Raw genomic sequence first — 576,716 nt, 5'->3', positions numbered from 1 at the left:
ATTAATTTATTAATTTAAATAATATTAGTACTAATTGAATACAGAACATCCAGTGCTTTTCTGTTACCTCTGTTTTCTGTAACCACAGGCAAGTCACTTTAGTTCTAAGTGAAGGAATTAGTTTCTTCATCTGTTAAAATGAGAGTTGGACTAAATTATTTCTAAAATCCTTTCTAGCTTTGAGTGCTGTGAATAGTCTGTTATTATTTTACTTATTTTCACTATATTATCTTGGAGGTCAGTATGTCTCTTTTCTTATTCAGTTACTAAATTGACCCCAGTCATTTTGATTGCTAGATACATTGTATCTTACCTAGTAAAGAGATCTATTAGAAAATGAAATTCCTTCACCTCAAAAGTTAGCTTTATTAGTAATGGGAAAAAATACTCTATCCAAGAAGGAAATAGTTTAGTTTGGCTCCCTTTTCTTGCCTAAATAAGTCATCAAAGCCAGCTCCCAATTGAAACAGACGTTCTGAATTTCACTTATGAAGCACATTTTTAAATCTGAGAGTTACTCATCTAATGGACATTTTTGAAAGTATGCTGACATTTCTCTGGGTTTGAATAGTTGTAGAAGTGGGGTCTCCCCACAATTTGAGTTACTCTGCTTTATTGATTCTTGCTCTTTTACACGATCGTTGTCTTCCAGCTGCCTGATTCTGGCCTTTAAAGCCTGGTTTTCTTTTACAGTTTGGTCAAACTGGTTTTGTAGATGCGTGAATTTCTTTTGCATTATTTCCAACTTTTCCTCCCAGAAGGCTTCCATCTTTTTGGTCATTTCTGATTCAAATTCTTCATAGGTTTGTGGAGAGTTTCCATTTCCTTTGGAAGGTTTTGGAGCATTTTCTTTTATATTATCTTCTGTCTGCTCTGTATTTTGTATTTTGGCTCCATAGAATGTGTCCAAAGTCGCCCCTTTCTTCTTATTTTTCTTGGTATTTTGGGGCTTCTGTGGTTCTGTGGAGTTTGTCATCTCTGAATGTGGAGGATTAGTTTTTCTTGTCTCTTTCTGGTGTTCAGAGGCAGTCCTGGGCAGATAGTTCTATGGGCTTTCCCTGGGTTAAACTGAATATGCCTCACTGGAACTGGAATGGAGGGGTCGGACCACGAGGGCACACTCTCCCCCCGGCTCGCTTTCCGGAAGTTGCCTTCAGAATCGCTGGCCGTGAGGCTGTTTCATCGGCCTGCGGGGGGGATGGGCTGCCGCTTCCCCAAGCTCCGAGAGCACAGACTTTCACTGAGACTTGGATAGCAGGATCCAGCCCGTGAGGCTGTCTTGCCCGCCCTGAGGGTTGCTGTTGTTTTGACCAGCTCTCTGCAGCGGAAGCCCCAGGCAGTAACTTTCACCGGGACTGTAGAAGGCCCTGAGGGTTGTTGTTTCCGAGGACCCTGCTCTCTGAGCCGGCCGGGCTGCGGCTTCCGGGAGCCTTGGACTCTGCGCTCCTACCCCTGAGGTCCGAGTGATCTCGGGTTCTGGCTTTTAAGGGGAGCCGTACCTTTTGATCCGGGTCCAGGTCCAGGAGGAGGGTTCCCAGGGTCTGTGCTGTTGATCGTTTTGAATTTCGGCGCCTTAGGAGCTTATCGTTTGAGATTGGTCGGGAAGGGTTTTCCGGAGATCTGAGCTTTAGCTTTCTCTAAGCCGCCATCTTAACCGGAAGTCTTGAGTTACTCTGATAAGCTGTTTTTCAGATCTCTCAACGAAGAAGGAATCCTCATTTGCAGTGCTGCAAAAAATAAATAAATAAAAAGAGTGGAGGAGATCACAAGTGATCTGAATTTTATTATTGGCTGGACTAATGAATATAATGGAGGGTAAGCAGTTGATTTGAGTCTGGCAGATAAGAGTTTAGGTCTGGGGATCAGCAGAGCTGCAGATGAACTTGCCTTCATGGCCTCTAATCTCTTGGTGGGTTTTCTTTCTTGTTCTAGATTTGAGATTGGAAAAAAAATATCAGAATATCACATGTACCTACCCTAATTCTTGAACTTGCCAACAAGGATGCCACATGGAAGCCTTTAAATTCTTTGGGCTTCTTAGAGAAAGCAGAATAAGTGTACTGCCCTCAGGATCCCTAGTTTGCTTATGTCATCCATCTAAAATATTCCAACCAAGTTAAGCTTAGGGTCATGGAGACTTGTGAAATACTGCACACAAATTATAAATAGCATTGTGCTCTTCATGAAAGGGCAGGAGTCTTGGGTACTTCTATGCTAAAATACTAGCAGATTCCTCATAGAGTTGGTATGCTACTTTGAGTGAGTGAACCATATTAAATGGAAATGATAGAGGAAAATGGACAAATTTCCTCTGGTTTTAAATAGTTGTAGAAGTGGGATCTCTCCACAGTTTATGTTATATTTCTTTGAATCTTTACATTTCATTGAAATTTTATTCTGTGATTGTTCAGAGGTTGAATTAAGTATTTTTTTGCTCTGTGTGGCCCCAATGCATTATTAATTTAATAATAAGCCCTTAATTATTATTGATGTTGAGTTATTGAGACTTAGAATAGGACCAAGGAGACCTGAGGTCTAGTCCTGATTCTAATACGTACTCTTTCCATGATTCTGAATCAGTGATTCAATGCTCCAAAACCTCTATATCTTCATCTATACAAGAACAACTAATCAATTAATCCATAAGCATTTTTTTTAATTTTAAATATTATTTTATTTGGTCATTTCCAAACATTATTCATTGGAAACAAAGATCATTTTCTTTTCCTCCCCCCCCCCCCCACCTTTCCCTCTCCCATAGCCGACGCACGATTCCACTGGTTATCACATGTGTTCTTGATTCGAACCCATTTCCCTGTTGTTTGAATTTGCATTATAGTGTTCATTTAGAGTCTCTCCTCAGTCTTATCTCCTCCAACCTTGTAGTCAAGCAGTTGTTTTTATCATCAGTGTTTTTACTCCCACAGTTTATTCTCTGCTTGTGGATAGTATTTTTTAGATCCCTGCAGATTGTTCAGGGACATTGCATTGACACTAATGGAGAAGTCCATCATCTTTGATTGTACCACAATGTATCAGTCTCTGTGTATAATGTTTTCCTGGTTCTGCTCCTTTCGCTCTGCATCACTTCCTGGAGGTTGTTCCAGTCTCCATGGAACTCCTCCACTTTATTATTCCTTTTAGCAAAATAGTATTCCATCACCAACATATACCACAATTTGTTCAGCCATTCCCCAATTGAAGGGCATCCCCTCATTTTCCAATTTTTGGCCACCACAAAGAGTGCAGCTATGAATATTCTTGTACAAGTCTTTTCCCTTATTATCTCTTTGGGGTACAGACCCAGCAGTGCTATGGCTGGATCAAAGGGCAGACAGTCTTTTATCGTCCTTTGGGGATAGTTCCAAATTGCCCTCCAGAATGGCTGGATCAATTCACAACTCCACCAGCAATGAATTAGTGTCCCAACTTTGCCACATCCCCTCCAGCATTCATTACTTTCCTTTGCTATCATGTTAGCCAATCTGCTAGGTGTGAGGTGATACCTCAGAGTTGTTTTGATTTGCATCTCTATGATTATAAGAGATGTAGAGCACTTTTTCATGAGCTTATTAATAGTTTTGATTTCTTTGGCTGAGAACTGCCTATTCATGTCCCTTGCCCATTTATCAATTGGAGAATGGCTTGATTTTTTGTACAATTGATTTAGTTCTTTGTAAATTTGAGTAATTAAACCTTTGTCAGAGGTTTTTATGAAGATTGTTTCCCAATTAATTGCTACCCTTCTGATTTTAGTTACATTGGTTTTGTTTGTACAAAAACTGTTTAATTTGATGTATTCCAGATTATTTATTTTGCATTTTGTAACTCTTTCTAATTCTTGCTTGGTTTTGAAGTCTTTCCCTTCCCAAAGGTCTGACATGTATGCTATTCTGTGTTCGCCTAATTTTCTTATAGTTTCCTTCTTTATGTTCAAGTCATTCACCCATTTTGAATTTATCTTGGTGTAGGGTGTGAGGTGTTGATCTAAACCTAATCTTTTCCACACTGTCCTCCAATTTTCCCAGCAGTTTTTATGAAATAGTGGATTTTTGTCCCAAAAGCTGGGATCTTTGGGTTTGTCATATACTGTCTTGCTGAGGTCACTTGCCCCCAGTCTATTCCACTGATCCTCCTTTCTGTCTCTTAGTCAGTACCAGATTGTTTTGGTGACCACTGCTTTATAATATAGTCTGAGATCTGCGACTGCAAGACCCCCTTCCTTTGTATTTTTTTTTTCATTATTTCCCTGAATATCCTTGATCTTTTGTTCTTCCAAATGAACTTTGTTATGGTTATTTCTAAATCAGTAAAAAAATTTTTTGGAAGTTCCATGGGTATGGCACTGAATAGATAGATGAGTTTGGGTAGGATGGTCATTTTTATTATATTGGCTCATCCTACTCATGAGCAGTTAATGTTTTTCCAATTGTTCAAGTCTAGTTTTAGTTGTGTGGAGAGTGTTTTGTAGTTGTGTTCATATAGATCCTGTGTTTCTCTCGGGAGATAGATTCCTGAGTATTTTATTTTGTCTAAGGTGATTTTGAATGGGATTTCTCTTTCTAGTTCTTGCTGCTGAGCTGTGTTGGAGATATATAGAAATGCTGATGACTTATGTGGGTTTATTTTGTATCTTGCAACTTTGCTAAAGTTGTTGATTATTTCGATTAGCTTTTTGGTTGAATCTCTAGGATTCTTTAACTAGACCATCATGTCATCTTCAAAGAGCAATAATTTGGTCTCCTCCTTGCCTATTTTAATGCCTTAAATTTCTTTTTCTTCTCGAATTGCTACTGCTAGTGTTTCTAATACAATGTCAAATAATAGAGATGATAATGGGCATCCTTGTTTCACTCCTGATCTTAATGGGAATGGATTTAGTTTATCCCCATTGCAGATGATATTAGTTGAAGGTTTTAGATATATACTATTTATTATTTTTAGGAATGACCCTTCTATTCCTATGCTTTCCAGTGTTTTTAATAGGAATGAGTGTTGTATTTTATCAAAGGCTTTTTCTGCATCTATTGAGATAATCATGTGGTTCTTGTTGGTTTGCTTGTTGATGTGGTCAATTATGTGGATGGTTTTCCTAATATTGAACCAGCCCTGCATCCCTGGTATAAATCCTACTTGATCATGGTGGATGACCCTTCTGAACACTTGCTGGAGTCTTTTTGCTAATATCCTATTTAAAATTTTTGCATCCATATTCATTAAGGAGATTGGTCTATAATTTTCTTTCTCTGTTTTTGGCCTGACTGGCTTTGGAATTAGTACCATGTTTATGTCATAAAAGGAGTTTGGTAGAACTCCCTCTTTGCTTATTATGTCAAATAGTTTGTATAGTATTGGAGTTAGCTGTTCTTTGAATGTTTGATAGAATTCACTGGTGAATCCATCAGGCCCTGGGGATTTTTTCTTAGGAAGTTCTTTGATGGCCTGTTGGATTTCTTTTTCTGATATGGGATTATTTAAGAAATCTATTTCTTTTTCTGTTAGTCTAGGCAATTCATATTTTTGTATATATTCATCCATATCACCTAGGTTGGTATATTTATTGCCATATGGTTGGGCAAAGTAGTTTTTAATGATTGCCTTAATTTCCTCTTCATTGGAGGTAAGATCCCCCTTTTCATCCTTGATACTGTTAATTTGCCTTTCTTCTTTATTTTTTTAATTAGATTGACCAGTACTTTGTCTATTTTGTCTGTTTTTTTAAAGTACCAGCTTCTAGTCTTGTTTATTAGCTCAATAGTTCTTTCACTTTCGATTTTATTAATTTCTCCCTTAATTTTTAGGATCTCTAGTTTGGTTTTCTTCTGGGGGTTTTTAATTTGTTTATCCTCAAGTTTTTTGATTTGCATTTCCAATTCCTTGATCTCTGTCCTCCCTAATTTGTTAATATATGCACTCAGGGATATGAATTTTCCTCTAAGTACTGCCTTGGCTGCATCCCATAAGATTTGAAAGGATGTCTCACCATTGTCATTTTCCTCAACGAAATTATTCATTGTTTCTATGATTTCTTCTCTAACTAACCGATTTTGGAGTATCATATTATTTAATTTCCAATTAATTTTTGATTTGGCTCTCCATGTACCCTTACCGATCAATATTTTTATTGCCTTGTGATCTAAAAAGGGTGCATTTATTATTTCTGCTTTTCTGCATTTGAGTGCCATGTTTCTGTGACCTAGTGTATGATCTATTTTTGTGAATGTGCCATGTGGTGCTGAGAAGAAGGTGTATTCCTTTTTATCCCTATTTATTTTTCTCCATATGTCTATTAACTCTAATTTTTCTAAGATTTCATTCACCTCTTTTACCTCTTTCTTGTTTATTTTTTGGTTTGATTTATCTAAATTTGATAGTGGTTGGTTCAAGACTCCCACTAATATGGTTTTACTGTCTATTTCCTCCTTCAATTCTCCTAGTTTCTCTATTAAAAATTTGGATGCTATACCATTTGGTGCATACATGTTGATTAGTGATATTTCCTCATTGTCTATACTCCCTTTTAACAGAATATATTTACCTTCCCTATCCCTTTTGATCAGGTCTATTTGTGCTTTGGCTTTGTCAGATATCATGATTGCAACTCCTGCCTTCTTTCTATCAGTTGAGGCCCCAAAGGTCTTACTCCAACCTTTAATTCTAACCTTGTGAGTGTCAACCCGCCTCATATGTGTTTCTTGAAGACAACATATGGTAGGGTTTTGGGTTCTAATCCAATCTGCTATTTGTCTACATTTTATGGGTGAGTTCATCCCATTCACGTTCAAAGTTATGATTGTCACTTGTGGATTTGGTGGCATTTTGATATCTTCCCCTAGTTCTGAGCTTTCTTCTTTAGCTATCTCCTTTTGAACCAGTGATTTACTTTAGGTCAGTCCCCCTAGTCCTCTCCCTTGAGATGCTTCCCTTTCTAGCCCCTCCCTTTTTATGCTCCCTTCCCCTTCCCCCTCTCCTCCCCTTCCTTTTTATACTCCCTCCCCCCTCCCCCCCTTAATTTTCCTTTCTTTCTTGCGCTGTTGGATAAGATAGAATTCAGGATCCCACTGGATCTAGATGTTCTTCCCTCTCAGATTTGATTTCACTGAGAGTAAGGTTTAAGTAATTCCACTTCACGCTCTCTTCCTCTCCTTCTCATATGAGAGTTCTTCCCCTCCCCTTCCCATGTGTATCTTTATATGGGAAAGATTATTCTATTAAGTCCCCCCCCCTATTTCTTGAAGTAAATCTTAGTGTTATTGACAGTTCCCCCCTCCCTTTTCCTTTTTTTGCCCCCACTTTCCCCAAATCTTCTTAATGCCCCAATCTTTCCCTGTGCATGTTTCTTTTAACTACTCTTATGATGCATACAATTTTTGAGAGTTACACAAAACTCCATAAGCATTTGTTAAGCATCTATTATGTGCCAGGCACTGTTCTTGGTGCTGAAGATTCAAAGGAAAAAGTGAACAGAGACCCTGCCTTTGAAGAGCTTACTATCTAACTAAGCACCTTGCAATCTGGTACTTCAGTAGTATGTTATGGTTTGTTACTGTTGTTCAGTCACATCCAACTCATTGCGATCCTATTTGGGATTTTCTTGCCAAAGATATGGGAGTGGTTTGCTATTTCCTTTTCCAACTCATTTTATAGATAAGGAAACTGAGGCAAACAGAGTTAAGTGATTGCCCAGGGTCACACAGATAGTAAATGTGGATGGTAAGATTTGAATTCAAGAAGATGAGTCTTCTTGACTCCAGGCCAGGCTTTCTATCCACTGTGCCACCTAGCTGCCCCTTATGTTATGGTTAGGATTCATTTTTCATATGAATTATACTAGATAGTCACTGATGATATTTCTTCCAAAGCTCAAATTCTGTGACTCTGAGATAAGCAGTTTCTACTTTGCAAACCTTAAATAGCTCCATAAATTTGTATTATTAAAATGCCCCTATTTAAATTAAATCACACGCACTTCACAGTTCTGATGACATGCATCCTATTTATCCTAGATTCATAGTAAGAGTCCAGTAACACAGTATATATAAAATAGGAAGAAAAATGCTCAAGAGCTATGGAAATGTTTCTATGGTCTTAATAGCAAGAAGTCTTACCCATCTCCAGTGACAAATGGTAAGAGATAACACCTTCTATTTAAATGATGTTTGACAGTCAGCTGTATGCTTGTAGAGTAAGATCTTCTGTCTCCTCTCAGATCCAGGGCTGTTACGTTTTAGCCTCCCTTCAGAGTCCTCCAATGACCTCAACAGGGTTGGGGCATCCTTCTCCATCTGATTCAAGCCACCACCAGCTATATGTCCCTTCCCCTTATTTTAATCCCTAAAATTTAGCTTTGGAAAGGTTATTTACTTCAAAGATCTAGCAAGAGCAAAACAACTTCTCCAAATTCCTTGGGTGCATCATCCCCCTTACCCTTCCTAGGTCTCTGGGTTAGAGGACAGATTAAATACACAATGTCACTCAATTCCTACATAGCATTAGAAACACATATTCCAGATTCAAAACACAGCTAACTAGAATGAGAACTCCTTGAGATCCAGGAGTATTTGTGTGTTTTGGTCAGCAAGCAGCCAGTCAATGGTCACTGGATATTATTAAGAGTACTGTGTGCCAGAGACTGTGCTAAACATTAGGGATTACAAAGAAAAGCAAAAAGGTGCCTGCTAATCTTAGCAAATGCCCTGAACATAGTAAAGGCTTAAAAAAGGCTTTTTGATGGACTGACTGATGAAATATAATAATGTGCATAAAGGACTTGACAACCCTTAGAGTCCTACATAAATGGCATCGCTTCAGATTCCGGTTTCACCCTAGACTTAGACATTCAATAGTATTCAGAAAAGTCCAATACTTTGATTCAATGACAAGACAAGCTTTCTTTTGGGGACATTTCAAGGAGATGCTTCATGCATTTTGGCTTTTAAAAAACCCTTACCTTCTGTCTTAGGATCAATGCTGAGTATTGATTCCAAGGCAGAAAATTGGTAAGAGTGAGGCATTGGGGGCTAAGTGACTTGCCCAGGGTCACACAGCTAGGAAGTGACCCAGGTCATATTTGAACCCAGGATCTCCCATCTCTAGGTCTGATTTTCAGTCTATTGACCCTCCTAGGTACCTGTCTCCTACCTCATACATTTTCAATGAGCAAATACATTCTATTTATGGCTTTCTTCATGAGAAACTTGCCCAAAGTCAGAAGAAGTCAGAACAAAACTTGCCCAAAGTCAGAAGACTTGTAGGAGCTCATGGAGAAAGCCAGAGTCAAGACTGAAACTAGAACAAGGACTCTGCAGGACCTCTCTTGTGGTCCCTCTCTGATGTCTCAGCCTCCCCTGTTCCATGTGCAATTCTCTGAGAGAACCATCACATCCTGTCAAAGTTCCCTCTTCTCTAGGCTTACCATTGCTGGTTCCTCTGAACAATCCTACCTTTCTAGTCTCCCTCACTTATTCTGATTGCCCTTACCTCCAGCTTGTCAATGTCCTTTCTAAAGGGTTCTCCCCAAAGTGAGGAGAATTCCTCTAGCTGGGTGACCAGGGCAGAGAACAAAGGAGCCACCACCTTTCTCTTTCTTGAGGCTCCATCTTTCTTTATACAACCTTAGAGGGCGTGCGCTCTTTTTTGACTGCCAAACCATAGTATGAATCCACAATTAAGTTTGGAGTGCTTTTAAGTGTAGCCACTGTCTAAGCATTTGAGGTACTATTTGTGAATTTAAGGAAGAATGCCTCTGTTTCTCTGAATCCCCCACCAGAGAGAAGGCACTGCAGTATTTATGGGAGCTCTTTTTACAAGGTTATTATCTTCTTAGGAATATATAAAGGGATTCACATTGATACCAATATCCCAAGGTTTCAGTCACTGGCATTCTGTTTGCCACTTAATAGCTGTTTGACCTTGGTCAAGATCCTTAACCAGGCAGTTTGGTGATGCTAGACCCAAGTTCTACAGACATTCACCAACTATGTGACCCTGGGCAAGACATTTAGCCTCTGCCTGCCTCAGTTTCCTCATCTGTAAAATGGGGATAGTAGTAGCACTAACCTCACAGGATTGTTGTGAGCATCAAATATTTGGAAAGTGTTTTGTTGGCTATAATCTGACTGAGTCTCAGTTTCCTCATTTGTTCATCGAGAGGACTGGAATACATCAAAGGTGTCACGCTCATGACCTCTGGATCCCAGATTAAATTCCACAGTACTTCCAAAACAGATTAAAATGTAGTTGAGAAATGTTTAAGAAAATAAAAATTAAAATAAAATGCAATATAGATAATGTTAATTTGAGGTTTTCTAAGTCATTATGTGGTCCACAATGATGCATTTGTATTTGAATTTAATACCCGTGGAAGACACTAACCTTGTAAGTCCCTTCCAGCTCATTATTTATGGCCCAGCAGTAGGTATTATTCCTTTTCTCTTAAAATTGCTTCTCAGGACAAATCAGCTTTCTATGACTCTCCTGTAGTAGAGGCAATCCAAATAGTTTTTAAGCGGATTAACAGCATCCTCTAGTGACGTAATGGTGGTACTGAATGTTTTCAATCTGCACCAAAATTTTAACATTTTTAACATTTATTTTAGACATGAAACATTTGCCAGCACTTTATGTAACCTCAAGGGACCCATAGGATACATGCAGACTTTGAGGAGGCCAAAAATATTGCCACTGACTTCTTTGTTTGCTTTTTTATTGTAAAAAGCTCAAAGGTTTCAAGAACTAGGACTTTGGGTCATTATAGGATCAGTGATTTAGAGATCTCTGAGATAATTTAATAAAATTATTTATAGATAAGGAGACTGAGGTTCAAAGCATGTGGCTTGCTCAAAGGGGAATAGTAAGTAACAGAGAAGGGATTAGAATCTATTTCCTCTGAATCCATGTTTGGCACATGGTTCATTGCACAATGGCTATGTCCTACTGCTGTGTTGAACAACAAGGAAAGGAAGGGAAAGGAAGGAAAGGGAAGGGAAGGGAAATAACAAACCAAATTGCTATTATCAATATTTATAATCATATGTTGTATATGGTCCAATGGAAGAACTCTTTTCTAGGGATCAGAAGAACTGAATTTTAGTCCTAGGTTTCATGGTTTGAGGGATTTGGAGTCTAAAGTCATGGGTTTGAAGTTGTATTCCGTCGCTTACTGTGTGACCTTCAATTCATCATACTCCATTGTACCATCCATAAAATGAGGTTAGATTCAGTGATCTTGAAGTTTCCTTCCAGTTTTAACTTTATGATCCATTGACCCATGATCTCAAAGTCTTGAAGCATCCTTGAGCATTCCATTTTCATAGCTTCTGACAAATTGGAATCATGTACTAAATGCTTATCAATTGGTTTTTCCTCCTCTTTGGGTCTCAATTTCAATGTAAAATGCAATGTAAACATTTAGTAAATATTTATTGATTTATTTATTGATGCTCCTCCTGATCTTCAAGATTATCATCTTTGACTTGCCTACCTCTTAGGGTATTATAAAGATCAAATGAGACTCATGTACATGAAAGCATTTTGAAAAACGTGTTTCAGTATATGGTTTTATTAATGAAGGTCTTGCTTCATTGCACCTGAACAGAAAACTAACCATATGTGTATTCTGGGCAAAGCTCAACGTGCAGCAGTTCTGGATGCCTACAGAGTCTGACTTGTTCAAATGGGTTTAACCTAATTTAGAAAGCGTTTCTCATTCCTTCCTCATCCCCACAAAAAAAAGAAAGAAAGAACAAGGAGATTAGGACTCTGGCTATTTCTAAATCTCTGCAGACATACTGATATGCTCTTCTAAACCCTGGAAAGATTTAAGCAATCTTATAGAACCTGTTTCTCCTTCCATACATATTCTTCCCATTTGTTAAAAAAAATATGACAACACTCAAATTGGGCAGGATATTAGAGATTATCTACTCTAACCCCTTTATTTTACAAATGAGGCAATTGAAGATCAGGAGGAGCATCAATAAATAAATCAATAAATGTTTACTAAATGTTTATTGGGTATCAGGAGCTATGCCTCCTGGGGAAAGAAAGAAAAAAGCAAAAGCAGTTCTTGTCCTCAAGAAGCTTGTATTCTAAAGGAGACAATAACATGAATATGTAACATCCTTCTCAGGGCTATTCCCCAACTTGCACTGGAGAGTTGGGGCCCTCAGAATTATCTGTCTCAGTTTTCTAGAATTACCCCATGGGTCTGTATGTACAACTAAAACCAAGTTTCACCATGTTCCCTACTAGTGTGATTAACCCTAACAGTCATCCAAGAGACATAATAATCTCTTGACAAGGGCATCTACAGCAAGAGCTGGAGCTATAAAACACTCCTCCCATAAACATGGGCACACTCTTCCACAAATACACACAGAATACATGGGAAGAATGGACTCAAACTTGTAGTGCAATAGCAACTGAAGCATACAAGTAAGGACTCATATGACAAAGATAATAGCTCCTGGTACTTCAGAGCTTGGAAATCCTTTCCCCTCTTCACAGAGTTCATGTGCTTCTTGCCTTTGCAAGTAGCATCTTTGTTAATGTGGGTTGTTCTACTGGGTTACGTAATTGACTCTTTTCTTTGTTGCCAGGGTCCTTAATGCTATCTCTCTGTATATATTTGTTTTTGGAATGTGTCTCTGATCCCCCAAAGATGCAGTGTATCCAGCTGGTTGAATAGCTCTCCTTCAAAATTATATAGCCAATTGGGAGAGGTTTGGGTCCAGGGTGAGGGCAGGGGAAGGAAGAGAGAGAAATTTTTTCTTTCTTATCTCTAGACATGTTCACAGGCTACAATGGCTGGAATTTCTAGCATTTAGCTCTTTAAAGCCTCTAGAGTTATGGTTCATTTATTTCTTCTTGATTTAATCAAATTTGTGTTCCCTTTTCAAAAAAGCATCACTGGTGTATGGCTACATTACTATAGATAAACACTTCATTAACACCATTGTGATTAAATCAGAAGCCTTTTAGGTTGAGAGGTTTTTCCAAAGATCGATTTCCTTCTAGATATAAATAGGTAAATAAAAAAAAATCCATGGAATTTTGGATGGAAGGTAACTTCAGAAGGTACTAACTCTAGTACAGAAAGTACTAGAACAAATTTCCTGGAGAATGGTGGTGATTGAACTGAGTTTTGTTTTTTCAGTCTAAAAAAATCTTTATTTAATTAATTAATTTAGAATATTTTTCCATAATTACATGATTCATGTTTTTTCCCTCCCCTCCTTTGACCCCCTTTTCATAGTCAACATACAATTCCACTGGGTTTTACATGTGCCATTGATTAAGACCTATTTCCATATTATTCATATGTGCACTAGGGTGATCATTTAGAGTCTCCATCCTGAGTAATATCCTCACCCACCCATGTGATCAAGCAGTTGTTTTTCTTCTGTGTTTCTACTCCCACAGTTCTTTCTTTGGATGTAGATAGCGGTCTTTCTCCTAAGTTCCTTTGGATTGTCCTGGATCAGTGCATTGCTGCTAGTAGAGAAGTTCATTACATTCTATTGTACCACTGTGTTTCAGCCTCTGTGTATAATGTTCTCCTTGTTCTGCTCCTTTTGCTGAGCATCAATTCCTGGAGGTCATTCCAGTTCACCTGGAATTCCTCTATGAACTGAATTTTTAAGGAAGTCAGTAATTCTAAGAGATGGAAAGAGAGCATGTGAGAGATGGGGAATAGCCAGTATGGAGATAAAGAATTAAGAGATAGAGCGTCATATGTAAGGAAAACTACATTGACCACTATGGCTAGATCATAAAGAGAATAGAAAATAGTAATGTAAGGAAAAGGGAAAGGTAGGAAAGGATAATATTGGAAAGAACTTCAAATTATAAATGATCTGTCTGCCAATCAGCAAAGATATTTATAAAGCATTTATTACATGGCAAGGCACTAGGCTAAGTGCTAGAGATAAAAGAAAAGTAATTTCTATTTGATACAAGAGGTGATATAAATATTTTAAAGAATTTATTGAATATGGGCAGAATGGCAGGATCAAAATTACAATTTGGAAAAACCACTTTGACAATTGTTTAGCAGATGTATTAGAGGGTCAAGAGACTTGAGACAGGGAACAGGTAAGAAGTGACAAGGGAATGATAGTAAAAGTATTTATGATGATTAAAAAGGGGGATTATAAATTATATAATAGATGTTGGAATGATAAAATTTTTGATTTTGGTTAGATATATGGCATGAATGAAAGTAAAGAGTCTAAGTAAGACAATGAGATTGCAAACTTGGTTGTGAACCTAGGAAGATAGTGATGCATATATTGAAAAAGGTAAATTAAGAAGAGATGTGGTGGTACTGCTGGGTTTGTATCCCAAAGAGATAATAAGGAAAAAGACTTGTACACAAATATTCATAGTCATGCTCTTTGTGGTGACAAAAAATTTGGAAAATGAGGGGATGCCCTTCAATTGGGGAATGGCTGAACAAATTGTGGTATATGTTGTTGGTGGAATATTATTGTGCTTAAAAGAATAATGGACTAGAGGAATTCCATGGGACCTGGAATGACCTCCAGGAATTGATGCAAGAGTGAGACGAGCAGAACCAGGAGAACCTTATACACAGAGACTGATACACAGTGGTACAACAGAATGAAATGGACTTCTCTACTAGCAGCAATGCAATGATCTGGGACAATCCAAAGGAACTTAGGAAAAAGAACACTATCCACATCCAGAGAAAGAACTATGGGAGTAGAAACACAGAAGAAAAACATCTGCTTGATCACATGGGTGGGTGAGGATATGACTGGGGATGGAGACTCTAAATGATCACCCTAGTGCAAATATGAATAATATGGAAATAGGTCTTGATCAAGGGCACATGTAAAACCCAGTGGAATTGTGCATCAGTTACAGGAGGGAGTTGGGGGGAAGGGGAGGGGAAAGAACATGAATCTTGTAACCATGGGGAAATATTCTAAATTAACTAATTAAATAAAAATTTTCCTTAAAAAAAAAAAGAAGAAGAGATAGGGTTTGGAGAAAAATTTACTAAGTTATGTCATGTTCCTTCTGAGTTTGGATGCTGACAGTGGATCAGTACACCTGGGATTTTGAGTTTCAGATTTACCATTGAGTCCTGGTCATTTATATTATGATGCTTCTCTTTCTCTCCCTTCTTTACCTCCTACTATTCCCTCAAGGTCTTGCCCTAGATTAAGTGGATGGTCTATTAACAAATTCTCATCTATATGTTAATGACAGATAATGGATTTCTAAATCATATTTCATAGGATTATCCCTCTTGATATGATCTGGCTCAAATAGGATTTTGATGCGTAGGCACAGTTAGTACCAAGGAAGTAAAAGTATTGCTCTACCCAGGAGATTTCATTTTTAAATACCCAGAGCCCTGAAATTTTTTTTTCTGCTCTTTGTTAGGGTTCATGAATTACTAAATAGTGATCACATTCTAATTTGGAACAAAGAAATATCTACTATCCCAGAAAGACAAGGAATGGGCATTCTCATTCAACTACCTCTTTTGCTTGGTCACAACAGGAATTAGAGTTAGAATGGGTTGAGAGACCCCATAATCCAGTACCCAGTAGAACTAGAGAAGAAAATCTTGGAGTGGTTCCCATCATTCTCTCCCCAGATTTTGCTACTACTGTGTGCCCTTGGGAACTGAGATAATTATGTTCTTCAAAGCATTTATTCTTGTGGGTGTTCAATCATTTCAACTCTCTCCAATTCTTTGTGATCCCATTTGTGGTTTCCTTTGCAAAGATGGTAGACTGGTTTGTCATCTCCTTCTCCAACTCATTTTACAGATGAGGAACCTGAGGCAAATGAGGTTAAGTAACTTGGCCAGGATCACACAACTTATGTTTTTGAGGCCAGATTTGAAGTCATGAGGATGAGTATTCTTTACTCCAGGCCCTGACCTGAGTTATCTAGCTATCCCCTTAAATAGAAAACAGAAACTTAGGTCTTCATTGGCCTTTGTTCTCCTTTGGCAAGTTGTGTGAGTGTGTTCTTCTCTCTGGATCTTAGTTTCCTTGTCTATAAATAATAGGAGGAGGATGGACTAGACTAAATAACCTTTAAAGTCATTTTCAATTCTAAAATCTTATTATCTAACAGCCCTTGGGCCATATAAGGGAATTGGTCCCAATTTGTTAGTCAATTACCACAAATTGCTTAATAATCCTCATTAATTTCATCTTTCACCCTATCATTCATACTATTACTATTGCTAATAAACATTTAGATATTGCTCTAAAGTTTTCAATGCCCTTTATAAATGCAATTTCACTTCATCTTCATAACACTATGAAGTAGATATTTTTACTCTTCCCTTTTTACAGATGAAGAAAGTAATGCTAAGAGAAGGTGATAATGTGATTGGTCCAGGGCTATACAGCTAGTAATTATCTGAAGCAGATTTGAACTCAGGAGTTCCTGAATCCAAGTATGGCACTCTACATAACATGTAGGAAAAATGCTCCATAGCTCACAATTTAAAGTACATGTCCTCAAAACTGGTCTCAGCTACTTCCTTGCTCTGTGACCCTGGGCAAGTCACTTGACCCCCATTGCCTAGCTCTTACCACTCTTCTGCCTTGGAATCAATACATGGTATTGATTTCAAGACAGAAGATAAGGATTGTTTTTTTAATTTAAAAAAAAAGTACATGTCCAAGGAAGCTTTAGGAACATGCAGCTATGGGGGAAACCAACAGTAAGAATCCCTTCTGAACTGAGTATACAGAGACCTTTTTATACCCCAAGAAAGAAAACTTGCTTTCTTTGAAGCCGTTTATCTCTTGCAGTAGAAGCAGAGCAGGGCAATTTGTTTCTTTTCTTTTCTAGTCTTAAATTTTTTATTTAATTAATTCATTTAGAATATTTTTCTATGGTTACATCATTCAGGGGCAATTTGTTTCTAAGATTTTCCTTGAGAGGGGAGAAGTAGCAGGCTTTCTGATCTAGACCTGAAGGTCTTGTCCTTGGGTAGTTTAAGTTTGATAATGAAATGAAATGAAATGAAGACCCTTTTGGGTCATTCAACACATTCAAGAAATCAACTTTACGTACCCATAGCAGAGGAAGGAATTTCACCAAGGATAAGCATGGAGGACATTACAAGTTGATTCAGTTGGAAAAAACCTTCCCTGCCTCTGAATTGCCCATTGTGTTTTGACAGTGAGACCTCAGAACTAGGCTTGGAAGAAATGAAAGTAATGACAAGCTCTCAATCCTCTGAGTCAATCAAATCCAGAGGATGGTTTCAATACTTTTTAGAAAAAACAAAACAAAACAAAAATAATTCAATTTGCAAATGAGTGGGAAGTTGGGATCTTGCTTCCATCACACAAAACACTTCCTTTTTCTCTATGGTTGGTCTTATGAGTGAACTAGGATGAATATAAATTTAAATACAGGGGAGTATGAAACGTGTTCATTTTGAACTGAAATGAAGTCATATGATTTTATCACTCATCAAATTAAACAGGGTACAGATTCCCTCACTGTGTGTCTCTACAATTTTCTTTTTTTCTTTTTAAATTTTATAATATTTTATTTGATCATTTCCATGCATTATTCATTAAAGACAAAGATCATTATCTTTTCCTCCCCCCCACCCCCCGTAGCCGATGCATGATTCCACTGGGTATCACATGTGTTCTTGATTCGAACCCATTGCCATGTTGTTAATATTTGCATTAGAGTGTTCGTTTAGAGTCTTTCCTCTGTCATGTTCCCTCAACCTCTGTAGTCAGGCAGTTGCTTTTCCTCAGTGTTTCTACTCCCACAGTTTGTCCTCTGCTTATGAATAGTGTTTTTTCTCCTAGATCCCTGCAGATTGTTCAGAGACATTGCACCACCACTAATGGAGAAGTCCATCACCTTCGATTGTGCCACAGTGTATTAGTCTCTGTGTACAATGTTTTCCTGGTTCTGCTCCTCTCGCTCTGCATCACTTCCTGGAGGTTGTTCGTCTCCATGGAATTCCTCCACTTTATTATTCCTTTGAGCACAATAGTATTCCATCACCAACATATACCACAATTTGTTCAGCCATTCCCCAATTGATGGACATCCCCTCGTTTTCCAATTTTTGGCCACCACAAAGAGCGCAGCTATGAATATTCTTGTACATGTCTTTTTGTCCATTATCTCTTTGGGGTACAGACCCAGCAGTGCTATGGCTGGATCAAAGGGTAGATATTCTTTTGTCGCTCTTTGGGCATAGTTCCAAAAACCTCCAGAATGGTTGGATCAGTTCACAACTCCACCAGCAATGAATTAATGCCCCTACTTTGCCACATCCCCTCCAGCATTCATTACTTTCCTTTGCTGTCATGTTAGCCAATCTGCTATCTGTGAGGTGATACCTGAGAGTTGCTTTGATTTGCATCTCTCTGATTATAAGAGATTTAGAACACTTCTTCATGTGCTTATTAATAGTTTTGATTTCTTTATCTGAGAACTGCCTATCCATCTCCCTTGCCCATTTATCAATTGGAGAATGGCTTGGTTTTTTGTACAATTGATTTAGCTCTTTATAAATTTGAGTAATTAAACCTTTGTCAGAGGTTTTTATGAAGATTTTTTCCCGATTTGTTGTTTTCCTTCTGATTTTAGTTACATTGGTTTTGTTTGTAGTGTCTCTACAATTTTAAGACTCAGAGTACATTGGTTCTCCTTAAGAGGACAGAAAAATAGGGGATTCTTCTCCATTAAATTCTTTGAAAAAATTAATCATATCAAAACTGTAGTTTCGTAGGAAACCATTTGGGGAAAATCCACAACCCAAATGATACCTGGCATTTATATAGAATTTTATATTTTATAAATCACTTTACGTGTTTTCTATTTCTTGTTCATTATAAGGAAAGACAGTATGGTATGGACTTGGAGTTGGGAAGGTCTGGTTCTAAATCCTGCCTTACACAGTGAGTAGCCATTTGATTCTGGGCAAATCATTTAACTTTTGTTAACTTCAGTTTTGTCAGTTGTAAAATAGGGATGATAAAAATAACACCTTTCTCAGAGCTGTTATGAGGATCAAATGAAATAAGGAATTTAAAGCCCATGGATATGTTACTTATTGTTAACATAGTTCAGTGAATAAGACAGTATTATCCCCACCTTGGGCAGCTAGGTGACACAATGGATAGAGTTCCTAACCTGAAGTTAAGAAGATTCATTTTCCTGAGTTCACTGCTGGCCTCAGACATTTATTATCTGTGTGATCCTGGGCAAGTCACTTACCCTTGTCTGCCTCAGTTCCCTCATGTGTCAAGTGAGCTAGAGAGGGAAATGGTAAACCACTTTATTATCTTTGACCCCTCAATATGGTCAAGAAGATTCAGATACTACTGAAAAATGACTGAACAACAAAAAATCTCCATCTCACCAATTATAATAGTGTTCTGGTAAATGTTTAACCACCAACACTCCCAAAATAAAAAATGCTCCCAGAAGACAGCTTTAAACTTAATATGCATGGTCATTATTTCCTTATAACTTTCTTATATCTAAATAGTAAAATAATCATCCACTCCCTGATTTGTAGGTGATTTCTGAGGCACAAATATCTACACTAAAACCTTAACAATAGTTCTTGAGTCACTTGGAGCTGGCTTCATCAAATCCTTACTTTCAAATGAGGAAACTGAGGAATGGACAGAGGGCTTTCCCAAAATCATATAGCTAGGCAGAGTGAGGACTTAAAATGAAGACATTATATTAAAGAATAGTCAGTCAGTGATCAGTCAATAATTTTTACTTAATTTTCCTCCTTTATATTAACAATTGCCACTAAAAATAGTTGTGAAATCACATAACACAGGGCAAGGGAAGTTAATGAAGAGATACTTCCAGTTATGGATTAGGCATCTCCAAATAGCATAATGGACCGCTATGGTTATGGTCCTGAATCTGACTTTTGCAGCATTCTAGAGAGAGATGCCTTTAAGAGAGTTTTTCTCTATGACTACCATTTAGTTTTGTATGTTTCCCTTAATTAGTAGGGCATGGTAAGAGAGCTCATCTCTTCCAACTCTTCCAGACCAGATGACAGATGAGTGAATGGAAAAGTATTTATTTATTGCTTACTGTGTGTTAGATGCTTTCCTAAGTACTAAGGACAAAAATCCAAGCAAATAAAATAAATCCTGCCCTCAAGTAGCTTATATTTTACTAGAGGAAGGAGTACATAAAATGGGAGTTATGTATGTCCAGTGTAATATAACTGCAATATTCTCTTTGTTCTGCTTGCAGATTAAGTCCAGTTCCTCTCTTATACCAGGGACATCAAAGGAAATGGTGTTTGGAATCATAGCTGAGTAGAATCATAATTGGGTCAAATCAATATCACCATTAAAGAAAGGACTGACATATCCTTGTCAGTATGGTGATGTTGATTTGACCCAATTATTACTTTGGCTTTTTGGTTCGAGGGACATCAAGAGAGGAAAAAACAAGGAATGGCATCATCCATATTCAAAAAAACAGTAATAAAAATAGTAGCAATTACAAAGCATCTTCTATATTCATATAATAAAAAATAATAGTAAAAATGTTTACCCAACTTACAGCCTTCCTTCTAATCTTGGCAGCCAATAGTTTTATTTGTACAAAATCTTTTCAATTTAACATATTCAAAATTATTCATTTTGTTTCAGAATGCTTTCTCTCTTTACATAAATTCTTCTTCTATGCATAAATCTTATAGGCAATATATTCCCTGTTCTTTTAATTGTGTATACCATTCCCTATATGCCTAACTCACATATGCATTTTAATCTTACCTTGGAAAATGGTGTAATATATTGGGTATATATGAAATTTCTGTCAAATTGCCTTCCAGTTTTCCAAACAATTTTTACCAAATAGTGAACTCTAAAAACTTGGATCTTTACCTTTGTCAAACACAAGGTCACTTAATCTTTATAATAGTTTGTTGCACATCTATCCTGTTCCACCGATCAATTTCTTAGCCAGGACAGATGATTTTGATAATTACTGCTCTATAATATAGTTTCAAGTCAGGTACTGCTAGATCTCTTTCCTTATTTTTTTAAATTATGTCCTTTGATTTCCTTGATCTGTTGTTTGTCCAAATGAATTCTGGAAAATTTATTATTTTTCCTAGTTCATTAAAATACTTTTTTTTGGTAATTTAATTGGGATGGCATTGAATATGTAGATTAGACAAGATTGGCATTTTAATTACATTGGCTCTTCCTACACATGGACAATGAATATTTATTTAATTATTTAAATGTGACTTTATTGTATTAAAAGTGTTTTATAATTATGGTCATAAACTTTTTGGATTTGTTTTGGTAGATTCATAATTCTACATTTTATTCTACCTATAGTTAATTTAAATGGGTTATCTCTTGCTGTCTCTTCTTTTAAGTTATTTTATTTAATTAATTAATTTAGAATATTTTCTCCATGGTTACATGATTCATGTTCTTCCCCTCCCCTCCTCTTACCTCCTCTCTGGTAGCCAATGAGCAATTCCACTGAGTTTTACATGTCATTGATCAAGATCAATAGTGCAAATTATTGGTATTTGCACTAAGGTGATCATTTAGAGTCCACATCCCCAATCATATCCCCATTAAACCATGTGATCACTGTTTTGATATATAGAAATACTGATAATTATGTGGGTTTATTTTCTATCTTGATACTTTGCTAAAATTTTTGATAGTTTTAATTAATTTTAGATGAATCTCTAAAATTGTATGCATGTATTATACATCTCATATCATGTTATCTGTAAAAAGAGATGGTTTTATTACCTCTTTCTATTCTGATTCCCAATCCGAATTCTTCTATTTCTTTTTCTTCTTTTATTGATATTGCTAGCATTTCTAGTACAATATTAAATAATAGTGGTGATATGTCCAGAGAATGAACTGTGGAAACAGCAATGCATTAGAAAAGTATGTGATCTATCATGTAGTGTGATAGGGATATGATTGGGGTTTTGATGTTAAAGTATCACTCTATTGCAGATATGAACAACATGGATATAGGTTTTGAACAATAATACAAGTTTAACCCAGTTGAACTGCTTGTCGGACTTGGGAAGGGGCAAGAAAAAGCAGGGGGTGAGGGGAATCATGAATCATGGAACCATGGAAAAATATTCTAAAAAAAAAAACAGGAAAAACCCTCAATATTGATGATAAAGGGTATCCTTGTATTACTCTTGATCTTATAGGGAAGACTTCTAATTTATCAACATTACAAATAATTAATCTAAGGGGAAAATCCCACTTATAGCTATGCTTTCATAGTTACATGTAGTTTATATACAGTTTCTTGGATAGAAGTCTCATATCTAAAATATATATGGAACTTTATCAAATATATTAAAATATGAGCCATTTCTCAATTGATAAATTGTCAAAAGATATGAACAAAGTTATTAGATGAATAAATCAAAGCTATATGTAATTATGTAAAAATACTCTAAATCATCATTGATTAGAGAAATGAAAGTCAAAACAACTCTGAGATATCATCTCACACTTGTGAGATTGACTAAAATGATAAAAAGGCAACATTATAAATATTGGAGGGGATATGGAAAAAATGGAGACACTGATACATTTTTGGCAGACCTATGAACTGATTCAACCATTTTGGAGAACAATCTGGAATTATACTCAAAGAATTATAAAATAGTGTATACTTTTTGACCTAGAAATATCACTATTAGGTTTGTTTCCTAAGGTGATCAAAGAAAAAAAAGGAAAAGGTATGTTTTCAAATATAGTAACTCTTTTTATGGCATCAGAGAACTAGAGATTGGAGAGATGGCCATCATGTAGTATATGATTGTACTGGAATACTATTTTACCAGTAAGAAAAGGCAAACAAGATGGTCATAGGAAAAAAAAAAAAACCTGGGAAAGACTTAAATGAAGTGATGTAAAGTGAAGTGAGCAGAACCAAGAGAATGTTGTATACATTGATAACAATAATGTATGATGATCAACTGTGAATGACTTAATTATTATCAACAAGGAAAGGATGCAGGAATTCCAAGGACTAATGATGAAAGTCAATTCACTGCCATAGAAGGACCATATGGATTCCGAACACAGATTGAAACATACATTCCTCGCTTCATTTCCTCCATGAATTTTTCTCTAGTGTAAGCAGTGTGTGTTTTGTTTCACAACATGACGAACAGGAAAATATGCATTATATGATACTACATGAACAACCTATAGCTCATATTACCTGCCTTCTTGAGGAGTGAGAGAGGAAAAAGAATGAGAGAGATTTTTTGGACATCGTTAATGTGAGTATTTTGTTTCTCTAGGGTAAGCATATTTATTGTAATTTATTACACACTTATAACAAATTATTCTATTATTTTTATGATACATATATTATATTAAAAGTGGTAACAAAAATGAATAAATTATTCATTAATTACAAAGATAATTAAATGTAATAATATATAATATTATATAATAAACTATTAATTCATTAATTAACAAAATTAAAAAATAAAGAATTTGTTTACTGTTTTAAGGTTTTCAAAGTACTTTGTGTATATAGTATATTTTTTCTCATTTCATCTTCACAATAACCCTATATGGTAGAGGCTATTATTATTCTCATTTTATAAATAAACTGAGACTGATAAAGAGTTCAAGTGACTGAAAACCACAGCCACATAGCTAGTATCTAAGGTGGCATGCAACTCAGGTCTTTCTGTGCTAGGTCCAGCACTTTATCCACTACACCACGTCATTAATTTATTTGTATTTAATATGTAATTAAATCTATGTCTTAACATAAAATTCAGTGATTCAGTCTGAAATCAAATGCCTTAACCAAAATAAAAATAATAATTAACATCATGGAGACTTGGGCTCTATTTTTCACATGATATTGGAATGCTGGAAGTCACACAAAAAGTCCAGGCAGCTTTATGTTTTTTTCTGGCTGGGTATATAGATAGCTGACCTTTGGGATAATGATGTCGACTTAAATCTGATAGCCCAGAGTGACAGAATATTAGTGAGTTGCAGGGCTGGAAGGAGTCATGGAAACCTGTCTCCAGAACAGCTGTGCTAATTAATTAACATGGGCTATGTACAGCCTTGGAAAGAAATAAGGTTGGGATGAAAAGAAAATGGGCAGGAGATGAGGGAAAATTTAAAACAAACAAAGAATACGAAGTAAGAGTCAAAAGAACATCCTTTCATTGAGTATGTCCCTGCTATGGCCATGTCCAGGAAAGTGTTGCCCATTTATTTACAAGTTGATTTTTTTTTCTGAGCCCCCATCGCTAATATCCACTTACCAGTGCTAGGCAGATGGTTATAGTATGTCCTTTATGGGGAAACTCAAAATTGCGAAACTGGCCAAGTTTGCATTTAGTCAGGCACTCATCCCTTTCAGAGCCAGCCCATTCTACCTCTCCCTGAAGTGACTCTTTCTTCTCAGACTTCATATTTGCTTATGTCATTCTCTCCCATCCTCTGTCCAAATCTATTTTTCAGGGGGGATGTGGATAAACTCAATCACAAAACAGGAAAAATGATGGTCAATGCTCAGAGAAAACTACCTTGATTCTCCAGCAATGGTGTGAGACAGGAAATAATGCTAAAGTTGGAGCCAGAACCCCAAATCCAAATCTTGGCTGTAATTTCTACTGTCTATCAGTCAACAATGATTTATTAAATATCTAACTATGTGACTCTGGCAAGATATTTGGCCTTTCTGACTCTCATATTTCTGGTCTATAAATGTCCAAGCCTGTGCATAGCCTAACTTGCATTGATTCAATTAGGTTCAACAGGGTTCATTGCAGAGGGATTGGCAGAGAGAATTGGGAATTCAAAATTGTCAAAAAATGAAGGTTAAAATTATTTTTACGTATAACAGGAAAAATGAAAATTTCAAATAAAAAACAGCAAGTGGTTCCTTTCAACAGCAACCTACAGCCCTTCTCATTTAATATTATGTATTATAGTTATCTGTATCGATATCTGGTACTCATAAATGGTAAGTACCATGGAGAGAGGGACTCCAGTGTCTAGCATGCTCTGAAGCTAATAGGCACAATATTTGTTGGAATAATGAATAAAAAAATGAATACTTGTATTACCTTCCTCACAAGATGGGTATAAGAAAAATGGGGTGAAAGCTACAAAGAAGCCAAATTAGATTGGATTATGAAGTCCTTGGATTCTGTAAGTCTGAGGTGGTGGCATGGTCAATAATTCAACCTTTTCACTGAGTCAGAGAGTAATCCCAATCGTCTTTATCCTGATTCCATCTTTCAAAAAGGAGGTAGGTGTATGATATTTAGAGACTGGCTATCTCACTGTCCTGATTATCTAGCACCAGATTAAATTTGACTGCAATTAATTGTTTACTATTTTTTTATTTTTAATTTTTTTATTTAATTAATTAATTTAGAATATTTTTCCATGGTTACATGATTCATGTTCTTTCTCTCTCTTCCTTCCACCCTCTTCCTGTACCCAACACACAATTCCACTGGGTTTTACATGTGTTGTTGATTAAGGCCCATTTCCATATTATTGATATTTGCACTGAAGTGATCATTTAGAATCTACATCCCCAATCATATTCCCATCAATCCCTGTGATCAAGCAGTTGTTTTTCTCTGAATATGGATAGCATTCTTTCTCCTAACTTCCTCTGGATTGTCCTGGGTCATTGCATTGCTGCTAGTAGAGAAGTCCATTACATTCTATTGTACCACAGTGTATCAGTCACTGTATATAATATTCTCCTGGTTCTGCTGCTTTTGCTCTGCATCAATTCCTGGAGTTCACATGGAATTCCTCCACTTTATTATTCCTTTTAGCACAATAGTATTCCATCACCAACATATACCACAATTTGTTCAGCCATTCCCCAATTGAAGGGCATCCCCTCATTTTCCAGTTTTTGGCCACCACAAAGAGCGCAGCTATGAATATTCTTGTACAAGTCTTTTTCCCTATTATCTCTTTGGGGTACAGACCCAGCAGTGCTATGGCTGGATCATAGGGCAGAATTGTCTACTATTTGAAAGGAATTAATGACTAAAGTTGTGACACCAAATAGTAAGCATAAGAAATATCTGTTGGATTTTGATAGAAATGTAGTAAAACAGAGGCAATGTGCTTATGGTGGATAGATAATGATAATCATGGTGGATCTTATGTCTTATAGTAAATGTCTTGTGTATTATAATAAGTATGACCCTGAAATCCCCAAGGAAGATGCCATTTATCATTTAGAATGGGCAAAGTTTCACAGAATCACACAACTCAGAATTGGAAGGGGCCATTGAGGGCATTGAGAGCAGGACCTGTACAAGTACTACCTCTAAAATCTCCCATTGGGTATGGGGAGAGATGAATCATGTAACCATGGAAAAATACTTAAATAAATATATAAAAATATATTTAAAAAAATAAAATAAAATATCCCTTCAAGTAGTTATTTAGCACATATTCAGTGCTTTAAATGAGAAGGTGAAATGGGTCACTGGATCAGCTGACTGATGTTCCCAAAGTATAGCAGAAAGAAATCCTTGGTGGAGAAAGTTAAAAACAGAAACCTGGAACATGGGGTTTTTCAATCCCAGCATCTTTAGAAAAGGGCAGATGCCAGAGCCCTTGGAGCCCCAGTCTTATAAGCAGACTCAAATACAAGGAGGTTCATTTAAACTAGCTCCATTTCAAATATGTGACAGTAATGGTAGCCATTTGCATTGGGTTGCTTTTCATGGAAAGGCATATAAATACATATAGAAAAAGAATACCAGCTTTTAAGTTGAGAGACCTAGATCCCAATCCCAGCAGTGAGCACTAAGTAGTGCTGATCTTAGCTTCCTCTGCAAAATGAAAGTTGACAAACTATCTCTGAGGTCATTTTTCACTCTGGTACACTGGGATATCCCTCTCTGGGATACCTCAAATGCAGTAGTTAGTCTAATGTATTAGGACTCATCCATAATGGCTTTCTTTATTGTATTTCCCTTTAAGCTAAAGATAATAAGTATTGTTATGTGGTAGATAGAGACCTGATCTCAGAACCAGAAAGATCTCCCTTCAACCCCCTTTCTGGGCGACCCAAGACAAGACACAACCTATCAATGTTCTAGTTTTCTAGACAATGCTCAAAGGCTCTAAATTGCAGAGAAGGCGCCAACCTGCTAAGTGAGAGGGAATTTCTGAATCCAGGAATTCCCAATATTAATTAAATCCAATCCTTCTTCTCATCCTAAAGAAAGATCAATTCCTCTTCCCCAAACAAGTGTATTTTCCTTTGTTTTTTTTTGTTTGTTTTGTTTTGTTTTTCCCAGACCTGTCTTTTCATTGTTCTTGGTAACTTCCATTGAAGAATTTCCTTGACTGGTGCAGATGGATAACTTCTCCATCATTTACATTCTTAAAGAGTTGCCCATGGCATTGAAAGGGGCAATGACTTGTCCATATTGGCTCTTACCTGTCTAATCTTCCCACTCTTTCCTTCCCTTCATACACTATTAGGATCTAGCTACACCAGCAAACTTGCTATCCCTCCAACCTGACACTGTTTCCCTATCCCAGGCTTATTCACTATCTTCCAAGTTTGCAAAATCCTCCTTCCTCATTTCACTGACTTCCTTCCACACTCAGCTCAAATTCCACATTCTCCCAGAAGCATTTTCCACTAGTCTCCCAAGCCTTCCTCACTACTACCTTCCATCTAGACTGTATGTGTCTTCAATGTACATAGTTTTTGCATTAGATTGTGAGTTCCAAGAAGGCTGGGATTGCTTTTTTGTCTTTTTTCTCAATATCCCTATATATAGCCTAGATAAAACCATAGTGCTGGCACACAAAAAGTGCTTACTAATGTTTGCTGGCTAACTGCCATTCAACTGTATTTTAGGAGATAAAGATTAAAAAAAGGAGACAAAAAGTAAAATGAAAGCTGTAGATAAATATTCATATACTTTATTTCTTGGGGAGAGATGGACCTGACCTGTGATTTCATTAATAGATGGAATTTCTGATGAGGAATATCTGTCTGCCAATGCAGATCAACCTTGGAGTTAGGATACCTTACCTCTCTGTGTAATATGTAGCACAATATACAATTTTAGTTTAACCATCCTAGTTAGTTTTGATATTTCCTCAACAGTAATCTTCCCTTCTTCTAGATAGGAATTTTTGGTCTTTTATTTCTTGTTTCTGTAGTGTCTGTGCTGGGAGATTTGGCCTTTGAAAGAGAAACCTGAAGAATGAAAAGAGAGAGACCAGAATTTGAAGGAAGAAAGCCAACACTCCAGAGCAGAACTGCAAGTTTCTAGGGCAACCGTCTTCCTGTCAAATTACTGCATGATGTCCAGAAATGTACATATCACGTACACATTTGAGATTATATTTCATCCAATTTTAAGAGGGCTCCCTTTTGGTGGAGCAGCCAAGAATTCCTCTTTGTATAAGATCATTAGTCTTGTCAGAGTGAACAAGGACATCAAGTCATAGAGAACGAAAGATCTAGCCTCTCTCCATCCAACTCCAAACAATATGATGTTCAGCATTGCACCAACCTCACCAAATAGTCTTCAATAAGGAACCAAAATTGGAAGAGAGAAGAGATCAAGAGAAGGATCAAGCAAGGATTCCTTTTTTTTTTTCACCTGCCCAGCTGTGGTAGCCCAGTTACCATCGTGGGATCCCACCATTACCTCTACACCAAAACCATCTTGGGAGCAACCTTTCTTGACATTGGGACAACCATTCTTGACAGGAAGAATAACCCAGGGTGTCAGTTACTCAGAGTCTAGAGTCATTCTAGGTTGAGCCTCCCTATGATAATTTTCAGGGTACCGATCAGACTTCTAACCTCACAAAAGAGAAAAACAGATGACGGATCACCCTGGAGTCTCTCTACCAGGAAGTCTAAGAAGGCAAAGATAAATTGAGACTGAGTTGGCTTTTCCAATTCTCATTCACATACTATCCTGGTAGAGAGACTCCAGTGTGATCCTTCATCTGTCTTCCTGTCAAGAATGAGCTGGTAGCTCCCAAGATGAAGATGAAGGGGTTCCTTCAGAAAAGCCAATAGTACCAATGGACCTTTGTGACTCAGGGAGGAAACACTGGAAAATAAGATTACTTTTCAGCAAAGTGTGCACCCCATTTATGACAAGGGGCTTTAAATACTGGCTATGCTACTACTTCAATGATCTTGAGTAAGTCTCTTTATTTCACTAGGCCTCTGTCTGGCTCAGATTAGGGGGTTCTTGGCCTTTTTTCATATCACATCTGCCTGGTGAAGCTTATGGACACCTGCTCAGAATAATGTTGTTAAGGGTAAATATATTTATATAGGATTACAAAGAAAACCAATTAAGTTAGAAAATAGTTATAAAGAAAAAAAATTAAGTTCTGGTACCCCAGACTAAGAACATGTGGACTCAATGACCCTAAAAATCCCTTCTGGCTGTAACATTGTATGATTCTAATTTAGCTCAGCAGAGCTTACACTCAGTGAGGGCTGAAAGCTCTCATTTCCACTGGGATTTTCCCCAGGTTTGCATCCAAGTGTGTGAGAGTGTCAAGAAGGCTAAATAGACCCCTTTACGTTGTCCATGGTATCCTGAATGCTTTGCTCCAGTTCTACCTTATCTCATCTTTCTCTGGGATTTAGTCTCCATCCCCTGCCCTTAATTACCCCCAGCATTCTCTCCTTCGCTCCTTTAGCTACTGCTCTATCTTGGATGGAGTCCAACGCCATCCCAGGACACCTGCTCTACATGCTTTGCCTGAGAAGAGAAATGATATGAAAATTGGCAATGCAATTCAAATGCCATTTTGGAAGTAAAAAATAATCCTGACATCAGTCTCCCATGCTCTCTTTGGTGGATCCCAGTGCCACCTACGAATCAAACAGGGGTTCTATGAGAGAATATTGATGCTTAACAACATTTTCCCCTCTGAAATATTAAATCCAGGGAGATAGTATGAATTAATGGTTTGAGGGCTGGTTTTAGAGTAAGAATTGAATTTGAAAATTGCATCAAACTACCTACTAGTTGTATGACCCTGGATATAAAACTTAGCCTCTTTGCCTCATTTTCCTTATCAGCAAATGGGAATAATGGCACCTCTTTTATGGGATGGTTGTAAGAATTGAATGAGAGCATAAGTAAATTGCTTTGTAAACTTTAAAGTACCAGATAAATGTTATCTGTTTTTTTTTTCAATAAGAAATTAGTTGTGGGGGCAGCTGGATAGCTAAGTGGATGGAGAGCCAGGCCCAGAGATAGGAGGTCCTGGGTTCAAATATGACCTCAGACACTTCCCAACTGTATGACACTGGACAAGTCACTTAACCCCCATTGCCTAGCTCTTACCACTCTTCTGCCTTGGAACCAATACACAGAATTGATTCTAAGATGGAAGGTAATGGTTAAAAAAAATAAGAAATTAGTTGTGCATAAAAAGGCTTATATATATGAATGGGGAGGAGAGGGGTTAGAAAATAGGCTTAATCTTCTTTGTTCTAAAATTCTTCAATTTGGCCCATCCCTACTTAGCCCAAGAGTAGTCCATATAAACATTGATTTCATTCACTGTGTTTCATTCATGTTGTTCTAAGCTTTCCTTGTTCTATAAAAATAATTGGTATGTGAAATATTATTCTTTATATATTTTATAAAAGTAGCTGATATCTACATGGTGGTTTCTAGTTATTAACCCCTTTGAATTTTATAACCTCATGAGATAGGTACGGCTAGTATTATCTCCATTTTGCTGATGAGAAAACTGTGGCTGAGAGTGCATATAGGAATTAGCCTGGGGTGCCCAGCTAGCAAGTAGCAGAGGCAGTATTTAACCCCAGATCTTCCTGATTCCAGTGGGTTCATCATTCAGTGCTCTATCTCCTCCTGCCTTCCAGTCAACTATGCAAATATCTCTAGATTGTTGATGAATGTAGACATTCTTATCATAAATACAGAAGCCCTGATGAAGAGGGGAGGAGGGAAGAAGGGTCAAGCTTCAGAAATAATTCAGTCAATCTGTCTGACAATCAAAGGATCTCACTGAATGCTCGGGAATATGCAGCAGGGTACTGGTGTGCCTCATCACTCTATTTTCCTGAGCACTTGCCAGAAATATCTTCTTTGACTTCCAGGATTCTTTCCAAAGATGGCAACCTATTGTGGTAGAACCCATCCTTGCAGTTTAATCAGTCCAGGGGAATAAGGTGACCTGGAAGCTATATTTGGGATGTTAGCCCAAGAACAAACTCCTATCGCAGAAAGAGGCTGTGACTTCACACTATTGACCTGAGAAAACCACCGTGGAAAATGGGGGGGGGGGCAGTCAGGGACATTGCACCCAACTGAATCAATACTGCATTCTTTTTTTAAGCATAGCTTTTGATTTTTTATGTATAACATAATATTACATATTGTAAGAACATATATAACACACAATTCTCTATGAAATAGGATAATATATGCCATGTAAGAAAATAATAGAATACATATAATTTGATATAGATGTGTAATCAATTATAATAAATATGCTTATGCAAGAAAAATTCTCTCATTAGCTATGTTCAAAAATCTATCTCATTTTCCCTCTGCCAGCCAGTTATCCTTTCTATGGTAGGCTAAGCGAACCTCCTTCTGGGAAATGTTAGTGGTCTACAAATCTGAATTTCTCTCCTTCTGCAGAGGACAACACCATCTTTCTAGTCACCCTAGTTGGCAGGCTTTGTCTTTTCATTCTCCTTCACCCCAGCCCTGTGTCCTGCCACAACAACATTCTCATAGCTATTCTTTTCATTCTCACAACTACCATCATTGAGGTCCTCCTTTGGTCTCTTCTCACCACCAGAGAAGACTAGCCCCTGTGGTATGAGGACTTGGTGTGCCCTTTTCAGAACTGCTCATCCACCATTGGTGTCCATCTTTCACCCAACATATGGTTCCAAGAAGCTGTGACATGGGCCATACTCCAGGAAAACCAGATTTAGCATAACCAAGGAGCCTCAAACCCATCAGAGAGAGAGAGGGGGGGGTCTGCCCCAAGCATGTGAAGACTTCCCCTGGTGGAATGGGTAGAAGAGAATGATTATTCCGGCCGTGAAGGTGTCTGAAGCAGATGGTGTAGAGTGCCTAGAACTTAGTTAGACATAGAAGAGGCCAAGGATGTCTTCTGTATTCTGGACCATCACTGGTCATCCTAACTTCTGTCTTGCCATTGAACTTTGGTGACTCTGGAAGAGAGTGTAAGGCTGATGACTTTGTGTAACTTTGCCTCACTTAATTCCAATTCACACACATACACACAAAACATCACTCAGTGACATCAGTGGTCCTCTTAGGGACAAACAGCTTGTCATCTGGACTATTTCAATAACTAACTTCTCTGCTCCAATTCACCATCCACATGGTTGCCAAACTGATGTTCCTACAGCACTAATCTGACCATATAAATGTCTGTGACATTTAAAGCCCTTTTCAATTTGGCTCTGGCTTAATTCTACATTATCCCCCTTCACAGATTCTATAGTTCAGTCAAACTCTCTCTCTTTCTCTCCCTCTCTCCCTTTCTCTTTCTGTTCTTCTCTCTCTTCCTTTCTCCTTCCCTCCCTCCCTTCCTCTCACCCTCCCTCCTTCCCTCATTCCCTCTCTCTTTCCCTCTCCTTCCCTCCCTTCATCCTTCCCTCTCTCTCTTTCTCTCTTTCCCTCCCTCCCTCTCTCTATCCCCTTTTTCTTTCTCTCCCCCTTCCCCATGTCTGTTTTTTCTCTTTCTTTCTTTCTTTCTTTCTTTCTTTCTTTCTTTCTTTCTTTCTTTCTTTCTTTCTTTCTTTCTTTCTTTCTTTCTTTCTTTCTTTCTTTCTTTCTTTCTTTCTTTCTTTCTCTCTTTCTCTCTTTCTCTCTTTCTCTCTTCCTCTCTCTCTCTCTCTTTCTTTCTTTCTTTCTTTCTTTCTTTCTTTCTTTCTTTCTTTCTTTCTTTCTTTCTTTCTTTCTTTCTCTCTTTCTTTCTCTCTTTCTTTCTTTCTTTCTTTCTTTCTTTCTTTCTTTCTTTCTTTCTTTCTTTCTTTCTTTCTTTCTTTCTTTCTTTCTTTCTTTCTTTCTTTCTTTCTTTCTTTCTTCTCTCTTCTTTCTTTCTTTCTTTCTTTCTTTCTTTCTTTCTTTCTTTCTTTCTTTCTTTCTTTCTTTCTTTCTTTCTTTCTTTCTTTCTTTCTTTCTTTCTCTTTCTTTCTTTCTTTCTTTCTTTCTTTCTCTCTTTCTTTCTTTCTTTCTTTCTCTCTTACTCTCTTTCTCTCTTTCTCTCTTTCTCTCTTTCTCTCTTCCTCTCTTTCTCTCTTTCTTTCTTTCTTTCTTTCTCTCTTTCTTTCTCTCTTTCTTTCTTTCTTTCTCTCTTACTCTCTTTCTCTCTTTCTCTCTTTCTCTCTTTCTCTCTTCCTCTCTTTCTCTCTTTCTTTCTTTCTTTCTTTCTCTCTTTCTTTCTCTCTTTCTTTCTTTCTTTCTCTCTCTCTCTTTCTTTCTTTCTCTCTCTCTTTCTTTCTTTCTTTCTTTCTTTCTTTCTTTCTTTCTTTCTTTCTTTCTTTCTTCCTCTCTTTCTTTCTTTCTTTCTTTCTTTCTTTCTTTCTTTCTTTCTTTCTTTCTTTCTTTCTTTCTTTCTTTCTTTCTTTCTTTCTTTCTTTCTTTCTTTCTTTCTTTCTTTCTTTCTTTCTTTCTTTCTTTCTTTCTTTCTTTCTTTCTTTCTTTCTTTCTTCCTCTCTTTCTTTCTCTTTCTATTTGTCTCTGTGTCTGTCTCTCTCCCAGTCCCTCTCTCTCTCCCTCTCCTTCCCTCTCTCTCTCCCTCCTTCCTTCTCTCTCCCTCCCTCTCTCCCCCTCTCTTTATCCCCTTTATCTTTCTCTCCCCTTCCCTTCTGTCTTTCTCTTTCTCTTTCTGTTTGTCTCTGTGTCTCTGTGTCTCTCCCAGTCACTCTTGTCTCTGTCTCTCTTTCTTTTGTTTCCTATTATTTTGTTCTACTTTATTTTGGGCTTCTGGAATATAAATGTCCAGCAAATGCTTCTTTATTTATTCAAAGCCCACCAAACTTGCAGTGACCATGGCTAGAACATACATAAGATAGGGAAGACAAAGACATGATGTATAAAAAGGTAAGGATTGAGGAGATGAGTGTGGCAAAGCAGGGCAGGGATGATTGGCAGGCAACACAGACATGAACAAAGGCTTATTTGCGATCTAGACAAAAGTGCTTGGCCAGGCTGCTACTGCTGCTGCTTCCTGTAAGTGAGGTGGGGTGGGAGGATGAGGAGGAGAGGTGGGAAGGGGTGGGTTTGGACTCTGAGGGCTCAAGTCCTGATCTCTCCAGCAGGAGCTTTCTGAAATGCTCTCAGTAATTCTTCCTCATATTTCCATCTCCTCTGTCACTGGGGAGAGCATGGAGGAGGGGTTGATAAAGGACCAGTCAAATAAAGAGGTTCAAACAATCAGGGGCTGTTGTGAAATAGGGGAAATGCAAGGGGTATGGATGGATTTTATAACTGTAGAGCTAGCCGTGGTGTCAAGTTTCATTTGCTTAAGGAAAACTGCCAACCCAGCTGCCTGTTTTCATGCCATGGCAGAGCTGATGGTAACCTGGCCCAACAAGACCATGGAAAATGGTTTTATTTGCCAATAGCAGAACCCTTTGGTGTCCTCATCGCCTAGAGGCTTGGAAACAAGAAAGGAGGCATTGTAAGAGTTGAGGAGGCCCCTGATAATGTGAGGCAGTCAGAGAACAGATAGATTAGAGTAATGCTTAAGAAAATTAGGCTCACAGGTCTGGAGACAGGAAGTCCTAGGTTCAAATCTGGCCTCAGACACTTTTCAGCTGTGTGACCCTGGGCGAGTCACTTGACTCCATTGCCTAACCCTTACCACTCTTCTGCCTTGAAGCCAATACAGAGTATTGACTCCAAGATGGAAGGTAAGGGTTTAAAAAAAAAGTAGTCTCAAAGAACCATAGATAGAACAAAAATAGAAGGCAATTTAGAGGTCATCTAATCCATCTCCTTCACTGAAAAAACAAAAACAAAAACAAAAACAAAAACAAATGTTTCCTTCCATCTTAGAATCAATATTGTATATTGGTTCCCAGGTAGAAGAACACTAATGCAATGGGGATTAAGTGACTTACCTAGGGTCACATAGCTAGGAAGTATCTGAGGTCAGATTTAAACGCAAGACCACTGGTCTCCAGAACTGTCTCTCAATCCATCAAGACACCTAGCTGTCCCTTTCCCCTTCATTTTTCAAATTAAGAAACTGAGTCAAAGAAAAGTGAAGTGTCCAACTCCAGGTCACTTAGATGGTGACTTTGGTGTACAGTGAAAAATAGTATTTGAACATGGAACTCCATGGCGTGAATTTGAAACCTGACTGCTTGGGGACTTGGGTAAAAGATGGTATTGTGGGTTGTCTGGGGCATGAACATAGCTGAGTATTGATATCATAGAATGTCAAATAGGGATGGGGCAAATAGAAATGAAAAGGTTTGGTGATCAGTTAACCCTGAGCCCACTTTGGCCATCTTCCTAACCACCAATACCTAAGTGGCTAGAACAGGGAGTCTTTACATGAATGAGTGATCCTATTCCATCCCATCTTCTCCAGAAGCTTTACCCCTCTATCATCCCTACTTTCTCAAATGAATCCCAGATTGCTTCCTATCTACTGGTTGATCCCTACTGCCTACAAATATGCATATGTCTATCCCCTCTTCTAAAAACCTTCTGTATGATTGAAAATCTGTTACCCTAAAAAAGAACTACATATCCCAAGAGCCCACTGACTTCCTGTCATTACATACTTCCTGTAGACAGAGGATAACCCTCTCTGATGTAGAATCAGCATTGAAGTCGGTGAGTGGGGTTGACTAAAAAAATGGCTAACCAGCCATGGGCACGTGGTTTTTATTTTGTATCTTCTTTATTCCTTGATTTCTAATGATCATTAATAAATCTCTTAAAATATAATATTATTATTGAGATTTAGTTTTAACTTTTTCACTTCACTTGATCCATCCATTCCTTTCTCCGGTAGTGATAATCCTCTATCTCTTTACCCTTTTATGTCAAAATTCTTTGAGGTAATTTTTGGACCATAATCAATGTCCCCCCTTCTTTGCCTCTCTCTTAACTCTCTACCGTTTGAATTCTGACTCAACCATTCAACTGAAACTACTTTCTTCAAAGTTATTCATAACGTCCTCATTGATAAATCTAATAGCTTTGTTCTCAATTCTCATTTTTCTTGGCTTCTTTGCAGACTGTGATGTTGTCAGTAACCCTCTTCTCCTTGATCATCTTTTTTCTCCAGGTTTTCCTATCACTGCTCATCCCAAATTCTTTTCATACCTATCCAAATGTTCCTTCTTGGAGTCCTTTGCTGGACCTTTTTCTATATCATATCCACTAACCATAGGTGTTCCCCAAGGCTCTGCCATGGGCTTCCTTCTCTGCTCCTTCAATACTATTTCACTGGGCTATTTCAGTAGCTCCATTGTTTCCATGTTCATGCGTATACAAATAAGTCTCAGATCTACTTGTCCAGCTCTACCCTTTCTTATGACATCTAGTCTCACATCTGTAGCTGACTATTGGACACTTGCAATTGGAGGTCTCAAAGCTATCTCCTCAACACAACATAACCAAGCTGAAACCATTATCTTTCCCTCCAAATCATTTTCTTTCTTTCTTCCCTATTACTTGAGGCTACCACCATCTTTCCAGTAACCCAGGCTCACAATCTAGATATCATCCTTGACTCTACCTTCTACCTCATTATCCATATCCAATCAGTTGTCAAGTCTTATTATTTCTACTTTCATAACATCTTTCCAATATAGCTTCTTCTCTCTTTCGACTTGACCACTACATTAGTACAGGCTCTCATCATCTCATACTTGGATTATTGCTGGTTAATCTCCCTTTCTCAAAGCTGTGAGTCTTAAAATTAACATTCAATGACTAAGTATTATATTTTTAAAGTTTTATTAATAATAACTAGGGCAAAAGAACTGTCTGAATTCAGTCCAGTGGCAAGTCTAAAAAGAGAAGGAGGGAGGAGTTACCACCACTTAAATACAATCATATAAAAGGGATGCAGGAAAAGGGAGTTTTGGGAAATATTCAGGGACTTCTGGGGGATGAAGTCCAAAGGCTCAAAATCTCCACTTATACAAAGCATTCTCTACTCTAATACATTGCCTACTCAGCTGTCAAAGTGATCTTCTGAAACTCTAGGCCTCCTCCATTAGACTATGAACTCCTTGAGGGCTAGGATTATTTTTTAGCTTTTTTTTTTTTTTTGGAAGTGCTTAGCACAGAACTTTACACATAATGGATGCTTAACAAATTCTAGTTGACTGTTTAACTGCTGAATTCTCATCCAACACACTTTGTAGCTTGGCTCACACCAGACCACCCATATCTTTACCTTTCTTTTTCTTCTTTTTTGGGGGGGGGAGTGGGATGGCATGGGTTGGAGTATTTGATAACCTGAGTAGGTAGAAATAATATATTTGAATTGAAAAAAAAATTAAGAACTTTTTCCAAAACCCATCTTATAAAAACCACAAAATGGAAACATTACATGGACATTCAGTGTTGACAGTCTGGTTTACAGGGCTAGCTACCTGAACAGGTGGCCTTGAACACTGTTCTTGCCAATCTTTGAAAATAGAGACTATCACATTGCACCCCTTTATACACCCTCCATTCCATCCTCACTGGCCTACTAACTGTTTGCTGAACTTGATACTCTCCACAACATCTATGTGCCTTGGTACAAGCTATACCCTGTGCCTGGAATTCACTTCTTAGACTTCTTATCTTCCTTCTAGACCCAGCTCAGCTCAGGTGTCCTCTCCTCCAGGGAGTCTTTCTGATTTCCCCCTAGATGTTAATGCCCTTTCCCCTCTTTACACTTCCTTGTATAGTGTTACTCCTTAGTCAAGAATATTCACTGGGTCTCTATTGCCTCTAAGAAAAAATGTACACTCCTCAGTTTGGCATTTAGATTTAATCTGGTCATAGTGTACCTTCTGGAGCCAGGTAGGTGGCACCATAGTGCATAAAGTGCTAGGCCTGGAGTCAAAAAGACTTATCTTCCTGAGTTCAAATCCAGCCTCAGACACCTACAGTGGTGCAATCCTAGGAAAGTCACTTAACCCTGTTGACCTCAGTCTCCTCCTCTGTCAAATGAGCTGGAGAAGGAAATGGCGAATCACTCCAGTATCTTTGCCAAGAAAACCCCAATGGGGCCATGAAGAGTCAGACAAGACTGAAATAATTGAACACCAGCATCTTCCTTCTAAACTGATTTCATGGTAATGCTCTTCACTCACTGTTCCATTCAGACTGGATTTTGCTCTTCCTAAATTCAGTATCCAATTTTCCATATCCATGCCTTGAAATACCTGTGTGCCTTCTATAAAATGCATTTCCTTCTTACCTTACTTAGCCTCTTCAAAATCTTTAGGTGTTATTTCCTACAGCAAACTTCTCATCTCCTCAGTTATGAGACCAATCTCTTTACCTAAATGACTCTGTATTTGCCTTATCCATATATGTATTATTTATCCACTCAAGAAATTGTAGCCTCTTTGAAGGCTGGTCCTTTTTTTGGCTTGATCTCTAGATTTCGAATCAGGTAAAAGTCTTTACACATAGTAAGTGTTTAATAATCACTGGGTAAGGGGGCACTTAGGTGGCTCAGTGGATTGAGAGCCAGGCCTAGAGATGGGAGGTCTTAGGTTCAAATTTGACCTCAGAGATACTTCCTAACTATGTGATCCTGGACAAGTCAGTTAACCTCCATTGCTTAGCCCTTACCTCTCTTCCACAGTATTGATTCTAACACAGAAGGTAAAGGTTTAAAATAAATAATCAGAGTGAACTGAATTGAATTGAGTAATTTAGACAGACAGGTTTAGAGAATGTGGGTCTTTGAGGGGAGAGATTATTTTTGTTTGTCTTTGTATCCACAAGTGTGAACATGGTCAGTCAATTAGCATTTATTAAGTACCTGCTGAGTGCTAACCTGGGAAAACAAAGATAAAAGATAGTCCCAGGTCTCAGGAAGGCAATATGCTAACAATTCTGCTTAAAAAAAAAAGTGAATTGGAGTTCTTTTCAGAAGGAAGGCACTGAAATTAGGGACCTTTCACAAGGTGAGTTTTGAAAGTAGAGACTTGAAGGAAACCAGAGAAGTGAAGAAGTGGAGATAAAGATCAGAACATTTCCAGACATATGAGACAGCCAATGAAATGCTCCTTCTTGTATTTGAGGAAGAACATGGATACCAATGGTACTGGACTGCAGAATTTGTGGAAGGAATTAAAGTATAAAAAGGCTGAAAAAGTAGAAAGGTTTCAGGTTCTGGAGAGCTTTGAAAACCAAATAGATCATATTTGATCCTTGAGGTGATAGGGAGACACTGGATTTTGTTGAACAAAGGTATGCTAAAGGTAAGGCAGGAGGAACAATTAGGCCAATAGTCCAGGAATGAGGTAATAAGGACCTGTACCAAGATGGCGGTAGTGTCTTGCGTTTTTGTCAAGACAATGAGAGAAGAGGACATCTAGGAGATATGTTAGGAAGGTAGAAATGACAGGATTTGACTTCTGATTGCATATGAATGGCATGTGAGAATGAGGAGTCAGAGATGATACCTAGGTTGTGATCATGGATGACTAGGAAGATGATGGTACCCTCAAGACTAATAAGGAAGTTATGAAAAGAAGAAGGTTTGGAGGAAAGGATGATGATTTAAGTTTTGGATATGTTGAGTTTAATTTATCTAAGACATCAAAATTCCTGCTGATTTCACCTTTGCAACCTCTTTCTAATGTGTCTCCTTTTTCTCTCTTCTGACATTTCCACCATTCTAGTGAAGGTCTTTATCACCTCATGCCTTAATTATTTCAATAGTCCACTGGTGGGTCTGCCTGCCTCAATTCTCTCTCTACACTACAATCCATCCTTCATTAAGCCACTAAAATGACTTAATTTTCCTAAAGTTCACTGCTGATCCTGGCAACCCTTTAACCACTAAATTCTATCAAATAGAAAATGTTCTGTTTGCCATTCAAAGCTCTTCATAATCTAGACTCCTCTTAGCTTTCCTGTCCTCTTACATCTTACTCCCCAATATGTACTTTTCAATCCAATGACATTTCCTGGATATTCCACACACAAGACACTCTATCTCTCAGCAACAGGCATTCTCTCTTCCTGTCTCTGCTCTGACAACGGACCTAATTGACTTCCTTTAAGTCCAAACTAAAATTCTACCTTCTACAGAAAGCCATCCCCAACCTCTCTTATTCTAGTACCTTCCCTTGATTATTTTTTATTTCCTGTAGCTCACTTTGTATATATTCATTTGCATGTCTTCTCCTCAATTAGACTGTAAATTCCTTGAGGGCAAGGACTATCTTTGGCCTCTTTTTATCTCCCCAGCACTTAACATTGTGCCTGGTGCCTAGTAGGAGGTAAATAAATATTGATTGATTGATCAGACACCCAACAGACAGAGGCATATGTGAGACTGGAGAATAGGAGAGAAATTAGGGCTAGACAGGAGATCAAAGAATTATATGCATAGAGATAATAAATGAAAACATGATTGATTGTTGATGAGATAACCAAGTGAAACAGTATAGAAAAGAGGAGAGGGTCCAGACAAAGGTTTGGAGGGCACTCATGTTTAGGTATGACATTGTTAAAGATCAAGGCAAAAATAAAAGAAGAGAGAGAAAAGGAACATTTGGACAGATAGGAGGGGAATCAGGAGGGACCAACTAGCTGGAAAAGATGGGATGGAATAGAATCACTTGTACATGTAGAGAGGTCTGCCTTGCAAGGAGAAAGTCTACCATTTCAAGCAGAACAGGTATAAGAGGAAGTAGTGGCAGAAAGCAACTGGTTAATGCAAGATGATGAACAGGGGCAAAGGGAGGGCTCTCTGAATATGTCTGATTATTTTTAGTGAAGCATGTAACAAGGTTCTGAGCTGGCACAGAGTGGGAAAAGAGGAGGGAGGTAGCCATATTTTGAAAGGCAAGAAGATTTAGAAAAGCCACCATGGTAAAATAGTGAATTAATTAAAGAACTCTAGGAAGATTGCCTTGCTGCAGAGAGAGCCCAGTTGAATTATGTTACGCAAACTTATCATGGATCCATTTGCATGGTTTCCTGATTTTCTCCAGCTTTGTTCAGGATAATATAAATAGTAGACTAGGTAGGCAATTAATGATCCAAAGATGGAGTTGGGAAGGGCAAAATATTCTACAGGATAATGGGGCGAGGGACTTGACAAAAGAGGAGACCATAGAATTGGACTGGCTCACCAGCAGAGAAGTGAGGAGATGGCAGCCAATGCAAAAGTGGTGGTCTGGGGAAGAACTTGGGACTTGAGGGATGAGAGGTCACAACAAAGATGAAGAGTAGAGTTTGGAGTTGCAAAGCAGAAGGAGAGGTGAGATGAGAACAGACTATGATCAGATAAAGGAACTTCAAAGTTTGTGGATGTATAGCATTTGTGGGTGATAGCAAGATCAAGGGTATGACTATCTCTATGCAGGTATGGTAGTGTGGAAAAGGATGTCATGGGAAATTAGCAAGTTGAGGCATTGGGAGGTTGAGATGCTTGTGGGAATATCACTTATGTATGTTAAAGCCCCTTTGTATGAGAGCCAGTGTTGGAGAGGAGAAAAAGAATAGAAATCGTTTAATCAATGTTTGTCTACTTGAATTAAACCCATTCCCAAGTTGTGAAGCCTTCAGTATTAATTGTTCACAGGTCCCCAAATTGCATTGCTTCCACAATTAAGCAAAGAAGGGCAAATGGACAAAGTTTGTTTTAAGGAAGTGGCTAAAAACAATAGGGGAAGTTCTGTGCATCTTATGCCACAGCAAGTCAAATCAGTTATAAAATAAAGTATTTTCCCGCCCTTGAAAGTTAGATGGGTAGGAATCACGTAGGACTATCTCATAGCCAATAAAGAGATGTGTTAGTGAAAAGCACAAACAGAGAGACTATAAAGGTGAAAAAGAAAACATTCCATGACTACACAAATAGGAGCATTTCCCCACTAAAATAAGCAATTACAGTTCCCCAAGAAAAAAGGGAGGGAACTGCATTGCTAAAGGACTTAACTATGTACCAAGCATCATTCTAGGATCTGGGACACAAATACAGAAGCGAATACAGTCCTTGCCTTTAAGAATCACATATCCTATTAGGAGGGACAACACATAGAGGGAAGCAATGACCAAGGAAGGGTGATTTTGATTGAAAAAGTTACAAGGTTAGTGAGTGCAGTCACTAGAAAAGGGATTAAATCATCCCTTTTAGGAGTAGCTATTCCAGAACTGCGAAAGCATGAGGGTCAAGATCCTGGACACATGCTCCTATCACTAGAGTACATTCCAGAGAAGAAAAGGTGAAATCCTCAGGATATGGTTTCTGGACTAGGTAATTAGGCAGTTGGGGAATAAAGAATAACTGGGAGCCAACCAAAGGTAGAGGACTGAGGGCTTGGGAGAGGCATTTTTGTTTGAAAAGTGACCAATGGAATGACATGCTAGAATGGTAACATCATTCACTTAACTGAAAGCTACTATTGGCCGGTGAACAATTGGGGCCACTCTCCTTCACTTGGAAAGGACACTTCCCATAATGCTCTTTACTAAAGCCACTGGCATGCTAGAGACAGCTCCATTTGGCCTCTTGTGAAATTTGCAACAAAAGTCTTCAGATCAGGGCTTGCTTATTTTATTTATTCTGTAGGTTTTTTTAAAATGACAGAGAAAATTTGAATAATGCATATTTTAGATTCTGATTTTTCCTGTAAGTGTGGAAAATCTTGCATTGTGATTTAACCCACTGTATGACAGGAGGTTGTAATCTACATAGCAGCCTCTTCCAGGCATTGGTGGGGCTAGAATTGGAAACAAATAACCTCTTTCCAAATTTTTTTCAAATTTATTTACTTTTATTCTAAATCTAGCAAATATCTAATAAAACAAGAATATTCATATGTAGTAGAATAGAAATTGAGGATTGTTTATGAAACTGCAGATATATATTACGTACTGCTTGTTTTATTTTAAAATACATTATAAATCCAACCTTTAGCTTTCAAATCTGTCCTACTTATCTCTTTCTTTTTGCCATTTGTTTTTGTAATCTGTATTTTTTCTTCCAGAATAAATGCAGTGTTAATAGACTTCTCATTAAGTGACATAATTGGCTTCTCTAAAACTACCACCACCACCACTCATCCCTGCTGCAATGATGACTTTGAACAAAAATAAAGATCTTGGAAAACTCAGACCACAGCATGATAAAATCATGATTCCTTCTTGAAAGCCTGACCTCACCAGTTCTGCATGGGTAGAATATATCAAAGGATAATTGCAACATAGCCACAAAACTTCCATGGTATGATCCTGTCTTCAAAAAGATTGTCTCTAGGTGGTATTTTGGGGAGGGAGCTATGGTCTTCCTACATCCTGAAATAAATGACTTATTACAGTGTTAATATGCTGATAGTATCTCATTAGGGAAGCTAAAAATCAATTAATGGGGCAAAAAAGAAGAGTTGAAACAATTTAAAAATCTAGTGCCTGGCACAGGATTCTGAATTTGATGAGTACTTAATAATTGTTTGCAGAGTTGAATCTGTCTTGACTGTCTTGTTTCCATTCTGAGTCACAATTAAACTAGAACTTGGTTTTCAAAATAAAATGGATATGAGTTTTCCAGGAGTTAAGGATTCAGGCTTCATCCTAAGGGTTATTTAATTCTATGCAAAACTCTGCCTCAGCTTCTGGGTACCAGGTGATTACTGGTGGTCATTTGGACAGCGCTGAAAGCACAGAAGTTTTGATTTTCTTTGGGCATGAGAAAAGGCTAAGTTAGGGGTTTACCAACTCCAGGATGTGTCATAACAACCTCTGGAAATATCATTGTGAATATATAATTCAGTGTGTAAATATCTCAGTAATATATATTTATATATATATTACTTTCGGTGATATATTTTGAAATATATCATTCACTATATACACATATATGCATAGAATGATCTAACTCAGCAAATTAGGATCAATGTTGTATTAGTGAAATCATGACTTGATAACATCTTACCTATTTTTGCCAAAAATATAATAATCCATCACCAGTATTCAATATTAAAGGTAAAGACCTCCATTTCATTCCGTATAGGATGCCTACAAGATGCTGAATTCATCCTTTCTCCCTACACTGATGCAAGTTGGTAGTAGAAAGAATCATCCATGACTGCTTTTTATGTTCAAAATCACCAGTTGCAGGATAAAGTGCAAGTTTATCAGTTGACCCTTCAATGCATCCTGTATCCTGGCCCCAAATACTCAACGTATACCTCCAATCACCCAACTTATCGACTTTTACTCAATATGCGACCTCTGTTCCACCCAGGCATGTTTCTTCCTTGTCCTTGACATATGCTGTGCCCTTCTGTCCTCTCTTTTTTTTCTGCCAATACTAAGTTCATCCATCCTTTTATCCATGTAAAAAATAATACTTAAAGCATCTAGTACATGCAATGTGTTGTCCTAGGGGCAGGAAGAGACACAATGATAAATGGGAAAAGGGTACAGTCCATTAAGGAACTAATAATCTAGTAGAGGCGATGGCATATATTCAGATAAATATTGAAATATGTTAAGTAGCTAACACAATTAAATGAATAGTAAAAGCCTTCCTTCCATAAGAAAGGAATTATGCTAGGAACAAAGATGAAAAAAAAAAAAACCCTGCTTCCAAGGTGCTTACCATCTAATGGGAGTATATTAAATATAAAAATAAATGAACGCAAAACACATTTATCAAACGCCTACTCTGAGTCAAGCACAGTTCTAAGAGCAGGGATATAAATACAAAACCAAAGATATTCCTTGCCTTCAAGGGGTTTACAATCAAACCCACATTCACACAATTTTAGTTCTGAACTTAACACCAACAAAAATGGACATTTTCATATCATAGTAGAGCAGAAAAAGGATTATACATAAAACTTCAGATCTCTATTATTTATATCTTGATTTTCTTTGAATTAAGTTCAACCTTTAGATTTCAAAGCTGTCCTGCTTCTACACTTCTTTCTGGCTTTTCTTATTTTTTGCTCTGCATTTTTTAAAAACAAGAAGCCTGAAAGAGCTTTTTTTCTCCCTTTTCTTTTTTTTTTTTACTACCTTACCCCTTATCAGATTGAGACTGGTGGTCTTGAGACCACCATGACAATTTTCTGTTAGGTGGGGCAATGGCCTCATACGTAGTCAAAGAAAAATATTGACAATAACATTTTTGGAAGACTGATATAGCTGTGTCCCCCATATAATATTTTGTCTGCCACTAGCTTGTTTTTCTCTCTGCTAATGAACCCCCAAAACAGTATTTTGCTTTGTTCCCTGATAGGCAATTTGGCCAGCTCTAAGGAGGCTATCCAAAATCATAGCATAAGAACCTCACCCTTAGAAGGGGCACCTATGGAGCACCCCCACTTCCTGATGAATGGAACCAAGTTTCCATGCTCCCTGATGTAGTGCTGCCCTACTATAAGTTGGTATGTATGACTGAGTTATTTGGGTTCCTCTCTTCCTCTTTCCCCTTCCCTTCTTTCTACATTGCTTGCAACAAAGCTTTGCACCAAACTGATTCCCATTGTTTACATGTTATTCTCAGGGCCCTACCTCATTAAGGAGCTGTTTTCTCCAACATCTCTGGCTGGCCAACCAATCTTTCCTTAGATATATAACTTGGGTACCAGGCCACGAACTTAACCTATGACACTGTGTGAATTTTAGATTTACTCCACCCTGCTTAGTCTAATAAAACAGGAATGTCTACACCCCTACATAAGGATTAAGTGTTGAGAAGGATGGCCTATGACAGACATGTGCTAGCAAATGACAAATCAGAAACAACTGACAGACCCCCTGGGCTGTCCTAAGTCAAGCTTAAACTACCATTGGTACATGTGAGATGCAGGAAGTGATGTAGAAATGGTCTATATATTTCGTGTCACTTCCTCTCTGGGGTCTTTTCGCGGAGAGGTGGCTGCTGGCAGTGTACTGAGGGGCATCTTGGTGTGGCTGTAGCTATTGTCTGGGTTTGGCTGGGAGCAAACTTGATACAGTAACTGAGAGAAGCTTAACATTATAGGTCAGGTGAGGCGTCTTCTCTGAGCTCTCTCAGAGTTTAGGCTGATTCCTTTTTCCTTTACCTTCCAAAACATTATCCTCTTAGGAAGCCCCTAATCTTCTGAGGAGGCCTCGTGGCAGAGGTCTTTGAACTCTCCCTGGCACAGGCTAGCCCGGAGAAATCCCATACCCTTTTCCCTCTCTATTCTTCTTAATTCCTTCCCTCTATATTAATTAAACCACCATAAAATTTCTAAACTGACTTGAGTATTTTATTTGGGATTTGAATTAATCCCTGGTGACCAAATAAATTTATATTTAGTCTCAACCCCTAAATTTACCCTTACAACTGTGAGCCCAGTTGCAAGACTCAATGAGGAAATCCTGCATCCTCCCAGAAGGAACTCTTTAATGACAGAGGACTCTCACAAAAATACCCTGATTCCCCTCTATCCTCCTTTCTGCCCTAGGAAAAAAATAAAGAAAACAAGAAAAAAACAAAGCTTTATTAACAAGCATCCAGTCAAACAAAACTAATTCCCACATTGGCCATGTGTGAAAAGGTGTCTTCTTCACTTGACTTTCAAGAAGTGAGTAATATGCTTCATCAGTCCTCTAACATCCTAGTTGGTTATTCCGTTGATCAGAGTTCTTGTTTTTCAAATTTGTAGTTTTTTATTGTAGGAATCATTTAAGATAATGGAAGAGAGAGGCTAGAGTAGCAGGGTCCTGAGAAGGATATTTTGGTATATAAAGTTACAGGGATTGTGGGCAAGTATTAATGAAGTAGATTCACACCTTTTCCAAGAGAAATGCCAATACTTGCCCCAGAACTAGTTTACAGTGGGGTGGTTTAAGATTTTCAGGGCATAAACTGAATGGCAAAGGAGAAATACAGAAAAGGGGGCTCAAGGAAATTGCTGCTGAGAAAAGAGCTCATTCTTAAAGGGGACTGGTCTGAGGTGTTGGGTGTAGGTAGTCAGTCCAGTATGAAATCACTGGATAGCTGTGACCAATCTGGCTGGGCTGAAGGGACTCAGTCAGGGTCAAATAGCCAGGGTCTAAGCTGAAACTTGAACTCGGGTCTTCCTGAATGCAAGTCTAGCAACTGATTCACTATACCACTGAGTCTGTGACTTCACACTAACTCTGAAATCATCATGGCCGAGTAGGTGAAATGCTTTGGGACTACAGGTCCCAGAATAGGAACCTAGAGTTGCTATTAATTCACTACATTGCTTTGATTCTTGCTCTGAGCTGCTCTTCTGGCGTAGACTCTTTAGTCATACTTTTCATGACTCCTGCATGTTGTCCAAATCTCATCAATAAACATCATACTGGGAGCACAATTATTGGATGAGTTCATTAACTTGATTTTGTAGCCACCAATTTGCATAGGGAACCAAAAGGTATTCTTGAATATTTGAATTACTAATAGATTCTCACATATTCACTTGGCACCAATTCACTTTTCCACAATCTGTCATGATTTAGTTTACATCTGGGTGTTTTATATATGCACTTTAGTTGGTAAAGTCAAAACTTCAAAGAAATTTCAGAAATATATTCGTAATGGAAGTTCATTAGGTCTAGATCTCCCTCCCTCCCTTCCTGTCCTTCATTCCTCTTCCCACCTCCCTTCCCCGAGGTTAAAAAAAAAAATTAAGAAATCACTTATTGGTCGACTAATAGGTACTTAAATCTGGATAAGTCCTAATAAGGAATACTTCTAACCAAGGCTTGAGAAACCAGGACATCATAAAGCTGACTATAAAAGGGTATTCTATTAAACAAATTATTGCCATGTGGTTCTTCCATTTAGCATGATAAAATACTTGGAGAAATTATACAACCAGCTTCCTAGCAGTTATTTGGCACAGAAAAAAAACATTTAATGTTGACTAAATCAATGTATAGCTTTCCAGCCCTTCTATACATTAGATTTCCATATTATTGTATACTAATATATTGGCCAGGACATTATTTGGGTTAGCAGTGGTTTTAGGTGTAGATCTAATCACTTAAGTATCTCTTTTAAGCCTTAAGTTCTATATAGTCACCGTTCAAAATGAGATGTCACAGTAGAGCATTTTTAAAGTATATATGCTTTTAATGTGTACAAGAATCATATGGATTGTCTAGTTGAATTTTTGTAGCTTGTGTGAAATTACATTGGTTGAAAGTCTCTATGTGTAAAATGAGACTTTGACAGGAAATGTGCATATGTAAAAATATTTGCAGCATGAAATTGGGATTGCATTTTAAGAAGCTATCTTTTGTCGCTGATCTGTATTACCATTCATTCCTATGATTCCGTGTCATGTTCACTATTGGCACTAATAACATGACTATTGGTCACATTCAAATCTTGTACAAATCAGTTAAGTGGGAGGGGGTAGATATTCAGAACAGAATAAATTGACTATAAATTAATGGCTTATAGGATTCTCAAACAATGTTAAAATTGGGGCCCCCAGGGTAAGTCCATGGGATCTTTCCTAAACTACATTATTGCTAAAATTCTACACTTAAACAAAAACCACACTCATACCTCATGTTTGTAAAAACATTTAGAGGCTCTGAAGACTTTCAGGTCCTACTTTATCAATTCCATGATTCAATATTCAATAGAACATTAACTTTAGACATAGGGTTGCAAGAAATGAGAGCTAGATTGGAGTCAAGATAACTGGGCAGAAATTTGTGGAGCCAGTTAAAAGAATTTGTGCATATACATTTGGAAAAAATTGCTTGAAATAACAAGCAGTGCCGAAGTACCTCCTAACAGTTCCCAATATTGGCCACCAAGTGGTGGTGTTGACCCAGGAAAGCACAGATGCAATGCTAAGGCTGGAAGCTCAGGGTAGCAGTGGGCAGAGGGGATGATTCTACCTCTACCCAGGAGGCATTGGAGCTTGGCCTTTTGGAATTCTGGACAAGTCAGTTTCTTCATGGGAAAGTGGCAGTAACAAAAAAGCCCGACTTTCTGGACATCCAAAGAGTCTACTCTCTGTCTAGATCTGGTCAATACGCTTCACTCTTTGGTAAGTTTAGCTGGGCATTTCATATTTGACTTCAATCATTTTCACCTAACGTCTCCAGGTCCTCTTTGCATCTATTAACTCAATGAATTCATACTCAGCTACCATTTATAACAAAAGTAATGCTTTTTGAACATTTTACATATAATTTAACCCCAAAACTATACTCTTAACAGCTGTAAAATTGTTTTCTCTGTAATTTTTGTGCCTATTTTCAATTTACACCTTTTTATTCCCTTTTGGGAGACTAGTCAGTAAAACAGTCTTATCCTTTGGGTTTATTCCCTCTCCCTCTCCCCACATCTCTGAAATTGCAGATGACACATTTTATTAATCAATAATCATGGATTACTATTATCCCCTTTCAAGGCTCTGAAGGCAAACATTAGGGGAACTAATTTGATAAATGAAAACTTGGGCCCTGAATTGTAGTCTGCTTATGACTTTGCACTTTAGTTCAGATGTCAAATTACACAAAACCACCAAAAACTGTTTTCTAAGTCAGTTATTTCAATGCTTTACACCAAATTAAAATTTGGAACTTCTGGCTCTTGTGCTTGTGCAAATTCTAATCAATGCCGCAAACAAATCAAAAGCAGAAACCAGATCTTTTCATCAAAGAAAAATCTGTTTTCATTTCAAACGTGTGGATAACACTTATAAAGAATGAAAAAGTGCAAAAAAAGGAGTCCTCAAATACAGCTCAAAAACCACTAATGTTATATATTATGGTATACATGAAAATAAATACAACTCTCGGTTATTTAAAATGGACATATCACATTTATATGGCACATTACCAGACTGTTGATTCCATAAGATTTTCCAAAGATCTTGACTACAATGCAAATTCCAAACTTAACTATAAAGTGAATAGTTAAGTCTTAGTTCTAATATTTTATTCCATTAAGGAAAACAAACAACAGCGCCCCTCCCCATTATAAAATCATGGGTGAACAGAATGAATTCATGGAGGCAAGTATATTTATCAAGTATTATGGACATAGGTTCAGCTGGCACACAATGTGATAACATACATTTCACAGAACCATCTAATAAATCAAAATTGACTCACTATATTAATTTGACGAATATTTACCAGGCACCTACTATGTATGTACACACCACTACGGAGAATACAAAAGCAAGGTCCCTGTCCTCAGTTTATTATTTAAAAGCTTATACATTTGGGTCCAGTTGTTTTGGCTATTCTGCTTGAATACTGTGCAATTATATCAATTCCCTTGTCAAAAACATCAGGGCTATTGTCTGCATTACAATTTATTAACTATTAAGAGGGACTGCATTTCTAGGAGTTCCAAATCATGGCACCCCGCCCCCACCATCATGTTAACTTAATCCCCACACCTCTAATTTACCTCATACTATTCCCAAATTGATCCTCCCTTTTCCTTATTCAGACTAAGATTCTCTGCTTATTTTACTTTTTAAGGCATGAGCCATAAAATAGGTATAGGAGCAAAAGATTCACCCAAAGATACTAATTTTCTTGACAGGAACACAATTCCAGTGACAACTTTTTAATTCACAAGGACCTGAATTGTGGTACTGATAAGATATAGTTCAGCTCTGTACTACACTATGTTCCAAAGATTTTATTCAGTAAACAAGGAATGGTCATGGAATGTGCCATTATACTAGGGGAAGGGGAAGCAAACTCAAGATTGTATTTAATGCTCCCTTTTCCTTCAGTGCTCAGAGGAATAGCCTCCAATGTCACACAATAAAGTTTAACTATTCTTCCTGGAAATACTTGCTGAAGGAGGAATCCACTTATTGAGAAATTTTATATTAATAAAAAATAAAAAAAAAGTGCTTGTAACTGGGTCTGGTTTAGACTTGGGAGCATAACTGCTCACAGAAGTGTTAAGAAGCTTTTTTATTGTTAAGCTGCAACATACATGGTTTAATACAACAAAAACATTTTAAGTGAAAAGTAATAAACTGAACAATAAACACTTGAAACAAAATACTTTCCATTGGAAATGTGTTAGGATGAATAAGGGGCTTAGTTACCATCTTACTGCAATTTTTTTATGTGTTACTAGCCTACAGACATGTTTTCTGTAATCATGCAGATGTGAATGGAACTTTAAATGATTAAATAAATGAAAAGTCCGTTTACTGCAGAGACTCATTTCACAAAGTAGCCAATCGGCTTAGAGAACAAAACTATTCAAGAAATTCTCCATGTGTTTTTGCTTATTTTAGAAACCATGAACCTTAAGCTGCTCCTCCTTGACAATGCCAACCTGTAAAACAAAACACATTTTAGCAAGGCTGTTTTCAGGAATAAATTACCCTTCTCTAAAACAGTATATTTAAAATTAAAAGTTATGAAAGTATCATTTAGTTGGATGTTTGGCAGAAAAGGTATTATCTGTGGAGCAAATTCCTTTTCTTTTAGTCATTAAATATAATTTTCAAAGGCTAAATCTGTATTCGATTTTATTTACATTTAGGAATAAGAACAAAACCATATTGGCTAAGGGAATCAAACTTCTTGTAACAAAATCTTACAAATTGTAATGATATATTTGAAGAATACTATTTATATTTATTACAAAATTTATATTCAACTGAGAATAGGACCTTCAGACATTTCTGTAAAAAAGAATGTTAGTCCATTTTTATGATGAATTGGCCATTAGTCCTTCTGCCACTAACCATCCATTCTCTATTATTAACTACTCAGGAACTGATTTATTTGACATGCATTATTTTTTATGATGGTAATTAACTGCTTATAAATATGACTTTAGTAGAACTCTAAACACTGCTCTATTTCATCTGCAGTCACTCACCTCCAAGAGGAACTGGCAAATGTTCTTTCTCTGGTCACCTTGAAGTTGGATAACCTCACCGTATTCAGGGTGTTCAATCACAGTACCATTACAAGCAAATTTCTGTAAAAACAGGTCCAAATCTTAACAGCGGAGCAATTAACAATTACAACTTTCACCACAAAATTAACAAAAATTTCATTATAATAGTCTTCCGTATTTTAGTTTTGCATTATGAGAACACATTAAGATAGTAGTTTATAAAGATTGACAACCAATGTTATTCAAAACAAAGTATTTAGATCATTTTGAAAACTAATGGATTAATTTTCACATAAAATAAGCAGATAAGGGAGGTTAAGATTTTTCCTTTTCCTAATTTAACCTTTCAAACTGAGGTACAAGGCAACAACTGAATATTTCTATGTTAATTCGAAGATTACATATCTTATTTGCTGGAATTTGGCATTCTACTAACACTTCATTTATTCAAATTTTCAGAGTAAATTATTAGTATATGATTTAAGACTTGAGCAGAAAACAAGAATCCAGTTACTTGGATTCTTTACATTATTCTCTCCTGTTGAGTCTAACATCTGTACCTTTTTGAAAGCTTTCACAAGTTTCTTTTTGTCATAATCATCTGCAATTCCCTGAACAGTGGTCAGTGTCTTTCTGCCGTTTCGTTGTTGGATTCTTATATGAATGTAATCCTCAGTCCCTGCCGGGAGTAAGTCGTCACCCTTAGTTGCATCAGCAAAGGGGTCTGTGGACACAAAATCAAGTCATAGAAAACTATTACCACATAGCAATTAGTTGACAACCCAGCCAAATGATCAAAGAATTTTCTAGTTGCTAGCTATTTTTGCTCTATCATAAGCTTCCCCTCCCCCAACATCAGTTTTAAGAGACATAGATGTAGTTTCAAACGGAATATCATTGATAAAATCAATTATACATAAAATCTAAAACATGATGGGGGTAAAGTCGTCTCATTTTTTCCCATCAGATTTTAAACATTTTCCTTTTGGTTGGAGTAAAAGGAGAAAGCACACTAGTTTCAAGAAATCACATTAGGGCTACCAGAAGGACCCTTGTATTATCTTTTCTAAAAAAATCCTGCGTATAAACAAAAATACCTCAAGATTCTTAAAATCCACCCAATATAAACTTGTAACTGTTCCTCAAAAATATATTATAGAGGCATAATCTGAGAAACACAGGTGCTTGGAACGTACGTTCCTCCTCCTCCTACCATATATGTCAGGGTCTAGTTTCAATTTTTTTTTTTAACCTTTACCTACTACCTTTGAGACTGTTTCTAAAGCAGAAGAGCAGTAAGGGTAAGGTAATGGGGGTTGTGAGGTGTCCAGGGTCACCCAGCTAGAAGTGTTAAGGAACTGAATTTGAACCCAGGTTCCTCAGCCCGAGGCGCCTCGCTGCCCCCTGCAGCCTTTCCTTTCAGTGCTCTGCCCTTCCCCCAACTCAGTCTCCACAGCCAGACTGTAACGACTCTCAAACCCTTTGCTTGGAGGCACCAAGCGGTCCGCATCCGTGGGAAGGAAAAGGGGGGGCAAGAGAACACGGAGGGGATTCGGGCTCCACAGGTAGTCAGAGGGAGGGGCTGAGGCAGCCCCGGGGCAGGTGAGTTACCCCGAGGCAGGATGTAAGGCAGCCAGGCTAGGATCTGGCGCCCCCTTCCCAGCTCGAGGCCCCCGGCCAGCTTCGGGGATGCCCAAGGTCACACGCAGCTTTGGAACTCGGACCCTGTCTCCAAAAGGTACAAGGCGGGGGTAAGGATGGAAGAGGAAGCTCGAGGGGCCCGGCAAAGGGGGAGGGGGATACGGTTGGGGAAAAAGAAGCATTAGGAGAGGGAGAAGCAGACGGGCAAGGCGCGAGGGGATGGGGTTTGGGGACAGTGACAAGCCGGTGTGGGCGGAGATAACGGGATAACTGACAGGGTAGGGGGGCTCGGGGATTCCGAGCGGGGGTCTGGGCAGGGGTCCGCTGGCCGTCGGCCATTTTCTGGGCAGACAAAGCCGGGGGCGCCGCTAGGGTAACGGGCGGCGGGGCTCGGGGACGATACTCACCGAAAGATTGGAGGTTCTGGATAGTGGACATGCGATATTAGTGAGAGGCCGGTGAGGGGATAAAATGCCTGCGGGGCACGCCCGGGAGGACCTTGTGTCAGGAGGCTGTGGGGCGAGGAAGGTGAGATAAATAAAGGAGAGCTGGCGGCCGGGAGCGGAGCGGAGGCGGGCGGAGGGCGGCGACGGAGGCGGTGGGGCAGCGGCAGCGGGAGGCAGCAGAGAGGCAAGGAGCGGAGGAGACGCGAAAGAGGAGGCGGCGCTGCGGCTTCTCCCACAAAATGGCCGAACGCGACTATTTAGGCACGCTCTCCGCCCATCCCACGTGAGCGCCTCCGCGCTACGCCTCTTGGGACTTGTAGTTTTCTTGGGGCATTATAAGCAGCGAGGTGCGCTCGCTGACGCGGGCTGGAGGACCACAAATCCCGACAGGCACTGCGCCCCTTCTCTCTGCTTCCCTCCCCCTTACCTATTTCCCCTCCCCCTCTCTGGCTCCTCAGGGATGCTTGGAAAGTTGCTCCTATCGCCTTACTGGAAAAATCCGTTCAGGGCAGAGTGAGCCCACCCCTTCCCACCCTGACAGGGTCATAGTTTTAGAGCTTCCATGGATCTCAGAAAACATTTTACAGAAAAGGAAACTGAGGCAGCAGGAAAGTAAATTACTTGCCCAATGTCATGCAGATTAGTGGGAGAGCTGGTGTTCAAACTCCCTATCTAGATAATTTTCACACTAATTCAGTAATTCAATTCGGCAAGTATTAAGCACCATTTTGTGCTTAACAAGGCATACTTAGCTTTGATAATTTGCTTTATGAAATTCTCAGAAACCCCTGAATCATCCAAGAATCACCCCAGATAGAATTAATAGGTTTGTCCTATATACCTCCAAGTACTCAATGATCTCATTATATGTAGCTTGTAGTAGATATAATCGAATCTTAAGTACCCTTTTTTGTCTTAGAAGTTTCTTCCATTCTCCCATTAGAGGGAGGCCTCTCCCAAGTAGTCCAGCCCTTGGCTGAAATCCTCCTTCCCTAACCTCCATGTAAGCCAATCAGTTGTCCTCCCCATCCTCTCTTCCCTAAAAGGTATAGAAGACCCCAAGTTCTTTAGTTCATGGAAAATTCTATTCCAGGTGTGTTTTTCCAGAGAATGTTCCCAGAGTCCCAGGGCTCGGTTCTATGTGTTGGCCCTAAAAGCATCTTCTCCCTTGACCTGATTAAAGACGTTTTCTTTGTATCTAGTTAGTGGTTCTGTGTCTTTCAAGGCTCACTTCCTCCATTGATTGATCAGCAATAAGTTAGTACTTAGCAGGTGCTAAGCTTTGAGGATACAGAGAAAGGCTTTTTGAAAAGATTAAGATATTAAAGTTCTTTCTTCTGGAATTTCCCTTAAAACACTTCAGCTCAGGGCAGCTGGGTAGCTCAGTGGATTGAGAGTCAGGCCTAGAAACAGGAGGTCCTAGGTTCAAATGTGGCCTCAGACACTTCCCAGCTGTGTGACCCTGGGTAAGTCACTTAACCCCCATTGCCTAGCCCTTACCACTCTTCTGCCTTGGATCCAATACACAATATTGACTCCAAGACAGAAGGTGAGGGGTTAAAAACAAAAACAAACAAACAACAACAAAAAAACCACTTCAGCTCTTCTTTCATCTCCAGGGCCCCTTACTTTGTATTATTTTTATTGGTGGAGATGGTGAATTCTCCCTCCTCCAGTCCATGAGGAGCCCCTTGAGCACAGGGTCTGTCTTCTGGAATGTACACACATATACGTGCACCTATAATGTGGTATCCAGGACAGTTTCGTGTTTGTTGTTTGTCACTGGAGTGATTGGCCATTTACTTCTCCAGCTCATTTTACAGAGGAGGAAATTAAGGCAAATTGAAATATCAGTGTCTTTTAAGTAAGATCGTCTATAAAAAGCCATCCAGTGTGATGTGCCTGAATCAGAGAAGGCATGTTCAGAGAGTCCAGAGGAATCCCCGTAGCCCCAAGGAGATGGGAGATGCCGGGCTTCTCCATCCCAAGTGAGTCCATCAACTCTAGCCTCTTCCAAGCTTGGACTGAACAGATCAGCCACAGCAGAGCACACTATTCCCTGGAACCTCAACATGGAGACCTCTTTGGTCCTCTTGGAGTACAAAGAAGCACCACCATCACCCCCAATTAAAAAACAGACTCCCCCTTTTGACTTCCAATTTTTGTGTGCCTTCCCCATTAGAATATAATGAATATAAGATATTAATTAATAATAGAATATAAAGAATATAAACTCCCTAAGGGCAGGGACTGTCTTGAGCATATTTCTACACCTAGTCCTGTCTAATTGTGCCTGCCACATGGTGATGCTTAAAAGCAGCCCCTCTTCCCCCCTCCTCTCTTTGTCTCTGTCTGCCTTTCTCTCTCCAAATACACACCGGCATGTATCTACATACACACACATACATATACAAATCACACAGAAGTGTATATATAAATATATATGGAATATTGTGAGTTAGTGCCGTGTTAAGCTATCAAAACTGACATTTTTAATAAAATTTAATTTTTCACATACAGATACATTTAGCAGGTTTTTATTCATGTAGGGAACTTGATAATTCATTATCATACATTGAAACAAATGAGCATTTTAGCTCTATTCTTGAGAAGCTGCCTGGGGGTAGTGAGAGAATAAATGACTTTCTTAGGCTGACATAGCTAGGATGAATCAGGGACCGGACTTGAACTCAGGCTGTCTGGGATCCAAGGCTGGCCCTCTAGTAGACTAAGCTGTCTCTAGATGCAGAAATATAAATATATATTTATATATGTATTTAAATATATAATTTTAATATATATAATATTTATATTAATATTATATAGACCTATATATTAATTATATATAATTATATAATTATATTAATATAAAAATATAAAAATATAATTATATTAATATATATAGACCTATATATGACTATTTCTCTTTATATATATCTACATATTAACATATATATATATATTTATATATATATATATATATGAAGAAATATGTATATTTATGAAACAAGGTTCAGGGAAGTAAGTCAGTCTGCCATGATGCTTGGGGACTGGATAATAGTGGCTGATCAGGGAGAAAGTCTGACTTTGGGGCATGGAGTAATTCAGCCCGAAGGTCAGTGCGCTCAGAGAAGAGCCACCTGGGGCTCCGTGTGAGAGGGAGATTGTATTGTGACGTGGCCACAAGGCAAATCCAGAAGAGCCTCAACGACAGGCTTGCATAAGCAGAATCTCTTGAAGCAAAACACTGGATCGAGATATGGCCAGTTAATGGAGGATTTTCTTTGTCTATAGGCACATATTTTCGGTCCGTTCTTTCCATTTCCCATAGTAAATGTTCCTGAATAGAAATTCCCTAGTGTGGGTGAAATTTCATCATGGTAAAAATTCACTTGGGCAAAATGTAATAGAATTTTGCAATGATGAGAAAAGTCAGAATGAATTCACCCTCTTTCATGGAACCTGCTTATAATGGAAACATCCAGGAAAGATGCCAAGGTCTTTGGCTATAAAATCCTTTTGCAGTTACCCAGATTTACTATCAGCCTTTATGTAAAAAAAGGGCCAGTGTTCTGCAGGGCAAGATGTATGGAGGCAAGACATCTGACCTTTTTCTCCCATCTAATTTTGTGTTACCATGTGGATAGCCATATATATATTTTAATTTAACAATTCATTATTTTTCCAGTGAACATGCATTTATTTTTTTCCCTTTCCACTTCCTCTTGCCTCAATTGAAGAATTTAAAAAATACTTATATATGCAATCAAGCCATACAATTATCCATATGGGCCATATCCAAAAAAAATGTATTTATCTTTCTTGCTTTTAAGTCCTTTATCTCTTGGTCAGGAAGTGGATCACTTGCTTCATCTTTGTTTCTCTGGAAGTAGACTTTGTCATTGCATAGCTCAGAACATGTATTTCCTCCATTTAAAAAAAAAGTTATTTTTTTTAGGAAAGCAGAATGGGATTGTGGAAAGAAATGATATCCATTCCAAGCAAGGAAAGATCTGATTTCAAATCCCACCTCTGAAACTAACCAATTTTATAACCATGGATAAATCACTTAATTTCACAGAGCCTCAGTTTCTCTTAGAAGGTAATATCCAGTGCAAATATCCAACATTTGGGAGAAGCTCACGAAATAATAAATGTAAAGCATGGTACAAATCTTAAAGCATTATATGGATATCAATTATTATTATATTCCATTGTAAGTCATTGGTTTGATATAATCATTCAATATAGACTTTTTAAAGAATTTTTTTGACCCAGCTCATAATTTCAACAGTATAGTGAGTCCCTGTGAAAGGAAAATAGACACCTGTCCTTTAAGTTAGTTAGTTTTTTTAAAAACCCTTACCTTCTGTCTTAAAATCAGTTTGTTTCTAAGGCAGAAGAGTGGTAAGGGCTAGTGTAAAGGGTAAATTTTAGGGTTGTTGACTGAATATATTTTATTAGTGGTCCCCAGGGATTAAAATTCAATCCCAATGAAATACTCAATCAGTTTGGGATTTTATGGTGGTTTAATTACAATATAAAGAAAATAAGCAGAAGGAAAAGAGGGGAGGGGTATAAAATTTTCTCAGGCCTGGCCTAAGCCAAGGGGAGTTCAGAGGCCTCAGCCAAGGGGCCTTTCTCAGAAAATTTCATCTAACTTGGCTTCCAGCCATGAGGCCTCCTCCAAGATGAGGGGCCTCCACAGAGAATAGTGCCTTCAGCAAGTCAAGGAAAAGAGGAGTCAGCCTTCTCACTCACCCAGGTCCTTCAGGGAAACCACCTCACCTAAACCACACAACAGAGCTCCTCCCAGTGACCTCTGCTGCCAAAGTTTGCCAAAGTCTGCCAAAGTCACAATCACTCCAAAAGCCGCCAAAAGCACCCAATGCCAAGGAGGGAGCACTCACAGGAAGTGACGCAAAATATGTGGGCAGTTCTTTACATCACTTCCTGTGTCTCACATGTACCAATGGTGGCTTAAACTTGGTTTAGGACAATCCAAGGGGTCAGTCAATTGATTCTGATTTGTCACTTGCTAGCACATGCTGGTCATAGGCCATCCTCCCCTACAGTTAATCCTTAAGTAGGGGTGTATACATTCCTGGTTGTTAGAATTCTAAAGAATAAGCAGGGTGGAATGACTTGTCCAGGATCACACAGCTAGGCAGTATCTGAGGCCAGATTTGAACCCAGGGCCTCTCATCTCTAGACCTGGCTCACAATCCACTGAGCTACTCAGCTGGCCCTTAAGTTAGTTTTTTTTTTCTTTTCTTTTTTTTTTTAATGTGGCTGGGAGTACTGAGAATTTCAGCCAGGATGTGTCAGAGGCAGGACTTGAACCCAGATCTTTCTGACAGTCAGGCCAACCTTCTATCCATTAAATTATATCATGCTACTCCCTTTAAAATAGGTCGCCTTAATCCCACAGTCCCTTAAGTGGATGTAACTCTAAATGGAGCATGATAAAATAAACTATAGAAAGTGTGCCTTGGGGTTTTGAATGTTAACGTGTAATAGAGCTACATTGAGAATATTTATGGAATATGCTGAGAACATGCTACTGATGAAACAGTTATTTATATGGTAAAAAGTAAGAAAATAATAACCCTCCCTGTCATTCCAACCCTCGCTATAGTTCCCACTTCTCAGTATAACCTTGGAGCACTAACACAGGGATGCATCATCCAGAATTTCCTCCATAAAGCCTTGCTATAACTGGCTCTATTGAAAATAAAGTGATTTTAAATGGGAATACTTGGCCCATACGGTTTCTCTGTTGGTGATGTCCAGCCAATAAACTTCTCTCACCTTTGAAGAGGAAAGGGAGAAGACTCTCTTGGCATCCCTTCTGCATCCTCCACCTCAACGACCAGCTTGCCTGATCTACGGAACAAATGAACTAATTTCTTGGACCTGGAATCTTCTTTGGCCGCTAGCAGTACGCATGTCCCATGTTTCTATAAATCCGTCTGAGCACTCTTTTAGAGGAGTGAAAAAAGTGGGAGACGTACTGCTTCCTGTTCTGTGGCCGAGAAAACTATCCATCCATTTGCTTTATTTCTGGTAACCTGCTCTCTCCTCTATCATGGTAACATTGGCACGACCAGGAAGATTCTGTAATTACATGTCCCTGTTCATTACATTTGCTGTCTAATCTCTCCTATTAGACTGCCTCCTTTAAGGGAAGTGCCCTTTAACACGGAGAAGAATGAGCCTTGGGCAAAGCTAATTACAATAGAAATGTGATTTGACTCATTGAGAGATTCTAAAAGATGTGTTATTTAATAAATTGGACCGTCTCTCTCTGTTTCGGTCTCTTTCTCATTCTCTCCCTCCTGTCTCTTCTGTCTCTCTAATTCTCTCTGTCATCTCTCTGTCTCTCTTTCCTCTCTTATTTTCTCTCTCCTCTCTGTTTCTCTCATTCTCTCCTCTCTGTCTCTGTCTCTCTCTGTGTCTCCTTGTCTCTCTCTCTCTTTTTTTCTCCTCTCTCTCCTGTCCCACCCCCATTCTGTCTCTGTCTCTCTCCTCTCTTATTTTCTCTCTCCTCTCTGTTTGTCTCATTCTCTCCTCTCTGTCTCTGTCTCTCTCTGAGTCTCCCTGTCTCTCTCTCTTTTTTTCTCCTCTGTCTTCTGTCCCACCCCCATCCTGTCTCTGTCTCTCTCCTCTCTTATTTTCTCTCTCATCTCTGTCTCTCTCATTCTCTCCTTTCTGTCTCTGTCTCCCTGTCTCTCTCTCTTCTCTCTCTCTTGTCCCACCATTCTGTCTCTGTCTCTCTCCTCTTTTATTTTCTTTCTTCTTCTTCTTCTTCTTCTTCTTCTTCTTCTTCTTCTTCTTCTTCTTCTTCTTCTTCTTCTTCTTCTTCTTCTTCTTCTTCTTCTTCTTCTTCTTCTTCTTCTTCTTCTTCTTCTTCTTCTTCTTCTTCTTCTTCTTCTTCTTCTTCTTCTTCTTCTTCTTCTTCTTCTTCTTCTTCTTCTTCTTCTCTCTCTCTCTCTCACTCTCCCTCTCTCTCTCTCTCTGTGTCTCTGTCTCTGTCTCTCTGTCTCTCTCATTCTCTCCTCTCTTTCTCTTTCCTCTCTCTCCTGTCCCCCCATTCTGTCTCTGTCTCTGTCTCTCTCCTCTCTTATTTTCTTTCTTCTCTCTGTCTCTCTCCTCTCTTATTTTCTTTCTTCTCTCTGTCTCTCTCATTCTCTCCTCTCTGTCTCTCTCCTCTCTCTCCTGTCCCCCCCATTCTGTCTCTGTCTCTGTCTCTCTCCTCTCTTATTTTTTTCTTCTCTCTCTCTCTCTCTCTCTCTCTCTCTCTCTCTCTCTCTCTCTCTCTCTCTCTCTCCCTCTCTCTCTCTCTCTGTGTCTCTGTCTCTCTCTCTCTGTCTCTCTCATTCTCTCCTCTCTTTCTCTTTCCTCTCTCTCCTGTCCCCCCATTCTGTCTCTGTCTCTGTCTCTCTCCTCTCTTATTTTCTTTCTTCTCTCTGTCTCTCTCCTCTCTTATTTTCTTTCTTCTCTCTGTCTCTCTCATTCTCTCCTCTCTGTCTCTCTCCTCTCTCTCCTGTCCCCCCATTCTGTCTCTGTCTCTCTCCTTTCTTATTTTCTTTCTTCTCTTTATCTCTCTCTGTGTCTCTCTCTTTCTCTCTCCTGTCCCCCCGTTCTGTCTCTGTCTTTCTCTCCTCTCTTATTTTCTCTCTCCTCTCTGTCTCTCTCTGTGTGTCTCTGTATCTCTCTGTTTGTCTCTCTTGCTCCTTTTCTCTTTCTCTCTCTCTCCTGTCCCCCCATTTGTCTCTGTCTCTCTCTCATAGATAAATAGATATGTATGTATGTAAATATGGAGCGATAGTGAATTTTTTCACTGAACAGAATACACGGCAAAAGCCAAGGGTTTGTCTCGCGACTATGTACGACAATGTCAGACCAGGAAGGTTGTGAGTAAAGATCTTGCCCTTCTCTCTTCTCTTTTCTTCTGGACCACAGATTACTTTGCTCACCAATCAAAAGAGTCTTCAGCCTCCACATCAATGTTGTGATATTTTTCTGGCAGAGCCCAGTTGATTATGGGGACACAGAATCCTAATCAGTGACGAAAGAGGAATTAAAATGAATTTTCCACCCTAAGCCAAATAGTTGTTTGGGACCTTGGATTTCAAATCAGCTCTAGGCTGTCAGACAAGAGTAACCTGATTTGACCCTAGAACATTCTGTTGATAGCCTGCCTTAGTACTGTTGCTCTTAGATCTTAAAGATGATTGAAAAGAACTTTAGCTCTTCCTAATAGGGAGAGACAATCCAGTTACTCTAGCCTAGCAGAGTAGGGAACAGCAGCTGGATGCCCTGGAACCCAGCAGCTGGTAGTAGAGAGGAGCTACAATAAGATCCAGTTGGGGGGGTGGGGCAGCTGGGTGGCTCATTGGATGGAGAGTCAGGCCTAGAGACTGGAGGTCCTGGGTTCAAATGTGGCCTCAGCCACTTCCTAGCTGTGTAACCCCGGGCAAGTCACTTGACCCCCATTGCCTAGCCCTTACCACTCTTCTGCCTTGGAACCAATACACAGTACTGACTCCAAGATGGAAGGTAAGGGTTTAAAAAAAAAAAAAGAATCCAGTTGGAGATGACATGATGCCAAGGAGAGATAATGCACCCAACAGGGACAGGATGTGCCCCTGTGAGGTCACCAGAAGGTATCTGCATCAGGATTTGGCATGTGAGCTGGGGCCGCCGCCTGGGTAACTCGGTCTTTTTCCCTTCCTCAAGTGTGGACTGGCCACAAAGGGACCCCAAGCAGACATTCTCCCATCCTCCGCGGGTTTGCCTTTGCCCCTGACTCTGACTGGCCACACGTAATAGCTGTGTGCCATGCATGTTCCTTCTTGATGTGTGCTCATCGCCTGTGTGCTCTCCCTGCTGCTGCCGGGAAGTGGTATCTGCTGTAAGGACAGAGAAGAATCTCTTCCTGTCACTTAGTCCTGCTGGCTGATGGAGGGCCTTTTTCTTTTGAAGGAAAGTATCTTCTGACTGGCTGACAAACAGAAATACCTCAGTAGGTGCTTGTGGGCGGCGGGTTTGAGTTAATATTGACCTGCGAAATACCTCACAGCTGCTGTAGCTTTTCTGAGGGACCATGGAAGGTCCTCCAAGAGCTACCGGTGTTAAAACGGAGAACGTTCTTCCTTCTTCAAGACTGTAAATGGATCATGCTTTATTCTTTGATTAAAGTTTTCCATAGGAAAGGGTTGGCTGAACTTGGTTCCCTAGAATGAAACGGCAGACTAATGAAACAAGCCTGTGAAATACAAAAACAATTTCCCTCATTGAAGGTAATTAATTAACAAAAATCCAAGGAAAATGATTTAGGAAAAAAATTGGTAGAGATTTGCTTGAATGATAAACGAAGGCTAATTAATTTGTGAATTATTCTTTTTAAATTGCGGACAAAAGATCTGGACATCTTTATAAGCTGACATGAACCCTATAAGATGAATAAATAAAAGCGAAGTAGTAAAGTAGTAAAAAATCATATTCTAGGAACTTAGAAAAGAGGGAGAATCAACACCATTTTATGAAGTGGCCATATTGTTCAGAGCCTTGTGAACCCAGAGACAACTCAGTTTCATTGTATAAACCTTCTTTATTTACCATGTTCATGGAAGCATGGTAGGTGTGGGAAATGCAAAGAAATGAAATCCAAAGCAAACCCAGCTTTTAAGGGCCCTCCTGAATTCATGGTGTATGTATGGGACAGAAGGAGTTTGGACTTGGAGTCAGGCTATCTAGGTAGGAATTACACCTTAGATGTGGAATCTAGAAACCCCCAAATGTGTAGCCTCGTAAGATCTGATGAACCCCGAGTTTTAGAATTAGCTTGTAAATTGGAGACCTCAAAGCTCATCCTTGTTCCCGTGAGAATCACCACTGAAATGAACCTCAGATGAGCAGTTTCAGACCGAATAAGGGCAATCCCAGTTAGGTGGGGCTAAGCATAGGCGAAGTACCCTTTTTGTCTTAGGCAGCCAAGAAGACCCACACCTGGGCAGAGACCCTCCTTTTAGGATCCATTGTAAGCAGCCCCTTCCCTTAGAGTAGGGGTCCCCAAACTACAGTCCGTGGGCCACATGTGGCCCCCCGAGGCCATGTATCCGGCCCCCACTGCACTTCTGGAAGGGGCACTTCCTTCATTGGTGGTCAGTGAAAGGAGCACTATATGTGGTGGTATCGCAAAGTGCAGCTTTGCTCACATACATACTACTTCTGGTGACAATCCTTTGTGTGGCGCCTTGTTCTGAGAGTAACTGAATGAGAACGAGGTGCTGCGCAAAGGATTATGTGGCTGCACAATGGAAGACATCAGCATAGTGAGCCGTTATCTGGAGGAGGGGATTCCACACTGTGTATACTGCTGCCCGGTTAGGGTAAGGGTTAGGATTTTATAGTCTGGCCCTCCAACGGTCTGAGGGACAGTGAACTGGCCCCCTGTGTAAAAAGTTTGGGGACCCCTGACTTAGACCCTAGCCTAGCTATGATTCCTTTCCTAAGCTTGATTGTACTCTATCAGTGTAGTTTGCACACTCCCATTTCCTTGTAACCATGATAGTGTCAATCAATCATAGTTCCCTGTGCCTCAGTTTCCCAAAAGGTATTTAAGTTCCCCAAATTGTTTTGTTCCTTGGAATTGTCAGTCTATCACAGTTGGGTCTCTCAGGGATTAGTGATGAGAGCAACCAGGGTTTTGGGACTCTGCGTAGGTTTTAATGCAGCTCTGTGTGGCGGCCTTGAGGAAAGCACTGAACTCCTTTGCTTAATTAAAGAGTGTCTTTTTTGACTATTTAATAGTTCTGTGTTTTTTCCAAGTTGACAGATGCTTACTAAGCTGTGAGCCAGTAGGCAAGTTTCCTAATTTCCTAAGAGCCTCAAATTTCTTCATCTGTAAAATGGGTATCCAGGTACTACCTAGCTAAAAGATTTGCTATGAGGGGTGCATCACGAACCTTAACATTTCACGCAAATTTTTGTTATTAACAGCTACTTATTAAGTAACTTCTGTGTGCAAGAGGTACCATTTCTGGCCACTGGGGCCATACAAATAGAGAAACAAACTCTTTAGCATTGAGGAAGGATTATGGAGGAAAGTTTGCCCTTGTAGGTCCTGCCCCATGTAGAATAAGATTAGAAGCCTTTATCACTCATCAGTGGTTCATTTAGTAATTTTGATACCTTCTCCCCTCAAAATGGGGGAAAAGAGGGCAACTGGGTGGCTCAGTGGATTGATAGTCAGGCCTAGAGACAGGAGGTCCTGGGTTCTAATCAGGCTTCAGATACTTCCTAGCTGTCACTTAACCCCCATTGCCTAGCCCTTATTACTCTTCTGCCTTAGAACCAATACACAGCATTGATTCTAAGACAGGAATGTAAGGTTTTAAAAACAAAACAAAATAGGGGGTAAGTAAAGAGGATCTATTTCTTTTAATGAAGAAAAGAGGATACATAGTCAGCTTTGAAACTGAGTTGAATTATGCTTTAAACCTCCCAACAAACTATCTAATAGAGATTTGCATATATATTGCTCTTTTTCTCTTGGTTTTTAGAAATGTTCATGGTTGTTTATGTTGGCAAGTTCAGAATAGCAAACATTTAAATGAAAACTGTGAAAAAAATATCTAGTTCAATATTCATTTGAACTCCCTGTCTCCTCCACTTCCTCTCCCTACCTAGTACACTGACTTTCTTGACTCTCAATACCAACATTTCCCCTTTCCCATTCCTTTTCACTTGCTCCTCCCTCTCTAATGAGAGTAGAGATTACTGGACATTTTATTCCCTTTATCTCCATTCCTTGCACAGAGTGTCTGGGGATGGAATTCAATAACAATTCATGTTGTAATACATGCAACACATGTCTGAATTTTTCAGTTCCCTTATGGCAACCTTTTAGCTGACCAAATGCTACCATTTTGATTTCTCTCAACTTCCCTTTCTAATTAACTGAGGAAACCCCCTCTGTGAGATACAATCTTCCCACCAAGGGGTGAACTAGGATATTTCCATACCACCTACTATGTGCTAGGCACTGTGTGCTAAGTGCTTTACAAATATCTCATCTGATCCAAACAAAAACTCTGGGAGGGGATTGCTATTATTATTTTCATTTTTTATTTGAGAGAATGAAGTTAATGGAGTTTAATGACTCATCTAGGGTCACACAGCTAGTGTCTGAAGTGGGATTTAAACTCAAGTCTTCTTGATTTCTGAGTCCTACTGTAAACCTTAAAATTTCTTAGACTTAATGTTGGAAATTTCACCATTGGGAAATTTCATACTTGAAAAATTTCTTACTGATAGTCTATTGGAATGTGAACCCCATTGGCATGGGAGGTTCCTCCTCCTCCCTTCTTAAGATTACTTTAGGACAGAAACCTTTTGCTGAACAATGGAAAGGGCTTTGACCTATGATTAAGCATAGAACAGGAATTTCTTTGAGTCATGATTGATTTTAGAATTGATACAATAGAGATACTTGGAATGACAGAACCAGGTCTTGGAAATTACAATCTCCACCCCACTCAGTCCTAACAGGATTTAGGAAGGGCTGCAGCATAGATCAAAATTTGTTTATTTGAGAATATGACCTTCAACAGACATGTGCAAAGGGGTCAGACCTCTGGGCGGTCCTGGGTTAAGGTAGAGCCACCATTGGCACAGGGAAGACATGGACAGTGATTGGTAGATGTGAGAACTGAGGGGAGAGAACTTGGATGGTTTCCTTAAAGATAGAGGAGTCTGAGGAGCAGTTGGGGTTAGTTGGAGAGGTTTTGGCTCTGAGAGGTTGTGCTGGCTCTGAAGGAGGCTGCTCTGAAGGAAGCTGGAGGTGGAGGCCCCTGGGACTGTTTCTCCATTTTGGTCACGTGAGTAATAGGACTGATCTCCTTTCTTTGCCTCAGCTATTTAAGGGCTTGGGCCTTTTGGCCCAGCCTAACAGAAGGGGTATTTAAGCCCTATTCCCTTCTCTCCCCTTTCTTTCTTCCTCTCTCTCTCTATCTCTAATACCTTTCTTCATCCTGTTTGTAATTAAACTCCATAAAAGGTTGACTGCTGACTTGAGTTTTCATTTAGGAATTACATAGCTGAATTCCTTGGTGACCTTAAATTAATATATATTAGTCTTTTAGAGTGATTTCCTTGTCACACTACACTGCCGGGAGCCATCAAAGACCACACTGTTTGACATGGTCACACATGGAAACCAGGGACAGCAAAGCAGCCCCCAGGAAGGATGGAAACATTCACTGAAACCCCCCTAAGTGACTTCCCTTATTAACATCCCTTTATTATTGGGATTGCTATGATTATTATTCTTAATTAGTCCCAAGAAAAATACATGAAAGCAACATGCTTGCAGGGTTAATACAGATGTCCCACTCTGTCCCCCCAGGATATTACCAGGAAATCATACTTACAAAATTAAACCTAAGGATTCTTAGATAGATAGATAGATAGATAGATAGATAGATAGATAGATAGAAAGAAAGATTCTTAGATTCTTAGATCCCACTTAGATAGGACCCTCTTTTCTAGGCATAAAAACTTCTGGCAAATCTGTATTCTGAATTCCCCAACCTATATCTGGGTCATGTTGATTCTACCCTCTGCCCCCGCACTTAGCAACAATGTTTTGTTGACTATCTCCCTAGGCTTCCTGTCTGTCATTAGGTTCTATGGAAACATGTATGTTGATAATGAAACTGTGTGCCAAGTAGATGTGTGATCATGAGGGTATAAAATAAAGTCAGGCCTCAGTCAAGTCAGAACAGTTTAACCTGTGAAACCTGTGCTGCAGGTTGAATGCAAAAGTTGTATCCCATTGTAACAAGGGAATCACTTTAAAAGACTGATATATATTAATTTAAGGTCGCCAAGGAATCAGCTATGTAATTCCTAAATGAAAAACTCAAGTCAGCTGTCAGCCTTTTTTGGAGTTTAATTACAATAGGAGTAAGAAAGGAATTAGAGATAGAGAGAGAGAGAGAAAGGGGAGAGAAGGGAATAGGGCTTAAATACCCCTTCTGTTTAGGCTGGGCCAAAAGGCCCAAGCCCTTAGATAGCTGGAGCAAAGAAAAGAGACCAGTCCCTATTACTCACGTGTCCAAAATGGAGAAACAGTCTCAGGGGCCCCCACCTTCAGCTTCCTTCAGATCAAGCCTTCTCAGAGCCCAGGAACCACACCAACCAAAAACTCCACCCCCCTCCAGTCTCCAGACCCTCCTATCTTTAAGGAAACCATCCAAGTTCCTCCTCCCAGTTCTCCCATCTACCAATCCCTGTTCATCAATTTCCCTGTGCCAATGGAGGCTCTAGCTTAACCCAGGACCGCCCAGAGGTTTCTGGCTTTTGCACATGTCTGTTGAAGGTCATATTTTCAAATGATTAAATCTTTACTCCTTTGCTACAGCCCTTTCTAAATCCTGTTAACTTGAGTATGGTAGAGATTGGAATAATTAAATTTTGATCTAGGCTGCAGCCCTTACTCAATCCTATTAGGACTGAATAGGGTGGAGATTTATTCCAAGTATCTCCATTGTATCAATTCTAAAATCAATCAAGACTCAAAGAAATTCCTGTTCTATGCTTAAGCATAGGTCAAAGTCCTTTCCATTGTTCAGCAAAGGGTTTCTGTCCTAAAGTAATCTTAAGAAGGGAAGAGAAAGAACCTCCCATGCCAATGGGGTTCCCATTCCAATAGACTATCAGTAAGAAATTTTCCAAGTATGAAATATCCCAATGGTGAAATTTCCAACATTTATAAGTCTAAGTAATTTTGAGGTTTACACCATCCATCATTCCACCAACACCGTCCCACCTCCAAGACCCCATCCCCTGTGGGAGGCTGGCCCACTCCACAGCACTACACCACACTTTCTGAAGTCTGATGAAGCATATAGATATCTTCTTAGAAGATTAAAAAATATAATCGAGGGAAATGCTAAATTTCAATAAGAGGATAGAAAATTAAAATGATTTTTTTCCCCCTTTCCAAGTTCATGAACTCTTTGCAGCTCACCATGGGTCTCAGGATCTCAAGTTAATAATCTTTAAGTAGGGGGATGAGGAAACACTTCCCACAAGAGGTAGCACATGAGCTGTTCCTGGAAGGCAGGCAGGTGTATGTTGGAGTCAGTATCCCCAGGCTGATTGTTAATTTTCAGTGTGAGCATTTATACATCAGGAATCACAAACCCTATAGCCCGGAGCTTTATTGTTTTGTTCATTGTCCAGCTTGAAGAAAGTGATGAAGAAATTGTGAATGATGCAAAGGCTTGGAGTCTGGAGACTGAATGCTGAAGTCAAAGACCAAGTGAGGCAGTTTGGCCAGATCACAGGATCACAGGACTCATGCAAGGGAGTTGTATGAAAATACCCATAAAGGTAGGTAGATAGGAAGCAAAATAATTCTGGAAGCCCTTAAATCTCAAACTGGGGAATTTGCATTTTATCATAGAGGCAGAAAAGATTCTTGATCAGGGAAATGATGTGATCAGACATGATCTTTGGGGAGACATTTTTGATAATTGAGTGGAGGATGGATTGGAGAGAGAAGCCTGAAGCCTGGAGTCTTATTAGGATAATTCAAGAGAGAGATAATGAGGGTCCAAACTAGAGAGGTGGCTTTCTAAGTGTGAAATGGAGAGGAGACTTTCATTGTGCTCTCCAGAACATCTTTCATTCATTTAAAAAAAATAATATTTTATTGATTTTTTTTGGTTTTTATACCACTTAGATTTCCCATTGTGTCCTTTCCCTAACTGCCTTTCAGAAAGCCATTTTGTGTTGTTCAGTCATTTTTAATTTTTTGTCCGGTTCTTTATGAACTCATATGGGCATTTCTTGGTAAAGATATTGAGGAGGTTTGCCATTTCCTTCTCCAGCTCGTTTTATGATGAGGAAACTGAGGCAAATAGGGTGAAGTGACTTGCCCAGAAAGCCAGACCTTATGACAAAGCACAAAAAATAGGGGACAAAAACAGTATAGTAAGTCATTTTAGTCAAGTGAATGCCCTGATCCCCTAGAAGGGTAGAATCCCCTTTCAAACAAATTTGCCAGTCCTTAGGGGTTTACTCCAGTTGCATCTCCATCCTTTTAGAGATGATTGGTTTATTCTAGCCGATTTAGATTACATTCACACCTAGCAGAAGGAGGGCACCTCTCAAGAGGAGATCATTTTTCACCTTCACTTGGAATAAGCTTATTTATACCTTGTAAACATTAAGAAGCTTCCAGTGTCTCATTTGTTTATGAAAAGGGCAACCAAGGTAATGAGTTTGCTCCTAACACACACTCCCATAGCCATCATTTGCAAAGACTACCAGGTGAAATTTACAGTTTAAAAAGTGAGGGAACTCTGACCTCCAGAAGTTTTGGTGATTATAGGGCAAATGGCCCTTGCCTGGTTATGACTTTGAATGTAGAGATGAAGATTTGGGAAATATAATGGATGTTCATTATAGTTTGGGTTAGGTTTCTCCCCAAGGGATCCTAGCCAAGAACTAGGAGAGGCTGTTGAAAATGCAATAGATTTGCACTTCAGGAGTTCAAGTCCAGGTTTGAGGTTTAAGTGTTTTTTTTTTGTTTGTTTGTTTGTTTTTTTTAAATTTCTATTCTTGCTATGATATTTGAATAAATGACTTTGTTATGCCCTACTTAACTCTATTGACTGATTGTTAAGGTGGAACACACCAATGGAGATCCAGGAGCTAGTATTAAGATCAGCTACTTAAAATATTGTTCTTAGAATCAAAGGGAGTTCTTGAAGGTTGAGGAAGTGACCCTTGAGAGCTATTCATAAAACAAATACGTTACAAGAATTTGATCATTATCAGCACCCATATTCCCTGTTTTGGACTGGGTGGGATAGTTCTTTTTTTTTTTTTAAACCCCTACCTTCTGTCTTGGAATCAATACTGTGTATTGGTTCCAAGGCAGAAGAGTGGTAAGGGCTAGGCAATGGGGGTTAAATGACTTGCCCAGGGTCACACAGCTGGGAAGGGTCTGAGGCCAGATTTGAACCCAGGACCTCCCATCTCTAGGCCTGGCTCTCAAGCCACTGAGCTACCCAGCTGCCCCCAGGGGTGGGGGTAGTTCTTTCATTTCAAGCTAAGCTTGGTCATTCAAATTGTTTAGTTATTGTTGTTCATTCTATTTATATTGTTGTAGACACTGTACATAACTGTTAACCTAGTTTTACTTATTTCACTTTGCATCAGTTCATGTCTTCTCAAGTTTCTCTAAATTCATATTAATTGTTTCTTGTAGTACAGTAATATTCCTTTATTGGTTTATATATTTTATATATCTTTGCCTATAACCCAATAAATGATTCACCAGTTATTAATAAGGAACTCCTTTTCATCTGAAACCATTTCTTTTCATACTCTATCTCCAGGAACTTAGGAATGATAAGTTTTCTTCTAAAAACAATTTGTTCTCTGCCCCCTCTGCAGAGCATTCTGTCTATTTTTCATATCCCAGACATTGTTCCAAGAGGAAGAACTGGACTTCTTACTCCATTTTCAGAACTTCCCTGTCACCATTACTCATCAACCTCTTCTTTGAAATTCAATCCATCTGTCTCTATTACTGTCCTTATTCTTTTTTTGTAGCCTATAAACCACATTTCCTTCTTTCCAATGTGTTCACTACAGGATCCCAGACTTTCTCTTCAATATCTCCTCTGTCTTCATCCTTGGTGTCTTCAGTATTCTAGCCTTCCAGTTTATTGATTTGTTTAACCCTCTCAACAACCCTCTTTATCTAAACCACCCACCTTACCTTTGTTAACTGGAAAAAAAAAACACACACAGAACTATTAAATAGTCAGAAAAAACACTCTTTAATTAAGTAAAGGAATACAGTGCTAAATTAAACCTCCACACAGAGCTGCTTGCCACAAGCCTATGCAGAATCCAAGGATTGAACTCTGGTTGCTCTAGCCACTGACTCCAGGGAATGCCAACCAAGCTAGATTGGACAATTCCAAGGAGCCATTAGAGTTGGGAAGCTTAAATAGCTTTCTAGGAGATCCTGGGTTCTGAGGATGAGAGAGATAGTTGATTGGATTTTCTAGACAGTTCTAGGAATCTAGTGAGGGGCTGATGCTTTGCAATGGACCCAAAAGGGAAAGCTCCAGCCAAGGGCTGGGCCACTAGGTAAAGGACTTTGGCCTAAGGGTAGAAACCACTGGGACAAGAGTTACTCAACCCTGGAACAGATTAGCCATCCCCACTTAAACTGAGATCTATCCTCAGCCTGAGACTAGGAAAGTTGGATTTTCCTTTCAGGAGGACTCTCTCTCATGTGACAAGGTCAAACCTGGGTCTTTCACCTTTAAGCTAAGTAAACTGGGGGTCATTAAATATTTCTAGGCTGCAAGTCTGGGGGCTTTTAGATTCCACATTGACACCATCACTGTTTCAATTCCAAGATTTGTAATTCTGGTCTCCAGTGACAATATCATGTCATTCTTCCTGTCCCCTTGCTTCACCTCACAAGACTCCCATCCTTTCCCCCTTCCTTGATTCCCAAAGGGAGATTGGCCTCATTTTCCTATAATTTTGAACTTGCAGGTAACCAGTTTGTCAAGGCACCCTTGCTCTGTCTTGATCCCTTATGCACTGCTAGTTTCCAATCATGTCTTTTATCTACTATTCCCCTTCCATGTACCTATTCCCAAGCTTCAGAACCCTCTTTAAGCAAGTTATGAAATTGTACCAAATGAAGTCACTACAAATTCATGTTATCTAATCTCAAATCATCTTTCCTTCTTCATGGTAATCCTTTTATTCATCTCTGATTTACTTTCTTACTTCCCATTGGGTCATTTTAAAAACTTATACCCGAGTGCCAATAACCTCTATTTTCTTAGCAGAATTATTTTGAGTAAGGAAAGAAAAGTAGATTGTAACCATATCATAAAGGACTTTGAATGCCCGTATAAGGAGTTTGTCCTTAATTCAATAGCAATGGGGAGTCATTGTTAGCCTTTGAACAGAAGACTGATATAATTAGAATGACACATTACAAGTTTTATAAGGGAATCAGAATGAAGAATTGATTGGAGAACATATTAGAGTCAAAAAGTTATTGAATTAAAAAGGTGTTAACTCAAACTTCCTCAGTACTTCCTTGCTCCTGGGATGGATGGAGGACCTGGAGAGCTCCTCCAAGATCCTCAGTTAAAGGAAGGCCCCAGGGCAACCTCTTCATCATCTCCTCTCTAACTGCATAGTTTCACCATGTCTTTACCCTTACTCTTCTTCTCCCTTTTTGCAGGTTTTTTTAATGTGTTGTCTTCCCAGTTAAATTGTGAGATCCTTGAGTATAAGTAATTTCAAAGTTTTCTTTGTATTCTTAACCCTTGGCACGGTGCCTGCTACACTATAGGTGCTTAATAAATGAGAGGAACATGTTACAGTGGGATTGGAAAAGAGAGGATGGGCATTATATATATATATATATATATATATATATATATATATATATATATATATATATATATATATGAAAGACATTGTAAAGATTGGATTTAGCTATCTCCTGATTGTAACAATGAAGATACTTAGCTCTGCCTTTATAGTGAAGATTAAATTGTAATCCCCTGATTGTAACAATGAAAGTACTTAGCTCTTCCTTTATTGGGAAAATTGAATTGTAATCCAATCTATATTTAGATTTTAATCCCCAAAAGGTGGTAACTCAGTATTTGAAGTATATCTACCCAAAAGGTGTTAACTAACTATAAAAGGTGAACTAACCAAAAAAGGTGTTAAGTAACCAAAAAAGGTGTAATCTAACTAAAGAAGGTGTGAACTAAAGAGTGGGCAGTCCTGGAGAGGAACATCTGCTATGATTGGTAGACATGAAAATTAGGGGAGATGACACAAGAGAAAAAGCTCTTTAAAAAGAGGACCTGAGGCCAGAAGAAGAGGATATTTGAGATTCATTTCAAGTTAGATTGAAAAACTCTGATTTGGAGTTAGACAGTCAGTCACTCAGGCTTGGAGTGAAGGATCAGTTACTTGGAGCTGGAAGGAAGACAGACACTTGAAGAGAGACTGGAAGATGGACACTCTCTGTGGAACTGGACCCCTCAGAGGAGCTCATGTAGAAGACCTCAGATTGCTTTCCCTTTAGGCAGTCACCATTGGTGAGTGAAAGGCTGACTTAGTAACTCTGCCTTTCTCAGAAGCCTTGGAGAAAGGCCCATGGTCCTGAAACTCATTTTTTCCCTGATAAGGGCCTTAGAATTTCTACCTTGGCTCAGAGGAAGCCGGAGTTGTCTGTCTGTCTGTCTGTCTGTCTCTCCTTAATATCTTCCCTCTATGGTAAATAAAACTACCATAAATTATATTTTACTTTAGTTAATTCATTTTGGGATTTAGAAATTAAATCCCTGGTGACCACCTAATTAAATATCCAGTCCAACCACAAATAAATTTAACAACATCGAGGAAGTAGAAGCAGATATGGCAACTGATAGGATTTGGGGAATAACAAGCATTTATGAAGTGTTTACTATGTTTTAAGTACCAGGGTTGGAATAGGGTAGAGAAGGGAGAAGAAAGGGTTCAAGATGGTACCTGTATCCTTCCAGCTATCCACTGGTGCCATCAACCAAGACAGAATTTAAGAGAGAAAGACAATTTTTTTTTTGACAAGAGAAAAGAGGACAAATTTGGTAAGATACTTATTGACTCTAAGCTCCCAACAGAAAAACCAGGTGGGGACATTGTGAAAAGATGGTTTTAAGGCTTAACTATCCTTTAAGATATTAAGAAATAATATTGTGATAATGTTCTGATCCAAAGTCCCTGGTTTCAACTGAATAAAGACATAATCAGTCTCAGGATTAGAGGCTTAGTACTGGCAGGGACCATAGAGGTCATCTAGTCAAACTGCCTTAACTTATTTTAAAATTTTATTTAAAAAACTCTTACTTTCTGTTTTAGTAACAACTCTTGGATAGAAAGGCAAATGGGGTTAAATCACTTGCCCATGATTGCATAGCCGAGAAGCATCCAAGGCAAGATTTGCACCTAAGTCCCCCTGACTCCTGGCCTGATACTCTATCTACTGAGCCACCTACCTGCCCCCAAACCATCTTACTTTATGGATGAGGAAAATGAGGCTGAGAGAATGTTAAGGGACCTGTCCAGGGTCATACAAGTGGTGTTAGAAGTGAAAACTGAACCTTGGTTTTCCTGATTCTGGATCCATAATTCTATCCATTTTACCACACTGCTTCCTTTAAACCAAAGACATAATGAGGTTTGGGGAGAGATTTGAGTTTCCTAAATGGAGGCTTGATTATGGTGGGTGAACCAAGAGTGGAAATGTCCTTTATGTCAGTTGAGAGAGGCATATTTTGTTCTCCTTAAAGCAGATGGAAAGGGGAGAACTCAGAGAGAGAGAGAGAAAGAGAGAGAGAGAGAGAGAGAGAGAGAGAGAGAGAGAGAGAGAGAGAGAGAGAGAGAGAGAGAGAGAGAGAGAGAGAGACTGAGCTCAGGAGATAATTCCTCCAAGATTCACCTGTATTAACATTATTGTTGTTCTCTGTTAAGTCAAAAACCATCAACTTGAGCTATGGATCTTTGTCATGCTTTACTGTGGAATTATGATTTTCTTTGACTATTGTCATAACAAGAACATTGGAAGTTGCTTGCAGGAAAGAGAATATTCTGATTAGAAGAGGAAACCCTGAATGTCTCTAAGCCAAACAATCATATACTAATAATTTATTTCCAATAGATTTTTTTAAAAACACAGAATATTGAGTTTTTCTTCTATGACATTTACCAGGCAGTTGAGAACACAAGACTAGAATAGAAGGATTTCCATTCATATTCTTTGGCTCTCTGGGTAGCATTCTTCCCACTGTACCCCTCTGTCTCTCCAAGATCCTGATCTTTGGGGTACAACTATGTTAAAAACCCTTAGTTGCCTCTATCTCTCTGATGGGAGAGCTGAAGGGCAGAGCAAAAATCAACAACAAGAAAACAAACAAACAAACAAAAATAACCAAAAACCTCCTTCCAAAGTCTCCCTTCAGGTCTGCCCAGAAGCAGAGCCAAGTTATCATCCTGTGGGCACTTTCCACCACTTTTTCTTTTAAGGCTTTTCTTTGTCTCTTCTCCACTGTTAGATTGTGAGCTCCTGAAGGGTAGACACCACCTTTCTTTTTCTTCTTTGTTTCCCTAGTACTTAGGGAAGTATCTTGCACAAGGTAGGTGCTTCATAAATGTTTGTATTATATGGCTTCAGATACACACACATGCATACATGTATACACATATATTTGTCAGTAGATGTATACAACTGAAGTCACTTTATATGTCATATAAAATGGTAGCTGTCCAATGTCCTATACACAGACTCCTAAGCAGACATATTCAGACAGATACATTCGGACCTCTAGCCATGCCTAATCTCTATTTCTGAATCGATCTTCCTCTCTCTATCACTGATATCTACATTGGTCTATATCTTCTCTGTTTGTTATTAAAAGTTATACTGACTCAGTGATCTGCTGTTTCCAGACCCTTGTCTGTCACAGCCCGATATCTGTCAAATAGTCAAGTCGGCCCCTACCTGTTTGTACCTGATGATGGTGACTCACACCCAGCTGACACAGGTCTAGGGAAATGTCTTACAAAAAGCTGGCCCACGGTGAAACCTTTTGTTGCTGTCTGGTGGTCAGCCCTTCTCCACAATATTACCTTCATGTGCTTATCATCAACTCCTTTGTGTTCACTTTGTCCCTAGTATTGCCTCATTAATCAGGGTGAAAACCCAGAAAAGAACTTTCCCTTCAACATTGTATCTATATCTGTATCTATTTGGATATCTCTTTACATTTTTTTATCATATTCTAGATTGTTGCCTTTAGCCAAGGGGAGCAACGAGGCATCACTATAGGTGAAAAACAAAACAAAAAGCTAAATCTGCTTGCATTTGCCAGTTTTTCTTCTTAGCATTACATCCTTTGTTATGAAGAAAATGTTCCAAGTCCCTAATAGAGAACAGTTTGACCCAGAAGCTATTGCAGTCATCCTCATACAAAAGATTGGGGTCATCTTCAGTAGATTTTTTTAAACCCTCATCTTTCATCTTGAAGTCAATACTATGTATTGGTTCCAAGGCAGAAGAGTGGTAAGGGCTAGGCAATGGGGGTTCAGTGACTTGCCCAGGGTCACACAGCTAGGAAGTGGCTGAGGCCAGATTTGTGCATATTTTCTAATAAGTTGGATTGTTGGATTTATATCCCTCTCAAATACTTCTGGGTAAACATCAATCTAGCAAACGCCAAAGAAATAGATGGAATTAGATTTTTATAGCGTGAGAATTGAAAACAAAGATCCCAGAAAGGGCTGAGAACAAGCCTACAGGGAAGGGCTAGTATCTGGGCATACTGCTTACTAAAAGCCCTGCTCAAAAATGAAAAAAGAACTGAGGAGAAAACCCATCTGATGCATGTATTTAATTTGTAGGTAGGAGGGAAATGACATCATTGATTCCTGTTAGTTCAAAAAGGGCTGAATGGTAGAGCCATGAAATCAGAATGAAAAGTACAAGGAACTCAAACCATTTCTCGGAGAGAACAATGTCAATTGCCTTTGATTTGATCACGGAAAGAGGTTAATGGTGGAGCAAAGAGAAGGCCAGTCACACACAGTAGGGATCAGCTGTTCTCAATTATAGGAAACCTCTGACTCCGGCCTCTTGCCAGTGTTCCCCTTTCAGCTTTGCATGCCCTACCTTCTGTTGTGGAGAGGCCTGTGAAGGGATCCCAGACCTGCTCTGAACCTTGTCGGGTACCACTGGGGTGAGCTGGAGCATCTGCCTGCTCTGTCCCAGCATGCAAAAAGTGTCAAAGCAGAGTGGAGACACCATATTGATATTTCCTGAATCTTATGGTTGGAAGTGAACTCGGAGGTCACTGAGCCCAACCCATCCATCCAAAGAGGATGGATGGCTCCAAAGAGCCCTTCTCTGAATGATCAAGATTTCACTTCAAGAACTCCAGTGGGTGGGAGTGGAGGCAGTCCATTTCATTTTCTAATAGCACCAGTGATTAGAAGTTTGGTCATTCCACACAGCTAAAATCTATCTTTCTGTAACTTGTGCCCATTGTTTCCATTTTGGAAAAATTGGACCAGGTGGATCACATACATGAAAGCTCTCAAAAATTCATCAATTGCCATTATGTCTCCTTTTTCTCTTCTGCTTACCTCCCATTCTGGTACGGAGAAAAGAACTCTAGATTTGGAGTCTTAAGACCAAAGTTCAAATCTTACTTTTGTCACTAATTAATCATTTGGGCTAGCCTATTTTCAAGGTCCCTCTTAAGCTTTTCATTATATAATTTTATGAAATGACCCTTATGTGTCTCCTGGGAAAGGCACTTAAAGAATTGCAGAGCCTCAGTTTCCTCATCTGTAAAATGAAGGGAGTTGGACAAGATGACTTCTAGCTCTAATTTCTGATTTTATAATCCCTGCAACCAGAATCCTTTCTTTTTTAGACCAAATATCTGAAGTGCCTCATGATATTCCTTGTATGACATGATCTCAAATTTCCTCACTTTTCCACTCTCCTCTGAAAATGCCTCTAGTTTATCAGGGTCTTTCTTAAACCAGAGTATCCCTAACTAAATATCACTTCAGGTGTGGTCTGAATATAGCAGAGTCTGGCTATATCCCCTTCTTATTCTTGGAAGTTCTGCCTCTTTTCATGTAGCCACAGGTTTCATGAGCTTTTTTAGCTGCCATATTACAGATTACAGATCTATATTGATACTGTAGGCCACTACAAACCCCAGCTCATTTTTTAAATTGAAAAATTTTATTTATTTAATTAATTTAGAATATTTTTCCATGGTTACATGATTCATGCTCTTTCCCTCCCCTCCTCCTCCTCCTCCCAGCAGATGTGCAATTCCACTGGGTTTTACATGTGTCATTGATCAAGACCTATTTCCATGTTATTGATAATTGCACCAGGGTGATCGTTTAGAGTCTACATCCCCAATCCTATCCCCATTAACCCATGTGATCAAGCAATTCTTTTTCTTCTGTGCTTCTACTCCCACAGTTCTTTCTCTGGATTTGGATAACATTCTTTCTAATAAGTTCCTCAGAATTGTCTTGGATCATTGCATTATACCCCAGCTCTTTTTTTATAAAGGAACTGCTGTATAGCCACTCAGCCCCTATTCTGCTCTGTGGAGTTGATTTTCTTTTAGAACTAACCATCTCTTTCTATTAAATTGTATCTTAGTAGGTTTGGCTTGTTGTTCTAGGCCAGTGATGGGCAACCTTTTGAGCTTAGTGTGTCAAAATTCATCAAAAAACCTAGCATAACTCGGGTGGTGTATCACTTCAAGGAAAAAAAACCCATAATTTGGCAATATTTATAGTTTAAATAACAAAAATGTATAATTGTAATATATAACTGTATTTAATGAACCAAAAACTATTTATTTAACTTACCTGCTTAGTGACTTCTTTGGTCATCTGTCAATTGTTTTCTTTTGTTGATCTTGATATTATTTAACTTGTGTTGGGTGCTGTAAACTAAGATAAGTGAGGGGGAGGGGGAATTCTTTAACCAACTGCCTATTAGTGACCTTTTTTGTTGCTGAATTTCATTGGCTAAATCTTGAATTGAAGGTTGGTATTTTATACACTTCAAGCCCAAGCAAGTGCTATGAACTTCATATGTCAATCTGTTTCTTTTGCTGGTTTTGATATTATTTAATGCTGAGAATAAGGTCTCACCAAAGTACATAGAGGGAAAAATTGTGAGTAAAGCCATTGCTATATTTTTCAGGGTGCTAAAAGTGTCTGGTAATTGGTTCCAGGCACTTCTCCATTGCACGTGGGTCAGAGCCCCACCCAGTCTTCCTCTGGCCTGGCCTGACCCTGCCCCATCCCACCCCAGCTGCTGGCATGGGGGTGCTTTGAGAGCAGCAGCTGCTGCCCACCTGCCAGCCTGCCTGCCCCACATGCACCTTGCACAGCATTGTGGCCAGCGTGAGGAGCAGCCCAACCCCCTAGGCCAGGAGGGGGCATGGCCATGGCCACGGCTGTGAGCACAGCTTCCTGGGTGGCTCCCAGCCCCGAGGCACACTGAGCCCACATGTGGCCACGTGTCATTGAAAATGGCTACATGTGTCAGTGCTGACACGCATGTCATAGGTTCACCATCACCGTTCTAGGCTCTTAAGGCCTTTTGCAATCCTTACTGGGTCACCCAACATTTTAACTAACCTTTATACTTTTGGATCACCTACAGATTTCATATAAGCTTACCACTCATTCTTTCCTCAAACTCTTCAATAAAAATGCCATTATAGGACCAGCAATAGACTTTGGGCTTTTCCCCAGGTAAACTTTTTCTGGTTCAACATCAGTTTAACACCAGATTCTTTGTATTTTGGTCACTCCATGACTTCCAAATACATGTAACAGTATGGCCCAAACCTCTTTTTCTCACAAGAACAGCAGGAGATATTTTGGTAAATCCTTTGCTAAAAAAATAGTGATGCTCTATTTATGTAATTCTCCTGATTTTCCCAGGCTAGATCATCACTTCTCATCAATGGATGTTTTGCTTCTGATTAGATGCTTATGAATGATGTGAAACTGGGCCAATAACTTAACATTTTAGCTTCCATTTTCTTATCTATAAAACAGAGATAGGGAACTATATGGCACAGACAACTATTGGAACCCATTACAGAGTTTTGGTAAAGAACATTTATAGAGAATTTTTCACAACAATGAAAAAGGCAATAGCTTATATATGTTGAGGGCATACAATCTCTCTTATCTATTTATAATCCATCTTCTTCCTCCTTACCTATCATCTCTCTCTAACAGAAATAATTCCCTTCAGTAGTAGCAAAGCCTTAATACTAGAGACTCCATAATTTTTCAAACATAGGAAATGAGTTGAATTGAAAATGTTGGAGTCGGAAGATTGATTGAAGAGAGTATGGATTTTCACACTCTACCAAAAAAACCTCACAAATAGAAGCAAAAAAAAGCAAGAAGAGAAATGATTAAAAAGAAAACACAGATAATAAAAAGAACGACTACATAAAAATGATCAAATCAAGAAAAAGTGCTGATACAATTATAATGCAGAGTCATTAATCAGCTAAAATACTAAGACTAATCAAAAAAGGGAGGAAAATAAGAACAAGCTGAAATCATTAAAATGAGAAACAAGAAAGGATAGTTCATAAGACATTAGTGGTAATTACTATATATAGGTTAGTAAATTTGAGAATATCAAAGAAATGGATGACAATCTCAAAACACATAAAATGCCCAAGTAACATTTCAATACCTGGACTATATAAGTAGATCCAAATTAGGAGAAATCAGTTAAAGAGCACTGGTCTGCCAAAAGGCACCCAAACCAAATAAATTCATGAGGAAAAAATTCCCAAATGATATCCTAATTAGAAACATTGTTTTCAAACATACAGAGTTGGTAAACCCCAGATTCAAAATGAGTCAATAGGATGATAGCTTCCAAAAAAGTAATGAGATCTTGGATGTATCTTCCAGAATAAAGGATGTGGTATTTTGTATCTGCTGTATTTTTCCCCTGTGAAACTCTTTCTGGAGTATTGTATTCAGTTCTGAGTGCAGAAGTTTAGGAGAGACAACAAACTGGAGAATGTTTGGAGAAGGGCAACCAAAATGTTGTTGGTCCTTCAGCCTCTTCCCCATGAAGATCATTTGAAGGAAGTGGGGATCCTTAGCATGGACAAAAGAAAGTTCAGTGGAAAGATACTTGCTACCTACCTTCATGTCCTTGGAGCACTATTATCTGGAAGGGGGAAAAGAAGAGAATGAACATTTATTAAGGAGGTACTATGTGTCAGGCACAGTGCACTATACAGATAATATCTTATTTGATTCTTACAAAAACTCCCTGAGCAAATTGCTATTATTATCCCCATTTTATAGATGTAGAAGATGAGGCAAAGAGAGATTAAGTAACTTGCCTAGGGACACATAGTTAATAAGCTTCTGAGGTCAGATTTGACCTCAGGTCTTCCTGACTCCAGGTCCAGCACTTTTTCCACTTTCCTATCTAGCCATTAGAATAAATTTGTTCTATTTGGCCCCAGAACACAGAGATGAAAACAATGAGACAAATTTAGACTGGATATCAAGAAAAAAAATCATAATAATCAACAACTATCTAAAAGAAAAAAAGGACTCTTTTGGGTAGTATTGGATTACCCCTCACTAGAGGTCTTTAATCTGGGTGCCTGGGTGACCACTTGTTGGGCAAAATGAAGATTCTTTTCCAGGTAAGGGTTAGTCAGGATTGCCAAAGAGATGTCTTGTAACACTTAAATACTGTAAGTCTATTTCTTCCCTGAAATGAATATTATGTTGATCCCTAAAACTGAACAAAAAAAAGACAAATCTGAGAAAAGAAAATTTTAGGTCACTATCACCAGTGAAATGGATATTAAATTACTAATTAAAGTGTGCACAAAAGCAATTACCTTCGCTATCTACATTCCTAAAAATCATCACCCCTTACAAAATGATGCAATAAAAACCACAGAGCTTATAGGAGAAAAGGGGTTAGGAGAATAACTCTTCAAAACTTAGTGATATAAAAGAATGATAGAAACCTAATAAAAGGGTAGCACCCTTTTATGCATGCTAATGATTAATTAGCACAATAAATTAATTATGCATGCTAATTGTTAATTAACACAATAAATAATAGTGTTGCTGTTCAACACCTGGAGCTGCTTCTTGGCTTGCCTGGGCTGGCAAAGTTCAGCTTTTGTTGGCCAACCAGAAGGCCAACAAAATTGGCCCAAGAGATGTAACTCAGGGACCATTGTGTCCATGGTAGAAGGAGGAGAGAATGAGTTGGATGTAGGTCATAGCTGTATTCCAGCCCTCTTCTGCTTCCTCTTCAGCCCTCTTCTGATTCCTACTGAATCAGATGATATATGAAAAAAGACTTGAAGTTTGCTTGCGGAAGAGGGCATTAACAGGGTTATAGTTTGTGAGTCATGGTGAAGTGGTGAAATGTCCTACATTTTCACTATTTCTTGAAGACAAAATCATTCATAAGAAAATAGGAAATTCACAGTATACTTAAATTGTTCTCAAATATATCTATCATACTATAATAAATTAACATTTTGAAACAAATGTTATCATAGAATTGACTATAGAACAGAGACATAAAAATTATCCATTGTGACAAATTTGGATTTATAACTGGGAGAAAAGAGTGGTTTGAAAACAGGAAAACAATCCATATAATAAACCTTATCAACAAGAGAAAAATTATAAAGAATATATGATCTTATAATATGCAGATAAAGTCTTTGATAAAATATAATACATATTTATGTTAAATATATTAAATATAGGGAGGGGAATATCTTTCCATGATATGATAAAAGAAATAAATATTTGAAATCATGAGCTACTATATACAATGGGGCAATTAGAAGTATTCTCATTGGAAGTTACAAATAGGGATGTCTATTTTACCTACCCCTAAAATTTTTAGAAATTTTAGCAATAATGCATGGAGAAAGTTCAATGAACTTGCATCAGCAATTAAGTGAAAATACTATATTTGCAGATATTACCATATACTTAGGACATCCAAGGCATTTGATTGCCCTGCCCCCTCAAAAAATGGAAATCAGTTTCGTTTAGTGAATGAACAGTCTATAAGAGAAACCCAGAAAATACATGTTCATTTCTACATATCATCACTGAGACAAAAGAAATTCAAAGAAAGAAATATTATTTGCAATAATGACAAAATGTAGTAAGTATCTGGATTGAGAACCAGGCCTAGAAATGGGAGGTCCGAGGTTCAAATCTGGCCTCAGACACTTCCTAACTGTGTGACCCTGGGCAAGTCCCTTAACCCTCATTGTTTAGCCCTTATTGCTCTTCTGCCTTGATACCATCACACAATATTAATTTGAAGACAGAAGGTAAGGATTAAAAAAAATTGGTGCTCTATCTGCACCATGAGGGAAGCACAAGTAAGGAGAAAGTACATTTCCTTCATTGGGGAAAGACTGTTCTTAGGCACAGAGATTGGAGATGGAATGTCATGTGTGAGGAACAGAGAGAAAACCATTTTGACTTGATTATAGAGTATGGAAAGGGACATAATGTATAATAAGTCTAGGAGGATAGGTTGGGCCAAGTTATGAAGGGCTTTAAAAGGCAAACTGGAGTTTATATTTTATTCTAAAAAGCCATTGGAATTTTTGAGTAGTAAATAACATAGCCAGATTTAAGCATATATAGGTAAAATGAAAGAAATATGAATACTTTCCAAACTGATTTTCAGCTTTAATGAAATACCAATGTAGAGAGTCTAGCAACATGATATTACAAAATGTATACTAAAGTAATAATTACAAAATCTATCCCATACTGGAAATAGAATAAATAGATTAATGGAACAGAATAAGGGATCCAGAAGTAGAATTCAGTAAATATTAAAGATTAATATTTGACAAACTGGCATAAAAATTAGGAAATGGGATCACTAGTGAATAGAAACTACTGGAGAAATGGATAATGATTTCACAAGAAAAGAAAAAGATTAAAAAATTTTGGATCCATATCTGACAAAATATACCTATGTATATGGAAATATTCATAGCTATCTTACTTGTGGTAGCAACCCCCCCCCCCAAAAAAAAAAACAACTGGAAACAACTGGTATGTCTAAAAACTGAAGAATGGCCAAATAAATTATGTTAAGTTCATGTCATGGGATATTATACCACAATAAAAAGATAAATATGAAACATTCAAGGATTTTTGGCAATATCTATGTTTGCTGATACAGAGAAAAGTAGTAGAAACAGAATTGCACATAGTTAGACTTTCACTATATGAAATAAATAAAGAGAAGCAAGAAGTAAAACAGATTCCCAAGGGGGCACGATTTGAGGAAAGTCTGGAAAAGGGGAAAGACCAAAAGGATTTTGTTGGTTTTATAACTTCCTCGTTCTGCTTTGATAAGGTTAAAGATTTTGGAATTAAAATTTACTTTTTAGTTTATGGGTTTATTTGCTATTTCTGTTGATGGGTGTTAAAATCATATCAAGAAGAATACAACAAAGTAAAGATGAGGGAATAGGTATTTGAAAAAAATTTTTTGCTAACATATGTTTTATTTTTATCTTAGTCATAAACAGCTCAATATGCAGTGCCCCCAAGTAGCAAGTATTTTGGGAAATTGGCTCATTTTTGAAAAGTATTGCTAGATTACATGGCATATATTAATATTTTTAAATTCATATATCTATTCTAATCCTAATTAAAATGAATATACTTTTGAGAAGTCAAATGAAGGCATATTTTATTAGGGAAAGAGCCATTTCCTGCTATAGAATAAGAACATTTGTCAGTTTTTGTTTGCATCATGGAACAAAACACAAAATGACACATTTTCCTTGCTACCACTGGGCATCTCACATTTATATAGCAATATTTTGAATGAGTCAAAGGATTTTTGTTTTTGTTGTTTAGGAAAAGTAAGAATCTTTGAGGCAATCTTGATTATATTTGGCCCCTCCCTGGAGAAGGGGGAAGGAAGCATTAATTGAAACATCATGTAACCACTAGAGATTAAACCAAATTCATTTCATATTCTTATCTGACTTATGTTGGCAGGATCATAGGCACATGGGATTTTCCTGTCCTGGACTGGTATAGTTTTTACACAGTTTATTTATTATGAAGTCCAAAAAGGGAAAGGAGCCACTCACCACATATATTCAGTACTAAAAGAGCTGGACAGCTCCTGATGAGACTTCAAGCAGAGCTGGGCTAGTTCAAAGATTTTTTCACATTGAATTCAGAGGATCTGTGTACAAAAACTTATCTATTACTTAGAATCTCTTATCTTAGATAAATCACTTAATCTTCCTCTACCATCATTTTCTCATCTATAAAATGAAGGAGTTGGACTAGATGACCCTTCTAAGTCTATGATCCTATAAGCCTATAATCAGGACAAAAGGGTGTCACAATCTGGTGAGTAGAATTAAAAATCAAGCAATGGAGAAATCAGTTCACATTTATCAAGCACATACTGTGTGCCAGATACTGTGCTAAGTTCTGGGCATAAAAACACAAAAGTGAAACAGTCCCTTCCCATGGAAAATTTGCATTCAATCAACATTACATATCTTTTCATGCTATCATATTTATTCCATGAGACTGTAAGCTCCTTGAAGGCAGAGACAATTTTTTTTTTCTATTTGTATTTATTTCCAGAGCTTAGCCCATCGCCTGGTACATAATATCGTAAATGCTTATTGTATAAGGGATATATGTATACAAACATATTTAAACATATACATAGGAAAACTTATATAAACATATTTACAACATATACATAGGAAAGATAGTTTGGAGAGCACAGGACACTAGAAGCTGAGGGGAATCTGGAAAATTTTTATATAGAAGGTGGTCCTTCAATATCCTTTGTTTTGCTCTCAATACACTTAAATTCTCTGTGAAAGTGTACTGTGACTCTTAGTCAATCAATAGATGTGTATTAAGTTCCTACTATGTGCCAGGCTCTGTGCTAGACATTGCAAGTCAATATGCTAGATGTTGCTAGCTTACATTCTAAGTTGGAGAAAGAAAACAAGTCCATGTATAAGTATATGCAGAATAAAGAAAAATGAATAAATAGAAATAAATAAAAAAGTACCTAAAAGATAATCTGGTACGAGAGGGAGAATGCTGACATGTAGAGGTGGGTTATATTAATCTAGAAAAGATGATAAAGGCCTGATTAAGATGGTAGCTTTGTGAATAGAGAGGAGTCAGATGCAAGAAAGGTTGTGGAGGCCATAACAGTAAGATTTATCAACTAATCAGATATGTGGGTAAGGGAGAGTATAGAGTTGAGGATAATTAGGAATTCAAGTGGCTAAAAGCACGGTAGTTCTTCAATAGAAATTATGAAATTTGGAAAAAAGAGGGTGGTTTGAGTTCTGTTTTGGATATGTTGAGCTTGATATGCTTTTGAGACAACTGGTTTGAAAAATTCAATGAGCAATAGGTGATGATATGATGATATATAACCCTATTTCCATACAAGCATAATACTTCCTTCCTTCTCCTTAGAGATTTCAGAGAAGACCTCTCCTAGATTGAGATCAGATTTTCTGTCCTGGTTTTAGTTGATATTTTACCTTGCTCTCATATAGATCTGTGTATCATTTATATAAATATTATACTTAAATTTTGAAGGAAAGATAAAGTTATCAGTATAGAAGGAGATGAGACAAGGAAGGAACCTAGACAGGAACCTCAGGGAACACCCTAGGGAACTAGTGGATATGATGTAGAAGATGTGCCAAGAGAGCAGTCAAAGAAGTATTCAGATGGGAAAACAAGGAGACTGTAGGGTCACAAAAATCAACAATATCAAATGCAGAAAATTGATAAAGATGTGGACCAAGAAAAGACCATCTAATTTGTCAATTGAAAGATAACTAATTAATTGGAGAGATTTTCAGTTGAGTAATTGGTCAGAAGCTGGATTGCAAAGGGTTGAGAAATGAGTAATAGGAAAAGTGGAGACAGTGATTGTAGTAGATAGCATTTGAAAGTTCTCTCAGCATTTGGATTAGAAAAAGAGGAGAGATATAGAATGGTAGCTTGAGGAGATGATAGCATCTAATGGAGGTATTTTTATTTATTTTGTTTTTATAGATAGGGAAGCATATGTGTAAATTGAAGGTCATGGGGAAGAAACAGGTAGATAGGGAGAGGATGGCGATTCAAAAGGACTATCATTGAGGTTGCATTCTTCTAGAAAAAAATGAGAATGAATGGAATCAAATACATGTATAGAGAGTTTAGCCTGCAAAAGAGATGGTATAGAGAAAAAGTGACATAGAAAGGAAGAAACATGAGAGGCAGAGAAAGGGATGATATCAAGTGGTTTTGAAATGAAGAGAAGGGAATTAGAGAAAGTTACTTTAGACTGGCTTAAAGTATTTCAGTAAACTAAGAGATAAACTCCTCAGCTGAGAGAGATGGGGGGAGTGAAAGGTGTAGGAGTCTTGGAGAGAAGTGGAGGTTTGAAATAGCTTCTGTGGGAAGTGAGATAAAGAATCAATTAGAGAGAAATAAAAGAACTACCTTACTATAGTGAGGGCTGAGGTGTAATTAAATAACATGAATTTATAAAGTCAATACAGTGTGAGACTTACTCCTGCTTTGTTTAGGAACTCATGAGTAAGAACAGAGGAGTCAGATCATGGGTAATCTGTGGGTGAGATTTGCCAAGAGAAGAACAGTGATAGGAGTAGGTGAAGGTTTCTAGAACAGAGGACAGTATAGGATTGAAATGGATAATTATTGGGTTGAGATTGGAAAGGGAGGAGTCAAATAGGAATAAGGACCTAAGAAAGTTCTAAGAGGTGGAAGAATTGAAAATCTTAACATGAACAAAAAAAAATAAGTCTAGGTATAGAGAAAGGTAGAATCATAAAATACTATGTTAAATGGGAAGGTCAGAATCTCAAAGAAAGTGGAAAACTTGTGGGTAATAGTGAAATTCAGTGTTTGACTTGAGATGTTATACAGGGAATAGGTTCTAGGATTTAAAGAGACTAAGAAATTGGGAGATTAGGGAATCTTCCATGAATGCAGAAAAAAAATTGTGCAATGCACTGATGCATACAAAATAAAATTAGATTGCAAAATAATGTCTAAATCTTATCCTTCCTTCAGGGCTCATGTCAAGTCCTACCTCCTCTAATGAAGTCTTCTTTGATGACTGCAGAGACCCAAAGAGGGCTCTGAATCCTTAGTGGACTTGTGGTCAATTCCTCACAGTTTTTCAAAACAATAGAATTTGGTGATTTTTAATTGTTTCATACATATTGTTTTTGTCTATCTAGAATGTGTGCTACTTGAGGGCAGAAATCACACATTACATTTCTTTCTCATGGAATCTAGAATCTAGAACATTAAGAGGGTTATATGATTAAAAAGGCACTTTAAAATAGTAATGGACTGGGGAGTGGAAAGGAAAGTAATGGAGTGAGGGAGTGGAAAGGGTACTGAATTGAAAGTAAAGAAGTCTAGTTTTGAATACCTTTGTGACCTTAGAAAAAATCTGGGCCTCAGTTTCTTCACTTGTAAAAAGAAGGAGTTAAACTACATGATATCTAATGTCTCTTCTCTAGCTCAAGTATTATGTGATTTACTGATTACTTCTTTGTATGTATTTATATATGTGTGTGTGTGTGTGTACGTACACATGCTGTTAGCTTTCTTGGCAGCACTAGGGCAAGCCATGGGTAGATTTTTTCATCACAATAAGGTAGGGATCTTTGTGGGCATAATAAAACTAAATCCCTTCCACATCATGGCTAAAAATTCTTCTTGAGTTAGTGACCCTCTTTCTGCTCACAGAGACAGACCAAAAAAAAAAAAGCCTAAAACATACACCTACACCTTTTTAAAAAAAAGATTTATTCTAACTGGTCAGCTGCCAAATAGAATAAAAACATTTCATTGTTCCCTCCCTGGTTCTTCACATCCTCATCATCCTTAAGGATTTATAGCTCCCAGCCTGTGATTATTTGTGAGAATACATCTTCGAATCCTGTTATTTTTAAAATATATTTTCCCCCTAGTGAATGATAGTCCAGAGTTTCTAGCTACAGATCTTGAGACTGTAGAACAAGCTGTAGCTATAATGAAGTGGCAAGATTGTGTGAACTGTATCCCATCTTCCTGAATGTAACTTAAAGGGTCTCAGATATAAGCTCAACACCTTTCTGGTAGCCATTTTAAAGAAAGATATCTAGTTCCAATTATAAATGACAATATATGGTGGTTACCTTGGAAACCTTTCTGAACACAAATAGAGGCATTCTTTTGGCTTCCCTGATCTCTTACTGAGTGCATATGTGGAAATCTTTTGATTCTTCCTATTGTGTCTCACTGTATCAAGGCTACACTTAGTTGGAAAAAAATTCCCAAATCACCATAAAATAATTTATTTATTCCTAATTGTTTGTCTCCTGGAGACACAACCAGTTCAGGGGATCTTAGAACATTAGAGTAGAAAAAAGATCTTAAGGAGAATTTGTGTCTACCTCCTTAATTTCAAAAGGAGGAAACTGAGGCTTTGAGGAGCAAAGTGACTTGGCCAAAATTATGCAACTATTTGAAGTATTGATGGTTTTAAAAAATGGCCAAGACATCAATAACTGTATATTTTCACAGAACATGGTTTTATTATTGTGCTATGTATCAGCACTACATCATATTGAATTTTACAGCAAGAAAGAATAAATACTTCTTTTGATTGTAAGGAGCAGTATAGTAAAATTCAATAAGGATTGGACTTGGAGTTAGGAAACATGGAACTGAATCCCACTTTAAACAGTTGTCATGACTCTAAGTCACTTTAACTTTTAAATTTAATTTTCCCCAATTACATGTAAAAACATTTTTTAGCAATTAAAAATAAAAAACGAGTTCCAAATTCTTTCCTTCTCCTCCTTCCTTGAGATGGTAAACAATCTGAAAATAGATTTTACATGTAAAATCACATAGAACATTTTCCCATATTAGCCATTAACTGGAAGAGATCTTGAACAAAACAGAAAAAGAAAGAGAAATCTAGTATGTATTGGTCTGCATTTAGACTTCATCAGTTCTATCTCTGGAGGCAGATGGCATTTTTCATCATGAGTCTTTAAGATTATCTTGGATGTTACTGGGAATAGTTAGGTCATTCACAATTGTTCATCAAAAAATATTGCTTTTGGACTTCCGGTCAAGATGGCAGCTTAGAGAAAGCTAAAGTTCAGATTGCCGGAAACCCTGCCCTACCGAACTCAAACTATATGCTCCTAGGGCACCAAAATTCAAAATGAACAACAGCATAGACCCTGGGAATCCTCCTCCTGGACTTGGATCAAAAGGTATGGCCCCCCCAAAAGCCAGAACCCGAGATCACTCGGACCTAAGGGGTAGGCAGAAGGAAGGTCCCAGGACCCATCCCACCAACCCAGAGCACCGAGTCCAAGCAGAAGGAACCTCAGAGCCTCAGGGCCAGCTATTCTGAAGACCACTTCCTGAAAACAACCTGACTCAGATGAGGGGGCACCCAACACAGACAGCAGGGAAACAGAGAGAGAAGGGGGAGCTTGTAACCCCCTGGCTGGATCCTTCCATCCGAGTCTCATGGAAGGTCCCTGCCTCAGGGTATACTCAGTTCAGCCCAGGGAAAGCTAATCCTATCAGGAGCCCTCAGAGCTCCAGGAAGCCGCGGCCCCTCCCCCCTCAGAATGCTGGCTCTTCTGGCCGGCTAAGGCACAGAAACAAACATCTTGTAGAAAGGGCTGAGCCAGGCTCAGAGCATGGAAGTAAGGCAACGGAGAAGCGGAGAAGCATCCGGAGGGAACTGAGGAGGGCAGTAACACCAAAACACCAGCAATTCCTGGCTTCCCTGGGAAGACAGAACAACAACTGCATAGAATGGACAATCTGCCTGGGGCTAAAACCTCTGAACACCAGACAGAGATAAGATAAGCTAGTCCTCCCCACTCAGATAGAGATGGCAAACTCCACAGAAGCACAAAAGCCCCCAAATTCCAAGAAAAACAAGAAGAAGGGGGCGACTTTGGACACATTTTATGGAGCAAAAATACAAAATACAGGGAAGATAGAAGAGGAAACACAAGCAAATGCTTCAAAACCTCCCAAAGGAAATGGAAACTCTCCACAAACCCATGAAGAATTTGAATTGGAAATGATCAAAAAGATGGAAGCCTTCTGGGAGGAAAAGTGGGAAATAATGCAAAAGAAATTCACGCATCTACAAAACCAGTTTGACCAAAGTGAAAAGGAAAACCAGGCTTTAAAAGTCAGAATTAGGCAACTCGAAGACAATGAGCAAGAACTAATAAAGCAAAGCCAAAAGACCAAGAAATTAGAAGAGAACATAAACTATCTCACTGACAAGGTCATAGACATGGAAAATAGAGGGAGAAGAGACAATTTAAGAATAATTGGACTACCAGAAAAGCCAGAAGTAAACAGCAAACTCGACATTGTAATACAAGATATAATCAAAGAAAATTGCCCAGAGATCCTAGAACAAGAGGGAAATACAGCCACTGAAAGAGTTCACAGAACACCCTTTACACTAAATCCCCAAAAGACAACTCCCAGGAATGTAATTGCCAAATTCCAAAGCTTTCAAGGAAAAGAAAAAATCTTACAAGAAGCCAGAAAAAGACAATTGAGATATAAAGGAATGCCAATCAGGGTCACACAAGACCTTGCAAGTTCCACTCTGAATGACTGTAAGGCATGGGACATGATTTTCAGAAAGGCAAGAGAGCTGGGTCTTCAACCAAGAATCAGCTATCCAGCAAAACTGACTATATACTTCCAGGGGAAAGTATGGGCATTCAACAAAATAGAAGATTTCCAAGTTTTTGCAAAGAAAAGACCAGAGCTCTGTGGAAAGTTCGATATCAAAAAACAAAGAGCATGGAATACCTGAAAAGGTAAATATGAAGGAAAGGGAAAAGGAGAAAAATGTTATCTTTTTCTTTTACTCAAACTCTCTTCTATAAGGACTACATTTATATCAATCTATGTATATTAACATGTGGGGAAAATGTAATGTGTAAATAGGGGGGAAAGAAAGACCAAATAGAACAATCTTTCTCACATAAAGATTCACATGGGAAGGGGAGGGGAAGAAAACTCCTATAAGAAGGAGAGGAAGAGAGTTTTCACTTAAACTTTACTCTCAGGGAAATCAACTCTGAGAGGGAAAAACATCCAGATCCATTGGGATCTTGAATTCTATCTTACCCAACAAGAGAAAGGAGAAGGGAAAACCAAGGGGGGTAGGGGGAAGGGAACACAAAAAAGGGAGGGAAGAAGAGGGGGTAGGGGGAGGGAACAAAAAGGGAGGGACTAGAAAGGGAAACATATCAAGGGAGGGGACAAGGGGGACTGATTGAAAGTAAATCACTGGACTAAAAGGTAGAGCTGAAGAAGAAAGGTTAGAATTAGGGAAGGATATCAAAATGCCAGGGAGTCCACCAGTGACAGTCATAACTTTGAACGTGAATGGGATGAACTCACCCATAAAACATAGATGAATAGCAGAATGAATTAGAATCCAAAACCCTGCCATATGTTGTCTTCAAGAAACATACATGAGGCGGGTAGACATCCACAAGGTCAGAATTAAAGGATGGAGTAAGACCTTCTGGGCCTCAACTGACAGAAAGAAGGCAGGAGTGGCAATCATGATATCTGATAAAGCCAAAGCAAAAATAGACCTGATCAAAAGGGATAGGGAAGGTAATTATATTTTGTTAAAAGGGACTTTAAATAATGAGGAAATATCACTAATCAACATGTATGCACCAAATAATATAGCACCCAAATTTCTAATGGAGAAACTAGGAGAATTGAAGGAAGAAATAGACAGTAAAACCATATTAGTGGGAGACAAACCAACCATGTAGAGTTTGCTGTTTATTTCTAGCTTTTCTGGTAGTCCAATTATTCTTAAATTGTCTCTTTTCCCTCTATTTTCCATGTCTATGACCTTGTCAGTGAGATATTTTATGTTGTCTTCTAATTTCTTGGTCTTTTGGCTTTGCTTTATTAATTCTTGCTTGTCTTCTAGTTGCCTAATTCTGACCTTTAAAGCCTGGCTTTCCTTTTCAGTTTGGTCAAACTGGTTTTGTAGATGCGTGAATTTCTTTTGCATTATTTCCCACTTTTCCTCCCAGAAGGCTTCCATCTTTTTGATCATTTCCAATTCAAATTCTTCATGGGTTTGTGGAGAGTTTCCATTTCCTTTGGGAGGTTTTGGAGCATTTGCTTGTGTTTCCTCTTCTATCTCCTCTGTATTTTGTATTTTTGCTCCATAAAATGTGTCCAAATTCGCCCCCTTCTTCTAGTTTTTTCATGGAGTTTAGAGGCTTTTGTGCTTCTGTGGAGTTTGCCATCTCTATCTGAGTGGGGAGGTCTAGCTTATCTTATCTCTGTCTGGTGATCAGAGGCTTTAGCCCTAGGCATATTGTCTGTTCTATGCAGTTGTTGTTCTGTCTTCCCAGGGAAGCCAGGAATTGCTGGTGTTTTGGTGTTACTGCCCTCCTCAGTTCCCTCCCGATGCTTCTCTGTTGCCTTACTTCCATGCTCTGAGGCTGGCTTGGTACTCTCCGTGAGGTGTTTCTATGCCTTTGATGACCAGAAGACCCTGCACTCTGAGGGGAGTGGGGGGGGGGCACGGCTTCCTGGAGCTCTGAGGGCTCCTGATAGGATTAACTTCCGCTGGGTTGAACTGAGTATGCCTGAGGCAGGGACCTTCCATGAGACTCGGATGGAAGGATCCAGCCAGGGGGTTACAAGCTCCCCCTTCTCTCTCTGTTTCCCTGCTGTCTGTGTTGGGTGCCCCCTCGTCTCAGTCAGGTTGTTTTCAGGAAGAGGCCTTCAGAATAGCCAGCTATGAGGCTCTGAGGTTTCCTCTGCTGCCTCAGACTTAGCACTCTGGGTTTGTGGGATGGGTCCTGGGACCTTCCTTCTGCCTACCCCTTAGGTCCGAGTGATCTCGGGTTCTGGCTTTTGGGGGGGCCGTACCTTTTGATCCAAGTCCAGGAGGAGGGTTCCCGGGGTCTATGCTGTTGTTCATTTTGAATTTTGGTGCCCTAGGAACATATAGTTTGAGATCGGTAAGGAAGGGTTTACGGAGATCTGAACTTTAGCTTTCTCTAAGCCACCATCTTGACCGGAAGTCCCCAATTTAATGTATTCAAAATTACTAATTTTATCTTTCACAATGCTTTCTGTCTCTTGTTTATTGATACAATTTTCTCCTTTCTATAAATATGACAGGTAATATTTTGCTTATTTTAAAAATGTATTCATGATATCTCTCTTTATTACTAGGTCATATATCCATTTTAATCTTATCTTGGTATATAGATATTGGTCTATAGTTTCTGCCAGACTGCTTTCTAGTTTCCCCATTAATTTTTTCTAAATAGTGAATTCTTACCCCAAAAGCTCGGATATTTGTTTTTTGTCAAATACAAGGTTACTTTAAACTTTTACATCTATTTGTGAATCAAGATGGCAGAAGAGGTCTCTATAAAATGACATGATTTCTACAAAATTACCCTTTAAGAAACTATAATCTGATGCCTCAGAACAAAATTTAGAGCAGCATAACTCACAAAAAAATAGATTTGAATAATTTTTCAGTCCAAAACAGTTTAGAAGGTCTACATGAAAGATCTATTGCATCAGGGTGGAAATGGAGTTCAAAGCAGCATGCCAAGGCAGACCTCGCCACAGTACCAAGTGTTAAGTTCATCTGAATCATCAGGAAAGATTTCCTGATGTCTCAGCCACAGATGGTAAGGTGGTGGGGCTAGGGAGAGTTGGACAATAGCGCAAAAGGAGATTGCAGTGGTCCCTGTGATGGCTCCGAGTGAAAGACTCTTGTCATACCGTGTATATGTAAATCCAGGTCTCAGTCCTGGGTTGTGATCTTGGGGTGAGGAGTATTAGCTCACACCAACACTTGCAGCCATAGGAGAACTAGAGACTCTGGTGACAGTTTTAAGGCAGAAAGGGGGTACTTGTGGTTGCTCACAAACTGGAGCACAGGCTGGGAGAGTACTAAGAACACCTCTCCTTAGATCATACTACCTTGGAAAAACCAAAAACATACATCCCCAGAGATAGTTCTAAAAGAAGTTGAACAAAGAACCTGAAACTTGGAGTAGTGCTCTCTTTCACCACAGGAACAAAGTCTAACACTTTTTTTAAGTTAAAAAAGGCTTGAAAATGAACAACAACAACAAAAAAATAGAAACTCAACATAGAAAGTTATTTTGGTGATGGGGAGACTCCAACTCAGAAGAAGACAAAAAAAATCCATACTACTGCATTCAAAGTCTTACAGAAAAATAGGAATTGCTGTCAAGCCCCAAAAGAATTAATGGAAGAACTAAAAAAGATTTTTAAAAATCACATAAAATAGGTAGAATAAAAATTGGGAAAAGAAATTAGATGCAGGAAAATCATGAAAAAAGAGACAACAGCTTGATAAAGTAGGCAGAAAAATCCTCTTAAGAGAACTTCTTAAAAAGTAGAATTGGCTGAATGGAAAAAAGATATAAAAAATGCATTGAAGAGAACTTCTTAAAAGGCAGAATTTACCATATGGGGAAAGAGGTACAAAAATCCAACGAGGAAAATAACTCTTTACAAAATAGAATTGGCCAAATGGAAAAGGAGGTGGTACAAAAAGTTCATTAAAGAAAATAATGATGTAAATATTAGAACTAGGCAAGTGGAAGCTAATGACTTTATGAAATAATCAAAGTCTTCAGAGGAATTTATGAGAAAGAACACTATCCACATTCAGAGGAAAAACTATGAGAGTAGAAACACAGAAGAAAAACAACTGCTTAATCACATGGGACAATAGGGATATGATTGGGGATATAGACTGTAAAAGATCACCTAGTGTAAACATCAATAATATGGAAATGGGTTTTGATCAAGGACACATGTAAAACCCAGTGAAATTGTGCATTGGCTATGGGAGGGGGTGGAGGGAGTGGAGTGAAAGAACATGATTCTTGTAACCAAGGAAAAATATTCTAAATTGACTAATAAAATAAAATAAAAAAAGAAATAATCAAAGTCAAAAGAATGAAAATAATACGAGATGTGAAATATCTCATTATAAAAACAAATGACCTGGAAAATAAATACAGGAGAGATAATCTAAAATTTATTAAACCACATAAAAGGCATGATAAAAGAAAAGCTTAGATATCATTTTTAGACATTTATCAAGGAAAATTGCCCTGATATTCTAGAACTTAGAGGGTAAAATAGAAATTGAAAGACTCTACCAATCACCTCCTGAGATCCCAAAAGGATAACTTCCAAAAATATTATAGCCAAATTCCATAACTCCCAGCTCAAGGAGAAAATACTGCAAGAAGCCAAAAAGAAACAATTCAAATGTTGTGGATCCACAGTCAGGATAACACAAGATTAAGTAACTTCTACATTGAAGGATCAGGAGTCCCAAAATATGATATTCCAAAGGGCAAAGAAGCTAGGACTTTAACCAAGAATCTTTTACCCAGAAAAACTGAGCATAATCCATCTGGGGAAAAATATTGTTCAATGAAATAGAGGACTTTCACATATTCTTTATGAAAATACCAGAGCTGAATGGAAAATCTGATTCTCAAATACAAAACACAAGAGAAGCTTAAAAAGAGTAAATGGGAAAGAGAAATAAAAGGCATTCAATAAGGTTAAATTGTTTATAACCCTACATGGGAAGATGATTCATGTAACGCAGCAGAACTTTATCATTATTAGAGCAGATAGGACAGAGTTGAATAGGTGTGAATTGAATATGATGGGATGATCTCTAAAAAAAATTAAGGAGCGAGAAAGGGAATGTATTGAAATAAGGAAGGGAAAACTAGAACAAAATAATTATCTTACATAAAAGAGTTATGAAATAGCTTTAACAGTGGAGGGGAAGATGGAGTAGGTTGGGACAGGAGCAAGTTAACCTTATTTTCATCAGAATTGGCCCAAAAGGGGAAGAACATACACGATCAATTGGGTATAGAAATCTATCTTACCCTACAGGAAAGTAGGAAGGGAATAGGATAAGGCAGGGGGTGCTGATAGAAAAGAGGATGAATTGGGGCTTATGGTCAGAAGCTAAACAGGATGGGCAGAAAGAAAGAAAAGGGCAAGTGGGGGTGGGTGGGGGAATAAGATGGAGTGCAATACATAGTAATCATGATGGTGAAAAATTTTTATGTGTCTCTAATAAAAGCCTAGTTTCTCAAATATATAGTGAAATGAGTCAAATGTGTAAGAATATAAGTATTCTTCAATTGATTAATGGTCAAAGGATATGAACAGGCAGTTCTAAGACAAAGTAATTAAAACTCTTTATAGCAAAAAATACCCTAAGTCACTATTAATTAGGGAAATGCAAATTAAAACAACTCTTACATTCCTCATCTATCAGATTGGTTATTATGAAAGAAAAGGCAAATGACAAAACATGGAGGGGATATGGGAAAATTGAAACACAAATTCACTGTTGCAGGAGTTGTGAAATCATTCCGGAGAGCAATTTGGACCTATGCCCAAAGGGTTAGAAAACAATATATACCCTTTCACCCAGCAATACCATTGCTAGGTTCCTATCCCAAAGACATAGAAAACAAAAAGAGGAAAGACCAATATATTAAAAAAAAAAAATATATATATATATATATATGTATATATATATATATATATATATATATATATATATATATATATATATATATATATATATATATAAAGCAACTCTTATCCTGAAGGCAAAGAATTGGAAAGTAAAGATATGACCATCAATTGAGAAATGGCTAAGTTAGAGTATATGATTGTCCTGGAATACTATTGTGCAATAAGAAATGATGATCAGAAAGTGTTCAGAAAAATCTGGAAAGACACCAACTGAAGCAGAATGAAGTAAGCAGAACCAGAACATTGTACATAGCAATACTGCACAATGAACAACTGTGAAAAACTTAGCTATTCTCAGTAATACAGAGATCTAAAACAATTGAAAAGGCCTTAGGATAAAAAATACCATCTGCTTCCAGAAAAAGAACCGATGGAGTCTGAATCCAGAGCAAAACAAACTTTTTTTCACTTTCTTAAACTTTTTTGTTTATGTTTCATTCCACAAAAGGTTTAATATGGAAAAAATGTTTTGCGTGACTGCACATGTAAAACACATTGCTTGTCATCTCAGTGCGATATGGGAGAGGGAGAGAAGTGAGGGAGGGAGAGAATTTTGGACTCAACATTCTTTTTAACATGTTGGGAACAATTTTCATATGTAATTGAGGAAAGATAAAATAAAAAATTAAACAATTGTTTGTTGAATGCCTGTTCTGTTCTATTGATCTACTTTTCTAATTCTTAGCCAGTACCAGATAGTTTTGATAATTACTAATCTGTTGCTGCTCGACCTCTTTCTTTTACATTTTTTCCATTACTTCCTTTGATATTCGTGAGCTTTTGTTCTTTCAAATGAATTTTGTAATTTTTTCAAGTTCATTACTTTTTTTGGTATCTTAATTAGAATGGCATTGAATAAGTTGATTATTTTATGGGTAGGCATACTCCATTTTAATTATACTGGATCTGCCCACCCATGAACAATTAATACTTCTCCAATTATTAAGTTTGATATTATTTGCAAGAAAAGTGTTTTATAATTATATTCATATAGTTCTTGAGTTTATTTTGGTAAGTGTATGTCTAGGTATTTTATTCTATCTGGTTATTTTAAATGGTATTATCTCTTACTATCTCTTTTTTCAGGCCTTTGTTGGTAATATTTAGAAAGGCTGATGATTTATGGGAGTTCATTTTTTATCTCGTTATTTTGCTAAAAGTTTTGACAGCTTTAACTAAATTTTTGTTGAATTCTCTAGGATTTTCCATATATATCATCATATGGTCTTCAAGAAGAGGTAGTTTTATTACCTCTTTGTCCTTTCTGAATCCTTTCATTTCTTTTTCTTCTTTTATTGCTATTGATTGCATTTTAATTACTATTTATATACTAATTTCTAATATTTCTAATAATTTCTAATTAAATAATATTGGTGATAATGGGCATCATAATTTTACTTCTGTGGTCTATTTTTAATTATTATCTTTATGTTGATGTTGGGCTCTTCTCCCTGTGTGTGTGGAAATAATGTCTCAGGGTTCAGTTTTTTAAAATTGTTGTTATTATTTTCTGAGCTTTCTCGGGGGTCTTCGGCTTCTTGGTTCTTCTAGTTTCTATATTAAAGGGTCCTCAGCATGGCTGCCAACTTCAATGCTCTTACTCCTTGTGGTTTCTCCAGAGACTACAAATGTTATCCCCCTCTTCTCTTTTATCTCTTTTTAAACCCTTATCTTCCATCTTAGAAGCAATACTGTGTATTAGTTCCAAGGCAGAAGAGTGGTAAGGGCTAGACAATGGGGTTAAGTGACTTACCCAGGGTCACACAGCTAGGATGTCTCAGAGGTTAGATTTGAACCCAGGGCTAGGCCTGACTCTCAATTCACAGAGTCTCCTAGCTAGGTGCCCCCCTCTTCTATTTTTTAATTACAACCAGGAACTCTGTTCTCCCAGGGTTCCTGCCTCCCTTCAGCTGCACTCACTTGCGTGTGTTCTCTTCTCCTCTCCTACAGCCACAGCTTGAGATAGTGTCTAATCAGTGCCCACAGCCCCCTCAGGCTTCTCCTGGTCAGCTGCCCAAACCCCAAACAGTCATTTGGTCAAGGGTTCCAAAGTGGAGGCTATAGCCTATACAGCTGCCTCCAGTCCCTGCCATCTGTCGATCTGATTCTCAGACTTCCCAGCTTCTTCCCAAATTGTCCTACAACGGATGATTATTCCTCCCCGACTCCTGTACATTTTTGCTGATTTAAATTTAAAATAATGCACTCAGAGGCATTATTTTTAATTATTTGTGGGGGAATTTGGAAGATGAAGTAATCTTCTGTCTTATTCTGCCATCTTCCCACAATGTAGCTCATTTTAGCGATGAGGAATGGAGGCAAACAGGGTTACGTGACTTGCCCAGGGTCATACAGCTAGAAAGTGTCTGAGGTCAGATTTGAACTCAGGAAAGTGAGTCTTCTTGACTCCAGGCCCTAACATTCTATCCACTGTACCACCTAACTGCCCTTGGCATATTTGGGGGAAACCTAATTTAACCCACAGTATAACTGAATACATGGAGAACTCAGGTTAATATTTGAATCTGTTACTTTCTTCCTATGACTGTACACAAGATATTCCCTTCTTTAGATCTCCGTTGCTTCATCTGAAGTTAGACTAAACAATCTTTCCAGTCTATTCTGCCTCTTAATCCTGTGATTTTATAAAATACTACGCAAGGTCACATAGCTCTTAAGTATCTGCAGTAAAATTTGAACTCAGGTCTCTCTGACTCCAGGATCCGGGGCTCTATCCACTGAGCAAATCTAGCTGCCTTAGATACCCTGTTTAATTTCCTTTTATTTCCCCCCTCTAGATAGAGGACAACAAATTATTTCTTCTTCCACAAAAGAAATGCAAAAAACACAAAAGATTCATAAGTGCACATTAACAGTAATCAAATCACGTTGATGATTCAAACCAATAAATATGTTCTGAGTACATAATTACCTTGATATAATGAGGAAATGAAAGGAAAAGAACCTGTGGATAATTCACCCTAGGATGGATCCTCCCAACCGTTAGATTTTAATGTATTTCAGAAAGATATGAAAAATAGTTAATGAATTTTTTCTAGGGGCTTCTGAATACCAGCTAGGAGAGGCATTGAGTTTAGAGCCAGAAACCCTGCTTCGATTTAATTCAACACCCATTTATCACACACCTTCTATGTGCAGGGTGTTGTGTGTAGGAGATACAGAGGCAAAAATCAAAACAAAACAAAACAAAGCCCCCCCCCCCAACCCCTCTTTCCTATAAAAGCTTAGATGCAACTAGACGAGAACCCGGACTTGTTTCTTGAGATTTCAGGTATGTCACTTCCTCTCTGTTTATTTCAGTTTCCCCATTTGTAAAAGGAGGCCATTAGGATCTCCAAATTCCCTTCCAGATTTAATTCCTACAATCTTCCCATAAGGAACTGAAACTCTATTGCTGAAACTAATGAAGTGTTAACAGCAGATGGAAAGAAATGGTATAAAAGACTGTTAGGCTCCCTTCAGAGAACCTCGGCAGGAATTTGCTAATTGACAAAGGGAGCGCTATAGGAAGGCAGTAACTGTACCTAATACATCTGTCATACTTCCCTTTCCACCCTGGGCTCCCTTGTTAATTTTTATAATTTGCACTTAGCAGTGAAATTCCTTTTAAAGGCTTAAAGGACTTCCTGGCTCTTTCATTCATTTTCATGACAAGCCCATTGGGAATTGAGCTCTGTATACCAAAAAATGGCTAGCATCTATACAGTATTCTGAGGTCTGTAAAGTGCTTTACACAATAGCTCATACAACTTTTGCAACAACCCTGAGAAGTAGGTGATAATAATACTCCCCATTTTATAGAGGAGGAAGCTGAGGCGAAGACCGGGAGACGTTAAGTGATTTTTCCATGGTACCAGAGGAAGAGAATTTCAAGTCATCTTCATGACTTCAAGTTCAGCATTCTCTCTGCTGTACCACCTGGGTACCCTGCATTTTGTTGTTGTTTAGTCATTCAATTGTGTCCAACTGCGGCCTGATGGACCATGCTGTCCAGGCGTTTTCTTGGCAAAGATGCTGGATTGCTGTGCCATTTCCTTCTCCAATGGATTAAGGCAAACACAGATTAATAACTTGCCTAGGGTCACATAGTTATTTAGTGTCTGAAGCTGAATTTGAACTCAGGTCTTCCTGATTCCAGACCCAGTGTTTTATCCACTGAGCAATGGCACTGTCTTAGATACTCTGTATACCTGCCTCTTATTCCCCCCTCCCCCAAGAGATACTATTTATTTCTTCTTCCACAAAAAATGCTAAAACACAAAACATTCATAAGTGCACATTAATTAATCTTTAGAAGATGAAAAAACAACCCATCACTCATTTTACTCTATTAGGAGCCAAAGACAGCTCTTTAAGACTATTCCACAGGCACTGCCCAGTCACTTCTGATCCACAAGCCCAGATCTCATCCAGCGTATAGCTCCATCTTTCTTAGTCTTTTCCATTGCAGTGTCTCCCCTCTGAAGATACATTTCCAATATATAAGGACAACTATTGCTAAAAATCCTAAAATGTGGAAACTGGGCATTTTGTGTTAGGGAAATTATTGCACAGTGAATAAATACTTATTTCTGTATTCCTTTTCAGCTTTTGCGGATTTTTCATTTGCTTCCATGTAAAATGTTCTTACCAAGAATTCCATCTTTCTGTTGATCCCTGCTTTGCTAATGCTACCTCCTATTTTTTGCTGGTCTCTTTCTATCTTCCCCAGCTCCACTGACAAGGCTCTTGGCATCTTGGTTCACTGCCTTGGCAGAGCATCTGTCTCTCTTTCTTACACCTCTCCCCACCTCCTTTCTCCCTTTCTCCCAAACACTGAAATTGGGCCACGGTCTAGATGGCAGCCCAGCTGCTATCACTCAACTGCTCTCCAAACCAGGGCAGATCATTTAACTATTAAAGTGATTCCAGAAGTAACTTGCCTATCTTCAATAGGAAAGCATGCTTCTTTGCTGGAATAGTTCATAAAATCACCTGCCCACATCGCAGATTATGGGGAAAGGGACATCTCCATCACTCACATCCTAACGGCACTGTCAGTAGTCAGGATATCAGGGTTTTCATTCTTCTGGGAGTGAAGAGTGGAGTTGGGGCAGGTGGATAAAATGCCTTCTTTCATTTTAGTCTTAAAGGATGCCTCTAGTTAGATTTGTTTGTATTTGCCTTGTATATACTTGGCATTTACTTATGTAGGTAGCATCTCCCAGGAGCTCATAAGCTTTGGAGAGTATGGAATGTTTTGTTTCACTGGAACTGTGAACTCTACCCCCAGCTTCCCATCTCCCCCACCTTGGTCAGCCTTCTGCCTCATTTCCTCTGACATCAGACATCCATCACTCTTGGTACTTGCTCCAGTCTCTTGGCCATGCCCTTTCTCGGTTGCCCTCATCTCCTTTCTAGGACCTCTTGATATAGTGTCTTTCTCAGGAAGGATGCAAGCCCCACTGAGGGGAGGGAATAGATTGCTTGTACTTTGTCCCCAGCTCTTAGTTCAATAACATAGTATGCACTTAATAAATTTTCTGTCTGTCTCTCCAAGTCTCTGTCTCTCTTTTCTCCCAAACTATCCAAGTTCTTTTTTCCACAGAAAATAAACATTTTGCTTCAAGTGTTTATAATATTTGGAAAAGTCAAATCAAAAGTGAATTTTAGAGACATTTGTAAACTAAGATAGCTGGAGATACAGTTTTAGTAACATTTTTCTAGATCTTTCACATCAACAAATTACTCTTGAAAGTAGTTAAATTTTAATGACAGCCAATGAATTCTCAGGATTCATGCTTTCTCACAACTCTGTGCTAATTTCCCCAGGTTGCTTCACCTATCCTGGGTCTCCTCCTCCTTCATTGTAAAGGGTACCTCCTACACTCCCATTACTATGGAAAGAATAATGATAGTTAGCTTTTACATAGATCTTTAAGGTTTGCAAAATTAAAATGTTTTCCAATGTTATAATATTAATACATTTTATCTTTGCAACAATACTAGGAGGTAGATGCTATTATTATATTATATATTATTATATTCCCATTTTATAGATGTGAAAAGGGAGGCAGACAAAGGTTGATCCTTGTCAAGAACCATACAGCTAGAATGTGTTTGAGGCCAGATTTGAACCCAAGTCTTCTTTACTCCCAATCTAGCAAACTATGCCTCTTCAAAGTATGAAGCAAGCGTATCTTCTATGGAATGACATACTATATTTCAGATATATTTAAGATGCTGTTCTGATTAATAAAATATTGATCCATTTGAAAAGGTAGCTATAGATAGAATTATAGCTAGAATTATAATATATGAAATACATTATATACAATACAAACATAAGCTGATAGAATGTCAGATCCTTGAAGGCAAGGACAGTTTTTCTTTGTCTTTGTATCCCTCAATACCTAGCATAGATCAAACAATTGTAGCTTTTTCCTAATCAATGGATGCTAGTAGTATAACTATTATCACATTTTTTTATGTTAGGGAAGGGTCTTTATGTTTGAAAAAATGGGGAGCCCCCCATTTAGAGCCTTTCATCCTTATTTCTTTTAACTACTCAGGCAGATACCACATCTCAATATATTTTATATATTAATATATTTTAGGGTTGACTGTTCATTGTCTAGACTAGTTTTAGGAATGAATAGGTTGGCGACTCTGAATTTGAATCAATTAAAGAGGCTTCAGATATTTTAAATGGACATTAAAGCTTTTCAACCCCAGGGAAAGCTCTTTAAAAGACATTTCCATTTACCTGTACTATATTAGAATTATTACTCAATTGCCAAGGCTGAGGGCTCATTCAACTAAATGTTCTGTAAAATGCAAATTTTGCACAGGGCAGACTTCTCCTAAGAGAAAATAGAGAGGTTATCATGCAAGGAGATGTTTTAAAATGAATATACCAAATGTCTCCTTGACTCAAAATGTTTCAGGGTGAGTTTCAGCAAATACAGGACCTTTGTAAGTAGACACATTGTCATTACTTTTTGGGCAGGTGGCAGGGGAGATAGAGTGCTGGATTTGAAGTTAGGAAGATTTGATCTCAAATCCTGCCTCAGTGTTGCCCTGGGAAAGTCACTTAACCCCTTTCAGCCTCTGTTTTCTCATGTATAAAGTGGGAATAATAATAGCACTTACCCCCAAGGGATGTTGGGAGGAGCAATGAGGTCCTCATATATGTAAAATATTTTGCCAATTTGTCTACAGCAAGATTTGATATAGATATTAAAAAGGCATGGTGCCATCTCTTGGAAAATTTCCTTCTCTGCTTAGCATTTTGACATACTGGTGTTATCCCTTAATCAGAGATGCCCCAATTTTGCACTAAAAACTCAGTTGATGACAACTTAGTTGGCATTTAGATTCTTAAGTCCTTAGTCCTCTCAGGCACGTGGAGTAAGAAATTTTATTTATTATGCCTTTTGGGAAAATGATCTCGATAGATGGCAACACCCTAGAGCCCATTTTGGGAGCATTGCAGGATTAAAAGCTGGTGAATGTGGAAGATAGATATTAAGATATGTTTTTCAATTAGTTTGTACCAAATTTGTTAGTATTTTCTACTTTCTTCTGTTGCCCTTCACACACACACACACACTTTCTTCCTGCCACTTAGTGTCTAGTAGTGTTTGGCACATGGTAGGTGCTTAATAAAGACCTGCTCACTTGACTCTAATGTAATATCACCTCCTTGAGAGCAGGGGTAGTTTCATCTTTGTCTTTGAACCTCCATTGTCTAGCACAGTACCTGGACAAAAAAGGTGTCTAATAAATGTTTGTTGAATTAAGTTGAATTTGACCCTAGCATTTATCTACTTCTATCTCTATTTCTCAGCATCCTCCTTTTAAAATCATTATCTGAGATTTTAGACCAAATATGGGGAACTGATTTTAGATGAAGTATAAGGAACAGAAAAAGCTAACTTCAAGTCAAGGGTTTGCTTCAAACGTTTTTACTCTTGAGGGAGAACCCGCTGGGGCCGCCTGAATTCTCTATGATAGCAGAGCTCCTGGGATTTCAAGGCATTGTCACACATGAAAGTGACCCCATCTAGACGGCTAGTTCTTAGTTTCTGCAGCCCTTTGTGGGACTGAGTTGTTTCCTGTACTTTGCAGAAGGCAGATAATTGAAAGAAAGTGGTTTGCCTGGAATCGTGAGTGAGTTGGTTAGAACTTGGTGTTAATGAACCCAAGGTCATGAGCTTAATCCCCAGGAGGGCCAGATATGTTTAGCAGTGAGGAAAAACTTTCTTCTAAGGCACAGACTCTGTTCTAACCTTTGCAGACTGCAAAATGGGACGAGCTACAGTTAAAAAGGAAGTTCATGGATAAATGCAACTTATCACTGCCAGTTATCAAAAAATCAAATCATGAAAACTCATGGTGCAATGGGAAGAACACTCAATTTTGAATCAGAAGACCTGGATTCAAATCCTGAGTCTGCCTCCTCTTACCTGTGGGGATTTGGATGAATCACAACCTCTTTGAACCTGTTTCCTCATGTGAAGAAAAGGGGCTGGATTATATGTCTTTTATCCTTCCCAGATAAAAATCTATGAGCCTTATTGAGGACCACCTCTTCTTTTCTTTTCCTTTTAGGTCTAAATCCAACAAACATTTATTAAGCATTTACTGCTGGAAGGCACTGAGCTAGGGCTGAGGATTCAAAATTAAGTGGGGAAAAGGTCCTTCCATTAAAGGCTTCAGATTCTACTGCCAGTGATCACCTTTTTGCCAAAAGCAAGCTCTTCTTCAAGAGTTATCTTGGTGTCAGTCATCCTGAAACCAACCTAGAGCTGAGCCCTTCAGGATTTTGCTAGTCTATGCTTCAGATCACTGACATACAAGGTAGCCATTAGTCAATCTCCTCCTAGAAGCTTTTTAAGGGCTCATCAGAGTTTGTGCCCCACTAGGATAGCCCTTTGCCCCCACTAGAGTCTTCTGTGCCCCATGTTGAAGCATCAGAATAAGCTTTTAGTAGTGGGAGAGAAAATGGGGGAAAAAGAAATATCACTTAGTCCTTGAAAAGTTTATGGTCAGCCCAATTTCTTCCTATCTGGACCTCAATGGAGGAGGTGGATATTCATAAGATCATCCTATTCCTCTGCTTAATTTCTATTTGAAATATTTGAAGCCTCTTTAATTGCTTCCCATTCAGACTTCAAACTGAGGTCTCCTCAATTGAGGTTAATAGACTTGACCATGATCACACCTTTAAGTGTCTGAGGCCAGATTTGGGCTCAGTTTCCCTACCTGTAAAATAAAGATAATAATAGTTGCAACACTTACTCCACCAGAAGGCTGTTGTGGGGATGGAATTAAATAAGATACATAAAATATTATGAAAATGCCAACTTATGTCCATAAAAATGTTAGTTCCTTGAGGGCAGGGGCTATTTCTCATTTTATATTTGTACCCCTTATGCCTTGCACACAGAAAGTACTTAATAAAGGCTTCTCAAATTGATTTGAAGGATATAATCCTACTGGGCTTGCCTTGAATAGAAGCAAAACAACTTTGAATTGTCTATAATGGCCAATAAAATGGAATTATGCAGTAGGGGCAAGTTTTGAGCCTCAATCACTACCACCAGGCAGCATGGTTGGGAAGATGAAGATGAAAGTTAAGGGCCAATTTAGTCCACCTTTTTAGGTTTAAGTTGGGACCTAGAATAGTGCTTTGTATCAAATGTTTTGTTGTTTTCTTGAAACAGATCCTCATTGGAAATGGGGCTCAGCTTTCCCTGTAATATTTCACATAAAATGGGGACCTTTAGTTTCTTTTGGCATAGACACCTTGGACAATGAGAATAGGACAGAGTGTCAACAGGTGAAGCCTATGGACCCCTTTACAGAAGGATGTTTTTAAATGCATCAAATAAAATATTCTAAAGAAAGGTTATTAAAAATAATGTAACTATTCCCCCATTCAAGTTCATAGACCATTATGATGTGTAATGGGTGATTCAGCCTCATTATTTCAGAAACATTCATCTTTCCACTTTGGGGCAGCTCATGCACCTTGAAGAGGGACATTGATAAGGGAACCCAATGTGTATATATGGAAAGGGTCCTTCAGTGGCTTGTGTGTCATACAGAATTTAAGCTTAATCCCTTTGGTTCACCAGCAGGTTCTCACATCTCTTGGAGTAATCTTGGACAAATTGAGGAATCAGAGAATAGAAAAAGAAACTCTTATTCCATCTTCTTCTAATGGCTCTGCATTCTCACTGATGTGAGTATTCCTTCCAATGATGCAAATTTCAGTCCATTGATCCCTGCATATCCTGTGCAACTTTTGTCTTTGTCAAGTACTTAAAGAGTCCAAGAATTATTAGATTGGTTCCGTTTGGTGACAGAGACTGAATGATTGATTAGATGAGCAATCATGGGGATTCTTTTCAGGTATGCTGGATTAGACAGCCTTCGAGGTCATTGGCAATTCTTAAATTGTGGGATCCCACAAGATTATCAAAGGAAGTCTGCCTGATCTGACTTCCTTGCTTTCTCTTGACATTGCAAAGATATCATGAAAACAGAGCAGTCACGGACTTGTTATACAGAGGTATGCTGGCAAATATTGAAAACCCAGCTCTCTAGAAAAAAAACTGTAGCCATGACATATTTAAGTTTAATCTGTATTATTTACATGTCCACCTTCACTTTCATAATCCTAGACAATGAACAAAGCAATAAATCAAGCTCTCCTTTGTAGCATCTGCCAATCTCCAAGGTATAAATTCTTACACTGAAAATTTAACAATCAGTTATTGACAGTACCTGTGAGCCCACTCTGGCACACCATTACTGTTATCCTTCGCTCTTGCTTTATGACCAGCCCATTCTTTTATTTTTATAAAAATAAAAACCTTTACCTTCTTGTCTTGGAATCAATACTGGGTATCGCTTCCAAGGCAGAAGAGTGGTAAGGACTAGGCAATGGGGGTTAAGTGACTTGCCCAGGGTCACACAGCTAGGAAGTGTCTGAGGTCAGATTTGAATGTAGGACCTCCCATCTCTAGGCCTGGCTCTCAATCCAGTGATCTACCCAGCTGCCCCCACCCCCAGTCCACCCTTTTAAATCATACATTTCTTTGATGACTCTACTGCAGCTCGTCTTAGTTTTTCATTTATTTATAATAGTAGTGCCCTTTAGTAGTACTGAAGAAATACTTCAGAAGGTTGTCGAGATTACCCAGTGAGATTGTATATGATAAACACTGTGGAAATCTAAAAGTACTTCGAATATGTCCACTAATAGTTCTAAAATTCTTAACCTTCCTCTGCTATTCACTCTCTATGTGATCTTTGTCGAGTCATTTGGTATTCAACAAATACTCATTAAGAGCTTACTACGAACGAGGCATTGGGTGTAGAAGTATGAAAAAACGTCACGGTTCCTGCCTTCAAAGAGTTTACACTCTCCTGGGAACATGATCAACGATGGGGAGTGAAGGGGGATAAAGGCAGACAATGAGTAGAGTGGACGAGGCGGTCTCTACGGTCCCCTCCGTCTCTAAATCCTGTGAATTTCAGGCAACGTGTCGTCCCTTTCACTCTTCTCTGCTTGGCTGAAGTCCTTGAATAGAGCCTTTCATTCTGAAAAATGGCCCATTTCTAAACTCTCTTGTGTCGAGATCAGATGGAAATGGTGGATATATTTTACCTAAACTGTAGAGGAGAGATTTTGTTGCTTCTTAGACTATTCCCTTTTCATGATTAGTAATACTTTATAGGGTTTGAATAGAGCACATTTAGGGCAAGACAGTAATAGTAAATTGAAGATTTTGACATGACAAGGGCAGAATAACCCTTGATCTACATGACTTGCCAAGAACAATGCTGGCTGAGCACTCACTGAGCACCAAGGAAATTCGTGCGAAATTACCCGAGCTGAGGATTTTGAACGCAGAGACAATCTTTGAGGGAGGCAGTGCCTGATTAGAAGCTGTCTGACCTTAAAATCCCAAGAAAGGCATTTCTGAATTCTAAAGGGGGGAAATGGATTTATCTGACAATGAAGGTTCTGAGACCACTGGGCTATATTTCACTGTAAAGTTCATAGTTTCCTTCTTAAGAATTTATTAAGAAAAGAGCAGTTTTTTTTTTAAAAAATCAATTGTTTCAATTTAGCAGCAACAGGGAATGCAAAAAGGGGGAATTTAAGTGCTAGGCCAAGAAGTTTGTAATTTATTCTATAGTCAATAGGGAACTAGATAGTTCAGTGGATAAAGTGCTGGGCCTGGAGTCAGGAAGACTTGAGTTCAAATTTAGAATCAGATAACTTAGTACCTATGTGACTCTGGGCAAGTCATTTAACCACTGTTTGACTTAATCCATGGATAAGGAAATGAAAAGCCATTCCAGTATCTTTGCCAAGAAAACCCAATGCACAGTATGGTCTGCAGGGTCACAAAAAGTCAGATACAACTGAACAACAATAGGGAGCCACTGGGGGCAGTTGGGTGGCTCAGTGGATTGAGAGCCAGGCCCAGAGACAGGAGATCCTGGGTTCAAATTTGGCCTCAGACACTCCCTAGCTGTGTGACCCTGGGTAAGTCACTTAACCCCCATTGCCTAGTCCTTACCACTCTTCTGCCTTGGAAGTGATACCCAGTATTGATTCCAAGATAGAAGGTAAGGGTTTAAAAAAATAGGGAGCCATTGAAGATTATTGAATGAGGGATTTTCTGGAAGAAATTAGATGACTTCTTTGATGTATGATGGAAAGCTAAGCTTGGCTGTTGCTTTCTTTGTCTGTTGCCAGATATGACAGCATAATACCTTAGTGCACTATGTTAATATTGAGACCAGTTGGAGCTCAGGCTGCGCATGGTCTGAGTGCAGCACCAAGTTTGTCTCCTGCTTCTTATTATGACTAACTCTGTCTGGGACTTCCATTACTCCTTCATCTTCTTGTCTAGAAAAATTTCTCCTGAGCCTTTTCAATCAATCAACAGGCACTTCTTTAAATTATATTTTTAGATTTTCAATTACATATGGAAACAGTTTTCAGAATTTGTCTTCTGACATTTTGTAGCTGAAATTCTCTCCTTCCTTCTCACTACTTCCCTCTCCCCTACACCACAAGTAATCTGGTAGAGGTTATACAGATGCTGTCATGCAATACATAGTTCCATATTCATCATAATAAATCAACAGTTATTTTAAAAGTCCAAGCTGAGGATATTTATAAAGAAAAGCAAAAGTAGCTGCTGCCCTCAAAGAACTTATATTGTAATGGCATAGAGAGCATGTAAAGAAATTGGTCCTAATTGAAAGATAATGTTAGAAAGAGGAGTCACAGAAAAGATGGATGAGAAGGACCTTCTTGGCTACTGAAATTTCTTTGCTTCCCCCTCCTTTAACATATGCACAAGCACCTCAAGCCTTTCTTCCTTGAGAAAATGATTTCGGGAAGTCAGCTGCACACACAGCAATCATCCATCACGGTAACTAACAGTATGAAAAAGACCCCTGTTGATGTCATCATCTTGGAAGACAGAAAAAAACTCTTTAGAATCAGAGGCAAGGGTAAAAGATGCAAAATGAATGAGATAATGAAGTTGGCATATGGAACTGGTTGCATGGCAACCATATGTGAGTTGTGTTGAACACATTTACAGTAAGAAATGCAGGATGCCAGAAACGAAAGAAAATTTACCCCATTCATTTGTGTAAGTAGGTTTTTGCCAATCTGGAATGAAGGATATGCCTGGAATTTTTAGTTGTTCATCTAAACTTGAAGGGAGAGGGAGAAAGCGACTCATGGTTGGCATCCTATCCTAAAGGAGTGGCAAAAAATTCCCAAGAGCCTTTCTCTTCTTAGGGATAGCAAGTGAACATTTGCTATTCCAGAAAGGAAAGAATGTCAAAATAAAAAATAAATACCAATGTGTTTTCTTTGGTTTAATGCATAATCGGGTGTATCTTTAGGTTTGTTCTCCTAACTAGAAATGGATTAGTAGGGTATATTCCTTGAAGGAAAAGTCTACTTCTCTCCTCAGAGTTCTAAAGATGAATCTGAGGAACTAGAGTTTCTACTGCTGGCACTCATGAGCCCCCATCTAATGTGTTCCCCAATATTGATTAGTTAATAGTTAACATCTATTAGATTTTAGATTAGATTTTACAAAAGTAAATACTCAGAAGGTGTACTAAGAACTGTAGTTACAAAGCATTCACTTCAACTCAGGGGACAGATTATTCCGTGGCACCACTACGGCCCCTGGGGAGAGTAGCTTCAAACTTAAGGTAGAGAAGTGATGATGATAGCTACCATTTATGCAGTTGCTTTAAAATGTGCAATGCTTACTGTTTTTCTGTTTTTTTAACAGAAAACTACACGTTTTTCTGTTTTTTAACATCCATTATGACATCTGTAATTTACATGTCATCTGAATTGAACTCCCCAACAAACATGAGAGGTAAGGGATATTAATGTTCTAATGCTACGGATGAGGAAACTGAGGCTGGAAAACATTAATTTGGCTAGGGTCACACAGTAAGTGTCTGAGGTATGCACCCCTTCCTGACCCCAGGTTTGGCACTCTATTCATCTCTCCATGCCCTGCCTTTCCCCATTGACATTTGCTTCTGGAATGTCATGGATGACGGACCACTCATTTCCATCCTGAGCCGAGCTGCTTCTCTTAGGCCATGGCCTTCCCTGGATGTTTTCCCTCAGTTGTTCTGGATTTTTATCTCCATGTTTGTGGAGCTTGTGCTCTCATTGTAGACACCGCCATAGCCACCTCCACTGGGATGGCCTCCTCAGCCACCATTCAGCTCTGTCTGCTGGGCACCCTCTGATAGCTTTCACAGATCTCTAAGGCTCACCGCTTAACTGGTTACTCCCAACACACAATTCTGATGCCCTTTCAAATCTGGAAAGAATAAACTTAAAAAAAATTTAAAGAGGCAATTTGTGTTGTGAACCCATGGTTTCTGGGGGAGATAGGGTGAGCGGCCTTTCCTCACTTGACAGCTCCTAGTTGTCATCCTCAGTATGAGAGAGGCCTCAAGGACAGCAGCCCTCCTTTTAGTACATCTGTAGAGTTTTGGCTGAGTAGATAATTGAAAGACTTTGGCTGACAGAGATGGAAAAAAGATACTCGCTCATGCTTTGAAGTGTGTGTATTTTTGTGCAGGGAGGAGGCAGAGGGTTGGACTCCTCCATCACATATGGATAGAGGGAGGCATGTCCCAAGCTTCTGTATGTTTGACCAGAATCCCAAACTCTCGAATGACTTTCAATCTAAAAATCTCCAGTGGTCTTTCAGATATCTTGAACAGTATGTCCAGTAGCTGTCTTGAACTCAGGATGTCCAAAGCTTTCCCCTGAATGCTCCTTCCCTCCTACCTTCCTTGCCACTATGCAAGACACCATCATCTTCCCAGTCCTTCAGGAGCACAACCCAAGAGTCACCCTGAATTCCTCACCATCTCTCATTCTCCCCTCCCCATATCCAAGCTGTTGCTAAAGCCTCTACGGCATCTCTTCAATATGGCTGTCCCCTTCTCTTCTCTGATACTACTCCCCCCCCCCCCACCCTGGTACAGACCTTTATCACCTCCTGCCTCAATTATGGCAATACTCTCCTAATGGGTCTGCCTGTCTCAAGTCTCTTCCTACTCCAATTCATCCTTTATTTAGCCACTAAGTGATTTTCCTAAAGCACAGGACTGATCATGGCCTCTGCTACTCAAAAGACTCAGAAGCTAGCTCTCTATTGCCTCCAGGATCCAAGACAAAGTTCTTTGTTTGGCATTCAATATCTTTCATAACTTGGCTCTTTCCTACCTTTTGTCTTCTTATACCTTTCTCCTTGACAAGTCCTCTTTGATCTAGTGACAGCTGGCTTCCTGGAGGTTCCCCCAATAAGAACCTCCCTTTCTTGGCTCTTGGCATTCTCTTTGGCTGTCTCCCTTGCTCTGACTAATGACTTCCCTATCTTCCTTTAAGTACCAACTAAAATCCCACCTTCTAGCAACTGCTCTTAATTCCAGTGCCTTTCCTCTGTTAATTATCTCCTATTTACCTGCATGTTGTCTCCCCCATTCGATTGTAAACACCTTAAAGGCAGGGACATCCTTTGCCTGTTTTGCATCCCCAGTATTTAGCACAGTGTTTGGCACACAGTAGATAGCATGTGAAGAAATAGGTCCATGTAAGATGAATAATTGAAAGATAATGTTAGAAAGAGGAGTCACAGAAAAGATGGGTGAATAGGACCTTCTTGGCTACTGACATTTCTTTGCTAAACATTTAATAAATGTTTATTGATTGATTCTGGGGTGAGAGAGCCTCATGGCAAGAGGGCAGAAATTGTGTAGATGGGGATAGAGAAGGAAAGAGCTCTACCTACAAGCTAAATTCCTGGAGGGAAAAGACAAAACTATTGTGTCAACAGGCACAGTTCCCTATTGAATAATAATGGTGATGAGACAATGGATGTATTACTTAACCTCCTGGGCCTCAGTTTCCTAATCTGTACTATGAAGGTATTAGACAGACCTTAGGACAGACTAGATGGCCTTTGTGTTCCCTCATCTTAGTCAAGGATCCTATAAGACTGTAACTTTATCTGTCAATATAAGCAATATAGTTGAGTGGGAAGAGCATTGGACTTGGAGTCAGAAGGAACTAGATTCAAGTTCTGGCCCCTCTATTCTTCTGTAGCTAAGGAACTATGGTTGTCAAATTCTCCAAATCTTGGTTTCTTCCTACCTAAAATAGGGACAATAATATACTTTTCTCTCAGTGTAGTTGAGAAGACCCCAAAAGAAAATACATGTAAAAACACATCGTAGCCATAAAACATGACACTAATGCAAGTGATTATTATAACATTATTATTGTTAATATAATTATGATGATGGTAAGTCATTAAAAGTCTCCAGTTGGAAGCAGCAGGAAAAAATTCTAAAGCTGGATAATATGCATTACTCCTCATTTCTGATTAAATTCATTAGGCTATTTACCAGATTGAGGCAGGGGAGTAACATTAATTCAACCACATTAATTATAGCTTCTTTAAAATCTCAATTAGCATTTACTACCTCTAAAATTCAACTTTACATTTAAGAACTGAGGATTTATGATAGTTATTAAAAAAAGAACTTTTATTGCTCAGCTAATGAAGTTAAAATGGAAGCCATGGACTTTATTACCCTACAAGGTTTTACTAAATCTCTAGTGCCAGTTTATTCGGTTTGCTGCTGTAATGCTCAGTGACATGTCTATTTTACACATTGGACAAATATATTAGCAATGGATCAGATGGACACTCAATCTTTCAATAGGGATAAGAGGTATATGAATTAGACTGGATGTTCTTTAATGACTCTTTCAGCTGTGACATTCTATGACTTTATGAGAAAAGACCCATGAAAAACGACACCTTATTAGACCTAGTGAATGTTGGTTTGATCAGATTAAATTAATTGACATCATTTCTGTAGGGAAACAAAGAGTTAGCTGACTAGTTGATAGGTGGAATTAATCACCTCACCATAAACATCAAGGGTCATTAGTTTTCTTTCTTGACTCTAATTTTGATACATATAGCAGAATTCCAAAGTAATAGCAGCCCAAGATTAAAGGAACAAGCATTAGAGTCTAAGCTGGGGGTACTTAATCTTTTTTCAGAGTCATGAAACCCTTTGATAATCCAGTTAAGTATATGGACAACTTCTCAAAATAATGTATTTAAATGTTTAAACTAAAACATATAGGATTATAAAGGAAATATATTCAATTTTTAATCACATTTTATTATATTGATAGTGATATGTAACACATCATTATGTATAAAATTATATATAGACTTTATATTTTGTATGTATGTGTGTACACACACATGCACACACACTCACTTAAATCCAGGTCCATAGAGTCCAATTTAAGAGCAATACACTGTTGTAGATAGTCCTTGAAGGGGCATTCAGTAGAGATGTCTTCATAATTTAAAATCGCATCATTTAATTTTTTCAATGACATGAATTTTATCACTTCATTACATAACAGAGAGGAAAAAGAAAAGATTCCTTTAACTTTTGAATATCTGGCTGGTGAATACTTTAATTCAGTGAAGTATCCATGGCTTCAACTGTGTTGCCATTCTTGGCTGTGACCCCTCTACATCTTGGTAGGTAAAGAGTTATTTGAGTCAACTTGATGATGATCCTCTCCCAACTTAGGTAGGTTGTGCCTTAGATAACAGACATGGCACCTGGGCTTGGATTTGAAGACTTCCCAGCTTGGTCAGACAGAGATTGTGCTCCATTGACATGGCTTTTGAATAACTAATGTCCCCTCCAGGTCATGATAAAGCATGCAAGGATGTTAGCAAGAAAACTTCTTAATAGATTATATATTGACAATGTTGTTTTAAATATGCCTCCTTAAGAATATAATGGGAGCCAGAGTATGACAGGAGGAAAACAGTCTTTAGGATGTGGGTTCTGCAGACACCAGTAAGAAGGATTGTGACAATGAGTCATCACCAGAATACAAGCATGAATTGGGAGGAGTGTGGATTTGAAGTCAGATAACCAGAGCTTGAACTGTGGTCTAATGATTCATTTTCTTCTCTGTAAAATGAGGGAGTTAGACTAGATGGTCTCTAAACGTCTGCCTCTGAATCTATGATTCTCTGAAAACAAATGTATGAACTAAAGGTGAACCAACTCAATAAGAGCAGTTAAAATAAAATCATTACCATGAGGGAGCTGTATTTGTAATAGTGGACCTGGAGTAGGAAGACCTGAATTCAAATTTTAACTCACTCCCTAGCCATATGACCCTAAATTGCTTAAGCTTTGTCTGCTTTGGTTTCCTCAATTGTAAAAGACATAGCACCTATCTCTCAGGGTTGTTGAGTGGATCAAATGAAACATCTATAATGTCTTTAGCACAATGTCTTCCTTCCTTCCTTCCTTCCTTGCTTCCTTCCTTCCTTCCTTCCTTCCTTCCTTCCTTCCTTCCTTCCTTGCTTCCTTCCTTGCTTCCTTCCTTGCTTCCTTCCTTCCTTCCTTCCTTCCTTGCTTCCTTCCTTGCTTCCTTCCTTGCTTCCTTCCTTGCTTCCTTGCTTCCTTCCTTCCTTCCTTCCTTCCTTCCTTCCTTCCTTCCTTCCTTCCTTCCTTCCTTCCTTCCTTCCTTCCTTCCCCAGTAGCACTTAGACTTAATTTCTTGAGCATATGTAACAATTTGTGTTCATGATATCATGGGCTGGAAAGAAGAATGGGATGGACTTAATCCATATAAAGCCAGTTTGTGTCCAGGAAGGGTGTTGGCTTGAAGCTATGTGTGTGCAGCAAACTCATTCCTCCTAGCTTTAGCCAGAACAATGAATGTGAAATGCCCAGAAACCCTAATTAAGATACCAACCTCTCTGCTAGGTTATGCTCTAGATCTCCAAAGGTCATAATGGGAAGGGGAATTGGGACAAAACACTCACCAATTCCACACTTGGTTCTGTTTGTATTATTCCATAAAAAAATGATATATTCTGCCAAAAAGGTAAATTAAATAGTGTCCCAATTCCCCATCAGTTGCATATCTCAATAGTAATAGTAGTCTAAAATCCAAGTGTATACAATTTAATTGCATCAGGAAAGTTATCCCCTTGCTCTGAATGTGTGAATGAATGAGCATTTATTAAGCATCTGCTGTATACCAGGCACTACAGACACAAAAATAAGATATTCTCTGCCCTCTAGAAGTTCACATCTAGTGGGGGTATAATGATCATTGGATTGAATCAAACCATAACATGGCTGATTATTATGCCCTTTTCAGGCTGATCCCAGAAGGAGAGTAAGAGGGAGAGATTCATTGGGGACTGGGGGTGAGCAGCAAGTCAGATGGGAAAAGGATATTTTATTTTGAGGGTGATGGGGAGGTAGTTGATATACAATGTTTTCCATAGGGTGATCCTGCTAGGTTCTTTCCCATCAAAGTTTGTTCCTTGTTGTAGTGATTAGACAAAGTTCTACAGTGTGCAATGCAGGGCTGCCTTAAACCACCTAATCCTTATTAACATCACCAGCAGTCGTGTGGATTAATCGCCAAAGTGAGTTTTGGAAACCTCAGCAGGTCCAGGAGTAATTACTTCTGTATATCACACACAGGGATGGGAAAGGCAGAAATAATCAGCCATTGGTTAGGCAATTACATGGAAGTAACTACAGTCAGAGTGATGGAAAGCTACCCCTGAGCTAGAAGAGCATTACCATGATACTTGTGTCCTGCAACCTGGAATTGGCCAAACTCCCTTTGAAATGCTTTCCTTAGCTTGTGATCCTTATGAATGCCTGCGTGCCTGCTTGATAGGCGCAGATGTACAGCCCTAAGGAATAGACTCTAGAGTTCCTTAATTTAAACCAGATGTTCTTAACCTAAAACACATAGTGGGGCTACAAGGGATCTTAAAGATGAGTGAAGATATCCACCATCTTTCTCATCAAAGTCCATAGACCTTTGAAATTTACTCAAGGACAGTGAGTTCAGGTTGAGAACCCATGATCCAGGACTTGGAAAAGGGATCAGTCAGGTTGATCTTCATGTGGTTATTAAGCACCTCCTATGTGCTAGACTCTCTCTTAGGTGCTGATGGGAGGCAGGGGCAGGTGGGAAACAGGCTCACTTTTGCCCTTGTTGGCCCCACAGGGTAGAACTAGAATCAATCGGTAGAAATAGCAGATAGGGCAGATTCAGGAGTGGAATAAACAACTTCCTAACATCAGAGCGGGAAAGGGGGAGAGGACTGCCTTTTGGGGGTGGGGGCAGGAGATCTTCTTAATGGAGGTTTTTAAAGCAGTGCCTATTTGTCAGGTATGGGGATTCCAGTTCGGATGCAGATTATTTGGCTTCTGAGGTCTCTTTCTGACACCAAGATTCTGTTTATGCCTTTGTAGGATAGGTGAGCTGAATCAAACACAGTCATTTCATTCTTTTCTTTTCACAGATGACACCTGTCAGTAAAACAGACTTAACTGGCATTATTCCTTAGAACTGGCCACAATGCTCCTTTCATTCTGCCCTTCCTAAAACAAAACTTTGACTGTTACATAGACACTGATGACAACTATAGCCCAATGACATACATTCTGAATTTGTCAGACAGAAGAAGCTTAAGCCACAATTGGTCAATAATGCATGCATTTAGCCAGAATTTGTCACCAAAGGCCTGTGACTATGCATATATGGGGGTGGGGTGGTACTGGAAGCCCCAGTTGTATGAGAGAGCTTCAGACTCTGGCTGAATACTATTCTATATTCTCAACTCCTGTTGGAACTTGATTAGATCACATTTCAAAATAAGTGGGATTAATAGGTATCTAAGGCGAGTGCAGTATAGTAGAACAGGACCTGAAAGACTGGACATAAAATCCTGCTTCTGACTTGTATTAAGTGTGTGGCAAGTCACTTAGTTTTTCTCTTTCCCTCATCTATTAAGGGTAAATTGCTGAGATTGGAGTTCCAGAGGCAAAGCCAAGATGGCAGAGCAAGGGGTAAATTGCTGAAAAGTTACAGAGGATCATTGGTTGAAAGAATTTCCTCATTCAATATCAATATAATCATAGGTTTAGACCAAAAGAAAAATAACAAATATGTGTGATTTATTCCCGATTTCTCTGAACTGGAATCCAGGGAAAGCTTATCTCCCAAGAAGAGTCCCATTCCATTAGTATCCAGAATTCAGCTCATGCTATCAGGGCATTGCAATGCAAGCTGAAGGTGCATATTGGTCTAGGAAGCAGCTAGGGCTGGTAGCCAGCAAGAGATGGACAGGCAGGATAGTCCCAGAAATGCTATGAGTTCTATGGGAAGCTAGAGCAGCTACAGGGCTTCATGGAAGAGTTCTGGGTATGCCAGTGCTGCTGCAACATAAGTCAGGTCATTGCTCCTTCCACTTCCTCCCTGAGGATGGAACCAACGTCTTTCCCATCCAACTTTGTGAACCCCCTGAAATCTATCCAAGGACAGAGAACCCCAGGTTAAGAGTCCAAAGGCTCTGGGGCACGGAATGACAGGGACTTCTTCATTCATATGACTTACTTGAGGTAATTCAAGGACAAGAAGCAAAGCATTCTGTCATTCTATTCAGCAGGGTGGGGGCAGAGCAAAACTTATGGCTGTTTCCTTGAGGCTGAAACAATCAGTCCATATGGTCAATAAGAAAGAAAAACCGATTCAGGAAAAAAATATCAGTCAAACCCATTGTGCTTGTAATTCCAGTTTGAGAATATCCAGAATGCATCTCTTTAACTCTGTGTGTGTGTATGTGTGTGTGTGTGTGTGTAGGTGGTTTACATTATTTTTGAAAAAAAAAATCAGTCACATCTGCACAGACATTATTTTTCATAAATGACTTTTACTCTGTTATCACTTCTCCCGACAGTAATTCTTGGCAAAGATGCAGATAACATGAAGGCAAGCTTAACTTGTACTCAGATACTCAGACTTCATTAAAGAAATCATTAAAGAGTCTTAATTTTCTTAAACCATTAAAATATTTTCATTTATAAAAATTAATCTAAATATAAATATTAACACTAAAGATTGAAATCACTTGATGACAAAATAATCCTCCGCGTTGATAGAACATATGCTTTTGTGATTTTTTTTTGAATGATAAAACTAAATTTTCACACAGATTTGGCACAAGGAAACCGTTGTAAAAATTCAAATGCCATAGAGCAGTTTTTTGTTGTTTTTTTGTTGTTTTTTGTTTTTTTTTTGCAATGCTTACACAGGACACATTTTTGTCAAAGAAGACAGAATATTTTAACACTAACAACAGTAGCTTCTTCTCATGCCTCTTTATGGAAAACATTCTATTTTGAACTTGGAGTTTTTTTGTATTTTGGGCTTTTTTCTTTTCTATTTTGTTTTAAATCACACCAATGGAACAAAAGCCAAAAATTTTACTCTATTCAAATGAGTCTTTAAGTTGGATAACACATACACAGTATTAGTAAATAGTATAATTAGACAAATATGCAAATCATCATCAGGGTCAGCTCATGACCCATACTTGTAGCCACCAAGATTGGGAAATAGTGTAACAGATAAACCAATCATCTAGAGGTTAAAATGATGTAAAAGGAGGGTTTTTTGAGGCATTCCAATTAATTCAACCCTCCTAATTAGATTCTCCATTAATAACTTATGAATAAACAAGACCCACTTTACTGAATGAAGTTTTTAGGTCTGTTTGTTTTTGTGAGCAGACTGTAATTTGACACAAATTTATTACCTATTCCTGCTGTCCACACATGCCCAGAATAACATTATAGTTTATTGATGCTATGCTTTATCACCTGGAGTCATGTTGCTTATAATGATAATTTTTTTTGTTGGTAAAGGGTTTTAGGATTTCCTTTGAAACAATTTGATTGATTCTTAAATTATTTTCCAACTGGCTTTCACTAATTTGCATTGTAAGTAATTTTGTATTCACCTTATCTTTTGTACTCTTCTATTATAAATCCTCCCCAACAGACCTTTATTTAGTGGAAAGAGCCCTGGATGTGGGAGTGAGAAAACCTAGGTTTGAATCTTCTGCTTCTAAAAACCAGTCTTAATCTCTTTATCTGTATAATGGGGATACTACTATATTCACTACTTATCTCCCACAGGGAGGGAAAGGACTTTGGAAGCTGTATACTATAATGTAAGCGTGTGAGCTAACAGTAGTACTAAATTGCACATCCTTAATCTTGAATAATGCTCAGAAGGTGAGTTCTGGGATGTGTTTGCCATCACTTTTCTTTCCTTGTGGTGGGAAAGGTTAAGTCCTAAGATGGCCCATGGATTCCTGCTCAATGGATGAATCCCCAATTGTTGCTGAAGGGGTTGAGGTACCAGTGACTTGCCCAGATTACAAGATAGTCCCTGGGATGGAGATGAAACATAAATATATCTTTGTTTAGGTGTGCCATATTTATTTCACCAGGAGCTGTCCTGGTGGAATGTGACATCATAGTTCGTGACTGCAAACTAATAAAAATCACCGTAAGAACCATGAGCCAGAAGCCTGGCAGATGGAGAAGGGAATAACAGATGCCTCTGCTCATTGGTAGTTTTTTTTTTTCCCCTTGCTTTTTAAGAATGAAAACTGCACTCTTACCACTTCCAACATCAGTGAATCTAGCATTCACTACTAGGGCCATTTTCCTTAGCATGCATAAGTCAGAAAGGTCTTTGTGAGAACTAAGCAGCCAGTAGGAGCAGGCTAAATGGTCTTTTCCTCTTTTACCAGATGGAATTTTGATAGACATCTCCTGGAATCAGGGCTACCAAAAAAAAAAGTCACAAACATTATCTTAAAAGACGACATTCTTTAGCACAATTGATTGACAGGGGAGGGGGAAAGTGCCATTTGTAAAACAAAGAACTTTGCTTTGGAAACTTAGTATCTTAGTATCCTTCCTGGATTCTCAAGGGAACATAAGGCAAAGTTTCCATTAGCAGACCAGAATGCTGAAGCCTTGGACAGCTTTCTCAATGAGGTATCCAAGACAAAAAGAAAGCCCTGCTCCCAGAGGAAGCAAAGCTCCTCTGGGGCCTATTTTCTATGGGACATACTGTATACAATGGCTGTTCAAGAAAGGCACTGGTGTATACAGCTGGAGGCAGTGTGTGATTGGCAGTAGAGTTCTGTACCACTAAAACATTATGGCGGATCCTGGAGTTGGTTCCTAAGAGAGAGAGAAAATGACATATTAGCAAAATATCTACTGTCCACTTAGCAAAAGTAAAAATGTCTAAGAAGCTAATGACTGGTCATCTGGCTATTTCTACACTAAGCTTTCTTAGTGACCCAATGGACAGGACTAGTGGTCAACATGGGGTAGAGGGACTCCTTCCATTATTGCAGCTTGGTGATCACTTAACCCTGTTTGCCTCAGTTTCCTCCCTTGTCAAATGAGTTGGAGAAGCAAAGGGTAACCCCACTCCAGTATCTTTGCCAAGAAAACTCCAAATGGAGTCATGAAGAATCAGACATGACTTAAAAAATAGCTCAACTACAAAAATAAAAAGTAATAGATAAATCCTAGGTGGTTACATGGTAGAACACGGAGGTTAAGAGTCGAAAAAGACTTAGGGGTCATATAAGCCAATACCATCATTTTACAAAGGAAAAAAAAAACAGAGGTCTCTGGAAGCTAAGGGACTTGTCCAAAGTATTAGGTATTAGGTATCAAGTTTAAGATTTAAATCCAGTTCCTCTGACTCCAGATCCAGTTCTCATTCCACAGAACTACGCTGGATCACACAGCTAGTAAGTGTCAGAGTTTGTATTTGAACTCAGATCTTCTTGACCAAGTCTGATACTCTATTCACAGTGCTATGTTGCTTTTTCTTACTTCATAAGACTTTTCCTTCAAGAGCAACAACTGTTGGGCCAAAATCAAAGACCATGCTGGCATTTAGACAAACAATCCACTGTCTCATCAAAAGGGCTGCACCCTCTCCAGAATTGTCCCAAATTATATATTACGTCCCATTTTGCCAGTCTTGAAGTATATGGTTATTTTAGATATAAGGGCAGAGATTCATTGTTGTAGAAGAAGGAGATATGGGAGAATGAATGAATAGGGACTGAAAAATCAAATGGAAATCTTCTAGCAGGACCAGGCACCCTTACCGAGTCCCATTTTTGATGCTTACTTCTAGTGTGACCTTGGGCAGGTTAATTTTTCTGTAAAGTGAGGGAGTAAGCATAGTTCATTCTATTAATCAACAAACATTTCTTAGGTAACTATTATCAGCACAAACACTGTGCCAAGTGCCGAGTATACAAAGACAAAATTGAAATAGCTCTTGGCTTCTGGAAGCTTCTTCTTTAATGAGGGTGACATGTACATATATAGGAATATTTAATGTAGACAGTGGCTTCTGGAGTCCTAGCTTCATTCCTATGATCCTATATCTAACTATAAAACCTAAGGAGGCTGCATAAAGGGCTGAGGGGACCTAGGTTTGACTTTTCAGTCTGTTACTTATTCAGTAACATCTTCAGCAGGTCACATCCTCTCTCTAGGACTACTTTGTAAAATGATGCTTGTCTATCTTGATTTCTCTAAGGTGTCCATCAGCTTTAAATCTTTATGTTTTTGCTCTGACCTCTTCCTGGGTTGATCTTGCACAACTGGAACTCAAAGGAGTTTAGGAGAAGTTGCAAATTCCTGGTTGCAAATTCACATATCTACTTAGAGAGTAATGATGCCAGCCTACTTAATTTTTGGACTTCTTGTATTATTCTTGGACTTTATAAGGAGCTTAAGCAAACATACATACAGTCATGGACTCCTGAAGAGCTGTTTTACAGTGTTTGCAAATCAGAATGATGGCTTTTAAACTGTTTGATGAGGATTTAAGCAGGATACAGATTGAAAAAAAAATTCTAAGGACCAAAAGTGTAGGAAATATCTTGAAAAAGAGTTTTAGAAGTCCCACAAAAAGGCACTGTCACTCTCTATTTGTGGGTTGGGTAATGGTATACACCCAGTGTCTTACATACAGTAGGTACTGAGTATGTTTGTCCACTTGAATTGAATAACCGTAGCAAGAAGCTCCAAAGATTGTGGGAAAACCTACTCAATATGAACTCTGCTTTTAGGAGTACTACTCTGTGTCCATAGTCATGACAGACCAATGCATTGGAGTCCCCTGTCACTGGACCATGCTTCCTCCTCACTTCTGAATCCTAATGTCCCTGACTTTGTTCAAGACTTAGCTCTCCTGATAAAAAAATGCCATCTGCCTCCAGAGAAAGAACTGATGGGAGTCTCAATCCAGGCTAAAGCCTATTAATCTTCACTTTCTTCATTTTATTTGTTCAAGGTTCTTTTTTTTTCCACAAAAGGATTAATATGGACAAATGTCTTACATGGAAAAAAAGACAGCTCAAATCTCATTTTTATAGTTGGTCTTTCTCAGTCTTCACTGTTAATGTCTTCTCGATGAGATTTCTTTATTATATATATGTATATATACATATATATGCAAGTAGTAGATATAATTTATCTATGTATAGAATTTATAGATAGCTGTAGTATATAGAGATAGAAATATATAGTTTTTGATATAAATACACCTAGTAAATATATGTAGACTATAAATATATGATACAGATTGGCAAGTAGATAGATAGAGATATATAGTACAGGGAATTTCATTAAGAAAGCATTAACAGCAAGAGGGGATTGGGAAAGACCTTCTTTAGAACCTGAGATGTAAGCTAAGACTTGAAAGCCAGGGAGCTAAGTGTCAGAAGTGAAGAGGAAGCCTAGTATGTATGTATATATGAATCCATGCATCCGTGTATCCATGTATCTATCTATCCATCTATCCATCCATCCATCTATCCATCTATCTGTCTGTCTGTCTGTCTATCTCTCTATCTGTCTGTCTCACTGTCTGCCTGTGTGTCTGTCTATATATCTCTGCCTGTCTATCTGTATTATCTGTTTCTCTTGCTTTATATGTTTATCTGTGTCTGTGTGTGTCTGTCTGTCTCTCTGTCTGCCTGTCTATTTATCTCTACCTGTTTGTCTGCACATCTGTCTGTCTGCTTCTATGTCTGTCTGTCTGTCTGTCTGTCTATCTATCTATCTTATCTATCTATCTATCTATCTATCTATCTATCTATCTATCTATCTGTCTATCCATCTATCCATCCATCTATCTAGCTACCTATATATTCATATGTACCATATGCATCTACATAGAGTAAGTATAAATAAATATATATATATGTATGTATGTATGTGTATGTCTAGTTTTCTGGATGTTATAGCCCCAATTAGCATGTAAGTTCCTTCAGGTCAGAGACCCTGTTTTTGTTTTTCTTAAGATCTCTAGCACTTAGCACAGTGCCTGGCACATAATAAGGCACGGGAAATAACTAATTTAAGCTCAGGCTATTTTTGCAGACCCACAAAATGATTAAATAAATAACAATAACATATGGACATACAGATTGTTGTCAAGTCCTAGGAGATGTTATCCTTTTCATCAATGTTTCTGCTTTTTTTTTTTAAGTAACAAAATACAAATGGTCTTGTTAGTAAGAAGCGGGAAACTTCTAAATGTTTTATGCCTGAACAAGGAGATTTGGACACAAAAATATTCCTGATCATAAAGCTGAACAGCTCGATGGGAAGTGGCATAAAGGGATAGCTTAAAGGAGGGCTAGGTAGCTCATGCTTTGCCAGTTTTCTGAAATGCTCTCAAATCTTCTCCCTTATTTAAATCTTAGTTATCCTTCAAGGCCTAGAGTGAATCAAACCCCTTCATTTTCCCTGCCTAACTAGCTCAAGTGAAATCTCTTTTCTCTGGACTCCCACAGAATTCATTTGGAATTTAGTATATCTTGCCTGATGTTAATTTTTCTTTTTCATGCAAGTCTATCTTCCACTCTTTGAGAAAAGGTACTTTGGATTTTTATTTAATATGGGGCTTTCAAGCCCAGAAATATCAAAGATATAGCAATCCCTGCCATCAAGGAACTTACAGTCTATTTGACAACTGGGACATACAATTTAGAATACATTGCATTAGCCTGTGGGCTCCCTGAAGGAGGTGCCTTCTTACTCCCTTTTTTTCTGGAGGGGGTGGGATGGTATCTCCAATGCTTAACCCAATGATTGGCACATAGTAAGCCCTTCTGGATGCAGGGGTCAGCTCACAAGCATTTACTATCTTAAGTGATGGAGATCTTAAGAAAGACAAAAATAAGGTCCCTAAAGGGATTTGCATGGCATTCTAACTGGGGCTACAACCTACTAAAAACCAGGCCTATAATAATATTAATATGGACAGCAAGACATCTACACCTGCACCTCTTGCAGAAGGTGGGCCTGGAGCTGAGCTTTGGAGGAAGCCAGGAGACTGAGGTGAGGGGGCGGCGGCACATCCCAGGGATGGGGGAAAGCCAGTTCAGAGGCTCAGATATGGGAGGTGGAGTGTCACGTGGGCCAGAGGAGCTGAGTGGCAGATTGGGTTGGGGCGTGTAAAGCATTTCACGTATGCTTTCCAGTAAAGGGAAAGGTAGGAAGGGGCTGGTTGGGGAGGGCTTTGAATTCCAAACACAGAGTGCTGATTGATTGGAAGAGCGGTAATACAAGACTGTCTGTTGGTCATCCTGAGAGTTCCCCTCTGAGGTTCCATGCACACAGGGGCCGTGGTTCCCAGTGTGCATATGGAGAGGTGAATATCCTTTGAGAAAATGACACGGAGGAGAATACATTTACCATCAAGTCCTTGGCAGTACTTTTTCTTTCTTTAGTCCTTTGTGTCATAGACCCTTGGAGTATGAAATTCCGGTTAAAGGTTTTAACAGACGTTAGGGAAGCAGCCTCCATTTTCTCATCTGAAAAGAAGTAAATGAGGGACAAAGTTTACTGAGAAACCTTCATTGAAAGGTTCTGAAAGGGCTATTCAGAAGAAGAGAGCTTTCCGTTCATCTCATTTCCAATCTGCCTTCCTCTTTGAGTCCCTCAGTTTAGATACGCTCATTTTCAATGATTTTTTAAAGACCTACTTTTCACTGGCGGGGCTGGGAGTTTTCTCCTCTGCTGTCTTGATGTGTCAATAGTCTGTACCTAGGAATAGGATTTAGGGATCAACATTTTTTTTTAAAAGACAAAAACACTATTTTTCTCCTAGAATTCTCCATGTGTTGAATGTTTTGATAAAGAAAATGAAATAAATAAAAGAAAATGAACCTGGTTCATTTGCTTCTGATTGCGTTTCCTTGTCAGACGGTCACATGGAGCCACGTTCAACCCTGCCAATGTCAGGGCTGCAATCCTGCTCTCGATATCTGAAATCTTAAAGCACAGAAAAATGAAGGCAGGCAGGAAGAAGAAAAGAGGATTGTTAGAAGTCTTTCAAATACTTTTTAAACAATGACATCAGCCGCGTTGATTCTATATTCTATAGGTCTACATTCCTAGAGAGTAAGGATGAATGTTCTCTTAGAGGATCACTAGAAGTGTCTATGAGAAAAAAGCTTGAGATGAGCTTATTCTTCCAAAGGTTTCATGTGTTATGGCAAAAAGCATCATTTCCCCCCTGTCTTTTAAAGATCAATACACTCTTAGCAATTCTTTCTGATGGCAAATCATGGAATATCATAATTTCCAAATAACCCAAATTACAGAACTGAAAGCATAATGATCGGAAACACAGTGGGCTTAAGTAGGCTATAACACATCACCAACGATAACTTCTTTGAGAGAATTTTTTTTAAATCCTCAAAAAATATTCAGAAATGGAGGACATAGGATAGGGTTGCTATGGCAAAGCATAACATATCAATAGACCTGGTATTACACTGGTACCCAGAATTACTCTAAGAGATTCCTCTAGCAGGCTAGGTAGAACCCCAAAGGAGGAACCTGAGACAATTTTAATACCCCCAGATTGATGCATTGAATAACAATTTTTGATATGTGAATAACCAAGCTCACTGTGAGTCTTCCACAATTAAGCTGTTGGAGCACAAACTAGTATCATTCATTTTTACCTCAAGTTAAATGAGTTTATTGGACTCCTCTCTGAGGAAAAGTTTTGAAAAATAAGGAAAAATATCATTTGAGGGCATCGATTGTTAGGGATGGAGGGGAAGAAGATATGGTTAAAGAAAGACTCAGGGGGGTCAGCAGGACAAGCCATCTAGTTTAGCGTATAGGAAGGGAAGTTCATTGATCAAATTATAATCAGAAGGATGATAAAATCAGGGACAGAATAAGCACAGGGCATAGTACAGACCTTGGTTTAAGTTCTAGCTCTTGTCACTTACCACCCCTGTGGCCTTGGGCAAGTCAGTCCCTCTCTCTGGGCCTGAGTTTCTCATCTGTAAAGTGGGTGGAGTGGTTTAGACTGGCTTCTAGGATCTCCTGCACTTGACATCTTGTGACTCAATACTATTAGCAACTTGGGACAAGGAAAAGAGACCTTCTCACCTGCTGTTCTGCATGGTGCACCTGGGCTGCTGCTGTGGCCACTTGGTCCTCTAGCTCAGCAAGCTCCAGTTCTCCTGTGGTGCTGCTGATTCTGCGGGCAGCATCCTCCAGCTCATTCAGCTGGCCCTCTAAGCCATAGACGGTGCCTGCCGTCAGGTATACCTACAAATAAGGGGGAGGAAGAACAGCCATGGGAACTCTTGGCTGGAACACAAGCTCCCAGTGTCTAGTCCATATAAGGCATTTATAAATATCTATTCCTCGATAATTTAATATTGATTTTTGAACTAGCCAGGTACCATTTTAATGAAATAATTGCTTTGGTGCTGAGTAGAGAAAGGTTTATAATGGAGAGATAGTAAGGGAAACCAATCCAAAGGAAACTGAGGAAGGGAAGTGAGGTGACTTGTCCAATGCTGTGTGACTGGTAGATACCATAAGCTGAACAAAAACTTGGGTCTCTTGATTTAGGCATGGTTGAAAGATGGCTGAATTTGGAAATTGGAGTCTTGGGAGTGGATTGGAATCTTGACTTTGCTTCCTTACAATCCATGTCTTTGAGCAGGTGCCTTTAGCTCACTGGGTCTTGGTTTCCTTTTCTGTAAAAAGAGGACTAGACTAGGATCTTTCCATTGTCCCTCCTAGGTCTAAATCTAGGATTCTATAATGCTAATCTCATGGAGGTTCTTCCCACCATCTCCATTAATTCTTGACTTTTCTTAGGCAGTACTGGATATGAGCACCCAATTATTCTTTTAAAGGTCAACATTCTGATTTTTCTTGCATTTCTCCTCATGAGTTTCTAATCATATCTGAATAACCCTTCTTTGTCTCATCATTATCAGTCTGCTCTTTGGGTATGCACAGAGAGGAGGAAGTCTACTTTCATACCTCTACCTCCAAAAATAATGCTCATGTCTACTCTGATAACAAACATTAAGTCCATCACCAGTTTGGAAGGACCAACTTCACTGAGATCTCATTCTAGTGTCTCATCGTTTTTGAGATCCAGGGTGCCTTCCACACTGTACCACACTACAATTATGCACCCAAGCAAGACTTTGGTGGAGGGTATTTTATAAAGTATTCATCTCCCATCATGAGCATTTTCACTGACTAACTTCCATGCAAGAATGCTTTCCCACCTCACCTCTATTCCTAACTTTCTGAGCTTCCTTTAGGTCCCAGCTAAATGTTTTTGTTTCACAGGAATCTTCTAAACCTCCCAATCTCTGTTCATTCTAGTCCCTTCCCTCTGAGTTTATCCTCAGCTTATCTTGTGTGTAGTTTGTTTGCATGTTGTCTCCATTAGACCATGAGATCTTCCAGAGTTGATTTTTGTCTCTCCTTTTATTCCTAATGCTTAGCAGCGATTGGTACACAGTAGATGCTCAATAAATGCTTGTTGCTTTGACTTTGTAGAATGATGAGAAAAGAGTTAATGGGAGGTCTTTAAGAAGAAAAGCAGGGGGCAGCTGGGTAGCTGAGTGGATTGAGAACCAGGCCTAGAGACGGGAGGTCCTAGGTTCAAATCTGGCCTCAGCCACTTCCTAGCTGTGTGACCCTGGGCAAGTCACTTGACCCCCATTGCCTAGCCCTTACCACTCTTCTGGTCAAGACGGAAGGTAACAGTTTAAAAAAAAAAAGAGGAAAATCAAAGTAGAAAATCACCTGTCTCAGTCTCTCAAATTAGAATCTAGAAAAAAAAAATTCTTTCAACTAAAGACAGCCCTCTTTTGCTATGTATTTCTGGATTCCTTCCTAGGGAAGACAAAAAGATTTGTCTCCATGCTTACTGGTTTGACAAATTCAACACATTTTTCAAAAGAGGGAGTGGACATTTCACCACCACTCTTCATTCTTTATAAAACAACCTTGAAAAAAGGCTCCCAGAAATATGGTGGAATGGCTTCTGAAAGTGAAATGAGAAAAGGAAGTGCTGGGGACCAATATTTCCCTATAGAAGAAAATGCCAGAAAGACATTTGACAACTCCTTGACAGGAAAACCTGTTTTCAAAAGCCTCCGCCTTAGAGCATCCTCTACTCAAGAATACAAAATCATTGCTTTTATCTCCTCAGAGCTGATGAGATTACTAGTGTCACTTACATCCTGAGTCTGTGGTAGATGTCTTTAGAACAGGAAGGCTTAATGAATAGGAGAATGGAAATAAGGTTGGGTGGAGTGTGATGTCTAATGGAAGCACCTGAAATATACCTATCTATCTGACAGGGAAATAATCCTATTAAATGCCTGGCATAGAAACTCAAAGCGAGATTCAGGAGAAATGTATATTGTACGTTAAGTCTAACCATTTCACGTTACAGGGTATAGTAATGAAATATATTTGTAAAATGCATTACAAGCCTTAAAACACTAGCTAGACATTGTGATTGTTATTGCCTAAGTGTATAATAATATTTTAGTATTAATAATGGGGATTATCCAAGATTGAATCTCAATTATAATGCTTTAACACTTCAAGGATTTGAGATTTGTTGAGGCAGTCCTGCCTTTCATGTCGCAGACTATAGAACTTTGAGGGAAGAAGTTGTTAGTGGGTTGTTTTTTTTTAATGACACATATTTCCTTGACAGTCTGGTGAGATTCCTAGTTCTCTTCACTGAAGTGTTCCTAAAAGAATAAAATTACCTACAAAGGATTCCAAGGGAAACCAGTTATATTGAAATATCAAAATACCAAAAGAGAAAAAAATTCAGACTCCAGATTAAGAATCCTTGCTAGGGTCTGGTAGATAGCTTTTGAGAATTACTCTGAGGAGTAGAATGATCTGATTTAACTGATTTCTTGTGAGAAAAGAGTACCATATTAGATGTCCAAAAGATCTGTGTTATGGTCCTGGATCGGTCACTTACTAAGAGTGTGCCTTTGGCTGAGTCACTCTTCTTGTTACTTCACTAAATTATCGTGAGGATTAAATGGGGTAATATATATGTCTATATATGAAGTGTTACAGTCAAGGACTAAATAAATCACAGGCCTGTAGGATTTAGAGCTTGGAAGATTTCCACTGATCATCTCATTTAACACCCTTATTTCACACCTAAGGAAAATAAAGTCCAAGCAAGTGAATAAGGATTACAAAGTGCTTTCTCTATATTAGATTATTTGAGCTTCTCCACAACTCTGCAAGTTAAATGCTACATTTATTTTAATTATCCCCATTTTAGAAAGGAGGGAACTAAGGCCTAGAAAGGGTAAGTGATTTGCCCAAGGTCTCCTAGCTAATGTGTGATGGAGTTCAAACCCAGATCATGCTGATTCCAGGTCCTCTCACTGACTGTCTACTACACTGCCTCCATAGGTGAAGGAAGCCTAGATTTGATTTGAATCTTTGGATACAAGTACACTTCATCCCCTTATACTCCACTATCCAGGGTTCACACATAAGATTTCTCTCTCAGCATCAATTGTCTCTGATAGGATATGTAGGCTTTACAATCTTATGGGAGATGGTTGGACAGTAAGAGAAAAGAATGCCAATAGAGTGTGGAGAATTAATATGGCCCCATGGAGACATGTATATTTCATAGGTCATCACTGATTGAGGGATGGAAGATATGTTAGAGGAAAAATAGTCCAACATCCCCATCATATAGATGAACTAATTGAAGTTTGCAGAGAGAAAAATGATTTTCCCATAGTTATACAAGTTAGAGAAGGGGGAGTTTGAAATCCTGTCTTCTAACTCCACCAGTACTCTTTCCATTTCCTAGCTTAAGTCAAGTCAGCAAGCCAAGCCAACCAACATTTATTAACTTCCTAGTGTGTGCCAGGCACTGTGCTAAGCTCTGAGACATCAATGAGTCACAGATCGGTATCCACTCACAGGACAAATCACATAACCATCACTGATCAAATCTGAGCAGGGTTTGCACATCGACACGCTCTTACATTTTCTTCCAGTGAAGTGAGTTGCTCATCAAGTCTCACGTGGTCTGTCCCAAGAGGAAATGGTCCTTTCTCTCTCTCTGGAGGATCTGCTGGGAAATCCCAGGGACCTGTCGATTCTGCAATCAGTTCTTCTGTAGCGTTGATGACTTTCAGGACTTCCGTAGAGATATTACAGAGGGACACAGCTGAGTACTTCTGTTTGGCCCAAACATGGGAAAGAAGGGAAGATAAGAACTTCATTTTAGTCATAAAACAAAACTTCCATGTTGCTTGGGATGTAATAGAAATATAAACATATTAAATTTTGAAGGGCAGATTCCATGTCAAAGCATAAGAAGTGAATTTAAAATGCCAGAATATTTTTAAAAGAAATAAATAATGATTTAAAACTTATTATTTTCCAACAGAGCATAAAGTGACTTTAGTGAGGTCTGGTGTGAATTAGGCAGTATTCTTTGTCCTAAAAAAAAACAAACCATCTCATTCCATCAAACCAATCAATCAGTCAGTCAAAAAGCATTTATTTAGCTTCTAACCATGTGCCAGGGAATGGTAGGTGCTAGGGACTTAAATCAGTCGACAAGCAATTAAGAAGTACCAGGCATCAGGGATGTAAAGGTGAAAACAGGATAGTCCAAGGAGCTTACACTTTCTGTTTTAGATTGTCTAATATTTCACTGGATACTTTCTTTAAGAGGAGGGAGGCTGAGAAGGGGAGCTCAAATTCACTTTATTTAACAAATATGTATCATATCTGTGATAGCTGTTTTCTTTTTGAATTTGCCACCAGTATTTATTATATGGATTTATTTAATTTGCTTCAGAATTTCTGATTCCAAAGTTATCCAGAGACTGTCATCAATTGAATTCCAAATGAGCAAACTTGTCTAAGGAACACACCTTTATTTATAGTGGATTTTTTTGGTCTATATTTCTACAGGGAAGACTTTGGGGGCACTGCTCCCATCTTACAGTCAGAGAAGTCAGAAATGCAGAAGGGATCAAGAATGGCTTTGGGTGGCTATGTTGACTTCCACACATCACCATGGTTTCTTAAACAATAACACACAGTAACAAATACAGACATCCTTGGGATTCTCCCAGGTAAAAAATGCTGTTGAAAATCCATAGAGGGAGCAAAGCCTTCTTCTTTCCTCTTTTATGTCTAGTGTAGTGAAGCTCTGCATCTGGCCATCCCAGGAGATTTATTCAGCTGCCTTGGCAGCTGTGTGCTATTGGTTGTAGACAAACTTTTCCATATGCTAGGAACCACTGTCTAGAAAAGTAAACCCTAAGTACATAAGGAGAGATGGGCATTCTATGGCCCAGGGTTGCAGTGGTACATATGGCTGGCTCTACCTTGTCTTCTTTCCCATTCTCATTGCTCCTAGTTATTCATTCAAGATAATGCATGTTGGGGAGCAAATAGGTGGTTCAGTGGATGGAGAGCCAGGGCCAGAGATGGGAGGTCCTGGGTTCAAATCTGACCTCAGATACTTCCTAGCTGGGTGACCCTGAACAAGTTACTTAATCCCTATTATCTAGTCCTTACCACTTTTCTGCCTTGGAACCAATTCATAGTATTAATTCCAAGATGGAAGGTAAGGGTTTAAAAAAAGAAGAAAATCTGCTCCTGAATAAACCAGAAGAAGGCATCATTCTTGAGATTTCGATGAATTCATGACTCCTCACTTGTACTCAGTGAGGGTCATTACAGGGGAAAAATTAGACTAAGCAGGAAACAAAGTTCATTTTTTTTTGTTTGTGAACCATGATGAGATCAATTTGGAGGATTTCACATTTTTTCTTTTAGGAAAACTATCAAAAGTTTAGGTGATTTACCTATAGTATATTTACATAAAAAAATATGAGGGCCAGATAGGTGGCTCAAGAGATAGACATTCAGGCCAGGAGATAGAGGTCCTGAGTTCAAATATAACCTAACATTTTCTAGCTGTGTGACCCTGGGCAAGTTACTTAACTCCAATTGCCTAGCTCCTATTACTCTTCTGCCTTAGAGATGATACTTAGTGACTATTCGAAGATGGAAGGTAAGGGTTTTTAAAAGATTTTAGGAAGGAAGGAAGGAAGGATGGGAGAGAGGAAGGATGGAAGGGAGGAAGGGAGTAAGGAAGGGCAGAAGGAAGAGAGAAAGGGAGGAAGGGAGGAAGGAAGGAAGGGATAGATGAAGGAAGGAAGAAAGGGATAGATAAAGGAAGGGAGGGAGGGAGGAAGGGAGGAAGGGAGGAAGGAAAAGAAATATGGGAGGGAAGGAAGGAAAGAAGAGAAGTGAGGGAGAAAAGGAAGGGAGGAAAGAAAAGGAGAAAGTATGGTAGGAAGATACATTCTTAAAAGATTGATTCTGAGTAGTTACAGAACAAAAAAAGGTTCACAATCAAGATGGAGGTGTATGGGATTGGGAACAGTGGAACAATATACCAACAAGAGTGTGGAACCTTTAATATGTCAAGTAAGAAAAGCAATAAGCTGTAGAAGAACCACAGAGAATGGTTGCAGATTAATAATAATGATTCACAGTTACTTAGCACTTGTAAGGTTTCTGAAACATTTTACCTTTATTATGTAGTTTGATCCCCACAACAGCTCTGTGAGGTCTGTGCTATTATTATCATTCACATTTTACAGATAATGAAATTGAGCTGGGTAAGATTTGAATCTAGGCTGGCACTCTATTCACTATAGCATATTGACAGTAATCTGCTATGCTTTCTCATGCCAGTTATATTGTTTGGTGGTCTCAGAAGTTTCCAACTCTTTGTCAACCCATTTAGGGTTTTCTTGGCAAAGATACTATAGGGGTTTGCCATTTTCTTCTCTAGTTCATTTAAAAGATGAGGAAATTGAGGCAAGCAGGGTTAAGTGACTTGCCCATACTGCTCTTTCACTTTGGAACTGATACTTAGTGTCTGTTCTAAGATGGAAGGTAGGGGAGGAAGGAAGGAAGGAAGGAAGGAAGGAAGGAAGGAAGGAAGGAAGGAAGGAAGGAAGGAAGGAAGGAAGGAAGGAAGGAAGGAAGGAAGGAAGGAAGGAAGGAAGGAAGGAAGGAAGGAAGGAAGGAAGGAAGGAAGGAAGGAAGGAAGGAAGGAAGGAAGGAAGGAAGGAAGGAAGGAAGGGAAAAGAAAGGAAAAGGAAGAAAGAGGAAGAGAGGAAAAAATAGAGAGAGAAAGGAAGAAAGGAAGGCAAGGAAGGAAGGAGGGAAAAGGGAGGATGGAGAGATGGAGGGAAGGTCTATTAAGTGTCTGAAACCAGATTTGAGCTCAAGATTAGTCTTCCTGACTCCAGATTCAGCCCCTATTCACTGAACCACCTAGCTACCCTGAGTGCCAATTAAGATGAAATATATTTCTAGCATCAAAGGAATGCATAAGAAATTAATTTATTGAAATTAATATTATTTCTGTATCTAAAGGTTCTTTTGCTCAATTTGCTTAATCAATTCAGTAAGAGAGCACTTCTATTTCAAACTAGCCAGAGGTTTGGTTATCTATAATTTGCTTTAACTCATCAAGAGTGAACTGGTCACCAGCTGGGCCCAGTGACTTAAGAAATTAAGAAAACAATAAGAAAAAAAAGTTATGTACTATGTTCTGACTTGCTGGTTTCCTGATTACATAAAAAAATGTGCTCCCTGTTGGGAAGCAAAAGCAGGAGTAATAGCAAACAGATCTGACAACCTGCACTTTCCCAGCTGTAAGGAATCAAACACTCTCATGCCTGGAATATCTGATTGCTTTCCTTCCCTCCTATCACAGCTGGTCTGAATAGGCAAGTGCTACCCTCTCTGAATGCAAAACCAGAAATATCACTGGCATTGGAGAGTGCTTTTATGTCAGGTCTCAATTTGAGGGGTGGGACAGGAATGGAAGAAAGGTTCAGATGCCTTTCTTCAGAGTGAGAGACAAGGATAAATATGGGAAAAATGTCTGCCATCCAACCTATTTCTTTCTAATTACAGAGGGCCTGGGGGTAGGAAAGGATGGACAAGTTGACATGAATATTAAGCCAGAGGGGATGCCTAGCTAAGGGGGATCACAATGATAATTTCAGGCTAACTAACGTAAACTAGAATCTTGCCTTTGGAGCATGCCTAGATAGAGGTGACTGGAGAGGGTCGATCTGGGCACACCAATACCAAGAAGGAGATATTATTGGGAAAGTCAGTAAGAGACTGACTAAGAAGCAATTTCCTTTGAGTTAAAAGATTTCATTTTAAATGGCTGTCAGTGACTGTTTAACGAGCACGGTGCTCACGGTGAATCCCAAGTGGATGACTTAAATAGGCGCTCATTTGTGATGGAGGCCTGCCTCAGGTGGTCCTCATCATAGATTTTGCACTTAGCCAGAAATCACAAGGTTGCTTTTAATCTGAGCTCCTCTACTAATGTTAAACAAGGAGGAAATCTGGTGTTGTTTTAATCAGAATAAGTTGCTAATAGGAGGATGTCTAGGTAGAATACAGAAAGGAGATGGAGAAAATGTTGGTTCCTGAGAAAATGAGGGAAAAGTGACTTTTTTGTGTGTGAAAGAACATAATGAAACATGGACACAAGATAGTCTGGCAGTCAACAAGCATTTATGGAACACTAGGTGCCAGGCACTGTACACTAAGCACTGGAGATAAAATACAATTAAAAGAAAGGCAGCCTTTGCCCTCAGGGAGCTTCCATTATAATGGAGGAAGACAATGCATCAAATGGAACTGAAAAGCAAGACTGGAGAAGCAAAAAGGGGAGATGGGAGTCCAGAGAGTCAGAAAGGGATCTGGGAGAAAAAATAAAGGCTGGAGAATCTGGGACCTTCTTTGAAAAGGAGGTCAGTTTGGGGAGTAACTCAATAACAGGAGAAAGGGACCACATGGTTGAAGGGATGTTCCTTGATGAGCAAAATGGGAAAATATAAAGGGATACATTTCATCGTACATATCAAAAGAATTGTCCCAATGATTCTGGTTCGCTGTAATTGATGTCAAATTTTGTTTGATATGATGATGATAGGTCCAGAGGAACATAGATTTAGGGCTAGTACTAACCTCAGATGTCTAGTCTAATCCCATCATTTTATAGATGAAGACACTGAGGCCAAGAGAGATGGAATAACTTGCTTTTTTCACACAGTTATCAAGTGATAGAGATGGGAATTGAATCAAGATTGTGAGTAGGGTGATAATGACAATGATGATGATGATGATGATGATGATGATGATGATGATGATGATGATGATGATAAAAAAATAGATGACTGAAACATGGATAAGTTTTTGTTAGGAAGCTCTTTTTATTGTAATTCCTTTTGTTGTCTTATGGTACACAGAGTTATAAAGACTGTGCCACTGGAGAACACGCATGATGAGCACTGTACCAAACTAGAAAGGCTTCATGCACAAGCCCAGCAATTTTTCTGTAGTCTCGGAACATACAGCCTAGGTTCAAAGAGTTTCATGGTGGCTATAGAGAGATGGTGTTTTTTGGACATAACTATCCTAAAGATCATCCACTAAGACAGAGAGGGGTTTGAATGTACACTGGTGATGAAGTGACTAGACCAGTCACTCTGATATTGATGATGATGGTGGTGGTGGCAATGGTAACAATGATGATGCTAGCATCTGGCATTTATATTGCTCTTAAAAGTTTACAATATATGTTATATAGATCATCTCATTTACTCTCCCCCAAATAATCTTGTGAGGTAGAAGAGGCAGACGAATAAGATTTTTATCAAAGGATCTTAGAACTAGAAATGACCAGCAGACTTCTTTTACAATTAAAAATTTTTTTTTAATTCTGGTATTTAAAAAGCAAATATGATCATTTTTATTTATAAAGCAAAACAGAAAAAAGAGGATTGTTTGGGCATCTGGGCTTTTCTACCAAGTTTTCTTTACTCGTCAAACATGTAACAAATTAAAAATGTTCTTTTCAATGTTGTCCTGCTTGTCTGTTTCCTAAACCTTCCATTTATTCTTCCTGTGCATGTAAAGACCCTCTTTACAAACTTTTCTTCTTTTCTTAATTTTTGTTAATCCTATTACTTGTTCTCTTTCCTCCCCTGAAAATCACTAAAGAAAAAAAAAACCAACAAACCCTTACATCAGATATGCAGAGTCAAGGAAAACATCCCCACATTGTCCAAGTCTGAAAATGTACGTCTCATTTTGCAGAGTCCATCATGTATCTGCCAGGAGCCAGTTTCCTCCATAAAGCTCAGGGCATCTAGCTAATTAGCAGCAGAACAAGGTCTTGAATCTATAAATCTTTCCCATCTCAATGCCCTTTCCCCTACACCATGTTTGCCTTTGGAGTGAATCTTTTCTGTATGACTGGTCAACACTTCGACCAAACACATGATCCGAGGCCAACATCTTAAATGAATATTTTATAGGACGGATTTAGTTTAGGTGTTAAGAAGTGACTGCTCACATCCAATGCACTAATTCATTTGCACAGCATCTGTTTGCCCTCTTTTTAGGTGGAGGCTGGGAGTAAAGATAGAAAAGAGGAAGGGGGTAGGAAATTAGCCTGCAAAGAATATATAAAGAATCAGTCTAAGGCTCACATTTTTTGCCGTGAATAGCAAATGTGGGGAGGAGAGTAATATCATTGCAGAAAAAATACATACGAGAAACCAAACAATAGGGAAAACAATGTCACTAGAGAAATTAGTCCTAAGATGAAAAGTAGAAAAAATCCTTTCCTTTGTGACCAGATTTTATTAACAAGAGAAAACCTGCCTAAAGTATAGCAGAAAGAGGTCATATTATAAAATGGATAAGTAAAGTCAACATTCTAGGAAAAGCAATAGATTAGTTATTAGGAAAATTGGATTGAAATTGCTTTTCTCTCAATAATTTACTGTAGGGCACTGGGAAGGTGTCATAATATTACTGAGCCTCAGTTTCTCCATTTACAAAATGAGGAGAAGGCAACCTGCCTTACTCACCTCACAAGATTGTTTTCCTTAGGACAGAGAACAATTGAAACATGACACCTGAAAACGCTTTTCAGACTTTTAGTACTACACAAATAAAAGATGGCACAAGGCTACTTTAGTGCTAATGTATTAAAAATTACATGCTAAATGGATCTGGGTGGGAACATCCAGGAAATCCCTAAATGAAACAATTAGAAACATGCCATTTGTTCTTTCTTGGACCCAGTCTAGGAAAGAAAAGACATACACTTATGTAGGGGTTTGGTAATTTCAGTCATTTTCAACTCTTCATGACCTCTTTGGGGATTTTCTTGGTAGAGATACTGGAGTGATTTGCCATTTCCTTCTCCAGCTCATTTTATAGAGGAAGAAAATGAGGCTAGCAGGGTTAAGTGAGTTGCCCAGAGTCACACAGCTAGTAAGTGTCAGAGCCAGATTTGAACTCAGGGAGATGAATTTTCCTGACTCCAGGTCCAGCACTCTATCCACTGTGCCACCTGACTACCCCTTCTTTGGGAGTACCTGTGAGTAAATCTTGGCTCTGTTATGACCTTAGAGAAATCAACTAACTTGGAGAGCTGTGTCTCAGTTTCTACATATATAAAATGAGAGGATAGTCATGGATGTAAGCCAATGTTCTCTCTTATTCTAGACCAGGTCCTTAGACAAGTATTATGGTATAATAGAAAGAATATTAAACTTGGGTTCAGCATAGACTTGGGTGTGAATCCTATCTCTGATACTAACTGGGAAAATTTTCTAATCTCTCTGGACCTCTGTTTCCACATCTATAAAATGGGAATTTTACTTACTGCACAGGATTGTTGGGAAGATTAAGTGAAATAGTGCATATTTTTTGCAAATCCTAAAGTGCTATGTAAATATCACCTCATCATCATTATTAAAATTGGCTTCAAATAATCCTCTTTTAAGAACTCAGCATTTAAAAATGGATGATGTACACATACAGAGACAGACAGACAGACACACAGAAACTCAAATCAATGAGAGATCAATATGCCTTAGACAAGACTTGAACTCCCAGAGGCCAACTTGAGTAAAAGCCTTTGCTAGCCTGGAGGAAAATTTTTAGTGCCTAAAGTCAAAACAACTAGGAAGCCCCTCATGAACTAAATGGTCTGATGATGACCAAGATGGTTTAGAAACAAGAAAGAAGCATTAGAGGAAGAGATCACTCTATTTAGAAAGAGAGAATAACAGAATCCTCTTCCCCTTCCCCCCACACACTCTGTTCCCAACCATAGTAAGGGGACCACAGGAAAAAATCCACTCCTTAGCTGCAATATTCTTCTGACCTTTGGGAGAAATCTGTGGAAGCTTGCCAGGGACAGAATGGAAAGACAAGCTAGCCTGATAAACTGTCACATTTTATGGTGTGTTGAATAATATATGAAGCACTCACAAAATTACTGAATAAGTAAATTTCAAAAAATGTCTGAAGTACATAGAATTTCCTTTTCAAGTGGGAAAAAATGCTGCTCCTGACCTCGTCGGGAGGTCATTAATTATAGTTGGGTCCTTTTACTAGTGGCAAAAATGGAATTGCTGGGGTCCACCCACCCCATTTTTGAGAAATGTCATGCCCTTGAGAAATAGCTGGGCAGTTTCTGGATTCATCTGATCAAATAACAGGAGAGCTAATTGTCCCTAAGGGAGACCAGACCAGTGACCCTGACCTTATTCATACCATGCTCTAACTTTGCTAACAGCCCAGAACAAGGATTGTGATGACCACAATCGCCACATTAAAAACCTAGTGAACCAAAGAACCAGGAGGGTGTTTGCCCATTCTGCATCCCAGACAAGCCCAGCAACTTGGCATTTCCTAATCCTGCCCCATCCCTTCTCATGTCGTTCCATTTGCCCACCTGCATTTTGTCTGACCTGCTGAAATCCTCCCCTTCAAAATCTCAGCTCTACTCCTCTTTGAAACTTCCTCTGATCCATCCAGCAAAAAGTAACCCCTGCTCCACTCTTGTCATCCCATTTTGGCAAGCCAGCAGACATTTTTATTAAACGCTGACTGTGTGCCAAGCACGGCTTGATCTCTCCTTTGTAAGTATCACATCAGAATGCATTTCATTCTTATTATTTATGACCTTCTCGAGGGCAGGAATTGGATCTTGTTTTATCATTTTGAGATAGCCGTATGGCATAGCAGATAGCATACTGGCCTTAGAATCAGGAAAACCCAAGTTTAAATCTTCCCTCAGACATTTTCCAGCTATGGAACCCTTTTTGTAAGGCACTAAACCTTTCTTAGCTTCAATTTCTTCATGTGTAAAATGGAGATAATAATAGCACCTCCCTCTCAGGGTTGTTGGGAGGTTCAAATGAGATGATATATGCAAAATGCCTTGCAGAATTCAAATGTTGGCCATTTTAATCATTTTTTATTATTATTTTATTTTAATTTACTTTAAATTCTTTTATTATTTTTGTATCCATAGCACAGAATTAAAAACTCTGAATATAGAAAATGATGTATATTTATTAGATTGACTTTATATTACATATGTAATTTATATTATATATAATATATATGTTCTCATTTGATATCTATGGGATTGGGGTACTATTAGTATTATTATATACCATTTTATAGATAAGAAAACTGAAGCTTAAATAGGTTGTGACTTGTCTGGGGCCACAGAGCTTGTAAGCCTTAGAGTTAGGATATGAAACCAGGTTTTCCTGACTCTAAGTTTGGCACTTTATCCAGTATACCATGTTGTCTCCTCACAGAACTGAATTATTAATTCAAAGAGACGAAAATGTCTGTCCAGTTGACATTTTTCCAGTCTTGGATTTCTCTCTCTACTGAAGAAAGGGGTCATCATCACTCATTACCAAGGCTAATTCCAGAAGACAAGCTATGATCCAGGGAGACATCAAAGGAATCGGGACTACAAAAACCTGAAATAGAGTTAGTTAACATAACTCAAAAAATATGTGGTGGCATTGAGCTACTGGCCATTTAAAAATCAAGAAATAAAAATAATTGTAGCAGAATCCCATTTTCTAATAGCAAGAAATAAATTAATCTGGACATAGTCTGATGCTCCTCATTATATATTCTGGACAAATGGATGTGGTTTCTGGTTTTAAAATATCTTCTTCCATTTCAAATTTTTTTCATCTGAAAAAATATGACAGTTTGTCAGGGGATAGGATATGGAGCTGGTAAGGACTTTTAGGGGTCATCTAATTCACCTAACCCATTTTACAGATAAGGAAACCAAGGCTTACATAGGTAGTTAGAGTTCTCAGTGGATAGAAAGCTGGGTTTAGAATCAAAAAGACAGGAGTTCAATCCAAATCAAATATTTACTATGCAAGTTGACTTTAGGCAAATCACACAACCTCCACCTCACTTGCCTCAGTTTTAAAAATGGGGATAATAGCATTTCCTTCCCAGGGTTGTTTTAAGGATCAAATGAGAGAATATTTGTAAAGTGTTTGGCACAGTGCCTGGTACACAGTAGGTGATTAATAAAGTTATTTCCTTGAATGACTTCACCAAGGCCACATGGACAATGGCTGGCAAGAGCTGGGATTTGATTCTGAGTCTTTGACTCTATTAGATCCAATGCCTTTTCTCATGTACTTAGCTAACTTTGCTTCTTTCTCTCCTACTTTTAAGCTTTGGGCATCACTTTTTCTTTACTTACTCTGAGGGCTTTCTGTTCTTCAAGTTGGTGCTATTGCAGATAAACTAGAAGTTTGCCCTCTCTTTAGTAATCTGAACTGTTGTCAAGAGAGATGAGGAATGATGAATGGCCGCTAAATGAAAGAGAGAGGCTGAGCATGTTTCTTCATGTGAAAAACAAACAAGCTTGATTCCACCATCAACCCTAAACAGAGCTGATCATTAAGGATCTTTCCTGAGGTTTCCGTTAAGATTTTTTTGAACTGCTGGTTCCAATTTCCAAGTTTCATTGTAGGTCCTCAAAGAATACAAAGTTAAATGGATCCTGGGTAAACAGAGGCAAGCAGAACATTCCCCTCAAGGATTTCAGGCAGAATGGAGACAGGATAAATATCTAAACTAGATGGCAACTGGTATCTCTTTCCCTGGGTTGCTTTGAGGTCTCAGCTCCTAAGTACCCCTCAGGTCCTGTGTCTGCTATTTTTTATTTTCATCAAGTCATCCTATTCTTCCCTCCACCCTAATTTGCTGCCTTCCTTAATATTTTTGTTATTTTTCTACTTTCAAAATAATACCCACCAACCTCGCCTACTACATGCTTCTTGATTGGCAGATGCAGAGGCAGAGGTGGGGAAGAGGACAGTCTAAAAAATCCCACATTTCTTTAATTCTGGGATAAAACTCCATTGTTCTTTATTATCTGAGGGGAAGGCATCCCCCTATTCTGCCTAGCGCAACTCTCCAACAAAGGAGGGTACTGAATAAATGCTACCCAAATATTTTTAAGGACAGCTAGGTGACACATTGGATAAGTGCCAAATCTGGAGTCAAGGAAGACCTGAATTTAGATCTGGCTTTGGGCATTACTGGCTATGTGACTAACGTTTTTGCCTCAGTTTCTTCATCTGTAAAATGAGTCAGAAAAGGAAATGGCAAGCCATTCTAGGATCTCTGTCAAGAAAACCCCAAATAGGGTCACCAAGCTTCAGAAGTAACTGAATAACACCAAACAAATATTACCCCTAGCAGAGTGAACTTTGATCTTAACTTGGAGGCTGGAAAGGGGAAGGGAGATGAAGAGTACAAGATCTGGATTCAGAACACAGACATTTGAATCCTCATGCTACAATTTAGCCTGGGGACTTTGTATAATTCACTGGCCTCAATTGTACAATTAAAAGATTGGACTGGATAAGTCTCCCAACCTCAAGATTCAAGAACATGGGGTACTTCCTTTGTGCATTTTCTGTTGGGGGCAAGGGAAACAGGAAAGATCACATATCTTACAGATTATAGAATATTAGAATGTCAGGATTGGAAAGGAATTGAGAGATTACATACCCCAACCCTCAAATTTTACAGAGGGGGGAAAACCAATTAGTGAGCATTTCACAAGCCCATACTGTGAGTCAGGCATACAAATGTTAAAATGGGACTGAGAGAAAGAACCCCAACATTGGAGTAAAGGTATTGGGTTCCAATTCTGTTTTTCTAATTGCTCAGATGATCTTGGGCAAGTCAAGTTACTCTCTGAGCCCCAGGCAACCCTAGAAAATCATACATTATAGAAAAGTATCAGAGAAGGTAGGTTAAATGTAAGGATTGCACAATGACAAGGCATTTGTTTACTTCTCAAAACTACAAGAAAACATTTTTCCTATTGGGCAATACAAATTAGAGATCGATTACAAAGAGGCAAGATATGAATATTACTAAATCTATTTGGTTTTCTTAATTTTAAATCCATTCCTACAAGGGTTATGAATGAGATCAGTGAACTTTATTTTTAATTGATGACCATGTTTTGACATTTGCTTTCTTTTTTAATCCTATGCATTTCATTTCATTCATTCAAAACAATTATTCTGGGAAGGGGGGTGGTCAATGGGCTTTGCCAAACTGCTAAAGGATCTATGACACAAGAAAGATTAAGAACCACAGTATTATTGTCATTATAATCTACAGACCTGATCTCCTAGTAAAGCCCTTTCCATATCACCCCTTTACTACATTACATTGTCCTTGCTTGTCCTTGAATGTCCATTGTCTCCTGCTCTGATATTGAATCCAACTCCCTGATTGAGATCTTCCCTTAATCATCTAAAGGGTCCTCTGTCCTTCTCTGAGGACCTCATATTCTGAGACTATAGTGGTGTGGTTCAGTGGTAAGTGCACTGGATTTGGAATCAGAGTACCTGGATTCAAATTCTGCCATTAAATAGCAATACTCATTGGGTCAGTGTCTTTATTTTTTTGGGTCCCAGTCTCCTCTAAAATGCAGGGATTGACTAGATGGCCTCTAAGGACTCTTAGAACTTTAAGTTTCTGATCCTAATTCACATGTCAGGCTATCCCATGATTTCCAGAGAATCCATACCCATATTGCTGAAGAGTATATGAGCTCAAACAAATGCCCTAATGGTAGAATTTCAGGCAGCCTAATGGGGAGATATTTTACAGTAGGAAGACCTTCAGTGGGTCACATAAATCATATAGCTTAAACCACCTAAAAACATATAGCTTCCAACTCTCCTTATACAGAAAGCTGACTTGGATATTCTTCCATCTCCCAATGGAATAAAAGTCTATTAAGGTTTCCATCATCCAGAGATAGAAAAATTGGCTAAATTGTGAGAACAGCAAAGAGACAGAAATGAAGAAGCCAGAAAGAAAGCCTTGGAAAGTCTTCATGCCAGCAACTCCCAAATGCTAGAGACATGGTGAGCTGGGCTCACTCCAGTGCATCCAAGCCCATTAGCCCAAACGATTCAATCCCCATTAAAAAGCAAAAGCTAGAGCATATGGCATGCTGGGGACAGTCACAACAACAGACTCGGAGAAGCAGTTTTGGTGACAGGCTCATTTTTCCTGCCTTAAGAAAAGCACACCTAGTCTGGTGGCACCAGGAGACAATTAGCTAATAAAATGTGCTCTCCTGGAAAGCTTTCTTCCATGGCTCGAGATAACTGCTGTCTTTCCTTCCAGCTACAGAAGTTATCCTGGCAATTTCCTGATGAAATATGCCAAACCGTAACACAGAACACAGATGAAAATTTGTCCTAGCATCTTCAGCTTTAACATACTTTCTAGAGTTGAAAGGAAAAAAAAAGAGAGAAAGGGAATTCAAATGTTCCTCAGGAAGCTGCCAGAAGTCTTTTGCAGGAAAAATGTAAAAGCAAATGTTTCAGTTCTCATGAAAAACAGGGCATCCTGGCAATGTGTCTAATATGTGTCAAAATATGTTTTACAGGATGCCATTGAAATAAGAGACTTGATTAACAAGCTTTACACTTACAACAAACTGGAAGATGAGCAAGGCTACTTAGGAAATTACCATATGCAATTAACATATTAAACATATGTGCAGTAAAGGGATTCTAATGAACTGGCTCTTTTGGCTGATTGAAAGTTAGGATTCTGAGATAACCTACATATTGATAGCTAAAGCTCTCTAAGAAATGGACAAAAACCGAAATAAGGCGGGGAAAGGAAAGGGTGCTGGGTTTGAATCATGGCAGCACCAATTATTACCTTTGTAACATTGAGTTGGGCAGCTAGGTGACACAATGGATAGAGTGCCAGCATTGGACTCAGGAGGACCTGAGATCAAATCTGGCCATGGACACTAACAAGCTGGGTGACCCTAGGCAAGTCACTCAACCCTATTTGCTTCAGTTTTCTCATCTGTAAAATGAGTTGGAGAAGGAGATGGCAAGCCACTTTGTCAAGAGATGGACACAGCTGAAATGATTGAACAATAATAACAAACCTTGATTAAGTAATTTTGCTTCCTGAAAAACAAAGAAGCTGGACTACACAGCTTGAAAGGTCCTTTCCAGTTCTAAATCTGTGATCTGAGTGGAGAAGGTGACAGAATTTGGGATAATCGTAGCAAGTGATTTTTTAAAGAAAATCAAATCTTTTCCTATTCAAAGCTTAGTTCTAGAAGAACAAAAACAAATGAATTTTGGATAATGAAGCCATGTACTATCAGAATCAAAAAGTGCCGTAGTGAAATCTAGTTCAGCTTTTTCATTTTACAGGGAAAGGAAATGAGGTCTGGAGATATGCCTTGCCTAAGGTCATAGAGCCATTTCCCAAAGGCAGCCAGACTCCTTTCCCTTCTTTGGTCAGTGGACTACCGTCATGGGTGACTCAAGTTAGGAGAAGTGGCAAATGCAGAAAGAAATGGATTCTAACCATAGGTTGAAGGCCACAGAGTGCATTCTATTTGACCCTCCAGCTGACAGATAGCAACTACAGTATATTATGACTGCAATCAATAAGGTCCCTTTTAAAATCTGTGTTCTCACTAAACATGAATCGATGGGAAGGGCAACGAGGGGCCATCCATCAAACGAGGAGGAGAAAGTGAAAGGTCTGGTGCTCTAGGGAGCCTCAGAGTTCTGAATTCTGCTGTCCTGAGGATCACAGCTTACTTACCAGTTATAATGTTACCTCTGTAAAGTGGGTTGGCAAGGGACCTCTCACTGGGCATAAAGAGTCATGGTGAACAGAGACGCAACATGTTTTAGGGGAAGGAATGCAGGATTTGGAGTCAGAGGACCTGAATTCAAGTCTAATCTCTGCTAATTATGACTGTATGGCTTTGAGCAAGCTGCTTTAGCTCTCTTGATCTAAATTGCCTCACCAGTAAAATGGAGGAGAGAGTTTGGGAGGCAGATGAGATAGAATTTTTAAGGTTTCTTTGTGCTTTAAAGTGATTGATCCCAAGTTATGATCCCAAGTATCTGAAGACCAAGACTGGGCTCAGAGTCAGAAGACTTGCTTAGTTTTTAACTGTGCCAATGTGTTCAGCCATGGGACTGGGAGCTAATTTTTTTTATGTGTGTGCCTCAGTTTTCTTATCTATAAAACAGGAGAATGATGCCTGCATTACCACTTTCACAGAATTGTAATGAAGAATTCACTTTGTAATCTTCTTTGCACTGTGTAGATGTATTGTTTTCCCTTCATTATTACTGCTGTTATGTTCCGACACTGGCTGTAAAAATGCAAGCACTGAAGTGGGTCTTTTATGCCTATTTATTCCTATGATTATGCTTCCCTCCTCTCTTTTGATGCCCCTTTCTGCTTCCTCTTATCTTTACAAGGAATTCTGGTTCCTCAAGTCTAATGGTGGATTGCCCAAGGCCTTCCTCTTGGAGGGCCCCAATAGGATTTGTCCTCCCAGTCTTTGCCCTAAGCTTCATAGTTTTCTCTCCATCCTTTCCAATGGTTCCATATCTCCCAGCAAAACTGACTTATCCTGTGCCTCATTCATTCCCTTTCAGTCCTGCGAAGTCACCATAATGACTGAGAAAGTTAGTTTCCCCTCATTTTTAACATGGGTGGGTTGGTCTAGGTGACCTCCAAGTTTCCTTCCAGCTATAAATCTTTAATCCTGTGATTCCAGGTGATTGAAGACAGACTGAGCTAAAATCAGCTGTTAATGGCTCATAACAACTTATATAGCATCCCTCCCAGATAACAAGCATTTTAGGAGAGATCTTTGGTGCTTGATCTCCAGAGTCAGTCATGTGAAAATTTCCGGCATCATAACAGGGCTAATGAGACACACACAGACCTACTCCAATTCCTCGTTGTGGCATCAAGGTGACTCTGGATTCTCGAAGGTTTCATCAGCATAATGTCCACTCTGGTAGGTCTTATCAAATTAGAAAAGTTTCAAATACAGACTCAGAGAAGGATTATGTGTCTGTCATCAGAGGACAAGTCTAGCTCAGTGTGGAGAGATTTCTCCTGAAATGAGTTGTTGTTTTCAGTCGTGGCAAATCACAAAGATCATCTTTTAGGACATGGGAGAGACGGGGCAGATAGGATTTGTCTCAGCTGGAAAAATAGTGTGTGTGTGTGTGTGTGTGTGAGAGAGAGAGAGAGAGAGCGAGAGAGAGAGGGAGAGAGAGAGAGAGAGAGCGAGAGAGAGAGAGAGAGAGAGAGAGAGAGAGAGAGAGAGAGAGAGAGAGAGAGAGCGAGAGAGAGAGAGAGAGAGAGAGAGAGAGAGAGAGAGCGAGAGAGAGAGAGAGAGCACACACAAATATAACTCACCAGCCATATGGTGATCATTTTTTTGTTATATTAACTCTCAAAGCTCTTCTACTAAGTCACTAAGGATTGTGAACTGCATCTGTAGATATCATACCCATGCAAATTCAGTCACACATTATTCATGTACTGAAGAAAAGGGAAGAGTAGGGAGGGAGAGAGGGGGAGACAAGGAAGAGAAAGTGTGAAGGGGGGAAGATCAAGATGAAGTTAATATTTGTGGGTGAAAACTGAGCCAAACTAAGAAACTTCCATTATGATAGGCAATTTCATTTGACAACATAAAGATGAGTAAGGGCTCCAATAGATGTATATAGTCAGTGAAGGGATGCAGCTAATAGAGTCCCAGATCTGGAGTCAGGGAGAATTACCTTACTGACTTTAAATTTGACATTAGGCACTTATTATTCATGTGACCTTGGGCAAGTCACTTAACTCTGTTTGCCTCAGTTTCTCTTTTGCAAAATGAGCTGGAGAAGGAAATGACAAACCACTCCATTCTCTTTGCCAATAAAATATCAGAGGGTGTTATAAAGAGTAACAATATATGAATATACAAATGTTTATACATGTGTGTGTAAAAACACACATTAGTATCTGAGCTTATATAAGTATAAATATATGTAATATTCTTTGAACACATATATATATGTGTATATATATATATATATATATATACAAATGCATATATGTATGATTATAGGATTTTGAGGTAGACTAGACCTGAGACAAATCCTAATTTGATCCACTCCCTGATTTAGATATGATGATGATGAATGAGTCCCAGAGAGCAGACATGCTCAGGAAGTTAGTAGTAGGGCTAGGATTCAAACTTGAGTCTTTTGTCTCCAAATCCAGTGTTCTTTATATAACGCCTCCATACCACCCTTACAGAGGACCATAAATAGAAAGAGACTTTATAAGCCATGTAGTCTTACCCCTTCACACCTACTGATATATATGTACATATACATGTATGTATATATGTGTGTGCACACTCACATATATATTTTTATAGTTTGAGGAAGGGTTTTTATGATCCTCAGATAGTGGCCCATTGATGGCTGTCACCATATGCTATCACCCTCTTGCTCAAGAACAGACTGAACTGGGAGGCTTCACAGCCCATGGCATTTTAGCCTAGAACCCTGGCCCCTCACAGCCAAGCAGGCAGCTTCTCTAAATGCACCAATGCAATGAGACACGGTGATGGGCAAAGCACTTAGAAGAACAAGGCAAATAAAATGGTCTCACCTGTTGTAGCACTGTGGACAAAAACTGTAGCTTTAAACAGACATCTAAAGCCTCTCTCTTTTCCTAGAAGAGCAGTTAAATAGAAATTCAGGAAAGAGATATTAATTCCTAGATAGGAGATAGAACTTCTGTATAGATGGTAAGATACAAAGGTAAAGGAGAAACCATGAAGTATCCCATTCTATTTTTTTGTGTGAGATTAAACTGTTTACTAGGCTCATGAAATTGCAGGAGATAAAAAACCCTATATGAAGGCTGAAGTAGGTCCCTTTATGAAGGGCTAGAATATATCAGGAGAATGTGATATACCAGGATCATAACCAATTTTGAATACTGGTACTCCTAAAAATTAGATACCATGGATTCTGGCAATTACTGAATGGATATAGAAAAGAATATACATATTTCTCAGCTCTAGATTGTATCCTTACAAAATTATTAATATCTTAGGACACTGAGAACCTAACAAACACATATAGAAAATCAAAATATACACATCCTTAACTTAATACAAAACCAGAGAAAATCAAAACGGAGAAAAAGAACACTATGGATAAATTTCCCTAATTACATAGAAGCAAAATTTTTCATTAAATATTTGCAAAAAGGATAAAATAATATATCATAAATATTATACATCATGGTTATTTTGTATTTATACATACAAAGAATTTGAGATTGCTTTAGTATTAAGAAAACTATAAATTTAATTACCCATATTAATAACAAATGAACAAAATCATATGATTATATCAAAAGAAAATACATTTTTGACAAAATATTTCTGTTCAAAACCCTAGAAACATAGGAATAAGTGAATCTTTCCTTACAATAACAAATAGTAACTATCTAAAACCAAGACCTATTTTTATATGTAAAGGAGATAAAATAGTATCTCTTATATTAAGTGCAGGAATGAAATATGGATATCCATTGTCACCATTTCTATCTGACCTATTGCTAGAAATTCTGTTTATAGCAATGTCATAAAAAAGAAACTGAGAGAATATTAGAGGTAAAGAAGAAATGAGATGATCATTTTTTGCATATCATGTACCTAAAAAACCCTACAGATTCAATTAAAAATTAATTAAAACAGTCATCAACTTCATCAACCTGCAGGATAGAAAATAAATTCACAAAAATCATCAGTATTTCTAGATACTACCAATAAAATCCAGCAGAAAGAGATAGAAAAAAATTCCATTTAAAATTACTACAGAATGGATAAAATAATTGGGAATAAACAACTCTACAGAAATAATAAAATGAACATACAAGCTACATAAATTTACTTATTTAATGTTATACCAAACTACCAAAGGATTACTTTTAGAATGGGAGAGGGAATTCCATGGAGGAAAAATAAGTTAAGAATATCAAGTGATAAAATAAAAAGAAATGGGAATGAGGGGTTGCTATAATGCCATATCTGAAACTGTACTGCAAAGCAGTAATTACTAAGGCCAATTGTTACTAGTTTTTAAAAAAAAAGATATTGATTAGTAGAACAAATTAGGCATACAACCCACAGAAGCAAATGTATCTACTACCTTAAGATTTTTTAAACACAAATTCCTGAGATGTTGGGTTTAGGACTCACTATTTGACAAAAACTTCTGGGAAAGCTGTACATAGGTATAGAAAAAAATTAGATTTTAGACCAATGACTCAAATATCAATCAAAGATAAGTTCCAAATGGTATGGTCATATCATACACAAATAAGAGAATCATAAAATAAATTACGTAATAACTATATAGTTTAGAAAAGTTCCTAATGAAACAAGGAAGAGAGAGGATCAAAGATGATAAAATAGATGCTTCTAATTACATACAATTTAAAATAGTTTTTATGCAAACAAATCTAATACAGGTAAGATTAAAAGGGGAATTAACTAGGGAAAAATCTTTGCAACAAGTTTCTCTTTAAAGGTCTAATTTCTGAGGTATATTAGAATAGATTCAAATGTATAAGAAAAAAATTCATTTTTAATTGATATGATTAAAGATAAAATGATCTAAAGATATGAGCAGGCACTTCTCATGGTTGGCAACCCAGATTTTCTATGGCAATATGAAAAAATGCTCTGAATTTCTACTAATTGAAAAAATGTGAATTAAACCAATTCTTCGATTATCTTACACCTATCAGGGTAGCAAAGATGACAAAAAAGAACATAATAAATGTTGGAGGAGCTGTGGGAAAACAGGCTCATTGATGCACTGTTGAGAGACCTATGAATGGGTAAAACCATTCTGGAAAGTAATTTGAAATTATACCAAACAAAAAATTATTAGACAGTGTTTACCCTTTGACTCATCTATAGTACTACTACTACTATACTACTAGGCTCATACTCAACAGAGATCAAAGGAAGAGAAAAAGGTTCTGTTTTGTGGTGGCAAAAAAACTAGCCAATGAGGGGATATTTGCCCATCAGTTGAGGAATAACTGAATGATTTGTGGTATTTGCATATGACAGAATACTACTGTGCTGTAAGAAATAAGCAACTAGGTAATTAATATATAATTAATAATTATCAATTTATAATAATGTATAATAATATAACATATTATTAATTAATTAATATAATTAAACTATATTATATAATATATGATATTGATTATATAATAATAAATAAATAAATAATAAATAAATTACAAATAAACGGAAAATATATATATGGAACTGATATAGAGTGAGGTCAGCAGCACCTAAAGAACAAATTAGACTATAACATCAATACTGTAAAAAGGAACAATTTTGAAGATATGTATAAGCATGATGACTAAAGTGAGCAGAACCAGAGGAACAAGTTATGCTAAAACAACAATGTAAAGACAACCTTGAAAGCTGTTAAGACTATGATCAATAAATGACCATTCATGATTCTAGAAGATAGAAAAGGTGATGGGTTTGGGGTGTGGAATGAGGCATAGAAATAGATAGCTAAGTAAATAGATAGAGATAGATTCATAGATTGATAGATGAATATGGATATATAGATAATATACATCTATGGATGCAGAGAGATAGATATACCTAGAGAGATACATATAGACAGATGGATAAATATAGAAACAGATTTTTTTTTTGTATACAGGTAGGGACGGAATTTGTTTTGCTTAACTGCAAATTTGTTACAAGAAATTTGTTTTGCTTTTCCTTTTTTCAGTGAAGTGAAAGGGTCAAAAGAAGAGAAAAAAAATTTCTGTTCCTTAAAAAACAAGAAAAATGTGGTGGAGGTACTTTTGATGTGAAACGAATGTCGCTTTAATTGTTTTACATTGTTGCAACTGACTTCATAAAGAGTTACAGTCTGTAAATGTTTGTAAGGTAAGAAGAAAATCCATCAATAAAACTTAAAATATATCGACACTACTGCTGGAACCAGAGAAGTGTGGATACCCCAAAACAAATATTTTTGCCTTCATCTTAAATGTGAGAACTCTTAAGATTTTTTGAGTTTCTATAGCTAGTTTTTTCAAACTCTTACCTTCCAGCTTGGAATCAATACTGCACATTGGTTCCAAGGCACAAGTGTGGTAAGGGCTAGGCAACTGGGGTTAAAGCATCATCTTAGTCCAGATTTGATTCCAGAACCTCCTATCTCTAGGTCTGGCTTTCAATCTACTGAGCCACCTAGCTGCCCCCTCTCAACTCCTCTGCAACATGGAGGTAGTATTCTCAGACTTTTATATTTATTTGAGCTAATCTATACATTGGTCCGGATATTAGAAAATTAAATAATCATGATGTTGTGAAGATAATAATTTTTTAGCTTAAGAAAAATCTTCTGTTTTCCTGAGAGCTGTGAGCTGGTGAATGTGTTGGTAGTGTAGGAACCCATTCATTTCATCAGAATTCACCTGTAAAATTCAAGTCTAAGACTTCCCAGCTGACCTGGTGGCAATGATGGAAATAAATAAAATCTTCAATTTAAACAGATGATCTTAGTTGCTGATAGAAAGGTAAGCAAGGCCCTAACCCTGGACTTTGCTGATCATTCAAGAAAGGTAGCCTGTTGGTGTGGAAAGAAGGTTGGCTGATAGGGTCATCTGGTTTTGAATTTTGTCTTAGATGATTTACCAGGTAAGTCACTTAATCTTTTTGAGTCTTGGATTCCTTCTCTATAAAAAAGGAGATGAGAATGCATGGAGTACTCAACTGGGCACATGGAGACGGGTAAGACACCAAACTTCTTTGGTCTTTGGTTCTTTCATCTCATAGGCTTATTGAGAATCAAATGAGACATTGCATACTATATAAGTGGAAATTTTCTACCTTTGAACTGTTTCCCAGAATTCCTTTTGTATTTCCCAGAATTCCTTTCCCTTCTCTACCACATTGCGTGTTCATGTTTGTACATAAGTTTTGGAAACTCCTTTCATTCTCCTTTTCCCTGTGCGAGGCTGGTGAGCTCTCTTTGTTTCTCTAGTCTTTTATTTCCTTTTTTTGCTTCAAAGTATTATAAATACATCTTATTAAATATAATAGTTGGAGTATTGGACATTAATTTTAAAATCTACAATACAAAGCATCTTGTGACTAGGAAATGCTATATACAAATAAGTTATCGTTATGTAGCTAGCTGATGCAATGGGTAGAGTGCTGGACCTGGAATCAAGTGAAGCCAAGTTCAAATCCAACCAAAGACATTCACTAGCTGTGGGACCCTGGGCAAGCTACTGAGTGCCTATCTTGGTTTCATCTTCTTTATAATAGAGAAAATCATAGCAGCTCCCTCCCAAGGTTGAATGTGTGTGAAGATCAAATGAGATCATACTTTGTAAATCTTAAAGTGTTATAACTCAGAATGCTAAAAAGACAGCTCTGATCTGGTGACAGTCAGGAGAAGGGATGAGGTATCTTGTCTATTCCTAGGTGCTAGTAACATGTAACTTCTACATCTACAACCAAGGAGGAGCCTCTCTATAACTTTACATCTACATAAGAGAAGATGCTTCTCTGGAACTATTTCTTCCCCAAATTTCTAAAAATAGGAAAAAGGATATTTGTAAGACAAAGGTTCTTGACTTGTTTGTTTGTCATGGACCCCTGCTTGGGAGTTTAGTGAAGCCTATGGATGTTTTTGTTTTAAATTCATAATTAAATTCATAAGTACAATGAAAGGTTAATGAAAAGAATGATGTATTTTTTTTAATTCTACCCAGATGTATGGACACCCTGAAACCAATCCATCATGAACACTGGAAGAACTAGTGGGCTAGGGGAGCAATGTAGTTGTATATATAGATTCAAGCTCTTGGTATGCTCATTAATGAATGCTTGTATTAAGCAGATGTCTAATTTAATAATTAGTTTTATGTGATGAATAGAAGTTTATTGACCATTTTTCATATGTTAGCTCAAACGAAATTTTAAAAAAGATTTTTTTTGACCATCCCTCTCTCAACCAGTTTTTTCCCTCTGAAATGACTTTTCATTTAAATTATATGTATCCTGTATGATATGAGTTGTCTCCTCAACTAGAAGGTAAGCTCTCTGAGGGCAGGGATTGTTTTTAATTTTTGTATTCCAAGCACCTAAGCACAGTGCCCAAACCTATTCAGGACTTGGTAATTGCATCCTGACTGATCATTATTATCTCCATTTTACAGATGAGATGATGCAACTGAGGCTCACAGACTTTGTGATGCCTCAATTGTTAAACACCTAGTAAATCGCAGAGACAGGATTTGAGTCCAGGTCTTCCCAACTTCCATTCTAGCCTTCCTTCCATTATGCTGCTTCCTTTTATTTCCAGGCCATTAACCCAAGTTTAATTGTTGGCCATTTTCTATTCACTATAAAACTTTGTTGATCCCATGAACTTCCAGAGAATTCAGGTGTATCTTAACTGCCTCAGTGGAAAAGTTCTCAGGGCATCTGGCAGTAGGATGGGAATGCAAAGTCCGTAAAACAGTATGCGGGATGTTTGGTACAACTGACGTACCATGTGTGGTGACAGATTGAAATTACAAGGACACTGGCAAAGCCAAGGCTATCTCTTTCCTAGAGTGTCAATGCAGGAATGTGTCACCACTCTTTTGGCAGGTCGCTATATCTTTCTTGAGTTTATCAAAGATGATGAGATCAGAGGGCAAGTGATGAGTATAAATCTTATGCAAGTGTTTGAAACAACTAAGGCAAGAGTGCTATTGGAGCCTGAATCATTTGGCTCTTCGTGTTCCTTCTCTTCTTCACCAGCGATTTATAGAGGAACACAGCTTAGGTGGAAAGGTTATTTTCACTGGGGCATGGAAAGTTTATAAGTAGGCTCCAAATACATCTATATTCAGAAGGTAATGGTTTTTCTCTAGGAGAAACTAAAGCAGACACCTTAAGGGAAGTGAGTAAGAGGGGAAATTGAAATACTTTCTAATTCCATTTAAAATATTGATGGGGACCTAGCAGACATTTGCCTTTCAATTCAAGTTGATAAACATTTGTTAAGCATCTACTATGTGCCAAGCACTGTGCTTAGTGCTGGGGATACAAATAAGAAAAAGAGAGACAGTTCTTGCCCTCAAGGAGCTTATAATCTAATGGGGGAAGAAAGCACACCAAAGGAGGTTGAAAAGAGGTGGGGAGGGCAGTGCCCAGCAGAATCAGAAGTGCTGATGGTGAATGGAATTACCTGGAAGGCTGTGAACTGTCTATAAATTATAGGAAACTTTTGGGAAGAGTTTAATGCCCTGTATGCCAGCCCTCCAGCCCTCCTATCAGTTGGGAGAAAGCTGAGGCTGAGTTGAGAAGGTGTTGAGTATCATACCTTCCAGTGATAACTGCTTTTTTGCCCCCCCCCCTTTTCACTTTTCTCTGCTCTTTGGCTCTCTTTCTTGAGAAGGGAAGTTTAATATTTTACTTTCTGAAGTTCCAGGAGCTGCTGGAGAAGATAAGTGCTATCTATCTCACCATTAGGTTTACTTCATTGCCAACACAAGAGAGTTCTCTCTGACAATCAAGGCTCCACAACAACAATCTTATTGGTGGTCCTGTGGTACTTTAATTATTAATTCAATTAAAAATATTAAGTGACAATTGTGTGAGGCACTGAGCTCCATGATGGGAATGCAAATATGAAACTCCCCAAATATTTTTTTTGTTTTTTCCCCCAAGGGAATATATATGGAGGGTGAGTGAGGTGGGGAGAAGAGGAAGAGAGAGAAGACATGCACATCATTAAAATAGAAGGTAAAATGTGACAGAGGCAAAGAAAAAAATTTCCTAAAATCCTTGGAGTTAGTGTGGCATGGTAGAAAGACTGTTAACACTGGGGCCAGAGCCTTGAGGTTCCAATTCCACCTAAGATATGTGTGTCCTTACACAATTCATCTAACTGCCATGGGCCTCAGTGTCCTCTACTTTAAATGAGGACCTTGGATTAGACAGCCTCTAGGGTCCCTTCCAGCAGTAGATCTGGAATCTTGTGATCTCCTTTCCAATCAATCCTGCACACAACTGCCAAAGTTATCTTCCTAAAGCAGAGTTGAATTCACTCCTTTGCTTTGAAACACTCAGTAGCTCCCTATTATTTGTTGTTCTTGTTCAGTCATTTTCAGTTATGTCAGGACTCTTTGTGAGCCCATTTTAACTTTTCTTTGCAATGATGTTGGAGTAGTTTGCTGTTTCTTTCTTCAAATCATTTTAGAAGTGAGGAAATTGAGGGAACCAGGGTTAAGTGACTTGCCTAGGGTCACATAGCTAGTGTTTGAGGTTGTATTTGAACTCAGTAAAAATAAGTCTTTCTGACTCCAGGTCCAGTACTCTTTCCACTCCTTTTGTTTATAAGATAAAAGAAAAACTCAGCCTACTGTGGAAGGTCTAAGAGCCTTTCTCTCTCCAACTTTATTTTATAGTCCTCCCCTTCATGAAAGGCTCCATATTCCTGCCACATTTATTTACTACCTGGTGCCTGAACTTGACGTTCACTCTTCATCTTTAGTACCTCTAGACATGCAATCCTCCATATCTGAAACAGGCTTTCTTTTCAAATCCACGTCTCAGAATTCTTGAATCCTTCCACACAAATTCTATTCCTTGGACTCCGTGAAGCCTTTCTGAATCCATTTGGCTATCTGCCTCCTTTTCCTATTCCCAGTGCCATATATTTGCTCACCTGTGACCATATGGTATCTGTCAATAGAACGTAAACTCCTTGAGGTCAAATGAGCTTTTCATTTTTCAATTTGTAACCCTAGTACCTAGCACAGTACTGGTCTATAGTAGGCACTTCCTATGGGTTTGTTGCGCAACTCTTCATGACTCTCTGAGGTTTTCTTGACAGAGATACTGGAGTCACTTGCCAATTCCTTCTCCAGCTCATTTTTACAGACGAGGAAACTGAGACAAACAGTTAAGGAACTTCCCCAGGGTTACACAGCCAATATATATCTGAGGTCAGAGTTGAATTCATGAAGAAGAGTCTTCCTGACTCCAATGTGCTACCTCGTTGCCCCTTTCATGTGTTTATTGATTTAAATGCTAGAAATGTTATTTGTCCATTATACATAATTATGTTTTAATAGCATTTTAAGATCTACCAATTACTTCCTTCATTTTAAGAGATGAGAAACCCAAGGCTCTGAAAGATCCAATGGCTGCCCATGGCTCCATAGTTTGTATGTGGCTGTGGCATGCTTTCTGAGCCAGAATGGAGCGAGCACAATCCTGACAGTGTGATGGCTGGCACCTCCCAAGTGCCCAGTGGGTACAGAACAACAGGCTTGGCACTGACTGAATAAAGAGGTGTTGGCTGACAGATGGGCAATTTGGGTTTTGAGAAACCGTTAAGAATGAATGAATGGCTGGCTGAAGAGCATTTATTAAACACTTTGTGTCAGGCACTTGCTAAGTGCTGGGGACACAAAGGCAAAAGTAAGACAGTCTCTGACCTCAAGGTTAGGACATTTTAATAGGGTGAAATAACACACACAGGAGAGTGCTGGCCACAGAAAGTGTGTTTTGGTCTTGGAAGTCACAGTGGTTTTGTGTAAAACACCGGGGCGGGGGCGGGGGGGGGATCGATAGGTCCTTTCCAGGGGGCAATGGTAGCATTGATTTGATTATTGTTCTAGAACAGGAGGTGGAAGCCAAGGGGTGCCGGGCAGGGGAAGAGGGATTCTAAGAAGATGCCTGAGGTGAGTAACTGAATGGGATATTGAGAATAACCTGGGTTATAGGTGCAGGGGCAGAGAACAGACCAAGATGATGGCCAAGGGTGACTGGGAAGATCACAGCACTGTTGGCTGCAAAGTAACATAGCTTGGATACAAACTCTTGGTGTCCAGGTTTTGGACCTGAAATCCCTGGATCTCACCTCTGGGACTCTTCTTTTCCCTTGATCACATCCCAGTTTGGAGAAGGAAGCCTAATTGGAGACTAGAGTGGAGATTTTAGGATCACATAGTTAGAGCTGGAAGAGTCCTCGGATATCATTTATATATGGGTAGACAGAGTCTGAGAGTTACTTTTGGAACTTCAATAATTCTGCAAACATGTCAATGAGGACCAGGGTGGTCTGGGGCAGAAACTGTGCAGTGAAAAGGAATAAGCTGCCCCAAGACAGCCAGGTGACATAGTGGACAGAACACTGTACCTGGAGGCAAGATCTAAGTTCAAATTCAGCCTTAGACATTTATTAGACACTTATTAGCTATATGACCCTAGGCAAGTCACTTGACCACTGCTTCCTTCAATTTCCTCATCTTTAAAATGGGGATAATACAATATGAAAGTATGTCTTACATGATAATAATGTATAACTTAGATCAAATTGCTTACCATCTCTAGAAGACGGGAAAGGAGGGAAGGAGGGAGACAATTTTGAATCTTATAAGTCTGGAAAATTTACGTTGAAAATTGTTATTACATGTAATTGGGAAAATAAAATATTAAAAATAAAATAAAATAGAGATAATAATAGCATCTACATCCTAGGGTTGTTGTGACTAGCAAATGAAATAATATTTGTAAAGCCCTCATCTTTTTTCTTTTTTCCTTCCTTCCTTCCTTCCTTCCTTCCTTCCTTCCTTCCTTCCTTCCTTCCTTCCTTCCTTCCTTCCTTCCTTCCTTCCTTCCTTCCTTCCTTCCTTCCTTCCTTCCTTCCTTCCTTCCTTCCTTCCTTCCTTCCTTCCTTCCTTCCTTCCTCCCTCTCTCCCTTCCTTCCTCCTTTCCTTCTTCCCTTCCTTCTTTCCCAAGGCCTTTGGTATTTGAGGCTTCTATTTCCCACAACATAGTTAAAGGCACCCTTCTTCCTTTAATTTGGTGGACTAATTAATTCAACTTTTCCCCCTCTACCCCAAGTTTTCCAGATAAGAAGACTGAGGTGGAAAGAAAGAGAGACTTTCCCAAGGTCAGACAGAGAGTTGATTACAGAGGTGGGACTTAACGTTGGGTCTTCTGACTCCAAATCTAGGTCTCTTTTCCAAATGTCTATAGGATCTCAGGGAATTGTTTCTGCAGCTGTGACTTTGGGGAGGAGGGAGTTGAGGAAGGGGTGTTGTCTCTGTCCATGATCTCATTGGTGCTGAGTGCCTTTTTATAGTCTCAGAGATCATTAGACAGTAAGTCAGAGAAGATGCCCTTAGATAACCTCGAGCAATGCAGTGTTCCCATTCACAGCTGGCACTCAGCAGCCACAGCCACAGTGGCTAGGCTTGGACACCACAGCCATCCTCTCCAGCCTACGACAAACAAAACAAAGCCTTCACGCCACACCATCTGGGAGGCGATGGGGCAGAACCACCAACAATGACAGACTTTCTAAGGTTCAGTGGTGGAGACCAACCAAAGCAATAGCTCAGCCATGCATCAAGATGAACAGAGAGCAGCCAAATTAGCAGAGAACAAGCAGGCTTTCTTGGCTGACTCCCATGAGGAGGCCAGGGTCATTCTGACTGGTTAATCTTTTTATTGAACTCCGAGCTGGAAGATCTTAGAGTTCATCTCGTTCAACTCTTTCTTTTTCTAAATTAGGGAACTGAGGCTCAAAGAAGTTAAACGACTGGCACAGTCACCTAGATTGTAAAGAGTACAGACACAGTACAAGGCAGAGCTGGAGTGACTTCAAATCCTGTTTTGTTTTGTTTTTGCCAGTAAATCATTTGGATCACACATTGGTTGAGTTATATATGTAGGCAGAGTCAGGAAGCAACAGGGGAGACCCAGTGAAGGGAGCAAATGGAACAACCAGGAATTGTGGTCCCACTGGGAGCAAACTGAGAGACCAAGCAGCTACCAATGTGCCATCCATTCCTGCCTTTGAGTCCTTACCTATGCAAAGGCACTATTCTCTCTCTAACTGTTTTGTTGAATGGTAGCTGAGTGAACCTAGTTAGCTTGGGCTGCCAGGTAGCACAGTGAATAGAATGCTATACTTGGAGTAAAAAAGGGAAGAAGAAGAAGAAAGAAAAGAAGGAAGGATGAAGGAAGGAAGGGATAAAGGGAGGAAAAGAAGGAAGAAAAGACAGAAGAGAGGGAAGGGAAGAAGAATGTCAATGAAGGAAAAAAGGGAAGGAAGGGAGGGAGGATTAAAGGAAGTGGAAGGAAAAGGAAAGAGGGAAGGGAAGGAGAAAAGCAAAGAGAAAAGGAAGGAAAGACCAGGCATTTATCAAGTGCATACTTTGTGTCAAGTACTGTGCTAAATACTTTTACAAATATTATCTTGTTTAATTCTCACCACAACCCTGAGAGGTAGGTGCTAATATTATCTACCATGGTAACTGTGAGAGTGGAAGGAAAAAAATATGAAAGTAGTAACAACATTGTTTGGTGATAGATTGGCTATGTGGAGTGCCTGAGAGTGAAGAGTTAAGGATTATACTCTGATGGTGAGCCTGGGAGGACTGTAGTGTCTTCAATGGTTATGGGAGAGTTAGAGGTGGGGGTTATAAAGAAAGATAATTGATTCTTTTTTTAGACAAATTGACTTTGAGATGTCTATGAGACATTGAGTTCAAGCTGTCCAATAGGTTGGTTGTGATACAAGACTAGAGATCAGGAGAGAAGTTAAGGATGGACAAATGGACCTGAGAATTATTTGCAAAGAGGTGGTAACTAAATCCATGGAGATCACCAAGGGAAGTGATATAAAGGGAGAAGAGAAGAGGGTCATACACAAAGATATTCATGATGAATGAGCATGTTGTCTTTGAAGAAAGAAATTAATTAGCTATGTATGTAGTAAATGAGTATAAAGATATGGGACTGTCCAGAAGGGAGAATAGAAAATGCCTGAAAATGAGGGTGTTTCTCAGAGCAACTTTTTGTGGTAGCAAAGTACTGAGAGTAAGGGAATGTTTAAATTGAGGAATAGCTAAACAAACTATGCTAGATTGGAAAGGAATATTGTTGTGCTGTAAGAAATAATGAAAATGATGGTTACAAAAGAAACTTTGGAAGACTCATGAATCGATGAAGAATATAGTAAATAGAATCAGAAGAATAATTTATACTATAATAAAAAAGTGTAAAATTGAACAAGGTTGAATGATTTAAGAATTTTGATCAATGCAATCGCTAATTATTATTCCAGTGGGCAGCACCTCCTGAGAGGGAATGTAATATATATTATATCTATGTACCCATATTTTTATATAAGGAGAGAGACAGACTCATATTTTTGATTGTGGTCAGTATGGGAAATAGTTTTGTTTGATTATGCATATTCACTACAAGAATTTCTTTTATATTTGCAATGATGGTGAAGTAGGAGGAAGATACAATAAATGCCTATTATATGAATAAAAATAGAATTTTATTAAAAAATTACCTAAACCAGGAGTCAGAAGATCTGGTTTTCAGCTCAACTGTTACAAATTAATGGAATAATCTTTAAAAAGTCATGTTATCTCCTTATGTCTCAGTTTTCTCATCTTTAAAATGGGGTGATTGGTTGGAATACATGATCTTTAATGACCACTTCTAGCTTCTGTCCTATTTCTTCTTCATTTCTAATTAAATATTTCCCTTCCTATCTCCCCTGTCTTCTGCTTAAGAGTGCCACCTTCTTGAGGGAAGCCAAGCTCTTGTTCAAATATATTTTAGTTGTTGTTGAGACTTGATTTCATCTTTGTAGGGAACTTCCATTGTGGACACTCCTTGTACTAACAGAGATAAACAACTCCTGTGTAATTTCTAATCTTGGAGGGCTGCCTGGAGACCCCAAGAATCAGGCAGTTGACAAGCAGTTATTAAGTACACATAGTATTGAGCACTGTCATAAGCCCTGGCTATGGAAAAGGCAAGACCATTCCCTATCCTCAGGGAGCTCTCATTCCAATATGGGGAGACAACCTAAATCCAAGACTTAAACAGAGTAGATTGAGGTAATTCATCTCAGAGAGGAAGGTAAATGACTTGCCTATGGTCCTCCAGTCTGTCAGAAAGAGTACTCATGTCCAAGTCTCCATTCATTACACCACACTGCCTCTTCTAATGAGGAATGTACCTCATATATCTTAAAGCATTAGCAAATGCCAGCTACTGCTCCCTCTTGTAGTCCTTTGGCCCATTCACTCTATTCTGTGTGACAGGATTCATGGTCCTAGAAACATGCCATAAAGTCATAACACTTCTCTAATTAAGGTAAGAGGAGCCTTCCTACAGTCAATGCTTCAGTTATAGAAACTGGCTTATGGTAAGATTCATACTAGAATCAAGACTAATCTCTATCTTTTCACTTTTGTGGAAGCAATCCAAGAACCTGCTGCCAGGTCCTGCAGGGGAGATAGGGTTTCTTTCCCAATATATTATTCAACATTATGTGTATGTTTTAAAGTTTCAAGGAAATGGAGATCAGTCCAGCTGGATTTGTCTCTCGGTATCATCCATCTGCCCAGAAGACACAATTCAATGTACCTGACTATTATATAGGTGAGACACGCTAGCCTTTAGAGATTGGGAAGGCACTACAGCATAAATTAGGCAAGATATCTGGGGCCAGGAGAGATCTAGGTTCAAATCCAACCTTGTGATAATAGCTGTGGGACTGTGGTCCATGGTGCTCAACCTTAGTGTACTCCTCTGTAAAAGGCAGGGGTAAAAATAATACCCAAAGAACATCTCTTAAAGGTCTCTTGTGAGGATCAAATGAAGTAATGTCTAGAGAGAGCTTGGCTCTAGTGCTGTTATACAAATGGTGGTCATCACTCTTGTTGTTTGTGTTTTTAAAATAGTAGAGAGAGAGCTGGCCTCAGAGCAAGGACAATTTACATTCAGGTGCCATCTCTGATCCAAACTGGGTGCGACCAAGTCACTTAACCTCTTAGTCACCTTGGGCAACTCTAAGACTATCAATTGGAGAAAACATGACAACTTGCATTGGTAGAGAGAGTTGACTTAGAGGGAGTTCCCTGTTCTAGGGAAATCACAGATCCAATCACTAACCCTATTGCTATCTCAAAACAAAATCATGCATATTGTAGGCATCTTTCCTATAAAAATATCCAAAGTGTTTCTTAAATAATCAATGGGATAAAAATCTACTCAAATTTCATCCCCCAATTTTATTTTCACTCTTCTTTTAGGCCTGGCTCATTGATTTTTTTATTTTAAAGGCAGAGGAGTGAGATATATTTTAAAGACTATCCAAATAATTGCTATTTATACCAATGGTGTTAAACTCAAATAGAAACTGGGTCACTAAACCATACATAAGCATTCCTGCTGCTAAATACTGACTTTGAAAAACCATGTATTACCATTATCTATGTTCATTTCTTTTTATTTTGTTGAATTTTTCTCAATTATATTTTAATCTAGTTTGTCCCCACTCAGGAGAGCTAATGACCAAAAGTGCCACATGCTTGGGCACCTTTGGTCTATCTATCACCCCAAACTCACTTTTTTATGCATTGATTTCTTCTGAAAATTAAATCCCCCCTGAGGCTATTTTCATGATGTATCAGAAAAATCCTGACATTTTGGATATCTTTTCCATAGGAAATAATATTGTCTAACCTAATCTTCTGAGGACAACCCCTGGGCAACCGGCTGCCTGAGCCATATGACCCTGAGTAGATTTCAGTCAGTTTCAACCAAGCATTTGCTTGCAAGTTTTGTCCCCGTTAGGTCCCATGTTTATCCTCAGCAGTTGGGGATTCACTGGCATGTTCCAGTTTCTCCCTTCTCTTATCCTTGGTTCCTAGTCTCATGTTTATATAACATATGAGAAACAAAGCAGAAGGTGCTACAAAGTTCACCTCCAGAAAGTCTAGTCTCAAAGCCACTGGGAAAAAAAGAAATAAACATCTTTTCATTATGAATATTGCCTCAATGATGCCATATGGCGATGGATGATGGAATACCACAAGGCAAGAGTGATGTGAATGGTAGAGGTGAAAATAGAAAATAGAATCATGTTCTAGAGCTATAAATAAAAGCCCTCAGAGGCCACCTACTCAAATCTTTCCATTTTCTACATGAGGATAATGAAGTCCAGAAAGGCTCACGTATCTGAGGATGGATTTGAACCCTCAAAGAACCAGAGTTCTTTCTCTATGTGATGAATAGTTTACAAGTAAAATAATAACATACAAGAACAACTACACTTAATAGCATAATTACATATAAGTAATTAGATGTATAAATACATGTGGGAATAGTGGCAAAGGAAGCCATCATCTTTTATGTAGGATTTGCACATGTCGTTATTATATCATCAAAACAATGGCCGATTAAACATTACTTTCCTTCTCACATTCTATACTTCAGTCACTGTCCCCTCATATGACATTCTATGCCCTATCTCTTTGCCTTTGCCAAGAGGGAAGATTCTAACCCAAATCCTTTTCTGTCTCCTACATCAAATTATTTTCTTGCTTATCTATTCATCCTCTTGGGGTGAAATAAATACTCCTTTCTCTGACTGTATTTAGATTTACAAAGGGTGAAGGAGCATAGCCAATGAGGCTCACTACACAAATTTCAACATTGGCCAGCGGTCATGTAGGCTGTGTTAGGAGGTGAAGAATGACAATGAGCTTATGGGGGATCTGAAAAGCTTCCCTGTATCCTCAGCTCATTGTTGAACACGGGGTCTCTCGGTCATTGCTAGATGCTTCCCATCACACAAGGACCTTTTGGAAAAACCAAGTTCTCTTTGATGCTAGCACACAAGATAGGCTTTGTTTCTTTTCAAAACAATCCTTGTGTGGCTGAAAACTTTTTTTCCCCTTGCATTAAATTTGAGCTTATTTCTAGTCTTTTCTGTGAAGATGTCCCACAAAATAGGTTCTGGAACCATCAATTGGTCAGATAACAGTTAAGATTGGATAGCACAAAGGAGATGGGAGCTTGGAAGAATCAGTGATTTGTGAGACCAGCTCAGCCTAGCTGTCCAGCCTGGGGGGGGGGGGAGGACAACTGTTAGCTTCTTAAAAATTCTTGTTCATCCTTAATCTTTGTTACATTGCCTTTCTTCTTTGCTCCACCACAAAACTGGAACACAACCAATAATTGCTGTTATTTTTTTCTGTGCATATATACATATTTTCACTTCAAAGAGATGTATTTTGTGGGTAGGGACTCTAGTAAGGATTGCCTTATGCTCCCACCATTATGGTATGCTTATTCCCCCCCCCCTTTTTTAGACCCTGACTTTCTCTCTTAGAATGGATACCAAATGTCAAAAGGCAGAAGAATGGTAAAACCTAGGCAATTGGGGTTAAGCGCCTTGCCCAGGGTCTACAACTAGAAAGTATCTGAGGTCAGATTTGAAACCAGGACCCCTTGTCTTCATGCCTGGATTTTCACCCACTTAGCTTCTCTTACTCTAATCCAGTGATTCTTGTTACCCACTGACAGTCAACAGGGAAGAAGGGAAACCTAGTCCTCAGTTAAGGTGATGATATAACCAAGAAAACTAATGGAAGAACAGAAGATCTCTAATGTTGAGAATAATCAAGTTTAATTCCTAAATGTTGTGTTTGCAATGACATAGATCCAACTGAAAGAGAGCCAAGGCAAGCACTTATTTTTAATCTCCAAATTTAAATAGGTAGGAGGATTACTCAATAATCCCAACTAAAAACCAGACAGAAAGCCATGGGAAGAAATAGAAGAAAAGAAAGACGCATCAAGAACCATTGGGTAAACCCAACCAGACTTGCCCAGATGTATCCAAGCAGAGGAATGAGCTGATGAGCAAAAAGGGCAGATGTGGCCATCAGTGGGAGCACTCGCTCATTGCAGCTTTCTGCATACACCACTTGGTACCACATATAGTCCCTTTGCCAAGTGCAAGCTGCCAGCCCCAGGTTTTCCCAGAACTCACCTTCTTCAATTCTTCCTGAATGCACTGGCCATTGTCTTCAGAGGACAGACTTCCTTTCTGATGGTCCGATTCCGTCCTGGGCTCTGACTCCTGCTCCTCACCTGAAGAGGTTTCCTTCTCACTCATTTTAGCAGCTAATTCAAACAACCTGGACTTCAGTTTGTCTTCTGTGTCGTTTGTCCTGCTTTTATGATGGTGATCTTCACTGCTGATATCAGTCTCTGACAAATCATCAAAAACCTAAAATACAAACCAAGATTGGGAACCAAAGAAACAACTGTCTCATCTAGGATGCTGATAGTGCTTTCTTTTTTTAAAACCCTCACCTTCCGCCTTAGAACCAATACTTCGTATTACTTCCAAGGCAGAAGAGTGGTAAGGGCTAGGCAATGGGGAAAAAGTGACTTGCCCAAGGTCACACAGTTGAGAAGGGTCTCAGACCAGATTTGAACCCAGGACCTCCCATCTCTGGGCCTGGCTCTCAATCCACTGAGCTACCCAGCTGTCCCTAGCACTTTCTAATAAGCCTCTCATTCATGGAATAGGTCATCTGGAAAAGGAACAGATTTTTGTCCTCAAGCAATATTTTCTCCATTTCAAGCTTTACTCCTTGGTTCGGTGAGGCACTTTTTAAAATTCAACATGCATACTTATATCCATTTAATTCAACAAATATTTATTAAAACATACTGCTTGCCTAGAGGCTAGTAGGTTGCTCAGTGGATAGAGCATTGGTCTGAAGTCAAGAAGATCTGAATTCAAATCCAGCCTCAGATACTAAATAGTGTGACCTTGTGCCAACCACTCTCTGTTTCTGCCTTAGATTTCTCAATTATAAAATAGGGATAATAAAATCACCTTCCTCCCAGGGTCATTGTGAGGATCAAGGGAGATAACATTTGTAAAGCACTTAGCACAGTGCCTGGCACATAATAGATACTTAATAAATATGTGCTTGTTTTCATTCCTTCTGGCATTATATCAAGTGCTAGAGTCTTTAAGATAAAAATAAAATGCTTCTCACTTATATATGTAAGAGTTGTTTCCATCATTAGAACCTGAGTTCCTTGAGGCATGGAATGGTTTTACTTTTGTCTGATCCATAATAAATTACATGCTGATTAATCAATTCATCTCAAACAGTTTAAATTCTACCAGACTGGACATTAAGTACTATATTCTTTGAAAGGTTCAAAAGAAACTCTGGGCAAATGTTCTGCAGCCTGCAGAGCTGATTTCTCCCATCAGTATTTTCCTGCTTCACCTCTCCTCCTTCGGAGCCTTCCTACCTCCTGCTTCTAATTCCTGCCTGATCCTCTTGCAAGCTTGGCATGATTTCTTCCAGACTTTGGCATATGGATTCTGACAGGCTAATAATTTACAAGGCTCAGGGAGTTAACTCAATGGAGGGAGGTCTGTATTTTAGCTTGACTGCTCATCAGTTCATGTCTGTCTCTTTGTCAGTTTGCATTTCGTGACCACTTTCGAATGAGCAGCTGATTCTGATGGAATTTGTTATAGGGCTAAAGGGTAGGATGAGGGCTCACTTTTCATTGGTGTTTCACTTAGCCATGTTGAAATTAAATGATAATTGAGAAGACTCTCAAACAGGCACATCTCTTATAATTGCAAATAGATTACAATGAAATTGGGCGCTAAAGCAAAGGTTTCAGAGATATACCATAGAAAGACTGCTACACTTGACCGGACTCTTGGTCTATTATTGCACTTTGCAGATATTGCATTTTTTATTTTTTTACCAATTGAAGGTTTGTCAACCGTGCATCGCGCAAGTCTATCAGTGCCATTTTTTCCAGCTTCATGTGCTCACACAGTGTCTCTGGGTCCCATTTTGGTAATTCTTGCAATAGTTCACATTTTTCATTATTATTGTATCTATTAGGGTGATCTGTGATCAGGGATCTTTAATGGTACAAATGTAATTGTTTTTAAGGCACCAGGAACGACACTCGTATAACCTGACTTGATAAATGTTGTGTGTTTTGGCTGCTCCCTTCTCCTATTCCCCAAGACATAATATTGAAATTAGGCCAGTTAATGACCCTACGATGATCTCTATATGTTCAAGTGAAAGGAAGAATCAATTGATGCAGCAAACTTCATTGCGGTCTCATTTTAAGAAATTGTCACAGCCATCCCAACCTTCAGCCACCACCACCCGGAGCAGTCAGCAGCCATCACCATGGAGGCAAGACCTTCTACCAGCAAAAGATGAGGACTTGCTGAAGGCTCAGATGATGCTCAGCACATCGTAGCAATAAGGTATTTTTAATTAAGGTTCACACGTTGTCTTTTAGATACAATACTATGGAACACTTGATAGACTGAAGTATAGTGCAAACATAACTTTTATATGCATTTATAAACCAAAAAATTCACATGATTTGCCTTATTTTGATAATTTGCTTTATTGCGGGGGGCTGGAACCAAATACCCACTATCTCCAAGGAATACTTGTATGTGAATTTAGGGATTTAGTGATGATGCTGTAAGATTATAATTAATATCCAATAACTCCAAGTATTATATTTTATAAGATTTATTAATGATCACTTGAAGTAGAGGAAATAAAAAGGCAAAAGTAAAGCCTGAGTAAAGAGAAGTTTTTCCTGACCACGGTAGTGGGAGAAGAATGAGAGAGGGTGGAGGTTACAGAAACATTATCTCCAAAAAGAAAGGATGCAGTGTGAGGACAAAAGTGGGATTCTAGGAAATGGAGTCCTGGGGTACAAAATTCTAATTACACAATGCATACTAGCACTTTGAAATTTTCTTAGGATCATAGAAATATAAGCTATTATCCTAATAAGGGTGAGAACACAATGACATAATTATATTGGTCAATATCAAACATAATCTTCAACATATGAGGGGCAACTATGTGGAATTTGGCCTTATAGCATTTTTTATCTAAAATATTCAACATTGATATCTCCAAGGAAAATGGCTTTACATTTTATTTTTTTATTTATTGTTTAATGTTTTAAAATTTTATTTAATGCTTATTTAATGACTATAAATATATTATGAGAAAATTGTTATTTTCTTTTTTTCCCATGAGGTGGTGGGGTGAGAAGTAGAGAAAATAAATCTTTGATAATGTTTAAAAAGCAAATAGGAATGGGATGCTCTCCAGATGGAGATATCATTAGTTTTTCTTAAGTGCTTTGCTTTTTTAAAAAGAGACTTATTAGGTTCTGATCAAGGACACACGTAACACCCAGTGGAATTGTGTGTTGGCTACAGGAAGGGTTGGGGTAGGGAAGGGAGGAATAGAATATGATTCTTGTAACTAAGGAATAATGTTCTAAATTGACTAAATAAAATTTAAAAAATGCCTTATCAGAGAATTGATCTTAAAAAAATAAAAGAGACCTATTATGAAGTGGAACTAGCTGATAAATCTATATGATGTACGATGTAAAAACACAAAAACCTTCATCCATAAAACTTAAAAAAAGAAAAAATCCACAGGAAGTTGATTCTTATTGTTTTCACTTGTATTATCTTCCAAGACTTCACAATTTTCATGTGTGTCAATTCTTTAAAAAAATGTAATCTATTTTATATTTGAATTGTAAAAATGATCAGGTCTCCCTCTCTCCTTGGGGTTAGAAGTACAGTGACTGGCTACTCATGGGTCTACTCCATCAGGGTAGGGGAGGCTTTGACTTGCTCTTGCTTTGACTTGGGCTGGCTCATTTCTCTTCAGGAAACACAGTGGCACTCTGGTGCTGTGGGCTCATGCCGGACAGAACTGACACTGAACTCATGCAATTGTCAGCCTCATTCTCCTGGGCAGTAGGGATAATAGGCATGCGTCATGTACCTATTTTTAAATGAACTTTAGAATTATACATAGAATATAGACTTAATTTCACATCGACTAAATTCTACTCACAGTATAAGTTGGGGTATATATTTATTCCTAACCAATTGCAGACAGCTAATGCTCAGAACTCTATCAAGTTGATAAAATGAAAATATTCCTAAGGATAATTGATGTATGGTAGCTGATATGGGCAGACCATTTAATCCACTCATTGTCAAAAGAATTTAAGGACAGCTCCCTGAGGATTGGGTCGCCCCCTTGTGGTGAGATAGTGGTAGGATATGCAGGAGAATGATGCTGCAGGGACAAGCAGAGATGAGGGGCAAACTTTTGCTGGAGGAACACCTTTCTGCAGTCCAGATTAAAAAGCCAATCAGCAGCAGGAAAAGAGAATGAGGTGTCATGAATTAGAGTAATAGGACCTTAGTTCATTTACTACCTGTGACACTAGAAGCAAACCCTTAACCTTTTTCATCTTTAGTTTTCTTCATCTATTAAAAGAGTAGGTTGGTCTAAAAAAGCTCTAAGGTTCCTTTTAGCTCAACATTTAGGATGCTATAATTCATAAAAAATAAAACCTTTACTTTCTGTCTTAGAATCAACACTAAGTATGAGCTCTTCTTCTTATTCCTCCTCCTCCTCTTCTTCTTTTTCTTCCTCTTCTTCCTCTTCCTCTTCTTCCTCTTCCTCTTCCTCTTCCTGCTCCTCCTCCTCCTCCTCCTCTTCTTCCTCTTCTTCTTCTTCTTCCTCCTCTTCTTCCTCTTCTTCTTCCTCCTCTTCTTCTTCTTCTTCCTCCTCTTCTTCCTCTTCCTCTTCTTCTTCTTCTTCCTCCTCTTCTTCCTCTTCCTCTTCTTCTTCCTCTTCTTCCTCTTCCTCTTCCTCTTCCTCTTCTTCTTCTTCTTCTTCTTCTTCTTCTTCTTCTTCTTCTTCCTCTTCCTCTTCCTCCTCTTCTTCTTCTTCTCTTCCTCCTCCTCCTTCTAATAAACGCTTATGTGTTGTTTTACAATCAATGCCATATATTGGTTCCAAGGCAGAAGAGTGGCAAGGGCTAGGCAATGGGGATGAAGTGACTTGCCCAGGGTCACACAACTAGAAATTAAATAAGGTCATATTTGAACTCAGGACCTCCCATCTCCAGGCTTGGCTCTTAATCTACAGTCACCTGGCTTTTCTTCCTATAATTCATTATTAAAGCAATTTCAATTTAGGATTTAGAGGATTTAGATTAAAAGATACTGGAGAGAAAACACTGCTCTAGCTTTCTAATTATACTATTCTGTGCCTCTTGTCTCCCCCTCCTTATCTGCACCTGCATACAGAGAGATAAACACCTTCACAAACACATACACACACGTGAGAAGAGGCTTGTGTTCTGTAGCAGGTCTCAAGTATCCAATGAAAGATTCACGTGTGTGTGTGTGTGTGTGTGTGTGTGTGTGTGTGTGTGTGTGTGTGAAGTGAATCTTTCATTGGAAACCTGAGCCTTGCTACAGAACACCAGCCTCTTCTCAGGGAAGAGAAGCTAATCAAACATTCAGCGTGGCCGGAAGAGGCACAATATGGTGGGACTTGACCCTGAAATCTCTAGGAAATGAAGCACTGCCACCATCTAGTGGCACAAATGGTTGAATAATGCTGTTCCAAAAATGTGGTTGGAGCTAGAGAAAAAGGTTTATTCATGAAGGATTCATAAAGCCCTCGGAATGGCCCAGTCACATGAAAACAACCCATCTTTTTCACAGCTTCACCTTTACAGAGAGCCGAGTAAACAGTTCCAAATTAGGGGAAATGGACCTTTGAGAAAATCCCCAAAGCCCTCTCTGACACTCTCTCCCCACCAACGTTCTCTTGTAATGTCAAATCTCAACAACTGGCCAGGCAGCATGTATTAGACATCTAATGCGACGTACCAAGAACTCTGCTGAGTGCTTGGTATACAAATAAATGTACCCCCCCCCCCCAAGAGCCTCTGGTCTCAAGGAGCTCAGAGATTGACTGGGGAGATGATATGTAAATAGCCACTAACGAATAAGCTACACACAGGATAAATTAAACAAGGGAGAGGCCTCAGCATGAAGGGGGATTGGCAAAGGCTTCTTCCAGAAGTTGGGATTTTAGCTGGGGCTTGAAGGAAACAAGGGAGGTCAGGAGGAGGAGACGAAGAAAGATGGTATTTCAGACGTGGGGGACAACCAGAGAGAATTGGGGGGATGTTTTATCTTGCTTGAGGAATAACAAAGAGGCTAATATCACTAGATTATAAAAAAATGGAGGTGACAAAGGTTTAATAAGACTAGGAAGGTAGGAAGGGGCCAAGTTACGAAGAGTTTTGAGGACCAATAGGAATATAGACTTGAGAAGAGAAGAATTGGGGAGGGGGACAAGATACAATCCTGTTATTATTATTCAGTTATGTCCAACTTTTTGTGAACCCATTTGGGGTTTTCTTGGCAAAGATACTTGAGTGGTTTGCCATTTCCTTCTCCAGATCATTTTACAGATGAGGAAACTGAGGCACATGGGGTTAAGTGACATGCCCAGGGTCACATAGTTAGTAAGTGTCTGAGATCAGCTTTGAATTTAGGAAGATGAGCCTTCTGGAGTCCAAGTCTGGCGCTTTCTCCACTGTACCACCCAGCTGCCCAGCTGCCCATATGACTTTCTTGCTTAAGACCTTTATGGGGTTCCCTGATGACTTTAGAATAAAAAATGAACTCCTGAACTTTGTAGATTTAAGTTTTTGACTGTCCTGAGCTCATATTTCTCTGCCCTCACTTTTTACACATCATTTACTTTTATCGCCTTTATGTTCTTGCCAAACTGACAACTCGCCATCTCCCAAGTTCAGAATTCAAATTCTCACCTCCATGATCTGGGTGGCTCCTTGAGCAGAATGTATTTCCTCCTTGCTTCTTCCTTTTAGGATCCTGTCTAAGCTTAGCTCGTCCATCACCTCCCTTTGTGAAGTCTTTTCTGACATCCTCCAACTTGTCAGTTTTCTCCTTACCTTGCTCACATCACCACATCTACACTTACTTGCTGCTATTTTTTATCCATGCCACCACCCCCACAGCAGAATTTAAGCTCTTTGGGAGTAAGAGCCATTTTGCTTTCCTCTTTGTATCTTTCACCATGTCATAGTAGGTTCTACACAAAAGTTGACTGTGTTGAATTTAATTCAACATTAGCAAAGTTCTGAAGAGCTGGAATGAGGGAAAGTGCAAATGTGATAGAAAGAGGGCTGGGGTATGAAATCAGAGGACCTGGGTGTAAATGTTGGTTCTGTGACCCTGGGTAAATCATTAACCTCTGCAAGTTTTAGTTTTTCTTATCTGTGAGGAGGGTCATGGGAAAATATGGCTAGGTTATGAACTCATGAGTCAGGAAGACTTGGGTTCAAATCCAACTTGGGACACTAGCTTTGTGACCCTAGGCAAGTCATTAAATGTCCTAAATCCTCAGTTTCTTCATCTGTAAAATGATGGAGTGGGGCTCAATAGCCTCTAAAATCCCTTCAAGCTTTAAAATTGAGATCCCCATGGTCTTGTATTCCTATGATCAATTATTTGTAGCAAATGGCAGTTTCTCTGAGCCTCCATTTCTTTCTCCATAAAGAAAGACCTTTCATGTTCCTTCCAGGTTTTAGAGTATCATTCTATGAATGGTTTCAACAAAAGTGCTTTTGGATTAAGGCTTCCTCAGAAAGAAGGGATTACTGTGTGTTTGAGCAGTCAGAAAAGTTTCCTGGAGGAGGGGGAATTTCAGAGAGATGGGTAGAGATGGGATTCGGGAGCCAGAGAGTAGAAGACATCCCCTGTGAGAAGAGGTTAAGCAAATTGCATGCCACTTAAAAGGCACTGTACATCTGTAAACCCATATGATTGATTAGAGCTGAAGAAATGAAAGAGCCCTGAGAGATCACCTAATCAACACCCTGATTTTACGGTTAAGTATACTGAGGCCCATAGAGGCTAAAGGATGACCAACTTAACACAAAACAGTGTCAGAGGTGGGTTTTGAACCTGGGTCCTTTGACTCCAGAGCTAGCTCTCTTTAAATTGCTCTATGCTTGCTGGTGGAGTTGTGAATTGATCCAACCATTCTGGAGGGCAATTTGGAACTATGCCCAAAGGGCGATAAAAGACTGTCTGCCCTTTGATCCAGCCATAGCACTGCTGGGTTTGTATCCCGAAGAGATAATAAGGAAAAAGACTTGTACAAGCATATTCATAGCTGCACTCTTTGTGGTGGCCAAAAATTGGAAAACGAGGGGATGCCCTTCAATTGGGAAATGGCTGAACAAATTGTGGTATATGTTGGTGATGGAATACTATTGTGCTCAAAGGAATCATAAAGTGGAGGAATTCCGTGGGGACTGGAACAACCTTCAGGAATTGATGCAGAGTGAGAGGAGCAGAACCAGGAAAACATTGTACACAGAGTGTACACTGTGGTTCAATTGAACGTAATGGATTTCTCCATTAGTGACAATGCAGTGATCCAGAACAATTCAGAGGGATTTATGAGAAAGAACACCATCTACATCCAGAGAAAGAACTGTGGGAGTAGAAACACAGAAGAAAAACAACTGCTTGATCACATGGGTTGAGGGGGATATGACTGGGGATGTAGACTCTAAATGATCACTCTAGTACAAACATCAACAATATGTAAATAGGTCTGGACCAATGACACATGTAAAACCCAGTGGAATTTCTTGTTGTCTATTGGAGAGGGGTAGAAGGAGGGGAGGGAAAGAACATGAATCATGTAACCATGGAAAATTTTCTCAATTAATCAATAAAATTGCATAAAGATAAGTAAATTGCTCTATGCTACTGTTAATATTTGTTGCACGAGCAACAAAGATGGTGGAGGGGTAGATGTATGTGGCATGTTAAGTAGACTTTGAGTAGACCAATTTGGCTGAAATAAAGGGTTCTTATAGGGGAGCAGCAGGAAATAAGTCTGTATAGTTAGGTTCAGGCAAAGTTGTAGAAGTCCTTCAAGACCTGACCCAAAAGTATGGGCTTTATTCCATAGGTGATGAGTAGCTATTGAGGGTTTTTGAATGGGTTAATAGCATTCTGAAAGTTGTGATCTAAAATTTTAAAAATAAGGGTAGGGGCAGAGCCTGATCCTGTGATTTCACTGCTTAGGGAGCTCTCAATATGGAAACCAGCACCTTCTGTATAATTTAGGACTTCAGAGTTGATCAAATCAATGAAGAGATTAAGAAAGTTGCCTGGGGTCTTACAGTTAGTATGCCAGAGACAGAGCTTGAACTCCAGTCTTCCTGCCTTTGGGACCAACTCTCTTAAATCCTTCCCTTTTAAAGCATTAGCATCTGTCTTGGAAACAATACTGAGTGTTGGTTCTAAGGCAGAAGAGCAGTAAGGGCTAGGCAATGGAGGTTAAATGACTTGACCAGGGTCACACAGCTATAAGGTATAAAGAGACCAGATTTGAACCCAGGGTCTCCCATTTCCAGGTCTGGCCACCCAGCTTCCCCTTCTCTCATACTTAATGTTAGTAGGCTATAGAACTCTTACCTGATTCGAGTCTGAATCTTTCTCATGGCTTTGGGTAGGGGGCTGTTCTTCGCCCAGCTCCTCGGAGGCCAGCTTATTCCTCCTCCACCTCCTTGACCGCTTGTCGGCTGTATGGTGAGTGGCCTCAGCCTCACTGCTGTCTGAGTCCTGGGTGTCAGTGGCTTGGGGGTTGAAGTTCACATCCAGCCCTCCTTGTAGGTGTGCTTTTTCTAAGGAGTGGTTGCTGGGAGGTTTTCTCTGGAGCCAGGGTCTCTTGGCTGGCCCTTGGACTTCTCTGGAAGAGCTCACCGAAGAAGTCTCTGAGTCAGAGCACATGGCCTCGGTATTGGTGTAGAGACCAGAGGAGGGGGACATTCCTCGGGGACACTGGTCGTGGCCATAAGCCCACTCGGTATGGTGCGGGGAATCGGTGGAGTAGGAATTTTCCGACAGGCTCTGGGGTCTCTGGTGGAGCTTGTTCAGGGTCATATTCCAGTCAAAGTCATCCTCACTGTCTGAGCCCATCTCATCATAGGCAGACACCACACTGGACTCCTTCTCCAGAGCCTGGAAAGCCTGGCTCTTGGATTTGGCCAACAGGCGGTGATGAGGAAACAGCTTATTCTTCAAGGCTACCCAGTTCCCATCAGCACTTTGCAAAACAGGGTCCTCCGGATCTAGACAGAAGAAAAAGAAACACCTAATGAGGCATCCTCTGCTCAGCCATTCTTGGCAATGACACAGTAAATAACTGACTTCTAGGTGTCTGCAATGGGGAAGGGGAAGAATGGTGCCAACTGACCTTCACTTGGCTCAAATCATTAGCAGGATGGATGGAGAGCTTTATGAACAGAAACTTATATGAGCTCCTTTGTTCTAAACTGACCTCTCTGCCAGAACTTTGAATGTAGGCTCTAAGATCATGATGGAGCCCCAGAGGGAGGAGCTGAGGAAGAGCTCTGTATCCTAGCAGGAACTAGGACATCAACTGATTTGGCCAACAGGAGTGGGCAAGGCTTTGAGATCTGGGCTTTCTTGATCTTGTTCTCTTTCCCTTTGGTGAGCCATAAGAGGAGGTGCCTCTTGCTTCTGCTGCCTCTTTTATTCTCTCTATCCAGTCTTCCTTTTCTTCTGGAGGATCAACTAGTAGAGAGCACTATGGTATTGCACTTCTCTGTAGGCAGAGTAGTAGGAGGCTATTCTTCTGACACGTAGGGGAGCTAAGGACAAGCTTTTTTTCCCCATTGTCTTTCTTAACCTCCCCTCTGCCCCAAAGTAGACTGTTTGTGGGACCTCAAGTTGAGGAAAGGCCTCCAGAAGTCTACTACAAATCTATGACCATCCTCTTTCTGAGAAGAACTGAGCACCTTATGTTTTTAGGAAAGAGACTATAGCCGTCTCAGAATGCTGGGGAAGAAGGATAAAAGCTAGCAGGGAGAGGGGTGAGGAAATAATTGAGCTGGTCTTAAAAGCTTTATAGGCAGTTCCCATGTGTACAACTAGAACAACAGGATTTCAGAGTTGGAGAGATCTAATAAATTCCCCCTTTTTTTTACATGACATATTGTACAGGTTGCCACCTTGATCCTATTATAATTTTCACTCCTCTCTAGATTGAACTTGAATGTGAGAGATAAGAAAAATACAAGAGATCCCATTAAGTCCTACCTAGCACAGGTGCTCTAAGGGCGGTAAGGACGGTTCTGACTCGTAGAGCAGGGGGTGGGATGGCCAATTCAGCTTTAGGGTCCAGAGGTCAGATCTTAATCTGGTCTCCCTGGGTAGCCGTACTCACAAATTAAACCACTGAGGCATTACCTGACTCCCCCAACACACAGGGAGACGACAAACTCCTCTGCCTTTTGTGTGTCTGTAACTCCCTGTGACGCCTGGCATAATGGCATCCCACCTACATCCATATGGAATGGAACTCAACAGCGGGAAGGGATTTGGGATCTGATTGCTTTGGTTTCCAGTCAAGGAGCTTAGCCCACTCAGCTGGGTTCTGATTTCATTCTGTTGTTTGGCTGGTCTTGAAAATGCATTTGTACCACGCAGTCTCCATTCCCTGGACTTAAGCCACTTAAGCCATCCTCCTATGAAAGTGCTTTTTTTATATGAGTGGAAATTATAACATAAATTGTCTAGGAATGTCAAAAATGTATAAATGCCTTATTGTGTATATCTGAATATATGCACACACATACATGTTTAGATATCATGTGTATACACATACAAGTATGGGCATGCATGCACATGTATGACCATGTATACATACAATGCACATATAACACACAGTTATACACACATTAATATGCATGTGTGCACAGAGCATGAACATGTGGATATGTAACACATATGACATGCTACATACATGTGCCAGTGTAATATAATAGCTATGACACACATCTAAATCTATATATCTATATTTATAGCTATATCTATTTTGTATAAATGGAGATTTGAACCTTTGACTTAATTCCCCAGAAGTCCTTAGTATTTCCCAAAATTCCCTATAATCTTTCCTTTGTCTCCATGTTGGCAGAATCACATTATTGGTATTTAACTGGTGGTAACTCCTCCCACGTCCTCTCTTTTGAGCATGATACAGCAATCAGCAGTGATGGTGGTAAGTGGGGATTTTAAAAATGGCTGACCAGCCATGGGCTTGTAGTTTTTATTTTGTATCCTCTTTATTCCTTGATTTCTAATGATCATTTAATAAACTTCCTAAGCTATAATATTTTTATTATTAGAGATATAAATTCAATTTTTATAATATCTATATCTAACATTAATAGGGAAGTTCCATTGAGGATTCTCTAACAATATTTCTTCTTGACATCTTCCTGTCTTACAGTCTTGCCTGGGAGCACTGAAGAGTTAAGTGGTTTGCCCAGAGTCAAGTGCCCACTATGCACGCGCGCACATGTGTGTGTGTGTGTGTGTGTGTATGTATAAATTTATTTATGAACAAGATTTGTGATTTCATTAGTATAAGGAACGCCCAGGGAGGAAACTCTCTCCATTAAAGCCAAGAAACTCTCCTCATTAAACTCTCTCTTTCTCTCTTCACCTTTAAGTCTTAGATAGTTGCCTGGGAATAGAAAGAGGTTAATGACTCGCCCCTAGAGAGAGTATAGATCAGAAATGGGGTATGAACTTTGGTCTCCCCAGGTTCAGGACTATTTCTCTAGCTAGCATGTCCTGCCTCCCCTTATCTGTATTATGTACAGTGAGTGGCGCTCATATTATTGAATACACATCGAATTGGATCATAATATAATCATAACTCTATTTTGTGGGGCAGGTAGGTGGTATAGTGGATAGAGCACAGGACTTGGAGTCAGGAAAGCCTGACTTCTGAGTCCCATCTCAAACACAAAGAAACTGTGATCCTGGGCAAGTTAGTTAACCTCTGAGCCTCAGTTTCCACAACTAAAAAATGAGAAGACAGTGAAAGTGCTATAAAATATTAATTTTTGTTATTACTATGTTTTAAAAAGTAGTACATTATTATCCCTTTGTTATAGATGAAGAAACTGTGGGTCAGAGCAGTAAAGTGAGTTTCCATGCTGGGATTCAGACCTTTGAAACTCTAAATCTACTTTTAAGGCTGCCATGTTGCTTCTCTTAACTGGGGTAGGGCAGGGTAAATTTGTAAAAGGAGAAAGATGGAAGAGATTACCTTTAATGTCTTTCCAGTTCTAAACCTATAATCCTGTAAATGTATTAGAGGAGAGTTTCATGTCAAAACACTAAGCAAACATACTGATCTTATCATGGAATGACCATGGTAGGAGACTTGGCAGGAGACACTAGGCTTTGAATTATAGCTCTGACACCTAGCAGTAGGAGCATACCATCTCACCTTTCTTATCCTTCATTTCCTCCTCAATAAAATGGGGATAAAAAGGCTTGTTCTCTCTATCTTATTAATTTGTTAAAAAGTCCAGAATCAGCTTAAAATATAATTTAATAATAAATAATTATATAAATTATAGATAAAGGATATGAATTAGGAATAAAATAAACAGAGAAATATTTAACAAAATAAATAGAAAGACAATACAACACAGATGACATTAATATGTGGTTTTCTAAGTCAATATGCAGCCTAAAGAGATCCATTGCTATTTGAGTTTGATACTCCTGCTCTAATCAACCTCAGGACCCTTTAGGAATGAGATTGGGTATTATGTTCATTCCAAATGGCAAAGCTGCCTTTGCCCCTACTCTGGGATTTTCTTCCATTGGCTTGGAACATCACATCACTAGGTGGTATGAACATGGGTGAGACTCTCAAATCACATTTTTCAAAGCTACAGAACTCGTGAGCTGCAGAGGTCAGACATCGTGCCTTTCATGGAGGGATTTAAATAAAATCTGCCATGGGAATTCTCTTCACATACACTGTGGTAGGAGGGATAACTGGCTATAAGAAGACAAAGAGAGAAGCTGTGGACAAAGGACAAAACCCCTCTCCCTCTGGCATGGAACACATGGGGCCAAAGTGAAGCATTGATATCCTTTAGGGTGGGGGCATTCTCTTAGAACTGCCAAGAATGTGAACATGAAGTTTCCTTGATCTTGTAGTGCCTGGTGGCTGGCAGGTGCTCTAGATTAATGGACCTTTTTGACCAATTCCTCTCCTGAAGCATAAACAACAATATAAAAAAAAACAGAACAACATTCATCAATAAATTGAGGGGACTTGTTCTAGTCCCCAGAGGCTGCCTTTCTTCTTCTATTTTGATGCTGTTTAATGGAGAAATGGCCTCTGGAGATCATTTGCTCCGTTATTAAAAAAATTAGACCACCACTGGGGACCTCATGTGTTAAAATGCTCAACAGTGCCAGCACCAGAATGCCCAGAGCCAGACGTTCTTCAGGAAATATTGGTGGGACCTTCTGAGATGCAGACCCTCCTTTTCCTTTTTTTTAAATACCCTCTAAGAAAGTAAAGTTTTTGTACATACATATTAAGATTAAATACACAAGTCTGCCTTGCTTCGTTATGAACACCCTCATTAAGATATTAATGATATTATTGAATGTATATATTATAATTATACATCATAATCATTTTATAATATTATTATTAAAAATTAATAGCAATCTGAGTAATAGCCCCTATTTTTGTTGCATTTTTAAGGTTGCCAAAGTATTCTGTATACAACAACCATATAGGAGAACACAACCAATATTAAGAACCTGAGGTTGGAATGTGCTCTCCATCCCTAGGTAGGCAAGTGACATTGGACAAGTCTTTGGCCTCTAGTTCCCAACCTACAAGATGGAGTGGTGAGCTAAATGATGGTGAAGGTCTCCTTATAGATAGAATATGCTTTGATTGTGCATTATCCCATATGGAAAAGTCAAGAATGGGATTATTTTGAAATAATAATAATAACAACAACAGCCTGCATTTATATATTGCTTTAAGGGTTTCCAAGTACTTTATATATATATATATATATATATATATATATATATATATATATATATATATATATATATTATCTCTTTTGTTTCTCATAATGACTCTAGGAGGTAGGTGCTATTGTTATCCCCATTTTACAGATGAGGAAGTACAAAAGGTTAAATGGCTTGCCCAGAGTCACATAGCTAGTAAGAGTCTGAGGCTGGATTTCAATTCCTGGTCTATGTATTGCCCCAAATAGTTGTCATATCAAATTGGGAAGTAGGAACAAGGCATGAGAAACTATGGGAAGGACAGACAGCCTAAGACTTGGATGTGCCTATCAGTTAGATTTCAAATGCTGACCATTAACTGAATAGGAAGTTATTACTAGGTAGTGGGATATGGTGAAAAGAGTAGTGGAGTTGGCATCAGGCAAGGTACTTAGACTTTTGTACCTCAGTTTCCTCATTTATAAAATGGGAATAACCTCCCAGGATTATTGTGGGAATATCCTATCATGAATATAAAGGTCTGTTGTTATCATGAGCTACCATTATGACTATCTTTTGAGCTGATGGAGGTATAGAAAGCTCTGGGCTAGGAGCACTTGTGCCTTGGAGAAGTCCTCCATTCTCACTGGTCACTTTAAGACCTTGCTTGAAAGAATGGAGAGTGTGGCATTTGTTGCTATGGCCAACAAGCTCACTGGGACTCAGTGGGCTTCAGCATCTGAACAATGAGAAAATGATTTTGGACTCATATTTAAAGTTCCTGGTATGGAAGCTAATCAGCAACTACAGATCCCTTTGCAAAGATGTAGATCTACTGTAAATGTATTAAAATGGTTACTTGGGGGGCAGCTGGGTGGCTCAGTGGATTGAAAGTCAGACCTAGAGTCGGGAGATTCTAGGTTCAAATCCGGCCTCAGACACTTCCCAGCTGTGTGACCCTGGGCAAGTCACTTGACCCCCATTGCCTAGCCCTTGCCGCTCTTCTGCCTTAGATCCAGTACACAGTATTGACTCCAAGATGGAAAGTAAGGGTTTAAAAAAATAAACAAAAAAATTAATAAATAAAATGCTTACTTGTCTCATCCAGTCTGTCCATGCTCTTCCAGCTGGGTAAGGCAGCATGTTCTTGTTCCTTTGGTTTCTGCTCCTGGACTCTCTGCTCTGCCCACAGGGTCTCCAGGGGTGCTGAGACCTTCGACTCCTTGCTTGGAGCCTCTTGACCAGTTAGGGAGAATGCAGACTGGGATCTCTGCTGAAATAAGAGATGGTGTCTTACAGGGAACAGCTGCCAACTTTTCAGGTGAATTATGGCAATTGATCAATCAGTTCACTTTACCAAGCACCTACTATGTGCCAGGCACTATGCTAAATCATTGGGGATAAAACTACAAAGAATGAAACAATTTTGATTCACAAAAAGTGTACATTCTCGTGGAGGAGGCAAGGACATAAATTTATATACATACGTATACATACATATATATTCACCACTCTGGCAGAAGGTAGGTAGCCTGCTTTTCATGGGACTCCTAGAATCCTGATTGATCACTGACTTGAACCGCATTCTAAAGTCTTTCAAGTTTATTTGTCTTTAAGTTGTTATTGTTTGTTTGGTTTATGCATCTTGGTTAAAAGGACTGTTTTCTTTTTTTCTTTTCTATTCCAGTGGAGGATAGTTAGTAAAGAGACAAAATAAATGCTTTTTAACTGGAACAAAATTTAAATATATAGCCTAAAACCAAAGTCAGTAAATTCAAATATATACAAATTAGTTAAATGCAAAGCAATTTGGGAAGGAAGGCACTACTCTCCTGGTTGGCCTCCTACTAGTTTCCTTTGCTGGGTCATCATCCACATCATGCCCTCTATCTGGCAGTATTCTCCAAGATTCTAGTCTAAGCCCTCTTTTCTTCTCTCTCTCTGTCTGTCTGTTCCTCCTCTATCTGTCTCTGTCTCTGTCTCTGCCTGTCTGTCTGTCTATGCCTATCTCTATGGCAGTTTGCCTCTCTCAGATGATGAGGCTTCTTGAGGGTAAAGACTGTCTTTTTCTTTTTTGTATCTGCATTACTCAGTACAATGCCTGGCATGTATTAAGCACTTAATTACTGTTTAGCAATTGGTAATTTTATCATCTTTCCATGACGTTAACTGTCATTTCTACATAGAAAACGTTAATATAAAAACATTATATATTATAATGTTTTATATGTGTCATATATGTATACATATGTGTATATTTGAATGTATGTATCCCCAAAGTTTCAGTACAGTGAGTTTAAGTACATAGATATGTATATGCATATGGCCATTTGGGTATTCATGTGTTACTACATTCACAGATATAGTGAATTTACAAATATATATGAATAATATATAGATAGCAATTGTGTGTGTGTGTGTGTGTGTGTGTGTGGGTGTGTGTGTGTGTGTCAGAGGGGATTTGATTGGAAAATCCTTTTGGTCTATTTTTGGCTGTAATCTGGTCAAGATTGTAATCTATCAAGATTGGCTGGCAAAACTATTAGTATTTATGTGTATATGGGGAGACTTTCCTACTATTATTAACTCTAATTCCATCATGTAAAACTATATTTTCCAATTGAGAATTCCCCTATTATATAGGGGAATTCCAAAGTTTTCAGGCTCCCTGGAAACCTTAAGAAATGTAGTTTCATCAAACTCTTTTACTATATCAAACTCTCCCAAACAAATATCATTAGAATAGCTATTATTTATTCACATGCTGATGACCACAGACTTATCATCAAGATATAGGAAGCTACATTTTTCATGTAAATTGTGAGGGCTAATCCTAGTTGTTAATTAAAGGTACTAGATTTATTAATTAAGAGTTTGCTTTTTTCAATCCAATAAGCAGGGGAGAATGAAGGTAGGTTTCTAGGATCGCAGAAAGCATTCAAATGATTTATGGAATTAAAAAATCTGCTGATTATCTCTATCTATCTATCTATCTATCTATCTATCTATCTATCTATCTATCTATCTATCTACCTACTTACCTACCTACCTATCATATGAGTAGATCCCACCTAGGAACCAATAGCCACGTTCAACTCACAGCTGGGTATCATTGTTAAGGAAGGAAAGTATAGCCATCATCTAGAAACCCCTGGGGAGTATATTTATATTGTGAGATGAAAAAGTACAGAAGGATTTAGGGTCTCTGAAAAATATTAGTAGTGTGATCCTGAACAAGCCAATCAATCTGTCAGTACTCCAGGAAATTGTCTAACTCTTAAATGCTGATTAAGTCTCAATCTGTATCAGTAGAGTTTTATCCCTGGGAGTTTTTTGTGGCAATGAAATCATAAAAATAGATCAACCCTTCTTCAGTACCTTGAATGATACCTTGTATACAATAGGCGATCAGAATTTGCTTATTGAACAGAAACCAATTTTTCCCATCAGTTAACTAAAGAATTTACTGTCCAGGAGGTGGCACCATAACTTCATATTTTCTTGATCATTGACTAGTAAAGTTGTGAGGAATGATTTGGTTATTTCAATCATACAGTCTTGTGGTTTGTAGACCCTATCCTAATTATCCCTCAGTGGATTCCACTTATCCATTCTCTCATTCCATGTCTTACACGGTTTCTCTTATTTTTCTCTCTCTTTACTTCCTTTTCTCCCTGCCTTCCTTACAAGGGTATTTATTTAGACAAAACAAAATTAAGGGGAACTTTTGAAACTCCAGGGGACAGTTAAAGTTCTCAATCAGGACCAAATGTAACTCAAAATTCTATTCATGTAATAACATGAATAGAAATAAAATAATATTTTATAAATAAAGATAGAAATAAAATATAATAATATTTATTATAGAAATAAAGATAATAAAAATAAAAATAATCTTTCATTGCTTGTCAATTTTTGCTTTAGTGGTCTATAGGAGTGAAATTGGAGATTTTTCCCTTAGTCAACATTTTGAAAGGATACTTAAAGCCATTTCCAGCTGGTATTTCACTAATTAGTTTAAGGGGGAGAGTGAATTTGTTCTATTCTTGCTTTGAGAAGTTTGAACATAATAGGAAATAATTTACTCTTTGAGCTCAGATCCTGAGTCAGGCAACTAGGCTTCATTGTTGATATAGTTAGCCCTAATGACAAACAGATGGTGTCATCAGTCTCTGTTTCCTTCTCTTATGACAAGTGGCCCTGATGAATGTTTGGTAGGAAATGAGGCACCACACAGCTAGTGTTACTAAATAAGGTGCCTCTGTCATTTGAAAAAAAGTTGTTGGTTTTTTCCCACTGTACATGATATGCTTTGGAAAAATCCATCAAAGTCTATCTATCTATCTATCTATCTATCTATCTATCTATCTATCTATCTATCTATCTATCTATAGTCAAACCTCACAAATGCCTTCTAATGACAGAGAAGACCAGTTAGAATTAGTAAAAAATCTGAATCACAAATTTAAAAGAAATTTACTCCTTAAGTCTCATCAAACCCAGATGCCCTCCTTTTTCTTTTCTGTCCATTCAAATCCTAGCCATTCTTGAAAACCTAGAAAGTTTTACTTCTTCCATGAAGTCTTCCTCTGTATGTCTAACCAAATAGCTTTTTTATTTCCTCTGAATAATTCTAGCACTTAGTGTCTGCAGCACAGTTTTTGTACTTAGTATAAAATGAACTGTCTTGTACTTTTTGTTCTCTAATTGTTTCAAGCATTCAAGTCTTAACTCATCCACAAAACCAATACATATTATGAATAGCTGACATTTATATAGTACTTGAAAAACATTGTTTCATTTGATCTTCACAACAATTCTAGAAGGTAGGCACTGCAGGGATTATTATTCACACTTTGTAGGGAAGAAACTGAGGCTCAGTTATGTCAAGTGACTTACTCAGGGCCATGTGGCTATTAAGTGCTAGAGGTGAGATTTGAACCACCGTCTTCTTGAAGTCTTTGAGCTTTCTCCCACTGCCACTCATTGAAGGCAAGTACCACATTTTATACTTCTTATCTTTCCTTTATAGTGTCTAGTCTAATTCTTGGCACAGAGTAACTACCATTTTATCAAACATTTCTCAACTATAGTGTTTTCAAGTCCCTATAGTAATCCTGGTTAACAGAGTGATTTCAAAGAGAGGTCCTGTCCAAACATTTAAGAGAAATATAAAAAGATGATTTATCATTGATCTAGTCATTATCTGAATGCAATTGGATGCTGGTGTTTGACAGCAATTTTTCCTCTTAAGTAGATGAAAATCAAGTTTGCCCTTGCCTATTGCTTTGCAAATCCCTCTATCCTTCTAGTAGACATTTGATTTTATTGAAGTGACCTACTCTCTTTTTCTAGTCTTGCCATTCCTTAAAATAATGCTGTCCGACACAAGTCATTTCCCAATAATACACCTGATGATAATGTTTTATAAACAAACCAATTTTAATTTTGGAAAATTCAGTCTTCATCTATGTGCAAGGATGTATGTTAGGCACTGAGGACCCCAAACACAGAGAATACTGCTATTATCCATGGGAAGGGCTGAGACTGGAGGTAGGCAAGATCTGATTGGGTATACAGAGGAAAGCAAATCCAGGACAGTTTAAAGGAGTTCTTGAGGCAGCTCATTGTTGTACCATTGCCTGGATAATATTGTTCTGATTAAGCTCTTCCCTGATTTCAACCAACATATTATTTTTGTAGAGCCAATCAATAGTTAGACAGAATATTTCTGTGCCAGCAGTTGTCATCCTACAATGATTCAATAAAAATAAATTTCCATTTGCATTGTTCTGCCGATTATATTATTATTTTAGCAAACATTTTTAAGTGTTTAATATTTGCAAAAGTATCATCTACTAGGCACAATAGAGAGGCAGCACAAGAATATATTGATCCTGTCTTCACAGGGCATCCTTTGTCATGGGTGCTAATACTTGCATACTGATTTCTATGATATCATTACATAAAATAAATATGAAGAGTCCCATGAGTTTGGTGAATAACTCACATTTGCAAAGTATCTTAATTTTTATGATGCTTTCTTCACAATCACTCTGAAATAGAGTAGCATATGTACTGATTTTAGGATCATAGTGTCATTCTACATATATCTTAGCTGTGCAGCTATAGCTATGAGACAGACAGAGAGAGAGAGGAGAGAGAGAGATGAGAGAGAGAGAAATGAGAGAGAGAGAGAGAAAGAGAGAGAGAGAGAGAGAGAGAGAGAGAGAGAGAGAGAGAGAGAGAGAGAGAGAGAGAGAGAGAGAGAGAGAGAGAGAGAGAGAGAGAGAGAGAGAGAGAGAGAGGATGGAGAGACAGAAACAGAGAGACAAAGAGACAGACAGAGAGAGAGAGGAGAGAGAGAAATGAGAGAGAGAGAGAGAGAGAGAGAGAGAGAGAGAGAGAGAGAGAGAGAGAGAGAGAGAGAGAGAGAGAGAGAGAACATAATAACATAATATAAACCATTCCATTCTCTCTCCCTTCTATGGAGCACAGATCATGATGTCCAGAATGAATGTGAAATGGGAGATGTGAATCATTTTTAGTTTCTGCATGCTTCTTACAGCTTCATCTCTCCTCTAATGGGATGACCGCCCTCCTTCTATGTATTTCCTGGAGCTGATTCCTCCCAGGACACTTAACACCAGCATTATAGTTACATCATGGCACCTCTTGTTTGGCTTTACTGACCTTAAAAACTGTGAGCTGCCATATCCTTCCCTGCACAACCTCCAGAGGCAGAGGTGTTCTACCTTTCAGCCCTTAGGTTCCTGGCTTTTAAGCCCAGGGATAGTAGGGAAAGGTGTCAGAGAATGGATGGCTCAATGCAAACAGTTTTAAAATGAGGGAATGCTAAGGGAGCACCTCCTGGCGGACCTTGATCTTCTCAGTAGATAAGTGAAGGAGACCACCTTCGGGGCCCATGGACCATGATGAACTGGGGTTTCAGAGAGTAGTTCAGTAGAAAGGAAGCCAGGTGTCAAGTTCCTTCACCCTCATAGCTGGTATGATTTAGAAAATAGGAAATAGTCCAATGTTATAAACTCAGAAAGTCTCATTTTCTCCTTAAGAGGAATGGATAGAGCACAGGTCTTGGAGTCAAGAAGACCTGAGATCAAATTTGTCTTCAGACATTGTTTGTCCTTCAGTAATTAATTCATTTCACCTCAGTTTCCTTAGCTATAAAATGGGAACAATAACAGCACCTATGTTGCAGGTTGTTGTGCGGGTCAGTTCAGATTATATTTGTCAAAATGCTTAGAATGATGCTTAAGATAAAATAGTTACTATATAAATACTTATTTCTTCCATCTTCCCCTCCATGAAACTTCCTGCTATTGTCCCAAGTGATGTAGTAGACATTGTAATAAAGAATCCTCTTACTCAAACTTTTTGGTGGTGTCTGTACCCCAAACTAAGGGGGTTTGACAGCAAGATTCTGACACTCAAACTTTCTTGATGATATAACCAATACAAGGCAAACACAATAGAAATATATGCAGGAAAACCATGGAGGAGCACCAGATCCCTGTAAACCCACCACAGCAGCATAAAGAGGTCTCCCTGGGCTCTATCTTTCCCTTCTTCTGACATAAGTAGTCATAATAGAATAATGGCCAGCCTTTGACACCTGGAAAGAGACCTTTCTTCTGGTTCTTAAGTGCCAATTACAAGCAGCTCCAGAATGGAAAAGAGACTGATGGAAGGAATCCTCAAAACTCCGGCATAGATGCTGCCTTTGCTAAACCCATGCACAGAAGCCCTAGCTTTCTGATTGTGGTGCTGTCAAGAAGAGAGCCAGAGACCAAAACATAATTTTATTGATATCTTTTGTTCTTATTTCCCCTAAATTTCCCTATATCACTCTCTCTTCTTTCCTCCCAAAGAGCCATTCTATGTAAGAAAGAAGATTTTAAGGGAAAAAAGAGGAAGAAGAGAGAGAAAAAAATCAAGCAAGACAAAAAAACCTGATATTATAGGCAATGTTCTATAACTCTGGATGTAGGAAATTTATATTTTAGTGAGAAAAGAAGTCAGAAAGTTCAAGGTTTTGCACTAGGCAAGAAAATTTAAATTAAAGGTTTTAATTGATACAATTGTGAAAATTTTAGAATTTCACATCATTTCTCTGAAGAAATAGTAAGTCTCAGCACTATTCCTGGTCTGGCGATGAATGCCCCAGCCAAGTCAGCTCAAATCTCATCTCTTGAAAGAGATCTTCCCTGGTCTCCCCCTCACTACCACCTCACTTCACCGCCAATGTCTCCCCAGTTAGATCACCTTTCCTTTACACTTTATAGAGCTTGTATGTACACACTTATTTGTACATTTTCTCCCCCATTAGAGTGTAAGCCCCTAGAAGGCAGGGTCTCTGCATCCACAGGGCTTAGCACTGAGAAGAATATAACAAAAGCTTGTTGACTGACAGACTGTCAGGCTTTAGATAACAAAAGAGTTAACCTTTTCCCACTCTTGGCCAAATCATTTGTTCTTCATATCATGGTAGGGCACTTGAGATTTTCTACACCCCAAGGCTCTCTGAAAGCTAACAGAGCTTCTGTTTTCAGTTCTTTGTGAGTTAGAATCCTCTCCAATTTTTAGTTCAAAGACCCACTAATGTATATATTTTTCCTGGCCTGTTTTAGCTGAAAAGCTAGGCTGTGTAATAGAGAATTGGACATAGAATCAGGAAGACCTTACTTCAAATCCTGCCTCCTACTATGGGCACCTAAAGATGAACTTTAATCAAACACTTCATCTCCCACCCCCACCCCCAGGGTTATAAAGGAAACAAAGATTACTTTCTTCCTAAGACTCTTCCTCCATTCCATGTTTTTGCCTGGGTTGAAACAGGAATTAGGTTCTCCAAAGAGATTAAATTCAGGTTTAGTAGCCGGAGAGGCTTAGGTAAGTCACTTCAGTTCTCAAGCCTTAGTTTCCCCTCAGTTTCCTCAGTTGGGGATAATAATAGCAACCAACTATCAGGACTGCTATAAGGATCAAATGAGACATTTGTAAAATGTTTAGTAAACAAAGTACCACAAAATGTTGTTATTGTTATTGTTTCCAAGAGAAAGCACTTAATGAAATACCATTAAGAGTTATAAATCTGTAAATTACCTCCCAGAAATCTATAGATCACTCTCTCCACAATGCACATACCCTCCCTGGGAAGTGTTGATAAATAGAGGGAATGGGTGTGTGGAGGGCATGGCCACATGTGCCAGGGAGGGGTCAAGATTCCATTTCTTCCACTTTCTAGGTAGTAGAAGCCAGTGTCTTTGATGATCTCCACTGGTTACTCACCAAGAGTGAGCAGGATGCTTGTTGTTCCCCTGGAAAAGCTGGCATCCTCTGACCAGTCACCTTCCTTGCATTGCTACTTGGCTGCGTCCAATCAGATTCCTTCTCTGTCTGTTCTTTGCTTTTTTGCTTCCTTATGATCTGAAATGGTTTCAAAGAAAGAAGGTTGACTGCTGGAAGGACTTTTTTACCTTGTAGGCTCAGCTGCTGATTGAAAATACATGGGGCATGTGCACAGGGGCACAGGATGACTGGCTTGGTTTCTAGTCTCAAGTCTACTTTGGTACAAAAAAAGGGGTGTCTTTGGGACCAGTTTTATAGAAGAGCGTGTAGTAGAATAGAAAGAGTATTGAATGTGGGGCTACATAGGTTTTGCTCTTTTGTATATCTGTGGATTCTCCTGGCCTCAGTATCCTTATTTGTGAAATGTAGGGTGTAAAAGGGAATTCTTTATTCTCTTTGTTCATTTTGAGTTAACACTAACTTAAGTGCCCCAACATTTGACTTGGAGATGACTTCTAAGGTCCCTTTCTATCTTACATACATGATCCCCAAGGGGTGATAACCAATGTTCTTCCTGGGTAGTTTCAATAGAAACTTTAATGAAAGTCTGATGGCCATTCAAGGTAAGTTCCATTTGGATATAGGGGCCCATTTGGGAACTGTTTCTATCCTCTAAGGTGGGGTGTTATTGAGTGTGACTGGGAGATCCAAGGAGAGGGGCAGAAAAAGTCTGATGGCCATACAAGGTAAGTTCCATTTGGATATGGGGGCCCATTTGGTTGCTTCTGTCCTCTAAGATTGGGCAGTAGCAAGTGTGACTGGGAGATCCAAGGAGAGGGACAGAGATTATACAGGGACCATGGACAGAAGCCAAAGCAAGGGGATGCTACCTTGTAAAGGATCGTTGGGTGCATTTTCTGTGAAGATCAAATAAGATATGTATAAAATGCTTAGCAAACAAAGTACTACATATATGCTATTATTTTTATTGTTATTATTTTCAAGAGATAGCATTCAATGAAATACCATTAAAAGTTCTTTGTGGGTTAGAACATGGGGAACATGGGGAAGGTGAAGAAGAGAGAAAGATTAACGCATTTCTTAGAATTCCTTATCATGTGTCAGATACCTTGGACATAAGGGGCATAGTTGCTTTAAAGAAAGAGCAGCGTACCTTCTGCACTATGGTGGTGGCAAGTTCTTCTATCAACTCCTCCTTGTGTTCACGAAGATAACAAGCTTCGTTCTGCTTGTCCTAAAAGAAGACAGGCTGTTGTTGGTAGGTATACAGACTATCACAAAATGGCGCCTGTAAGGAATTTGCAACATATTCCTTGTATCATACAAGATTAAAAATGGCTTTCAGTGGTTTTCATAAAGCAGGGGAAGCTTACTCCCTAGGATGAAGTCACTGGAGGCCTTACTCTCTAAGAAGGCCAATGATACAGTGAGATTCCACACCAGAGAACATTTACCAGACTGTCACCGGATGCTTCTGCCTTGGAAATGGCCTCTTCCACAGCCTCTTCAGCAACACGCAAGGCTACAGCCAGGGTGTCCATCATGCTGTGTCCTGGTCAGGAAATAAAAATACAACCATTTTACCATTAGATGGCATATGATATTTCCTGAGTTGAAAGGATGGTTTTAATCATCCTTTATTCTTTACTACTTTCTTCAGATGAACATTAGACTATACTACTTTTTTAATTTTAAAAATGGTATATTATGCCATGAAAGGATTGTTCAAATTAGAAAAAATTAACATAATAGTATTTCTAAGTGTCAAAAACATACTATTAATTAATAATAATTTTACATTATGTTATTTTAATATATTATATAATACAAATAAATCAACAACAAATTAATATAATATATTATTAATAATTAATGAAATAATAATAAAAACAAAAAAGCCTTTGAAAATCACAGCATTCATTTATGCTCAAAACCATATAAAGAGACTATACCACTTTTATGGATCAAGATCATGGACATTGGCAATGAGGAAGGTAGTATAGCCCAATGGAGATGTCACTAAATTTGGATTCACAGGATCTGAGTTCAAAAATCTGTATTTATTGATCAGTTCAAAGTGACTATGGATAAGTTGCTTACCCTCTCTGGTCTTCAGTCCCTTCATTCATAAAATAAGGATGGGACAAGACCAGTGGTGTCAAGCTCAGATGCAAACAGAACCCTGTGGCTACATATTGACCTAGAACAATACAAGTTAATATTATCTGTGTTGTATTTTTTGTTGTTGCTGTTAAATACTTTCCAGTGATAATTTAGTCTGGTTTGGAAAATTCTTGGAAGTTTTAGGCTACTTGAAGCCTTGTCTGACATCTCTGGACTTTCTGGACTTGATCTATCTCTAAGTCCTTACCAGCTCTAAATTCATGATCCCATAATCCACAGAGTGCTAGACTCTGGCTATGGTAAAAGATGTTATACAAAAATTAAACCATTTGAAAATGGACTAGTTCATAAATAAATTGGAAGACAGAACCTGCACTAGTATAGAGAACTGGTTAATTTGTTTTATATAAAGCAACCAACAGAGAAGTTAATTTTTAAAACTCTGAACACTTTTTTTTTGTTCAAAATAAGTGAAACAATTACACTACTACTACTAACAAAAACAAAATGGCTGATGTTTCCCCAGTAATTCAAATTTGTAACATAATGTTTAATTTATAATCTCACTTGATCCTGACAACCACACTTCAAAATAGATGTTCTTTTAAATCTATTTTAACAAGAAGAAAACTGAAACTCAGAAAAGATAAATAATTTGACCAGGGTACTACAGCTAGAGATGCTGGAGGTGGATTCAGATCTAGATCTCCCTAATTTTGAGTCTAATCCTCTCTCTACCATAGTAGGCTTTTTAGTGGAGAATGTCTAATTATGACAGGCCATAGAGTGGGCCTGAACTCTGTGTTTTAATATGAAAAGATTTTCATATGGAAAAAAATATGCTCTGCTCAGCCACAAAGGGCAGAACTTGGACTAAAGTGTAGAAGTTACAGGGAGGAAGTTTCGGTCTCTATTTAAAGAGGAGTTTTTATCTGGTCAAGGCTTTCCTTCTACAATATCCCTTATAAATGGTTATGTAGCTTCTCTTTGAAGACTTCAAGAGATGGGAAACTTGCTACTTTTCCAAGCAATCTTTTCTACTTTCAGGTAACTGTAATTATTGGGAAAATTTCCCTTAAACCTGTAATTTCTACGTATCACTCCTAGATGCCATTTAGTGCTAAACAAAACAAGTCCAATTCCATTTTGGGATGGAGGTTTAAGATGTAATAGTAACTTAAGGTGTTTGGTGTTTTGTTTTGTTTTGTTTTTCTTAAGGAATATTACCTTCGGTCTGCCTGTAGAATGTAGAATCACTGCCACTAATGCTTCCTTCATTCTCCAGACTCGGCTCCAAAAAACTTGCTTCTATAATAAAATGAAAGAAAAGGGGACTTAAAAAACAGCATTCTCATAGATCACTATTGACTACCTAGACCAGTGAATGTTAAACTTTTTGAGGTAATGAGACTGTTCATTAATAATCAATCAGTTCACTCAATCATTCATTTATTTAGTTATTCATTCATTTTTTACATATTTGTACTTTTCTTTCTTTCTTCCTTCCTCCCTTCCTTCCTTTTTCATCCTTCCCTTCCTTCTTTCCTCCCTCCCTCCCTCCTTCTCTTCCTTGTTTCCTTCCTTCCTTCCTTCCTTCCTTCCTTCCTTCCTTGCTTGCTTGCTTCCTTCCTTCCTTCCTTCCTTCCTTCCTTCCTTCCTTCCTTCCTTCCTTCCTTCCTTCCTTCCTTCCTTCCTTCCTTATCTTCCATCTGAGAATCAATACTTAGTTTTGGTTCCAAGGCAGAAGAATGGTAAGGATGAGGCAATCAGGGTTAAGTGACTTGACCAGGGTCACAGCTAACAAGGATCTGAGGCTAGATTTAAAACTAGGACCTCACATCTCTAGGCCTGGCTCTCTATCCTCTAAGTCACCTAGCAGAGCCCCGCTCCCCCTTTCCTATACGAGTCATTTCCTAATGAAATTATATAATTTCTAATATTAAACCCTTCACTAAAAACATTATATCTGATAATATATGGATCATTCCATACTTGTATTCTCCCTGCCACCCCATTTTTACCTAGAGGAAAGAAATATATTTGATCATCTCTATAAAACAACAGCTGATAACAATTCATATTTAAATAGTACTTTTAAGATTTACAGAGACATTTTTATACATTATCTTATTTTATCCTCACAACATATTATTTTTCCTATTTTATAGATAGGCCAATTGAGGACGGGAGAGGATAAGTGAATGACGTGCCCAGATTCACACAGTGTGCTTCTTTGGCAGATTTGAGCCCAGGTATCCTGATGCTTCATCTACTACATTATTCTTCTGAACATGGTTCATTGAAATTAAGCAGTTTATATTATTATAGATATTATATTTACTGTCATAATTTTGCTCATATATCTTTGCTTTAATAAATACAGATATGCCCATGCCTTCCTCAATTACTAATATTCATTGTTTCTTACTGCATCATAGTTTTCCATGATAGTCATGTGTTTGTTCAGTTATTTAATAATCAATGAAGAAATTTTTAAAATTGTATAAAGTAGCTCTGACAAATGTCTTTTATTGTATAAATATCTTTTTGTTTCTAATTATTGTTACCACAAAAAAATCGCTACAGATATTTTGGAATGTAAACAATGATGTAGCAAGCACAGAATAGAAAGAAACTGTTTCTGGTGATAATGTTTTATCCAGCAGGAACAAAAAATGACTTACTAGAGGGAAGAAACCATAATTTGGAAACTAATATCATAAGGCAAAAGGAACAAGTAAATGCAATTGATTCACAAAGAGGAATGTTCTAATGATGCAAAAGCAAACTGTTCCACTAAACTGGGGAATAAAGCATCAAAGCAAAAGTAGAACAGAACGATGAGGCAAAATCCCACTTACAGATCACAAAGGGTAGGGAGAGTTTAGTGACTTTTCTCATAATTACAAATCATAATTCATAAAAATGAGACCAAATGACCACTCTACTCACAGTGTAACAATGTGCCTCTCTTCCCACAACCACTTTAACTCTATTTTCTGAAGTCAGGGAGTCTTTTTCATTTTCCTGTTGTGGCCCCAGAACTTAGAATTTTGCCTTACACATATCAGGTATTCAACAAATCCTTTTAGTTAGAATTTGATTAGCCTGAGGCAAAATCCCATAGGGGTTTAAATTTCAATTTGTGTTATTGTTAGTGATTTGGAATGTTTTCCACTTGGTGGGATTATTCCACTATTAATAGTTTTCATTTCTTCTTCTGAACAAGATTCATTCATATGATTTGATCACATCAATTTGAAGATGCTTCTAGCCTTCTGTATTAGTGTTACTAAGGTGTACTTGTACTAACATGCCTGAAATGACTGAACAACAAACTTGTATATTTCAGATATGAGACATTTATCAGAGCTATTTCAGGCAAATGAAGCACCCCTTAGTTTCTTGCTTAGGAAATTAATGAAAGAGAGAAGGTAAGGCCCATCTTCTTGAGACTCTCTTCCTCTGGCTGGGGCTTAGAGATTCTAACTGGTATCAGAAGAAGCCAGAGTTTTCTCCCGCTCTCTCATTCCTTAATATCTTCCTTCTATTGTAAATATTGTCAATAAACTACCATAAATTCCATTTACTTTAGTAATTCAATTTGGGATTTAGAAATTACATCCCTGATGACCTCCTAATAATATATTTGAGAGTTCAACCACAAATAAATTTAACAGTATATGGTGTGGAAGACATTAGTCTAAACTTATTTTCTACCAAACTGCTTTCTAATCATCATAATAAGTTGCCAGATATGGAGTTTGTGGTTTTTGGTTGTTGTCCAGCCATTTCAGTTGTGTTCAGATATTTGAGGTTTTTGTGGCAAAGATACTGGTTTGAAATTTCCTTCTCCAGCTTATTTTACATGTGAGGAACTGAGGCAAACAGGGTTAAGTACCTTGCCCTGGGTCAAAGAGATAGTAAGTGTCTGAGGCTGGATTTGAACTCATGAAGGTGACTTTTCCTGATTCAAATCCAGGGTTCTATCCACCCAGCTACCTAGCTGCTTATGGTAGTCCATTGTTTCTGGCTCTTGTTTAGTCTGCTCCAATAATTTAATGTTATCTTTTTTTAAAATCAGTATCAAATAGTTTTAATCCTTGTTATTTCACAAAATAGTTGGAGATCTTGTAATGTTAGGAATTCATTTCACTATTTTCTTTAAAGTGCTAGATAGATCTTTTGCTCTTCCAAATGAAATTTGCTAAGTAATCATTATATTTTTAAAAATGGTATAGTACTCAATCTATACATTAACTTTGATAGTCATCAGTTTTTACTATACTGAAACAGTTCTATTATAATTGATAAATGTCTCCAATTTTGTCTTTCATTTATATAAAGAAAAGTTTATAATTATATTAATATACCTTTTATGTGACTTGGTATATTAATAAACAAATATTTAGGCATTTTGTAGCTATCTTGAATGGAATATCTTAAATTTTTTTTCTGAGTTGGATTCATGTTATATATAGATGCTAATTTTATATACATATAGATTTTTAAATCTACATTTTTACTAATTCATTAGGATTTTCTAAGTGCACTATCACATATCTGTAAATAGCAATAGTTTTGTCAATTCTTTACTGGTTTTTGGATCTTTAATTTCGCTAGAACTATTGGAAATTTTAGTGAGGAAAAGGAAGTATTTTTTCTCTACCTCCCTATGCATTGGGAAATCTTACAGCATTTATTCAAGTAATGTTTGTTTTTCTCAAAGGCAGCTGCTAGTACAGTGTGTTATATTTAAAATTAATATCTATCTACCAGTTATTATTTTTCACAAGGTTCATTAATAATCACTTGAGATAGTAAAGCAGATAAGCATAGAGTTAAAGTCTTTCCTTACTCTAAGTTCTGACCACATGTAATACATTCTCTAAGAATCCCTCTCTCCCTCAACTCTCTGCTCCAGTCAAGCTTCCATGCCAAAAAGATCCAGGTGGGCTCCACCCAGTGGAAAAAGCAGTGGGCCTAATATCAAGAAGTCCTGGGTTCAAATATAGCCTCAGATACTTACTAGCTCTGTGACCCTGAGCAATTTCTTTTAACCTTGATTTGCCTCAGTTTCCTGAACTATATAATTAGGATAATAATAGCATTCACTTGGTAAGGTTGTTATGAGGATAAAATGAGATATTTGTAAAAAGTGCATAGACAGTCTCTGAATGTAGTAATATCATGTTAAAGAAGGGCATTTCCCTGGGTAGAATTTTTAGTGTTTTTAGAAAATAAATGAGTGGTATATTTTTTTTCTTTTCCTATCAAAAATCATAAGGTTTTAGTTTTTATATCATTAATTATGCTAATTGTTTTCCTAATATGGCTCATCCTTCTAGGTCTGGAATACATACAAGTTGATTATACTTTTTTTTATATTTCTGGAATTTCTTTGCTAAAATTTTATCAAAAAATTTTCTTTATTGTTAGAAAAAGTTCCTGTAAGTTAGCTTTTTCTGATTTATCCCTACCTCATCTGGGTATTAGGCTCATATATTTTTCTTAAAAGGAATTTGTAGAATATGTTCTTTTTTAGTCTTTGAAAAAATATATAAGTACTAATTATTCTTTAACCTGAGAGTACTCATAAATTCATGTGATCAGTTTCCATCCCTTCCATTCCTTTGTAATGAATTTGTCACATTCTAATGATATTAATGAGATTGGATTCTTAAAGATAATTGTTTTCCTATTTTAATACTTTATAGAGTCCTTTCACCCAGCTGCTCTTTTCCTACTTTCTTGTTGCTGTTAAACAGGATAAGAGTCTAAAAAAACTACGTTCTACCTTCTTCTGAAACCTAGACTAAATGTGAATTTTTCTCTAGAAATTTATACCTCTCTTCTTTTGACCTGAATAACTTCCCCCTTTGCATCATCTTTTTGTGGGTTGTAATCCACAAACTATTACCTAAATTCTTTCTCCTTTTCTCATCTTGACTGTTAAAACCCAAGGATTATATTTTCTTAGATCCTTTGCTTCTGGATGTTCTCTTTTTTGATATATATTATATTCTTCTCATGTAGCAATAGAAACAAAAGACATTGATTTAACTGTGGAACCTTTTCTTATTAATGATACATAACTTTTATTGTATTCCTCTTATATGAAGTATCTGCATGTCATTATTCTAAACTCTTTGGATTTATTTTGAAGAAATGATTCAAATTAATCCCTTTTGTTGAAAGTCTATCTTTCAAAAGAATAGATTTGGCTTGTTTTCTAGGATATATTATTTTGTACAAGCGACCTCTCTCTTTTTAAAATATCAAAATTCAAGTTTTTCTTTGATTTCTTATTGAAAAAGTGATTAAAAATAAAGACTCCTCCTGGGATATTCGAAATGATTTTATTTCATAGCTAAATGTCTTTCTTTTTATTGCTTGCAACAATTGTTTGACATGGAAATTCTGAAGTAAAAAGAATCTATATCTTGCTACTATAATTTGGACTTTTTTATAACCCATTTATTTCATCTATCTATACTTTGCCCTCAGTTTCTGATGTTCCTGAAGAATATCCTATTTTCTTTTTCTTTTTGGAATTTTGGTTTTTTAAAATTCATGTTCTTTCTGGGAAACCTATGTTCTAAAAATTTTCCCTTTGTACCTTATCATCAGGGCCAATGACTTTGACTTCCGCAAAATTCATGTGTTATTCCAATGTTCTATTTTTATTTAGTCCTTTTGAATCTCTTTTTCAGTATTTATAGTTCTAAATCTTCCATCATCCTTTTTCCTTTTCTGTTTGGTGAACTTCCACATCCTATGTTCTAAATTATATGTTATTTATTTTGTTCATTCCTTCTTTGAGACTTATGATTTCCTTTCTAAACTCTGTCTTATTTTCCATCCTTATTTCTTCTTTTGATATTATTCTTTAATCTTTTTTATATTCTGAACAATTTCAGAATTACTGATCCATTATTTCTGGAAGCCTAATATGAAGTATTTCTTTGCTTCATTTTTCATTAGGAGTCTTGGGGTTACTTTTCCCAATTGCTTAATGTTAATTCATTGGTTTGAGATCTTTTCTACATTACTTGCTCATTTTTTTCTTGTTTCTCTATTAGATTCACTGTTGGTTTTTCTGCTTTGAGAATAGATTTATATTTGCCGCCTCCCCCCCTTAGCTTAATTTTTTTTTTCTGCTTCTCTATAGTACTAGGTAACATTATTTTCCTGATTTCCTTTTTAGTATAAACCTCATAATTAGACAGATACATCTAGTTTTATCACCTTCTTCACTTTCTTTTCCTTTTGGCAATCTCTCTGTCTCTCCCTCCCACCCCCCAGTTTTATACTAACAAGTTCCCCCCTTCCCCCAATGAAGATTCTCTCTATTTGGGGTCCAATGAGTTTAATCTATTCTCCTTATTGAAAGGAGAGAGTAGAGGTCAGACAGGGTTATTGTCAAAAAGGGACAGAAAACAGGCTACCACATGGCTAAACCTTGACACATGGGTCTTTTATGTTGGATGCCAGAACAGGCTAAGTAGGATAAAGTATAACAAGTCTTTCATGTAACTTCTCTCCTCTTATTTTAGTCTTTACCTTGTGTGGATGTGTGTTTTTTTCCTTTTCCTTATGTGACTTTAATTGATTTCTTATTGTTTTGTGGGTAGATTTGGATAGAAGCTTTGCTGAGAATTAGCCTCTCAATTTGTTACCTAACCAGAATTCTGCATCCTTTGCTTTAAAGAAAACATTGTGGTAGAGTAAAAATATTTTAAAGTGATTAAAAATAAAAAAAAATTAATTATTGTGCCAAATATCATATAGTTGATTCCAAAAAAACCCACTTGTATCTTCGAATTTTAATTCTGAACTGAACTTTAGAAAATATCTTAAATAACTCGAAGGTTGGAGGCAACAATTTAGTCTGTAAAATGATTCATATGAATTTTCATTTTTCCTTCAACTTAAAACATGCAGAGAAAGATTTTGAGGGGATTATCTCAAATAATTAATTATACATTCATTTTGAAGCTTTGAGAGTGTTGTCCTTAATTGAGTTATATTCTATCTGTAAATGCCTCTTTAGTTTTAAAACTCTTTTTAAAACCTGATAATGACACTGAGTATCAGCATCACTGAAAGTCAACCCACATTGGAGGTGGCTGTTATTATATTTAGGTTTCTTTTGTAATCAGGATTTAGTGAATGAACTAGGTACACGGTTGCTTATTTTATCATCAGTTTTAGATGAATAATAATAATTTTGTTTTTCTTTTGTTTCTTCAGATGTCTTGATATTACCTAAATACCCTTCATGGGCATTGGCATAAAAATCAGTAAAATTAAAAATATCTATGATTGTAAATTAGTGCTGATGACTTTTTAGACCTTCTATTGACACACACCAACAATCAAGAGCCAATCACTGATTGAGTCCAAGCCCAGCATGGTATACTAATGCTGGGATCAGAAGAGTTGCATTAAAATGTCATTTCATGCCATGTGACCTTGGGTAGATTACCTAATTTCTCTGGGTTTCGATTTTCTGATCTGTAAAATAAAAGCATTATAGTAGACACAAGACATCCTCTGGAATCTCTTCAAGCTCTATGATCCAAAACCAATGAGAAGCCAGCTTTCCAGTAGTGCCATCCAGTCTGTAAACCTGACAAGTACATTTTACACAATGGAGCTTCCTCAGAAGCTAGGAGGCACAGTGGATAGTGTGTCTGGAGTGGAGTCAGGAAGACTCATCTTTCTAAATTTAAATCTGGAGTCAGACATTAGCAAGTCACTAAGATTTTGAGCAAGTCACTTAACCGTTTGCTTCAGTTCTTCACCTCCAAAATTAGTTGGAGAAGGAAATACCCAACAACTCTAGTATCTTTGCAAAGAAACCCCCAGGGGAGGGTCGCAAAGAGTTTGACATAAGTGAAATGACTGAACAAAAAGCCTTTTATTGTTTGTTTTTTTTTATCAGAATCCTATGATGACTTTATAACTTCCAAAAGGTTCTCTGGGACACCATTGGAGAAACAGCATTCTCTTTCAGTAGTTACTATTATCAAGCCACCCTTGCAAATTGATATTTAAAAAAGCACTGGGTGCTACCTACATGTGACCGAATTTGGCTAATCCAATATGCACTGGCTTCTTTCACACTGATCAGTGCCACCTCCCTGCCATGCCAGCCAGCTCTCGCTCTTTCTCCTGTTTGCTAGACTAAGACAATCCAGACATTCCATATGCAGTGGCAAGAGTTTCTCTTCACCATCCCCAACACACTCAACTTAGAAGCTCGAAGGGAAAACACAGAAGCAGAAGAGAAAGGTGACTGATAGTGTATTTGCTTTTCCTTTAAGAAAGGAAATTGTTTTATGCACTAAAATTAGGGAAGACATTTAATGATCACAGGTTCTGCACAGATGCACAAGTGAGGCTTTATTTTAAAGGTTGGATTGAATATACTCAAAGTACAGATAGAAGAACTCTTGGAATTAGATTATCCTTAAATTAGTCTGTGGTTTTGAGAGCTTTTTGTCAATTGCATTAACATACAGGTTTAGTACCTTAGATTTAATACCTCTGGACTGGTGGTAAAATGGGGGCGGGGGTTGGAGTAGATGACCTGGAAACTCTTTTCAAGCTCTAAGTGCTAACGGTCTATGGTTCTATTTTCTTCTTAGCCTCTGGTCTTAAGGAACCCTTTGGGAAAATCAGTAAAGCATTAAGCCTTAATGGCTTCAGGCTTATTTACTTGCTCCAAGACTTTTGGGACACCCTGTAATAACACATTATTTGACACATAATTAGAAAGGCCAAGGAGTTAAACATTATACCTTTTGTCCTGAATAAGAAGGGATTTCAGCCAAATTGAAATCATCTGAATGTGCTTAAACACCTCTTAATATGGTCTCTGCCTCACTTTCCTATTTCCCTCTCATTAGAATGTAAGCCCCTCTGAGGGAATTTCAACTTCTTGATGGCAGATGGCAGGAACTGCCTTCCTTTTATCCTTGCATCCCCAGCCCCTGGCACAGTGAGAGAAAGGGAAGAGACAAGAGAGGAGACAGAGAGGGAGATAGAAGAAGAGGTACGGGGAGAAAGTGAGGGGGAGGGAGGAGAAGAAGGATGGAGGAGGGAAATGGGGGAGGAGACACAGGTACAAAGACATACACAGAATACAAAACAGAGAGGAAAGTGCATGATGTACAAAGTGTAACGAGATGGCAGAGGAGGAATATAAAGCAATGAGACTCATTGTGTGTAGCTTGTAGAACTGGTCACATTTATAATCACAGGATACCTGAGTTACAAATACCAAGGCTGTTCACAGAGGAATGCATAAAGAACTCAGTTTAAAAGGGGATGGTAACTGGGGCACAGTGAATAGAGTGTCAGCCCTGGAGATGGGAGTTCCTGGGTTCAAATATGGCCTTAGACACTTGGGCAAGTCACCCAATCCCCATTGCCTAGCTCTTAGCACTCTTCTGCCTTGGAACCAAAATGCATTATTGATTCTAAAATGGAAGGTAAGGGTTTAAAAAAATTAAAAGGGGGAGGGGTGGCAATGGCTAGGATCAATGAAGTGGATAGAAATACCTTTGAGTCAGGCTCAAGGCACATCACATTGGACCCTGGCAGGGTCATATCATGTTTCAGTGTCCCAAGAAACTTGCTAAGACTCCATGTTGAAGAGGAGGAGCCGATTTGTATTTGGTAAAGAGAATTTCTTCTCTGGAACTTCCCTATTCTGACAGTCTGGTCTCCCCCTCACAAATACTTAATAGAATTTGTCATATCCTTCTTCAGCTCATTTTACAGATAAGGAAACTGAGGAAAGTAGAATTAAATGTCTTAGAACATTTAGAATAGCTCAGTGAAAAGAACTTTGGGGGCTGAGAGCCTAGGACTCCTGAACACCGAAGTGATTTTGGGCCAGACCTTCATCATCTCTGGACCTTGATGTAAAATGAGGCATTTAGGCTCCATAATGATGAAGGTGCCTTCAAGTCCTCAGTCCTCGGTGCCTATGGTTCTAGTCTGTTCTCAGCTCTTGTTCCTCAGGAATATTTTGGGAAAATCAGTAAGGACAAAAATGAAAAAAGAGCATGGACGCGTTTCCCTCTTCGCTACAAGATTGCCATGTAGCATGAGACTATATTTGGGATAACCACTACAAAAGTCCTCATGATGTTTCTGAGTTAAAAAGTCCCTTCCTATTCCTCCCTTGCCTAAATGAGGATCTTATTTTTAGATGAGCCAGAACTGAAGAGAGTGTTGAAAACGCCAACAATGTGAGATGATGACAGTAAAAAAGGCTGAAAATGAGATGGAGGCTCTTTCTCCCTCAAGATCATTTGCTAATCAAAACTATTCCTCTCTGCCAGCAGAGTAGGGAAATCAGTATGCCTCTGGACTCAACTCACATTCTTTGTGTTCATTATTCTTTTCTCATTGCTCTGACATGTTTTCCTCTGTTTTCTATCACCTGTGTAGAGTGCTGGACCTGGAGACAAGATAGCTCTGAGTTCAAGTCCAGACAAATTCCATAACCTTTCTTGGTTCCTCATCTATAAAACAGGATAATAATTTATGTACCTCTAGTGGTTTTTATGAGGATCAAATTTAAAAAATACATGTAAAACACTTTGCTAATCTTCAGGTACTCTATGAACACTGCACATCTATTAGACAGAGGGGTAGGTAGCACAATGGATAAAGTGCCAGGAAAGAAGTCAGAAATACTGATTTTCCTAACTTCAGTCTGTATGACCCTGGGCAAGACATCTAATTCTACTTTCCTCAGTTTCCTTATCTGTAAAATGAGCTGGAGAAGGAAATGACAAATCACTCCAGTATCTTTGCAAAGGAAATCCCGAATGAGGTCAAAAAGAGTTAGTAAGGGATGCCTGAAATGACTGAACAATAAATAGACTGCAGCAAACACTTTCTAACTCCAATTAGTTTCCTTGCATTGGTGGAAACTGAGGAATGTTCTCCTCATTCAGACCAAATATGGATCTATTAGTACTCAGCAAGGAAGACCTAGTCCCCTTACTAGCAAAGTGAGCAATCAATCAACAGGTACTTTTTAAAGTACCTGCTATGTGCCAGAGATGGGGTTAGGTGCTGGGGATGCAAAGATAAAGAACAAACAAATCCCTGTCCTTGAGGTGCTTACAATTTAGTGCAGTGGAGCCATGTACATATATAAGTATACATAAAACTAGGCAAAATAAATAAAAGGTCATTTTTCAGGGGGAAGTCATCAACAGCTCAGGAGATCAGGTAAGTTCTCATGGAAAGTGATACCTGAGCTGACCTCAGTGGATAATTAATAATATTCTACAAAGTTCTGAAATTAAAATGGAAATTCTTCTGCCCACAATGTGCAGGAAGAAACAAAGCCATACCTGAATTTAGAACAGAAAAGACCAATCATTGAGATGTATTTGTTGCCATGGCAAGGAGACAAAAATTAATTTTGTAACTAGCAAAAATACATTAGTTTATATGCTTTATCTAAAAATATGAAGAGCCTTCTTCATGGTAATGCTCAAGGACTATTTGTTAATTGGAAAAGGTTCCTAAGAGCTCCTTAATAGGAAGAGTCCTTAGATTAATGAGTTGGGCTTACTATATAGAGAAGACTAACTAATATGATCATAAGATGATAGGATCATTTACTTAAAGCTGGAAAGAATGCTAGAGAACATCTAGTCCAACTCTTTCATTTTACAGATCATGAAACTCAAGGTTTAGGAATGTTCAGAGATCATGTCAAATAAATGGAAAGTGGGAGAGATGGGATTTGAACCCAGGATGCTAGAGAAAGCATACTTTCCCCTGTTTATCTATATTAGGCATGACAGGTGAATGAACCTAAGAGACTTTGACCAGGCTTGTAAGCTAGATGTAAAAAAAAAAAAAGACTTTCAAGTTAAATTCTACCCTAAAACCAAATTACCATAGCAGGCTGTTTTGAATCTGTTTTTGTTGAGTTGGTTGAATCTGCTTCTTTATTTACCAATAAAATCCTCAAGTTTAATATGTGATATAACAGCTTAACCAGCTAATACAGTTTTAGGCTACATAAGTTGCGATATCAAGAACTAGGATGGTTATAGTCCAATGTTGTAAGCCCTAAAGTAGAATATAAATGCTACCTGCACTTCTCTGGCCACATATGTTATGTTCAGACCAGGGTGCCATGTTTTAGGTGGACAGGAACAAAATAGATTATGTCTAAAAGAGCATGACCAGAGGACTAGAGATATGAAGCTTAGTTGATATAACTCATAGATATTTAGGCTGGAAAATAGATGATTTTGAATGTGGTGGTATTGGTCATGTGTATGTAAGTGGTGGGAGAGGTGGTTAGGGTTAGGAGTAGAGCATTGTCTTTGCTATTTAAAGGACTATTAGATGGAAGAAGATTAGATGTGTTCTTGGTCCCAGAGAAGAGAATAAAAGCCAAGTGGGTTCAAGGGGTAGAGAAATAACTTTTGGAATACAGAAAAATCTTCCTAACAATGAGAATTATCCAAATACATTGGGAGGGAGTCAGCTTTTCATCACTGGAGGACTTGGAATGATTGCTATACAATGACCTGTTCATGATGTTATGGAAGGGATTTTTTTTTTTTTTTTGGCTCCGGTTCAGGTTAGTCTAGATGGCTTTATGATACTAAAATTTAACAGTATTCCAAAGGGAATACAACAGAGACTCCGGTTATGACTAGATTGAAGACTCCTGCTCACTATCCTTCCCTGTCCCTGATTCTGCCTTTTTAACCTTTTAGTCAATCAGGGATATCCAAATGCATTTCTGTGCCCTAGATGATTGTGCTCTATCTGCTCCCATACAATCTAGCCTGCATCCCCAGTCAGGCATCAATCAAAGCTTCACTTCATTCACATTCCTGTTATTTGCCCTTCATCAGCCTATGAACAGTCCCTGGAGCAGGGCCCAATACCTATTATGTCGAAACAAGCTCCACTCTCCAGTCTGTGCTTTTTGTACAAGTTCTTCAAGACCTTGGCGCTGCCAAAACGTTTGAAGCGGCTTTTCACGTTATTGTAGTACCATTCTAGGGACTGGGCCCTTAGGAGTCTAAAGAAAACAGATGAGAAAGAAAACAAGAACATTTAGAAATAAATGGCACCCATTCAATAATAGAGCTAGTCTCATATTTTAAGTGATGTCATAATACATATATATATGTATATATACATAATTGAAAAAGACAGAGGAGTAGAAAGAACATTGTACTTGGGAGTTAGAAGACCTGGGTTGGAACACTGATTTTTACCATTTATTTGGAAATTAAGGTCTTTGGTCTCATTTTCTTCACCACCTACCATTCTTCACCATAAATCATTTGATCTCATAAGCATTTATTAACTACCCACATTATGTTAAGTGGTAGAGATTTAAAGTCAAAGCTAAAAATAATCCTTGCCTTCAAAGAGATTACACATTATATTGTAAGGATCTAATGAGATTATTCAATTCAGCAACCAGAATTTATTAAGCTTGTGCTATGTACAAAGCATTGTGCTAAGTATAAAGAGGAAACATTGTCTGCCCTCAAATTGCTTATAGTCTAAGGAGAGTGCTGGGCATATGCTGAACATCTAGTATACCAAGCAGAATGTCTTAAGTGCAAAGGAGAAATCCAAAGAAAGCACCTTGGGAAAACTGAGGAGGGGAAAATATTTCCAGCTGGGGGGATTGAAAAGTCTGTAGGAAGAAGGAGATCATGAAATTATTTCTTGAAGGGAGAGATTTTAGGAATTTCAGTAAGAATCAAAGACTATTTTTAAGCCTTTAGACCAGACCCATATGCTTGATAAGGCCAGGAGAACTCAAAGGGTGAATAGGAGATGGTGAATAGGCCAGTTTTAACTGTGACTTAGAGTAATATGAAGGGAAATAATGAAGCTGGCAAATTAGATTGAAGTGATTGTGCAAGACCTTGAATGTCATGATAACCACTTTACATATTGTGCATGTAATAGAAAACCATCCTGAGTTTTGGAGCAGAGTAAGATGTGACCTGAGTTGTGCATTAGCAGAATTTAAGTGATTTTGAGGTGTAAATTAGTATTCAAGTTTAGGTTATTATTAATCCGAGTCTTATAGGAACAATGATCTTGAGCGCTTAAATTTGCTTTTAGTGGAAGGAGGAATGATACTGGCAAATTGAATTTGCCCCAGAAAAGGCAAAGGTCTTTGTATTTATGTTCATCTTTCTTTGCAATAGAAGAATCAAACTCTGAACTGATCAAAATAATTAAAGTTTTAACTTTACACCAAAAAAATAAATACAAGATTATCCTCTGTGATATCAGGTAAAATTATATTGTCAAGTCCCTTATCAAAATGAAACACAAAATGGCAAGAAAAAAACAACAACAAGAACAACAACAAGAAAGCATAGTGCTTGTTCCATGCCCAGCAAATCATATTCTCTTCTTGATCCCTAGACATGGACATTCAATGTAGAGAGGAAGCTGAAGTAGAAAAGACCAGTGGTTAATAACACAAGCAGGGGAGAAGGTTCCTCCCTTGACTTGACAGATTTGAATCCAGGTCCTCTGACTCCAAATCCAGTATTCCTTCCATTGTACAATGCTGTGGAGTAGTACCAAACTCTAAACAAATTGGATCAGAGTAGGCAGCCCGAATGCATGCCTAAACTAAGTCTTCTGAAGGGTGTATGACTTACTGCGCAGGGGCACTGTTGTTCTAGATCCCTCAAATGTAATGAATGTTTGTAGGGTTAATATGATCATTGATTTGGAGCTCCAACACTCTTTTTTGACATTTGAGGAAACAAAAGTTGACCGTTGGGATCAATAACTTGTATCAATATTAGCTTCTGACCTACTGTTATCAAGTGGGCAGGCAATCCAGCCTAGTTGAAGTAGTAGGGAATTCTGGCAGGTGCCAGTCAGATCAGACTACCATCATGACCACCATCTTCTTTCAGGGTCAACTGGAGATAACCCAACAGCCTTGGCCATGGCAGCACCCCCTAGATGACCACTCTGGCTTCTAGTCTACCTCTCATAGCCATTGTTAGGGGAGCAACCCTAATGCAGATTTGAACAGGCATAATATTCAAATTAATATCCAATATCTCCAAGTATTATAGTTCATAAGATTTATCAATAATCAATAATCATTTGAAGCAGTGGAAATAGATAAAGCTTGAGTAAAGACAAGTTTACCATTCTGTAAAAGTGAGAGAGAGGAGGGAGGAGCTATCCAAAATTTATCTCCTAAATGTAAGTACATAACAAGGACATAACATGAGGGCAAAAGTGAGATGGTGGGAAATGTAGTCCTGGGGTACAAAGTTCTAATTACACACAGGTACTTGCTGGTGTTGAGGTCCCTAACTCTTCAATAGCCACATCTACTAAAGACTGAGACAAGAAAGTTCTTACCGCCAAAGTTCTTGGTACCATGAAATGGCTCAATACCCAAAACAGTTATGATTTTATCAATGGAAATATCATGAAAAAAGATGCATCACCATTTGCTTTCCTGTTGCACTCTAAGGACCATGACCATGGGAGCTTTCCATCTGGCTTACAGCTAAACCTCTTATATTTGTTGCCTTCCTCAGGAACTTTATGAACACAACTACAAAACACTCTCCACACAACTAAAACTAGACTTGAACAACTGGAAAAACATTAACTGCTCATGGGTAGGATGAGCCAATATAATAAAAATGACCATCCTACCCAAACTCATCTATCTATTTAGTGCCATACTCATGGAACTTCCAAAAAATTTTTTTACTGATCTAGAAAAAAACCACAACAAAGTTCATTTGGAAGAACAAAGGATCAGGGATATTCAGGGAAATAATGAAAAAAAAAATACAAAGGAATGGGGCCTTGCAGTCCCAGATCTCAGACTATTTTATAAAGCAGTGGTCACCAAAACAATTTGGTACTGGCTAAGAGACAGAAAGGAGGATCAGTGGAATAGACTCGGGGTAAGTGACCTCAGCAAGACAGTATATGACAAACCCAAAGATCCCAGCTTTTGGGACAAAAACCCACTATTTCATAAAAACTGCTGGGAAAATTGGAGGACAGTGTGGAAAAGATTAGGTTTAGATCAACACCTCACACCCTACACCAAGATAAATTCAAAATGGGTGAATGACTTGAACATAAAGAAGGAAACTATAAGAAAATTAGGTGAACACAGAATAGTATACATGTCAGACCTTTGGGAAGGGAGAGGCTTTAAAACCAAGCAAGACTTAGAAAGAGTCACAAAATGTAAAATAAATAATTTTGACTACATCAAATTAAAAAGTTTTTGTACAAACAAAACCAATGTAACTAAAATCAGAAGAGAAGCAACAAATTGGGAAACAATCTTCATAAAAACCTCTGACAAAGGTTTAATTACTCAAATTTACAAAGAGCTACAGCAATTGTACAAAAAATCAAGCCATTCTCCGATTGATAAATGGGCAAGGGACATGAACAGGCAGTTCTCATCCAAAGAAATCAAAACTATTAATAAGCACATGAAAAAGTGCTCTACGTCTCTTATAATCAGAGAGATGCAAATCAAAACAACTCTGAGGTATCACCTCACACCTAATAGAATGGCTAACATGACAGTTATGGAAAGTAGTGAATGCTGGAGGGGATGTGGCAAAGTAGGGACACTAATTCATTGCTGGTGGAGTTGTGAATTGATCCAACCATTCTGGAGGGCAATTTGGAACTATGCTCAAAGGGTGATAAAAGACTGTCTGCCCTTTGATCCAGCTATAGCACTGCTGGGTTTGTACCCCAAAGAGATAATAAGGAAAAAGACTTGTACAAGAATATTCATAGCTGCGCTCTTTGTGGTGGCAAAAAACTGGAAAATGAGGGGCTGCCCTTCAATTGGGGAATGGCTGAACAAATTGTGGTATATGTTGGTGATGGAATATTATTGTGCTAAAAGGAATAATAAAGTGGAGGAATTCCATGGAGACTGGAACAACCTCCAGGAAGTGATGCAGAGCGAGAGGAGCAGAACCAGGAAAACATTGTACACAGAGACTGATACACTGTGGTATAATTGAACGCAATGGACTTCTCCATTAGTGTCAATACAATGTCCCTGAACAACTTGCAGGGATCTAAAAAACACTATCCACAAGCAGAGGATAAACTGTGGGAATAAAAACACCGAGGAAAAGCAACTGCTTGACTACAGGGATGGAGGGGATATGACTGAGGAGAGACTCTACATGAACACTCTAATGCAAATACCAACAACATGGAAATGGGTTCGAACCAAGAACACATGTGATACCCAGTGCAATCGTGCATTGGCTATGGGAGAGGTGGTGGGAAGGGGGAGAGAGGAAAAGAAAATGATCTTTGTTTCCAGTGAATAATGTTTTGAAATGACCAAATAAAGTAATGTTTAAAGTAAAAAAAAACAAAAACAAAAACAAAAAAACAAAAAAATGTAGTGTTTTCCTCTGTAAATGCTTAATAAAACAATAAATACTTAATAAAAAAAGAAAATATTCCCCACCTCAATATTAATCCATCTGTAAAATCATCATAGCTCCTACCCCTATCACTGGTTTTCTCATACCTTAATTCATTTATAGAAATTTACAGACATAGCCTGTTCAATTAGCTTATATTTATCAAATGTTATATGCCTTGAATTTTATTCTTCAGGTTCTATGGAAAATAGGAAAAAGAGTACAAGATACTATCCTTGCCCTTCTTAGATCTTTTTAGAGAGATAAGACTTTCTTTTTTCAATTAGATTAGGAAACTTCTTTATAGGTAATAATAATAGCTAACATGTATAGAGTGTCTTAAGGTTTGAAAAGCACTTTATATCCATTGTTGTATACCTTTTCACAAGAGTCTTGTAAGCTAGGTTCTGTTTATTTTTGTCATCATTGTACAGATGAGAAAACCGAGGTTAAGAGACATTAAGTGACTTGTCCAGGGTCACACAGTCAATAAGGGTCAAACTCATGATTTAATCTAAGGTCTGCCTGACTCTGAGTCCACCACTCTATCCTCTACACTAACTAGCTGTCTTCTAGGAAAGAATTTATCTTTTATATTTATATTTATTTATATATATATATATATATATATATTGAATCCAACCTTGCCCCACCAGTAATATCTAGAAATGGGGTATACTCAGTCAGTAAATAAACAATTATTAAGTATTTATTATGGGCCAAGAACTGTGCTAAATGCTATTCACATAATGCTCACTAAATATTTGATTTTCTCCTCATTTCTACCCTGATTGAATATAAGAAGTGTGACGTCAGTGACAATTAGTGTAACCTTAACTCTGATATTTATTTTGGACTCTTCTTAATCTGGTGGACTTTATCTGTGAAAAGGGATCAGAGTCTTTTGGAAAGACTTTGGAATGAAATAAACTAATGTCCTGGGCTATATGGGGCTTGGCTTATTGAGTAAATAAATCCATTCTTGAAATGGCATTGATCTCTTTGGGGTAATTCAATAAGATGTCATTGTGTAGTTCATCACCATTATAGAGAGGACAACATGGGATTTAGTGGGAAAAGGATGTGAAACAAATTATATTTTTGGGGAGAAGATAATTTACTCGAATGGCTCATGAATTATGACATGGAATCCCATAAGGTGCTCATTCCCCAAAATGCTAGTGATTCAATCAGAATGGAAGAGGGTGACAAAAAAGCACATGAACACACCATTACAAGGAAATCACTTCATATTCTGTGGCTGCCTGGACAATTTGGACTGTTTCAGGAATGGAGGGAATTATGATTAGCATTTGTTTGGAAGTTTCTGAGGCTGGAAATCCAAAAGAGACTTTGGGATGCGTGGAGTTCTCCTTTGATGCTAAATCCTAATAACCTCCTTTCCCTACTGCATTCACAGAATGATGACAATGAATTTTCTAACGTTTTCCTCCCAGTTGCTAATGCTCAGATAAGTCACAATGACTGCAGAATCCTTGCTGCAGAGAAAGCATTTGAAAGAAAAGTAACTCTTCTATAGATGTTGAATAAAAGAACAATTCAAAAAGAAAAAGCCTATTTTTTGGTGCATTTCACAGTCTTTTCATTTGGCTTCTCTTTCAAACTGAGCTTTGTCTAAGAGACTATCCTGCATCTCAGACAATAAAATAGCAAACCATTGCCTTCCTCTCCACCCCACCAAGTGAAACAACAGGAACTCCCCCAAATTTATTATCAAAGTAAAGCATCTCATCTGTTATGAAGAATATGGTGAAGATTCTTGAGAGAAGGAAATCTATACCTATCAGATGCTATACATTATGAAAGAAGTCTTTGCACTAAGTCCAAGTCGGATGCTTCAACCTTGTGCAAAGGCTTTGTATTCTTCATATTTGTCACAATCTTTCTTTTCTGCTTGCATTTGCTTAGGACCATGCCTGGCTTGATGAATACTGTTGATCAACCTATTATATAAGCTTTTGTGATTTCATTGGTATATGGAACTCCCCAAAAGGGAATTCTTTCCACCAGTGTACCTTTGTGATGGTGGTCTTAACAGTTATCTGGGTGTACTGAAAAGTTGTAACAGTCACAAAGCAAGTATTCATATCAAGGGCAGGTTTTGAATACAGGCTTCTCTGCCTTCAAAGTCAACTCCAGATCCAGCTTGGACATTCTCTCTGGCTGTCCCCCAAGGCATAGAATGCTCTCCCTCCTCCTTCACTCCTACTATTTACCTCCCTGGAATCTTTTACTTCACAACTAAAATTCTTCTTCTACAAGAGAATTCTTCTAATCTATCTTAAACCTAAAACTTTCCCTCTTTTAATTATTTCCTATTTTTCCTGTGTATAGCTTGCTTTGTACATATTTGTTGGGAGGTTGTCTCCTTTAAATCATAAGCTTCTTGAGGACAGAGACTGTCTTTTGCTTTTTTTTTTTTAATCACTAGACATTAGCACAGTGCCTAGTACACAGTAAATACTTATGATCAATTCATTGATTGTGCTTTAAAGTTTGCAAAATGTTACACAAATCTCATTTTGTTCTTACAGTGACTCTGGGTGATCTGCTGGTATTATTATCTCTAGTTTACAGGTGAGTAAAAAGAGTCAGAAAGAAATAAAGTGACTTTTCAGGGGTCACATAATTAGAAAGTATCTGATGATAGATTTGGACTCAGTCTTCCAGAGAGTAAGACTAGCACTCTATCCACTTTTCTAGAGTCTAAAGAGCTCAAGTGACTTGGCTAGATTATACATCCATTATGTGTCAAGAGGTAGGACTTAACCCCAGGTCTGCTGACTCTCAATTAATCAATAAACACATCTTTTTAACTACCTACTATGTGCCAGGCACTGTGCACACAAATCAAAAAAAGGAAATAATTTTTACTGTCAAGGAACTTACATTCTAAGTGACTCAACAAGTACAGATCTACATTTATACAAAATAAATATAAGAAGAAATGCAAATGAATACAAGGTAGTTAAATTCAAGATGGTTAAGGAAGAAGAGGAGCCCTAGGAGTGGGTATTCAGGAAAGACTTGATGGAGAGGAGGATGCTTGGGCTGCTCCTTGAAAGAAGAGAAGGACTCTGCCATATTCCCTATTGTTAATGTACCAAAATTTAGTTATTTCCCTATATTTGGATCTATCTGTTGTTTCTAGTTTTTTGGCATTACCAATAAAGTCATCCCTCAATACTTTTGAATCAATAAATTCCCTTTTCTTTTTCAGATTAAGTTCTTCTGTTTCCCATCATGGTAAGAAATGTATCTTGGGATTATTTACTGTGAAAAACTGGCATGAAATGTCGCCAGGTTCCCTGAGGAAAGAGGCAATAAAGACCCAAAGAATTATTTTTTTTCTATTTGTTCCTTCCTTTCCTTCTCTCACAGTGGAGTGAGTGAATTAATTTAACAATTCAACATTTATTAAATGTATTTATTAAAGTACTAACATATTTATAACTGAAATAAAGAATCATTCCCATTAGAAAGAATGTCCTTTATCAATCATAGAGATTTTGAATTCCATCCCTTTCTGAGACAATGTTTTTACTTAAGCATATATTTATTTCTACATCAATAGGATTAGAAATTAACTGAGTACAACTCTGAAAAAAAGAAGCTACAAAATGTAAGAATTATTTAGTATAAGAGAAGCTTACCTTTGGAGTAGGGAGGTACTGATGTGTTAATTTGGAGAGGAGTAATTCTATATCTCTTAACCATCACAAAAGAAAATAAAACCAAAAATGCAATTAAGATTGAGTTATACCACTTCTTTACTCATTTGGGACAACAAATGCCTTAAGAATGTTGTAGTTGAGGGATGAATTGCAATTCTCTTTACATGTTTTATTAATTTTCCTTTAACATATCTATTTGTTTCTTCCCCCTTAGTATAAGCTAATGTTTTGTTTTTCTAATGCATATTTAATGTATGAATCATTTGAGATTTGATGCACATTCTTACTGATAGTAGCATGCAGTAAATAGACTAAGTAGGGAAGCAAGGTCACATGGATTATTTAAAAAATGGCCCTAGATTATAGAAAAGCAGATTGTGATACAAAATGGTTGGGGATAGTACGTTATGGATAATAAAATATTTTGATGGAAAAAAAGATTACCAATCAGAACATTAGTGACATCCCTGTTTTTGAAGTTTTAAAATTTTTGGTTTTTGACTGCATCTATGACTTTACCAATAGAGGAGGCTCTCAATGAGGAACTTCTACCAAAAAAAATAAGTGTCTACTCTGCAATTTCCAGTCTGGGGCCCTAAGTGTTTGACTGGTCATACAGCCAGGATCTGTTAAAGGAATGACTTGAATACAGAATCTTCCTGACTTCAGTACCAACTCTGAAGCCACCATATCATCCTGTTTCCATTTAGAGACTTCAAATGCAATAAACAAAATATATACAAAATATAGGGATCTGTGATTTTACTGTATAGACCATCCCATCCAGACCTAGTTACTGGAATAAGATTTGTGTTTATACTAGGTTTCTGTAATTTAGTAGCTGAGTAACCCTATGCAAGTCACTTAAACAGTCTGTCTCATTCAGTTAATGGATTGGTGAACTTTTTGGTCTATTTTTATTATATTTAGCCTATTATATGTTTTATCTTTTTGCTTTTTTAATTGAAAAATTATTTAATAATTAATTTAGAATATTTTTCCATGGTTACATGATTCATATTCTTTCACCTCCCTCCTCCATAACCAATAAGCAATTCTACTGGGTACTACATGTGTCATTGATCAAGACCTATTTCCGTATTGTTAATATTTGTGTTAGGGTGATCACTTAGAGTCTACATCCCCATTGATGAACATTTGTTACGTGCCTGTTATGTACCTCTCTCCCAGGGTTGTTGTCAGGATCAAATGAGATAACATTGTAAATATCAGAGTGCCATATAAATGTTACCCTCATCATCATTGTCAACATCTCCATGAGGATATAATAATTAAAAATGGGTTTGACAAATATAAGAATTAAAAAATTGAATTGTGGTCACCATTTATAAAATTAACTCTCCAGTCATGAGAATGTTAGCAGCTTTAATAGCTTTATTACATCAGGGTAGAGATATTAAAGTGTAAGATTTAGGAAAAAGGTAAAAAAAAAATTGCCTAGCTACAAATACCCTAAGTCCTAATCCTAGTGCCTCCAGACCACAAATGTGAATCTGAAAGAGAATCCCATCAGAATCCAAGGTCCTCATCAGGAAGCCAAAGTCCAAAGAGGCAGGAGATTCTGAAAAATCTGCCGAGAACTTTTAGTGCACAGGAGACCAAGAGCACCAAGAATCTCACCAAACATTGAAAGAAGTGTCTCACTAAAGCACCAACTAAGCGAGAGAGTCCTCACCAAAAAGCCAAGGAAGGAATCCCAATTCAATCTTCTCCTTTTTATAGTCCTTTTTCCATGTCACTTCTTGTCTCTTTCCCACTTCACAGGAACCAATCACAGCCTCCCAATTTGCCTAGTACTGCCCAAGATGGGGGGCAGTGGTTGTGGCTTTTGGGGGTATGAGTTTTTTTTCTAAGTAACTGACTTGTGAACTCTCTTACTTAGTGAATTACTAAATGTTAACTAAGTTAAGTTGCTAAGTGTTAAGTAAGATTAAATTAAAGATTGCTGATTGATTACATTAAAAATAAACAAAGAGTTTAATTCTCTCTTCACAAGGATGAAGTTAAAATATTAAAAACAATATATATTTTTATATTAACCTATGATTTCATTGGAATATGGAGGCTTTTGAAGAAGAAATTCTCTACCAAAGCTCTCTACAGATCAGGAGGCTCTCTACAATAGTTTTAGAGAACTGGCAAGGGTTTGATGGGGACAGGGCAATGAAAAGTTAAGTGATCTACCCAGGGTCATTCAAATTCTGAGGCAGGATTTGAATCTAAATCATCTGGCCTGTGGGGCTAGCTCTTTATCTTTTACCTAATACTCAAAATTAAGTATGATAATACCTCATGTTGAGCCATCTTTTTTTTTCTAATAAGCTCAAACTGATGTATTATTTCAATTAAATCACAATTTAAAAAAGTTCAGATACTCCCCCACTTGATTTATTAATTTATTTACTTTTAAAACTCTTATCTTCCATTTTGGAATCAATATTGTGTATTAGTTCCAAGGAGGAAATGTAGTGAGGGCTAGGCATGGGTATTATGTGATTTGTCCAGGGTCACAGAGCTAAGAGGAGTCTGAGGCCAGTTTTGAACCCAGGACCTCCCATTTCTAGGCTTGGCTCTCAGTCTACTGAGCTACCTGGCTACCCTGATACTCCCTAATTTAACAGAGATTGTAACACCTTCAAGGCCTCATTAGTAAATCTTCATGAATTTCTGGATTAAAAAAAGAATTTATTTGGTAGTCAGCCTTCTAGCAATGAATTTCTTTGCATTTGGTGCAGTGGGCTCTCTGATGGCAGCTACACAGTCCACTGTGAGACCCATACTTGGAACCTTTCTAGTATGACAGCACATGCCCTAGCTTAGACGTCCCTGGCCTTTGAAAACCCAGATTCACCTCCACATTGCAACTAGGTATGAGGGAAGGACTTTAGAAGAGGATTAAAAATAATATTTCTCAATATTAATAACTTCAAGGTAATTGAATTATACATATCCTTTTCCAAAAATGTTTTCTGCTATTGCACTAAATGAATTTGTAAATGCAATGTATTCCTATTAGAATGTGACTGAAATAATTCAATTCAATATAATTCAAGAACAGCAGTGAAATTCCTTGAGCCATAGCACTTATGAATATCAGAATAATTTTGATTCCATTAGACTAGAATTTGTTGGAAGAGAAGAATAAAAAGCAAGAACCAGCCAAAATAAAGAATTGCCCAAACATAAATAGATTGAATATGTAAGTGAAGATGATAGAGATAAAACGAGTTGCTCATTTGCTTGCCAGTGGCTTTCTCACAATGTGACTTCTTTTAACATTTCTAGGCTTATTCCATATTCAACAAAGCAATCTCCCACATGAAGCTTGAGGGGATCATTGTGGGTCTTGAAGGGAGGAAGGATGGATTTCTCCATTTTCTTCTTCCCCCACCTGCCAGCAGAAGCATAAGGTTGGAATCAGAAACCTGGACTCTAATTTCCTCAGAGAGAGGAAATAGCAGGATAGAATGATAATCTACCTTCTTCCTTAAATACTGTTAGTCTAGGGGCATTCCTTTTCATGTTCAAACTTAAATTTTGGATTAATCTTCATTAAATGGGAATAAAAGAACCCCAAGCTCAGTATCCCAGGCTTGACTTTCTTCCCAACAAATGCCATTTCCACAATGAACACAAATAGCAATTAGGAAAGAAATCCATTTATCCAAATTGATAATAAAACAGAAATCAGAAAAAGTATACACAGGATAATATATAATAGACAATACAGAGCAAAGGAGCTCACCCATTGGGAGTGATGTAACTCAGCTGGACCAAGAAAGAAGAGTTTAAGATATTATCCAAAGCGAAATTCCTCCAAGGTGTCTAGTATAGTAAATAGGGGATAAAGGCATGATAGAAGCTGCCAGCTCCTTTCATGTGGCTTCTTCTCAGTCTTATTCTCCTTTTAGTAACCTATGAGTTTTGCATGGTCTACCTTCTTTCAGAAGTCAGAAGAGGCTTAAATCTGAAGAGACTAAAGAGCTCAAAGATACTCAAAGAAAAAAATTCAAGAGATTTACAGCTCTCCTCTCTCTTGTACTCTCATCAATTCTGCCCTGTCCCTCATGTAGGCAGTGGGTGCTAAGTGGGTGATGGAGACATCAATGAGTAAAAAGTCCCTTACCAATGAGCTTTGGCATTCAGGTCACATATATTATTCCCTTCAGGAATTCTATGGTCTTGCCAAACTGGCATATTTGCTCTCTCTCTCTCTCTCACATGATATGTGATACGCCATATTCCTGGTGCCATGTATTTGCAAAAAAGATACCTCCAGTTCTTAGAATATGGTCCCTCCTCACCTCTGCCTCTTAGAATTATCAGCTTCATTGAAAGTTCTACTCTTCTTATCTTCCCTCCCAGGTGCCAATGATGACATTCATGCATATTTTGCACTTACATTTATGTATGACATTTTTCCAGATATGATATAAGGTCCTTGGGGATAGGGATTATGTCATTTCTGTATTCATCTCAGGTGCCTAGCACATTTCTTGCCCCAATGGTAGGCAGCTAATAAATATTGACAGTTTGGGTGATTTTAAAGGGGATGAAATTGCTCCCTATGACAACTTATCTAAAGATATCGCCCTATACTCCAGGCCTGAGCATCATTGACAGTGAAGGGAAGTGGAGAGGAGAGGGGGCAGCAACAGAATTCATAAATTAGGGGAGCTTGGGAGAAAACAAAAATGGTAAAAGCAAAATGGGAGAACAGGCTTTGCTAGGTTTGACTGAGATCTCTCTTGAGGGAACTAAGGCACAAAAAAGGCTATTAAAAAAAGAGATAGTAAACAAAGAACAAAACATGCCCCCACCCCCTAAAAAAACTGTAAGAAGGATAGTAACTTAGTAAGGACATCAACCTAGTTGCTTCTATTGAAACATTTTCTTCTAACTCAAAAAACTAAAGAGACTGGACAATGTTTCAGGTCATAAGGACCCCATAAAAAATGCCTGTTGATCAAAAATGGGAGGAAAAAAGCCGACAAAACCAGAACATGCCCATATTGCTATGTTTAGAAACCTGGGTCTCCCCCACTGACTGAAGAGAATGACTGTTTTTCTGAAATAGAGAAATTGTTTTTGAGAAGTGAGAGAAGACCCAGACAAGTAAATCAGTCACGAGAGTGAATAGCCCTCCTTGGGATAAGACTGGGTTGGGGTGGAGGGTTTCTGTTGTAGTCTCCTGCAGTCTATTAGGGTCAGGGGGACTATAAATGCCACATTCAGCTGACTGGCAAAAGTGAGGAAAAATGTGCTACCAGGGAGAAGAATTGAGAACATGTACATCCATCCATGTGTATGAATATGCTCGGTATTTCTCATTAACTCCTTTCTGCTCCTCATGCTGGCATCAGGCATTGATCTCCACCAATGAAGAGAGAGCCCCATACCAAAGAGCTTTGGGATTCATGTCTTAAAGCTAAAGAGTCTAGGAGGTAGAGATGATGAAGATATTCCATACACATGGCGAGGCTTTATTTTAATTTAACTATACCCTCCACAGTGTAGCTCCCATTTAAAATCTTGGGTGCAAAAATATTGCCCAACTCATGGTTTGAAATCGAAAGTCATACTGTACAAGTTTTGCTGATGGTAGCCTAGAACTCATCAGCTTATATCTCAGGAAGAATATCTTTCTCCCTCTAATGCAGAGGTTCTTAATATTTTTAGTGGCATAGACTCCTCTGGCAGTCTGATGAAGCCTATGATCCTCATTTCAGAACAGTGTTTTTAAATGCATAAGATAAGTTACAAAAGATTGTAAAGAAATAATTTCTATTGAAAAAGGTTATTTTGAAAAATGTTCATGGAGGCCAGGTTAAATCCTTGCTCAACATATTGAACAATCTATGAAATATACTGTTTTGAACCCTTAGTCAGTATGCATGGAAAATACAATTTTGTATTTCTAAAATCCTGTATCCATCCTGGAATTTTGTCTTCCCTTAATTCCCAAACTTTAAGAAAGCAGAATAGTCCTAGATTCAAATGGTCATACACAACTTACTACATTGTCACACACTTACTGGGAAAATACTTTAATATAACCTTTGTCCCCAAACCCTGTGGTACAGATTTCTCTCTTTATCGATGGGATCCAATGCTCTGCCATTGGTAAGAGTTGGAGTGAAGTTGGCAAGAAAGCTCCAGATTTTACCAGTCCCCTTTGGGATTCTTCAAGGAGGATTCCTCATTTGGGACTCTTCAGGGCTGGTCACAAAAAGGCTGAATTAGATTTGATGTTAGGAAGAAAACTTTCCTCCAAATTTGCCTAGCCAAGAGTGTCATGGGATTCCTCAAGAGAGAGTAGGTTTCAAGCTCTGACAAGATAGCCACTTGTCAGTTACGTTGTCATGGGGACTTTTTTTTTGGATAAAGCCTAGAACAGATAGTAGCTGAGATCTCTTCCAACTTTTAGATTTAACTGGATTAATTGACTAAAATCCAATGACCATCATGAGGTCATTATGTCCATATTACTCAATTTAGCCATCTAACATCATTTCCAGCTACCTGGTTCCTGGCAACATTAGGTGATTATTGTTCAACACAAGTATTTCAATGGAAAAATTTAAGTGTTTAATTGATTGTTCTAGTCAATCTGGAGATCATGTGACAAAGGTAGATTTTAACCCAATCTAGACATTAGCTACAACAAACATATAAACTCTTGGTTTGTATGAAGTCAATCCAAATGTAAATAGACATGAACTTTGCTACACACACAAAAATACCAGTTGAATCTTGGCAAGCCAAAATTAATAATAAATGTTAAAATGCATAAATCAGAGGGTGGTTCTGGCATTGAATATTACGGCCCATCATTACAATTTCATTTTCCTAACATTAATAGTCTAGAAAGGAGAGTAACAACACTTTAATGAAGCTGACAAATGAAGCTGACTATGCTTGGAGGTCCTGACCAAGTTATTTGAGGAAACTGAAAAATGAGTAGAAAATAAAATGTGCTTCAATTTGGAAAGATACAAGTTAACACAAGCAGACATAGAAATAATCCTGTCAAAGACTATTTTGAGGAAATATTGAGTGATAAACAAAGTCACTTGATTAATTCAGATTTATTCACATAAACAGAATAGACTCACCATGGATATTCTATGATAGTCTGGAATGAAAACCCAAATTTAACATTTCAAGTTCTCCATTTATTTTTAATTTGTCCCCACTAAGTTGAGTGGTATTGTTATCACTCAGTATTTTCATTGCACACAGCTACCGGGGTCCTCCATGCTCAAAATTTGGGTAGAGGGAAAACTACATATTAATCTATTATTTAAATTTCTCAAAACATTCATTAACAGCAGGCAGTACATTTAGTTTCTGAGACTACAAAATAACAGCTTTTAATTCTAGAATGCACAAAAGGCTTCTATGTGCTGAATTAGTGTTGGCAAGGAGCTATGGAAAACCCACAAAGTCAAGGGCATGTTGACATGGACAGGACAGTACTGTTTAGGATGGAGTGAAAGGGGAGATTAAGTAAAGGACCATTAGTTTGGAATGATGATAACCAGCTTTATTAATATGTAACAGCCTTCATGTAAATCTAATGCTAGAGAAATGTGTTGCAAACAGAAGTCCACAAGCATTTATTCAATGTCTACAAAGAAAGAAAAACAACAGTCTCAGCTGACAAGAAGCTCTCATGAGATATCTTGAAATAATTATGCAGAAATAAGATATATACAGGATAAACTGGAGTCAATTACAGAGAAAAGGTGCTAAGCTCAAAGATGGGGAAAAGCTTCTTGCAGAAGAAGCCAGGAGGGAGATAATGCAGAGAAAGGGGTGGGAGGGAGGAGAGAGAGAGAGAGAGAGAGAGAGAGAGAGAGAGAGAGAGAGAGAGAGAGAGAGAGAGAGAGAGAGAGAGACAGAGACAGAGACAGAGAGACAGAAACAGAGAGAGAGACAGAGAGACAGAGAGACCGAGACAGAAACAGAGAGACAGAAAAAGAGATATAGGAAAGTTAGTTTTGCATATCCAATAAACATTTGTTGAGTGCTTAGAGACCGACAGAGACATAGAAAGAGACAGAGACCAAAAGACAGAGATGGACAGAAACAGACAACAGAGATATGGGTAGGAGAGCGGGGAGAGGGGAGAGAGAGAGAGAAGAGAGAGAGAGAGAGAGAGAGAGAGAGAGAGAGAGAGAGAGAGAGAGAGAGAGAGAGACAGACAGACAGACAGACAGACAGACAGACAGAGAGCGAGCATGGGGAAAGTCCGTAAAGTGTCCAAAGTAGGAAAATGGAGTATTGTGTGTGTAAGGAATAGCAAGGAGTTGAGAGTCAGTATACTTATTATTTGTTAATATTCACATCTCAGTTCCACTAATTAATTATTTATAAGGCTTCAGAGGAATAATACTTGAAACTTAATTTATTGACTATGATTTTAAAAATTTGGCAAATAAGTTATCTGAAGAAGACTTCGGGGGGGGGGGGAATTGTACTCTCTTGGTGTGACCTGTTTTTGAGCACTTTAGAAGCATCCAATTACATGCAAACTTACTGAAACTTACAGAGTCCTTTGCTTCCTCAGTTCACTCTCATTCATGCATCCAATTTTTCCATGTAGACTATATAGAAAACACTAAGAGAATCCTGAATGCTTTTGTTAGCATTCTTGGTTCCTGTTTCACAGCTTATTAGGGATTTAGACTTCTTGTGTCCTGCTCCTGCTTTCTTTGCATTTGGGTGGTTATTATAAGACAATGATTTTATAGGGTATCAACTTTTTAACAGCTTAAGAGACAGGAGAATGAAAATTAAATGAGTGTTGAAATTAGAAAGCCATTGGGACTTTGAATCTGATGTGATTAATGGTTCTTTTCTATGTTTTCCCCTAATGTAATTACACTTAACTATGTGTACTAGTTAGCTATAACTTTGAGGTTCATATAATTGAAACAAATATTGGATATTGAAAGAACAGGTATGGATGGTAGATGAGAGCAAGAGCCTAGGCAAAGCAAGTAATGATCAGTTGGTCCCCTTGAACTGAGCCTAGGGTAATAGGAAAGGATGGATTGCTAGATAGTTGACCATTGGCTAATAGGTCATATCTATCTTACTTTTCCCATGTTCTTGGTTGCTAACAGGACACACACATATATACAAACACACAAACACACACACACACACACACACAAACCCTCTTACAAGTTTCAGATAATCACGAACTCTAAAAGGCAGCTCTAAAGGAAAGAGTGTCCTCAGGGTTGAATTTTGAAGATAAAGATGAAGGTAAGGCAGCTGGGATGCCTTCTACTGCTAAGAGGTTTGGAATACAGAAATGAATACAACTTAATTGGGGAAATTTGGTGGAAAATATGTGCTCCAGGAAATATTCTGAGACCTCTATAAAAAACAAACACTTGCCATTTTAAATGCAGTCTTTAAAAGAATTCTGCATCAAATAAAAAAAAATGTAGCTCTCCATTCATGTAAGCCAATTTGACAAAAATCGGAGCACAGAGAATATTGTAATGTGTAATAACTATGTGTTACTGAGAAAAAAAAAAACAGAAACATACTTTAGGAACAGACCAATCAGAGCAGTATTGGATTTCAGTGTCATTTTCAATTCTTTCATAAAATTTGTATTTATTAACTAAAAAATAAAGAAGGTTTTGCCAAGGTTGATAAAAAACAACAACCTAGAGTTTTGGTACTTTATGAAAGAAAATGAGCATGTCTGATTCATTTTAGCCAAAAGTTTTTTATGAGCTTTATGTTATTTTATAGCCTTTTCACATGAGTTTCCCTAAAGTCATTTGTCATAAAAAAATAAAAGAGTGCATTCTACTGCAGCTAAATTAACATGTGTGTAGAATTTATGGGGTAGAAATTGAATCTCACACACAGAAATTACTGAGTGGGTCGTACAATTGGCAAACAACTTTGCTCTTTTCCTCTAAGTGTAACTAACTTGACTAAGTGATGATGAGGTGGTTCTCAAAGGTGTCAAAGCCATTTGAACTTTAAAAAGCCTGAAAGCATAGAAGAACACTTCTTAAAATAGCAGGAGCCCAAATTCTGTGATTCTCAAGTGTGTTAACAAGAAAATTTCCCCATGTCTTTGGCTGAGTTGAACATATTTATCCTTTTTAGGAAACCAGTAAGGAAAAATAAACAACCCTCCCCCCCCAAACAGGAATGATAATAGTGTCTACTGGCTGGGAATGAGTGGGTGTACACAAACATAAACACACATTCAAATTTAGAATAATTTTCTCTTTATGGGAGCACTAGAAGAGACCATTGAGATCATCTATCCCAGAGGTTCTGAATGTAGGGTTCATGTACTTAAAAAAAGTTATAACTGAACACATAATTGGTTTCCTTTGAAAATATTGTGGATTTTATTTAAAAGCATTTTCCTGAAATAGGATTTATCAGACTGAGAGTAGAGTCTATGAAACAAATGAAGTCAATAATTCCTCCTCTTAGTCCAACCCTATCATTGAAAAGAGGCAAAAACTGAGGAACTGAAGTCCAATGGCTCGCCAAAGATGATACAGCTAGTAGTAGTAGAACCATTTCTGCCAATTTTTCTAGATCCAATACTTTGCCCAGTCTACCCCTTTTCTACTTTCTCAAATTTCTTTTGTTCAATCCTTTTACTGGTGGGTCCTCAAATCAATTTAGCATGCATTTGTTCATTATTAAGTACATTTAAGACTCTGAAATATATGCTGAGGACCCCATTTCCTTAACTGAAGAGTGCTATTGTGTCAACATCACCATGAAGGCATTGTCTCCTTCATTCCCAGTCACAATGGTATATAAATGGATGCAAAGATGTTTCAATAATCATTTCATGAGCAGCTAGGTGGGCACAATGGGAACCAGGGTTGGAGTCATGAGTTCAGTTCTGGCCTCATTCACTTGCTGTATGACCTTGGGCAAGTCACTTAACCCTGTTTGGCTCAGTTTCTTAACATGTAAAATGAGCTGGAGAAGGAAAGGGCCAAGCACTCCTGTATCTCTGCTAAGAAAATCCCAAATGGGATCATAAGAGTCAGACAAGACTGAAATGACTGAAATGACTGAAAATCAACAAACCATTTCATAAAAGCTGACATCTAGGAAATCAATACTCTGCATGGCTTTCCTTTTGGCTCTCTTTTGTTTCTATCTGTCCTACAACCTCCTCACTGTAGAGATCTGACTTTTTTGGCTGACAGAAGGAAAGGACAGCTACTCTATCACTGTCACCATCACTGGTGGAGGTCAGGCATTAACTCCATTCTTAGTAATGGTTCTTGCCCTTTCCTAATGTGAATATGAACTTCCTTTGATTTCCAAATTCAGGATAATCCCTGTTGACCAATCCAGGTATGCCCAGAAACACTTTAATGTCTCAAAAAGAATTTGGTATTTTGTGCCTGGTATTGATTTAAGTTCATATTTTTAAAGTAAAGATTAGTTGTTAAGTTTTAAAAGAATAGTTAAGTTATAGTTACTTTGGGTTGAAAAAAGAAAATAATGTCTCTTGTGATTGATCATTCAATAAATGCTTAGCTAAAAAATAAGATAAAAAATTCCTGAATGCACTCCTCAACAAAATGTGTAGTGTATATATATATATATATATATATATATATATATATATTTGACTATGTGTCTTGGTAGAGGTTTTCCTATCAAAGACCAATAAAAAGGGAGCCATGATAGCTGTCTGAATGGAGGCAGATTACCCAGTTCCCACATTTCCACTCCAGAATAAACCTGGAAATTTGTTTCAGATAGAAAAATGATCAAGAAATTAAAAGAGAAACTACAATAACTTCTCCCCCAGAATTGCACAGAAACTTGCCAATAGTCCTTAGGAAATAGGAAAGGGGACCAAGAGTAAAACCAGTGGCAATATGAGCAGACAAACCAGCAACTGTCTATTGCAACCTGAGATTGGCAAAGACATATATAGCCTGTAGGACTCGATTTCTGGAGGCAACAAGAGGGGAAGGCTCCCATGAGAAAGACCTAGGGTGTTTAGAATGGGATGGAGGTAGGAGAAGACCATGAAAGCTCTAGGAAGTAGAAGTGACCAGTAGTGTGCTGTAGGAGATGTTAGATTGGGACAACCTAGACATCCATGAGCTGTAAGGTCCTTGATACTCTGTCCTGAAATGACACAGAGGTCTTGAAGAATGAGAAGTCTGGACCTCAAAGATCAAGGGAGGCCTAACCCTGGGAGGTAGAAGTCAGTGATCTAATTCAAATGACCAAAGAAGAGTGCAAATAAAGCAAACCACCTTTCCCAAAAGCACAGTTGTGGCACAAAGCTTTCATTGAAGAACTAAAGCTAGAGAGATTTAAGAAACCAATTTAAAAAATTTACTCTGGATATGGACATAGATTTGGCTGTCCCCAAATCCAGCCTAGAAGGAAACAGTGAATGTAATAACTATAAGCAGAGACTCAAAGGAAAAATAAATCTTCTATTAGGTCCATGTGGATACTTAAATGAAATGAAGAAAGAGATTATTTTTAAAATGAAATAAAATTTCCAGAGAAAAGAACTGGGAGGAGAACAAATAGCTTAGGAGAGAAAGTAGTAAAGTTGACCCAAATCATAGACTCCCTGAAAACTAACATGGTCCAAACAAATCAACCACTCCATGAGACAACAACAAAAAAAAACATTAGAACGAAATAAAAATATTTTAAAGCATAAGAAAATGTAAGGTAACTGATGTCCAAAACAACTAATTTGTAATATAGGGTAAGGATAAATACTTTAAAAATCACAGATGTCCAGGAAAAATAAAATAAAAAGGCTTGGATACTCTAATTCACAAAATCCTACATTTATTTCTTCTACAACATGACTAATATATACATTTTTAAAGAATAAAAAGAAGAGAATTCATACATTTAAACTTCTAAGAATGTAAAGTGAAATTAGGAGTTATCCAGTTATTACCTCCTGAAAGAAACTTCAAAAAAATTATTCCCAGAAACATCATAGCCACATTTCAGTTTCCCTATCAAAAAGTTAAAAAAAAGATAGAGACTAGATTAGAACCAAATGGTAGCATATCTTGGCTGTGGCTGTCAGAAAAAGAGAATGCCCACAGGTGAATAGCACTTAGACCTTAATGGAGGGCTATCTTGCTTTGTCATGTTGCAATAGAATATATGCTGAATTTAGCATCCGAGGAACTGGACACATCCACCAGCTCTGTTAAGTGCAACTCTGGACAATTCATTCTCTTTGAGATTCAGTTTCTTTATCTGTAAAATGAGAACGTTGGACTCAGTGGTCTCTGAGGTCACTTCCAACTCAAAGTCAATGATCTTATGACTTCCAATCAGGAGATAAGGTTGAATGATTGGGTTTATGTTTTGCTTCCATGGAATGATCAGAACCTCTTAGGAAGGTCTTAAAATAATGTTTTGATCAAAAGAAAGCACAAAGAAATCATTAGCTCCCTATTTTGGTAACACAATTGAGTCCAAATTCCTTAGACTGAAATTCAAGACTATTATTCCCATACTCTGAACTCAATATATTTATCCAATGTCAGTTAGTCAACAAACATTAAAAGTTACTTGGGGACAGCTTGGTGACTCAATGGATAGAGAGTCAAGTCTGGAGACGGGAGGTCCTGGGTTCAAATCTGGTCTCAGACCCTTCCTGCCTGTGTGACCCTGAGCAAATCACTTAATCCCTATTGCTTAGCCCTTACCACTTTTCTTAGAATATTGATTCTAAGATGGAAAATAAGTTTTTTTTTATTAACTTACTATGTGTCAAGTACTAAGCTAAGCCCTGGGAAAACAAATATATGCAAAAAAAATAAAAATAGTTCTTGCCTTCAATGAATTTACATTCTAACTGGGAAGACAATACATAAAAGGGGAGTGAGGAGAAGGTACAGTGCTTGGGGCATGATGGAGAAGTTGGCTTCAGCCTTGTAGGATGACATATTAAATGGAGTCTCTGGGAGAAACCATCCAATCAGAGGGAAGGGTCCCTGGGGCAGAGGATAAATTCCTGGGCTGGATCAGGCCAGGGGAGTAGTCTGATGAGAAATGACCTTATCTCTCATTATTCCCCAAAATAAATCCTCTTCTTCTTCCACATTAATCTGTCTCACTGATTTTTTTTTTCCCTACCAGCTGGTAAGCAGCAAACAATTGTTACATGTCAGTAAGCTTGTCAAAAGATGAATATTTACCAGGGCATAACATTCTTAGACCTTGAGGCTAAAATTGAGCATAAAGTGAAATGAATGTGGAAGAAATGTGTGCCTCATTAAGTTCAGTCTGGGTTTCTCTTCCTCTTTGACCTTGTTATAAAATTTCTAGCATTTTCTCCCTACTCTCTAGCAATACGTTTGAGTTCCATGACGTTGGCAATGTTGGCTTTATGTTTTAACCAGGATTAAATGATTAATCATTATGAACGATACAATCACAATTTCCTCATTTCCTTCAGTTCATGAGAAAATTTGAAATGGCATCCTAAAATACTAAAAATTATCAATTTTCCCAATTTTTTTGGCAATAGAAGTGCTACTTGGCGTGAACACAACATATTTCCATCACTTTGTCTATGATCATTGTGTTCCCTCATATGTATTTCCCCTCTCTTGTCTCTCTCTGCCTGTCCAGGGTATCTCTCTCTACCTTTTGAGAGCTGGCTCAAATCCATATCTTCTGTTATGCCTTCCCAAACATTAAAGGCACAACCAGGATATAATAACTGTGGCTTTCTCTAGGTTTTGGGAATTTATAGGGCACCAACAGAACCTGTACTCCTTTAGCATTTAGAAAATGTAAAAAAAATAGCAATATATATATGTGTGTGTGTGTGTGTGTGTGTGTGTGTGTGTGTGTGTATATATATATTATTTTTTTTTTTTTGGAGATCAGCAGCATGTTGGCTTAAAGTATGTGATTTCATCATTATGAGAACTTCTAGTGTGAAAAGTCTCTCCATGAATGCAGATTAGTGTCCTCTCTGTAGATTATAGTCTAAATAACAAACCCTTACCTTCTGACTTAGAATTAATACTGTGTATTGGTTCTAAGGCAGAAGAGTGGTAAGGGCTAGGCAATGGGGGTTAAGTGAGTCTAAAGCCAAATTTGAACCCAGGACATCCTGTCTCTGAGCCACCTAGCTGCCCTTTTAAATTATTGTCTTAGAGATGCCTGGAGGCACTGCATTGAAGTGACTTTCCTAGAGTCTCATAGTCAGCATGCCTCAGAGGCAGGAATTGAACCTAGGTCTTTTGACTCTGAGTCCTGTCCTTTTCCCACTAATTACCAAAAATAATCAGTTTAAAAGGAAGTCATGCTTGAGAAGTTTCCTGTTGCCTAGTTATAATCCTATGCAATTACATGAAAATGAAGTTATCAAAATTTGAGGGAAAAAAGGTCAGAGATCCCCCACAGTTGGGAAAAATGCCATAGTTTAGAACAGCATAATGTGACATTCAGTAGTCCAAATAGGATAATGACCTCCCCACAAACACTTTTACTGAGTGTCTCTGGCATAAAAGGCTATGCTAAGAGCTTGTTTCTAGGAGGGATGCTAAGGGATAGGGCATAGATGTCCTGGTGCGATGGAATATCTGTTTCTCTTTGGACTGGTTCTTCCTCGCCTTGTACCTCTGCTGAATGCAGGCATGATCTAGTGGCTAGCATCTAGAACTGGTACTTGGAAAGACGCGGGATCAAAACCAACTGTAAACAATTTTTAGTTGGATTCTGCTTGGCAAATCTCAGCACTGCCCATCGGTATAAAACAAGGAGGCTGGACTCGATGGCTTAGAAGGTTTCTTACAGCTCTAAATCTATGATCTTATCATCCTGGGTCTAGATTCACCCCCCCCCTCCTGAGCACAAACAGGTCTTTGCCAATGAGGCTGTTATCCCATCCCCAAGCTGGAGGTCTCAGGTCTCTTTCAAGGTCCCCACTCGGACCACTCCTCAACTGCACTTGTATTAAGTCATTTGAGAGCATCCTTCATGATGCAGCTTTGGTCCTGCTTGAAGAGAAGACTCTTTCTTTTCTGTGACTGTATCCTCAGCACCTAACATAATCCCTGCAAAAGGCAGGCACCTAATGAATGCCAGCTCCATCAAGTTTAATTACCATCTAGGCAAAAGAGTATTAGTTGGGCTATCCCAACTTTTAGTTGTCCATCAATCACCCTATCTCATTGCAATCTCTCCTTCTTCTGAAGCCCTTTAGCAGAGTATTCTGCACTAATCATTCAGAACTTTTCATGTACTAACCACCCTGCTTTGTAGTTGTTTTCTTAATCTTCTGATGATGGCTGTGCCTATTCCCAACAGTATCATCAACTCAAAGGACCACACCATTGTCCTGCCTTTTTGCATCCCTCCTAGCACCTTGCATAGTGCCTTTTATGCCAGAGACACTCAGAGAAAGTGCTTGTGGGGGACATTATCTTGTTTGGACCACTGAGGGTCACCTTATGATGCTCTAGACTGTGGGAGTTCCTCACTTGGGGTCTCTGAACTATTTTTCTCAAATTTTGATGACTTCTTCCCGATAATTACTTTTCTTTGTAATCCTATGCATTGTATCTTCTGCATTTAAAGCCATTATTCTGAGAAGAGTCCATAGGCTTCCTCAGACACAGGTCTGTGATACATAAAAGGGAAAGAACCTGTACCTGAGACTTTGCTATGGAGAAACAATTCTCCTAACAGGTTACCAGGGAATGGTCCTTCTCATTCCCCCCCACAATCAATCAACTAATCAAGCTTAAAGCATTTATCAAGTGTCTATTATGTTCTTGAGCAGTTAGGTGCATAGGGGATGGAGTGCCAGCCCTGGAATCAGGAAGATTCATTCATCTTCCTGAGCTCCAATTTGGCATTAGAAGTTTATCAGTTGTGTGACACTGAGAAAGTCATTTTACCCTGTTTGCCTCAGTTTCCTCATCTGTAAAATGAGCTAGAGAGGAAAGGGCACACCATTCTAGTATCTCTGCCAAGAAAACCCAAATAGGGTCACAAACTATAGCAACAACAACTACATTCTAGGGCACTGAGGTTCCTCTTGTGGTTTACTGCAAAGGACCACATAGTTGTCTACCTTCCCCATAAGGCTGCCAGTTCCTATTTATGATGCTGATCTAGAATCTCTTCTATTCTTCAAGCCTCACCTCGACTGAGCTCCCTAAGAATTAACTCATGGCACTTGTTGAGCCTCTTTGGCCCTAAAATGATTCTGACCAACTTCTACAGACTCACAGGTCTAGATCTCTGGGAAGTCACCCCTTCCATGGGCCATGAAGATTTCCCCTGGACTTGAGAAGTCCAGTTCTAAAACAGAGCAGCTGAAGCAAACTATGGCTGTAGGGAATGATCTGATTAATGGCTCTGACTGTCAAATCTCACATCTGAGGCTTTCTATTTGTGGGATTTGGGGCAAGTCATTTAATCTTCCTTGGCCTCAGTTTCCAAATCTATCAAAGAAAGGGGTTGGACTGAATTGTCTTTGAGGTGGTTTTTATGCTCTAAATCTATTGCTCCCATGACCTCACCAATTTAAAGTGGGCTGTTCCAGGTCCCCTTGAGAATTCTAAGCTGAAATATTACCTTGATTTCTCTGTCCCTCAATTGCCCTTTCTGAAAAATGGGAGAATTCTGCTTATATGGTGTAATCTTAAGGAACATAATGTAATTCTTCCTTTAAGAGTCATGAGGTAGGCCCAGATAAGGGAGGCTCTGGGTTCAAATTTGGCCTCAGATACTTCCTAGCTGTGTGATCCTGGGCAAGTCACTAAATCCCCATTATATAGCCCTTATTGTTCTTATGCCTTGAAACCGATATAGAGCATTGATTCTAAGATGGAAGATAAGGTTTTTTTTTAAAACACAATAATGAAAATAGAGGAAAAAATCACAGTTTTGATAAACCTATACACATATCATCTTGTATTGCTCAGCCAAGAAAGAAAGGTTAGATCAGTCTTGGGAAAGTATATTTAATTTAACATATGTCAAATGGTAACCTACTGTGTGCTGGCAATTAACCTAACCAAGCTAGTTATAAATTTCCCAATACTCAGATATGATTCTAAGCCTAAAAGCTGGAATTTAAAAATAGAATAGTCAACAGCAAAGACAGATACTACCAAGGACATTTCTGTCTATAATACATATTTCAATTTCTGTTTTGTCATTTTCAAAAGAAAATAATGAGGTTGTATTGTAGAATTTTAAGTCTTTAAAAACAATATTGGTTACATAGGAGAAAAGTCCCCCTCCCCAAGAATTACATATTTTGAATTTTTCTTGTCTCTTGTGTTGAAATTAACATGCCTTCAAAGTTTTCTCTTTTCACTTCACAATTCATCTTAATATGTTCACCATGCACAGAAACACACACACACAGAATGTTAAAACACCCTTCCCTCCCTATCTCAAAATGAAGTGATTATCACTGAAAAATATCTACAAGAATATTTAGACAGTACCTGGAAAACCTTTAGCATTAAACTATTTAATACCAAAGCAAGCACCATAGCCCAAATGAAATGGGTCAACCCAGTTAGATTACCTGAGGCAAAGATTCTTCTTTTCTCAAGTCCCTTTCTAGCATTGGTTTCTTGAAAAAGAAACTTAGATTGAAAACCACTATGCTGGTAAGAAAGCCAGGAAATGCTCACAAGCTGTCTTTGTTCTTAGAAAAATGCAGAAGGTAAACCATGCAAATTAACTGGATGATCATGGCTAGAAAAATATGTGAAACTTCCCATGATGAACCAAAGAATGAGAAAGGAAGGAAGGAAGGAAGGAAGGAAGGAAGGAAGGAAGGAAGGAAGGAAGGAAGGAAGGAAGGAAGGAAGGAAGGAAGGAAGGAAGGAAGGAAGGAAGGAAGGAAGGAAGGAAGGAAGGAAAGAATGCTCAATAGCTGGTTTTAATGTTTTGCTCCTCTTCCCAGTTTCAGCAGAATGATACTAACAAAAGAACTGTGAAATCCCAGACAACTAAGACGAGAAAACCCATCAACACATAATATAAAAAGTGAAGGAATAGGACCAAAACTCATTTAAAGGTGTCTTATTCAGGGAAACTTACCTGGATCTTCACATTTTACCTGAATTCTAAGATTTGCTCTTTCAAGAAAAAACATTCTCTGCAAAGTCTAGTTCTTGCAAGGCAAAGATGCTGCTAGCTTAAAGAATACAATCTCTTCCTGTCCTTTCTTGTCAGTTCCAGACTATCAGATTTGCTTGGCTAAATGTTCAAAAGCATCACAGATTTCAACTGGCCCTGGGTGGGGGGAAGGAAGTTCCTGAGGGAGCTCACAGTATGGGGAGAGAGATCTCTAAGGAGAGTACCCATTCATTATTTGGGGGGTACATTTAGCTAGTTATACATGGAAAGAGAAATAAGATTCCTCCCTCCTCTCCTCCTCCTTCTCTTGCTAAAGCCCTGCCTCTGTTTTTATTTGCTTCTTATAGATTCTCCACATGCAATGACATAATCTCTAGGCAGAGTACTAAAACCTATGCGTGTCTTAATTCATATATGTGTGCAATTTAGCTGCATACATGTTATTTGAGGGTACAGTTTCCACAGGGCTACTCACAGAGCTATACTGGAGAAACTCATTAATAAATAAAGCTAGTGCCATCTCTTCTCATGCTGGTAGAGAAATACCAGATGAGTCCCTTTGACTTTTTATAACCTCGCTCTCTAACTTGAAATGTGCCACTTTCAGTGCCCACTCTTGTCAGGTGGTGTTTCCCTAGGTATCTGGATAAGACATTTTCCAGGCAGATATATGGAGGAGAAAAAAGCTGAACTATGGAAGCTACCCAAGTGCCTGACACAAACCCAGATGCCAGCCTACAGATGACGTCAAGGGGAGAACTGGCAGAAGGTTTTGTTAATTACTCACAGGAGATTTTGATCCTGGCTGCCTGACAAATGGGGATCCAAATCTAAGCTCATATTCATAAATACCCCCTATATGTATACATATACATATATATGTACATACACATATATAAATATACACACATATATGCATGCATGTACCTTCTATATCCTTGAATTGGAGTTAATTTTAAATATTTTGTAATGATTATAATAAAAGAATGACAATCTACTATTTTTCTTCTTTTTAACCCTTACCTTCCATCTTGGAATCAATACTGTGTATTGGTTCCAATTCAGAAGAGTGATAAGGGCTGGGCAATGGGGGTTAAGTGACTTGCCTAGGGTCACACCACTAAAAAGTGTTTGAAGCCACATTTGACCCCAGGACATCCCATCTCTGGGCCTGGATCTGAATCCACTAAGCCATCCAGCTGCCCCTCCCCCCATCTACTATTTGTCAAAGCACCAATTCTTTCATTTTTCCTTATTGAGTTCCTACTATGTGTGAGGCACAGAGGGACACAATGGAAGTCATAAGCCAGGAGGAAGGATTGATCCACTGGAGAAAACACAATAGGGATCACATTCCCTGTAAGGTTATCAATTGGACCTTGAGGAGTGAAACAGTAACTAGGAAAAGAGAATGGAATGGAACCCAGAGTTTAAGACTATATTAACCATTGGGTCCAAATATTTATATAATGTGGACTTTGCACACACTTGGTCATTGTGTATGGAATTGAATTTATGAGGTAAATAAATTCAATACAATTCTTTCAAACAGGCACTTTTGAAGCCCTATCCATGTGCTAATAACTAGAGAAACAGAAACAAAATGGCAAACTAGACCCTTCCTCTCCCTTACCCCAGTCCCATTACCTAGTTCACCAAAGGTACTAGAAGCCCACTCTTAGCTGGAGGCTGACTGATCTGCCTCAGTCAACTATACTTCTAGGGTAGTTACCCAGAACCCTATTCTATTTCAACTTTGGGTAAGGTATACTTTCCCCAAAAGTCAACAGGATATGTCTTCATTTGCTCTCCAATATCCAAAGGGCATTACCAACTGCTTCTTTGTCCATTGGATAGACATACTATCTTACCTTCCCATTGGTCATGAAAGTAAAATCTTCTTCATGTTTTGACTCCTTAAAGTGTGGGAATCTAGAAGATAGGGATTGTCTTGCTTTTCTGATTTGTTCCCAGTATTTGGCAAATAGCAAGAGTTTAATAATAAATACTTTCCCATTCCATTGCAGCCCACCGCATCAGGAAAGAATTCTCACCAATAGCACCTTGTTGAGCTTTGAAGGCAGTAAATAGTAGTTAATATTTTATGGTTTGAAAAATTCTGTATACATATTATCTCATTTCATCTACATAATAATCATGGGAAGTATTAGTGCCTTTTTCCAGATGAAGAAACTGAGACTCAGAGAAAAAGCTAAGGAAACCAAGAGGTTGAAGTGAAGATCTCAATTATTTTCTACTCCACTGCCAACTAAAAATATTTTGGTCTTTTCTCTTTCTCTTCACTCAGAAAGAAAATATGGGTAATTTAAGGTTAGTATGACTAGGAGTTTAATTTCCAAATATTAAAAAGATATCATTATGAAGGTGGAGTTTAGAGGGGAAGATAATGAGTTCTTTTTAGGACATGAGCTGGAGATGCCTATGGGTTAATAGGTAGCTGATGATGCAGGTCTGCAGCTCAGGAGGGAGACTAGGAATGCTTAAATAGATCTGGGAATCCACTGCAGAGAGATGATAGTTATAGCTCTGGAAACTGATCACATCACCAGAGGACCCAAGAGAAACCTTTGGGGGACATCCATTGTTATTGCATATGACACAGATGTAGAGCTATCAAAAAAGACTGAAAGGGAGTTATCAGCCAGGTAGGAGGACAATGAAAGATGGAATTGGAACATGGTTCTGATTCCAAATCCAGGGCTCTTTCTGTTATCATTTTTTCCCCAAACTCATCGTTTTAGTGGGAATAAGAGCCCTGGAGAGGCAATCATTTGTTCAAGGTCACATAGTAAGCAATTAATAGAACTGAAACATGACCAAGACCACATATTGATTATTAGCAGAGTTGGTACAACTGGTTTCCTGATTCATACCCCTGGGCTTAGAAACATCAAAGATGAGAATGTTCTGGGCTCATTAATTTGCAGAGCACGAGTTTTTAATTAAATGCCCCAAAGTAAAGTGACAGGCAAAAATCTACATTCAAGACTGCTAATCCTTATTAAGCTCAGACAAAAATGTCTTTTAGCTCCGACTGAAATTAAGGAGGAAAAGAATACACATTTTGCAGTTGTTTATTAAAGCTACTGCTTAGAATTGATAAAATTGGTGCAACCATTTCTGCCTGATGGTTTATAGCAGGAAGAAAATAAGAAAATGGGGGTGATTGCCATTGATTTTCCAATTGATTTTGGATTATTTAATATATGTTTGTGCCTTAGATTTCTAGGTGTCAAATGAGTCTTGCTCTATTGGGAACACATTAATCAAAAACTTCTAACTAAAATTATGGAAATATTAAGAGTTTGTAAAAAAAAATGGAGGGATCAGGGAAGTCCCAGCATCTCTGAAGCCAGGAGAGAAGTACCATTCCTCTAAGACCACTTTCCCAAGTGTTTATTCAAGTTTGTGATTACTCAGAATAATCACATCTTAGATCTGAGAGTCCAATAGCATCTAAAGACCTTAAGATTGATAGTCTTTAGAACAGTTAATCCCAATACTATACAAACTATTTGACATAATAAGCAAAGAGGGAGTTCTACCAAACTCCTTTTACGACACAAACATGGTACTGATTCCAAAACCAGTTAGGTCAAAAACAGAGAAAGAAAACTATAGGCCAATCTCCCTAATGAATATAGATGCAAAAATCTTAAATAGGATACTAGCAAAAAGACTCCAGCAAGTGATCAGAAGGATCATTCACCATGATCAAGTAGGATTCATACCAGGGATGCAGGGCTGGTTCAACATTAGGAAAACCATCCACATAATTGACCACATCAACAAGCAAACTAGCAAGAACCACATGATTATCTCAATAGATGCAGAAAAAGCCTTTGATAAAATACAACACCCATTCCTATTAAAAACACTAGAAAGCATAGGAATAGAAGGGTCATTCCTAAAAATAATAAACAGTATATATCTAAAACCAACAGCTAATATCATCTGCAATGGGGATAAACTAGATGCATTCCCAATAAGATCAGGAGTGAAACAAGGATGCCCATTATCACCTCTACTATTTGACATTGTACTAGAAACACTAGCAGTAGCAATTAGAGAAGATAAAGGAATTGAAGGCATCAAAATAGGCAAGGAGGAGACCAAGTTATCACTCTTTGCGGATGACATGATGGTCTACTTAAAGAATCCTAGAGATTCAACCAAAAAGCTAATTGAAATAATCAACAACTTTAGCAAAGTTGCAGGATACAAAATAAACCCACATAAATCATCAGCTTTTCTATATATCTCCAACACAGCTCAGCAGCAAGAACTAGAAAGAGAAATCCCATTCAAAATCACCTAGACAAAATAAAATACCTAGGAATCTACCTCCCAAGACAAACACAGGAACTATATGAACACAACTACAAAACACTCACCACACAACTAAAACTAGACTTGAGCAAATGGAAAAACATTAACTGCTCATGGATAGGACGAGCCAATATAATAAAAATGACCATCCTACCCAAACTTATTTATCTATTTAGTGCCATACCCATTGAACTACCAAAATACTTCTTCACTGATTTAGAAAAAACCATAACAAAGTTCATTTGGAAGAACAAAAGATCAAGGATATCCAGGGAAATAATGAAAAAAAAAAACATACGATGGGGGCCTTGCAGTCCCTGACCTAAAACTATATTACAAAGCAGCAGTCATCAAAACAATTTGGTACTGGCTAAGAAACAGAAAGGAAGATCAGTGGAATAGACTGGGGGAAAGCGACCTCAGCAAGACAGTATACGATAAACCCAAAGATCCCAGCTTTTGGGACAAAAATCCACTATTCGATAAAAACTGCTGGGAAAATTGGAAGACAGTGTGGGAGAGACTAGGAATAGATCAACTCCTCACACCCTACACCAAGATAAATTCAAAATGGGTGAGTGACTTAAACATAAAGAAGGAAACCATAAGTAAATTGGGTAAACACAGAATAGTATACATGTCAGACCTTTGGGAGGGGAAAGGCTTTAAAACCAAGCAAGATATAGAAAGAATCACAAAATGTAAAATAAATAATTTTGACTACATCAAACTAAAAAGCTTTTGTACAAACAAAACCAATATAGCTAAAATCAGAAGGGAAACAACAAATTGGGAAAAAATCTTCATAGAAACCTCTGACAAAGGTTTAATTACTCATATTTATAATGAGCTAAATCAATTGTACAAAAATCAAGCCATTCTCCAATTGATAAATGGGCAAGGGACATGGATAGGCAGTTCTCAGATAAAGAAATCAAAACTATTAACAAGTACATGAAGAAGTGTTCTAAATCTCTTATAATCAGAGAGATGCAAATCAAAACAACTCTGAGGTATCACCTCACACCTAGCAGATTGGCTAACATAACAGCAAAGGAAAGTAATGAATGCTGGAGGGGATGTGGCAAAGTGGGGACATTAATTCATTGCTGGTGGAGTTGTGAACTGATCCAACCATTCTGGAGGGCAATTTGGAACTATGCCCAAAGGGCGACAAAAGAATATCTACCCTTTGACCCAGCCATAGCACTGCTGGGTCTGTACCCCAAAGAGATAATGGACACAAAGACTTGTACAAAAATATTCATAGCTGCGCTCTTTGTGGTGGCCCAAAACTGGAAAACGAGGGGATGCCCATCAATTGGGGAATGGCTGAACAAACTGTGGTATATGTTGGTGATGGAATACTATTGTGCTAAAAGGAATAACAAAGTGGAGGAGTTCCATGGAGACTGGAACAACCTCCAGGAAGTGATGCAGAGCGAGAGGAGCAGAACCAGGAGAACATTGTACACAGAGACTAATACACTGTGGTATAATCGAACGTAATGGACTTCTCCATTAGTGGCGGTGTAATGTCCCTGAACAACTTGCAGGGATCCAGGAGAAAAAAACACCATTCATAAGCAAAGGATAAACTATGGGAGTGGAAACACCGAGAAAAAGCAACTGCCTGAATACAGAGGTTGAGGGGACATGACAGAGGATAGACTTTAAATGAACACTCTAATGCAAATACCATCAACAAAGCAATGGGTTCAAATCAAGAAAACATCTAATGCCCAGTGGACTTACGCGTCGGCTATGGGGGGTGGGGGGGAGGAAAAGAAAATGATCTATGTCTTTAACGAATAATGCTTGGAAATGATCAAATAAAATATATTAAAAAAAAAAGAATGTAAGCTCCTCGAGGGTAGGTTTTGTATTTCTGTTTGCATTTGTAAACTCAGAATTTAGCACAATGTTTAGCACATGGTAAAAGATTAATAAATGCTTGATGTTGACATGAAAAAAAAAGATTGATAGTCTTTTAAAACCTCTGCTTGGCTTTGACTCTGTGGAACAAGAAGCCCCCATGCCAGGTACCTCCTAGTTTCCACCTCTTTCTCAACTCACTTCCAGATGCCTTTTGTGTGCTGTCTTCCTGGATTAGATTATAAATTCCTTGAGGGCAGGGACTATACTTCTTTTTCTTATTTTCATGCACAGTGGCTGACATATTTGCTAGTCAGTCATTTTCAGTCATGTCTGTTTCTTTGTGACCCCATTTGGGATTTTCTTGGCAAAGATATTAGAGTGGTTTGCCATTTCCTTTTCTATGCACTTAATAATTATTGTTTTATTTTTTTGACCTATCTTTCCAGGCTTCACTAAGCATTACTCCTCCTTTCTGGGAAATGGACAAAACTTCCTTCTCTCTGTTTCCTGATTATGACCCTCTCTCCAAGTCTTTGCAATGCCACTTCCCCCATGCCTAGAATGCATTCTTTCCTCAATTCAGAATCCCTCCTGTCTTTCAAGACAAAAGACCAACCAACCACTCTCTAGGTGACACCTCTCCTAGTGTTTTCTCTCCCAAACCTCCTTGTATTTAATATCATTGTATTTATTCTCCTTGTATTTTATTTTACATGTACTTATAGAAGTACTTGAAATCTTCATTACAAGGAATGAATTAAAAAGTATTTACTAGGGTGTTTACTATGTATAAAATTCCTTACACATTTCACTACTTCTTCTCCAGACTATTACTTTTATTATTATTAGTTCCACTATCACACCTATATAATACATACTCAACAAATAGTATTTATGCTTTCAAAGTACTTTCCAAAATATTTAGAGCAATTGGCTTGAATTGGGTTATAGATCGCTGCGATCTATATCGCAGATCATAGTGATCATCAGCAAGTCAGATCAAAAGAATTACAGTGGCAAAGCATTGGTAAAGTATCTTCTTTAATATCATCTCCACTGATAAAACTGCTTCCAACTCAGATCTTCTCATTAAAAGCTCTTGGTCTCTTGTCTATGCCAGGCAACATGTTTAGATCTGGGAGCATGACTTTGAGACATAAGGTTATTGAACTTGTTATCATTCATAATTGGGACAGAGTATGACCAGAGAATTTTGAGATATCCTGAAGGTTTTTGGAAAATCCTGTGGGAAAGGGAAAGAGGGAGGGGACATTTCTTTTTTTATGGACAATATCTTTCAGAATGGTCTTGAATTCATGGATAATAAAAGACCCTGGCCTCACACAGAACTTTGGAAATCTAGGGGATAAATATCTTGGGGGAAACTGACAAAAGCTCAATGCTAGTAGTGGCTATATCTAATCTGTCATACTTTTCTTTGAGTTTTTTTGCCTAAGGAAAATTTCATGAGTCAAGGACTTAGAAGTCCTAGGGAGCCCCTGGAATTTCTTGAGTGGGAGCATGAATCACATTGGCATCTTGGTGGAGAATGGATTGTGAAAGGAAGACCAACAGGCATGAGATGATTATGGCCCACAAGAGGATGGGGGAGAACGTAAGCTTCCTGAGGGCATGGTCTGTTGTCCCATTGTCTTTTATCCACAATGCCTACAAAGCAAAAAGCCTTTACAAATTATTTGTTAACCAACTTATTAATTCTCGAGGTTGTTTTCTCTATGCAATTGTTAGTAATATATTACAGCCTTCTAGTAATGGCTTTGCCCATTGTGTGATTTCTTGGGAGGCTGTGGTACTCCAGTAATTCTGATGAAATCACATCCCTTTGGAGTACTAAAAGTAAACACTCTTACAGCATATTTGTTATAGTTTAGAACATGTAGAAAATAGAGTCCTTGACATGATGCTAAACTCATTCTTTTTGTCATACTTGGTATATCTGTTGATTAGTTTCATTCAACTGCTTTAAAAAAATCCAACAACAACCTTCCTTTGTTATTGTTTATTATAGCCCTTTTCTTTCTAGGTGTATCTGTAAATTAGGTAATATAAAAACAAGAGATATGAGACAAAAATTAAAATTAAACAATCAAATTACAGGATAGACCAACTTCCCATCTATATTTTCTAAGTTGATTTATGAAAAGCTATTTTATTTTTTAAAAATGCATATTTTTAAATGGCTGCTACGTGTGTTTATTATGTATACATATATTTACATATTTGTATAATATATATAACATAATTACAATATAATGTGTAATATAAAATACACATTCTCTATCTATCTTTTAACAAGTTGAAAATGCCTAATCAAGCCTATTTGGATGACATATTCTTCATCTCAGATCAACTGTGGAACACTCAGCTTTGTGGGGTTGGAAGAGGGTCCTTTTTTATTATGTTTGACCAGTGACTTTTCAAGGGAAACTTATTAAAGCATCAGCAATTTATGAAATCCAGCACTAAAGGTTATTGGATTTTAAGTAGATTTCAACAATGTCCGAATGGCACTGGATGATTTATTGATGAGTTTCATTATTAATGAGTTCATATCCAATAAGCAAATAGGATTTCTTTTAAGACAGCAATGGGATTATGGAGAAAGTGCTGGATTTACTGTTAAATTTTGAGATTCAAATCCTAATTGTGCTGCATTAGGAAACAGAGGGCTTGATTTTGGAAGTTAGCTCACTCTCTCATTAGCTGGGTGATCTTGGAGAAGCATCTCACCTCTTTGGGCTCCTGATTCTCATTTGTAAAATAAAGAGCTTTAAACAGGTCCCCTTTACAGTTTCCTTTAGTATTAAATTCATTATCCTATAATCCTATGTGATCTTGAGCAAATAACCACCTCCATGATCTCAATATCCTTAAATGTAATCCCTGAAATTCCTTGTATCTCTAGATCTGTACCTGTATGATCTCATCAACTTGTTGCCAGGTATACTAATTTTATTTTATATTTATATTTTAATTTATAATTTTATTTACTAATTTTTTGGGAAACAGGGATGGAGATCATTAAAATCATTCAGGTACCCTGAAACATCCTACCCACTTGTGACAGAGAACACCAATCTGACTTTGAAAAAAATGCTTAAGGGCCTATCAGAAAATGACATTTCATTTCCAGGTTTCTTATCTAGACTAGTATTCTCAAATGCTTAAATGACAAAGTCATTGCCATAATTTATTTTTTTTAAAGTAGACACCCTAAATGACATTGTTTGTCCTGAAAGTTTTCTGTTGAGTTACTGTACATTGTCACTGTTAGGGGTGAAAGAAGGGAAATTAAGATTGAGACAATGAAAGGATACTGAAAGCTTTTGTGATAGTATTTATTACTTAAATTTTTTTTTGTTCTCTGATATTTGGAGAATCCTTTCAGATGCTTGAGAATAACTGGTCTCTTCTATTTGCTAAACACTTATCTGATGAATGTATTTTCATTGGACTTGAAATTAATATCTATTTTTATTTACTTCTTATTTTGCTTTGGCATCATTAAAGATATTAGCAAAACACTTTTTGGAACCTGTTGCTAAGCAACAATGGCAGCAAAAGCAGGGAAAGAAGTGTCCAGGCACCAGATTTTATAAGAGCCAAAGTCTGATCCAGACGCAGGATTGGAAAAAGCAAAGCTATTTCTAAAGATAAACTGCTGGATTTTCTAGTAAACTGTAAAGTACTGGGTATTAGAGGACTTAAAAAAAGGCTTATGATCCCAAATGACTCTCATGGTTATTCTAACCACTGAACCCAATAGGAATTATTCCCATCAAGTGACTCATAAGCAAGCAAGGGTGTGTAATTAACTAAGAATAACAAAGGCAATGATTTTAGTTGTTCTTTTTTGTGTATGTTGAAAGTTAGAGAAAGGTCAATTTCTTAAAACTTAGGAAAACATTGTTAAAATAAAAGGGGAGAAGAAAAATCATGATGGCAATTTGATACCAACTTGATGACAAGTTGTTCTCTTCCTTTGGTTACAATAATAATATTTAAATGGTGCTTTAAAGTTTGCAAAGTGATTTACAAATATTTTTTCATTTGATCCTCACAAAAACCTTAAAGGTAGGTTCTACTATTACCCCCATTTCACAGGTAAGGAAAATGAGGCAGGCAGAAGCTAGACAATTTGCCCATAGTCCCTTTGTATCTGAAGTTGGATTTGAGCTTATGCTTTTCTCCTCTAGGTTCAGTGCTCTGTCCACTAGATCACCTAGTTGCCAACCAAATGTTCTGGTTAATGGTAGATGTCCTCGTTGAAAATTACCATCAGTTTTGATCAAAGATACATGGAAAACCCAGAGGAATTACTTGTTCACTTTGGGAAGGAGGAGGGAGAAGAGGAGGGAAACAACATGAATCATGTAACCATGGAAAAATATTCTAAATTAATGAAAGAAAAGAAGGAAGGAAGGAAGGAAGGAAGGAAGAAAAAAGGGAGGAAGGAAGGAAAAAAGGATGGAAGGAATGGAGGATAGGAAAGAAGGGAGGGAAGGAAGAAGGAAGAAGAAGAAAGAAAGAAAGAAAGAAAGAAAGAAAGAAAGAAAGAAAGAAAGAAAGAAAGAAAGAAAGAAAGAAAGAAAGAAAGAAAGAAAGAAAGAAAGAAAGAAAGAAAGAAAGAAAGAAAGAAAGAAAAAAAGAAAGAAAGAAAGAAAGAAAGAAAGAAAGAAAGAAAGAAAGAAAGAAAGAAAGAAAGAAAGAAAGAAAGAAAGAAAGAAAGAAAGAAAGAAGAAAGGAAGGAAGGAAGGAAGGAAGGAAGGAAGGAAGGAAGGAAGGAAGGAAGGAAGGAAGAAAGAAAGAAAAGGAAGAAAGGAAGAAAGGAAGAAAGGAAGAAAGGAAGAAAGGAAGAAAGGAAGAAAGGAAGAAAGAAAGAAAGAAAGAAAGAAAGAAAGAAAGAAAGAAAGAAAAGAAAGAAAGAAAGAAAGAAAGAAAGAAAGAAAGAAAGAAAGAAAGAAAGAAAGAAAGAAAGAAAGAAAGAAAGAAAGGAAGGAAGAAAGAAAGGAAGAAAGGAAGGAAGGAAGGAAGGAAGGAAGGAAGGAAGGAAAGAAAGGAAGAAAGGAAGGAAGGAAGGAAGGAAGGAAGGAAGGAAGGAAGGAAGGAAGGAAGGAAGGAAGGAAGAAAAAGGGAGGAAGGAAGGAAAAAAGGATGGAAGGAATGGAGGATAGGAAGGAAGGGAGGGAGGGAAGAAGGAAGGAAGGAAGGAAGGAAGGAAGGAAGGAAGAAAGAAAGAAAGAAAGAAAGAAAGAAAGAAAGAAAGAAAGAAAGAAAGAAAGAAAGAAAGAAAGAAAGAAAGAAAGAAAGAAAGAAAGAAAGAAAGAAAGAAAGAAAGAGAGAAAGAGAGAAAGAAAAAGAAAGAAAAAAAGAAAGAAAGAAAGAAAGAAAAAAGAAGAAAGAAAATTACTTTCAAAATCATAGAATCCAAGTTTTTTCCATAAAATGGGGAGACTAGAGTCCATAAAGTTTCAAAAGATCAGAAAATTTAAACAGGAAGGGACTTTAATGACTATCTAGTGCACCCTTTCTCCCATTTTATTGACAAGAAAACCGAGGTCCAGGTTGATTAAATGACTTGCTCAGAGCCACACAGAACATTAAAGGTATACCTTGTAGTCACCCTAAGTGGTAATAATAGACTTGTCTCAAGTCTGAAAAGCATTTATTCAACACATAATATGAGCTAATGAGTTTTCTATGTCCTAGGTATACGCAGAGAGGCAAAAACAATACCTGCCCTCAAGGAACTCACAGATTAGTCAAAAGAGGCAATTTTCAAACAACTATGTACAGATAAGATACATACAGGATCATTAGAGGGATGGTATTAGTTTTCTAAGGGATTAAGAAAGACATTTTGTCAAAGAGGGGATTTGAGTTGAGGCTTGAAGAAACCTAGGAAATCAGAACACAGAGACAAGTAGGGAAAAAATTGTAAGTTTTCTGTAGAATTTCATTGACTGTAATTTGGGATATGATGAGATTAGAAACCAGAGTTCCAGAACACCCTCTTGTTTTACAGAGGAGGAAACCAAGACCTAGTCCCAGTAATCATGAAGGTAATAGTCATTAATAAATCCTTCCTTATATATTCTGAAGATATCAAAGTGAAAAGTGCTACTTAAATTGATTCTTAAAGATGAATCTTCCTGAGAGAACAAGTAGAGATAAATGGCTATTTCATGTCCCAGTAAACACAGCCCACTGACATTTAGCAAGTGTTCCAGTTACATGTCATAATCAATAAGGCAGGAAACATAATGAGTATCCAATTTTATAATCAGGAACTTGCTCTGCCAAAATAAAATTAGCTGTATTGTATTCCAGTGGACAATTCAATTCATCGCTTCCTTTATAATTAAAGATGGTGATTAAGAATTCTTAACTAGTAATTAAAAGAAGGATGTAATCAGGGAAACCCAATGTATTGTCTAGAAAGCTCAAGTTATTTACTTTGAAGAGTTATGAGAAAAAGTTGTACAGTAGAAAGAGCTTTAGTTAAAAAATCAGAGGTTGTTTAGGCGTGCCATCATGTCTGACTCTTGATGACCTCTTGGGGTTTTCTTGGCAGAGCTACTTTAGGGGTTTGCCATTTTCTTTTCCAGCTCATTTTACAGAAGAGGAAATTTGAGTGGCTTGCCCAAAGTCACACAGCTAGTAAGTGTCTGAACCAGATTTGAACTCCGGTTTTCTTGACTCTAGACCTAGCACTCTACCCAATGCTTCAACATGTGGTTTCAAATCCTGATTCTGATATTTACACCCAAATCACCTTAAGCAAGGATCTCAACCTCTTTGGGTCTCAGTTTCCTCATCTATGACCTGATGACTAGATGGTCTGTGAGACTCTCCCCACCCAGATGTACAATTCCATGTATTGATTTCTCAGGGTTATTGAGTTTTTCTCCAACTTGTGAAAGATCCTCACTCAAAATTACTTTGTATTTTTTTTCATATCTTTGGAATTTACTTACTCATAAACATATGCTATCTCTCATTTCCCCCACCCCCCAGTAAAATGTAAACTCTTGAAAAACAAATTCTTTATTGTTTTTGCCTTTGTATCCATAGTACAACTTTTCTTCTGATATTTGAAGACAGAAAAAGGTGAGGATGGGGAGAAGTATATGAAAAATAACGTTCAGGAAAAAAGAAAGGAGATAGACCAAAAACTTGTACATTAAACAAAAACGTCAAGCCTCTTCATAATGAATATTTTCTTTAAAAATAATTGGTAGACCTACACTCAATACTGTAAGGAACCAAAACAAATGATATTACAAAAATGAAGTTGACAACACTTTAATATATTGGAAAGAACTTGGACTAACTATTATCATAGGAAAGATATGGATTTATGACAAGCAAAAATAAGAATCATAATGAGAACTTGGCATGGTGTGTAATTAGGAAGACTGAATATTAAGTTACTTAAAGGAGCTTTTGAAAAAAAATGGGAAAGGGATAACAGAATTGACACAGACACTGACCAAAATAATTTCATCCTGAAATTTAAAAAATGTAAAATAACTATTACAGCAAGACCAAAAAAGACCAGAAAACATCTTACTCAGCATACATTTTGCTCACTTGCTAAATGGAGAGGGATGGCTGCCAAATGCAGATGGTTTAGAATATAAACTTATCTGTGAAAAATTTACAAAGAAGGATGATGAAAAATTATGAGCAGTATCATCTCATACAGCAAGGACAAGCAGCAGAAGGCAAAACTAGTCTAAAGAGGGCTTGGCAAGATGTCAAACTAAGCAAAGTTATGTCAAGAACATGTGAAGATGAACATTGGAAGCAGACTACAAAAAGAAGGGAAAAGGTTTGAACACAAATAGGCAACTTTTACAACAAATTTCTCCAACAAAGATAGTGGAACCACCATACCTGAATCCTAACAGCATAGTTCTTCAGGTGCCATTTTTCTGGGAGAAAACCAGAAAACACTCAATTCAATAAACATTTTTCTCCCAAAATAAGCTAGCGAATGTCATTTCTATTTCCCTTGAATTATATTATCCAGTAGTTCATATTTCTTCTATTCATACTTGAAAAATAATCTACTTAATAAAAGAAGCATAATTAAAACATTTACTGAGCAGTCTAAGCAGCAATAGGCATGTCGCCCACCTCATATATCCCATCCCTTGCCAAATCATGTCATTTCTACCTTAATAAATGCATCTTTCACCATTTTCTTCCACTCACACAGCTTCTTTTCAGACTCCTATTACTTCTTGCCTAGACAATTGCAAAAGTTTTCCAACTGGTCTCCCTCACTCAAGTCTCTCTTCCATCTCCTAATCTAATCCATCCTCCCACTCGTCTGTCAATGTGATTTTTCTAAAATGTGGGTCTGATCATGTTGCTTCCCCTTTTCATGATCTCCACTGGTTCCTTGTTACCTCCAGGATCAAATATAAAGTCCTTTTTGGCACCTAAGCTGGTCCTTTCCTTTCTTTTCAGCTGTTTTATACTTCACTCTCTTCAATTCAAATCAAGTCAGATCCACTGGTTCACTGACTGTTCTTTGAATAGGACACTTCATTTCCTTTTGCCATGTTTATGATTATCTTGGCATGTCTCTTCATCTCTGCCTCTCAGTTCCCTGACCACCTTCCAGACTCATCTTAAATCCTACCTTCTCCAGGTTTTTTCCAGTCCCCTACACTGCTCATGCCTTCTCATCTCAGACTACTTTCTGCCTACTCCCTGTCTGCTTACTGATTTACAGATTCTCTTCCCCATCAGCATGGAATGACCTGAGTCAAGGACTATTTATGCCATTTATTTGTAATTTTTCTACAATATATACACCTATATTAAAATATAACCTACATCCTCCTTTGATATTTTTTGACTGTTGCTACTATCTCCATAGATGCAAAAGGTCATTCAACTGAATTTAAATCAGCAAGTCCCTATGTTAAGACAAAAACAATACAGTGCCCAATCTCAAGAATCTCACATTTTACTGGGAGGAACAACATGAACAGAGATAGGCAAATAGAAAGTATTTACATACTTTCTAGGAAATAAAAGTAATTTTGTGGAACATATTAAAGGAGGGCACTAATAACTGAGAAGATCAGAAAGGTAGTTATTTTAGAAAATGACTCTTAATGTAAGTCTTAAAAGGAGCTGATAAATGGAAAGGACCATCTATGCCATTTAGCCTGATACCTTTATTTAAAAAATGAAGAATCTGAGCTCCAGAAAGTTTAAGTAGTTTGTGCAAGGTCTCATAGGCAGTAATAGAGTCCAGATTTAATCACTGTTACCAAATTCATTGCTCTTTCCACTATTCAAAGGCACAGAGATTATAGATGGAATATTTTACAGGAAGAACCATAAATAGGTCAGTTTGCTGGAGCAGTAAGCATTTGAGTTTGGACAATATGAAATCAGTCTAGCTACATAGGCTGGAGTCAAAATGGGAAGCACTTTAAATGTCAAATAAATAAATTTTCATATTTTTCTTAGAGGCAGTGGGATTTATTGAAGCTCCTGGAGAGAGAAATAACCTTGTCAGACCTGTGATTCTGGAATTTCAATGTCATAGTTAGGTGTAAAATGGATTAGAGAGAGTAGAGAGTAGATGCAAGAATGTTGATTAGAAAGCTATTGGAATGGTCCACACAAGAGATTATGAGCGCTTGAATCAGGATGTTTGCCATGTGAGCAGATAGAAAGCACAGATCCAAAAGCAATTTAGAGGCAGAAAATGACAATTTATCAACTGATTAGATTCGAAGGTGAGAGATTAAAGAGTTAAGGATAATTCTGAGGCTGCGAACTTCAGAGGCCAGTAGGGTGTTCTTGCTTCTCAAAGGAAAGGTAGAAAAAGGAGTACGTTGTAGGGAAAGGTAGTAAAAGGCATTTTGGACATTTCGAGTGTGAAATGCCTATAGATACATTGTCTTCATGACTTACTATTCCAATGAACCTCTCTGAACTTTACTAGCCTGATCAGGACACAAGAGAAAAAATAAAAGATGTAACCTCGCTCCAATGTACCTTTCTTAGTATATTTCACACCACTCTTCACATACTTTATAGTCCAATCCCAATGGGTCCGATTACTGTTCCTTACTTGTGACACTCCTTCTTCTCCTTAGCTTTAAAAAGATAGCCCCCCCATCCCTGGAATGCATTTCCTCCTGACCTGTACCTTTTAGATCTCCCAAGTTTTCTTCTTAAAATCAAACATCTTCTCTATGAAGTTTTCCCCAATATTACTCTGCTCACATTCTTGCTAGTGTTTTTTGTCTCCCCTCCAAAAATTTCTCCCCATTGTATTTATTTTTATATTTTGTATGTGAGTGGCAGCATGGAACAGTCTATGGCCCAAACTGGAAAAATTTTCCAACTTAGCAAGAACTCTGTTGGTATGACCTTTGAGAACCAAGGCTACCTCCATGCCATGATAAGGCATCAAAGCAAAACTTAACTTGAAACATGTATACATATTCCATATATGTAATTATTCATAATTACTTTTCCTCTTGAAAAAGTTGTTTTTCAATGTAAAAGACAAAGTTCTGAAGGAGAAAAATATATTATGTTGAGTGATATCTGACAATAAAAGGTAGACAAGCAGATCAATAATAAATTATTTATTGATTTTAATCATTAATATTTATCTTTAAGGAATTAATAATAACTACTTATTCTTTTATACAAGCTAAGTTCATGATGAGAAAATAAAAATAGCCCAAAATGAAAAACAAATTTAAAAGAATATGAAGTCTTTTTACTCACTCATCATTTGTATTTCAGTTGTTTAAAGGATGACATAGTTTTTTTTCCTTGAACTTTTTCCTTTTTATTATTGTACAAATGCCAATTTATGCAATTTTAAAAAATGGCATTTATCTGCTTTCTTTCGTGGACTGAAACAGGTTTCTAATCTAATTAAAATTATACACAGATCTCTGGAAATATTTGTGTTTTTAGTTCTCAATGCTGGTGAGACATTTGTAGTCAAAACTATGCTTATATAGCCACATCTAACCTGAATGCCCAAAACAGAGAATCCCTAAGAAACTGCTTGGGAAATGTCCAACTCTTTCCCTTTTCCTTCCAGTGTTCTCATTTGCTATGATGCAATCTATAAACTTTTGTATTTCAGTACTTCCTAAATAACTTTCCCAAGGACATGTGCTGTCAATATTCTAGAATAATGCAAGATATTTTTTGTGATATTCTAATGACTCCAAGAGCAATTCACACATTACCTATGATTCCTCAGATGGCACAGGGGATGTGTTCCATCAGTAGCAACATGTTCTATCAAGTATTATTGGTGTAAACATTATGCTCTAGGAATTGTTTTCTCTTCCCCAGTCATTTGTCTAATTCCAAATTCCTTGGGTTCCCAATTTAAATTCTAATAAGAATTCAGTTGAATGGATATTAGAACTTCTAAAGAATGAATTCACTTCTTTTATTCAGATGCTGTTTCCAAATTCACTCTTCCCACTAGATATTTGCTTGCTAGAATAAGTTTAGATCTGTCTGGGATTAGCATTCTCAAAAAAAACCAAAAACCCTAACCTAGCAAAAATCAGGTTTCCAGGACCCCACTAAGCAGCCCATCTCCTGATTTCCACTGTCTAACTTTGCCTTTCCTGCATTGAAACACCGTCACTAAGAGTTTAAATTTCTGTTATTGAAAGGAAAGCAGAAGATAGGAAGACCTACAGAAAAAGAGGCCATTGATGTTCAAGACTTGAACCTGTTCACAAGTCAAGTGAGTTGTTTCCTTTCTGACAAGAGGCATCCGACCATAGGTAGCTGGAGTCACATATGTCCTTCCTCCAGGTGCTAATTTCTTTGCTTCCTCTGGGATTCATGTTTGGTCCATGTTCCTTCAATAATCTGAGACAGGGCTAAAAATCTGACCACTGCTAAAATGCATCACCCTAAATTTTAGGGCAGTTTAAAATCATCTTTTAAATGTGTCTCGACAATGATTCACTAAGACAATTATTCTACATCCTGGAGCTTGAAGGGTGGCAGGAGGGTTGTCTATTTTCAGCTAGAATTCACTTGGATGATATCAGATGTGTGCATGACTGCTTTCTAGAACTATCTTTTTTTTTTCTTTTTTGTGCTCTGACTATATATGGATATTCACTTGGTTGATGGTCTTTTTTCTGCTGATGAGAGTAGTTTTATGATTATAATTCCATTGAAAATAGTAATCTGGCATAAGACTATTTTTGCTGATAATGAAATCTAAAATATATTGGCCTTCCTGAAGAAGAGGTGTAATGTGTCTTAAAATGGTTTCAGGTGAAGAGCTTATTTAATTTCTCTATTAGACATGTCATATCTGTATCATATATCATCTGGTCTCAAATAACACATGAAAATTTAAAATAATTAGGAGAGGAAGTATAATATCTTGGAAAAATAAGCCCTAAATACATTTTACTCAAACCGTTGCCAGTTAAGTCAATGTTGGAGAATCAGCATTTCTGTGAGAATGAGAACCTAAAAATTGGAATGTCACTGTATTCTTTTATCTAAAAAGGTAGGTCCCTTAAGGGCATCAGGTTCATTTGTCAGAGTCACACCTAAGTAAAAGAGGTGATTTTTAATAATTTAGTTAGTTAGTATGACAAAGTGAATCACAAAAATCGATAGTCTCTAAAGATGTCAGTCAGCTTTTGATACTGGCAAAAATCACCAGTCAACAACTAATCAATAGGTAGCTTCCCTCTACTAATAATAAAACATTGAGTTTCTTTCATCTCTAGGTTATGGGAAGAGTTTAAATAATCCATCAATCTGAATTGTGCCTCTTTTTAATTAAAAATTAGAAATGTGTATGATTGACATATGGCTTATTAAACTTCAGACAAAATTTATGGAAGCAAAGAGATTGTATTGGATTTCTATTAGAGCCAACTTTGTCCCTCTGTCTAACGGTTCATTTACACCTTTGTTTACTGTGGACAAAACAAAACCAAACCAAATTATCTCTGATTTACTAGGTGGACTCACTAACCACCTTCCCCAGATTGCTTTCAGCTGGGCAAACAAAAGAAGAATGACACAGCTATAGCAAAGAACAGATGCCCCATGCCTGGGGGAATTAAAGCCCCAGATTTTAAATGACTGGTATTTAGCTACTGAGAAGGAAAACCAGAAGGAGCAAATTGAATTTTCTGATTACATGGTTTCCTGCCTAGGAGAATGGGAATCCTAAAATTTGCCTCAAAAGCATCTCCTCTTTTATCTACTAACTTAAAGTCAGAATTTCCCAGAGGGAATGCAGGGATGGTTTCTTGAGTATAGCAGTTGGTGCCTAAGGCTAATGTTATTAGCCCTTTTAATAGTATCCTAATCATTGATTCAAATACAAGTCTAGCTCTTCCTACAGAAATGCTGGTTAGTGATCTTTGAAATATGATGGGAAGAAAAGAGGTTGTGCTGTGGGGAAAGGGGCAAATTCTTCAAACTATAAGCCACTTGATGTTTATACCTAGAAAAATTCTACACTAAAGTGATGATTTGTAAACATTTGGAAATAGAAGCAGTCATCATTAGGGCAGACAGGATTTTTTCAAGAACAGGTAATATTATACTAACCTCACGTTCATATTTGGCAGAATTATTAGATTGGTTGGGCAGAATAAAATACTTTTTCAAGTTTCTTCCTGAAATCTAGGTGCAGTTTCTTTGGTCCAAATGAGGTAGAAGGTGTTAAAATAGGCAGAAACAGATAGAAATGATGCATTGACAGGCAGTTTAGTGTCCATGGAGAGCAGGATTTCTTAATCTTTCTTTTTTGTAGTGTGGACCTTTTGTGTAATCTGTTGAAGCCCATGGAGGACTTCATAGAATAATGTTTTAAATAAATTAATATATTATATAATTTAAAGGTTACATAAGTATACCATAGATGCATTATATTATAATTATACATAATACCTATGACTATCCCAAACACCAATTATATTGAAATACAGGTATAAAAATATATTTTTTAAAAAGTTGATGGACCTTAGTCCCCATTCCCCTGTTTAAGAATATCTACTATAAGAAGACCTTGAATGGAATACCTCAGGAATCTACGATTGGCCCAGTATTGTCCAACATCTTAATCAATGGTTTGGATGATGACACACATATATATTAAAGTTGCATATAGCATGAAACTGGAAAGGAGACCTAATATGTTGGGCGATGGAGTAAGAATCATAAAAGATCTCAAATAGAACTTTTAGTCATCCTTCATTCAAGATGAACAATTTCCAGGGCTTTTACAAAATTTTTCCTGCTCTTCCTCTTCCTCTTCTTTCTCCTCCTCCTCCTCCTGCACCACTACCACTACCACTACTACCACCACTACTACTAGCACCATTACTACTACTACTACTGCTACTACTACCACAACCACTACTGCTAACTAGGATTTACATAGCACCTATCATGTGCCAGGCATGGTACTAAGCATTTTATCAATATTATCTCACAAAAACTATTTATAGAAGAAAGTCTATAGCCATTTTCTCGGACCCAAGAATAGATAAATGAAATGATGGCACTCTTTCAGAAAGCTCAGTGAATTGCCCCTGTTAGTACATTATTTTACCTGCAGCTGGGCATTTCCCAACAAGTCTTTAGCAATGTAAGCAACAAGGTTCTAGCAGCTATGAGCCATACAATTTGATACCCCTCTGAGGGCTGGCTAATGTTAATTCACCCCTGACTGCTCTGAGGACACTCATATTTTCAGATATTTGTGAATCCAGTGTATATTTTTATTTATAGTTTAGTAGATTTTTATTCAGTTACCCAAAATGACAAACTTCAAGGTTATTTATTTTCTGGGCCAGCAACAAACAATTCATCTTCCTGGCATTTGATGCTTTTCAGACTTCAGTGGTTATTAGGTAAGGTTTTTGGAACTCTATGTTTCTAATTTGGTTCACATTATAATTTTTAAACTATAAATTTATCACCATAATTTATAATAGTTCACTCTCAAAATGAAAAATTCCATACTCCTTGCTTACTTGGCCCCATCAAGAGGAAATGCTGAAGCCCAAAGATAGATTTTTTATGTAAGTATGTCTATATGGGAATCTTGACACATAATAAGTTACCCTTTGATTTGTTATGCAGAATATGCCTTTAATTGGTGGATCACAAAATTCTTTCCAATATACATTTTGTTTGAGATCAAACTAAATTCAAACCAGCTCCAAGCTTTGGTACTTAAATAAATTCAAGTGATTCTTGATATTTTACAAAAAAGTCACAGTTGGAATAAAAGAAAGTTACCTTAAATTGAACATATTTTTAAATTTAGTCAAATTTAGAAAACATTTTGTGCCAATTCATAACTAGAGAAAACGCTGAGAGTGTTTTCTTCTAGTACACTTTAACTCCATTCCAGTTTCCAATTGCAGTGCACCAAGTAAATGAACTTTGCTTGAGAGAAAAAAATAATGGAACTGGTAACAGACATAAAGAGTATAAAGAGTGGAAATGGAAGTCTGGATAAAAGACAATATAAATTATAGAGTCAGAGACTGAAGGAGGAAGAGCAGATCTTGGAGAAAAAACTGTTCCCTCCTTCCCAGTACATACTTGAGCGGGGGGGGGGGGGGGGGGGGGGGGAGGTCGGATCTAAAGAGGTGAAATGACTTGTTGTCCCTTTTCTACCACCTAGCCATTTGACCTTAGACATAAAATTGGAAATAAAGTTCTAGGGAAAGACTCAACAAAAAACTTCCATTGGGTGTCCAAATTGGGGAAGAGAAAAACTCATTATAGAAAGAGCATGCCTCTCACAATCCTTTTCACTTTAAATGCTAACTTATTAATGAGTTTCCATTTTCAATAAGGAATAGATTATGTTGAGAGAAAACACCTGAAGAGTAAGGGGGTGGTGCTGGTAAGCATACACAGTGTGCTCTGCTGAGGTACTGATTATATGGAAAATGCAGGGGAACTTGCTTCCATAAAGGCACCTTAAAGCATCTTGATATCTGATTTGGAGTAGGTATATACGGTCTGGTTTTGGACTATTAACCATGTGGAGAATAGACAAAGTTTGATTGGTTGTTGAATTAAGATTGAAGCATATTCAAAAGACACTAAGCCAGAATAGACTCTTATTCTTCCTGCCTGGCTATGTTTGAGTACAGATGCAAGGAATGCCAGTAAGCCTTTAAGTGGACAAAGAGGCTTAACCCATTATGGTCCTACCTGAAGAGATGACCCACCATATAACTTATGGATGCATGCTACTGTTTCCTTACTGTCTCTATTGTGTTTATTCTTTCCTACTTTCAGGTGAAAGGGAAAAGCATTTATACAATACCCATTATACATGCTGGACACTGTACTAAGTTCTTTTACAAATATTATCTCATTGGATCCTCACAACCCTGTGAGGTAGGTACTATAATTACTCCCATTTTATAATCAATCTAAATATAAACTAGCTCAAAGCCCCTTATAATCAATTGAATTCAAGTGATTCCTGATTTCTACAAAAAAGTCACACACTTTTGGAATAAAAGTAAGCTATTTTAAATTTAAACAAATATTTGAAATTTGGTCAAATTTAGATTTTGTGTCAACTCCTACTAGAGAAGGAAACAAAGATAAACAGATTTATTTGCCCAAGGACACATAGAGTTTGGGGGATGACTATGACCTTGTGAGTTTCAAAAGATCAACAGAGACCAGAAGTCTAGAAACTAGAATGTATGTTGGAATTTTGGGGGACACCCCATGGCAAGAACAAAGTCCCAATCAATCTGTTTGACCTAGCATGGAGGAAAGGCAGATAAGAGGAAACAAAAGCAATTCTTTCATCAACTATTTAAGTTCAGAAATAAATTTGGTGAGGCAATTGCTATGTAGAAAGTGCTTTAAGGTCAAACCTATTCTTCTCAGGTACTGAGGTATTTAGTGAAAAGTGTACCTCAAAACTCTTGGGATTTTTCTTATTGATGTATCTTGAGGATGAATATCCCAACTTGTCTTTTAGAATGAGAATTGGGATAAGGATGCCCTAAAACTTATAAAGTCTACAAAGATATTGTGAAAGGTAGTTGAATCTTTGACTTGATTCCATGACAATTGGTTCTTAAAGCAAACTATTATTTCTAGTCTTTGGCACAGATAATATGACTGCAGTTTCTTCACTCTTGATTTCTTTTCCAAATGATATCATGTTCTTCATGGAAGACTACACAGAATAAGGAATCATTGAATTCTGTGACATTTATTTATTTAACAAATTTTTACTAAGAACACTTAAAGCACAGTGAAAGGTCATAAGGAGAACAATGAAAATAAAACTAGCTCCTATACTTATGGGATTCACAAGTTGTAAATCTTTCAGAAAGGCTAATATGTAAATGAGTTTTTCAGTCCTACATCAGTAAATAAAACTGTAATTTCAAAAAAGGCATTGAAATGGTCATATGGGAACACCTTTCTTATTCAATTCATACTTGCTAAAGTGCCTGCTTACCCCTTTGGCAGATTTAGGATTAGGTATTGAGAATATTCTCAGATACTCAATTAGAACTCAATTAGATCTTATTGATTTGGGCTTTCTCTCCAATAATGAAGGTCATAAGTCATCTCTGCCCATCCTGTGAGAATCATATATGTATTTTCTTCCAAATTTGTTACAAGGGTTCTACCCACTATGCTGGAGATCTTTCTCCCTTTCCCCCATAACCCCAAAGGTGCCCATGGAGCACTCTGACTGTCCGTCTGTGCTGTGAGAGCAGTCTAACTCTTCTATCACACAACTCTTTGATGGCACCCTTTACTCTTGTTCTTTGGAATCTCTCCTCACTTATATGTTACACCCTTCTCACATCCATCATATGCCTTTTCATTGCCCTCTCTGAGATGATATTTTTAGTTCTCTGGAGGCAGGTGTTGGGAATATAAAGAAATAAAACTATTGCTGCTGTCAAAGAGTTTATATTTTATTTACAATCTTTTCCATCAGACAGTCTCATCTGCCCTCTCCAAGGTTCTGAAAATGAGAATTAGAAGTAGACTGTTCCTTTCCCTGCCCTCCACATATTGAGGAAATTGGATGACTTTATCTTCTACACATACCCTGACATCTTCTGTCCCCACACCTTGCTCATGTGGTTTCAAATATCTAGAATGCTCTCTACCTTCTTAATCTGTTGAATTGCTGTCATTCCTTAAGGTCAAGTTTAAAAGCTACCTCCTGTTTCTGATTCCTCCCAGGAAGTAGCTGCCTTCTAACTGAGAGTCCACATAGCCCTCATTTGTAGCTCTCTAGTACACTTTTAATGTGTATTCTAACTCTCTAAGTTTTTGTCTTAATCATCTACTGATCCATAAAAGCAGAGGTTGTGGCTTACTTATATTTTGCATCTCTCTTAGTACCTCTCAAAGCTTCCGCACTCAGGAAATGTTGAACAAGAATAGGTGAATAACAGAATGGAAAAACAACTTATGGTGGAAAGTGGGCCTGAAGAAGAGACATTTGGATCTGAGGTGTGGGAGATTACTAGAACAATCCCTAAGAATTTTAAAATAGTAAGCACTGATTATTGAACATTGATGTAAGCACTAAATTTGCTTGGTAATTAATGATATTCAACTTAATTTTAATGGCTAAGATATCATAGACTTTTCTGCCATGCCATCAATGGTCCCATCAAAATTATTTATTTATTCTCATTCACTTTCCTGCAAATGTAGTTATGGTTTCTCTGCTTTTGTTATTTTTTACTTTGGGGTTATTTCAAAGAGCTCTTTCCACTTTTTTTTTATCTTCTTCATATCTGTCAGTCTTAATGGCATTATATCATTCCATTATGATAACAAACCATGATTTAGCTATTCTCCTACTGTCACTCTGTTTGGTTGCTTCCAGTTTTTTTTTTAACAATAGCAAATAATGACATCCTAAAAATCTTTGAATAGATTCCTCTCTTCTAGTGTATTTTTTTAATTATCTATTAATATGGCTTGAATTTAAAGTTAAATGAAGGAAATGTATCAACAAAATATTCTTTTCGAAATCCAAATGGTGTGGGGGGGAGGTACGATGATGGAAAGAGGAAATCTCTTTAATGTTTGCCACTTCAAACATTAACTTAGTAATGAATTAAAACATTTAATAAGGAATTTATAAGGGGTAATTTATTAAGGTAATTCCTATAATTTATATCTAGCCTATTAGCAAGATGGACATTCAATGCTTTGGTTTTTTTGTTATTAGACAAAACTCCAAATTTGAAGTGGTTCTGGTCAATATTTCTTAGAATGAATAATCAAGCTCTACCTATACCTTCTAATGTATAATTGGAATCTGAACCCCAGAACTACAATTCCCAGCACCCCACTCTCCCTCTCACATTAAGTGCTAACATAGGAAAGATATACATTTTGTGTACCTCAGCCTCTGTTCTCTTCTTCCTGTAATCGCTGCAGGTGTTTTGTTTTTTTTTTAAACAGGTAGGCGAATTTAGTCACAAGTTCTTATTTTGTTCCTTCTACTTCAAGTGATTATTAAAAACTTTATAAAATATAATTCTTGGAGTTTTGGACATTAATTTAAATCCTACTCTAAGTTCACTAATTTTTTGTCCAATTATTGGAGTTATTTTTAGTGGAGTTTCCTATGCTTTAGGACCCCAAACCAAAGACTTCTACCTCAGAACATCAGAGCTAGAAGCAAATCAGTATTTGAACAGTAATTTTACCTATAACATCTCATACAAGTAATGATTTAGCCATCACTTGGGTATAAGAAAAATAACTCAATTGGCCTGCTTCAGATGTATCACAGTGTTTTGGGAACTCCTTACTAGTCTAAGATCAGAAATAAATGAATTAGCAAACAGAAATAAAATAAATGAATATAGAACAAAGACATTAATTCCCTTCTCCCACACAGCAGCATCCGAGGTTGGGAACAAGTGGCCCTCATGCTTCATCTCCCTATTTTCCATTGGAAGCAGCCCCAGGACAATCTGAACAACCCAATCTAGCTGTCTTTGGGAAAGGGAGGGGGATTAAGATAAATAGGGAGTGAGAATGTCCCATACCAAACTCAAGATTCAGAGGGAGATCCACAAGTAAGTGATCAAGCCTCAAGGGAGAGAAGAAGGAAGGAAACTATATTATCTCACTATGAGCCAACTAGTAGTGGAAAATAGATATATATCAATATTATTTATTCCCACAAGTATCTTATAGACTCTTTGTGTGGGAAGAAAGGGTTCTAGAACTTAAGTGTATGGCATAGAATTTCAAAAGAATGGAAGTACTCTGACTGAGTGGTGTTCTTTGTACTCTAAACACATTTTGGAAGAGACTGGAACCCAAGAATTGTATCTTTTAGTGGGCCAGCTGCCAAAGAGTGGGTTCCTCATGGAAAGTAACCAGCTACTGCTGAAAAGTAATAGAATTAAGGAAGCCAGTGAAAAGAATTTGATTATAAGGGATTCAAACATCAAGAGGGCTGCAATCTGAGTTATAGGACCTAGAACTTTTAAAGAGAGTGGTGTTGGGATCTGAACTACAGAAGACACAGTACACAATGTAGTTGGCAGATGCATTAGAAAAGATGGAATTATAAAGGTCATAAATGTGGTGTGGTCCCTACTATTTGTTCCGAAGCTGAGCAGGCTGCAGGAGGTAGGGAGTGGGAGGAGGTGATGAGTAAGAATAAAATCGGGTTTCCTTTTGTAGAAGTCTCATACTAGGCAGCACTAAAAGACATGGTGAGTGTACAGATCTTTGTAAGTAGGATGGTATTAACATAGGTCCTTTCAATATCCATTGATCTCTGAATAAAACTATGTTATATTTTGAGCCTTATGAAACCAAATGCCTATTCCAGGCAATTACCTTTGAGGATTTGCTAGTTATTGGACATGCCCAGGTCCCATCTGGCTGGTGGCAATGAGTTGGAAAACTAAGAGATCTCCAAAATCTATGCAAATCCTTTAAGTCAGAAGTGATTCTTTGATGTGTTACACTATAGCAAAACAAGTTGCTTAGAGTTTGGATGGAAGGCATACCCTAGTGGTCATTTCTTGATCCTTTACTGACTCTTACAACTGCCTCCCTTTCTAGGTTCTTTTCAACAATCAGGAGAGATCCCCAGATTAACTGCATACTTTCTTTGAACTGTTCTTCCTTTGTAATCTATACAACAACTACTGCTCTCTCCAATTCTCCATTTTGATGGTGTTGAGACATTTTCTCTCACTAATCCAGAGTGGGCAGACAATACTAAACAGAATATTAACACTTAGCCATCATAAAACCAATTTTAGAAATCCATTTCCTTATAATGAGGACACCAAGAAGAAATGATTTTTGCTAACCCCACTGTCCAATGACTCCCATCTTTTGTCTAGAAAGGTCATTTGATCAGTGAGTGTGTTATGCAGAGATTGGGGAGTCCGGAATTACCTTTCCATTTTTCCTTTCATTTATGTGACCTTGAGCTAGTTATATGAATTTTGTGTCTTTTAGCCTTCCTGCCCCCCACCCCAGATAAGAATAAGATTACAATTCAGAAGGCTGTAAGAAATGAAAATGCACTAAATTAGTATGAAAGCATATTTTGATAATGAATGTTGTATAACACAGTAACATTTCTAAATAGTAAAAATAACCCAAGAAGCACAGTAGGAAAAGCATAATGGAAATATGAGATGCCTAGCTGTCCAGTCACTTAACTGTTCATTGAGCAAACAAGAGATTTCACCTGCCCAGGAAGAAATTAGCCCTTATATAACATAATCTTTTCATGACTCTTGAAGAGATTGAGCATCAAATTCAAATAATATTGTTTGTTGAATTATTGCTCTGGGCTTAAGGCCATGTTAGATGCTATTAGGGGTACGCAGATTCACTTCCTGAGCAGGTTACAAATTCAGAACACATAATGTCTAACTTTAGACTTAAATGTAGACGACTTCCATGAATTTAAACTTTAAGCACAATCTGGCAAGTAACACATAGGAGACTGTTGATGATAATGCAAGATTGTCTACATTCAACTCCCCAAAAGTTCCCCTGTATCAAATTTGGTTTGAGTTCATCATTCAACTTTATATGTATTTAAAATTTTATAGTTTTCACAACATACTTAAATACATGACCTCATCTGATTACAATTATAACAGCCTAAGGAGGTGTCAGGCTAGGTATCTCTACTTTGGTTCAAATGGATTACACACGCAGATACATACATGGTTTGTTATACATTATATTTATTATTATATAATTCTATATAATTTCATATGTGACTATATATAAACAAATCTAGTGTTTTGCATGCCTTAAAGTGCCATATAATTTGATAGCTATTATTATTTTAATAATAATAAAGAAGTAAAAGTTCTGAGAGGTTGTTACTGTTCCAAAGCCTTGGAACTCAGAGCCATAACTAGTATGGCATGACCAGGACTGTGAATCAGGGTATCAAAATTTAAAGAGCACTGAAAATATTTATATTCCTTCAGAGGTCCATAAATAACTGAGAAACACACATTATTATCAAGAGTAATTAGTTAAAAGAGAAAACTAATACATGGCTTTCTTTCTCGCTCAGTAAGATATACTCCAGGTGAACTCAACTGTGTCCAATGGAGTAGCCTCTCTAACTCCCAGGGTTTCTTCATACTTATGGGGGCTAATGTTCCAGGGTTTTGCTCCAACTGACTTTGTGTTTAAAAGTTATATATATATATATATATATATATATATATATATATGTATATATATATATATTATACATATATATCAATATAAATTGCTCCCCATCTCAAGAATGAGGAAGGAAAGGAGAGATGGAGAGAATTTGGAACTCAAAATTTTATACAATTAATGTTATAATTGTTTTTTATGTAATTGGTAAAATAAAATATTGACTAAAAATTTTAAAATAAAAAGTTGACTTGATGGCACATTTTGTGCTGTCACCTAGGTAAGCCTTGACACAAGTATAGAAACTGCCCAGTTTGGCTCGGTTAAGAGTTAATAAGAATTAATAAGAAGGTGCAGCTGGGTTGCTCAGTGGATTGAGAGTCAGACCTAGAGACAGGGGTCCTAGTTTCAAATCTGCCCTCAAAAATTTCCCAGCTGAGTGACCCTGGGCAAGTCACTTAACCCCCATTGCCTAACCCTTACCACTCTTCTGCCTTGGAGCCAATACACAGTATTGACTCCAAGATGGAAAGTAAGGGTTTAAAAAATAAATTTCTCCCGTACATGAAATGGATCTGGATCTGCTCAAATTATTACCCTTCAGAGAATACCTTACATTATTTGTAGCTCTGAAGCCCATTTTCTGTACAATTTGTGTGAACTCATACCCCTAGTTCAATTTGGCATGTAACTTTGCTGGAGTTAGAGGGCCATAGCATTCAAGACTTGAAGATACTGTAGTCTAGTAGGAAATTGTAATTCCTTATAATTGAGTGACAGAAGTGGGACAACCCAGCAATACCCCTCCCATATAGGCAGACTTAAACAAGTTGGTAGTAATAATATTATCACTCATTTCTATAGTCAGCCAATGGAATTCTGATCCTAGTAGGACTCTCCAATGTCCTACTATTAAATTTTTAAAAGTAGAATTTAAATTTTAAATAAATTTAATTTACTTTGTATTCACTCTTTGTCCTGGGCATAGTCTCTTTTGGGGGATTCTAGGGTTTCCTGAGCAGAGTTCTTACCCTGTAATTAATGGAAAAGTTTGGGGAGCAGACTTGTGCTCATCATGATGGCCATATGATCTGTATAAAGCCCAGAGCAATGTGATCAGATTCCCTTTTCAATGGAGACACACCATTCAAATCCTTTCCCTTCTAGTACTAAGTAATGATGGAATAAGTATTTTACCTGTATGCTATCCAGGGTCTGTCTTCTATCCTTTTCAGGCTAATCACTGCTAAATTAGATTCCGTTTTTCTCCTTTCATATTACATCGCATGACTGATACAGCACCCAAGAGCTCTCAAAAATTCATGGAAGAATTGAAACTGGGGAATTGAGAGGTAAAAAAAAAAGAGGGGAGAAGGGGACTTGGGAAGGAGCATTCCAAGTCCTCAGAGGTGGAGCCAGCTTTCCAGAAGGACTTCCAATGATTTCTTTAAAAACGAAAGTCACAGGGACCCACCAAGTTTCCTTGAAAGGAACTGAATATGCTGCTCCATCTAAACAGCTCCTCTTTGTAGCAAACAGGCAAATTCTCCCAGGAGCAGCCTGCCAGCCTCAGAATAATAAGAGATTTCACAAGTACTAATCTGGGAGACAAGAGGGGGAGGAAGGCAGTGAACACTGAAGAAACCTCCCTCTCCAGCAGCTCAGGAGCCCTGCAGAAAGTGCCTATATATAAATCCTGAGGGGAAAAAGAGGCAATCTTTACTCATACAGCCTTTAGAGACAGAAGCTGGAAAACGTGGTCCATTCTCCCCACCCTGGATTTTAAAACTGAAGACCAAAAGCACTTTTCAAAAGACTTGTAATTTCACTTTATGCTAGAACTTGTTTCTCAGAGCACTTTTTTTGCTTCTGTTGTGACTGGTCAAAATCGAGTTCATATAAAGGAGGAGTGCTATTTCCACATGTATTTGCTTCATGATCCTTAACCCTGAATGTGGACACAGAGAGTTGTCTTTAAGGGAATCACCCTAAAGAAGCATCACTTAAATTTCACATTTCAGGATCATCAACTGACAGCTCCTTCTAGGAAAGCAATGGTAAAAAGTTAAGGGGCTAAAGAGGCACTAATTTCAGGATATCTGGAAATTCCTATGCAAAGCCTACCTTAATTTGCTTGGTATTAGAGGCACAATGTTTTCTCCCTTCCCATTAAATAATGACTTAGCAGTCCCATCCATCTTGGGCAAAACACATCAACTTTAACTGGGAAAGATGGGACTAGAGGTCAGAAAGTGATCCAGGGAATGTCTAAGTAGCAGCTAGAGATCAGAAGGCAAGAAAGACCCTTGAGATGTTATTAGCCAGGAAGTTATGCTAGAATTCAAGCTCTTGGATTATGGGCAGAGGAAGGACTGCTAAGCATGCATTTAAGAACAGTTTGCCTAATTAAACTCTATTCTAAAATTAGATTAAATGCAATGATCAATCTTGGTTCCTGAAGGCCAATGGGGAAACATATGTCCCTCCTCAATGGAGAAGTGGTATTATAGGTACAAAATGCTGCATTTGCTGTTTCTATAGAGGTAGGTTGTGTGTGTGTGTGTGTGTGTGTGTGTGTGTGTGTGTGTGTATGTTTCTTTGTTATAAGGGAGAATTCAAGGGTGGGGGGAGTACTGGTGAGTGGTGGTAAAATCATCCATAAAATATTTATAAAATAAAAGTACAAATAACTTTTGCTTTCCTTACTTCCTTCATGAAAATGATACCCAAAAGAAGGAATAAGCTTCAAGAGCAGCAAAGAGGCACTTAGCACAGTGCCTGGTACACATAGTAGGTGCTCAATAAATTCTAGTTGACTAACTATTCTGTTGCTGAGGTTGGGGGAAACAAAATGACACAATACAGAAAAACTCACATCACTGTCAACAACACTCTTTCTATGAGGAAATCCTAAGACTTTGCTGATAATCATGGCTGGCTTTTTGTGGCTACTACCTTCATTTTCTATAAGGATTTCCCTACCTCCTAACTTAGCTTGCAGGAAGGGACACAGATTCTCTCTTTATCATTTGCTCTGGCCCTAAGAATCAACACAGCTCCATTTTATGGTAATATTTTTGTTTTGAAATAATAGCAGCAGCTAGCATTTATAGAATACTTTATGGGTTCCCTCACGGCAACTCTGAATTTTAATTACTTCACATTTATTCTCTTTATATTTACTCTGTATATAATATCATTAAATATGTCTCTTTTGTCTCTCCTATCAGAAGGTAAATAGATTGTTACATTTATATTTGTATCTCTTGTATTTAGCGTAGTGTATGCCACATAGTAGGTGCTTAATAAATGCATACTTATTGATGAGCCTTGGGTGAGTCTCAACACAAAGAGAGCCTGGAGTTTAGAAGACATATTCCCGAGTTCAAATCTGGCTTCAGACACTGACTAACTCTGTGATCCTGGGTAAGTCTCTTAATCCTATTTACCTCAGTTTTTGTAAAATGAGCAGGAGAAGGAAATGGAAAACAATTTTGATATTTTTGCCAAGAAAATTCCAAATAGGGTCATGAAGTTTTACACAATTGAAAACAATTGAATGACTACAACAAGTTCTAAACCTCTCTGGGGCTCAGTTTCCTTATCTGTAAAATGAAGGGGCTAGATTCAATGACATTCATGGCCTCTTACAGTTCTAAGTCTAATATCCTATTATAGTTCATGCTACATTCTTTTTGTAGCGGCAAAGAATTAGAAACTGAGAAAGTGTCCATAAATTGAGGAATGGCTGAACAAGCTGTGGTATATGTTCATAACAGAAAATTTTTGTGCCAAATTATGAACAAAATGAGTTCAGAAAAACCTGGAAAGACTGATGTGAACTGATGCAAAGTGAAATAAGTAGAATCAGGAGAAAAGAAAAATTCTGCAACAAAAATATTGTACCAGACTATTTTATCAGGAAAACAAAGTTCCATGAAAACCCCAAGGGAGTCATGATAAAAACAAAAACAAAAACAAAAACACTATCCATAGCCAAAGACGGAACTGTTAGAATTTGATTACAGATCAAAACACACCATCTTTCAGTTTGTTTCTTTCATGATTTTTTCATTGTATATTTGATAAATATCCTTAGTCATGACATGGGGAATATGGAAATATGTATTACATGAAAGCACTCATAAAATCTATATCAGACTATTTGCCATTTTGGGAGTTGGGGAAGGAGGGAGAAAGAGAATCTAAATCACAAAATGTCAGAAAACACTTGTCATAAATTGTTTTGATGTGTAATAAAAAAAAGTTAATGTGGAAAAAAGGTAGTTCATTCTACACCCCATTTTTGTTGCTTATTTATTTTCCACACCAAGAATACATGCTTTTTCTTTGACAGTTGACAGGATAGTACCAACATTTTCTGTTGTATTTGAACTATTTTATTGCCTTTTAGCATTATCTTCATGATTCTGTAATAATTTCTACAGTTCTTTTGACTCCACTTTCTTCACTCAATCACTTTGTAAAAGTCTTCCTATGCGTCTCTAAATTCTTCATATTTATTATTACTTATAATGCATTAATATACTATTATATTCATAAAAGAATACAATATTGGCTGTGTGTTCAGCTCTTCTCAACTAGACACAAATTTTAAGCTTTAAATCACAAATAACACTGCTTTGCATATTTCTGTTTACATGGGTCTTTTGTCGCTGCTATTAACCTTCTTTGGAAATAATACTAGTAGCATCATCTTGGGGCCAAAGGGTATAAATTGAATTTGACTCAACAAACATTTGCTATGAATTATTTAGTACCACTTCTTGAATAATTCCCAATTTTCCCTCCATAATTGTCGAACCAATTTACAATTCAACCATTTGTAAATTAGTGTTTCTGTCTTCCCACAATCTCTCCAACATTGAACTCTGCCCATCTTTTACCATTTATGCCAGTTTGTTGAGATTGATGTAATAACTCAAAACCTTTTGGCAGAAAATATTTTCATCTCTTTCATTAATGATCAAAAATCTTTCAGCCTATACTTGAACCAAAATTCCAACTCTTGTTTCTATATCTTATTTTCTTATTAGGTTTATTAGGTTTCAGATATTTTAAAAAATGTATCATATATATGTGATGAAAGTTTCTGGGATTTCTATTAGAGAAATGTAAATAATCACATTAATCAAAACTTTGGAGACATATATTCATAAGCCATCTTTTAATGTCCTGGGTTGGTGGAATATCTATATTCTCTCTATATATTTTTTCACTTAATTGACTTTTATAATTCATATAGTAAGAATTTTATCTTTATTTTAGAATTGAGTTGCTGATTTGCCCATGCAACAGTCTAAAATGCATTGTACTAAAACAATGGTATATTGAAAGCTTTCTGACACCGCAAATATATAGTAATGTTTTGACTATTTCTGGAATCATCTCTTAATCTGCAACATGTCCATACCCATGATAACTATAGTGCAAGAGAAAAAAGACTTTCTTTTGCAAGTCAATGCAATCTTTATAATACCTGTTTTAGAAAATGCAAGGTTAGCAATGATAGAGTATAACTGACTCTAAGTGAAGTTTTGATAGGATGCGAGACTATTTTTGGTCATATTTGACTCCTCCTACCACCACTCCATTTGAAGCCAATGTTGGGTTGGTCCAGACTTACTCTTGCATTTTTTTCTCTATAATATATACTTCAAAGAATTTGCCTATTCTAATACCTTCAAACCACCTCTATGAAACTATGCCATCATTCATGTCTAACATGTATAATTCACTTCCATGATTACATCTCCAACTATACTTACTTATCTCTTATCCCAAAGCTAGTCCCCCTTTGTGGCTTTCCCATTATTTTATTCTTAATGGTACTACTATTTCCTTAGTCCCATAGGCTCAATTCTTCTGATTCTTCTCCCTACATATCCATTCAATTACTAAATCCTTATCCAATCAATAAGCATCTACTATCTTTAGTATATCCAGGCACTGTGCTATATATTGAAATTACAAGTGCTCAGAATAAAACAAGCTCAACAATAAATACATGAATAAATATATAATGAATAATACAAAAAGAATAAATGCATTGTTATTAAATTCCTCATCTTTATAATGAGAGAAGGGAGTGCAAATCACATCAATATCTTTGCCAAGAAAACCCAAAATGGAGTCAGGAAGAGTCAGACAAGACTGAAAAGATTGAACCGCAACAAAAAGAGTTTGTGAGGGAAGAGCAGAAGCATTTGGGGTGATCACAAAAGATGTCACATAGAAGGCTGTACTCTTGAGATGCAAGGTGAAGGATGAAAGGAATTCTAAGAGGTAGTGGTATGGACAAAGTATGCTACAGAAATGGGGGATGGTCAGAGATGCAAGAAGAAGTGCCAGGTATAATGAACAAAGAAAAATCCAGTTTGGCTGAATTCAGAGTGGGGAAGAGAGTAAGTTTAATAAGGCTGGAAAGATGAGTTAGGGGAAGTTGTAATGATCTCAGGAAGCTAAATAGAAGAGTTTATATTTTAGCCTCAAATTATCAGGTGAGAGCGTAGGCAAATCTACACCATAGGAAAATAACTTTGGCTGCAATGTGGAGGATCATCTGCAGTAGGGAGAGAGATGAGACAGAAATATCATTTAGAAAGCCATTGTAATGATCTGGGCAAGAAGGGATGAGGATTTGAAATAAGGTGGAATCTTTGTGAGTAGAAAGATGTTGTTAGATGTACAAGAATATTCATAGCTGCGCTCTTTGTGGTGACAAAATTTGGAAAATGAGGGGATGCCCTTCAATTGGGGAATGGCTGAACAAATTGTGGTATATGTTGGTGATGGAATACTATTGTGCTAAAAGGAATAATAAAGTGGAGGAATTCCATGGAGACTGGAACGACCTCCAGGAATTGGTGCAGAGTGAAAAGAGCAGAGCCAGGAGAACATTGTACACAAAGACTGATACACTGTGGTACAATTGAATGTAATGGACTTCTCCATTAGTGGCAATGCAGTGATCCTGAACAATCAAGAGGTATTTATGAGAAAGAACACTATCCACTTTCAGAGAATAAACTGTGGGAGCAGAAACATAGAAGAAACACTGCTTGATCACATGGGTTGATGGTGATATGATTGGGAATATAGACTAAATGATCATCCTAGTGCAAATACCAACAATATGGGAATGGATTCTGGTCAAGGACACATGTAATACCCAGTGGAATTGTGCATTGGCCATGGGAGGGGAAGGGAGGGAGGAATAGAGAATAATTTTTGTAATCAGGGAATAATGTTAGAAATTGACCAAATTAAAAAAAAAAAACAAGATGTTAGTTCTAGAGATGTGTAGGTAAGAACAAGAATTAGCAACTGTTTGGACATGTGTAATAAGAGATAAGGATAATGCTAGAGATTATGAATGTGAGAGACTAAAAGAGTACATAGTGGTGCCTTTAACAAAAAGTGAAGTTTGGAATGGGGCTGCAGTTGGTGGTAAAGATAATGAGTTATTTTCTTTTAGATATATTTAAAATGCCTCCAGGACATCTAGTTTGAAAAGTCTAATAGGCAATTAATGATAGAGACCAAAGCTCAGCTATATCTATGCATCACCATCTATCCATTCACTCATCTATATATTATTTATCTTTCTATCTATGGATGCAAAAAGAGATTAAAGAAAGTCCTGCAAGGATCTTACAATCTAATTATTTCTGAATCATCTGCAGAGATGATAGATAATTTAATCTACTGGAAAAGGATCAAAGAGCCTTGAGGGACATTTTCGGTTAGTGGGTGGGACATTGATAAAGATCTAGCAAAGAAGACTGAGAATGACTGGTCAGAAAGGTAGAAAAAGGAGAGAGTAGTGTTATGGAAACCCAGAAAAGAGAAAAGTTTTCAGGAGTAGAGAGGATGGCCAATTGTGCCAATGCAGCAGAGATATTTCAATTTCTTCTTTCCCATTCATACTTAGTTCAGGCCATTAGAATCAACTTTTATGAAAATTCCCCTAGCTTTCAGAGAATACTAAAAAGACTTGTACTGATGGAAACAAAGTAAGCAGAATCAGGAGAATGACTTATACCATAAGAACAGTATTGTAAAAATAAACAACTTTGAAAGATTTAAGAACTCTGATCTGCTTAGTGATCAATTGTGTTTTCAGAGAAACAACAATGAAAAAAAGAATTCTACCCATGCCCCAATAGCACAGAATATGTAGAATGAAATATACATTTTTGGACATAACCAATATGGGAGTTTGTTTGGATTGACTATGCAATATTTATTATAAGGATTTCCTTTTTCTTCTCCTTTCCCCACTGATGGATTTCTGAAGAAGTGAAAATAAATGTTTATTAATAGAAAAAATTTTAAACAACTTTCCTATGCTTCCCAGTCTACAGTAATCAATCATTCCTCATAGAAACATGAATGTCACAGTTGGGAGGGACCTAGTAGAGGGCATTTAATGTCTACAACATTTTGCTGGTTTTTGCTACTTATAGATCTGTATCTTTCCATGTATTTATGCTTTACTTTCCCCAACTAGACTGTGAGACCACATAGCACAGCACAACAGATTTGGAGTCAGAAAGACTTGGGTCCAACCCCTCACAGACACTAAGCTTTATGACTCAAGGAATGTCGCTTAATTTCCCTAAGACTCAGTTTCCACATCTGTATAAGGGAGACAATAAAAACATTTCACTTACCTTACAAGATTGCTGTGAGAATCAAATTAGAAAATATACAAAGCCCACTGTAAATATTAAAAGCCTTCACAAATACTAGCCACAGGAAGGGATAAAATTTGGGTGAAATGCTCTAGCATATGCTGGGGGAGCATTCTTGTCAGTCCAACTCTATAGTATCTTTCTCTCCTGAATCTCTAATCCCCCCATATCATATCAACAATTATTCCCAGCCACACCTTATCCTTGGATCTTTCTCACCATTTGTTAAGTTTATGTCTACACAAGTGCTACTGTTCAAAAGTTGAGAAAATCATACAACCATTCTGACTGGGTTCTCTACAGAGATATATTACCTAGCCTTGACTGGGTCCTCACTGCTATCAGGTAATCAATCGTTCTATACTTGCCTTGTCAACTCATTCTTCCACTTTCCCCAGAGGTTCTTTCAAACATTTTCATCCATCCTCAACTCTCCCATCTGATCCTTCCCTCCTCATTATCATTCTTTATATCTTCTAACACCTTCCAATCTGGCTTCTGACCTCATCAATCCAAACTGCTCTCTCCAATGTTACTAATGATTTCTTAATTTCCAGATCCAATATCCCTTTCTTTATCCTCATTCTCCTTGACCTCTCTCTAGTCTTTGCCATTGATCACTCTCTCCTCCTTAATACTATCTTCTCTTTAGTTTTTTGGGACATCTTTCTCTTCTGATTTTCCTCCTATTCATCTGACCTCTCATTCTCTGTCTCTTTTGTTGAATCCTTCTCCAGATCATGCCCTATAACTATAGATGTCCCCCAGGATTCTTTCCTGGCCCTACTCCTCTCCTCTCCTCTCCTCTCCTCTCCTCTCCTCTCCTCTCCTCTCCTCTCCTCTTTCTTCTTCTTCTTCTTCTTCTTCTTCTTCTTCTTCTTCTTCTTCTTCTTCTTCTTCTTCTTCTTCTTCTTCTTCTTCTTCTTCTTCTTCTTCTTCTTCTTCTTCTTCTTCTTCTTCTTCTTCTTCTTCTTCTTCTTCTTCTTCTTCTTCTTCTTCTTCTTCTCCTCTCTCTCTCTCTCTCTCTCTCTCTCTATATATATATATATATATATATATATATATATGATTTAGTGATTTCATTAATTCCCATGAAATTAATTACCAGTTCCATGTTGATGATTCTCAAATGTTCTTTGCACCTCCTCCTTTTGCATGCCTGATGTCAACTATCATTATTACGCTCTTTGATGGCAAGGGATGAGGGCTTTGCATCTCCCACGAAAAGAAAAATGTTTTTGTTGGTTTGTCTTAGATTAGTCAATGTGACTAGCTCAGGCATGACAACATAGTAGGTCCTCTATAAATACAAATTGGTGAATTGTAAGAGAAAGATATGAGGAGTAATGGTGGAATTTCAGAGGAGAGGCACGGGAGGCTGGCTGTATGAGTCATATTCTATAAGGCTTGTCATTTTCTCACTGAGCTGCACAGCTCTTCTTAATGTACCTTCCATTGCATAATTATGTGTAGAATGAAAGCCACCATTTGCTTCTAAAATGAAAAAATGCAAATAGTCAAATACCAATAAGCAACTGCTCTCCTGAAAGAAAATCACACCATGAATGAACAAGTTATTAGTTTTAAGCCTATGCATCTGAAAATGTCATTTTCCTCTTTCTATTTGGGAATCTTGCATGACTGCATTTTTTTTCTGCTTGCCAGGTGTGAAGGGTAATTCCTTCCTCTATAAACCCTTCACATCCTCTCTGTAAATCAGGTGTTTTTTGTTTGTTTTTTTATTTTTTTGGAGACTAATGTAAGACATAAACTTGAAACAAATTCATTAAGTGTGACCTCTGCATGAGAATCATGTATCTTTAGGGTTAATTATTCTACAGAGATATTGTCAATATTAGTTACCCATCATAGAAAGCTGAGCAGTTTTCATAGAAAACCTTTATAGAGTAGAGTCTAAGGTTCAAGTCTTGCTGCAATGGGTCTCTACTATTTTAATTTAAAAGTTTGGCTCACATTTTCTTGTAAATAAAGTTACTAAACTATAAAATAAACTGAACAGAATAACAATTTTCAGACATCTTAGAATAGTCTTGTTTTTAACTTAAGGGAAGGATTTAAAAATTAGAAAAAGATTTTAGCATATATTTTCCCCCTTTAAGTAGTCATATATATTGAGAGATTTGTAGTTAAAAACAAATTTCACCTCTTATAAAATTTCCTATATCCTGATTTTTGGTTCTATGTGAAAATGTATCATAGGCAGAATATGTTTTTACCTTATAAGGAACTAAATCAATTGTACAAAAAGTCAAGCCATTCCCCATTCGATAAATGTGCAAGGGACAGGAATAGGCAATTTTCAGATAAAGAAATCAAAACTATCAATAAGCATATGAAAAAGTGTTCTAAATTTATAACCCAAAGAGATCATAAGGAAAAAGACTGATACAAAATTATTTATAGCTGCACTCTTTGTGCTGGCAAAAAAAAATGGAAAATGAGCGAGTATTCCTCAATTGGGGAATGGCTGAACAAATTATAGTATCTGTTGGTGATAGAATACTATTGTATTAAAAAGGAATGATGGACTGGAGGAATTCCATGTGAACTGGAATGACCTCCAGGAATTGATGCAGACTGAAAGGAGCAGAACCAGGAGAACATTATACACAGAGACTGATACACTGTGGCACAATCAAATGTAAGAGACTTCTCTACTGGCAGCAATGCAATGATCCAGGACAATTCTGAGGGACTTATGAGAAAGACCACTATCCACATCCAGAGAAAGAAATGTGGGAGCAGAAACACAGAAGAAAAACAACTGCTTGATTACATTGGTCGATGGGGATATGATTGAGGATGTAGATTCTAAACAATCACTCTAGTGCAAATATTAATAATATGGAAATAGGTCTTGATTGATGACACATGTAAAACCCAGTGGAATTGCTTGTTGGCTATGGGAGGGGGGTGGGAGGAAGGGAGGGAAAGAACATGAATCATGTAACCATGGAACAATATCCTAAATTAATTAAATAATTAAATAAACTTAATTTAAAAATGTTTTTTTCAGTCACCAAATCTCTCAGTATCTATGCCCTTTTTCTTCATTCAGTACTTTATTGTCTTTGAAGATGAGCAGTAGTGAAACTACTTTTTTAAGTACTTTCCTTACCCTCTTTCCTATAAACTCCAATCTGCAGACATCTTGTTTATCTTACCCCTTAACCACCATTTGTTAGAATAAAGTGTCAGTTATCTTAAATTGACTTCCTTGTCATATTGAAGGGGGAAGAGAGCAGATTTCTCTCTTTCCCCACGGGAAAAGGTTCGCCCATTAATCAGTTATTAGAGGGGAGTAAAGACAGGGCTAGTGGAGAAACATATTTGAAGAAGACAGAAGGGGGAATTCATCTCACCCTCCTTCTATTTTCTGGGATCATCTACTCTTTCTTCATTATACCCAAACCAGTCCTCTAATACACCTATGTCACTATGTTGGTACATTGAACGATTCTCTGGTTTTTGAAGCTCAGGGTTCATTGTATTTGTCCTCCCTGCTTAACCTGACCTCTGATACTAATGTTCACATATTGTAGGGTTGCCTCTGTGAACCTCTGACTTTTGGCCTCTGTTGACTTCTAGCAAGATCTTGGTCTTCTCCATCTGGGCTCTTTCCTTTTTGTCTCTTCTAACCTAGTGACAACATTACTGTGTCTATGTCTGATTCTTCTGTTCCTGGTATGTTTAATGGTTCACCTTCTCCTTCTAAACCCAAACCTTTACAAGACAAATTCTAAAGCAAGGAAGGAGTGTTTCTGCATTCTGAGGAGAGTAGGAAGAACAAGATCTACAAAATCAGAAAGTCTATAGAGAGAGTTTGAGCCAGATCAGTTTGAAGGTAACTGTCATTCCAAGCATACTAACTCTGTAGGAACAGTTAAAGTGGCAAACTTTTCGGAGCTTCCTTCAAAGCCCCAGTCAGCTGTGACCTTCCCTAGAGCACTTTCTTGATTCCCTCATTCATACATATTTTCTACCTCTTGAATTACCTTAATTGAAAGGCACAGAAATAAGAGTGCTGAACTCGGATTTAGGAATACCTGAGTTCAAATTCTGCTTCAGCTATTAGTTGAGAGAGCCTGTTTTCTAGAAAACACTGGGCGAATGATTTCTTTATCACTTCTACTTAAGGGAGTTAGTTGAAGGAGAGGGGAGTTATTTAGTCTTTCTCAGCCTGTTTCTTCATCTACAAAAATTGAGAAAATAAGAGCATTGACCTCCCAGGGTTGTAGTGGGGATCAAATCAAATTGTATTTATTTATAGTCTTTTGTAAATCTTAAAGTACTATGTAAATACAGGATATTGTTATATGTTGTGGCTTTGTAATGGAATATGAAATCCTAGAAATGGTCTCATTTTTGTTCTGGTTGACATTGTTTTTATTGTTGTTGTCTACTCCCCCATCCAACACAGTATAAATACTGAAGAAATTCTTGTTGAATTAAATTGTGTTAAATTGTTGATTGCCCTTTGCATCAAAGTACCTTCACAGCACTAGAAGCTCTTATGATAAAAGGTTGAATTACTCTCATTGGGATTTGACATTTTTTAGAGCTGTTATATATAGATATCATGAAATTTGACCAAATGTACAACCAGAAAGATCCCAAACATCCAGAACAAATATCACTGGAAGAACAGGGAATGGGAAATGTCAATCTATATACTTAATTCTCTGGAAAAAAGGAAGAGAGGGAGGAACAATGGTGGTGGTAGTGGTGGTAAAAATAGTAGGAATACTAATAATTGTAATAGTAAGAATGGTATTGGTAATAGTAGTAAGAGCAGTGGTCGTAGTTGTAGTAATAATAGTAGTAGTAATTAGTAATGTTAACAAACATGATAATAGCAATAGTACTAGTAGCAATTAGTAATAATATTATAAGCATTAATAATTAGTACTAATAGTAGAAACAATAGTCACAATGGTAGTAATAGCAGTAGTAATAACAATTGTACTAACAGCATTAATTATAATAGTTGTGGAGGTAGTAAAATAGAAAAAATAATGGTGTAAGAAGTGAAAATAGTAATAATAAGAGTGGTAATAATAATGGTAGTAATAATAATAGTAGTAATAGCATTACTAAAAGTAATAGTGATAAAGTAGTAATAATAGTAGCTATAATAATTGTGGTAATAGCAATATTAAGAGTAATTATAATATTATTAGTAATGCTGTCAGTAATAATGATAGCAATAATAACATTAGCAGTAATACTGATAGTAGTAGTGATTATAGTAATAATTTTAGTCATAATAGTGGTGAGAGTAATAATAGTAATGGTAGTAGTAGTAATAAAAATAATAGTGGTGTAGTATTGATAGTGGCAATAATAGTAGTCATTGTGGTGGTAGAAGGACCAGTAATAGTAATACTAGTGCATTGTAGTAATATCAATGGTAACCAGTAGTAGTAATATTAGTGGTAGTATTAGTAATGGTAGTTCTAATAATAGTGGTAATAGCAGTAGAAATAGAAATGGTGACAGAAGTAGTAATATTAATGGCCTTATTAGTAGTAGTAGTAGTAGCAGTAGTAGTCATAGTAGTAGTAGCAGCAGCAATAATAGTATTAGTTATAATAGTGGTAGAAATAATAATAATAGTAACAATTATAGTGATGATAGTTATAGTGAAGTGATAGTAATAGTAGTAACAATAATGGTAGTATTACTACTAATAATAGTGGTAATAGTAGTATTAATAGTAGTGATGATGGTGTTGATAATATTAGTAGTAGTGGTATCAGTAGGAATAGCAATAGCAGTGATAGTAATAGCAGCAGAAATAACTGCTATTGTGATAGCAATAGTGATAACAGTAGCAAACAACAGTATTGGTAGTTGTAGTAGATCGATGCTTATGGTGGTAGTAGTTGTAGTTGTAGTGGTTGTGGCAATGGTAATAATGGTAGTGGTAGTGTTGGTTCTGTTAGTAGTTGTGTATTAATGGTGGTGGTGGTGGTAGTTGTGGCGATGGTAATAATGGTAGTGGTAGTGTTGGTTCTGTTAGTAGTTGTGTATTAATGGTGGTGGTGGTGGTAGTTGTGGCGATAGTAATAATGGTAGTGGTAGTGTTGGTTCTGTTAGTAGTTGTGTATTAATGGTGGTGGTGGTGGTAGTTGTGGTTGTGGTGATGGTAATAATGGTAGTGGTAGTGGTGGTAATAGTTGTAATGGTAGTGATGGTAGTAATGGTAGTAGTAGTAACAGTAGTACTAGTAGCAGTGATAATGATCCTGTTGGTGGTAGTAGTAAAAGTGGTTGTTGTAGTTGTAGTAGGAGTAATGATAGTAGTGATGGTGGTGGTGGTAGTAGCTGCAGTGGCAACAGTAGCAGTAACAATTATCATCTCCATCACCCTTAGTCTTACAAAATGAGGTAGGTAATGTCTGGTGTCCTTACTCCCAACCTACAGTCTGAGAGGCACAGCTGGGTTTTTATGACTCCTCTAAAGGAAGGACATAGGATCTATGATGACATTATCCAATGCTTGAAGACCATAGTGAGGAAGTCCTCTGGTCCAGACTCTCATTTCATAGCTAAGGAAGCTGAAGCCTCAAGAGGCTGTCATTGGCCAGAGTCCCCTAGCTCATGAGTAGCCCATCCAAGGTTCCAAGCTCTTCCTCCTGATTTTGGATTCAATAATGCTCTTCTTCATATGGAAGGTGGCTTCTCTGTGCTCATGACTACCTCTAGGGGAGGAGAAGAGCTGACTGTCCTGGGTGTCTCCCGTAGGGGCAATGTGAAGAGCACTGAATTTGGATTTGGAGCCAGGTATAAAGTGTAGTTCTGCCTTGTTCCAACTTGACTTCCCTGGATTTCAATTTTCTCCCATAAAAAAATGAAGGGCTTAGACTAGATGCTCTCTTAGGTCCCCTCCAGTTTTGGTTTATTTCAGTGTCCCTTACTTTGTCCTTTAAGAGACCTACACTGCCCCCCTCACTGGGGGAGAGGTCTCTATTTCCAGCTGGCTGAGTGCTGGTACCAGGGAAGGGCAGTTTGTTTTTCCTTTCTCCTCCCAGTACAGATTCTTGCCCTCTGTCACCTGCTCCCTCTCTGATGACTCAAAGAATATGAATACTAGTTCTTAATAAAGCAGCTCATTTAGATAGATAGAAGCTTTGCCACTGTTACACACCCAGTCAATTTTTAAGTGTCTTTCCCTTAGATTTGCTGCAGCTGGTGCAGAAAACCACACTTCATGTTGAAGCATTTTCTGTAGAGCCCTCCATTTGGTGCAGGACTGAACTTGAAAGCCTGATTTTACGGTTTTCATTGCCTTTCAGCATAATGATTCCTCCCAGAAAGTAGCAAGACCATATGCCTCCCACTGAAACGGATGAAAAACAAGAAACAAGATTTGGAATTAAGGTTTAACTAAGGTAATACACTTTGTTCTGCCGATTGACTCCTTGTGGTGAATTGCTATCAATCCAAGGAGCTGGAAATTGGAAGCTATTCCTTCTCATCTGGCCATGAATAATAAACACTGGGCTTTGAAGTCATTTCCTTGATCAATACATGTTTGATCCCAGCTCTTAAATCTCCCCAAGGTGAGGAAGGGTTTAAAGCATATGGCAGCCTCCACAAAGTTGATTTAGTACTAAAAGCCAAACATCTTTTTGCTGAAAGCAGGCCCCTTCGAGTTCCTGGATGGGCAGCCAGCCCGATTTCTGCAACATAGGGAGGCTACCTTATGCTTGGTGCAGCACCTTCGTCAGTTACACAGCTGGTTAGTCCCAGAAAGGCAGGGTTTTAAGAATGATTCAGCCACAGAACAGCTACTCTCCCTTAATCTCTCTCAGCCTCCTTTTCCTCACCTGCAAATGAAAACAGGATTAGATAATCTCTAGGAACCCTCCATAGCTCACACTGATTCAATAGCCGGGCCAGCAGGATAGGATGTTTTGAGAAAACAATAGGAAAAGAAATCCAGTGTTACTGATAGAGCCATTCAGATTTCAGCCAGAAGGCAATAGTGGCATTTTGTTTGTTGAGAATGTTGCCCCACATGCCATTTCCTACAACAGGGCAAGTTCTCTGCCTGATCATTAGCAGTAAAAACAACAGGAACAACACCCCTGCTGCCCCAAACAAAACAAAACAAAGGGACCCCCTCTTTTAAAAGCCTATGGACAAAGGAGAATTCCCCTGGAGGAGATCTTGCCACTCAGTATTCCTTGCTTCAGAACACTCTAAAATAGGCATGGATAGCAATAGTCACAGAAGGAAAAATTTATGAATTATTTTAGTCCCAAAAGCTTTTTGAGAGCAGGGGCTATGTTGTTGTTGTTGTTTATTTTTGGTATCTATCGCCTCAGAATCTAGCTCAGTGTCCGAGCACACAGTAGATATTTTAAAATGCTTGTTGATTAATCAAGAAAACATCTAATGCCCAGTGGACTTACGCGTCGGCTATGGGGGGTGGGGGGGAGGAAAAGAAAATGATCTATGTCTTTAACGAATAATGCTTGGAAATGATCAAATAAAATATATTAAAAAATGCTTGTTGATTAAATTCTCTTTTCACAAGCTTATTTTTGAAATAATTGTTCTTTTTTCCAAGGCACTTATGTAATCACAGATAAAGACACAATGCAGTATAAGTTAAGAATACATAACATGCAAGGAAACATTTATTAAGTACCTACCACATGCTTATCTGGGGAGAAACAAGGTTTAAACAAACAGTGGTCCCTATTCTCATTCTCAAGTAATAAAGGACAACACACCAGTGCAGATAGCAAGAATACCCAATTTTACTTGCAAGTACATCAGATACCTATAAACCAAGATACTTTGTAAAAATGAGTAAAGAGATCATTACTAATTAGAGGTATCAGGGAAGACTCCCTGGAGTTGGTAGCTGGATTTAAAAGAATAGGATTAAGGATGAATGCAATAGTTGGAGAGCAAGGAGGAAGACATTCCAGGCACTGATAATAGATATACAAAAGTATGGAGGTGTGAACACAGCGGGCATATTTAGGAATTTTTGGAAGGAGGCATACAAAATTTAGGAATTTAGGAAGGAGACATACAAAAAGAAGTAGTAGTTTGCTGGAATTCTAGCTAAAAAAAGTTAAACTTTAGTCAATAGGCAATAGGAAATCATTAAACATTTTTCAGCAGAGGAGTGACATTACCACAATCAGGATTTAGAAAGATTATTCTGACAGAGATATGCAGGATAGTTTAGAGGAAGGAGATTAGTTTGGAAGCATTCATTCATAGCCCACCACTGATATCTCCTCCATTATGAAGTTCTTGAAGTATTATGGTTATTGTTCAAAACTTAAAGAAAATTGGTGAAGATGGTTTACCCAAAAGAATGAAAAACATTTCCATTAATTAAAATCCTTCAAATCAAGAGTTTCCACTTGAAAAAAAAAACTTGGTCAAAGACCTCTCAGAAAGCCACGGGACTTTTGTCCTGCCATAGACTTCCTGCATCAGCTCTTTGGGAAGATTCCCAAATTTGATTGAGGACCACCAGAAGAAAACAGATGGTTTAGAAGCCCTGAGTTATTCAAGATGGAATTCTGGACCCCTAGTATAAGAGGAGTTAAGAATCTCCTATTATGACAAAAGGAAAGAAGATCTAGACAGAAAGTAGGAAACAGGACCCAGAACAGAAATCAATATCTGAAATGCCAGCCAATGGGCATCAGTTTAACCATGAGCACCTCAGTATGACCCCTTGATGGGGCTTGTTACTGTTTTCTTACTTATCTTGCAAGTTCAAAGCATTAACAGTAATTGGAGAGTGCAGCAAGCAACTCAATCTCATGAAGTCAAGGTAGAGAACAGCTAAGTTCTGCATTAGAGAGGCAAAGCTGAAACTGAACATTTAAGGGCAACATCCCTGAAAATGTACTTAGCTAAATGTATTTGTCTAAATTTTTATTTCATTGATATAAGGGAATTCCTATGAAAAAACAATGGAAAGGGGTACTTGCTTTGTATCTTATGGCCAGCTCTCTGTCTATGACACCAGAATGCCTCTCCTTGGATTACATACTCTTAAAAAATATAGAAAGAGAATATATGTTCCATCCCACTGCCATTTTCATTTTTTGTCTCATAGCAAACTACAATAAAACCTTAGCTAATAGGAAAAAAAAAACATTCACCTAGATAGTTTTTCCTCAAATCTCCATGGTCCCCAGTTCATCTCTCAAGATAATTCAACAATTCTGACTTTGGTCTATTTTACTTTTTATTAGATATTTCTCTTTACTTAGCTTTTTTTTTTCCATTACAGCAATCCAATTACTCTTTGGATGAGTTTGCTTTTAAACTTGTTCCTATTTTTTTAAATGAATAAAGTTGGAAAAAGTGTTATTTCACCACAATTCTGCCTTCAGTAATTAAATGTTTTAATATCACATGTAGGCATCTATTTCTCATTACTATAAATTCAGTGCTCTTTGCATTATAGTCCTGGCAATTATGGATGATGAATTACAGAATAACAAGATTCTGCATGGAATGGGAACTTATGAACATATTTCAGTTCATCTAATCTAAGTCAGAAGTAATAAACTGATGAAAATCATAAGACAGTAGTCTTCTCTACTCTCAAAGCCACTTGAAAAAAAAGCTACTAAATATTGCTTTTATACTGATTGGGCAAATTATTTTCGAGGTGAAGCCAATAGGAACATACGTTTTTCTCCTTCCATGATAACCTCTCCAAATTATATCATTCCTTTGAAGCAACTTAAGTTATGTCTTCTACATGATGTTTTTCCTCTTGTTCCACAAATTATTAATTCTATCTTTCATTAATTATCTTGTATGTAGTAACTTGCCATTTATTTTGCATTTATTATAGATATATGTATGTCATACATATTTATATATCTCCAAATTGACTCCTCCACTGGCATGTAAGCTCCTTGTGAGCAAGACTCACTTCATTTATTTTGTCTTTTTATCTCTAGAGACTAACACAGTGCTTGGAACATAGTATTCAGATGATAAATGCTTATTGAAATGAATTAAATCTTAGCTCAAATCCTATCCCCTTCTGCTGAGATTATTTATTGGGACATGCTATTTATTGCTTTATATTTTATAATTTGTCATTTAAAGTGCTTGTGCCTCATTGCCCCAACTAGACTATAATTTTCATAATCTAAATTCTTATTAATATTCTTGAGGGAAGGGGCTATGCCTTGGACTTTTTTGTCCTTTCCTCCTCCTAAGTTCTTCCCCTGGAACATGATACAGCTCTTTTTATATGCATTTGTTTAATAAATGTTAATGGAAAGACTAAATATTGAAAAAAATAAAAATTAAGGACCAAATTGTGCGATTTCAGGAAAGGAAACCTAAAGGAGCTAGGGATGGCTTCATGGAGTCAATAAGACTAGAACTTGACCTTGGATAACAGATAGAGAGAACCTGGATAGTTTGAAAACTATTCATAGGTATACCAGGAGGCAGGCTTGTAGTCTTGAAGCCAGAAATGCACATTATATCCTAGCTGGTAGGGTGGGGTGGGGTGGGGTCACACGCAAAAGAAAGCTTGATTTGAACAGAAGGGTTTTTTTTTTGGGGGGGGGGGCAAAGTGGGAAATAAGGTTGGGTTGTTATAGTAGGGTCAGATTATAAAGAATTCTGTGAGCCAGGCAAAGAGCTCTACTGGAGAGTGTTCAAAAAAACAAACAACTGGGTCTTCAATCATAATACTGAATGACATGATCTAATGTAGCTTCTTATTTTATAAATAAGGCAATTGGTAAGCAATTGATGTGATGTCTTGTTCAAGGTCACTTATACAATAAAAGAGCCAGAATTTGAATTCAGGTACTCAATCCAAAAATATAAATACAAATCAAATGCTCTGTCCATGGTACTGTCCTGAATTATTGGCCCTAACATAGAACTACGATTTCCTTTTTTTTTCTGCCAATTACATGTAAAATTTTTTTAAACATTCCCTTTAAAATTTTTGAGTTATAAGTTCTCTCCTTGACTGTTTCCATGCCCCTGTCCTTGAGAAGGCAAGCAATTTGGTAGAGATTATACATATACAGTCATGCAAAACATTTTCATAGTAGTCATATTGCAAAATAATGTGCAGGACCCCCTTACCCACCACAACTGTCAAAACAACAAGAAGAAAAATATTGAAAATAAAAATATATGCTTCAGTCTGCATTCTGACTCCAGTAGTTCCTTCCCTGGAGATGAATACCATTTTTCTTTAAAGTCCTTCAGAATTTTCTTGGATCTTTGTATTGCTGAGAATAGCTAAGTTGGATCATTGCTCAATTCTTCTGTTATTGTCTATAATGGTCTTCTGATTCTCTTCATTTCACTTTGCATCAGTTTATATGAGTCTTCTCAGGTTTTTCTGAAACCATTTCCCTTGTCATTACTTAAAGCACAATAGTACTCCATTACAATCATATACTACAACTTGTTCAATCATTATCCAATTGATGGGCATTCCCTCAGTTTTTCAATTCTTTGCCACTACAAAAAGAGGTGTCATAAAAATTTTGTACATATAAGTAATTTCCCTTTTTATTTTCATTTCCTTGGGATACAGACCTAATGGTGGTATTGTTAGGTCAAAGGGTATCCATTATTTCATAGCCTTTTGAATATAGTTCCAAGTTGTTCTCCAGAATGGTTAGATGAGTTCATAGCTCCACCAATGATGGGTTAGTGTCCCAATTTTCCCACAAGCCCTGCAACATTTATAATTTTCTTTTTAAAATTAATTTATTTAGTGAATTTAGAATATTATTCATTGGTTACAAGAATCACATGATTTCCCTCCCTCCCTTCCACTTACCCTTCCCGCAGCCAATGCGCAATTTCATTGGGTATTACACAACATTTATAATTTTCCTTTGCTGTCATATTAACTGATCTGATAGATGTTAGGTGGTAACTGAGAGTTGTTTAATTTGCATTTCTCTAATTAATAGTAATTTAGAACATTTTTATGTAACTATAGATAACTCTGATGTCTAGAATCTGAATTTACAAACAAAATAGACTCTGACAACAAGAAAGGAGCACTTAAGAAAGCCACTAGGATGGAACTAATCAGGCTTCATTTTAAGTTGTAGCAAGGAATGGCTGATCTCGTCTTTCCCAATTTCTGAAGAAATAAAGTTCTAATGAATCTTGGTCAATGGGAGAGCAATCTGCCAAATTGCTCAATAACGTGTGGACTGGGTTTTGCTTCTCTTATTAGAAGGAAGAAGAGAAAGGTTAGTGATTTTCAATGAAAACTCTATGTCTTTCCTTCTATAAAACTTCCCACTAATTCCCAGAGCCTTGCTTACAGGAAATATTTGTCCATCATCATAGAATGTTGACCTGCTAGCCTTTCCTTAACCTGGACCTCATCTATAAGAGTAAATTCTATTTCTGTTTTGAATACTTTAAAGCTATTGGAATGACATGTATTTTTACAAGAGAATATTGGCAAAGAATGGTGCTTGGCACCAAGCAGATATTTATACATTTTAGGAAAAGGAAACTGATTTTGAAAGGCATCAAGCAACTTGTTGGGAAGTGTCTGAGTCTGGATTTGAACTCAGATCACTGACTCTAAGTCTAGCCCTTTATACATTGTCTGATTTTTTAACTTTCTACAAAATTTTCATCATTTTATCTAGGTAAGTGGTTGGCTTTTATTAATTGGGGGAAAGGACAGAAAAGGGAAGAGATAATAATTTAGTAAGCTTATACTATGAGACAGATACTGTGCTAAATGTTTTACAAATATTATTTCATTTGGATACAAATCTTTAACTCCTTCCTACCACCCCAGCTAGGTGGCCAGGTGGATAGTGAGAGTGCTGGTCTGGAGTGATGAAGATCTGAGTTCAAATAAGGCCTCAGACACTTTCTAACTACATGATCCTGGGCAAATCATTTAACCTTTGGCTATCTTTATTTGCTCAACTGTAAAATAGGAATAATAATATAGCCTACTACCCAGAGTTTGTTGTGAAATTCAAAGGAGATAATTATTTGTAAACTTCACAGTGCATAGCACATAGAAGGCACTTAATAAATGCATGTTTCTATCCTTCTATCATTTTATTCATTCTTCCCTCTGTCAGTTCCTTGATTCTTTTTTCTTCCTTCCTTTCTTTTTCTTCCTTTCTTCTTTCTCTCTGTCTCTCCCTCCCTCCCTCCCTTACATCCTTCTTGCTAACCTGATCAAGACCCTGCCAGAAAAGGGATAGGGGACTTAGTGGTAGTGGTAGTATGTAGAACATAAGCATCAAACACAATTTCATCAATTTCTTTAATTTTATAAGCACACACACATTCCCAGGAGAATGTATAAGCTAGAAATCTGACATCCTTTCAGGCTAGTAGTATAGTCTCATGGGAATCATAACTTTGAGTCATTTATTGTAGGTTTTTTAAAAATAGAATTAAAATTAATACCCCAGGTGCTGAAAACAGCACTTCCATGAAACTTGGATTGTATTTTCCAAGTTAATGATGCTGAAACTCTTAGAGGAAGGGAGCAGATGTCCTTCAGGCAGGAGTGGCAGTGCCAGGCAAAATAAATGAAGGCTATGTAGTTGGCACTGAAGCCCAGAGAACTACAATAAAGGTCTTGGGAGTCCAGGGAAGAAGTCCCTCTAAATGGACAACCCTGAAAGGAAGCCAGTCTGCATTCTTGAGTGCCCTGGGAGACATTTTTGTGGTACTCAATAAGAAAGGCATGAGAGCATCAAAGGTTCTCCCATGGGCAGCTCTAATGACATGACTGATCTCCTCCTAAAAATACTCTCTATTCCCCTCTCTCTCATTCAGCAACCTTCAAGAGATGCTATTAAGAAGCTATTGTATACAATGTACTATAGCAGGGAATGAACCAGCTTTGGTGTTGGGAAGATGAGTCCAAAATCTACTTTGGTTAACTGACTATATATCTCTGGGAAAATAAATTTTCCCTTCTATGTCTTGCTTTCCTCAGCTGTAAAAAGAGGTTAAATCTGATGGCCTTTAAGTGTGCTGTTTATTCTAAATCTATGAACCTTGGGGTAAACATGGCTGCAATCTAGATGCCACACACTTCCTCTCCCTGGCACCAAACGAAATAGACTACATCAAAGGAACATAAAAATCACCTTTGGAGGAACAGAAGGACTCCCCAGTACCCCCACAGAGGAGAAGGTATGTGGGGTTTGAACATTTCCACACTATAATAAGAAGGAGGAAAAACTTGCACAGAAAGGTGAACTGAGCTGCCCTTCCCCCCCCACCTCCCCCACCAAACCAGAGTGAGTTACTGGAGCGCTCACTGGGACAGCAAGTGAGTGGGGAACGTCTCTGTCTGGGGGGGGGCACTCCTTGGGATCTGGGGACTGCCAGGAAACAACATCTCAGGGCGGTTTCATGGGAGAATCTAGCGCTGAGCACAGGGGGCCCAGGGAGCTATACTCGGGGTGGTTGAGCTGAGCATCTGGGCAGAGCTAAACACCTGGGTGGTTGGGCTGAGAACAGGGACCCGCGTTCTAAGAAACCTTGGAGGTGGGGAAGAACTAGTCTGAGGCAACCTAAATTCACAGAAAACCCACCCATATCACCCAGACCCCAGGCCAAAAAGGAAAGGGGAATAAAACCACCAAAGGGATGGCTCACATGGCCCAAAATCAAGCCTTCAGGAAGAAAGGGAAAAAGGTGACTATTGAAAACTTTTATGGTGGGAGTATCCAAGGAAAAGAAGAGAATGAGGATGAAATCCAAACAAAATCAGAACATGCCTCCCAAAATGGAAACTATCAACAAGCTCTGGAAGATCACAAACTGGAGCTTGCCCAAAGATGGAAACCTTATGGAAAGAAAAATGGGAGAAAGAGATCAGCAGTCTGACAGATAAGACTGCTCAATTGGAAAAAGAGCTCGAAGCATCCAATAGAAGGGCAGACAAAGCTGAAAAGCAAAACCAGTCCCTAACGACCAGAATTAAGCAACTCAAAGAAAGTGAGATCATAAAACAGCAAGAATCAATAAAGCAAACCCCAAAAATTAATGAATTAGAAGAAAACATAAAATATCTCACTGAAAAGGTCACAGACTTGGAAAACAGAGAAAGATGAGACAACCTCCGAATTACCGGTCTCCAAGAAAAAACAGAGATAAACAATAACCTAGATGCTATTCTACAGGAGATTATAGAAGAAAATTGCCCACATGTTTTGGAGCAAGGGGGCAAAATAGAAATAGAAAGGGTTCATAGTACACCCTCTATACTAAATCTCCAAAAGACAACCCCCAGGAATGTAATTGCCAAATTTAAGAGCTTCCAAGAAAAGGAGAAAATCCTACAAGAAGCCAAGAAGAGGAGCTTCAGATATAGGGGGGCTCCCATAAGGATCACACATTACTTAGCGGCTAACACACTAAGAGACCGCAAAGCATGAAACACGATATTTAGAAAGGCAAGAGAGCTTGGTCTCCAACAAAGAATCAACTACCCAGCAAAACTGACTATATACTTCCAGGGTAAAGTATGGGCATTCAACAAAATAGAAGATTTCCAAGCATTTGCTAAGAAAAGACCAGAGCTCTGTGGAAAGTTCGATATCCAAGCACAGAAAGCAAGAGAAACATGAAAAGATAAATATGAAAGAAAGGGAAAATGAGATAAACCTTATCTTTTTCTTTAAGTCAAACTCTCTTCTATAAGGACTACATTTACATCAAATTATATATATTAATATGTGGGGAAAATGTTTTGTGAAACTCTCAAAAATTGTATGCATCATAAGAGTAGTTAGAAGAAACATGCATAGGGAAAGATTGGGGCATTAAGAAGATTTGGTAAAAGTGGGGGCAAAGAAAGGAAAAGGGAGGGGGGAACCATCGATAATACTAAGATTTACTTCAAGAAATAGGGGGGGGGACTTAATAGAATAATCTTTCCCATATAAAGATACACATGGGAAGGGGAGGGAAAGAACTCTCATATGAGAAGGAGAGGAAGAGAGCGTGAAGTGGAGTTACTTAAACCTTACTCTCAGTGAAATCAAATCTGAGAGGGAAGAACATTTAGATCCAGTGGGATCCTGAATTCTATCTTATCCAACAGGGCAAGAAAGAAAGGAAAATTAAGGAGGGGGAGAAGGGAGGGAGTATAAAAAAGGAGGGAAGGAGAGGGGGGAGGGAAAGGGAGCATATAAAGGGAGGGGCTAGAAAGGGAAGCATATCAAGGGAGGGAACTAGGGGGACTGACCCAAAGTAAATCACTGGTTCAAAATGATATAGCTAAAGAAGAAAGGTCAGAACTAGGGGAAGATATCAAAATGCCAGCGAATCCACAAATGACAATCATAACTTTTGAACGTGAATGGGATGAACTCATCTATAAAATGTAGACAAATAGCAGATTGGAATAGAACCCAAAACTCTACCATTTGTTGTCTTCAAGAAACACATATGAGGCGGGTTGATACTCACAAGGTTAGAATTAAAGGTTGGAGTAAGACCTTTTGGGCCTCAACTGATAGAAAGAAGGCAGGAGTTGCAATCATGATATCTGACAAAGCCAAAGCAAAAACAGACCTGATCAAAAGGGATAGGGAAGGTAAATATATTCTGTTAAAAGGGAGTATAGACAATGAGGAAATATCACTAATCAACATGTATGCACCAAATGGTATAGCATCCAAATTTTTAATGGAGAAACTAGGAGAATTGAAGGAGGAAATAGACAGTAAAATCATATTAGTGGGAGACTTGAACCAACCACTATCAAATTTAGATAAATCAAACCAAAAAATAAAAAAGAAAGAGGTAAAAGAGTTGAATGAAATCTTAGAAAAAATAGAGTTAATAGACTTATGGAGAAAAATAAATAGGGACAAAAAGGAATATATCTTCTTTTCAGCACCACATAGCACATTCACAAAAATAGATCATACACTAGGTCACAGAAACATGGCACTCAAATGCAGAAAAGCAGAAATAATAAATGCAGTCTTTTCAGATCACAAGGCAATAAAAATATTGATCATAAGGGTACATGGAGAGCCAAATCAAAAATTAATTGGAAATTAAATAATATGATACTCCAAAATTGGTTAGTTAGAGAAGAAATCATAGAAACAATTAATAATTTCATTGAGGAAAATGATAATGGCGAGACATCCTTTCAAACCTTATGGGATGCAGCCAAGGCAGTACTTAAAGGAAAATTTATATCCCTGAGTGCATATATTAACAAATTAGGGAGGACAGAGATCAAGGAATTGGAAATGCAAATCAAAAAACTCAAAAGCGACCAAATTAAAAACCCCAGAAGAAAACCAAACTAGAGATCCTAAAAATTAAGGGAGAAATTAATAAAATCAAAAGTGATAGAACTATTGAGCTAATAAACAAGACTAGAAGCTGGTACTTTGAAAAAACAGACAAAATAGACAAAGTACTGGTCAATCTAATTTAAAAAAGGAAAGAAGAAAGGCAAATTAACAGCATCAAGGATGAAAAGGGGGATCTCACCTCCAATGAAGAAGAAATTAAGGCAATCATTAAAAACTACTTTGCCCAACTATATGGCAATAAATATACCAACCTAGGTGATATGGATGAATATTTACAAAAGATAAATTGCCTAGACTAACAGAAGAAGAAATAGATTTCTTAAATAATCCCATATCAGAAAAAGAAATCCAACAGGCCATCAAAGAACTTCCTAAGAAAAAAACCCCAGGGCCTGACGGATTCACCAGTGAATTCTATCAAACATTCAAAGAACAACTAACCCCAACACTATACAAACTATATGACATAATAAGCAAAGAGGGAGTTCTATCAAACTCCTTTTATGACACAAACATGGTACTAATTCCAAAGCCAGGCAGGCCAAAAACAGAAAATTATAGACCAATCTCCCTAATGAATATAGATGCAAAAATCTTAAATAGGACACTAGCAAAAAGACTCCAGCAAGTGATCAGAAGAATCATTCACCATGATCAAGTAGTATTTCTACCAGGGATGCAGGGCTGGTTCAATATTAGGAAAACCATCCACATAATTGACCATATCAACAAGCAAACCAACAAAAATCACATGATTATTTCAATAGATGCAGAAAAAGCCTTTGATAAAATACAACACCCATTTCTATTAAAAACACTGGAAAGCATAGGAAGAGAAGGCCCTTTCCTAAAAATATTAAACAGTATATATCTAAAACCATCAACTAATATCATCTGCAATGAGGATAAACTAAATCCATTCCCATTAAGATCAGGAGTGAAACAAGGATGCCCATTATTACCTCAATTATTTGACATTGTATTAGAAACACTAGCAGTAGCAATTAGAAAAGAAAAAGAAATTGAAGGCATTAAAATAGGCAATGAGGAGACCAAACTATCGCTCTTTGCAGATGACATGATGGTCTACTTAAAGAATCCTAGAGATTCAACCAAAAAGCTAATAGAAATAATCAACAACCTTAGCAAAGTTGCAGGATACAAAATAAACCCACATAAGTCATCAGCATTTCTATATAATTCCAACACAGCTCAGCAGCAAGAACTAGAAAGAGAAATCCCATTCAAAATTACCTTAGACAAAATAAAATACTTACGAATCTATCTCCTGAAACAAACACAGGAACTATATGAACACAACTACAATGTACTGAATACCATTAGATCCACCTTAGATTATACGAGAAAAGTGCTACCGTGGAGTGTATCTTAGCCATTTTTTCAAGCCCTTACCTTCTGTCTTAGTATCAGCTCTAAGATAGAAGAGTGGCAAGGGCTAGGCAATTGGTGATAAGCAACTTGTCCAGGATCACAAACCTAGGATGTATCTGAGGTCATATTTGAACCCAGATCCTCCTGATTCTACATCTAGCACTATTCTCTGGGGGGTAAAAAATCGCTCCACATTGGAAAAAAAAAACAACCTGGGAGAATCACAGTATGTTCAAATCACACGAAAACACCAGAGGTCATCTTATCCCTTTATTTTATGGATGATTCATCAGTCACCTAGAGTTAGAAAGCAACTTATTTATGATTATCCAGCTAAGTTAGCATCAAGTGTGAGACAGGAACCAAGGCCATTTACCTCCTGTTTTTCTGTTCTTTCCATGTATTTCTTTCCAATATATGTTAACTCCTAGGTATGTGAACTATATGTTCAATTCACATGTAAAACTAAAAAGAGATCATTATTTTCTGGAAATATTACTTGATTTGAGACCAAGTTATTAAAAGGCTCCATGATTTTTACCTTAAAAAATTGTCTATGAATAGTATGATCCTGGCAACAAACTGCCTTCTGCCTACAGATAAATCTAGTTAAATATGGCCCTGGTATTGAGAAACAGACTAAAGTGATCAAATTAAATGGTGATAGGAATATGGAAAAATATTGCTAGAGTAGCTGTGGATTGTATTTTTTTAGAAAACAAGATGGAATATACATTGATGGTAAAGCCATTAGAGCTCATTGACCTAGGGATCCACTAGTAGGATTAGGCCCGAAGGGCATTATTGACAGGGTAAGAAGCTGCATATGTATGAAAATATTCATGGAAGTGCTTTTGTAATGGTAAAATAACTGGAAATAACACAAATGCAATGGCTGGGAGAAATGGCTGAGTAGATTATATTTGAATGTAATGAATTGCATCATATAACAGATATGATAAATATTGGAAAAATAAAGAAAATGAGGGTATTATATGAAGAAATGAAATGAGAAGAAAAGATAAAAAGAATACTACATACTGTGATTACATTAAAAAGAATAACAACCACAAAATCAGGAGAAAAAAATATTCAAGTAAAACAAATCCAAAGGGAAGTCAAAAGCAGACAATGTTTATATTTGTACATTTATATAATTTATATATTTTAAACAAATTGTAAACAATGTAGAGTTTGAGGTTTTACACATAGTTTTTTAATGCATTTATTTGTTTAAATGTTTTATGTTGTTGATAGTTATTAAATATATAATAAAAAAATTTAAGCCCTTATCATTTCGTTTTGTTTGTTTTAAAAACCCTTACCTTCCATCTTAGAATCAATAATATGTATTGGTTCCAAGGCAGAACATTGGCAAAGGCTAGGCAATGGGGTCTTGCCCAAGATCGCATAGCCAAGAAGTGCCTAAGGTCAAATTTGAACCCATAATCTGGGTTCTAAGCCTGGGTCTCAATTTACTGATCTACCTAGCTACCTCCAAAGTCCTTATCTTCTTATTCACATATCTGTACAGTGATCTTTGATTTCCTGGGTTACTTCCTCCTCACTTGTGACCATCATAAGACCATATAAGGAACCATGTGGGGGATGAGAGGGAGACCCCAGTGGATTACTAATTCATTGCCTTAACCACTTGGCTACTACTCCATAATACCTTTGGTCCTCTTCAAAAATAAACAACAAGACCATAATATAATCACAGGTTTAGAATTCATTCTCTCCAATCTCCTCTTTTTATAAATAATGGATCTGAGGTTAGGTGAGTTGAATGAATGGCTTCTAGTCATTCAGCTTCTATGATGTGGAGTTTGTTTATAAATTGGGTGTCCTGAAATGAGGGAGTGTTCCTTGATTGGGGAATGGCTGAACAAATTGTGGTAGATGCTGGTGATGGAATACTACTGTGCTCTAAGAAATGCTGAACTGGAGGATTTCTATGTGAACTGGAAGAACTTCCAGGAACTGATGCAGAGTGAAAGGAGCAGAACCAGGAGAACATTGTACACAGAAAGTGAAACATTTTGAAACAATACAATGTAATGGACTTTGTTAATACAAGGCAACCTAAAGGAACTTAAGAGAAAGAATGTTATTCACATTGAGAGAAAAAACTGCGATAGTAAAAACACAGAAGAAAAACAAGTGACTTGTCTGTTTATATGGATATATGACTTTGGGTTCTGGTTTTAAAAGATTGCTCTATTGCAAAAATGAATAATATAGGAAAATGTATAAGTGATAACATTTGTATAACCCAGTGAAAATGCTTATTGGATCCAGAAGGAGGGATGGGGAGGGAAAGAAAATAAAATATGTAAACATGGAAAAATGTTTTTAAAATAAAACAAATTGGATGTCCTGAATCCAGTTTCATTAAATGATGCCACTAAATGTGGTAAACAAAATGGAGAACCCATAAGTCTCTTGAGATGGGACATCATAGTTACTTTCTTGCATTTGAAAAACCTTTTCTGAAAGAAATATTTGACTTGTTCTATTTTGTTCCTAGAAGGAAGAACCTGAAGCAATGGGTAGAAGTTGCTAGGAATAAGGGATTAAAAAGTTATGTAAAACCTACTATGTGCCTGGCATTGTGCTAAGTGCAATATTATCTTATTTATTATTATAAATATCTTATTTCATTATGATTATTATCTTATTTCATCCTCACAACAACTCTGGGAGATTGGTGCTGTTATTATTATACCTACATTACACTTAGGGAAAGTGAGTCAAACAGAATTTAAGTGTCTTGGCTAGGATCACACATCTAGAACGTATATAAATATGAGACTAGATTTGAATTCAAATCTTTCTCACTCCAGGTCCAGTGCTCTATCCATAGTGCCACATGTCTACCTGATTGCTCCTCAACATGAACAATGTGTACACATAGCAAGGAAAAAATTATAGGATTTATTAGGAAAAAATTAGTAGTATTATTAAAAGCTTCCTAAAGATTAGTTAACCAAACTGGGAACTGTCTGCTTTTGGGGGGAGATATAGAGGTTAGGGTTACTATCACTGTGCTCAAATAAAATTTGGAGAACTATTTGTCAAGTTTGTTTTAGAGGGAACTTTTATTCTAGTATGGGCAATAATAGAGGATAATCCCAGAGATCTCTTACTAACTCTGAGATTCTGTGATTTTATGACTCTTTGCTTTAGCTCAGCTCTTACAAAACATATTTCTCACAAAAGACTTGAACTTGAGTAATTCATTCAACCTCTGTTTCAGTTTCCTCATCAGTGAAATGGAGATAATAATAAAAAAAACTGCCTCATAGGGTTATTGTGGGAATCAAATGAGATAATAGTTGTAAAGCACTTTGCAAACCTTAAAATAGCACATAAATGTAATTATTATTATTATTGTTGTTGCTGTTATTATTGTTGTAAAGTAGGTAGTCAATTTTACATGTAGAGAAATTAAGATGTAGTCAGTTTACATGGTTTGCCTAGACTCATACATAGCTAATGAGTATCAGAGTCTAAGATTGGTAGAAAACAAATGTAAGCTATTTTATTTAATGGAAAGCCACTAGGACATTCATTTTTCAAGTTAATAATGGGTAGTCATATTTGCCTCCTTCCTCCATTATGGTAAGATTAAGGGAATGCCAGGGTGAATAAACAATCAAGTTTTATTGATGCCATTAGTTTTTAAAATCACAGAAATTTCTAGGTATACCACTTATCTACTCACTCAGTGAGCCTTGTAATAATGACATTAAGCAAAATGATTTTCTGCCATTTGCAAATAAATCTTTGAAGCTAGGTAGACCCAGAGTTACATTCCAGCTGTGGCTATGTAATATAAGTAAAGGAGTTTAAGGATAAACATATATATATATATATATATATATATATATATATAAGAGTAAGGCAGATAAGATAGAAATTAATACTATAGACAGTAAGAATAGTTTAAGGAGTCCTATTTCAGGCAAGAAGCAGTCCCACGAGGGACAGATTGGTTGGGTTGATTATTTAGTAAATATTAGTGCTAGGGTATTAATAGATCTCCTATGTTACTTCCTATTTCTTTTTCCTTTCCCTGATACTCCTTAGAGTTCATAACAAATTAGTTGGATTAATTTCAGCTTCAAAGATCCAGTAGCCTTTCAGTTCTCATAGACACTGCTCTTTGACGCCACCTAGAGGGCCTGTAGAGACCTGCTCCTGCCACACACAGTTCAAGTCTTCAATCTTCTTAAGATGAAAGATGTTTTCCAAAGCTAACTCTCACCAAAATCCTTCCAGATTGATGAGAGGAAATTTCTCACCACCTACTCCCAGAGAGTACACTCTAGAGAATGAGAGACCAGTTTTCCCAACCATCTTTTTTCCAGAAATTTTAGGATTCCCTCTTAAAGGACTCACAACCTATTCTCTCTTATCTAATGAAAGGGATACAGATACAGATACAAAATACAGAAACCCCTTTCTCTAATCTACAACTCTTGCTTCTAAATATCCAGAATAACTAGTTAATTAACTACTTAATAACAAATTAACCTTTATAATCTCTTTCAATTATTATTTTTCCTAATAATGTTCCTCCTCTTCCTTATGGTGAGAAATCCCATAAGAAAGAATATTTTTAAGGATATTAGAGAGACAGAGACAGAGAGAGATGGAGTGAGAGAAGAAGGAGGAGGAGGAGGAGAAAGTCAGTTTAATTGATCAATGTCAAAAAGTAGGGAAATAAATATAACGCACCACATTTTTGGAACTTCTACTTCTGTTCTTCTGAAGGAGAAGGGTGAGGGTACTTTCTCATGTCTTTTCTTTGGAGCAATGCCTAATTTTTGTAACTTTGCGACATAATTTTTTAGTTTTTTTCTTTCCATTTACATTGTTCTAATCACTATATATATTGTCTCCTTTGGCTCTACCCACTTTACTCTGCATCAGTTCATGCTGGTCTTTTCATGTTTCTCTGTATTAGTCATACTTGTTATTTCTTACAACTGATTTATATTCAAGTTTCATAATTTATTTAGTTATTACTGAATCAATGGACATCTATTTTGCTTCCAATTATTTGATAGACACATCTATTCAGAAGTGAATTGTTAATATCTCTTCTTTATTGTTGAAATGAGTTTTTACACTTACATATTATTCAGCTTTATTTTGATGTTCTTTTCATTTCTATTTTTATAGCCATATAGTATATTTTCCTAGTTCTATTTACCTCAACTTGCATCAGTCTGTCTGTCATTACCTGTAAGTGCCTTCTGTGTGCCAGGCACTGAGTTACATGCTGTGGATACAAAGAAAGTAAAACCAAACAAACAAATAAAAAAACAGCCCTTGCCCTCAAGTATGCACAAACAAATGATATATAGGATAGACAATATAAGGAAGGCACTAAAATTATGGGAATCAGGAAAGACTTCTTGGAGAAGGTAGGAATTTAGCTCGGGCTTGAAGGAAGCCATGTTTTCCTGAGTTCCTCAAAAGCATTGTTCCTTATGGCTCAAAAAGATTCTATTACATTTACATACCATAATTTCTTTAGTCATTGTGCAATTGATGGGCAACCACATGAACATTTTACTATGAATATTTTGTTATATGTGGGAACTTTTTGTCCTCCTTCGAGGTATTTCTAGGTACTATTTGTGGAAATAATCATGTGCAATGTGTTTACTCTAAGTTATCATTACTCACTTGAGCCAGGAAATGTTTTTTTTAATTATGAATTGATGCAGAACATATTTCATTAACATTGACTAAAATTCTCTGCACTAGATACAATGACTCATAAAGAAGCATTTGGAGCATATTTTAAATTCATGACAATTTTTAAGCTCCTCTGAAATGTATGATTCTCAAATTGGGAACAGGAATGTCAATATAAGCATAACTTATTAATTGTCTAATCACCGAAGGATGACCAGTTGATGAATAATGCACATTAGCTTCTGCATAAAAATAAACAAACACCCCATAATATTGAGTATTGAGGAATCCAGAATTAGCCAACCTTAATTTAATTCAGTAAATAGTTCTTTTATAGCATCATCTCAAAACTGACTATTCAGAAATAGAGATGAATAGAATATAATTCTTCCCTCATTTTGTTTATTGAATTTATTTTGTCATTCTGCAATATTAGGAGACAATAAAACGTGTACTATGACATAGAACATGGAAAGTACATTGAAGAAGCACTAACAAAATGATAGAGGGAGGACTGATCCTTTTCCAAAGACTTTGAGGTATCTTATACCCAGTATAAGTTTCCAAAGCTAATTCCTTTGCAGTTGGGTAACATTTAATGTCTCAATGACCAATTTCTGCAGATTCAGTCGGATCAACTGTGCCTTTCAACTGTACTATTGACTTTGTAATAATCACAAACTGTTTTGTGATCTCCCTTGTATTGCTATTAGCAAATTTATAATGTACAGTTTCTTGTCTCCTCAACTAAACTTAAAGCAAGGAATACTGTTTTATATTGTTCTTACCAGGTCACTCCTACCCCATCCTCTGCCCCCCATTAAAAATCTTCAGTGGCTAACTATTGCCCTTAGCATAAAAGACAAACATTTCCATATGGCATTTAAAGCTGTTCACAATCTGGTTCCAAGCTATCTTTCCAAGACATATTACTCTTCATCAGGCACTCTACACTCTAGCCAAATGCCCTACTTGTGGGTGTCTGCACACATTATTCCATCTCCTACCTATAGGGCTTTGCCCAGCCTGGCACTCACTCATGGCTAGAATGCTGTGCCTTTTCTTCATCACTCAATTTAAGACTCACTTCAAGTGCTAACTCATTCCAGAGGAAACCTTTCCTGACTCCTCTAGTTTTTAGAAATCCTTGCTCCTTTTATTTTGTCCTTTTTTTTAACTCTTACCCTCTATCTTAGACTCAATAGTGTGTATTGGTTCCAAGGAAGAAGAGTAGTAAGGGTTATGCAATGGGAATGAAGTAATTTGCCCAGAGATACAAATCTAGGAAATGTCTGAGGTCAGATTTGAAAATGGGACCTCCTGGCTCTCAATCCCTGAGACACATAAGTACCTCCTTTATTTTATTCTTTTGAGAAATGATTTGTTGATGTACTTTGTTTTTAACATGGGAAACAATTACAGGTTGCTTTCATTTCATGAGAAGTCTCAATAAAGTAAAACTACTAAGCAAAATTAACAGTTACTTCATCTAAAAAAATTACAAAAGTTAATTCATCTGAAAGAACACGCAACATTCCATATCGATAGCCACCTAACATCCATTTAAATTTTTATTAATAGAAATTTAATTTCTCCCACATCTTCTAAACCATTATAAAAGAGAAAATTAAAACAATTCTGTAATAAATATTCATAGTTAAGCAAAACAAGTACCTCCTTGGTGATATGCAAATATGTATATATATATATATATATATATACTTTATGTACTCTAAATCATCAGCTCTCTGGAATCATGAAGGGTTCCTGCATTGGTCAGAGTTCTTATACCTTTTAAAGTTTTTTTGTCTTTATAAAATTATTATTGCATAAATTGTTACTCTGGTTCTGCTTATTTTGCTCTGCATCAGTTCATAAAAATCTTTTTTTCACTTCTCCATGAAATAATAAATTTCTTCATTTCTTACAGCACAATTATACTCCATCACATTAACATCCCATAACTAGTTCAGCGAATCCCCGAATGATTTTTCTGTTTCAAATGAGCTTCCCTGTGGCCTTGCTACATCTCCTTTTTGAATCTGTATCCTTCGTACCAAGGATAGTACTTTATTTTTATTTTTATTTTTATTTTTATTTTTTTAAACCCTTACCTTCCGTCTTGGAGCCAATACACAGTATTGACTCCAAGGCAGAAGAGTGGTCAGGGCTAGGCAATGGGGGTCAAGCGACTTGCCCAGGGTCACACAGCTGGGAAGTGCCTGATGCTAGATTTCAACCTAGGACCTCCTGTCTCTAGGGCTATGGATAGTACTTTAAAGATGCTTGCTTGTTTGATTGATCAGTGTGTCTCTCTGTCTATAATACATACACAATACTATGTGGCCAGGAGCTACTTAATAAATATTTGTTGAGTACTGCTGTTACACTTAAGATCAGACTAAGATGAGCAGATAAAGCAAACTGAACATTTTGAATTGTGTAAATATAGCATTTATGGCACTTCACCTCTTGAGATATATATTTCTGTTCCTTTGAAAATGCAGTTATCTGCCCCATCTTTCCCTCAAATGAAACATGGTGAAAAGTCATGGCAATACACTAAGAATTACAGTAGACTCTGCCCTGCTCATTATTCAAGAAAGAATTGGCTTTTCCTTACTCTTTATCATGTTGGCTGCCTTTGGATCCTTTCAGTCTCATTAAAAGCTCCCCCAAAGTGTGGGCAAGAGAAAGGGAAACTAGGAAACCTGTCCCCCTCCTTGTAAGTTGCATGTCAATTCAAAGACAAAGCTAGAGGTAAACCTGAGAGATCATCTTCTCCCAAACCCAGAGATATATAATGCTTAGTCTGAGGTTACAAGGTATTGGCATTCACTCTGAGTACTTATGATGGAGGTCAAATAGCTTGGCTAGCTCAACTGTTAACAGCCTTCAGCTAATAAAAGAGAACAAAATTGTGGCTTTGCTCAATTCCATGGTAATGAATAGGATTTATGATTTCTTTTCATTTTTCATATAGTAAATTTTATTGATGTCTTTATGTTTAGAGTTTAGATAATGCTGGATATAATTTCCTCTCCCTTAATGAATCCCATTTTGTAGCAAAGAAAAAGAAAGCTAAACAAAATGAACTGACAAGATGACCCCCTACATTTGATAATGTAAGCAAAGACCTGGGCACAATCTCCCTCTCCTTGAGTAAAAGAGAGACACTTTTCATTGCCTATTCTCTGGGGCCGTGATTATTATTATTTCAAAATTATTATAGTATAATATTTTGAGGTATACAATATATTCTATAAAAAGTACATATTATAATGTATACATTACTATAGAAGCAATGATTATAACATAATGTTAATATTAATTAATAGATTTATTATAGTAAATATTAATTGGTGTTTATGATAATATTTTATTCTAGGTTTGTGTGTGATAGTGTTTTCATTTACTGTGTTTTAGTCACATTTATTGTTCTCCTGGTTCTACTTACTTTGCATTTCATCATTTCATTCAAATTACCTTGTGTTTCTCTGAATTCCTCATAATCATTTCATAAATGCAATTATATTTCATCATATTCATATAATGAAATTTATTCCTTCATCCCCCAGTTGATGGAAACTAATTTTGTTTCCACATTTTTGCTACCACAATAATATGCCCTGATGTTGGCTGACTATCTTACATATGTGTGTGTGAGTTTTGGTTGAGGAGTGGGAAGGGAAGGGGGTGAAAAAAAATGATTTAATGTATGTCATGTAAATCAAATTCTAACCTTGGTCTTGTAGAGTCCTGAGTTATAGATTCAAATATTGACCTTGCCATTAATTAGCCATGTGACCCCAGACAACTTATGGAACTTGTTCTCTAAGTGTTAATAATAACCTTATGAGGGCTGTTGTTAGATAACCTACTAAATGGACTTTGCAGACCATCCAAGTATTATAAAAAAGGAAGCTATTGCTATTTAGAGATGCTTTCCCTTCTCTTTTGATTTATCTGAGAATAGACGTCTCCTAACATTTTGATAAAGGTTTTTTGGTCTTCTGGTCTCTTTGTCAGGCATGGCCAATAAACCAACATGAAAGGGTGGATAGGAGTTTCCCCAATAGAGGATTTTTGTAAAGCATAGTATGCCTTGTCAAAAGGAGGAATCATCCCCTCATTTATCCTTTGTAAGTCAGCTTTTTCCTTAGGGAGTATTTTAACCTGCAGAAAATGACTTACTAGTATTCTCTTACAAAAAAGAAAGAGTCCCCTCCGCAATACCAGCATTGGAGGAAAACTTTATTCTGTTTCAGATATTTCCATGGACCTGAATCTGAAAATCATCCACCTACAGAAAATACCAATAAGATTCTCAGCACGTGGATAGGGTCTTGACAATATATATAACTGATAAGTGTAAGTGCCCTGTTCCCCTTTTAAGATATAGTTTCTTCCTTGATTCTATGCCCTTCCTTCTGAAAAAAACCACCATTACTTTTCCATTCTCTTCAGATAAAAGTGACGAGGGTAGTCAAATTGCTCTCTTTCCTTAAATTTAGGAGTGGGAATACAAAATACTTATCTATGTTGCTTAACTTGTCTCTCAGAGAGAATCTGAGTCTAAGCTTTACTGTTTACAAACTGAGAATCATTTAAGTGCTAAACTGACCAGATGTCCTATTTTTAATGTCTTCTGATTGTCCATAACAACAACAATAAGATATTAAATTTACAGAACACTTTAAGATCTGGGAAATGATCTCATTGGATCCTTCCAAAGGACCAATGAATTTGCAGCCTTTGTTTTCTTTCAATTTGCAAATGTGATTATTGGTCAGTGAAAATAATTTATTATTGGGGGGATATACCAAATAAGAAATACCAAGAAAGTCCTTTATAAGATATGTTGCTTCAAAACACAATAGGAAAAAACCCTCTGATTTCCAAACAATTCTTAATTAAATAGAAATGCCAGTTATCAGACAGACACAGGTCTAGAAAGCAGACACTGAACAAATGAGCCAATTAATACAGATCCCAAGGGATAGATTCTGTATGAGTAAAGTATATGCCATAAACATATATCTTTGTCAGCTATTCAGCCTATTTTCTTTCTCCTTAACTATATTTTTGCAGCCTATGTAATTCAATTCTTAGGAGATAGAAGCAGAAGGTTAGGTGGCTAGTCACTGTTTTAAGTGGCTTAGTAAAACATTTTGCCTTCAATTCAGGCAATGTGTGTGTGTGAGGAGGGGGAAGAGCTCATATAATTCACTATGTACTGAGGTCCTATCCAACCAAAAGAAAAATATGGGAGTTTATGGTTGTAAGTCTAGGAATTGCCAAAGGTAAATGCTTTTGAGAGGCAGAGTCAAGATGGCAGCTTAGAAGCAGCAGAAGCCAAATTCTCTGTGACTATCCTTCCATACCAAGCAAAAAAAAAGCACTTCAAAAAATACAGAAATCCAAACTGAACAACAAATTGGAGTTACAGGACTCCCCTACTCAATTCAACTTGAAAGATACATAGAGAAAGTTGAATTAACAGGTATAAGGGAAAGACAGAAAGACCCAACACCCCTCTCTTACCTACTGCACCGAGACCTGCAGTAGGACTTAAGCTGACAGTGGGATCTCAGAATGAAGACTGCAACACCAACAGAGTACTCTTGTACCACCATGGGAAACTTAGGACTCTGACCATATTGGCAGGGAGGTGGCTGGAAGAGAGAAGCAGAGGGAGGGCTGGTTGATTACTATATTCAGCCTCCACACCTTCACCTTTAGCTTCTGCTGACAGCTGGGGAAAAATCTGGCCTTAGGGCAGATTAGCTCAACAGTTCAGCTCAACCCTTCTAACCCAGTATACCAGCAGAGCAGAGAAACATGAACTCACAGATCCAGCAAACATACAGATGAGTAAGTGAACAGACCACAAGGATGGGAAAAGAAGAAAAAATATGAGTAAACAACTGAAGAAAAAAAGGAAATTACATTGAAAGTTTCTATTCAGATAAAGAACAAAAAAGAGGTGGAACAGAGCAGGACCAATGAACAACAAGCAAAACCTCAAAAACTCCAGAGAATTGGACTCAGGTTCTGGAAGAGCTCAAAAAAATTTTTCAAAAAAACAAATAAGATAGGTTAAAGAAAATTGGGAAAAGAACTTAAAAAGCAAAATAGGTCATTTGGAAACAGAGGTACATGAACTAAAACAAGAAAATAGTGTTTTAAAAGGCAGACTTGACCACCTTGAAAATGAGGCAAAGAAAGTGAAAGATGAAAAGAATTATTTACAAAGAAAAACTAATCAAAAGGAAAAGGAGGATCAAAAATTGATGGATGGAATTAAGTCTTTAAAAATTAGAATTGATGATTAGAAACTAATGACTTCACAGGGCATCAAGAATCTATAAAACAAAATCAAAAGAATGAAAAAGTGAAGAAAAAAAGAATGAAACACTTCATTGAAAAAACAACTGACTTGGAAAAATAGATCCAGGAGAGACAATTTAAAAATTATTGGACCATCCAAAATCCATCACACACACACACACACACACACACACACACACACACAAAGCCTATACATGATATTACAAGAAATTATCCAAGAAAATTGCCCTGATAACCTCAAACAAAGGGGTAAAATAAAGATTGAAAGAATCCACACATCACCTCCTATATTAAATCCCCAAATGACAACTCCCAGAAATGTTATAGCCAAGTTCAAGAGCTCTCAGACCAAAGAAAAAATACTATAAGCAGCTAGAAAGAAACAATTCAGATATTATGGAGCCCCAGGCAGGATCACACAGAACCTGACAGCCTCCACATTGAAGGACCAGATGGCTTGGAATATGGTATTCCAAAAGGAAAGGCAACTGGATCTACAACCAGGAATCAACTACCCAGTGAAACTGAATATATTGTTTCAGGAGAAGGTATGGTCATTTACTAAAAGAGAAAACTTCCAAGCATTCCTGAAGAAAAGACCAGACTTAAACAGAAAATATGAAGCCCAAATACAAAATCCAGGAAGCATAAAGTGGTAAATAAAAAAGAGGAAAAATTTAAGGGCTTCAATAAGGTCAAATGACTTATCTGTAACTCTTAAAAATTGTTATCATTATCATAGTAGTTAAAAGAAGTATACATAGAGGGGATGGTAGTTAGCTGATTTGGATGTTAAGTTTAAAAAATGTATGTGTGTGTATATATATATGTATATATATATATATATATATGATGGGGGAATAATACTAAAAGAAATGGGAAAAGAGAAATAAAATGGGGCAAAATATATCACATAAAGAAGTGTAGATTGTGGGGGAGAGGATCAATATAATGTAAGAGAGGAAGAGGTTGGTGACAGTTAATACTTAATGGTGTGGTGGGGAGGGAAGTAATACAAGGGAGGGAGAAGCTGTGGGTGGCAACCAAAAGGTCCTATAGTCAGAGGTAAATAAGAAGGGGGCAGGGAGGGTATAAAGGGAAATAATATAAGGGAGGGTAAAGGGGAGAAGGAGAGATTAAAAAGCAAAACACTGGAGGGAAGGGAAAGAATAGTAGAAGAAAGGTCAGGATTAAAGAAGGAAGTCAAAATACAGGGGAATATACAGTTGGTAATCATAACTGTGAATGGGATAAATTCACCCATAAAATGCAAGCAGATAGCAGAGTGGATTAAACACCAGAATCCTAACATTGTCTATAAGAAACACACAAGAGGCAGGTAGAAACACAAAGGGTAAAGGTAAGAGGCTGGATCAGAATCTATTGGGCTACTGCTAAGACAAAGAAGGCAGGAGTACCAATCATGATCTCAGACAAAGTTAAAGTCAAAATAGATTTGATTAAAAGAGACAAGGAAGAAAATTACATCTTGATAAAAGGTAATAAATATAATGAAGAAATATCAATACTCAACATATATGCTCCAAATGGTACAGTTTCAAGATTTTTAAAAGAGAAATTAAAGAAGATTAAGGAGGAAATAGATAGTAAAACCATGCTCATAGGGGACCTCAACCTTCCCCTAGCAGAACTAGACAAATCAAACCAAAAATCAAATAATAAAGAAGTAAGGGAAGTGAATTCATTGTTAGAAAAATTAGAGCTAATAGATTTATGGAGAAAATTGAATAGGGACAAAAGTATATATACCTTCTTTTCTGCAGCACATGGTGCATATACAAAGATTGACTATGTACTACAGCATAAAAACATTGCAAACAAATGGAGAAAAAATAAATACAACTTTCTCAGATCATAATGCAATAAAATCATAATTAATAAAGGTTCATGGAGAGGCTAATTTCAAATAAATTGAAAATTAATAATCTAATTTTCCAAAACTGGTGGACCAAAGAACAAATCAAAGAAACAATTATTGATTTCATTAAAGAGAATGACAGTGGAGACAACATATCAAAATCAATGGGATTCAGCTAAAGCTGTACTCAGGGGAAAATTTATATTCCTGAGTGCCTATATCAACAAAATAGAGAGGGAGGAGATTAATAAATTGGGCATGCAACTTAAACTAAAAAAATATCAAATTAAAAACCCAGATAAAAACTAAATTGGAAATCATAAAAATCAAACAAGAAATTAATAAAATTTCCAATAAAAGAACTCTTGGACTAATAAATCTAGGAGCTGGTTCTTGAAAAAAAAAGAAAAATAAATTAACAGTATGAAAAATGAAAAGGGCAATATCACCTCCAAAGAAGAGGAAATTAGGGCAGTTATTAAGAGCTATTTTGCCTGATTATATGACAAGAAATATGACAATCTAAGTGAAATGGATGAATATTTACAAAAATATAAATTTCTGATATTAACAATAGAGGAAATAGAATACTTAAATAATCCCATTAAAGAAAAATAAATTGAATAAGCTATTAAAGAACTCCCTAAGAAAAAAATCCCCAGGGCCAGATAGATTCATAAGTGAATTCTATCAAACATTTAAAGAACAACTAATCCCAATACTCTATAATACACTACTCTATTTGACAAAATAAGAAAAGGAGTCTTAACAAGTTATTTTTATAACACAAATACAGTACTGATTCCCAAGCCAGTAAGACCAAAAACAGATAAAGAAAACTATAGACCAATCTCCCTAATCAACATAAATGCAAAAATCTTAAATAAAATATTAGCAAAGAGACTACAGCAAGTTATCACAAGGATTATTCACTATGACCAGGTAGGATTTAGATAGAAGGGTGGATCCATGCAATAGACTTTGGGTAAATTATCTGAGTAAGGTAGTGTATGATAAATCCAAAGATTCTAGTTTTTGGGACAAGAACCCAGTATTTGACAAAAACTCTTAGGAAAATTGGAAAACAGTATGGGGAAAACTAGGCTTAGATCCACATTTTATACCCTACTAAGATAAATTAAAAATGAGTAAATGACTTAAATATAGAAGGAAATTATAAATAAAACTAATATAGAATAGTATACCTGTCATATCTATGGGTAAGAAAAGAACTTAAGACCAAGCAAGGGATAGAGAACATTACAAGATTTAAAATGAATGATTTTGATTATATTAGATTAAAAAGTGTTTGTGCAAACAAAACCAATGCAACTAAATTTAGAAGGGAAGCAATAAACTGGGAAAAAAATTTTATAACATAAATGTCTCACAAAGTTCTAATTTATAAAATTTATAAGAAACTTAGTCATATTTATAAGAATTCAAGCTATTTCCCAATTGACAAATGGTTAGGGGATATTAACAGGCAGTTTTCAGATGCAAAAATCAAAACTATCAATAATCACATGAAAAAGTGTTCTAAATCCCTCCGAATTAGAGAAATGCAAATCAAAACAACTCTGAAGTACCACCTCATACCTAGAATATTGGCCAATATGACAGTAAAGGAAAACAATGAATATTGGAGGGGATGTGGCAAAATTGGGAAGTCAACACATTGCAAGTTGAGTTGTGAATTGATACAATGATTCTGGAAGGTAATTCAGAATTATGTCCAATAATTAATGCTTTAAAAGAATGCATGCCCTTTAATCCAACTATACCACTACTTGGTTTGTACCTCAAAAAGATAATAATAAAAATATTTGTACAAAAATATTTATAATTGAGCTCTTTGTGTTGGCAAAAAAATTAGAAAATGAGGGATTGTCCCTTGATTGGGGAATGGCTGAACAAATTGTGCTATCTGATGGTGATGTGATACTACTATGCTGAATGGAATGATGAACTGGAGGATTTCTATACACAATAGTTAAAATTAAATTATGAGGCTACTACTAGCTTTAAAAGCTTCATTACATCAAAGTAGTGATAGTAAAGAGAGGGAGATGTAGAAAAGAGGTAGAGAGTTTCTTAGCTTACTACACTTTTTGCTGCCATAATGGATTGAAGTTCACCATTGACATGGGTTCCTTCAGGTTCCAAGCTCCAGCCAGAAGACAGTATGAGAGAGCCAGCAGTGCCTTAGTCTCATCTTATAAGCAGCTTTCTTCACCCTACTAGCTCTCCCACATCATATCTCAGGAACCAATCATAGTTTCTTAATTTTCCTGGTAGCACCCAGGGGGGTAGGGCTTGTGGGATCAGTTTTCTGTCTCATTGGTTTCAACTTCCTTTCTCTGAGGGTTAGTCTATACCTGCACATCTCAATGGTAAAATGACCTTTAGGTCACTGATTGATGATGTAAAACAAAGGGACATATTGAGGAGGGAAATTCCCTTCCCACATATATGAACTGGAAAAACCTCCATGAACTGATGTGGAGTGAAATGAGCAGAACCAAGAGAACATTGTACACAGAAAGTATAACATTGTACACAGAAAGTTAAACATTGTGCAATGGTCAAATGTAATCAACTTTGCTACTAATAGCAATACAATGATGCAGGACAATCCCAAGAGTCTTATGAGAAAGAAATGCTATCCATATCAAAAGAAAGAACTGTGGAAGTAGAAAAGCAGAAAAAATTATTTACCACATGTTTATATGGATATAGAATGTGTGGTTTTGGTTTTAAATGATAATTCTATTACAAAAATGAATAATATGGAAATAGGTATTAAGTGATAATGCATGTATAACTCAGTGGAACTGCTTGTTGGCTCTAGGAGAGGGGAGGGAAAAAAGATGTATCATGCAACTGTATTATTATTTTCTTTGGGGGGGACTAAGTTATTGCTTGAACTTTGATTTAAATTTGAGCAATTTTAGGGTAAGAAATTTGCTACCTCCCAGAATCCAGAATGTGCCATGAATATAGATGCCTGCAGAGACCACATGCTACACTAGAAGATCCAGAGTGAACTATGGTATGTGAATTGAACTATGGGGGGTTGAAATGCCTTTGTTTTGAATGTATACTCTTATGCAAAGGGGACTTCTCCCAAATTGGCTTTTTGTAAACCTATTAATCATTGGTTTTGTTCTTTTTTTCCCCTTACTTTTATCCACAAATTATTGCAATTTTAAGTTGATTATGTTTCCATAATCATTTTGGGGAAATTGATTTCCCAATAGAATTCTAAGGGATATGTATAAATGGAGATTTTGAACCTTTGACTTCATTCCCCAGAAGTCCTTAGTATTTCCCCAAATTCCCGATAATCTCTCTTGTGTCTCCATGTTGGCAAGATCACATTATTGGTATTTAACTAGCTATAATTCCTTCCACACCCTCCTTTTTTTCATAACTGGGCTGAGTTCAGGTACTTCCTTTTACTTTAGTTATTATTAATAAAACTTTCAACATATAATTTTTAGTTATTGATTACTAATTTTTATCTTTACATAACTATGGAAAAATATTTCAAAATAAAAATAAAGAAAAGGTAAAGGCTTCTAATCCTCCCTCTGTAACAGACAGTTTCAATACATACTCTATGGACTTAGGACCACTTACAGGTCAATGGAAGAAGCATATGAAAATATACTTTGCCCTTTCTCTCTCTCTCTCTCTCTCTCTCTCTCTCTCTCTCTCTCTCTCTCTCTCTCTCTCTCTCTCTCTCTCTCTCTCTCTCTCTCTCTCTCTCTCTCTCTCTCTCTCTCTCTCTCTCTCCCCCCAATACTTTCTTCCTCCTGTTTGTAATTAAAACACTATAAAAAAGTTGGCAGCTAACTTGAGTGTTTCATTTAGGAATTACATAGCTGAATTCCTTGGCGACCTTAAATTAATATATATATATATCAGTCTTTTAAAGTGCTTTCAATATCACACTCTCTGAGTCCTAACTTGGTTCTTGCTGAGATTCAACCAGCTAGCCATTGTTATTTTTTACAACTTGGAGGCAAAGTTGAGAATTATAAGGATAATAGTGTTAGTTTATTTAGAATAGTAAAAATTTGGGTTTGTCAGATCAGGAAGGATCAGTGTAGCCTGTGAAAACAGGAGAAGTGATTCCTCGTGGAACCAAGGAGTTTTATTTGGGTGGAGTTGGTATCCCGTAGAGTGTGGTTTGTAAATGAAAGGATAAAAAATCCTCTTTTATCCTTATATATTTCAATAAATATTTTATTTTTATAACAAAAGTCTTTTTAGTGTCCTTGTGCCTGGCCCTGAAAAGTTCACTTATGAGCTTCACTTCACTGAAATATATATATGGAAGCTATACAAAGTAAGAAGAGTATCTAAATCAGTTTATAATCAATAATCAATCCATTGTTTTATTAATTTTACAGTTGAATGGGCTAGAGAAGGAAATGGCGAATCATTTCAGGATCTAAGCTCTTTTACAAATATTATCTCTGATCCTCACAACAATCTTAGGGGGGTAGTAACATACTATTAGTATCCCTACCCCTTCTATTTTTTCAGTTGAGGAAACTGAGACTCAAGTTTAGAGACTTGCTAAAATTATACAGATGGTAAATGTTGGGGTTGGACTTGAATTCAGGTCTTCCTGACTGCAAACCCAGAACTCCATCCACTACACAATTTAACTATCAAAGAAGAGGTAACTCATTCATATCCTTTAGTATAACCAAGGATAAAAATACAAATAATTTTCAAGTTAAATTTGATTTATTAGTTTGTATAATGTATGTACCTTGGATGTCCAGGGAAATGAATTATTACCAAGTAATAGGAGGATACCAGCTTAGGAGAGAAGGGTTTGGGTTGCAAGTTCCTTATATACTATCTGAGTAATTCTGAGAAATCTATGTACTTGTGCCTCACTTTCTGCATCTGGTAGTGTAGCCATAGTGATGCCTTTAGTCTATTTTTTAAATTTTAAATTCTAATTATTGATTATGCTTGGTGAGGCACAGGGAAGACAGTATAGTGAAGTAGAAAAGAGCACAGACTTCCAAGCAGAAGACTTGTTGGGATTTATTTCCAATCTTTTAGAGCCTCATTGTGCAAATTTGGATGAATTCATTAATCTCTTTGAGCCTCCATCATCCATATAATGGTGATAACAGTGACCTCACTCTTTTCATGAACTTCCAAGGACAAATTTGTACTTATAAAATTTTGTGCTTGTTCATACTTGTAATTTGTACTCATAAAATGCTATATAAATGTGAATTATTTTGTGCTTCTGAATTTGTACTTATACTTTGTATGCATAAAATACTAGATAAATGTGAATTATTGTTTCTAGAAGAATATTCTTTCTCCTGGTACTCTGAAATGTGGTCTCTTACTAATATTGATATGATGTATTCCATTTGTGGTAAATAAGATGAGTTAATATCAGATCCTAGATTTAGATATATGAGACCTTAGAGGTTGTCCAACTATCACAGATGGAGCAACAGTGAATAGAGCACTAATTCTGGAGTCAGGAGGACCTGAGTTCAAATTTGACCTCAGACTCTTACAAGATGTGTGACCTTGGGCAAGTCACTTTACCTCTGTTTCCTCATCTGTAAAATTGGAATAATAACACTACCTTACTCCAAGTGTTGTTGTGAAGATCAAATGAGATAATATTTATAAAGTACTTGGCAAGCCTTAAAATGTTATATAAATGCTATTATTATAAATTAGGTAACTGAGGCAAAGTATATAAATGACTTATCATAGGATCATAGGTTCATGATTGGAAGGAACTTTAGAGGCCATCAAGTTCAACCCTTTCATTTTTCAGATAAGAAAATTGAGATTCGGAAAGTTTAAGTAATTAGTCTATTATCATATAGCTAGTATCTGAGGCAGGATTTGAACTCAAGTCTTCCTGACTTAAAGTTCTACATTCTATCCACTGTGCTACCTAGTTGTCCAAGGCAACATAGGTAGTGAAAGAGGCATAATTCAAACCCAAGTCCTCTGACTCCATTCCCAGTGCTGTGTCCTCGCTCCAGTACTATTCAACCTATTTTTCACCCAAGTATTACAACATGCTGTGATGGATCTAGACCTGGGTGTCTACATCAAATACCGACTGGATGGCTCACTATTCAACATTTGCTTCCTGACTGCAAAAACATAGACAACAGAGAGACTCATCCTGGAAGCTCTCTTCGCAGATGACTGTGCTCTCATGGTCCACCAAGAAAATCATCTCCAAACCATTGTGGACAGGTTCTCCACCACAACAAAACTGTTTGGCCTGGCTATCAGCCTCAGCAAAACAGAGGTGCTGTTCCAACCTGCACCAGGGAGGCCAACTAACCAGCTATGCATTACAATCGAGGGCACACAGCTTTCTAACGTCAACACTTTCAAGTACCTGGGCAGCACCATCGCCAACGACGGGTCCCTAGACCATGAGATCAATGCCAGGATCCAAAAGGCCAGCCAGGCACTCGGGCAGCTGCACTCCAAAGTCCTCCAACACAGCAGTGTAAGCACTGTGACAAAGCTCAAAGTGTACAACGCAGTGGTCCTCAGCTCGCTCCTGTACGGTGTGAGACATGGACACTGTACCGGAATCATATGAAACAGCTGGAGCAATTCCACCAACGCTCCCTCGGGTCAGTCATGAGGATCCGATGGCAGGACCAAATCACCCACCAGGAAGTCCTTGACAGAGCCAACTCCACCAGCACCGAAGTCCTGGTCCTCCAAACCCAGCTACGATGGTCTGGACATGTCATCCGCATGACCCACAGCGAATACCAAGACAGGTATTCTATGGTGGTCAGCTGGACTCAGGAAACAAGGCTGACCAAAGAAAAGATTCAAGGATCAGCTAAAGTCCAACTTGAAGTGGGCTGGCATTACACCAAAGCAACTAGAACTCGCTGCCTCTGACAGAAGCAGCTGGTGAACCCACATTCACCGTGCCGCCAACACCTTTGAAGATGAGCGACGTCAACGTCTTGCCACTGCGCGTGAACGCCGACACCAGGCCACAACTGCACCTCCCGTAACAACTGGCGTCCCAGGCCCCATGTGCCACAAACTCTGAGCCTCAGCCTTTGGACTCCAAAGCCACATGAGGGTACATCAATAGATGATAATGCACAAAGACAATTGTCATTCTCTGTCACTGAGAGACTACTACTATGCTCTCTCTTCAGTGGATGTGGGGGATATTTTCTAGAGTTAATCTTAGAACTCACAAAATGCACCTATCAAATCTGAGAGGTACAAAGAGCTTTTTGCTAAGTTTATGGGTGAGAAGCTATGTTTCTCTAATTAACACTCTCCTTTTCTAAAAGACAGAAGCTGAGGATTTAGATGAACTCTGCCAGTCCCACATTTTCCTGTCAAAAATAGAGTCTGTTAGGACTGACTGGAACACAGCTGCTTGAAGGTCTCCTTGAGCTTGATGGAGAGTAGCTTTGCTTCTCAAGACTTCTTTTTTGTAAGGTTATAATCTCCCTCAAATCAACTTGTGATCAAACTAAGTAAATCTTGAGCAACTTTACAAAGAAAAAAGGCTTATGGACAGAGGAGAGAGGATGAGAAGTTAGAGGACTATATCCCAGCAAAGATTCTCAGAGTAGAAACACTGAGAATTTTGACATTTGAGAGAGCTTCTGGTCTTGGAAAGTGTGATGGGGCATGCAAGATTGGTTTTGAAGGAATGAAATGAGAGGAATGGCAAATATGGGGGTCTGCATGCACTCTTGACTCAAGTGATTCTCTGGACCTTGATAAGAGATGGAATTTGTCCTGGAAGTTGGCAAGAATTCCAGAAAATATATTCTATAAGATGGGTTATGGGAACTGGTAATGCTATAAAAAGACTTCATAATGTTTATTAAGTACATACTATGTTCATGTTCTGCCCTCAAGGAACTTACATTCTAATTGGGGTAGAGAATGCATAAAGGCATGTTAGAAAGCAAGGAGAGGCTACAATCTAAAAACAGCAAGGATGCCTGGATCTATGCAAGATAAGGCAGAAATTCACCCATTAGTGAGAGATTCATTCTTGGACTTGAAGTTTCCAGAGGAAGGAGGATGAGGATTATAATCAGAGAGCAGAATAGAGATCAGGAATAATGGCCAGAAAGCAAATGGTATTGTGTGGAAATGGTTAGGAAGTGCCTTCTTCTTCTGACCAATATGAGACAAAAACTTACCTAGAAGAGCACTGGAACTCAGGGAATAATCACTTTTCAAAACTGACATAATCATTGTCTAAATTCTTTTAAAGAGTTCATGGGAAAAAGATTCTCTACATAACTTCTGAGGCTGGTATTAAGGGGTAGGGGCAAAAGAACAGACCTTGGCTCAAAATAAAGAACATTCAAATAATTAATGAGTTCCCTGAGACTGGAATCATTCAAGCAGAAGCTGGATGGAACATTATGTGAATAATGGTGTTGGAGGGGAATTTTGATTTGAGTGGGATGATGGGCTATATGCCCTCCAAGATCCCTTCTAAGTCAAACATTTTCTGCATAATATTATAGTACCAGTTTGCTCTAAGGGGCTGGGAGTGAGGATTGGTAAATTAAAAAGCAAACAACAAAAAGGAACCAATGGTAATGGTGAATATATTTTGATAAAAACTTGAGATAGATAAAATTGAGCTTTGTTTTTGTTTTGTTTTTCCCTCCAAGACTATTATATTGGAATAAACTTAAGAACAGTTAATTCTTCAGCAAAGATCATCAGTGCCAGACTGTCAGAGGCAGTACAGCCTATATTTCATTTGGGAGAAAAATGCCAGCCAAGAAATCTTAATATTATTAAGGATAATCCAGGATTTTCAAATAATAACTTCTGGGTCTTTTTTCCCCTCTTACTCTTTCTTTTCTCTGGACTTCTCCCTGGTGAAAGATATTTTGGTGGGTAGCCAATAAATAAAAGAAGGGGGAGGAGAGCAAAGGAGAAGGGAGAATCATAATCCATGCAAGAAGAGAAAAGTCACATTTGGATCCTTTTATATCAAAACATAATAGGTTAATCCTTGGTTAGTTGACTTCTTCATAAACTTGGAAAGGTTTCTGCCAACCCTAAGCTAAGGGTCTGCTCTTCTAGAAGGCAAAAGCAGCATCCCAGCTGAGGACTATGGATAAACTTACAAGTGGAGTTGCCCTTCTAGGAGAAATCTCAGGGATTCCAACTAAACAACCTATCTAGGAATAACTGCATGGCTTCCAAGAAGTAAATCCAGGCTATTAACAAAGCAATCTGATGAAGAAAAATGCCATGCTTGTGAAAAAGTAAGCCCACTGAGAATTCTTTCTGGTACAGATGCTATGTCCAATGGGATATCTTATGAGGATTCTAATAAGAGAAAAAGGACTTTTACACCCTGCAGTACTGTGTGTTGAGTTGTCACACAACTATCCTAAAATGTATCTTACTGTTATTATTCTTGAAATCTGTTCCCACTTTCCCGTCTGGCAGAATACATATTTGTGAGAGAGTGTAGCCCAGTGTTTTTTTTGAGGAGATGCTTTATAATTATGATTTTTCTTGTGTGTTTTGAGAAGACATCTTTCCTAAAAGATAATTCAGTCTAATGTTTGACTATTAACTGACTGCACATTGGTGGGGGCTCATGTTTGGTTGTTTTTCCTAGGGGTTTGCTGAATCCTGAGAGCAGTTACCATCTCTGGGACTCAACCAACAAATGTACATACATATTGGAAGAATAGACCAGAGAGGATGCTATACAAAGGTATTTTGGCGAGACAGACTAGTAGGACCTGGGGGAAGAGGGTATGGAAAAGGAACCAGGAAAGGCGTCATGCAGATAGTGCTTGAAATGAGCTCTGAGGGAAGTTAAAAGATAGTATGGGGACAGAGTAGAATCTAAGAAGAATAGATTGTGAGGAACAGAAATATGGCCAATTTATTTGGATCACAGAGTACAGAATAGGGGCATAAATGATAATCAGGATGGCCAGGTAGGAAGGGATTAGGTGGTGAAAGACCTTAATGGTCAAACAGGTGAGTTTATATTTTATCCAAGAGACAAAAGGGAACTATTATAGGGACAAAACATGGTCAGACTTGCACTTAAAAAAGAAGATCACTTTGCCAGCAATGTGGTGGATGGATTGGAATAGGGAAAGATTGAAGCTGGGGAGGCTAGGTGATCGGTGATGACAGAATGGAGGCATGTGAGTAAAGACTGAAGTATAAAGAAGATTGAAATCACTTTATCAATATGAACCTCAGTAACCTTATCTATAAAATGGGAATGACATTGCTGCCTTGCATATTTTGCAGGGTGTTTTGTGAGAAAAGCACTTAGTAAATCATAAATCCCTCTATGAAGGTGGGCTATGATTATTGTTGTTATGTTGAATGCTCCTTCAATGGTTACTGGAGCCTTCCCTTGCCATTAGGAATTCCAGGGTTCGAGCACATTTACAAAACAAAAAATCTAGCATTCTTTTAAGAATAAGGAAATCTATAAAATACATTATTTAAAAATCAGTTTGTCTCCTGATAATTTTAAGATTTCTTGACTAGAATATTTTTAAAAATAGTTCCAGGCTGTACTTAGACTGACAATCTCACACCAAACCTCTGGGCACTCAGAAAATGCTGCTGGACTAAGAAAAAACTGAGAGGTCCTAGAAAGAAATGGATCAAACAGAACCAATGTAAAACTGTTATTTGGAATGGCAAGGAAAGCTATTCCAATGACACCAACTCTCACAAGCAGCTGCTACTAGTGTATTAGAGCAAAAAAAATATATCTGCAGTTCCACAGATTGAGCAAAGCTAGACAGATTTCTTTCTCTTGAAGATGACGCCACTCATCAATCCTTTTGCTTTCTTCTTGCCAAGAGAAAATCTCCAAAGGGCTCTTCCTATAATCCTGATTGGTGTGAAAGAATTAAATCTGAGGAATGATGTAAAGCCCAGGGGGAAGAAGAGGGTGGCAAGGTAACAAGCACTGATTAAGTACCCACTATGTGTATATCAGGAAGCTAGGTGGTGAAGCTGACACCTGGCGGTCTAGAGTCAGAAAGACTCATCTCCCTGAGTTCAAATTTGGCCTCTGACACTTACTTGCTGCATTACCCTGGGCAAGTCACCTAATCCTGTTTCACTTTGTCATTTATAAAGAGAGCTTGGAAAGGAAATGGCAAATACTGCTTGTAACTTTGCCAAGAAAATCCCAAATGAGTTCACAAGGATTCTGACATGATTGAAAAGACAAAACAAAAAATATTTTGGGTACATTGCTAAACATTTTATAAATACTATTTTATTTGATCCTCACTACAACCCTGCAGGGCAGATGCTATTATTATTACCCCCATTTTACAGTTGAGAATATTGAGGCAGACAGCAATTAAGTGACTTTCCCAGGATCACACAGCTAATAAGTACTGGAGGCTAGGTTTGAACTAGATCTTTCTGACTTGAGGCTTAACTCTCTATTCATCAACCAAAATCCTCAATAGAGTAAATCATAAAATCATATGTAATTCTTATAATATTTATGGTATATATTTTAAGAGTTTCTCACATTAGGAAACTGCTCTGTAGGCATGGGCACACTTTATGGAACATTCTTCTGCCATGTCTGATGAAGGCTTCCCTCCCTCCCATATTATCTATCACGGATTACAGTAGAACCCAATGGAATTAAATGTCATTCTTTTCAGCAAGAGGTGAGTCCTCAAATAAATTAGTGACCTTATCACTCTATATTGCCTCATTACCAACTCTTGTTAGAACTGGAGAAAGAAAATAGCCTTTCCCCTCTCTCATGATTTCCTCTCAATCTAGGAGTATCTCTCTGTTCTGATGAAGTGATGAAAATGGTTCTAATCCAGGGATTTACTGAGGTCATTGAAAGCTGTTCCTGGGAAATCATAGTTATTCGTTCCCAATTTGTTCTTCTAGTCGATGCTTGTTTTTCTGCTGTCCAGCAGAAAGTCCAGGAAAGATGATTCACCAGGGAGTGCAAGGTGATGAGCTTACAAGAGATTGCTTTGTTACTTTCCAAAAGTCACATAGATACTAGACATTAACAAAGAATTATCAGATTCTCTTTCCTTTTGTCACATTTAGGAGAGGACCACTCCTTCACTAGGCAATATGTCAGGGATTGTTTGGTGTGGACCCGGGAACTGGTATGTACCCACCTAGAGGAAATTTTGGGTCATAATTGGAAAAATATCTGAGTTGGATATCTGCTCTGGGACAGAGTAATGAATGACATCCTTCCCTCCAATTCAAAGCTATGTTTCCTTATTTAACATTAATATTACATGACTATATTATTATCCTGATTTTATTTATATGTTGTATGGTTTTTTTAATTTTTGTTCATTACTTTTATTTCCAAATATATCCTTCTCCTCTGTAACTCTTAAGACAAAGAATAAAAGAGAAAAACAGTTCAGCAAAACTCATAATGCAATTAGACAATTTAGTAGGCATATATTGTTTGTATCATAGACTTTTGTAATTGTTCTTTTGTCTTTCCATTATTCCATCTCCTAATTTAAGTTATGCACATCTATAGATCATTGCCAGAAGGAGTCTTAGACTCTATTGTTTATTTGTTTATTTATCTATTATAATTGCATTATTGTCTTCATTTTATAGATGAGGAAACAGGTCCAGAGAGATTGTCATTCACCAAGCCTTTACTAACCACCAACCATGTGCCAGTCAGTGTACTAAACACTGGGGATACCAAGAAAGGCAAAAAATAGTCCATGAATTCCAGGAGCCCACATTCTAAAGGAGACAGACAACACATAAATATCTTGTTACCTACAAGAGATAGAGAGAGAGAAGGTATATGGGAATTAATCATAGAAGGACTCGTGCATCTAGGGTAATGGGGATATCATCTTATACAAGGTCAGTTTTGAGCTGAGTCTAAAATGAAGCTAAAGAAGCCAATAAATAAAGGTGAAGAGAGAGCATTCAGGGGAGGATAAATGGCCTTTCAATTTTTTGCCCAATCTCACAATGTTAATGACAGAGCAAGACTTAAAACCAAGATTCCCAAGCCGAATTCCAGTTTGGTGAATTTTCCCCAATAGACTGAAAGCCAAAATTCGAAGTCCAAATAACTTGCCTATAGACTAATGAAAGAACCACTCCTAGAACTGTCAATCTATGATTTATAGATTCATCCCTAAGTTCCTTGAGATCAGACATTGTTCGTTTCTTTTTTTGGATGTAGCATCTCTTCCTTCAAGAATGGTTCTCGAATTAAATGGCTTCTAATTGCATGGAGTTCAACATCCTTAATCTAGTATTAAAGACCAGTCACAATCTAGCTGAAACCTACTTTTTTTAAAACTTCATCCTTAACTATTCCCTTATTTAAATTCCTTTCTCTCACTAAATTGATTTATTCATTGTACACCTACTACACCTTGCCCATTTCTGCCTCTGTTCACTTCCTTTCTATTTGAATATTACACATCCTTCTAGGTCTAGCACATAACTTGAATCCACTGAGACAGTTTTCTTGTCTGGTCTTGTCATTTCTAAGGTTATCTTTGATCTTTGACACCTGTGAAATTATTTTCTCTATTCCTCATGTGACACTCCTTACAACACTTATATCTGATACATATGTTTTCCAGCAGTGAGATCTCTGGATTTGAGGGTATGAACAATTTAATGAATTTTTCATATTATTACAAATTGTTTTTCACCATGGTTGGACCAATTCATAACTTTATTGTCAGTGTATTAATGAGTCTGACTTTTTGTATCCCTCCAAATAGATCTGTTTGTCTTTTGTTATCCTGACCAACTAATTGAGTGTAAGGTGAAACTTCAGAATTGTTTCCATTAATATTTTGTTACTATTGAAGGGAGCAATCTTTCAGAGTTGTTGATTGCAATTCTTCTGAAAACTATATGCATATTGTATGGCTACTTTTTTAGGGAATGCTTTCTTATATTTTGAAGCTTTTAAAGTCCTTTTTATACAAGAAAGAAGGACAGATTACATCTCTGAGGTTTTGGTTTTTTTCCAGCTACCAAGTCCAAGACTTGTTTTGAGTAATAGATGCTTTCCTTCCCTCTCTAATATTTTTCTTTGAATAAAGGTAATATCCTATAGTAGTATCTCTGCTCTTCTGAACAGAACATTTTCAATGCTGTGACTTTCAAAAGGAAGGCAATGTTAATTAGGGCTGGTGAAGGAAAATGCTTGTAAATAACAGTACATTTTGAAGTTAAACCTTTTAATTAAGTTTGTAGGCTCATTATATATTAGCTAGAAGGAATTTTAGTGGCCATAAAGTCAATTCCTTCATTTTATAGATGGGAAAACTGCTGCCTCAAAGATGAAAGCATTAAGCAAGAATATAAAGGTAGTGCCAGCATTTGATTAGATGGGTTCTGACTCTCTGATAAGAGATTTGTATTCCTATTGAAATTAAACTGGTTAAATAAAATATTTAAGGAGAAAGATAGCTTCTTTGCTTAGCAAAGAACAAAGTCTTTTGGCTATATATCCGTAATAGTTTGTTAGGTTTTTAATTTAAAGGCAAAAAATAAAAAATCAGTCCTGTGCTTTAAACCTCAATATCTGATTGGATGAAGTTTGGGGCTATGTGTGGACAAAGAAGGAATGCAGTGCCACAGACATTGTGAATATAAAAAGTTATAGAAAGAAAATATAAGCAAAGTTATTTTCACTTATTGTTAATATGAATTTTGTGTGATTATGCCTATCCAACAGATGGATGTTTGGAGCAAATCATAGTCAAGAATCTATATCTCTTTAGCCATTGGGCAATGATGGATTCAAGCAGAGCAGCTCTATCTATGATGTGTTTCATTCTCTAGGCTTGTGTTAAATTAAGTACCAGGAGTACTGAGGCATTAAATAAGTGCAACCCGCCTTACCAACCTGCTGGCCTGTAGGATGTTTTGTTGAGCATTAATATAATCACTTATTTCAAAATAAAGATATATGCAGTCTGTGCTTCTCCAGCATCTTGAAGGAAAGCTAAAAGATTAGCTAGTGTTTGTCAGTGAAAGAAGGCAGTTTTGACATTGATCTTATCAATCATTCTTTTTTGTTCTCATTGTTCTTTCCACATATATTATTATAGTCATTTGGTATGTGTTCCTTGCTTTGTTTAGTTAATGCAGCATCAGTCTTTCTATATCTTTCCACGCTTCTCTGAATTCTTTCTATTTGTCATTTCTTATGTTACAGTAAGAGACTGTTACATTGAGGTACCGTGACTTGCTTATCTATTGCCCACATTTGGTATTAAAAATAGCACCTAACAATTCCAAATTAAGCTTAAATTAATATGCCAAGTACTTGCATGACCTTCTACAGAATCAATCTTTGTAAATAAGGAATAAAAGTAGTAAATATGATCGTTTAGTTAAAAGAATAAACTACATAATGTCTAAGATTTCTTGATTTTGCTTGAGGTAGAGTAAGTCACTCTTTTCTTCCATGATAAAAATCAAAAGATGTAGCATCCTTTTCCTCCAGCTAGAAATGCTGAATACAGTTCGGGGGGGGGGGGGCGTGGGGGGCATGATTTTATTTATTCTTCCGTTGGTCACACCTGAGTTATCTAGCTGAGTTCAAGATGCTTTGTTCATGGTCCAAGCTAGGAACTGATTAAAATTCTTGAGTTAATGCCTCCCTCTTAACTGTATATATGATCTTAATATGGAAATAGACTGACATGAATTCTTTTTTATAAGGGATACCTCTCTGGAAGGAGGACAGGAAGGATACAGGGGGTTATGTAAAAACAAAAGATATCAATACAAATTATTTTTAAAAAAGATTAATACTAGAATGTGAAGTCACCACTACTCTCCCTCCTTACCCCCCATTTAAACTCAGAGACTGAAGCATAAGGAAGGAACTTTTGAATGGAAACAAGTCCCTGGAAACATACTTTACAAAACCATCACAAAGTAGAATCTCAATTTTTAGAACAAATCTAGGGAGAAATGATCCTACTTTTATATTGTATTAATTTATATTCTGGGGCTTCTAATATTTCCTCATCCCAATCCAGTCCTTCTTACAGCTACCAAAATATCCTTCCTAAAACATACATTTGACCATATCAGCACCACCACCACCAACAACAATCCCAGCAGAAAATCAGCAGTTCCCTAATGCTTCTAGAATAAAATGCAAACTCTTCAGCCTAATATTTAAAGATAATTGCCTCCAATCATTATTTCATATATTTCCCTTTTATAAACTCTACCACTATTTCCTAGATTCAGTATTCCTTTTCCCATTTCTGAACATTCATATAGGCTACATCCCTACTCACTGTCATGTCTTCACTTCATTTCTGTCATGAATCAGTTTATAAATCACCTCCTACTTGAAGCCTTTCTTGATTCTTCCTCTCCAATATTTTCAGTGTTTTCTTCTGCCTCAAACCATCTTGTATTTATTCATGGGCACTTTTTATATTTCTCTTCCCTTGCCATATTTGCCAGAGAATGTATATTCCATGATAAGGATTTCTTCATTTTTGTCTTTGTAATCCTAGTAGCTTCCATGGTACGGGGCAACAAGTAGGCATTTCATAAATTTAGCTAAACTGAGTCTCTTGAGCTCTGTGTGGATTTTATTTCTTTTATTCTGCCAACAGGACCTGGTACATTTACCCTTCTTCTTTACAGGGTAAATACAGTCAGAAACATTATACTTGAAGCCCTTCCTGACAACCACTAATCCTAGGCATGTATATAGTTCTTTACTTATTAATTTGATTCTCTTACCAGCAGACCAAGTCCTTCCATAAGTCTGCCATGTTTGGAAAGCTTTCTGCTGTTTGGATAGGAAGACCCTTTTCCTATGGACTCTTGCACATTCAGGGATGCTCTTCCATGAAAGAAGAGTAGGAGAGCCCATGTGGATATGGATCAAAGGACACAGAACCAGAAATACCCTTGGATAACACCAAGTTGAATCCCTCTTTTATAAAGATGAGGAAACTGAGTCCTAAGGAGTTTATTTAAAGCTTTATAGGTGGTAAATAGCCCTGCTTGGATTTGAGCTTAAATTCCCAATTCTAAATTCCTTACTCTTTCTACTATAGCACACAGGTTTGAAGGTTATGGGAAAGCTGCCTTACTCCAAAATATCTCTTCCAATAGTCTAGCCTGTTTATGATGACAACTTCCCATACCACTCAGTTTTTTTTTTTTCAGTGAAGGAATTGAAGGTCATTTCAGAATGTAAATATTATTGGGAAAGAGTAAAACAGTCCTCTCTTGTCAGTCACACACACCTTAGCTCAAATTATTTCAAAGCAGGGATTCTTCACTTAGGGTCCATGAACATAGTTAAGGAGGGAGTCTATGAAATTGGATATATATAAAAAACATCATTATTTTTATCAATCTTTCATTTCTTCTGTGTAATACTATGTGTTTTATCTTATGCATTTAAAAACAAGATTCTGAGGAATTCTTAGACTTTCCCCAGATTACCAAGGGGGTTTCTGACCTAAGAAAAGATTAAGAATCTCTAGTTTAAAAATAACAGAGAGGGGGGCACCTGGGTAGCTCAGTGGATTGAGAACCAGACCTAGAGATGGGAGGGCCTAGGTTCAAATCTGGCCTCAGTCACTTCCTAGCTGTGTGACCCTAGGCAAGTCACTTGACCCCCATTGCCTAGCTCTTACCACTCTTCTGCCTTGGAGTCAATACACAGTATTGATTCCAAGACAGAAGGTAAGGGTTTAAAAAAAATAAAAATAATAAGATAGAAGGGCTCTGATGCCTGTCTCAAATCTACCTATATACTATTATCTGGGTGACTTTAGCCAACTTACAACCTCTCTGTACCTCTGTTTCTTTATAAAGAAACGTCAGAAATAATATCTGCCCTATTACACAAATAAGGGATGTTTAGGTGAGCCAGAGAGGATCTCTTTGGCAGGCATGAAAATATTTGGTGGCTAGTTGGCATAGGACACTCAAAGGAAGCCAATGCAATGGGACATTAAATTAGGGGAGTGAGTCAAAAAGCAGACTTGACAATTTTTTCTAGGCTAAGACCTGTGCAAATTCCTTACCTCCTAATGTAACTCAAACTTCTGGAGTTTCTCAAAGGATCCCTCTAGATGTACTTCAACAACAACTTTTCTCTTCATCTTTAACCTACAATCCTTCTATCATCACAAAGGAAAAGGATTCTAATTATATGTCTTTTCAGTTCCATTCAGTAAGTACTAAGAGCTTTTTATATCCCAGGCATTGTGCTGGGCACCAAAGGTAAGAAGACAAAATGAAAGAGTCCTCCCCTCAAGGAATTTAAGTTCTACAGAGTTTGGGGGATATAGGACCAGTCAATTACTGAGCTGGAAAGTTTGTGAAGAAAAAAAGAAATATGTATGAAATTTGGAACATCTCAGAAGCAAGAGATCTAACCTCTGGACCATCTAAATTAGAATATAGTCAGTGATTCATGGATGACAGTGCTTTAAGGCTTTGAGCTGTTTATAACTAGTATGAGGAAGAAGTAATAAAAAAATGCTTAGAATTCCCCCAAAGTTTAACAACATACAGATTGATGTTACATTAATGAATAAAACCACTAATGAATAAAACCCACTAATCTAAAGAAGTTAACCTTCAATATCTAGGTATATAAGTCCCATTTTTAAAGTATTTCATTTCTCACATAGACCTTTTTACTTTTGTTTGGACTGCTTTGCTCTCTATTTTTCCTGTTATGCTATCCTATCACCGTAGGTTTTTAGTCAATAATAGATTGAGGTGAAAAGCCATTAGCTTTTCAAATGCCTCAATGATATTATCAATATACTTAATGTGTGCATTATCGAAAGTCTTCATTTTCCTACAAATCAATACTTATAAGCTCTAAAGATCCATCTTTACTAGGCTAGAACTGTCCCACTGACATTTTCCAAGGACTTGATAGGAAAAGAGAATAAATGAAAAATCAGAGGGTTTGTTCCCTTCCCCACAAACAGTGGTTTTTGTAAAAGTGGTGAGTGCTACTCAACCCTACGTAAAAGGGACTCAAGTCTAGGGTGAGTCTTTAGAGGACTCCAAGATCAATAAAACACAAAAATGTTATGTGCTAACCAAAAAAGTTAATTCAGATTCCTCACTGAATACTAGAACCATCATGCCTAAAAAGAAAAAGCTGACTTGTAAACCATAAAGTCTCAAACAAAGGTGAACCATTATTAGTGCTTTTCTCATTTTATGTCAGTTCACTAAGAACCTGTGTCGGGAGAGGAGACAAGTGGATATCCAGTTATAATTCTTTCATGTTTAATGTTTAGCAGGCTGTTGTACAAGTAGATAAAATGATTTTTTTTTTGCAATTCTTCAGGCTCATGCAAAGTCTCTTTGGGATAATTCTAGGAGTGGACAAGACAACATGGATGACTGTTTTCTGCTGTTTCCATGTGATTTTGATTTCTACTAGATATTGCAAATTATTATTCTACACTACTATGGCATGGTCAGGACACAGTTGGAGCACTGTATCTAGTTCTTGTCACAATATTTTTGTGAGACATGTTTGGCAGCAACTGTAAAATGGCTAGACAAATCATGGTACCCAAATATAATGGAAAGATACTATACCTCAACAAGAATTCAGAGATACTTGGGAAGACACATTGAAATTAGTGAAACCACGAAAACAATGTACACAATAATTACAACAATTTAAAGAAAAAGACTAAGAGCAAAAAAAGAAATTAATCAACCAATCAATAAGCATTCACTAAATGAATTCGATTTATGCCAGGCACTGGGCTTGGTGCTGGAGACCCAAATTTAAAAAAAATGAAATAGCCTTATTCTCAAGATGCTTATTCCTGAATATGAAAGTCCATCATGGTATACCTGCTCAATTTCTAATTATAGGCATTACAACTTGAAAGAGCCCCTTTATCTGCCATGCTCTTAGGATTAGATGAATCACCATTGTTAGCATCATTTACTGTCCCCAAATTTCTATCAGGAAAATATGGGAGAGTTGAGAAGAGTTTAAGGAGACCTGTCTAAAGGTCACAATTATGGGGCTTTTTTAATATTCATGGAGGGCCTAAAAATTTTCAGCTCTGGTATGGGAGGCAGTAGGTCTGAAAGAGAATTGGCAGGAAAAATACAAGGGACAAAGTTTTCTGTATACATGTGAGAGAGTAGGTGGAACAGAATAGAAGTGGTTCTGAGTAGATGAGGGCAGGGAGGGGAGCTCTCTAGTCTTAGTGTATTTCATACCAAACATACTGTTTTAAATCTACTTTAAAAAGATTTTGAAGGGCTTTTCAAGGAAATAACAATAAGTTATTTTGTGAATCCCATGTGTTCTGTGAATGCTAAGTAACAGGAGAGCAATCACATGAAGGCAAAGGATGCTAAACTCCAACAGAAAATAAAATGAGACTTGAAGTTTTCTAAGAAAAAAAAATACAGTGTTTGGGGAAATAAACAAATAAGGAGTGTACTTCCCAGAAGAAATGAAAAGATATATTCTGTTTTCAGTTTTAATGGGAATAGTGGTTCTCATTTCCTCATAAGCAGAATACAAGATTGCTCTGAACGAGACAAAATAATGCCAATGATGACAATAACAACATAATAACTAACATTTATATAGCCATTTTTAGATCTTCAGTGGATGACAAATATTTAATCCTTACCATTACTATTGGAAATAGGCATTATTATTAACTCTATATTAAAGATAATAATATTGATAATAATAATCAATAATATTTAAATAGTGCTTACTATGCACTATTACTAGGTACTGTGTGCTAAGTGCTCTATAATTATCTCATCATCCCATCAACCATCATCTCAACCCTAGGAGGTGGCTGCTATTACTATCCCCATTTTATTATCTTCATTATCTCATTATCTTTAAATCATACAAGATAGGGGATATTATCTCCATTTGACAGATAAGGAAAATGAAGTAAGCAGAGATTAAGTGACTTGCCCAGTATCTTATAGCTAGTATCTGAAGAAAGATTTGAACCCAGGTCTTCCTAATTCAACCCTCTACCTACTGGGAATTTTTGTAATAAGATTTAAGATGAAGAAGTATATTTATTTCAAGCCTGGAGGGCAAGTCTTCACTCTGGACACAGTTTTATTCAAATTGCTGTAGTGTATCACTTATGCACTGGGGGGTACAGATTTTAGAGTTTTGCCTCCTACTGAGATTTTTTAATATGCTGTTGTTTACAAAGTCTAAAAGAATGTGCACAATAACTTGTCAAAATGAACAATTTTATGCATGATGAAAGATGGCAAAGTGTATAATTCATTACCCCATTTGGTACAAAAATATTCCTTCATAAGAAATAAGCCATTCTTCTTCCTGCAATAGATTCATCTAAACTTCCATAATCTATTCAGGTGAAAATAAGATTTGAGGCCAAAGATGACAACAGAAATACATTTTCATAAATATCACACTGGCCATGATAACTGATGAAAAAACTTTAACCACAGGATAATAAGAGCAAAACCCCTTTTCATTGAATATTTCATCTGAAGTTGCCAAAACAATTCTGCAAATTGGAATCTCTTAGGACTTAAAGTCTAATTTTTTCCCCAGTGAGAAAACTGATATTAAAAAACTAAAGTAAATTAATTTCAGATTGTAGAATTGTAATATTTGTATCACAACATTATACTAGCCTGCTACATTTTTATCCCAAGTGTTTATCGCAGTACCTGGCACATAGTAGATGTTAAAGAAATATTTATTGATTGATTAGTTGACTAAGAGCCAGAGTGATGCAGTGGATTTAGTGTTAAAGGGACAGGGTTCTGTGTTTGCTACTTACTATTTGTGTGACCCTAGGCAAGTCATTTTACCTCTATGAGGCTTAATTTCCTCATTTAAAAAGGGTTTTTTGTCCTTTGTTTTTTGAAGAGGATCATTGTCATCCTGATGTGTGTAAATTGGATTTAAATGAGACAGAGTTGCACAAAGTTGTCAGCCTCACTCTCTCTTCCAGAGTCATTAAAGTGTAGTGGCAAGACAGAATAAAGGACAACTGGTGATGGCCTGGGATACGGTGGATGACCTCGACTTCTTTGTTGTCTAACTAAATTCTAAATGCTCCACAGTGCCTGCTTCTACCAACTTCATGACCATTAAACAAACTGTTCTCATCTGCCCATTCTGCCAGGGGAAGTCTTCATTCATGCCTGGGGTAGACACTGCCCTCCCAACTCACTGATGGGTTTGTGGCCCATTTGTTACCCTCAGTCTAGTTTTGCCTGTCTGCTAAGATGGTTCACTGGGTTGTGGCCACTGTGCAAACTACAGGAGAGAATGGAGTGCCTAGCAGGCTCAAATGCAGGTAAGGAGTCCTTTTTGAACAGCCATGTGCCCTTCTGTAAAATGAGGAGATGGGATCAGAGGTTGGAGTAGACAGCCTGGGGTGTCCCTTTTATCTTATGAACTCATGAAAATTTCTTGAGAAAGACAACATATAAAAAGTCCTGAGGCTAAATGAGAGTGAGGAAAGACCTGAATCTGAGTCTGTGTTCTAAAAACTAAGCAGAGCTGTAGATGGAAAATGGAGAGTTACCTACAAAGTTCTAATTCCTCTAAAGGGAAACTTAGGGAAGAGTTGACTCCTTTATCTTCCAGCCCTCCAATTTGAAGAAAGAGGCAACTGAGGAAGTTGATAAGGTTTGGAGCACAGAGTTTATTCAGCATTGTGATGAGCTTTCAGGTGATCAGTTTATCTTCAGGGAAAGGCACCATGTTTTTAGCCTTAAATCAACCAGAGTGACTGAACAACATAAAACTCCAGAATCTTGACAGTGTCTATCATGTTTATTGGATGTGGTGTCCTAGAGACAGGATTCCCAAGTATAGGATCTTAGGCTGGCTCATTTGCTGATATTACCTTTTCTGGCCAAAGAAAGTATCGGATTGGATTCCATTTCAGCTTGAAGGCGGTCTAATGCCAGTGACTTTGGACAGGGCGTCGGGGAGCCTAGCAGATATTACTGACTTCTTGCCTTCCAACTTTATAATTATTTTTGACTCTTCCTTTTCTCTCAGTCCACATCCAACTAGTTAGTTGCCAAGTTATGTTGATTCCACTTTAAAAATATCTCTTAGTCCCTCATCACTTCTTACCTGTATAATTGCAATAGCTTCATAACAGGGATCCCTGCCTTAAGTCTCTTCAGTGGGATGGGAATCAATCCAGCTTTCACATAGTTGTCAAAATGATTTCCCCCAAGTGCAGGTCTGGACATGTGATCCTCACTCAATTAAACTCCAGTGGCTTCCTATTGTCTCCCAAAGCAAATATAAAATTCTCTTTTGGCAAGTAAAACCTCTCCCAATCTGGCCCCAACCTATTTACCTTTCTTGTCTGATTAGAGAGTAATTGGCTTCATGCTCCCTATGTCCCAGCCAAACTGGTCATTATATGATTCCTCAAACATGACACTCACTCTCTCTGTGTCTTTGCAATGGTTGTCTCTCATCCTAAAACTACTCACTTCTACCTCAGAATCTTTGGGTGCTTTTAAAACTCAAGTGGTACCTTCTATAGGAACCCTTCTTCCCTTAGTTTCCCACTAAATCACTTCATTTATTCTTTATTTGCACACATGCATATACATACACACAAATGGTTCTCCCTGATAGAATTGAAATTTCTTGACTTGATTTAAGCCGTGGTCTTTTTTCTTTCTTTTTTTATTCCTTCATTTCTTCCTTCTCTGTTTCCTTTTTCCTTTCTTCCTTTTGTTTCCTTCTTCCTTCATTTGCTTGTTCCTTCTCTTCTTTCCTTTCTTTTACACACACACTCTCTTTATGTCTCTCTCTGTCTCTCTCTCTTCTTTTTATCTCTGGCACCTGACAAAATGCCTAACACAGTAGATCCTTAATAAATAGTATTTAGTTAAATAATTGTCTTTTTTGCTAAATGGATTATATTTCTGGGGCATAATAGGTTATCTACAAACTTAGGAATTATACTAGATAAATTCTAAATTCTATGATTTTAACTCATTCCCTCAGTCCATTGCTTCTGTACACTTTCTGCATAGAAACATACATCTGAAAACAGCATTTTCTTTGAAATCTTTGAATTACAAAAAGTTTTCACTAAAAACTAAACCCATTCTTGGGTCAGTAACTAATGTGCAATAGTGACATGATGAAAAAATATGACCCCTTCAGTAGCATCTGTTTTAATTAAACTCCAATGGGTCACCAGTGATTTGCCACTATCTTTTATGTTACATGTACTCATACCAGAATGTAAGGCAAAGGAGAATTTCAGTCTCATTTTGAATCATTGAAAAATGAAAGAAAGAAAAACGTAAGCATTTGCGTCAATGAAGATATTTTAAAAATGTAATATCTTTCTGTGAAATGGGTCAGGACCATTTTACAAATAAAGGCCTATAAAGAATCTCTGAATCTGGATGGACCTCAAAGACAATTGCAATATTCCTGCAAAGTGGTCATGAGACCTTTTATTGAAGACTACTAGTGATGAGAAAGCCACTGATTTTCCAAGAAGCTTGCTCCATGATTGGATAACTCATTAGGAAGTTTTCCCCCATATCTACCTGAAATTTGCTCCTTTGTGACCCCAGACTAAGGATTTTTTTTTCTGTCCCTGGTTGACAGTGTATTGACCCAACTGGATGAGAGTGGTTATGGAGTCTATATCAGTAGGATAATAAACCCATAAAAGTTGTGTTTCTGTATCATTCATAAAGATCCCAAACAACTGCTAGAGAAAATCTATTTCCCTCAGTAGAGATTTTTACATGCTCTGCCTCGATATTCCCATGGCAGTCTGCAAAGCCTACAAATATGTATATTTACAGAATTGATATGAACAATTTTACTGTGGCTTAACTAAAATTGGCTTTAGAAATCAAAATATATGGTGTCTCTTAAAACTGCCCCACAGACAATTAGTCAAGTATGTTGGAAGAATGCTCCAATAATCGAATGACGGTTCAGATAACCAAATTCCAAACCATGCAGGGCATTTTAGGATATAATCAATACCCTGGACAGCCACCTAAAAGTATAAAAGACAGTAAGGATTACCAAGCAAAATGCTTCATTTCTCCAATATCCATAACTTAAAGCTGTGCATTATAGCATCTATTACAGTAAGATCTAGAATGAAAGCAAAAACATGTTATAAATGTTTTTCCCAGTTGCCAAAAACTGAGTGGGTAAAAAAAAAATTCTATTTGTCTGAAATATTCCATACCGGATCCAAGACAAAGTTGTTCTTAAAAGTTAAGCATAATGAGGCTGTCTGAGACTGAGTTATATAAGTATGGGAAAAGTGAACAATTCTAGACTATCTAAATAAAATTCAACCTTTGTTATGTTCACATATCTCAAAAGACGTCTAATCATTAGACTAGTACAAAGGTGGGAAATCAAGGTATACTCAGAAAAAGAGGTGCCATTAAACTGAAACTGCGGACTTAAGTCAAAAATAGTCATCATTCCGTTGATATGTCTAACACCCTTTTCCCACCCTCTCCCCCAAGAGCTTTCCTCAAGATGATCTTTCCTCTGAAATCACTTTCTGTTTATATTGTACATATGCTGCCATCTTCTATTAAAGGGTGAGCTCCTTAAGGTCAGGGACCTTATTTTGGCCTTTCTTTGTACTCCCAGAATAGTATTTAGCACTTAGTAAGTTCTTAATCAATGCTTGAGAGGGCACTAAGTCATTTGCCAGCAGGGCATATTTGGGGTAGGACTTGAACTTAGGTCTTTCTAAGTGCGCAGCATCTTTCTACCTCCTCTGCCAAAGCTACTAAAGCTGGTGCTACTAATTGATGTTAATCAATTAATATTCTATCTTATGGTAGGAAATGGAGCAAGCATATCTTCTATGTTTAAAATTATCTTTTGATTGGCTGGAAAAATTCTTGTCAGGACTACACAAATGCATGACGCAGTAAGACAGGCATGGCAAATAAAGAAGAATCACTCGCTCATTGTCATGTTCTCAAAAGGAAATCAGGTATTTCAACGTGACTTTGGGGGCTATTTGAGCATTCCGGGACTGATAAGGATTTAATTCATGTGATTTTAAAAAATAAATCTATTAATATTATAGTGAGATGGCAGATACATAATATCACATATGGAACTTTTCAAACTCGATTTATGAGAGTGACCTGACATAAGGAACCGAGGTGTCCTAGCAACCCAAATAGCAGACAGAGCAACATTCTTCCTTCCAGCACAGATCAGAAATGAGAAAACTGCTGCTGTCTCATAGGGAGCCAAACCTGAGAAGACGAGTGCTCGTGTTCCATGCCAAGCACAAACATGGGGTTTGGCGAGGGAAGGGAATTAGATAAATCTTCTTATGGTTTGAAAAAAAAAAAGCGAGTATTAAAAGATTGCTCTATAGGGTATCAGTTTTTGACTAAGCCTACCTGGATCAGAGAATGAATGAAAAATGAATGTAATTCCTACTACTCTTTAACCTGCCTTCTAGAAATATCATGGTGACATTTGGATCTTAGGCTCAGTTAATAGTTCAAGCCAAAAGGGAGGCTGTGAAAGAAAAGAAGCCATTTTTGAAGTGAGGATTCAGATCAAGCGAAGGATGGGAAACAAAGGTCAATATCCAAAGCGAATATATTAAGGTAGTTGAGTCAATGATTTTTGAGTCCTATATTTGTCTAAAGGCAGCTACATGGTACAGTGGATAGAGTTCTGGGATTAGAATCAGAAAGATTCATTTTCCTGAGTTCAAATATAGCCTCAGACAATTCCTAGCTGTGTAGCCCTGGACAAGTCTCTTAATTCTTTTTGTATCATTCCTAATCTGTCAAATGAACTGGAGAAAAAAATGGCAAACAATTCTATTATCTTTGCCAAGAAAACCTCAAACAAGATTATGAAGAGTCAGATACCACTGAACAATAAAAAGGTTGTATATACCCAAAGAAGTAAATTTTAATAAAACAATTTAATATTGAAAAGTATATTTTTCTAATACATATAAATGGAATGATTGTCCTAAATCTTTGTTTTAGCATGCAATTTGTTTTTCAGTTATGATTCTAATCACAATCTTGTCTATGCAAGAAGATACAAAGATAAAAAAAAGAAAAAAAGAAATAGTCCCTGACCTCAAAGAGCTTATATTCACTCAGAGCAGGCAATGACTTGTAATTCTATGTCCTTTACTTAGTCTTCCATCTGAAAGTAGATTCTGACATCTGGTCACTCAATGAGAAGATAAAGCAAATGTGAACTTAATGTACTAATTTGAAAATCTTGTCTTTATACAAATGTCTAATCAAATTATGGCATGGTGGTGTACACAGATTTCAGAAGACAAACAGCATCATAAACAATAAAATGTGAAACTATCCAAGAATCAAGATCTTAGTGCTATTGCCATCTGTAGAAACTACATGTCTAGTGTACTGAAAATCCATCAGTTGCATTCCTTTAATAGCCCCTGCATTTTTTCACAGGTTTTTAAGATTTGCATTAATAAAAGTCAATGCTCCTTAGTACATATGAAGAATTAAATCCTGTGGACAATCTGAACAAGCTGCTGATCTGTACATTGTATAAATAAATGAATCATGAAAAAAATTAACTAGACACTAGCAATGGATCCATTAATTTTTTTTTCTTTACACTGTTTCTAAGCAACATAGAATTTAAAGATCCTTTATGTAAATTAGGTTTTTAAAGTATACAAACATAAGGCTCCATGCTGTTACCAATGATTTGGAAAACCTGAAATTTTTATTGCTGCAATTAGGGGGAAAGGGTAATTAGAAGAAAGAAGTTACTGTCATTCTAGAATGTTCAAATTCCATGTCAAGGTACACATTTGGACATTAGTCTTGTTATCTGTAGGATAAGCTGGAGAAGAAAATGGCAAACCACTCAAGAATCTTTGCAAGAAAAAAAACAAAACAAAAGGAGCCACAATGAATCAGACACAACTGAAATGACTAAATACAACAAAGGATTGTTGCAAGGTTTAAATGAAATAATATTTGTAAATGTGTAGCACAATGCCTAGTACATAATACATATTCATTAAATTATCTTTCCCTTCTTCCTGTCCCCACTCCTATAAAATGAAGGATTTACCCTAATTTGAACATTCTGTGGCTCCCTAACACCTATAAAATCAAGGCCAGACTCCTTAGACCCACCTAATCTGCCTTCATCTCACTATATAAAAGCTCAGGACACACAGGTCTCTTTACAGTCCCCTGCACAAATCTCATATGTCCATTATCTGAACTATTAAAGATGGCGACTCCTGTTGGATCGCTTTCCTCTTTAGCTCTACATTTTTGAACCCTGTCTGTGCTGCACAGCCCAGGTCATGTTATCTGTCCTCTACAGGGGATCTCTTCAGCTCCTCAGCCCTACAGGGCTCTCTCTATCCTCTAAAGAGGATCCCAATGCACTCCATATGTACACTACTCACATTACCACCATTTATCATTAGTTGTCTTTTCCTAGGCTTGTGTCTTGACTGACTAGGATCAATTCTGAGAGCCAGCAGGGATTACACCTTTCCTGTATGTCCTATAACAGCTGGCTTAGCCAGTAATAGAGGCTATTACACGAGGTCACATCTTTAGAACAAGAAGTGTCCTTTGAGAGCATTTAGTCAAATCACTTCATTTTACAAATGAAGAACAGAGAGTGGGAATAGTTTGCCCAAGATCATACCATTTGTAAATGAATGAGGCAGGATTTGAAATTGGATCTTCTAACTTCTGCTCATTGGCTCTTTCCTTCTTTCCTAGTGTATAATAGGAGCAAAGATTTAGAGCTCAAAGCATCCTTAGAAATCACTTAGTCAAACTTCCTCATTTCATCAGTAAGCCCTAGAGAGGAGAAATAGCATATTCAAGATCATGCAAGTAGTAAGTGTAAGAGTCAGAATTTGAACTCAGGTCCTCTGACCAAAGAATCCAATATTCTTTCCACTGACCACACTTGATGAGCTGCAATTTAAAAAAAAAAAAAGAATAAATTCCTATATGTTCAGAGTAACTCCCTCTCCAGTTTTCAAAGTTCTGATAATATTGTTATTGATCACAGGGTGATTCATAAAGAGTAGAAATTTCATGGTCACCTTTACTTGGAAATTAAAGTCCTTCCCCAAACTTTTTAGCCTAGTAATATCAGGTGAAAATTAGTACTAAAGGCAGCTTTGAAGGAGAAAAGAAGTCATCAAAGGGCTCCAGGTGGTCTTAAGGGATGATTGAAAGGAAAAAGACCCATTTACTCCCTTGGCCTGAATGAAGATGAGGGGGGAGCTTATAGAATATATATATATATATAAATGCATAGACAAAATATATTATATATTTATATACATAAATATATTTATGTGCTACATAGAAATACACACTATATATAAAGTATATTTTATTAATATAAATATGTATAAATAATTATGAACACATATACCTCATTTAATTTTTAAAGAAGTTTATTTAGTCAATTTAGAACATTATTCCTTGGTTAGAATAATCACATTATTTCCCTCTCTCCCCTCCACCCACTCTTCCTGTAGCCAATGCACAATTTCTTTTTTTTTTTAAACCCTTACCTTCTGTCTTGGAGCCAATACTAAGTATTGGCTCCAAGGCAGAAGAGTGGTAAGGGCTAGGCAATGGGGGTCAAGTGACTTGCCCAGGGTCACACAGCTGGGAAGTGTCTGAGGCCAAATTTGAACCCAGGACCTCCCATCTCTAGGCCTGGCTCTCAATCCACTGAGCCACCCAGCTTTCCCCCAATGCACAATTTCATTGGGTGTTACTTGTGTCCTTGATCAGAACCTATTTCCATTCTGTTGATGTTTGCACTAGCATGTTCACTGAGTCTACATCCCCAACCATATCCCTTTAACCCATGTATTCAAGCAGTTGTTTTTCTTCGGTGTTTTTACTTTCACAGTGTTTCCTCTGGATGTGCATAGTGGTTTTTCTCATAGGTTCCTCACCTCATTTAATTTTTTAAAAAATTATTAAAATCTGTTTTCTCTCCTTCCTTTACCCCATATTATGAAAAAAAGAAACATAAAACTCTTGTAACAAATATTTGTAGTAATAAAAAAATAATACCCATGTTGATTATGTCTAAAAATATATGTGTTATAGTTTGAGAAAGATATTAACTGGAGAACTTAGAGGGGAGGAATCAGAATGATGAAGGGCCTTGAGTCTGTGTCATAAATGAGTCTGTTTAACCTGGATTGAGGAAACATGGAGTAGAGGTGTAGGATACAAATAGAGACACCAAAGCAGTCTTTAAGTATTTGAATGTATGTGGAACAAAGGTTAGATTTACTCTGTTTGGTTCCAAAGGGCACAATCAGGAATAATGAATGGATGGATAGAAATTCCAAAGAGGTAAATTTTGAGCTTGGTATCAATAAAAATCTCCTAACAATAATGGCTATTCAAAGGTAGAATTGGCTTTCCCAAGAAGAGGCAGATTCTTCTTCAATGGAAATCCGTAAGCACAGGCAGAGATCTCTGTTGCACAAGACAGATACCAAGGTCCCTTCCAACTCTCATATTCTGTGATTCTATAAAATAGTGTCTACACTTTTCCTTAGAACAAGCTGATGGCTCTTTCCACTACATGACAGTCTTTAAAGTAGAAAAAAAAAGTGAAAACTGAATATTTAAGGAATGGCATAAAAGGATGTGTGTCTCTGGTACTAATTGTGAGGAGATGCACCTAGGAAATGTCTCTGTGAGCCCTCAGAACCAACTGATAAAATTGTATTTGCCATTGGAGGTAAAGCCTGCTTCTCATAAAGTACTCGGGGACCATCAGAGCATCTTATCTTGGGAGAGACCCAACATAAGTAATCTATCACAAGGCTTTGTCTAAGACTATAAAGCTGAGTCTTTTGACTTTATAAAGTCTTTTGAAGACCATCATGTAAAAGGGGAATGTAAGGAATGATTCAGATAAATGGTATCCAACTCAAATAGAAAGGGATCCCTGCTGATAACATATTGACTTAAAAATCATGAATTAACATTAACTGTGTTGTATTATAATTTTATTTTGTTAAGCATTTCCCAATTACATTGTAATCTGGTGAGTTTGACACCAATGACTTATATAAAGGTTTTTAACACAGTAAATTATACTTCCAAGTTTTTCCTTTCTACGTTCTCTCTTTTCTTTCCCCCAAAGGAGGGTTTTTGTGGAGAAGACTATACCATGGCCAAGTAATCTAATACCATAAGAAATGAGATTCTCATAGTTTAACCTCTTTTATCCTGAGGATTTCAGGGATCAATTGGATCAAGAGCGTTAGGACTCCCTATTAAAACAAACAAACTAAAAACCCAGCTATTAGCAATTAAGGCTGTAGAGAGGGAATTGGATATAAGTTTCTAGTGCCAACCTTCCTTTCTCTTTTCATTGCCTTCCTTCCTCCTCCTCTACACACTCCGGTAACAGAATGTCTGCCCTGCCTGAAAAACAAATTCCCACAGACACTGGGGTGGGGGTGTGTGAGAAAAGAAAATAATGCTTGTTAATTGGAGAAAAAATAATATAATTAAGAAACTCCCTAAGATGAGAGTTAAGTTAAAAATTTCCATTGCTATCTTTTTTGTATGTAGAAGCTGGTGGGGATTCTTGTGGTAGAAAGGAATTGGAGCCCCTAGAAGCACTGGGAAACCAGCTCCCACAAAACCCCAGGGTCAGTGAGCCCCTGCTCTTACCTGGTTTGCTGACAGACACAGCAGAGCCACATCCTCTCCTTCTTCTGGTAGGAACTACAGCTTTTACAGATGTTGTACTTGCAGTCGCAGCACTGGCGCTTGGTGTTGAGTAGAAAGGTGAAAGGGGCACAGCAGCGCATGCAGCAGTGCTCAGTGAACTCTCGGTGCTTGGAGAGGATGCTACACTTGCTGCCTTCTTCATCAAGCTTTTGTTTCATCTCACTGGGAAACCCATGAAGAAAGAGAGAGAAAGGAAAGAAAACAGTACATGAGAATCTCTTGCCACAGTACCTAAGAACCTGCCAGATTCCTCCTTCCCCTTTCCCACAGATCCCATTTAACACCAGGAGTCTTCAGTCAACCAATTAGCATTTGTGAAGCATTCACTTTTTGTGATAGATGCTGGGCATACAATGACAAAAGTGAAAGGGTCCTAGCCAACAAGTGTTTGTGTATGAGAAGGGAAGGAGAGAGGGGAGATGGAAAGAGAGAGGGGAGTGGAGGAAAGAGAGGGAGGGATGTAGAGACAGAATAAAAATAATGAAAGGTATGGTATTTAGACACTAGTAGTTAGGGGAATCGGGAAACCTTGCTATATATAAAGCTGTGTCTTGAAGGAAGAGAAGTTTTCTTCGAGCTGGAGATGAGAAAGACATTCCAGGGATGGAGGATAGCCAAAACAAAAGACAATGAGGTAAGAGATGCCTTACAGGGTGTGTGAGGTGCAGAGAAAAAGCCAGTTTGGCTGGATTGTAGAATATGGGATGGGGAATAATTTCCAATAAGATTTTCAGAAGAGGCTGGGTCCAGGTGGTGATAGGCTTTGAAAGCTAAAGTCTTCCTGAAAAATGGCCAAAGTCTAAAAGTTCAAAGGCCAATACAATTATTTTATTTTAAGATCTCAGGGACTTTCTGGAGAGGAAACTTAATGGGAGAAGGGAGTTTGCTTTTAATTTCTAGTTCTGTATTTGACAGATCACATCATTTGCTAATAGTAAGAGAAAAACTCAATTCAAATCCCTACATACAGAGACTGGATTAAGATAAGCAAACCATTTCAAAATTAGGCATGTCCTCCAAAAGAATAACACCTTAAAGTTAAGTGATGCTTTTCTTTAAAATCATTTAGAACCTTAGTTTAAAACTTAATGTGCTAAGCATTCCTACAGGGAATATGGATCAAAATCCTGGCCATGCTTCTTTTTGGTTGGAACCTGTGATTTCATCAGAATTCAGCTGTGCCAACAAAATAAGCAACTGCTCTATGACAATTTATTTATAGTCTTAGAGAATTGTGAGGAGAACTAAAAGGCTAAAAGACTTGCCAGGGTCAAATGGTTAGTGTATGATGAACTGTGAACTTGAACCCTTTTCATATAAAGGGAAAACAAAGCCCTAGAAAGTTAAATGACATGTCAATGATGGTCAAACAAAGCCAAAAATTAATCTATCCTGGTTCCTTCCTCACCTGTTTTCTGTTGCTACTCTCCCTGCCCACTTTAGTCTATTAAAGGCTCTAAGATTGCCAGTTTATGTACTAAAATTTTCAAGTGCCCAAGTAAAAAATATCCAATAATAACGATGGTACTGATAATGGTAATAATTATAATATCTACCATTTGTATAGCAATTCAAGGTTTTCAAAATGCTTTACAAATTTGATCCTCACAAAAAAACCTGAGATGGCTACTATTATTGTCTCCATTTTACAGAAGAAGAAATTAAGATGGAGAGAGGTTGAGTAATTTTCTTAGATTCACATCTTAGAAGTGTCTAAGGCAGGATTTAAAATCAAGTCTTTCTAACTCCAAATCTAGGACTCTATCTACCAGGCCACCTAGCTGTCTTTCTCATCAGGAACAACATGGAACCCATAAAAAAAAGATGATTTTGTTATGTTCATAAAGCATACTATAGCTATTTGTTTGTCAGTTGAATATCCACACCATTTACAAGCCTAGACTGACATCTGGACTTGAAAAACATTTGAGTATTTGAAAAAAATATAAAAAAAGGAATTATAGTTCTCTAAAAGTTTTCCTTGTCACTTGGAAAATCTGAGAGGAAAGTCCTTTTTAGAAGGTGATATAGGGGTAGCTAGGTAGTACAGAGGAGAGAATGTCGGGTATGGAGTCAGGAGCACTTGGGTTCAGACAGTTCCCAGCTGTGTGACTCTGGGCAAGTCACTTAACTCCCATTGCTTAAGTCTTACTGTTCTGTCTTATATTTGATATTAAGCCAAAAAGTAAAGGAAGAAGGGGAAAATAAAGAGGAGGAAAGGGAATGGAATGGAGAAGGAGAAGAGGGAGAAGAAGGAGGAGGAGATCTGCAGGTAAGTCCACTACCTTTATCAGTTCACACCATTTACCTCTTTCCCTAATTCCTTAGCAAAATCTCAGTGAAACATAAATAGAAAATGTTATTTTTATGAGGTTCAAGTGAAATCATTCCACTGATAAATTTATTACAAAGTTACTTGTGAATCTAGTTTATTTGGATAAGTGGTTCTGGAACAACAGTTGCTTTAGATCAACGATACTCCAAAAGGCTAACTTCCCTAAATCCTCTTCTTGGGATAAATAAAGCATTGAGGATAGAGAGCATATTGCTGTTGAAGATATAGGCAGGTACATGTGAAACAATGGGTTTAACTTACAGGACTGTGATAATTCAATTTAAAAAAAAGAGAAAAACTTTATGACAGGACATTTTGACACTGGGGACTTAATGAGGCACTTCTGGAGCATGAAAGGAAGAAATGAAACTCATGACTAAGTTTAGTAAAGTATTTTGTCCTAATGAGGAGAAATGGACTAGGCTATTCTGGAAGTAACTTTTAACAGGTCATCTCTGTGATTAACATCCCCAACAGTTGCCAAAGGCTCAAATTAACTTGCAAAGCTGTGAAGTAGTAGGCAGATTATCCTTTAACTATAGTGACAGCAGCAGTACTCAGAGAGAACATTTGGCAAATGCCCAGATTTTTACCTGACTATGAATGCCACTCATTCATTATTGTGGAGTCAAGTATATGATGTTGAATGTGTTTAAGCAATAGAAAAATCATTATTCTTAGTCCTCCCTAAAGAAGGAACTGTAGTCAGCCAGAGTTCCATGATATATCCACAGCTGAAATCATTATCTTTCCCCTTACACTCTCCCCTCCTCCTAAATTTCCTATTGCTATGGAGAGCACTTGCCATTTTTCTAGTCATCCTCAAGTTTCAGGATTTCAAGTTATTCTTCACCATAATCCATTTTCACTTGCCAAGTTTTCTTAAGTCTTCTTTCCCCTCATAACATATTCATGCTAATTCAGATCTGTAATGCCTTTTGCCTGGAATATTGTAATAGTCTCCAATTAATTGTCATCATTCAGTTCCCTTTTCTAATCTATCTCTCACATGGTAGCAAATTAATATTACTGTAGCAATTGTCTATCTGTGCTATTTTCTTATTCAAAGAATAAGTTGCCCTCATTCTTAAAAAAAATCACTAGACCCTTTCATCCCCTCCAATTCTCATCCTAGATCTCACTTCTTTTTTTCAGCCCAACTCCTTGAAGAAACTATGTACACTTGGTGCCTCTACTTTCTATGTGCTTATTCATGCCTTGACTCATTACAATCTGACTCCTGAGGTCATTGCTTAATAGAAACAATCCTTTCCAAGGTCATTGATGACCTTTTAAATGCCAAATTTGATGACCTCTTCTCAGTATTCATCTTTTGTAGCCTATCTACAGCATTTGACATCATAATCTCCACTTTCTAGATATTCTGTTTTTTCTAGATTTTGATGATGCAATGTTTTCCTGAATCTTTTACTTCTTTAACTACTCCTTCTTAGTCTCCTTTGTTGATTTAACATCTATAGTATGCCTTCTAATTGGAAATGTTTTTCCAAGGTTCTATCTTGGACTCTAGTCTCTCCTTTTCTACTTCCTTGAGAACCCCATTAGCTTCCAAGGCTTTATCATTTAAAGTCATGGAATCAAGAGCACAGAAAAAGAGACTAGACTTAGCAGGAAATAGAGATCCCCTTACTTCTGATATTGGTGAGAAGGAAAAGTGGGTGATGGCTGCCTTCTTTTAGATCATATAATCTTCCCTGCATCTAGACTCTGTCGAAGAAGCATGCATGCAAGACAGAAAGCTGAGGACAGAAGTCCCTATATTATATACAAAGTCTCTGCCAGCCATAGTAACAGAACTGAAAGAAACAGTTATTTCAAATGAATATGTAACTCCATGACCAAATGAAAATACATTATATTTATATTCTATGTCTAAGACAAAAGAAAACATACAATAAACCTCCTTGTGAAAAATTCTTAGAACTCATGCACAATACTATTATGCTTACACACACCCATGTAGATGAACATAAGTATAGCTTGCTTTCATGCATGAAGATGAACACATGTAATGCTTACTTCCATGCATGAAGGTGAACACATGTGCAGCTTAATTCCACTCATGAAGATAAACACATGTAATGCTTACTTCCACCTGTGAAGAATAAATGATGAATTCTGACAAGCATTCATGAAGAACTCAGCTTACTTCCATGTGCCATGAAAATTTCAATCTTACATACATGCACATGTTAAAAACCTTACATGCATGCATGTTCTGGGTTGTTCCTGAATTTGTTCCTGAGTTTTTCCAGAATTGAAGAACATAGGTCTTCAGTCAAGAGTGAACAAAGACAGGAGAGTAGTATGTTGATCAGAAGATGAAGACAGAGTTTATATAGTCAACATAAAAGGACATGGAAGGACTTTGAAAGTTTGGATTTGTGATCATGAAGATATGTAAGAAGGCATCATACATGTTAACAGCACATATATGCATGCACATCCTACATAGAAAAGGAATATATCTCATGGAATGGGTAAGTATACAAAATACGGCATAGCTGCAAAACACAAAGTCACACTGATATAAATTTCTGTGCAAAATTCAAACAGACAAAGATATTTCTTATCTGCATGAGTTTGCACAGAAATCATGAACATTGTATAAGGATGTACATATGTAAATCTGTATAGGCACAACCTATGTACACATGTAAATACTAATGTACTAATAAACTAACTATATTAGAATAGTTTATTAATATTCTAATGACTAACAATAGTGACAGCTTAGTGAATTTATTCAAGTCTTAAGGAAGTAGACACAGACATAGAACTATTTAAGTATAGAAGTTAGATGGCAGTATGATTTTAAGTTAGGAATTGTTAGTACTAGAAAATTTTACTTACTTGAATTATAGGCAATAGGAGATAAGAGTTGCATATTCAAAATGTTATGGAAATTGTTGGAAATTGTTCAAATATTGTTACAGGATTTGTTATTATGGCAAAACCATGTTCATGTACAATCCCTATTACCTAAACCATTTTCCTATACCCAATCTTAGCATAGAACTAGACAGAATAGCTAAGTTAGGATTTTTTATTTTGGGAGGGCAAAGGGAAATTTAAGATAGTATAGGGTAAGAGTAGATAGCTAGAAATATATGAAAGGTAACTATCATTAAAATTTGTCATTGCAAATTTTTAAGACAAAAAAGGGAGGGATGTGGAGGAGGCATGCATGTAAGACAGAAAGCTGAGGACAGAAGAGCTGTCAGTTAAGTGACAATTCCATTGGAATGTTACTGGGAGAAGCAGTTGGAGCCAAGCCAATGCCTGGACTTAATCTGAACTGGGCTGAGAGGGTGGTGGACTAAGCTTTTGGCTTCTGACAGAGGAGAAGAAGAACCTATTTGTATCTCTGGTACTTACCTGACTGATTGAAGAAGGAAGAAGATAGACAATTGTCCTCCTTACTCTCAGACTGTCTCTGCTAATGACTGCCATTTCTTCAATATCCTCCAAACCAAAGCTCCTTGTATAGAATAGGGTAAACCTCATCTCTCATACCTTATCCTTCATCCTTTCCTATCTTCCCCCAACAAACCCTTACTTGAGAAAAGAAGAGAAAAGAGTATCTTCTCTAAACCTCATAGTTCACTCTGAGTGAATTGAAGGAGAAGAGGGAGGGGAAGCTAAAAGCTTCTGAAGAAAGGGAGGAAAGGGAGGAAAGGAGATTGAAAGGAGGGAGGAAACTGGACGAAATGGGAGGTAAAGGGAGGAGGGTAGGCAAACCTTGATCCATTAGCCATCTAGAATCAATGAATAGACACCCTCAGAAATCTATCTATTACAACTCCGAGTCCTCTGATATTATTAATCTGACCTATTTATTTACCTAAGTACCTCTTGGCTTTGCCATCCACAGCACTGATCATCTGTCAAGGCTTCTAGGCTTCCTCACCTGCCCTGAAGATGAAATCTCTTTTATGTTTTGCCTCTTCCAATTAGAGTGTGAGAATCTTCAGATCAGGGACTGTCTTCATCTTTCAAGTTATATCCCCAATAGTTAGTAAGTGCTTTGCAAAGTGTAAGCAATTAATAAATTCATTTTTGTCATTCACTTATTCATTCACGGATAATGGTAACAGTTCTAAGGAATGCTGTAAGGCAGGTTAAAGGAGATCCCATCAGATGGCCAAAATTTTCTTAAGAGTCAATCAATCAACAAGAATTATCTTTAGGCACCCACTATGCACCAAGCACTGTGAGAGGCATTGGAAGTTGATAGCTATGACATCTACTTTGTATTATTTTTTATTTTAAAAAAACCTTCACCTTCTGTCTTAGAATCAACACTAAGTATCAGTTCCAAGGCAGAAGAATAGTAAGGGATAAGCAATTGGAGTTACGTGACTTGCCCAGCTAGGGACATACAGCTAGGAAGTGTCTGAGCTCAGATTTGAACTTGGGACTTCGCATTTCCAATTCTGGTGCTCTATCCACTGAGCAACCTTGCTACCCTTGTCTTTAAATACAAGGATACTGGGTGCATCTTGGGATTTGCAGAGACAGGACTAAGCCTTATCAAACTCATTTCAGGTAATGAGATAGAAAATAAGAATAGAAGCAAAGGACTGCAAAGTAGCAATGAGGGCTTAGCTGGGGTAGCACACTATAAATTCATTGTAGGTAGGTGAAAACAACTTCATTACTGTCTCTTCTTGGAATTAGTGGGTTGGAAGCAGGAATGGATAAATCAGATAGTAGAGGATATTCTCAGTTGACTGCTAGCAATGGATAAAGGTCAGGAGTTAAAGGGTTCGAGAGTCACATCTGATGAATTATGAAAGTGATAGCTCTTGTATCAAGACTAAATATAAAAGTGATTAAAAACAGAGTGGAAGAAATAGACCAAGCCAATAGAGAGTGACTAAGGAAATGTGAATATAGCAGAATATAATTATTATAAACATTATATATTATATATATATATTATATATATAATATATATATGTTATATATATATTATATATAATTATAAGCAGAATTTGTTAACATTTAATAATTTTAGAGCAACTAGGTGGCATAGTGAATCGAACACCAGGTCTGGAATGGGGAAAACCTGTGTTCAAATCTTACCTCAGACATTTCCTGGGCAAGTCTTTTGACCCTGTTTGCCTAGACTTTGACCTTCTGTCTTAAGAATTGCTACTAGGACAGAGAATAAGTGTTTTTTTTTTAATTCCTCACACCCCATTCTGGTGGTACCCAAAAGGTCAATGGGAAATCATAACTAAATACACTCATATTGCTAATGAGGAAAAAAATAAGTAAAAATAAAATGGCAGGATTCTGTCATATGGTAGCCATCTAATTATTGAGCCTGAAGTCTTTCTCTGCTCCTATTCATTCTCCATTCAACCCAAATGATTTTCTTAAAGCATACATCTCATGAGATTGCTCTTCTCAATAAACTTTAGTGGTTCCCTGTTGCATCAGAGCTCAAAGAAAAATTCTGTTTGGCATTTAAAGCCCTTCCTAGGCTTCTTAATATCTACTTTCTTCCAAGCACTGTACAGTCCAGTTCATATTCCTCACACAACACTATCCCCCAGCTTTGTATTTTCATTGGCTGTCCTCCATCACTGGAATGCTCATCCACTTCACCTTCAACTCCAACTTCAAATCTCAACCCAAATGCCATGTTCTGCAAGAAGTCTTCACCTAAGTTTTATGAGCTGTGGTTTCCCATTTGGAAAATGATTTGGATTAGATGACCTAATTGCTTTTCAGTCTTTTGGCTAAGATCAAGTATGGATCAGATGACCTATAAAATCTCTTCTAGTCAAAAATTTATACTGCCCTCTAAGGTCCATTTTAGCTCTAAATTCTGTAATCTATGAACAAATTGAAACTCATTCCTAATATAAAAAAGCATATAAAAATACACTTTAAAGAGATCAAGGAAGAAAATCCATACTCCATTAATTCATTTGATTGTCATCATTATGAATTCTAATAGCAAAGCATGTGAAATTGATTTTATCACTTTTAGTCTCTAGGCAACTATACTGTATTTTGAGACCAGAGAATTTTCAGTGAAATTCTGTTCTATCTATTCCTTTCTCTACACTTGCATAGCCACTACCTTAATTCAGTCTCCAATTGACTTGGACAACTCTGATTGCTTCTGTTTTTGTCCCCCTTTTTCCAGTCTCTCCTCTTGTTGACCCATCCTTAACACAGCCACCAAAATTATTTTCGTAAGTTATACTATCTTACTCTGTAGAATTTTTAAAAGGGCTCAATCTTTTTTGAGACTGGCATCAAATACAAATTCCCTAGACTGGTAGTTTAGGTATTCTGCAGCCTGGATCTAGCCTTCTTTTTCCAGATTTCCTCCATGTTACTTTCCATCATGCTCTTTGAGATCCAGCCAAACTAGCCTAGGAGCTGTTCTCCAAAATTCTCTGTCACAGCCTTTGTATACAAGTTGTCTGCTGTGCCTGAAATATGCTGTCCCTTCTCATTTCTATCTCGTGGAAAACTTCATTTCTCTAAAGACTCAGTTGAAGGGCTGCATCCTATGAGGAACCTTCTCTAAACTTCCTTCTCTTTTTAAGTCACATTTTATTTACTTATCTGTATATAGACCTCATAACTTCAATAGAATGTAAGCTTCTTGAGCATAATGAAAAGGGCTGGTCTTGAAGTGAGGAAGAGCTAAGCATAAGTCAAGGGTTTAATATATAAACCAACTGTGAAACTTTGGACAAGTCATTTAATCTCAGTTCTCCAAATAACTACAAATTAGAAAGGGATGACTGATCTACATCATTGGAGGGAGTTTCTTACCCTAATGAAATAATAGTTTCTGATCCTTCCCTCTGCCAGAAGAAAGTTATTTGACATAGCCCCAGTAGTATTGTTGTGAGGGTCAAATAAGGAACATATTACCTATCAGATTTGTGGAAAGGAAAATAATTTTTTACTAAATAATGGATAGAAGCATTTTGAAATGTAAAATGGATAATTTTGAATATATTACATTGAAGAGTTCTTGTACAAATAAAACTAATGTAGCCAAGATTACAAGGAAAACAATAAGTTGGAAAAAATTTGTAGACAGAATTCTTATCTCTAAAATACATAGATATGTAAATATATATTTGTCAAATATATAAGAATATGAACCATTCCTCAATTGATAAGTAGTCAAAAGATATAAAGTTTTCACGTGAAAAATTAAAATAATAACTATATGAAAATGGCTCTAAATCATTATTGATTAGAGAAATGCAAATCAAAACAACTCTGAGATATTATCTTGAAATAGAAGAGTAAATCTGTGGGACACTATTACTTGTTTCAGTGACTGAATGCTCTGGCTTGAGACAATTAACAATAACAATTTTCCATATAAATCTTCCAAAATTATATGATAAATTGTCTCCCTTTATTACTTCCCTTTCTCTTCCCAGAGATAGTAAGCAATTTGATCTGGGTTATACAAGTATTATCATGCAACATTTCCATATTGGTCATTAAAACATACCATTCTTCACTTTATTTTCTCCATTATTTTTTTTTCTAGTGTAAGTAATATGTATCTTTTTTTCCCAAAATGATGAACATGGAAATATGTATTATATGATTATATTACCTGCCTTCTTGGGAGGAAGAAGGAGTGGGAAGGAGGGGGGGAAAGAATGATACAATTTTTTGGAAATAGCTAATGTGGGAATTTTTTTTGAGTAAGCATATTTATTATAATTTATTAAATATTCATAAAACCATGTATTATTGTGTTACATATTATATTATGTACATAAAAATAAAAATTAATGGTAACAAAAATCTTAAAATACTCTGTAAAATATTGTTACTATTAGTCTTTGAGGCCTCTAGCTTAGGATAGTCCTTTGTACACAGGAAATGTTTAATAAACGTTACCAAACCAAACTGAGTTGTTGAACCCAGTTTGCTTTTTACAGCAAAATCAATTTTTAATTATTCCAAGAATCAGAGGAGATGGTAAGAATATGTTGATATTACTATAATCCTATGAGGATTTCATCATATATTATAAAAATATATGATATTTCTCATCTGTTTATAAACACATCTAGTTCTCCCCAACTGAATTGAAAAATAACAAATTTCCATGACCTTTCTCTCTTACCCAGAGAGCTTTCTCTCTCTTCCCCTCCATTGCTAAACTTTTAACAAAAGCTCATTATATCAAATGCTTCCACTTATTTATTATTGCCCCCAAACCTACATTTACAAGTCCCTGTAATATACCTTCTGTACCCAAGATTACTAGTTGAAAAGTCAGAGGACTTGGGTTTCAATTCTGACTATGTTGCTTCCTCCTTGAGGATCTTTGAAGAAGATATTTCATGTCTCCTGACTTTTTCTTCACCTGAAAAATGAGGGAATTGTACCAAATGGACTCTAAGACCCTTTTCAACTGTGAATCTATGATTTTGTGTTCGCTGCCCCTTTATTGATTCCTAATTTTCTTAACTCTTTAAGGCATCTGTGTTTAATGATCTTATTTCTTTCCATGGCTTCAGTACCATGTCTATATAGATAACTCCCCAAATCTCTTCTCCTGACCTCTCTTCTGAGCTCTAGACCTGTATCTGCAATTGGTATAAAGTATATCTCCATTGGTGTTCTACTTGGATATACTCTAGCACCTCAAATCAATTATGACCCTCAATCAGCTCATCAGCTTTCACTTCAATGTGTACCATCTTTTAGCTTTTTTATTTCCATCTGCAGTGCCATCAGACACTCTAAGGGGATACAAGAAAGAGGGTATTTTCTCAGGTCATTCAGTCGATAAGTATTTGTTAAATTCCTGCTATGTGCCAGGTATTGTATTACATATTGGGTTGAAAAAGAAAAGAAAAGGAAAGGAAAAGAAAAGAAATTATCCCTGCCCTTATGAAGCTTACAGTCTAATGGAGTGGTAAGATTTCATTATCTGGAATTTGACCAATCTCAGGAATTGTAAAATGAAAGAACCATCTGATATTTAGATGATCAAACACCATGATTGAAAGCTAGAGAAATAGTGGGAGACTGAGATACATCATCACTAACCAATCAAATCTACAACAAGGAACTAGAACCAAATAAAAATGAATTTCAAGACCAAACAGTGACTAAATTATGCTTTGAAGAGTATCCGAAGAGTAGGTAGACTTTCTTATCATTGAAGTTGAAGATCAGTATTAAAGTATATGAATTTTTGCAATTTGTGAATCTGTTAACATTTTTAGTGGTTATTATAACACATTTTTATCCTCTCTCTTCTCCTAGTAATGCATCATTTTCAAATCCCTGAAGTCTATCTAAGAAGTTGGGCTGGTATTAGAAGAGAAAAGGTAAGGGGTAAGTTCAAAAAGAGACCCTAGTGAGTCTCTGGGAAGTGGGAAATCTCTACCCTACAAGAGCCTGGTATTTAGGGATCTCAGAAAGCTGGAAATAATGGTAGCAGCAAAATTCTATCAATGGTGGTACTAGTTAACCAGGCCATTTGACATATTATCATTATTAAAATGGATTTCTTCCCTTTCACTTCTGAACTTTATGAATCAAGTGGCATGGCCTTGGAAATGAATTGAGGACTCAGAGAGCTTTTCTTAGTTTTTCCAGTGACCCCAGGCTTACTTCAAGTTCCATTGTCTTCTTGCTTACACTGTCACTTTGTTTTATAAAAAAATAAGTGTATGTTAAGAACCAATCACCATATTTGGCTATTATATGGATTAACTAATTTTATAAGATACTTAGAAAAAAACTTTGATGAGTAATAAATGTGTGAAGAGTGAATCAAGCTTTCTTTGTCTATCAATCAACAGTTTTTAAATTAATCAGTCAAAAACTTAAACACCCCTACTTAACACAAAGCAAGAGTCAAGTCACTAAACTCTGCCCCACCCCTGCAATTTGTTACTGTAAAGTGGAAGAAGGGACAGGAAGTAACGTGGAAAAAGGACTATAAAAAGTCCTGAACTTCTTGTCCAAGGAGCATCTTCGGCTGGTGACTTGCCTCTTGGTGGTGGCTTTGGACTGGGACTTCAGCTGGTGACTTGGCTTTTGAAGGTAGTTTTGGACTAGCCCTGGATATTCTTCTTTAGACTTTGTCTTGGGTGAATGAGTAGCTGGCTGTCCTTTCCTGGCTTCTGGAGAGATTTGTTCAGGAGAGGCTTTCCTATCCTGGAAGAAGCTGCATAGGTGGACCCTTGCATAAAACACCACCAGGTCCTCTAGCTGAGGGTTAACGAGCCCTGCTGGGACTGAGCCAGGCAACAGCGCAATATTTAGTGTGATAGGCTAAACATTTTTCTCTACCCTTCTCTTACATTTCTCTACTTTCACTCCTTCCACCGCTTTATAAATAAACATTACTAAAAGTCATTTTGACTTGAACTATAATATTTTAAATCAGCTACCACAATATTACCTTGGAATCCTCATATTTAGTCAAATCCTCAATTTAATTTCTTACAAAAGGCAGGTAAGAGAGTAGTCAATAAAATGTGTTTGCCCAGACAGAGAGATTATTCAGCATTCCTGGATAGCCTCAAAGGTAGGGTCTAGTGAAGGGTTTAAGGCTAAATCCAGTGTTCAGGTGTGGATTATTATAGCATCAAGAGAATTCTTAAACCAGAACAGATCTGGACTCAAAACATGGAATCTCAGAGCTGGGAGGCACCACTATTAAGTCTAATCCATGCATTAAACAAGAATATTCTTTAATATATCCCCCAAATAGTCATCCAGTATAAAATTCAGGAAGTTCAAGCAGAAGAATGCCAGTATTTCTTAAGGCAGCCAGCCCAATTTGGTTTGGGGGTAGGTCTAACTGTTAGGAGCTTTTCCTTAGAACATATCTGAATTCATCTCTTTACAACTTAAGTCTCATTCTTCTTCCATGTGGCAGACTGAAAGATTTGAAGGCATTTATCAAGTCTTCCCTTTAATTTTCTTTTTTCCAGACTAAACATTGCCAGATACTTTAGCTTGTCGTCATATGGCATGAACTCAAAGCCCTCCATGATCCTAGTTGCCCTCTTTGGGATAACTTCAACAAAGAGCATTTCTTGATGTTTTGAAGTAACAAAGGGGAACTAGACTTCCACATCACCCTACAGCCAGCCTTCTTATCCAAAGGGTCTATGATTTACTTTTAGCCAGGCTACTGAACACATAGCTTATCTAAAGCTCTCCATGATTAATATGTCATATATATAATTGATCATTGGACAAAAAGCAATGCTCCTGTTGATGTTGTATTCACTATAAGGCAGGAAACCAAGGACCGTGGCTTCTGAGTGTTTTGCCCATCTCCAGTAATAACTTCTAGAAAGCTGGACTTGGAGTCTGGAAGACCTGAATTCAAATTTGACCTCAGACAATTATTTACTAGCTCTGTGACTCTGGACAAGTCACTTAAACTTTTTGGCTGCAGTTTCCTCATTTCTATATAACAACACCACCTACTTCCCAGAGCTGTCATGAGGGTAAAACACTTTGAAAATCTTAAAACACTACATCACTGCCATTGTTATTATTGAAACAATAAATAAATAAAATAAAGTTAAGTAAAGAAACTTCTGAAATGAAGACATCATACCTAAGTGAGCAAATTATTCTGGGTCACCTTCTTCATAACATTGCAATCATACAAGTTCTCAGCTTTTTTCAAGCATTCATTAGTAGAGATTTGGGAACAAAGGATGACATGTATTCAAATTCACAATTCACCATTCTATCAAATTTCACAACACCCACTGCCAAACTTGATGACAGTCAGTAAATGTATTTACTCCCATTCATATGCTAATGGAATTCCTGTGAGTAGTTATGATTTAAATCTAGCATTTACTGTCCCTAATGTATTATTTGTTCTCAGTATTTTTCAGGTGTTTTCTGGATTATTTGACTCATGTTCCTCCAGTAAAGATCTATCTTATTGCATTGGCAAGCCACAACTATGACAATAGAATAACAGCTCTGGAAAGACTACCGAGCTGGCAGTGCTTTGTGACAGAGGCTGGCACTAAAGAAAAGTTCATTAAATTAACCTCCCCATATAATACAGTTTTGAATACAAATTGTAATAAGAATTTTAAAAAATTTCCATTTATTTCTCTATTATTTGGAGTTTAGGATGCTCTCCTGTTTAGGAGATTGGTTGAAACCTGTCCCAGAGAATGTTAAAATTTAGTGAAGGCCTTCAGATATTTCTGAGATAATAAGCCACAAGGGGCCTTGTTTTATTTGTGGAAAGGTCTCCCAGGTCTCTTATTTTGGAATTATCTTTTGGCATGTGAATCTTCCTTCTCAATTAGACCATTATAAATATAACCTTGAAAGGTAAATCTTATCTACCTAATCCTGAAAAGCAATTCCTTTAAGTTTATCTCTATAAATCTCTCTTTCCCCTTCCCTGGTTAATGTGTGAAATTCTGTCTCTCTTGTGAAAGCTATAAAACAAAATTATTTCTCTGTCTCTCTAACATAGCTGTAAACCATATAAGCTTTATTAGAACCCTAACTGCAGTTCATAGTCATTTTTTTGTGGTCTGAATCTATACATAAACATAATAAAACCTAGGTTTTAGCCTCTGGAATCTCTGAGTAATAATATATTATATGTAATATATTACAAGAACTCAGAAGGAATATTTCCCCTCCATGTCAAGACCCAGTGACAAACTATGTTCCTGTCTTTCAAGGCTCTGCCTAGCCAAGTTAATCTTTAAATTATAGCATTTATAAATAGATGGGATTATATATATGTATACATATAGATATGTATATACACATACACACACATATATATACATATGTATAAATAATTCAATCCTTTCATTTTACAAATAAGAAAACTTGCAGACAGGTGAAATAATATGACCAAAATCATTTAGGTGGTAAATGAGAGTTGGGATTCTAATTCAGGTCCTCCAACACTAAAGCTAGTTCTTCCTTGCCCCAAATTATGCATCTAGGAAATTTTTGTCCTTTCTAATAAGTTGAAAACAAATTGTTCTTCAAAACCTTTTACCTATCCAAGCAGAGAAGTCAGCGTTCTTATACAATTAAAGAGTAACTCAGAAAGGAAGACAGCCCAAAAAAATAAATAGCTCAGTAGAACAATTGCACTGATTTCCATAACTCACGGTATGGAGGAGCTTAGACTAACCTTGTCCAGGTGAACTGTCCTTAATAGATGCCCTGAATTCTTTTGCAAACATATATTGAGGACTGATTCAAGCTCCATCTTCCTTCATAGAATTTATCCTCCCGACCCCAGCCAATGATGCTATTTCCTTTCCCTGAATTTCTTTAGCACTTATCATGTCATTTATTTGGCACATGATGGATACTGCCTTGTGTTAGCAGTTAATTTTTCATGTATCTGTTTGATCTAATGAACTGGATTGTGTAATAATTAAAATGGTTGTCTGCCATAAACTGTGGCAGTTAAAAGAGTTAATGCCTTAAATTGTAAGAGTTAAAATGGTTGAGGTCTTAAACTGTAGTGATTAAAATAGTGGAAGACTTAAATTGTGATAGATATAAGAGTGGGTGAGTAAATTGTGACCGCAGAAAATATGTTTCACTACAGTGTCTTGTTTAAAATCAAATATAAGGTGGTCGCCAGGGAAATATTCCCAATTATGAATATACCCAAGTCAACTGGGTTTATAGAGATTTTTAATTAATAATACAATGAGGAATCAAAGAAAGAGAGAGAGAGAGAAAAAAAGGAAATAAATGGGAAAAGAATAGGCCAGCCCAGGGCAGCCCTAGCCAACCCAGGTCTAAGCCTTTAAGAGAAAAGATCAGCCAGTCCTTAATCATTCACCACAAGATCTAGTGACAGAGTCTCCCCAGAGGGAGTTCCAGCCCAGAGTCAGCCTCCCTTGAAAGACCTCCTTAGAGATTGTCTCTCAAGAGCCTGTATATCTCCAGAGCTTTTTTGAGACATTCCTTTTTCTTATATAGGGGTTTTTTTCCTATGTCACCTCCCCTAGTTCTTCCATCTACCAATCACAGTAGACGTTTTCCAAAGGACAGCCCATTCTGAATTCACAGCTGAGTAGATTAATCCTTTTAGCAATCTACATCTGAGTAGGCTAGAATCTTTGAGCAAGTTTCTCACCTTTTTGTCCTGGCAAGTTTACAAGTTGCCTGACCTTCAATAGGTACTTAGCACCCCTTTTTATTAATTCTAAAAATAGGCATGGCTTAAGTATGGGTGTAAGCATTTCTCATTGTTCAGCAAGGAGTTTTCTCCCCTAAAGCAGTCCTAAGTAGGGGTGGAGTAGAGGTCCTCCCATTTCTGATCCAAGTAGAGTTCTCACATTTTAGATCTAAGTAGCTTCACTGTTTAAAATTGGGAATAGTCCCATGTAAGTTTTTTCCTCTTTGCTCCTTGTAAGTTTACAAGTCTGAGAAATTTCAAGATTCACAACTGTAAGTACCCAGAGGACAAAGGCTTTATGCTTCTTTGCATTTCCTATAACAAGTAGCAACTGTGCTCTCCAGGGAACAGCAGATCAATAAATATTTTTTTTTGTTTGGTTGGTTTTTTTTCTTTTTTTACTACTCAAGAAAAAGACTGACTTAGAAAATGAGTTATTTCTGGAAAGAATTTGCAGAGGTCTGAATAACTGTTGATTTCCATGGAGTATTACCATGTATCTAGGAACACTACTTAACCAAACACTAAAGAAAAAGAAACAAATGGGATTTGTATTCCTCTTTATCTCTGAAACTGTTTATTTTTCCTCTCCTTTCTTTTATGTTTTTATTTTCCCTTAGGATCAGAGAGCTAGGTGGTATAAACCAGCAACAGCCTTGAGTTCTGGACACAGTCTATCAAAGAAGCCTCTGAGACTGGCTGGCTTGTGTAGGTTATTCCATGGACATTAAATTAAAAGAATGAGAAAAGTTCCAGGAAGAGAATTCTCTGGGGACAGAAAAAGCTTGGTGAGTGAATTGTGAAGGACTACATGATTATTATTTCTGGTATACACTGCTGCAAACTAAAATTACTTTTCATAACCTACCGATTGAGACTGTAGGGGGGAAAGTTTGTTTTTTAAAATTTGCCTGGCTTATACCTTTTGCTTCATTCTAAGAAATGATGGAGAGAGTCACTTCCCCTCCTATACTCTTTTCTGATAAAACTTATCTATTTGCTGTGCCCTAGATGACATCCTGTTTCCTACCTTAAAGTCTCGTTTGTCAGCGTACCTGGAAAGCCCTCCTTACTCACCTCTCCTCTTGCAATCCCTAAGGTAAATTCAAGGCTAAGCTCGAGTTCTTTCTCCTCCATGAGACCTTTCCTCAATTCCTCCAGTTTGTGTACTTCCCCCTCATATTATTTAGCATTTACCTTGTACATGCTTCCCCCCCAACATTTATTAATATTGTAAGTTCTTAAGTACACGGATTGGTTTTTGACTTTCTATCTTTGCTGTCTAGCAGTTTCTCATCCACAATAAGCACTTAAAATGCTTTTTGAATTGGTTGTGTGAGAAATAACTGGTTCAAGGAAGAATAAAACCTCTCCTTGGTCTCCTAAAATCAAGGAATTTTAGCTGTTAAAGGGGTTATAATGTCATATGCTTATATACACCCATGTATATACACACATATAAATATACCTATAAGCCAATCTGTGCATGTATGCACAAATATACCTGTGTTTGCAGAAAGAGATGCACACAACTTATGTACCCATAGTAAGTGTGTACATACATGTAGACCTGTATCACACACGACAGCTAGGTGGCATAGTGGTTAAAACGCCTGGTCCAGAGTCAGGAAGACTTGAATTCAGACCTGACCTCAGACACTTACCAGCTGTGTGAACCTGGGAAAGCCACTTAAAAAAAAAATCACTATTTGCCTCAGTTTCCTCATTTGTAAAATGGACAGAATAGTAGCACTTAATTCCCAGGGTTTGTTGTCAGGATCCAATGAGATAATTATAAAGTGCTTATCAGAGTTCTTGGAATATAGTAAGCTTTTAACTAACTCTTTCTTTCTTTATGTATAAATATCTATGTGTATATGAGTATATATGTATAATTTATTTACTTCATGCTTCGCAGCTTCCTTTTGTGTGTTGTCTTCCCCCATTAGATTACAATCTCCATTACAATCTTCTTAAGGGCAGTGACTCTCTTTTTCTTATTTGTAGCAAAACTTTATTGAATTAAATTGATTGCACATATTGATAATATGTATTTGTTGCCTCTCCCATTATAACATAAGCTCCCTGGGAGCTGGGATTGTTTCATTCTTTGAACTTTTATCTCCAGCAGAAACAATAAGTGCTAAATTGATACTTATTAATGCTTCTTATCTTTTCAGAGTCTTTTCAACTTTTAAATTCAAACTTTTCAGATTCTATTCACTGCTATTCCTTAAGCCAGAGAACCTTCACCTATTAGAAAATCTGCTGCAGATTCCTGTTAAAAGGAGAATAGCTATTACATACATGACTTGCACTGCTGATAATTTCATCTTTCACGAGGCAGAAGATGCTGGGACATGGACTGCTAGACAACTAAAACTAATGAAGAAGAAATTTTTCATGACGTAGGGAAAAAAATAGGAACTTGATCAGAAAACCACCATGCTAGCTTTGGGTTTGTGGTAGAATAGGAGAGGCATTCCTTTCATACCTGGCCTGACATTAACCCTAGAATTTAGCAAAGTAGATTTCAAAGCAGAGAAAAGGCAAAAGGGATCTCATAGTTTGAGACTTAATGGAAGAAGAAAGCTCAAAAGGGACTAAGACTTTCAATGAAGTAATTCTGATGATGTAATCATGGGTTTTCAATGAAGAAGTAAAGTGAAGAATGGACCCCTAGAAAGATTTTTGTGGTAGCTTGTGGGGAGCTTGGGCTTTAAAAGATCATATTCAAAAGTGGCAAAATGGACATTATCAAGTGATCATTAAAAGGGGTTGAATGGTCAGGCATGGAAAAGGAGCAGTGCCTTGGGCCTCATGAAATGTAAAGACAAACAAAAACAATCTATGGAGAAACATGGATAAGAGTTTATTGATAAATCTGGACTTTTGATGGAACTAGCCACATTAATGAGATTGCAAAGTCCATCAAAGTAATATTGACATGGAGCAGCTGGGTAGCTCAGTGGATTGAGAGTCAGGCCTAGAGATGGGAGGTCCTAGGTTCAAATATGACCTCAGACACTTCCCAGCTGTGTGATCCTGGGCAAGTCACTTAACTCCCATTGCATAACCCTTACCACTCTTCTGCCTTGGAGCCAATACACAGTATTAACTCCAAGATGGAAGGTAAGGGTTTATAAAAAATAAATAAATAAATAAAGTAATATTTACATTTGGACATTTACATGTCCAAAGATGGATGGAAAGCATGTAAGTGGTCATAGGGATAAAAGATGGGAACAATTTTGCAAGGATACAAAAAGTAAAGTCCAATTGAGAGAAAAAAATAACCACCAACAAAGAAAAAAAGAATTTTTAAGTTATGTTGGGGGTGAGAAGAATTAGACAGGCTTTAAGGCCAGTCCCAAATCAGCCTTGATTTTCTCTCCAGATTTTTTCATCATGACCTGGCTTCTTTCTCCCAGTGGTGAATTCCTTTTGGTACCTCCATTTTGAGGAAGAGTCCAAACTAGCCGTCTTTCCTTGGCTACTATAGCTTCTTGCTCCTCACTCCAGGCATTTTGGCTTCTTTTATTTGCTATTTTTCCTCATTAAAATGTAAGTTCCCTAAAGGCAGGGACTATATTACTCTCTGGTTATATTTGCATTCCTGATCTGCCAATAAGCCTTTATTAAACATCTACTATGTTCCAGGCACTTTACTAAGTACATAGTATACAAAGAATGGCAAAGGACAGTCTCTGCTCTCATAGAGTTCACAATCTAATCAATAAGTGGTTAATAAAAATTGGTTTAACTGAAATGAGATTTGAGTGAGAAAGAATATTATTCAATTCCTGTTTCAAGGTACATTACACCAATGCCATTCCATTTATCTACCAGAGTATGTTTTCAAAAAAAGGTAATAAGATTAATTTGGCTCTTTCTAATTGCTAATAAATCCATGTTGACCTAGAGTGATCCTCCAGTTTACTTGAAGTCTCACAAACTGCTTTAATAAATTGGTCTAGCTATTTTTTTATCTGTAATTGGTATCAGATTTATTGGTCTATTGTTTGCAAAATCAATGTTCTTCATCCTTTAAAAATTCTTCATTTTAAAGAATGTGACAACTCTTTTATAATATTTTTTGTTGAAGAGATATAACAATGAAGATGGGTTGATGGGACAGTCAGGTGCGTTTATAATGAACTGAATGACCATAACCAAAAGGGGTTGATTATTATTATTATTAATGCCAGCCTTGCAATATGCTGGGCACAGGAAGAATGAGAACTAGATAGGCTTGTTACTTTAAGGACAGACCCAAACTAGCCATGATTTACTCTCCAGATTTTACCATCATGATTTAACTTCCTTCTCCCATTGGTGATTCCTTCTGGGACCTCCATTTTAAGGAAGGGTCCACACGGCCATCCTTCCTTCTTTGAACCTGGCTACCATTGTACAGTGGAGTTCCCAAGGACTCTGTCTTTAATCCTTTTCTGTTCAATATTTTTACTACAGATTTATACAAACATACAGAGAGCATTCCTTTAAAATTTGAGGTAAAAATGAAGCTGGAAGGGATAGCTAACAAATTGAGTGACATAAGGATTGAAAAATATTCCAAGATGAAACTTAATTGGAAAAACTTTAGAACTTGGGTTAAAAATATCAGTTATGTAATTAGGAGGCCTGAGATTCATCTTATCAATAGTTCATTTAAAAATAACTTGAGGTTTTATTGGATTGTAAGCTAAAATGAGTCAAAAGAGCAAATAACCACATGACTGCCAAAAAAAAAATCTAATTTGAGCTTGAGCTCTAGTATGTAGAATGAGAAATCTAATAAATAGACTGTCTGGTACATAACATCTAGTTTTAAGAGGGAATCTGACAAATTGGACTATATCATGAGGAAGGCAACAAGGATAGTAAGTACTAAGATCCAAAAATAATTTGTGGAAGAATCTGTTGAAGGAAGTGGAAATATTTAGAAATCTTGGGGCACTCGGAAGCACGATGATCACATTCCAAAGTTTCTATGGTCACCTTTGGGAAGAATGATTTTTCTGGATGACTCCAAAAGGGAAATAGGATGTGTGATCCTTCTCCTCTATGAATTTCACAGTACTTCAGGCCTTTAATCTGCTCTTGAATCATTCCATGTAATAAGCATTTGTATGTGTGTCTTAATAGTACTCAGTAGGTCGTAATCTCCTTGAAGGAAGGAAGGGACAATTCATCTTTCTGCCTTCCCTCTCCTCCAGTCTTGGGTGAATAAACATCTAGCATGAAGTGCCTAATTATCCTGTAAATAGTTTTGAATTATATTTGATTTTATATAACTAGTCTAAGGGAACATTACATGAAGAAGAAACATCAGGAGTATCTTGGGATAGTGGATAGGGAAGAGTCCTTGGATGGAGGAAGAACCTTCTCTGTGGGCTATACTCTCACACAAATGCTTAGAGCATGAGCCCAAGAGGGTATTCAGGTTGAACTCAACCCTACGTGTCTCTTTCATTTCTAAATCTGTAATACTATGATCCTATAATTATAAATCTGATTAATGTAGAAGATAGCAGAAGGATTACTTGGCTTATAGGATTTAGAGCAAGAAGTTACCCTAGAGGGATCTGGAGACCCCCCTCATTTTACAGAAGAGGTAATTGAGGCTCATAGAGGTTATGTAGCTTGCCCAAGATCACACTATTCCTGTGAGTATAACCTAGACTCATCTTGGTTTTCTTCTGCCTTCACTACATATTGCCAAATCATATTCAGCTTGGATTCAGCCATGAGTCCTACATATTCTTTCAGTTTATTCCCATTATATAGGAGAGAGGATTAGTATCTCTTTGTACTTGTGGTTCCTCTCATCATTCTACTGAAATTATCCTATTGTTTAAGTTTATTTATGAACATTCTAAGGGTAACTTCAAATTTTATATATGTGTAAGAACAGCAGTGACATCACCTCATATAATACAGCATCAGCTACCCATCTCATCAGCACTTCATTATTCCCTTGTTGAGGCAGTCAGGAAAGAACTAAATAAAACAGTCTTTAAGATCAATCCCCATGAGAGGTAATAAGCATCATAACTTGGAACAATGGAGTGAGAAAGAGAGAGAAGATACAGATAGACACAAAAACAGAGATAGTAAGAGCCAGAGAGACAGACACAGAAACAGAGAGAGAAGAAAGGCAGAGACAGACAGACAGCAAAGGAGAGAACCAAAAGAGAGATTACATGAGAATCAGTGTTTCTCCAATAGTGCTACAAGGAAATCTGAAATACTCCATTAAAAAATTAACTTTGTTTTTGTTGACAGGCATTAAAACAAGTAATTTCAGAGGATTCTTTATAAGGATTCAGGTTCTACCCCTTTGGAAAAGTTTGAGGACCATTGTTGGATAATAAGGACTTGTTCATTCATTCTGTTGTGTCTAATTCTTTGTGACCCAGGGACCATAGTGTTTATGAGGTTTTCTTGGCAAAGATACTGGAGTGGTTTGCCATTTTTTTTTCTCCAGGGGAAACAGGCAAACAGAGGTTAAGTGACTTGGCCAGGGTCACTCAGCTAGCAAGTATCTAAGGCTGGATTTCAAGTCAGGTCTTTCTGACTCCAGGTCCTGTAGTCTATCCAATGAGCCACCTACCCACCTCAGGAAATAATAGGTAGCATTAATAGACTGCTTTAAAGTTCACAAAGAGCTTTATATAAATTGTCTTATTTGATTCACAGCAGTTTTATGAAGTAGGTAGCCCACTTTACAGACAAGGAAATAGAGGCTTAGATAGGGCTTAGATGATTTGCCCAAAGTCAAATAGAGAGTAAGTATCTGAGGCAGGCTTCAGGCTCAGAACTTCCTAATTCCAAGTGCAGAGCTCTATTCATGTATACTATATAAAACCTAGAGAATATATTAGTTAAAATCACTTCTTACAAAAACATTTCAAGTCCTTTTTTTTAAGCCATGCCCTGAAGAGAAGCAATTTCATAACTTAATAATCATAATATTAAATTTCTTAGACTTTTAATTAAACTTTTAATATTTGGCAGAATATTAGGGAGAATATCACTATGAGGTTTAGGTTAAAGTTTGAAATAACCTTTGCCATTAAGAAATGGATTTAACTTCATTTGCCTAATGGCATAGATTTAATATTAAAATTTCTGTGAATTTGAAATTATCCTTAAATTTTATAAATGACACTCAAAATATTTGCCATTGTTCTGGATTAATGCAAGGATACATGGCCATACCCAACTTTGTGAGTAAACAAATGCAATCACTCAAACTCTTTAGTTTCTTACCTATAACAATCCTGCTCTCATTCATCAGTATGGCATGGAACTGAACTGGAATGTCCAAACAGCTGTGCCAATATAGCATAAATTCAGGTAAATTCTACCAATATGGAAAGTTTTGAAGCATGGTAAAACTGATAGACTGGGCTGGAATGAATTGGAGGAGAGGCTTATCACCAAAGCCTCTCTTACTTGTTAACCATTAAGTAATTCTCTTTCTTTCCTTCCTTCATTCCTCCCTTCTTTCCTTTTTTTCTCCACCCCCATCTCTCTGTCTCTCTCCTCCCATTTTTTGCTCTCCTCCCTCTCTCCCTCTCTTTCCTCACCTCTTTTTTCTCTCTCTCTCTTTCTCCCTCCTTTCCTCCCTCTCCTCCTCTTTTTCTTTCTTTCTTTCTTTCTTTCTTTCTTTCTTTCTTTCTTTCTTTCTTTCTTTCTTTCTTTCTTTCTTTCTTTCTTTCTTTCTTTCTTTCTTTCTTTCTTTCTTTCTTTCTTTCTTTCTTTCTTTTTTCCTTCCTCCCTCTCTCCCTCCCTCCCTCCCCCCCTTCCTTCCTTCCTCTCTCCCTCCCCCCTTCCTTCCTTCCTTCCTTCCTTCCTTCCCTCCTTCCTTCCTTCCTTCCTACCTTTCTTTCTTTCTTTCTTTCTTTCTTTCTTTCTTTCTTTCTTTCTTTCTTTCTTTCTTTCTTTCTTTCTTTCTTTCTTTCTTTCTTTCTTTCTTTCTTTCTTTCTTTCTTTCTTTCTTTCTTTCTTTCTTTCTTTCTTTCCCCTTCCCTTCACATACAAAGGATAAATTATCTACTAAGAAGCAGAAGGGCTGTATTCCATATTGGTACATGAAGGTCCTTAAATCTTAAATTAAATCTTAAATATTTGAATTATTAAGTTGTAAGTAAGGCAGGGAATTGAGAGTTTTGACCTAATGTCAGAGATCTAAGGAGCTTTAATAGTACTGGAGGACTGTTAGCAGCATAGAAATAACAGAGGTTGGCTTTTAGTTATCAATGATTAGTTAAAATAGAAACCTACCAGGTTGATGGGTTGATAAACTCCTCCTCTGTCCCATGGATTTCAATGACCCTCCACGGGATGTGGTATACTGAGCTCTCTATCTTCACTCACCCCCTTACCCTGATCCCCTTCAATCTTGCTTTAGTTCCAAAAATTAATTCCTAGTCAGAATTCTAAGTATGTGTAATATTAAAATGTTTGTTGTTTCAATGTTTAGTTGGACATCAAGGGAAGCTCAGTCCATCAGGCTGGACTGAGGTTTTGGAACAATATGAAAAGCTATTAAAAGAAATTTTTAAATGCATTGATACAATGCCATGGCAGAGATTTACTATTAAAATAACTGAACATGGTAACATTCCTCCTGGATTTATTTACTGCAGCAATCACATGCCTGGCTGGAGTAAGCACATGAATAAATAGGAATTTGCATGATTTGTAGTTTAATCCTTATTAGAATGATCCTAATAAAGTGTTAGAGGTAGGTTATCACCTCTGAATTTCAAAAGGAAGCTTATTAAGCATCCTATATTCTATAGCTCCTAGTCTTGAGATTGCTTGATTGCTGTTCAAAGGCTATTGGATTGTTCTCTGAGTTTCTGTCTTACATCTAATCCCATTCTCAAAGGGAGGGAATCATGTATTATGTTTCTTTGTTGGCTCTTGGCTCAGAAGGACTACCATAGGCATTTACAAAATAAATAATGACTTTATTTGAAGATGTGCTTTAATTGGCTTAAGTTAATGGAAGATAATAGGAATGGATACAAATAAGTTAGATAATTCCTTGAAAACATCAGATTCAGGTAAAAGGTACAACCAGTTGTTGTACCTTTTCTGGTAATCTACTTCACAGGACTTGTGTTTATTGCTCTGCATATTCCAGATAATGCTATGGGAAGGCAGAAAAGTTTGTTTATAGTTCTATTATTTCACCCCTGCCTTTCCTATCACCAGATGGTGACACCAAGTCCCTGATGATTGTTGAGCTTATTTTAGAGATATCAAGTCTAGTGCAAGGGGGTCTGAAATAGAAATTAAATCCTCTAAGATTGGTCATATATTGACTTATAAAGCCACAAATTAACATCACCTGTGTTATACTGCATTTTTATTTGACTGTTTGTAGACCATTGACCCTGAGTTTGAAGCTTCTGGACTCAAAGTCAGGAAAAGCTCGCTTCATCTCCTTCTTTGAAACCTACTAGTTGTGTGACCATAGCAAGTCACTTGATATTCTCTGAACCCCAGTTTCCTCACCTATAAAATGAGGAAGTTTGGTTCAATGGCTTCTAAACTTTAAATTGCTAAAGAGTTGTGTGAATCACACACTATCCTTCTAGTCAGTCCTTTAGCAACTAAAATTTATTAGGCACCTATCACGTATTAGACACTGTGATAAGACTTGGAGATACAAAGGAAGGCAAAGAGTACAAATAATGGTAAACCATTCTGACTGTACCAAGATGAGAAGGAAGCATACAGGCTCATCATCATTCCCTTTGAGTGACCTCAGTCTCTGACTTGACATCAGAAGAATTTCCCATCTAAGCAAAATAACTTCATTTAATGAATGATTCATCTGATTCTGCTAGACCATGGCATTAGCCTTTGATTACCCAAATATCCTTAGATCAGTATGCATCCTCAACTGGAAATGACTGACAAATAGTAATTAGGGGACAAAGAAGGAAAAAAAATTCCTATATTCTTAATATGCCTTCTTCCTTTCCCCTTCAAACACATGAACTGATAAAAGACAGTCCATATATTATAGTTTCTACACACATTTAGAAGTATCAGTTCCCCTATGACCAACAAATTCATAGTGATTGATGTACATGCTCCAGACCAGAATCATTTCAAGAATAAGAAGGCTCTTACAAGATCTGTTCATTTTATTTCTTCTACTATTTACACTATTTAGCCTTTGCAAGTTCAGTTTGTCATCTTCTTTATAAAATAGCTTAACAATTCATTCATCCAATAACCATTTAGGAAGCTTGGTAGAATAGTGTGTAGGGGAGCACTGGACTCTCTTGAATAACTCAATTAACACAATAACTTAACCATTCTCAGTTTCAATTTTTTCTAATCTGTAAAATGGGCATAATAATAGATGTAATTCATAGACTTGTTATGAAGATCAACTGAGGAAACCTTAAATGTTATGTGTTCTTATTAATCTCATCTTTATTTCTATATTCATCCTTTTTTTCTCTCTGTCTCCTATCTGACCCTCTCCTTTCATCTGTTCTTTTAATAATAGACTATTCCTAGGATTTCATTTTCTATAATACTGAGGGGATGAAATACACTCACTCACTGAAACAACTCCTCCCCTCTTTTCCCTGCATCTACTCCCATCCTAATATTAAATCTGTCCCTTTGCATTGCCAAGGTTGAATCTGGAAGGGATCTTGGGGTCACAGTATAGATGGGGTTAAGGTTTTTGTTTTTTTTTTGTAAATTCAAGGCAAGCATAAAGTACCCATTGTGTGAGAACACTGCACTAAGAACCAAGGGAGCTTATAAAGTTGAGATGAGAATGTCTCTAGCAAGATCATGGAAAGTAATCAGAGTCAAGAAACAAATTCAAATTACTCAGATACCCAATATTATACAATATATCTTCACTTCAACAGTCATTAAAAAAGGAGAGTTAAACTATTCTGACACTCAGAGGAAAGGAGTAAAGATTTTACTTTTAAAGTTAAAAAATGAAGCAAAAATATTGTTAAACTGAGAACGATTTTACCTTCATTTCTGTACATACATTTACATCAAAAGGCCAAACCTGCAAGGCAGCACAGATTTCCCTATAGAGAAAAGTTTCCAGCAGCCAAAACCTACTGCAAACATTGGCTATATAGATAGAGGCCACAGAAGCAGATTTTACTCTAGAGAATTTTCTTTTCATTGTTTAGCTTGCTAATGTGGATCTGGCCTTTGGCAGGAAAATTCAATCCCAAGAGAAGGCTATCATAATGCTTGAACTATTTTAAACAAAACTAGATTAGTTCTAGATTTCTCTCTCTCTCTCTCTCTCTCTCTCTCTCTCTCTCTCTCTCTCTCTATTTCTCTCTCTCTCTCTCTCTCTCTCTCTCTCTCTCTCTCTCTCTCTCTTCTCTCTCTCTCTCTCTCTCTCTCTCTCTCTCTCTTTCTCTCTCTTTCTCTCTCTCTCTCTCTCTCTCCAGTATCTATCTTTCTGTCTCTCTGTCTGTCTTTCCCCCAGTATCTTTCTGCCTCTGCCTCTTCTTTCTAACTCTCCGCTCTCTCTATTCTGTCCGTCTGTCTCGAAATATGAGATTTTTAAATATTTTATCACTCTGATCACTTACACGTTTTTTTATTGGATTATCAACAAACCTTTATTAAGCACCTACTATGTGCAGAGCACATACCTGTCTCTGGGGAAAGCACAAAGTAAAGACAGCATTCTGCCCCTGGATCCATGAACCTTTCAGTATAACAGGATGCTAATAATCCTAAAATATACAATATTACTCATTGAATGCCAAAGTGCAAAACAAAGTACTACATGAGGTCCTAAGAGGAAGGTAGTTACTATCAGGAGAGTCAAGGCCAGTTTCAGTTGAAGACGTAATATTTGGCTTGGATGCCTTTTTTTTTAAACCCTTACCTTCCATCTTGGAATCAATACTGAGCCACCCAGCTGTCCCCTTGGATGACTTTTTTATAGGATGTGCACTAAGCAATTCGACAAAGTGGGGGAAGGAGCACACAACTACAGTGATAACCTTGGAATAAGGAGGCTTGAGTTTAAGTTCCAGCTCTTCTCCTTGTGATCAATAAGTTACTCTCTCTCTATGGGCCTCAATTTTCTTATGTATAAAATAGCCAAATGGGACTAAAGAATCTCTTAGAAATTTTCCAACTTTACGTCCATGTCCATGGGGTTGTTCAGTGTTAAAAAATTTCAAGATAATACAGAATGAGCAAAAGGGGCAAGAAAATACAGGATGTGCTCAGGAAACAGAGAGTAGTCCAGTTTCATTGGAGAATTAAGTATGGAGGATAAAGTAAGAAAGGTTGGCAAGTTGAGTGGGCTTACTAGACTTTGATTGCTAGACAAAAGAGTGAATAAGCACTGGGGAGACACTTAAGACATTTAAGTAGAGTATGAGCTCATAGATCTAGAAGTGGAAGAGGCCATGGAGTCTAACTACCTTGCTTTATAGATTGAAAAATAAGGTCTAGACTTCTTTTGATCAAGTTTGTCAAGCCCTATGGCACAATGGAAAGAACGTGGATCCTGAATTCAGGAGGACCTGAATTAAAATCTGACCTAGCTGTGGGACCCTGGAGAAGTCACCTAACTATGTTTGCCTCAGTTTCTTCATCTGTAAAATGAGCTGGAGAAGGAAATGGCAAATCACTGTAGTGTTTTTACCAAGAAAGACCCAAATGTGGTTATAAAGAGTTGGACAGGACTAATTCACACACACACACACACACACACACACACACACACACACACATCCTTCTGGGAAGCAGCCCCTGTAGAGATGCAGTGTGGTTCCTGCTACTAAAGGGGCTTCTGTCACAGCCACTTTAGAGTCAGTAGAGAAAGTTCTGGTTACTAAAGTCCTTGGCACTTAAATGGTGCAAAATCAAAAACTAATAATGATTTTATCAGTGAAAATGATACTTAAAGAAAAAGCATTACCATCTGTTTTGTACCCTAAAGAATTATGTGACTTGAAGTTCAATCCTTCCATATGTTTTCTCCCCTGAATTAGAATGTGAGTTCCCCAGATTGTGGTATATTAACGGTCATGGAGTGCTATTGTGCTATAAGGAATGATGAACAAGATGATTTCAGAAAGAGCTGGAAAGACCTACCTGAACTGATGGAGAGTGAAAGAAGAAGAACCAGGAGAACACTGTACACAGCAATGGAAATATTGTAGAATGATCGAATGTGATAGACTTTGCTACTAATAACAATACAATGATCCAGGACAATTCTGAGGGACTTATGAAAAAAGAATGCTAGTCACCTCCAGAGAAAGAACTGTTGGGGTACGAATGCAGATAAAAACATACGACTTATTGCTTGTTTATTTGAGGATGTGTTGGGTTTTGGTTTTATAAGATTATTCACCTACAAAAATGAATAATATGGAAATATGTTTTGTGTGAAAATACAAGTATAACCTAGATGGAACAACTTGTCAGCTCTGGGGTGGGGGAGGAAAGAAAAGAGGGAGACAATATGGATCAATATCTTCAAAAATGATATGGAAATTTGTTATTAAAATGAAAAGAAGAAAAGAATGTGAATTACCTGAGAGCAGGATCTGTCTTACTTTACCATTTATTTCTCTGGCACTTTGTACATAGTTAAGCAATTTAAAATGCTTCATTCATTCATTCATTCATTCAAACTATCAGTTAACTGTAGCTATCTAAGTTGCAAAATTTAGGATGTTGAGTGCTTTTTTGCCTTAGTTCTCGGTTGTCTATTGATCTACAATATTTGACTGAGTAGAGCTGTATCCCCTTCCTCTTTTGTTCCCTGTTCAGTCAAGTGTGATGGTCTTTTCCAAAATAGAAATTCTATGTTTTAGTTAAAGTACTAAGCACTGACAGTGAAACAAAACCCAACTCCAAACCAGAAAGATGCCATATTCATAAAATTTATTTTCTGAAAGAATAAAAAATGGTGATGTATGTCTTTCTTTATTCAGTCCTGATATCTTATAAGAATCCAAGGATAGTATCACATATGTGGCAATGATGTGTATATGTCATGAACACTCAGTTTACTATTGGGTTATTTCTGCTTCTTAATTCTCTAATAGTTGTTCAAACTCAGAATCTAATTGGGCATTTACCAGTTGGTTTCCTCGGGTATGTTTTACTTTGTGGAAAAGGAATCCAAGGAGAGAAGTGGCCTAAAAACTTCGGAATCTCATTCTAGTAGACTGGTTTGAATGTAATTCTACTCAATTCAGCAAATCCTTATTGAAAACCTTCTACATGCCCAGTTTTGTGCTAGGTGGATGCTATTTTTAAAAAATGTAGTGGTAGCACTCATAATAGCAAAAATAAATCATCTTGGCATTTTAAGGTTACAAAGTCCTTTTCTTACAACATTAATATAATGTAATAGCATCTTAATATATGATTACTAATTGGAAGTCCAAATACTATTAGCCCATTTTAAAGAAAGGAAAATTGAGAGCCAGGGGGGCAAGATGATCATCAGTATGATAACAGAAATATTAAGTGTCAGGGTAAGAAATCTAAACTAGTTCTCCTGATCTCAAGCTCAGTGGTATTTATGTTATACCATGTCACCTCTCATAGATGTATTGCTAAGATGGGGAGACATGACATACATATACAGCTTACCTTACTTTAAAAGGGGGGGTTCTAACCAGTTTACACAAAGTTACCCACAAGTCTTAGTATAGTTGAAAGGTTTAATAGATTAATGTTTTAAGGTAGTAAATTAAGTTTGATTGTTTCAAGTTCTTAAAGTTTAAAATGACATTAAGACTTTTGTGACACTTTACCTATATATTTGCTTATGTTTTATATATGCTTTTAGATAGTTCTTATCGACTATGTGCTTAAATATCTGTTAAATAACACCATCATAAGTTTTAGCTTTTTATATAGCTCTTTAAGATTTTCAAAACATATTACAGAGTGCTATAAGAATACCTATATTAAAGGTAAGGAAGTCGAGTTTGGGAAATATTAAGTGACTTCTTATCTGTATGTCTTCAATATACATAAATCATTGTGATGAAACAATTATATATATATATATATATATATATATACATATATATATATATATATTTCCCTTATGGTTTACCCAAGATTGCCTTTAAATATTAAAAGTGATTTAAAATACAATTTAAGATTCTATTTTACGCCAGTTTTTGGAGTAGAATACCTGTTTCAAGAAGAATATTAGCCACAGTGTCCCCAAAGTCTTAGCATAGTTTAAAGTCTTAACATCTTAAAACTGGGCTAAGACTTTTGGAACATTGTGCACAGTAATGTCCTTTGAATTTACTTCAGGTAAAGAGATAAATGTCCCTTGAAATAATTCGTAATCTGAAGGTAATGATTGCCTATATCTCAAATTGGCCAAATTAAATATTGATGTATTTCTTTGGCATTATAAAAATGGCTCCTGTGATTAAAAATGTGGATAAAAATGGGTGTGTGAATTATGGAAAAAATTTTAATATAAATCAAGTTTTAGGACTCATAAATTTTAATAATCTGACAGGAATGTTTTATTTTTAGCTACATTTGTTAAACCAGAAGCTTTTCACATTTTGTAGTTTTCCTTTTGTGTCCAAATACACCTGAAAACCTCAAACAAACCAGTTGTCTCATCAGTTCCCATGAGTTTGGTTGTTATTTCTATCTGGAGTCACAAATCTATGTACTCTTTAATTATAGCCTTAATTTCACCTTTCGAATCCAGTTGTTTTGTATTACCTCAATATGCCAGACATTTCCATCTTGAAGACCTGGATTTCAAGTTTACTCCATTCAAAATGGATCTCATTTTGTATACCACTGCTCACCCCTTCAACACTGGACAAATCTGACCCCTTTTGAGAGTTTAACCATCCTTCTGTTAACCCAGTTTTATAAATTCATCCTCACTCTTGACTGTTCCCTAACCTTACTCTCCAAATCCAATAAATTGCCAAGTTTTGTAAATTCCATTTCCGCATCTTTCATAATGATCCCCTTCTCTCTACTGAAATGGCAACCTCATTTAGATAATCCACTTCTTAATACCAGAGCAATGGTATTCTAATTGGTCTTTCTCCTTTTAGACCCTTTTATTTCTGATTGAGCCACCATATGACTGTCAATATGAACTTCTTAACGCATAGATCTGACCATCCCTTTCTCTTGCTCAAGTATCTTTCCCCTATCATGTCTAGGGTAAAACACAAACTCCTTAGTTTCATATTCAAAACACTTCAAAAGCAGATAATAGCCTAACTTTCCAGAATTAGCTAACATTCTGACAGATTTAGGCATTCAATTTCCTGCACTGTATATGATTTTGCTCTCCTTATCTCTGTTGCTTAGGATTTTTACTTTCCTTCAAGATCTTCTCTGGTATTTAATATCCTCCAGAGCAAGCTTTTCTATCTTATCTATCTCATCTATCTATCATATTTTTGGTGTTTTCTATTTCCTCAAATAAGCTCACATTTATTTATATGTATACATGTGGTATCCCCCAATAAAATGTAACCTCTTTGAGGGAAGGGACTGTCCTGATTTTTGTCTTTGCATCTCAAGAACCTAGAACAATGCTTTGCAACTTAATAAATACTTGTTGAATTGAAATTAAGGGGATTTTTTACCCATTAGAGAAATCAGCTTTGGTTTTGCACTCTATCCTGGCTCTGATTTTTGCCAAAGTTTCCTTAGCAAAGTAGACACTGGTTCGATATCTTATGTTACAAATGAATTTGAAGCATATGCCATAACAATTTGGCTAAGAAATGTGAAATGGAGATTTTTTTTCTGCCAAGAATGAATTTTAATATGTTGATTTGGAATATTTTCCCATCTTAAAACCACCTCATTGCCCTTAATTTTTAGCATATGTTGAGGATAATATTATGTATCAAAATGAAAACTCAGTTTAAATAAAATCACTGACTCTTTAGAGGATCTTTTTCAATGTTTGTACAGATGTTTCCCATAAAGACATAGCCTAATGCTTCATGATAGTGTGGAGGTTATCTTGTTTCTCAAAAGTCAAGGTACCAGACAACAAGGTCTGGTGGGTTCACCATTACTAAAAAATGAACTTTGACTACAGTTCTGGACAAAGTCTTGTCTGCTGTCTAAGGATCATTCTTGCTCAGTACAGAGAGGTTCGTTGTCAAAATTTGGTCACTAGGTGATGAATTATTTGGCCACAGGGATGATGAAGAGCTGAACATGTGAAATAAGTCTTGGTTTAGATACCATGCTGACAGCATATCAGCACAGTGGACAAAAGGTACCAGAAATCATATGGCATTTGGACTATCTACCAATTTCTCCAACAGTACTCTTAATGTTAGAACATTTCCCAGCAACCTATTTTACACATTACTATAGAAATATAACCACATCCATGCCATAAATAAATCAGGAAGACCTAAATAATTGATAGCTATATGAAAAGATAGCTCAGGAGTTCTCCTTAGCAAGTAAAAGAGTTGGTTTCACTGTGCCATCACAAACATCATTCCATGAGACATTTGGTTCCCTAGTCTTGAAGGATTCATGAGGAACATAAACAAAATGACAAACATGAAGATGATTGTAGTGCATGTGCCGAACTCTTTGACAGAGTTAGAAAAAGCAGAGAAGTTCAATAAAGAATTTGATCAAATCCTCCAAACCAGGTCAACACATAATTTGGTAATTGTCAATTACTAGGTGGGAAAAAGTCTGTCAAAGGAAAATCATGGGATTGAATGTATTATGACTCATTACAGTCTCTAAACTCTTCTAACACATTTACATGATCATTCAATGTCATCCTGTTCCTACTTGTGTCTCCTGACTAATCTATGAAAAAATATATAACAAAATCAAGTCAGGAAGACTTCCAAGAGTGATACCAAGACAACAGAACATAGGAAGAGCTTCCCCAACATTCCCCTCTAAACAATTTAAAAATTCTACCTCAAATAGAATTCTAGAGTAGCAGAGCCAATAAAGGTTCAGAATGAGACATTTGTTTTTCCTGCTCAAGACAAATTAAGTGTTCAAAGGGAGAGGTCTATGACAATGGGGAGGGGGCTGACCTGGAACCTATTTGCTGGATTCTGGCTATGCAGATTGGAGGTAGCTGTGACAGCAACTTCAGGAACACTCAAGCTGGAATTTAAAAGATTACAGGAGACCGTGTGCTATCATGGACTGGATATTGTTTAGAAACTCTATTATTTAAACCCATTCTAGGTTTAGATAGAAGTACTTGAAGTCTGGAAGGAGCAGGGACCTAGAGGAGCTAAATTTCCATAGGTTCCAAGGGACCTTGGGCTCTGAGTAATAATAATGATTGTGGCTATAAGAGATAAAGTGTCCTACTTAGGTAAGGACCATAGCAGAAACTAGAAGTGAAGAGAACATAACTCTCTCTTGATCATAGAATCTTGGAAGCACCAAAAACTTCTGAACTCTTAGAATTAGTTCTAAAAACATCAGTATGAAAAAGTCTGACACTTAGGATATACCATCTCATCATCCTCTATCCCCCAAGAACATAGTACAACTTTAACATAAAATTCAAGAGACAAAACATAGGATGGAAAAATGAACAAACAACAACCAAAAAACCTGACTACAAAAATATATTTTGATACCAAAGAAGGTCAAGACACAAATTCAGATAAAGAAAATAATGAGCCTCAAAGGAGATGTGAATTGGATATGTCAAATAATTCATGGAACAGCTAAAAATGATTTTTAAAATCAAATAAGAGTGATAGAGGAAAAATAAGGAAAGGAAAGGAGAGTGATGCAAGAAAATTATGAAAAGACAATTAATAGCTTGGGAAAAGAGGCACAAAAAATACTGAAAAAAAAAAACACTTTAAAAAAGAGAATTGACCAGATGGGAAAAAAAAGACATAGAAAGCTTTATTGATGAAAATAACTCCTTGAAAATCTGAATTGGCCAGAGGAAAAAAGTTATAAAAGTTAAAGAAAATAATTTCTTAAAAAATAGAATTGTATAAGTGGAAACTAATGACTTAGTGAAAAATCAATAAACAATAACATGAAGTCAAAAGAATTAAAAAAGAAAAGAATATCTCAATGGAAAACAACTGGCCTAGAAAATAGAAATGATATATTTGGACTTCTTGAAAGCCACAATCAAACGAAAGAACATAGATATCATATTTCATGAAATTATAACTGTCCCAATATCTTAGAACCAGGGAGTCAAATAAAACTGAAAGAATCTACCCATCACCTCCTGAAAAAGATCAACCAATGAAAACTCCAAGGAATATTATAGCCAAATTCCAGAACTCCTAGGTCAAAGAGCAAATACTTTAAGTAACCAGAAGAAAATCAATCAAACACTATGGAGCCATAATCAGGATCACACAAGATTTAGCAGCTGCTACTTTAAAAGAGTGGTGGGTTTAGAATATGACATTTAAAGAACTAGTATTACAACCAAGAAAAACCTACCCAACAAAATTGAGTATAATCGTATAGTGGAAAAAATTGATTTTAATGAAATAGAAGAATTTCAAGAATTTTTAGTGAAATAGAAGAATTTCAAGAATTCCTCATGAAAGGACCAGAGATGAATAGAAAATTTCACCTTCAAAAATATGACTCAAGAAGCATAAAAAGGGAAATAAATATCAAAGAAAAATCTTAAGGGACTCAACAAGGATAAATTATTAACATTATTTATGGGAAGATGATATATGTAACTCCCAAAATCTTTATCATTGTTAATATAGAATTAGTCTACATAGATAAAGGGCATGAGAATAAATTGATTATTTGGGATGATCTCCAAAACAAATGAATGAATAAGCCAGAGACATGCCCTGGGAAAAGGGGGAAAGAAGAAGAATGATGAAAATTATTTCACATAAAGGAGGCATACAGGAAGAACTTTTATAGTGTGTGGGGTGGAAATGGTAAGGGTGGCTCAGACAATGTTGGAACTTCATTCTTATCAGAATTAGTTCAATTATATATATATATATATATATATATATATATATATATATATATATATATGGAGAGAGAAAGAGAAAAACAGACACAGAGAGATACTTAGGCATAGAAATTTATCTTACCTAGCAGAGAACCATTGTTTTTTCTTAGCTATATCAGCTATTTTTACATCATTCAAAAATCTTATTCAGGTAGCTGAATTGAGTGTTGGGCCCAGAGAGAGTAAGTCCTGAATTCAAATGTGACCTCAGACACTCCCTACCTGTGTGACCCTGGGCAAGTCATTTAACCCCCATTATCTAGCCCTTACCACTCTTCTGCCTTGGAACCAGTACATAGTGTTGATTCCAATATGGAAGGTAGGGGTTTAAAAAAAACTCTTCCAATCTTAGCTTTTCTAAGGTTTCCTAAGTGGTTCTATAGAAGTATGTATGCCTCTCTTGACTACCAGTGTCAAATACTTCTCTGCCTATAATTTTTTAAGATGGCAAGAGAAGAAAAATTAAAAGATATCTAACATCACTATTGGTTTGATTTTTACTTATTTATTTTCCAGGGGGTGGCAATAATTCAATTAGTTAATCAATTAGCATTTATTAGTCCCTACTTTGTGTCAGATACTATGCTAAGTGCTCATCTTTTTTTTTTTTGCTAACTGAATACTATAAGAAGATAGAATATATCTGTGTTAAAGTACTAGATTTTTTTTTTAAGAACTAAATGGTGAAGGAGCATAGAGTGATTTAGACCAAAGGGAGACTGGTATATCCATTGATTGACTGGAATTTAAGTAATAATCATAATCATAACAACTACTTCTTATATTTGTTATTTTAAAGCTACAAAGAAATGTCATATTCATTTTTATTTGATCTTCATAATCATAAGCCAGCAAGGTTGTTAAAAACCTATATTTTATAAATCAGAAACAAAGTCATTGAGAAATTTGATGAATTATCTAAATTTATACTGCATGAACAGGATGAATTGAGAAAAACCTGGAAACACATTTGAACTGATGCAAAACAAAGTGAGCAGAACCAGAAGAACACTGTAACACTGTATAGAGTAACAGAAGGAATGTATGATAATCAACTGCGAAGGCCTAAACTATTATCATGAAAGCAAGCTTCCAAAAGGACTCATGATGAGAAATATTATCCATAGTCAAATAAGGAACTACTGGAATCTGATTGCAGATCAATGCAAATTTTTCATTTCATTTCCTTTATGAGTTTTTTTTTATTGCATATGTGATATGTCTTCTTTCATGGCATGAGGAATGTGGAAATATGTATTTCATGACAGGGGAAGGAGTGAAAGAAAGAATCCAGATTGCAAAATGTCAGATAACAATTGCCAAAAATTGTTTCTAATTGTAATTAAAATTTTTTTAATTAAAAAAAATAAATGTATAATGCCAGGAATTGGTAATCATGGCTCAGACTTGGATTGTCTTAGTTTTCAATACTGTTTTCTACAAAGAAATATTCAAATCCTGAAAGTAACATTTTCACAATAGGTTCCTTCCTCCATGAATCAGAGAAACCTTTGACTTAGTTTGCAAATGAAAGCAAGGAAGAAAATAGGAAGAATCTGATTGATAAAGGGGCCAAGCAGAGAAGGACCTGGCAGCAGGTAAAAAGTCCATAGGTGGTTGTTGGATAGAATATCAGCTGTGGTTTCAGAAAGACTTCTAATCCTTACTAGTTATGAAACCCTAGGAAAGCCACTTTACCTCCTTCCACCTGAGTTTCCTCATCTGTAAAATGGGGATAATTATTACACTTACCTCAGAGGGTTCTTTTAAATATCAAAGGAGATACCTATGTAAAGTGCTTTACAAACCTCAAAATGCTATGCAAATGTTAGCTTATTATTATTGTTATTGATGCAAGAAATATCTAAATATGATTCATCTCCTCAATGGGACAAGGCTGCCTAGTCACATCAACTTAGAGGACTTCAGTGGACTCTAGTTATACACAGCAGTTGGACTTAAATGGCTACTTGCAAACAACACTGAAGTGATAGGATTTTTCAATCTTTGAATAAAGGATGGAGACTTGGACAAGTATTAATATTGGGATCTGTCCATTTGTAGCTCTTTAATAACTGAAAAAAATTGTATTAGATCCCTATTTCTTCAACTCAATTAAAAATATACTTATCTCTTCCCCATCCCTGCTTTGAATTATACGATAAAAGGACCACATCTGTGAGGCTGTACCAGCTCCCCTATTTTTTGCCTAAGTGTGTTAGAAGTATGACTTTGGTTTGTCAGATATGAGGTACAGAAAATTAAATTTGGAAACAAGTTTGCATCAAAGCAATTTCATTTACAGAAGACTGTCATGAGCTAAAGACTGTTAACAACATAGTAAATTGTAAGGGGTCCAGAGAACTTAGATGATTTAGTGGTTCCCATCATGTCCTAACAATGAAGTGTTCTGTAGATTTATGGTTGCTAATAGGCTGCACTTAATTAGACTATAGTTTGCTAATTAGAAACATTTTATCCTGTAATTCTAAATAATTCACTGATTGTCATGTACTATAAATGTAATCAAATTAAAACCAAAATAATTAAATTATGCAATTTTGTTCTGTTGTGTTAAAATACAAATATATACATCTTTAAAAACAGAATAAGGTAATCATCCTCCTGAAAGAATTGTGTGCTTGTACTGAAGGTGCTGTGAGAATGAGTTGGGATTTCAGGTCTAAGACTTCATATATGATTTATATAATATATAAATAAGATAAGAAAAACTGGTTCTTGGCCAGAGAATGGAGTACATTTAAAGAGGGCTAGAAAAAATATATATAATTTGTTCAAAGCATGGGAAAATGACAGTCAAACACCCTACCATTCCAAAAATACCAGGAGTTTCCAAGTACCCAAAGAGAAAATTTATTAATTTATTTTTAGTCTTATTGCAGTCAAAACTAGACTAGTGATAACCTTTGGAAGAAGGAGTTGATATGAGGCAGCCTACCTGTGGTCAGAACTAGGGATCATACTTCCAAACCTGGAAGGAATCTCAGAAACTGTCTGGTTCAGTCCCTTTCATTTTACAGATGAGAAAATTGAGGTCCAGGGAGGTAAAGAGACTTGCCCAAAGTCATATAGGTAGTAAGAGGCAGAGGTGGAATTTGAATCCAGGTCCATTGACTTCAGAGTCAGTACTCTTTCTACTGAATTACTCTTCCATTAGGAATGGCTTCTCCATTCCAAGCTTTGCATATGTGATTGGGAGTGGAGTGTTTCTTTTTTCCTTAACCCTAGCTCCCCAAAGGAGCTCCTTTCTTCAAGATGTTTTGTACTGGCACTAACATTCAGGGCTCCTAAAAACACTGCTATTGAAAGAAAGTAGATATGGTGAGTAACTAGATGGAACTAACTTTAACTTTCTCTATTTTACATATTTCTGTAAGAAAGAATAATCAGAAAAAATACTGACAGCCAATTTTGTTTTTAATCAGCTAAAAAAAGTCACTGCCTGAAGCCTTGTACTAATTATTTCCTTTTGCTTTTGAGAGCTATGAAAAATAATGAGGGGGAAGAGGTAGCTAGATTCTCGACAACTAAGATGTTCACTGTCCACAAGAAAAATTTCTTTCATGTGCTGATATATGCATGGATATTTAAGCAAGAAGGAGACAAACACAGGTAGTGATAGGATGTGGCCACCTACTCTTCTCCCCACAAAAGTGACAGAAGAGTGAAGGGAATGGAAACTGGTATTCTGAGATTTTTTTAAATGTAATACACCCCAAAGAGGTCTAAAACAGATCCAAAGAGAAGAAAATTCTGGGCATTTTGATGGTCATCTTCAACAGATTAATATGTACCTTAATGATATGACTCCATGAAGAGAAAGAAAGCATATTCTGTAGAAGAGGTTGAAAACTGTGAATTTAAGCTAATTGATTTATGATACAAAGAGTAGAGCTATAAGCTACAAGACACTAAGGGGGTGTTTGGGAAGGCTCTAAGAGAAGAGATGATGAATGTCAGGGGATGCCTGGTCATCATTCATCATGTGGAAAGTTGTTTCACTAGGACACTAGTTATCCTATCCCTGAGACTTTTGGGGATGTGGGGAGGGGAGTGATAACAAGAAGAGTAGAATAAAAATTTATTTTCCCCTTAAATTGTGTGTGGATTACATCAAAGTAGGAGAAATAAAACTATTGACAAAGAAAAGAAAAGACCAAAGGGAGCATATTCCAGGAGCATAGTATTTGGAGAAGTGATCTCAGACACGTCTCTCCTGAGAACTGGGAGGCACCCTTCACAATCAGTCTTTGAACACTGCATTAGGCACTGTACTGATCAGAGTTTTGAAGGCTTTGCATTCCTTTGTTCTCCCCACTTTGTAAATTGATCTTTGGGCTCTATGTTTTTCTCTGCATATGTTCATAAAAATCTTTATAAAGTTTCTCAATTCTTTCAATCTGTTTCTGTTTTATTTGTCTGTTTATCTGTCATCATTTATGGCATAACCATGTCCCATTATATTCTTCTTCCACAACTTCTTTAGCTATTCCCCATGGGCACCCACATACTTTCTTGTTCTTTGCTACTACAAGGTGCTGTGATAAAAGTTTCTGTAAATAGGGGGCATCAATTACTAAACTAAAAACCAGAATGTTTGGATCTGCTTTTTTTTTAACCTCCTTTGGGTACTATACTTCATAGGATCATTGGATCAAAGTGTAAGGACAGATTAGTTTCTCTCTCTTTTTTTATCCTAGATTTTAATATTTTTCCAGTTTTTTTTACATTTGTTTTGTTAAAAAATTGATTTACAAATTCTCTCCTTCATCCTCTTCTCATTGAAAAGGCAAACAATTTTATATAGCTTATACATATGCAATCATGGAAAACAAATTTTCATAGTAGTCATGTGAAAGAAAACACAAACTAAAAAAAAGAAAAATAAAGAAAAAAAATTTAAAGGATAATCAAATCTGCATTCAGATTCCAACAGTTTCTCTGGAGGTAGGTAGCATTTTTTCATCATAAGTCTTAAGGAATTGTCTTATATTATTGTATTGCTGAGAATAGCTAAGTCATTCAGAGTGGATTATTGTACAATATTGCTATTACTGTGTATTTTGTTCTCCTAGTTCTGCTCTATTCACTTTGCATCAGTTCATAGAAGTTTTTCCAATCTTTACTCAAAGCAACCTGCTCACCATTTCTTAAGGCACAATATAGTATTCTATTGAAACCATATACCACATTTTGTTCAACCAATTCCCAATTGATAGGTATCCTCTCAATTTCCAATTCTTTGCCACCACAGAAAGACCAGTTATAAAATTTTTAATACTTATGGATATGCTTCCTTTTTATTTTTATGTCTTTGGATATAGGTCTAATAGTGGTATTGCTAGTTTAAATGTTATACATGGTTTTATACCCCTTAGAGCAAGCACAATTACAAATTGCTCTTCGGAATGGTTAAGCCTGTTTACAATTCCACCCATGGTGCATTAGTATCCCAATTTTCCCACATCTACAACATTTCACATTTTCCTTTTCTTTTATATTAGCCAATCTGATAGGTGTGAGATTGTACTTCAGAGTTGCTTTAATTTACACTTTTCTAATCAATAGTAATTTAGAGCATTTTTTTCCACAGGACTACAGATAGCTTTGATTTTTTTGTCTGAAAACTACCTATTCATATCATTTGACCATTTATCAATTGTGGAATGACCTGTATTCTTACAAATTTGACATAGTTCTCTAAATATTTGAGATATTAGGCCTTTAAAAGAGAGAAGTGCTCAAAATTCTTTTTCACAGTTACAATTACTGTGTATTTCCTTTCATTTTATTTCCCATTTATCCTTCTCTCTATCCTTTCTCTGCCTCCTCAAAAGTGTTTTGCTCCTGACCACCACCTCCCCAATTTGCTCTCCCTTTTGTCACTCTCCCAATCCTTCTTCTCATAGTCCCTTCCTCTCCTACTTTCCTATAAAGTCAGGTATATTTCTATATTCAAATGAGTGTGTTTATTGTTCCCTCCTTGAGGAAATTTTGATGACAGTAACATTTGTGTTCCTTTCCCTCCCTTCCCCATCTTCTCCTCCACTATGAAAGCTCCTTTTTTATGTTAGATAATTTACCCTATTCTACCTCTTCCTTTCCCTTTCCCCTAGTGCATCCTTCTTTCTCACTCCTTTATTTTTATTTATTTTACATATTAATTCAAAGATATTTTATTATTCCTAGTACATGTAATAATAATTTTCATCATATATTTTCCAAAATTATAAGATCCAAACCATCTCTTTCCCTTCCACCCAATCCCCCTCCCACATCTGAGAGGGTAGGCAATTTGATCTGGGTCATATATGTATTATCATGCAAAACACACTTCCATATTGGTCATCGTTGTAAGCATACATTCATAAAAAAACCAAAACCCCCAAATAAAACCATAAATATATTGATGTGAAAGATAATATGCTTTGCTCCACATCTATCCAACTCTTACAGTTCTTTCTCTGGAGACCCATGGGTGGCATTCCCCATCGTAAATCCCTCAGAATTGTCCCAGATCATTGTGTTTCGGCTCACTTATTTATTTTTTAGATATTATCTCATCATAATTATCCCTCTTTCTCACCCCTTATTTTTTATATCATCTTATCATAATCAGCTCACATTCATGCCCTCTATGTTTAGTCTTTCTAAATTCTCTAATAATAATGAAATTCTGAAGAGTTACAAGTATCATCTCCCCACATAGGAATATAAACTGTTTAATCCTAATGAATTTCTAATGATTTTCTTTCCTTTTACCTTCTGATATTTTCTTGAATTTTGTATTTGAAAGACAAAATTTCTATTCAGCCCTGGTCTTTTCATCAGAAAATCTTAAAAGCCCTCTAATTAATTAAATATCCATTTCCCCCTGAAAAATTATACTCAGGTTTTATGGGTAGATGATTCCTAGCTCCTCTGCAATATCATATTCTAAGCTATTTGCTCCTTTAATGTTGAAACTGATAAACCTTGTATGATCCTGGCTATTTTTTTCTGGTTGCTAGTAATTTCGTCTCCTTGTTCAGTATGGTAAGACATGAAGAGAGAGAGGTTTTGCAGGTCAAGCCAAGATGCAAGAAACAAGGCTGGGGACCTTTCTGTCAATCAAGAAGAAGGTTCCAAATGGAATGTTCCCAGGAGTTGGCAGTTGGGGGTCTGACCACAGAGGAGAAGAAGCAGGAACTTGGACTTTGGTTTTGTCTCTCTCTGGGAGTTGAAGCTGGCTGAAGGACCCTTGGGGGGGGGGGGCAGGCTTGGCTTTTTGGGCTCTGACCAAAGGAGAATCTGATTCTCTGTCTCTCTCTGAGATTTGACTGACCTCTTAAGAGTTGGAGGAAAGCCAGGCTGAAGGAGAGACTTTTCTTGGTGAAGAAGAAAGAAGATTTTAACCATTGTCCTCCATCTCTCTAACTGACTTAGAGTCACAGTTGTGACTTCCCAAAACCCTCATAATCTTAATTTTAGATTAGGGACACCCTCATCCCTCTTACCTCAGTTTCCCATCCTGTTATCCCAATAAACCCCCTGACTTGAAAAGGAAAAGAAGAGAGTATCTTTATAGTCCACTCAAGGGGGGGAGAGAAAAAGCCAAAGGCTTCAAGAAGAAAACTGGGAAGTGGGAAGGAGAGGGTGAAAGAGGGAGGGAGTGAGGGGAGGAGGAGATTAGGAAATAGATTGATCCATTAGCCATCAATAGAGATCAGTAGGCAAGACCCCAGTAGCATTCCCCTGTACCAGTATCCCTCTACCTCTAGCAGTATCTGTCTCTCAGTATCTCTTATTTCTATCTCTATTACAACCAAGCAGTCTCAGGTTTCCCTAGCAGTTCTTCTGTCACAGTCAAGCTAGAATATATCAGTCATTGAAACAAGAAATAGTTTACAAACATTAATTTACCAGGGAGCTATAGGAATTTTCATTTTAGAATTCCTTTCAGAAAGTGATTGGTAAATTCATTCAATTTCTATTTTACCCATTCATTCTAGGATACAGGGGCAGTTTTCTTTGATAATTTCTTGAAATTGTCTTTTCTCTATTTTTGATTGTGGATTTTAGGTAGTCCAATAATTCTTAAATTTTTCTTTCCTATGTCTAATTTCCAGTTCAATTGTTTTTCAAAGAGATATTTTATATTTTCTTCCTTTTTTCATTCTTCAGATTGTTTTAGATTATTGTTTGATGTCTCAGGAGTTTAATTCTAATTTTCAGAACTTATTTTCTTTCAGGGAACTTTTGTCCCTCCATTTGGCCAATTTTACTTTTTAAGAAATTCTCTTCAGTGGATTTTTGTATCTCTTTTACCAAACTATTGATATTATTTCATCATTTTCTTGAATTACTCTCATTTCTTTACTCAATTTTTCCTTTCCCTTTCTTATTTGATTTTGAAGTTCTTTCTGGAATTTTTTTTTGTACCTGAGACAAATTCACATTTTTTTTCCATTGAGGTTTTGGAAGTAGTTGTTTTAATTTTGTCTTTTTCTGAGTTTGTGTTTTGATCTTCCCTATGACCATAATATCTTCTACGACAAGATTCTTTAGTTGTTTGCTCATTTTTCCAGCCCAATTTGTGACTTTTTATTTTATGTAACATTGGATTATGTTTTTGGGATGGATTGGACATTGTCTCAAGTTTGGGGTTTTCATGCTACTTTTTTCAGAGCTAGTTCTAGGGGGTCTATAAGTTTTCAGTTCTCTCAGGGTGGTATGATTTAAGGAGTGGTATGGTTACTTCTGTTCTAACCTAAGCTCTGGTTAGTGAGCAACCACAAGCAATCATTTTCTTGCCCCAGAACTGAACAGAATTCCTACTTCATTGTGGCCATACATTCTTATGGCCTTGTGCTTCTCCTTGCTTGGAGCTATGACAGGGAACCATGTATGAATAATGGATCAGAATCCTGTACCTAGTGCCAGCAAAGATTCTCCTATAATCTTCTCCTAATCAGTTATTTGACCCCTTTACTGTTTGTGTGCCGAGGGATCTTAAAGTTACTACCTCCTACTGATTCAGTCACCCCCAAAGTCTATTGCTATCTTTCTAGATTATATTCCATATAGACCATTCCTGTTAATCTTCTAGTTGTTGTCTTGGTAAAGAAAACTATTTCACTCTGTCCTTTTATGGGTTCTTCTGCTCTAGAATTCATTTTGAGGTATTATTTTAAAGTCATTTGAAGGGGAATTTCAGAAAGCTTAAGTAAGACCCTGGCTTTGCTCTGACATCTTGACTGTATCCCACGTGACTCTTTTTTAGAATAATTGAGACCAGTTCAACCTCCATTACCAGTGTACTAGGATACCTGTATTTCCACAGTTCCTCAATCACAATTTTACTTTTCTTCACATTTTTGCCTACATGATATATAGGAAGGAAATAAAACCTTTGTCATGCTTTTTAGTGAATGAAGGCATTCTTTCACTTGGTAGTTTGATCACTTGAATTTCCTCTTTTAAAAATTGCTTGGTCATATCCTTTGAGTATTTAGCTCATAAGGGATAATTATGTTCTTATATAAATGTTATGAATTTCTCATATGTATTTCAAGGATATATATGGCAGCTAAATGGTATGATGGACTGAACATTGGATTTATAGTCAAGGAGAGCTGGGTTCTAATCTTCCCCAAGAAACCCCCTAGCAGAGTGTCCCTGGGCAAGTTACTTAATCCCTCTGTGACTCCTTTCCTTTTCTGTAAAATGTGTTTCATAAAAGCACCTACTTCCCGGGAGTGTTGTATGGATAAATTAGGTAATTTCAAAGAACTTAGCATTGTGTCTGGAATGCAGTAGGCTCTATAAAAATCTTAGCTATTATCATTATAATTATTATAGTACTTTACAAAGCTTAAAGTGCCACATAGTTATACCCTTAGCAGAGATGTTAGCTGTTAGTTGTTTTTGTTTTTAATTTTTATTTTTTGAGAGGAGGAGATCAGGAGAATCTTTCTCCTTGATTTCTCTCAATCTCCTGCTTTCCAAATATTGTCACTGTGTGTTACAAACATGGGCCATGGTTAGCTAAAAAGCCTGAGGAAAGCAAGAACCACTCCATCATGTGCAGAAATCTTTTCTGATAGCTGAGTAACTTTTTCTGGTAGAAGGATGCTCAGCCTAGCAAGTTTCACCTCACTAACAAGATGCACTATGCAGGATTTCAGGACTTGTTTTGTTTTCTGAGGGTAGCCGTAGGCAAAAAAGTCACTACATGAGAGTATAAGAATAACAAATGAGAAAAAAAAAACTCCTAGAGAAGCTGCATCCACTTACCAAAAGCTAACTCTTAGCCTAGAATGCCATATGTGTTACAGAAAATGTGTATCCCCATATACAGCAGAGATAGGCAGTGCCTCACTCCAGTGATAACTAGAGATATTTGGTCATTACTAGGTAACGATAAGAAGCAGCACATTACAGTGGAAACATCAAATTCAAACTATTTAGTGTTAAACCATGACTCTGCCTCAGCATTTGGGTGACGGAAGAGAAAGCAGAAGAATGTAATAAGAATTTCTATAGCACCTACTGTGTGCCGGGTGCTAGGCTAAGTGTTTTGTACTGATATCACATTTGAGACTCACAACACCCCTGGGAGGCAAATAATGTTGTTATCCTCATTTTGCATATGAGGCTACTGAGGCAGAGATTAAATGACTTATCCATGGTCATACAGTTAGTTAGTTCCTGAGGTCAAATTTAAACTCAAGTCTTCCTGACTTCAGGACTAGTGTCTACCCAATGCACCTCTGATGAACTTGGAAAAATCATTTTTTATCTAAGTGGAGCAATTTCCTTATCTATACAATTACGTAGCTGGACTAGGAGATCTCTAACTTTATAGTAGAGAGTGGAGAAGGAAAAGAGATTTAGTACCATTGGTTTACACATTTTAGAAACTGTTAGATCTGGAAAAGTTCATTTGCCACTGAAACTATATCATTCTAAGATTCATAGGCTCACAGGATACTTAATCTAGAGTTGGAAGGTACCTTGGTTTTGTGCACCGTGAAGTGCACAAACTCCCTCATTTTACATCTTAGGAAAATAAGACCAAGGGAAATGAAATGATTTGCTCAATATTGCACAGGTTATAAATTAGGGAAGTGGCATCTGAACCCAGGTCTTATGATTATGGAGCCAGTATTCTTTCTAGTACACTATCCCTGCCCCTTTATTATAAGAGAGAAAGAAATAATCTTAGAAAGAATAAGTACTTTGCCCAAAGTTACAAAACAAGTTAGTGGTAGGCTTGGAACTAGAATCCAGATCTTGAACTCCCAATCTGGCATTAATTGTTATTAAGTGCTCACTTTATAAGACACCGTGGTTGGCATTGGGTGTATAGAGAGGAGAAGTGACAGGATGTTTAGTAGAAGAGAGATTATAGAATTCAATTTGAAGGCATTTGCTTCTATATTCCAGTCATGTCTGTAATAATCTCTTGGATATCATAGCAAAGATACTATGTCCTAAGCCATAAAATCCAGGAGAAAATTTTCAATATTCATTTATTTCATAAAAACTTTCCTAGTCAGTTTTTTGTTGATAATCTAGACAAAGAAATCATGAAATACTGACTGGATTTGTGAATGAAGCTAAATTTTATGGGTTTATTGTTACTCTCACAGACAAATATTAAATTACCTGATAATTTAAACAATATTACAAAATCATTTTAAATTCAATAGGAGTATCTATCATAGGTAAAGACTGGAGGAAGAGGGAACAAGAAGAATATTCAAGGGTCAAAGTTGACGGCAGGATAAATAAAATTTAACAATGCAAAGGGTCAAGAAAAAAGGTAACCTGATATATTTTATTACCAGAAATACCATGACCTTTGGCAAACTATTTAATTGAATTCAACACATTTCAATTTAGCTGGCATTTATTAAGTATATATTGTATACTGTGCTCCATACTTAAAATACAAGATAAAAATGAAACAACTCTTACCCTCATGAAATTTACATTTTATAATAAGAAACAATATATGCACACAGAAATAATATAATATCTACAGTAAATACAAAGTAGCTTTTTAGATAGGCAGGACCTATCAACTGGGCTGATCCTGATATGCTTCTTATAGAAAGTGATATTTGGCCTGAATCTTGAAAAAACTCGGGATTAAAAGAGTTAGTGATGAATAAAGAGTATATTCCAGGTATGAAGGATAGTCTGTGCAAAGGCTGGAGATGAGAATTGCTACACAGCACACTTTTTTCATCTGGCAAATGAAGGGACATACTCCAGGTATCTTCCAGTCCTAAATCTATAATCCTAATTCAGATATGGTATGTAAATCATGGAGTACAATATATGATAGCACATGATAAGGGCAAAGAAGGGATGTACTTCCAACCTGGGCAAGATGAAGAAAGGAAGGGAGGGAAGAAGGAAGCAAGGAAGGAAGGAAGGAAGCAAGGAAGGAAGGAAACGAGGAAGGAAGGAAGGAAGGAAGGAAGGAAGGAAGGAAGGAAGGAAGGAAGGAAGGAAGGAAGGAAGGAAGGAAGGAAGGAAGGAAGGAAGGAAGGAAGGAAGGAAGGAAGCGAGGAAGGAAGCGAGGAAGGAAGGAAGCGAGGAAGGAAGGAAGGAAGGAAGGAAGGAAGGAAGGAAGGAAGGAAGGAAGGAAGGAAGGAAGGAAGGAAGGAAGGAAGGAAGGAAGGAGGAAAGCAGAAAGGAAGGAAGGAAGGAGGAAAGCAGAAAGGAAGGAAGGAAGGCAGAAAGGAAGGCAGAAAGGCAGGAAGGAAGGCAGAAAGGAAGGGAGGAAGGGAGGAAGGAGGGAGAAGAGTAAGGAAGGAGAAGAGTAAGGAAGGAAGGAAGGAAGGAAGGAAGGAAGGAAGGAAGGAAGGAAGGAAGGAAGGAAGGAAGGGAGGGAGGGAGGGAGGGAGGGAGGAAGGAAGGAAGGAAGGAAGGAAGGAAGGAAGGAAGGAAGGGAGGGAGGGAGGGAGGGAGGAAGGAAGGGAGGGAGGGAGGGAGGGAGGAATGGTAGGAGAGATGGAGGAATGGTAGGAGAGATGGAGGAGGAAGGAAAAATATTATTCTTTACCATATTCTAAGCATTGAGATTAGTTCTAGAAATACAAATAGGAAAAGAAATCTCTCCTTTTATGGAATTCACATTCTAATTGATGAAAACAATATATGTAGGAAAGGTTAGTGGCAAGGAAGTGAGCAAGACCTAGAAGGTCTAAGGGACAGGTTATAAGGAAGAAGACATGACTTTAGAGTCTTTAGAATGCCTTAAGGCATCTGCTCCATAGAAGTCATCTACTACAGAGACAGTCAAAACTTGTGTATGTTTTACTTTTACTCCTAGGGTAACCTAATTATAGGAGATGAACCCTGTAATCTTAAATCAGTAAGTCAATAAACATTTATTAAACATTTAGTATAGAACAGCTAGGTTGCATAGTGGATAGTGTGCTGGGTCTAGAGTCAGGAAAACTCATCTTCCTGAGTTTGAATCTGGCTTCAACTATTTACTATTTTAATATGACACTGGGCAAATCACTTACCTCTGTTTGCCTCAGTTCCTCATCTGTAAAATGAGCTGGAGGAGGAAATGACAAACTTACCACTTAGCAGTGGCTGTAGACAAGTCACTTAACCTCTCTTTCCCTTAGTTTTTCCAATTGTAAAAGTTAATAACAGTTCCTATCTCCCAGGGTTGTTGTGGGGATCAACATGTGAGATAGTATTTACAAAGAGCACTTAGCACCGTGCCTGGCACATAGTAGATACTATATAAACATTACCTATAATAACAATTATTATTATTGTCTATATTGAAATCTCTTTGGGGATGATGCTAGAAGAATGGAATGGAGAGGAAGACCATAAATCAAGTTTGAGAATTATGAGAAAATGGGGAATGTCACCCAGTAATAGATATAAAAATAGGCAGAAAATGAAAACAAACCAATTGCTTGTCAAGGAAGAAGTAGCCTAGAGTTCTCATTGAATTTCAGATTAAATTGCTCTGTCCCAAGTACCTTGGCTTTTTTAATTTATTCATTGGAAAACAGCATGGGGAAAAAAAGCATGAGGGTCAAAGAAATGCAAAAACATTAATATGATAAGCTATGTTAATCACTACATATTTAGAAATGCTCATTCATTATGTTTTTGTCTTTCTTTGGGATCCAGATAAAATTTAAATGAATAAAAGACACTGAAGTAGCATTCTAACTCAATATTTTGATCTGGGGAATTCCAGTAATGTATACAAATCACTCAAAATTTTGCTCTTGTGGTTTATAATGGCAACAGAAACATTCAATTACAATGGAGCTCTAAATCACAACACTGTGTATAGTTGTATGTACAAATAAGCTCCTGAGGACATGTCTTTATAAATGTCCACATTAAGTACATTTCCTAGAGAATGTCCTAAAGAGGGAATGGTTAGCAAACATGCTAATATTCATCTACCACACAGAAGAGGTGGATTGTTTATTTTAGATAAATATTCTGCCAATATTTCACAAGAAAATGGATAATAATGGTTATGCATAGCAGAGGCACTGGGCCAGTGTGGAAAAGGTAGCATTTCAAATAGCACCTACAATGGAAATGATGAACTTCTCTTCCTCACTCACTGGGCAGGAAGAAAGGCAGGAAGTGGTGCTACAGGAACAAAGTAGGAGCGAGAAACTCCTTTTCTTTTCCCTTGTAATGAGAAAAAATCCACAATTTTAATCATAGGATCACAATCTTAGATCTGAGATTTTAGAGGTCAACTGGGTATAGAATCATAGAGATGGACATGACCAAGGTCATGTATTCTAATCTCTTAATTTTACATATGAGAGAACTAATGCTCAAAGAGGTTTAAATGATGTAGAGTTGAAAGGTCCTCTGAGGCTATCTATACCAACCCATCATTTTACAGACAATATATTGAGACCTGTGGTTGGTTAAATGATTATCCACACTCACTTAACTGTCAAAGATGGAATTTGAGTCCTATGAGAATTTGAGATTCTGCTTTTCCCTTCTTTATTATTTTACAAACGAGAAGCTGAGGCTCAATGTTCCACATAAGTAGCCAAGCTGGAATTTAAGGCCATGTCCTGGGATTCCAAATCCAGTCTGCTTTCCCCTGCCCCACAACTTCCTCTCCAAAGTGATAAAATATTAAAACTGGGAGGTCCTTTGAGATCTCTCAGTCCAAGAATAGAAAAGTGAATTCTAGAGAAAGGAAGAGACTTAATTAAACTTATGATGGGTGAGAGAACTTGTGTTAACATCATAGAGATCATTCTAGATAAGTTATTAACTGCAAAATCTCCTACATGAAGTCCACACCATCTCCCTTTGATCTGGCATAGCACACATAACTTTATCTTCTGTGAGACATGAAACTGATAACTGTATTCCTCATCTTTATGGGAATCAAGACAATGGCATAATTCTCATTTGGAATACCTGGTGTATATATACTTGGGCTTTAAATTCTCCATTGTGACAGAGGCTGGCACTAGAGAAAAACTACCAAGCAGAAGAGTATGTGAAATTGATCACCTCAACAGAGGAGGGGCCCCAGTAGTGGAATCCAGAGGAGGAGTAGACTCTGGCTGGGAGAGAAGTGAGGGTCTCTCGGTCTTGAGAAGCCAAAGAGAGAAGTTGGGGAAAAGATTTTCTCCTGAGGGTTACCCATTTTTCCTACTGGTAACTAGAAATTTTTCCTCTCAACACTTCCCAATTGAAGGGACTTCTGAAGAGAAACCTGAGCAGACTTTACCTCAGGTCCTGTTGCCCAGGGGTGAGTCAACCTGAATTTCTCTCAGGGGGCTCAGGCTTCCAACGCCAGAGTTCCCCCCAAACTTGATGAGGGGGGGAAGGGTTTAGACAGAGACAGGGACCCCCTTTTCCCACTTTCCTTTTCCCATTCTTCCCTGCCCATTATTCCTTTTGTATTATATGATTGAGTTAACATTAAAAGTTATCTATTCCCCAACATGACTGTGAGTGAATGGATCAAGGGGAGACCTTTTGGTCTCGAGTAGTGGAGCGGGGACAAGAGGGACAAGAGAAAATTGGGGAGAACAGCTTTAGCTAAGGAGGGAAGGCAGAAGGGGGAAAATCTTCAAACCCCCTCTCCTCTCTCTGAGCCAACCCCGTTACATCTGCTGTCTTCCCTAAACCCCTCTTTGAGAAGGGGGGTTCTCTTCTCTTTTACCCTCTCCATACTGAAAGTCCAAGCTTCTTTTTGGGCACAAAACTTCCCTCCTTTTTATCTTTTTTTAAATACTCCAACTATATAAAGCAAGGATGCACTGTGTCCCTCAATAGCTCCTGATCCAAGAACCATTTGACCTTAAATCTATGCAATTTCTTAACTTCCATTGAATTGCTGTGAATGTTGAGGGGTTTAGCATGAAAATCATTCTACTTGGAATACTGGAAAGGAAAAGGAATAAACATTTATTAAATACCTATTATATGCCAGGAATTGAAATCCTTTATCCTTTTCCTTCTTCCATGTCTCCTTCCTATTCTTAGCTATCCTCCCTTTCCACCATCCGAAATGTAGCAAGCATTTGGGTCTTCTCTTCTCTTCTCTCCTCTACAATGTTGTCCTCTAGAATGACTTGCTCCTGAATCATTGGGTCACCTGACTACGTTTTCATGAACCAGTTAAGGTGAAGTGGACTCTGCCTAGAATCTGAAATTCTGAGGCCTCTCTCCTCAAGGAATATTTTTCTGAGGAGGTTGATTTTTCTATGGATTCCAGTTTTAAAAATCTTCAAGCTTCCAAGGACTGAGTGTCATAAGCAAGGAGATATTATATTAGCATCTTGCAGAGTCCAACTCTGTTAAGAACTTTTCTTACTTGGCTAGTTTTTAAGGCTTACAAACACCCTACTGCATCTGACTCAGCCCTTTATTATGAAATGTTCATCTCCTAAATAGAATCTTCTATTAAGCCCTTACAACTGTCTTCAGAGATACTTTCTGCTCTCCCAGAATAGATATTAGAATTGAAATGGTGGCCAAATGACATTAAATAAACAAACTAGTCTGGGGAACTTTTATATCTATAACTCAATTTTACATTTCAATGAATAGATTTCCTTTAATCAGAAGTATTCTCCTCTTACTGACCACTCCTCTATTTTATATACCCTTCCTTCCTTCCTTCCTTCCTTCCTTCCTTCCTTCCTTCCTTCCTTCCTTCCTTCCTTCCTTCCTTCCTTCCTTCCTTCCTTCCTTCTGTGACAAGGAAATCACTTTAAAAGACTGATATATATTAATTTGAGGTCGCCAAGGAATTCAGCTATGTAATTCCTAAATGAAAACTCAAGTCAGCCGTCAGCCTTTTATAGAGTTTAATTACAAACAGGAGGAAGAAAGGAATTAGAGAGAGAGAGAGAGAGAGAGAGAGAGAGAGAGAGAGAGAGAGAGAGAGAGAGAGAGAGAGAGAGAAAGGGGAGAGAAGGGAATAGGGCTTAAATACCCCTTCTGTTTAGGCTGGGCCAAAAGGCCCAAGCCCTTAGATAGCTGGGGCAAAGAAAGGAGATCAGTCCCTATTACTCACGTGACCAAAATGGAGAAACAGTCTCCGGGGCCTCCACCTCCAGCTTCCTTCAGAGCAAGCTTCTCAGAGCACCTCTCCAACCACTCAAAGCCAAAACTCTCCAACCAACCCTCAGTCCTCAGACCCCCCTATCTTTAAGGAACCCATCCAAGTTCCCTCCCCTCAGTTCTCACATCTACCAATCACTGTCCATCATTTTCCCTGTGCCAATGGTGGCTCTAGCTTAACCCAGGACCGCCCAGAGGTCTGTGGCTTTGCACATGTCTGTTGGAGGTCATATTCTCAAATAATTAAATCTTGATCTTTTGCTACAGCCCTTCCTAAATCCTGTTACCCTGAGTAGGGTAGAGATTGGAATAATTAAATTTTGATCTATGCTGCAGCCCTTCCTAAATCCTGTTAGGACTGAGTAGGGTGGAGATTGCAATTTCCAAGACTTGGTTCTGTCATTCCAAGTATCTCCATTGTATCAATTCTAAAATCAATCATGACTCAAAGAAATTCCTGTTCTATGCTTAAGCATAGGTCAAAGTCCTTTCCATTGTTCAGCAAAAGGTTTCTGTCCTAAAGTAATTTTAAGAAGGGAGGAGGAGGAACCTCCCATGCCAATGGGGTTCACATTCCAATAGAGTTCCCATTCTCAATAGGAAATTTTTCAAGTATGAAATTTCCCAATGGTGAAATTTCCAACATTTATAAGTCTAAGAAATTTTAAGGTTTACCCTTCCTTCCTTCCTTCCTTCCTTCCTTCCTTCCTTCCTTCCTTCCTTCCTTCCTTCATTCCTTCCTTCCTTCCTTCCTTCCTTCCATCTTCTTTTCTTCCTTCTACCTCCTCTCTCTTTCATATATGATAAATATCTAATAAACTCTTGCTAAGTTTACTTGACCTAACCAATGCTTCATTGGTATAGGGAGATCCCAATGAGGAAACACCCTCTCCCAGTGGAGACTAGTACCCATTCTGGAACTTTAAAGTCTTAGAGAGTTGTCCGAGCCACTGAGACTACAAGTAACTTGTTCAGAGTCATACAGTTAGTATGTGTTAAAGGAGGAACTAGAATCCCATTTTCCTGTCCAAAGCCAGCTCTCTTGCTCATACTCAATGATGCCTCTTCTCGCTTTGAAACTCTTAATTAAAACCCATCAAAGAAAAAAAGAAAAAACTTGTTATAAATAGAATGTGTGAGATTTCAAAATCCTTTTATCATTTGCTCATCTATATGATTTGGTATAATACCTTTATTGGGTGTCTTTGCCCTCACCTTGACCACTACTCCATCTTTACCTGTCAATTATTTTGAAAACTACTTTTCCAATTTTAATTAAAAAACCTCAGATAACTGGCTTCTGGTCAAGATGACGGCGTAGAAGCAGTAAAAGTTCAGACCTTGGAAACCCTTCCTTACCGATCGCAAATAGAGTGCTCCTAGGACACCGAAATTCAAGCTGAACAACAGGATAGACAGGGGAACCCTCCTCCTGGACCTGGATCAAAAGGTACCACACCCCAAAAGCCAGAACCCTAGATCACTTGGATCTAAGGGGTAGGCAGAAGGAAGGTCCCAGGACCCATCCCCCCAACCCAGAGTGCTGAGCCCACTGCAGCAGCGGGAACCTCAGGGCTCTGAGGACTCACCTTGAAAGCAACCTGAGCCAGTCTCCGGAGGTGCCCAACACAGACGGCAGGGAAACATAGAGAGAAGGGGGAAGCCTGTAGCCCCCTGGCTGGGTCCTTCCATCTGAGTCTCAAGGGAGGTCCCAGCTTTAGGGCACCAGCTGAACCCAATCCCATCAGGAGCCCTCAAAGCTACTGAAAGGACAGAAAACTCAGGGCTGGCAAAGGGGTTGCTCCGAAGAGCTTACCTTGAAAGTAACCCAGGCCAGTCTCTGGGCATTCAACACAGACTGTGGAGGAGGAGGTTGTTTTTTTTTCTTCCTTTTTTTTTGGCTTGGGGATCATTTGGCCCACACCACCTGAACCTAATCCCATCAGGAGCCCTCAGAGCTTCTGAAAGAACAAAAACCTCAATGCTGGTGAAGGGCTTATCTTGAAAACAACCCAGGTCAGTCTCCAGGCATTCAACACAGATTGTGGAGGAGGAGGTTTTTTTGCTTCAGGGCTCATTTGGCCCAAACCAGGTGAACCTAATCCCATCAGGATCCCTCAGAGCCCAGGCAAGCCCCGACCCCTCCCCCCTTAGAGAGCAGGGTCTTCTGAAAGAACTAGCTGAACCTAATCCCATCAGGAGCCCTCAGAGCCCAAGGAGGCCATGCACCTCCCCCCTTAGAGAGCAGGGTCTTCTGAAAAAACAGAAACCCAGAGGCGAAGTCAAGATGGCAGCCTAGAAAGAGCATAGACCTGGCTGCCTGGCCAGAGCTTTGGAGATCCTCCATATTTGCTCCAGTCATCCAGGAAGTTTAAAACTCAGAGTAAACCCAGCCCAACTAAGCTGAACTCAATCCCATCAAAAGTTTCCAGAACACAGGGAAGCCCAGGCTCCCCATCCATCCTCATTGACTGCTGGACTTTAAGCCAATCAAAAGCCTCCAGAGGACAGGAAAGCTCAAACCCCCAACAACCCTCCCCCAGAGATTACACCAAGAGATCTTCTGTTAAAGCTCCAAGAGGGGAGACTGATAGAAGTCCCCAAAAAACAAAAAAATGAGAGGAACAAGAGCACAGACAAATACAGGGAGTAAAGAAGGGGTGAATTTGAGCAAACAACAGAAACGGAAGAAAGAAACTACAATAGACAGCTACTACTCAGCAAATGGAACAGAGGGGGAGAGATCAACAAACAATAAACCAGAAATCCCAGCGAATTGGATACAGGCTGTGGAAGAACTCAAAACACAACTAAGAAAGGCTGAAGACAATTGGGAAAAGAATTTAAAAATTAATATAAGTCATCTGGAAACAGAGGCACTTGAACTAAAACAAGAAAATAGTGTCCTGAAAGCCAAAATCATCCAGCTGGAAAATGAGGCAAAGGAGATGAAAGATGAGGCAAAGGAGATGAAAGACGAGGTAAAGAGGATGAAAAACAATCTTCAAAGAAAATCAGACCAGAAGGAAAAAGACAACCAAAAAGCCAGAGATGAAATCCAATCTTTTTTTTTTAACCCTTACCTTCCGCCTTGGAGTCAATACTGTGTATTGGCTCCAAGGCAGAAGAGTGGTAAGGGCTAGGCAATGGGGGTCAAGTGACTTGCCCAGGGTCACACAGCTAGGAAGTGGCTGAGTCCAGATTTGAACCTAGGACCTCCCGTCTCTAGGACTGGCTCTTAATCCACTGAGCTACCCAGTTGCCCCTGATGAAATCCAATCATTAAGAACCAGAGTAAAACAACTAGAATCAAGTGACCTCACAAGGCAGCAGGACACTATAAAACAAAACAAAAAGAATGAAAAAATTGAGGAAAATGTGAAGCATCTCATTTACAAAACAGATGATTTAGAAAATCGTTCAAGAAGAGACAATTTAAGAATAACTGGACTACCAGAAGACCACGACAAAAGAAAAAGCCTGGACATAATACTAGAGGAAATTATCCAGGAAAACTGTCCCGAGATCCTAGAACAAGAGGGGAAAGTGGAGATTGAAAGAATCCACAGATCACCCCCTGTATTTAATCCCCAACTGACAACACCAAGAAATGTTATAGCCAAATTCAAAAACAATCAGATGAAAGAACAGATATTACAAGCTGCCAAGAAGAAGCCATTCAGATATCATGGAAACACGGTGAGGATAACACAGGATCTGTCTGCATCCACACTGAAGGACTGAAAGGCATGGAACACGATATTCCAGAAAGCAAGGGAACTAGGTCTACAGCCAAGAATAAAATACCCATCAAAACTGACTATATTCTTACAGGGGAAAGTATGGTCATTTAACACAACAGAAGAGTTCCAAGCATTCATAAATAAAAGACCAGACCTGAACAGAAAATCTGAAGTCCAACCACAGAACTCAAGAGAATCATCAAAAGGTAATTAAAAAAGAGAGGAAACAACAAAAACAACAACAAAAATTTTTTAAGAGACTCGATAAATTAAAATGATATGTATCCCTATAAGAAAAGAGGTCATTGGCAACTCTTAAAAACTATTGCTATCACCTGAGCAGCTAGAAGAACTACAATCAGAGGGAACAGTGACAAACTGTATAGGATGAAAGGACAAGACATAAATAGGTATATAGATATATGCATGCATAAATACATATACATGTGTATGTATATATATAGACATGACTAAAGCTAAAAAAGAAAAGAGGTTATGACTAAAAGAAATGGGAAAAGAAACAAATGGGGGTAAATTTATATGTCACAAAAAAGCTCATGGCGGGAGGGGGGAGAACATCGATACACTGGAAGGGTAAAGAGGTTGGAGATAGGAAATACTCAACTCTTACGTACTTTGAAACTGACCCAAAGAGGGAAGAACAATCCAATCCATTGGGGAAGAGAATAGATTTGTGCCCTATAGGGGAGTAGAAGGGTAAAAAACAGACAGGTGGGGAGGGAAGCAATACAAGGGAGGGAGAAGGTGGGGGGGGAAATTTTTTAAAAGACTACAGAGGAAAATAAGGGAGGGAATAAGAAGGGAGGGGGGTAGAAAGGGAAGTACAAGGGGGACTGATTTAAAGTAAATCACTGGACTAAAAGGTAGAGCTGAAGAAGAAAGGTTAGAATTAGGGAAGGATATCAAAATGCCAGGGAGTCCACAAATGACAGTCATAACTTTGAATGTGAATGGGATGAACTCACCCATAAAAAGTAGACGAATAGCAGAATGGATTAGAATCCAAAACCCTACCATATGTTGTCTTCAAAAAACACACATGAGGTGGGTAGACACCCACAAGGTCAGAATTAAAGGATGGAGTAAGATCTTCTGGGCCTCAACTGACAGAAAGAAGGCAGGAATGGCAATCATGATAACTGATAAAGCCAAAGTAAAATCGGCCTGATCAAAAGGGATAGGGAAGGTAATTATATTTTCTTAAAAGGGACTTTAGATAATGAGGAAATATCACTAATCAACATGTATACACCAAAAAATATAGCACCCAAATTTCTAATGGAGAAACTAGGAGAATTGAAGGAAGAAATAGACAGTAAAACCATATTAGTGGGAGACTTGAACCAACCATTATCAAATTTAGATAAATCAAATCAAAAATAAATAAGAAAGAGGTAAAAGAAGTGAATGAAATCTTAGAAAAATTAGAATTAATAGTCATATGGAAAAAATAAATAGGGATAAAAAGGAATACACTTTCTTCTCAGCACCACATGGCACATTCACAAAGATTGACCATACATTAGTTCACAGAAACATGGCACACAAATGCAGAAAAGCAGAAATAGTAAATGCAGCCTTTTCAGATCACAAGGCAATAAAAATAATGATCAGTAATGGTACATGGACAACCAAATCAAAAACTAATTGGAAATTAAACAATATGATACCCCAAAATCATTTAGTTAGAGAAGAAATCATAGAAACAATTAATAATTTCATCGAGGAAAATGACAATGGCGAGACATCCTTTCAAACCTTTTGGGATGCAGCCAAAGCAGTAATCAGAGGTAAATTCATATCCCTGAGTGCATATATTAACAAACTAGGGAGAGCAGAGATCAATCAATTTGAAATGCAAATAAAAAAACTCAAAAGCGACCAAATTAAAAACTCCCAGCAGAAAACCAAACTAGAAATCCTAAAAATTAAGGGAGAAATTAATAAAATAGAAAGTGATAGAACTATTGATTTCATAAATAAGACAAGAAGCTGGTACTTTGAAAAAACAAACAAAATAGACAAAGTACTGGTCAATCTAATTTAAAAAAGGAAGGAAGAAAAGCAAATTAACAGCATCAAAGATGAAAAGGGGGACATCACCTCCAATGAAGAGGAAATTAAGGCAATCATTAAAAATTACTTTGCCCAATTATATGGCAATAAATACACCAATTTAGGTGATATTGATGAATATATACAAAAATACAAACTGCCTAGACTAACAGAAGAAGAAATAGAATTCTTAAATAATCCCATATCAGAAAATGAAATCCAACAGGCCATCAAAGTACTTCCTAAGAAAAAATCCCCAGGGCCTGATTGATTCACCAGTGAATTCTATCAAACATTCAGAGAACAGTTAATCCCAATACTATACAAACTATTTGACATAATAAGCAAAGAGGGAGTTCTACCAAACTCCTTTTATGACACAAACATGGTACTGATTCCAAAACCAGGCAGGTCAAAAACAGAGAAAGAAAACTATAGGCCAATCTCCCTAATGAATATAGATGCAAAAATCTTAAATAGGATACTAGCAAAAAGACTCCAACAAGTGATCAGAAGAATCATTCACCATGATCAAGTAGGATTTATACCAGGGATGCAGGGCTGGTTCAATATTAGGAAAACCATCCACATAATTGACCACATCAACAAGCAAACCAACAAGAATCACATGATTATCTCAATAGACGCAGAAAAAGCCTTTGATAAAATACAACACCCATTCCTATTAAAAACACTGGAAAGCATAGGAATAGAAGGATCTTTCCTAAAAATAATAAGCAGTATTTATCTAAAACCATCATCCAACATCATCTGCAATGGGGATAAACTAGATGCATTCCCAATAAGATCAGGAGTGAAACAAGGCTGCCCATTATCACCTCTATTATTTAACATTGTACTAGAAACGCTAGCAGTGGCAATTAGAGAAGAAAAAGAAATTGAAGGCATCAAAATAGGCAAGGAGGAGACCAAGTTATCACTCTTTGCAGATGACATGACGGTCTACTTAAAGAATCCTAGAGATTCAACCAAAAAGCTAATTGAAATAATCAACAACTTTAGCAAAGTTGCAGGATACAAAATAAACCCACATAAGTCATCAGCATTTCTATATATCTCCAACACAGCTCAGCAGCAAGAACTAGAAAGAGAAATCCCATTCAAAATCACCTTAGACAAAATAAAATACCTAGGAATCTATCTCCCGAGACAAACACAGGAACTATATGAACACAACTACAAAACACTCGCCACACAACTAAAACTAGACTTGAGCAATTGGATAAACATTAACTGCTCATGGATAGGATGAGCCAATATAATAAAAATGACCATCCTACCCAAACTTATTTATCTATTTAGTGCCATACCCATGGAACTCCCAAAAAATTTCTTTACTGATTTAGAAAAATCCATAACAAAGTTCATTTGGAAGAACAAAGGATCAAGGATATCCAGGGAAATAATGAAAAAAAAACATAAATGATGGGGGTCTTGCAGTCCCAGACCTCAAATTATATTACAAAGCAGCAGTCATCAAAATAATTTGGTACTGGATAAGAGACAGAAAGGAGGATCAGTGGCATAGACTGCATAGACTTGAGGTAAGCGACCTCAGCAAGACAGTATATGATAAACCCAAAGATCCCAGCTTTTGGGACAAAAATCCACTATTCGATAAAAACTGCTGGGAATATTGGAAGACAGTGTGGGAGAAATTAGGAATTGATCAACACCTCACACCCTACACCAAGATAAATTCAAAATGGGTGAGTGACTTAAACATAAAGAAGGAAACCATAAGTAAATTGGGTAAACACAGAATAGTATACATGTCAGACCTTTGGGAGGGGAAAGACTTTAAAACCAAGCAAGATATAGAAAGAATCACAAAATGTAAAATAAATAATTTCGACTACATCAAATTAAAAAGCTCTTGTACAAACAAAACCAATGTAACTAAAAAACCTCAAAGCATAATTTCTACCTTTTGCTATAACTCATAGTGGGTAACTTTTTTTTCATACTTTCCTCTTATGGATGATCTTGGTAGCCTCTCTGTGGACTGGATCATTGATGCCACTTTGTAAATGTAAGTGGTCTCTACTATTTTCCTAGTGCTAAGCTTGGAAATAATAATATTGCTAAGAGCTTGGCAATAAGAAAGACTATAAGTTTGCTCAACTAAGAGAGCCTTTAGTCAGATGTGGAACTAAACATCCTTTCATTCAAATAAAAATCTGTCCTTACCCACCCCTCATTTCCATCATTTTTAGCCTTATGTCACAGGTACTCCTCTTCATACATAAATCATAGGGGCATAGATTTAAAGTTGGATGGAACTTTAACAGGTTGCTAAGTTGACTTTCCTTCCCTCCTTCTAGAGATTTATGCTGGGTCATATACAACTAGTAAATCTTTGAGAAATGATTTGAATGTAGGTCTTTCTACTGAATCCAATACCTTATCCACTGTTGTGAAATAGAAACCCACCACCCCAGTATAGATAATTTAGGTAAATGAAATCAAAAAACCAAATTTCTCTAACTCAAGGTAGAAAAAGACAGTTCTTGCCCTCCAGGAGCTAAAGTTCCAATAGAATAAAACCAGGGAATAGTGGCTAGGAAAGAGAACTTTCTTGAGTGGAATCAGAGAAATGTTTAATGGAATCATAGGATAATCCATAGTTATGGCTTTTCTAAAAGTAATGGTAGAATTGATTAAATTACTGTTACTAGAGTAAGAAGTAAAAATAAGGATGGGGAAGGGCATACTTAGTGGCAGGGCATTTTTCAAAGTGGATAGATTCAAAATAAGGTCTGGGGCTAGCCAGAGAAGGAGGAATAGTCTCTGATTCAGATGCTGCAATTCCATGTGTGGATGGGACTGGAGATGGGAGGGTTCTTCAGCAGGGTAGATGGAAAGGGTTCTAGATTGATAGCTGTTTGGAATAGACACTCTCCTAGATAAGCTTATTGATATATTCTTATTTCAATATCCAATTCAGGAGCTACTTCCCACATAAAGTATTACCTTTACTCTCAGTTTAAAATGATTTCTTGAACCGGGAATCTCTGACTTTATCTAAGCACTTAATCAATTTCTAACAGATTTGTTTATAAATCTGAGGAGCTTATATGTATGTATATCATCTTTGGAAGCATGGAGGGCTTCATCTTTGTATGCCCAGAACCAATCAGGGGCATTATAATAACAATGGGTGAAAAAGGAAGCATTATGATAATATTTTAATGTTTACAAAGGACTTTACAAGTGTTCTTTCATTTGTCCCTCAAAACACTGAGAGGGGTAATTATTTTCACTTTACAGATAAAAAAAATGGAAACTAAGAATGACAAAATGACTTCCCAGGATCACACAACTAACAGGTATCAGTGATAAGATGTGAACTCAGGTCTCCCTGACTCCAAGTCTAATACTTTATCCATAGTAGTACTTTAATAAATATTTATTGAATAATTATTGAAATGGATGAATGTTAATCAAATAAATGATTTAGACAGGCAACATGGTATTGTGCCTATCAGTCAATCATTCAGGAGGTCTGGCCTTGGAATCAAGAAGACTTGGACTTAAACTATTTCTGAAACTTATGAGCTGCTCTAGTGACCCCAGACAACACTCTCAAAGGAAATCTTAACCTGGGGTTCATAAGTTTTAAAATATATGTTTAAATAGCTGTATTTCAATATAAATCATTTCCTTGACAATTCTATATAATTTTCTTATATACATTTAAAAATATTCTTCCAAAGAGTACCTGGGTTCACCAGGGGAATCTGGGACACAAGAAAAAGCAAGTATAGCTCCAAGACTTATAAATGACAGATTAATTGCTCCTTTATGTAGGTGGGAGGAGTTTCTGCACCTTTAGTTTCCCATATCTGTGAAATCTCAGATCTACATAGATATAGGAATTGGGGATACAAATGAACAAAGAAGGCACTTAATAGATGTTTGTTGACTTAATTTGAATGATCAGTGCTATTGCCCAGATATGCATGTGTCCTCTTAAAAACAGAACAATTTCTAAAATAGATTTTTAAATTAATAATATATTAAAATTTATATAGCTTTTTAAGGTTTGAAAAGCACCTTACATATTTGATTTGCTCATTTGATTTTCATTACAACCCTGTGAGATAAGGGCTATTGATATCCCCATTTTATAGCTGAGGAAATTGAGGCAAAGTGATATTAGATTACTTGCCCACAATTAGAGAGCTAGGTAAACATTCAAGGGAGGATTAGAACTCAGATTTTTTTTGACTCTAAATCCCAGATTGTCTTTACTGTGACACCAAGCTACCTTTTGGGGGATGAAGGTGGCAAAAATGTGCATAGAACACATTAAATGTTGAAAATAAAAGCTACCTTTGTCTACATAAAAGAGGAAACTGTAGACTAAACCAACAGAAAAATAACTTCCCCCAAATCCAGAGTTTCTTCTAAGTAATTGCTGATGTTGTCATCAGCATGAAAAAATAAGGATATTGCTCAGGCAGCAGTTCCCTAGTGCAATACAGCTATGTAGGAAGAAATGAAGCCAATGATTTCCTATTCCTCCAGATACATCCCTGCAGCATTGAAGAGTGCCGAGAAATCAGTTCAAATGTGATGCCCAAAATCCTGCCAAGGCAGCAAACTCCTTCAGACCAATTCCATCATTTTCATTCAGGCTACAGAGCTTTGGAACAATCTGGGGAATATTCAGAAAGGACTAAGGCAGTGTTTTCAGATGGGAAGATTAGAAGTTGGCTGTGGCTCATGTTAGGAGGCAGAGCAGCCTCCAGATTGGAAGAGCTTGAGGGTTTTGTTTCAAGGAAATTCTGAAATTGTTGAGTTTATGACTGTAAGTAGGATAATAGGGAGAATGTTAGGAGGTGGGTACATTCAGCTCTTTTGTGGGCATGGGGGAAAAGAGCAAAGAGCCAATTGGCCCAGAGTTCCTCAAAGACCTACCTGTTATGATCTTGGGGCCCTGAACCCCAAAGCTCTACCTTTTATTACCTGTGACCTTGGAAAAGGTCTCTGGCTCTGACACTTATTAAGTGATCTAGGTTAAGTCACTTAACTCATCTATAAAATGCAGAGCTGGAGGCCCTTTAAGCTTCAAAGTTCTATGATTCTGGACTTCAGATTTAGAAACTCCTTGGGGATTCAAGTCACCCCAAGGTGATTTAGTATGGCAGAACCCTCTGCCCCTACAAGTTACACCTGTTTTAAACATCTCTCTATTGGATTATAAACACACACACACACATCTGAAAGCCTTTGATTGCCCAAGCATGATAAATAGGAAAAAAGAAAGTATGTTTTGGGTGAGGTAGGAAAGGAAGGTGGATAGGAGGCAGCTGGGTGGCTCAGTGATCTCTTGGCCAGATGTAGATATGGGAGGTACTGGGTTCAAATCTAGCCCCAGATACTTCCTGGTTGTGTGACTGGGCAAGTCATTTAACCCCCATTGCCTAGCCCCTACTGCTCTTTTGCCTTGGAACCAATATATAGTATTAATTCCAAAATGTAAGGCAAGGGTTTGAGGGGGGTAAAAAAGGAGGGAGGGAAGGGAAAGGATAAAAACACTTTTAGTGTCTAAAGAGCCTTTGTTTTCTCATGGTCACAAGTGGTACTCTTGCCAAAGCCCTAACTTCCTAGATTTTGCAATCTGATTACCTACATAAAAGTGACTGTCTTAAAGGAACACTGGATTTAAAATCAGAGGGCCTGGGTTTAAATGGTGGCTCAGTCACTTACCAGCTAGGAGACTTGGGGGAAGTCACTTAATTTCTTTGGGTTTTACCTATAAAATGAGTAGGTTGGATATGATGATCTCTAATGTCCTTTAGCTATGATTCCCTGACCCTGATGTCTTCATCCCCAAATATCTCTGTGCTATTCTTCTTTAGTCACTTTAAGTCTTGTCTAACTAATTCTCCATAATTTGATTTGAGGTTTTCTTGGCCAAGATACTGGGGTGGTTTGCCATTTCCTTCGCTAGCCCATTTTACAGATGAGAAAACAATGGCAAACAGGTCTTACTCAGACACAACTAGGAAGTGTCTAAATCTGGATTTGAATTCAGGTTCTCCTAACTCCATATCTGGTACACTATGGAACCTAGCTTTAGCTAAGGTCCTGGCAAATACCTTTTATCTCTCCATAACCATGATATCAGCCCGTTTGCAGCCAGATCTGTTCTGTTACTATCCATATCCCAGGAGGAAACACAGATCCAAACTCCTGGAGCAACCTCAAACTTGCCATGAGTTCTACAGAGTCCATGGACAAGATGATCTTCTTCAATGAGATCATCAGTCTTAGCTGGAACCAGAGACTAAACCTAAAGCATCTAATTCTCTGGTGCATTCCCTGACGTGTGAATGAGATGACATGCCCCATTTAAACAAACTGACAGATATTTCTCAGTGCTTATTGCAGCTGAGCCAGTGGATGGAGATCTGACCTTGGAGCCAGGAAAGCCTGAGTTCAAGTCCCATCACTAATAGGTCCTGGGTGGGTGATACTGGGCAAACTCACTCAATATTTCCATGGTCTAGGCAATTGTCTGAGATAGGGATTCATATCCTGGGATCGGTGACCTGTTTTATTCTTCCTTCAGTAAATATTTTCTGAGAAGAGGTTCATTGGCTTCACAATACTGCTAAAAGAGTCCAACACACACAGTGCTAAGAACTATTATAAGGCTAGAAGTCATAGAGGGGGTGCCAACCTGCATTGGTAAAGGAAGTTTTGCACCCAAACCTCCCATTACCAATGAAATCAAAAGGCCAGTTCCTGTCCACAAATGTGTACTGGGCACTGCAGTAAGTACCTAAAATATAAAATAAAAACCAAAACTGTTGCTCTCAACAAGCTTGTATTCTAATGGGGGGAGACAAGATATTCATAAATTGGGAGATACAAGGTAATGACAGAGTACATGAAATGTAGCCTTAGGGAAAAAAAGTACTAGCAGACAGGGAGATGGGAAAGGGTCTCCTATGGATAATCCTATATGGTGCCTCCTTCTCAATAAAACATACGGAGTTATTTTTAGAACATAGGAGGTATACTCATTCCTTGGCACTGTCATCACAAAGGAGATCTGATTCATCAAATTTCTGTGTTGTGAGGCTGCCATGTTTGATTTTCAATTCTTTTTTTTTTTTCTCTGAAAGTCACTAATCAAATGTCAATAGTTTTTGGTGAAACAATCACTTCTAGTCATTAGCATCCATAGGAGATGAGCCTTTGACCTGAGAGAAGGAAAAAAGCCCATGAGAACGCTCCCCTGGGATGTACCAACATCCTGGCTCTATGCACACATATACTTACATCAAATGGATAATACATATTTGTTCTTCATACATACTTCCATCCTCCTATACACCCTGTCTATTTTTTGCAAAGAAAACATCAGTCCACATATGATCGATTTTTTTGTGGCTTAGATATTGTTATCTATTAGTCAGTAGGATTTCTTGAATGCCCATCTTGTGCTGAGCCTTGTGCTAAATGCTGGCCATCACACTCATTTTTATCAATTGTTATAAAACAGAACAAAGCATTCCCCCAGAAAATACAGAGAAATTTTGTAGTTGGCGAAAAGGTAGATGACATCAGAAATGAGAAGTACATGGCTTGCTTTCCCATTACTGGGTAATTCATTTTAATACTCATTAGGTCAAAACAGATGCTTCAAATCAGTGCCTAGAATTGTTATTCTCCTAACCAGAGCTCATGTTTTAATGCTTTTTGATAATGCTAAAAAAGAAAGCATTTTCTGGTTTGAGGAAATGATTTATTTCATGCCTTCATTATTGCCTTGGGATTGATTGTCACTTGGATTAAGACAGAGTATAGTCATTACAAAGAAATGTTCCCATGTATTTTATGAGAAAAAGTCTAATTATTTATAATTTTATATGATTCTACTGTACAAGTGGGGGATCAGGAACCAATGTTTTGACAGGTAACTGAGAGGGAGGGAACAGATAAAGAGGAACCCCACTTCTCCCAACCCAGGTAGAGCTGTCTAGAAAATGGAGTTGGATGTTGGATATGACCAGAGCTGAAGGGTAAGAGAAAATCCCCTTTAATCTCTATTCTTATTGTCCTCTTTAGTTGATTGTATCTATGATCCCCTTTAGTACATTGAAGATATATGATTTCTCAGTAAGCTGAAATATCTATTTATTCGATAAGGGGTTTGGTATAATAAGTTAGGAAAGAGGGAACAGGAAATCCCTAGATCAATTTTCCTCAATTTTCCTTCTATTTTCCTTCAGGGGTTTGAAGCTCAAGTCTAGGGACTAAGTCCCAGATGATCTTAGTATCTTTGTATAGTCAAGATGATGTATTTCTTGGCACAGAGATATAGTTTCTGAAAGAAATCTTCTAATTTATAGGCTATTTCCTTCCCCAAAGGGGAAAAAGTCTTTATCCAACCACTGTAAGACAGATAGATGATTAGTCTGGATCTCTTCTGTTCAACAAAGGGATTTATAGCTAGATAGGCTCAGTGAGAATTGTTCCTTCCCTCTTTAGTTCAAAAGGGAAAAAGCAGAATCTCTAACTGCTCAGCTCCTTTTCTTAGCTGGATGTTCCATTCCCATCCCTGTTGGCAGCCATAGTTCTATCTCATTCTCAGATGAGATAACACTGCAAATCCAGTCCTTGAATTTCCTTCATTATTTCTCTCTTTCACACTACCATGACTATGTCTGGAATATATGAATTACCACATGAGGTTTTGTTTTCGTATTGCTTCAGGAAAAGTTTCTTTTATATAGTGGTAAGTGTTGCGGCAGAGAGAAAAGGAGCTTATTTACCTCTGATGTTTATTTAGTCCTGGTCACTAATTTGAGGTCTTAATATCAGAGATGAAAATATTATTAATAAATACATTTACATCCAATATTGTGAGTGTAGGGAGAGCAGTGATATGATTGTACTTGCAGGGATACAGGATGAAGCTACAAGAATATAAGTAAAATGTCATCAACTCAACACTGCCCATTCAGTGTTTCTAAGTAAAGTTACCAAGAGACTAGCCCAACCCTGGCACTAGCAACCAGAGGCAGGATGGAAATTGAAAGTAATTTATTCATTCCAATCCAAATATCGAAAAGCCCCAGGGAGTTCATGCTGAATTAGAATTGACTTGTTCTTGGTTTTATTTTTTAAAGACAAATAAGTTTGATAAAGTCTCAAAATATTAGCTATCTCACAAAATTTCTATGGCCTCTCCTTTGTTAGGAGGCTACCACTTAGTAGACACAATTCAGTGGAGAAACAGTATAATGATAGGTTCTAGTTCCTCATTCTAAGATGCTAACTATACAATTGTCTTTCACCTGTGATGTGGAAACCTGAAGGTGTAAGTATTCTTGAATGTATGCAAAATTTTAAAATTGTCTTGTCATTTTATTTAATTAAATACCTTTTCTTTCAGATAATTTATCCTGAGTTTGCCTGATTAACAACAACAACAATAAAAGATGCATATTGGGGCTTATGAGGTATGGTTTTCATTGTTGACCAAGAAAGAATCTTAAATTTAGGAATAGCTTTTATGAAATCACAGTAAGGGGGTAATTTGGTGTATATTTGAAAAGGAAAATTTTAACCACTTTTTCTTTAACACCTATTAGATTATGTCATACTTGGAAAGAGGAAGCAAGTAAAACAAAATCAGACATCTTGTTTGTGTAATTCTGAGGTTCTTGTCCAATCTTTAAAGAGGCTTGAAAAAAGGCAAGAAAAATTGACATACTGTTCCAAACCTAGTGATATTTGAACAAACATGGTTCAGGGAAGTGGTTCAGACAGGTATAAGATATACTTTATATCATTCTGTCTAAAAGTTGGTTCTTCTTTCCTTTGATCTAGGATTCTTGAGACAAGGATAGTTAGGAGCCAGATGAAATGGGTTCATGCAAAGTGTTAGGGTCTTTTAAATATACATTATTAAGTACACTCATATTATGTTGTATTTTAAAAATTAAGCAGAGAAACAATGGCATACATTTTGTCTTAAGAGAAGAAGAATCTAGAACCAGTTTTTTTCCTAATTTATTTTTGCCATTATTGGACAAAATATCAGAGTAAAATTAACTAAAAGTAGCATAGACCAGGTGGGTTGCCATGGGACCAGTTCCCCAATAACACTTGGAACTGTATTCTGTGATACAATTCCAGAGATGTTCTGAATGGGTCTGCCTGCTGGTCACCTCCATTGACATCACTTGTGAGTTGTTGTTTTTTTTTCCCTCTAAGCTGCAGCATTGAGTTAAATGATAGGGTTTTACCTATGAGATTTTTTCATTATCTCCTCTATTTTATCCCACTTGGAAAACATCTCTGCCTCCAAAGTTGCTGCCTCTTATTTCCTTTATAGAGGTGCAGATATCATTTTAGGAACAGCTTCTTTGTGGTGTTTCCACTTCTATTTTTCCACTGAATTGTGGCCATTTCAATCAATAGATGGGAAGGGTGTATGCCAAAGCAGTAGTATATTGACACTTTATTTAATTTATATGTTGTAGTAAAATATTCATTAGTTAATTAAGAGTTAATTGGGAAATAGGGTTAATCAACAAAATTTATGGATAGATGGATAAGAGAGAGTTCAATGAGTTGGATTTCTTTAAGTCAGAATAGAATCTCAAAGAAGACTGATGGGAAGAGAATTTTCCAAAGGAGCTTTGGGAAAGATAGTTGGACCAATGACTCACTCTTTGAATGATTCTGAATAAGGAAGGTTGTTCGAGTAGCCTGCTTTATGAGTTGGGAGAATTTCTGGTGAATTTATCTCTTGAAAAACATCCTAGCAGGTCAGTGTTGGGTGCAGTACCAGGGCTTGGCCCAATAGGTGGCAGAAAAGAGTGAGCTGTTTGAGTGAGGAAGTCTGAGAATTCTAACAAGCTGCTTTTTTGAAAATCTGAGCAGCAGGAAAGAAATCTGACTTATTACTCTCTATTTATAAGTTTATATTTTCAGTTTTAGGATAGAAAGATAGTAATTCCCTCATGGGAAAGATTGTTTGGGATTTATTTAGAATTTATTAGTTATAGGAAATATTTTTTTATCAATATCTATTTTTTCCTTTTCCTTTCCATTTTATACCAAATTTTAATAGTTATAATAAATTGAGCTTCATATAACTGGTCTGAGCAGGAGTTTTTCTTGTGATAGAGGTTTCAAACCCTAGAACTGGAGTTACAGTCTGGGAAATTGATGGAGTTTCTGGAATCTTGGGTAAGCATGAGTTTCTGTCAGAGAGAGGTAGTTAGCTCTCAATCCTGAGAAAACCTAAGGAAAGGTCTGGTCAAGACTTTGCTCCTCAGAAAAGACTTACATCTTTCTCCTGGTGATTGGACACCCTTCCCCCCCCCCCCAACGATTCCTAACTGAAGAGGGAGTTTGAGAAGACAGACAAGCAGCTGACAAGATCACCTCACAGCTCCTGGTGCCCTGGGTCTGAACAGTGCCCAATGAGGCCAAGACCAGGGCCATCCAAGCCTGACTCTCTCAGGGGCTCAAGGCTGCCAAGGCCTGGGTTCCCCAAGTTGAGGAGGGAGAAAGGGGTAGGTAGAATAGGGACACCTTTTCCTCTTTTCTCACAATCCCTTCCTATAGCCATTTCCCTGTGTTATTCCCCACTTGATCAATTAGAATAAAGTTGTTGTCTTTTCCCAACTGACTCCAATGTGAGTGGGAAACAGTTCCAACTTGAGGGGAAAAGTAACTTTTCTCTTTCTGAGGGGAACTCTATATATTAGTAGTAGAGGGGAGTCAAGAGGCAGTTGGGATGTGTAGCCATGGATGAGGTGAGGTTGAAGGGGAAAATTATTCACCCCCTCTCCTCTCCCTTGGCCAAGTTAAACAGCAGTTGTCTCCCCTGAACCCTGCTTTGAGAGGGAAGGTCTCCATTCTTTCTCTCTATCTTTTCCACCAGACTGAACCTCTATTACATTCTTCAACTGCTTGAGCAGCCATTTCTTCTCAATGGCCAAACTCAAGAGCCTGTGCATAGCAGTATGAACTATTGGTAATACCAATACCAATAATTAATAAGGGTCACTACCTCAGAAATAACAATGTAGTATAATGCATCATGTGAAATGCCAGATTGGAGAAATCAAAAGCCATAATTAATGTCATTCAGAGAAAAAGCAGCAATCTCAGATATGAAGATACTACTACTCTGATGGCAGAAAAATGAAGAATTCAAAAACCTCTTGATGAAGGTAAAAGAAGGAAGTGTAAAAACTGGCTTGAAGCTTAATATAAAAAAAAAAACCTAAGATTTTGGCAACTGGTCCCATCACCTCCTGGCAAATAAGAAAGGGAAGCAGTGTCAGATTTTATATTCTTTTTTTTCAAAGATCACTGGAGATAGCAATTGCCGCCATGAAATTAAAAGATACTTCTTGGAGGGAAAGCTATGGAAGATTTGGACAGCATATTAAAAAGCAGAGACATCACCTTGCTGACAAAGGTCCATATAATGAAAGCTATAGTTTTTCCAGTAGCAATATATGGCTGTGAGAATTGGAGTATAAGGAAAGATGAGTGCTACAGAATAAATACTTTGAATTGTGGAGCTAGAGAAGACTTTTCAGAGCTCCTTAGAGAGCAAGGAGATCAAAGCAGTCAATACTTATTTCAGATTATTTACTGGAAGCTCAAATACTGAAGTTGAAACTAAAATACATTGGCCACATAATGAGAAAAGAAGACACATTGGATGTTGGGAAAGACTGAAGGCAAAAGGAGATGGTAAAGGATGAGAAGGATAGATAATATCATGGAAATGAACTTGGATAGACTTTAAGAGATAGTGGAGGATAGAAGGACCTGGTATGCTATAGTCTAAGAGGTCATGAAGAGTCAGATGTGACTGAATGTTTGAACAAAAAGAATTTTAATATAATTGGCTTCCTTTAAATTGTACATTTTAAAAAATAGATTTAAACTATTATTCTGAGATGGGATCCATAGACCACCAGATTGCTGAAGTGACTTAAGTCACAAAAGAGTTTAAGAATTAATTCTGTAGATTCTAATTATTTTTTCTGCTTGGAGCTCTAAAAAGAATGATTTCTCTTCCTAATTCTATCTTGCTTCTATTCTTAATTTAACCAGAATTATATTAGCTCTTTTGGCCATCAAAAATCTTTTTTGATTTGTTGCCTAGGCTTACCCAAAATTTCCTAAAGGTTATAGAATCAGAGAATGCTAACCTGAAAGAAATCTTTAGATCACATTGTTCAAATGACTTATTTTGCTGATGAAGAAACTGAGGGTCAGAGAGAAGTAAGGGCTTGACAGTATTACAAACCAAATACAAAACTCAGCAAATTCAGGGTCATAAAGTAACAAGAATGATAAATCTGGAGTCAGAAAGCTTGTGTTTGAACTTTACTACCTCCTTCCTATTTAATCTAGAGCAAATCAGTTGAAATGCTTTATGTTTCATTTTCCTCATCCATAAAATTAAGAACTTAAATCAAATGATCTTAAGGGTTTCATCTCCCTGAAATTCTCATCATTGTTTCATGTTTCTAAATCATGTTCTTTCCACCATATCAAACTTCTCACCATCATTCAGACTGTTTATCCACATCATCCGAAAGTAACTCTTTCTTCATAACTATCTAATTAACTTCAATCCCTACACAGTTTTCCTTGAGGTTTCTACTGCTTTAATGTTTTCTATTCTTTTTTTTCTTGATTTATTGTTCTTGTTTTCTTGTTGCTCACTTCACTCTCTTCCTGACTAATCCCTTGTCTACACACACCGTAGTTTTATGACTTCTTTTACCTATTCTTAAGTTTCTTGGTCATCCACCACTGGCCCACAACAAATTGATATTTTTCTTTAAGTCCCTTATTAACAAAAATTCTTCCCAGTCGCTCTGAGTTCATAATAGTGTTCTATGAGGCAGAAAAAGGTAGATCTGAAAAACATATTAGAGGTGATCCTAGGGCACAATGACTCAGAATAATCAAAGTTTTGTAGGAAAATAGTATAAATATTGCTAACATATTTTCAGACACACTTGCTAGTACCTATCTTCACATAGAGAAGAATGCATGGATTTGATAGAAGCAAGATTGAACAGAAACTTCGGCTAAGGCAATATATTTAACTGAAGGCCCTGGTACCTGGCTTGTTAAGATGTGTTTTGTACCTAAATTTTTGTTCTACCCCAAAGTATATTTTTCAAATCACTTAGTCTATATATGTGTAATAATATATATATATTACATATATATGTAAAATAATATAATATATTATTTTACCAACTATAAACATTATAGAATTTGAAGGTTCAAAGTGACCCCCAAAATTATCCAGTCCAACTCATAACTGAATTGGGAATCCCCCTCATAAAATTATCAAAAATTGGTTATCTAGTCTCCACTGGAAGATTTCTAGTGATGGTGATATGGAGAAAGCAGCAATTTTGTTCCTAGTAGTTATACTGGACAAACAACTCACCAACTCTCCTCTCCCTCTTCACTACTGCAAAATGAAATTCTGATGTAATCCTCTAAATGGATCACAAGCTCACGAGGAGGACAGAGAAGAGTGGAAATGGTAGTTTCTCATTAAGTCATATGAGAGTTTCTGTGGCAATTCAGATTTTAAAAAAGTAAAGACAAGACAGAAAAAGACAAATTTAACTTAAGGATGAGAGATTCTGCTGGTTCACCTTCTGGCTTTGTTTTAAAGATTAAATCACAAAGAGAGCCTGAAACTAGTCAAAGAGCTGAATATTGGTGGGTGATTTGGAGGGAGGGGAGGGTAGTAGGGAAAGGAACAACAATTCAGTGGAGGGCTAGCAGGTGGCAGCAGAGAGCAGCTTGACCATGGAGCACCATGAAAATATGGCTAATCAGCAAAGAAAAGAGGTAAAGTACACTAGATCATAAATCAATGACATCACAAATCCTAGATGAGGGATGCTGATATAGGTACAGGAATTGCCTTGATTTTGCAATGTGCCCTTTCTCATATCCATGTTTCTTATTTCTGGTCTTTCAACTACTGGCAGGATGACAATCTGTGGGAGAACACAGTGGAACTCTCTTGACACTATTCCACTATAGTTGTGATAAAAAAAAAAATAATCCTAACAAATTCCCAGATCCCCATTATATGGTTCACTTCTCAAGAACAAAATTCAAGAATAAAGAAAGGAGAAAGTCCCATGGACATTTATTAAAACTGTGTTAGACCTGTGTGTTTTTTGGCTTTCATTTCTTCAGTTTTGGGGTGTTACTTTATGAGTACTGATTTAACAAATGTTTTGACAGTATAGTTAGAATCTAAGAAAAAAAGTAAATATTCTATCAGTGAAATATGTGTTTGGGGATTCCAAGCCTAAATGGGACTTTTCAAAGAACATAAGAAAGAATTATCTTACTGAGAAATAGAACATCAGTCCCTCTAGGCGACACATTGCTTTTTGGTCTTTTTTTCTCTGACTTCTACCTAAAACAGTGTCCTAAACAATAGTAGGCATTCAATTTTTGTTTGCACAACCATTGACACTTATTTAAGCATTCTAGAAACATTGCTGATCATAGGAAGAAAGCAACAAGACATTATTTTTTCTCATATATTTTTCCTCTATTTACATTGAAAGTATCTCAGTGGAAAAAGAATTGATAGAGCAGTTAATTACAAGAAGTATTTTCTTCTTCTCCCTAAATACACATTCAATACATAGGATTCATTTCCTATTGGTATTCTGACGAGACAGGGAAGTGAAGGCTGGAGAAATCACATGTAACTTTTTGAAATCTTTATATCACCAACTACTAGGAATCTAATATAAATTCAATTCAATCTGGAAAAGAGGGAATCAAGGAAGCATCCATTCTCATTCAGCAACAGACCAGTAAGAGAAGAAAGGGGGCTGATATTACTTAGTTATTTTACTAGAAAGATTCACATGTACTATATAGGCTCATAGTTTCTTGATTTAGATTTCTAGGAACGATTACACTGCATATCATACATACACAAGCAAATAAGAACAAAGAAATTGAATTGAAGGCACTTTTAGGCTCACTGAGCACTATGAGACCTAGAAGCACCAATTCCAATATACAATTAGGTGGTCTAACTGGTTCTCAGATCCTGCCATTAACCACAGCAGGTAGGTATTTGTTAGCAGCCACATTCCAAATAAGAAATCAAATGTCCTAAGTCTTGGGCACTTTATTAAGTGATTAGCTAATCCAGATACATTAAGACATTGCCACTGCATAGTGACTATACTTGAAGCTCACAATCTTTTCTTTTGTAATTGATTTTAATAAGAACCCTGTGCCTAAAAATGAAAACACTTTAGACAAAGTTGAATTACTTGATTTCAGAGCTGTGTGAAATAGACCAAAGGGTGCTGTAGGGTAATTTACAATAATAACAACAACTTTTTTTTTTCAATGTTTGAGGGATATATCCCAGGTCTGAATTGAGCAAACATTCATCATGCTGCGGTGAATGCTGGTTGAGACAGGGATACAGCACAGTAAATGCCAGAAGCGTAGGGCAGTTTTAACTCTGTTTCCACAGAAGGAGTTGAGTTTGGAGTTATCCTTATGTATTCTTACCAAGGACATTAGTAAGGGAGGGATGGAAAAATGAATGAGCCAAGGAAGGCTGACAGAGAACATCTAAGAATCATCAATCAGGGCAATTTAAATCAAGAAATATAGAGAGACATAGAGAAAGACACATCAGTGAATAATGTTAATATTTCACGTAGAACATCTACCTTTGCGGAAGAATGTAATCTACACCTATCAAATGCCCCAGAAATGCTCAACAGCTATGATACCTCAAGTACTACTGAAAAGAATGTATCATCTTAGGATCATAGAGATTCCTGATGGGTTACTCCATCAAATAATCTGATTCATAGCCCTCTAGATCCTCTAGGAAACAGCCACTACCCCCACTATCATTATGAAACCAACATTCTGTGGAATCATTAAGCTGAAAGATACCTTAGGTATTGTGTGCTTCAATATCTTAATTTTATAAATGTGAAAATCCCTTGAGCTTAAGTGAGTCACAAAAAGAGCCCAGCTGCAACATCACTGAAGAGGAGAGGCCACTAGAGGATAATACAATTTTGTGTGCTGAGAGGGTAGGGTTAATGATGAGATGAAAGCAAAGCTGGACTTCAAATCCAAGCCTTATATGACTCTTAGGTTTAGTATCCTTTTGCATTCTACTTCTTTGACAGCTTATTTATCCAGGGCAGCAATCAAAATTAGAGGTAGTCACAGGGTAGGGGAGGAGAGTAAAATTTTCTTGGGGCTTTTGGAACAATGATCAGGGAATATACATAGGATAGATCCATGATAGCTTTCAAATTCTATCAGTTTTTGAGATTCTGAAAAAGGGCCATTGAACTCTCCATTGGCATTAATGGAAATGGCTCTGTCCTCCTCTGGAAGAAGCAGTCAGGAAACATTTAAGTGCCTCCTAAAATTGTGCTAAGTGCAGGAGACACAAAGAAAAGCATGACATTCCCTGATGTGAAGAAGCTCACAATCTAAAAGGGGAGACGACAAGCACACTATGTACAAACAAGCTGTATGTGGGACAAATTGGAAATAGTCAACATTCACAATAAAGATTCTGAGTTGACAGCTTCAGTGCAACTAGGACATCAAATGATGGTGTTTGTCAGCAGCCCCTTATACATTGGTAGTTCTATTGATAAATTTCCATCTTCTCTGGGTGAGAACTGAGTACAGAAATGGTAATAGTAGGCATGAGGAATGGGAAGGATTGAGAATGAAAACCTTGGTGAAAAATAGCATTCTCTCAGTAGAGACATTTACAGAATCATTGAAGCACTCCTTAGCAGTGGGGAGTCAGTTGGGCCAATTATCATAATGATAGGTAATATAGCAAAGGAAATAATATTCTAATCAGTGGTTGATGCATACAGTCTGGACATCAATCTAGAGATATGAGGCCAGATAAAAAAAAGATCTGAACTTACAACATAAAGAAGAGGGCTGTTCAGAAGTACAAAATGAATTGTCATCCTTGGTCCAAAATAAGGTAAGCAGGTAAGTTGTAGAGCTGGGCTATTTTCTACAAGCACAGATGTCTGGCCTTGGTATTAAAAATGTTACTCATGATCAGGAATGCCCTGAGGTTCACCTTCTGCATTTATCATTTGGATGATTCTGAAACAAATCTAGGAGGAATGTAGAAAATTCATTAATTATATCAGTTAGGTGAGTCATTCAATTTCTACCTAAAATGGAATCCATCTATATAACATACTCAATGAGTGTTCATGCAGCCTCTGAGGCAGACCATTTTACTTATGGGCTTATGCAGAGTGCTCAATTTTCAGAAGGTGTCTCTTATTTTTCTTTTCCCTAACATCAGACCTAAATTCATTTTTCTGTAATCTCCCTCATTCTAGGGAGGACATGCCACCCTTAGCTGCCTCATCTGCTCCTAAAAGCAATATGGCAGGTCTGGATCTTGACTTTCCACAGGTTCCTCCAGATTTAGATTGATAGTGTACTTAAAGTGGGGCTTTATCAGGAAACCAAGGTAGGGGCTTCATATATAGACCTCACCTCTCCAATTATCTACTCTGATAGACACAGCAGAGTCAAACACCATGTATTAGGTGGTGAAGATGGAAGATAGAGTGTGAGAAATAGCCTTATCCTGGCAAGTCTTCAGATTGGCTGGGAGAGATTTATTGAACCGACCAAAGGTGGAGCAGTATAGTCTAACTGTTGCCTGAACAAGTAGGTCTCATTGTCAAATGCTAACCCCTGGAGGAATCCTCAAGTGGTCAAGGCACCAGCTGTGCCCTGTGCTTGGAAAGCAACTGTGTCAGTTGGCAGCACTTTGGGGAGATGCTTAATTAGCCATTCCTGGGCAGTTCAGAGATCCAGCACACAAGCACCATTGCTCTATTGGAGAGTGTTCAAGAGATTTCATTTTGTTCAGAAGTCTTCAACACAGCTGCAAGTGGAAGCCTCGGGTTGGGTTGTCTAGATATGCTGAGGTTGGGCTGCATTCAAAGCTAGATAGTTAAGAGGGAGATTAGCCCTATTAGGGGAGAATAAGGGAGCTAGAAGTCAAGTTTACCAATAGGGCAGGTCCTGAGATCATCAACTTGTCTGGTGAGTCAACTTCAGAGCTATGGAGGAATTAGACACTTTAAAGGACATGGAAGGGATGACTAGGAAGGGGAACTTGCCATAGATGGTCAACACCATTGATGCTTTTTCTTCTGGGACTATTGCACACTGCCCTGTCTGCTGCCCTATCTTATCACGGTATGCCTTGTGAACTGCCTATATATCACCACACTTCTGTAAATAGCTGGCAGCTGTGGGATCATGCAGAACCTGTCTAAAAGGAATGAGAAGCAGGGGAAGGAAGTCAGAATCCAGGTATCAAGATCAACCCCTATCCCTGTGGCTTAAGAGCTGGGTGACCCTGGGCAAGTCGTTTAATCTTGTCTGAGGTAAACCATGTTAAACTCCTAACTCTTTACCTTACATGGCTATTGTGAGGGACCATGAATATTGTAAATGCAAGTTATTAATTATATGACTCAAATACTTCACTCCATTGACATCTTACCTTGAACCAGAAATTGTGATTTGGATGTTTAACTGTTAAACATCTGGAAATGTCCATCCTAAGGCACTGTCACTATGGTCACTTAAAGAATCCACACCTGGCCTCAGCTATCTTCACTTCATTCTCCTGCCATCTTTCTTCCAGTGACCATGGCATCAAATCCTTTCCCCTTCTCCACCACACACACACACACACACACACACACACACACACACACACACACACACACACACACACACACATACACAAAGAACTCCTTTTCAGCTTTTAAACCATAATCAAATCTGTCATCATTGGAAAGGTGTGTGTGTATGTGTGTGTCTGTCTGTGTCTGTGTGTACCCCTTGAGACTGCTCATGATTACTATAATTTTCAAATCAAAATAACTCTTCCTGGCCACCACTGTTCTTTATTATAATGTAAGTTCCTTTCAAACAGGGGCTATTCTGCTTTCTGTTTTTGTTTCTTTTGTATTTGTATGGTTAACTCTGTGATTTAGTCAATTCTGAAGTTCCCTCCAATGATGCAGATCAAAACCTATTCATGCTTTCTTATTCTTGTTCACATCCTCCTACAAATCCACCCCAGTGAGTTCCACCTTGTGTGTACTTTTTTATAAAAATTTGAGGTCCCCAGTGAAGAGAACTCTGGCTGGCTGGCTGTCATCCTCCCTTGTTGCCACAGGTCCGCCAATCTTTTATTTCTATCCCATAGTTCATTAATAATTACTTTTATCTGTGTTTTGCATTCTCATTGGTACTCTGCTACAGTTCATTTTTCTCTATCATGTTCCTTTCCATTGCCTTTTATGTGACAATTCTTTTTAATTCTTCCAAGAGAGTCCTTTATGTTCTAACCTTGTCTTTTACACCCATTGCCTTTCATTTGGTAAATCAGTCAGATATTTGCTGATTAAGGTGTTTTCTGGGTTCTTTCATTCATCTATTTGCTGTGGCAATGAATTTATACTCATCAAAACCAAACAAGATGATTATAGTTGGTAATCTAATATATATTTTATTATATAAAAATATTAAATAAAAATATAAAATTATTATATAAAATCTTATATAAAATTATATAAAACATAAATTTATTATATAAAATACATATAATTTCATAATATAGTTGATAGTATCTGATATGTTTCTTAATTTCAAATTATTTGTTTAAATAGTTCCATTAGTAAGTTGTTTTAATTGTGCATCAGCATATCTTATCATTATCTTATCTTTCCTTCCTTCTGATCTTAGCTCAGATTTTAACACTTCCTGCTGACTTGCCCAGCTTCTTCAAGTTCCAAGTAAAATCCTATATTTTACAGAAAGGTTTTCCCAACCCCTCTCAATTCCAGTGCCTTCCCTCTCTTATTTCCTGTTTTTCCTATAGAGCGCTTGCCTGTATAGATTTGTGTGCTTGTTGTCTCCTCCATTATACTGTGAGATCCTTCGGGACAGGGAATGTCTTAGAACTTTCTTCATATCTCCAGTGCCAGGCACATAATAGGCACTTAATATTTATTGACTGATGAAACTTGATAATTTGCCTGTATCTAGACAGCTGAATCAAAGACAGTTCCCACATCAATAATAAATCTTTCTCTGCCTATTGAAATATAACCAATTTCATTCCTTCTGGTGGTGTTTGCCATATCCAGCACTTAGTAAAAGAATTCATGATATGAGAATGAGGTTTCTATGTAAAATACATGTCCTTGTCCTCCCTGAACTATGTATGTGTATATATGTGTGTACATATATACACATACATATTTACCTCATCCTCTTTTCCCCCACCTTTTCACTTTAGTCAATGCGTCTTTATTTTTGAGATTTTTATCAAGTTCTTTGTTATTTTTTTCCTTAGCAACTGATATTGATATATACGTTTCAGTTGTTTTATTGTGATCTTTTGGCAAATACTGATAATGAAAAATGCAATATACAATGAGCAAATATTCCTTGAAATGGTGTTTTGCTGCCATCAAGTACACAATAAAATCCATCCTGCCAGTTCTCCTCTCCATCCCCCACCTTTCCAAGTAGGACTAGGAAGCCAATCCTTCCATTTATCTAACAACTTCCTTCTTTTAGTTTCATTTGTAGCAAGAATGTTAATATTGATATGACTCAGCTCATGCAGCTATGTCCACTTGATAGCCATTGGACAACTATCTGACATTTAGAGTCAGAAGTTAAAGTCTGGTGTTTAAAAATTTTGATTCTGAGCATCCCTGGCAGCTACATAAGACCAAAGACAATTATTTTTCTATTTTTCTTGGTCTTCTCAGGAAGGAAGGAAGGAAGGAAGGAAGGAAGGAAGGAAGGAAGGAAGGAAGGAAGGAAGGAAGGAAGGAAGGAAGGAAGGAAGGAAGGAAAGAAGGAAGGAAGGAAGGAAGGAAGGAAGGAAGGAAGGAAGGAAGGAAGGAAGGAAGGAAGGAAGGAAGGAAGGAAGGAAGGAAGGAAGGAAGGAAGGAAAGAGGGAGGGAGGGAGGGAGGGAGGAAAGGAAGAAGGGAGGAAGGGAGGAAGGAAAGAAGGAAAGAAGGAAGGAAGGAAGGAAGGAAGGAAAGAAGGAAGGAAGGAAGGAAGGAAGGAAGGAAGGAAGGAAGGAAGGAAGGAAGGAAGGAAGGAAGGAAGGAAGGAAGGAAGGAAGGAAGGAAAGAGGGAGGGAGGGAGGGAGGGAGGAAAGGAAGAAGGAAGGAAGGAAGGAAGGAAGGAAGGAAGGAAGGAAGGAAGGAAGGAAGGAAGGAAGGAAGGAAGGAAGGAAGGAAGGAAGGAAAGAGGGAGGGAGGGAGGGAGGGAGGAAAGGAAGAAGGGAGGAAGGGAGGAAGGAAAGAAGGAAAGAAGGAAAGAAGGAAGGAAGGAAGGAAGGAAGGAAGGAAGGAAGGAAGGAAGGAAGGAAGGAAGGAAGGAAGGAAGGAAGGAAGGAAGGAAGGAAGGAAGGAAGGAAGGAAGGAAGGAAGGAAGGAAGGAAGGAAGGAAGGAAGGAAGGAAGGAAGATTACAAGCTGGCCAATCTACTAGTGATATATCTCACCACTGTTAAGTCGGTCTTTGAAAAAGAGACTTGGTTTATTGTGAGAGTCATACCTACCATCGTAGAAGCTGTTAGAATTTATGCTCATCTGCAGAGTCTTTGGTATTTCAAGGTCACCTCTATGCCACAGAGTGGGGACTTTTTGGAAAATAATTCACAATTACAATATTCTTAATTGTAATTTGCAGTATCAATTTTGGTAATTATGATGATCACTTATCTTTTTCATGGGAGTGGAATTCATATAGAAATGATCCAGAGATGGTTCAGACAAGTCCCTATCTTGCTACTGCTCTTGTAGATTTATTATTCCATGAACTACTGGCCAAGTCCAGATTTATTCCTGTGAAGACACATTTCTGAAATTATAATGGAAGTCACTGGAAAAAAAGGAATGCTCAAGATGCTAAAAAAAATTACACTTCATATTTCAGAAATTACAAATGTTTATTTTACTTTTTAAAATTGAACATCACTCCTTTATTATAGTGAACAACATATAAAAATGGACAGGGTTAGCACTTATGCTAAAACTGTTGAGGTCCCAAGTAGTAGGTCTATGTGGCTGGAAGGCAATAGACAATGAGACATATTTCAACACTATCTAGGGGCATTTCACTGCCACAAAATAGAGTAGGGGTTATAAACTGCATAGTGGATAGACTCCTCTTCCCCTTTAGAAATCATGGAACTCTTCCTCTCTTTTTGGTGTGGCTTAAGAATTCTGATGACTACCAGGTGGGACATTTTAACTTCAAAAGCTGCTAACAACAAACAGACTAAATGGGTCTTTTGTGAAAATAACTACAACAAATAAACATTAGGACATAATCTGAACCTCCAGGTTCTTTTTCCTGGGTTAGAGAGAAAATATGATCCAAACAAAACTCTCATAAAATGACCACCTAGGTTATTGGCTGCTTCCTACAACAGCCCCTGAGAGGGCTGCCCTATTGGCAGGACTGGTTCATAGATATAGCTGGGACAGTTTAGGGTCTTTCAATTCCCCACACTGGTCACTTCTTACTATGTCTTCATCCCTAATCCCCAAACAGATCCTAACCACTCAGCAGGCATTTTCCCTAACGTGGTTGAGTCAAAAGGCAAATGGAGAGAAAGGAATTCGTTTGAAATGGTGAAGAAATGAGAAAAATGAATCATCAGTCCCCCTATGCACAGCTGGGTGTTGCTCCCTAGGCAATCAATGGTCAGACGTGTATGAAGCAGGCAAGGGCTAGACATGGCGGGGATAGTGAGAAGGGAAGGGCAAGGCTCCTGCTGGCACACTGCTTACTGGTAGCTTGCTTTCACTTCTGCGCCTTGCCTTGTGCAGCCACAGCCTCAATGGCTTTGCGCAGGGTCTCTTCATCTCCAAGGAACTGCATGGGCTTGACAGGTTTCATATTCTTGTCCAACTCATACACGATAGGAATGCAATTAGGCAGATTCAGTTCCATAGCTGCTTCTTCAGACAGACCCTCAAGGTATTTGACCATCCCTCCGAGACAAATGCAGTGGGCTACAACCAGAACACGTTTTCCTTCCCTGATCCGGGGGAAGATTTCCTCATTCCAGAAGGGCAGACCCCGAGCAGTGGAGTCTTTGATGCTCTCGCAGGAAGGCACTTGACCCTCTGTAAGATCGGCATAGCGGCGGTCCTTGGTGATGCTGCTGTAGAAGGGGTGGCTGATCTCCATTGGAGGTGGTGGGACGTTGTAAGATCGGCGCCACATCTTCACCTGAGCCTCCCCGTGCTTAGCGGCCAGCTCTGCCTTGTTTAAGCCCGTCAGCTCTCCGTGATGCCGCTCATTGAGGCGCCAAGTCCTCACTACAGGCAGCCACATCTGGTCCATGACGTCTAGCATTATCCACAGGGTCCGGATCGCTCTCTTCTGGATGGAGGTGAAGCAGATATCAAACACATAGCCGGCATCTCGCAGCTCCTGGCCGCAACGCTGGGCCTCCAGGTGCCCGACAGGGCTCAGGTCCACGTCATACCAGCCACTGAAGCGGTTCTCCAGGTTCCAGAAGCTCTGGCCGTGCCGGATCAGCACGAGCTTGTAGGTGGCCATAACCTGCCCAGGCTCGAGACTGTGGCTAAGGAGGTTACTGCTAAACCGCTTGGCGGGAAGGGAGATCCAGGAGTGTCTCAAGCCTGGAGGACTGAGCATGCGCCCCAACTGCTACTTTTTTTTTTCCAGGTTGTGAAGAACTTTTTTTTTTCATTTATTTTTAAATATTGTTCTATGGTTACAGGATTTATTCTCTCTCCCTCCCCTCTTCCCCCACCCCCTACCGGAAGTGATAAGCAATTCCACTGGGTTTTGCATGCATTATCACTCAAAACCTATTTCCATATTATTCACATTTGTAATAGAGTAATCTTTTAAAAACCAAAACTCCAAATCAAATACCCACAGAAACAAGCTATACATCATATGTTTTCCTTCAGCGTTTCTGCTCCCACAGTTCTTCCTCTGGTTGGGATTGTCCTGGATCATTTGCTGCTAGTGGAGAAGTCCATGGCATTTGATCATTCTGTAATGTTTCCAACTGCCACTTTTTAAAGCCAATTTCAGCTGCGTTAATTTTCTTCTGGGGGAAATGTATTTCTTTTTTTTCAAAATCATTCTTTTTCCATTAATTTATTTACAGCCCCTTAAGGCGGTGTCATTGCAATTAAAATTTCTTTAATTAATATCTGCATTTTACATGAGTATGATATCAAGATCCTTATTAAATCAACAGGGGTGAGGCAGGACTTGGTGGTTTGGACAATGGACAATATTCCATCGCTATAAGGACTTTCAGGAACTATTGCTTTACCAAGACAGAATTGCCTGGAGTCTTAGAGAAAGTGACTTGTGGAGGGTTAGTTCCACAATGGGATCACTGAAATCAGGACTCTCTCCACTGAACAACATTGCCCATGAATTCAACATTAACACTTATGAAATACCCACAGTGTGCAGAAGAAATAATTTCCATTTTTAGGTTGCTAGTGTATTTCAGAGTGAAAAAAGACAGAGAACATAGATTCTCTTCACCAAAGGACCTGGGGGGGGGGGGGGGATGTTATTCTAATTTGATGAGAGGAAGGTAGTTTGTTATTGAGCTATTTAAATGAAAATCCACACCTGGTTTCTACTTTTGGATGAATGATAGAACTGAGTCATAGAAGTTAGCTTGGAGATAAGATAGAGAAGTGAAGTGGAAGGGGACAACAAATGATCTTTGGCTCAATAACTCTTTTTGGAGGCTATAGAGGATATCTACCTAATTTTTCCAGTCCTTGAGCACCTAAGTGGTACATAAAATTATTATTCACTGATATGACATCTGAGGAGAGGGGTTCATTGAGATAAGCAAAGTATAAGTTTCCTACCTTAGAATTTTGTCTTTTAAAAATTCAATTTACTATGTAAATAACTTGTAAAATATCGATTCTGCATCTTCCCCTCCATCCTATCATCTTTTCTCTCCTGCCCTTCTTTTTCTGTTTGCCTTTCTCTGTCACACACATATCCTTAACTTTGAAAACTAAACAAGTCCAAGTTTGTGAACTAGCCAGAGAATTGCAAATCATTTAAAATTCAACAGAAACATTTTTATAAGTGCAAAGAATCAAGAATATGTAGCCAATATGATTTATTCAGTTATATGTGGACATTAAGTCCATGGTGCCAAATAATTTTTATGCTCTTTTTGCTTATCTAGTCATGGAATCATAGAATGTCAGGGCAGGCCAAGACCTTACAGATGATCTAGTCTAAGCTTGATAAATTGTCTCAGAATGTAGGAATATTATTCTAAGGGAAAAATGTGAAATCCAAGTAGGAAAAAAAAAACAGGGTCTAAAACTTGTCTCAATTAATTATTCAATCAGACAGATATCATAGAGTGCCATAGGTGACATGGCAGTTGTGTAGATCTATAGGGATACATTGTAAGGGGTTAAAATTTATATATACCAGCTGCTACACTCAAATGACTTATTGAGGCATTGGCAGTTATTGTCATTTACTGTCTACAAAACTTTGGCTTTGCCTTTTTTAAAAAAAAGAAAAACTTTCTCACCCTTTGCACTTTGTTGGCTTTTGAAAGCATAATATAGAGCCATCACACATTTTTATTAGTTATTTCTATCACAGCTGGAAAGAACGCACATGGCTTTCTCTGAGACTCCCTCAGGGATAGTTCCCACAAGAGCCAAAGGGAAGGAAAATCCTGTAAAATATTTTTCTCTGTATATTTTCTCTACAGAAGCCAAATTCATTGGTGCTTAGGACTGGTCTATGGTAGAAGCCATAGAGTCCATGGTCTGATACGTATAGATCAATGAAATTGTGTACTATCAGGAAAAAGGAGAATGTCTCCCAAGACCCCACCTCAAACATTGGTGCCCAAGCTCCACTAAATGATGAAGTTGCCAAGCCTTTGAGTCAACCATCTGGCTTATGGCTACTGTTAAGGCTGCCCAGAGAGCTGGTTGGTAAAATGACAAATAGATATTTCCTCTCCAGGTTTAGGAATATGTCTGACATCTTTGGTTTGAAGTTACCTAATTATCTAGCTCTAATCTCTCTCCTAAATTCTAATCTATCATCTCCAAATGTCTATTGGATATCCCAAAATAAATATCTCATAGACATTTTTTCCTGAAATCTTTCCCTCTTCCTAATTTCCATTTTTCTATTGACAGCCACACCATCCTTTCTCAGTCACCCAAGCTCACAACCTAGATGTCATTCTCAACTCTTTATTCTTTGCACCCCACCAAATGCACTATTTTGAGTCCTGTCAATTCTATATTTGCAACATTTATTGTAAATGCCCCCGTCTTTCCTCTGATACTGCCACCACTCCAGTGCAGGCATTTGCCACCTCATACCTGGACCTCTTGCCACTAATTGTTCATTGATCTCCTTGCCTCCTCACTCCAGTCCATTCTCCCCTCAGCTGCCAAAGTGATTGTCCTAAATTGTAAAGTCACTTTCTCACAGAGAGCATAAGGGTCTGTCCTGCCCACAACACACCACAGATTCAAAAAACTCCATTGACTTCCCTTTATCTTCAAGATTAAATATAATTTTTTGACTTGTAAGCCTCTTCATTACTTGATCCTATGAACTATTTCAGTCTTTAATCTACTACCCTCCATGTAGTCTGTGATCCAGGGACACTGGCTTCCCTGCTATTACTTACACAAGGCTCCATCACCTGACCTGGACCTTTTACCTCACACTTCTTCCATCTCTTGGTTTCCCTATCTTCCTTCACTTCCTAGCTAAAAAGCTACCTTCTACAAGAAGCCTTTACTGATTCTTCTCAATAGTACCTTCCTCTCAAACCTCCCAAAAAGATCATCCCTCTATTGATTATAAGTAATCATGTCTAGATCTTGATTTGTACAAATTCGTTTGCATTTTGTCTCCCCCATTGGAGTGTGAACTCTTTAAAAGCAGACTGCATTTTTCCTTTGTTTTTTTGAGGGGGGAACTTGGCCTTTCTTTTATCCCCAGCACTTAGCATGTTTCCTGGGACCTTGTTTAATTATTTTCAGTCTTGTCAGGTTATTTGTGATCCCATTTCAAGTTTTCTTGGTAAAGATATTAAGTGGTTTGTCATTTCCTTCTCCAAGTCATTTTACAGATGAGGAAACTGAGACAGAGTAGTGACATGCCCAGGGTCACACAGCTATTATCTAAGGCCAGATTTGAACTCAGAAAAGGAGTCTCCCAGATGTCAAGTCAAGCCCTTTACAACCTAGTAAGCATTTAATAAATTCTTGTTGACTTGCTAGTGTAAGAGACATTGATCTATCTTGAAATTCAGGTTTCAAAATTAAGTAATCAACCAATCAATTAACTATATGATATTAAATAATTAAAATAATACTGCAATGTGATACTTTTCTCTGATCTCTATACTTGTATGTCTTTCTCTTCTAGGCTTGAAGAATCAATGCAGATGATTTAAAACAGTAACTCTTTTGAGTGTGGGTCATAAGAAATCAGAGAATTCCAATTTTACAACAGTATTTTGGCCTCAGCTGTGCATATCCTTGACAGAGGGGAAAACAGAGACTACACCCACATGAAAGGATAGTTAATAACAATAAAGAGCTAAAAGGACATTATGAGATAAATGCCAAATGAGTGGTATAAATAATGAATTCTCTAGATTTTAGGAATCTGGAGGAGGAAGAAATTACTGAAGGATGGGATGGTTCCCTTATTCTCCTACTCAGCACTTAGGATGAGCTCTATCTATCTATCTATCTATTTATCTTATTTTATCTACCTATTTTTTTGCATCTGACTTCTAATAGCCTTAGGGAGCTGTCTGAGAGAAAATTAGTTGATTTAGCTTTGCATATTTAGTAAACATTTCTTGAATTCCTACAATGTGCCAAGCACTGTGCCAAGTGCTGGGGATATTAATAATAAGAAATACAGTCTCTGGCCTCAAAGATTAAAATTTTAAGTGAGAGCAGTGCAATGACCCAGGACAATCCTGAGGGATTTACGAGAAAGAACACTATCCACATCCAGAGAAATAACTGTGGGAGTAGAAACACAGAAGAAAAACAACTGCTTGATCACATGGGTTGATGGTGATATGACTGGGAATGTAGACTCTAAATGATCACCCTAGTGCAAACATTAATACTATGGAAATAGGCCTTGATCAACGACACATGTAAAACCCAGTGGAATTGTGTGTTGGCTATGGGGGTGGGGGAGGAGGGGAGGAAAAGAACATGAACCATGGAAAAATATTCTAATTAATTAAATAAAAAAAATTCAGTTGGAAAAAAATTTAAGTGAGAGATAACACAAAAAAATTCTGGAAAAGGTGGAGAGGGACACAAGAGCATCCTGTTTTGTGGAATTTAAACTAAAGGGAATAGATAGATGCAAAGCAGAGTAATTTAAAGGAAAGTTTGTTTTGAACCCCACCTTCTCATTTCTTAGGTCTCAGAGCACAGGATGAAATCATTTTCTCAAAAGATCTTACAAATGGATATATTTTATGGTATACAAAGGTAAGAATCTCTAAGAAGAGATCAGAAAGTTAAAGCAAAAAAAAAAAGGGAAAAAAGCTTCCAAAATCTGCAGATAACATCTTTCATGATCAGTGTTGATGCAAGAAGTATTTTCCTTTTTTAATCCTTAAATTTCTCTTATACAAGTTGAGGGAAGAGTTTGTGAAGAGAAGCAACAATGATGTCTCATCATGCTATGGAAAATGACTGTTCAGTTTCAATTATCTGTTGCACAGAGAGAAACAGCAGTGTGGATACTCCAAAAATATTTCCTAAGTTATGAAAGTTTGGCTTTGGAATTGCATCACATGATAGTTAAACTTCCAGTAGAAATAGTCTTATGTAATGGATGGGGGGGGGGCTGGGGTCACAGTAATAAGGACCCATTTTTCAATCTAGGGGAACCTGAGTGACCACTTTAATTTTTACTTACCTCAGACAATATGCTAGGATTTCCTCTGCTAAGTACAGTATCCTAGGGTGTTGTCTGAGGGGCTTGCTTATATGTATGTGTATAAATGTATGTGTATGTACACACATGTGTGAGTATGTTCACAAGGCACTCACACATATGTATATATGCATATAGACCAAGGACAGAATTTCCCTTTTACGTATTCATAGATATTTATCAATTAAGGACAGGAGTTATCTACTAAGTGTGTGTGTATACATGAATAGATAAGATAGATGATAGACAGAAAGACAGAAATATGCTGTAATCCACATTGGTTGGAGTCACCATACATGAGTTCCATAAACAATCAAAATCACAGATATTGCACAGATTCATCTGCCTCTGTAAATCCCTCACTTATTTCCCATTTATCTTCATAATTACATTTTGCTTAAGCTCATTTTAGAACTGATTTGTAAGGCTTGAGTCTACACCGACTGAACAGCAGGAGGAAGTAGCCTAATTATTCAAAACAGAGAAATGAATTTAAAATTAGTTGTGGGTAATTCAAGTCATGGGTAATCTACACAGGTAGATGACTGTACAGCTAAAGAATCATCATCTGACCTACCTGCAAATTAGCACCCAGGGCTTGGTGCACCATCGGTGCCCACTAAATAACTTGCTGACTATTGAATGAATTAAGAGAGCAATAGAAAACGCCATATAATTAGGGGCTAAATCATGTGCTACAGACCTAAATCCCGTAGGAGTTTAGAAAAGGTAAAATTTACTCATCTAGAAAATGAGAGGATGAAGCTTGATCATTAATATCCTTTCGAGGTCTGAGATTCTGTGAGAATCCAAAGAAAGTGAAGCCTTCTACACGGAGGACCAATGTCACTTGTGAGATGATTCCCTTAACCTAAAAGATGCTCTTCTCACTTTCAGCATCTTTTGCCTGCCCAAGAGCATAATGGACCATTATGGAGCAGGAGAGTGTATTTGCATGCTGAAGCTATATGAAGAAAGAGAACAAGACAGACAGACACACACACACACACTGATGTCTTCTAAAAATCTATTTTCTATTGAAGTCCCAGAGAAATGAGGGTTTTGCAAATATAATTTGCAAACCTCAAATAAACCCTTTGGCAGTCTGTTGAAGCCTAGGGAAGTCTTCTCAGAATAATATTGTAAAGATATAAAGTAAAATACTCAAATTATAAAGGAAACCAATCATAAATACAATTAGTAGTATTTTTAATTATTAATTTCTATCTCAGGTGCTTCTTTGCTGTTTCCAGGCATGCAAACTCTTAATATTGTCTTTTATGTCACTTGCTATTCAAAATTTTTACAAGTAATATACCACTGCCTATTCCATATATCCATATGTCCATTGTCTTTTTATTGTTATAAAACCCGTACCTTTTGTCTTAGAATCAATGCTATGTATTGGTTCCAAGGCAGAAGAGGAGTCAGGGCTAGGCAATAGGTGTTACCCAGTTAAGAAATATCAGAGATCAGATTTAAATCCAGGACCTCCTGCCTGTAGGCTTGGCTCTCAATCCATTGAACTATCCAGCTGCCTCCTACCATTGCCTTTTGGGACAATGATGTTAATTCTTTTGACATTGTGGCATTACATGTTTACAGCTGTACTGGTCCACCAAAAGAATATTGGTATTCCAAAAAATGTTTGCTGAGAAGAACCACAGAAGACTCCTTTCCCTTTATTTGAAAAAGCAGGACAGAATTGTGAAACTACAAGTCAGAAGACCTGAGTATGAATCTTAACTCTTCCATTGGAGCTTTGTGCTTTCAGGAACATCACTTAATAACTCTGAGCCTTTGAAAAATGAAGGAGATCTTTGCATGGCCAGGTGATGTTGAGGTTCTGCTAAGCTCTAAAGTCTGCAGATTGTTCTTTTTAAAACAGAATTTATTTACAAGCATCCCAACTCCTCTCCCCCCTTCCTGCCTATGTATGTATGATGTTTTTCATGTTTCAATTTTTCAGTACATTCTCTGGGGGTGAGATTCACAAGTTATTCTTTAAGTATTAATTCTGTATCTGTATATAATGTTCTCTTGGTCCTACTCATTTTGCTCTTCATTATCCCATGTAGTCCTTTCCAAGTTTTTTTTTTTTAATTAGCCTGCTCATTGTTTCTTATGGCATATGTTTTCCTTCAGCATTTCTGCTCCCACAGTTCTTCCTCTGGTTGGGTTTGTCCTGGATCATTTGCTGCTAGTGGAGAAGTCCATGGCATTTGATCATTCCATAATGTTTCCAACTGCCACTTTTTAAAGACAATTTCAGCTGTGTTCATTTTCTTCTGGGGGAAATGCTTTTCTTTTTTTCAAGATCATTCTTTTTCCATTAATTTATTTACAGCCCCTTAAGGTGGTGTCATTGCAATTAAAATTTCTTTAATTAATATCTGCCAATCCTATACCACAATATGTTTAGCCATTCCCCAATGGATGGGCAGCCCTTCAATATCCAGTTGTTGTTGTTGTTGCCACCACAAAATTTTGGAACATATTTAATATTAATTAATATTAATAAATATTTTGGAACATATAAGTTCTTTTCCTTTTTCCCTGGGGAAACAGACCGACAAATAATATTGCTGGGTCTATGGTTATACATGGTTTTATAACTCACTGAATTTCTGCAGGGAATTCTAAGCCTCAGCAGAGAGTCTGCCCAAGTAACTTCCCATTAGAGCAGGAAGGTGGTAGCCTTGGGCATCCTAGTGGAAAATGATCATACTAGCTAGGCTTGCCTTTCATGCTGCTTCATATAATATTGCATGGAGTAACAAGAGTTCATAAATGAGAAAATGCTTTAAAAGAGAAAGATGATACCAAATGCTATGTAAATATTAAGTGTCATGTGGGGTCAGAACCAGACCTGTGATTTTATTGGCATAAAGAACTTCTAATGAGGAAATTCCTCCTATTGATGTAGATCAGCTCTACTTTGGAAATTACAGTCTTAGAGAATGTGCTTCTTCACTGTTTGTTGGACCCTGAATCGGAGAAGTGACCTCTAAAGTTCCTTTTACCTAGTGATGCCTAATTCTATCATTTTTATCTATAATTTTCAAAAACGTGTGAAGGATCAAGCATTCTGGGGAGGTTAGAAGGCAGTTTCCAATAGGAAGCATGCCTCTGTGTGTTTGTTAAGAATTCTGGGTGAGGTCTGGCATGATTGCTGTCAGGGTCACCTGGATCCCCCATCTACAGTTTGTGATTTGCCTTTCAAGTCTAAGAAAGACTTACCTGGCAAGGTTTACCCAGGCAAGTGCTGAGCTGCTCACTGGCAACAAAAACAAATGCACTGTTAAAAGAAGCTTAAATAAAATAACAGCAATAGCAAATACAAGGAATGTAATTATCACTGTTGTTTATCTCAATAGCACTTAGATTAATTGTAGGGTTCCTTTATTCCACATATTCCTGCCCAAATCTTACCCAGAGGCAGGGGGAAAAGGTCTTTCATTTCTGGCATAGCTCCTGACCAAGAAAATTCTCAATTCCCATTACACAAATAGTACTGGTGAACCTAGAGTTCTGTCTCAATTGAGATCAGTTGCAGAAAGCTGAGAGGAAGGGAAGGATAGGATGTGGAGTTTGACGTAATCGATGACAACCTAACAATATTACAGGAAAAATGTATAAGCTGTATCATTCTCCACATCCTGCGATACTGTCCTCCAAAAACACTGTGCTGAGAATTTCCCAGGAAATTAAGGAGAAAATAATTAAGTATCACCACTAGTATCAGCAAGGGAGAACAGCAACAGATCACAGAATCATGGGATCATTGGATTTTAAAACTGAAAGGCAATAGCGATTGTTAGAGTTTATAGAGGCTTTTGGGTTTGCAAAGCATTTTATGAATATTATCCCATTTTAGCCCCACAACAATCAAGGGAAATAGATGCTGTTATTATCCTCATTTTACAAATGAGGACATAAAGGCAGACAGTGGTTTAGTATCTTGCTCAGGGTATCTGACTCTAGATTTAAATTAAAGTCTTCTTGACTCTAGACTCAAGAATCTATCCATTGTACCACCTGGCTGCCAAAGTATATGCTAAACAAGTAGCGTTTATCCCTCTCCATGGTTTCATGTTGTAATGGAAGGAATATTAAGGCACCAAAAGAGCTCTCCAAGGCCTTCTTAGCCACTGTCTATATCACTGGGGCATCCAGTGCTTTCTGATTCACATGAAAGTACTTATCTCTCATCAGCATCAAGAAGTCCCATTAACTATCTCCTTCTTTTGAAAATGCAAGTAAGTTAAAAAAAAAAAAGGTAGCAGAGCTGGCCGAGTTTTGTGGATTTGAGACCTTTTTAATGCCAAATTTGAGGTAAGGATATTAGAATAGCATTTGTAAAGATATACTCCAAATAGAGTGCATGGTGCTTATTTTACATGGTGCCAGGATATCAGGTCATCTTTCATGGCTTATTATCCTACACCAGAGGAAATGGTTTACAAAGTTCCTTTTCAAACAAAGAAATACTCCATAGATGATCATATTGTGTTCTGAGGGGAAGTAATCCTTTTCTAAAATGAACATTTCTATTGTTTTTCTGATTATAAAATCAATTAAAGTAAAAGATGTTCTCTTTTACAATAGAATGAGTTATTGCTATGGAAATAAGCCTTAGACTCTATATAAACAACCTTATATGAGGTATATCAGGATATAGTGGGAAAATAGTAGCCCAGAAATTGAAACTCCTTGAATGCTTATCCAGGTTTAGCTACTAATTGTCTAAGTGACCTTGGAAAATCACTTGATGCTCCCAAACTCCAAGAATGAGATGAAGAGATGAAAGGCTTTTAAGATTAATTGAGCTAAATTCAACTCTTAGACCACTAAATCTCATGGAAGAAATTCTGAATCGAGACATTTAATCACACTGCAGTCATTTTTACAAGAGTTATAATTTAATGTAAAAAAATGTATGATTTGTCAATTATCATCAATTAATATTCATTGTGAATCCACTAGATGTCATCCTGTACCAAGAGCTTTCTGAAACCAGAGATGCATTCAGCTTATATTTATCTCAAAGATCTGAGACTTTTGTCATGGTGTATACTCCTGCTTCCAGTGTCAACTGCAACCTTCTTGGTACCTCTGTAGATCCCTTGTGAGTTGCTGTGACCAAATTAATTTGTCATCAAGTTGCCAGACATTTTGGTGATGGATCTTGCTAAACGTAACATAACCTAGGTCATTACTTATCTAACAAATGTAATCTTTTTGTCCAAAGTCATATTCTATGCCTCCTAGGTACAATAGTGCCTACCAGAGCCTGCCCTCTATAGATATCATCTTGAGGAACCCATGGTTGCTTCCATACTGCATGAGATATCATGTCATTCATAACATAAAGTTTGGACTTTTATGGTACAAATAATAATAAATAGTACAGAATTTGTACTATTGTAGCAAAAATAGGGACAATCTACTGAGCTAGAATGACCAAAACGAACCCTGGAGACAGTATTTCATCTTCTGAGAATTTAGAATCATAGATAGAGCTACAGTGTACCTTGGAGATCTCTTAGTGCAACACTCATATACACATAGGTAGCCAGAGAAACAAGCAGGTAATAAACATGTGATTGAGCTTTTTTTTTTTTGCCACAACTGGTTATTGGCTACCCCACAGGTCATATCTAGTCCAATGTTCTCATGCTAATTTACTGCTATACATTTCTCTTACTCCTATACAAAAGTCTATAAAGATGATATGATGTCTGACCCTAAATAGTCACAATTTAATGGGATTATGTTGTACATGTCAGATATGAAGATGACCAAAGTGGTCAGGATGAATGGATACTTGAGTTCGATGTACACTTTTGCCAAGTTGGAGAGGTTGACAACTGATTTTTATTCCCAAAGATGATATTCAAACATTTTAATATCAGGAGAAAACTAGGCTATTATACATATACACATAAATACACATACACAGAAATACATGTGGAAAATAGAAAAGGAATGATTTTATGCATGAGAGTGAAAAAATCTAACCCATAAAGCATGGAGCATATGACCTTTGGCAGTTCTTTTTATTATTATTATTTTAAATTTAATTTTATTGATTAAGAAAATTTTTTCATGGTTATGATTCATGTTGTTTTCCTCCCCTCCTCCCACCTCTATCCCACAGTCAACATTCAGTTCCACTGGGTTTTACATGTGTCATTGATCAAGACCTATTTCAATATTATTCATATTTGCACTAGGGTGATCTTTTAGAGTCTACATCCCCAATCATATCCCCATTGACCCATGTAGTCAAGCAGTTGTTTTTATTTGGTGTTTCTGCTCCCACAGTTCTTTCTCTGAATGTGGATAGTGTTCTTTCTTCCAAGTCCCTCAGAATTCTCCTGGATCACTGTATTGCCACTAATGGAGGAGTCCATTCCATTCCATTGTACCATAGTGTGTCAGTCTCTGTGTACAATGTTTTCCTGGTTCTGCTCCTCTCGCTCTGCATCACTTCCTGGAGGTTGTTCCAGTCTCCATGGAATTCCTCCACTTTATTATTCCTTTGAGCACAATAGTATTCCATCACCAACATATACCACAATTTGTTCAGCCATTCCCCAATTGGAGGGCATCCCCTCATTTTCCAATTTTTGGCCACCACAAAGAGCGCAGCTATGAATATTCTTGTACAAGTCTTTTTCCTTATTATCTATTTGGGGTAAAAACCAGTCATGCTATGACTGGATCAAAGGGCAGACAGTCTTTTATTGCCCTTTGGGCATAGCTCCAAATTGCCCTCCAGAATGGTTGGATCAATTCACAACACCAGCAATGCATTAATGTCCCTATTTTGGGGCGATTCTATAAAAAAATAAAACAACAAAGGAAAGAAGCAAGGTGGGGGGGCAGCTAAAAGACAATGGGAGATATGAAACAGAAGGTTAGCAGAGAGTTTCAGGCACAATAGCTAGACTTGAAAGTCATGAAAGTGCTTTATAGGTAGGTGCCATTAAAAGACAGAGACCAGGACAAGTATGAAAAGTCAGAGACTTAAATCCCAATGCAGTTTTTCCAGGGGAATCAAGAGCTGCCTGTTTCTGCAGTGACTAGGATTGCCAAAGGAAGGCTGTAATTTAGGATGGCTGAGTAAAAACAAGGAGATATAGCTAAAGAAAACAGCTTTCTCCTAGAGCCAGAAAGTGAAGGATGGGCTAGAAAGGAGCTGTACTCTGATGACAGAAACAGATATTGTAGATAGAAGAAATGGACTTCAAATCACTTTTCTGTACTTACAATCAGGGCTGGCCTTAAAAATACATGGATTAAGATCATAAAATGGACAGCCTGGATCTGGAAGGGGCCTCAAAGACCATTGAGTCTAATTCCTTGGACTCCATCTCGTCTAACTTTCTTATTTAATAGATGAGGACACTCAAGAGTAAGGAGCTTTTGTGACTTGCTCAAAGTTATAGTTAGTCAGTGTCAGAGACAAGGTTTAAACCCAGATCTTTTGGTTCTAGAAACAGTGTTCTTTCTACCACATCCTTGCCCTACTGCTCTAACATTCCCCCCTAATGACTGACAATTTCTGAAATTTCAATTAGAGACTCATTTCTTTACAAATTGTAAAAAACTCTAATATAACTAGGAATAACAACACATTTACCTCCTTTCTTTTAGATGTGCATATAATTGTTCAGGCATTAGTGAAGGTAAAAAGAACTGGTTCACATGGGGTGCAAGTAAGCCAATTTCACCTTCCCAGATATTATAAACCTGTGTTTCAGGTTTTCTATTTGGCAGTTAAAAGCAATCATTAGCCCAAATGTCATCCAAAGCAAATTTTACACGTTTTATTTGAAGAAACAGATTATTATGATTGATTCAGATTATTATATATATTTGCATATGTAGCTATTCACTTAAATTTCATACTTATATTTGTAATATGAAATTTTAGCCTTTTTTGTAACATTTTGCACAAGACATGTAATTATGCCAAAGATACTCAATCTCCTACATTGGTGCCTTTTCCTGCTGCCATTAGTATTTTATTATTGATGTTCAGTCACTTTCAGTCTTTTTTATGACCCCAATTTCTTGGCCAAGATACTTTTTTACATTTTTTTTTACATTTTTTTTACATTTGTTTTTACATTTCTTTTCCCAGTTATTTTATAGATGAGAAAACTGAGGCAAACAGGGTTGAGTGATTTATCCAGGGTCACATAGCTAGTGTCTCCGGCCAGATTTGAATTCAGGAAGATGAATCTTTTTGACTCCAGGCCTGGCACACTATCCATTGAGCCATTTAGCTTCCCAGCATTAGGATACAGCTGAATTTATAAATAGATATTCAGTCAGGCTGTTGGAGTTATGAGATTATATGACGGTATAGATTTATAAAAATCTAAGTATTGTCATATTGTACTAGACAATCAAAGTAACTGGACAACCCAATTGAAATATATACTCACATAAGAGAATAGAATTATTTGGTCAATAATCTAACGTGTATACACTTATGACTAATTGTATTCTTTCCTTCGAGATTAGTAAATGTTTTGAAAATTCCATTTCAAGGGGAAATAAGTCCTCGTGGGTCAGGACAATAGATCACAAGTCAGGAAAACCTAAGTTCTCTTCCAGGCATAACAAAATAATACGCCTCCTACTTACTTTTGTAAATGATTTCTACATATTGTGTGATATTTAGTGTTTGGTTTTGCCCATTTGAGATCTTCTGATGGTGTAATTACTCATTTGTTATGGAAATATTTTGTATGGCTCCCAAGTGATTTGGCAGGCAGTACTATTTCAGAAATACAATTATTAACTATTATTTTTATTTAACACAATCAAGGCTAGCATGCATCTGTAAATAGTTTTCTAAAAGCAGCTTGCAAGTGGTTCATTTTGTAATTTTCCGTAATAGAACTGGCAATTGGCATTCCCAGAAATGTGAAACAACATAGATGAATCAAATATGTACCACATGTGTAGGTATCAATACTCGTTTCCCATAAATTCCTTTGATTAAAAGGAAACCACCTCCTCCCAGAGCTGACAAATATATATTAAGATTAGGATATAAAGACCATTAGTATTATCTAGCAACTGATCTAGATTATGGTGCTATTACAATGAGGCTTATTTTTAATAATATTTTCCTCATTTGTATGTAAATTAATTTTCAACCTTCATTTAAAAAATTCTTGTGCCAAATTCTTCCTGTCCTTCCCTCTCTCTCCTCCCCCCTCCCTGAGTAAGGGGGAATATAAAAGATTTTTCTTCATTAATCATTTTGAGGAAGAGAGCTCAAACAACTAAAAATGGAGAAAAAAGTGAAATATAGTATGTTTTGGTCTAACTAAATATATTATGTAAATGTAAACTTATTCTATCAGGTTTTGTTTTTTTTTTTTTTCCTGAAGGTAGATGGTATTTTTCATCATTAGTCCCTGAGAATTGTCTTAGATCACTGTTGCTAAGAATAGCTAAGTCATTTCCCATTGTTTATCATGCAATATTGCTGTTACTATGTACATTGCTCTGGTTCTGCTCACTTCACTTTGCATCTATTCATCTGTTCCTTCCAGGTTTTTCTGAAAGCTACCTGGTCATCATTCCTTACGGCACAGTAGTTTCCCTTACAATCATATACCACAGGTTGTTAGCCATTCCTCAAATTATGCACATCCCTCCAATTCCTTGTAATCATAAAAAGATCTGGTATAAATATTTTTGTTCAAATAGGTCATTTCCCCTTTTTTCCTGACTCTCTTTGGGATACAGACCAACTAGGGGTATTCCTGGATCAAAAGGTATACATAATTTTCAAGCCTTTTAAGTATAGTTACTAATTGCTCTTCGGCATGGTTGGATCAATTCACAACTCCACAAAGAGTAGAATGCCCATTATTATAACTAATAATAACAGAGGATGATATTTGCATAGTACTTTCAGATTTATAAAGTGCATTATCTCATTTGTATCCAAAGGCAACCCTCAGAGGTAGTGGCTACTACGATCTTCATTTTACAAATGAGGAAATTGAGACTGAAAATGATTAAATAATTTGCCTAGGGTCATCTAACTAATGCAGGATTTGAACTTATGCTTTTTTGTTTCTCATGTCAATGTTCTATCTACTATGTATGCCACTCTAGTGTCAACTGGTCACTACTCTTGCTTACTTGGTTCTTAAGCACAGGTTTGCTACATAATTCACTTCCCTAGAATGTGGGAAAATTTGCCAGATGAAATTTTTCCTTTTTAGGTATTTGGCTGGGCTGTATAAACAGTAGCCAATCTTTCAAATGAATGAATGCTCGCTGCCAGAGGAGAGCATAGGTGATCAGATTGGACTGGACATTCTAAATTAAAAATGGCTTGGTCCCAGTTCAACCAACTGAACATGCTCCACAGTTAATGTCTCATCCTCTGGTCCCCTCAATTGCTCCAGACACCAGGTTATTGGTATAGCCATTCTAGTTCTCCTAACAACACAGTGTGTTATATCTACCCTGAACTATTGGAAGGTCTGGGCCTGGTTTTCTATTTGGCAGTAAAAGTTTTATGGGCTTTTATGGACTTCATAGATAATAGGGTCAGTTTGGTGGTATGAAAAGGGTGCTGAATTTTGAACCAGTATTCCAGGTGTCTCCTACACTTTGTAGCTGTGTAACTAATACTATATGGATTGCCTACCATCATAGGCATGTTCTGAGGAATGGTTTGTAAATTCTTAAATTCTCATGTCAATGGAGTTAATTATTATTACAAAATTAGAGAATTTAATTTCACAAATATTTATTAAGGATCTACTTTATGAAGGCATCAACATAGCTGCAAGTCCTGGGCTGGGATAAGCAGATGGTATTAGTCTCATTGAAATAGAAAAATTCTGCAATCTTTGAGGGCCCAGGGATGAAGAAAATGTGGCAGAACTCTAGAAAATTATCAAGTTGGTGGCCAAAGGACTGCCCATTTCACATGAAGATTGATCCTATTGCTAAAAACTAGAAAATTATAAACTTCTAAGGATGTTCATCCCAGTAATTTAAGTTTCTACAAATACCATTGGCACTTATGGACCCTTTTCACACTGAGTTGAATAGATCAATGTTCACTGAGTATCCAGGGCACATAGACTACTTTATTAGACTTGTAATATCCCAGAAGGTAATATCCAGGTCCATAGGGGTTGGTAAATAGGAGTGGAAAATGAAAAGGACAGAGGAATATGTGGAATCATCTATCACTGCAAACAGATATAGACTTTCTTTATAAGGAGTTACCTCTGAAATATCTCAGAACTCAAATAACTTCTTTTTAACTCAAATATACAGGTAAAAAGAAAGTTGCATGTGGGAACTATTTTGACCCTATTGTATCATTGAACATTTTAGGAATATTAAATTAAAAAAATAAAAGATGAAGTTTTGTACCCCGAGGGAAGCTTACACTTTCAGTAAGGAGAGGGGGGAAAGAGAGGAGAACCCCCTTCTCAAAGAAGGGTTCAGGGGAGACAGTAGATATAATGGGATAGCTCAGAGATAGGCAAGGGGGTTTGAAGATTTTCTACCTTCTGCCTTTCCTCCTTAGCTAAAGCTGCTCTCCACAATTCACTCTTGTCCCCCCTCCATTACTCGAGACCAAAAGGTCTCCCCTTGATCCATTTACTCACACTCAGCTTGGGGAACAGATAACTTTTAATGTTAACTCAATTAGGTAATACAAAAAGAATAATGGGCAGGAAAGAATGGGAAAAGGAAAGTAGGAAAAGTGGGTCCCTGTCTCTATCTAAACCCTTTCTCCTCCCTCCTCAAGTTTGGGGGGAAGTCAGGCCTTGGCAGCCTGAGCCCCCTGAAGGAAAGTCAGGTTGACTCATCCCTGGGCAACAGGAGCTGAGGTAAAGTATGCTCAGGTTTCTCTTCAGAAGTCCCTTCAGTTGAGAAATGTTGGAGGGAAAAGATTTCCAGTCACCAGCAGGAAAAGTGGGTAACCCTCAGGAGAAAGTCTTTTTTCCACCTTCTCTCTTCTGCTTCTCAAGACCAAGAGACTATTCCTCCTACTGGACTCAACTCCTGGGGACACTCCCCAATCAAGGTGATCAATTTCACATACTCTTCAGTTTTTCTCTAGTGCCAGCCTCTGTCACAATAAGGAGTCTATTCCCCAGCTCCCCTTTCCAGTGAATCCTCATGGAATATTTTGTAGTAGGCTAATAAGACATTACCAAATGATAAAATCTAAAACCCCAATAAGAGAAACATTAATATCTTTGAGAAATGATGACTACTAATAAACCATGACCAAAAAGTAATAATAATAATAGCTAACATTTACATAACAATTTACTAAATTCCAGGCACTGTGTTAAGTATTTTACAAATGTTATTTAATTGTATCCTCACAACAACCAGGGGACATAGGCGTTATTTTCTCCATTTTACAGAAAAAGGGAACTGAGGCAAGCAAGAGTTAAATGATTTGCCCAGGATCACACAGCTAAGTGTCTGGGGATGGATTTTGAACTCAGGTCTTTTTTACTCTGGAATGACTCCATTGCACTACCTAGATGTCCCTATAAGGATGTACAAGGAAGTCATAGCATGTTTCTAGCTCAATAGAAACATCTAAGTCCAATTTTAAAAAGTGTTCATAAATTTAATATATCACTTGCTCTTTTCTGCCAAATTTTAAGATGCATTTAAACAAGAAGAATGGGATCAAATTGTAGAGCATCATCACCTCTCCTAGGTATCATTGGTTTAACTAAGTCCATATGATAGAATGGTACTCCAAAATCTGATGGTGACAAGAAAGGATAAGGGAAGTCCATTATGTTCGATTGTACCATAGTGTATCCATCTCTGGGTATAAAGTTCTCCTGGTTCTGCTCCTTTCATTCTGCATCAATTCCTCAAGGTTCACATGGAATTCCTCCGCAAAATGAACTATTCTGCTACCAAGAGTCCTGACATAGCTCTCTTGCTCTCTTCCACATCTAAAATATACCTCTCTACCCAACATTGGTAGAGTGTTGATCCATTTGGTCAGCCCAAATGCTGGTCCAGAGACCTGGCATCTTCTTGTCGTTACCTCTTATGTAAAGTCAGTCTCAGAGCAGAGGATGACTATTGCCAGTGTTAAAACTAGTGTCCATAGCTGCAGTCTTCCTGACACCAAAGACAAAATGCCTTACCTTCCTGATTTTGGTAACACGTTGCTTTTCTATATAGCCTATTCCTCAGTTTCTTCTGGGGTTAGAAGCTCAATTACAATCCATACATTCTAAGTCACTCCAAACCTGGCCAGACCATGTAGCCTTAAATATACACTAGCAAAAAAAGAACAGAAAATCAGGAATATCTTGCCCCATTTCTGATAGGACTGTTGTCTCTTCAACCTGATCATATTTTCTATCCCCTTGTCAGATTATTTTTTTTTTGTTTTGGTAGAAGTTAGGCTTGTATGAGAAAGAGGTGAGAGGTTGTAGCTAATTCACTAATAAAGGGTCAGTTGATAAAGACCAATGGGCAATGGTACCTAAGCAAAATAGTTTCCTAAACTAAATGCTGAATTGGAATATTGGAGATTTGGGTCCAGTGGACTTTGCCCCTAAATCGTTGTGTGTTCTTTAAAAAATTAATGAATTTCTTGGAATCCTTGTCCATATAATGAGTGTAAAAGGCCATATCAGTAAGTCCTCATGTGGTTCTAAAATCCTAAAGCATAGAAATAATTCTGTAAATTAATTTAGAATCACAAGAAAGGAAAAAGATTAATTCAGAACCAGGAGAAAACTATGCTCTTGCAAAGTAAATATTTTAATAAAAAGGGAAATGATTCAGAGTTTTACACTATAATCAGAACACCTAGTTCAAATCCTAATCTTGACATATACTCCCTGGGTTACTTCTGAGCCTCAACTTTCCCATCTTTTCATTGTGGATGGGCAGGATAACCAGAGAGTGTTTAATTTCCCTTCCAGTTCTTATCTTCTGTGATTCAGTGACTCAGATACTCTTTATTGCTACCATCTTAGTACTATCCAAAATAAGTTTAAGAACGGATTGCAGATGAGTGAAAAAAATCATGATAGATTTGAAGATTATAAAAGACAAAAGCAAAAACTTACATAAGGTGATTCAGAGCAAAGAAAGGAGAAAATGAACACCACCCATTTGACCAACAAAAAATGGCAATAAAATGGAGTTGGTAAACAGACAAGAAGGAAATATGAAGCAGAGAGAAACAATGAAGTTACTATTATAATTATAATGCTAAAATATGATTACATATTTTTCCTTTTAATAATAAAACATTTGAAGCATGTATAGCATTTTAAGGCTTACAAAGCACTTTGTACATATGAACTCATTTAAACTTAACAACAAACCTCTGTAGTCGATGCTATTATAGAAATCTCTTTTTTTTTTACAAAAGAGGAAATTAAAACAGATAAAGGTTCAGTGTCTTTTCAAGGTCACATAGTTAGTAAATGTCTGAGACCAAATTTGAATTCAGGTCTTCCTGATGCCTGCTCTAGTGTTCGTACCTATTGCACCTCTGATCCTGAGAAAAATGAGTTTCAGAGAACTTATATGACTTTCTCATGTTCACGTAGCTCCCAAGTATGCAAGGTGAGGTTTGAACCAAGATATTCCTGACTTAATACACAGGAAATTGTTTGGAGTTTATAGTTTATTGGAGTTTTTAAAAACTGCTTGAGTGTTTAAAATAAAAATTAATTGAAAAATATTTATTGTTAAAAAACAAAAGTTCTTTAATATTTTAAATCTATAAAAATTTCTATAAGCATCAGATGGTTATTACGCACTTGAATACTCATTGTAGGGAGCAGGAGCTTCCAAGATATGAACCTTCCAGGTTAAATGCTTCATGTTCTTGTACTCTAAAGCTTTGACAGTTGGTTAAATTAAAAAAAAATCATTGCGGGGGGGGGCGGAACTTTTCTATGTGGGAGGTATATTCAATTTGAAGATTGTACATAAACGGGGTACCCCTGGACCATACAAAGGCCCTAGCAAACAACTGATTTAAAGGTGTTCTTTTGAAAAATAATTCCCTTGTAAGTTCAGTTTTTCCTGGATGTGAATGAGTAATTGTGTTATTTTAGAAAAGTTGACTAAATCAGGAAAGGCTTTGAAAAATTGATTTAATATTATAAGTTTTTTTTTTTAGGTTTCCCAGAAGTATAGAAAAGTCTTTTGTATCTCAAATGTAACTGAACTGAAATGGAGGTAGAGGATTGGGGAGGAAGAAGGAAGAGAAAGAGGAAGAGAAAAAGGAGGACACTTTTCTGCTCCCTTTCCTGTGCACAAGTTGTATGTAGGTAAAATTATAAGTAGGCAAATTTGTTTAATTCTCCTAAATCCCTCTGCCTACTCTTCTAGTGGTCTTCATTTCAGAAAGCCCTTTCTTTCCCCTGTCTATGGCACACAACCAAAGGGCCTATCCCCCCTAAAATTCTCCAAGTTCCCTACCTTTCCTCCTCCTTAAAGAAAACTCTCATTGATTCTACATTAGCGATTAGAGGAAATAGAATTGGCTGAACTAATTCCTGCTTAGGCGTGAATGATGGTGATCTTTCTACTACCCTACTCCCAAAATGATTTGCCTTAAGAAGGTGTTTGCTAACCAAAATAAGGATCTTCAGGTGGTAAAAGAGATGTGAAAATAAATTATCAATCAACGTGTGTTTGAGGGGAGTTGAAGGGGAGTTGGAAAGGGGAGGAAATTTTAGGCAGAATGCCATTTTATAGGTGGGAGTTAGACAGCTACCAGGGTCAGTTTCACTAGCAAGGGGTAGTGGTCACAAGGATATTTTCGTTTGTTGCATCCACTCTGGAACATACTTCCAACTCTCATTTCCATTGGGAGTAGCCGACTACTACCTTCCTCAGAGTTCTATAGGCAACCCTGAAGGTTTCTAGTATTCCACTCAAGAGCTCCCATTGGCATGACTCCCATTTTCATCCAGGAGCCTCAAATATCTTTTAGGAAAGTTTTGTTCCTTTTATTTTTAATTAAATGATATAGAAAGAACACAAAATCCCTGGTGTGGACTCTAGCTGTCCACAGGGTGAACTCCTAGCAAGGGTTACTGGAAGTCCTTTTCTCCATTTGTGGGGTCCTCATGAAGTTCTCCTTTAGCATAGTTCTCTGCTGGGTACTGAGGAGTAGTGCCTGTTAGAAATCATAGCTGAGATTCTCTCTATTATGACTGAGTCACTCTTTTCTGTGTTGGTACTCTTATTTGTCTGTGTGTGTCTGTGTGAGTGTGTGTGTGATGAGTAGATGTTAAATCCTCCCTGCCTGTTCTCTCCAACGACAAGCACAATGGAATGGAAGGAGGAAGGGAAAGAAGGAAAATTTTTCCTTTTTCTCCAAGAGAGATTCTCTTGTCAGGGATTTGAATTGAACTGGAATCCTCAATTCTGGAACCGAAATCTTCCATAACCGAGTTGGAACCTTCCAGACTAGGAAACTTCCAATTTTCCTCTATGATTTAAGGCTCCCAGAAGTATGGCTGGATTTTTTTGGTTGCTCTTCATGAATGCAAATGGTTAATATCATAAGATGTAGGCAAAGTAGAGGAGCACGTTATATCCTATAAATCAAAGTGAAAGGTGGTGGAATTTCAACTCTTACATATTTGTATGCATTGTTTTTATGTTCTATGGAAATTGGGAACTGCTAAGGGAACTTTTGGTCATGAATTTTAAAAAGATTCTTCTATGATGTTACAAGTTCCAAAACATGATAAAGAAAAAGAAAAAAAAAATATCATAAGATCCAAAGTGTTATGGAAGAAAGTATTTTTTTTTTGCAAAGGACATAAAGTGGGTTAGTTCTTTTATTTGTCTATTTGCTACTGAAGAGAAGATAGAAAGACAAAGAAATAATGGAGAAAAATAAGGAACATCAAATTAAGGTAAAAAAAATAGAGTATGTGTGTGTTACTTTAAGTGGTAAAAAGAGAACAAATAGCTGAGACTTGGAAACTGAGAAGGGCAGATAAAATATAGATGAATAAAATAGGATAAGCCCAGCAAAATGAACCACATAATCCTTTTTATGAGGAGAATAAAAATAACTAAACCCTCAAGGAAAGCCTCTCCAGACTTTGTTCTATGAGGAATTTTTATTTTTATTTATTTAATTTTTAATTAAATTAAATTAATTAATTAAGAAAAATTTCCATGGTCACATGATTCATGTTCTGTCCCTTCCCTCCTGACACCTACTTAATTAAACCAACACTTAATTCCATTGGGTTTTACATGTGTCATTGATCAAGATCTATTTTCACATTATTGATATTTGTACTAGGGTGATCATTTAGAGTCTACATCCCCAATCATATCCCCATCGAACCATGTGATCAAGCAGTTGTTTTTCTTCTGTGTTTCGACTCCCACAGTTCTTTCTATGAGACATTTTTAAAATGAGAAACAATTTTAATAATATTTGGTAAAATAAAGAAAATATTCTTCTTGTGCTGTTTCACATTGTACTGTGGGCTGAATTTTTGGCCCAGGATTTATTCTGAGCATATCCTTCTCCTGCTCTAAGATCTTTGAAGGCAGAGATTATCCCACTTTTTTTTATTTGAATCCCTATTTCATAAATGTTTCTTGATTGATCAGTTGATTCCATAGCCCTCCCCTGCCAAGAAAATAAAGTTCAACCTCTTGGCATTCAAACTGGGGGCATATATATTTTGGCCCTAATCTTCTTTTACATATTACTCTCATCCAAATTGGTGCCAAACTGCCAAACACCTAAACAAATCTGGCATTTTTTCATCCTCTGCAAAATTACCCTTTATGCTCTCATCATCATTTCTAGGAAAGGCTTTATTATGCTTTATTTTAAGACCTCTCTTTTTCTTTGGTACTTTGCAAGCTCTTTATAATCCAAACCATGGGACCCGGGACACAAATGAGCCAAACTGAAATCTCAGAATTTTAGAATTGAAAGGGACTTTAGAGATCATTTAGTTCAACTGCTTTGTTTTTATTAATAAGGAAAATGAGGCTCAGAGAGTTTGTGTGACTTGTCCAAGTCACACAATTTGTGAGTAGTGGGGCAAGGAGTCCCAAGTTCTTGTACATTCAATGACAAGCCTCCTTGAACAGTGTCCAAGATTGACCTTCCTTGTTTACTCTCTTCTGCTCTGTGCCCAGTGGCTCACTAGAGGCGTTCTAGTGTCCTTTGTTTTCTCAGAGGTTTAACATCCTTTTGGGATCCCTTACCAGGATCTTGCCTTTAATCCAAACCTTTCCCCTGGCCACCAGCATTTTCCACTGGTTCTGCTGATTAAACAAAAAATAATAATTGGATTGATGATAATGAAGGATGGCATAGTGTTTACTTCAGGAAAATGAGTATTAGAAAAATAATTAGCTGCCAGGATGCATGTTGTTTTAAAAATCACCTCATGTATTCCATGAAATCAAGACTCACTCTATCCTGTGCTAGAGAATTTGGCAGAAAGGTTACCCATCTGACTGATTTTTTAAACCAGCTGCTGAATTTTAATTACTAAGCACTGAAGAAATAAGAGAATCCATTTAGAAATGTTGGCTATAGGAAAGCCATTTACCTCCCATTAGAAGTCATTTATCTACTATTTCCCCTCTTCATCTCCTCCGTGGTATTTCCAGTAACTAACAAATGCCTTCTTTCAATGCTGAAATTCAATTGATGTATTTGGCTCCATTTTTGTGTATCTCCATTCATGAAATACAACCTGACTTTTGACTTATTTAAGGATTGTTATCAAGAGCAGAAAAATGGGAAGAAAGAGAGGAGGAAGACTTAACCAAGCAAACATCAGATCACACAAAAAAAGACTGCCACTATTAAATGGGAGCTGAAGAGGGGCAGAGACATCGCTGACCATGGTGATGGTTATGTTTGCTTTATGAAACAGTATTGGCACTACTGAGCTCACCATTCAGACCCTGTGTGGCATGATGGGTAGAGGGACAGATTAGGAGCCATACAGACCTGGGGTCAAAGTCCTACTCTTAACTTCCTTTGATATGATCATAGGCAAATCATTTAAATTTCTTTAAACCATAGAGTCTCAACTATCAAATGAGAGAGTTGGACTAGATAGTTTCTGAGACCAATAAATCAATAGACTAATAAACATTTCACCCATTATGTGTTAGGCACGTAGTGGATAATCTTAGATCCCTTTTAACCTTAAATCTCTTCTCCTATGAATACAACTCTTGCAGTAATCAAAATGTTAACTTCTTGCAGCCCGTATTCCTAGTTTCTGAATGCCACCAAAAGACCCAAGAGTTTCTCTGTGGAATAGATCTTGCTAGCTAGCACTGTGGATTCAGGCAAATTGTCTACATTTTCCTTATGTGAAAAATGGTGAGAGGTAGGAGAGAGGAATTAGACTAACTGATATTTATATTCCTTGACAGGTCTAACATTCTCTTATTTTAGGGACAGCCCAGAACTGCCTCAGGAGTTCTGACCCAGCTTGAATTGGCTCTGGTCTAAAAAGCTACTGAAGGGCCTGAATCTAAGTCATAGTAGATTGAAAATAAACTAGGAAATTTCATATATTTTCCAAGATGAAAACGGTGAGGTCTGTACAGATTACCTGGAAACATAGCTTTATGTGAGTGAAGGAAAAGAGAGAGATGAAATGAAGAAATGTGAAAGCTAGGTGACAGGCTCCTAAAGAAAAGGGAAAGTATTTTTCAGAAATGTTAGCTTAGGTACATGCAAAGTTGAGCATGGGGTATAAGATCATGATTAGCTAGTGCCCTATTGGTATTCTCTGTGCTCAGATCCTTAGAGAACTTTCCAAGAGACACATGAAATACACTCAAAGAGACACTCACAAGATACTCTATTGTTCTTCCTGAGCAGGCAGAATACCAGCAGGTAGATTGGTTTAGTTGACAGTGTTGACCAAAGAGAAGCTGTAATTCCATTTCTCACCCTTAAATTTCATCTCCATTGCCTCACTTAAACTAATATTAGGTTGGAAATAATGTACAAAATTAAATTTTATTCTCTGTGGTCTTTCAGATATGGCGGGTCAAGTTTGGATACTGATGAAGGAAGATGGTCAGTGAACAAGAATGGCTCCATTTTGGTCTTTGCCCTATTACTAATTAGCTTGTGAACTGGACAAATAATTTAGCAAGAAGTAAGGCAGGGAAAAGTAATCCCCTCAATTTGGATGTTTGCAATAGTGTTATTATCCTGGAATGAATGACCAGTGGGTCAGGACTCTCTGGCTCCAGGAAACATTTCATCACATCTAGCTCTCCTCCAAGGCACCAGGACCTAACAAGTATAGCCATCTTACCATCAGCACTGATGCCCAGCCTTTTCTTAGCCCTGCTTTCCATTTCTTCTTCAGGGAACAATAATTAAATCAGTATGATTTAACTGTGACTCATTGATATTCAAAAGACTATGATGATCAACTAGCCTCTGAATTCATTCAAAATCCCTGTGACTGTTTAGATAAGGGGTTTACAGCCTGTTTTTGTGCCATGGACACCATTGGCAGTCTGGTGAAGTCTATGGACCCCATCTAAAAATAGTTTTCAAACACATAAAATACATAGATTACAAAGGAAACCAATTTTGTTGAAATACAGTTATCAAAATATTTTAAGAATTCATAGATCCCAGGTTAAGAACCCCAAACCTGGACCAAAACTATTTTCCCTGTTCCCCACTCCCCAACACATGTTGTATCCTCTAAGTAGAATGTAAGTTCCTTGAAGGTAGAGGCTGTCTTGCTTTTTTAATCCCCAGAAAATGGAACAAAGTAAGTATTTTATAAATGATGGTTAATTGATTGATCTCTCATCTTCAGGTTCCTCATTTGTAAAAAGGGATTTTATCATTTTTTAACTCATTTATATAGGTCTTAAGCCATCTTCATGAACATACCACCACTTGCTAGATGCTGCTGCTAATTCTGAGATATCTCATTCTAGTTAAGTAAGGTAAGAAGGAAACCTAAAGTGCCATTGCTGCCTGAGGTATTGGGCACAAAAAGAAACTCCAGGGTGTTCATTTGCCAGTTCTACTCTAAAAGAGAGCCTTCAAAAAAAAAAAAGAAAATTTCTACTGCCATGATGAAGGTGTGATCAAAATAAGAGCATGGTTTTTGTTTGTTTGTTTCCTCTTCTGTTAAAACTTAAGCTTTTTTAGTTTATGGGTTATTTGATTGTTTCCTTCTTTATATTCATGTCTCCAGCACCAAGGATAATCTCTAGCACATAGCTGATACCTAATAAATTTTTGTTGATTGATTTGATTTGTGTTGAGGACAATGACAAACATTGCCAATTTAGAATGGTTGCAACATACAATTTCATAGTTTCAAACTTCAGATTTCAGTTGCCATCAACACTCAACTCCATTTTCTCACTTGATAATTTCATGATTCTTAGGTGTCATAAAAGTAATCATTTGTATTTTAAAAAAAGAATAATTCCAGAAATTGACCTTTTATTATAGTTACCTGAAAATCATATGCCTTTGCTCATATATTCTAACTTTTTCAACTCGAAGAGAAACTAAATTAGCATGCAAATTAGTATGCTGACAAAAAAGACTGCTAATAATGATCTCTTCTTTGTTTTGACTTAAATGAGAACTCAGCAAGCAAAAGAAAAGATGAAATAGAACTCCAATATTAAAGGAATTCATGATAACATTGGCAACTATTGCCTCTGAAACAAAAGATTCCATGAGAATATCCCATAATTTACCACTGCAATATACTACAATGGGGAAAATGATTGTCTTGGAGTTAAAGAATCTGGGTTTGAATCCTGTCTCTGTCATTTAATATGGGTGTGACCTTGAACAAATTGCCTTCTTTAACTGACCAGTTTTCTAATCTATATAGAATGATAGGACTGGACCAAATGACATCTATGGGTGCTTTCACCTCTGAATATTTTCTCTGTGCTTCTACTCCAAAACCTTTCCTGGATAAGCCATTATGGTTTCTATTCTGCTCATGTGCATAGGAGATATTAAAAGGACTAATGGCAGTTTAGCATACTGCTAATATTTTACAACAACATGTTTCAGAAATATGGGTAGCCAGGATTGTGCTTTGTGGTAATTAATACTGGAAAACACCAAGGCTAATCACAGCCAGATATAATTTTACTGTCCCATTGATGGGAAATGTTATAATCTCAGTTGGTGCTTTTCTCAAGAAAGAAGAAATAATGCGTTTATTAGTATTCTTAAATTATCTTTATGGTCAACAGGCAGCACATGAATTATTCATAAATGTAATATGATAAACTGAAGCTTTCTATTAAAACAGGGCCCTGAACCTATTTTTGCACAATCCAGCAGTCTTAGCCCTTTAAAAGAAACAGAGCCCTTTCCCCCAATGATAAATTATGAATTTATTTCAAAATAGAAGACCCAGAGATAGTGTCCTTAGGACCAAAGATGAAGCAGATTTTTTTCTTAGATGATAACCTTGATGATCTGAACTACTACTGAGATATTCTTATAAGATATCTTTGATGGGCTTTATGTCTGCACTTCCTAATAAATTCCCAAATATCGGAAGAAATGAATTCCAGAGGGAAAAAAAAGGTCCATGAACCACGCCTCAAAACAGTTATAACTTGTGGCAGGGATTAGATGATCTAATCCATTACTGTTTTCATTTGTTCATAAGAAAAAAGAGTGAGGTTTATCCAGAAGAAGTAAAGTTAAACATACAAACTAATAGATTACCCAGAATTAGTTTAAACACCCTAGGCAGACTCAATTGACTGCTTGAGACCAAGATAAATTAAATGAAAAATAAAGTCTCACAGCTACTCTGATGATAAACCAGGAGGAAGTTTGACAATGAGTGAAAGCTCTGGATTGTAAGCTAAGATTCATGGTGAAGGAACAATGAAAAATTAAGGATTTATGAGACACTAGTGTCAGTAGAACTAAAATTTACCTTAAGAATATTTTTCCTTTTATTAAGGTTTCTTTTATTTTTCTCAATTACATGTAGAAATAACTTTTGATAGGATATTAAATAAACCTACATAAATCATTGGCATTTCTATATATTATAAATAAAATCCAGAAGCAAGAGATAGAAAGAGAAATTCCATTTAAAATAACTCTAGACAATATAAAATACTTGGGAATCTATTTGCCAAGACAAACACAGGAATTATCTAAACACAACTAGAAAATACTTTTTCACAAATAAAGTCAGATCTAAACAACTGGAAAAACATTAATTGCTCATGGGTAGGCCAAACTAATATAATAGAAAATAATAATTCTATCTAAATTAATTTAATTATCCAATGCCATAACAATCCAACAACCAGAAATTATTTTATAGAATGAGAAAAAATAAGAATGAAATTCCTCTGGAAGAACAAGAGATCAAGAATATCAAGGGAATTAAAGAAAAAAAAATGTTAAGGAAGGAGACCAGCAGTACCAGATCTCAAACTGAATTATAAAGCAGCAGTCTTCAAAGCAGTCTGGTACTGGCTAAGAAGTCTAATGGTGAATCAGAGAAATAGATTATGGGTAGGTGATCTTAGCAATCTAGTGTTTGATAAACCCAAAGATCCCAGCGTTTGAGATAAGAAATCACTTTAAACAAAAACTGCTGGGAAAACTGGAAAACAGGATAAGACAATAAGTATACATCAATACTTTACACTTTATACCAAGGTAAGGTCAAAATGGGTATATGATTTAGACATGAAGGGTGATACTACAGGTAAATTAGGGGAACATAGAATAATAGTTTACCTGCCAGATCTATGGAAAATGGAAGAATTTATAACAACACAAGAAATATAGAACATTATAAGATGTAAAATGAATACTTTTGACTATGTAACGTACAAACTAAGTCAACATAACCAAAATTAGAAGGGAAATAAACTGGGAAAAATTTTATAACATATTTCTCTGATAGAGGTCTCATTTCTCAAATCTATAGAGAACTAAGCTACATTTGTAAGAATAGAAGCCATTCCCCAATTGATATAATCAAAGAATATGAACAAGCATTTTTCAGATGAAGAAATCAAAGCTACCAAAAATCATGTGAAAATGTTCTAAATCACTCTTGTTAAGAGAAATGTACATTTAAACAACTTTGAGGTATTAGCCAATATTATAGTAAAGGAAAGTGATAAATGCTGGAGGGAATGTGGCAAAATTGGAATACTAATGCATTGTTGGTTGGAGACAATTTGGAACTATGCCCAAAAGGCTATTAAACAATATATATCCTTTGATCCAGTAATTCCACTAACAGGTCTATAATCCAATGATATTTTAAAAAAGAGAAAATTATCTATGTACAAAAATATTTATAGCAGCTCTTTTTGTGGTGGCAAAGAATTGGAAATTGAGGGATACCATCAACTAGGGAATGGCTGAACAATGGTAGAATATGATGGTGATAGAATACTATTGTGCTCTAAGAAATAATGAACAGGATAATTTCAGAAAGAACTGGAAAAATCCACATGAACAAATGCAGAATGAAATAAGCAGAACCAGGAAAACATTGTACATAGTAACAGCAATATTATGGAATGATCAACTGTGAAATATTTAGCTACTTTCAGCAATACAATAATCAAGGAAAATGTTGAGGGACTTATGACAAAGAATGCTATTTACCTTCAGAGAAAGAGCTGCTGAAGTCAGAATGTAGATCAAAGCATATGATTTCTCATTTTCATTTATTTGGGGGGTTAGGTTTTATATGAGTGCTTTCTTACAAAAATGAATAATATGGAAATAAGTTTTGTATGATATTACATGTACAACCCAGATCAAATTGCTTGCTAGCTCCAGAAAAGGGGGGGAGGGGAAGGAGAGAGAATGACAATTTGAATCATATAACTTCAGAAAACTTATGTGGAAAATTGTTAATACATGTAATTGGTAAAATAAACTATCTTACAAAAAAAGAAATAATTTTGACAATTTTTTTCTGACATTTTATGATTCAGATTCTCTCTCTTCCCCGGCCCCCTCCATTCCCAAAAGGGGGTAAAGAGTATGATATAGGTTATACCAGTGCTTTCGTATATTACATATTTCTGTATTTCCCCATACTATGGCAGAAAACACATATCGCACATATAATAAAGCATGCTTTGGATCATAATCATATGCCAACAGTTCATTCTTTGGTGGTGGATAACACTTTTTATCATGAGTCCCTTGGGATTATCTTGGGACTTAATTTTCCTGCAATAGTTTAGTCCTTCACAGTTCATTATCATATAATGTTTCTGTTACTGAATAAGCTGTTCTCCTGGTTCTGCTCACTTCTTTGCATCAGTTCATAAAAGATTTTCCAGGTTTTTTTTTCTGAACTTATCCTGTTCATCATCTCCTATGTCAGTGATGGCAAAACTTTTAGAGACAGAGTACCCAAATTGTAACTCTCATGCCACATGTGAGCCTTCCACCTTACCCCAGACAGGGGAGGGAAGAAGTGCTCCCATTCAGATGCTGGGCAGAGGAGTAGGTAATGAGAGAAATGTCCTTAGGCATCTGTAGAAAGGGAGAAGGGAGCAGCCCACTCTGGCACACATGCTATAGGTTTGTCAACATGGTCTTATGGCACAATAGTATTTTATTACAAGTATATATCACAACTTATTCAGCCATTCCCCAATTGATGGATGGCCCTTCAATTTCTAATTCTTTGACACTACAAAAAGGATTACTAAAAATGTTTTCATACAAGTAGGTCCTTTCCCCCATCACTGATCTCTTTGGGATGCTTCTTAAAAAGGATTTTCTAAAATATTTATTGAGAATAATGATTGTTTTAAACTCTCCCATTACTGAAAAAAAGATGACTTCATCCCTTCCTTTCTATTGCTAAGCAGAGAGTATAGAACAAGAATTGACCTAACCAATCTGTTTTCTAGACACAGTAGCTTTAATTATCCTACATAGGCATCTTATGTTATTGATGGTAGATTCAATTGATTCTTAAGAGGGAGGATGGGCTATAATGATAGATATCAGGCTCTTTTCTCAGACTATTTGTCTTATTATCCTATATTCCAACACCCTGAGCTAAATTCTTTACAGTTTGGAATTGGCTTATGTTTATCATCTTTCTAAAGGGAAGAGTACATAGGTAGACAATAGGCAATAAACCATTTGCTTCCCTGACTGCACTCATATTGGGCTTCTTAGGCTCCTCCATCATGTCCTTGACTTTCTGGTCAGGACAGAAAGAGAGGAGAAGATCAATAGGTTTGAGAAAATTAGAGGAAGGCTGGCCATTTGAGTTCCAAGGGACTAAATGTTTGAGGAAATTAGACAAGAAACTAAAATTAATTGAATGATCTTAGTAGTGTCATATCACCAAAAGAATGTTTGAAAGATATCTAGGATATGGTCTTCTCATGTATTTCTATATAATGAGGAGAAACGGGTATAAATTGCAGAGAAGGACACTTCAGGTAGATTTTTAAGTTCTAAATATTCAACTGAGTGAAAGTCAATCCACTTAGTGACTGGAAAACTACATATCAAATATATTGTAAAAGTAATTCTTACTCAAATATAGGTTGCATAAGATGGTCACAATATCCCAATAAATGATTCTATTTGGAAGAAGAGCCCAAATTAATGAGTAATGGATGATTTCACCTTAAGTCTCAAATTCTTCATCCACAAAAAAGGGTTAGATTAAATTAGCCCAACTCAAAATCTATGATCCTGTTTGTTTTGACATATCTCAAAGCTAAGCAAAGTCCTAGAATTTTTCTCAACTTTAAGAACTGTAGTTTTCTAAATAATTCATATGGAAGCTGGTCATTCATGTGTTCAATCTATAAATGCACATGGATATAACAAAAGCTGGAGTCCCTTTGGTGCTTCTCAGTGGGGTAGAAGAATAATGTTTCTAGGGCTTTAACTCCCTTAGTCCCCTAAGATATTAAGATCAACAACACATTTGGGTTCATTCCTATGAGTTTATATTTAATATCAATTTCTGTGACAAAGTGTGAAAATTATCCATCATACCCATCTGTTCAGCACCTGGTTTCACCACCATCATTGTCAATCACAATTTGGCATGCAGACAATTGCCTAGTGAAATGAGACTAGAACCAATAACCTCCACTCCCATAGACCCTAAGCAGCTGTGGGAGGTAGAATGTCTTTTTGTTCATGGTTCACCTGGATCATATTTAAACCTGAGATCTTTGGAAAAGAGTTTGAGTTCTGCTTTCTGGACTCCCTAGAGTCTTTTTCTTGACTCCTCCTCTTGCTTATAAAATACAGCATGGCACAACATAGGTGACAAATAAGAATAGTACAAAGGGAGGGAAGTACATATGGGGAAGCAGATCCACTCTATGCATACATAGACACAGAAAAGTACAGAACTGGAGTTTTCATAGGTAATTCACCCCTTTTCACAGCTTTTCCTCCTACGACTGCTCTGGGATGCCACCATCTGGTATTAGTGCCTCCAAGTAGCATAGGTTATGGGAGTTTACTGTTTACTCAGCTTGAAAAGAGACATGGGCCCACATGCTCAACAATAGACTAATTACCCAAAACTGACCAAAAAAGCATTTTTCAGATCTAAGAACTTTCTGAGTAAAATGGTGTCATTGGCCAGACAGAATTTCTGTTTAACCATGGCATTTATTTTCCTCTGGGATGTTTTTTGGCTATTTCTCACCTGCTACAGCCCAGGAGGAATAAAGATTCAAACTTTTTTGAAAGATCTTTCACCCTTAAAAATCTATTGGTTACTCTTTATAATACCAAGAATCAGTTATGTTTGCTTGTAGATACTTTAAAAATAATTTTACAGAAAAAATAATACCAATAAAATTAATTTGGGGCCAACTAGTCAGACTTATTAGATGTTATATTAGTTAGGTCAGCTGCCCCTATAAATTCTGACTACTCCATAACCCCAATCCATGACTTTGCCCTGGATATCCCCAGTGTTTAGAATGTTCTCCCTGCTCTTTTACCTCTCAGGTTTCCTGGTTTTCTCAAGATCTTCCATCTGTTCTGTATATATTTTTTAGATTCCTCACCATCTACATGTTTTCTCTTCTATTAGACCATAAGGTCTCTGAGGACAAGTCTGAAAGGTTTTTCTTTCTTTTTTTGTATCCCTAGTAGCTAGCAGAGTTCCTAACATAAAGTGAGCATTTACAAAATATTTCTTGATAGATTATAATATTTTAAAAGTCTTTCTTTGACTCATCCTCAGTATTTGACCAGTGTCTGGTGCATAATAAGTACTTAAAGTGCTTAATGACTAGTGGGATGATTGGATCCTGCAGTTCAAGTCATTTTACTTAAAGGTTTACACAGATGTAGCTTTATTTAGTAAGGAAAAAACACTGGATTTGGGGTCAAATTAGATTCAAATACCAGCTTACTCCCTGTGTGAATCTTGGTTTTTAGATTCCTCATTTGTAAAGTGAAGGGGTTGGATTACATAACTTTTTCAGCCCATGATTAATCTAGACAGTTGGAGGAATTCTCTTCCAAAACCTAGAATAATCTTTGTGCCACTAAGAAGCATAAATAATAGGACACTTCACCATTTCTTAATAAGATGCTAAATCACTTGAGTAAGAAGCAATTCCACAAGGGCAGCTGGGTGGCTCAGTAGATAGCCAGGCCTGAAGATGGGAGGTCCTGGATTCAAGTTAAGCCACAGACATCACCTAGTTGTGTGACCCTGGACAAGTCACCTAACCTCCATTGCCTAGCATATTTCACTCTTCTGACTTGGAATCACTATAGAGAGTTGATTCTAAGACAAAAGGTAAGGGCTCATTTTTTTTGAAAATGAGAAGCAACACCACTTCTTTAAAAAAGAAGGCACTTTTCACATGGTTGCTGTGAGACTATAGAAATCAGCACCAGGGACAGAGAGCATGAGTTCTGTGGGTCTAGGTCAATATATATTCTCCCCTCCCCAAGTTCAAGATGGATAATAGTACAATACAATGAAAACAGAAACATTGAAAAGATTAAAAAATGAAATGGAGACCTCAATGTTAATTCTTACAGAATCCTACTTTACCTACTCTATAATATAATGGTTAGGAGCAACAAACCTCACACCCCACAAGATATGTTGCAAGATCACTGCAGTATTGGATGAATCCATTAGTGTTACCCTCAAACCCTCAGAGAGTTGGTTCCTTTGAACCAAACCAGCATCTAGGGGTTGGCTTGGAGGAAAGAGGGTACTTATATGGGATAGAAGCCTGAAACATGAAGCTTCTAGAAGCAAGATCAAAGAAGAGAAGTATTAAGGTTGATTAAAAGGTGGAGGAGAGACCTAGCTGTAACATCTTTAGTTTCCTCTGGCCAATGACCTGCCAGGGCCCTCCTCACTGGCCCTTTAGAGAAGGGGTCCCCAAACTGCAGCCCCCTGAGGCCATGTATCTGGCCCCCGCACTTCTAGAAGGGGCACCTCTTTCATTAGTGCTCAGTAAGAGAAGCACTGTATGTGGTGGCACCACAAAGCATGGTGTTACTCATCGTACAGTACTACTTCTGGTGACATAATCCTTTGATTGGTGCCTTGGAACAAGGCACTGAACAAAGGATTATGTGGCTGCACAATGGAAGACATCAGCATTGTAAGCGAAGATCTGGGGGAGGGGATTCTTCACTGTGTATACTGCTGCCAGGTTAGGGTTAGGGTTAGGGTTAGGGTTAGGGTTAGGGTTAGGGTTAGGGTTAGGGTTAGGGTTAGGGTTAGGATTAGGTTTTTATAGTCCAGCCCTCCAATAGTCTGAGGGACAGTGAACTGGCCCCCTGTGTTAAAAGTTTTGGGACTCCTGATTTAGAGTTTACTAAAGCCAAGTTAGACTCATTCAATGAATGAAATGAATGATATGAAAGAATGGTACAATATTGGAAAAATTGACAAAATTAATTCCATGGAAAAAAGTGATTTTGTATTCTTTAACTTAGAGCAATAAAATTCAAGAGAAGTTAAAATCATAAACATGTGCAAAGCAGGTCCAAAATGATTGCTATTTGCAAAAGACACACAGGTTTACTTATAAATCCTCAGAAAGTTATGAATGAACCTACTTGAGGAAATTGTCGGTTTAAAATAGTAGGATCCAATAAACTGCCAAAAATCATTAACTAGCTAGTATTAAGAATAATAAGGAGAAAATATGCAGATAAATTCATGATTTCCAGGTGATTTTGTCTAAAGATAAGGAAGAAGTCACACTAGATTTTTAGAGAAGCCTGGGATAAATATGAATATAGTGAGTATATAATTGACAGGCACCAAAAAGGTAGACCCACACATCTCTTTTGGTCAATATTACTATTACTTCTCCAAAATGATTATTTGAGGGAAGTATAGCTATCTGGACAGAATAAAATCTACTATACATGTGTACATATAGCTATAGATATGCCAAGGTATCTCTAAGTATGCATGTTATCAGTGGTTGCTTGAATCTGGATAACTTGAGAAGGAGATTGCCATTTGGGAGATTTTTATTGGGTTCAATTCTATGCTCCATTGGTGTTTCCATCTGGGGGAAATTTATTGTACCCAAGTAGATCTTTAACTTGCCAGTCTTGGAGAGTTTCCTGAGGCAACATGGCCAATATAGAGGGTTCAGAGTAGGGGAAGAGTAGGATCCTGGTCTTACTGATTCTGAAGCCAAATCTGAACCCACTATGCCATGGTGCCTAATTAGGATGGTTATAGAAAAGGAAAGGAAGAGCATCACTGTACATTCATTCCAATTTCATATTGGATTCTTAATGATTTGCATCAGTAATAAAAGAAATTCAGGAAGCAAGAAGTGATGATATTTTAATAGTTAACTTGTAGACATAGTCAGGAAGGGCAAAAGACCTCAGGGTTTTCAAATCTGAGATTTCTGACTGTTCATTCTACCTTCTCTGTCCTTCTTTGCCCATCTAAACACACAGAAAAATATATACTGAATTGTGTGAGATCTGAGGGGGAAATCTAGACAAACTGAATTGTTTTCTTGGATGTGCACATACACACGTGCATTTGTAAACATATACATGTCAACACATACAGACACACATTCTTCCTCTTATTTTGATCCTATTCTCAGTATCCTTCAAGTTCAAGGTCATGAGGATTACATTTGTTAGTAAAAAAGGCAAAATCATTAAAATGTATATGCCTTTTGACCCAGAACTCCTACTAAACAAATATCTCAAAGAAGTCAAAGATAGAAAGACCCCATATTGTAGGATACATATGTTTATGATAGGATTTTTTATGGAATCAGGTGCCATAAATGGGTAGATGCTGGATTGTAGTAAAACTCAAAACTTACTTCAAGTACATACTATCTAACCTCTCTAATTCTTAGTTTTCACATGTGTATTAATAAAAGCTAAAAAGTATATGCCATCTACTAAGTGTCAGCCAGTGTGCTCATTTTTTTAATAATTATTATCCTGTTAGATCCTCACAACTACACTGCAAGATAGGTCCCTATTTTTACAGTTGAGGAAACTGATGCAAAGAGATATTAAATGACTTGGCAAAGGGTCACACAGCTAATGAGTATTTGAACTTGATTTTGAATACAGTTCTTCTTGACTCCAGACTCTACATCTTAGGGTTGTTATGAGGATCACATGAAAGACTACATATAAAGCATCATGTAAATCTTAAAGTATTACAAAAATGCTAGTTATTATAACTATTAGTGAGGGCAGCTAAGTGACATAGTGGACAGAACACCAAATTTGGGGTCAGGAAGAACTGAATTCAAATGTAGCCTTATACACTTACTAGCCATGTGACCCTGGGCAAGTTACTTTACCCTTTTTTATCTCAGTTTTTCATCTGTAAAATGGACTAGAAAACCCTGATTTTTTTGTTAGAATGAATAATGATCAAGAAATTCACTAAGAAGTAAGTCATTATTCCTATTCTAGAACTACACAAAAAGTTGGCTTAAGGCCCATGGACAACAGAAAAGGAGAACCACCAGGAAATTCAGCACCAGTCCAGGGTAGCCTCCTAGTTTAACCAGAGATCCATGCAGACTTCAAGATTCTATGTCTGAAGGTAGCAATAATAGTGAGTTCCCCTGAGAAATCAACAAGATGACCAGAAAGCCCTATACCAGAGATATACAAGGTGGTGGGGTCCTTGGAAGCCCTAGGGGACTTCAGCACATCTGGAAGTGAACAGAGCAGCAAAACTTTGTGCAGACCAAGACATCACAGGCTCAGGGACTCCGGCATCCCTAACAATCAATGAATCAATCAACTGATGAAAACTCACTAGGCACCTTGCATGACTTTACCACCATTTTAGATGATAGAATTTGAGGGTTGAAAGGCACATGGAAAGGTATAGAAGACATTACATTGCAATTTGCATATTGGTAGACTAGCTACTTCTTCACTGTGGATATGAAGACTACCATTGTGGTTGGTAAATCCCATTTCACTTAAATGATATAAACAACCATATTATTCTACCTGCCCACTAGAATATGAGCTGATCTTTGCATAATTAAATGGTAATGAACCAGTAAAAATAATAAAAAATGACAAGACATATGTTATCTTCTTTTTTAACAGTTCATTTTCCCCTGATCCCTATAGAAACTGTTTATCATGTTGTTGATTAATAATATTGTGGAGTTTCCCCAAAATAATAATTTCATGACCTTTCTACACTCATGGGGCTTAATGGGACTCATCATCCATAGAACCTCCTATAAAAGTTATGGTCTAAACAGAAGCATAAAAGGAGAAGCCATGCGCTGTAGTAAAAATCATTACTGGATAGGGAGTCAGAAGTCTTGGATTTCAATCCTGGCTCTGTTATTTTTCTCAATGTGCCTTTTGACACATCATTTAACCTGATGAGACTCAGTTTGTGTAGCTGTAAAATGAAGAAATTGGAGTAGAAGACCCCAGGGTCTCTTCCAGCACTAGATTTATGACCATTATATCCTAGTTATGGTATTTGTCTCTCTAGATTATGTATCTATATCATTGAAATATAGTCCCAAACCACTTCCTATTTTGCTGAGTTTTGGTGTCCTCTTCTTTGTTTTATGTTTAAAGCAAAAGATATACTGAAAATAAGTGCCTTTCTAATACAAAGACAGTTAATTGGATTGAGAGAAAGAAGAACCAGTTTCTAAGCCCAGCTTGGTGATATAATAGTTATCTGGCTTTATAGCTGTCATTTCCAGGAGAATGTAAGCACCCAAAGGGCAAAGACTGTCATTGTTTCTTGTCTTTGCATTCTAATATTACAGGCAGTTGAGATTCCTCAAAGGAATTACATATTTATTTATTTAAGGACAATTATAATTTGATATGTAAAAACCTCTTTCTTATTATTGTAGGAGATATATATTATTCTACATATTATCTGTGATCAAAATAAATGGGGAGGTGGAAAGGGTAAGAATTTATTGCAAGATCATAGATTCTAGAGCTGAATAGATCTCAAAGGTCTAGTGCAACCTCCTTATTTTACCAATGATTATTCTAAGTTTCCAGATGAACAAACAGGCTTAGGAATTAAGTTGTAAAGACCAAGATCACCCAGCCAGTAAGGGGGTGGGGGGAACCCGGCTTACATCAAACTGATGGTTTGATAACCATTTCCCTACAGTACAATGAAAATGACTACAAATAGAGTTAATGACTACATGGAAGAAAGAAGGCTTTGTGCGTTTATTTTTATTATAATTAAAATACAGCTATTCTATTCTCTTTATGCATCATCCCCACATAGTATAACAGTTATATCCTTGTGAATTAAAAAAAAACAATTGAAATTGAATATAGTGCATTTTCCCACTGGACATAACACAAAACACCAAATGTAATGAAGAAAACATTATTTCCAGGAAGAAATCATTCTTTTCATGCAGAAGATTATAGAGAAAGGTTCTGGAATATAAAATACAGCTACACGGATGCTACATCATTAAGTAGCTCTAAGGTTGTCTAAATTGGGCCACAATTCTCAATTATTCAAAGTTTAAATTAAGATCTATTTTGAGTGCTTCTTTTAAAATGTTCATGTGTTCCTGGGCATTACAATTCAAAATTACTGGCTGTAGGAAAATGATATGGAATGATGCAGAATAAATAATTTTTAGAAACATGCTAAAAGGGAATTGGAAGCAAAGAATTCAATAAATAGAATTCAACAAAGTCATAATATTAATTAATATGTTTTGGACAAATCAATGAAAAATGGCTTCAAATGAAATGAATATCTAAAGCAATGGGAGGGGTTAGAGAAGAAGCACAGAGAGTAGAACAAACTAGACTCTCCAAGATGATGAACACAGTTCTGCAGAGATCCAAAAAAATATGCTTTGATGATTTACAGAATCCAACTTCTACATATTTTACTTACTTACAGACTTTAGTCAAGGTTTTATGAGTTGACGATTTTACAGTTTTAAGTTTTAAAACCTTATTGTATTCTGTTCCTTTGACCTGTTTCCACCAACAAGATTACTCATCTGTGTATCTGTTTTGTTCATGTCACAGAAACGACTTGGTCTTGTCTAAAGAATTGAATATATAAAATTTTAAAATAACAAAATTAACAAAACCCAAATAAATAAAAAGAAGAATTTGAAAATTTGAGGAGAAATAAAGAAGGGAATAAAAAAGAAATGAGCTAAAATGAAAATCTCATTTTCTCTTGGAAACCAGGCCAAATTCTTTACTGTTCTGAATACCGAAAGAAACAAACCGGTAGTACTTTACCTACTATTTGGTCTTTCTTTGCAGGAAGTATCTTGAAACACTGCTATGGTGAAGCTCTAGTGTCATTTCAGATTCTCAATCTTATTGCATTAATGTGTACCTAACACTCCAAAATAAGTGCATTTTGTAAATGAAGGAGGAAGAAAAGAACTTGAGTAGGCATGAAATATTTATTAATGTAAATTGAAATGTCAACTGAAAAATCTCTTTGAGAAAGAAGATACTTCTTCCTCTCAGGCTGTCAAAATAACTACTCTTACGAATAGCCTCAGGTCTCCTCCAAATGATATTTCACCTGTCTCTTGTTTCAGAATTCATTACTATTGCTCACCTGATCTATCAACATATTTCAATAAGGATATTTTCCCAGTGTTTAGAACACCCTTGGGATTAAATGAAATTAATTTATTCTGCTATGATGCAGAGAACATATATACTCAAAAGAATAATGCTTCCAAATGCATCTTTCTCCATTACTTTTATTATATTAAGCGCCTCCATTAAATAAATCAATCAATATTTATTGAGTGCCTAATATGTGCCAGACATGGTGCTTAGTTCTGCAGATACAAAAAAAGTATTCAGTTGAAATTGAATCATAATAACTTTAAGGGAAAAGTGAATGATTTCTTGTTTATCTTCACCAAGATTTAACACACATCTGGGATGCATGAGTGAGTTTTTTTTCTTTAAACCCTTACTTTCTGTCTTAATAATAACTCTAGGTAGAAGGGTGAAGGCTAGACAAAGGGGATTAGGTGATTTGCCCAGGTAGATAGTAACTAAGGTCAGAATTGAACCCAGGTCCTACTTATTCCAGACCTGGCATACCACTGTGCCACCCAGCTACCCTGAATGAATGAATTTTCTAATATGTGGAATTGTTCCAGTTTAGCCTTGTGGTAATGTGTCATTTTGTGCTAAGAAACTGCAAAAGTTAAGTAAATGCAGAAAGCATCTCAAACTAGGTGTTACTGTTTTACTGTGCACAACCCTATAGAGCAGGAGAGACCTGAATGAATGGCACTAAACATTTGGATTTTTGACCACCAAGTTCATTTGTCTTCCTCCTATTGTTATTTAGTCATAATTGGAAATGACACATAAAACAGCTAGTCAAACACATCCCTCTTTTCAGATATTTATTTATATTACACCCATGAAAAGAGCATCTTTAAATATACAGTCATATAACTCTGCAAGTTGTTTTTGGTGAACCTGGAAAAAGTAGGCAATTTCATAGATAATGTGAAAAATGTTGACTTTACATGTTGCCGAGGTGATTAACGTAAGCATATATTTAATACATTCATACATCAATACTCTTTAAAAAAGTAATAGAGGACTTTGAACTATACCTTTGAATGGTTTAGTTTGCATTTTGCAGGCTAAGCATTTTTTCCTTTCAGTTTTCTATAATCTAAACTGTACTATATGCCTAAACTTTGATATTCCTCTAGGCTAAATATTAAACATCAACAGCCAAGATAGAGACCCGAAAGGAACAAATCCCTTTCTGTTACTCACAAGCAAGTTCATAAACTTTAAGGTTAGCTCAGTTAGCCTTTGGAAGAGACAGCAAAATTCAGGAAACTTTGAAATGAAATTAAAATGAGACTTTCCTTCCATGGCCACCTCCCAAGTCTGACCAAGAGTTCACACACTCATCTTGTGCATCAGAAACCTACTGTTCCCTCCATAAACAGCTGGAGCAAACTATCCCTTAAAATCTAGTTCCTCCAGAAAACTTTCCTCAGTTAATTGATTGAAAGTGATGTTTACAATAATAATATTCATGCTCTCTTCTTCATTTATTTTTCTTCCAGCCATCATCTCATTCATTTTTAACCCATTTACATGTAATTTAATTATATATTTTTTCTTTGAAATTCAGTAGTTATTAAGCACATTCAGTGTGGAGAATAATGTATTTGTTCAGCCTCGTTATACAAGGTCATCATTATCTGAAATGGGAATACTATTAGCATCTATGAGGTTCAAATGAGATAATATTTGAAAAGGGCTTATGTCTCACTACTATAGGTATTTATTGGAGGTAATTTTTCTCTTCCTTTCCCTATTCATATGTGAGTGATTTTAATGCTTCTATTTTAGTGTTTATCTCAGGATAATAGTTCCAAAAGGGCAACACCTGCAGGACCTGTGATTTGGGGGAGGGGGGGCAGGACTTCTGGTATGGGAGCTTCCTCTATGAATTCAAATCACAATCAGTCTAGGACTAAATAAGTTCTAGGGAGTTGCCAAGATACACAAAGATTAAGTGAGAATTCCTAGTTTCCTTCAAAGTACTACCAACCTCTTACATGAAGAATTACTGGATTTTCCAGTTACTAGCATTCAATTCCTCTTGAAATTATTTTGTCTGGTGAAAAGTTGACTAAAACATACATCCCCAAAATGACTATAGGATTCCTCTGCTCACAGAGTTCAGTGCTTTAAAAGAATGGCATAACAGACACCAAAATATTGATAACAGCACTTTTGTGGTAGCAAATAACTGGAAACACAATAGATGCCCATTGATTCAGGGATAGCCAAGTAAGTTATGGGACATGAATGGAATATAGGCTCTAAAAAATGACAAATACTTTGAATATAGAGAAGCATAGGAAAATCTCTGAACTCATGTTAAAGAGAATAAGCAGATATTGGAAAACAATATACACAATGACTACACAATAATGGAAGATCAAACTGCAAAATAATTAAAACATAAGTCTATGGAATTATGGCTAAATGTGGTCACCTAAAGAGGTATTAACATCCTTATTTTCAAAGGTAGGGAATTAGGAATGAAAATGAATGAGAAAAACACATTTATTAAGTACTTGTAATATCCCAAGCACCATGTTAAAGATTAATAATACAAATTAGAAATTGACAGATCCATCTCTCAAGGAGCTTACTGGGAGAGGTAACAAAGCAGGGGGTAGGATTCAGCTTCAGAGAGGATTAGAATGGGAAATCCTGTTGACCCTACAGGTGAGGATGAAGGATAAATTGCAAGGTATAGAGACTCCTTAGAGTCCATTGATTGGTCAGATGGCAGTATAAGTGGAGTCTTGAGGGTATAATGGCAAAGTAAATGGTAAAACCCCATGATCTTCTATCTTACAGCAAGCATTGGCAACTCCCTCCTCATCCTCATCGCTCCATCCTCTCATCAATTCCATCCTCATCAAGCATTATGAGTGGTCATGTTCATCCAATATGATCAATGGGGAGGAAGGAGGAGGTCAATTTAATAACAAACGACTAACATTTCTATACTGTAGAGATTTATGATAGCAGTTAGTACAAAATTGTCTAATTAAAAAAGAGACTTTAGAGGATAAAGTAATTTGCATAGAATTACAGTTAATAAATAGTGGGAAAGCTAGAAATTGGATATTTGGACCTATATCTTTTGATCAATGTGAGCTTTATCTCATGAAATGATGAGTACAACAGAGAGGTGATAGAATCAAGATGAAAAATGAGATGTATTTTTAGGCCTGGGCAATGTGGAAATATACTTTGCTTGACTATTTCTATTAATGCATGAGTTTTCTTTTTTTTTTCAATTGGGAAAAGTGGGAGGGAAAGAAAATAAATGTTTTTTAATTAGGTTGTGTGAATAAAATGAGATAATCTTGTAGAATCCTTTGCAAATCTTAAAACACTAAATAAATGCTAGCTATTTTATTATTTTTAATTTAAAAAATTAAAATAATAAGAAAACAATCTATACCTTCCCCATTTTTACCATTGTATTTTTTTTAGCTCCATTGATTTGGAACTCCAAATAAAGAGTTATATTTCACCTCTCATCATCTTTACCCATTCAACTGACAACCTTTTCAATAATGATGATGATGATAATAATAATAATACTAATAATGGCTAACATTTCTATAGTACTTTAATATTTCCAAAGCACTTTAACTCATTTCATCCTCACAACAACCCTGTGAGGCTTTTAAATATGGGTAAAAGGAAGCAGACAGAGGCTAAATGACTTGCCCAGGGTGACACAACTAGTGACTAAAGGGGAAATTATACTCAAATCCTTTTTCTGGCACTTGGCACAGTACCTGGCATATAGCAGGTGCTTAATGAATGTCTGTTGATTAATTGATCCTGACTCTGAGCCCAGTGCTCATAAACTGTGTCACTTAGCTGCCTTAGAATTCATTTTTGTCTTAGGATGATCTATTTTAAGACAGTTTCTGGGAATGTAATTTACTTATAAGCAAGGGAGACCAGTATAAAATTTTATAATCAAATACTAATTTGTACATGAGAGCCGGTGTGGCATGAAGGAAAGAGAGTCAGTCTTAAAGTCACAAAAAATTGTGTTCAAGTGCTGCTACGACTAGGGCTATGGGACACTTAACAGGTCTCTTCACCTCACAGTACTGGAGCAAATCTCTAACATTTTAAGTTGGAGGGAAAATGTTGACCTTCATCGGTAGAAGAAATTTTCCTACCAGGGAGTGGTTGAGTAATAAAATAAAATAAAATAATTTAAAATAATGGGAAAAAAGTAATAAAGTCACAGGTCCAGTTCCTATTCCCTAAGTCATATGATATAGACAGTATGGAATACTACAGATGTGGTTGGGTTTTTTTTTTTCATTGTATTGGCAAATATGGCTGAATTGTGTGTGTTATTTCAGTTATAAAGCACAACTCATTGGTTCCCCAAGGTTTATACAGTTTTGCCTTTTCCTCCTACTTCCTATAATTCAGCCCTTCCTTGGCAGCATGGACTATGGAAATAGCAAAGGGAAGGGAAACCTGGATTCTATTATCAATAGTTATTCTCTTCCATATGTAAAGTGCTTTGTAAACTTGAAAGCACTATGTGAATGCCGGCTATTTTGTAATTATTTATAATTATTTAAAATTTAAAATTTATTTGTTTGTTACATTAAAATTCCCAAATAATTCCTTCCTGTATTTTATCAAATTCAGTCCTTTTCAGCCCTCCTGTCTGTTTCAATGGGAAAGGCTAGAGGTAGCCAGCCTCAGAAAATATCAGGATTTTGATCATGCGTGTGAAGGAATATGAGATAAGGCAGGACAGCAGTGGGCATGTGCAGAGATCAGCTCTCTTACAATGAATGGCTAAAGCCCAGCAAGATTATGCTGTTTAGAAACTCAGCTTGGTTTTTACTGGCAATGGCAGACTATATCCTCTTTTCTTACACTGAGCTACAACCCACTTGCTTCTCGTCATCTAAAAAGTCAAGTGCAACCTCTTAAGGAGAGTTTTTTTCATCCCACCATTCCAGGTTGAAACAATGCCTCATGAACTCTCCTGAGTCAGGCTTTTATTGCCTAAGGAATGGACTGCAAATTGCAAATATTTGACAAGGGGAAATCTAAAGGGAAGAGAAGGAGATTTCTTACCAGATCCAAGCCTGCATCTTTCCCTAACATAGATTTCTTAAATAAAGAGACAAATCCTTTATCTAAATCTGCTGCTACCTATAAAAGTGATAGTAGCTCTGACAATATTAGAAGGCACTCAAGATTTAAAAGGATACTTCAGTAAAGGCTGTTGGGGTTGGAGGGCTACAAAACAAGTAATCAGAAGATAGATTGTCTGTTAGTTTGTCCTCCCTGCTGCCACCTTCTCCCTTGCCCTCAAGCTAAGAAATTTCCTTCCCTCCTCCCTGCTGGATGACAGTTAACATTCTCTGGTATATCTGTACTAAGATCCCAGGTCCCTTCTATCTGTACAGTCTGTATCTTGTATGTCCATAATTACTCGCATATGGTCTTCTCCATTAGAATGTAAGTCCCTCGAGGGTTTCTCTTTGTATTCCTGGCTCTAGTCAGAGTGCCTAGTCTTTAGAAAGTACATAATGCTTATTGACTGACTTAAGTAGAAAAAACCACATTAATGGCACTATATTCCACCCCCAACCATTTTAAGAGAAATTTTCATCTAAATTGAACAAAATTAAAAGGAATATTTGCCTGAAGGGATAAAGGAATAAATTAGTGTTCCATTCTGATATACATGTCAGTGGAAAGAATATGTGGAGTCTGTACCTGGGTAAATAGGGAACTTAGCATTGGTAAATATATATATATAAATATATATATATATATATATATATATATATATATATATATTTTTTTTTTTTTTAGAAACAATAAGCAAAGTCTCTCTCTTCTACCCACTGATGGTTACCTCCATCCAGCTCCTCATGTCTGAGCCCAATCCTGATGACCCCCTCATGGCTGATATATCTTCTGAGTTTAAGTACAACAAACCAACCTTCCTCAAGAATGCCAGACAGTGGACGGAGAAGCATGCTCGTCAGAGACAACAGGCTGAAGAAGATGAGGAGATAGAGAATCGACCAGAGCCCAGTAACACCAAAGTTGCAGAAGCACCACAGAAAAGAAAAGGGGCCAAGCTGGGGGGCCTGGAGAAGAGACTTTGCCCAGATGCTTAGGGGAAACCCATTATTAGCTGTCTCAGTTGATATCTTTTTGTTTCTGTCAAGGGTTCTGATCAGGCCTGGTCCTTTGGAATGTTTTTCTTGGCCTTTGATGAGAGTGGCATGGTTTTTCCTGCATAAAACAGGCCTTGTATATTTATATTTACTGCAGTAGAATAATTCTCTGAATGTAATTTGTTATATTTATCTTGTACATATGTATTTTGAAACCTTTTAACCTAAAAACTAAATAATCATTAAACATTGAAAAAAACTATAGTTATATATATATAAACTATATAAGTGATTCTGCTCTCACTTTTGGAAAACTGGTGATGGGGGAGCATCTCAGGTATTCCTGGGGAGCTGATTCTGGATTATAGTTTTCCCAGGAGAATGTTGTTTCAATGAGAATTCCTTTATAATGTAATCCCTTCCCTGTGGACATTTGGATCATGCAGAACCAAAAAAAATTGGAATGTTTTAGCTGGAAGAAACCTTAGTGAGCAGCTAGTCTAATGTTTTAGAGATGGGTTAACTAGGGTCCAAAGAGTTTAATGATCACAAAGTTAATAGCAGAGACAGTGTAAATGCCAATTATCCAATAGGAATGATCTAGGCCAGGAAGAATTTTGGCAGACCCCACCTATAACCTATAACATAAACATCATGGAACTGATATAAAAACAAGAGACCAATATTTGAAGATTTGCACTAAGTCATACAGATGATCATCAATCTGACCCCTTGCATTTCAAATATCTGATCTGGTACTGACCTCCCAAACTTTGACTCTTTGTTCTGGCTATAGGTTCCTACCCCATATTCCACCTCTCACCTTCCAAAGTCTTCCCCTTAGATCTCAGTGCCTGCACCCCAGCCTAACTTGGTTTTCAATATAAGCCTCCTCCTTTTCCCTTGCCATGAATTCATCAAATCATCATTACATACTTGAAGCACAATAACCTAGATTCAGAGTAGTAAAACCTACTGCCTCTGCCAGATACTAGCTCTATAATCTTGGGGAAGTAACCTCTGTTTCCTCATTTATAACAGGGGGGATAATTATGTTTCATTGTGATCAGAGTTAAATGAGATGATGTATATAAAACACTTTGTCACCCTAAATTACTAAATATAGGTGAGTTTTCATCATTCTTCAATGTTTAAGGAAGCCTATGATATTTGATGAAGACAAAAACTGTTCCAATGTCCCACAGTATTGACCTCTGCTTCCTTTCCTCTCTTGATCCCCAAATATTCATAACTATCTCTGGTCTTTACCATTACAAGTAAAGCCCTGATGAAGATTCAATAAACAAGGAAGTAATCTATCTAATAGGCTTTGAAGAAGCTGGATGTTTCTTCAAGTACAGAAAATATTTATTGGAACAAACCAAGTTGTTCAGGTAAATCTTGTGAGCCTTAGAGGGAACTGATTAAATAGCAACCAGAGAATCAGGTAGCTGAAATGAGACATCTTGGGCTGGCTAGCCACATGTCAAATCCTTTAAGTCATTAGGACCACTTTCTAAATGGAATTAGCACTAAGAAAATTAAAATGATTTTTCATTCACTGAAGAGAGGCTGTTGGCGATTGAAAAGGAAAAATGCATTTACTATTGTTCACAGTGAGGAAAGGAGAGTTCCATTAAAAAATTTTGGGAAATGGATCTGACCTTATGTGTCAGAGTCAACATGCTTCTTGAACATTTGGCTGCAACTTTTTTCTGTTAATGAAAGGTAAAAAAAATCATGGCAATTTAAATCTAATGTGACAGTGTTTAATATAGTCTTCAGCATCAGAAGCATTACTAGCAATGCAATTTTATAATTATCTGCCAGATTCCATAATAATGAACAATTCTTTAAAGTTCTAGACTTCAAAACTCTTGAATTTCAAATTTTAAACTTGGGTCACATCTACACAGGTCAAAAAAAAAATGCCTATCTCTATATAGAGTGTAAGGCTCAGCGCCAAGGTCGGCCAGCCCTGTGTGACCTTACATGGGGTAACGAAATGAAGAGTAACGAATGGACTCTACATGAAAATGGAATAGCGACAAAGTTTATTGGAGTCAGACAAAGCATATATAGGTTAAGACCCACAGGAAAATATGATGTTACCGCCCAGCAACAGCAGGAACCAATAATTGGGCAGATTCATAGGAATTCATGACGTTACCTGCTAGGCACAAGGAAGAACCGAGAGGATTCCAACCAAAGACAGAGAAGCAAGTTTCCCACAGTCTCTCACAATTTCTCACAAACCTTATCAGTCCTCCCTTTGCTGCTACTCCAACCTTGAACATGCAGCTGGGCAGGTCATACACAGTTCAACCCACAACCTTGACTATGCAGCCGGTTCTGCCTCAACTACAATAGAGCATTCATTTCAACCAAAGAAGTTTACTCCTATTTCCAATCACCCCAATTCCCCCCCCCGAAATAAGGAAACAAATTGACAATTATTTCTATTCTTTTAAAAAACTAATACCTTGGGGGAATCTGGGTAGCTCAGTGGATTGAGAGTCAGGCCTAGAGATGGGAGGTCCTAGGTTCAAATCTGACCTCAGACTCTTCCCAGCTATGTGACCCTGGGCAAGTCTCTTAACCCCCATTGCCTAGCCCTTACCACTCTTCTGCCTTGGAACACAGTATTGATTCCAAGATGGAAAGTAAAGGTTTTTATATAAAAAACCCTAATACCTTCTTTTGAATTTCAAAAATAGAGGTGGGTGCAATTGTAGACAAGTTTCTTTAAAGACTTTAAATTGTCTCTCTCTCCTTAAGCAAAATTAAACCTTAATTAGTAGCATTTTATTTATGAAGAGATGGACCGAATCCAAGAAGAATATTATTACTAGTAATCATTTTCCCTCTGGACATAGTTGTATCCTTATCACCTGAGCAAATGAGACGTTGAAAATTAATTCACAGCATATGAGTGCTTCCCAAAGTGAGGTCCCAAGTCTTTGAAGGACCTTCGTGGAGGATCTTAAGAATTGAGTACCAAACCTGGACCAGAAGGTAAAAGAGGACAACTGAGGAATATATGAAGCACTAGTCCAGGAGTAAGGAAGATCTGAATTTGAATTTGGCTTCAGATCCTTACTAGTTATGTGGTCCTGGACAAGCTATTTAATCACTGTTTGCCTCAGTTTCCTCATTTGAAAAAAATGGGTGTCCATTTTTCCTCATCTGTAAAATGGTCCATCTTACTCATTCTAACCATACTCTTAGAAAATGTTATTTCTGTTTGAACTGACTTTTATAGGGTCTAGTCTGGTGTCATAATTGATAAGGAATTTAACATTATTTGATGGAAGACGGTATAGCTTTCTTTAGTTTGAATGATACATTTGAAAAAAAAATGATTAAGGGAAAAAAGTCAAAAGAACTCCAGTCCTAATGGACTCCTGACATTAGTTAGCACTTACTATGGTTATCAGTGTGGATAGTGTTTTAAATGATTAATTATCCAAGGGAACTGACTCTTTTGATACTATACTACCTACATAAGTCATTCTTCTCCAAGGGAAAAAAAGATTCCTGAATGGCACAAATATGCAGAGTGGCCCTTAAGTTTAGCCCTGGACACAATGTTCTCTGTTTCTTCGGCTTGATTTTCTTCCTGAGTTGGATCTGAGGGAGTCTGACAAAGAAACACTTGAATTCTCATTGTAGTAATAGTCCTTAGAAAAATATTTATGCAGTTGGGCATGGTCAAAGGAAGAGGAAAAGGCTGTATTCAAAAGATTATGAAGCCTCATTAATTCAACACATTAAAAGAAGTCTAACAAGTATTTATTCTTTCTGCCAAGTTCTCCTGTTTATGGCATTCATCAGGTTAAAAGAGGGTGGCTTATTCTGCTCCAGTATTTTCTTTCTGCCTAAAATTTGGGGCAGCTAGAAGGATTTGTGGATAGAGGCAAGTCTGGACTCTGGCCACAGATACTTCCTAACTATGTGACCCTAGCAAGTCATTTACCTCCTCCCTCCACCAGCCCCCTTGGCTAGCCCTTACTGATCTTTTGTCATGGCACCAATACTTAGTATTGATTCTAAAATGTAAGGTGAGGGGTTTTCAAAAAATGTAAGGAGAGTAGCTCTAGTGGAAAGAACACTGTATGGAGTCTAAGGATGACCCTGTCACTTGCTACCTACGTGACTTTGGGCAAACCACTTCAATTCTCTGAAGCTCAATTTACTCCTTTATGTAATGGGGAGGTAATGCTACTTTTAATACTACCCCACAGATCAACTGGGAGGATTATGTAAAGTGCTATTAGTTTTGCTTCTTATAAAGAGTATCCCCCCAAAGCCTTACATCAGTTTTAAGTTTTAATAGCTGAAAACCCTGCATTTGCTACTTAAATATCTATTTTATTAATGGTGTGTGCATTCTCCTCCACTGCTCCAAATCGTAACCCCTCTATAAATTAATAAATGGTTTATTTAATAATAAATGCTTTGCTTGAGTTGTTATGATCATAGAAGAATTCATTACCTATTGGTCCCTCTTTTGGGTAATGAACCTCTCCAATGTTAGTGAGGCTGGGCAGGTTCTCAAAAAAAAAGACATTATTGGAGCTCATGTTCAAAACCTTTGCAACTTGGCAGGACCTGGAAGATATTGTGTTCTGTTGAAATAGTCTTCAAGGTCACATCCACAGCACAATGAAGCATTGAAGTAGGACTTTAATGGAGGATTATCTCTTTCTTCCTCCTCCTTTTTCATAATCATCAGCATCACCATCATTTGGCATAGGAGACCCCTCACAAGAAATCTCTCTCAACCCAAGTGAATCAGCAAAGGTGCCATTATTTATCATATTAAAATGTCACATGGGACTACTAAGGGGTTAAATAACTTAGCCGGGGTCAGCCAGTCAGTATATGTCAAAAGCAGGACATTAACCTGTCTTCTGACTCTGACTCAAGCCCTCTTGCCACTACACCAATCCTAATAATAATAAATCAATAATATATGGTTGTTAAAAACTGACCTTTGTTTATGTGAGTCACGTGAATACAAATCTAAAAGCCAGGAAACTGCCATCATTTAATCCCATAGAGTCTAAGTCTCCTGGTAATAACTCTCATAATTCACCAATATCCATAAAGTTCCATCAGTAAATTTAGAAAGAAGTGATAAGAACAAATCCTTAGAAGTATAGTTACCAAAAGGAAAAGAGAAGGGCTTGATGCGATGTTCAGTTCATGAGTCGCCATGTTGGAGACACATGTGGATCCAACCAGTTCTCTTACATTTATTTACAGTATTAGTTTTATATAGATCTTTATTTTACATAACTAGACAATGTCATGGCCATACCCAGCACAGCTGAGATGACTAGAGCCAAGGTTCACCTTGATGTTGGATAGAAAAACCATTTCTCAAAATGACTATTTTCCACATTGACTCTTGGATTCTCCAGCTCACAGCTTAATAGCCAGCTCTATACTCTTTTATTATTAGGCAAACATTTATCTTTGAGTATGGATTTTAGAACAACCCCTAAATGGTCTGCAACAGTATTTTCCATCTAAGACAAATGACTAGTGTTAGTCCTTGAGCACAAACCAGAATTTTTTCTTTATAATGCTTTGGATAGAAATAGTAGTATTAAAAGAAAAAAATATATATAGTGAAAATACCATGGAAATTGAGAAATAGGATAATCTTTGTAAAAATCAGACAGCAACCCTCAAAATTCTACAACTTCTTTAGAAAGCTTTAAATTATGTTACTCCACCTGTAATATCTATGAATAGCTTTAGTTCTAAAAATGTTGTAGGAGTTTAGACTTCCTACAAGACCCTAAAAAGAAAATACTCAGATTTAGACAGACATTAGGGACAGTCTCCAATATATCTGGACATCAGGGGACTGTGCTTCCAGCATATATAGTCAATTTCAGTATTGGATTTGAAAGCAAATCCATAACTTAGCTCCCTGATTAGCATGTCCGTTAACCGCTCAGAATCTTGGTTTTATTATCTCTAAAATAAGGATGGTGATACTTGTCTTACCTATCTCGCAAGGTTTTGCTGGGAACTGCAAAGTGATTTCCATGCAGGAACTCTCACAGTTATGGATAATAAAACAATTCAGAACCAACCCCCTGAGCTTTTGAGATATTCTGGTAATGCAGAGAGATGAGGCATGTCGTGACTTTTCAGCCACAGAGATACTTTCTTCTGTGTTTCTATCACTTCCAGTTTTCCTTGCCTTTCTTTACTTTGGTGAGAGTTAATTTCTATATAGTTTGTGAGAATACTTAATTACTCTTAACCAGGTCTCCCTTTCAGGAAACCAAGAATTGATATGGAGCAGTGAGGAAGAGAGGTGGATTTAGATTCAGGAAAATCTGAGTTCAAATCCTGCCTCAAGTAATTCGTAGCAATGTGACCCTGGACAAATCACTTAGTTTTTATCAGCCTCAGTTTCCCCATTTGTAAGTGGGGATAATAATAATAATAACTACTTCACAGGGTTGTTGTAAGGATCAAATGAAATAATAAATGCACTGATTTTCACAAACTTTAAAGGACTATATAAATGCTAAATATTTATATTAATATCATTATTTTAAAGCTCAGGTTATTAAATTATCCCTATCTTATCCCTGAAATCTTTCAATTCTGCTCTTAAAAAATCTATTGTAAATGTTAACTGCACCTGATATTCCTTTTTTGTCTATTATGAACTCTAAGTTGGTAGAGTCACAACCTCTCAAGGTTCTCATTTCTACTTTGATAATCAAATAAAGATTATTGATCACAATCAGATTTTAAATAAATTTTCCTAATTATTTTCTATCTTCTGAGAAATTAAGATTATGAAGAAATGATAAGCAAGAAAATTTATTCCATATATATCCTGTTTATGTATAAGTATTTGTATGCTTTCTCCCCTGAGTTCCTTGAGGGTTGTTTTTGTCTTTCTTTGTACACCTGGCACTTAAAACTCTCTCATACATAGTATATAGTACAGTATATAGAGTACATATATTTCTTGACTTGATTCAGTAGATACTCTGTTTTTTAGCAGAGATGCTCTTAGCACAGGCATTGAAGTTCACCACCAACAGCTCTTTGTTTTTCCTCTATGCCAACTTTGTGACCTTCATCATGAATTTATCCATTTCATCCATCTTGGTCAGCACGTCATATATACACTATCCCCATGACATTGCCATTTTCCCCTCTCCTTTTATTGCAAGCCAATGCACTTTATCAGACTTTCCTTTCCCCCATCTTGTTTTTGGATTTCCATTTAGATAAGGACTGACCAAGTGGCATAATATATCAAAATCACATACCTCTCATTTCTTTTGGAGATCTACCCTTCCATTGACATAATCCAATCATGAGGTGGATGAATTCCATTAAGTCTCAATGATATGTATAAAATTACAGAGGCTGTCATATTAAGACTTTCAAGTCACTCTATTATTATGAACTGCCCAATCACATATAGACCTCAGAATCCATGATCATCATTCTTGCCACTAACCTATTTTTCTTTCTATGACATAACTTGTATTTTCTATGGTATTCTAACACTCTTCTCTCTTTACCTTATTTCAGTTGAAAGTCCTCCTCTGAAACAGATCAGCAAGTCTCTCAGACAAAGAAATTCTCCTAAGCTATCATTAAATTAATTCTGTCATTGGCCAGGAGCCCAGAATTCCAGTGTCTCAAGCAGTTTTGGAATAATTTGTTCTTAATTTATGATAGTATTTTGGTAGCTCCCTAGAATTTTTTGATTTGGATTTGGAAAGGACATTAGAGGCAATCTAGTCTAATCAGTTAGTTTTGTACCTGAAAAAATTAGGATCAAAGAAAATAAATGACTACATAAAATTATTATATTATCTTAGTTTGTATGACATTTTAGACTAGCCATCTTGGTTCGAATTTCTTTTAGAAGAGGTATCTTTTCATCTTGGACCTGGATGAAAAACAAACTTCATGACTTGAGAGAAAGCTGCATTGTTTTGTGTTGTGAAGATTCTATATAATATTATCTCTCTGTCTCTCTCTCTACTGATCAGAGCACAGTTAAGCATTTAACATACCCTTTCATGACATACTTAAGGACATTTGGTTCAATGATAATGGGTAGACAGGGTTATAAAACAGGTCAAGGCTTGGGGCCATTGAACAAACAACTCTACTGAGTGCATGAGTGCCTGTTTCAGGTTCTCCATGCCTCTAGTTCCAAGAGTTCTTTTCCATAATCCTAATTAGTCTTAACCACTTCAAATCCACTTTATCCCAGGCTCTGAATTTGAATTGCATAGAGTTCCTTCTGTCCACAATTCTAAATCAAGCCCTACCCAAATTGGCAACATTTCTTGAATTGCTACAATCTTTGTTGGATTTTTGCTGAATAAGTAGAATAACTTTCTAAGAATTAAGAGCTATCTAACAATGCAATTGCCAGTGAAATAATGAGTTGAAAGTTTCCAAACTGAGGCTATATGGCAAGGACACTCATCAGGAATCCTTACAATAGGATTCTACATGGAGTGAGAGGTTGATCTACTTATGGATCTATCTACACTGCAATGATTCTGTTAAGTGCTTGTTCCATAACAAGGTAAACTTTATTGATTCCAAATAATTCAACCCAATATAAGAAGTATTTATTAAGTTGATAATAAATCCAATGCACTGTGCTTGACCTTCAAACCTAATCAAAAAGGGAAAGACTTCTTGCTCTCAAGGAGCTTATATTCTAATTAGCAAATCTTGGGTTCTTTACTCACAGGGAAATGCCCTATTTCAACACCTTTCATCATCAGGGCTATTGAAATAGCCGTCTAATCATTCTCCCTGCTTGAAACTTCTCCTCTCTAATCTTTTCCATTCAGATACCAAACTGATATTTCTAAAGAACAGCTTTGGCTATGTCATTCTCAAATGAATAAACCTATTGCTCACCATTACCTCTAAGATAAAATAGAATTTCTTCTTTGGGGGCATTGAAAGCCTTTGATAACCTGGATGTAATTATATTATGCAGTACTCCCTTTAAAAAAAACTCTACAGTCCAGCCAAAGTGGCCAGAAAAAAATTGTTTTATAGAATATTTATGAGTTTTGTTGTTGTGGCCCTGTTTCTATTTTTATTCTTGAATGTCCTTGAAATTATTTTGTTGAGTAAGATGTTTTTGATAAGCTTTGTTTAAATTGGTTTTACTCTCCCTTGCTTCTCTCTACTTTATAAGAAGAGATTGCTCATAGCTGTCCCGCCATCTTTCTTCATAAGATTTTATAGAGAAGTTTGTATTCATTTTTAAAGTAGCCTTAGGCAGCCATCTTTTTTTAGCTGACAAGTTAGATGTTTGCTGAAAAAAGATGCTTTTAGAGGGATCTTTTATTCTGCTTGTTATTGCAATCAATTTACATTGCTTAAACATCTAGATAAAAAATGTTAGAGCTGATGTCAATGTCATTTTTCTTAACTATTTCTTATGTTTAATTTTCATTTGCTTGATTTGCATCTACAGGTGAAGAAACAGAAGCTCAGGGAAATTAGATGATTTGCCTTGACTTATGTCACAGAATAAGTAAGGGAGCAGAGTCAGTATCCCAACTGGGATATCTTGATTACAAGTCCAGTATGCTATATGACTTATGGGAGAGAAATTGGAAAATGAAGGGATATTAGTATTGATATCTTCTGCCAGTGTATAATTTTTAGAAGTTTCTTTGGGGGTGGGGAACATAGCTTCACCTTTTTGTTTATTTCTGTTTTTCTGTGTTGAGTTCAAGTTTGCTTTTTGGCATATATCACAAGCTATATGCCACTCCTACCACTGGTACCCAATTTCTTTAATGTCCACAGATGTCCTACAGTGAGGCATTATCAAAGCAGCTTCTGAAAAGACCTCTAACTAGGAACAATTCAGGTTTAGTGTGGGTTGAATCCCTGAACCCTGTGACTCTTTCATATACCTGTTTCTTTTTTTCATATTTAAATGTTTCTTGTTTTCTGTTGAAATGATCTTGAATAACATAGTGTGAACTGAATTCCCCCAAATTGCTTTAGTCTAAAGAAGAAAGTAAGCAAAGTAGGAATTATCCCTAAAAATCTGAAGAGATTTTCACAGTTTAGAGATTCTAGGATTAATTAGTAATGTAAATAGTATTTATGTATAAGTGGCAACTTATTATAAAATCAACTATTGAAATACTGTATGTATTAGCTATTTAACAAATCTTGAAGTTTGTTTTCTATCTACATAAATTTTTAAAAGTTTCTCCCCTTTAAAAAAAGAAGCAATTGACAGATGCATACTAAAATATAATGAAAACACAATTACAAAATTTTACAAGACCCTATCTTCTCTAGGCCTTAGTTTCCAAAATGAAGTATTTAGACTTAAAAACTAAATTATCTACCTAGCTACTTAATTACTAAACCAAAAATTATCTATATGATCCCTTACATTTTTTAAGCCCAAGATTTCATTATCTTAAAGGGTGAAGGATTAAGGATTACTTTGTAATATACAGTCCTAAAAGAAGACAAACTATATTAAAGAACAGAGACTATCTTTCCCTTCCAGTTATATAACCAAGAAACTAAAAGACAATTCAAAAATTAGTATTACATAGCCCAAAATATTTATAATTGAACTTTATTCTATGAAGAAGCAACTATTCTTCTTCATTACTGACAGCTAAAGTGTGTATACAATTATATAGTACACAAATAATACTATACAATTGGAGTCAGAACACTTCAAGTCCTTTCTCAGTTATTCTTTAAATGATTCTGGGTTAATTATTAAACATTTCTGAATTGCAGTTTCCATATTAGTAAAATGATCAGCTTAAATAAATTATGTCTTTGACCCCTTCCAGCTATAAATCTATAATCTTAATGGCATTTAAGAAGCCACATGTATAAAATTAAAGAAGAGAAGATAAAAGCATAATAAATTAATGTAATCCAGAGATGAAATTCCATAGTTCTATGTCCTCACATATCAAAATGTACATAACAGCATCCTATAATGTGGAGAAGTATATATTAATTTTTAGGCTAATAATAATGGAATTTAACATATTGTTTAACATGAAGTCATGGATTAGAAAGTAAATTGCTTCTATAAAGTATCATGACATTCTTGACTTTGCATTTATTAACAGAAATAATGCCTTTATCAAAAATAAATGTGGTTAGGAAGGATAACAATTCAGTTAAGAGAGAACAGTGAGCACAGAGATGTTTGAGCTGGGATTCTATTCTGTTCATTAATAGGTCTACCTCACACCAGGATGGTACTTTAATGTTTCTATCTGCTCTCCTTCTAGAGTGAAGTAGGTTAGGGCAGGGAACTTGGGGGATGATGAAGATGAGGGTTTAGAGGATATAAGCAGTTCAGGATTGGGATAGTAGTGACTGGGGTAAAGGAAAAAAAGTAGATATAGCTGACTCCTAATCCTTGTTTCTTTTCTTTCTCTACTTTTAGGTGTGGTTTGTATACTACCTTACTGCTCCAGAACACTGAAAAAGCCATGAACTATTTAGACAATTGATCAATCAACAAACATTTATTAAGAACTTAGTCAGACTTTTGCTTCTGGTAAACTAAGATGGTAAACCAAAGAATGCTCCCAGCTCTCCCAAACCTCTCTCCAAATATTCTCTCTCTCTCTCTCTCTCTCTCTCTCTCTCTCTCTCTCTCTCTCTCTCTCTCTCTCTCTCTCTCTCTCTCTCTCTCTCTCTCTCTCTCTCTCTCTCTCTCTCCCTCTCCTCTCTCTCTCTCTCTCTCTCTCTCTCTCTCTCTCTCTGTCTGTCTTCTCTCTGTCTGTCTGTCTAATTAAGTAGAGGATGCATTGGCATGATGAGAAGTTCAAAAGAGACTGATCGAAAGCCTATTAGAGTAGTTCTGGAGTAAGAAAGAAACATTTAAGTAGAGTGGAGATATATGAGAGATGTTATCAAGGTAAAACTGACAAGACAACATGGATAAGAGATAAATATGAGGATGGAGGATTATAAATATGGATAATGACACCAAGGTTGAAAGCCTGGATGGTGGTACTCTTGACAGTAATAGTAAAGTTAGGAAGAACGGAGACATGGTGGGAGTTGGCAGGGGGAATAATGAGAATTCTGTTTCAGATATGTTGTTTGATATGTCCATAAGACACCAATCCAAGTACTCTATTGACTGTGCCACCTAGCTGCCCCACATATAGAGTAGATATAAGGTAAATATAAATATATATATATATACATATATATATATATATATATATATATATATATACACACACACATATATGTAAGACTCATCTACAAAGAAATGAACACTGAATACACTGGAACTAATGAAATCATCAAGTATGATAATAGGTCCAGTATAGGGTTTTGGAAGACACCTAAGATTATTGAGCATGATTGATGAATGATCAGAAAAATAGGAAAACCAAAAGAATAGTATCACACAAAACTCGAGAGAGTATCCATGAAGACAATGTGATAAACTATTAAATGTTACAGTGATGGCACAAATGATGAAAATCAAGAAGAGGACATCTTATTTGGCAATTATGAAACCATTGGTGATTTTAGAAAGGGAAGTTTCATTTGAAGGATAAAGTCAGAAGCCAAATTGTTGAGGGCTTAAAAGAGAGTGAAAGAAAAGATAGAAACATCTTGCTGATATATAAATATATGGCTCTTTCCATTAGTTTAGCTGAGAAGGGGAAGAGAAATAGAGAATTATACTTATAAGAAATGTTCAGATCAAATGATAGGGTCTTTTTTTTAAAAGAATGGGGATAGATAGGTGTAGTTAGAGTGGGCATAGGATTCATAGTGAAAGTAAACTACTGCTGGAAAAGAAGAGAAGGCATGGAATTAAGGGAATGTGTGTGTGTGAGAGACAGACAGACAGACAGACAGACAGAGGTGGTCTTGGGCAAGGAGGACCACCTTATTATCATAGGGTATAATAAGGAATTATTTCTGAGGTATGAGGGAAGAAGAGTGAAGGAATGGAAAGTCTGCCTTACTTCAGTGAGAGCTCAGTTGAGATTAGATAATATAAAATTGTAGTGGACCCAATCAGCATAGTCCCATGATTTTCTCCATCTCCATTCAGCAGCATTTGAATAGAGGCAAACAAGATAGAGAATGGGATTAAACCAGGGCAAGGCAAGATCAGGGACAGGACATAGAGATGAGGGATTCAATTGTAGAAAATAGTACTGCATTGTTTCACCAATGGTTTGAGATAGGGAAGGGAGAGCACTAATCGGGTAGAGGGAATAGAAGTCACCATGAGGATGAAGAACAGAGTTAGAACTTGTATATCATAGGGAAATATGGAGTGATTAAAGATTATGATCAAATAAAGCAATTTGTGGGTTCATGAATATAGAAGAGAACAAATGTGGGCAATAGCAAGACCAAGGGGATAAATATCTTCATGTATAGCTAACATGGAATAGAAAAGTAGATGATGGAAACTCACTACACTGAAGAAATTAGAAGTATTTGTGTTTAAGAGGGTATCAATATATTCTCTAATATGAGGGCAGGAACTGGAGTAGAAAGAATGACAGACAAAGAATTCATCAAGGAAGGAGGGAGAGTGACCTGGGAGGATTAGTCTAGGGCCACTTCAACTTCAATAAATTCTCTGCAATCTACCTCTACTTCAATAACTTCCATGGCTGCATCAAGATGCTAATGAAGATTGATCAAACTGGGTTCCTAGGGACCTAATCTTATTACTAATAAAAGAAGATGAATCCTGAACTTTCCCACACTGCCTAGATATTAAATACGGCTTATGCTGATTAAGCACTAGCAAGGTTAATTAAGAGAGAATTCCAAGGGAATATGACGCACTCACAGGACAATAGTTTGCTGCCACTAAACAGGAAAAGGGAAATGAAGGCATCTGTCAGAATTCAATCAGAGTGCACACAGTGACTAAATAAATAGGCTGTTCTCAGCTGGTAAGAAGACCTCCCTCTTAAAGCAGAAGGATGCACACCAGTACCAGCTCCAACATCAGCACTGGCACTAACATTTGGGATCTGTTTTGCTGAAATTACAAGATAAGAGAGTTGCACAGGTAATCTGCTTTCCTTCTGGAGTGAAGCTACCTTTAGGCTTGTCTCGTGTGAAAAACAGGCTAGAAGCTTAGAAAAATCTGAGAACAAAAGAAATTATTTGAATGAATTAAGTTTGATCAGCTAAAGTCATTTTCAGCTCTAACATTCTAAGACTAATGACTTAGAATATGATTATGGCTCAATAAACTGAAGTTCTATTGAATCAGTGAAGGGGAAAAAAACTAAAAGTCTTTGGCTCACCTCATACTTCTGCCCCATTTATTTTCTTAATTTGCATGATATTTGGGGACTAAACAACTTGTTTTAGTTCCCTTTTCAAAGAGAATCTGAATCCTAGGTAGAAAAAAACTATGTTTGGCAAAATATTGCAATGGGACAAAATATTCTGGAATATTCTGGCATGTAAATTTTTCTACATCTTGGTAATTCATTCAGCTAATTTCTCTGCATAGTTTTCAACCTGGAATTAGGAAGACATGAGTTCAGATTTGACCTCAAACATTTGCTACCTATGTGACCCCCAACAAGCCATTTGATCTCTGTCTGCTTCAGTTTCTTCAACAGTAAAACAGGAATAATAGTATTCTAGGGCTGTTTTGAGGAGTGTTTGGCACAGTGCTTGGTAGTTAATAGGCACTACAAAAATCCTTATTCTCTTCCCTTCCTTTTTGACTTTTAAGAAATCCTTTGAGTTGAAAGAAATCCTTTCTTTAATTTAAGAAATTAAATGTATTGTTTCTGGGAAAAGCAGGCTAACAGGAAGGTCTGGATGAAGCAAAGGACCTTCTTCCTCCTGTAGGGGCTTTCATTTATTCTCTCTTATAATTCAAAATTTTAAGAAACAATGTGTTTTAGAGACACACAGATAGTAGAATGAATTCTTCTTGCCTACAATTTTGCATAAGTTTCACTATTAACCCATACTGTACCAAAGGATCAAGGGTACTATGATGCCATGGAATTTCATACAAGATCCTAATACAAGATAAAGTGATGTAATCATCTTCATATGAGTATATGATTATTTCAAAATGAAATGTGCTCTACCAGACTGAACTTTACTCCCTAGCCTAATAAAAATTCAATTTTAATTAAAGGCATTTATATCAACTTATTAAACTATTTTTCCTAATTAAATTTACAAATGCAGAATTTGATTGCTGATCATTTCCTTTAGCAAGACAAATACCCTGAGTTGAAAAGATACATCATGTCCTATTATAGAAAAAAAAAGAGCTTTGATAACTTCTTAAGAGTTTTAAATAAAAAGAAGAGCTTTTGAGCCTATAATATAGAATAGGAAAATAAATAAAATTCAAACATATGAATAAGGAAAGAAGAGGTTTGGGCTTTTTTCTTATTAATTCTTTTTCAATTCACAAATATTCATTTTCTCTCCTGCCCTACTCCATCTCCAATTGCAAAAAAAAAAAAGTAAAAAATAAAAACAAAAACAAAATCCTTGAAATAAATATGTATTGACCTTATCAAAAAATGTAAGTCTCAAAGTCAATATATTCTTTAAAAAAAAAACTTACCTTCCACCTTAGAATCAATACTATGTATTGGTTCTAAGGCAGAAGAGTGGTAAGGACTAGGCAATGGGGGTTAAGTGACTTGCCCAGGGTCACACAGCTAGGAAGTGTCTGAGGTCATATTTGAACCCAAGACCTTCCATCTGTAGGCCAGGCTCTCAATCCACTCAGCTACCCAGTTGCCCCCTTCAAATATAATATATTAATAATGAAAATGCTACTTAAAAGAGTAGAATATCCATGTGAAAGCAAGTAAACTCTTGAAAATGTTTTGAAATTTTTTTATTCCAAACCACTTTTTAAAAGCATGTTTTTTTTGCATTCTTTCCCTTTTAAACTTTTCCTTTAACTACTTCCAATTTCTTTAGCATCCTCTGTTAGATTCCTTCCCAAGTATCATGAAAAGAGTCACAGATAACCCAGGAGTGTATAATTATACCAACAGATGCTTTAATTTAAGGTTTTCCATATTTCTTTCCACAGATTAATCAAATTTTACAAAACGTTGAGGGTATTTTATTTTTCAAATTGACTTGTGCTAGATATATTGGTGAAATTACTATTTTAATTTTTTCTCATAGTCTAAATCTGAAAATATTAATTGTGATTCTAACTCCTTTCTTTTTCTGTCTCCAAATTATAGGTTTTACCTTCACTCTGGAGGAGTGCATTTGTTCTCAAGTACAGTGAAGGTCCCCACAAGAAAGCAAAAGTGCAAATGTTACTGCCTACTGATTCAAAGTTGACTCAATTCATGCTATCATGATAAAAATATATTTTAAAAACATGCATTTCATTATAGCTTCCACATAGAGATCATTGAGACATGGATTCAAATTAGGCTTCAGGAGAAAAGGATAGGAGTTAGAGTTGTGATTCCCTAGTGAGGAAATTCCCTTTATCAATGAATGTCTACACCTTCTCTGTAATTAACCATCTTAAGTGTTTTAGAATAATAGTTTTCAAACTTCTCCATCTCAAGATTGCTTTATATACATAAAATTCTTGAGGACCTCAAAGAACTTTTTTTAGTGGGATTGTATTTTTAATCAAAATTTACTGTATAAGATCATCGTATCAACAGATCTACTTTAATTTCTATTCATAGAACAATATCTACTTATTGTATTATATTCATCTATTGAGAAATCAACATCTACCAGTTGTGTTGTTGTTCAGTCATGTTCAACTATTCATGGGTCCATTTAGGGGTTTCTTTGGCAGAGATAATGGTGTGATTTGCCATTTTATTTTCCATCTCATTTTACCAAGGAGGAAACTGAGGCAAATAGGGTTAAGTGACTTCCCTAGATTCACACAGTTAGTAAGTGTTGGAGGTTGGATTTTAACTCATGAAGATGAGTCTTCCTGATTCCAAGTCCAGTACTTATCCCTTTTACCACCTGCTTGCCCTCATGTCAATCAATATTTACTGTATACATAATTATTTTTTATTATTTTAAATTTTATTTTATTTTTTTTCCATGGTTACATGATTCATGTTGTCTCTTTCTCTTCTACCATCCCCACTTCCAGAAATGACAAGCAATTCCACTGGGTTATACTTATATTATCACTCAAAACTTATTTCCATATTATTCATTTTTGTTATAGAGTCATCTTTTAAAACCAAAAGTCATAAACAAGTGATAAATCGTATGTTTTCTTCTACATTTCTTCTTCCACAGATCTTTCTCTAGATGTGAATAGCATTTGTTTTTGTAAGTCCCTCAGAATTGTCCTGGATCGTTGCATAGCTATTAGTAGCAAAATCAGTTACATTTGATCATCCCACAATGTTTCAGTTGCTGTGTTTAATGTTCTCCTGGTTCTGCTTATTTCACTCTACATCAATTCCTAGAGGTCATTCCTTACAGCACAATAGTATTCCATCACCATCATATATCACAATTTATTCAGCCATTTCTCATCTGAGGGACACCACCTCGTTTTCCAATTTTTTTGCCACCACAAAAAAACACAGCTATAAATATTTTTATACAAACAGATACTTTCCCATTTTTTATCTCTTTAAGATACAAACCTAGTAGTGGTATTGTAGGATCAAGTGGAATACATTTTTTAACGCCCTTTGGACATAGTTCCAAATTGCCTTCCAGAATGGTTGGATCAATTCACAACTCCACCAGCAATGAATTAGTGTCCCAATTATATCACATCCTTCCCAAAATTTATTATTTTCCTTTGTTGTCATATTGGCCACTTTTCTAGTACCTCAGAGTTGTTTTGATGGGCATTTCTCTAATCAGGAGGGATTTAGAACATTTTTCATATGATTATTGATAGTTTTGATTTCTTCATCTGAAAAACTGCCTAATTATTTCCCTTGACCATTTGTCAACTGGGGAGTGATTTGATAAGACAGTTAATTTTTAAACTATCCATTAATTCACTTTAAATTATAATAAACATCCCAGCATATCTACATAACTATCATTAAAAACTATTTGTTTCAAAACAAAAAGAAATTAATAAGAAGAATTAATAAGAAGAATGGCATTGTTTTTACATGTTTTGGCAAATCCCTCTAAAATCTGACTTTATAGAAGATGATGGAATTACCATATCTGGCTCTACATCCAGTCTGTTGTGGTATGTTATTTTGTTGAAGTATATGAAGAAAATCTGTTCTCACACAGAGAAGCAGTTGGAAAAGAAAGGCTTATTTTAATAGGCAAATTATTAAGTCTTAGCAGTGTGACGAAAATAGTTTTGGCCTCTCATGCACCCTCAAAATGTTTCAAGGAACACCCCCACCTCCCAGAGGTCTGCGGGCCACATTCTGATAGCCATTATCTAGAACACTGAGATATTAAGCAATTGACCTGGGGTGACATAACAGTCAGTGTCAGAGGTAGGACCTCAACATTGTACTTGACTTAAAAAGGAGCTAAATCAGTAAAAGGGAAGATACAGTATCATTGTATATTTTTTTTAAATACTCTTGTGAAGAAATTAAAGTACTGGAAAATGGAATTATAGACAACTATGGTGAAAAGATCAGTCAAAGAAGGGGCAACCAGATGGAGAAATGGATAGAATACTGTAACTGGAGTCAGGAATACTCATCCTCATGAGTTCAAACCCAGCCTCAGACACTTACTAGCTGTACAACTCCAGGCAAGTCACTAAATTCTATTTGCCTCAGTTTCCTCATTTGTAAAATGAGCTGTAGAAGAAAGTGGCAAACCACTCCAGTATCTTTGCCAAGAAACCCCTAAACCCACACAGTCACACAGTATTGAACACAACTGAAATGACTAAACAACTAAGAAGGAAGGAGAAGAGGATAGAAGAGTCCACAGAGAGACTGTCTAGACTAAAAGAGAAAATAAGACCAGGGGTCTGAGAAAGAGATCAGAGGTTGGCATACAGAAGTGATAGAGTAGGGATGGGGAACCTGAACTATCTGGGTATCTGCTAGATCCTTTCTACAGTCAGAGTAGATAATTCCATTCTGTGGAAAATGTTATTGGAAGGATCCAGGAAAGCTGGAGAGCTTTCAGTGAAAGGCAGGTAGCTCAATGAAGGGGCTTGATGTCATCATGTCTTATGAGATTTGGTTGACATAACTAGGAAATTTCAGCCTGGGGAAAAGGAGACACGGTGGGATAAAGGGGGGAGAAAGAGGCATAACATCTGTTTTTTAATATCTGAAATGCTATCACCTGTAAGAGAAATTAGTCTTGTGCTAGGTCCCCAAAAACAAAATTTGGGGAAATGGAATTTTAAAAAATATATATGGGCAAAACTACTTAACAATCAAAACCATTCTGAAGTAAAATATCTAGAGCTTTCAAAGCAGAAAATTAATTATTACTTGGGATGTTAAGGAAGGGACTCTTTTTCCCATATGCCTCATACTGGATGACCACTGAGGTCCTTTCCAACTCAGAGAATGTACCTAACTCTCTGATCCTTAACCTTACCAGCCTAAAATTTCTTTCTCCTCCTCCTTAATTGCTTCCTCTACTTCTAGGGATGTGAGTATTGGCATTCCCTCCCAACATCCAGCCTCAGATATGGATCACAACTCTCCTATGACTACGTAGCCTATTTTTGAGAGCTATCACCAAGAAACAGTAATAGCATAGTGACTTTAAAAATCAAGATCTGGATTCAAGTTCTGCCCATGACACATATTAGCTTTCTTTTTTTTTTTTACTTAATTTCTCGGTGCTCTAGGCAACTCTATGGCACTGTGAGTTGCAGAACAGGTTCAAATCTGTAAAAATAAAGGATATTTTCTCATCGAGGAGAGGATTCTCTATAATAATGAAATCAGAAGTCCAGTCTCAGTCACAGCCAAAAATGATCACCAAAGGGTAGATGCATAGCAGGCACATAAGGAGTCAGCTAGGTGGCACAATATATAATGCCATGACTGGAGTCAAGGAGTCCCGAGTCAAAACACTTATTAGCTGTATGACTTTGGGAAAGTCACTTAACCTCCATTTGCCTCAGTTTCCTCAGCTGTAAAATGAGAGTAATAATAGCACCTGCCTTGCAGGGTTTTTGTAAAGATGAAAATAGGCAATATTTGTAAAGTGCTTAGCACAATGACTGATATGTAGTGAGGAGTATAATGTTTCCTTCCTAATAAATATTTATTGAACGATTTATTCAGTAGCCACTCTGCACTTAACTACTGTGTAACTAACTACAGATATACACTTCTTCTCAAGTCCTGTACTCTAAGACTTCCCACCTTGATAGGAGCTGCCAGTGCAAATCATTTCTACTTGCTTAGTTTTTAAAACCTACATACAGCCATCAGCCATGTGAGCAATATTTCAGTAGGAGATGTTATGTCACTGATAATAAAATCATCTCCTCTTAAATATGGAGCTGTCTCTATATGTGTGCATCTTTTCACTCTCTTTATTCTCATTTTCCATTGTGTTTCCATGAGTTTGGGTACTCTCTTCCATCAGACAAGATTGTGGCCATCCTATCACTCTGAATGTGACCTTTAAGAGTTATTTTTGCTTAAACATACATCATCTTGTGGCCAGCCTAGTGATGAGTGTCTCTGACCTCAAGCATGCTGGTTCTTGGTCAAAAGCCGTATACAATCTATCACCAGGACCCAAACTGAAACCTTTCCAACTTGGTAGGTCCTAATAACATTTGCACTTAATTGGTATCGTTTTTGAGAAATCAGGGCTTTTTCTGTGTCGGGGTACTACTAGAAGGATTGAGTGGAGATCATTCCATGAAGATTTCACTTTAAAAAAATGAAAGTTCTTTGATTTCTGAAATCCTGTCCTTGAATGGTCAGCAGATACCAAGAATTCCTATCAGCTATCACGTTTCAATCAATATCCTTTTCTAACTTGAGTCATTCAACAAATGTCAAAGTTCTTCTAAATAGAGGATGCAAAAAAATTGAGAGAGTAATGAATTATCTGTTTCAACTATGCTTTACTTTCTTAGATTGAAGCCCATTCCACATACTGCTCTATCCAAACTCCTGCTCTCTAGGGGGTGAGGAAAGAATGAAAGAAAGAAAAGTCAATGAAATAAAATTAGCAATTCTGTGGTTTATTTGTGGAATCCTTAATGGGATACAAAAGTTGCCTCCAATAGCAAAAGGGAAAGTATTAGATTATCTGTGGGCTTTTCCTTGTCTAGGCTATGACATTCAGCTAACTCAGATAAATGACAGTCACAGTTTGCAAAGATTTCAGGAGACATTTGATACAGGGACTCATCCTTCCCGGAAAACCATTTTAGTCTCGGGAGGTGATCTCTGTCACTTAGACTGAAAACTGTCCTAGGTAATTAAGAGTAGTGATAAATAGCATTTTTTCCTATTTTAGGAGGGGAAGCGTGCTTTGAAGGGTATCTCAGTGATAGACTGAATTTCATTTCACATTTGTCATATAATTGAAAAAAAGAAAATGAAGTGAGGTTTACTCCATGCTGTATATTTTAAATAATTTCTAAGAAAGATTTTAAAGGGTATAACTATGCTTCTATCTTTTTCTTGAGAAATTATTCTGTATCCTAACCTGAAAAGTGTCTTTTCAAAACTATAAATTCTGCTATTTCTATCACATCATAACAATATCACTTATGTAAGAGCTGAGTATAATCCTAAATTCCTATTCTTCCTAAAGTTCATGACTGGCAAATGTTTGTAGATGGCCAATTCTCTCATAGATTTAATTTAGACAAACTAAAAGCTCTCTTAAATATAATAAATTAATCTGTTTATTAAAACAAAAATTAAGTCCTCCCTTGTTTTCACTTAGCAAACTACCATACACTTGTTTTTTAATACTTTTAATTTTTCTTGATGATCAATCCCTCCATCTGTCTAAATATTTCACAGGGGATAGTTTTTGCATAAATTCAGTTCAGTTAATCACTACTTGGTGCTCCCAAATGAAGGCAATCATTTATGAATGATCCTACTATGGACAGCCAGAGAAACTCAAACTTCCATTATTGGTGATAGACTTCAATATATCAAGCCAGGATTCAGATCAATCAAATGCTTCTAATTAGGTCCTGACAAAGCTAGAGTGACCTTACTCCATATACCAGTCAATATTAATAAAATCTTAGAGCTGATGAGATCTTAGAGGCAAACCAAACAAATCTATACTAGTACAGGGATTTTTCTAAAATGTCTTCAAAAATAGTCAAATAACCTGTGCTAGAAAATTTTTAGTGAGAGAAAACTACTTTCAGAGGTAGTCCATTTAATTTTTAGACAACTAATTGTTGGGATTTTTTCTTGCAGCAAGTAGAAATCTAGTTCCCTACCCAGTGATTCTGATTGCTCCCTCTGGACCCAGGCAGAGCAAGTCTAATTCCTCTTCTATAAGATGGCCTTTGAACCATTAGAAAACTGTTATCCTACTTCTCCTATGATGTGTCTTCTTCAGGCTGATCATGCTCATTTCCTCAAGGCCACTCACCATTCTGGTGGCCCTCTTCCATATGCACTGCAGTTTGTCAAGTGTCTTCTTAAAACAGGGAGGCCAGAACTGAACATTCATCTTCCAGGTATGGACTGATCAGGACAGAGTACAATGAGACCACGAGTCTCTGGTCCACTCAACATCACTAAAGTCAATCAAATCACATAGTGAAGTCTTGTATGAAATCTATGCTGTAGCAATTCAGTGCAGATAATTCATTTAAGATCTGAAAATTAAGGGAAATGTCTATGTATGTCTATATGCTAGTATATAGATAGAATATGTACATATATGTTATGTTTCATATATAGTAAAATAATTTAATAGTAAAAGGGTATAAAATGTTTTTTTTTTCCCTTCTTGGTAACTAGCGAACCCACAAATATGCTATGGGACAGTTTTGACTATCTTCAGCTACACAGATGATTAGCTCATTGGATTAAAGTTATTTCCAAAAGAATAAACAGAACCTTCCACAAAATTTCAAACATCATAGACATTGTATTGCTCAGCGCATCTGACTTAAGAGGAATCCTGATTTAGATATAAGATTTGTTTAGATATCAGATATATTTAGATAGAAGATAAGACTAAGGGTAAATAAAGGGCAGCTAAGTGGTATAATGGATAGAGAACTGGGCTTGGAATCAGGAAGATTCAATTTCCTGAGTTTAAATCTGGCCTCAGACACTTACTAGCTGTGTGACCCTGGGCAAGTCACCTAACTCCATTTTGTCTCAACTCATCTGTAAAAAGAGTAGGAAAAGGAAATGGCAAACTAGTTCAATATCTTTGACAACAAAGCTCCAAATGAGACCATGAAGAGTTGGACATGACTAAAAACGATTAACTAAATGACAAATAACAAATAACAACATACTGTGGAAAAGGGATGATGAGTACAATAAAACAGCATTTTTTACCTGCATGAAATTTCTCAGATTGCTGGATAATTAGTGAAAATCAAACACTAATTTTCAAACCCCAGAGTCAAAGGACAGTGATGTCAGCAACTAATCTATCACCCCCCCCAAAAAAAATGAGTTTTCTGTTTTGTTTTGTTTTGTTTTTCCCTTTGTACCAGCACTACGATAAACCCTGGAAATAAAAAGATAAAAAATAGTCCCTCACTTTAGGGAGTTCACATTCTAATGGTGGGGGGTAGGGGGGACACAACATGTAAATAATTAGGTACACACAGAATTTCTGCAGAGTTGACAACTATAATGGCTCATTGAATAGGATGCCAGAATGGAATCAGAAAGACTCATTTTCCTGAGTTCAAATTGGGTTTCAGACACTTAATAGCTGTGTGACCCTCAGCAAGTCATTTAACCTTATTTGCCTCAATTTTCTCATTTTTAAAATGAGCTAAAAAAGGAAATGGCAACTTACTCCAATATCTTTGTCAAAAAAATACACAAAAGCAAAAAAAGAAATGCAATCATGAAGAGTCAGACACAACTGAAAAGACTATACAAAGAATAGATAGGAAGATAGGAGGCATATTAGTGGAGAAAGCACAAGTAGATGGGGAAATGGAAAAGGCCTAAATAGCACCATCAATCAAGATGGATTTCTGAAATCAGAGCTCCAACCTCAGGGAAAAAAAGAACTAGAAGAGCAAAGTAATAATTAAAAGAGTTCCAAGGAGACAAATCCACAATAGAAAAGGCCAAAAATGAAAATCCTTTAACAGGAAATTTGAAAAGACTCCTCTTTTCTTTACAATCAATGCAGTGACTTGCAGTAATACTGACAAGATGACACCAGATTAGGGACTTTTGAAGATGTGGCAAAGAAAGAAGGAGCTTGTTAGAGACTGTGTTCAATCCAGTTGGTCTGTTGTCGCTGGAGGAAAAAAATGATCAACTGTTCAAACAGATGGATCTTGCTACATCATGAGCAGAGCAGTTACTAAAGGTATATCAACTTCCCAAAACAGTTAAAATTAGTATTCCTTTTTAAGTAAACAGTATAAAAAAAGGAGAGAAAATGGTCTTACCATAATATACACTATTAGCCTAAAACTTTTTTCCAAAGTTGATCTCACAGAGCAGTTCAGCTTAAATCCAAATAAATAAATAAATTCAATAGTCCAAAATTATATTAATTATATCATATCATATTGTTCAAGCATATGTTATATAAAAATATAGTCTTGTTTTGTTTCAACATTCTTTTCAATCTTGCTCAATTGTATAATATTCTTTTGAAATTGAAAAAAAAAATTAGGTTCTTACTTGGAAAACAAGTGTAAACAGTCTTCCACGGAACAAATCATGGGAAAGAATGCAGGATAAAATATTTTAATATCAACAAGAAGATTCTAAAGAAAAAAATATTCTCCTATCCATAAATCTAATAGGTTTCTCTGTTCTTCTAATTTCCTTATGATATATCCCTTTATGTCTAGGTCATGTATTCATTTGGATTTTATCTTGGAAAATAGTATAAGATACTTATATGTAGTTTCTGCCAGACTGCTTTACAGTTTTCTTGAATATTTTTGCCAAATTCTTAACTCGGATCTTTACTTTTGTCAAACTCAAAGTTACTATGATCTTTTACAATTGTTCATTGTATGCCCCTTCTATTCCATTGATTTACATTTCTAATTCTGAGGTAGTTTGAATTTCAAAACTACTCCACCCTATTCAGACCATTCTTTAGAAGATCGGATTTAGCTGTTTCCTGATCAATAACAAGAGAGACACTTGGAATAACAGAATCAGGTCTTTGGAAACTACATTCTCCATCTTACTCAGTGTAACAAGATTAGGAAGGACTGCAGCAAACTCAAGATTTAATTATTTGAGAATATGGCCTTCAACAGACATGTGCAAAAAAAGGACAGACCTCTGGGCAGTCCTAAGGCAAGCTAGAGCCACCATTGGCACATATGAGATGCAGGAAGTGAGGTAGTGAACAGCCTCTCGGAACTTCCTGTGAGGAGAGCAAGAGGGCAGTTGGAGGCTGGTGCTTGAGGTTGGAGGAGCCGCTTTCCTTCAGATTGGTCCTGAGCCAGAGTGGTTCTGAGTCAAACTTCTTTTCTTCTCTCTCTCTCTCTCTCTCTCTCTCTCTCTCTCTCTCTCTCTCTCTCTCTCTCTCTCTCTCTCTCTCTCTCTCTCTCTCTCTCTCTCTCTCTCTCCTCTCTCTCTCTCCACCTCCCTCCCTCCCTCTAATACTTTCTTCCTCCTGTTGTAATTAAAACACCATAAAAATTTGGCAGCTGACTTGAGTGTTTCATTTAGGAATTACATAAGTGAATTCCTTGGAAACCTTAAATTAATATATATCAGCCTTTTAAAGTGATTTCAATATCACAATAGTACTAAATAGTTATAATCATGACTGCTTTATAATATAGCTCAAAATTTGGTACTATCAAACCTCCTTCTTTTGCATTATTACCTATCATATTCATAGAAATGAGAATAATTTACAAATAGACAAGAAAGAAAAAGCATTGTGAGATATAAAATGGAAAATGTTGAATATGTTAAATTGAAACTTTTTATTTAAAAAAAAAAAAACTAATGTAGCCAAGAGTATAAGGAAAGCAGTGGATTAGGAAATAATTTTGTAGACAGTTTCTTGAATAGAGGTCTCATATTTAAGATATGTAGAGAATTTTGTCAAATATATATCAATATCTTTCAGAAGAACCATTCCCCAACTTGTAAATGGTCCAAAGATATGAACAAACAACTTTTGGCTGAAGAAATCAAAACTCTGTATAGTTATATGAAAAAATGCTCTAGATCATTGACTAGAGATATGAAAATCAAAACAACTCTGAGATATCATCTCACATCTATCAGATTGGCTAGAATTTTAAAAGGAAAAAATGACAAATGTTGGAGGTGGCATGGAAAAATGGGGACACTGTTGGTAGAACTGGGAACTGATCCAATTATTTGGGGGAGGCAATTTGGAATTATGCTCGACGAGTTAAAAAACTGTTTAAGCCTTAAGATCCAGCAATACTATTGGGTTTAATTCCTAAAGTGATCAGGGGGAAAAGGAAAGAACTAATATGTTTCAAAATATTTATAGCACCTCTCTTTGTGAGGTCAAAGAATTGGAAACTGAAGGAACGCCCATCATTTGGGGAATGGCTAAACAAATAGTGCCATAGGATTGTGATGGAATACTACTTTGTTGTAAGAAATGATGAGCAGGTAATTCTGGTAAAAGCATGGAAAGACCTACATGAAAAGTAAAAAGAATGAAATTAACAGAATCAAGAGAATATTATATATTGTAACAAATATTGTTTGAAAAATGACTTCTATATGTTCACCTCCAGAGTAAGAGCTGATAAATAGAAATAATAAGACATAATTTTATATTCACATATATCATTTTGTCAAATGATACTTTCTCTAATTGGAGGATGAGGAGGGAGGGAATTTACTGAGTATTTTAGCATAACAAACTGTTTTTTTAAAAAAGAAAAAACAAACAAGTAAAACACCATAAGTTTAGTAGAGCTATGACAGGAAAGAGGGGAAGAAAGTTCAAAAAGTATTTAACAAACACTTAATAGAATTCTTCAATGTTATTTCAACAAATGGAAAAATTCCTAACATCCCAAAGAAATGTAAATCCCAGTGTTGTCCAAATGCTTCTTAAAAAGTGACTCCAACAGGCTTGTATTTCTTTTTAACTAAAACATGGACTTACTTATCTCTGTATTTAAAGAATACATAGCGAAATTGGAGTATAATTGTTTATTTCTATACAGTATTCATTTACAAAATGCTTTGCTCATCAAAAATTTTTGAAGCAGATAGTACAAGTGTTATACTTATTTTACAGATAGAGAAACAAGCTCAAAAATTTTAAGTAACTTCCTTTATTTCTCTGGTCATTATTTTTCTAATCTATAAAATCAATAGAATAGACTTGTGAGAATTTATTTTTCATATGCTATATTAATTCCTATATCATGGATGGTATATTAAAGAGGATTCCTGTGCCATGCACAGGATGATCTGGACTACAATTTACATTTTCTTTTTTCTTTGGTATCCCCCAGAATATGTCCCATTTAGCAGAATTTGTTTAGTAAATGAAGAGGAAAAGGGTTCTTTTCCTGTGTACACAAGTCCCATAGCATGTGGTTGGGGAGGGGTGAATATTTTGATAGATTATCTCATAATTATTTGCTTGTTGGAGATGTCTTGGTATATTCAAGAGAGGAACTGAATAATAAGCTCCTAGAACTCCATTTATAGGCTTGCCTTGAGTTTCATCGACATCTTTGATCGTTGAAGAGGCCAATGACCTGATAACCAATAAACTGATATTCTTACCTAAAATCACTCACTTGAAATAATTTTAATCATTCCAGATTTAATGAAATCCTCAGTCTCTCCCAGTTCTCAATCTATGGTGCTAGGATTTTCCCTTGATCAAATATGTGGTGATGTCAGAACTTGAACATGATCCCAGGACTATAAGCTCAGTTATCTTTCCATTGTATCTTATAGGATTTGATTTTCATTATGACTTAAAAGAATTCTGGATTTATCATGACCAAGTACCTGGCAGATAATTCCATATAAATTAAGAGCTTTAAATTTCATGCACAAATTATTATTGTGTTTGCAGATGGTTTTACAATTTACTTATTAAATGCCAGGCCTGACGATGATTTAAATAATTAAGATGCTTACATTATCGTGAAAGTCATTTTTCTTTCAAACTACACTATTGGAATGATTCAAATTAGTGTTAATTAACTGAGGAAAATGAAATATAATTTTATTTTAGGCAGCAAATGGTCAGGAATACTCGGAAATACTATAAGGAATTGACATTTAAATAATGGTGATGTTGAGAATTGCAAATTTTAGACTCTATCATGATGTCTACCAATTATGATTTATCTTTAGACTAATTAAAACAGTTTGGATCATAGGATTTAAAATGGAAGATAACATATGCAAAATAATACTTAAATGGCTAACTAGCTCTTAAAACCTAATATTAAGGGGGGGGGGTTAGATGAATTAACTTGGAAACACTGAAAGGAAAGCTATAGAAAATTATATTACCCTCCTCTTAAAAAAAAAGGAAAAGAGACAAAAGAAGATCACTGCAGTTTCAAAACCACACAGTAGGGAACAAGTTGAAGTTCAGAGGAGAACACAGATAAGCAAGACAGTTTGGAACATAATTATAATTATACATATATATATATGTGTGTGTGTGTGTGTTATATTTAAATATATTATCATAATTATCCCATATGATATATAACATATAATACATATGTTTACTAGAAATATATATTTAGAAGCAACATGTGTGCACATACAAAACATACATGTGGTATATCATGTTATATGTGGATAACACACATATGCACATATACAAACATGTGTTGTATACATATACATTCTATACATATATACCCACATTTGTTTGTATATATCTACACATGCCTGTATTTGTGGTTTTTTCTACATACACATATACCTACATGCATATGCTTGGAGTCAGAAAAACATGGATTCCAATCTGGCCTCAGATATTTGCTGTCTGTGTGCCCCTGGGCAAGTCACTTAACCCTGTTTGCCTCAGTCTCCTCATCTATAAAAAAAGCTAGAGAAGAAAATGGCAAACCATTCCACTGTCTTGCCAAGAAAATACCAAATGGTATCACAAAGAGTCAAATATTACTCAGAATGATCTATCTATCTATCTATCTATCTATCTATCTATCTATCTATCTATCTATCCACCTATGTATTTATGTGTGTTTATGTGTGAATTTAAAGAAAAGTATATAAAATTTGCTTTTCTTATATAATATTCATTCTCTGTTCTATTTTGTGCATAGAAATAATTTTGAGGGGAGAAGCACTTGTTAAGTTTAGAATTCTTTTAAAGTCTAAAAATTTCAAAACAAGAAAGAGAAAGCCATACTTTGACAGCATCAATACATTCTTCAGATCTATACTAAATACACAGGACAGATGGAAAGACAAACTACTGTGAGAAACGATTGCTAGCTTCAAAGCATCAGTGACAGAAATGTTTTGGTCAGGGGCAAATCTGGACCCCATCAAAGATGGTAGAATCAATTCATTTCATCACAGCTATCAAAAAGTTATCAATAATATAATGATAGCGAAGAAAAAGCCATGAGGCAGAAATGAGGACCCTTCAATTACTACAGTAATGTTTATAAATTAAGCACTCTGTTGTAATCTTAGAATTCTATATTAACCCGCCAATATAGTTACTCTGGGGAGGGGATAGAATTTGGAAATTTGACAATTCATTGAAGTGAGAGTTCAAAAGGTATTGGACAACCATAATTAATAATATTATAATAATGGACTCTATTGTTACAATTTATTATTATTGTTTATGTAATTGTATAATAATCTATTAATCTTAATTATGCAAATATCTACTGATAGAACACAAAGTTTAATTATATAACCCAAATGCAAAAGAAGTATTAGTAACACATTAGATGAAAATACTTTCTCTGCTGATTTGCTATCTACTTTATCTTTGAACATCAAAGAGGAAGACATTAAACTGTTTTAAAAAGCAAACAACTCCAGACTAGAGCATTTAAAGGTAACTTCTTTCTGAGAATCACTTCAAAGGATATAGTGAACAAATTGATCTGACACTCTGTAGCAGAATGGCACAGGAGGCTTCTTTTCCTGATCCCATCAGTTGCTACTTCTATATCCTATGAAGGCTACTTTGATTTTTCTTTCCATGAGTTGTGCACATATCTGCATATATACAAGTTTATTCCTCTTAGAATATAAGCATTTAGAGGCTAGGAACTATAGCATGTTTTATTTGCATATCTAGTTCCTGGAAAAATTTTATTAACCAATTGTAGTGGGGGAAGTACTAGGCTTGGGACCTAGGGACCTAGGTGTGAATCCTATTCTGATACTTACTGATGATCAGACTATGGAAAAATCAGTCAGAGGTCTCACTGAGTCTTGGTTTCTTTGTTAATAAAATGGAAGAAATCATACTGGCTCTTCCTGATTTAAAGGGTTGTTCTGGGGACCAAGTTTTAAAAACCTTAAAATGCTATATAAATATCAGCTAACATTATTATTATAAGATTTCATGTAGATTGTGTTTGGCACTCATATCTGCCCAGATATCTGCTCAAATATCTTCATCTAACCAATGAAGAGCAACTGGAATTGTACATGTTGTTTTAGTTATTGTTTTTTTTTTCATTCCATTCAGAGGGGAAAAGATTAAAAGTAAAAAGTTAAAAAATAGAAATCACTGTTTTCTACTAATAACGCTATAGTCCCAGCTCTCGCTTTGTACCTCTGGGAATCACATTTTATTCCTATACTTTGCTATTTAAGTACTGACTTGAAATAATTCTAATTTTTATTTTCTAAATTATCTTTTGATGAATCCACTTGAATTTATGATGATATATCACCTTTGTATAGAGTCTAATACAGTGAGAAATAAATAAATGGCTATTGACTAAATAATATATATCAAATAAATTGTATTCCTAAAGTAATATATACTTATCAATTTATTCCTTCAACCTCTTCATTTAAACCTATTATTTTTTAATTGTCACATTTTTAATTGTTGAGGGTCCAAGTGGAAAAATGATGGTATTCAGAATCAGAGAACATGGGTTCAAATCTTCTCTCTATCACCTCTTAACTATATAATATTGGATAAGACACTTCAAACACTTTGCCTTGGTTCATTCACTTGCAAAATGATGGAGGACAGACAGAAGGGTTTTACTTGGTTGTACTTGATCTCTAATGGCTCTTCTATCTCTAAATTGATGACCCCAAGAAGTTAACTGAACTAAAACAGCTCTCCAGTTCTAAATTTTAATGACTAGGGGAAAAAAAAAGAGGAAGGACATTTTCTTAGGGTCTTCCAAAAGGTTTCAGTCATACATCATTAAGAATGATAGATTTTGGGGGCAGCTGGGTGGTTCAGTAGATTGAGAGTCAGTCCTAGAGACGGGAGGTCCTAGGTTCAAATTTGATCTCAGATACTTCACAGCTGTGTGATCCTGGGTAAGTCACTTTAACCCCCTTTGCCTAGCCCTTACCACTCTTCTGCCTTGGAGCCAATATACAATATTGACTCTAAGACAGAAGGTAAGGGTTTAAAAAAAGAATGATAGATTTGTAGCCTGGGGATCTAGATCAAATCTTGTCTCTAACATTTACTACTAACTGATCTTGGGCAAGCCATTCTGAGCCTCAGTTTCCCCACCTATGAACTGAAGGGGTTGGACCAGATGTCTTTCTCTCTCCAACTCTAAATAAAGATGAACTCTGGGACTCTTTACCACCGTCTGGCCTGACTCAGATCTTATTTTCTAGTTAGCATTGAAGTTTCCACATCACCAGTTGGGCTGGCATTTATGTCTTCAGTTTTATCTTCCTCGTTAATGTAGACATGATATTATGACCATTTCTTTTTATAAATACATATATCTTTACAAAATCCTGAAGACTTAGAAGATAGTACTTAATCATTTAAGTATCTCCAAGGAGGAAGACATAAGGAAATGTTTCTGGAGCTAATTAGTTCGTTTCCATGAGATTCTACTTTTTTAAGGCTTTCATTATTGTGAAAATTTTCACTGACATCAGTGAGTTCAGATCCATAAGCAGAAGGCAGGACATGGACAGTTGTCATCAAATTTAATCTCCAAGTTGCTAACTTTTTCAGAAAGTCAACAATTCTAATATTTAATATTTTAATCAGATTTTCAGATCAAATAAAATAAAAATGGGCCCTTGATGACTAATCATCACCTAAGCACAAACCCATTAACAAGGATAGCCAGAAGCAACTATAGCTTTTCCTAGTTTAAGAAATGATTTTCACCCAATACTAGGCAATGAAGAGTCTCTCCTTTATTCCATTCTCTGCTTTTTGACCAAATAAAGATGAGCTAATACTCTCACCACTATTCAGGAAGATGAACAACTGCTGAAACATGCATGTCTTGGATGTCTTGGCTATACCACTGTTCAAATCATAAGACTCTTGATTTAGATCTGGCAGGTTCTTAGAGAGACGTAGAATTTGAACTGAGGTCTTCTGAATTCAAATCCATTATTCTTCTCACTCCACCACACTGTGTCTCTCCATAGCAGCCTCTTTTTTTTTTTTTTTGATTAAGGCAACAATTGAAATCAAGAATTCAATAAATGTGTTAAGCCCTACTTTGTGTGATTCACTATACTACTTGCTGCTGATATAAGGTACAATCTCCGTTCTCAAGGCACTCATAAACTAGTAAAGGGATAAGACTTGATACTCTAATAAATATAGTATAAATACAGTGCCAAGTCTGATGTCAGTAAGATTTATCTTGCTGATTTCAAATCTGACCTTAGACATTTGCTGACTATATAACCCTGAGCAAGTCATTTACCTCAGTTTGCCTCCTTTTCCTTTTCTGAAAAATGAGCTGAAGAAGAAAATAACAAACAACTCCAGCAACTTTGCCGAGGAAACCCCATAAGGGATCACAAAGAGTCAAGACAGGATTCAACAACAATGAAAATAGGTAATGTAAAAGAAAAGAATGAAAAATGAATGTTATATTATTGCAATGACCAAGACGTCATGAAGGAGAAATTTTCTAAAAACCTACTTATCCTACTTTTACCCCTTCCCTTTCACAGAGGTGGGGTACTTTGGGTATAAAATGTTGCATATTACTGTAGTTGGATCATGCGTTGATTAGTTTTGAATTACCTTTTTTTGTTTTATTTCACAGGCTTTGTCACAAGCGACATCTTGCTTGGGGGGAAAGAGGAGGGCATATTTGGAAATGAAGATGCAATAAATATGAAATACATCAATGAAATTTTTAATTAAAAGAGCTAACTTAAAAAAGGTCAATGAAGTTTAATAAGGTAAAAATAAAATCATAAGAGACAGTGTAGAAAGAACACTGAATAGAATGTGACCTAGTGAGGAAAGTTGCATTTTTTTTCTTATTATCTCCAGCTTGTAGCATAATGCCAGGCACAAAGTAATTAGTTAATAAAGGAGTATTGACTGATGACTGATTAATCAATTGACTGGGAGAAAGAGATATGGGACTCAATGATAGCTGATAGCTCTAGATTCATCACATCACAGCTTGGGGTAGTAATCTTCTCATGGGTAAAATGCAATAGTTGGGCTACTAAATTATTCCCAAGATTCCTTCCCAAAGTGTGGGGAAAACCTATTTCATTTTGAATTTAACTTCAATTTAAGATGGGAACTGAGGGTTTGGAAAGATTTCTTCTATATCTTTATGACAGCATATAGCAAAAAAGTGCCAGCTTGATTTTTCCCACCAAGAGTTGATCCTTAGTGGTTCACAGAAATGCATACCAATTTGCCAGAATCACCTCTATGTCAATGCAATCTTTGGAGCATAGCAGAAATCCTTTTGCCTTTAATGATGTATTAGTGCAGTCTGCCTTCAAAGTAAAAGCATCTGAAGACAGAGTAATCAAGAAAAAGCATGGGTCAGACTAAATGAACTGAGCACAAACAAGACTGGCCCAGGAGGCTGACTATACCAAATGGAATTCTCTGGAACATGTCTGGAGCAAAAACATGTCTCTGTTCTAAGGGAAAACGTAATTTCAGGCTCAGTATCTCAAACCAAATATCATTACTGTATTTCATTACATTCATTCTCAGGTATTTTGCCTACCTCATATGTAAGCTAGAGGAGCAGAAACTATAATTTTTTCTTCAAGCTCATTTCATATTTGCCCACTGAACTGCTTTCCTATATAAATATCAGGCTATCATTTCTTATAACCTAAAAGAAAAAAAAAAGACAGAAACATAATACCTCCTATTCCAAAGGTTTGCTGAATGCCAGAAGGGGAAGGAAAACACGTCTTCAATAAAATGACTAAACTTTTGTATTTTACAAAAAAGAAAGTTTGGGCTAATGAAAAGTGTTTCTTATCCTGAAAGGGTTAAAAGAAGGTATAAGATAAAGATGGGAATATAACAAGAACAGAGAAGGAAGGTAAGATAATTTTTTACCTTCTTATATTAAATACTGGTTGCCAGAAGTAAATGTTAAGAATTTATTTCTGCCCATAAAGAATGATCCAGTAATAAAAATGTCACATATTCTCATCAGGGAAAACAATGCACAAAAATGCCATTACAAAAAAATGTTGCCTATATCATATCTACTTTAGAAAAGGATTCACCAAAGAATGCTTTCAAATAATGAATTCCCCAGTACATTCAAAATATGATTTTATTGACAACTGACTCTTCAGGAATACATTTCTTATGCAAAATTATGTACAAAGCAATAAACTTAAATTCATATGGAAACAAAGAAGCCAATATAATAGTCATCTTAAAAACAAAATATTCAACCTAAATTTTCTTATATGTATTTATGAAAAAAAAATTCTTGAAAGGATCCCTTCTATGCCAAAAATAAACATTTCTATAGATTTATCGTCACCTCACCCTCATATAACCTCACTAGCTAAAGACTATAACCCATCTATATTTTGTCACTATCTCATATGAACCAATTTATTCCATACAACCAAATCCTCCAGAGAGATATTTAGTCCATCAGAGAATGTCCTAGGTCTTTTTTTTTTCAAAGCCAGCTAATGCATTTTATCTAAAAGGATGAATATGTTTAAATGTCAGCTGAGGAAGAAGAGATCTTATGTGGGAGAGTCCCACTTCTTTCCTGGTGCCTCCAAGACCACATGACTTCAAATCTCTTTTGCTTTTCTTTTTTCTAGGTTTTTAAATATATAGAAGATCATAGTTAAGTACTAAGGTACATAAGGGTGTCCATACGGGGTAGATGAGGGAGTCAGGAAGGTTGAAGATGACTTAGAAATTAGGTATCCTGGATGACAAATACTAAGATGCCATCTAAAGAAATATAAAAAGTGCTAGGAAAGGCGGTGGATTCAGAAAGGAGAAATGAGAGAAGGGGAACAAGGTGGGAAAATAATGAGTTCTGTTTTGGACATGCTGAGTTTGAAACATCCAGCAGGCATCTGGCTCTAAGAGAAAAGAGCTCAGGAAAAAGATATATAGATTTGGAAATCATCCAAATAGAAGTGATAATAAACTCCTGGGACTGATGAGATCACCAAGGAACATTTACCATTGCCTTGAGTCTTATTAGAGAATTCTGATGTTTCTTTAATCATGGTTTTCCCTGATTTGCAGATATGTAATCCTTACCAAGAGAATACTGGCATTAAAAAAAAACCCAACAGACTAGAGTATCTTGGAAAAACAAAATGTATTACAATATCCAAAATATAATTCTGTCTGCTCTTCTTCTCTTCAATTCTGGACCTTGTATATTGCCTATCTACAGTTTCTGAAAACAGATGGATGAAGTCTATGGAGAGCCTGTCTAACAGTACACTGCAGTCTTGGCAATAGATCTTCTTTATTCACTTGCTTGCTACGCGAATCTCTTTATGTGGCCTTGGATCTCAATGAGGATAACCTGCAGTATTGTGGGCCTCAGCATAATCCACACAAGGCCATCAGCAAACGAGAAACTAAAGAATCTCAATATCTGTAGGAAATTCTTCTTTTCTTTGGCTTCAGCTCAGAAATTTCTTCAAGATACTTGAAAATAATTGGAAATTACATTTCCCTGCTTCACCTTTCTCTTAATATTGACCATCAAAGGATTCTTGTTATCTTGCCAATTGTATTTAATCAAAGAATCTTTGTTATATAACATACACATGGGAGACACTGCTTGAGGAGGACCTTGGAGCTATACCAAATCATTTTGGGTTTTTGTTCCCTTTTTGGTAATGAACAATAGCCACAAAATAATTATTGTATTATCTACCTCACTTAACTGAATAATTGTGAAATGTACTGCTAAAAAATTATCTACAAATACCTGATTAGCAGCATATATTATTATCAATTTTGTTTACAAAGTCTACCACCTTTTGACTATGTTCTTAAAAATTAATGGCAGTAAGAAAGTAGACATATGAATGGTAGTTCTTGGTTTACTTGGTGGTAGGGATAGGAAGGGCTTAATAATACCATTTGGAGGCAGGAAGAACTGAGTTCAGATCCCAACTCGGACACTTCTTAGCTGTATGATCATGACAAAATATCTGGTCTATCTTTTGTAGAGTGTAAAATGAGAATAACCACATTTCATGGGATTGGTGTGGGGCTCAAATGCATCAATTAAGGCGCTATGTAAATATTGACAGCTATTATTCATTCTTCTCTGCTTTTAATTTTTTTTAATTTACATTTCAAAGTGTCTTTAAAATACTATCACCTCTGGTTCAGATTTTATCCATGTAAATTTGTTCAGTTGAAGTTATTCTTTCATGCTTCATCTTCCTAAGCACCATTTCATTTGGCTTTATATAATACACTAGATATTGAGGAAAGTCTAAACATATCTAGTTCACTGGCATTTACGTTGGGAATTGACCCCTTTCAAAGAACTCACAATCAATTGTATGTTGCATCTGTCTGTTGTATATAGGATCCAACTTTTTTTTTCAAGTTTCCTCTACTCCTCAGGCATCTTGAAAGTTGGGATGAGACCAAGAATGTCCTGGTATGGTTTTTTGGATGCTTTTGGACTCAGGATGGACCCAATTTCTCCAAACTTATATTCATTCCTCAGAAAAGAAACTCTTTTCCTACAAAAGGGAATCAATTTGTTGAAAAAGATTATAGAATAATCTCAGGTGAAGAGAGGAACTTGAGAACTGATTTAGTTCAACTCTATCACATATGGAGTAACAATAGTAAAATTGTTTCCTAAAATTATAGAATGTGTTTTTGTTCCCCTAATCATGCTTCCCTAATCCCACAATTGTACTAATTTATAAGAGCCAACAGAATGGTGTTCTTGTAAATCACTAGGGAGATAAGGCAAACAGAAGAAAGCAACTTGGTCGATGTTCCTTCCTGTTTCCTTGGGTTATGATACTTGAAGACTTGTTGGAAATCGATGACTTCTATTAAATCCTCCCATCTGTGGGTCTTTTGCTTTTATATTTATCTGAACTAAAAACAAACCATGGGTCTTGAGGAACATTGCCATCAGAAAATATTGATGAGAAAAGAATAAAAATCCTATTGACAACAATTTTCAGTTTTTCTCTCCCTTACAACCAAAGCACGGAAAGTGCTTGACGCACTGATACTAAAATCTCATTAAGTAATATTATTACTCTGAGGATATTTGTTTGAGGAAGGAAGCTCCATGAAGGATTTAATGGGCTCCCTCTTCTGCCTATTGAGGGCAGGACTTAGACTGAGGCAAGCCTCTTATTTGTTTGAGATGTTTGAAAAGTTTTGAAATATTTTGAGAACTACCAAAAGCTGACAAAGAGACACGATGTGTGCACGTGCTCCTGGAAAAATAGTCAACAGACCTGCTTGATGCAGGGTTGCTACAAACCTTCAGTTTGTGAAAAATAAAAAATCTGCAAAGCACAATAGAATGAAGTATGCCTATTGTGATGATAATAATAAAAGAGACATTTAAAATAAGACTTTAAAGATAGCAAAGCACTTTAAACACATTATTTCATCTAAGCCTCCCAAAGGAGTCAATATTACAAGTACTACAATTCCCATTTTATAGGCGGGGAAGCTCTGGCTTTGGAATTAAGGGACTTATCCAGGATCCCACAGCTAATAAATGTGCAAGGTAGGATCAAAACCCTTTACCCACTAGGCGAGGACTTTACCCACTAGGGATCTTGAAGGCTCCCAAGATCTTGCCCCATCTTCCTCTCCTACCAAATTCATTCATCCTAAAACGTAATCTTCAGACTGTGTTTCCTGCTATTTGTCTAGTATTCTTGGAGCTTGTCCTGGGCATCCAATACCTGGCTTTGGCTCTGCAGAGGAATTTTCCTTTTTGAAATGGAAACTGCTTCAGGTCTTAATTTCTTATCATAAAATTTTAATTCTTTTGAAATGAAGCTGAACTCTGGATAATGAAAGGTCACTAATTCATTTTATTAACAGCATTGTGTTCTTCCCACTTAAGGAAGGGGAAAAAAAGCTACCTAATCCTCAAAGGAAGTTTTTGTGCAATAAAACCTGGTATTAAACTGGAAATAAGACAAATCTTTAAAAATATATACTTTTCAGGAAAGTAAAAGCTGCAGGGTGTTATATAGACTTTTCCTTTGTGGGGAGGCATTGCTAAACTAAACTAAACTGCACTGGAGGGACAATAACTCGACTTTACAGAGGAAATTTGGAACTGTGAAAAATTTAACTACTACTAAAAGATCATAATAAGGTCTAGTGGTAATAGAAATTTTAGATAAGAAGGAAAAGTTTCATTTTTTAAATGAACACAATAAATAAATGTTTTCCCTGTGTAATCAAATGCTTGATCACCTCACCTATAGCCAAATAACAATTATCATAATTCTCATCATCCTCATTAGCTGCAGGGGATAGATACTGGACCTGCAGTCAGGAAGATCTGAGTTGAAATCTGGCCTCAAATACTTCCTAGCTATGTGACCCTGGGCAAGTCACTTAATCCCTACTGCCTAGCCCTTATGGCTCTTTTGCCTTGGAACTAATACGCAGTATTGATTCTAAGACAGAAGGTAAGGATTTATTTTTAAAATCAATTTAAACTAGACAGATGCCATAGTGAGACAGATTACATCTGGGTTGGTCCTACCTGCATTCTTCCTCTTCAAGTCTTTGGGATAAATTGGATTCTTTCTGAGCCAAGTTCAGATATCCTCCCAAATGTTTACTCTTCACTTACTGATGCTCTAATTACTCGCAGCCACTCTGTAGGGGTGTGGAAGAGCTCCCTGTATGTAGGTCCTGAGCAAGGTGTGAAGGTGCCCTTGTTTGCAGGTGTGTGGCAACAGAAACAGCTAGGAGCACTGGAAACAGGTCCACTGAATGAATGATTAATTTTCTCCTCCATTTAACAAATGAAAAGGCTAAGGAGTTTAAACATTAATATAGTCTATGAGCTTGTGCTCAGACCACCAGGAAAGTGTACTGAGTGAGGGAAAAAAGCCATGCTCTATTTATCCATCCCTCATCTACTTAAAGGTCCAGGGATCCTCGACACATGTTGAGACCAGTACACCCTGACAATCAGTGCATTAGACTTGACCTTAACTACTTATCCAAACACCATCAGTAGGATAGGAAATCTCTGGAATTCATCCAGGCAACTAACTAGTTTCTGACAAGTAAAGATCACAAGGTCTCTGGATATTTACTCGCTGACTTCCAAGTTACATTCAAAATGGAGAGAAACAAGCAATTAGTAACTATTTCTGTTTCCATTTTAAAAATGAAGCTGGTAGGGAGGAAGGGCATAGATCTATGGACCTATAGTTTATTGGGAGATTTTTTTCAGCCAGCTTCTTATATTTATATCTATTTTCCCAAATGTGTTTCTCTGAAATTACATAAATAGGATGTCACAACTAACTAAAATTCTAAGCATGACAAGGCAACAGAGAAAAAGCCTGCAGCATTTTACCTACTGCCAGAAGTGAGAAGACAGGTATAGGGTAGATACTGGACCTGTAAATTCAATGGTGAGGAGAATTCTGAGAAGAAAAAAAGTCCACATCTTCTCTGTAACCTCTAGTTGTAGGATGCTGCCTAAGATGCCAAGAGGTTAAGTGACTTTGTCCAGGGAGACACAACCAATTTGTTCCAGCCGTGGATCTTGGGGCTGGGAAGGAAGGGAGGGAGAAGAGTTCAAGCTTGATGACTGACAATGATTTGTAGATCACCTACTATGTACCAGCAACTGTCCTAAATAAACCCTTTACAAGTATCTCATTTGATCTTCTCAATTAGGAGGTAGAAGCTATTATTATCTCCATTTTCTTTATGAGAAAACTTGGGCAGGCAGAACTTAAGTGACTTGACCAGGGGCACACAGCTAGTAAGTGTCTGAGGCTGGATTGGAACTCAGGTCCCCTTGAATGCTGGCCCAGTGCTCTAGCCATTTTGTCACATCCTGACTCTTAGCTGGGATCTTGAATCCATAGCATCTTGGTTTTTGACACACTATAAGGTCTGAAGGAGTAAGAGATATACTTGATTAGAAAAGAACTCTACAGGAAGCAAAGTGATACATTGGTTTGAGTGATGGATTATGTGGATCAAAAGACTTGGGATCAGATTTGGTCTCTGTTGCTTTATGACTTTAAGTAAGTCATTTAAACTGACTGGCCTCATCTTCTTTAACTGACTGGGAAGGGGACTGGTTTAGATGACTTAATAAGTCCTTTCTATTTCTATATAGAGATTTGGGGTGCAAGGTGTTCAAGGAAGGCTAGCACCTCTAGTGTGAGAACTTGTCAGGCCCTTTTCATGGCCGCTTTCCTCCTTTGGTGGCCACCCAGCTCTCACCTGTGGCTCCAAGAAGCTTTAGCAAACACTGTGACCATACCTGGTAAACTGTCTCAGCAGATAGGTTAAACTGGGTTGTGGGTAACTGACAGGTCTCAAACCCTTTGGGGAGGGAGAGAAGGTCTACCCCATCCATGTGAAGACTTCCCCTAATGGAAGGGGTGGATGGGAACAATTTTGAAGGCAGTGGGAGCAGGTGCCATGGAGCGCTTAAGAGCTTCGTTAGACATGGAAGATACTAAGTTCATCCTAATCCATTGCCAGTCGTCTCGACTTTTGGGTTGCCACCAGACATAGATTACTCTGGAAGAGAAAATGAGACTGACAACCTTGGGCAGTGCCGCCTCACTTCTATCCAATTTATGTTCAAGTCAAAAGACGTCACCAAAAAGAGGTCATTTGGTCATCTTCAAACATGAAGGACAACAAGCAACACTGAGATTTAGATCCTAAGTCACTTACACACTCTGAGTTTCATTTTTCTCTTCTGTCAAATGAGAGGATTGGACTATGACCCTCAAACGAAACAAAACAAAACAAACAAAGAGAAACCTTCCAGTCCTACCTCCCTTCCCCCACCAACACCAATATGGCACACAAAGGACTTAATGAGAATGAGTGGCATGAGATGCTAAAGTGGTGTTATCCCTATGACTCACCAGGACGCTGGTGTGTTTGTTTTGGCACCAGTCCTGTACAACCACTGAATCACACAGGAAACAGTTGGACTATACAGAGGTAAAACAAGGATTTAACACAAGAAGTCAGAAATTCTCCAGTGTGGCACTGGCCTAGAAAGCTGCCTCAAGTCCTACTCCACCTACCAGCCTCCTGCTTTATCTAAGTTTTTATTCCTACCATAAAACATGGCATAGCAATCCTGCTTAGCCAGGAAATGGTTGCTGCTATCAGAGCTAGAGTTGCCATAAATAAGGAAAGCAGACATTATCTCTGCTGCCATATTCTCATTGCTATAAAAAGCTCACATTCTAATAAGGGCAAGGCAGCTGAGGAAGGGGCTTCCCTGTCTCTGACGATGAATACTTTTATTCTTTACTTTGGTAAGGAAAAAAAAATTTCACTTATCTAGAGAACAAGAGGAAAAAAGAATTTTCTGCACATAATATATCACATAATTGTAGAAGTAGACTTAATTAGTGATTTTATTATAATTATCATAAGATCATAGATTTCTAATTACAAGTGATTTTAGTGATCATCTAGTTCCCCCCCCCTCATGTTGCCAATGAAGAAAACCCAGAGAAATCATCATGTTCCCAATGGCATAAATACTGAAATGGCTTAGCATAATACCTGGCATATACTGGACACTTTATAAATGACAATTGTTTGGCAAAACCCAGAATTCGAACTAGGGTCCCCTTACTTCAAATCCAGCACTCTTGTCCACTATAAAATATTGTTGACCATGCTTATAGGTATTCACTGATTCCTCTTTGGAACTTTCCACTGATATGAGTAGCCCAATTCTCTTAAACAAACTTCTCTAAGGAGCATCTAGGTGCCACAGTGGATAAAGATTCACTCCTGGGGTCAAAGGACCTGGGTTCAAATCTGCCCTCAGGTACTTCCTAGCTATGTGATCCTGGACAAGTCACTTAATTCCATTTGCCTAGCCCTTGCCCTTCTCTCTTAGAATAGTTATTAAGATGGAAAATATAGGTTTAAAAAATAAGAAAGGAAAAAGAAACTTCTCTAGTTGAGAATAGAAGGTTAGAAGAGGTTACATATAGAAAGAAAAAGCTGAGGAAGCATTCCCATGGTTCATAACAAAGACTCGCTGTAGATAATCACCAACATTTCTAGGACTATGGGGGATAAGTATGAGTCAAGGAAACTGGAATAACTCAGTCATATCATAGCATAGGCTACTTTATCCTTCAAAGGTCTTGATCATCAGAAACTTGAAGAACTCCACAAATAGTTAAAAAGAAAAATCTCTAAAAGTGTTGGGGGAGTGAGCTTAGGGAGAGGAAACAGGCACTTTCCTGAAACAGCCCAGCAATAAGTAGAACAATTCCTGACCTAACATTTCCTGGTGTTGAACTCTGGTCATAGGAGAGGCAGTACCAAAGGCTGAGCAGCATCGTCTCTCCAGTCAGACTTTAAACAACACTGAAATAGCCAGGTCATTGAAGAAAAAAAAGTGAAGGAAAGTGGCTTTGCAGTCCCAGATCTCAAACTATACTTTAAATCAGTGGTCATCAAAACAATTTGGTACTGGCTAAGAGACAGAAAGGAGGATCAGTGGAATAGAATTGGGGTAAGTGACCTCAGCAAGACAGTCTATGATAAGCCCCAAAATCCCAGTTTTGGGGACTAAAACCCACTATTTGATAAAAACTGCTGGGAAAATTGGAAGACAGTATGGAAAAGATTTGGTTTGGATCAACATCTCACACCCTACACCAAGATAAACTCAGAATGGGTCAAGGACTTGAATATAAAGAAGGAAACTATAAGTAAATTAGGTGAACACAGAATATAGTATACTTGCCAGATCTTTGAGAAAGGAAATATTTTAAAACCAAGCAAGAGTTAGAAAAAATTACAAAATGTAAAATAAATAATTTTGATTACATTAAATTAAAAAGGGTTTGTACAAACAAAACCAATGCAACTAAAATTAGAAGGAAAGCAACAAATTGGGGGAAAATCTTCATGACAAAAACTCTTACAAAGGTCTATTTACTCAAATTTGTAAAGAGCTAAATTAATTGTACAAAAAAACAAGCCATTCCCCAAGAGCAAGGGAAATGAAAAGGCAATTTTTGATAAAGAAATCAAAATTATCAATAAACACATGAAAAAATGTTCTAAATCTCTTGTAATCAGAGAAATGAAAATCAAAACATCTCTGAGGTACCACCTCACACCTAGCAGATTGGCTAACATGACAGCAAAGGAAAGTAATGAATGTTGGAGGAGATGTGGCAAAGTTGGGACATTAATTCATTGCTGGTGGAGATGTGAATTGATCCAACCATTCTGGAAGGCAATTTGGAACCATACCCGAAGGTCACTAAAAGACTGCTTGCCCTTCGATCCAGCCATAACACTACTGGATTTGTACCCCAAAGAGATAATAAGGAAAATGACTTGTACAAGAATATTCATAGCCACACTCTTTGGGGTGGCAAAAAAAATTGGAAAACGAGATGCTGCCCTCCAATTAGGGAATGGCTGGTCAAATTGTGGTATATGTTGGTGATGTAATACTATTGTGCTCAAACGAATAATAAACTGGATGAATCCCATATGAACTGGAATGACCTTCAGTAATTGATGCATAGTGAGAGGAGCAGAACCAGGAGGACATTATACACAGTGACTGATACACTGTGGTATAGTCAAATGTAATGGACTTCTCGCCTAGCAGCAATGCAATGATCCAGGACATTTCTGAAGGACTTATGAGAAAGAATGCTATTCACATAGAAAGGAAAATCTGTGGGAGTAGAAACTCAGAAGAAAAACAACTGCTTGATCACATGGGTCAATGGGGATATGATTGGGATTATAAACCCTAAATGATCACCCTAGTGCAAATATCAATAATATGGAGATAGGTCTTGTCCAAAGACACATGTAAAACCCAGTGAAATTGTGTGTCAGATATGGGAGGGGGTTAGGGGAAGGGGAGGGAAAGGACATGATTTTGGTAATCGTGGAAAAATGCTCTAAATTAATCAATTAAATAAAATAATAATAATAAAAAAGAAATAGCCAGGTCAAAGCAGCAAGTGATAATAGACATAAAGCTGGAAAGGACCTGAGAGAGCATTAGTCTGACTCCATCTTACAGATGAGGAAACTAAGGTCCAGTGATGTTAAATGATTTATCTGAAGTCACATAGGGAAAATTAGAGGCAAACTTTGACCCCAGATCCTCCAACTTGAGACAATTTTTCCCCTACAATTTAGCCTGGTGTCTGTGGGAAGGATACCAAAGCATCAAACTGAACCACAAGGCTTTGTTTACATTTCTAGTATAAAATGAAGGGATGGACAATAATAGACACCAAATGACAAAGCTGTTCTCTAACCTCACTCCACTCATTGTCTATATGCTGCTCTTAAAATATTTAGCTGTATGTGGGATTTCTATTTGCTAATGTCAAAGGCCAGTCCTCAAATAGTGTTATGAATGGGCATGGCACCATGTAAGGTCTACTGGGTTTGAAGTCAGGAGAGACCTGGGTTTGAATCACAACTCTGATGTCAAGTGTATCAGGATGGACAAAGTCTTATCTTCTTGGAGCCTCAGTTGCCTTATGTGAACTTTAAATTACTCCACCCTACTTAGATCTTACTTTATGGCAAAGATAAAGTTGTAATCTCCTGATTGAACACTGAAGGTACTTAGTTCTTACTTTATAGTTAAGCTAGAACTTTAAGCTAAGTCTATTTTTAGATCTTAATACAAAAAGTTGTTAAGTAACTATAAAGGTTAAATTAATCACAAAATGTTTAAGTAACTAACAAAAGGTAAACTTAACAAAGAAGTGTTAAGTAACTCAAAATATATACTCTAATCAAAGAACATGAGAACTAAAGAAAAGGCATTCCTGGAGAATTGCCTCTGATGTGATTGGCAGATGTGAAAATTGAGAGGAGGGGACACAAGAGTAAAAGGTCTATATATTTCACATCACTTCCTTTCTCTGGGACCTTTTGTGGCAGAGAGTTGCCTGGTGTCAGTGTGCTGGGCCTTTGGGCATCTTGGCGTGGCTACAGCTATTGTCTGGTTCAGTGGTGAGTTTCTGACTGAGTTTTCCCTCCTTTACTTTCCAAATTTCATCCTCTTAGAAGCCTCTAATCTCCTTCAGAGACCTAGCTGTGGAGATCTTGAACTCCCCCTGGCACAGGCCAGGTAGGAGAAAATCCTTTACCCTCTTCCCTCTTTCTCCTTAAAATCATTCCCTCTATATTAATTAAAATTGCCATAAATTTCCAGACTGACTCGGGTCTTTTATTTGGGATTTTCTCCCTGGTGACCAATTAATTTAGTTTTTAAGTCACAACCCTAAAATTATCTCCACACTTATCTGTAAGACTGAGCTTATAACACCTCACTGGAGAGGCAGCAATGGGCTGGATTGCAGATATGAAATCACAAAGACCTGGTTTCATGTCCTCCCCCTAATATTTCATAGCTGGATGTCCCTGAACAAATCATTTCATGTCTTAGAGCCTCAGATAATGCATTAAGATTATAAATTGCACTCTGTTGATGCCAGAAGGAGTTCCCACCCTGAGGAAATCACAGGTCTCTGGTGTACTGATATAGAAACTCATTTCATAGGGTTATCCTTAGTAGCATGTGAGGCAATAGATGCAAAGTACTTGTAAATTTCCAAGTTCTATGCAAATGTCAGTTGTTATTATTTTAGCTTGTCTATAATTGGCTTTTCGTGCTGAGCATAAACACCTTGCTTCTCCTATTCCAGTGATGGGCACTTTTAGAACATGAAACCACTAATAATTGAATCATATTTCCAGATAAGTTTCCTGTGATCCTATACAGGAGCTCCAATATACCCATTCCATTTGAAGTTCTGGGTCCTTCCTCCTCCTGCAGCCCCATGGTAGTCTGACATCGGTGCTTGTTGGTTGCTAGGATCGCACAGGAAGCAAATGGCTTAATGCAATATGTTTTTGTATGTCATGCTGTGAAAACAATTCAAAACCAGACCTCCTAACAATGAAGGGCCAACAGCATCATTTTGCCTATGAAGATATAATTAGATGCATGCATAAAGGTAAGCATCTAGGTAAACTTCAATTTAGCATTATCATGTTTATGCCAAGTATACACTCCACTAAGCAGGTCAGGTAAAAACTGTGCAAGACCACTGGGTTAAAGAATGGGAGGCTTCTGATACACATAGCGCTATAGAAAATTGCAGATTGTAGAAAGAAAATGGTTCCTTGCCCTTTGGATCTATCTAGCTTTATTCCATATCTATCATCATATTTGTTACAACTGTGTACTTCTTCCTACTATAGCTATATCACATGACTACAAAAATATATAATGATAATTCATATTATTGATGATTTTGGTGGTAGTAAAACACTGGATGAAAGATGGAGACCAGCAAAAATGGAGGATTTCCTAGTGGGAAATTGCTAAAGGCAAACACACACACACACACACACACACACACACACACACACACATACATATACATACATTTTTAATCAGGTTGAAATGAAGCTTGATACAGCTCTAATACCAATGAATTATTTGCTAAAAAATATCCCTTAGAACTCTAATACCAGATCCACCTTCTGTCTTGAATTTACAATGATGGCAGACTTGAACTCCTGAAATTACTTAGTAGAACTTGAAAAACCACCAAACATGGACCATATGTTCCTTAAAGAATCAGGCTGGCTCCAAGAGAAACTCATCCATCGTCTTTGTGTTATTGCGAATGAGAAAACACTAGGGACTTGTGCACATCTTTTATGTCAATGAGAGCACATACTTTGGATATGAAAACCAAGATCAGCTACTGCTAATATAGGTTTCACATGCATATATATGCAGATAGTATTTACTTTAATACACCCATGGGTCTATTTCTTATCTATGTAGGTACTCCCTCCAATGGTTCTGATTCCAGTCTTTCTGATGATATGGATTATGCTACTTCTACTAAGCAATTCATCCTTAATAATGTGTTGCATTGTAACTAGTTGGCATGGTAGATAGAGCCTTGGGCTTGAAATTAGGAAGATTCATCCTCATGAGTTCCAATCCAGCTTCAGACACTTACTAGCTGTAAGACCCTGAGCAAGTCACTTAACCATATTTGTCTAAGTTCCTCATGTGTAAAACAAGCTGGAAAAGGAAATGGCAAACCACTCCAGTATCTTTGCCAATTTTTTTAATGGGGTCACAAAGACTCAGACACTACTGCAACAACTGAACAACAATATATCTTAACCTACTTAATGCTGACTACATACATCTCCATTTCCTTGTGGGTTATATAATTCCTCAGAACTCAGAGCATTCCATTATCTAATTTGTAAATATTTAATGGTCTATTACATAGCTTCTGTGCTGTATTATCTGCATATCAACTTAACTAACTTAGATAACAAAGCTAACTCTCAAGTAATGAAATATCTCTAATAACTGATTCTTGTATAGTATCTTTCTCCATCCCACCAGCTACCACACTCAATAGCTCCTTACTGTGTTACAATGAAAGTCATAGACATTCAACTACTATTAAATAATTTGCAAATGTCTCCTGTTTTCTCAAACTACCTACATTATATCTCTACTGTTTAGATCTCAAGGTATTACAAAAAGAAAAGACTGGCAAAATGTTTTTCATATCTCCAAGATACCAGTTGTCCTACCCCCTTTTTTTTAGTTGCCCTAGCTCTTAATAAAGAAATCATTTCTTCACCAAATTAACATAATGAAATGAAACCATAATTGGCCTTCATTATAACATACAATGGCATTGTTCCCCCAAAACTCTGACCAAATGGTTCTAATTTTCCATAAAAGCTGTGAGATTCCAGTCAATCTTACCAAAATGCTGTCATTGCTACCAAATGTTGTATATCCCATCAAAATTCCCTGAAACATGAAGTGAAATTTCTTGAGGAAAGAACAAAGCTTAGACTTCCAGTTGGCACTGCCTTTTCCCTAGGATGGTGACCCATGTCCTATATACTGTCTTAGGGTAAATTCTGTCCTACTACTACGCAAGATTTCCCATTTAGCTCAAGTGCAAAGTTTCCTTCCCCAGTGAGGTGCCACTATGACTAGTTATCAAGACTTGCACATCTTGTTTATGATACATAAGGAAAAAAAAATACTGAGATGATAGAAATAAAGAGCAAACTCAGGAATCCCATACTTCCTTTTCACATCTGAAGGCTGAGGGTCTTTGTCATCTTAATATAAAATACATTATTGTTTTTATCTTTTTTATAGCCACTAGAACTAGAATATCAAAAGCCATTTTATAATAGAAAAAGAAATGCTGGAAAAACAAGGAGATATGTCTGCAAAAAGTAGAATGCAATGAAAAAAAGGGAGAAAGAATTTAATTTGGAGTCCCAGGGCTCCAGTTTCACAATTTTCTACCCATATGACTGATTAAGTCAGTTCTTCTCTGAGTCTCAAGTTCCTCATCAATAAAATGAAGGTAGAGGAAAATGTTAGACTAGATAGCCCCCCAAATTCATTCCAGTTCTAATTCTATGATCCTTTACTCTATCCTCTATATATGGTCTTTAATGTTGATGGAATATTGCTAATTTGATAATGATTAATGTAATAATGTCTTTGGTTCAGAAGATGAGGACATTGATTGTCTACAATTGAACCTGCCCATCGTATTTGTATATGGTTGGTTTCATGTTGTCTTCCCATTAGACTATGAGTTCTTTGAGAGCAGGTATTGTCTTTTACCTTTTTTGGTATTTCTAGCACTTAGCACAGTAACAGGCACATAGTATACATTTAATAAATGATTACTTGTGGGGAAAGCTAGGTGGTTCAATAGACTGAAAGCCAGGTCTAGAGGCAGGAGATATTAAGTGCAAATCTTGTCTTAGATATTTTCTAACTGAATGACCCTGGGCAGGTCATTTAACCCACATTGCCTAGCCCTTACCACTCTTCTGTCTTGGAACTAATACAGAGTGCTGATTCTAAGAGCAAAGATACGGTTTAAAAAAAAAAAACCAATAAATGATGATTGTTGGATCACATATGCACTAGCAAAATAGGTGCTACTTTTTTAAAGCAATATGAGAGATGTTAAAACTCAATGTACCACATAATAGCTTTCCTAGAATATTTTTATGGAATCCCTTCTCCCATATTCCCTGAAATTTCCATTCTTAGGGTGGCTTATTTGACTTGGCAGAAGAATCTTCTATAGAAGGCCACTTCAAAAACATATATTTATGGTCTGACATGCAGAGGGAAAATCTTTGGCCCCCTCACATTAGCAAGGATTAGTCTATCCAATTAGCAGATTGACATTTCAGGAAATACTTAATGGTCGTGGTGACTGGAAGCCATATAACAACCAAGCACACCAGCCATGGATAATCAATCAAAAAGATACCTTCCTTAAGTCTTTAGGGTACTTTTGGCAGGAAAGGGACATTCATGCTGATGGGGACCCCAGTTAACATTTGACATAAAAGAGATTTGGCTACCACCGTCCAAACAGTCCCACTCAACAATGCCAAATGAACACACTGGTGCAATACCAGGCTGTAGCAGTGGAAAAGATCAATCAGGCCTCAATTCAATAAACTCCTGTAGCTCCCTATTGCATCTGGGAAAATAAAAAAGTATCATGTTTGGCATTTAAAGCTCTTCTCAATATGGTTCCAACTTACCTTTCCATCATTCTTTTTCTTTTTAAGTCCTTACCTTCCATCTTAGAACCAATACCTTGTATTGGTTCCAAGGCAGGAGTAGTAAGGGCTAGGCATTGGGGGGGTTAAGTGACTTGTCTAGGATCACTCTCTCTTCTAGATGAAACCTTCTCTGATTCTTTCCAGTTACAAATGGTTCTCCCTCACTGCATCACAAACTTACCACCTACTTGTCTTCTATATAGTTTGAGTATACATACTGGCACATTATACCCTCAGTAGTAAATAAATTCCTTGATGGCAAGGATTATTACATTTTTATTTCTTTGTATCCTTACTGCACAGTGACTAGCATACAGTATGTGCTTTATAAATGTTTGTTAATGTGAAACACTTAGTTACTCTCATCAGTACAATAATATAGGACAGTTCTGAGGGACTTATGCCAAGAATGCTGTCCACCTCCAGAGACAGAACTGTTGGAGTCAGATCCAGATCAAAGCATATGATTTTTCACTTTAGTTTATTTATTATTTTATTTGGGGGGTTTGGTTTTATATGAGTATCCTCTTACAACAATGACCACTGTGGAAGTATGTTTTGCATGATAATACATAGTAGGTAACTCAGATCAAATTCAGAGACAATTTGGATCTTATAATTTCAGAAAACATGGGTCAAAAATTAGTATTACAAATTATTGGAAAAATAAAATATCTTTGAAAAAAGAAAAAAATTAAAGATAAAGTAAAATGAGAACTCAAGAGAAAAAAAAAGATTAATGCCTGATGATTCATAGATTGACTTATGGGAATTGAACCCACAATTCTGGCTGTAAATAAGAAGCCTATTTTTGTAAGGCTAATATTATGTGCCAATTGAGCTAACCAGCCACAAATCCACTTGGTATTTAATAGGATCATAGGCTTAAAGCCAGAGGAAATGCTAGACTCTATTAGGGTTGCATCTGTATAAGACTTTCATTTTGTCAGTAGGGAAATACTTAAGGAAGTGACATAATAATAACTCATTAAGTTATTAAAGACTTTTAGAGAATCATGAGGTGCCTAAGGTGAGAGACACTTCTAACACTTTCTGAATGATCTCTTCTACAATAAACATGACAAGTAGCCACTCAATCTTTACTTGGATGCCTCTGGGTAGTGAAGGAGAAATCCACTTCCCACCCCAAGTAGTCAGATCATCTTAGGGAGAACTCCAATCATTAGGAAAAATAGGTGTTTTTCTCCTTCATGCTGACTTGAAATTTGTCTTGGTGTGAATTTCATATGGCATTCCTACTCATATCTAGAGGGACAGTGATGCAAATATTTCCCCCTGCTTTTTTAATGTTGATGAAACTCCAACCCCATTATAATTTTTTGATCACTATCTACAACCTGAGGACCTGTGATTCATTCATAAACTACATTCTTATTTGTTTTGCCTAAATAAATTGGTATAAAAATAGAGAAGATGGCTGCTTAACCCTGGGAAGTTCTGAGAATTGACTATGCAATGTGTGATAAGTAACAAGGAATGGTAGAAAGAAAAGGCAATGACTAAAAGCACAGAAGCAGAGATTGTTGTCATTATTGTTTATCTCATCCTAATTCTCTGGTTTCTGGGCCAAGTGTTGTCAGTTATCATTGCCTTGAAGACCATTCTCACCTTCCCAAATTTCACCCTGAAGCCCTGTGTCAGATGGAGTATTTGAATAGTTTAGATTCAGAATCTACCTTTTCTTCACTATCTGGATTTCCTCTTCCTACACTCTCCTAATAGCTTCTCAGGTGCTCTATTCTACAGCATCTCAGTATTTTTCCTGAGCTGTGGCCAAAGAGGACTCAATGATGACTGTTTTCATATGGGAAGAGTCTATTCCCGGAACCACAGAACCTCTCATGAAGAAGAAACAATGCTGTCTATGATGTACCTGCTTTGTTCACTGCCAGGCACACAGAGTATCCCTCAAATGACAGAAAAGCATGCTCTCTCCTGAGTCATTCATTTGTCACTGACCCCCATGACTGAAGAGAAATGGAACAAATATTCAAAACTTCCTTAGCAATCACTTGCAAGGACAGCTCAGCGACTCAGTGGTTTGAGAGGCAGGCTTAGAGGACCTGGGTTCAAATGTGGCCCAAGATACTTCCTAATTATATGACCCAGGGAAAGTCACTTAATGTCACTGCCTAGCCCTTACTGCTCTTCTGCCTGGGAACCAATACATAGTGTTGATTCTAAAATGGAAGGTGAGGTTTTAAAAAATATAGTTTGTAGTACATATGTTGTTTGTATTGGTCATAAAGCAGTGAAATGTAGGGTTTTCAGGAAGAAGTTAGAAATATGCTGGTATTCTCTCCATGGTGATCACTATGAATTATAATAGAAATGATATCTTGTTTTGGGGGGCTTACCACCCACATCTGCAGGGATAGGTCCTGTGTGAGGTCTTGAAATAGAAAAGGGACTTGATTCTAGAGTAAGAATTGGGAAAATGATGATGATGATAAACATTTATGTAGTACTCAAAGATTTACAAAGCACTTTACTTAAATGATCATCTATCCACTGGACCTTAGAGGTATCGGTATGCTTTACTGGGCCAACAATAGATGTAAAAGGTTGGCCCGCAAAGAAATACAGGTTTTAAACCAAACTATAGAACAATATGAGAAGGAGACATAGAGCAACATGGTACAAGAAAGGTCTGGCTGTCTGCCAACTCATAATTCTGGAACTACTTAGTATAAGTAGAAGATGCATTTCTTTTTTTAATTATCAAAGGTTCAGCTTTTTTATTTTCAAATCCCTCATAGCAACTTATATAAATTAATAATAATGGACAACTTTAGAGGGATGCAAAGATACATTAATACTAAGTAATTTTAGAACAATGAAAAGGGCATTGTTTTTGAAGCTTATAATAGGTATGATCCTGGACAAATCATTTTCCTCCTTTGAGCCTCAATTTCCTCATCTGTCAAACTAAGTGATTTTGGTGGACTTTGAGGTACAACTGTGAATCTATAATCCTGAAATCTTATTAAATCCTCGAAACATTCTTGAGAGGTATAGAGTTTAGATATGCATGACTGACTGAGGGAATATTGCTCAAAGAAACCTTCTTTTGCCTCATAAATAGAATTAACTTATTAAAGCAATGGAAAGAAAAAAAGGTAATTCCTGGAGCCAAAATTTTCCTTGCCTTTTGAAGATGAGATCAAATATTCTGGACAGAGACAAGGTATGCCTATGAGATCATTTTGCTGACATAATTCTAAATAGCAAAGCTCAGACTGAAGATGCAGCTGTATTTAGTACCCCATCCTCTCTTAAACAAGCTGTGGCTAAACATCCCTTTTGTTTTCTTGGCAGCTTCCTTTGAGCTAAGTGATGGAATCACTCCTGCATTGGTATGCAAGAGGCTCAAGCATTCAGACAAGAAAGGTGATACATATCTCATTTCAACTCCAGTGACAATGGCATTTTCATTAACTTTAAAGATTTCCCCACCCAACACAAGCTATAAATCTATTGTGCCACATCTTCAGGAAATCCCCAACACATATTAAGCATTTAGCCAGGAGGCAATCAAGACACCAACTGCAGATCAGGGGTATGAAACATGACTCCTTGCCCCCACTCTTCTTGATTTACACAAATTTCAATTTCCAGGAAGTTGTGGATGGTGTGTAAAGACCAGGTCCATAAGATGTGAGTGGAAAGCAGTGATAGTGGTTCCACAAGACAAAAGTAAAGCACTCACACTGCCTCAAAACATAGGAGGTGCTTGTCAATTGATCCTAGTCCTACCACACATGCCATTCTAATGACTGTATCAGCCCATGCACCCAAAAGTCAGAGTTCACTAGATGAAAATAAGCAAGATGGGGTGGCTAGTTAGCTAAGTGGATAAAGAGTCAGTTTTAGAAATAGGAGATCCTCACTCAAATTTGGCCTCAGACATGTCCTGGCTGTATGACCCTGGGCAAGTCATTTAGCCCCAATTGCTTAGCCCTTATCACTCTTCTCTTTGGAACCAATACACAGTATTGATTTTAAGATGAAAGATAAGGGTTAAGAAAAAGAAAAAAATAAATAGAATAAACAGGATGGTGTTTGACTCTCATCCTACTCTTATTTCCCCAACCTTCTGATGTAGAGGTCTTTGCAGAGGAGGCAGTAGAGAAGGAGGAATGATCAGATATGATCCATGTCACAGATAGATAAAGATATATAAGATTTGGGGCAGATAGAGATATGTGAAACATAGGACATGGGGAGAGACAGACAGAGACACAGACAAACAGACAGAGACGGAAGGATGGAGGGAGGGAGGGAGGGAGGGAGGGAGGGAGGGAGGGAGGGAGGGAGAGAGAGAGAGAGAGAGAGAGAGAGAGAGAGAGAGAGAGAGAGAGAGAGAGAGAGAGAGAGAGAGAGAGAGAGAGAGAGAGAGATTGGTTGGTTGATTTCTACTTCCAGTGTTGTCATGGGACACCAGTGAGCTACTCCACACAGTTTCTGGAAACACACCTCTGTGAACACTGAAACTAACAACAGTCTTGAAATATGGAAAAGTGATTGAAGCCAGTAGCAACTTCTATATGATTACGAGAAACTAAAAAGAAAATCAACTGCCCATCAATAGCACGACTAATGGACCTGTGCCCATTTCCAGTTCATACTTGATCAGGCAACCAATATAGCAGTTAGGCACTTGAATTTGTCAAAACAAACCGAAACTATTAAAATAATTTAAAAAATTTTATAATGACAAATTATAGGAAAATAGACTATCAAAACTAGAAAATCAAATAAAGTGCATTTAGGCCCATCCTAACATTTTTCAAATAAGAAAACTGAGTCACAGAAAGGAGAAGTAATTCATATTATTACCGAGATATTTACTTTTCATCTGTGTTTTAATTCTAATTCTAACTCAACCCAATTTGGACACGGGCATATTCACACCCAGATGCAAATAATAATACTTTAGAATATATAAATCCAAATAGTGACAATTAGATGGCACATTAAAGTTTTCAAAGTGCTTTGTATATATTATATCATTAGAGCCACACCAGGGGCTTCTGAGGAAGGTGCCACTGTTATTAGGGTTTCCCTTTTATGAGTGAAGAAATTGAGAATGAAAGTACTTAATGTTCAAATATGATGATACACCCTGAGCATGAAGGTCCCTCATCCTCTTAGTTTTGAAGCTTTTTGTCATTTTGCACAGTGTCTCGTCATTGATCTCATCTTTTAAACCATATCTTCAGCAAAAATATGTATTTTCAGTGGTTTTAGTTAAAATCCCATAGGGACCAAAAAGGGTCACAAAGTATGTACAATACTTTTCAAGAAGAACTTTTTGGTGGCTATTTCCTGATAAGGAAAATGATCTTGTTTCATGAAATCCATTCATCCAGAACCTTTACATTTCTTCCAGAACATCCAAGATTTCTATATATTTTTTTAAAACTCTTACCTTCCATCTTGGAATCAATACTGTGTGTTGGTTCCAAGGCAGAAGAGTGGTAAGGGCTAGGCAATAGGGGTCAAGTGACTTGCCCAGGGTCACATAGCTGGGAAGTGTCTGAGGGCAGATTTGAAACTAGGACCTCCTGTCTCTAGGCCTAGCTCTCAATCCACTGAGCCACCCACCTGCCCCTCTATGTATATTTAAGTTGCCAATGTTTATCCAGAATTGTTGAGTCAACAATTTTTAACAATATTCTCTGTGAGCATGATAGAATTGAAGGAATAGTAAAGCAGGAAGCAAGAGATCTTGTTTCTAGTGTTAACCCCAATACCTACTAGTTCAGTTGCTTACTTTTTCTTGGCCTCAGTTTCCTTATCCATAAAATGAGGGGTGTTAGGCCACCTCAGAATTACCTTCTAGATATAAATCTACAATCCTACTATCATCTTTTATGATTAAATGATCTAACCTCTTTATGACCTCAGTTTCCTCAACCTGTAAAACAAGGAAGGAGGAAGAATAAATCATCTTGGAACTTCTTTGGAAGTTTTCTTTTAGTTCTGGCATCCTATGCATAGTACCATTTTTTGCAGTATTCTCTTGGCAAATAGTTTTTTTTTTTCCCCTAGCACAACATTCTAATGGAGTATTACTCCCATTATTCATGTGCACAGTCTGTACCATTTCATCATGTCCTTGCTTATATGCTGGCTTTTAAATTGCTCTGTATTTGTTCTCAATAACTACCTGATAAATGAATTTAACAATGGAAAAAATAAAAGTTGGTACCAAGTTCAAAGTCACCATCTGTGACACAAGTTGTATAATTTTTGAACTCATTAGCTGTTCTCAGGAAGCAAGGCACCAATAAAACGCTAGCTATAAAGTCAATATGTACATACCTCTGTATACACACATTATAACCCTGGAGCTAAATGGTAATGATTGACCCCTAAATAAATGTCAATATTTGCCAATGTGACATAACAATATTAATTCTTTGGTTTTGTCGGTAGAAAATGTTGTGAAGCCTGTTTGCCTCATCTATATATGGCTCACAATTAGAAATATAAATAATAAAATTATCTTACCTTAGTCGTTCTTCTTCTTTCTTACGAAGATTGAAATCTCGCTGAACTACCTGAAGAACATGTTCGGTTTCATCATCTGTCAAACTGGAAAGGTCTAGTTTCCTCCCCATGCTTTGTTTAGTTGTGAATATCAACAGTTAAAAAGGCCTAAAACAAAAAATAAAGACAGTAAAGGTACTATATATGCAAATTGAAATCTAAGTGACAAGAAAATTGAAGAGGGTCAGTACATTTTTAAATCATTTATGTATGTATATTTCTAAGGATTATTATTATTCTTACACATGCATACTTTCATTCATACACACACACACACACACACACACACACACACACACACATTCCTTCCATTGTCATACTCAGCAAATATATTGAGTACTTCTGAGTCATGTCTTAATTTTGGGATGGAGGATCCAGGATAAGGAATTCTCAATGTGGAAATGTCTCCTACTGATACAGATCTAAAAGTTGCCTAGAACATTGAGAGGTTAGACAACTTGCTCATTTTCACATAGTGAATATATATCAAAGGCAAATCTATAGCTCATTCCTATTGGGCTAGGATAGAAGTGGAGACTTTAGGTGAACCAATATTTCTGGATTCAATGGCAATTACAAAAAAAAAAAAACTGTATGATAAAATAGTCCTATTTTGTTTCTTAAGACTTCTATGCATCTCCTCCAAAGGCAATCTGTTTTTCTGAAATTAGATTGACCCTTGTCTACATCAAGCTATATAATTTAAAGACAGAATTGTTGTGTCTTAAGGTGAAATAATATTATAATCTGCTATAAATATCCAATGGATCTTTGAAAGTATTTCTATATGTGGAAGTTTGGCAAGACAGAATGAAATTCTCTAGGTTCTTTTAGAAGTTGATCATTTCTCTGGTAGAAGTTAAGTTCAGAAAATTCAAGCATTGTTTATTTCACACCTAAAATGTGTATCAGGGCATATATCATCAAATCACATTATAAAAGATTGCTAGAAGCATAAATGAAGCCATTATATTAAATTTTCCTGGCACAGGAGCATTTAGTAAAATTTCAGTTGAAACAAATTTTAGAAATAAAGGCAATTTGAGTTTGGGCTCTATTTTTCAATAGAAAAGTCAACAAGTTGGAGGGGGGAGTTTTCACAATGGATTTACCCTAGTCAATTATCTCATTTGCCATAAACATTACCCTAGTTATCTCATTCAAGTTGCTTTTGGTTTCCATATATTATCTTGAAGATTCAGGTTTTGGGGTACTTGACAAATATAAGAAAACCACTAAAGTATGCTCTTTTGACATACTCCTATTGAAGTATTCCACACTCATTAGAACTAATATATATATATATATATACATATATATATTATACCCTTTTAGATTCTGACTTTCTCATTTGATATTTTAGCCATCCCTTTCAGCTTTGTGGCATCATCAAATCATATGAGTGTAAAATCTGTATCTTTATCCATCTACTGATTAAAAATGTTTAACAAAATATTTAACAAATACCTTGGGGTATTCCATTAGATATTTGCCACTCCAGTGAAATTGAACCATTACTAAGTAGCCTTTGAATTCAGTCATCCAAACAGTTCTAAATCCACTGATTATATTGACTGTATCCATTCTTCTCCATCTTCAGAAAAATAGTATGAGATATTTTATTAAAAAAAAAAACCTTGGCTAAAATCTAGTTAAAATCTATTCATAGAATTCCTCTCACCAACTAGTTTAGGCATCCTATTGACAAAAGGAAATAAATCCAAGTTAATATGGCCTGTTCTTGACTGAATGATGCTAGATCCTGGCATGACTTCTCTTTCTTGTGTTCTTTCTATAGGTGTTCACCAACCAATATTGGTTCCTAGGACCTTCTCCGACAATGAAATCAAAATGGTACCTATGTTGAACTTTGAAGAATTCTGAAAAGGAGAGTTATGATAGGGCATATTTCTGTCAGAGAGAAAAGACTACATGAATGCATGGAGATGGAAAATAAGATATTGAGTTAAGAGAACTAGTAGTTCAATTTGTCTGGACTTATAGGAATAAGAAGAATAAGGTAATACACAGCTGGAAAACTAGGAAAGAACATAATTACCAAGAGTCTAGAAGCCAGGTTGAAGAGTTTGTATTTTAGTTTAAGAACACTGGGGAAAGCCTGAAGAATTTTTGAAAAAGAGAGTGACCTATTCAAATATCTATATATGTATATATTATATGCGTGTGTGTATAAAGGTATGTGTGTTTTTACACATATATGTATGTATGTATGTATGTATATATGTATATATATATACATATATATATATATATATATATATATATATATATATATATATATATATATATATATATATATATATAAACAAACACCTATAATGTTAAGAATGGATTAGGAATGAGAAGGCCTAAAGTAAAAGAGAAAAATTAGTATGCTAACACAATAGTCTAGACTAGCAGTTCTCAAAACGTGGTCATAGGTAACCCTTAGACCCTTTTGGGGAATCTAAGAGGTCAAAGCTATTTTTATGATGATATTAAAATGGTATTTGTTAATTAAAATTTTTCTCTTTTTTTATCCAATTAGTTATTTCTATAAGGTCAGTTTTTCTTCAGATACTTTAGCCAAAATAACACAATGCAACAGATTTTATGTAGAAGAAGATATAAGAAGCAATTTGTCTTTTCTGAAGCCATATAATAAAGAAATCTGGAACAATATGTAAGACTGTCTTTTCTCAGTATTTTTTTAAATATAGCTATATTCATGAAAATATGTCATTTATGATTCATAATAGGACTATTGTCATTTAAATTAATTACTGCATGTTTTAACATTTTCTGTTTTAATTTCTAATACAATAAATTTTGATAGATCTGATCCACATAAACAAAAGTTCCTTGGGGTCCTCAATAATTGTTAAGTTTTTAAAGTGATCCAAATAGCAAATGAGAACAAATGAGATAAAGCCTATAAAGTGCTTAGCAAAGGATCTGGTACAGGGTAGGCATTTAATAAATGCTTATTCCCTTCCCTTATTCTCAAAGATGAAAAGTTTGTGATCCACTAGTCTAGGCAACAGATGAAGAACTCAACTAAGTATCATCATGAGTGGATAGGAGAAATCATGAGAAATGTCATAGAGGTAAAATTGAGAAGACTTGGCAACTAGTTATGCATGAGGGATAAAGAAGAGAGAATAATTAAAGATAGTGTCAAGTCATCCCATGGGGGATAGTGGTGCCATAAGTAACAAGAGGGAAGATAAGTTTGGGATATGTTGATTTTGAACTGGATCTGTGATTTCCAGGTAGAGATATCTAAGAATAAGTTTATGACATAGAAGTTTGGGTGGGTGATAGATTTTGTCTAAATTTATAGATTTTAGGGTCCTCTTCATAAAAGTGATAAAACGAAATCTATGAGAATACATGAGATTACCAGGGGAAACAAGGTAGGGAGATGAAGGCTTTAGACCAAGCCTTGATAACACCCACACATTGAGATGGAAGATGAATGGATCAATGAAAGGAAAGAGAATCAGGAAAGCAGGTCAGATAAGCTAATACTGAGGAAAGGGAGGGGTGACACTTAGTGCTGAATGCTTCACATAGTTCAAGGAAGGGTTATCAATTAAAAATTCATTGACTTTATCCTTTGCAATAGTCATTTTGAGTTAACAGTTTATGTAGAGTATTAGGGTTAAAAGTCATTCTGAAACAGGTTAAAGAATGAATGGATGACAAAAAAGAGGGAAAAGCAACTTCTAATAGTTCCTTCAAGGAGTCACTACATGATCAGTGTCCCATCCAAGTGTTTGCTTCAGTTGTTTTCTTAGCATTCACCCAACTATTACATTCTAGACCACTGGGTCTCCAGATATCATACATGCTCTGAGGAACTTAATTCACTCATTTCGAAATGTCCATCCTCCAGTCAAGTTCTCCTGATTGGTGAGTAAGTAAATGAAGAGAAACATGACATACTAAATTAAACTGGTGGAATCCACTCCAGCCATTCTGTGTTATATATCTTGTTGCTGAACCCTACAGAGTACCAAACCTCCAAAAATCACACCCTGGGGGCTGGGTATTTAATCTATTCAGCTTTGGAACTCCCCAAACTGCCACCCAAATTCATCTCTTGAGAACTGAAATCAAATCAATACTTCTGCAGCTTCTCACAAAAGATGTATCATTCACCATGTCCCTTCCAAGTCTTCCTCATCAACTGATACCCAGTTTACAGAATTTCATGTCCCCTTATGTCATCAGGACAGAGTTCTAATCATCTTGAGCTAATCACCTTGTGGTTGTTCAGTTGTTTCAATAATGTCCAAATCTTCATGACCCCATTTGGAATTTTTGTGACAAAGACACAAGTGTTTACTATTTCCTTCTCCAGATAATTTTACAGATGAGAAACTGAGACAAAGAAGGTTAGGCAAGTTACTCAGAGACACACAGTTAAAAGGTCAGATTTGAACTCATGAAGATTAATCTTTCTGATTCTAAGCCCAATGCTCTATCCATCGTGCACCTAGCTACTGCAATCATGTTGAGGATTAAAGAAAAGTCTGTTTATGACTAATCCCTACTGTTTGTGTCCTAAAACTTCTCTTTATTTAAATAATTGTATGATATCTAATCTCAAGGATATATGTAAGAAAAATTATCAAAATGAGCAGTCTATATGTCCCTTTAAAAATAGCCCTTTCACTCTGGAACTTTGGACATGACCCCAGAGATGAAGAAGAGTTTGAGGGAGAAGTCTAGCTTTCCTTGTCCCTGAGGTCATATCAACCGATAGACAGTAGCAAACTCCACTCATAGGAAAGGCTAATCCTACCTTGTCCTAATGCATCCAGACAAAGTAAACAAATCATATATTGCAATCTGTGATGATAGAAACATACTTCACCACCAAAGCAGGCACAATTGAAATGGTCTTTCAAGTAATTTAAACAGAAGATGTTAAGGTTATTAATAAACCTTTATATAGTTCTTTTGGAAATATAAAACTTTTATGAGCATTCATCAGTTAATAGTGGGGCTTATAAAACTCAGACACATATCAAATGTTTATGGTCATGAATTGTTTTCACTTTATAGGTAACAAATTCAACAGGACTCAAGGCAATTGGGAAATAGATAAAAATCCTGCCACTTTTGATTTTCTTTGATAACATGAGTCAGTCAGGATAATACAAAATATTGAGATTCAAACGTGTATCTCCAAATCTAATGCCATTCAGTTGTTTCAAGTTCCAGAGTTGTTTCTAATGGGCAAAATTGACCCAGAGTTGTCTCTTACCTCCTCTTTCTATACCTAGGGGCCAATAGTGGGATTGCTAAGAAGCAGCAGAATAGTCAAAAATGGAGAAAAATCAAATACTTGACTAATGCTTTCTTGTCCAATCTTCTGTGTCATTGGCTTTATTCATTAAGATACCATTTGATTTCATATTTGTTGGCTTATTTCTGAAAGCAAAGATAAATTTAGCATCTTAGGCACTTATGTCAGCAACTGCTAATGATCTTGAAGCAACTATTATTCTGCCATCTGCACCAGTGGGTAAAATTTCCTCTTCAAAACACATAGCATTAAGTTTTTAAAAACATATATAGTTTGGTCCTCAATGATCATCATTCCTGATTATCAAACATTATTCTATGCTAGCATTAAGAATAGAATCATGTCAAATTCTATGAATATACATTATTATGCTCAAGTGGAATTCTTTATAAAGAAAATGTCAACTAAAATCTTTAATCAGTAAATAATTCTCTGATGGGACAAAACCAGAGGCTGAATGAGAATTCCTGCTAAGAATTAAGTAGATCAGTACTTAGTTATATTTATTATGAATAAAAATGCTGTTGTATATTGTAGTGTGATGCAATTCAGATGGGTTTGCTAGCCCACAGTTTAAAGAATGTCAGCAAATTATATGGATAATATTAATGTACCACTTTTCATTTAGGGATTTTCTTTTTCTTAGCTCAGTCAGTACAGGTATAAAATATTGAATTGGAAGGCACTTTATCAAACATTTAGTCCAATACCCATTTTACAGATGAAGAACCTGAGGCCAGAAAGGCAAAGCCACTTACTGAGGACCATGTGGGCTCATTGATAGGAAGAGAAAGAGCTGGGATGAAAATTTAAATCTTCCTAACTTCAAATCCAATATTCACCTTGGGTTCCAATCCACACTATGTTTCCTGTGATGTCTGTGTTGCACTCTCACTGAGGCCTCAAGTAACTAGGTGAAATCCCCAAAGCCTTATTACTCCTTGTAAGAAGCCATAATGGAATGTTCTGACCAAAAAAGGAAAACTAGACTTTAGATATAGATGAGGTCCAGCTTGTGCTGTAATTATTAGAGTGCTCCCAAATATTAACTCCTTGAGGAAAAAGACTATTTTTTAAAACTTCTTTTCATTTTTTATTTTTATTCAAATCCTTAGCACTAAATGCTAAGTAAATGTTTGGTGAACTGAATTGGTGGATATTGTAATAGCGCTTATAGTTCTTCCATTTAATATTTATCAAGAACTGGTTATCCACATCAAGTAGAATTATAAGTCCTGCTCATGGTTTCCCCACATACCTGCCTGGTGACTTTGGGCAAGTAGCAAACTTGTTGAACCTATTTCTTCATCTATAAATTGGGAACAAAAGCCCCTTCAATGACTATCTCACAAGATTATTGTGAGAATCAAATGATAATACATGGGAAAGTGTTTTTTCCCATGTTCACATTCATTTCTATATTATTTTGAAAGGGAAAAAAAGCCAGGGAATAATTTTTCTCTTAAGAAAACTTATAAAATTAGAGACTTGCTAATCTTTTCTTTCATACCATATACTTCTGGTATTGAAATGGTAGAATTTTTACTCCTTGAAGTGATAATCCTTTTGGTCCAAAAGTGTAGAAAAAGCAACAACTTTTCCTGAGGTACCCAGATGAGTTTATGAAACAATAGACTGAGTGACCTCTGTTATTTACAGTTCTAAGTCTCTAACTTCGCACTCATTACAAAAATCTCTACTATGATGCCCCTAACAGATGATCATCCTCCCATGATAGAATGTCTCCAAGGACAGAGTGCTTACTCCTTTATGAGACAACTTGTTCTATTTTCCAACAGCCCTTGTTAGAAAGTTCTTCCTTTACAGTGTACCAAAATCTGTTTTCCTATCACTTCCACCCATTTTCCTCATGGTTTTGTTCTTTAGAGCTCCCTTTCAGCTCCCCCTCTCAGCTGTGTTCTTTTCTCTCTGGACTTTGCCATCATGATTCTCCTTCCTTTTCATACTGGAACTTCCTTCAGCATCTGGAACCTTTCCACCCTGAAAAATGGTACAAAGCCACACATATTCTGGCTCCTTCTCTCCCACTGGTGAGTTCATTCTGGGTTCCCCATTTGAAGAACTGTCTCAGAAGAGCCATGTCTCAATTCTCTCCTGCCTATGCTTCCCACATGATAAATTCTCAGCTTCACTTTTTTTACCCCCACTAGAATGTAGGTTCCTTGAGGATAGAGACTACTTTTCTTTTTGCTTACAATTGTATCTCCAGATCTTCACACATAGTAAATGCTTAATGATGCAATGATGCTTGCTGCCTGTCTCCTTTTGAAGCAGCCCAGAATAAATATCTTCCTCCTACTACATGGCAATTATTTACATAGTGAATGGCATTTAAGATGTCTGCTCTCAGTTTTTTTGGGGGGTGGAGGAGGGTTTGCGCTACAGTAAAATAGGTTCCCTGATCTCATCATTTCCTTTGAATGTTAATTCCATCCCCCTCCATTATCTCCTACATCTTGTGATAGAGGCAAGCCAGAAAGAGAGAACTTCAGGCTTGCAAACCAAGCTGGGGACCTGATCTGTAAAATCCAAATCCAAATGGAATGTTCCCAGGAGGAGGAGAGGCAGTTGAGCTGGCCAGAGGGAGGATCTGATTTTTGTCTCTCTCTCTGGGGGTTGATTGATCAAGAAAGGAGACCTTGGCTCTCTGGGGGTTGAAGCTGACCAGAGGAGAAACTGGGACTTGAATTCTCTCTCTCTGAGAGTTGAAGCTAACCAGGGGGAGAATCTGATTCTGTCTCTCACTCTCTGGGGTTGACTGAGCAGGAGACTTTGGCTCTCAGGGATTTTCTGATCAAAGGAGGCAAGTCTGACTGAAGAGGGAAGAAGCTGAGAACTAATCTTGTTAGTTTCTGTCCCAGGCTGAAAGACACTTGAGGGGGGCTTCTGAAATTAGACTGAGAGACCTTGGTGGCTTTATGAAGAAGAAAGATTTTAACAGTTGCCCTCCATCTTTTTTACTGTCCCTCTATCACAGTTGTGACTGGACTGATTTCCCAAACCCTCAAATTCTCCTTATAGTTTACGGAAACCCTCATCCCTCCTTCCTCAGTTCTCTATCCTGTTATTTCCCAGTAAAACCCTTTACCTGAGAAAGAAAACAAGAGTAACTTCATAGTCCACTCAGAGGGGAGGGGCAAAGCCACAAGCTTCAAGAAGACACTGGGAGGGAGAAGCTGGTAGAAGGGAGGGGGGGTGAGGGAGTGTGTGGGATTTGGGAGTAAAGGGAGGAGGAGGTTAGGAAATAGATTGATCCATCAGCCATCAATAGAGACCAGTAGGCAAACCCCAGAGCATTCCCCTAAGCAGCATCTCTCAATTCCCTTGTGGCAGCACCTGTCTATCTCTGTAGTACCTCTATCCTCATTGAAACTAAGCAGCCTTAGGTGTGTCCCCTAGTAGCAGCTCTCTAGTCTGAAGCCAGAGTACATCAGTTGCAACAATAAAATGTCACGCAGATCATCTATTTTATTACAATCACCTATCATAGCTCATTTGTATATATTTGTTTGTATGTTGTCTCTCCCATTAAATTTTAAATTCCTTGAGGGCAACTTTTTCTTTGCCTCTTTCATATCCTCAGTTCTTAGTAGTGTCTGGTGCATAGTAGGTGTTTAATGATTGATTCAGACATCACTCTCAGAGAACAGTACCCATAGATGAACACAATCTTGCAGAAACTGTCTGAACTATGAGCTTCTCCCTGCTAGTAAGCTGAACTCTATGGAGCTATTGCATAGCATTTCCCAGTTTTCTTAGCAGCCTGTGAACTATCTTTGGCCAAATAGCTTTAGAAGAGCTCTTACTGATCCCACATAGAATTCCTCTCCATAGCTGGTTAGGTGCCATGCACCTGCTACTTAGCAGAAATTCCCACTTGTACCATACTGAAGCATTGTTATGATATCATTTCTAGCAAATGAAAATGGGGCTGGAAGTTGAAAATTTGCAGAGTAATCTGATCATCTTCATCCTGACGAGTCTTTATTGAATTTTCCTTCTATTATTATGGGTGAATGCCACTCCTAAATTAAGGCTGCAGGAGAGTGGGGTAGTTATTTCCTGTTTCATTCTGGCAACATCTTGCAGCAGATGGAGTTGGGGGTTGGTCTCAAAAGTCTTTTGACCCAAACTTCTATATTTTTAACATAAAAAAATCAAATTCAATGCTTTCAAAGCTCCCTTCTGACTCCATCATTGAAGCCTAAAGTATGATGGATGTAAATCCTACAAGGTATATTTACACCTAAAACAGGTGTTAGAACCAGAGCCTTTCCTAGAGGAGCTGTCCAGGAAGCTGAATGCCTTAAGAAAAAATCTCAACAAGAGTTGTCTCTTGGTACAGATGGTGAGGCTCCAAATATATACATACACACACATAATATATGTACAGAGATAGATAATTAGTAACAGATAAATCCAGAGCACTCTACTTTTGTTTCTTTGGTCTTGTCAACATTCTTTCAATCTCTTGTCACAAGAAATTAGACCAAGTTCCTTGAGAGTAAGCACTGTTTTTTGCCTTTGTATCTCTAGTGTCTCTATCATATTGCTGGTATTGTTCTTCATCTTTGTTTTCAAAGAGAGCCAAAGACATCAGATGTTGGGGTTAAGGTACAGTAAATCCTACTGTGGCTGATCAGTGCCATTTGGGACAACAGGCTAGGCACAAGTAGTCCACTGAAACATTTGGAATGGAGATGTCACCAGATTTGTGCAGTTCATGTTTCCTCTGTGTCACAATGATTCTTTGCTTTGCTCATGGAGCACAGTGTCCTCTTTAATAGAGACATGCCATGCTGGGCAATCTTGTGCCAGTGTCTCCCATGTCTCACAATCAATACTAAAGTTCCTCAGAGAGACCTTGAGGATGTCCTTGTACCTCTTCTTCAGACCACCATGTAAGTTATTGCCTTATTCGAGTTCTCCATAAAATAGTCTTTTAAGTAAGTGTAAGTTTAGCAGTTGGGCTATGTGGCCAGCCCATTGGAGATGCGCACGTAGTAGATATCTAAAAATGCTTTTTGACTGACAGGAATCATCGTATATAATCATAGGGATTATAGTGCTTGGACTAAAGTACACACATGACTTTTGTTTGATCAGATTTGAACCCAAAACCTTTTTTTTCCAAGCCTGGCTCTCAATCCACTGATCCATCTAACTAATTGTCCCCTCACATATAACTTTTTTTAAAGTATTCTTTTGTTTATCTTCTTATCCATCAATGAAAAAAATTCACAAAAAATTATACATGAAACAAAAACACCATTTACATCAAGTTTTTTTAATGTGCATATTAACTTTAACAAGATATGAAGAAAATATCCTGTTTGCCTCCTTGTTCACTCCCAAACTCTTTCTATGTGTTTTTCAATGTTTTATAATTATTGTTAATCTTCTTATGCAGTTGTAAATAGTGTGCATGTTGTGGTTTGCTTTTCATTCTTGTTTTTTCACTGAAAACGGGGTGATACTATGGAAATATTAATGGAGCTAGAACCAAGAGACCTGAGTTCAACTACTGACCCATACACTTACTATGTGGCCATTGGTCAATCTTTTTATAATATATAATATGCAATATTAAAAAATTATACAAGGAGGTATCCTGGTACTAGGAAAGGAGCATTGCATGGGGAGACATAGGGTCTAGGTTTAAATTCTGCTTCTGATGCTTACGACCTTTAGAACCTTGGGCAAATGTTTTCCTTCTCAGGCCCTCAGTTTCTTCAGCTGTAAAATGAGATTAGTTTAAATGAGACCAGGTTAGCACTGGACCTGGATTCAGAAAGACCCGAGTTCAGGTCTAGCATCAGATACTGGCTATTTTTGTGACTCTGGGCAAGTGGCTTAAAGCTCTGTCTCTCTCACTTTTCTCAAGAATGAAATGAAGATAAAAATATCTTGCTTCACTGGGTTATTGTGAGGATCAAATGAGATTATTTGTAAAGTGTTCAGCACAGTGTCTGGCACAAAGTGGACTATTTATAAATATGTATTCCCTTCCTATAAATTTATATCAGTTTTCCCATAATTATTCAAGTTTTCATAATACAGTAGCAGTTTCTTTTAAAGGAATAATATTCTTTTACTTTCACAATCCCCAATTCTTTTAGTCATCCTCTAATCATTGGTCATACAGATTGTTTTCTATTTTATACTATTTCTAGTAATGCACATCCAATGTTTTTCAATGCAGGTGGGGAATTATTTTGGCTCTTATTCTGTCCTTTATTTAGATTTCTTGCCTCTTTGAACACAACTGAAATCCTTTTTTGCTTGATACTGCCTTACATTGTTTTCATTTGCTATTTGTTTCCCACTTATTCACTGCATTTAATGTTGCCCACCTACCTACACATCCTGGTAATTGGTACTTATTTCTAAATCTAAATAACAATGTTCACCCCCTACTTAAAATTTCTCCTATGGTTTCAAATTAAGCAAATGATTTTTCTTTACTTCTTATCTAACTACTGTGCATAATAGAGCCATTGGGGAATTCCATCATAGATCTGGCAGCTGGCTACATTTGGAACTCAGATGATATGGAAAAAAAAGGAGATGGTATTATTAAACAAATTTATTAAGTAATGATAAAACGGGCCAACCCCCAAACTAATGATTAAGAGTTTGATGCCAACAAAGAAGGAAGCCTCCAGGGGAATACCCCAGGGATGGATGTGCTATTTAACATTTTTATCAATGACTTGGACAAAGTCATGGATGGTACAATGCTCCAATTTTTAGATGACACAAAACTGGAAGGTATAACTAAGACAGTGGATGACAGAATCAGGATTCAAATTGTTTTTGACAGGCTGCAGTATTGGGACAAATCTAATAAGATGAAAATTTAATAAAGATAAATGCAAAATCTTACACTTGGGTTTCAAAATTGACTCACCATGTACAAAATAGGGGAGGAGGAGTGAATCTGCAAAAGATTTGAGGTTTTAATAAAATGAAAATTTAATCAACAGCATGCAATGATATATATGTAAAAAGAAAAAAAAGCTAATGCAATCTTGGGTGTATTTCGAGACACGGAGTCCAGGAATGAAGAGAAAATTATTCCATTGTACTCAGTTCTACTCCGACTACATCTGGAATATTCTGTTTGACTCAAGGAGCTGCAATTTAGGAAAGACACAAATAAATGTGTCTGCGGGGAGATCTGATAAAAGGGGAACATTCCTAATAATCAGGACTCTCAAAAGCAAACTGAGTAACTTTCAGAAGACTGTGGATTCTCCCTCTTTGAGCTCTGAATGCAAAGGGTAGATAGGCCACTTATTGACATCCTATAGAGAAGATTCTTCTGCAAACCAGCCTCTGAAGTTCTGAGGTTCTATGCCTCAGTCATTCTATGGTCCATGTTAATATGTATAGGTCCACAAAGAAATATTTCATTAATACAGGTTTCACACAAAAGCAGAATTTCATTTTATTAAGGAAATAAAGAAGCTTTATAGGCAAATAGGTAGAATAATTGAAATAATTAGATAAATGTTCATCTGCCAAGAAAATAAATTGTTTTTTGAGCATATAAGAAAGCCCCCCCCCATGTATGTGTCTTGTAACTATAATGTAAGCAGGTGCAACCAGAGCCTTGGCTGCTGCTTTTTTTCCTAACCACAGCTGAACCCAGAAATTAAGTTTCTTAATTTGTTCTTAATTTATTCTTAATTTAATATTATTATATTATATATATAATAAATTAATAAAATAAATTCTTAATTTAAATCTCTGCCACTTGCTAGAGGTGGGACTTGGAGCGCAGGTCACTTCTCCATCTGAGCCTCCCTATCCATATATGGAGGGGGCTTTGAACAGAGATTGGACCTGGGATTCATTATTTTGGGGAACCTCTAGCTGAGGAAACTACAAACTACACCTTTTCTGAATCTGAAAGTCTTAAAGGTCTGCCTATGATGCTCAAAGGTTAAGTGACTAGTCTTGGATCAAACAGTAAGCATGAGTCAGAGGCAAGACTTGAACACAGGTCCTCTGGGCTTTAAGGCTCAATTCACTATGCCCTATCTGCTTCCTCCTGTTATAAAGATAATAATAATTTCATATAAGTAAAGGTAGGTTATAAGAAACAAATTAGATTTCTATTCTGCTTGAAAAGATGATGAAACCATAAAGAAAGGAAATAGAAAAGCCAACATAATCCACAATCTCTATGGAAATTCAGACCTAAATAATAGGACTCTGGTGTGACTCAAATGAGGATGTACATACAGCACCTTGTTAACCGTATACAGCCAGAAAAATGACAGCTATTACTACCATGTGATAATGACAGCTCACTTTTCACTACATATTATAATGGAACCTACTAGGCAGTCTTTTATTAAACTAATTCCATGTTACCAATACTTGAAATTAATGACTGATCTGACTCATCACTAATTCATACTGCTCTTTCCTTTTTAATTAATTTTTATTTTAATTAATTAATTTTATTAATTTTTATTTTTAATTAATTTTTATTTTTAATTAATTTTATTAATTATTTCATTTTATTTCATTAATTTTTTATTTTATTAATTAATTTTATTGTTTTATTAATTATTCTTTATTTTATTAATTAATTATTTTATTGATTTTTAAATTATTTTTTAAAGATTTTTTATTAATTAATTAACCCATTAAAGTGTTTCATTGCATATATGTATATCTAAATATGTATGGACTAGATCTCTGATTTCATCTGTATAGAGATTTTTCAGTGAGGAAACGTCCTCTACAAAAAAAGTAGCAGTAAATGCTCTGCAATTTATAATCTTGTAGAGATGTCTGGAAATACCAAGGAGTTAAGTGACTTGGCTGGATTTATATAATAGTGTGTGTCAGAAATAGAGCTTGAGTCTATCCCTGACTGAATATAGTCTTCCATCCATTATTCCAAGCTGCCTCTTTTATCTCCATGTATCACATGGAAAAATGCCTTAGGACCAATGGAACCCAATACTGGTACTTGATAAATATTTCTACTTGCTAGTGTAATTAGAATTTTGTACTCCAGGACTCCATTTCCCAGAATCCCACTTTCATACTCGCATTTTGGAGATAAAGTTTCGGTAACCCCCACCCCCTTCTCTCTCTTCTCCTGCTAACTCAGTAGGGAAAACTTCCCTTTACTCAGACTTTTATTTTTGTCTTTTTATTTCCTCTACTTCAAAGGATTATTAATAAATCATATAAAATATAATACTTGGAGTTATTGGATAGTAATTTTAATCTTACACTAGGAAGGGGGCAAATGGGAAAAAAATCAGAAGAGTACACTAATGATCTTTTTAATTGCCCTTTTTAAAAATAAAGCCAGAAATTAAATTTTTCAAAAAAATAAAATAAAATAAAGCCAGAGCTTTGTAAAAATAAAAGGAGAAGTTAGGGAGAGCAGGGGAAAACCTAGAAGTCTGATCCAGGTGCTTCACTGCTCTCTGGAAGGTAATATAGATCTTTGGAGAATAAATACTGCATAGCAGCACTCCATTTCACATTCGTTACCTTGAAAGCCCAGGCAGCTGGTCCAGAGCTAAACAAGGGAATAGGGGTTTAGAAGACAGGGGATAAAGGAAAAAGCTTGGGAAAATAATTTTACTAGCATAACCCAAGCCCCTTAAGTGATAATGCATAAGGAGAACAAATCCTATCAGTTGCCATGCCCAAAAATATATGTTTCTCCTCCCTACCTCCCAGTGGGCACTGGAAGAGTAAGAAAGAGAGAAAACAAATGCTTAGGTTTTTTTTTTTAAGATGTTGAGTGAGATCATGGTGTTATGGGGTTGTTTCATATATTTTACACAACTTACTAGGGAGAAAGACAAATAGTTTTGTTATCCTATTGCTACGTGTTTACAACCTAAAGTTAATTATTTCTCCTGCCTCCCTCCAAACAGGTTACAAAAATATTTTCTCTCTCAACCACTCCCCTATGGGGCTTGGATACTGCACTTTAGACAACTAGGCCATTTTAATTTTTGAAGGGCATATCTTGGTGAAAACATCTTAATTCTTTCTCTTTAATACATATGTGAATCAAGCATATTTATAAATAGGAATAGAATAAACCTCAAAGAAAAGGAGGTCTTTTCACCAATCAAGAAACATTTTATAATGAGATGGATGCCTGGTACTCCCTCACATACATATAAGCCACAGCTTCTCCTCACCTTCTAATCTTATTTCCTTCTTATCCTTTCTGTAAATCTTACATTAGAGAGTCACCCAAGATTCTATAAGTTCTTAGGGCTATTAATATTTCACTCAGGCTATATAGTGATCTTTTAGCTAAATAAGATACTCACAAAAAAATTGTAGGATCAGAAATGGAGAGTGGCAGTGACCTTATAAGGTCACCATCCTCTCATTACAGATGGGGAAACTGAGACCCAGAGAATTTGAATTATTTGTCCAAAACCATAGAGGTAGCTAATAATGAAGCTGGGATATAGACCTGAGTTTTTTTTTTTTACTTTAAATTCAATGTTGCCTCTATCTGGTCTTGACATCTCTTAGGATACTTCTTGAACTCAAATCATTATTGAAAAGATGTAGCAGACTATTTATGTTCTACTCTCCAGGCATAATTCTACTCATCTTGGGCGGGGGGTTATAACTTTTATTCCTTGAGATCATTACACTCCATAAGTTGCAAACAGATCACAGTGCTCTTCAGTGATGCTAAACTCTCTGCTCTGATCTATTTTTAATATAAGTATTTTCCTCTTGATGCTCTATTTCTCAAGTCTAATCAAACCTAATCATTTCCTCCTACTTAAGGCTGGACTCAACCCACTGTCCATCTGCAATGACCTTACATAAAGACTTTTTAAAATTTAGTAGCTTTAAACATCATGGAAACCTTTGGGATACGTGATGCTCCCCACATATGTGTGTATGTGTCTGTATCAAGAGAAAGAGAAAACTGGAGAGACAAGTTGATTGACACGGTCCAGCTGAATGCCAGAGTCTAATTTTTTCAGTGTAGGTGAATAAATCAATTTCATATGCATTTCAAATTTATATGGATTTCAGTGAGGAGGCTTTGTGGTGTGTCAGGGTTCAATGTACACTTCAGTGGGCAGGAAGACTGGAAGAAATACATCATCATAAGGTAATCTTTATGTGTTTATAGTATATATGTCTTCCATTCACTGACAAACACGTCGGTGGACATCTGTGTTGTTTTTTGCTTTATTATATGTTAGTACTCAGCAAGTTGTTGAAAAAGGGTCTATTGATAATTATGTCTGCCATGGACTCTTGTATAATTTTCATTTACATTTGGAAGACAGATGGTTTGGGACTTTGGGGACATTCTGCTTTACTAAGTTAAATGATTTCTTGAGTCAAACAAGAGACACAAAGATCTCATATTCACTATACCTCCCTGTCACTCACAAGATCTTAAAGACATAGTCTGCTATAGAAAGGGGGAAGCTGGGTAGCTTAGTGGATTGAAAGCCAGGCCTAGAGATGAGAGGTCCTGGGTTCAAATCTGACCTCAGCTACTTCCAAACTGTGTGACCCTAGACAAGTCACTTAACCCCCATCATCTAGCCCTTACCACTTGGAACCAATACACAGTATTGATTCCAAGATGAAAGATAAAGGTTTAAAAAGAAAGTCATCTCTAGAAAACCTACCTGTTCCTTTCTGAGGTCGCCATCAATGATACCCTCAATAGAGAGAACATTCCCATAAATGTTTTATTTTATATATAAGAACTTGATGTTGATAAAGATAAGAACTTGATGTCTTTTTTACTGTACATAAGGACATATGATTAAGAATATTGTCTTCCTTCCAAAAAAGAGTTGATGTATTCAAGATGAGGAAAGAAATATATTTTGGACATGACCAATGTGGAAATTTGTTTTACTTGACTAAGCACTTCTTATAAAGTTTTGCTCTTTTTTTACCCAGTAGGAGAGGAATGAAAAAGGTGAGGAAAAGGCTTGTTAATTGAAAAAATAAAATTTTACTAAGAGCATAATCTATATCTTTGGGATCTCATTTTCTTTTAGACCTCTTAGAACTTGATCCTTGATTGTATCTCTTTAAAATGATCTTTGAATGTCTAAATTGTGACCACCTGCTCCATTGATTGTTTTTCTGGATGTGACTGGTCATGCCTAGCCATTCTCTCTGGCATCATCCTGTCCTCTTATAGAACATAACCTAGCTCAAGTAGGGGTGGTTTTGCTATTGCTCCTGAACATGAATCACCTTAAAAAGACTGTCTATCCACTGTCTTTCTCATTCCAACCTATAAATGCTTATAGGAGAATGTATCCACGGCAAGTTCTTTATAGACTTGCTTTCTCTTCATCTGTTCTGTAAAGCAATATAGCTAATTAATCCTTCATCTTCATCAAATCTCTGGGAAATGAGCTTATCCTTTAAGCCAACGTTGCTCTTGGCTGCTCTACCTCTGCTTGACAAAAATAGCAAGTGTTTGCTGGCAGAAGTGATTCCTGGGTTCTTCTGGCCTCTTTGAGGTTAGTCAACCAGGATTCATGTAAAGCTTACTGTGTGCTGGCGGTATTCAAAATATGGGAGATACAAAAAGGCGAAGAAGAGTCTTTACCGCCAAGAAGTGTATCTTCTAATGGGCACACTGGTAACTACATTTGTCTAAGGGATGGCAGCAATCAGAGTTAATGTTTCCATTTTCTAATTCGCAGGAACTCATTTCAACAAATTGGCTTTTGGTTGCTATAAAGGCATTCAGTGTCTTATCACCCCTAGCTAATTTTACTTTTAATTCAGTTTTTTTTTGTTGTTGTTGTTGACCTTTGTTCCAACTGGTCAGCAGTCTGATTACACTGAAACTGAATTACACTGAAACACTGATTACACTGAAACACTGGAACAAGTGTTATATCTATAGCAACAGTGTTCAATTGAAGGCAGTCAAATGCATTTTGGAGTGATATCATTTGGCCTTTGACACATTGAGGGCATCCAACATTCTTCTTGAAGGATGTATAGCTGTATGACTTCTGAATACTCTACAAACTTCTGATTTCTTTGGGATACCAAACCATGAGTTTTACTCTCCTTTTCTTGGCCTATTCAAACTAAAATCATCACATTTCAAAGTAAAAGGAAAATTCTATGAAGAATTTAATAGTCTCTTCCAAAATAAGTTACCAATTTCATCTTCCTCACTGGATTTTCATACCTAAGCTATAACTATCTTCACAATGACGTTCTCTTGTGGTTCTCCTCTTATCTGACTGATTGTTCTGAGTCTCTTTTGCTGAATTTCATTGAAGTCCCACTTGCTAAATCCTCTCCTAACCTTAAACTCACATCTCCAACTGCCATCTTGAACTGGATGTCCCATAGACATCTTAAACTCAACATGCTTAAAACCAAATTCATTATATATCCCCCAGAACCCTCTTGTCTTCCATGATTTGCTATTACCATTAAGTATATCAGCAACCTTTCAGTCCTCCAGGTTTGCAACCAGGTATCATCTTTGACTCCTTACCCTATCTCATCATCCTATCAGCTGACAAGTCCTGTCGATTCTATCTCTGACATATCTCTACCTTTGACATATGCCACCTTCTCTTTTCCAGCCCTGCCATTGCTCTGGTGAAGGTCCTCTTCACCTGATACATGCATTATCACAATATCCTGCAGGTTGTGTCTCCCCAACTCAAATTCCTGCCTACTTCAGGCCACTCCACTCAGCTTTAAGTAATTGTCCTAAAGCATTTTTCAATATGTCACCTCCCTATTCAATAAACTCTAGTGGCTCCCTATTACCTAACATGATCAAACACAAAGTCTCCTATTTGGCTTTCAAAGCTCTTACTAATCTGGTACTTTCCAGGCTTCTTATACTTTACTCCCTTCCATATACTCTATGGGCCAATGACACTGGCCTCTCTGCTGTGCATCTCCCAATTCCATGCATTAAAAAAGCAACAACAAACAACCTTACCTTCCATCTTATGTTCAATACTGTGTATTGGTTATAAGACAGAAGAGTGGTAAGGGCTAGGCAATGAAGATTAAGTGGCTTGCTCAGGATTACAGAACTAGGAGTGTCTGGGGCCAGATCTGAACCTAGGACCTCCCATATCTAGGTCTATTTCTCAATCTGGGACAGATCTGAACCCAGGACCTCCCATATCTAGGTCTGTTTCTTAATCCACTGAGCCACCCAACTATCCCTACATGCATTTTCTATCAACTGCTCCACATGGAATTCTTTCTTTTCTCATAATTTCCTCTTGGTTTCCAAGATTTCTGTCATGTCTTAGCTAAAATCCTGCATTTGCCTTTCCTTATCCCCTTCAATCCCCCTTTGAAATAATTTCCAATTTACTCCTTATATAAATATTTAGCATAGTGATTGGCATCTAATTGAGACTTCATAAATGTTTACTTGATGAGTACTACAAAGCTAGGTGAATGCCTTCCCCATGAAATGATGTAGCTTTTTGCCTTTGGTTGTACTAAGAAACAAACCCTATAGATTCCTTATTTGCCTGAATAGAACCTGTAAGCCATTGTTCCATTTAGATATAATGGTTTTAACTCTTCCTGTTTCATTCAGAGTGAGAATATCAATATGGATGTCATCCAACTCATCCAGCAGTATATCAATTTTTTTTTATCATGGGACCATGAACTAATAAAGGACAACATACCAGCAGTTAAATTAATACTTGTTTTCAGATATAACTCCTATAGTTAAAGTGCTTTGCACATTTAATTTTATTTGAGACTCACAATAATCACTTCATAATATCACATCAAGAATCATCCCTATTTTACATAGAAGGAAACTGAGGTTCAGCAGAGGTAAATGACTTGGTCAGAGGGAGCCAGAAAATGAATAAGCATTAGAGATGACTTGAAACCAGATCTTACTGGTTCCAAGTGAGTTTATTAGAATATCTAGAAACAAAATTTTAAAACTAGGTATCCTCTATTCCCTTTTCCTTTCTTTTTAATTATCACACTATTGACTGTTTTAGTTTTATATCTCCTTTATTTCTTACTATATCTAGCCCCCTTTCTTTTTCCACTGAGCCATGCCTTGTTAAAAATTAAAATATTTTTAAATAAAGAGGAAAAAAGATGTCAGCAAAATACATCAGTTATTGCTGATAGCATACATAATATTTCACACTCACAATCTCCATTCTCTGAAAAGGAAGGATGGATATCTACTTTCTTAATTTTTTTATGTTTCCAAGCTTGGTCATTTTTATACAGGTCCAGTTTCATTTTTTTTTGAGTCATTGTGTATTTTCTTCTGACTTGGTTTACTTCACCTTGCCAATTTGTAGAGATTTTCCCATGCTTCTCTGTCTTTGAATTTTCTCTTTCTTACATTCTTGTACCATCATTTGCCTAACTATTCTCTAATTAAAATTTTTCCCATTTTTTCTGAGGTTAAAAAAGTAGAACTGGGTGTTATGGCACTGGCTTGTAATCCCTGATGCTTGGCAAGCTGATGTTGCTAAATTGCTTCAGCCTCAGAGTCTGGGCTGCAATAGAATTAAAACCAATATAGGGGAGACTTCCAGGTAAACATGGTGGCACTCTAGATACAGGACTCTTCCTCTCCTCACCACCTACTGACACAGACTACCTCAAAAAGTCAAAAAAAAAAACAAACAAAAAACAAATTGATATGGCCTACTTAAAGAATCCTAGAGAATCAACTAAAAAGCTAGTGGAAATAATCAACAACTTTAGCAAAGTTGCAGGATGCAAAATAAACCCACATAAGTCATCAGCATTTCTATATATCTCTAACACATCAGCAGCAAGAACTGGAAAGAGAAATTCCATTGAAAATCACCTCAGACAATATAAAATACTTGGGAATCTATCTGCCAAGACAAACACAGGAACTATATGAAAACAACTAAAAAATGCTTTCCACAAAATTAAAACTAGATCTAAACAATTGGAAAAACATCGACTGCTAATGGGTAGGATGAGCTAACATAATAAAAATGACCATTCTACCCAAACTTATTTACTTATTTAGTGCCATACTCATCAAACTACCAAAAAACTTTTTTACTGAATTAGAAAAAAAAAAAAGCATTACAAAGTTCATTTGGAAGAACAGGGAAATGATGAAAAAAATGCGAAGTAAAGGGGCCTTGCAGCACCAAATCTCAAAGTATATTATAAAGCAGTGGTCATCAAAACAATATGGTACTGGCTAAGAGACAGAAAGGAGGATCAATGGAATAGAATTGGGATAAGTTACCTCAGCAAGACAGTCTATGACAAGCCCAAAGATCCTGGCTTTGGGGACAAAAATCAACTATTTGATAAAAAATGCTGGGAAAATTGGATTACAATATGGGAGAGATTATTGGGGTTGGATTAACATCTCACACCCTACACTAAGATAAACTCAGAATGGGTGAATGACCTGAATATAAAGAAGGAAACTATAAGCAAGTTAGGTGAACACAAAATAGTATACATGTCAGATATTTGGGAAGGGAAAGATTTTAAGACCAAGCAAGAGTGAAAAAAATCACAAAATGTAAAATAAATAATTTTGATTAAAACAAATTAAAAAGGTTTTGTACAGACAAAACCAATGCAACCAAAATTTGAAGGGCAGCAACAAATTGGTAAACAATCTTCAAAACAAAAACCTCTGACAAAAGTCTAATTACTCAAATTCATAAAGAGCTAAATTAATTGTACAAAAAATCAAGCCATTCTCCAATGGATAAATGGGCAAGGGACATGAATAGGCAATTTTCAGTTAAGAAAATCAAAAGTATTAGTAAGCACATGAAAAAGTGTTCTAAATCTCTTATAATCAGTGAAATGCAAATCAGAACAACTCTGACGTACCACCTCATACCTAGCAGATTAACTAACATGACAGCAAAGGAAAATAATGAATGCTGTAGGGGATGTGGAAAAGTTGGGACATTAATGCATTGCTGGTGGAGTTGTGAATTGATCCAACCATTCTGGAGGGCAATTTGGAACTATGCCCAAAGGGCGATAAAAGACTGTCTTCCCTTTGATCCAGCCATAGCACTGCTGGGTTTTTACCCCAAAGAGGTAATAAAGAAAAATACTTGTTCAAAAATATGTATAGCTAAGCTCGTTGTTGTGGCCAAAAATTGGAAAATGAGGGGATGCCCTTCAATTGGGGAATGGCTGAACAAATTGTGGTATACGTGGGTGATGGAATACTATTGTGCTCAAAGGAATAATGAACTGGAAGAATTCCATGTCAACAGAATGACCTCCAGGAATTGATGCAGAGTGAAAGGAGCAGAACCAGGAGAACATTATATGCAGAGATGGATATGCTGTGGTAAAATCAAATATAATGGACTCCATTAGTGGCAATGCAGTAATCCAGAACAACTCAGAGGGATTTATGCGAAAGAACACTATACACATTCAGAGGAAAAACTGTGGGAGTAGAAACACTAAAGAAAAACAACTGCTTGATTATATGGGTCAAGGTGGATATGACTGGGCATATAGACTCTACATGATCATCCTAGTGCAAACATCAACCACATCGAAATAGGTTCTGATCAAAGACACATGTAATACCCAGTGGAATTGCGCGTCAGCTACAAGAAGGGTGAGTGGAGGGGAGGGAGGGAAAGAATATAATTCTTGTAACCAAAAAATAATGTTCTAAATTCCCAAAACAAAATTTAAATTAATAAAATTAAAAATAACAATCTAGACATCCATATAAAATCCCACACCAATTTGGTAATTTCCCAGGAAACTAAGGAAGGACAAATCAATCCAGCTGGGAAAAGAGAAGAAAGTTAAACTTTTCATGGCAATCAAGATGCAACCTCAGCCTATAAGTAAGTACTAGACTGCATGAAAAAGGGAGCCCAAGAATCCCTACATCTCTCCCCCCCCCAAAAAAGTGGGGAGAAGGGAAGAATAAAAAGTAGTAAGTCTCTGGCCACATTTCATATTCCTCCTCGGTCTTTCATTTCCCCCACTCTTACTTTGAAACACATAAATTTAATTCCTTGTGGAGGGGGAAAATATCCATTCACACTCTAACAGCTTAAAAATTATTTTCATAAGAGGTTAGTAATAACTAGTTATTAATATTTCTAGAAGGAAATTCCATTAGCAGTTCAATAACAAGAGGCGATGGCCAGCAGTCAGAATATAAAAAATAATCTGAAGGACTGAAAATTAACTTCAAGAATTTAACATGCTTATAAATATAGTATGAATTTCTGATGTTGTGCCTCTTTTTGGCCCTTTAATATCTACTCATTGAAAATACAAAAGATCAAATACTTATTAGAGCAATTAGATCCTTTAACCTTTTTCTCAGAGATGTAAAAGATGGAGATAAAACATATTCTTGTCAGTGTCAGATAAAATGAAAAAATGAGAATAAAGAATACTTTGGGGGTCGGGGGGGGGTTGACATGTTAGAAAGGAAAATCTCTAGTCTCTTGTCGGGGTAATTCTTCCTAAACTGAGGAGTAAAGAAGGTGCAAGAAATTAGAATGCTGGAGGTGGGCTCATGAAAGCCTGAGAAAATCCCACTTCTGACATTTAAAAGCTGTGGGACCCTGAGCAATTCATTTAACCTCTGCCTTTCTCAGTTTCTTCATCTGTAAAATGGAGATAATAATAGCACTTCCCTGGGTTATTGTGAGGATCAAATGATAAAATATTTTGAAAATGTTTTGCAATCTGTGAAGCAGTATATAAATGGTATTATTAATTAGAATTTCTCTTTTCTAAACTCAAAGGAGAAAAGAAAAAGATTACGTCGATGTAGCAAAGGGTTCTTATTTTCTTCAATCATTCCTATTCTGACTTATCATGTGTGAAAAATGACCAGAAACATTTTATTGCATTTTCTGTAATGTTCAGTGCCTCTGCCTGCCAGATCCCTCATCCTCAGGATGCTATAAGAGGAACTAGCCCTTCATTCCTTTCCATCTCTGCAATTCCTAGTACAAGGCTTGGTGTCTTGAAAGATCCTCTCTTTTCTAGCTTCCTTCCCTGACCACCTCCTTGTCTATGTATGGATCAGGTGTGATAAGGGGGGAGAGGAAAGCCTGGCTTCTTAACTTGCCTTTCATAGCAAATGTCCTCAGAATCATGAGATTGATCATGGATTTGGAATTTAAAGGGAACTTATAGGCCACTTAGTTTGCTTACTTCATTTTCCAAATAAGGAAACAGAAGCCTTAGAGGAAAAAAATGAAAAATGGCAGAGTACAGTAAAGCCCATCATGGAGAAAACCAAGTTTAGTCTTCAGAGTTCACACAGTATCACATAGACATTATAGATTAGAATTTAATGGCTTGGAAGACATTGTTTGAGAAGGAAGCGATGGGAAAGGGAATCTGGGGGGAGGCAGGGGTAGGGAAAAAAGGGGGGGAGGTTCGGGTGGGAAAGGTACCACCAAATACCTGCCTGAGAACTTGTAGCCTTGAATGATTTTTTTCTATATCTATATACATATATCTATATATGTCACCTTTTTTTGCATTAATCTGAGGCATTTAGAAAATGAGTGATTTTTCTTTAAGATCACAATATGTCAAAAGCCATTCTAGATAGATGTCCCAAGAGCACCCATTAATACAAAAGAACTCTAGAACTAATAGGAAATGTTTCATACAAGGTAGTCTTAGACTCTTAAATTATGATTATCCATCAAGAAATATAAACAATAATTCTTTAAACACATCTCATCACAAGTAAATAGCATCTCATTGGATGGGTCATAAAAAGAGAGACAAAGAAATGATGCTTTGATCAATTAAAAAAAATCTGGCTAATTTAACCTGGAGGAGGAGGAGAATTAATTCCCTTTAGAATATCTTTCACATTAGCTGGTTAAGTCTGTGCCAGAATCACAAAGTGAGTGGTTGCAGAAATACAGCCACCACCAGCAGGAGGTTCAGAAACACATATTTTAATTAAAGTGAACTATTTCAAGGTCAATCAAAGGTGTGTCCCCATGCTTCTATGTCCTGTCAGTGTTCTTGATGTTAGCCTAACCAAAAAGTGAGCAGCTTTAACTGTTCAGTTCAGTTTTGATGGAAATTATAAGGGCCAAAAGGCATGGGGGCATTCCCTTTGTCATCTCTAGGCTCTGCCATCAAATAAATATTCCATAAATGGCAGCCATATGCTTTTTACTAATATAATTTAAAGTTAAAAAACTATTCTAACAATCCTAAAGGAAATTACCATAAAACTATAACACAAGAATTAGGCAATAGGAAAAATGAAAATTTTTGGTAGTCTCTGCCTTGTCTTACGGATATAAGTATCAATCTATTTTCCTACCTTCCATTCTCAACCTATTATGTCTTTTCATATTGTGTGATTCTGGCTCATGTCCCATCATAGATTCTCATAGAGGACCCACAGTTGGACCACAGAGGGTTTTCTTTTCCAATTATAAATTCCCTGATGGTATCCCTTATGCAACATTTGTTGAACCTCATGAATTATTGTAATAAAGGAAAATGATCAAGAAAAACCTATGCAATGTTGATTGGTTAAAATAGCTCTTAAGAGAAATTTCTGGGTATAGTTATCTTTTTAATAATCTTTTTTTTTATTATTCATAGTGGATAGAGAGGCTTCCTGGAAACCAGGAAAACCTAAATTCAAATCTCACCATTAGCACATACCGAACAGATGACCCTGGGGGGAAGAGGGTCACTCAACTTCTCACTGCTCTGGGAAAATAAGATTATAAGATGAACTCCCTAGGTAGTAGGGAGTAGTTGCCTAACTGGGGAGTTCTTACTACCAATGAAATTCCATGTCCAATTCCTATACCTGTTCCTATGGCATTTGCATTTACACAGTAAGTTCACTGTTCATTTTGTAAAACAAGGGACTTGGCCTTGGTTCAATTCAATGTTCAAAAGTTTTTATTTCAACTATATGACACTTCCATCAAATGTACATGCTTTTACAGATTCCACTGATTTCAAATGATTGAGGTTCCCTAATCTCATCCCATTCTTTGAACAAAACACCCATAAAGTGAGCACATTAGACCTTAAGTCAATTTAATAATTCTATGCTTAATTTAAAACTACTTTCAAAGCTATTCCCACACATTACAATGCCATTAGGCTTTCCTTACTGAATTACTTCAAGAGATTATATCAGTTTCAAAGGCATGTACCCCATTAGTTAAATTACAAAATTTGCTTTCCTATAATATAATAAATTTCACTAGAGAAAGAGGTTTGAGGCTGGGAGGTATATTTTACTCTCTAACTATCAAAAATAGTTATTATGTCAGTCTTTATATTAATGTAACTGGAATGTCTCACACAATCATGCATACAAGGAAGATTTCATACATAGTGTAATCCAGTGGGCAATGGAGAGATGTGGGATGGCACACGACCAAAGATGACTTGCATAAAAAAGTGGATTATCCAGGAAATCTCTAATAGGGAAAGGAAATGGAAGGGTTGTAAAGCATGATGTTAGGAAGCAAGTTGCCTGCGAGTAGGAATTGTTTCCTTCTTTGTATGTTTACCCAGAATCTAGCACACAGTCAGATACAGAGAGGGTATTTAATGATTACTAATGATGTATGAGTAGATGGAAAGATGGCATATAGACTGAGTACTGAAGGGCTATTCCATTAGATTGTGAGCTCTTTGAAACTATGGGCTGCCTTTTGAATCTTTTTTTCATCACCATCACTTAACAGTAGACACCTAATAAATGTTTGTTGACTGACCATTCAAGGAATGTTCAAAGATACCAAAGAAAGTCATCATAATTCTAGGTGGATCCTCAAGAGAGAATTCATGAAAGGACATGGAAGGCACCTGATTCCTCACAAAAAGTAAAGAAATGCTTGTTGGATTAGAATTCATTGAAAAAAAATCATAGAAGGATATAGAGAAGAATAATTTCAATTCAATTGGGAAGAGTTAGTCCCTGCACTGATCAAAGAAACCAAATGAATAAGATCTTCATTACAGTTATAATGAAATTTTGAACTACAATCTTTTATGTGAAACTCAGAATTAAAAAAAATGAGATAATAGAAAGAATATTGAACTTGGAGTTAGGGAAACTTGGGTTCCAGTTCCATTTCTTACTAATCTTTAGACCTTAGACCAATCCCTTAGTTTTTCCTCTACTCTAAAATTAGCATAATGAGACACAAAAATCTCATGACTTTGTTTTTGAAGTCAAATGAGATAATGCATATAAAACATTGAATGAGGAACATCGTCAGATGAAATGTGTGTTATTATTACATTGTCACATTTCACTCATTTAAATAAATACCTGAAATCCCCCTTGACCTCAGCAAAGAAAGCCAGTGATGTCTGGCTAGAAGTCTGTTTAGACTTTAGAGATATTGCCAAAGGGATATTCCTAATGAGCTGTTAGAGTGGTGGAGTAGGCAGGTATAGGAAGCAGGAAAAGAAAATGTTGATGAAATTTTGTTATAAAAATACATTTGCTCATACTATGTTTCACATCAGTGTATTTACAGATTTATTGGGGGTTTTGATTTTGTGCGAGTGTATTTTTACAACAATGACCAATGTGGAAGTGTGTTTTACATGATAATAAATATATGGCCCAGATGAAATTGCTTACCATCTCTGAGTGGGGGGAGGGAGTGGAAGGAAAGAGATGGTTTGAATATTATAAGTTTTGAAACTGTATATTAAAAGTTATTATTACATGTAATTGGGAACATAAAATATCTTTGATTTTTAAAAAGAATGTGTTTTCCAAACAATAACTTGCTTAGAACATAAACTTCATGAGAATTCCTTGAGTTATTTGTCTTTGTATCTCTAGCATCTCACCTGGTTCCTTACAAAGAGTAGACAAATGCTTATTAGATTAGAGTGCATTGAAAAAGATTAAACCCTATACATTTGCAATATATCCATATTATATGTAATGTAAATAAATCAAATCAATAAATGAACCATTAATTTTTTATTCATTATCTCTAAAAGAATGAGGCAAAACACAAGACAAGAACATCACTGTGTAAGTCAAAAGAGCAATGGCTTTGGAGCCTGGAGACAAATTTTCCTGGCTATCCTGCTTAAGATGCTTCACACCTCTCTGGTCCCAGGCTCCTCATTTACAAAATGAAGGAGTTGGACTAGAGAGCCTCCCTTCTCATTCTAAATCTCTTCTCCTATGATCTTACATTCTGAAAGATTATTGAAACACTGCAGGATCCTGAATCATCAAAGAAAGATTCTGTTGAGGCCACTGTCCCATAGTGTTTTAGGCAGACATGTGGCCACAAGGAGAGTTTCCAGCAGGATATAAATGAATAAGCAAACAAGGAAGAAAAACAAGTTTCCTTATTAACCTGTTAACCAGAAAATTAGATCAAACTGGAATGCTGCCGTCTTTCATGAGCATTCTAATTAATCAGAGTATTTCTGTACATAAAGAGCTTTGGATAAAAGAATCAGGATATTTCTGTCTGTCGGTCTGTCTGTCTCTCCCCCTTTTCTCCCTCCCCCTTTTAATCTAATTTTTTCTCACACACCTACAAGGTCTCCATCCATCCGTCTGTCTCTTTCCTGTGTAAGCATGCATATACATCACACACACACATGGACTGTCTAGGCTAAATTCTTGAAGTCTATATACCTGCATGGGGACTGAGAAATTAAAAAATGGAATGGAAGCTTAAAAATTCAAAATTTTTAAGTCTCTTTAGGTGGAAAGGGAAAAAAGTCTATACTGTAAGAATCATATGTGGGGACAGCCTCCTATGCCCTGGGGTCGTGAATATATATATATATATTTTTTTTTCTCTAAAACTTTTACCTTCCATCTTAGAATTAATACTAGGTATTGGTTCCAAAGTAGAAGAGTAGTATGAGCTAGGAAATGGCAGTTAAGTGACTTGCCCAGGGTCACACAACTGGAAAGAGTCTCAGGCTATATTCAAACCCTGGACCTCCAGTATTTAAGCTTGGCTCTCAATCCACTCAGTCACCCAACTGCCCTCATAATCATATATTTTAAAATTAGGTTTCATTCTTTTTCCTGTGAAATATAACCTAATTCTAAGCATCCTGATCTAAAAAATGATCATTTGAACCTACAAAAATAATTTTACACTGAAAAATGAGATAAATCATAGCTTATGAAATATTTCACCGAGGAACCTCTAAAAGTCATTGTCAGTGAACTTCTAATAAATACTAAATTATAATTTTAGAGGTAAACACATCAAAAACTGTGGTTTCAAAGACAGGAAAACTAACAACAAAAACGGAAGTCTCTGTAACTTAGTAAATGAATAGTAGTGAACATCATGCCTAATGTCACCTGATTCTCAGTGATTAATCTTAATCTTAAAAAACCCCTGTCTCCTTATTCTTAATTTATAAAAGTCCACTGTTAAAGAAGAGACAAGGATAGGAGACTTACATTGGCTTACACAACAATTTCTCATTTTGATTGTCACAATAATCCTGAAATATAGATGCCTCATTTCACAAATGAGGAAACCAAGGCAAAGTGAATTAGCTATATATTTTAGGGAAGGGAGAGGTTCTACATCTGCTATTTCAAATGGGTAGGGAACTGCTAATATAGAAACTTTTTCCACTAATGAAAAATTTTAATTATCTCTGACTTAGAGCATGAGAGTTTCTGGAGCATTGAGAGATTGTTGTTTACTTATCTAATACATGAATAGAATTTGTCATAGTTAAGAATAGAATCCAGATCTCCCTGACTCCAAAGCTGGTCCTCTATCTTCTATACCATAATACCTTTTTATAGATGATAGATTTAGAGCCAAAAGGAAAACTAGAGGCCAGCTAGTCCAACCTGCTAATTTTATGTAAGAAAATGTATGTCCAGGGAAGTTAAATGACTTACCTAAGGTCACAGAAGGAAAGTGACAGTGGCGATATTTGAACCAAAAATCAATATCAAAACCAGCTCAGCTTGGTAGATCCAGGACTAGAGATGGGAGGTCCTGGGTTGAAATCTGACTCTAGGCAAGACATTTAACCCCAATTGCCTACCCCTTACCACTCTTCTCCCTGGGAACCCATACTCAGTATTGATTTTAAGGGAGAAGGTAAGGGTTAAAAAACAAAAACAAAAACATGATTTCCACTGAGCCATGCTGTCTTTCTGTATAAGATACTCTATTCTGTTATTTTATATGGTCACACAGTTGGTAACAGAGCTGGGATTTGAACCCAGGTCTCCTGACTCCAAAAACAAGTTTCCTTATTCCAAATCCATTTTTCTTTCCACTGAATCCTGTTAGTAATAATCCCTAATCATGGCCATAAGACACCCCTAAACTTTAATCTCTTCATTTGCTCACTGGCAATGATCATACTTATTCTACCCATCTTGTGCCATCCTGTAATAAAAATCATTTTGTAAACCTTAAAATGCAATATAAATGTGAGCTGTAATCCTTATTAGAAATGGCCAAAGAATATTGGATTCAAGACTTGGGCATGAATCATGCTTCTTGTCCTAGCTGTTATGACCATGCGCAGGGCAGGTAATTGTATGAACCCCTGTCTCTTTATTCCTAATGTATAGAAGACTGTTAAAGAAGAGACAAGGATAGGAGACAAATTTGTTTACACAACAATTTCTCATTTGATTGTCATGATAATCCTGCAATGTAGATGCCCCATTTTGCAAATGAGGAAAGGAAGGCAGAGTGGAGGAGGCTGCTTTGGCTAACAGCACACAGATTAGTAAATGGCAAAGATCAGATCCTAACCCAGACCATCTAGTTACAAATGTATGTCCTAATTAGACTATGACCTCCTTGAGGGCAGGGACTATCTTTTGTCCTTTTTTTGGATATCCCTAGAACTCAGTGCAGTGCTTGCCTATTTTTAATTGACTGACCTTCCCTTTAAATTACAGCTGCCTCCTTTTCATTGATGAAATCTCTTTTTCTGACCAGATTTAATATTGGATATTGATAAATAATCAACCCAGAGCTTGCAACAATGAAAAGCTTCAGGCTCTGTATGCTACAGACAAGCCTGCTTCCCATGATTGTGTTTGAATTCTTTCTCCCCTGTGTCCTGCCTTGTAAAATTTAATTCTGAGCCCCCTGAGTTGAAATGTGTGCCTTTCTCCTCCCAGGAATCGGTCTACTATATTTCAAGAACCTTGTTGTAAATCATTATAATGAAGGTTTCCTTGAAATGTTTCCCTCCTCTATGTGCAAGATATAAATATATCCAATTCCTCATGACTAAAGGTAAGAGGAAGAAATAACCTATGCAACTGAAATCATAAAGCTTTAATGTCTGGCATTGGCATCAAGCTCTTCTATATTTAGATATCTGGGAGAAATTTTGGGTAAAAAAATCCAATGACAAAATTTCGAACTCAAGCTTATTTTTGGTGTTCAGTGTGTATCCTCCTTTCACCCACCTATCCTATTATTCTGAATGTAATCTAAAGGACTCATTCACAATGAGTCAAGGATTAAATCTTTAAGATGAAGAGACTGAGTGTGGTCCAGTGGACAGAGATCTGGGTCTGGAGTCCAAAAGACTTGAGTTCAAACCCAGTCTCAGATACCTATTAGCTGTGTGACCCTGAGCAACTTATGTCACCTGTTTGCCTCAGTTTCTTCCATTAAATGGGTACAATAATAGTGCCTACCTCCCAGGTTGTTGTGAATATCAAATGAGAAAATAATTGTAAAGTACTAAATAAATGTTAGCTATTGTTATCACTATATGTTTATCACAAGGATGAAAGATTTTCTAGTGGTAGAGTTACAAGCCCTAAAAAATTGGGTAGAGGAGTGTTGGAGGAAGTCAACCTCTCTAAACATCAGTCTCCTTATCTGCAAGATAGGGATGGTATCATCGACCCTAGATATTCCAATTTGATTGGATAGACATCAAAAATATTGAGTGGAGAGACATCAAACACAATAATGATGACAACTCACATATATTTAGCATTCTAAGGTTGGAAAATGCTAAATGACTCTCCTGTGTGAAGCCCCTGCTTAAGCACATTGTGGTAACGTAACTTTGGCTCCTTTCTGAATACAACCTATTCATTTCTGCAGCTACAGCTTTGTCCATGCTGTGTTGTTGTTCAGTCCTGTCCAACTCTTTGGGACCCTGTAGACCACACACTTTTCATGGTATTTTCTTGGCAAAGGCACCAGAATGGCTGGCCATTTGCTTTTCCAGTGGATTTAGGAAAACGGAGGTTAAGTGACTTGCCCAGCGTCTCAAAGCTAGTAAGAGGCAAGATGTAGACTCAAGTTTTCCTCTTTCCAGGTCCAACATGCTGTAGTCACCCAGCTGCCCTTCATGCTGTACTGCCTGCCTCCCACACTTCTAACCTTCCTTTACGGGTCACCTTCAGTCCTTCTTGCTCCATGATGCTTTTCTCAAACATCCCAAGCTGACAGTCATCTCAAGCCATCTGAATTCCTTCTCCAGCACTTTTTTTGGAGCAGAGGGGAGATACTTTTCCAGACATTCTCTTGTGTTGATATTTAACTATCACATGAGTATGAATGAAACTCCTCAAAGCCAGAGACTGCTTCATCTTTACACTGTCCCCATTGTTGAGGATAGCCGATATTGTGCCTGAAACACTGCTTCCCGCTTCTATCTCTTCAAACCAACCCATCTTTCAAGTCTTCAACCATGCTGATCTCTACAATGAGGCTTTCCACGATGCTCCCAGGTAGAGAACTGAGCTGCTTCTCCTTAGATCTCTCACGGCACTTTCCACGATCCTTTGTCGTTCTCCTGAGTACTTTATTTTATATTATGATTGATGCATGTCTGTGTGTACATATGGCACCTTCTTCACTAGATATAATGGAAAGAGAAATGAAGGCAGAAGATCTGGCTTCAAGGAGTAAAACCTTTCAAAACTTGAATTGCATTCCTCCAGCAAGTGGGAATAACCATCTTCTTCGCTTCCATCAAGCTAAAATGCCACCATCTACAGGGAGACTTTCTGGGTCTCCTTCAGTAGTAATGCCTTCTTTCTGAGATTCACTCCCATTTACACTGCAGGTATCTTGTTCATAGGTTTCCTCCTCCCTAGATCATGAGCTTCTTGAAATAGACCTATTTTTGCCTTTCTTTAGCAGTCATCACTGCACTCAGCATACAGTAGTCACTTACTGCATGCTTGCTCGCTGTCTGACTAACCTATGCTACTTCTTTTACAAGGTTACTCTGAGGATCAAATAATACTGTAAGTGAGACCATTTGCAAGCCTTACAGTGACTTATACATTTCTAGTATCATTATCATCATCATTATTATTGCAAGTCCCTTGAGGGCAAGGTTACATCATCTTTTTAAGTCCTCAGAAGAAGGACCATGCTTTGCCCATGGTAAGGTTCTGAGAAATGTTGACCTGAAGACATAGCAAATAAAAGGAAAAAGGGGGGACAGGGGGAGGTTAAAATAAAGGTACAGCTATTAGCTCAGGCTTAAAAATCAAAGTTCAATAAAAGGAAGGAATAAGATTGTGAAACATTCTCTAATGAGATTTTTCTGCATCTCTTCTTTCCTTTATCTGGCATCACATTTCTTTCAGAGAACAGGAATACATAGTACTGGCATGCTGAGGAATTATACTGTGCCCTTGGGAATTATCCTGTTACACTCTCTGTTGGCAGCCAAAGTAAAGGCTTAGGTCTGTTTCCCTTCTTGAGTCACAAGGAGGACAGCCAAGTACCCAGTTCTAATTCAGCACTGCCCAAACTTCTCTTGTTTCAGGGTCCCCCTGACCATTCCACTCCCAGCATGACCTAGAGGCAGCTACATGGTAAAGCAAACAGAATGTTGATACTAGAGTCAGGAAGACCTGAAGTCATATATTGTTTCAGACAACTCCTAGCTGTGTGACCCTGGGTAAGTCACGGAACCTCTGTTTTTCTCAGTTTCCTCAACTGTAAAATGAATATAAAAATAGCACTTACCTCCCTTGATTGTTGTAAGGCTCAAATGAGTTAATGTTTGTAAAGAGCTTAACATAGCACTTGGCCATTCCCCAATTGATAAATGGGCAAGGGACATGAATAGGCAATTTTCAATTAAAGAAATCAAAACTATTAATAAGCACATGAAAAAGTGTTCTAAATCTCTTATAATCAGAGAGATGCGAATCAAAACAACTCTGAGGTATCACCTCACACCTAGCAGATTGGCTAACAGGACAGCAAAGGAAAGTAATGAATGTTGGAGGGGATGTGGCAAAGTAGGGACACTAATTCATTGCTGGTGGAGTTGTGAATTGATCCAACCATTCCAGAGGGCAATTTGGAACTATGCCCAAAGGGAACTAAAAGACTGTCTGCCCTTTGATACAGCCATAGCACTGCTGGGCTTGTACTCCAAAGAGATAATGGACAAAAAGACTTGTACAAGAATATTCATAGCTGCGCTCTTTGTGGTAGCCAAAAATTGGAAAATGAGGGGATGCCCATCAATTGGGGAATGGCTGAGGTGATGGAATACTATTGTGCTCAAAGGAATAATAAAGTGGAGGAATTCCATGGGGACTGGAACAACCTCCAGGAATTGATGCAGAGTGAGAGGAGCAGAACCAGGAGAACAATGTAGACTGATACATTGTGTTCCAGTCCAATGTAATGGACTTCTCTACTAGCAGCAATGCAATGATCTAGGACAATTCGGAGACATCTATGAGCAAGAACGCTATTTACATCCAGAGAAAGAACTGTGGGAGCAGAAACACAGACAAAAAACAACTGCTTGATCACATGGTGAGATGGGGATATAATTGGGGATGCAGACTATAAATGAGCACCCTAATACAAATATCAACAATATGGAAATAGGTTTTGATCAAAGACACATGTAAAACCCAGTGGAATTGTGCTTGGGGTACTGGAGGGTGTGGGAAGATGGGAGGGAAAGAACTTGACTCTTGTAACCAAGGAAAAATATTCTAAATTGACTGATTAAATAAAATTTACCAAAAATAAATAAATAAACATAGTGCTTGGCACAGAACAGGAGCTTAGTAAATGATCGTTCCATCCCTTCCATTGACCCTCTGAGTATAGTACATGCAGATAACTTAAAGGCAGACTGACTAGTCTGTAACTTGTTCTCTTTCTTTTCTCAAAGGTGTGTTTATCTCTTGCTTAAAATAGAACCCATGATTATGATTTCTTTAAATAAATTGGGCCAGTATTTACTGATCCTCAAACAAGTTATTCCATCTACAGACTCCAGCCATTTTTATTTTCTCCATGTCTAAAAGGCTCTCCCTTCTCATCTCTTCCTCCAGACTTCTTTCTTCAAGTCCCAGCTAAAACTTCACCTTCTATAGGCAGCCTTTCCCTATGCTCATTCATGCTAGTACTTTCCCATTGTTGATTCTTTCCAGTTTTCCCTGTATATAGATTGCTTGAACATAATTGTTTGCATATTCTCTGCCCCCATCAAAGCACTCCTTAGAGCAAGCACTGCCTTTTGCCTTTCTTTGTATCACAGAACTTAGCATAGTGCCTGGAACATAGTAAATGCTCAAAAAATAAATGTTTACAGACCAAATATATGGTCTATATAAAATACAGACCAAATGGTATGGTAGAAGGAAAGCTATACTCAGAGTACAGGACATGGTATTTGCCCTCAAAGAACAAACCAAATGTGGTGGTGGGGAGTGAGAAGGAGAGATTTTTAAAACTAATGTAATGTTTCTTGTTGGTATTCATTTCATATATGTATGATACATGATCATTGCCATATTTGCAAATGATCCAGAAGTGTCAAGAATAGCTAATGGGTAATATTTGACAGTAAGGGTCCAGAAAGCTCCCTCTGAAGTCTAATCTAATCAGATGAAATTGAATGGGGATCAATGTAAAATCTTACATGTAGGTTCAAAAAAGCACCATTGTGGAAGCATTCTCAGGCAGCAATTTATGTGAAAAAAGTAAAGATTTTAGTAGAGTACAATTTTAGAATGAGTCAGCAGTGTAATGTGGCAGCCACAAAAAGCCAGTAAGGATCACATTATAACAGGAATCATTTTTAGGAATACAGAGATAATTATCCCACCTTATCCTAAAAAGGACCTTATCTGATTAGTTACAGATGACACAATGTAAGAAGGAAATTGATAAGATAAAGAATGTGCAGAGTACAGGATCAGGATGGTGAAAACCCATTAGTTCATGCTACAGGAAGCTAGGTTTGGGAAATGTTTAACCTGTAGAAGAAGAGAAGACTCTAGCCATCTTCAAACACTCAAAGGGCCATCATGTGGAAGAGTCATTAGATTTATTTCTTCTGTCTGGAATTAGAAAACAGAACTAGGAGAAGTGTTTGGAGAGGTTTATCACTAGTCTGGCCAAAGATGGCTCAATTCATAGGCAAGACTCCTCAGGAAAGCTTTCTACTGAAAAAAGTCTTAGATGTCTGGAAGTCTGCCTATGAGGGGGGACCATCCACAAGGAAGAAATCCCAGATCCCAGAGACTTGGAATATATGTACCAAAATAAGTTATATTGTCTGTCTGTGCTATCTAAAAGTAGAGAAAGTGGATGGTTCCCTTTAACCCTCATTTTTATTTGAGCTTTACATGTTGCCAAATGTTTTGTATTCATGCTGTTATTTGTTCCATAACTCCTCTATCAAGTAACCTCCTTAAGGACAGGGGCTATTTTTGTGGGCTTTGCCTTTCTTTGTATAACTGGCACTTATCAAATTGTCTTGTATGTGATACTTAATAAATGTTTGTTAATTGACTGATTGATAACTAAGCGATAGATATCCCCATGTCCTATTCTTGTCCCATTTGCCATTCAATGGTTGACATTTTCTCTGGTTGCACCAACCCCACCAATTCTTTCCTTTGCAAAGAAGAATAGATGCATGTGTTTTCATTTATTTCATTTTTCAATTGTGTTTACTTGTGAAAATTTTTATATGTCCATTTAGAAAGAAAATTCTCTTTTCCTACTTTTTATAAAATAGGTAGGGCATTTGTGGAAACTCCAGAAGCATTATGTGTTCAATCTGACTTCTGCCTAGATCTGGACCCAAAAGTACTGTGTGGTGATAGGAGTCTTAATCCAGGATAATTCTGCCTTCTTTTTGACCCTCACACATAAGGATTGGCTTTTCTTGGAACTGGACTAGGAGCCAGAACTAGAGCCTGATGGCCTCCTTTTCCCAAACATGGAATGTCCTCTGTCCTCTCTGTCAATGCAGTTCTTTAAGGCAGAGCTCTTAAGTCTAAAGCTTTCCCTGAGCATTCTAGTCCTCACTGATCTTTCCCTCTTTGGAATTCCTGAAGTATCTTTCCAGAATATATTTTCAAAACAGGGAGGGAGAAGGTAGTTCATGAGATGCCAGAAGAAATAGTGGGAAAATCAGCTAGACTAGAACATGGAATAGCACTTCTAGGAGGCATGCCATTGGAGCTTGTATACAGATGCATAACAGATTCTTCAATACTCTTCTGGAATAGCTGGATAATACTTGTTCTGATTTATGTCTAGAGAAATAGGGGCACTGAATGATATAGTCCCTAAAATGTTTACTTGTGGGGTTGTGGGGCCAAAATGTGACACATGCTCTAATAAGTTCCCCAGAGGAGAACATCCATTTAACTCAGGGAAATTTATTCCCTTAGATATCAAGGATTGTTTCATTCTTTGACTCCACTGTGCCTGACACACAGTGGGGGCATACAAAATGCTTGTTGATTAGTTTAAAATGTATTCAGAATAAGAAACAGTATGAAATAATGCAGAAAATTAAGAGAGGAATTTAAAAAATAACTACGACTGGTTCTTAGTTGTAAAAGAACCTCTAATACCTTATTCCTCAAAAGCTTTCTTGAGTAAAGACTGATTCTTTCTCAGTATTTGTATGTTCACTGGCTAGAACATAGTAGGTGCTTAATTAATGCTTACTGATTAGCTCAAGAATTTATCCCCCAAGTAGTGGAACCCCTGTTCCAGAAAGAGGGGAGAGAATTAAATAGAATAACACTGATATAGCTATAGTGATAGGCCAGGAAAAAGATGAAAGAAACAAAATACTTCAACCTCAGAGGCCATCTGTCTAAAATGAGCATTCTAAGATTTTATGTTGGGGGAGGGGAGGGGAAAAGATAGACAGAAACTATCCCATATTTTCTCCTTCTGTGTCTATCAGAGTAATTTTAAAACTCCTGTCCCTAATCCCGGTCAAGATACTTTCAAAAATTAGTAAATTTCCATGTTAGGGGAAGAATTAGGAATTGGAAGGCAGGTCAGAAGCATAAGCAAAATCAAACTCCAGGAATAATCTACAGCTCTCAGACCTGCACAAAAGCACTGAAGTGGCCTGAGCCTTTCTAGAGCAAAGCGATTCTGTAAAAAAGCTCATCATCAATACTAGACTTAACATTGGTTTCACCTCACCAAGAAACCTGCAGCAATTTTCTCAATGTAAACCCAACTCACACAGATTTTTACGTGTATTTTTTTTTTAATTTAGTACTAAGGCAGCCAAGTGATCTGGCCTCAAAGAAATGTGTACAAATGTATTTAAAGCTTATACAAATACAAACCAGGCACTTTGCTTCTGGCAGAAAGGACTTAGTACCAAACACACACGCAGAAGTTAACCCAAAGTCAAGGCGTTTATTTAAAAAAGAAAGGAGGTGGAGCTTCACTAAAACACCAGCCCTAAGAAAGTTACCAGTACAGGGACCAAACAGCTGTTGGCTAATCAAATTAAACAAATTGGGCTGTTGTTTTACTAGTCGGTAAGTAAAAGGACTGGAGGCTAGAAGGGGGCGGGGGGCATTTTAGGAGCGGCGATTCTGGGAGGAGGCAAAGAGAACCATGAACCAAGAATTGACCTGAGAATCCATAGAACAGCATTGATGATGTGGAGATCAGCAAGACCCGCGCGCGCGCAGACACACGCAGACACACACACACACACACACACACACACACACACACACACACATATCCATACTGGGGCTAATCCTCCCCATTAGTCCATTGCAGGTCTTCCCTTTTTTGAAATGCCAACCCAGCACTGGGCAAAACTGAGAGACTTTTCTAAGTAAGAGAAGGAAGAAAAAAGCGGATAATCTTTGATGAGTCTAAGTCAGTAAGATACCCTACGAACCAAAAGCCCGAGCAGAAAGTAATTATTATTCTTATTATTCTAAAATAAGAAAACAGACCGAGGAAGACATGCAGGTTGTGAGAAGGTTGGTGGGTTATGATCTTTTATATGAATTTGATATAGGCTTAAATCCATGTCATTCCAGGTGCTTCCTCCTTAACTCTCTCTCCTGGGGGCAAAGGTAGACGATTGTAGTAGAAGGGGGAAAGGGTACCTCCCGCCAATCAGAGTTTCAACTCCCTGGACTGCACATTAGCAGGATGGGGGAGGGGGAATAGGAGGGATGACAGGAAACCAAGGGACTCCTTCTAGGGTAAGACCCCACCCCCGATACAATTTTAAATCCCTCAAGTTCTAAAGACAGTTGCCTTTATAACTGGAGAGACACTTGCAGAGACTGTGCTACTACATAGAAAGAGAAATGCTGCGGCGCCAAGAAAGGAAGTGACAGCCCTCTGTCCCGCAACTGCACCGAGGAGACCCCAGGGTACCCACAGCCGAGGCATAACTCGAGTCCCTCGAAAGCCGCAGCGATGCGATGGAGGTAGTGAACAAGCCGGGCACAGTAGCAGCCTCGCGCTCCCTCTGCCAGGGCCCCTCCTTTCCTCCACCCGCCCCGAGGGAGTGAACCGCCTCTGCAGGGCAACCCCTCGCCCCCCCCCCCCACACACACACCCTCTCCCCCTCCTCCCTTTGCCTGCCTGCCTCCTCGCTTTATAGGGTCGCTTCTTTCTCTAGCCCCTTACCAAAGCTTGGACCACCAACCACCCAGATCTCCACAGTCCGTGCGCCTTAAGTCTTAGCGTTGGCGACCACAGCAGGGACCCCAACAGCACCAAGCTTCCGGGCCTCCGAGGGGCGAGAAAAGAGGGGAACGAAGCTCCTGGAGAAAGGCCCTGGGGGTGCGGGGGTCGCCCCTACTCACCCCAAGAAGCGAAGGGAGATGCACCAAAATGGAAGCCGGGCAGCAACTTGGTTCATCGAACCCTGGTCCCTCGGGCTTCCGTGGCACGGACACGGACACCGACACGGACGCTGGGCAGGGGTCAACAAGTCCTTCCTTCTCGGCGGCGCCAAGCAACTGCAAGTCCAGAGCTGGAGACACAGCTGTCAGCCAAGAGCGCACCGCACCCACCCCGCCGCCCTTGGGTCCCCTCGGGGCCGCTTCGCTCGCTTTTCCTCCCTGGTGCTTGCGGGCGTCTGCCTTCCCTGACCGAGGGTTCCTAGGTGGGCACCGCAACGATGAGGAGCAGGGGCAGAGTGAACGCAGGGGGCTGACAACAGCTCCCTGTGCCCCGGGTTGGGGAGGTGCAGCAACGCCCGCGGAGGCCGCCCGGGCTCCGGGGAATGCAGAGAGAAAGGGAAAGGAAGGCGTATAGGAGGAGGAGGAGGTGCAGCAGCAAGATGGGAAATGCCCGCGGAGGAGGCGAGAACTGGACGCAGCTTTCCCAGCACTGCCCCAGGGCGCGGGCGCCTTTGGGGCTGGACTGTGCCGGGAGCTGGTTAAGGCAGCATAGGGCTTCGTTGCTGCTGTCGCCTGCGGGGATGCCGGGACTGGTTCGGCTGCAGCTGCAGCTTTAGACGCTCAGGAAAAGGATGAGAACTAGGAGGAAGGAGACTGCTGCTGCTGCTGCTGTCGCCGCTGCTGTAGCTCACGCTCCCCACAGTGGAGCCGGGCCGCCCCTGCCGCTGCTGCTGACACCTGGCCGACACCCGCCGGCCAATCAGAGGAGCCCGGGGCGGGGGCGGGGAAGGGGGCGGGAGGAGGCTAGTGGGGCGGGTGGGAGGGCGCTCGCGCACGCTCGCATTCTGACTCTGAGACACCAGCACCTCGCACTGGTCCTACCACTAGGCTTGAGCCCGAGGACGCGCCACTAACCCCTCCTCCCTCCAGTGCACCCTCCGCCCTGACCCGCCTCCATTCCCTCCCCCCATCCTTGGGTATCTGTGCACCCGCGGTGCGCTAGCTCGCGTGGATCCTCCAGGCTCCTGCATTCGCTGCCAGCTTGGCCTGGGGAGAACGGGGGAGGGGAGGATGCGGGGCGCCTTCGCTGCTGCTGGCCCTGGGACTGGGAGTGGGCATGGATGGGACAGGAATATGAGGAGAGAAAAGGGCTGATGGAGAAGGGTTAGGGAGCAGATGTGGCATTCCTGAGACTCCTAGGGAAAAGGAGAGTACCGCTAAGCTGTCCCGCTTCACGGTCCGGCAAAGCCCCCCACCTCCCAGGGACCACTGCAGTAGAGGGCTGAAGCGTGCGGCCAAGAAATGCAGTCAAGTGGTTAGGATTGCAGACGAGGCTTTGCCAGCCCTGGGTTCCTTTCTCTGCTGCACCAACGCCTGGCTCCCCGACCTTGGGTAAATCATTTCATTTAAGGAGCATTCTACACTTCTCTCCGCGCACACACACTCATCTACGCAGTTTCGTGTATCGAGGTGCACAGTTCTCCCAGGATGGACCTGCATGATGAAAGGGTTGGGTGGTGGTTACCAAGTATTCCTGGGAACCTTCCCTGAAAGGCTTCCCTGCAGTTAATTGAAGGGTTGAAGGAAGGTCCTCTGAGTCTCAAACCAAATCAGTCTTAACATTCAAGCTCACTTTCAAAAGAGCTGAAGTTAAGTATATTAGAGGGAATAAGAAGAACCCATAATCAGCTGTCCTTATTCTAAGGGTCCCATTAACAGCCTACATGAGAATTCAAAAATGGTTAGCAAAAACTCGGAAATCACGGGAACCTATTCATTTCTATCAACTTCATCATGAATTCAGTAAACAAAAACTATGCTGGGAGAGAGCTGCCTCTCCTCAAACAATGCCATCTCTACCTGCCCATCACAACAGGCAGAATAGATAGGGAAATGTTTCTCCAATTATGATTGCATTCACCAAGTTTGAAATCCAGGTTAAAAAATACTTAGATCTTAGGGTTTGGGGGTGTGTGCCTGGAGGGAGGGCTTTTCTTTGAAGTGGTTTCTAGGTATTTAGTTTCTGGATTCCAAGTCTTTGACTTCCTTGTTTTTGTAGACACAAATTTGAAATATTCACCAAAAAAATAGTCAAAGAATTAGAGATTCTTGCAGCTAGAAGACTTTAGAGTCTCACCCACTAGGTGAGCTTCTCTTTGAGAGTTAGGTCTGACACTTTGGCAATATACCTAGTACTTTGGGAAGCTCTAATAATTACACTCTCAGGTCAATGCAATGACGATATTCCCAGAATGCAGATTTGTGCTCTGAAAACAGCTGGCTCAATATTGGTTGTTAGTATGTAGGACCACAAATATCACAGAGGAGAGAGAAGTGAATTTTCTTTTGATTGCTGATCACTCTGTTCATATGCATGTCTCACAACAGATATTTTGAGAGAGAAGAAACATACATTTTGCAAGCATGTATTCTGAAAGGGAATAAGCTTGTGCCAAAATGGCCAAAGGACTTTGTATATAATTAAAAGTCTGACCAATGAAAGGTTCATCAAAGCATTTCAGATCACCAGTGAAAGCCTAGGAGTCAGAACATTTATGAGGTATATACTTTGGTTATTCTTAGGGGTTGAAAAACAAATGAGAGATAGGATCTTTAATGGTCAGGGGCTTTTCAATTCAATTAGCATGTACACATGAATTACAATTACAAAGAAATGTTAACTTTAGTACTTTAATGTTTCAAACACTTACTAGCAATATATAGTACCTCCACCAATATACATAATAACCTCACCCATATTTCTTCTAATGCTAATTTTGTCAATTAATGTCTTTCCAAATAGTTCCTATACAGGATCCAAACAATGTCCTATGGGTCTTTGGTTGCTTAAAATATTTCAAAACTACCACTCTGGTTCTCAGATTGTGTTATCATACACATAAAGCATGTGAACCAAACTTGTATTAAGTGCTCACATCTTACCAGACAGTGTGCTCTAATTGTTAGATGCAGAAAGACTTGAATTCAAATCATGCCTCACAAACTCCCTAGCTAAGTAACCCTAGACCTGTCATTTAATTTCTCTTTTGACCTTTTAGCTATTTGTAATTGTGATTTTTCCAAGTTCCTGGTGTTCCATAATTCATAGTAACATAGTAACACCAGGAAATGACATTGTTTTTTAAAAGGATGGGAATTTGGAGCAAGCATTTTGGAATCAATGAAAGTGCTATAGAGTATCTCTTCAGATCTGAGCCAGCTCATTGTACATCTGTAGTATCTATTCAAGATCTTTCCTTTTCCTTTCCTTTTCTTCTCTTCTTCCTCTCTTCTCTTCTCATAGAATACCTTCTAAGTTCATTTCCCCAAACTACACTGATTCTGGCAGGTTGGATGCTCACAGTGTGGTGCTACAACTCTTAGGGTTCTAATGATAACCTTGTGGGTGTCTGTCCACTTAATAGTATAGATCATAAGTCTCCACTAGTGTGCTTCCTTTTAACAATAAGTCAGTAATCTCAACTGATTATCAAAAAAGACATTCACTTAAAAAGTACAGCAAGAACAGTCTTTACAAAACAGTTTCCTTAAAAACGTGAGACAAACTATCCAACAAAATGGATCCCTTACACCCAGGAGTCAATGGAGAGAAAAGTGCACAAAAACTTACAATACAATGGTAACAAGGTTTATCTGTTGGAAAAATATGCCAAAGCAACTTATAGCCCTAGAAAAGAAGAGCCTCACTGTCTTTTGTGTCTCTGGAAAAGAAGGTAAATCTTACTGTGGGAGTGAAGAATTAGTGTTGATTATGGATGACTCGCCTGCTAATAAACTAAACCAAGATTTTAACCAAGCATAGCATCTCTGCTGTATAGTTGGCATACCTGGACTTGTACCTTACAGGGCACAATGAAGCTGCTGGATCAATCTATTGCTAAATTAGGTCAAACAGGTGGCTCAACTTCAAGTTGTCTAGGCTGACCAGGTTACTCAGTTACTGAACCCAATTGCTGCTGGACTATGTCTTTCTGCCACTAGAGAGTTATTGTTACTATTAATTTGGGTTGGGTGGGTGGATCTATTGTGGGACTTTTCATTGAAAAGAGAGACATCTCTGTAGGCTAGATTGATCCTCTGAATTTCTTGGGCTCACTCTTTAATAGGCAGTTGTAGTCTTTACCACCTTTAGCCTCTGTCTGGGCTGGCTGATGTTGTGCTCTGTTTATCCAGAATGTTTATATCACTCTTTTCAGCAAAAGTACCACTGTGCTTTTTAAGTAAAGGTTAATCTCATTTAAAAGATATTTTATTTTATCAATTACATGTAATAACAATTTTCCACAAAAGTTTTCTGAAGTTATATGATCCAAATTACTTATCCTCTTCCTTCTTTCTCCATCCCAGAGATCTGGGTTATATATGTATTATCAGGCAAAGCATATTCCCATATTGTTCATTTTTGTAAGAGTACTCATATAAAACCAAAATCCCCAAATAAAAACCCAAATAAACTGAACTGAGATATGGTATGCTTTGATCTGCATTCCAACCCTACAGTACTTTCTCTGGAGATGGATAGCATTCCTTGTCATAAGTCCCTCAGAACTGTCCTGGATCTTTGTGTTGCTGAGAGTAGCCAAGCCTTTCACAGTTGACCATTTCATAATACTGTTGTATCTGTGTACAAAGCTCTCCTCGTTCTGCTTATTTCACTCTGTTTCAGTTCATGTAGGTAGTAAGGGTTAACCTAGAATTGGTAGAAGCTTCTCTTTGACTTTCTCAGACTCTCAACTCAGGTTTTCCAATTCCAGACAAGAAGTAGGAGAAGTCTAGCCTCTCCTGTGAGGGACTGTACTTGTGGTTGATTCTAGTCTTACTTTTTGTGTTCAACTAGTTTTTCTTCCCAAACTCCTTCTGGAGTCTTATGTTCCTGGGAATATATGGACATAATCTATTCCTGATGGACAAAATTGTTGTCTTTGCTTACCTTTTCAAATACATCCGAGTATTCAAACCTCAAACTGTAGGTATAGAGTGTTTCTTTGATATGTCATAGGGCTTCCCTTCCCATTTGACTGTATCTTTTACCTCTTCCAATTTTCAATTTTACTGAATTCCAATGGGGCATATTGATACCCCTGCATATATCTATAGCAATGTCAGATAGATAGATAGATAGATAGATAGATAGATAGATACATAGATAGATAGATAGGTAGATAGATAGATACATACATACATACATACATACTGTTAAATTTATGGGTGGACTAAATATTTAATTGGTCGCCAGGGATTTAATTTCTAAATCCCAAAAATGAATAACTAAAGTAAGATGGAATTTATGGTAGTTTATTTTACAATAAAGGGAAGATATTAAGGAAGAGAAAAAGGGGAGAGCAAGTGAGAGAGAGAGAGAGAGAGAGAGAGAGAGAGAGAGAGAGAGAGAGAGAGAGAGAGAGCTCTAATTTCCTCTGAGCCAGGTAGAAATTCATGACAGAGGCTAGCACTAGAGAAAAAGTGCCAAGACTGAAGAGTATGTGGAATTGATCACATAAACAGGGGAGGGGCCCCAGGAGTAGAATCTAGAAGGAGGAGTACTCTTTGGTGGAGAGAGCAGTGAGTCTTTCTCGGTCTTGAGAAGTCAAAGAGAGAAGGTGGGGAAAAGGCTTTCTCCTGAGGGTTACCCACGTTTCCTGCTGGTGACTGGAAATATTTCCCCCCAACACTTCCCAATTGAAGGGACTTTTGAAGAGAAACCTGAGCAGACTTTACCTCAGCTCTTGTTGCCCAGGGGTGAATCCACCTGACTTTATCTCAGGGGGCTCAGGGTGCCAAGGCCCAAGTTCCCCCCAAACTCAAGGAGGGAGGGGAAAGGTTTTAGAAAGAGACAGGCACACCTTCTCCCCACTTTCCTTTTCCCATTCTTCCCTCCCCATTATTCCTCTTGTATAATCTGATTGAGTTAACATTAAAAGTTATCTGTTCCCCAAGCTGAGTGTGAGTGAATGGATCAAGGGGAGACCCTTTGGTCTCAAGTAGTGAAGGGGGGACAAGAGGGACAAGAGTGAATTGGGGAGAGCCGCTTTAGCTAAGGAGAGAAGTTGGAAGAGGAAAAATCTTCAAACCCCCTCTCCTCTCTCAAACCAACTTGTTACATCCACTATCTCCCCTGAACCCTGCTTTGAGAAGGGGGTTCTCCTCTCTTTCCCCCCTCTCCATACCAAAAGTCCAAACTTCCCATTGGGGCACAAAACCTCTCTCTTCATCTTTTTTTAATACACCAGGTAGAAATTCTAAGGCCCCAGCCAAGGGAAAGGAGTCTCAAGATAATGGGTCTTTCCCGGAGGCTCACACCTCCAGAAAGGGCAAGGAAGGAAGTCAGCCTTTACACTCACCACGTTGTCAGTTCAATTAGCAGATTTTTTTATTAGCCTCAACTCACACAGGCTCCATTCCAAGTGTGTCTTTTTCAAACTCCAAGTGTTCCTCTTCACTCCAAGCCTCTTTTCACTCTAAGTATCTTCACTCCAAGTGACTCCTTTCAAGAGTACCTGTGTGTCTCTGTTTCCACTTTTAAAGGCCTTTTTCTCTTGTGTCACTTTCCCTAAATGTTTATGTCTACCAATCACAGTCAACAGTACACTCCAAGACTGCCCACTCTTTCACACATGGGTAACAGACCTCCCACTCAATGTATGAAATGGGTGTTCACACCTTTTTGTGGTTAAATTCCAAAATGGATAGATCTCCATATTCAACTTTAAGTACTGTGCTTTACACTTTGGGGATTAAAATCTAAAGATTGACAGGGGATTACAATTTAATCTTCACAATCAAGGAAGAGCTAAGTATCTTCATTGTTACAATCAGGAGAGAGCCAAATCCAATCTTCACAATTCCCCCTGATGATTATTGCGAGGCTAGCCTCCCCATTGATCATTTAACATAATCATCATGTACCCCTAAAAACTTCTAACTACAGATGTATACAATATTTCACTTTCTAAGAGGAAATTACAATAGTTAGAGATAAATAGAAAAGAGAAAAAGCAAAACCAATGTTTTTCTAGGCTCATTGACAAAAAGCCAAATTAGGGGGCAGTCCCCTTTGACATAAAAGTGTACATTTACAATAAATGTTCAATCCCCTTCTGTTCAATCGATTGCACCCACAAGTTCATTCTGGATCTTCTTGATGCAGTGTAGGTTTCTGCAAGCATCTTTCTAAAAAGAGTTCATTTTCTAGAATCAAGGAGTTAGATCATTCTTTGAGATTCTTTTCCAATTATTTAAACCCTTATTCTCTTTGAGATATCTTGAAAATTAATTCCCAAGTAGATTTAACAGTGACTTGCCTCCAGTACAGATTTCTATGGTCTGACATCTGGTCAGTTTCAGTTGCTATTCCTAGCTTCATATTATTGTGAGTCAAATGTTGTTGTGCAGTTATCATCTATAAGGAAATTAGATTACTATAAAATATTAGTAAAGACTGATTTCATTTGGGGAATGTTTGTTTTTCTCCTCTTTTTACTCACAGATGTTCTCAGAATAATCTGGTATGGCTAGATATCATACTCTAATTTCTAAAGGATCATTTACTCCTTAATTACTTTTGGTGCCATTTTGGAGATGATTTTCTAAGTTAATTTTCCTTCATGCAAATGCCCTGGCCAGATATGTTCTCCTGATGTGCCCAAATATAATGACTACACATGTGACTTTTCCCATTGAGTGTGGGTATATTTGTGGGTCAATGGACTAAATGTTTATAGGGGAAATGTCTTGTTACTAACTTTTATTTCTATATTATTTATTTTTATTATACTATATTATTATATTATTTAGTTTAATATCTTTTGATTTGAATAAGCAGCTGATTCAAATTGATTAGTAGTTGATAAGTAAAAGTAAACAAATTTGTAAGGGTTCCTGAGCTATGGTTTGCATAGTTTTGGCCCAAAAATGGCTTAGGAACTAGAGTATCTTTCTGGGAATCAGTGCATCAGTGGAGTCTATACTATCATTTAAATTTAAAAATGTAAGAGAGGTCAATTAAATAAAATTCTCATTTTTGAGTCAATAGTTTATTT

The 576,716-nt window shown here is 37.2% G+C and overlaps 3 protein-coding genes and 1 long non-coding RNA gene across 12 annotated transcripts; 1 reads left to right on the top strand and 3 right to left on the bottom strand.

Annotated features, from left to right (window-relative positions):
- Nucleotides 1-49,899: 49,899 nt before the first annotated feature.
- On the bottom strand, nucleotides 49,900-54,494 carry EIF1B (eukaryotic translation initiation factor 1B). The gene is made up of 4 exons (XM_001369216.4): nucleotides 54,185-54,494; nucleotides 52,697-52,860; nucleotides 52,116-52,217; nucleotides 49,900-51,563 (listed from the first exon to the last, which is right to left on the bottom strand). The coding sequence occupies exons 1-4, from the start codon at nucleotides 54,213-54,215 to the stop codon at nucleotides 51,519-51,521; spliced, it is 342 nt and encodes a 113-aa protein (XP_001369253.1). The 5' UTR covers nucleotides 54,216-54,494; the 3' UTR covers nucleotides 49,900-51,518.
- Nucleotides 54,495-121,030: 66,536 nt separating this feature from the next.
- Nucleotides 121,031-569,529, bottom strand: MYRIP (myosin VIIA and Rab interacting protein). Of its 9 annotated transcripts, none has more exons than XM_056800212.1 (18): nucleotides 568,618-569,439; nucleotides 528,125-528,271; nucleotides 339,573-339,794; nucleotides 208,992-209,128; nucleotides 196,273-196,353; nucleotides 194,376-194,473; nucleotides 194,075-194,155; nucleotides 192,901-193,038; nucleotides 184,687-184,864; nucleotides 178,198-178,853; nucleotides 168,793-169,032; nucleotides 151,511-151,573; nucleotides 133,570-133,764; nucleotides 129,656-129,817; nucleotides 128,414-128,518; nucleotides 128,230-128,290; nucleotides 127,940-128,058; nucleotides 121,031-123,379 (listed from the first exon to the last, which is right to left on the bottom strand). In XM_056800212.1, exons 2-18 carry the CDS (start codon nucleotides 528,232-528,234, stop codon nucleotides 123,347-123,349), a joined length of 2,679 nt encoding a protein of 892 aa, XP_056656190.1. In that variant the 5' UTR covers nucleotides 528,235-528,271; nucleotides 568,618-569,439; the 3' UTR covers nucleotides 121,031-123,346. The 9 variants fall into 9 exon arrangements, with proteins under 9 accessions (XP_056656190.1, XP_056656192.1, XP_056656191.1 ...); XM_056800214.1 differs by having other exon boundaries at nucleotides 184,687-184,861; nucleotides 568,618-569,407; XM_056800213.1 differs by having other exon boundaries at nucleotides 568,439-569,392.
- Nucleotides 391,586-407,770, top strand: LOC130454655 (uncharacterized). The gene is made up of 3 exons (XR_008912460.1): nucleotides 391,586-392,004; nucleotides 402,938-402,996; nucleotides 407,601-407,770. It is a non-coding gene; the product is annotated as an uncharacterized LOC130454655 (long non-coding RNA).
- Nucleotides 422,750-424,507, bottom strand: LOC100022730 (phosphoglycerate mutase 1-like). Its single transcript, XM_016426417.2, has one exon. It carries the CDS (start codon nucleotides 424,490-424,492, stop codon nucleotides 423,629-423,631), a length of 864 nt encoding a protein of 287 aa, XP_016281903.2. The 5' UTR covers nucleotides 424,493-424,507; the 3' UTR covers nucleotides 422,750-423,628.
- Nucleotides 569,530-576,716: the final 7,187 nt, after the last annotated feature.

This window comes from Monodelphis domestica, chromosome 5 (genome assembly GCF_027887165.1).
Source record: "Monodelphis domestica isolate mMonDom1 chromosome 5, mMonDom1.pri, whole genome shotgun sequence".
Classification (NCBI taxonomy): Eukaryota; Metazoa; Chordata; class Mammalia; order Didelphimorphia; family Didelphidae; genus Monodelphis; species Monodelphis domestica.
This window is presented reverse-complemented; position numbering and strand designations above follow the sequence as displayed.

Bases quoted from the DNA above. Each gene is read 5' to 3' on its own strand.
- EIF1B (XM_001369216.4), bottom strand. From the start codon at position 54,215: ATGTCCACTATCCAGAACCTCCAATCTTTCG. The intron at 52,861-54,184 runs GTGAGTATCGTC...TTGTGTCCACAG, and splicing joins CCAGAACCTCCAATCTTTCG to ACCCCTTTGCTGATGCAACT. The intron at 52,218-52,696 runs GTACAGATGTTA...CTGTTTTTACAG, and splicing joins TTGTGAAAGCTTTCAAAAAG to AAATTTGCTTGTAATGGTAC.
- LOC100022730 (XM_016426417.2), bottom strand. From the start codon at position 424,492: ATGCTCAGTCCTCCAGGCTTGAGACACTCCTGGATCTCCCTTCCCGCC.
- MYRIP (XM_056800212.1), bottom strand. From the start codon at position 528,234: ATGGGGAGGAAACTAGACCTTTCCAGTTTGACAGATGATGAAACCGAA. The intron at 196,354-208,991 runs GTATTGGGCCCT...ATTTTATTATAG, and splicing joins AGCTTGTTTCGACATAATAG to AAGCAAGTTTTTTGGAGCCG. The intron at 129,818-133,569 runs GTAAGAGCGTGT...CCTTATTTGTAG, and splicing joins TCACTTCACTGGAAGAAAAT to GTATACCTGACGGCAGGCAC.